The 537,500-nt window shown below is 37.3% G+C and overlaps 4 protein-coding genes across 11 annotated transcripts; 2 read left to right on the top strand and 2 right to left on the bottom strand.

Moving 5' to 3' along the window:
- Window positions 1-25,118: 25,118 nt before the first annotated feature.
- On the top strand, window positions 25,119-32,272 carry LOC131046503 (translocase of chloroplast 120, chloroplastic). Of its 7 annotated transcripts, none has more exons than XM_057980267.2 (3): window positions 25,137-25,228; window positions 25,352-25,397; window positions 26,712-31,481. In XM_057980267.2, the coding sequence occupies exon 3, from the start codon at window positions 26,884-26,886 to the stop codon at window positions 30,874-30,876; it is 3,993 nt and encodes a 1,330-aa protein (XP_057836250.1). In that variant the 5' UTR covers window positions 25,137-25,228; window positions 25,352-25,397; window positions 26,712-26,883; the 3' UTR covers window positions 30,877-31,481. The 7 variants fall into 7 exon arrangements, 6 of the variants coding, with proteins under 6 accessions (XP_057836250.1, XP_057836274.1, XP_057836255.1 ...); XM_057980291.2 differs by having other exon boundaries at window positions 25,138-25,228; window positions 25,337-25,397; XM_057980272.2 differs by having other exon boundaries at window positions 25,138-25,228; window positions 25,337-25,397; window positions 26,700-31,481.
- A 177,058-nt stretch (window positions 32,273-209,330) lies between these two features.
- On the top strand, window positions 209,331-213,119 carry LOC131046547 (uncharacterized). Its single transcript, XM_057980311.2, has 2 exons — window positions 209,331-209,813; window positions 211,338-213,119. Exon 2 carries the CDS (start codon window positions 211,340-211,342, stop codon window positions 212,822-212,824), a length of 1,485 nt encoding a protein of 494 aa, XP_057836294.1. The 5' UTR covers window positions 209,331-209,813; window positions 211,338-211,339; the 3' UTR covers window positions 212,825-213,119.
- A 70,670-nt stretch (window positions 213,120-283,789) lies between these two features.
- On the bottom strand, window positions 283,790-530,732 carry LOC131046567 (uncharacterized). Of its 2 annotated transcripts, XM_057980329.1 has the most exons (20): window positions 530,360-530,732; window positions 507,361-507,430; window positions 500,823-500,868; window positions 483,637-483,714; window positions 483,377-483,461; window positions 478,910-478,998; window positions 478,601-478,658; window positions 402,008-402,121; window positions 372,166-372,223; window positions 371,795-371,891; window positions 371,134-371,169; window positions 349,057-349,193; window positions 325,858-325,925; window positions 325,701-325,754; window positions 317,079-317,221; window positions 316,810-316,956; window positions 315,373-315,612; window positions 297,862-297,921; window positions 287,782-288,018; window positions 283,790-284,271 (listed from the first exon to the last, which is right to left on the bottom strand). In XM_057980329.1, exons 1-20 carry the CDS (start codon window positions 530,490-530,492, stop codon window positions 284,164-284,166), a joined length of 2,058 nt encoding a protein of 685 aa, XP_057836312.1. In that variant the 5' UTR covers window positions 530,493-530,732; the 3' UTR covers window positions 283,790-284,163. The 2 variants fall into 2 exon arrangements, with proteins under 2 accessions (XP_057836312.1, XP_057836320.1); XM_057980337.2 differs by lacking the exon at window positions 287,782-288,018 and having other exon boundaries at window positions 530,360-530,708.
- On the bottom strand, window positions 485,866-489,225 carry LOC131046558 (uncharacterized). The gene is made up of 2 exons (XM_057980321.2): window positions 488,927-489,225; window positions 485,866-488,643 (listed from the first exon to the last, which is right to left on the bottom strand). The coding sequence occupies exon 2, from the start codon at window positions 488,620-488,622 to the stop codon at window positions 486,304-486,306; it is 2,319 nt and encodes a 772-aa protein (XP_057836304.1). The 5' UTR covers window positions 488,623-488,643; window positions 488,927-489,225; the 3' UTR covers window positions 485,866-486,303.
- Window positions 530,733-537,500: the final 6,768 nt, after the last annotated feature.

Below are 537,500 nucleotides of genomic sequence, written 5' to 3'. Positions count from 1 at the left end.
ACCTCAAACTATCATATGAGAAGATTTGACACAAATAAATGGACAAGATTTCCTCATAGGTACATCTTCAAGCAAGACCAAAGGAAACGTGAGGGGGTGGCCTACAACTCCCACAAAAAAATAACACAATAGCCACATCGCTTACGAGACCAAAGAAGACATCAATAGGCGCAGAAGGATGCCAACAAACACTCCACATGGCAAAAGAATCATGGCTGATGTAGGCAGCTCAAGAGGAAGCATGCTTGAGAATGAGACACGCCTAAGAGAGGTTGAACATTTGAGTCACGTGCACGTGGAAGGGGGCAAGAGGTAGCCAAGAGCAAAGCCATTGGGAGGTAAATTTCCAAAATATCTGAATTTTAATTTGATATGGTAATTTTTTAAAATTTTCAATTTTTATTTATTTAAATTAATATTTATTTATCTATATTATAGTCTTTTTTAATGACGTTAACATACATACATATGCAAAAATGCTATGAAGAGCTTCTCTTTCTAGCAAGTTGCTCACATTTTTCACTTAACCATTTACTAACTCATCAACAAGATTCTACATATTTTGCCTCCATGTCACATGCAATTAATTTTATCCCAAAATTTTAAGGTCTTCATTAGAGTTCAAATGATCAAAATAATTGCAACTTAAATAAAAAATTAAAACTAAAATGAATTCAATTAAAAAGCAAACTATTTATAATCTAACTTTCCACTTAATTCATTCTACAACTCATTATCACAAGCCACCCCATTAAAAATACTTAATAAATAATGATAGTAGAATAAAATTAATATTAATATAATGACAATTTTTTATATATATTTAGTATTGTAAATTGTAAATCTTTATAATTTCACATTCTGTTTGGGTCCCTATTCTACCCTATAAATTAATTATTATTCATGCAATTTAACTATTATCAAATACTTACTTGATCTAACATCACAAACCTTGACACTAATGAGTCCTTTTCGAAGACACTATTTAGATGGGACCGGGGCACCTAGCACACCTATCCTACCAAAATTCCTCAAAATTGCAACCATTACTAGTGTCGACCTTCACAATTTGAATTTTGGTCTCAATTTTTATACTTGACCATTTTATGTAAGTTTTTTTTTTATCAAAAATACCTCATGAAACCTATATAAAACAATCTTTTTTTTATCATTCTTAAGGTCTTAGACATTATAAGATTTTGCGAGTTCCCAAATTTTAATCAAGCAAGCATTTTGAATCTGAGTATTCAATATATTGAGTAGCATGTTGTAGAACTCTCATTATGTATATTTCTCCTAATCTTAGATATCATAGTGTATCTTGTATAACTCCTAATAAAATTTGGACTACCTTAGGGAGTCTCTTTGGTAAGCCATATAAGATGAGGAAATTTAAGTTGGATAATGAATTAATAAGTCTTAACCCTAGAGATTTTGACAATATCTAGGATTTATTCAGTAGGATCAATTCTCTTAGATTGTAGTTATCTAATTGTGGGGTCACTAAAGATGATGTAAAATTGATTCTCTCTATTCTCTCTAAGCTAGGTCTTGATTATTCAGTGTTTGTTTCTACATTTTTATGCTATTATGGATGCCTTAGGAAGTGCACACAAAATGTCTTCTCTTGATCATTTTGCAACTCAACTCACAAGGTAACAAGAAAAGTTGGCACATATGCTCATATTGAAGCCCCCAAAGTCTCAAGTACTTCTTACAAAAGATCCAAATCCAAAGGCTTCAAGTAGAAAAGGTAATAAGTAGAGTAAGGATCATGTCTAATAATCACGCTAAGGATTTTCCTTCATATCATACCCTTGAGTCCAAACCCTCTTCCAAAGATGCATCATTCAAAAAAATGAAGTTGAAATGTTATTATTTTAAAAGAAAAGGACACGATGACCATAAATGTTATAAGGAGAAGATTGATGAAATCACACACCATATTCAGAAGAACACCATCAAGTTGCCCTCATTAGTGTCTCCTTCTTTTCTTCAACATCACAATTGATATCATCTTCATCTAAATAGTCAACAACCACAAGATTTGCAAATGGGCTTGATAAAATAAAATGTAAATCTCTCTTAGCTTCTACAATTCTTGAACATGGAAGTGACTTCTTGATTCAAGATCATCTCATCATATGGAATCTTCTAAGGATATGAACTCTTCTTTTAAGCCTTGTAATTCACCTTATATATTGATGGGTAACAACACATACATGAAGGTTTGTGGGAAAGGTTTTATTGATATGGGAGAGGGAACTTTTAATGATGTACTTTGTGTACCTTCCTTTTCATCTAATCTCCTTTCTATTTATCAATTTTCTCATAGTGGGCGAGGTAAATAAACTAAGTTCACTCTTGATTATGTATACCTTAGGGGTGTAATACCCACCAAAATACCCTAGAGAAAATAACTAATCTAACTAACAAATAGAGATATTTAAAAAAAATAAAAAAATAATTTAATACAACATGTTAAGCTACAATTACTCATGTGCATTAATCAACATCTACATGAATACATAATCATTTTATACATAACCATTCTCATAACAACATATTACGCAAGCGAAATAACTTCTTAACAACCACCATTCCCTAGGGTATCTCAACGCCATCACTTAATTAATTCTAACACAAAAACCATCCACATTTATGATGCCATTTACATTTTATTCTCCAAATACTTCTAACATGCATTTCTTAATCAAACTACCTTCCTTTTTAACATGAGAATCATAATCCATCATATTCCCATTATCCTTTAAGTTCATTTTAAAGCACCAAATCAAATGTTCCTAAATCCCTTTTTAAACCATCTAACATGATAATATCATCTTTTCACATAAAGCACCACCTAAAGCAAATCTGGGTCTTTTCTTTTAAGGATAATCATACATACCTACAAGTTACTCATACATATTCATTATCAAGAGATTACCATTGATTAAGATTTACATTCCTTCCACTAAGAACATTCACTCTAATGCATACATGAAAATTTAGCACTCCCATTATATTCCATGAGATAATTCCAATAATATAATCATTCCATTAAGATTTACAATTTCTAATTATGTACAAGAATATCCAATTACTACAAGGGCTGCTACAATGATTACAATAGCACAATCCATTACAATACAATGTAATATCAACCCACTACAAGACTTATTACATAAGATCTCAAGATACAAGATTCATAGCTTCTTTTACAATTTACATCTTCCTCATGATACAAAATACTTGATTACAATCTCAAATACATAAAATAAGCTCCAAGATTTCATCTATATGAATAAAAGATACAAATCCACATCCACGCACACTAGCAACCAATGAAGAATATCCCAATGGAAGAAGGCATCAAACCACCCGACCATGTGGAACCATTAATGAACCACCCCCCATGCTAGGAGATGACAGAAGGTTCCAACACACACTCTAGACCTATGCTGACACCTAACAACCAAAGGTTACCACACAACAATAGCCACAAAGGAACCACATGAATCGTAAGACAAATCACATCACAAGGCTATATCATAAAATATAAACTCCCAAATGCATACCAGTAATCAAGGCATAAGGACCATGGACACATGTAGGGAAAGAGTGTCATCCCATGCTATCGTCACATAGAATGGGCCAAGCCACACCCTAATAGACATGTGGAGCCATGTCAACCAATGAGGAAATCAAGGGAGATTGACTTACCGTCTTCATGCTCTTCCCTAGCTTAGCCTAAAACATCCTCCGACCTAGGACTAAGAATTGGAGCCCAAATCAAATTATTATCTTATTTAGATGAGTCTTAATTACTCAATCCATCTAATTAATTATTAATGTTATCACTTGACTATTACCATAAACCTCCAATGAGCTATCCCAATGGTCTAGACCTCGTCTCCATAACACATGGAATCCTAATAGTCCATTCCTCATGACCTCAACAAACTCATGGAAGCCTACTCCCCTAACCATGTTCCAAGATCTATACATAAGCCACAAAGCCAAAAGCATATGCAACCAAGAGACTCATAATCAATCACAAGAGAAAACATAATATTATCCATTTCTCATCCATATATAAAACGATCCTCCACAACATGGCTTATCAACTTGCTGGAGTAAAACAAGACAACCTCAATGACAAGGCTCTATGCAACTTGTTGAAGTCATAAATACGTCAAATAATAAAGTCTGAAATATAAACAATACTGGAAAATCTCAGAAATATCAACAATCGCCTCTAGTACAAAAGACATAACATGAAAAACCGACTCAGAACCAAAAAACCACTAAAATTACCATGACAGGGCAGTTTAGCGCATCCATAGGAAAGAGTAGCACATAGAGAACTTATTTTAGTGCATCGATGTCGAAGTCCAAAATTAGTAGATAGAGCAAGATGTCACACAAAATACATGTACAATGACACATCTAGTGCCCAGAATAGCGCATTGGACATTTATTTTAGTGCATAGGACTCATTCTATAATGCATACATGACAAAGTCAAGAATACACAGAAAACAGATTCAGACAACTATGAATCAAAAATAAATTATTCTAAGGCATAATTAGGGTCCCAAATCGATCTAGAATGAGACAGAAGACCAATTACAAATCAAAGACTTAACTAATTACAAAATAAGAATCACAAACAAGAGAATTACTTCACTCACAATATAATCATGGCTCCCGACTATACACAAGAAGCCAAAACTTCACAAACACCACCAAGACTCCAAAATTCATATAATGCCAAACCATTAAAACTCAATAGCGTAAAAACCATGACACTTATTGAACTAGAATCACCCTCAGGAAGCCAAAGAACAACTCAGAAAAGTCGCAATACCTTTCACGGCAAGGCTGAATACTCCAAACGAAATGTAAAATGTCAAAGCCCCCAATCACCACAAAAATACACGCATTCTTAATTTAATAACCATATAACGTTTCTCCAAATTTTCCTAGCAAACAAGTTTTACATAGGCACAAAGAAGACAATCTTTTTTGGAAACGAAAATTGCTGAGAACGAGATAATTAAACTGACCTGGATAATAGAAGTAACAGAAAGTCAAATCAATGAAAAACAATCCCAAACCAAAATCGAGCAAGCTTCAACAATACAACCAAGCTCCAAATTGAAACCACAATCTTTAGCAACATTCAAAATTATCAGAAAGGCCAACCCCAACAATGCACAGGGAAAAATCAATAAATAATTTTTTTGAACCCAAAACTATAGAAAAATTTCAGCCAATCAAAATATTGGGAGAAACTATATTCTATACCTACCATGTATAGATACGAGGTAAATAATATAAAATAATATTATTTACTTGCCCCCACAAATTAACCAATAGAGTTTAATAGGGTAGGTAAGAAATATATTTGTATTATATCGATTAACCAAATAGTGACAAAGGGAATAATAAATCAAAACCATTAAATAAAATAACCTCATGGGCAAAATACAATACAAAAGCCCAATAATCAAATAAACCAAAGTCAATATAAAATAAATATCACAAACCATATAAATAAATAATAAATTAAAGGCAATACAAATAAATGCCACCAGTTAATATAAAGCCACAACTATATAAAATAATAAATCCAAAGCTCCACAAATAAAATAATTAAACATCAAATAAATAATAAATAAATATCCAATAAAAATTAAATAATAAATAATATTAAACCAATAAATCAAAGCTAAATAGACAATAATCAATAAAATTAATAATAAATTACCAATAATAATTAAATTTCTAAACTATACCATAAATTAATTTAATTTAACATTAATAAACTATACGAATCAAATATTGATTAATCACATAATCAAATACTCACAACACCTCAAGGCAAATTTACATGGGGTTGAACATCATAACACAAGACTTTGACCACCAACTCAAGCCATGATACTAACTGACAAGGATGGCAACTTAAGACTAGAGTGCATAGAGGGAACTCATGCCATCTCTAACAAATTGCCATTGGGATAAAGACATGCTCAGACTTGTGAGACCAGGTGGAGTCAATGTCTAGTACCTGCAATCCCGCAACCACCAATAACCATGATATGACATATAGAATAACATATCATAAATGGCCAGGCAAGTGACAAAGAATCACAATGTCATATCATGCTCGTGATGAGTGGTATGACATCGTCCCTATCACAAATCAGTAGTAAGACAACCACACACATCATAGCATCATCTCATTGAATGTAATCATCAAGTAGGGCAAGCACAGTCATGATATCATCATAGTCCCATAAGCATTATAATCTATACATGAATAATGAGTGCATCTAGATCACTACCCATAAGTTTGACCATCATTATAGTCCAGGACATAACTTAATCCATATAAATCACAATGATTCCACTAATGTCAAAGAGACCATTAGTATAAAGAATAAGGCAAGAGATATCATAACACACCCAAATCTAAAATCGTTTATCACATCCTCTCATATAGGATGAGTCAGAGAGGGGCACTACAAGGGGCACAAAGACTAGAGAGATCATTGCTATAGGGGTGGTTGATCATTCATCCTAATTGTATTTCTTTTCTCATTTTCTCCCAATGATGATAATGTTCCTTTGATTGAAGTACATGCCCTTCCATCAAAGGAAAGTCAAGTTTATGATGAGAAGTTTTGTCACTTGAATCTTGGTATTCTTGAGACTAGTGTTGAACTTCCTACTCCTCTAACTCTTGCTTCTTCAACTTTGAGTGCTTCTCTTTAGGAGGATGATCATAGATTTTTAGATCTTTCTTTGTGGGATGATTATTCAATAGGTTTTTCTAACTTGTTTGTGGAGTCCCATATTGCAGATTTGGAAGACACACTTGAGGGGATTTATCTCCTCTTTGATGATAGTTTCAACACAACTATTGATAAATCTTCATTGTCTTTATTCATGAGTCTTGTCCTTCTCTTGATTTGTCACATTTCATGGTTGAGTTTGATCGTGAGTACGATATAGCTTATTCAAGCTTGGAGACTCCTACCCAGTTTTCAAAGACTTCCTCTTTCTTCAAATTTGACATGAGTGGTTTCTTCATCATCCTCTAAAATTATTTCTTCTTAAGGGAATATGTGTTGCTTGTAGGCATTGGATCATCTTTTGTTTTTAGGAATACTTCATTGACAATATAGCTTCTTCATTATGGGTGGATTCCATGTCTCCCCATTTCCTTCCTATGAAGGGGATAATTGATTGTATATATATATATATATATATGATGTATGCAGTCCTTGTGGGGTATCATTGAGTCCTCCATGAATAATCATTTGTTAGTTTCTTTTCTCTCTTTTAGAAAGGAGTTTTGTCCTAACAAGTTTTGTCCTTCACTTTGTTTGTGAGAGATTGCCTTTGCATTATAGATGGGCACCTAAAATGGTTTTGTAGTTGGGACCCATCACCATAATAATATTTGTATCTTTTCATAATAATCTCCCTAAGTTGCACTTAGGTGGGTGTTGGTGTGAATAAGGTTTTGGAACTAGTAAGTTCTCATACCTAATGTTTTTCCTAGTTCCTAGAAGGGGACTTACTCATATGAATTAATTTTACTTAGGTCTTAGGTGGCATTCTATAAGGTTAGTTAGTTGTTACATGATCTTATCTTATCACATGCTAACTACTTCTAGTTACCCCAGTCAACACTTAAGTTGTCTCATTGCAAAGGATTATGATTCATGTCAACATATTGTCTAATCCTTCATCTCACCTTGACTCTATATTCAAGGTCTCTTATGTACATTGTCATGTCCATTATCATATTCAATCAATATTGCATTGTTGAAGTAAACTATTCTTGTCATTCTCTCGTGGAAGTTATTTTGGTCTTACAAGGATCTTTGGGGTCTTGTGGAGTCACCTATTTATTACAACACTTGTTGGTTCAAAGCCCATGATGATACTTATGATATGTAGGATAGTTAGAAGTTCAAAAAGGCCAAAAATTATCACTTGCTATTTTTAGTAAGTCATCCTATACAAGCATGTATGGACATGAAAACTTACCCCAAGGAGTGAAATTGAAAAATAAAGTGAATGGTCAAAGAATCATCTCAATATATTGTACCATTTGAGAGATATTAAAGTTTTCATCATGGGGAATTATTTTTACGAATTTTTAGACTCAAATTTGAAGCCCATAGAAGCCTCATAAAATATCAAGAATTGAATGAAATGATCTTCATTTCTAATTATTTTGATGTTGTACATATTTTTCGTGAGCTTTCTAATGATATATTATCGTAAAAAATTGAGTGCCCAAGTCAAAAGTTGTGGCTCCCGAAAGTTGTGAATGATGATAAACTATTGTAAAACCATAAAGATCCAACCACAAACAATCTAGGTCCTACAATGAAACATTCACCAATACCAATAGAGATACCTAGGACCATGCAAATAAAAAAAATAAAACAATATTACCATTCACATGTCAAGTAGGGTTTCAATCTCCATTGTCTCCTATCTCCATTGATCTTGTTTGATATATTTGCTCTCAGATTTTATGTGTGCACAAGAGCTCAGCAAAGAACAGATTGTGGTTGATAGCTTGATCGCAAGACGACTTGATTGACGCAGTTGTTAGGTGATTAGATGATTATGGTTGATAATGAAGGAGAGTATCCTCTTATATAGAAGACACTTTAGGAAATGGAGGGATAAGATTAAGATGTGTAAATATAAATGGTCGGCTAGGATTAAAGGGTAGGTAGAGGAAATAATTAAATGATAAAGGGGGTAGGTAAGAGAAGAATTAAGAGATGAATGACATGTGTCATGGGTAGAAAAGGCTAATGAATTAATTAAATAAATAAAGATTTATTTAATTAATAGAGGAAGTGGGATAAATTAAATAAATAAAATATTTATTTAATTTAGGAAAAGGACAATTTAAATAAATAAAAGTATTTATTTAAATGAGGAAAGGCTTAAAAGAGGATTAATGAATTAATTAAATAAATAATAATTTATTTAATTAATAGAAGACTTAGGATAAAATAATTAAATAAATAAAAATATTTATTTAATTAGACATGACAATTTTAGGTGTCCACACCATACTTTAAATTTAAATAATTTTTTTTTTGGCGAAAAAATAAACAATTGAACATCTAGGCAACAAAAAAGAGGACTTACACTTTTAAGAACATTCCAAGGAAATTATTGGTGCCAATTAAAGAGGTGAATGAAAGTTACAAAAGATAGCTCCTTTAGCGTAGATTGTGGCTCTAAATTGCATAGTTTTCTTAAAGAGTTGATTTTCTTTGTAGTGTGTTAAGTTCATGTGTCTATTGCTTTGTAATTTCATTTATTTGAATAAATAGAAAGTGGTTTGTTTTCCTTCCTACATTTTATTTGTCGTTGTGCTATGTATGAGTGCTAGGTGGAGTAGCAGTTCATCATCCCCTATGTGCATAACCTCCCCACAAAGGGCTAAGGATTCATGTACATTATTGCATGTCTTTCCATGGTTGTTTCTATCATGTTTAAGAAAAAGAGAATATGTAAAACATTGTGTTTTAGGTTCATGTTACTACAAATTATTTCTTTTCGTACGATCTTACCCACATGCATTAACAATCGAAGTCCTAGTAACAAAACCAAATGTTAACATAATTTTTTTTATACTAGATACTAGGTTTGTACTATTTTAATGTAGCAACTTCAATATATTATAGTAAGGAAGGACTCATATATATAGGTGAATATAACATCAAATCAAAATAAAATGCACACCTATATACACCCATAAAAATCATATGATAAGATCATACACACATACACAATATCTCTTACAAGATGTCCTCTTGTATTCGGTTATCTCGTTACATTCATAAATCTCTTCTCTCAAATCATAGGTATGGATATTTATACATTCTCTTTTATTCCATCTATTTATCTCTAAATCATATACTTCTTCTCTTATATCACCGGTGCTAGATTTCTACTCTTTTAATGTATATCATTATTAATTCCATGTTTCCACATTCATTCCTTCTCTCTAATTCTTCCCTTCATTGTATAGCCCTTGTATGCCTCTTCATAGTGCTTATTCCCCAACTTTTTAGAATCACCCATATTAACTCTCTTCCCATAATTTTACCCCTTTCTTTATGATATTATCTCCCTTTTATGGTTTATTTACCTGTATTATGAGTTATAAGGTTGTTTAAAGGGCTATATAACCCATTTATGGTTTTTAAAATGACCCCAATGACATGAACAATACACACAACCTGTTTGTGTCTCTACTAACTATCTAATGGAAGATGCAAGTAAAGGAAAGGTAAGGGGAATGGCCTGGATGGAAGGGGGAGGTAAATAAGTAGAAAGAACTTGATGACATGAGTATTTCAAAATTAGTGGGGGGAAATTAAGGGAGTAGAGGAGAAAAGAGAATTGTAGGTATAATTAGAAGCATTTGGGAGAGCTAGGGATATTTATGGTAACACATAGTGAAGGAGAGAAGTTGGAAAGTGGTAGGGGGAATGTTAGGATGAATGAAGGAAGAAAGAGAAGATGAAGATGCTTGGATATGGGAAGTAGGGGCATCAATCAATTTGAAAGAGGTTGAGACCACTAAGGTGTAGAGGGTATTGACAAGAGAGGGGGATTCACATTATTATTAGATTTTCTCACTTCATCATGAAGGATTTGAAGACTAGAAGTGGTCATTTAATGCTTGCGACTTTCTATCTACTTTATATAATGAGTTTCATGGTCAAAATATTCTTCATTAGTAGTAAAGGGGAAGTGGGAGAGACATGGTGGAGGATGGATTGAGATGAGGGCTATGATATTGAGGTAAGGAGTAAGACAATAAAACACATACACACAAGTGGGAGAGAGGAGAAAATAAAAAAGAGGATGATGAAGTTATGTGGGATGGGAAAATAAGAAAAATTGGACTAAGAGTTTAAGATGATGAGACAATTGTTAAGTTCTGATACTAAATGTAAAGAACTAATGCTAATAGCTAACAAGATGAGAGGGGGGGTGAATCATAAAAACTTAATCTTCCATAAAATCAATAGATTCAACCTCAGTAACTAATACTTCAGCAATATAACCAAAAATTGCTAAACTTGCAAATTCATAAACACATAATCATCATAACACATATAACACTAGATTTAATGTGGAAACCCAAATAGGGAAAAACCACTGTGGGATTTCGGACCCACTAACAAATATACTCTTCTAGAGTATGCTCGGTTAAAAGCAAATCTTGTTAAAGATTACAAACACATTGTTAGATGTGACCTGGCTAAGGGATTTCCCTCAGATCTGTTAGGATCTTCACTTTGTTAGAAGTGACCTTGTCAAAGGATTTCAAACACTCATTTAGAATGTCACCTTGCTAGAGGGTTTACAAATAAGACTGTTAAGTCCACTCGATTAAGAGATTTTCTGTCACTTACAAAATAACAGTAATAAAAATATATCTGCAACTTCACATCTAAAATGCTAAAGCAGATTCTTATTTGCTCAAAACAATCCTGTCATAGGAATTATCTTGTCCCTCTGCTGGGCTCCTTACTCTGTTATTCAAACAGGTCTTCAAGCTTCTGTGCTCGGTAATCACTATGTAACATCCCTGTGCTTACACTTGTCCGCATACATTGTTCATAAACAATTTCTTATTTATAAACAATTTGCTAACTGCTGAATCTCCTTGATCACATTTCCCATGATCAATCTTAGCCATCAAATCTTCAATCTTGACTAGGTTCAATGTATTCTTCGATCTGAAAATGTTTTACCTTGCCTTGGGACTTGCATTCCTTTCTTGGAACTTGCACAAGGTTATTGCGGTTCAATCTGCACTGTAGATCTTCTTGCTGATCTTCCATTGCCATAGATCCTTAACAAACTTCATGCGCGACATACCAATCATTTATACATCTCTAGCTAATCATTATCCTTCATTAAATAATGCTTTTATCCATCCAATGAGATCTGTTATAAATCGGTTGCAACTCGGTAAATACTAAACTTTACTCAGTAGACATTTCGCCTTCATTAACCGATATCGATAACCTTAGGGTTTATTGACTAGGTTCCTTAGGGTTTACCGACTAGGTTCTTTGCTCGGTAACATAGTATAGTATTAACCTTACAATTAACAACATATGTAGGATATCAAAACAATCTAAACATCATGATCTCATCATTGTCTAACTCGGTAATAGTTTCCCATTGAATAACTTATTTCTCCCCTTTCTTATCACATTATTTCTGTGTCTTTCACCGACTACTTAATTCTCTTCAAATCAATCTTCTCAAGATATGGCAACATCATACTGAATCAGAAAATCAATTTCTTGACATCAATGACAAAATAAAGTTATAAAGATAGTTATCATCCTTTTTTCAGTTATATCAATAATCTTCAACAACCTTCTCAATATCCTTAATGAATATCAACAATCCCCTTCTATTGAAATGCCAACAATCTCCCCCTTTGGCATTGATGGCAAAACCAACTTTTAAATGGTAATACCAACAAGATATTCAAATTGATTCGGATTCAGATTGCTGTTAGACTTCTCCTGTTATCTTTGAGCTGTTAAAATCTCCTGAAGTCTTCTCCCTTTTGTATTCTTCTCCCCCTGTCATTAGTCTTCTGTTATCTTCTTCATTTATGACTTTACCATTTAGTCTTCTCCCCCTTTGACAACAATGCCAAAAAGTAAAAGAACTAAATCATGATTTCTTTCTTTGTGAAGTGATTTGCCTTGCTGTGTATCATCTTAGTCTCGGTCAGAGAACTTGTCTCTATTTACTATTTCCTGCACACCTTTAGAAAACCTTCTAAAGTGCGTAAATCAACATCAATCCACACATAATATTATGTAGATTCATCGAATTGATGCTTTCACCGAACTCTGTCAGTGAGTAGAAGATAGGGGTAGGACCCCTAACTTGCTTATGAGATACTCAAAAGTGTCCCTTGGCAGTGGCTTTGTGAAGATGTCTGCTAATTGCTCCTTTGAACTGATATATTCCAGTACAACTTTCTTCTCTTGTACTTCTTCTCTGAGATAATGATACTTTATAGATATATGCTTTGTCTTAGAGTGCATTACTGGATTCTTTGAAATATTAATGGCACTAGTATTATCACAGAATATAGTTACTGGCTCGGTAACTTTCTCATTTATACCTTCCAACAGTTGTTTGATCCATGCTATATTGGTATAATTCAATGCTGCAGCAACATATTCAGCTTCTGTTGTTGACTGTGAGATACATCCTTGTTTCTTGCTAAGCCAACTCACTAGTCTTTCTCCTAAAAAGAAAGCTCCACCACTTGTGATTTTCCCGTCATCTATGTTGCCTGGCCAATTAGCATCAGTATAAACTTTTAAATCAAAATCATGTCTCTTTTCATATACTAATCCATAATCTTCAGTGCCTCTCAGGTATCTGAAAGTTCTCTTGATTGCTGTCATATCGGTTTCCTTGGGATCTGCAGAAAATCTTGCAACAATACCTACTGCATGCGCTATATCCAGTTTACTATACACAACATATTGCAACTTCCCAATCATAGATCAGTAAAGTGCCTCATCAACAGATGTAGATTCATCATTCTTTGATAATTTACAGTTAGTAGTCATAGGAGTGTTAGGGTTTCAAGCAGATCCGAAGCAAATATGAACTAACAATTATATGCAGATTTAAATACAAAAGATAAAGAAATAAAACAGGACACAGATAACACAGAGATTTAATGTGGTTCACCCAGAATGGGTTACGTCCACCATATACAGCCGTCCAATCTTTCTTATTATCCAGCAAAAACAGTACATCAACCTTACAATGCCTTAAGCATCCCAGCCGCTTATAACATGCGTTTTTAGGGCAACAAACAAAGTCGGCCTTTTTTAGGGTTTTATTACAATGTTGGTTTTCATCAACAAAGAACGGCAAAAATTTTTTTCTCGGGGGCTGCCGCCCCCGAACCCCCGCTTTCTCGGGGGTTGCCGCCCCCGAACCCCTGCCCGGGGCCCGGCCCGACCCCGAACCCCAGCGAGGATACGTGCTGAGTGTACAGTACTTTGCTGATCAGTCGCCACATTTCAACAATCTCCCACTTGGAGACTGATCAGGCTCCACACTGAACAATCTCCCACTTGGAGACTGATACTACACAACACCACTATACATGCAACATCCGCTTGATAAAACACTAGGACTTAACTGGTATAAATTCCACAATTATTAATCAAGAAGACCAACAGAAACTGATGAAGAAATCAGCTTCTCCTGTGGAACTGCCTTTGTGAACATATCAGCAGGATTCTCACTTGTGTGAATCTTCTCAAGCCATAACTGACCCTCCTCCAAAATAGTCCGGATGAAGTGGTACCTGAGCTGAATGTGCTTTGTCCTTGAATGAAAAACAGAGTTCTTCGCAAGATGAATGGCACTCTGGCTATCAGTATACAATGGGCTATCCTCTTGTGTCTGACCCAATTCCTTCAGAAAACATTGCAACCAAATCATCTCTTTGCTGGCTTCTGTAGCAGCAACATACTCAGCTTCAGTGGTTGAAAGTGCAACAACCTTTTGTAGCCTAGAAATCCAACTGACTGCAGTTCCCCCTATAGTAAAAACATACCCTGTAGTACTCCTCCGTGAATCAATATCACCCGCCAGATCAGAGTCAACAAATCCACTTAGAGCAGCATTAGATCCTTTGAAACATAATGCCTTCATAGTAGTTCCTTTCAAATACCGAAGAATCCATTTCACATCATTCCAATGTTCCATACCCGGATTACTCATAAACCTGCTCACAACTCCCACTGCATGTGCAATATCTGGCCTTGTGCATACCATTGCATACATCAGACTGCCAACAGCTGATGAATACGGGATGTTAGACATTTTATTAACCTCTTCCTGTGCCTTTGGACACATCTCCTTAGTCAATTTGAAATGACTAGCCGAAGGTGTACTAACTGCTTTTGCATCCTGCATGTTAAATCTTTTCAACACCTTCTTTATATACTCACTTTGGGACAAATTCAAGGTTCTATTTTTCCTGTCCCGTGTAATCCTCATACCGAGAATTTGCTTAGCTGCACCCAAATCCTTCATAGCAAATGACCTGGCTAATTTCTGTTTAAGATCATTTATATGTTGCATGTTAGACCCAACAACAAGCATGTCATCAACATAAAGCAACAGGATAATATAACTGCCATTATCAAATCTCTTAAAATATACACAATGATCAGAATGACATCTATGATAACCGTGTTCAGCCATGAAACTATCAAATTTTAAATACCATTGTCGGGGTGCTTGCTTGAGGCCATACAAACTTTTCTTCAACCTGCACACTAAGTTCTCCTTACCTTTGACCTCATATCCCTGTGGTTGCAACATGTAAATTTCCTCCTCCAAATCTCCATGGAGAAAAGCTGTTTTGACATCTAATTGTTCAAGATGTAAATTATCTGCAGCCACAAGACTAAGTACAGTTCTAATTGAAGTCATTTTTACAACTGGAGAAAATATTTCATCATAATCTATACCCTTTTTTTGTGCAAAACCTTTTACCACAAGTTTGGCCTTATATCTTTTCTGACCTCCTTCCTCCTCCTTCAGCCGATAAACCCATTTGTTAGGCAAGACTCTTTTTTCTGCAGGTAAAAGGACTAAGTCCCAAGTCTTATTTTTCATCAAGGAGTCCATCTCCTCTTTCATGCCTAGTTGCCACTGTTGTTTGGCATCCAGATGCATTGCTTCTTCATATTCTTCTGGTTCACCAGAATCTGTTAATAAAATAGAATACAAAGAAGGAGAAAATCTTTCAGGGGCTCTACTTGTCCTCGTAGAACGTCTAACACTTGCAGGAGTTTGTGGGACAATCTGTTGTTGCTGAGCATCAGGTACTTGTGGCATTTCATTTTCAGGAATCTCATCCAACACCACATATTCTTGTTTGTCCTGTTCATGCTTCTTTTCCTGCATTTGTTCTTTATACATAACCTTCTCATTGAATATAACATCTTTACTTCTAATTATTTTCTTATTTTCAAGATCCCATAACCGATAGTCATATTCATCTATCCCATATCCAATGAAGGTACATTTCTGAGATTTAGCATCAAGCTTGGTTTTGTTTTCTTTATCAACATGGACAAAAGCTTTGCAACCAAAAGTTTTTAGAAAAGAATAATTTACCTTTTTACCAGTCCATGCCTCCTCTGGAATACCACCATCCAAAGGGGTTGAAGGTCCTCTATTTATCAAATAGACAACAGTATGTACAACATCTGCCCAAAAATGTAAGGGCAATCCAGCATGCAATCTCATGCTCCTCGCACGTTCCATGATGGTCCTATTCATTCTCTCTGACACACCATTTTCCTGTGGAGTTCCTGGAACTGTCTTCTGCTTTCGAATCCCATTTAAGGAACAGTAATCTTCAAATGCTTTGCTGCAATACTCACCTCCATTATCTGATCTGAGACACTTCAACTTTTTTCCTGTCTCATTCTCAACCAAAGCTTTCCATTTCTTAAAAGTTTCAAAAACATCTGATTTTTGTTTTAGGAAATATACCCATGTTTTTCTGGTTGAGTCATCAATAAAAATAACATAATAACAAGAGCCACCAAGAGATGATACCTGAGCCGGTCCCCATACATCTGAATGTACAAGCTCTAACTTCTCACTCTTCTTCTCTTTCCCAACCTTGAGAAATCTGACTCTTTTCTGTTTACCATAAACACAGTTCTCACAGAACTCTAAATCAATCTTCTTTAGTCCTGGCAATAGATTTTTGGAGTGAAGGATTTTCATCCCTTTCTCACTCATGTGCCCAAGCCTATGGTGCCAGATTATCGAATCTGTTCTTGCAACATTTATTGTTGTTGTCCCTGCAGTAACTTTATCTATAGCAGCTAAGGTAGAGTAAGTGTTACCAGTACACAGATATAATGTGCCTACCTTCGCACCTTTAGCTACTACTAATGATCCTTTAGTGACCTTCCACATACTGTCTGCGAAGGTAACTATGCAACCTTCACTACCTAGTTGCCTTGCAGAAATTAAATTTCTTCTTAAACTAGGAACATGTCTTACCTCCTGCAGAAACCAGTCATTACCATTCTGCAACTTGATCTTTATCTTTCCTTTTCCAACAATTTGACAAGGCTCATCATCACCCAAATATACCTATCCAAAATCACCTTGAACATAATCTAGAAAATATTTTCTATGGGGTGTAGCATGAAATGAAGCCCCAAAATCTATTACCCAGGAATCATTAACATTATCCAAACATAAGATTAAAGCATCTTGTAAAGTATTACTTGCAATATTAGCTTCCTTACTGTCATTTTCATTTTTGTCTCCTTCTTTGTTTTTCCGAGACCAACAATCTTTCTTTAGATGACCAGGCTTTCCGCAGTACCAGCAATCTTTCTTTCCTCTAGATTGAGAGCGTCCTTTCTTTGACTTCCCTCGTGACTTCTCATTCCCTGGGCCTTTTCCTCTTTCCTTTGATCTTCCTCTGTTCTCCACATTCAAAACACTACCCGATGATGTTGGAGTCTCACCTGTGCTTTTCCTTCGCATTTCCTCGCTTAGGATAACACCAACAATATCATCAAATACCAAAGTATTTTTACCAGAGACAGAGTTACTTACAGCCATAACCAAGCTATTCCAGCTTTCTGGCAAAGAACATAAAATCAAGAGAGCCCTAACCTCTTCTGCAAAGGTAATTTTTACCGAAGACAATTGACTGGTAATTGTATTAAATTCATTTAAGTGCTCTGCTACAGATCCTCCCTCACTCATTTTCAAATTAAACAAACACTTCATAAGAAATACCTTATTCGAAGCCGAGGGTTTCTCATACAGCTTAGCCAATGTTGCCATCAAATCTACAGTCATTTTTGCTTCTGTTATATTGAATGCTACAGACGCCGCAAGGCACAATCGAATGGATCCCAGTGCCTTTCTATCTAAAATGTCCCACTCTTCATCTGATATTGTGGTCGGTTTCTTTGCCTTTCCTTCCAATGGCCGCCACAAATCCTTTTGATACAGGTAATCCTCCATCTGCATTTTCCATAACTGATAATTTTGGCCATTAAACTTTTCAACCTTGAATTTGGAATCCTCCATTGCTCCCACTCAAATATGAAAGTCCTGCCAATTTACAGAAAACCTCGCTCTGATACCAGTTGTTAGGGTTTCAAGCAGATCTGAAGCAAATATGAACTAACAATTATATGCAGATTTAAATACAAAAAATAAAGAAATAAAACAGGACACAGATAACACAGAGATTTAACGTGGTTCACCCAGAATGGGTTACGTCCACCATACACAGCCGTCCAATCTTTCTTATTATCCAGCAAACAACAGTACATCAACCTTACAATGCCTTAAGCATCCCAGCCACTTATAACATGTGTTTTTAGGGCAACAAACAAAGTCGGCCTTTTTTAGGGTTTTATTACAATGTCGGTTTTCATCAACAAAAAACGGCAAATTTTTTTTTCTCGGGGGCTGCCGCCCCCGAACCCTTGCCCGGCCCCGGACCCCAACGAGGATATGTGCTGAGTGTACAGTACTTTGCTGATCAGTCGCCACATTTCAACAAGGAGTACTTACTGGTTTAGAATCCTCCATTCCAAATTTCTTCAAGATTTCCTTTATGTACTTGAATTGAGTAATGAAAATCTCATCTTTCATTTGCAGTATCTGTAAACCTATAAAATACTTTATCTCACCGATTAATGACATCTCAAATTCTTTGCACATTTCATTTCCAAAATTCTTGCATAAGGAGTCATCACCACAAAAAATAATATCATCAACAAATATGGCTGAGATCAGTATTCCATTGTTCTCATCATTCTTCATGTACATGTTGTTGTTTTCACTTGTCCTTATAAAACCAATCTTGATTAAGTAAGAGTGCAATCTTTCATACCATGCTCTAGGTGCTTGTTTCAGACCATATAAAGCTTTGTTCAGTTTGCATACCTGATCTTTACTCTTGTCTTCAACAAATCCTTCGGGTTGTTCAATGTAAAATTCTTCTTCTAGTATACCATTTAAAAATGCAGATTTAACATCCATTTGATATACCTTGAAATTTTTGAAAGCAACATATGCCAACAATGTTCTTACTCCCTCAAGTCTAGCCACAGGTGCAAAAGTCTCACCATAATCTATTCCTTCTTCTTGAGCATAACCTTTGCAAACTAGTCTTGCTTTGTTGCGAATGACCTCACCTTTTTCATTTAGCTTGTTTTTGAAAGTCCACTTTGTACCGATTACATTTTTGTCCTTCGGTCTTGGGATCAGTGTCCATGTGTCATTCTTCTTGATTTGATCAATCTCTTCTATCATAGCATTTACCCAATCTTCACTGTCAAATGCCTCTTTTACTATTCTCGGTTCAAATTCAGATATCAGACATGTGTTCTGTCTCAGTTTGTTCCTTGTCATCACTGGATCATCCTTATCTCCTATAATCTGACTTGATGCATGATGTCTTCTGACATATTTGGCTAATATAGGCTCGTTAGGCTCTGTATGATCTTCTTCATCACTCAGTAACTAGACATTCTCTTCATTTTCTTCAGCAGCTTTCTCGGTAGGACTTCTCGGTTGAACATAAACAAATTCTTCATAATCTTCTGGTTCTTTGGAATTTCCTTCATCATTTCTTTCTGCAAATTAATCAATTTTCACATTTGCAATTTCTACTATTTTGTTAGATAATTTGATCAGACATTTAAATGCTTTACTTCTAGAAGAATAACCAAGAAATGTTCCTTCTTCACTTTTCTGATCAAACTTTCCATTTCTATCATCTTTTTGAACATATCATCTACTTCCAAAGATTTTAAAATAACTTACATTAGGTTTCTTGTCATACCAGATCTCATATGGTGTCTTCATAGTTCCTTTCTTCAGTTGAACTCGGTTCAGGGTGCAAACTGCAGTGCTGATTGCTTCTCTCCAAAATGTTTGAGGTACCCTATTTTCTATCATCAGGGTTCTTGCACAATCCACAATTGATCTGTTTCTTCTCTCGGCTATCCCATTTTGTTGAGGTGTTCTTGGTGCAGATACTTATCTTTTTATACCATGATCATTGCAGAATAAGTTAAATTCATCAGAAGTGAACTCTCCTCCTCTATCAGATCTAAGACATTTCAGTTGTCTTCTAGTTTCATTTTCAACTCTTGCCTTGTACCATTTAAACATTTGAAAAACTTCTAATTTTTCTTTTAAAAACATAACTGACATCATCCTTGAGTAATCATCCACAAATAATATGAAATATTTATCATCGTAATAACTTTGAACTTTCATGGGACCACAAAGATCAGTGTGTACTAGATCTAAAATTCCTTTAGAAGTGTAGGACTTACTTGTAAAGCTTGATCTTGTCATCTTACCCATCTGGCATCCTCGACATATAGCATTCTAAGGTTTTTCAAGACTCGGTAGACCTCTTACTTGGTGCTTCTTTCTTATTTTGATCAGATTATCAAAATTTACATGACAAAACCTTTTATGCCATAACCAGGTATCATCTATATTTTCATAAAGACTCTTGTTCCAAGTTGAGTCAAGATGAAACGTGTTACCTTTTGTTTGTGTCCTGGTAGCAACTAACTTTCCATGCTTGTCATGAACTTCGACAATTCCTTTTTGAAATTCTATTCGATATCCTGTATTGTTTAGCTATGCTACACTCAACAAATTGTATTTCAATCCTTCAACCCAGTATACATCATCACATTTAGCATTGTCAAGAAGTGTTATAGATCCTTTACCTTTCACCGGACATGGCGCATCATTACCAAATCTTACATAGCCTCCATCATAGTCTTCTAATTTAACAAACTTATGTTTATCACCTATCATGTGACGTGAGCATCCACTGTCTATGATCCAAGAATCATTATTATTTATGTGAGATATTAGGGCTTTTTCTTCATACCTTTCTTCATCTGATCCATCTTTAATAGCCACATAAACAACTTCCTCAATATCAGTTTCATCAGATTTATCATCGTTGGATTCCTCATCAGCTACTAGGCATGTCTTTCTGTCTCTCCTTCTGAAGTCTCTGTGTCCTCTGTATTGGTTGTCTTTTTGCCTGTTATCTCGGTATTCTCTCTTTTCACTAGATTCTTTGTCAGGACAGTTAGAAGCCATATGTCCTATTTTATCACAATTGAAACATTTTAAAGGTAGCTTTCCTTTATACTTACCTTTTCCTATCGGTAACCTTCTAGCTAACAATGCTTCAAACTCTTCTTGCTTCTTGATTTCCTCATACAGTTTGTGTACATCCTCCATGTTCTTGCGAAATCTTTCACTTGCTCCACTGTGATTTCCTTCAGAGTAGTTACTCATTCTATCATTGTAATCATCAGATTCACCAATATGAAAAGAACTGAATGCAGATTCAACTTTATTTACCGAAGACCCACTGTTATCAAAATTACTTAACTCAAATGCATGTAGCTTACCAATAGTAGCATCCAAAGAAACTAACATGTTAGGTACAAACCTCAATTCATTGATTGCAGAGACTCGAATGGCATAAGCAGGTAGAAGAGTTCTCAACAACTTACTTGTTATATCCTTTTCTTCAATAGTTCTTCCCGATCCTTTAATTTGATTGATAGTCTCCTTTAGCCTTGTACTGTATTGGGTTATGTTCTCACCTTCATTCATTCTCATGGATTCAAGTTGTCCTCTTAGACTATCTACTTTTTCTCTTTGAACATGTTCATCACCGCCATACACAAATATGAGCTTAGTCCACACTGCTTTTGCATCATTGCAGCCTTCTAGGTCATTAAACTCCGAGACGGCCAATGCTGATGTTATTTCAATCATAGCTTGAATGTGTTCTTGCTTTGCCTTTATCTCTTCCAAGGTTATTGGGTTGGTGCTTGGTGGTATGCAATCATTCTCCAAATAATATGTTGCATATTCTCCAATTCCCGATAAATGAAGCTTCATCCTTTTCTGCCATGCAAAGAAACTTGACTTGTTCAGCTTTGGTGCATCCCTTTTATACATCTTCGGATCTTTGCCTCAAGTACCTTTAAACTTTTCTTCCGGAGTCCAAAGCTCTGATACCAATTATTAAGTTCTGATGCTAAATGTAAAGAATTGAGGCCAATAGCTAACAAGATGAGAGGGGGGGGGGTGAATCATACAAACTTAATCTTCCATAAAATCAATAGATTCAACCTCGGTAACTAATACTTCAGCAATATAACCAAAAACTGCTAAACTTGCAAACTCATAAACACATAATCATCATAACACATATAACACCAGATTTAATGTGGAAACCGAAATAGGGAAAAACCACTATGGGATTTCGGACCCACTAAGAAATATACTCTTCTAGAGTATGCTCAGTTAAAAGCAAATCCTGTTAAAGATTACAAACACATTGCTAGATGTGACCCGGTTAAGGGATTTCCCTCAGATCTGTTAGGATCTTCACTTTGTTAGAAGTGACCTTGTCAAAGGATTTCAAACACTCATTTAGAATGTCACCTTGCTAGAGGGTTTACAAATAAGACTGTTAAGTCCACTCGATTAAGAGATTTTCTGTCACTTACAAAATAACATTAATAAAAATATATTTGCAACTTCACATCTAAAATGCTAAAGCAGATTCTTATTTGCTCAAAACAATCCTGTCATAGGACTTATCTTGTCCCTCTGCTGGGCTCCTTACTCTATTATTCAAATAGGTCTTCAAGCTTCTGTGCTCGGTAATCACTATGTAGCATCCCTGTGCTTACACTTGCCCACATACATTGTTCATCAACAATTTCTTATTTATAAATAATTTGCTAACCGTTGAATCTCCTTGATCACATTTCCCATGATCAATATTAGCCATTAGATCTTCAATCTTGACTAGGTTCAATGTATCCTTCGATCTGAAAACGTTTTACCTTGCCTTGGGACTTGCAATCCTTTCTTGGAACTTGCACAAGGTTATTGCGGTTCAATCTGCGCTGTAGATCTTCCTGCCGATTTTCCATTGCCATAGATCCTTAACAAACTTCATGCACGACATACCAATCATTTATACATCTCCAGCTAATCATTTTCCTTCATTAAATATCCTTTTATCCATCCAATGTGATCTGTTATAACTCGGTTGCAACTCGGTAAATACTAAACTTTACTCGGTAGACATTCCGCCTTCATTAACCGATATCGATAACCTTAGGGTTTACCGACTAGGTTCTTTGCTCGGTAACATAATATAGTATTAACCTTACAATTAACAACATATGTAGCATATCAAAACAATCTAAACATCATGATCTCATCATTGTCTAACTTGGTAATAGTTGCCCATTGAATAACTCATTTCTCCCCTTTCTTATCACATTCTTTCTGTGTCTTTTACCGACTACTTAATTCTCTTCAAATCAATCTTCTCAAGATATGGCAACATCATATTGAATCAGAAAATCAATTTCTTGACATCAATGACAAAATAATGTTATAAAGATAGTTATCATCCTTTTTTCAGTTATATCAATAATCTTCAACAACCTTCTCAATATCCTTAATGAATATCAACAATCTCCTTCTATTGAAATGCCAAGAATATTAAGTAAAAAATCTAAGGATATAGGAGAAGATTAGAGGAGATGCAAGCATTACGGGGTAATGGAGGTTGATGATTTTGTGGGTGTTGTCTAGTTGAGGTGTTTGGGAATTTATAGTTGTGTTTATGATAAAGGTTAGATGCAATTGTTTTATGATTTTGTGTTTGTGTATAGTTTTTATGTGTTATGCATATACATTATTAAAAAAGCTATGAGGAAGAATGCGAGATTCATTCAAATGTAAACAAAAATAAATATTTCTAAGGAATAGTATACTTTTAATCATTTAAATATGATTAATTTCTCATAATCTAATTTAAAACATGAAATAAGATATTAACGATTTTAATTTAGATTTAGCATGAGAGTTGAGGTTGAACTAACATAAAGTGAAAATGAGGAGAGCAATAGAAAGCACACATAGATTATTGCTGAAGATGATTGCACTATTAAATTGAAGTTAAAATTCTCTATTCTATTAGAAATTTGTTAAAGGCATAAATACACACATCTATGTTCACTCAATGTGCTACCATCCCATATGATGTGCGAATATTCAAAGTGGTGCAATTACTTCCTCTATACTTGCTAACATAAGATCCATGCACATTTCAACCCCTTCTACATTTGCTATAATACCTACAAGTGTTGAAAGGGGATTTATTTTGGTGTATATGACATATTTAGAGGAATGACTTAATTAAACCTCTAGTCTCATTCTAATAAAAGTAGTTGAAAACATTATGAAGTGTGTGGCCCTAGGTGCAATTGTAGGAAGTATAACTATGGAGGTAAGTGTGTGTAATGATATTGGATAACCTAGGTGATTGATAATAGCAAGTGTGTAGCAGGTGAGATGAGTGTGTTAGATGCTTTCAATTTTAGGTAAATCCAACTAAAGAAGCATGTTTTAGGGTCAGCTTGATCATTGGAGATGAACTAGGGATAGAGCTTTGTGAAAAACAAATATTTGAGAGGAAAGACAAGTTTGTGCAAATATTAGTTCGTATGATATTGTTTAGGTAAAAATTAGTACAAAATATTTCTATCCAAGTAATAAAAGAATATATAAAATGAAACAAAACTTTTATAATGTAAAATGCCATATTCATATAAAGTAAAACATTTTCAACATTAATTTATATTTAAAAAATCAACTCATATGAAAATATATTTACTATAAATAAACACTATAACATATACAAATGAAAAATATAAAATGTAATTATATTTATTATAAATAAACACTATAACAAATCCAAATATAAAACATAAAAATATACAATTTTTTTCTCTACACATATTTATTTAAATTTTGCCACAAAACAATTGAAGTTTTGAATGGAGGTCACATACATAAATAGGCTTCAATTTTATTTTTGTGAATAGAGGTCACATACATAAATAGGCTTCAATTTTATTTTTGTGAATAACTTCGGGACTGCATAATAACTGCCCACACCGACTGCGGAGTATCCCTATCTATCATCTTCACGAGACTTCTACATCTGCAATGTAAATCTGCACTGTAATGGTGTTTAAATACCTTACATTCACACAAAATATTTTAAAAGTCTAATATTTATTACTGATATTCAATCGTTGGATTCCAACACTTCTCAGACCTTGCTATTGCAGCTAAATATTCTGAAGTTATACTCAGTTAATATCAATCCGTTCACAGGTAAGATTATTATTCCCTGCATTCTTTAAAGAGTTCCATTTTCTGAATTCTAGTTTGCTAAAACATTAATGGATGCCATGTGGCTAGCTGAAGGTTTTGTTTCATTGAATGCGTTTTCGTCTTAGCTTGCATTTATGTTTGTCTGTTGCACTTTTAGTTGAAGAGGGATTTTGGGTATAGATGACGTCGGTGGCGATTTTGAGAGTAGATGTGGGTTTATGGTAAGGTCTATGCTTGTCCTGTTGATAAGGGTGGTTTTTCTGTGTAGGGTTTAGCTTTCTTTCCTTGGTAAAATTTTAATTGTGTTAGAAAGCTCCATAAATTTTAACTTTAAATCTGGAGTATGTTTGAATGCAAACCATACATATTCTTTATACCACGTTCTGTCAGAACTTGGCTCATGCTCTTGTGACTCATGAGTGTCTCCCATACACATTACACTACAATTCTTGGGGTTAGGTTTGTATGTGTTGGGTGAGGTTATAAGTCGAGGGGCTTTATGACATTGTAGATTCAGCTTGGCCATTTTCTCAAGATTTTATACCTTGGTCATACTCCACTCAGCACTGTGCCCCATGGTTGCTACACTCAAATACTGCCACATTTCAAGTGGGATTGTCAACTGGTTCATGCTGAGAGAAGATTTGAATTTGGGCAATACTTTTTTGTATGCCCCTATTGTCATTACATCTCAAGTTCAAAACCTTGCTCTATGCAGTCTCAATGTTCGGTGGTGTCCCTGCCTTGTTAGATTGATTATCCACTTTGTGTTGAGCATTAGGAACAAATCTGTTGATTTCCTTCAATTCTTAGAAATAGTGAATTTTGAAATAAATATGACTAAAAACCTTGGCTTTTTAGTGTGCAATGTAGTTCATTCCAATATGACTTTACCAAAGTGTTACCATAGCAACTATTTGCCTTGGGTTTGAAACTGATTTTTTACTTGATATACATAGACTGTATTAGTTCTGATTTCATAAATCATGAGTTAAGAGGGGTTTCAAGGGGAATGACATTTTGGCTTAGTAGTTTTAACTTTGTTGATTGAAAGATTTGTTGTTCATCTGCATACTATAATTCTTATCATCGGGCTTCTAATTTTCTTTGTAAAACAACATTTAGGCTTAGGATCTAAAAAAGAGGATTTGATATATTTTGGCGAGTCTTTGATTGGTTGAAAAACTGGTAATTGCTTACTTTTATGGGTATGGGTATGTGGACCTTGTTGCTTGGAGAGCTTGTTTGAGAACTATTTTATGTGGCTGGTTTATATGGTTGCATCCTTTGAATGACTACTAGATTTGAATTAAGGTAAAGAAAATGGCTGGATATTAGACAAGCCTGTTTCCAAATTCGAAGTAGGCAAAAGTGGACAACATTGATCACTTTGAAGCGCCTGGGGTTGAGAAGAATAGAACAATAAAAGTAGCTGAGGACAAAATCAAGGGTAGTATGAACTTGCTGGGTTGGGAGGAGGAAAATTATGAACAACATATGGACAGACAGCAGAAGGGTGGGGCACAGTGTCGACACACTGCAGGAGAAAAGGGAGAGGAATAATAAGCTCAAGCAGAATGAAATAGAAAAACAGAAAGAAGAGGCTGTGTTTGAAAATATGATTGTGTTTGAAGCTAACAAGTATAGAATAAAGAAGCAATTGAAGATAAGAAATGATGAAAACCATGATATAAAAGAAAATAAAGATAAAAAACATAACAATTCAGGAGGGCAAGACCCATGTGAGCTTGTCCCAGAGTATGATGGGAGGGCTATATTGCTGTTTCCAAATGCCTATGCATGTGATTGTGACCTGAGAGAAATAGGCTTACCAGAACATTGCATATTTGAATATCCTCCTAGTGATGTGGCAGATAAACAGGACATTGCACTTAAAGAGGCAGGCACACATGAAATTCACAATGCTATGAATAAGGAGCCTACAATAGTGATGGAGGAGGTACATACCTCGCCATGTGGTGGGAAAGTACAGGAATATCAGATGTCATCTGATGCGGCAGGGTTGTTATTCACAGTAATTACCAAATCAGAAATAATGAGTGAGTCTGTAAAAAAGCAAGTGAGAGCAGTGGAGAAAGATCTGGGAGTAGGAGTTGAGAAGAAGGTACTTGACAAATTAAGAACATATAGGGCACCTATAAAAGAGTGTGGTGGTGAGGAGCTTACTGAAACTCCAGCGTCAAACAAGGGACTAAATGTAGATGAAGGGAATATTTATGTAGAGAAGCTTGAAACAAAGACACAATTAGGCTCTCAGGTCACTTCTGAATGTTATAGACAGCAGGTGGGGGCTGAGATGGAGGTGGTTCAGGTGGAGAATGAAGAAATTGAAATTGCTAGAGACATTGATGTAAATGATGATGAAAATAGGATAATGCTAGATTCTTATGCTGGGAATGAATGTCAGGATAAGATCAATGGAAGTTTGATTGATGAGTTGTCACTTTGTGAGATAGATGAAGCCTATAAGTTTCAAACTGTAGATCAGAATCTTTTAGAATTTCAAGGTGTAATTAACAGAGAATGCGTGGATGAATTTGGTGAAGTAGCATGGAATGCGTCACAGGGTTTTACACAATCTTCTATAGACATTCTACAATCAAATGATGTAGAATTAATTGTCAATGACCTAGGTATCATCAAATCTGTCGATGTAGTAAAAAAGGCAGATAGGGAGCTGAAACCTTTAGAAGATACTCAAACTGACAAAAAACATCCAAAACATAAGAATATTGGCAATGCAAATGTTTCAATTAGATCTACGCCTGTGGGGGGAATAGATGAAGATACAATTACAGTTATAGACTGGAAGCAAGATTGTCCAGTCCTCAAGGAGAATGATTCTGAGATAGAAACTCATGAACTACTTGATGCTACTTTTGCAGAAGAGAAACAACATCCAAATAAAGTTTCTACAGTTGGATTTCAGATAAGGGAAATAATGGAGAATTCAGATAATGCATACAAATCCCCATTCAATAGGAAATCTTTGTCAGAGTTTGACTTTCCAGTCTGGTCTCCCAAGGCTTTCAGTGGAGTTGTGGATGTTAGACCAAAGTCGGGAAATTTTGGAGATGATGATACTGAAAGTGAGGAAGAAGATGACTTGCATGCAAATGTGACTGCTTTACTTCCTTCCAACAGTTCATTGGTGCCTGGTGCAGCATGCCCTGCTGGCATTGAATCCGCTGTTCATGCATTGGGGCATGTTCCACCTATAATGCATCGTTTTCTACCAAATGTTTTTTCAGTACCTGAATCATCATCATCTCCAATGAACAAGAACAATGAGTTAAATGAGACACAAGAAAAGCTTCAGGTGCTTAGAGTGAAGTTCCTAAGGCTTATGCACAGGTTTTGCCAGACTCCAGACAATTTTGTGGTCGGACAGGTGCTGTACAGACTTGGACTTGCAGAGCAGCTGTGGTGGAGCAGGAATTCTCGCCGAACTGGACCTTTCAAATTTGACACAAGCAATTTGATTGCACAGGAGCTGGAAGCATCTCAGCGGGAAGATTTGGATTTTACTTGTACAATACTGGTTCTTGGGAAAACTGGAGTTGGTAAGAGTGCAACCATCAATTCAATCTTTGGTGAGGTGAAATCTGAAACCAATGCATTTAGGGCAGGGACTAAAGTGACACAGGAGATTGTGGGGACTATTAATGGGATCCAGGTGAGAGTGATTGATACACCTGGGCTTCTTGTTTCCTGTTCTGATCAATCTCAAAATGGTAAGATCTTGGCATCAGTAAAGCGTTTCATTAGGAAAACACCTCCAGATATTGTCCTCTACATTGATCGGCTGGATATGCAGAGCAAAGGCAAGGATGATCTCCCTTTGTTGTGCACTATAACAGATGCCTTTAGACCTGAAGTTTGGTCCAATGCCATTTTAGTCCTCACACATGCTGCATCTGCTCCACCTGACGGTCCTTATGGAACTCCCATAAGCTATGAAACATACATATCTCAGCGTTCTCAGGCAGTACAACAAACAATCCGCCAGGCTGCAGGAGATATGCAGCTTATCAATCCAGTATCCTTGGTAGAGAACCATACTTCATGCAGGACTGATAGGGTAGGTCAAAGGATTCTGCCAAATGGGCAGATTTGGAAGACTGACTTGTTGTTACTTTGCTTTGCATCCAAAATTCTGGCTGAGGCAAGTTCACTCTTGAAGTTGAAAGATGGCATGCATGAGAAGCCATTGGTAACTCATGTAACAGCTCCACCATTGCCTCTATTTCTTTACTCTTTGCTGCAATCAAGATCTCAACTAAAGCTGCCTGAAGAGCAACTTTGGGATGTGGATGTTTCTGATGATGGCCTTGAAGATTCATCAGATCTGGAGGAAGAGTCTGAGTATGACAAGCTACCTCCTTTAAAACGATTAACAAGGTCCCAGATTGCTAGATTAGATAAAGAGCAGAAGAAAGCCTATTTTGATGAGGTAGACTACAGGGAAAAGTTATTCATGAAGAAACAGTGGAAAGATAAGAGGTGTCAGCGGAGGTCTATGAAGAAGATAAAGACTAGGGAGAAAAATGAAAAATACAAGAAGCACATGGAAGAGGAAGTTGGTACAGCTGAATTGACACCTATATCTATGCCAGATGTGGCATTGCCACCTTCTTTTGATGCCGATTCTCCTGCGTACAGGTACCGTTTTCTTGATACGGTGAGTCAGTGGTTGGTACAGCCAGTTCTGGAAAGTTATGGGTGGGATCATGATATTGGCTATGAAGGGTTGAATTTAGAGAAGACTTTTGTAATTGGGAGCAAAATTCCTGTTTCAATTTCAGGTCAGGTTATAAAGGACAAGGATGAGGCTAACCTGCAGTTAGAATGTGCTGCTTCCGTTAAGCATGGAGAAGGAAAAATGACATTGGCAAGGCTTGATATTCAGAACATTGGCAAGGAAGTGTCTTATACCCTACATAGTGAAACAAGATTTAGTAATTTCAAATACAATAAGATCAAAGCTGGGATGGCCTTCACTCTGTTAGGGGATTCCTTGTCAGTTGGTATGAAGCTTGAGGATATCTTGATGATTGGCAAGAGGTTCAAGGTAGTTTTAAATGGGGGTACCATGTCTGATCGAGGAGGCCTAGCTTATGGTGGAAACTTGGAAGCTACCTTGAGAGACAAGGACTATCCAATTGGTGGTAAGCTTGCTACCTTGGGACTCTCTGTAATGAACAGCCATGAAGGTCTTGCTTTTGGATTCAATTTGCAGTCGCATTTTGGTATTGGAAGGAATACGAGTATGGATGCTTGTGCAAACTTCAATAGAAACGGTAAAGGACAAGCTAGTGTGTGTATAAGAAGCTTTGAACAACTTCAAATTGCTTTGGTTGGTGTCATTCCTATCATTAAGGCCCTAATTGGTCACAGGTTCTTCTCATGGCTTTCAGTAGACAGAACACTAAGTCCTAAATCCTTTTGTGATTGCTAGTGGCATAGCATTTTGTAAGCAATTGGGTCCTATTGCCAGTGCAGTAGGCATTTGAGTGAGCAGTCATTTGAATGGGGAACCTTTAAAGGCTACTCATGCTCTTATGACTTTTATACTTCTGATAGAGCATTGTTTCCAGTTGAGTGTCAATTGCTGAAGATAAATTTTGTACCTATATTTGTCATAGGATTATGGATAGTATCCATACCAAAATCTTGATTTGAATTGAAGTGATATTTCAATCAAATTGAATATTAGTCATTATGGGCAGATCTGATTGAGTTTAAGCTTGCTGGCAAACACAAGAACCAAAGTTGGTGTACCTGCAGGTAAAGAAAACCATGTTTGAATAACTGACTTCAGATTGATCTATTTATTCCGAGGTCCTCAAAGGTCAGTGGTATTCAGCTGGGAGAACAGTGTTTAATAATAAATTATGAGGTCGCTACAATAGTTATGAATGCGTAAGAGATGAATTTTAAAAGTTATTGTTCTTTGTGGGGTTATTTCTGGTAGTATAAAAGCCAGGCATTTCCTGTAAATAGGAGCAATCTGTGTGCAACCATCTATGAAATTTATCAAAGGAAGGCTTGTAGTTAGTGTCATGATGCTGCAGTGTGATTTGATTTTGTGCTAGAATTATAATGCACTTGTCTACGTTAACAATGAGTTTTCAAAATTAAGAATAGAAATGGGCTTTTACTATCAAATGAAAAGGGTTCTCAGGCAAATTTAGTAGTTTGAAAATATCGGTGGCTTTTCCAAGTTGACCAGGGGTAAATTATAAAAAGGTACAATGTATTGAAGATAGAGTTATGAGATGTGGAAGTTTTGGAGTGGGTGCAGATGCAGTAAATTCCAGCTGTATTTTCTATCAAAAGCAGTGAAGTCTCGTTCTTGTCAGGCAGAGGAAGAAATAAGCTAGCATATACCGAAGATAAAATTTATATGAAGCAAAAGCACTGGTGGGTGTAGGTACATAAAATTTCATGATCCTTATTAACTTCTTCGTATTGTTTGCAGGTAAACCATTCCTTGTTTAAGACTTCTCTCTGCAATTTCTTTATTCTGGTATATAAATTGTAATGGAGATTCCTAATGTATATAAACTTGATCCTCTCTGATTTTTATAAAGAAACATATCAGAAGCATGCGAGGGATTGGTTTTTAAGGATGGGAAACATCCTATAAATGTAGCAGTCTGCTATAAGGCACAGGAAATGCTGTGCAATTGCTAGATGGAAAACTATCCTATTCTAGTGTAAATAAGATTAAAGACTAGTGTAAAGTAAATTGATATAAAAGAGCACTTTGTGAATTTAGACAAAAATAAGTATCATACAACATTATTGTCATATATTAATGCTTAAATATATTCCTTGTGTACAAATGTATAAATTGCTGGGCCATTTCAATTAAAACAATGATAGCTGTTTGGAAATTTACGTGTCGACAAAAACATGAAACATGGGAATCAATGTCTGTCTCTTTAACATTAACAAGAAATCAAAGAGTAAAAATCTATGCAAACGTTTTAAGTATTCAAATAAGAAGTAATTAAGAGTTTAGACAAACAATTTTAATTGTTAAAATGCAACTGAACACTATGATGAGAGGATGAAACATAGTATCGCTGAATCTTGTTTGTTTGGAATAGACATGTACATTGATCTTGTAATCTTTATTCAAAGTGTAATCAAAGATTTTGAATGATAAATAAGAAATTGTTGAGTTTGTGAAAAAAATCTTTGATAAAGTTATTTTATTAGATTTAACTACATAGTTTTTTGAGTCAATCAATTTTTGTGAATAATGGTTTAGAAGAACTGTTCATTCATGAGCATGAATATTCTACTTAGCCCTTATTAAGTCTAGTGATGCTTATATGAGTAAAGCATCGAGACTTCTATCTTAGTACTACTCTAAGTCAAGTGTGTTTAACCATCGAGTTTCCCTAAGGTCAAACCCACTTAGTTTTCCATCCTATTTGTAAAACCTACAACTATTGTACCTTGTGAACCATTTATCATAGTGCTCTTTAGATCATTTAATTCGCCCTGTGGACTATGATTGCAAATAAACACTTAATAACTAGTATATGTTCTCAACATTGTGAAGTTAGGGTGCATGAGGAAGGTTTTATGTTTCCCATTGGGCTCTTGATGCTTCCAAAATATGAACAAGGGCTTTAATACATTGCCACCATATTGGGGTTTGGAGAAAATTTCTTCATGGTGAAATATGAGGATACATAAAATATAAAGGCATCAATTACTAAATTCTCAAATTCTTGAAATGGACATTGCAATAAATTTATGACATATAATTAAAAAACAAAACAAAAAAAAACATAGATAATAGTAAGATTGTTAACACTAGGTGTTGTAAACCTTACAAGTCTTAATGTTTTTATAGTTATTTTATATTTGTAGCATATTGTAATTATTGAGCCCTCATGGAAAAGGGCACCGCATATGAAAGAAATCTCGAGATCCCTGTATTGGCACTTTGTGTCATGTGTCACTAGTCATATGATGATCATAAGAAGCCATTATGGATGGGGTTATAAGTTGGACTATGACTAGCATTTTTGATTGATCATTTATACCCATTTGTAAGAGGTGTGAGAGGAATAATTACATCTACATGGAGCTTGAGTACTACTTTAACTCCCTTGGTCATAGGAGTTAAATGGTCAAATCAGGATTTACAATCTAAGTTGGGAGGGAGTCTTGGATAAGGGTGCATGGTCCAATTTGGACTAGTTGGACCCAAGTTTGGTTCATGGATTTGGGCCTAGGTTTTGGACAACCATAGGTGTTTTACAGAGTCTTTTTAGCTTATAAATTGAGGACTTGGGATGTATATGTTTGTTTATTTTTATGCAAGTTATGTTGTCAAAATTGGTTTAGATTCAAAATGTTGATCTCCATTGAAGAAACACAACTCTATGATTGTATCGTAACTTTGTTTAATATTAGGTGTGCTTTGGGGGTTGAATTTTTCCTAGAATATATCTTGTGTCTCATGCAATTAATTTTTTAATCTTTTTTAGAAATGTTATTACTTGCATTGTTTTCTCTTAAAGGCTAATGTGTATCTAGGGTAAGTTTCCTTTTTAGGACTTGTCTGGAACATTATTTCACAAGAACAATTGAAAAAATGAGAAAAGATATAAAATGACATTGCAAAAAAGAAAATGAAATGAAGTTATTGCTAGATCCAAGAACCAATTGGTTCTCAAGTTATTTCCTACCTTCAAAGCAACATCAATGAATCATGGGGACATGATAAATATTAGTATTGGCTCTACAATTCTTCAATAGGGTAAAGTTAGTGCTATGTTGTTAAGAACACTTTCACAATTGAGTAGTTGAGCTAGTTATAGAATAATAGGGGTTGTAAAGAGATGAATGATGAATGAGTGCCATGGAATATGAAAGAGACATCTCTTATTTTCTAGGTAGGGCAACACAATTCATCCTTAAGAACCTATCAACGTGTTAGAAGTGATAAAAATTGGCTTTTTATCGTGCCTTGCCTGTTATTCTCAATCCCTAGGGTTTACGTTTTAAAAGGGTTTTTGTCCTACTGCATTTTCCCTTTGATCTCCTCGGGCTGTTTTATATTTTGTAGTTGACTTGTGTTTGCCAGTGACCTAGTCTTAAGTCATGGTCGGGAGGCTTTTCTACCGTCTGTTTACTGGCTCTGCGCATTAGAAGTCACCGCTCGAAGTCGGTGCTTTTAATTTTTATTATGTCCCTAAGTGTTGCAAAAATCCTCGATACATAAAGTTCGAAAATCCCCTAGGAAGGTCCCTGCGCATGATCACTTCACCCATAAAGGTTTCCATGTGCTCAAAAGATTCACTTAAATGTTTGCCTTAGTGACACTATTGCGTGGGATCAGAAAATCAATGAGGTGGTGTGGAAAGGTGTTATCCCGCGAGCACCATCGTGCAGTTTCCTGACAACGCGAGATAAGACTAAGGCCTATTTACATAAGAAGTGTTGCCCCGCATTACAAAGAGAAGTATCGCCAAGGCTCGTAGGATAAGGCATGCAGGGCAACAAAGCAGAGGTTTCCCTTATCCCGCTGAGCAAAAAAACAATGAACAAAGGTCACGTGGGATAAGGCCCGCAGGGCAACACAGGGAAGGAAAAGGTTTTCCTTATCTCGTGCGTTCTTGCAGGGATAAGGAAAAGGTCGCGGGATAAGAGGTGGTGCGTAGTTGAAGCAAGGAAACGTTATCCCGCGGTATCTCCAGGATACCAAAAGGGCAGCGCGGGATAAGAGCAATCAAAAGATACTAAGGAAAACCTTATCCCGCAAAGGTTACTACTAGTTAGTACAAGGTTGTAGGATAAGAAATAGCAAGGAAGGAAGGGGTTTTCCCTTATCTCGTGCCATGATGAGCAATACAAAGAGGTCACGTGGGATAAGGAGGATAGGGGGAGGTAAGCAAGAAGGCTTATCCCGCGTGGTGACGAAGACCCAAGTTGTCGGTGCACAAAGGAACATAAGCAAAGATAAAAGTGCAATGCGGGATAAGAGAACGACGAGACAAAAAAGGATATCCTTATCCCGCGCGTCCCCGCGGGGTAAGGAAAGGTAAAGCCGATAGAAGCCAGGGCTTATCCTGCGGGGTTAACTAAGGATGTGAAAAGTCACGTGGGATAACGAAAAGTTGCAATTAGAAAGGAAAATATTATCCCGCGTGACTACAAGAACCCAGACCGCCAGAAAAACATAAAGGGGAAAAGTGAACAGGATAGGAGAGGAGGAAGTCGAACAAAGAAAAATCAAAGAAGGCTTATCCTGCACAGTGTTCAAGAGGCATAAAATGGCTCGTGGGATAAGAAGAATAGAAGACAAAAGGAAAAAGGCTTATCCCATGAGGGCAAGCAAGGTGTCGTTGAAGGTCGCGGGGTAAGAAAGTGAAGGGGAACAAACGTGGATTTCCTTATCCCGCGCGTCCCCGCGGGGATAAGGAAATGATTGCGGGATAAGAAAACAACAAAACAAAACGCGAGAAAGGGCTTATCCCATGAGGGAAAAGTGATGTCTCAGAGGTAGCGTGGGATAAGTAAAGACAAAGAGAAAGGTGGAACCTGTTATCCCACAACGTTGAGGACCAAACAATGGAATTGCAGGGCTGCATAACACGCATGTTATGTGACCTGCAAAAAATGCCACCGTGCAACTTGATTGGTTAAAATGTCCACATGGAAGGTTGATGAAGGTTGACCAGAGGACAGAGGGGAGTATTATGAGGACGTGACATGTGTAGATTGGCCAGATTCCACCTGTCGAAAGAGGAGACGATGCCAATGGAAATGATTGTGCGAACACGTTGCAGGTAATTTTTTGCAACCAAATTAGAGTGGATTTCAGTGATGGCATCAAGAGGGAGCTCACATTTAATGAGGATCGGACATAAGATCAGTTGAGTGGCTCCATGAAATCTAAGGATCTTCTATCGATGAGATTTCACTACCTCGAGCATGCCAGAGGGTCACCAACCAAGAAGATGAAAGGACATAGAGTAGGTATAGATTACTAAGTATAGTAATCTAGGTTCAGAGATCGGTCAGGATGCAACAGAGGAAGAACTTAAGGCAAATTTATGTGTGGCTCAAGACACCTACTTCTAATTTTCCTCAAGTTCGTGGTCCCAGGTCCCATAGGCCATCTTCATGGCCGCTTGCATTGATTGCCTCCAAATGGATTGCGTGTAGAGCGGGAGGAGGGACTCCTCTTTGTGTATTTTGTCCCATGCATTAATCAGATTGTGACATGTGTGTCTCACCTGGCCTGAAGTTGGTTTTGCTCCTTTGTCTTATAAAAGGGAATTCAGGGCCAGTGAGAAGAGAATTTGGAGTGTAAAATTATTCTGGAAGAAAGGCTTCCATGAAGTAGTGCAAATTTTCGTGATAGTTGGATTTTTCTTTTAGTTTGTGGTTTTTAATGTTTCAAATAGTTTGTAATCTGAATACAAATAGTTTCAGAGGTTTTATTTGCAATTGTCTCTCTTATGTATTCTCTATTTTTTGAAATGAAATGATCAAGGATCTTTTGTTTTGTCCCTGCAAGTCAGGTCTATAACTTGTTTTTGCTTCTCTTCAAGGAAGGGATTAATTTGCTTCTTCAAGGTGTAGGAATAGTATTGTGTATATCTGAGATTCTTCAGTATGGTTGTTGGTGAAACCAAAAGGGATAATGTTGATGTAATGCAATAACATTCAAAGCTCAAAGGTTGCATGCTACCCTATTTGAATGTTAAATCTGCATGCTGTGAGGATAACTCTATTGCCCATACAAGGCATTGGTCATGGTTGTTGTTTTCAGTTTTTAGAATCATTATCATAATCAAAATCTCTTTTAATTTCTGCATTTCTTTCTGCATTAGGAGTAGGATTAGTGTAGAAACCCCTCCTTAATGAAGAGCATAGATTCTTAGAAACTAAGGTTCAAGCCAAAACCAGTAGTTTATCCATCTTCCTCAGTACATTTTCATTGGGATGATCTGTTGTACATGTAATGTCCTGAGTATTGTGAAGCTGTTAGTTGTTTCTACATTGCATAGGTTCACCCGCCTTGGTCTCGCAGAGCCAGAAGTGCAGGAGATCTCAGCCTTGTGACTGAATCTCGTTCGTTGGCCAAATCCTTCCTTGAGTTTGTTTATGAGTTAGTGGCAATTCCTCTAGGACTTGGGCACTGTTGGTTTGGGAGGCAACACAATGAAAATGGTGATGTGTGTAACTAAGGCAACTACTTAGGATGTGTGTATTGGAGATAGGCTTTCCTTCCATTTTCTTTGTGTGTGCAAATGTTAAAGTAACAATAATTTTAAAATTGTTATAATTTTCCTTATCTAGTGGTCTTGGAGAAAAAATTGAGCTACCTAGTAAGAAATTTAGAAAATCTATTTTTATTGCTCAACAAGAAACATAAACCCCAAAAAACTAACATTTAAATATAATTTTTTCTCTACATGGAAATGGACTTGGGACCTAAGGTTCCAAATTCGAAGAAGAGTTTGAAGTCCACTTGGGTATACTAGAGGTTGAAAGTGGGAGGAAATCAAGATTGTAACCTAAGGTTCCAAGTTTCATTCAAGGCCCAAGTCCAAAATGAATGGGAGAAGTGAACATATGCTGGGGATCAAACACTGAATGTAAATGGGGAATTGAAACCTAAATTTTTAGGTTCTTGTTGAGACCCAAGGTCCCAATAGGGAAATGTGAGAAAATTTATAAGAATGGAAGGTTGGGTGAAAGAGGAAACAAGGACTTGGAACCTAAGGTTTTAAGTTTGTAGAAAGTCTAAAGGCCCAAAATGAAATGAAAGATTAGGTTGCATATGGATCAGAGGATGAAAATGATAGGGGAAAAAGAAACTTTAAGTGTTAGTCCAAACTTCTTGTATCAACCTTTTCTCTAACAATCCATTAGATGTTGACATTTGGGGAAGGTTCAAGAACCACTTCAAATCACTAGTAGAGCCATGTCACTTCCATTTCTTCATCTTCATTCACTCGCCCTCTTATCACTTGTTGAAGGAATATTGGGAACTATAAACCTTAGTGGAGGTTCCTAGATATTGGTTGTTGGTTGTTAGATATTAGAATCCTAGGATACTAATTATTATAAACAACATATAAATAAATAAGATGAGAATCATACAACCATAAATTTACACATCACACAAGATATACATGGGGAAAACCCTTTCAGGTAAAAAACCCCATAAACATCATTAACCTCATAAAACATCATTTTATTAACACACAAAATGTAGCCTAACATAAATAGAGTGAACCTCTTCTCCTTACTTCCAAATAGCCCATAATACCTTTTGTGCATATTGATATAACTCACCATTGTCTCTAGATTCACTCACTCTCAAATGAGATAGAACCTCCTTAAATATAGGAGTAAGGGTGACAACATTAGTCACATCTTTTCAATAACCCCCATTCATAAAAAAATAATAATCTGATAGTTATTAGATTATAATTATTTTAAATGTGTTTTTCTTAATAAAGCATATAATAATTAATGTTTTGTAACCTTATATTAGAACAATATATAAATATTATAAGGGTATATTGACCTCTAATAACATTATGTTCTAACACTCCCCCTTAATGATAATGTGGGGCATCACATGCCAATTTCCATAAAAGAAAAAATGAAGTACCCCAATAATGTAGGTCTTCTTTGACAATGATAAATAGGGACACGAATATATGCCAACATGAAGATCATGCATCTCAGGTTACATGACGATCATCTTGTCATAATAAGCCTCCTCAAATTAGCCTCTCTCCAAGTTCATTACATACTACCCATAGCTCTTAACAAAATGTGCCCATAGGACTTATTACAGTGCTTTTATAGATAGAGGTTTACAAGGAGAAGAATTTAAAATATGCCCGTAGGACTTAATAAAATGTGCTTGTGGGACTTAATACTATGTGCTCGTAGGACTTAAGAAAATGTGCTTGTAGGACTTAAGAAAATGTGCTCACGGGAATTAATAAAATGTGCTTGTAGGACTTAATATAATGTGCCCATAGGACTTAAGAAAATGTGCCCATATGACTTAAGAATTCCTAGAGGTATTATGCTATGCCTATTAGGTCTTACATCCAAGGATTTAGCCATCCCAAGGTGTTAAAATGCCCATAGGTCTTATTTAATGCCTTAGGTCTTACATCTAGAGGTGGCATTGTTATGCACACTCTCCCTCAATGACAACTCCTTATGGCCAAGCATTGGATTAAATTTGGAGCATATAATTCCTAAAGGTCTTATATTATGGCTTTTAGGTCTTATATCTAGGATTTAGCTAGTAGGTGGTGACATGTACACTCCCCCTAAATTGCATCACCTAAAAGCCAATCACTGCACAAAGGTTTTAATAAGCAATGACTAAGATTCCAATATATCTAGCGTGTGTCCATGATATTCAATGTGATTTTATGATGAAATTGGAGAGAACTATTATGATGGAATACTTTCACTTTAGTGAGGTAACCATGATCTTCAACGTACTTTTCTCTCTTTAGAAATGATATTCTTTGGAAAGAGTAAGATGGTACTTTTACATGTATCTAGTTGAACTCTTCCATAAATCTTCAAAGCCATATTGATTATTCAAGAGCTACTTTTGTATTTCACCCTTGTCCATTTCAAAGAAAAATAGAAGATAGATTTTTAAAGTATTACACAATCCATCTAATAGAACTTGCGCCATATGTTTTGAAGGAATAATCTAAAATAGAATCACCAATATAGTTAGTAACATAGTAATCAATTAATTTGTAAAACCACATAGCAAAAGTTCCCATTGTAGCACAAAATCTTCAACAATTAAAGAGAAAGGTGTCCCCCGCTTAGTAGAACTGTTAGCTTTGATACCAAATGCTTAGAAACAAGGTGAAGAAAGCTTGCAATAATAAATTTCTTATGTGATTACAAATATGAAAATATTACCAAATCTAAAACTAAGTCTAAAATGACCATGTGATTGCACCATTAAGCATAAATATAAAATCAATCAATCCCAAAAGAGACACCATATTTATGTGGAGAAACCCTTTAGAGAAAAAAAACATTGCTATTTTCCCAGAACAAGGGGCCAAAACCACTTGCAAAAACCTATGCCTTGGAGAATGAATAACTGATAGAAATGATAAAATAATAAATAACTCTTCAAGTGAATCCTCATAGGCACCAAACTTAAAGCCACTTAGTCTTTACACACTCCGAGTGCTATGTAGTTTGCAGTGATTGTTCAGATCCCCAAATGGACACCTTTTCTCCTCCCAAACTTGGTCTCCATATTCACGATCCTTCATGTCTCAATATGAACATGGGAAGGAGTGTATTTTGTCCATTTTTAATTTATATTTTCACCTCTTCATGTTCACCACTTGAAAATGCAATAGCCACAAAGCACAAATATTTAATATTTTTCTCACATGTCTTAGGGAACATTTTCCAAGGAATATGAACATATATGAATGGCTTAGGATTGCAAGGTTAATGCCACCTTATCCTAACATAATATTCCTCTTAAATTAAGAATATAGTCCAATGATTAGTAGAAAGGAGATCAACATATATTTTCATGAGCATAAACATGAATAATTAGTTGTCTTGATTAAAAGAATAGTAGACATACTACTGCATATAGTAATGATCCATAACAAAAATTAAGCAATGGGTGAGCTATTCTTTCTAGGTTTGCTCCCTGAACAGTTTATAAGGGCGATAGCTACCCATTATAATGTTCAATATAAGGTGTTTTATTTATAATAGTATGATTTAAAAATGGATCAAATGAAAAATAAAACAATAAATCTCTTTGATCTAAAAAAAAAATGCTAATGAACAAATTTTCTACTTTAAATTTAATTATGCATATTTACTAGCCTGTACATTCCATAAATAAATATTTTATCCTCTATTTATGAATTAATAGACGATTTCTTATTATCATTGTGATAATTTGATATTAAAGAATTTTCTTATCAAATATACTATAACTAAGAATATTCTCATTAGAATACAAGACATATCCTTTATCAAATACCTCTAATTTTTTTTTGAAATAAATCATGATAGAATAATAATAAAAAAAAGACATTAATGTGCCCACCCATACTAAATGACTATCAAAGAAATTTATAAAGAATATATTGAAGTATCAAACACTTACAATGGATGATCTCATAAATTACAACTCTACATCACCTCTAATAACATTGTGAAAGGATATATTATACATAACCCCCTTGAAAGGATATATTATACATAACCCCCTTGAAGAATACATATATTCAAATAGTGTAGACATGCATTTTTAAGAATATGATTCACAAAGAAAAATTACATTCTTACATCAGGGATAGCAATTTATATTTAAGGAAGGAAACATAAAAAAATGATTTATGTTCTGGATCCTACAGAGAGAAGTAGTGATGCTTTGGACATTTCACTTGGTTGCCTCCTAGTTTAGGAGGCACAACAAAATATGGTGTTGGGTATAATTTTACAAGATAAATGCTAAATCATGTGTTTTTTCTTAAATTTATAAAAATACATTAAAAGTGATACCACACCACTATGAGTATGGATCACAATGACAAATTTGTCTCTCAAACAAGTACCCTATGGTTCTAAGTGTGTATCAAGAATATTAGTTTGAGACTTTGTGTATGGTTTTAGGATTTGTGTTGAGAGATAATCAAATTGTTAAAAACTTGATGATGAAAAGTCATTATTTTGTTGGTTTTGCTTGGGATTTATGAATTTATCATTAAGAAAAGATCTCTTAAATACATTACCCAAGTTGCAGTTATGTCTTATGAGAGAGCTATCAAGTGTAATTGGGCTCTTAAATATTTGAAATAATATATTTGTCATCTTGAATTCACTTATAAAGTAGCACCATATTATCTAATAATATGAAATATAATATAGGTAATAGTAAAATAAGCCTAACCAACCACGTAAATCTAAATATCAATCTTTGTTACTTCTCTCAAAATAAATTGACACAATAAATGCCGACCCTCACACCACCATACTCTCATACTTCTATGCTAAGATAGCATTCAAATATATGTTGGAAATTTGAGTTATGTTGTCATTGATGTCAAACTTGGTGGTTTGGATGCCTCATTGGTTGAAATGTAGTCTAGTCTTATTTGTTGCCTTTGATGCCAAACTTGTCGGTCCAAATATAGTCTAGTTTGAATATAGGCTTGTGCTATGCAAACTATTGGTGCTTATAGTTGGTGACACGTGAGTTGTTATTATGTTGTCATGCAAGCATATGGAGGTTTCTTGATTTTCTACTATTGATTAAGAGTGTTAGAAATCGGTGTTGCTGTTGAGTTTGATCGGTGCCTTAGTTGAAGTTTATTATGGAAGATGATCAAAGATGTATGATGTTGATGTTGCTGTTGAGTTTGATTGGTACCTCAGTTAAAGTATGTTGTGGAAGATTATTAGAGATGTATGATATCAATATGTGCTACTTGGTGTTACTGTTGAGTTTGATTGGCATTTTAGTTAAGGTTGTGCTATCATTGATGTTATAGTAGGTCATATAAAGTTGGTGAGAAATGTTCAGTGGTATATTTGGCTTGGTATTAAGTGTTCAGATGTTGTCATTGTCTGGTGGAGATGTTATACTTATATGAATAAGTTTTTTGAAGCTCGGTGTAGTAGAAGTTTCAATAAGCAGGAAAGAGTATTTAATGCCCCGGTGGAAGAATGTTTTGAGGCGGATTGTGAAAAGTATGGTGTGCGGACTTGTATATAATGTTAATGCTCTATGAATTATCAAGTTTGTAGGTCCTCTGGTTGCTCAGATGATGAGACTAGTTGTTGTTGTTCTTTGGTAGGTGAGAAAGTTTGTCAGACTGGTCCAAAATCTGCTTGGTGGCTTCAGATATGTGAATTCAAGTATTGCAATTTGGAGGATGTACTTATTTGGTTCGTGCAGTGTTCCAGTTTGAATCTATGGTGTTGCTTTTGTTCTGCATGTGAGTTATGTTGGTTCATGCTTGGTATGGTTAGTTGTGTTGGGTTTTAGTGTGCCCAGATGGATTATCTTGTCTGGATCATGCTTTTTGGTTTAGATATGCATTCTAGGTTAAGTTGGAATTTTTTTTTGGGTCTCACCATGGTGTGTGAAAATCCACATTAGGTAATTTGCATTGGGAGATGTTTTTGGACCGACTAACTGCTAAGTTTTATTACTTATCTACACATTTCATTTGGAACCAACTTTGGAAGATGTGTTAGGGTATGCAACTTGTTGGAATCAACTTAGAAGGATGTGTGGTGTTGTTTTTGGGTCCCCTCTTTTATCTTAGAGTGGATCACATTGGACGTTATTAGTCTAGATGGCCTAGGTTATGCTTTGGGCTAACTTAGTTGAGAGTTTTAATGAATATTTTTGTATATAGGGATGAGAAAGTGTGTGTGCTGATATGTATAGTTGTATGTGACTCGTTTGAATTGATACGAAGTGGATGTGAATAATATGCAACCAAATTTGATTGAAAAGGTGTACAATAGTTTGTTGAGAAGAGCCTTGGCAGTGTTTGGTAACAAAATTTGAGGTCAGATATATTTGTCATGATATTGGACATTTGGCACAAAGATTCAGGGTCTATTTCATGATCAGGAGATCGTATTGTTTTTTAGTTCAAATATTCTTGCGAAAAGACAATGTGTCTCTCTTGGTAGCTCTTTGTATCTTTCCTTGAAGCGGTGAGTTTTAGATGTGCATGTCCTTTGTATCTTGCCCTAAGGTTGTGCACCTTAGCTACCAAGTCGGGAGCATTGAGCTCCCTGGCCCATGGCCTATTTATTGCAATTATTCATATCTATATTGTGTGTGTGATTCTCACTGTGGTTTTTCCCTTCTTGGGTTTTCCACTTAAATCTGGAGTTCATGAGTTGATTGTCTTTTATGCTTTCATGATTTCATTAAAGTAATATGTTAATAGTGGTTTGAAGTTTAATAGATGAGAGATAAAGTTGTGTTAGAGATCCAAACTGATTCACCCCCCCTCTTAGTCATGTCGTGTTCAACAATATATGGAAGATTTTAGTGTTTAGGTGCCCACTGAAGTTTATAGATCTTAGGTTTAGTCCTCCAAGATAACCTAAATGTAATACAACCCATCTAATGCAAAAATCTATTGATAGCCCATGCACATAAAAGGATATCACAGTTAATGCATGATGCAACGTCTACTTCCTTTAGTGTATGGAGGGTCTCATGAGTTGCTAAGATAGTAAGATATGCATAACCGTGGATTTATTGAAAATATTTTGAAATTTTTGAATGAATGTGACAGTAGAGATAAGAGCTTGGCTTACATTCGTATTATGAAGTGCAAATAAGGTATGTGAACTATCTGGAAAATTGCCTTAAACGAATTTCATGTCAAGGAATGCAATGATCACATGAATGCACAAAACATATTTATTGGGAAGGCTTTTTAACATTTGGATCAAATGCAATTATTAGGTGTAACATTGATTATTAGGTAATTTGGTATCATCCTCTTTGCTTGCACTAAAATGGAGATTTGGAATGAATCTTGGATATTTGACAAATTATATAGGGAGATAAGACTTTGTTATATGTTGTAGATGAAAACCACTATGCCAAACATGCATGCAAAAAGTGGAAGTGGGGGATAGAGCACTTGATATTTTTGACAATATGCCTTAAAGAGAAATGTGTTATGATAGGTTACATCTATCTCAAGACATGCACATGTTGGCTTAACATTTAGAAACTTTTACACAAATGCATTTGGCATATGTAAAGATAAATTCCATGGATCTACTATTCCTTTTCTGTGCATTCTCTCTCTTATGCTTTTGATTCTACACACACCTCATAGATTTAGTGTATGCTATGCTCTCTATACTCTCTTCCTTTCTCCCTGTATTTCTCCAAATTTGTCTCACATACATCATTAAATGAAGTTGTGCTGGTCACGAAGGTCGACTATGATGTGGTTGCAATAAACAATTAAGGTGGTAGGAGTTGTGACTTGGAGTGGTCATCAATCCACACCACAAGTCCCAATAGACTTGGAAGGTCACATGTATATTAACTAGTAATTAATCTACATGATTGCTTCATTCCATTCACTAGAACTAGGAATAAATTTCCCAATCTCCCCATCTGACAGATTATATCAATTCGCCATGATGAATCAACCAAATGGAACATGGGTCCACCGGGATTGATGAGCATAATATTTAGTTGAATGGCTAAATGATAAGAAACTTAAGAGAAGGATTTACTTCTAAAAAAAGTCCCCAACTAAATGCACTACTCCCAAAAGACAATCTTTTATATCTTGTATGAGATTTCTCTCTATTAAGAAAGCACATTTTTTTTGACGAATAACAATCATTTCCATTAATAAAGATAAAGTACACTATTCACACAAAAAAACTAGGGGGACACAAGATCATCCCTTAGGAGTCAAACATGATATTTTTCTCAACACAACCTGAGAATCCTATATTGATTGCACAAAAGATTATGATTACAATGAATGAATGAATCCTTATGAAAAGATGACTGTTACCCTACATGCAAAACCTTAATGCAAGAATAAATTAGCTAGCACCAAGTGTGACGTGATCATAATGGATAAGACAACTTAAGCTATTATTAGCCTAAATAAATAAAATAAAAAAAGCACCTAAGTTTAGCTAAACTGAATAGAGTAATTAAATGACCTAATTAATTAAATAATTAGATAACGTGTTCCAATTAATCTAACACCCCCCTTAAGATTAACTAAGGGATAAGATAAAAGGATAATGATGAATGCAAAATGCAAGCATTAATGGGTCTTGACAATAAGGTCTTGATTAGGTACGCATATACAAAACAATACAAATGTCTCACAAATTGAGAAAAGGGAAAAAACCCAATGAAAGAAAAATCATCTCCAAAAGAGAGAAAATACATTAAATGCACTAGGAAACGAAGGAAAGAAGGAGGACTCAATGTGACCCCCAAGGACTACTTCTGTCACAATAGTACAATGGATGTCCCCCCATAAGAGAGACAATGAGGATACAAATCCCCAAATGAAGAAGCAGGTCCTATGCCAATGATGAATGCCTGGAGACAAAACATGATCCACTACTTGCAAACAACATTTATCCCCTTAGGAAGAAACAAATGCATTGGTGATATGAGAAGCAAATCCCATAAACTGGAAGAAGTGGGAATCCAAATCCAAACTGTGTGTGCCTTTGGAAACTACTCATATATCACTATGTCCATGGATGATGAAGATGAGACAAGCCAATCAGGTACATACCCAATCAATATAGGAGTTGAAAAATCATGACTTTGCAAAAGCTGATGAAGAACAAGCTCCATGGGTGATGAAGATGGGTTGTTAACACTAATGTGGCTATAAGAAAAGAGATGAATGTCCTCAAAATAATCCTCTAGATCTACAATATGAGGTTGCATAGACAATGATGATATGTTTGTAAGATACAAATATGAAGTAGCTATGTCTAGAAGAATAATTTCTTGCTGCACTGAATCAATGGGGGTCATGCATGTGCCAATCCTAAAGTCATCATGATCAATAGAAGATGAATATGATTGAGATGGGATCTCAATATGAGGAGTAGGAAAATGAAGACAAGCCTTTGATCCATTAGAAAATGTAAGACCTATCATATAATCAAGCTCTTCTAAAATATCATTATCAAGGGTATTAAATCCACATGTGCAGGGGGAAGAAAACAATCTGCTACAAGATTCTCTAGAAATGGAGAGATATGAGGGTCTCCATGCATCTCCTGGAGTCTAGTTCAAAGTGTACAAGGACACTCAAGGTTTGATATTGTATATGGTGAAAATGGATAACAATAATAACAATATTGAAAGGCTAAATGAATTCAACCACAAAACCCTAGCCTAACAACAACAAAGATCCACCATAACATATGAAGATTACCTAAGACAATGCAAATCAAATGAAATCACAAAGATTATACCATCACATGTCCAATAGGGTTTGGATCTCCATTCTTCCTGTCTCCATTGATCTTGCTTGATATATTTGCTCTCAGATTTTATGTGCACAAGAGCTCAAGAAAGAACGGAATGTGGTTGCAAGTAGGATCGCATATGAAAAACCTAGTGTAGTCAAGTGCATAAATTGATTAGCCAGGGTTTGATAATGAAGGAAGCATCTCCTTATATAGAAGACACTATATGAAATGGAGGGATAAGATTGAGAGGTGTAAAAGGAGGTCGGCTATGATTAGAGGGTAGGTAAAAGAAATAAGAAAATAATGAAAGGGGTAGGTAGTGTACGAATTAAGAGATGAATGACATGTGTCATGGGTAGAAAAGGTTAATGAATTAATTAAATAAATAAAGATTTATTTAATTAATAGAAGAAGTGGGATCAATTAAATAAATAAGATATTTATTTAATTTAGGAAAAGGATAATTTAAATAAATAAATGTATTTATTTAAATGAGAAATAAGGCTAGAAGAGGATAAATGAATTAATTAAATAAATAAAGATTTATTTAATTAATAGAAGAATTAAGATTAGATAATTAAATAAATAAAATATTTATTTAATTAGATTGGACAATTTTGGGTGTCTACATTTTGCCCCTCTTTGAGACAATGTGGCTTGTCGCGTTGTTTCAGAGAAGATAATATGAACTGATACAGAGTTGCCCCAAGATGGGAATGATATGCCCCCTCGAGAGATTGGATGAAAATGTGTGAAAAGACCACAAACAATCTCTCGATAAGAAAGAAAGGCTAGAATGGACTGACCGGATAATGTGACAGAGTCACGGGATAATGAAGACTGACTCGGGAGACGAGGGCTAGGGCTAGGGTAGTCTATAAAATAGACCACGAGGGAAATACATCCTCATTGTCATCCACACCTCTAAGAGATTAGAGTGCAGAGAGAGAAAAGAGCAGCAACAGTCAACAACGATGGCTTTGGTTCACAGATTCGATCGTGTTCACCGATATCAGAGGCCAGCAGAGGTAGGAGAGCCGGTAAGTATCACAAAACCTCCTTGTACTTTGTTGCATTTATTGTTGTCATTAATGCATGCTAGATAGGGTAATAAATGCGCTCTAGGATAGGGTCCAAAAAATGTCAAAAACGTCCAGGTGCGTCTGCGTTTGTGCCAGGCGCGTGTATGCTGCATGGGCGTGTCTGTGTTTGTGCCAGGTGCGTCTGTGCTGGAAAAGGCATCTATGCAGAATGCGGTCGCATCTGCGCTATGTAGGCACGTCTGTGCTAGGCAGACACGTTTGTGTCTTCCAGGCGCATCTATGCAGAGCATAGGCACGTCTGTGTGTTTCAGGCGCATCTGTGTAAAACAGGCGCGTTTATGCAGTCCATAAGTGCGTTTATGTCATGAAGGCGCGTTTATGTTTTCAAGGTCAAATCGACAGTTCTGTGATGAACATATGCTATCGATTGGATAAGCTGCTGAGAGGATACACTCAAGTAGGTCCTCTAGGGAAGACTAGAATTGCAAATAGGGCTAGGATTGACAATTCTGTGATAGAACATACGTTGCCAATTAGGAAACTACTCAAGAGGATTCACTCAAGCATAGGCCCTAGGATAAGATAGATCAAGGCACTTTGTGATGAACAGTGAGTACCAAGATATAGTACTTTGTGATGAACAGGGAGTACTAAAATATGAGTAGCACTTTGTGATGAACAGTGAGTGCAAATGTGAGCAACACTTTGTGATGAACAGGGAGTGCCAAACACGTAGTACTTTGTGATAAATAGGGAGTACCACTAGGATAGAAGCAACACTTTGTGATGAACAATGAGTGTCACTAGGACTGAGATGATTGATTTGTGTGACTGCAGGAGTATTTGCCTGTGCTGGAGTCACAGGAGAGATTCCCATCGACTCAGAGGTTGCGACCTGAGCTGACTTTTGAGGACATAGCTGCCATTGAGGTTATGGGTTTGAGACATATTATGCATGTGCCTGAGTTTCAGGCGAACATGGGATTGCTGACTGCACTGGCAGAGAGGTGGCACTCTGTGACTTGCACTTTTCATTTGTCGATTGGGGAGATGACAGTCACCCTGGAGGATGTATACAGGATTCTGCGGATACCGATCGATGGGGAGCTGATTCCGTACGATCGAGACAGAGATAGGGATGCCCTTAGACGAGTGTTTCAGGATCCAGGACTAGAGATGAGGGCTGGACATGTGGCATGGGACATAATGACACAGACAGGATTAGCACTACCAGTAGTATTGGCAGGAGTGATCAGTGGGTTCCTTTGTTTGGATAGGGTGACATGAGGATTGGCTGCGGGATCGGGGAGGAGGAGGAGAGGAGGAGGAGGAGACAACTAGGCTCAGGAGACAGAGGGGACAGGAGAGATGATCATGGGGTGGGTCCTTCCAGGGCTCAGACTTCGTCGAGGCCAGCCGGCTCCGAGGGAGGGAGTTCATCGTAGCCGTAGAGGGCTCCCTATGTATCAATTTTGTACCATTTTGTATGATGATGTAGACACCTTCGGGTGATTGTAGCCATATGATTTTGACATCATTGTATCATGGCACTAATGATTATATATATGAGATGATTCATCTTTGCGGTAGCTATATGCATGTGTACCTATGTGATGTATGTTTAATGATGTATGTTTTATGTGATGCTTATGATATGGATGCAAATATGTATATGATGCAATGCAATATTTTTTTTTGTTCTTTTATGTTTTAAAATGTTATGCCAATGCAAATGTGAATGTATGTAATGTAGATGAATATGATAATGCAAATGTAAATTGTGCTAACAGGTGTTGTGTATAGGATGTGATGCAGTTGTGATATCTATATGTATGTATGAAATGCTTATATGTGGTAATGCAGGTGCAACTACATGAAATGCAAATGTTTTTGGTGTGCCATTATACTCAGTCATGTGATAGCAGGCTACACGGACTCGAGAAGGACGATGGAAGTCAATTAAGAAAGGGGGATGAAAGATAAAAGATATGAAAGTGAAAGAGCTTCTTGTGCTTTATCATCATTGAGCTTTATTATGGCAAAATAGGTTATGACAATCGAGGCATATGTTCGACCCAGAAAGTCATTGTACCCGTTTGCATGAAGATAAGACAGTTGCAAACAAGGAATGCCCCAGTTCACACTAGACTCTCAGTGTCCTCATATCCTTGGACAAGTCATAGCATTACTAAGAGACAATCCATAGACAACAAATACAAATAGGTGACGATACCCCATCCTCGCCTTTCTAGTCAAAGACATCCTGGAGATAGAATCTCTAGTCAGAGACATCCTAGAAAAGCTAAAAGACATGTCACCAAAAGATAAAATCAAAAGAAAACCAAGACTTGACACCAACATCCACTGTAGTCCTCAAATTTAGTGTCTCTTGTCACTTGTATAAGTCTTATTTGATTGTGGTCACAATGTTTACTTTCACAGAAAGGATAGATAGCACTGAACCATATGTTGTCTGAGTCTGTTGAAAGATTTGATTTGTTGAAGCCCATTGTTGCTGCTGTGTCTCATCTGAAACTGACTGAATCCATGAAACTGATACTTTATTGTGGAGAAGATGAAACTTTATTGCGGGTCTGTGATGTAAATGTTGCTTTATTGCGGATTGTGCGCAGATAGACTGAAGGAAGCTGGAAGAAACTATACTCCTCGAAACATGTGATGTTCTCAGTTCCACACCCATCACTAGACGTAGGATTTGCCTTAGCCACAGATAGGATCTGATTTATTATGGATGGAAAGGGAGGTGAAAAGGGAGGTTTATTATGAATGGCTAACCAATCTTGGGTAGATCAATAACAAGCCATGATGGGAATGGGTAAGTTTATTATGAACGAATAGGTTGTGAGTGTGTGCAAAGTGAAAGGATGAAAGTGAATCCTGAAGGAGGGAGGAGCAATGTCTCTACGCATGGCGCTGGTGACCCAGTTTTCACCATGGTACTTGCCTAGGGCGCCACCGAAGTGGTTTTCACCGTTGGACGAAATTATTTCTCTTTACTTTTTTCGATTTTTCAATGTTTTTTTGTGTCACAAGGCGCCTGTTTGCTAGGTTTTAACCAAGTAACAATTTTTTTATAATTTTTTTTTTATAATTTTTGAAATTTTTGAATTTTTTGTATTTTTTGAAATTTTTGATTTTTTTGTATTTTTTTTTGAAATTTTTGATTTTTTTGTATTTCTTTTTGAATTAGGATACTCTGAAGAGCTATGTGTAAAACCTGCGAAGGTGCATGTTGTCGATAGGATCATCCAAAGGTTCACCTTCTGTAGTTGAGAGCTGATATGCCCCAGATCCATATGCTGCTGTAATGATGTAAGGACCAAGCCAATTTGGTTCGAACTTGCCCTTCTTCTCTCTGATTTTTGGGGTTTTCTCTGAGAACCAAATCACCTACCTCAAATGTGCGAGGCTTGACCTTGTGATTGTAGCTGCGACTCATTCATTGTTGGTAAGCCTTGAGATGATTAAAAGCAGTTTGTCTTCGTTCATCCAGTAGTTCAAGTTCTTGTAAGCGAGAGACCCTATAGTCTTCATCACTGATAATGTTTTGCAAAGAGACTCGTAAAGAGGGTAGCTCGACCTCAATAGGAAAGATGGCTTCAGTGCCGTAGACAAGTGAATAGGGTGTAGCTCCTGTAGGTGTGCGGACACTTGTGCGGTATGCCCAAAGTGCAAGATTAAGTTGGATATGCCAATTACGGCCAGCATCGTCGACTGTCTTTTTAAGATTTTAAGGATTGTTTTATTAGACGCCTCAGCTTGACCATTACCTTGGGGGTAATATGGTGTGGAGAAACGATGGGAAATATGGAAGCGGTCACAGAGTTCACGAACATCTTGATTTTTGAAGGGACGCCTGTTATCAGTGATAATGGAAACAGGAATACCATATCGACAAATGATATAGTCGAGGATGAACATAGCAATCTGTTTTCCAGTAACTTGTGTAAGAGGCACAACTTCAATCCATTTTGTAAAATACTCTATGGCAGTGATAATGAATTTATGACCATTGGAAGAAGGAGGATGAATCTTGCCTATGAGATCGAGTCCCCACTGACAAAAGGGCCAAGGAGACGCAATTTGTTGAAATTCTTGCGTTGGCGCATGGATGAGGTCTCCATGAATTTGACATTGCTTACATTTCTTGACAAACTGATATGAGTCTTTTTCCATATTGGGCCAGTAATATCCAGTCCTGATGAGTTTCTTGGCTAAGGTAGGACCACTAGCATGTGGACCACATATCCCTTCATGTACTTCACATAACGCAATTTGAGCTTCGTCGCTTTCTAAACATCTAAGAAGAGTGCCATCTAGACCTCACCGGTATAGGATATCAGCTAAAATGACGTATCGAGAAGATTGGCGAATGAAAGTGCGACGTTGGTTATTGGATAGGTTAGGAGGTAGGGTATTGTCATGAAGGTATGTGAAAATGGAACCATATAGCGGGGACTCAGGACTGACAACACATATTATCTCAGTAGGAGTGATTTCATATGAAGGAACCAAAAGGTTATCCACCAAGAACTCATAGCGGGTCTCATTCGGAGGTAGATTGATCAGTGAAGCAATTGTAGCCATGGCATCTGCGGCTCGATTCTGCTCTCTTGGTATCTGCTCAAAGTCTATCTTTGTGAAATGTTGTTTCAGATCATCCACCATTTTTTTGTAAGGCATTAATTTTTCATCCTTTGTTTGGTAATCATCAGTGGCTTGACGGATTACCAGTTGGGAGTCCCCAAAAACACGAAGTTCCTGGATCTTCCACTGAACTGCAATCCGTAATCCAACTGCTAATGCCTCATATTCCGCTATATTATTAGTGCAAGGAAATGATAAGCGGTATGATTTTGGTATAGAATCCCCTTGAGGAGTTATAAAGAGGATGCCAGCTCCTGCCCCATGCTGTGTGTATGAGCCGTCGAAGTACAATTGCCATGGCTTTGCATGTGACACTGTTAAAATGGATTCATCTGGAAATTCTGAACTTAGAGGAACATCATCAATCATGGGAGCATCTGCCAACTGATCTGCGATAGCTTGTCCTTTTATTGCTTTTCTGTCCACATACTCAATGTCGAATTCACTTAGGATCATTACCCATTTGGCTAGTCACCCAGTAAGTGTTGCTTTATTGAGAAGGTATTTCAATGGATCGATCCTGGCAACCAACTTAGTCTTATGAGTTAGCATGTAATGTCGTAATTTCTGTGAAGCAAAGACCACGACGAGACATGCACGCTCAATTGGTGTGTAGTTTAGCTCATATCCCACCAATGTGCGACTGATATAGTATACTGCTTTTTCTTTGCCCTCAGCAATTTGTTGTGCTAAGAGTATTTTTCCAACCAATCAAAGAAGACTGAAAGTATGTCCAAATGTGTATTTTTGTCTATTGATTTTCCCAAGAGGTCGTCGACATAATCTTCCACAGTTACGTGCATGAGATCGTGAAAGATAGTAGTGATGGCTCTTTGATATGTAGCGCCTGCATTTTTTAGCCCAAAGGGCATGACATTCCAACAGAAAGTTCCCCAAGGACAAGTGAATGATGTTTTGTGTTGATCCTCATATGCGATCTTTATTTGATTATAACCAGAGAATCCATCCATCAACGATAACATTTCATGACCTACTGTGAGATCTACAATCAAATCTATGTTTGGTAATGGGAAGTCATCCTTAGGACAAGCTTTGTTGATGTCTCTGAAATCTATACATATTCTGATGCTACGATCTGGTTTACTGATAGGCACTAAGTTGGAGATTCATTCAAGATAATCAATTGGGCGTATGAATTCGACATCCAATAATTTCTCAAGTTTTGCTTTGACTAGTAATGCCAGTTGTGGATGCATCTTTCTTAATTTCTGTTTCATTGGTTTTGCCCTTGGTTTAACTTGCAAATGATGCATTACCAAATCCGGATCTAATCCAGGCATATCAGCATATGACCATGCAAAGTTGATTTTTCATTCTTTGAAGAAATTTATGAATTTTGACCTTTTTGACTCCGTCAATGATTAAGCCAGGAATATGTTGTGTGGAACCTCTTCTATACCAATGTTTGTTTTGATAGTCTCCTCTACCAACATGGATGACTTTTCCTCATATGATGCTGGGAGAATGTCGAGCCTTCCATCTTCAGGTGCCTCAGAGAGGTTTTCGCCCTCAGATACGTCCTTTCTTTTTACTTTTTTGGGGTCAGACAGCGCCACAGTGTGGTTTTCACCATAATACCCTTGGTTTGTTCTTATTTTCACATTTTTGCGACTGGAAGGTCCGACACCCTCACCAAAATATGCCACACTATTGAGTTCTATAGTGTATCCTGCTTTATGGTCCCCAGGGGGAAGATCATCTCGTATGCCAAGATAGTCAATAAAAGCTTCATCATTTTGGAATGTGTCAAACTGTGCAGGTCCTTCATGATCCTAGTCAATGAGTTGGTGGTGAACCAGGGGAAGGCCTTTAATGTCTTCGAAGTTAGCGGGGCTAAGAGTGAAGATGCAGTTATATTCGGGTATGTCAAGGTAATTATCGAGGTCATCGATGGCACTCTCCTCATTGGTCTCGATCGCGAACGAATCCAAATTATCATCACTAGTAGCTCATTCTGGGACAGGTGTTTTCATCCTATGTGATTTCAACCTAGGACCTTGAGACAAGGACTGTGTGGAATCCTCATGGGTTGTTTCTTGACCAACTTTGAATCTTTTATAAAATTCCTCTTCTTCTGTGGGTTCATCTGGCTCTCTGAATGTCTCGGTGAGCTCGTAGTCACTGGAGGATTTATCTGAACCCCATTCCCATTCGTTGGAGTCTGTGGAATAGCGATCCTCTTGTTGAATTTTGGCAGCTTTGATTTGTAAGGATTCTTCTGTCCTTTGAGTGTGGATCTTGGAAGTCAGGAAACCAAGTCCCTTCGAGCATTCCTTTTTGAATGTCAATTCAGGTTGTAAAGGTTCAATGATGCCTTCCTTTCGTAACCCAAGAGGGCTTTTTCCATCATACCCGAATTTTTGTAGGATCTTGAAACCTTTGCCATATTTCTCACATGGTAGACTGATGTGATCTTGTGTATCATCTTCAAGGTCTTTGTAAAGCATTTTGTATAAGTCTTCCTCTTCCAATTCGCCCCATCTTTGAAAGGTAGTAGGGTCCCATTTGAGTACAATGATGGATACTTGCTTGTTAGGATGTGGTCTTCCATATTCTTTTGGTGAACTCATGACTTGTTGTAAGTACATGGTCTGATTTAAAGTGTATTCCCCCATGCCCTTGTCCTGAAATTTGCCTTTAAGCTCACCTTGTTTTGATGTCGAAGGTTTTAATGACTCAGGATCAATGTATGCCGAAGAAGGAACAGCTTCGCGATTATTGGGAATGATGGTCTCAATTTTTGATCTCAGGTTATTGCAGTATATGAACGGATTAGGATCACCATTAACTATTACCTCCACTCCATTGTGAGGAAACTTAATGCATTGGTGATACGTAGATGGGACTACCCTCATTTCATGAATCCAAGGACGCCCTAGCAATATGTTGTAAGTGAGATCTAGATCTAGGACTTGCCAAACCACATCCTTCGTAACTGGCCCAACTCTGAGAGGTAAGGTGACTGTGCCCTTGGATGAACTCTCTTCATCATCATATGCCTTGATGGTGATTTTGTTTGTAGAATTCACAGCTTTATCAGAATATCCCAATTGTTTAATTATGCTCAAGGTACAAATGTTTAGACCTGCTCCTCCATCTATCAGGACTCGTTTAATTCTATGTTTGTGTATGAAGGCTTCAATGTGTAATGGTGCATTATGTGGTTGACTTATGGAGGCATCATCAACTTCTGTGAATGTAAGGGAATGTGGAATGGAAAGGTACCCCACCATGGCTTGAAACTGGTCCACATTCAGATCAGTAGGAACGACAGTGTCTCTCAAGATTTTTTCAAGAATAGCTTTATGTGCGGGGGATATGCGCAAAACTTCAAGTATGGAGATGAGAGCGGGTGTCTTCCCTAACTGTTCTACAAGGTCATACTCAGGTTTGGTTGATGAGGAAGTGGTGTTTTTAGCTGGAGCACCTTGCAAAGTGAATTTACCTCGACGGGTTGTGACATGACATTCAGAGGTAGGTTTGGAAGAAGATCCAACACCTTTTAGGACAATCTTGGGTCTCTGGGTAGAATTCTCAGGGTTTTTGTCCTTGATGATAATGGTAGAGACGTAATTGTCCATCGAAATGTGATTGATAGTTGAATCATAGTTATAGGTTGCTCTGGTATACTTGGTTTGGTCATTTGTGGCTTTAGCTTTTCCCTTGTCATGCTTTGGGAATGGTTCCTTAAACATCTCATGTTCTTGATTGGATGAATGTCCTTCAATTTCAATGTCACCTCTATCAATGAGATCTTGTATGATGTTCTTCAGTCGATGACAATTTCCTGTCTTATGACCCTTGCTCTTATGAAGTTTACAATATTCATCATCATTCCACCAATTTGGTTTCACCTTTGGCTCATATGGAGGAAAATCTGGAATAGTGATTACCTTGTTTGCCACTAACTTTTTGAAAACTGACTCAAATGGTTCTCCCAATGGAGTGTACTTCCTTTGTGATCTAGAAGTTGTTTGAGTATTCACTTGATTGTTTGAAGAGATTGATCCCAAAAAAATGATTTTGGGTCGCACTGTATTGGCATCAACAACACCATCATTGATTGTGTTCTTGTTTTTATTCCAAAATCTTGGCTTATCTTTTCCTTTAAAGCCATCTTTTTTTCCCTTGAATATCTTAATGACTCCTTGTTCAATTAGGACCTTTTCTGTCGCTAAGCCTTTCTTAATGACATCCTTGAAGGTGGAAAAACAAGCTTTTCTTAGGTCATAACCAATGTCTTTGTTAACATTATGGGTGAACATTTCTACCATTTGTTTTTGTGGAATTTCACAAGAGCATCTGCTAGCTAGATTTCTCCATCTTTGTAAAAATGATGAAAAAGACTCTCCCTCTTTTTGCTTGGTGTTGCACAAAGTAGTGACTGATATGTCTGTCTCTATATTGTAAGAGAAATGTTGAATAAATGCCTCTGCTAAGTCACCCCATGACTTAATTCCAGGTGGAAGTTGGGAGAACCATTCCATAGCTTGATCACCTAAACTCTGTGGGAATAATCTCATCAAATATGTCTCTTCTGAAGCTACCTCAATGCAAGCTGTGAAAAACTGTCTTATGTGTGCCTCAGGATACCCTTTTCCTCTATACTTTTCAAATTTAGGCGTCACAAAGTGTGTAGGAAATGGAGGCATTGGAATGCTCTTGTCAAATGGATAAGGACATATGTCTCTCATTGTGTATGTTGGCTTTGGTGTATTTATGTCCTCCATTTTCTTTTGTAAGTCCCTGATTTGTTGCTCCAAATTGTTCTTAGGTGGAGATCAACTTCTTGGACCATACCCTATGCTTGAGGCACCAATTGGAGGAGGAGCATGTTGCATATATGGATGATATTGATCATACACATGTTCATATGGAGGAGGTCTATAGTGATGCTGCATATATGGACCACTTGGTATAGGTTCATGTTGAGGAACGAAATATCTATTTTGTCCATGTATACCATACTCTACAGGCATGTCATGTTCTAATGTGTTGCCCCCAAATTTGACACGGGGTTTCCTTGTGTCCAAATTTTGAGCATGCCTTTGAATATCCAATTGCTTTGGTGGTTGATCCATAGCATTGATATGTGATTGAGCATATTTCTCTGCATAAGACTTCCATAATGGTCTGCGAAGGTGAGTCTCATATGCTTGACCATGTGTATGTGGGACCTCTGGTTTTTGAAACAAAGATGATGGTGATTCAGGCACAAGATGTGGTCTTCTATTTCCTCCACTATTAGGCCTCCTTTGATCCATGTTGGAGTGAGGTTGTTGCAAAGGTCGATTTTCCATTATTTGAGACATGTCAAAATCATGAGGTATCTTGGCTCCACTTTGTGCCATCATTTGTAAGAAGTATTGTCTATCTCTCCTCATTATTTCCTCAACCAATCGATTGAAACAGGGATCCATAATGGATTCTTCCACATCTGCTGAATGTACTGAAAAGTTGTCCATATCCTCATTCCGTGTATCATTGTTGTTTGTAGTGTCCATGTTCTCAACATTTGGAATATTTCTATAGGCATCCATGTCAAGTAATGTAGTATGATCAGAATTGAAAAAGATATCATTGTCATACTCATAAGAACTCATGTTTGCGGACTCTTGAGCCTCTTTAGTTTCTCTCCTAGATTTTTGAAGACGGGTTTCAACCATGAACTAGGTATTGACCAAGATGTGTGAGACTAGATGAAAAATGGAAAGAGTATGGAAGACCAAGAGTTGGATGGAATGTAAATGAATCTGAGGTGTACTTGCAATGTTCAAAGTGTAAGACCAAGTATGTATGTAGTAGAGTAGGTGTGACTTCCAAAGAGAGGATAGTTTCTCTTGATGTGGTAAGTTGACCTTGACTCTAAGTAAGACCAAATGAGACCCAAAGGTGATAGACCTTGATAAGGGACCACTTAGCAAAGTGCTATTGTATGTAGTGTGTTGACAAAGTATGATGAGGACAAGCAAGTGACCTTTTGACTCAAGTTTAGACAAATGTAAATGTAATGTAAGGTGTAAAGCAATGATGGACTGTGTGAGACCCAAAGACAGGTTGAATGCTAGATGAAAACCTAGAGAAATAACCTAGGAAGCTCAAGAATTCCGAAATTGACTGTGTTTATTTGTTGGACTGTAAAAGTTTTTCAATTCTGAACATAGACATGCCTGTATACTTCACAGACGCGATTTCCTGACACAGACGTGGTTCTGTTTAACACATACGCGTTTCTGAGATTTTTTTGTAAATTGCAATGTTGATTCTAGAAACACAGACGCGTTTCTGCCCTTCACAGATGCGGTTATACAACACATACGCTATTATGTTAGACACAGACGCGTTTCTGTAAAATTTGTGCAATTTTTTCCAATCTGTGAAGTCATTTTTGTTGTGACCAAATCTGATTGTTTGACTGTTTTTCGTGACAAGAGGACACAATGTTGATGAGGACTCAATGTTTGCAAGTGTTTAGACTCAAAATGACTCCAAGAAAAGTGTGTTGTTTGATGTAAAAATGTTTTGCATACACTTGAAGACACAAAAGACACAATGTTTTGTTGTTTGGTCTTGAATGTTTTGAATGTTTAAAATAAGTCAAGCACAATTCTTATGGCTGGCCAAGACAATAGTTGTTGATCCCACATGAGGTTTTACCCCCGAGGCTACGCTATTCAGAGCGGATACTTAGATGCTTGACCTCACTGGCTCCACCCTCGGCACTCACTTCTCGGGTCAACCAAGCATCAGTCCCCATGAAAACTCCCCGTGGCAAACTTTGTATCTCTACTAAGAACCGTATGTGTGTGGGCCGCTACCAGAGGTCCGACCTCCTGCCCCAACAACTAGAAGGATTTGGGCTTCTAAAACAAAAAGGTGCTAGTAAGGGCATCCGCTCGTGTGGCCATACATGCGGCACTTTCAGCTCTGTAAATACAGAAGGCTCCCAGCCGGTAGGGGTTACGCCCTACAAATGATCAAATAAATTTGATCAAATGGGTTTATGGGGAGACATAGTGTCGGTATGAACTAATCAACACACGTTATTCATAGTTTTCACCATGAATACAATTATTTATAGTGGTTTGGAAGAAGATGGCTTTTCTTTTGCTACCACTTGGGTCGTTCTCTTCTCACTAGTAGTCCTAATGACCACACGGGAAGATAGGCCCTCTAAAAATTAAACAAAAAGAGCCTATTTCTCAAGACACAAAAGACAATGGTTCAATTTTAGTGCGCCAATTGAAGTGTTTGCTAGTCTATTGAAAACAAAGTACACAAAACAAATCAAAAACCCTTGCCAAGGACCTGCAACAAAGATTTATTAGTAGTTTGGATTGTTTGAAATAATCACCCCTTCCTGCAAGCACACAAGTTAGGTAAATTTTAAATCCAAAAGACTTTGTGAAAATAGGGGCCTTCAACCAAATGATTTTACTTTCAAGACAAGCTGCACCAATTTCGTTAGCTAGATCTGAAGATGTTAGCTCAAAATAAACCGGATCTGAAATATTAAATGACCAAAAACTGAATCAATAAAACTCCAAAAATAAAATCAATGCACACAGACGTGGTTACCCCAGACATAGACGCGACTCTCTGACGTAGACGCACTTCTGTGAAACACAGACGTAGTTCCAAAACCCAGACGTGACTTTCGGACACAGACGTGTCTAAAAACACCTCAGACGCGATTTAGGAACACAAACACGGTTTTTGGAATCTGCAAAAAAAAATAAAAAAATAAAATACTGTCGAGGATGCAGACGCGGTTCCAGATGTCACAGATGTGGCAAAAAATCAAAAACGCGACCTGAAAGTGCGCAGACACGAAAATGTCAAAAATGTTGTCGAAAATGCCAGATCTGCAACTTCAAACACAAAATCTGCGACAAAAATGTTAAATGCAAAAGGGACAAGAGTCCCACCAGGCGTGCCAAAATGTATATGGTGAAAATGGATAACAATAATAACGACATTGAAAGGCTAAATGAATTCAACCACAAAACCCTAGCCTAACAACAACAAAGATCCACCATAACATATGAAGATTACCTAAGACAATGCAAATCAAATGAAATCACAAAGATTATACCATCACATGTCCAATAGGGTTTGGATCTCCATTCTTCCTATCTCCATTGATCTTGCTTGATATATTTGCTCTCAGATTTTATGTGCACAAGAGTTCAACAAAGAACGAAATGTGGTTGCAAGTAGGATCACATATGAAAAATGTAGTGTAGTCAAGTGCATAAATTGATTAGCCAGGGTTTGATAATGAAGGAAGCATCTCCTTATATAGAAGACATTATATGAAATGGAGGGATAAGATTGAGAGGTGTAAAAGGAGGTCGGCTATGATTAGAGGGTAGGTAAAAGAAATAAGAAAATAATAAAAGGGGTAGGCAGTGTATGAATTAAGAGATGAATGACATGTGTCATGGGTAGAAAAGGTTAATGAATTACTTAAATAAATAAATAAAGATTTATTTAATTAATAGAAGAAGTGGGATCAATTAAATAAATAAGATATTTATTTAATTTAGGAAAAGGATAATTTAAATAAATAAATGTATTTATTTAAATGAGAAATAAGGCTAGAAGAGGATAAATGAATTAATTAAATAAATAAAGATTTATTTAATTAATAGAAGAATTAAGATTAGATAATTAAATAAATAAAATATTTATTTAATTAGACTGGACAATTTTGGGTGTCTACAGATATAGCACACATAGTGTCATGATCAACACTAGAAGAAATTAATCCTACAACATGGTCTATGATATTACCCCAAGTTGATCTACCTCTTGGAGTGATTGATTCAAGTATGAGTTCATACAAATAAGGCAAAATATCTATCCACCTGAGATGTGCTAGGATGCCATGTCATCAAGACTCATAATTTCCCTTTGCTAGACTGATAACAACAGGATGAACTAAAAAAACCACAATACCTAAGAAAAATCCTAGGAAACTAGTCTTGATATCTGGGACGAAGAATCCACCAACTTTCCAACAATACCTAAGAAAAATCCTAGGAAACTAGTCTTGATATCTGGGAAGAAGAATCCACCAACTTTTTGATGATATCTCGTTTGCACACTTTTGAGCTTGTACGACCAAGTTATGGCCAAAAGACCACACCTATGTCAAATGTAAGGTGTCTTTACCTTGATGTCATTACAACATTAGCCTAATTGGGCCTTTAACGTGGCAAAAAAGATAAATTGGTAGAATATGCAAGATGAATCTTAGAAGATTCCCTACTACATGGAAGGTGAATAAATATTTTGTAGGAATATTTATTGTAAACTCTGAAGGATGATGTCAGCGGACCACTTTACTACACATGTAGATGGTACTTGCATGCACAATAGTCAAGTATGGGCCCAATAATTTCAGGTGCAAAAACTTTTTCACACTTTTCAAAAAATTGACTTTTCTGATTAAATTTTTGCAATAATTTTTTTGAAAAACTTTTATACCTGCAAAATTTTTTAGGCCACCTACAATTTTTTTATTGATGGGGAATATGTCAGAATCCTACAACCATATAAAAATTTGAACAAATAATTTTTTTTGCCTCAAAATCAATTTTTCTAGAATTTGATGATTTGATAATCGATCTTAATACTTTTGGACCTTCTAAGCACAATGGTGACGTATGTTCTGCTCCAAAGTGTCCAATTTTTGTTAACCCCCAAATTTTGCTTCGATGTTCATGCCCTTAGTGAAATTGGCCCAAAACTTCAACTACTTAGATTTCAATGGAACAATAGCCAATCGTATGATTTTGGGATGCTACGAACGTGATGACAACCTCTGTTTGAGCCCAATGTGTAGAGAAAAACCACTCAATGTTGGGTTCCTCAAGCATATAGATAGGAACTAAACAAATATAATTTGATACCATGTAAAAGTTGATGATACAATCAGAGGAGCCAAGAATCATCTGTAAGCAAAACACCTTTCAAATAAAAGAGATCAAGCCAGGACAATTTTCTCAGCACAATTTGAGAATTTTGTATTGATTGCACAAAAAATTATGAGTATAATGAATGAATGAATCCTTACGAAAGGATGAATGAAACCATAGATGCAAAACCCTAATGCAAGATTAAACTAGCTAGCACCAAGTATCACAATCCTAATGAATGAGACAACTTAAGCTATTATTAGCCCAATTAAAATAAAAGGAAAAAAAGACACCTACGTTTAGCTTAAGTGAAAAGAGTAATTAAAGGACCTGATTAATTAAATAATTAGACAATGTGTCTCAATTACTCTAACAATTAGGACAACCTAATTGGCTTTGATATCATGTTAGAAATCATAATCTTAAGATACTAATCATTATAAACAACATATAAATAAATAAGATGTGAATCATACAATCATAAATTTACACATTACACAAGATATATACATAGGGAAAACTCTTTCAGGTAAACAACCCCATAAAGCATCATTTTATTAACACCTTACAAAATGTAGTTATCATAAATAGACTTAACTTTGGGATACTTCTTCTTACTTCCACATGGCCCATAATACATTTTGTACATAGTGATATAACTCACCATAAAGTCTCCAAATTCACTCACTCTCAAATGAGAGAGAACATTCTTAAATATAGGAGGAAGGGTGGCAACATTAGTCACACCTTTTCAATAAACTACATTCATAAATAGTTAATAATTTAATAGTTATTAGATTATAATTATTTTAAATGGGATATGCTTAATAAATCATATAATATATAATGTTTTATAACCTTATATTATAACAATATATAAATGTTATAAGAGTATTGACCCCTAATAACATTATGTTCTAATATTGGTACCTTAGAAAGATCTAAAATCTTTCTTATTCATTATGTATTCATAGAGTTACCAAACCCCGACATGGCAACTTCCTAATTTTTGAAGATCCATCACTTACCTATAACTCTTCATTATCTTGGAGTATAGTCAACACTGAGAGGGGGGCAGGGGGTGAATCGGTCTTGATAGTCAATTATCAATCCTTTAAAAACCTTTTTTAATATGAAAGATATAATCAACATGAAATGTCAAGGAGATGTATCATCATAAACAAAATGACACATGAGTGAAAACCCCCTTGGGGAATAAAACCACTCTAATTGCCTCACTGGCTTATTTGAAAATAATCACTTTTACAATGCCTCATTGGCTATTTAGATGCCTCACTGGCAAGAATGGCATCACTGACCAAAGAACCTCATTGGTTACAAACGTGCCTCAATGGCTGTTCTAAATTCACTGAATGAGTTTTACATACATAGTTTTATCTCTGTTCCATTTCTCAACATTTTCTAACCTCGGAAAGTTTGAGATCTAGAAACAATAGTTTAGAATGTCTCAATTGATCATTTACAATACACCATTGTATATTTATAAACTATACATAGTAGTATCATGTAGAGAAATTTAATGTTCACTTATAGAACACCATTATGTATGAAAAGAAGATATACAGTGATATATAGAAATGAACTTTTTACAAAAATATTACAAGATATTCAAGAAGTCTTCAACAATATTGACAGTCTTAGTTTACATCATAATAATGTCTTTGTGAAAAACAAAATCTTCTTGTTCAATAATAGCAACAATAATCTTATTCCTCTGTTCAACAATCTCTTTCTGAAAAGCTTCATGATATTTAAAAAGTGTACATAATCTTTGCAAAAGATGAACCGATTTGTCATAACTATCAACAACAGTATAACTGCAAACTAAAAATATCAACAATCTTTTGCAACTGATGCAATTGCCACTCATATCCGCCTTGGGTTAAACAAGGCTCCCATAGAACCAAATAAAGATAGCTTAAACAAAAATAAACCCTATACTAGGGTTTCTGTTTAGATAAAAAGACCCGAAACAAAACTTCATCAACAACAAAACTGCACGGCCCGAAACACATTAAACTCTTCATACACTTAAGCAAAGCTTAAACAAAACAAACCCTTCTTGTAATACAAAAATTGTTATGCTTAAGGTCAACAAAATGAAGAGAGAGCTTGCAAGGGTTTTATTTTGGAAACAAGAACTACATAAGAACAAACTCCTTTTTGTTTTTACAAAAGAAACTAGGGTTCAAAGAGTGAGAACCTAATAACTCAAAAACCGAAAGCATACCATTACAAGATGTACACAAAAGATTATAGCACCATTAACCCTTAAATGAAAACTAGACACGACTAAGAGTGAAACAAATTGAATGCAAATGGTCAAACAAAGTAAACTAGAGACTAATGGATTTGGCATGTAAACAAACCAAAGAATTAAGGGTCCAAAATACTTGTAACTTAAACCAATGCTGAAGATGCTTTCTTTATCAGCAATGCCAAACTTTGTGTGAATCCACATAACCACATACTGCCCCTGCTCTGCAAAATATTGCAAGCCCTAATCGTTGTTCATGCCCTATCTCTTCGAGAGATTTCACAAAAAGATGCAACAATAGAAGCTTTACAAAGACAGAGTATTATGTTCATCTTTTTTTGTTTTTGTTTTAGGTTTCAAGTAGGGCTCATGACAACATAAGGACCGATAGAAACTCACATCCTTTTAAGATGCAAATATAACTTGAAGTCCCCTTAATATATCAAATAGATTGAAGCCTACTCATTTAGAGATGTTGCCAATCCACCTTTTCTTTTATTTCAAAACCACATTGAAGGACCATTATGTGGAATACTAGAGTCAACATGAAATCACCCCTATAAAAAAATACTGAATATTAAACCAAGGTGATAAGGAAGTGAATCAAAAGAACACATACATTAATGCCAACAGATGCCCGAGGGGCAACAAACTCCCCCTTTTGCATTGATGTCAAACAAATATTCAATGGAGTATTTTACCCGTGTTTACTTGAATTCACAACACCAATCATTGAGATAAAAACATAATGGATCCTGTCAAAATATACACAACTGTCAGCACAAAACATAGAACTGCAATCACTGTCACAAAATCATCACTATAAGTACATCTCAGTTGAAATATGTCACAAAACTGAATCACAATCTGAAATTGACTGATAACAACACTGACTGCAAATATGTCACTGTACTGTCAAGAATGCACAATGCTGTTATGAGACTGTAGAAACACAAACTGCAAAGATATCACTGTACTGTCATAGAATCAATAAAGAATCACAGTCACAGAGCTGTCACTGCCATCATACAAATCACTTCATCATAAGACTCATATAAGAATCATTGCCATCATAAACTGCAAAGAATGAATATCATATCATCACTGTCATATCACCAGTGAATTATCATATCATCATTATTGTCATGTATTTAATTTCATATCATCACTGTCATATCACCACTGAATTATCATATAATCATAACTATCATATCACCATTGAATTATCATATCATCATCACTGTCATGTATTCAATTCTCCCCCTTTTGACAACAATGCCAAAGAGAAGAGATTTATAATCCAACACATAGTGAACATGTGGTACAGGAAAGGACAGTGTACAAACATGCATCACACAGTCACTAAAAATGAACAAGAAACAAAATGCCGACACTGCCAAGGGAAATAAGAAAGAAGCATGAAGAACTCCCCCTAAATCCAAGATCAAGAGTAATTTTTTTAAAGAGAATGGAGAGAAAAGACACCAAGTCTATCTCTCATGCTGTCAAAAACTGCTTTGGGTAGTGGCTTAGTGAATATATCAACCACTTGTTCCTAAGCAGTCACATAATCTAGCACCACATCATTAGCCAAAACTTTTTCTCGAAGAAAATGACCTATCTAATATCAATGTGTTTAGTTAGAGAATGGTGAACAATATTTTTTGATATATTTATAGTGCTAGTATTATCACAAAAGATAGGCATAGGTTTAGAAACAGTAACATGAATGTCTTTCAAGGTCTGAACCATCCAAAGAACTTGGGTACAATAAGTAGCTGATGCAATGTACTCTGCCTCAACAATGGACAGAGACACAAAGTCTTGTTTTTTGCCGTGCCAAGCTACAAATATCCCTCCAAGAAAGAATGCACCACCAAAGGTGCTTTTCCTATCATCAAAAGAGCCTTCCCAGTCAACATCAGTATAGGCAATTAATGTAAAGTCATTGTGTCTTGGATACCATAATCCAAAATCAAGAGTGCCAGAAATGTATTTCACAATTCGTTTAACAACATTCAAATGAGATGTTTTAGGTGCATATTGAAACCGCGAAACCAAACAAATAGAGTGCATAATATCAGGTTTTGTTGCAGTCAAATACAATAGACTTCCAATCATGGACTTGTACATTGTATGATCAACAACTGGCTGATCAACTTCTTGTTGAAGTTTGCAACTTGTTTCCATAGGTGTACCAATAGGCTTACACCTATTCATCTAGAATTTATCTAACATTTCTTTAGAATATTTATCTTGAGATATAAATATCCCTTTCTCTAACTAATTGACTTGTAAACCCAAAAAGAATGAAAGTTCACCCAACATTGACATTTCAAATTTAGATTTCATAACTTCTGGAAATTCTGAACAAAAATCAGTACTATCAATGCCAAATATGATATCATCTACATAGACAACAACAATTAATATACTATCACCTTTTATTTTGAAGTATACGTTGCTGTCTACAACACCTTTTATGAAACCCTGTTCTTGCAAATGCTTGTCTAGCTTAGCATACCAGGCTGTTGGAGCCTGTTTTAAGCCATACAAGGCTTTTCTAAGTCTATACACATGATCCTCCTTGCCTGCACACACAAAATCTTCAGGCTGATCCATGTAAACCTCTTCTTAAAGATCATCATTTAAAAAAGCAATCTTTACATCCATTTGAAACACCTTAAATTCTTATATACAGAATAAGCCAAGAACATCCTTATGGTCTCTAGTCCGGCCACAGGGGCAAATGTTTCATCAAAGTCTATACCCTCATACTGAGAGTATCATCTGCATACAAGCCTTGCTTTATTTTTAATTACATTTCCTTTGTCATCAAGTTTGTTCCTGAAAAACCCACTTAGCACCAATTACATTTTTACCAGAAGGTCTGGGAACAAGTTCCCATGTTTTGTTTTTCTCTATTTGGTCAAGTTCTTCTTGCATGGCTTTGACCTAAAGAACATCTTTACTAGCTTCTGTGTATGCTTTAGGTTCAAGTTGTGATATTAAACACAAGTAAAACTGATCATTAGTGTTTGCAAGTTTCCTTCTTGTTTGAACACCAACAAATGTATCACCAATAATCAGATCTTGAGGACAATTTTTTTTGTAATAGCTTAGTAGACAATTTGAGAGCAATCTTTACAAGTGTATTTTGAGTACCTTTTTCTTCTGGTGGTTGTTCTATTACATATTTTTGATCAATATCCAATTTTTGTTCTATTTTAGATGGTACAATATTATCAACCTCTTCAGTTTTGTGTTCATGAGATAACATTTCATCTATTTTGACATTTGCACTTTCTATTACTCTTTTAAATCTTTTATTATAGCATTTATAAGCTTTGCTATGTGTAGAGTAACCTAAAAAGATACCTTCATCACAGAGAGATTCAAAGTTGCTGATATTCTCATTCTCTTTTTTAATGTAGCACTTACTGCCAAAAATTCCTAAATAACCAACATTTGCTGGTCTACCATACCAAAGTTCATAAGGAGTGAATTTGATGTTCACTCTTAATTGAACTCTATTCAAAATATAAATAGTAGTATGAGTTGCTTCTTTCCAATAAGTATTGGATAAATGTACATCTTGAAGCACAATTCTTGCCATCTCTTTTACTATTCTATTTTTTCTTTCAGCAACACCATTTTGTTGTGGTGTTCTGGAGGCTAAATATTGTCTTTTTAATCCATGTTCTTCACAATAATCGACAAACTCTTGGGAAGTATACTCTCCCCCTTTGTTAGATCGAAGACATTTTATTTTAAAATCTGATTCCTTTTCAACCATTTTCCTAAAGATATTGAACCTATTAAAAGCTTCTGCCTTACGCTGCAAGAATGTGACCCATGCCATTCTTGTATAGTCATCAATGAACAACATAAAATACCTTTCATTTCTTAAATATTTTGTCCTTGTAGGACCACACAAGTTCGTGCGTATAAGTTGCAGTGGCTTTGTGGAGGAATATTCTTTAGGCTTAAAGCTAACTCTTGCTTGTTTGCCTTCTTGATACTCTCTGCATACACTATTATCTGATTTAGTGAGTTTTGGCATATTTCCAACATTCTGACCTTTACTAATTTTAATTAGGCTATCATAATTGACATGCCCTAACCTTCTATGCCAAAGTCTTGTTTCTTCAACTTGACTCATAAAGCACACACTAGTTTCACTTTTACTGTTAGTGCTTTCATAGAGATTATAAATGTTACCATTAGTTCTGAAACTTGTAGCAACTATTTTCCCTGATTTCTTTTTGATTTTACATCCTAGAGTAGAGAAAAGGACATGAAAATCATTATCACAAATTTGACTCACATTGAGTAAATTATGTGTCAGCCCTTAAAGATAGTAAACATCATGCACATGAGTTTCATTGTCAAGTAAAATAATGCCTTTGCTTACAATCTAAGTGCAATGATCATTTCCAAACCTTACATAACCTCCTGCAAAGTTTTCAAATTGAACAAATTTGCTTTTATCACTAGTCATATGGTGAGAACAACCACTATCTACCACCCATAGATTTTTCTTGACTGAGTGCAACGCTGTTTGAACAACCAAGGCTTCACATTTCCCTTTTGGTTTCCAAACCAGTTTTTGTTTGATATTTTTATCAGACTTGTTAAACCGTTTAACCAAAGCAGACATGTAGAAAGCAACAATGTGACCAAAATCATTACAGTTATAGCATTTGAGATTGCTTAAGAATTTTTAAAGATTACCATTTACAAGACTTGGTTTACTTCTAGACATAACCTTGCATTCTTTTTCTTTATGTTCAATTTGATGGCAATTGAAACAATAACCAAAAAAATGAAAGTTATATTTAGAAAGCTTACTTGCTTGACCAACAGATGTACCTTTTTTTGCACCAACATAACTTGAAGATTGTCCTTCTGAAAATATTAGATTGCTTTTCCCTTTGTAATCTTTTTGTTTGTTTAGTGAGTCAGATGAATTTTCATAAAGAGCATGCTTCCTTTGTAAATCAACAAATTTTTCTTCAAGAAGACAACATTCTTTTCCTTTTTGACTCAATTTTCCTTGAGTTACCTCAAGAATTGTTTTACCCTCTTCAATTTGAAGAGTGAGACCAGATATAGTTTTTACATCATGTTGATGTTGATCTGTCAAACTAACAATTTCTTTTCTCAATTTCTTTATCTCCTTGAGAGCACATCTTAATTCTCCTTCATAATCAATTTTAGATTCAGAAGGATCTAAATTAGTTTCCTCCCGTTTTTCATTTGAAGTTAGAATAGCCATGAATAAAGGTTCTTCTTCTTCCTCAATAGACTCATTAGAAAGATAGTCCATAACATCAACATACATACTCTTGTTTTTAAAGGTATTTTTCTTTTTGAAATTTAGATACTTTGTCTTTCCCGATTTTCTATTTTCTTCTTCATCACTATCTAAATCTTTATTTGGATATTGAGAGGCATAATGCCCGATCTTGCCGCAATTAAAGCACTTAAAGGGTAATTTCCCTTTATATTTGCTCGACCCTCTTTTTAACTTGTTTACAAAAGCCATATCATGTTCATCTAGGTTTTAAGATTCAACTACATTGTCACTATCCTTTTTAACCGATTTAAACGTAGACTCTTTACTGGTAGTACAGTTATCACTGATTCTCATCTCATAAGCAATGAAGACACCATGTAGAGCATCTAATGTGACTTTATTGATATCTCTTTCCTCTAAGGAAGAGATTTTGGAATCAAATTTACGTGTTAAAGACCTCAACACCTTTTTAACTACAACTAGTTCTTTCAAATACACACCAAGACCCATTATGGAGTTCACAACTTCTTGAACTCTTAAGAAATAATCTACAATTTTCTCATTTTCAGTCATTTTGAGACTCTCAAACATAGTTCTAAAGGTTTGTAACTTTGCTTCTTCAAACCCGTTCATCACCCTCATAGATATGTGAGAGTTTATCCCAAACAACTTTAGCATTTTTGCAATCCATGATTTTAACCAGAACATCATTAGTCAAGCTACAACAGATAGCATTAAAGGCTTTGACATCACATTCATATTATTTCTCCTCATCAGGAGTGGAAGGTGCTGAAGTGGCAATATATGCATTTTCAACATCAAATCAAACTTTATAACCTATAGAGGTTAAATGCCTTTTCATTCTGAATATCCAGAAAGCATAATCAGACCCATCAAATAAAGGTTCTCTAAAAGATGATTGACCCTCTTGAATGACCACAAGTAATCCTACCAGGTAACCCCTAGTTTTCTTTTGAACAAGGGTTTGGCTCTGATACTACTTCTTGGAGTACAATCAACACTGAGAGGGGCGGCGAATCAATGTTGATAGTCAATTATCAATCTTTTAAAAAAATTTTGCAATATGAAAGATATAATCAACATGAAATGCCAAGGAGATGTATCATCAAACACAAATCACACAACACAAAATGACACAATGATATGTCCTGAGTGGAAACCCTTCTGGGGAATAAAACCACTCGAATTGCCTCACTAGCTTATTTGAAAATAATCACTTTTACAATGCCTCATTGGCTGTTTGAATGCCTCACTGGCAAGAATGGCGTCACTGACCAAAGAACCTCACTAGTTAAAAATGTGCCTCACTGGCTGTTCCAAATTCACTGAATGAGTTTTACATACAAAGTTTTATCTCTGTTCTATTTCTCAACATTTTCTAACCTCACAAAGTTTGAGATCTAGAAACAATAGTTTAGAATGTCTCAATTGATCATTTACAATTTACACCATTGTATATTTATAAACTACACACAATAGTATCATGTAGAGAACTTTAATGTTCACTTACAGAATACCAATGTGTATAACAAGAAGATATATAGTGATATATAGAAATGAACTTTTTACAAAAATATTACAAGATATTCAAGAAGTCTTCAACAATATTGACATACTCAGTTTACATCAGAATAATGTCTCTATGAAATTTTTTTTCTTCTTGTTCAATAATAACAGCAATAATCTTATTCCTCTGTTCATCAATCTCTTTTTGAAAAGCTTCATGATATTTAAAAAGTGTACATAATCTTTGCAAAAGATGAATTGATTTGTCATAACTGTCCACAATAGAAAAACTGCAAACTGAAAAATTAACAATCTTTTGCAACTACCACTCATATTTGTCTTGAGTTAAACAAGGCTCCCATACAACTAAATAAAGATAGCTTAAACATAAATAAACCCTATACTAGGGTTTTTGTTTAGATAAAAAGACTCCAAACAAAACTTCATCAAGAACAAAACCTGCACAACTCGATACACATTAAACTCTTCATACACTTAAGCAAAACTTAAACAAAACAAACCCTTATTCTAATACAAAAACTGTTATGCTTAAGGTAAACAAAATGAAGAGAGAGCCCGCAAGGGTTTTATTTTGGAAACAAGAACTACATAACAACAAACTCCTTTTTGTTTTTACAAAAGAAACTAGCGTTCAGAGAATGAGAACCCAATAACTCAAAAACCGAAAGCATACCATTACAAGATGTACACAAAATATTATAGCATCATTAACCCTTAAATGAAAACTAGACGTAACTAAGAGTGAAAGAGAGTGAATGCAAACAATCAAACAAAGTAAACCGGAGATTAAATGATTTGTCATGTAAAATAACCAAAGAATTAAGGGTCTTGAAAACTTGTAACTTAAACCAGTTCTGAAGATGCTTTCTTTATCATCAATGCCAAACCTTGTTTGAGTCCACATAGTCACATATTATTGCTGCTCTACAAAAAACTGCAAGCCCTAACCATTGTTCATGCCCTAGCTCTTTGAGAGCTTTCACAAAAGATGCAACAATAGAAGCTTTACAAAGACTGAGAGTATTATGTTCATCTTTTTTTTGTTTTTGTTTTAGGTTTCAATTAGGGCTCGTGACAACATAAGGGCCGATAGAAACTCACATCCTTTTAAGATGCAAATATAACTTTAAGTCCCCTTAATATATCAAATAGATTGAAGCCTACTCATTTACAGATGTTGCCAATCCACCTTTTCTTTTATTTCAAAACCACATTGAAGGACCATAATGTGGAATACTAGAGTCAACATGAAATCACCCTTATCAAAAATATTGAATATCAAACCAAGGTGATAAGGAAGTGAATCAAAAGAACACATATTTTGACATTAATGCCAACACATGCTAGAGGGGAAACACATTTGTTGTCAAGAACTTAACACTTATCAGGAACCTAGGATGGTTTTTAAACTACACCAAATCGTTAAAAAATTCTTTTGAGCGCTTTCCCATTTTCTTACTTCTTCCATTGCTTGTTTTTTCCTTTGAAATTTTTGGCACCTTGAAGAGAAATTGGAAGTTGAAACTTAAGGAAAGTTTTAGAAGTACCTCAAAAGATCGATAAATAGTATGAATATGCCTTCTCTTTGTCAACACATGATGTTGGCACTTGAACTACTTTTAAAAACATAGGTTGTTCTAAAATCACTAGTAATATCCAACACAGATAAAACATCTCTTCATTATATTTGTTAGAGGTTAGCTCGGTTCTCATAACCTTGTCAGCTCCCACTCATGGTTATAGAACCACATAGAAAAATTGATACACACACTTCTTCCTTGTAACATAGAGATGGTTCAAAGATAGCTTGTAGCCTTTGACAAAAAATCTAAAATCACCCAAAAACTTCTTAACAAAGAGACCAAGGAGCCACTCCATTTATTTTTCTAAAAGTTATAAAAAAATTATTAGGTTCCAACAAGATTATGAAAATCTTTTTGGGTATTCGAAAACTAGTTTTAGATCTTGCTCCAAGTGTCAAAAAATTATATGAAAATTGCTTTGTTTTGGAAAACAAAGAGGTTAGAAAAATATTGTTCGGTTTTGATGAGGGTTAGAAAAAATATTGTTAACTCTCAAAACTAGTTTTAGAACCTCTTCCATGTGTTGATAACGACTACTTAGTCAAAAGAAAGGGTTTTAAATTGTGAAAAAAATGGCAATGCTCAAAGGCATTTACCTAAATAAGCCATCAGAAAATAGAAGAGGAAAGAAAAAATGCAACTTATGGAATAGAACAAAGCAAAGAAACACAAGAAATTGGGGTGCCACTAGGTCTCATGATCAACCCTAATGAACTTAAGAGTGTGTTAGAATTGAAGATTTCTTCTTTTGTGCCACCATCTAATTTACTAAAATTTTATCCTTATTGTGCTCATCATCAACCAACATCAAATATTGCACCTTTTTAACAAGGAAGAGATCTGCATCTACAAGATTTGTTTGAAGATGATAAGGTTGGGAAAATAGAGGAGCTCATCATCAACATTTTTAGTAGTCGTTCAACAAGTTTGAAATCTAGAACAATAAATTACATCCTCCCATAAACTATCTTTGACCTCATAGATATTAAAAGTCTTCTATTCTACTACATTCTATTATATTCTATTTGAAAACTTCAAAGTTAATGACTTTCCTTATGGTGAGGAATATTTGTTCCTTGTTGTCCCATCTCTTTGGGGCACGAAGGGAAGGATATCAACCCAATCTACCACTAAAGAAATCACCTCAACCTCCTTTGAATAGAAAGGAAAGTCTGATCAAGGAGAGGTGATGGCTTAAGATTTTGCCTCCAACTCAAGGATAGCGATTGGTAGAAACCTCCTTCCATAGGATGAAATTGCATAATTATTTTTGTGACTATTCTTAGAAATGAACTCATCAAACACTCCACAAGAGGAAGCAAATTGTGACCATATTTAAAGAATTTGTGACATTTGAATGGGATTTTTAGATAATCCAAAGGTTGCAACTATGAGTAGGCATACTTATCAAATACATTGATTTTAGAAAAGAAAAGAAAATTATTTGGTAGATAGGTACAAAACCCTATAGTCATCATCAATGATGTAGAAGAGAGTTGTAGAGACCTAATCAAAGTGATCCCAAAGACGACAAAGTTAGCCTAAAATATGATTGACTTTTTCTTGATTAGGACATGAATTATTAGAATCATAGGAAGATAAAATATTAGTTGGACTTTGGGGCTGAGCGACTACAATTCTTTATGTTCGAGAAATGCTATTCATTTTATATTTGTCTTCTATGTTCACATATTTTTGAATGGATTACTTGTTTTTTTATTAAAATAGCAGCAAGAACAAGGTTGTTGACCCCTAATACAACAACCCTTGGGCAGTAAGAGATACAACTAATAGGGGAGAAAAACCCAAAAAAAAAACAAGGTTGGACAGGCGAAAAGAAAAAAAGCCTATCAAACTGACAAATACCCAAACCCTCCTCAAAGAAGGGGGGAAACACTTGAGCCTTGACAAGGAGGGGTTGGGGGGGAGGGAGGACTTCCCCTTTTGTTTGCAACAAACCACAGTCCAGGTGATACTGTCATTAGGACCATCAAGAGAGAGGTCTAGTAGGGAGGGCTTCGTAGGGTTACAATCAATAGTGTTAGCAAAGTGTTGCTGCAGAGCAACAATAGGCTGCTACAAAATCACAATAGGTTGCCGCAGAGCAACAACAGGCTGCTACAGAATCACAACAGGTTGCTGCAGAGGAATGACATTAGGAGTAAAAACAACAACAAGATTAGTGGGAGAAGAATGAGGCAACAAAACTAGAAAAATGAGAGTTGAATCCACAAGGACGGAAGAGGCCACAACATGACATTGATAACAACATCAACAACAATGAGAGCCACATCATCATCCTCCTGAGAGGAGCCAACCAAGTTAGAATCAAAAGCAAAGATAATCAAGTGATTAGCTGTAACATACTTCCACCAATTAGCAACACCCTTGTGACACTGAAAAGTGCAATCCGAAGCCAAATGACCACTAGAGAAGCACTTCCAGTAGCGGAAGGGGAGGCCCTCAAAATCTAGTGGTTGAGTCCAAGGCCTATCCCCAACCATAAGAACCACATCCCCTAGGAGAGGTGAATATATGTCAATATTGACTAAGATATGGACAAAGGTGGAGTGTCCTATTTAAGACGTGACATCATCAACCTTCAAGAAGTGGTTAATAGAGTTACTAATGGCCTCATAGAAAGAATGTTCCAAAAAATGAAGGAGAAGATTCGAAAGGCAAACCCAAACCAAACACACATTAAGTGGTTGAGTAAGAGGTTTAAAAGAAGTTGTCCAAGGCTTAACATAGAGAGTAAACTCTCCAAGCCCACAAATTTCCCAAAAACAGAACATGATCAGACGAAGATATAAAAGAAGCAATGAAAAAACCTTTAGCACAAGGAAAGAGCTCAATATTATGAGCAACCAGAGGCTTCCAAGAGTCACCCACCCAACGATGGAGGTCTGGTAACAACACATGGGCTTCACTAGTTAGGCAAAATTATATCATGTACATTCATATTGGGGGGTTTAATATCCCAAAATTCTTTAACAATATATTGCCTATCTAGTGAAAATAGAGGGGTTTTTAATTTATGCTATGAAAAAATATAACATTTGGTGAAAATAGGGTGGTTTTAATTTTTGGGCTGTGTATTGGGAGGGATGACAAAAAAGGAGTTTAGGGCAATATTTTTTGAAAATAGGAGGATTCTTTAGTATGCCATGCACGTTCTATCCAGGTTCACTAAGTGAAGCCCACGTGGGTAACGAAGGTCAGAGCCTAAAAATTATGCACACCAAAACACAATGTTGGTAGAACCCAATGTTGTCCACAACATCCTATCCACAAACCACCATAGGGGAGGACTTGGCACAGGGGAGAGGATGAACCCCCTTGGGAGGATGGATAGTAGATTTGGCCACATGAGCAAAAATGTACTTGCTAGCAAAGGGAGGTCTAGACTAAACCTTAACACCCACAACATGGTTGCCATTAGTAACAACATCACTATAAAGAGGAGCAACATGATCCATAACAACAACACCTCCCGAAAGAGTATTCATAGGGGGAAGGACACAAATCAACCACTGCTAGGGTAGAACCACCAATGGGGGGACCCGAAACATTCACTGTAGAAGGCCATGCCACAAAAGTTGAGACACAGGAAGATTCAAACACAATAGGGTGGGAAATTTCCACATAGGGAGCTGCGTTCAAAGGAGAGTGGGAGGGAGAAGTGGAGAACCCAACAACAAGCATTGCATGGAAATAAGCTCCACCGACAGTCGAGGAAAGAGCACCATCTACCCCCACGTGAGGGGGAAGGGGAGGATCACCCAAAGCAGAGAGCGTGGGCACAACAAGGACACTCGATGGATTTAACAAAGCCGCAACAACGTCCGAGGAAGGGCAGGTAGGAGGAGCCATTTCAAAAATTGTTATGTAGGAATTTGTGGATGCAGCTATTTTAGCTCCAAAATGGCACCGTCGTATGAACGACATGCATATGAAGCCCATTGATATACATCGTTGCCCATCCCTCCCATGTCCATTTGCTAGGATAGCGTGGAGGTGATAGACTGTAAAGACGTAAATTAATCTATAAGACATAATCTACTCTTTATTCATAAATAAACTCATAGGTCAATTAAGAAGTCTATTTCATACATAATATAAAGCAAGTTTAATAAGTTGATAAAACAATTATAGATATCACGAGTTAAATATAATTTTCATGTAAAATGAAAGGTACAAATTTCTCATTACATATCCTTATACCCTACTTAGGCTTTCATATTGCCTTAAGTAATATACAAATAGAAAGAAGGTGGGATACATCCGTCAATCTCCATTTTGAGTCACTTCCTTTCAGTCCATCGAATGAAGACGAGAACAAGATTCAGGCGCTTTTTCTGCCCAACCTCGAAGCTTACGCTTCCCAGGAATTCTTGGTCAATCAAGAATAGTTGACCCTGCACGAATTGTTTTAACCAAAGAATTTGAAAGACAAGAGGGAATCTGGTGTGTGCCTAGATGATACAAGCATTTTCATTTTCCTAATTCTCTTAAGAAACAAGCATTATCATGCAAGGATATGGTAGAGAGCATAAAATAAGGAATTCCATCTATTTCTATGGATAATTCAATTCATTACTCGGCCAAGTATAATGCCATACATAGCAAAAATAAATAGTTGGAAAAAACAACTATTCTCTCTAAGTTTCCATATTCGGCACCCGTCCCGGAAGGTAACTTTCTATACACAAGCCTATCCATATCTTGGTTCCCACAAACCAGAACGCATTTTAAGAATACAATCTTTTGTCTAATTGATATAACATCTTCCCTATCACTTTCGTAAATTAAACACTATTTCTTTACTTTCTCATAAAAATACAATCTTTCGTAATTTGAAAAGCAAATATAATTTCATCAACAATATTCGAATAAATACCAAGTAAAAAGAAGGTGTAACACAAGTATGATTTTCTTTAATATAAATGAGTAAAGTATGAGTACACATTCTTTAATTGAAAATCTATCCTAACCCTTTTACAATATTCACTATTTTTAAACAATACAATTAACTATCTTAACTATTTCAATATATATATTCCATCTAATGATTTCTTTCTTTATCTATTCAAGGAATAATTAAACATATTCAATAAAACAAATAAAATATTGAATATCATAAAATAGATCATATGCTACAACCAAAGCTTTAATTCTCTAACTTTCCTTATTGCAATATAACCAAAATGAAATAAATTCCAACCTCTTTATGTTTGAAATTGGTTTGGAAAGAACTCTGTCGTGCCTCCTCTAAATGGGTCTACGTCTTCCTTAATGGCTTGAAAGTTCTCTCTCCAATCTTCTATTCTTCTTCTATCTCTGCTCTAAAACAACTCTCTTTCTCTGTAATTCTAACTTAATATCTTTCTATCTGCTCCTCTATTATTTTCTATCTTTTTTCTTCTCCCTCACCTATTGATCCTATGCCTGTATTTATTCTATATTTCCTCTATGATCTCTCCTAAGTCTGAGGCTCGGTTATTGTTATCAATTAGAAGTCTTTTCTGTATTTCGACAGGTCTAAAACTTTAACTATCCCACGTCTTCCTTTTCCCATAGTGCTATCAGTTTAGCGATCTCTCTAGTCTACACGTCTTGGAGAGATGGAAGGTTAAGTAACATCTTCTGTAGTTATGGAAAGATGAATCAACTACCTCTCACCATGGATCGTGGAGGAGTTTTAGTTATTCACAGACTTCACTTCTAATTCATCATGGATCTGAGTTATATGCCAAATCGCCCACCAAGGGCCATGGGAGTTAAATCGACTTCAACTATCGTGAATGGAGGAAGTTAGCTATAGACTGGTCATGCCATGGACACTACGTGTCTGTTAACTCCTCCCTCCCGCGGGTTACAAGCCAAAGATGGAGCTATTTCTCGGCTATCACCGCGGAAACATGCAATCGCCTACTGCCATCGAGTAGATAAGGAAGTAGTATGCGGTTTAGTTAGCCATGGCACTACGTGCCACGATGCGTTCCTTCCCCCAAAGGTTGAGGAGTGGTCTGCTGAGGTGTGATCTGCAGTTACGTGGTTTGACCTGCAGTCACGTGGGGTGATTTGCTTAATGGGTGGGGAGGTTGGCTTTGTCAACTACCACTAGTCGACTAATACTCACCGTCACCAACTTTTAAAACAAACATCTGCCACCTTTTGCATTATAATGTTAAATTAAATAAACAATATTATATTTAATAAAATATACATTTCTTTCAATTTATTATTAAATGCTAAATAAAAAGAAAACCTAATTAAAACTTTTAAGATATTTAATAAATTAATAATATATATATATATATATATATATATATATATATATATATATATATATATATATATATATATAAATATAAATGTATGTATATACATATATATATTACATTTGATTTCATTTATAAAAAGGTAAAAATATAAACATGATAATATGTATACATGCATAATTATAAACCTATCATTTCGAATTGACAAGATTAATTTAATCACTTTCAAATATAACATCACTTATAAACAATCATTGAATTTTATGCATACGAACTCCATACAATTACCTAATCGATGAGACCATAATACTCATTTTCCAACGAACAAAACAATAATCAACTTCATACTATTGAAATCATGTCGACATAAAGTTTGCATTCTAAATCAGATTTAATAAAAATGTTAACTCGCTAATTATTTAACCCTAATTTTCAACTATTGGACATTTTCAAATATGCAATCAACGTAATGACTAATTTTTACTCAAATCATTTCAATTTAAAAATAAGCATCGACGAAGTCACAATTCAAACAATGATGCCTTGACAAAGTCATATTTGCACAAACAATTTTTCTATTGTGGTGTGTGAGATTCCCCTAGTCTACCGAAGTCATAAGTTAAAAACAACTCTACCTGAGTCATGTTCTCGCCTTCAACTTCGTTCACCTATCCCTGCATCACTTGCACTCAATAATTCATCAGCATTGACGATCCCCAATTAAGATAATACTAGATATCGAATTACATATTGCATGAATAAAATGCATACATCATTTCCTATTATTTGTATACAATTGAATTATCATCAAAATGAATGCTCATATATGTTTCAATTTCAATTTATAAATAAAATCCTACATTATATCTCTAAATAACACATTATCAAAAATACGGTTTGTGACACGGATGTCGGAAAGTGTTGACCGCACTGTTTCCGCAGATCGCACCAGTTAGGGGCTTGGTTAGGTCCCGAAAGGTAGGAAAGGATAGTACTGGTGGTTGGTGTGGGTCCCACTGAAATCCATCGAGCTTTTGGTTCACCGTTCCCATTCGCAGATGTCGTCGTTCTCGTCCAAATAGTGATGCTGTTAACGTTGCAATTCAAACAAATTCCCGCTCGAACCGATCACTTCCCATCTGCCAGCACACTTCCGGCCTGTCCCAAAATGGTAGATATGGACATCCATCGAAACATACTGGAAGGGGAAGCATATCATAGACAAGGCATCTGAACTGTTTCACTTGATGGATCAAAGAAATGTGATCACATGGAATGCTACCATTGCAGGATATACACAAAATACATTTGTTGAAAAGAATTTAGTAACTTTTAGCCAAAGTGAATCTGCAACCTTTTCTAGCGTCCTCCTAGCTTGTGCCTAAATCAAAGCTTTAGAATAGGGTCTCGACATCCATTGAAAGAATTTATTAGATGTTGTAGTTGTGATTTCTCAGGTGAACATGTACGCAAAATGAGTAAAACTGTTTGATAGAGTGCCCTGATGCAGAATACACAAAATCTGGAAGCATAGACAGTGCATCTGAAATGTTTGACAAAATGCCTAAAAGAGAATCATCCTCTTGGTTAAAGGATATTAATAGAAGGGATTTTCTCAAAAGGCTTTAGAATCTTCCAACCATATGCAATTACCAGGTGTAAAAGTCAGACTCTACAACCTTTTCTAGCATCCTCCCAGCCTGTACCTAATGGTAGCTTTGGCATAGTGTATGGATATCCATCAAAGCATAAAGGATAGCGGAATTTTCTTAAAGGCAGTTGCAACTATTATGGTAGACATGTATGCAAAATTTAATAACATATTGAAGTTCTAGAGTAATTTTCATAGTGCAAGTAATTGTAGCTACAGTTCACCATAAAAAACTAGTGAAATAATATTTTGTAGATGGGTTTTATGTTTGAGACTTGTGATGATATTAAATTATGATAGTCTATGTCAACATTGGAGTTCTTAATATGGTGGTCGTGTGAACATGTCATTCTAAGTTTATGAATTCATGAGTTTCATGTCTAAGTTGGGATCCTTGTGGATGAGTTTGATATAATATGCATGTGATTCAGTGACAAGGGAGACTCTGCAAACTAAAGCTTTGATCATCTTTCAAGCCTCAAGATAGTTGTACAATTGTCATTTTACATAGAGAATTGTTCTATGGTCATTCATGTATAAAATAATAACACGTTGAGAGAGAGAGAGAGAGAGAGAGAGAGAGAGAGAGAGAGAGAGAGAGAGAGAGAGAGAGAGAGAGAGAGAGAGAGAGAGGGAGAAAGAGATAGAGAGAGATAGAGAGATTAGGAGAGAGAGAGAGAGAGAGAGAGAGAGAGAGAGAGAGAGAGAGAGAGAGAGAGAGAGAGAGATGGGGAGGGGGAAGGGAGAGAGAGATAAAGAGATAAGGGGAGAGGAAAAGAGAGATTATGGTTCCTATGGTGTCCTAAGGGGTCATATTGTGTCCTATGACCCCTTAGGACACCATATAACCCCTTAAGACACCAAATTGTGTCGTTATGGGTCATATTGTATCCTAAGGGGTCATATTGTATCATATGACCCCTTTAAGATACCATATGACCCCTTAGGACACAATATGACCCTTTACAATTCTATACGGTGTCGTTATGGGTCATATAACCCCTTATGACACCATACGGTGTTGTTAGGGGTCATATGGTGTCCTAAGGGGTCATGGGACACCATATGAACCCTGAGGACAACATATGACCCCTTATGACACCATATTGGGTTGTTATGGGTCCTATGGTGTCTTAAGGGGTCATATTGTGTCCTACGACCCCTTAGGACACCATATGACCCCTTAAGACACCAAATTGTGTCATTATGGGTCATATTGTGTCCTAAGGGGTCATGGGACACCATATGACCCCTAAGGACAACATATGACCCCTTATGACACCATATTGGTGTTGGAAATTGACACTCATTGGATTCATTTTGTTGTCATTGATGGAAACAAGATTAGATGGGAGTCATATACCGACATTAGGAGGCATTCACCGACAGACACTAGAATATCCCTAATCATTTGTGCATGCCTAATTAAACACCTAAAAATTCAATAAACACTAGAATATTTAATTAATTAAACACCTAAGAAAAATTAATTAATATCTCTAATCATTTGTGCATGCCTAATAATAAATATTCAAATATTTATGTTCTCAATTTCTCAAGTAGGTGCATATGTCATATCACTTGTACACTTGCAATACTTAAGGCATAGGAGTTATTTTCACATCCCTAAAAAAAAATACTTTTTAGATCCTTACCATCCATTCTATCCAAGACACATGTCACTCACCCTTGATTCCCCTTGAATCATGGAGAGACGTTGAGTTCCTCCATTACAAGCATGAAACTTGTTCTCTTCTTATGCTCCCAATCCTCTCAAGCCGTGAGAACCTTTGGTCTCTCCAACTAATCTAGGCCCTCTATTTTCTCACACAAAAATCTATAAATTTGTTGCAAACCAATCCATTTGAACAAAATTCTTAGATGTTACACATTGTTGTGTTATCATTATGAGAATTTAATATTATAATCTACCCAATTTATATCCTTGGATATGAATATCATAGCTTGGTGCATTGATAAGGCACGGTGGACAAAAATATTTTGTATGCTTTCATTAAATTAATTTTCTTTTGTTGTGATTGAATTTTGTGTCCATGTGAGCTATATTGGTTAACTTCATTCTTTAATTGTCTATGTATAGTCACATTTTTGTGTATATAGCATATATAATCTTAATCCTAAATATGCAAAAATGGTTTAACATCAAAACTGATGGAATCTATCACACACACACACACAAAATCATTTCTTATCTTTGATCACAATTGGACACACTAATATGTGCTCCAATATTCAATATCTTGGTGACAAATCTCCCCTCTAGTTGACATCACATGTTGTTGATAAGTGAATTCATTGTCTCATTTACACTCATCATGAATGTAAAAACTATAATCATGAGCTTGATTTCTTTTGTTACATGGTGTTTTTATTTAAAGCTTCAGTATTATTTCTTTTGAATGAGTCTTTCAATGACATAATCTACACTTGCTCTAGCCTACAAAATTTTATAGTTTTCCATAGAAGTAGCTAATAGAGATAACATGTAACCAATAAATAGAATCTAAACTTGTTATTTAACTCCTAAATGGATGATATGATGATGTTCCTATGGGTTGTTTAAAGATCCTTCAATTTTGTCTCATTTATGCATTTTCAAGGCAAGAAGTGTCATGTTAGTAGATGTTGTAAGTTTTGTTGAGTGTTTTGATAAGTTGAAGTTGTGAATACAACCGTTTTCCTTTAAGCAGTTATTGAATTTAAAACTTTCCTATGAATCAATTATATACTACATGTTTCTAATTTGAGTTGCGAATGAAATTTGATCTCCATTGAAGTTGATTGTGATTTTAGGATAGCAAGTAGAATCTCAAAATTTTAGTGCATCACCTCCTAGGGCTAGTAGTTTTCAATTCAAAAGCAATCTTTCTATCAAATTCTCTTCTCAAGTGCAATAATTTTAGGAGGTTTTCGAAGGGAAGTATCCCATAATATGGAGGTTCATCCTTGTTTTAGGTCACTCATAGCTTGAGAAACTCATAGTTTTGAGGCAATATCTTCACATGCCTAGTGATCATATAGGTCCTATGGTGTGCTAAGGGATCATATAGTGTCCTATGACCCCTTAGATGTCGTTAGGGGTCATATTGTGTCCTAAGGGTCATATGGTGTCCTATGACCTCTTAGGACATCATATGGTGTCATTATATGTCTTATGTTGTCCTATGACCCCTTAGGACACCATATGGTGTCATTAGGGGTCGTATGGTGTCCTAAGGGGTCATATGGTCTCCTACGACCCCTTACAACACCATTTGACCCCTTAGGACTCCATATGGTGTCATAAGAGGTCATATAGTGTTCTATGACCCCTTAGGACACCATTTGGTGTCATTATGGGTCGTATGGTGTGCTAAGGGGTCATATGGTGTCATATGACCCCTTAGGACTCCATATGACATCTTATGTGTTGTTATGGGTCATATGGTGTCTTAAGGAGTCATATGGTGTGCTATGACCTCGTAGGACACATGCATGGATCCCTAGGATACCATATGAACCCTAAGAATACCATATGACCCTAGAGAGGGAGAGATGGGGAGGAGAGGGAGAGAGGGGGAGGAGATGGAGGGAATGGGAGAGAGACACACCTAAGAGAGGAGAGTGAGATAGAGAGATAGAGACTGAGAGGGAGAGACAAGAGATAAATGAGAGAAAGAGAGATGGAGAGAGAGAGAGAGGGGGAGACAGAGATAGAGAAAGGGAAAGGGAGTGGGAGAGAGAGATGGAGAGAGAGAGGGAAATAGAGTGAAATAGAGGGAGAGATAGAGATAGAGAGCGATACAGAGAGAGAGAGAGAGAGAGAGAGAGAGAGAGAGAGAGAGAGAGAGAGAGAGAGAGAGAGAGAGAGAAGTTTGATGGAATATTATTTAGGCACATAGCGTGTTGATGGAAGATTCGACTAACATAGCGTGTTACTTGCTTTCGCTGATTCATGGACTGTGTGGCTGCCATGTTAGTCTAATTTGCTGATTCGCGGGACAAAAGGAAATGGTGGCCATGTAGTCCGCGAATCAGCGAAAGCGACTAACACGCTATGCTAGTCGAATTCCCTATTTTGTGGTCCAAAAGGAAATGGCGGCCATGCAGTCCGTGAATCAACGAAATTGCCTAACACGCTATGTTAGTCGAATTCGTTGTTTCGCGGGGCAAAAGGAAATGGTGGCTACACAGTCTGTGAATCAGTGAAAGCTACTAACATGCCATGTTAGTCAAATTTGTCATTTTGCGGAGCAAAAGGAAATGGCGGCCACACAACCCATGAATCAGCGAAAGCTACTAACATGCTATGTTAGTCGAATTGAATGTTTCGCGGGGCAAAAGGGGCTGAAGCTATTCTGGCTCCAAAATAGACCTTTCGTACAATGTGTTAGCGATAGGTTAGTCAATTGCAACCGTTAATTGCAAAATCGACGGTGTAAAATGCGCGACTAACACATGTGTTATTCAATCCGTACTGTCATTTTGGAGCCAGAATAGATGCATCCGGGAAAAGGGAGGCCGCAACTATTCTAGATCCAAAACAAACCTTTCTTACAACATGTTAGTGATAGGTTAGTCAATCGCAGTCGTTAATTGCAAAATTAACGGTGTAAAACGTGCGACTAACACACGTGTTAGTCAATCCGTACTGTCTTTTTGGAGCTAGAATAGACAGGGAGGTGGCCACACAGTCCACAAATCACCGAAAGCGACTAACATGCCATATTAGTTGAATTCGCTGTTTCACAGGGCAAAAGGAAATGGCGGCCATGCAGTCCGCGAATCAGCGAAAGCGAATAACACGCCATGTTAGTCGAATTCATCCTTTCGCTGTCCAAAAGAAAATGGTGGCCACGTAGCTTGCGAATCAACGAAAGCGACTAATACTCTATGTTAGTCAAATTCGCTGTTTCGTGGGGCAATAGGAAATGGCAGCCACTCAGTCCGCAAATCAGGGAAAGCGACTAACACACTATGTTAGTCAAATCTTCCATCAACATGCTATGTGCCTAAACAATATTCCATGAATCTTTTCTCTCTCTCTCTCTCTCTCTCTCCCATTCTTTATCTTTGAATTCTCTTTCTCTCATCCTCTCTCTATCTCACTCTCCCCTTCTCTTAGGTGTACCTCTCTCTTATTCTCTCCCTCTCTCCCTTTCTCATTACCTCTCTTTCTCACTCTCTCCCTCTCTCCCTCTCTTCGTACCTCTCTCTCTCTAGTCTCCTGTACTCTCCTTCCTCCCTCTCACTCAAACTCTCTCTATCTCTCACCCTCTCTTTCTCTCTCTCTCTCTCTCTCTCACCTTCCCTCCCTCCATCTCTTCGGTCTCTCTTTCTCTCCCAATCCCTCTATCCACCTCATAGATCTCTCTATATCTCCCCCACTCCCTCTCTCTCTCTCTCTCTGAGTCCTCTTCTCTGTGTTGCTCTCTATCTCTATCTCTCCCTCTATTTCACTCTATTTCCCTCTCTCTCTCTCTCTCCATCTCTCTCCCCCTCCCTTTCCCTTTCTCTATCTTTGTCTCCCCCTCTCTCTCTCTCCATCTCTCTTTATCTCATTTATCTCTTGTCTCTCCCTCTCAGTCTCTATCTCTCTATCTCACTCTCCTCCTCTCTTAGGTGTGTCTCTCTCCCATTCCCTCCCTCTCCAACCTCTCTCCCTCTCTAGGTCATCTAGTATTCTTAGGGTTCATATGGTATCCTAGGGATCCATGCATGTGTCCTACGGGGTCACAAGACACCATATGACTCCTTAGGACACCATATGACCCGTAATGACACAAAAGATATCATATGGAGTTCTAAGGGGTCATATGACACCATATGACCTCTTAGCACACCATACGACCCATAATGACACCATGGTATCCTAGGGATCCATGCATGTGTCCTACGGGGTCACAAGACACCATATGACTCCTTAGGACACCATATGACCCGTAATGACACAAAAGATATCATATGGAGTTCTAAGGGGTCATATGACACCATATGACCTCTTAGCACACCATACGACCCATAATGACACCAAATGGTGTCCTAAGGGGTCATAGAACACTATATGACCTCTTAGGACACCATACAACCCATAATGACACCATTCTTTATCTCTGAAGTCTCTCCCTCTCATCCTCTCTCTATCTCACTCTCCCCTTCTCTCAGGTGTACCTCTCTCTTATTCTCTCCATCTCTTCTCCCCCTCCCTCTCTCCCTTTCTCATTACCTCTCTTTATCACTCTCTCACTCTCACTTCTCTCTCCCTCTCTCGTAGGTGTCTCTCTCCCATTATTTCCTCTCTCTCTCTCTCTCTCTCTCTCCCACTTTTTTCCCTCTTTCCCTCTCTCCCTCCCCCATCCTCTATCTTCCCTCTCCCTCTCTCCCTCTCCTAAGGGGTTATTCTATTCACTTTTCAAGCTTAGTATTCAAGCTCACCATATATTACTCAAAACAAACATCTAAACCTAAATGGAAAGATAATATACCATCCTAATAATGTGGGATTATGTTATTCATTTTCCTCACTAATAACTTAAAAAGATATCTAGAAACATGTCATTCCTTGCATACACACCCCATATTTCCAAAAAGAATGATGAATCCCAAGTTATTTCTACTCAAATTTATTGTCAAATGTTATCTTATATTTAAATGTTCTAGTTTTCCTTGTTTCTTGATGAGTCAATTAGATTGTGAGATCTAAATTTTATAATTATTTTGATATAAGGCATTAGTTTCGTGGTAACAAAGTTTGACTTGGGTCCTCATTATCCTCCTCTTGTTTGTGTTTTCTTTCTTAGCTATCCCCTAAGTTACTATCATTAGAATTCTTGATTTGAGTGTTTAATTAGGCTTTTTTATGTTATGTTACTATCATTCTATAGTGTTGTAAACTGTAATCCTTTACAAGATTCACACTCTATTTGGGTCCCTACTTTAGTATGCCTTCTCTTGGATCATTTTAAGCATATTTGGGCCATATCCTTGTTACAAGCGTGGTTGCTGTTATAAGGTACAAGATTGATGGTACATAGTTTAGGGAACATAGGGTTGAGGGTAGTGGTCTATTGATTCCTCCCTCTATCTCTCCATCTTCCTCTTTGTAGTGGTCGTATAGGATCTAGTCTCAAAACTAGTATATGACAATAGTAGGATAGGATAGGGCCCAAATAGGCTTAAAATGATCCAAGAGAAGGCATACTAAAGTAGGGGCCCAAGTAGAGTGTGAATCTTGTAAAGGATTACAATTTACAACACTATAGAATGATAGTAACATATCATACAAAAGTCTAAATAAACACTCAAATCAAGAATTCTAATGATAGTAACTTAGGAATTAGCTAAGAAAGAAAACGCAAACAAGAGGAGGATAATGAGGACCCAAGTCAAACTTTGTTACTACAAAACTAATGCCTTATATCAAAATAATTATAAGATTTATATCTCACAATCTAATTGACTCATCAAGAACCAAGGAAAACTAGAACATTTAAATATAAGATAACATTTGACAATAAATTTGAGTAGAAATAACTTGGTATTCATCATTCTTTTTGGAAATATGGGATGTGTATGCAAGGAACGCCATGTTTCTATTGGTAATTGACACTCATCTGGTGGTTATTGATGCTTGATTAATGGTTTACTCCCCCTTTATTCTCTATATTTCTTCTCTCTCTCTCTCTCCCCCCCTCTCTAGGTCTCTCCTATACTCTCTCTCTCTCTCTCTCTCTCACCTTCCCTCCTTATCTCCATATATATCCTTCCTCCCCCCCTCCATCTCTCTTCTCCTCCTATTGTTTCTCTCCACTCTCTCTTTGTTCTCTTGATCACTACCTATCCCTCCCAACATCTCTCTCCATACCTATTTTTCTCTCTTATTTTCTTCTCTCTCTCCCTCACCTGTCTACCTCTTCCCTCTCTAGGTCTCTCAGTCACTCCCTACCCACCTCTCCCCCTCTTCTTAGATATCTCTTTCTCTTTATTCTTCCCTCTCTCCTCTTCTCTCTCCCTCCTCAATATAGTATTTAGATAATAGGTTGTAGGATATAAGATTTACAATATAAGGTACAAGATTGATGGTACATAGTTTAGGTAACATAGGGTTGAGGTTAGTGGTCGTATTGATTCCTCCCTCTCTCTCTCTCTCTCTCACCTCTCTCTCCATGAAATGTGGTCTCTCCCTCCCTCTCTATCTCCCCCTTCCTTACCCTCATATATATCTTCCTGCCCTACTCTCTCATACTCTCTCTCTCTCTCCCCTCTCTCCATTGTCTAGGTCGTCACCTCTTCCTCCTAGCCTCTCTCTCCCTCTTGCATTTCTAGGTTTTTCCCTCCTCTCTCCACCTCTATACCACTCCATATATGTCTCATTAGGCACCTTTATCTATGCCCCTATATGTATTTCTCCCCCTCTCTCTCTCTCTCTCTCTCTCTCTCTCTCTCCCATATAGGTATACAAGATTTATGGAACATTGTTTAGGGTAGATAGGGTTGAGGGTAGCACGGTGGTATTGATACTTCTCTCTATCTCTCCATCTTCCTTTCTCTTTCTTCTCTATCACCTCTCTCTTTATTCTCTGTCACCTCTCTCTCCCTCCATCTCTATCTCCCCATTCCTTACCCTCATATAAATCTTCCTCCCCTATTCTCTCATGCTCTCTCTATTTCATCTATTCTAACACATGTGTTGCCCCTTACAAAGATACATAGAGGGAAAGAGAGAGGTTAGATAGCTAGATGAGAAGAGAGGGGTGAGATAGATAAAGGGGGATAGAAGAGGAGAGATGATGAATTAGGAGAATGAGAGAGAAGATGAGGGAGAGAGAGAAAAGAGAAAGAGAGGGCTAAGGAGGGGGAGAGGGAGAGGTATACATGGAGTGAGATACCTAGAGAGGTAGATAGGTGAGGGAGAAAGAGAAGGAAATGATAGAGAATTTAACGAAGAGAGAGAGAGAGAGAGAGAGAGAGAGAGAGAGAGAGAGAGAGAGAGAGAGAGAGAGAGAGAGAGAGAGAGAGAGAGAGAGAGAGAGAGAGAGAGAGAGAGAGAGAGAAGTGAAAAGGGAGGGAGTGAACTAGAGATGGGTTATATAGAGATATAAGATACCTAGAGGGGGAGAGAGACATGAGAGACCTAGATAGAGGGAGAGAGAGAGGGTTGAGATAGATAGAGGAGGATATAGAGAGACTGGTAATGAGATATTGATGGATATGTAGAGAGGTGGAGAGAGAAAGTGGGAGAAACCTAGAGAGAGGTATAGAGGGTGTGATGGAAAGCTGGTGATGTTGATGGTAAAGATAACAAGAATTAGTAGGGAAGGGGGAGAGAGATGGGGATAAGGGGTGAAATACATGAATCCTATATATACCTACTCCATTCCACTACCACCAATAAAAAATATTTAAGATAAATTAAAATGACTCCTTCAACCATAATTCTAGAACTTTATTGCATTTTATTTTCCCTAATTTAAACAATGTATACTTCATGATTTTGCCATGGATTATACCAAACAATATCATGTGTACTAACATGTGATAAGCATGCAAGGATACTTACCTAACAATCTCATGTGTAAATGCCTCTATTACCTATCTTGAGGAACATTCTATTATATAAACATGTGATAAGCATACAAGGATTATACCAAATAATCTCATGTGCAAATGCCTCTATTACCTAAAGAGGAACATTCTATTATATAAATCATCCATTTTGTATAACATCAAATGTGAAAAAAAAACACATCTTGCCAACCATGACCTAAGCTTGTGCATGTTTAAAAGATAAAATATGTAATTTAACCTATGACTTTGTGTTTACGATGTAATTTTATCACAAACCTACAAAAACATGAAATGAGGAATACACTTTTGTTGGGGTGCACATGCTTCTATCACCTAAAGAGGAATGTTATGGTGTCCAACCATTCATTTGAGATAACATCAAATGAGTTAACATTAAAATAAATAAAAACTATGAAGCCTTTGTTATTATTTAATTTGTGTAGACATCTTAAATTTAATTACATATATCTTGCATCTAGGTGTTCATGATTAGAATCATGATAGATTTTATCTTGAAATTCGTGAGAACTTTGTATCTCTCATGACTATTTCTCATTCTTCCTAGACTTTAATTTAGCATGTATTATATTTTTAGTAGTATCTCCTAGTCATCTTCATGCTCTTATGTCTAATCTAACATACATGATTCCATCTTACCCTTCTAATACGTTCCTATAAATCATCTTGTCTTTGTGCATTTCTTTTAGAGAACCAAGTCATCTAGTTCTTATCGTAAATGTAGATCACTCAATAGACTTTGAAAGTTTAACTCATTATATATTTTGATGAATGTTTCACATCTAATAATTCTTGTATATATCTAAAATCTCTCTTTCTTATTATTAGACCTAAGGTTTGTTATCACAAAGATTTACTTTCTTACCTCCATCCATTTTAATCATTTTTTTTTATAAATAAGGCTATACAAATTTTTAATTAAAAATATAGTAGTACAATATTAATAAAATACTATGGGATCACACCCTTAAAGATTAAGTGAAACCAACTCTTTACTAAAGAAAGAGTTCAAATGACCAAGCCCAAACATAACACACCAAAGCAACTAATGCAACACCAATAAGAGAGGGCTCTTTGTCATCAAGTTGTTTTATTCATGCTTTTTGTCCAAACAAAAATCTAATATTGAGGTCCTTACAAATGTTTTCTTTAATGGACTAAACCCACAATCAAAAATTTCATGGAAGGATTTTGAAGATGAAGTGCTCATGTCATGGTTTGTTCAACCTTCCCTACCATGATTTAAAATATGAAGTGCCCACCAAATATACCCAAGCAACTACGGATTCAGAGGTCACTTGATCAAACTGGCATTGATGCACGTGAGGGAACCACTTAAATTACATTACATTTTTAGGTTTAAAAAAACTATGTTGCTTAATGCATGATTTAAAGCTAGCAGTGAGAGAACGGAACTGTGTGATTGGATTTAGACACCAAATGAAATGGTGTGTCAAAAAATACTGAAATAAATCATGAATGCTCCATAAAATATTTGCCATCCCTGAAACTGCATCCCCACATCCTACATACCACCATCCAGGAAACTTGAAGAAATACTGAAATAAATCATGAATGCTCAAGGCTTGTAGAGATCTCCTTCCCCAAGAAAAGATGTTAAATATCCTTCAAAGCAAATGACTCTCCTCAAATAGAAGAACTTGATTCAGTAAGAAAGAAATAGGAAAAAAATCTCTTCTATAACAGATAACTTCAAAAAAAAAATTGACTCTTTTTAAATACTTTCTTTTTAGTATTTGTCAATACAAGAGCATTAATTGACATTATGATGCATATATGCAACTTTTCTGTAGCTTATAATGTGCTACGAGATCATCCTTCCAGAAGGAAGTGAAAGAAGACCGTACAAAGAAAAAACATTTGGTTCAAAACATTTAAGTTAGAAAGTGGCTGTGAAAAGACATCACAATAGATGCAATCCAAGCCCAGAGAATAGTTACATGATATTGAAAATGGAAATGTCTAAACATTTGAGAACTAGAAAAATAATATGTATGGTTTCCAGCTATGTTACTGACTTATCCCAAAAATCACCTAAATCCTGATTCAATCCATTCCCGATCTGGGTCTACATCCAGTCCATTACAGGTGCAAAAAGGGCATGGTCATTGGTCCCCAGACACGCATGCCTAGGGTAAACCCACGAGAAGCCCGAGCCTTTTTTAATTTATTTTGATATTTTTCAAGGAACACCCATGTCATCTTCATCTAGAGCAGGTTTTCATCTACATCTGAGGTAAGAATTAGTTCTCAGATCGATCAAAGATCTCCTCATGACAGGAATGTAACATATTGTTTTTTCTTGTAATTCAATAAATAATTTTACACTTCATTTTTTCTTAATTAGATACAATTTGTTTGCTACCCATGTCATCTACTAAGATTGTTAAATTGTGAGGGCAATACCGGTATAACAACCAAACTGTAGTGTGACCAGAAAATCCTAGTGCATGACACAACTGTTCAATAACAACCAAATGAATGATATAAGATTTAATGCTAATTTGTTCGCGAGACCCAGTAAAGATTGCAAAATTGGTAGTAGCAAGCAAACTTTATCCAATTAAGAAACCAGTCTGGCAAATGTGTGAACATACAACTGATAATATAAAGGATAAAAAAATGTAACATATTGTTTTTTCCTAATTTTTTTTTTCAAGTCTCCAAACACAAACAATGCTTTTGCCTTCTCTGCATTTCCTTCACCTGCAAATAAAAGACCAATAAATGAAATTCACCTTAAAATAAAAGAGTGAGAGCAAAACTAATGAGACCCAACAAAGATATTGTGCTCACAAGCAAAACGTAGCAGAACAACTGCTAAGGACGCAACGATTTTTAGGCCCATGTTAGCCATTGTGAGATTGATGTCTCCAAGAAGAGGCTCTCTTCTGAACTGAAAACTGACCTGGAGATCACATAATCAACTTGGTAGGCACAAGCAATGAGAGCCAGGTGTTCAGCCACAGTACCATCCATGAGAGACATAGTCAAACTCCTTCTGCACTTGCCTCAGGTTCTCTCCGCTGGGTATCTGTATCACAACTCTTAAATACCATTCAACGTGTAATTTCCGGCTGCGACATCCAAACCTCGTATCAAAAAATGGAAATGAAATTGCAGCATCAGAAAATGAAAATGGAATTCAATAGCGGTAGAATTCAAAACAAATATGTTTGAAATTATGTTTGGGCGGGAGCGGGAGAGGAAATCCGTGCCGGTAAGGCGTGATCGGGAGAGTGGCCAACAAATGTTAGCCGTGTACAAATACTTTCCGTCAACCGCAAATGACAACATGCCTCCACGTTAGAAACCCGATGGTTGTATGGGGCTGTATGGTGCGATTTTGGGGAGCCGCATCATGGCATGGCATGCCCTTTTCGAGCCAGAATAGCTAGAGCCGGAATTTGTTGGGTATTGCATTAATGGAGTACTTGTTGTGATGAGAGTAAACATGATATTTATGATTGTCATATTTTACACTGATCTATAACTTTTGAAGGTCTGAATATAAATTTAATTTCATGTTGGTTACTTGATTTTATCTTGGTCAACATGCACTTTACTCATAGTAAAAGTGGGTAAAATGTAAGGGTAAAAATCACATATTCATGTCATTTTATTTTATATGTCATGTTGTCAACAATTAATTTATCTTTTGTTAATTGACTAATGTGTAAGATGAGATGTTTCATAAGGAAGTTGATAACAAAAAAAAATATATGATCCTAAATTTATCATCACTCATTCCCAAATGTTGACCACAATGGCCACATTTAGCTCCTTGTTTATATTTGTGAGTACAAAGTTAATCTAGATCAATTTTATGATTATAGATTTGAACCCTAAACTTTTTAATTCAAAATTTTAAATTAGACCCCATTCACTCTATTTCCTATGGTTAAATTATGAGTTGACTAAAACACAAATATCTAAAACTACATGCCACTAGTGTATTATAAGATTGATCCCAATTAAAAAAATATTATCAAACATTTTGAAGTGAAGAAAATGCCTAGGTCAATGAGCTTAAAAAAGAGTCAATTTTGCATTGTCTATTTGTGACATCATCTTAGAAGCACATTTGACCCTTTTCTATTATCCTCAACCTTGGTTCATTGTTGTTGAATTCATCCATGTAAGGGTTGAATTAAGGAGAGTATGACTCACAATTTACTGGATTCTTCAAAGATATTTCTAAATGAAATAAAAATGACAGCAATATAAAACATTTCTACATAATCCCAAGATAGACAAACATGCAAACAAATACTTAGAATCCACCATGCAAATGGATACACAAAGGTACTATCAAGATGGCACAAGATATACCCTAGAAGAAAAACTCATGAAGAAGAAATCCAACCTTTAGAAATATTTACATTTAGTTTTTTATGGAGCAAAAAAATATTATAGTACACTTATAGAGTCTCCAAAACCAGTAAATTATATTAGCTAAATCATGTCTCTCAAAACTATTGATCCAACATTACTTTTTGGTACCAAATTTATCTAATATTAAATACTTTTTCAATATGCAATCCACACAAAATATCTAACCAATTCCCCTTACAATTTTACATGTGGACCCAAATAAATATTTAATGTGGTTAAACACAAATCCAAAGATATACCACAAATAATATTTATTTTTTGTAGTTAAAATATTTTTTTCTCTTATAAAAGATGTACAACATACTTTTCCTAACACTAAACACGACATGTTCATAGAGCACATACATGAATACAAATAAATTTAAAATGGTAAAATTTAACTATATCATATATATCTCTACATATATAGGTGCGATCTTTTACATAGATTTTAGTTTGCACTCATGAAATTAAACTATAAGAATAAGTAATTCTTTTAATTAAAAATTAATGATGGTCATCTAATGAATCCTACAATTATGTCAACATGATGCATGCATTCCTAACATCTACTCAATATCAGTTTCATTAGATCTAACATTAAATACTTAACATTTAATTTATTTTCATTTTCACAACAATCATTAAATATATCTTATTTTAATAATTTAATATAAATCTAATTTCATTTATTTAAATTAATCAGTTATGTTATTTATTTAATTAACTTTAATATAAGTGATGTTTTTTTCTCTTATAACTGCTTCCTTTTGAAAAAGGGATGCGTCTATTCTGGCTCCAAAACGGACCTTTTGTACAGCATGTTAGCGACAAGTTAGTCAATCAAAGCCGTTAATTGCAAAATCGACAGTGTAAAACGCACGATTAGTCAATCCGTACTGTAATTTTGGAACCAGAATAGACGTGTCCCTGAAAAAGATAACCTCTACAAAGACAAGAACTAATAGTGGCAAACTGAGTGTCTCCATCCACTAACACTTGGTCCCTTCTATTATGATTTAAGAGATCTTTTCTTATTTAAGATAATTCTTTACTAGCAAAATTGATTATAAACCTTTCTAAAAGAAAGATAAATAAATAGATAATGATTATTATTTATAATTGATCATTTGTTTTTATCAATTATTGAATCAAATATTTAATATATATTAAAAAATTGTAATTTAATTGATTAAAATATAAAAAAGAACAACAATGATCTGATGAACTCATGATTGATATAAAATCCCTCTAAAAGTAACCGAAATTATTGTATGTTCAAATTATCTTGAAAAAACGTTTACACACCACAATCTCTGCTCCAGCCATGGCTTCTCAGAAATCATTGTGGACATTGATTTTTCTGTTTGTTATTCAGATTATGATGATTTTCCATATGGGGCACGCAGCTGTGAGAAAGATTGACAATGAAGAGCTTAAAATGGCTGGGTCGTTGGATAACAATCTTGTGAAAGAGGTTCACTTATCTCATCATTTTTTTACTAACTCATGTTGAGCTGTTTTCACTTGAAACAGGGTCTCATATTTGGCAGTTTTTTCTGTTTAAAAATTTGCAGTATGCTCTTGCCAGACTGTTAGTTGAGAAAGGTAGTGTAAATGAAGCTGGTGGTAGGCTGAGTGTATGGCAACCTTATGTAAACCAGCACGATGCGAGTCGTAGTCTAATAAGGGTGGCACTGGAGAATCCTGATGGTACAATAATCCAAGAAATACAAGCTGGCTGGCAGGTAAGGATTGCATTGTTCTTTTTTTTCTAGGTTTTTGGGTTTTTAGGTGGGGTTGGAATTGGCTATAGAGCTCTTAGGATTTTGTAAAGTCTTTTCAAATTAATTTGATTATAAAATAAGTAGATGAATAAAAGAGTTGAATCAATTGGATTATAATTTAAGAAATATAATGTTTAAGGTTGCTTACATTCTTAATAAACATTTGATTTTGTTTTTTTAGTTGTATTGGTTTGTGTTTGTCAGTTTAGCTGGAGTTGTGTCTTATTTCATTTATATATCTTTGAATTTGTGTTCTGTCTACCAGCTTACTTTGTAGTAAAATTGAGATGTAATTTTTCTTTTTTTTTTAATATTATCGTCTTTCAATAAACTTATGAATTGATTTAATTTGTTTAATTGAAATAAGATGAAGTTAGAAACCATATTATTAGTTCCTTAATTGTTGATCCTGTAAACCCTTTTCATAAACATAATTAGATAATTCAATTCAATTTTACTTTCCAATCTGAGATCAGGCTGGGACATTAAGATTTCCATTCTTTCTCTGTTTAAAATTGAAAAATAATATTTTTCTGAAGTTCAGATCTTAACTCGGGAAACCCATAAAATTAAGCCACATTAATCAATGTAGAAATGATGGTGATCTTTACAGGTGTTTCCAATTCTTTACGGAGATTCTCGACCAAGATTTTACATACGTTGGACGGTAAGAATGCCATTCAAACATTTGTTCTTATGAAAGATTTTTATATATGTTTCAGTTTTTTTTTGGTTATTTAATAGTAGAATATAAGTTTACATTGATATTTATTTGGTTGAAAATCAATAAGTGAGGAGTATCTATTTTATTAAAGTTATTTAAAATATAAATTTAATCTTATTTTTCTATTATTATAACTCTGTTAGTTTGAATCTTGATGAATGAAATAATAAAAAAACCAGACTATCATCCTCACACAATTATACTCAATCAATTAAACCACCTTTTAATAAGCTTATACTTTTCAAAATCCTTAAACCACCTTTTAATAATCTTATACTTTTCAAAATCCATATAACTTTAACATGTTTTATTTTACAGGGTGATGGTTACAGAAGCACAGGTTGCTATGATCTAAAATGTCCAGGATTCGTAATGGATAAGGATGCTCAACTCTATCCAGGTCAAGTTTTGACAAATATATCTGTACATGGAGATGTAACAAAGCAAATAGAGCTTCCCATACGTATAATTAAGGTATTTAAAATAAAATTATTAAATTTTTATCTTTCACGAAATTGTAAATGAAAGATTTTGAATCTGATTGTCTAGAAATTTTTCATGAACATTAATATTTTAAGATAATACTATGATTTATCATCAAAATGGTTCGAATATAAATATATAGAAGATGATAATATGTTTTAACTGTCTATGATCTCTTGCAGAGGAGGACAAGATGGGAAATATCTGCAGATTTCAAACCTGTGGGATACTTGCCTATAGAGTTAGTACAAAATTTGTCTCAAGTTAATACTGTTCAATATGGAGGAGAAGTTTTGGTGAGCAAAAATACAAGGAGTGGGCATGTAACAAATATGGGCAGTGGAGATGGGCCAGAAAGGGGGCCTGGAAATGCAGCTCACATAAGAGACATGGAAGTATTTACGAGTATTGCGAATCCAATATATCCAGAGATTCAGTATGTGGCAAGTCATCCAGAGTGCTACGCTATAAAAGGCGATATTAATAAACTTGAGCCATGGGGTGTATTTTACATCTATTTTGGAGGTCCAAGGGGAAAAACCTCTTCCTGCAAATGATATGATATGACTGTTATATACATGATCAATAATATTTAACATGGATGTTGGTCATTTATTAAAATAAATTTATCAAGAAGTTTGTTCTTGAAGACGTGTCTGGTTATTTCTGGATTGCTCTGGGCTCTCTTTTTTAATTTTTGAATCAGACCAGCTCTTTTTCTTTATAATGAAGCAATTTAGAAGTAGGTATAAAATGAGCAGCAAATAGGCTGTCAAGAAAATAAAATCTGCAAATCAGTTCACTTACAAACAGTAGATTAAAATCTGCAAATCAGACCCCAACAACATATTGCAAAGTTACAAACTGTAATAGCAGTTCAGAAACATACAACAAATCAGAAACCTTCACATAATAAGACATATTAAACTTTAAATTTCAATAGACACTGCAATTGTCTGGAACACATAGTGACATTCACATGAAGCTGTAGAACTTGGTATTTGATAGCATCCAAATGCATATTGATCTTCACCTTCTCATTGGGTACCCTGCATATAAGAACATAAAAAAACAATTTGAAAAATGATGTCAGACTAAAAATTAAGCATTTCTATGAATAACTTACTTTGAAATAATTATCAAACCTCGATTCTTCCATATACTCAACAAAATGGTTTGTCTCATAGAATCTGGCACAATATTACTACAACAGAGTATGAAGCTTTATTATTGGGTTTAGAGGAGGCTAGAAACAAACGAATAAAGATACTTTGAGAGGAAGATATTTGAAGACTGCATTCCAATTATTTTTAACCCATAGACAGTCTCAAAAGATGTGTTTCAAGCTTTCACTACATTGACAAAATGGACACACAAGTGTTTGGATCTTTAAATATTTCAATCTTTCACCCATTGGCAATTTGCAGTGCAAGTGTTTCCAAGACAAAAGTTTGAGAATTAGCTTCATCTTTTGACCTCCAACCTTGAAGACTCAAATTCCTCCACGTTTTTTCTTTCAATTTGCATTTCCATTTGAGATTCAATCTGGGATTCAATGACATAGAAGGAAGGAGATTCAAATACACCACCTTCAATGGGAAGCACGAGAATTGAAATTTGGACAACCATAACCAATCTTTGAAAAAGTTACAATGAATTGGAGTGCAAATCTTCATGTCAAGTCAATAGGCACCAACGATTGAACAACAATAATGAACCCTTTAGACTTGTTATTAATGTCAAACTTGTTTTTAATGCATTGCTTGAAAGCTTTTATTTTAAAAAATGGAGCAAGCAAAATTTTGTCTAACCAAAAAACATTGAGCAATTTTCCCTTAATAGATGCCATAATAATTCAATGTCGCACCAAAATCTTCCAAGCTTCATCACCAGATGTGATTCTAACAATCCATTTTGTTGATAAACACACTCCTTGAGTTTTTGGATCCAAAAGGCCTAATCCACCTTTAGCTTTTGGTTGAATGCAATGTAATCATGAAGTGGAATTAAAACCAGCATCACCATTCCACTTAGACCATAAAAAGTTGCAGATTATTTTAATTAAGTCTTCATAGCCTTTTTTAGAGGGCATCTGACATGGCGAATAATAGACATGGGAAGCCATAAAAATGTATTTCATAGACTTTTTTAGAGGGCATCCAACATGACTTGAGATATGGGGGACGGAAAGAGAGGGATAAACCAAAGAGAGAGACCAAGTGAGGACCAAAGAGAGAGGCTAGGTGAGGGAGGTGGGAAAGAGAGGGAGAGACAAGGGAGATTCACTAGCTAGGCAATATTATATCATGTGCGTTCATATTGGGGGGTTTAATATACCAAAACTAAGGGTATATAATATATTGCCTATTGGTGAAAATAGTGGGTTTCAATTCGGGCTATGAAAAAATACAATATTTGGCAAAAATAGGGGGGTTTTTAATTCAAGTTGTGTATTGGGAGGGGGTGACAAAAAAGGAGTTTAGGGAAACATTTTTTGAAAATAGGGGGATTATTTAGTATGCCATGAATGCACGTGACATAACCCAGGCTCACTAAGCGAAGGTCCCGTGAGAGAGAGAGAGAGAGAGAGAGAGAGAGAGAGAGAGAGGGGAAAGAGAGGGAGAGATACCTTAGAGATAGATAGAGAGGTGGAGGTTGAAGGAGAGACTAGAGAGAGCCCAAGTGCAAGAGAGTGAGAGACTTGAGAGAGATAGAGTGCCCAAAATAGAGAGATGGGGGAGGGGAAGAGAAGAAGAGAGAGTGAGAGATAGAGAGAGCTTGAGTGAGAGGAAGGGATGGAAAAAGAGTAAGAGAATAGAGAGAGAGGTGAACAAAGGGATAGATGAAGATAGTGAGAAACAGGGGAAGGAAGGTGGGGGTTGAGGGAGAGAGTAGAGGGAGAAAAAGTCCAAGTGAAAGAGAGGGAGAGAGGGAAAGACAAGGAGACACCTAAGAGAGAGAGGTAGGAGTTGAGGAAGAGAGAGGGGGAATACAAGGAAGAGACTAGAGAGAGCATGCTGATACGAGCATGTTGATTACTAAAATTTGACTGTCTGGAATTTATATGAATACTCTAAAAATTAGAATCTGCATTATAACTCCTAGAGATCTAAAACCACTCCCAAACATCCTACCAACATATACATAAAATATTTAACTTAAAGTTACTTAAATGTTATATTTTATGTATATATTTGGAGAGAGAGTGACAAAGAAAGACAATTTGTGCTTTCCAAAATGAAAATTGGTATGTAATACATTTGACATGCACCATATTTGGCACTCGCCAAATGTTTTTTTCATTTTTTTCATTTGGTGCACGCCAACTTTGGCATGTGCCAAACTTGTTGCCTTGGAAAACACTAAGACAAAGGCTTGGATTTGCCTTGGGCATCCAACTCAAAGGCTTGGATGCCCTTCTCAAGCCTGAAATGTGTTTTCCAATAAATATTAAATTTTTTCTCACTTTTTTGTTCGTTCTCTCCCAAGTTTGCACATGTTTCAATGCAAACAAAAAATACAATACAATCGTCAAGCTCTCTCTTAGCTATCTAGCCATATAATTATTTTCAAATTTTGATAATGTTAAGGTCTTCATCCATAATTTCTTTTGTTAGTGTGTCTATTTTTTGTCGAAAACCAACATGTCGTATTTCAGCTATAGATTATTACTTGTTTATCAAATTTTGAAACAAATTACTTTTTTAGAAACTATACTCCATTCTACACAATTTAAACAAAATAAAATCTGATCTTTGATTAGTTTTCACAAATTTAAAATTTCAACTAATGACTTTCCATGTGGTGACCATTGCCCCATCTCTTTAGGGTATGAAGGGAAGGAGATCAACCCAATCTACCATTATCGAAATCACCTCTGCCTCTTTTGATCGGGAAATAAATTTTTTTCAAGGAGAGGTGATGGCTTGAGATTTGGCCTCCACAACTTGAGGATGGAGGTTCATAACAACCTCCTTCTATAGGATGAAATTGCATAATTAGTTTTGTGTAACAACCTCCTTCTATAGGATGAAATTGCATAATTAGTTTTGTGTCTCTTCTCATAAATGAACTTATAAATGTTGTATACCAGGAAGTAAAGTGCCCAAATTTGAATGTGATTTTCAAATAATCCAAAGGTTGTCATCATGAGAAGCCATCTTTATCAAAGATATTGATTTTGAAAAAGTAAAAAAAATATTTTATAGCTAGCTAGAAAACCTCATGGTCGCCATCTATCAATGTTAAAAGTTGGTTGTAGATCCCTCATCAATGTGATCCTAGAGATGACAAAATCAACCTAAAATATGATTGGCTTTTTCTTTATTAGAGCATGAATTATTAGAATCATAGGAAGATGAAACATTAGGTGGAATTTGAGGCAGAGCCACCCCAATCCTTTATGTGTGAGAAAATTTATTAATAGAGTACTTGTGGTGATAAGAGTGCATATAATAAAAAATTATTATTGTCATATTCTACATGGATCTATAACCTTTGAAGGTCTAAATATAAATTTAACTTCATGTCCGTTACTTGATTTTACGTTGACATGCACTTTAATAATATCTCATGTCATAAAAATTGGGATAAAATGTAAAGGTGAAAATCACATATTCATATCATTTCACTTTATATGTCACATTGCCAACAACTAATTTATCTTTTGTATATTGACTAGTGTGTAAGATGATATATTTCATGAAGAAGTTGACAAAAAAAAGTTATATGATGGAGTAAAACTGTCTTCACTCATCCCCAAATGTTGATCATGATCTCCACATTTAGCTCCTTGTTTAAGTTTGTGAGTACAAAATGTTGTAGATTTGAACCATAAATTTTTTACTTCAAATTTTTAAATTAGATCCCATGCCCTCTAGCTTTTATGAGTTGACCAAAACATTATTTTCTAAATGCTATTACTGTATTTAAGATTGACCCTAATTATTAAGAAATATTATCTAACATTTTGGAGTGAAGAAAACACCTAGGTTAATGAGCTTAAAAAAGAGTCAATTTTGCATTGTCTATTTGTGACATCCTCTTAGAAGAACATTCACAATTGTCTATTATCCTCAACCTTGGTTCATTGTTGTTGAATTCATCCATGTGAGGGTCAAATTAAGGAGAACACGACTCTCACAAATTTACTAATTCTTCAAAGATATTTCTAAATGAAATAAAAATGGCAAACAAATGCTTAGAATCCACCATGCAAATGAATAGAGAAAGATGACACAAAATGTACCCTAGAAGAAAACCTCATAAGGAAGAAATCCAACCTTTAAAATATTTACATTCAGTTTTTAATTTAGAAAAAAAAACATTATAGTATACTTATAGAGTCTCCATGAATACTTATGCAATCCTCTAATGTCTCCTCCATGTGTTCAAGCATAATGGGTTACCATGCAGCCACACATTCCAAGTCATGTTTCACATATGCACTCTACAAGATAGCTCAATGCAAATTATATCCAACCTCAACCATGAACATGTATTTTCTTTTAGAGATTGAAACGAGCACACAAAACTAGTAAGTTATATTAGCTAAATCACGTTTCTCAAAACTATTGATTTCAACATTACTTTTTGGTACCAAATTTGTCTAATATTAAATATTTTTTCAATGTGCAACCACACATTAAATATCTAACCAATTTCCCTTACAATTTTACATGCAGACCCAAATAGATATTTAATGTGGCTAAACACAAATCCAATTTTCCTAACACTAAACGCCAGATGTTCATAAAGCACATACATGAAAACAAATAAAATAAAATTGATAAAATTTAACTAAATCATATATATCTATAATCCAATCTTTTATATAGATTCCAGTTTGCACTCGTGAATTAAACTAAAAGCATACGTAATTTGTTTTTTTTTAATTTAATGATAGGTCATCTAATAAATCTTACAATTATGTCAACATGATGTATGCATTCTTAACATCTACGTAGTATTAGTTTCATTAGATCTTAATCAATTATTTATTGTTATTAATCATTTTGATCAAATATTAAATGTATATTAAAGAATTGTAGTTCAATTGATTAAAATATAATTAATGAAAGGGATATCTGATGAACTCATAATTGATATAAAATCTCTCCAAAATAACCAAAATATTATAAATCCAAATTATCTTGGAAAAAAGTTTACGCAACGATCTCTGCTCCAGCCATGGCTTCTCAGAAATCATTTTGGACATTGATTTTTTTGTTTGTTATTCAGATTATGATGATTTTCCATATGGGGTACGCAGCTGTGAGAAAGATTGACAATGAAGAGCTTAAAATGGCTGGGCTGTTGGATAACAATCTTGTGAAAGAGGTTCACTTATCTCATCATTTTTTCACTAACTCATATTGAGCTGTTTTCACTTGATATAGGCTCTCATATTTGGCAGTTTTTTCTGTTTAAAAATTTGCAGTATGCTCTTGCTAGACTGTTAGTTGAGAAAGGTAGTGTAAACGAAGCTGGTGGTAGGCTTAGTGTACGGCAACCTTATGTGAACAAATATGATGCCAGTCGTAGTCCTGGAAAATCCTGATGGCACAATAATCCAAGAAATACAAGCTGGTTGGCAGGTAAGGATTGCATTGTCCTTTCCTACTTCTCTTGTCTAACATTAGACATTAATTTTAATTAAGGTTAGGCTGGGACATTAAGATTTCCATTCTTTCTCTGTTTAAAATTGAAAAATAATATTTTTCTGAAGTTCAGATCTTAACTTTGGAAACCCATAAAATTAAGCCACATTAATCAATGTAGAAATGATGGTGATCATTACAGGTTTTTCCAATTCTTTACGGAGATTCTCGACCAAGATTTTACATACGTTGGACGGTAAGAATGCCATTCAACCATTTGTTCTTATGAAAGATTTTTATATGATGCATCAGTCTAATAGGAGAGCATAACTAGTATTATCATCCTCACATAATTATGATCAATCAATTAAACCCCCTTTTGATAATCTTATACTTTTGCTTAAATATGTTATATTTTACAGGGTGATGGTTACAGAAGCACAGGTTGCTATGATCTAAAATGTCCAGGATTTGTAATGGATAAGGATGCTCAACTCTATCCAGGTCAAGTTTTGACAAATATATCTGTACATGGAGATGCAACAAAGCAAATAGAGCTTCATATACATATAACTAAGGTATGTAAAATAGAACTATTAAATTTTTATATTTCATGAAATTGTAAATGGAAGCTTTTGGATTTGATTGTATAGGAATATATCACATCATATTTTTTAATCTAACATCAAAATACAAACTGTCATCAGTAATTTAGATAATATCTTATGATTTATCATCAAAACTGTTCCAAGTATAAAAATATAGAAGATGATGAGATGTTGAACTTTCTATGATTTCTTACAGAGGACGACAAAATGGGAAATATCTGAAGATTCCAAACCTGTGGGATACTTGCCTATAGAATTAGTACAAAATTTGTCTCAAGTTAATACTGTTGAATATGGAGGAGAAGTTTTGCTGAACAAAAATACAAGGAGTGGGGAACATTCAAGAACAAAAATGGGCAGTGGAGATGGGCCAGAAAAGGGGGCTGGAAATGCAGCTCACATAAGAGGCATGGAAGTATATAATAGTATTGTGAATCCAATGTATCCAGAGATTCAGTATGTGGCCAGCCATCCAGAGTGCTATGCTATAAAAGGCGATATTAGTAAACTTGAGCCATCAGGTGTAAAATACACCTATTTTGGAGGTCCAAGGGGAAATACCTCTTCCTGCAAATGATATGATATGACTGTCATATACATGATCAATAATTTTTAACATGGATGTTGGTCATTTATTAAAATAAATTTATCAAGAAGTTTGTTCTTGAAGACATGTCTGGTTAATTCTTCTGGGCTCTCTTTTTTAATTTTTGAATCAGACTAGCTCTTTTTCTTTATATTGAAGCAATGCAAAAATAGGTACAAAATAAGCAGCAAATAGGCTGTTAAGAAAATAAGAGAACCAGTCCACTTACAAGCAGCAGATTAAAATCTGCAAACCAGACTTTAACAATATATTATAAACTGTAACAGCAGTCCAGAAACATACAACAAATCAGGAACCTTGACATAACAAGGCATATTGAACTTTAAATTTCAATAGATGTTGCAATTGTCTGCAGCACATAGTGTCGTTCACATGAAGCTGTAGAACTTGCTATTTGATAGCATTCAAATGCATATTGATTTTCACTTTCTCATTGGGTACCCCTTGCATATAAGAACATAAAAAAGAATTTGAAAAATGATGTTAGAGTAAAACCTAAGCATTTGTGCTTCCTAATGAATATCTTTTCTTAAAAAAATTGTCGAACATCTACTCTTCCATATACTCAGAAAAATGGTTTGTCTCATAGAATCTTCTACAATATTATTATGCAAGCCTAACCCTAAAATAGCTTCTTTCCAACATAAAACATGGTAACAAATAGCAAGAAGATATTTGAAAACTGCATTCCAATTATTTTTAACCCATAGACAATCCCAAAAGATGTGTTTCAAGATTTCACTGTGTTGACAAAATGGATAAACCTTTAAATATTTCAATCTTTCAGCTACTAGCAATTTGCAGTGCAAGAGTTTCCAAGACAAAATTTGAGCATCAGCTTCAGCTTTTGACCTCCAAACTTGAGCACTCAAATTCGGTCACTTTTTTTTTTTAAATTGCATTTCTATTTGAGATTCAATATGGGATTTCAATGACATTAGAAGGAAGGAGATTCAAATACACCTTCTTCAATGGGAAGCACCAGAATTGAAATTTGGACAACCATAATCAATCTTTGAAAAAGTTACAATGAACTGGAGTGCAAATCTTCATTGTCAATTCAATAAGTCCCCATACTGTTGAACTCCCTTATTAAACAAATAAAGAGCTTGTCTTGGAAAGAAATTGCTAAGGGTTGGCCTTGATATTGAACCAATCTGTTCCACCAAATGGAAGATGTCCCGAAGCTGAAACCATGTTGCAGGGATAAACTTTTCCAATTTAAGCTTTAGCAAGTTTGTTGCATGCTTTCCACATGGACTGTAGTGGGAAAGAAGCTTTTATTTTAAAAAATGGAGGAAGCAGAATTTTGTCTAACCAAAAAACATTGAGCTATTTCCTCTTGATAGATGCCATAATAATTTGATGCCGCATCAAAATATTCTAAGGTTCATCACCAAATGTGACTCTAACAATCCATTATGTTGATAAACACACCCCTTGAGTTTTTGAATCCAAAAGGCCTAAACCACCTTTAGCTTTTGTAGTAATGCAATGTAACCATGAAATGGATTTAAAGCATCACCATTCCACTTAGACCATAAAAAGTGGTGGATTATTTTAATTAAGTTTTCATAGCCTTTTTTAGAGGGCATTCAACATGATGAATGATAGACATGAGAAGCCATAAAAATACGATTCACAACTTGAATTTTTCAGCTAATGACAAAAACTTGTTATCTTGAGTACAAATTTTATTTTTGGACTTTAATAAGTGTATGTCAGATACTAACATACCAATGAAATTTTAGACATAAAGACTAACTTGGTAAACTAGTTGAACAAGCAAATCTTTCAACAGGTGTCTCATTGTTCTCTATCTCATAAGATTCTTCAAGTCAATGGTTTCTCTCAGATCATTGAGCAACTGACCTTTAGAATGACAACTCCAAGAACAAGTGATAATGGATAAAAATGATCTATATGGGTGTGTGCACAAAGATGGTGTGCAAAAAAGTGGACACACCAAAAAAAAGTTGAAAAAATAGAAACCACGTTTGCGGTTTTAAAATTTCAAAAAACCCCGTACGAGGTTAGGTTTGTTGTGCTCGAGCCTAAAGGGACAAAACCGTGTATGTGGTCCTTTAGGAAATAAGACTGTGTATGTGGTCCTTTAGGAAATAAGACCTCGTACGGGGTTATAGTTCCTAAGGGACCGTGTACGCGGTCCTTGTCAATTATTATTATTTTTTACTGTCGACTGTTATTATTTCCTTCTCAGCCGAGAGTGAGTTCAAAAGGTTTTGGGTTGCAAACCGCGCGTGGGCTCCATTTTTTCACACCAGACGCCATGGAAAGAGGTCGGTTACGCATTTTTTTGTTTTTCTTGCACATTTGATAAATTTTATTTACGTTTTCAATTTAAATTCATTGATTTTGATTAGTTTTTAAAAAAATTTTGTTACCAATATTAGATTCTGAAAATCTAGAACCACAATAAGATGCACCTCAAAATCCACAGCAATACCCACAACAAAACCCTCAAGATACACCTCCAGCTCCTCCTTTAGATCGTCTAACAGCTACACAGGAGGATTTTCTTAATCAGTTAGGGCAAAACACTACTAAAATAACTAGACTGATTAATAGATTGAAAACATCTGAGCTTGAGCATCATTTATCCCTTGCCACTAGCCTAGAAACATTGGCTAGTGGTGCTACTACAGTTTCGAGTTAGATTACAAAATGGGGAAACTATAGGGATAGGTGCCACACTTATTATGCTAATGGGTTATCATATGATGCAGTGAAAAATAAAAACATAAGTAAAGCACAAATATTATTTTAACCATTCTCCTACAAGTTCGTTCAAAAGTTTTATCAGGTATTGGCTTCAAAATATTCTCATTGATGTCAATTAGATACTTTGGTTTCCTATGAATGATTTTAGGAGGTGTTAACATCGATGCATTGCGTGCATTAGGTACATTCATAACATCAAATAGAGTCGGTGTTTGTTCATCATTGCATGCATTATGTACATTCATTGCATTAGGTTCATACGGTAAATCAAATGTTGTTGGTGCATCTTCATCATTTGTTTGATTATTCATTGTGATCTCTTCTTCAATTGCATTATGTTCATTTGGTAAATCGAATTGATATGTTGACGATGATGTACCTTCTTGTCCCATTGTTCTTATGTCATGTAATTTCCTCATAGACTGCCTTTGTCTTTTCTTTTCAGCCTCTCGTTATTCCACCATTCCTCACTTGTTCTTTCCCATCGTTAACACCAATTGTCCTAAATAGAATCATTTTACATATATATGTAAACAAAAGTTCTTAGACAATCAAATAACCATAAAATTGAGAATTATCATTATTTTCTTAAATCAAAACTATTAAACAATCACAATAACATTGACCAAACTAATAAGAACAATAATTCAATCATTTGAAATCATGCAAAACAAAAATTTCACTTACTTCTAAATATAAAACTATCACATAAGTGTAGTAACAGTTGTAGTGGGGCCTTCAACAACCCTAAAAACTTCTTTTGAGGTCGTTGAGGTTGTTGGGCAACTAAAAGTATGTCCAAGAACCACGTACCCGATATTTTCAATAACCCCGTGCACGCTTTTAGTCCCTAAAAATGCTCAGCAGACCAACATCTATATTCCCAGTACCCCGTACGTGTTACTTGTAGTAATGAAAATGTGAAGGAAAAGGGAGGGAGGGAGAGAGCAAGAGGGAGAGGGAGAGGGAGGGAGAGGGAGAGAGAGAGAGAGAGAGAGAGAGAGAGAGAGAGAGAGAGAGAGAGAGAGAGAGAGAGAGAGAGAGAGAGGTGGGAGAGGGAGAGAGAGAGAGAGAGAGAGAGAGAGAGAGAGAGAGAGAGAGAGAGAGAGAGAGAGAGAGAGAGAGATCAAATTAAGGACATTCCATTGTCTTTTGTTTTATAATATATTGGTAGGTGAACAGGTTAGATGTTTTTCGGGCCATGTTTGAAGGGGATCTGATGGTTCAAAAGAAAGGAGTGATTTCGATAAAGGAGGTGGGAGAAAAGATTATTATGTTTCAAGTGGTATATAATGAGATGGGTAAACAAAATATAGTGATGAGAGAGAGAGATCTCAAATTAAGGACATTCCATTGTCTTTTGTTTTATACTATATTGGTAGGTGAAGAGGTTAGATATTTTTTGGGTCATGTTTGAAGGGGATCTGATGGTTCAAAAGAAAAGAGTGATTTTGATAAAGAAGGTGGGAGATAAGATTATTATGTTCCAAGTGGTATATAATGAGATGGGTAAACAAAATATAGTGATGAAAGAGGTGGGAGGAGAAAGTATTGTGTTTCAAGTTGTAGGTTTCATGGAGAACGGAAGAGTAGAAGTGATAGTGGAGGAGGTAGGAGGAGAAATCTTGAAAGCATTTCTAAATTTTCTCTACACAAGAAATGTGGGTGATAATAAATTTTTTGCCAATTATAAACAACTTGTGAGGCTTGCAGCCAATTTTCAGATAAAGAAGTTGTTTACCAAGTTGAATTTGTGTATGGATGGGATATGGAGGAAGGGAGAGAGGGGGAGCATGCTAGTTTGTTATTTTTGTAAGCAGTATTGGTACTGCTTTTTATATTGTAATAATGGTTCATCTTGCCACCTTAGGACACCATATGACCCCTTAGGACATCATATGCTCCTAAAGGGTCATGTGGTGTGCTAAGGGATGACATGATGTCATTAGGTGTTATGGGGTCCTAATGGAGAGAGAGAGAGAGAGAGAGAGAGAGAGAGAGAGAGAGAGAGAGAGAGAGAGAGAATGGGAAAGTAAGGGAGATAAAGGGGGTAGGGAGAGAGAAAGAGTGGGGAGGGAGAGAACGAGAGAGAGAGAGAGAGGGGGAGAATCCTAGATTGTTATTCTTGTAAGCAGTAGTGGTACTTCTTTTTATATTGTAACAATGGTTCATCTTTCCACCTTATGACACCGTAATGCCATCTTTCCATCTTGACCCCTTAGAACATCATATGCTCCTAAAGGTTCATGTGGTGTTATGTGGGGTCCTAAGGGAGGGAGATAGGGAGAGAGAGACCCCTTAGGAAACCACATGACCCCTTATAGCACCATATTAGGGTTATATGGTGTCGTTAGGGGTCATATTGTGTCCTATGATCCCTTAGGACACCATATGGTGTCGTTATGGGTCGTATGGTGTCTTTAGGCGTCATATCCAGTATCTTGTGATCCCTTAAGACACCATATGACCCCTTAGGTGCCGTTAGAGGTCATATTGTGTCCTATGACCCCTTAGGACACCATATGACCCTTTACGACACCATAAGGTGTCGTTATGGGATGTATGTTGTCCTTAGGAGTCATATGGTATCCTATGACCCCTTAGGTGTTGTTATGGGTCATATTGTGTCGTATGAACCCTTAGGACATTATATGAACCCTTAGGTTTTGTTAGAGGTCATATTGTGTCCTAAGGGGTCATACAGTGTCTTATGACCCCTTAGGACACCATATGATCCCTTAGGTGTCGTTATGGGTCATAATGTGTCCTTAGGGGTCATATTGTGTCCTATGACCCCTTAAGACACCATATGACCCCTTACGACACCATATGGTGTTGTTATGGGTCGTATTGTGTTCTAAGAGGTCATATGGTGTCCTATGACCCCTTAGGACACCATATGACCCCTTAGGTGTCAAATTTTGTAAGCAGTATTGGCACTGCTTTTATATTGTAATAATGGTTCGTCTTGCCACCTTAGGACACCTTATGACCCCTTAGGAGATCATATGCTTCTAAAGGGCCATGTGGTGTTATGTGGGGTCCTGAGAGAGAGAGAGAGAGAGAGAGAGAGAGAGAGAGAGAGAGAGAGAGGAGAGAGAGAGAGAGAGAGAGAGAGAGAGAGAGAGAGAGAGAGAGAGAGAGAGAGAGAGAGAGAGAGAGAGAGAGAGATGGGGGAGGAAGGGAGTGAAGGAGGGAGGGAGAGAGAGGAATAAAAAAAGGAGGGAGAGAGATGGGGGGAGAGGAAGAGATGTCCCATGATGTTGTTAGGGGTCAGGTGAGGTCCTAATTGAGCCACGCATGTGTTACAACACCTTATGACCCCTTAAGACACCATATGACCCCTTAAGATATCATACATGGTCTAAAGGGCTCATATGGCATCATTGGGGGTCATGTAGGGTCATAATGGGGCCACACATGTGTTAGAACATCATATGACCCCTTAGGACATCATATGGTCTTAAGGGGTCATATGTGTGCTAAGGGACCTTACATGATGTCATTAGGTGTTATGTGGGGTCTAAAGAGAGAGAGAGAGAGGAATACAATATAAAATAAGATATCAAAAGAAAATATATATCAATATGCATGTACATGTACATACACATATACATATAAAATATCAAAAGATAATACACATACATACATATTATATATTATAAATATACATATATGTATACATACGTCATACACATATTATATACATATACATACATATGTGTGTGTATATATATATACATATATATATATATATATTATACATATACATATATGTATGCACACACACACACATTTTAAATATACACATTAATTTCTTTATGGTAGAGTATCACAGGAAGAACCACGTACGCGTTATTTTCTCCTTAGAACCGTGTACGTGGTGCTTATTCAAAAGAAACCTCATACATGGTTCTTATTCAAAAGGAACCCCGTACGTGGTTTTTATTTAAAATAAACCTCGTACGCGCTCTTATTCGTTTAGGCTTATGAATAGGCTTGGATGACAAAGCTACAGTTTGGAAGTTTGATTTCCCTCCATTCCCCTCCTTTTTGACATGTTTTGTTTTATGAACTTGGTTTCTCGACTTTGTCATCATCAAGTTTACACTTCATCAAGTGGGTATTTCTAAAATTGCCACCATATTTTCACCCATCTTTTGAGCTTTCTAACCATATAATTTTTTAAAAATTTGAAAGACAATAACATTATTATTGAATTTCTTTTACAAGTGTCTCCATAGTTCTCAGAGAAATACGTGTACCATTTTTTTAATAACTCTTGATCTACTTATCCAATTTTTTTTAAAAATTATATATTATTGTAGTGCACTTGATTCTTTACAATTTTTTAAATTTTTTTGCATTTTTGATTGTTTTGGTGCAAGTTATGCTTCGTGCATGAACAAGTGCCTAGTTTTCAAGATGTGCTTGATTGGAAAAATCATTAAAAAAAAATACTCAACAAAAAATTACAAAAAAATACACAACTTCTAGTGCTCACTCTTAAATATCTTTTTGCCAAAGGATTTGTCAAAATACTAAATCTAACTATGACTTTTTTGATGCGCACGTCAGACATTATGTTATGTTTTTTAGAAAAAATCAGGGTCTGTTTCGTGTGCGAAGGATTTGACCTCCTTAATCTTATCCAATTTTGAAAAAAAAATAGTAGTTTGGAAACTATGAAAACAACTATGTTATGTTTTTCTAAAAAAATCAGGAACGATTTTTCGTGCGCGAGAGGTTTGATCCTCTTAATCTTATCCAATTTTAAAAAACTCTAGTAGTTTAGAAGCTAGATTCAGAGTAATACAATTCTTATTCTTTTCTCAACTCCTAGTTTTGAGTGCATGACCTCCAAATATTTTTTTGAAATTCAGGTATACCTGTTTCATCTTGGTGCACTTACCCTGTGACTTGCATAATTTGGATTAATTATTTCAGATCTGAGCATTCATTCAATTTGTAAATTCAAATTTTCATCTACAAGTCAAATTTCATAATTAATTTTCAAAATTAAGTGGTTAATTTCAAAAACCCTAATTTCTAAAAATTGAGCTTGTGGGTTGTTTAAATTTTGAATTTCCCTCTTCAAATTTGGTTGCTAAATTCAAATTCAAATTCAAAATTGCAATTTCAAATTTAAATTTTAAAATTAAGTGGTTTATTAAACAAACCCTAATTTCTAAATTTAAATTAATCTTGTGCATTTTCCAATTTCGCAAATTCCAAATTCCAATCTTAGATCTATTTTCAAATTTAAATTTTAAATTAAGTGGATCTTTCTACAAGACCCTAATTTTAAATTCAATTCTCTTGTCGACAATTTCAAAGTTAAATTTAAAAAAAATTAAGAGGTTATTTTCAAGACCCTAATTATAAATTTTAAATTCCTCGAAGATTGTATAATTTTTCAAAATTTGAATAATCATTTTTCTAAAATTTTGAATTATTCAAATTCCAATTTCCAAATTTCAACATTCAAATTCTCATTTTCACATTTGTATCTCATCAATTTAAATAAATTAAGTGGTTTATTTATAAAATCCTAATTTATTTAAAACAATTTGCTTGAACTTAAATTTCAATATTAATCACGGCAATTAATGGATTTGATCTATTTTCTATTTCACATATGATTAGATTTCTTTTTACGTAAATTTATTATAATCATGTGTTGGATAATGGCTTCTTTCACTTCATGTTACTTATTTTTATTCATATCACTTGGACATATTGCATTTTCAAATTTCCAAGTTGATTTCTTTTCATAGATTAGATCTCAAAGCTTTCACTTTTCATGTATGTTGTATTATGGTGATGTGTTTGAGAAAATGCATTTCATACATAGATCACCTAAAAGCTTTCATAGATCCTAATTCCAGAGATGACAATGAGAAACCTAATACTTGTACCTCTCCTAGGGTATCTAGTGTAAATGAAGAAAGAGCTCATATTGCTATCAATGATCTTTCTAATGGAGAGCAAGCATTGAAGAGAGACATGGCCCCATCTTATTCTCATACACATACCCTTGTGCAAGGGGGGCAAGGTCAAAATATTGGTGCTTCCATCTCTCTAGATCCTCCTTATTCTCCTAGAGCCTATCTTAAATATAAAAAACATTTACATAGAGAATATGATATCATGCTTTTCATTCATGATCTCTCTCCCCATATAACATTAAGCAAAGATAAGGCCTTAGCTGATAAGTAGCTTCCTTCCCAATCTACCAAAGAGTATATGCATGATGAAAGAAAGTAAAATCCTTCTCCACAAGATATTTATTCTTCATCTACTAATTCTTTCATCCCTTCTTAACATCCTTACACTACAAAATTTAAATAAATTTATTATAATGTTCCCTCGCCTTCTCACTTAAAATATTCTTATAGGAGTGGCTTTAAAATAATATCAAAACAAGGTTTTAGAGGACAAGGACTTGGAAATTTTGAACAAGGAATTTGAGTACCTATAAACCCTCCTGAACAAATAACCATAAAAGGCCTAAGAAATGATAATAAATATCCTATGGATGAACTCCTTAGGATTCAAGACTTCAAAAATCATCTTGCAAGACAACAAGCCATTAGCGCTCGCAAAAGAGCTTCTTCTTCAAAAACACCTTTTTACTCATTTCATCAAACCCATGATCACCATGCCGATGATTGTTCCAATTTTCAAAATTCAATAAAATAACTTATCGATAATGGTAAAGTTAGAATTATCAATAATAATCATTCTTCTTCTAACAACAATTATTGTCCTCAATCTCCAAATAATGAACCTACATCTATTAATGATCAAGAAAGCTTAGCAACTAGAATCTTTTGGAAATTTAAGTATGATAAGAATGTTGTCTTTCCTTTTGTAAAGTTTAGTAATAAACATAAAGAAGGAAATGGATATTGTCTTTTTCATCATTGTGGTTTTCATTCTCTTGGAAGGTGTAAATCATTTAAGGAATTTGTTCAAGAATAATATGATTGTGCTCGTATATGTCTTTCAGTAGGTCTTGCTCTCTTTCTAGGTGAAAAGGTAGTGTCTTAGCACTCCTCTCACCTCATGTTTCTCCTCACCCTATGAAACGGGTAGTTAAATTAATTGGGGGCTCTTTGTCATTAGAGGTGGTGCTTCTTCAAATTCAAATATCATGCAGTAGCAATACATTTTCCCCTCTTTCTCTTCTAAGGTTTCACTATGTTCTTTGTGATTGCATTACTTAAAAACCGATGTCCTTTCTTGTATGGAATTATCCTTCATATTAGAACATGTTTGTTCCTTGGAAGGAACTTATTTCTTGCTTGGGATGGCGCATATTTAATGAATAATCTCATGTGAACCTTGTTCTTCCTCTCCATTTCTCATTTAAAATTACCTCTTCTTTTGTATTGTGTTATTCATCACTTGATGTAATTTTCTTGCATAGAGTTATCCTTCATGCGAGCACATGTTTTTCCTTGGTTAGGACCTATTATTTGTTTGAAATGGTCTGTCTCTTATGAATAACTACTCTTTAGAAGATGTATAATTTTCCTCTTTGTCCTCTTGCTTGGGGGGCAATGATGGCTTTTTAACTCTCTCTTTTTCATCACTATTCCCTTTAGGGGCTGCATTTTTCATGTTCTGATATCCTTTCTTGCAATGCTATGTCTCTTATGAATAATCTCTTCTTAGGGGAAAATGTGATCTCTCTCTCTCTCTCTCTTTGAAGATTACCACTTCTTTTGAGATGTATTTTACATAAACTAATGTCTTTTCTTGCATTGGATATTAATTCATGTAAGTTTATTATGCATTTCCTTATCATTAATCTCTCCTTATAAGATTGTGTAATTATTCTCGTTGTCCTTAGACTTGGGGGGAAATGATTGATTTCTCCTCCTCTCTCTCTCCTCTCTAAGGATCTACTTTTCCTTCGTGGAGTGGTGTGTGTTCTTGATTTGATGTCATTCCTTGGGTGAAGTTATTGTTTGCTCAAGGATTCTCTCTTATACAAGAGGTGTAAGTCTTTGGCTACAACCTCTTCTCCACTTGGCAATGTATATCTATCATAAACTTACCCCCCACATTGGGTCAAAAATGTGTCATCCTTCATCAAGAATCTCTTTCACCTAGCAATAGGAGGAAGGTATTATTTCGTGTTCTCCTTCCTTTCTTTTGGTAGAATATTTTATGTTTGTTCAAGATAGCTCCTCTTGGAGGTAAATTTATTTCAATCAAAGATATCTTCTCCTCCAAGGATCCCCTTTACACTTGTTGTAAGATATCTCTTTTTCAACTATCTTATCCTTGCTTTAAGAGTATTCTCTCTCTAGCTTGGATTTATAACATTGTTTCCTAAAAGGATATCTCCTTGGTGTTGAAGGTAAGGTATCCTTGTCCCTATCTTCCTTCAGACATCAACATAAAACTATGTTGATATCTTAAGGGGGGGGGGGTTGGAGTCACCCACATCGCTCCCTTTGTACCATATTGTACTATGCTCTTGCATATCATTTTTGCATGTCTTAAATAGGGTGTTCATTCTCAGAACCAGAGTAAAAACTCTTCGAGCAAGATGATTCACACTCGAAACCAAATACAACATTTGATATATGTCTTAGACGTGGTTAACACATCACCAAAAACAACAAAGTCTTAAACGGGATGGTCTTGATACCAGGCATGTATCTTCACCACTTGGCATTTACACATTTGCAAACACACAATTACCCCTTGGAATTTGAATTTATATTACATGTCTTAAACAGGTTGAAGCACACTCAAAAAGAGAGCAAAGACTCTTACATGGGGTGCTATAGACTTGAAACCAGACATCACTTGCACACACGCACGAGGATGGGTGGAACTAGCTGAAAACAACTAGAATATTCTTACTCCCATCCCCACATGGATCACCTAGGTAAAAACATCTAGGGGTGAGTTTTCCATGTCCTTTCTCACCATGGATCACCTAGATAAAAACATCTAGGGACGATTTGTCCATGCCTTCTCTCACCATTCTTCTCATAGATCACCTAAATAAACACATCTAGTGTGTATTCATTGTTGGCATTCTACACTCTAATATGAAATAATGATGTTGTCATTGATGGAAACCTACTGGCAACCTTTTGGCAACCAGCCGACATTCATTTGGTAAAGCCACCGGCAGGCAACGACACCGACATAGACATCTACATACACCGGCAAGCACTTCACCGATAGTGGCTACAATGCATACCGACACTCCAGCCGTTAGGGAATAAACTTTTGTTTATTGTATTTAAATGTAATTATCTTTTGTAAAGCTGACAAGGCATATTGTAATAGACTCATATATGTGTATGAGATCTTATAGGTCTTTTAAAAGATGTATGGTAGAATGTAGATGGAATAGGAATGAGCAAATACGAAGGAAGATATATGCGAATGCATAAGACAGATTTTGTATAAGGTTTATGGTTATAGTATGAGCTTAAACCGGTACTGAACCTGGCATAGTTGATGCTGATTTGAAGCAGTACATTGTATTGGATTTTCATAATCCATTTTGTAAGTCAGTGAGACTTCTATCTTGTGATTGAGTAGTGAGCTCTAGGCAGTTGGCCTTCCGGCATGTGCAGGCCCCTCATTGTAAGTAATATTTATTCATTGGCCATTGAGTGAATATTGTGGGTCACAAATCCCACCGAGGTTTTTCCCACACTAGGTTTCCTTGTTAAACATCTTGTGTTATGGTGTGTTTTCTATGTTGTCATTATTGTTCCTGTTTACTGCACTAATTCTTATTTACCGGTACATTGTCTTAGATTGCAAAATTATTAATAAGGTTAAATATTCTGTTAATTGGTTAGATATTGATTCACCCCCCCTCTTAGTATCTTTGGACTATCATTAATTCTAACAATTGGTATTAGAGTCGGGTCCTCTATTTTCAAAAGCCTAACAGCTTGAGGAAGATTCTTACACCGGTACAAATGGAGAACTTAAGAAAGCAATTGGAAGGAGCTCTTGTAGACTATGATTCAGAGAAGTTGAAGAATATCAAACTTGAAGATGATCTAAGGATTGCACAGGAATTCATTGAAGGACTTCAAGAGAATCTTAATATTGCTAGAAATAAGAGAAAATGAACTTCATGAGAAGATGCAAAGTGATAATGATGAAAAGGAAACTCTTAATGAACTTGTGAACAAAATGAGACAAGAAAACCTTACTATGAGGAATGAAATGCAAGATATGACTATGAGATTTTGTAAAGACATTGAAGACATGAAGAAGAATGAAGATGACTTGACTAGAAGACTCAATGATACTGGAAATGAAAATCTAAGACTCAGTCATGAAAATGATATGTTAAAGACGGATCTGATTCACATGCAACATGATAAAATTGAACTTTGAGACAAATGGGAATTTTGGAAAATGAGTTGGCTACTACAAATCAGCACAAAGAGAAATTCAAGAAAAGTTCAGATGAACTTGATGATATGCTGAAAAGTCGGAAACCTAATGGAGATACCAATGGACTTGGATTTGAAGTTGATGAAAGTTCAAGTACTGCAAACAATCATGATCACAATAAACAGGTAAGACAACCTAATGCTTACAAATTTAATGGGAAATGCTTTAACTGTAACAAGTATGGTCATAGAGAAAATTAGTGTAGATCTAGAAACAATCAGAACATTAATGCACCCACCGGTCAATGTTCCAAATGCAACAAAGTTGTTCATAATTCACAAAACTGCAAAAATGAACATAAGATGTTATGTTTGTGGAAGATTTGGGCACTTATCTAATCAATGCAGAACACAAACTGGCATAGGATATGGAAAGGCTATTCAGAAGAATAATGTGAATTGTTATGCTTGTAACAAAATTTGACATATTGCAAAATTTTGTAGAAGCAAGACTTGACTGGAAAATAATAAAGGACCTAGTTTGAAAGGCAAAGAAAAGGTTGATGAGGTAAAGCAAGAATTTTCAAAACAATGGATTAGAAAGACAAATCAGAATGTTGATGAGACTATTCCTTCACCGGTAGAACAGAGTATTACTCCACCGGTAGGAGATTCTTCATTCAACTGAGAAGTAACCCTTTGGGGGTATTGCAGCAAATTGAATATCATGCAATTTACCCTCGTTCAATGGTGAGAAGATAAATTCCTTCTTTACCGACAGATGTGTTAAGTTTTTACTTAACTGGCGAGCATTTAATGCGGTTGTTGAAAGAAATTTCATTATAAATCATCAATTTTTCTTCATTTTTGATTCATCGAGCATTCAAATTAGCAGAGAGCACTAAATCCAAGTGAAGGCATTCAAGGTGAAGAAGTGAAGCGATTTCTTTCAAGCACTCAAACATTATCAGGCAGCTTAAGGTATTTTTCAAATGGCTTCCTCTTCTGCTTCTGAATTCATTGCAAACCCTACTGTTGTGGAAAATGTAAAATGCCCTAGGCCTGTATTTAAAATCATTCCCAAGATAGATAAACAAGATGATTCCATAGGCACATTTTCAAAGGTTCCTAAAGGTGTAGCTTATGTTGAAGACCCTACCTGATATATATTCACTGCAATATTGAAGAACTAGGTTCTGAGGAAGTGTTAAATATGTTTAAAACTATAATTTATGATGAAAATGGAAATGTCAAACCCGAACACAAGGTTATTGAGACTTTAGGTTTTGTGGAAATCTTGAACATCCCTGAATTTCTGGACAAGGTTGTGAGAATTTTCCTAAGTAGGGCACATGGATAATTTCTTTGGTTAGATTTAGTCTGCAAACTCACCCGGCAAGCAATTAGGGCAGTGACAGGTTTATCCTCAACTGACATCAGACCTGACAAAACTAAGAAGGTTCCTAATAACAAAGTCATGACCTTAACCGGAGCAACATCTGATAGTAGATCTTTGAGAGTGAATGACATCAAAGACATTAATGTGAGATTCATAAGTATGATCTCAGGTTACAAGACTACATATGCAAATATACTTAATTTAGTTTCTAGTCTTTGCATTAACAGTGCTTATGAAATGGTTAATAATGATGCAAAAATAGATGTGTGTGAATGGCTAAAGGATGAACTAATTGATAACTTGAAGAAAATAAAAGGTGATAAGAAAAGGACATTTCATTTTGGCAATCTTTTGGTATGCCTTATGTTGTATTTCTCAAAGGAAATCCCTGGTATTGGACATAAAGAATTTAGATATGACATACCGGTAGGCAAACAATTGCAAGAAGCCTTCACTGGCATGGGTACTGCAAAGGATAATAATATAACTGAATATTTCAAAGCTTTCCAAACCAAAATGAAAACCAAAGAGAGACTACCACAGAGTGTAGTAGATAAATATGCTAAGGAAATCTGTTTTGTAATTAAGAAAGATGAGACATGGATGGAATTTGTATTACCTAGAACTCTATGGGTAATAGAAATTGGTTATGAGGTAGATATTAACATTGTTGAAACTTATGCAAAAGCCTTATTAGATGCACCTAGAGAACCATCAGAAGAAACAATTGAAAGTGGTGTACAAACAATGAAACAAAGGAAGAGAAGAGAAAAGTATATAAGAGATGCTTCTAAACAGGTAAAGGAAATAAAAGAAAATGTTATGAACCTTACTAGTATAAAGGCCAGTGAATTGGAAGGACTGCAATTAGAGACACATATCTCATCGGTTGGCACATCATCTGATAGTGAGATACCTATGGAATTCAAGAGAGTTGATAGGAAGGGAAAACCCTCTCTGGTACCCTCCTCCACCCAAGAAAACAAGAACCTTAAGAAGGAAACAACAAGTAGTAAGGCAACCGGCAAAGAAACTCACACCTAAGAAGAAACAGAAATAGGTTATACCACCATTGGATAATTTACTGAATGAAATCATCGATGATGGTAACTTGGCAAATGTGAGCAAGTTGTATAACACATTCACAGATTCAGAAAAGGAGAGTATTGAAAATAGTATAATTATACATTTGGACATATACAAGAAGTGTTAATTGAAGTGGTAGATGACTTAATAAATGATCTATATAGGAGGTTAGATGCAAAGATGATTGCAGTAATGGAGTTAGATAAGAAACTTAAAGTTGAAAAAACTCCTAGCTATACATCCAGTTAACTCTAAGGAAAAAATTGATGACCTAATTTGTGAGGCTAACAGATCAGTTTTTGCTAGTGGTCACCGACAAGTGAGCTTAATGGCTGGTAGAGTTAATGAAATTGCTGAGGAAATGATTGATAAATGGGATATCTTTTTTGTGGAAAAAAAAACAAGAAGAATTGAATAGGTTGAAGAAAAAATTTAAGGCTTGTCAGAAGGATAAGGACAAAGGGAAAGGTAAAGTTGGTGGAATACCAAATATCAAAATAACTGACAACTTACCACCATCTGTAGACACTGCATTGGTACATACTATTGATACACCGACTACTGACAATGTAGGTACAACACATGATGACACTAACCCTGAATCAGAAATTCTATTCACCATGAATGTTGATACTCATGAAGTGAACATTGTAGTGGAAAAGGATAACACAAAGGTATATAATGATATTGCTAATAGTGGAAACATTGTTGAGAAACTGACAGAGAATGTTGAGGTTGAAATGCAAATAGAGCAAACAGAGCACACACTACAAGCATAGCAACCATTGGACACTGGAATGAATACTGGTAGTGCAAATGCTAGCACTGAGAAACCTACAGAGATAGAGTTACTGGCAGCTGAGAACACAAAGAAACCAACAGAGAAACCAAAAGAGAAACCGATAGAGGCTGAGGTACACATTGAGATAGTGAAAGCGGTAGTCATTGAGAAAACCAAACCATTGCTAGTAGAAATGCAAACTCAGACTGATCCACCAAAGGTTGATACAAGAAAATTGGTAATTAAGGCAGTTGGTCAAACATCTAGTACTTCTTTAAGTGAATTCAGGCCTACCAATGTGACAGAGGTACTCCTGGACTCTATTAAGAAGATAATTGATTGTAATGCATTGTCTTATAAAGCAATTGATGATACAATACCTATTCTTAAGATGATTGTACCAAAATGTAATATAGATCATGTAAAAGATTCTTTAAGTCAGTTGGACACATTGTCCAAATTCATAATTGACAATGTAATAACAGTTGATAAGGTGAATGAGGATACATTCAAAGAGAAAGTTTAAAAAGAAAAGGAAAAATTCTTTGAGGATACAATAAATAAGTGCACATAACACATTAACACACTTTTACCGGCACTGAATACAACAATTTTGGAATATAAGGAACTATACAGAGAAACATGCAAGTCACATCTATTGACACAGGACATTGAAAAGGAAATAAGCAAAGTACAGAAGGAGAAAGATGATATAGGTGATAACATTATTGGTTCATCTGAACCTATATCAGTTATTGAGCAAGAAATAGTAGGATTTAAGGAAAAGTTGGAGAAGTTTGAGAAGGAAAAAGCAAGGATCAAAGCAAATGCCAGAGAGCTTAAACATAAACTTGGTCCCAAGTTGGACAACCTTATCTCTATGAGAAATGAGATATCTAAGGCATTAATTCAAGGGGAAAGATCACTGGAGGAGCATATGCATCATCTCACCGACACGATCCAATGAACTGAGGCAACACTGAATGACTGCAACAGATTCATGTAGAGTTTAATCATGGTTTTGGCAGACATATTTTAGATTGTAACCAACTAGTTACAAACCTTAAGGTGAAATTTTACACTCATTTGAGAATTTTTGACAACTTTTGTCATTGATGTCAAAGGGGGAGTAGTAGATAGAGAAAGATGGTTATTCAGAGGAGATCATCTGCTCAGGGGGAGCACATATTTTTGGTAAATTTTTGGACTTCACTTTTTGGTAACAATTTTTGGAGTTTTCTCATGATTGTTGCCATCAATGCCAAAGGGGGAGATTGTTGGCATTCTACACTCTAATGAGAAATAATGGTGTTTTCATTGATGGCAACCTACTAGCAACCACCCAAAATTCATCTGGTAAAGCCACCGATAGGCACCGACGTCGGCATAGACATCTACATACACTGGCAGGCACTTCACCGACAACGGTTACAATACATATCGACACTCTAGCTGACAGGGAATAAACTTTTGTTTATTGTATTTAAATATGATTATCTTTTATAAAGACAACAAGACATATTGTAATAGACTCATATATATGTATGAGATCTTATAGGTCTTTTAAAATATGTATGGTAGAATGTAGATGGAATAGGAATGACCAAATAAGAAGGAAGATATATGCGAATGCATAAGGCAGATTTTGTAGGTTTATGGTTATAGTATGAGCTTAAACTGGTACTGAACCTGGCATAGTTGGTGTTGATTTGAAGCAGTACATTGTATTGGATTTTCATAATCCATTTTGTAAGTCAGTGAGACTTCTATCTTGTGATTAAGCAGTGAGCTCTAGGCAGTTGGCCTTCCTGCATGTGTAGGCCCCTCATTGCAAGTAATATTTATTCATTGGCTAGTGAGTGAATATTGTGGGTCACAAATCCCACCGAGGTTTTTCCCACACCAAGTTTCCTTGTTAAACATTTTGTGTTATGGTGTGTTTTCTATGTTATCATTATTGTTCTTATTTACTGCACTAATTCTTATTTACCGGTACACTGTCTTGGATTGAAAAATTCTTAATAAGGTTAAATATTTTGTTAACTGGTTAGATATTGATTCACTCCCCCTCTTAGTATCTTTGGGACTATCATTAATCCTAACATTCATGCTCTCTCTTCTTCCTCTCATGAACTCATAGTTTTACTATTGATAGTTCATGGATGATGCTTGCTTTTCTCTTTTATGTGATCATTTGTGTTTGTGAGATGACATTTTCAAGAATGATATTATTTATTGAGATATTTTGATATCGAGGTCTCTTCGGCCTATTGACTTGAGATCTTGTTTTTGGTCTTTATCTTTTGGGTCTTGTGTGTCTTTTTGTGTTTTTTTTCCTTTGCTTGTCCTTTTGTCTTTATTTGTTTTTTGCTTTTTGTCTTGTTTTGTGTGCCCTTCCATATGTTTGAGTGAGTTAAGATCCTAAGATTGGGGGCTTAGTTCCTCTAAATTAGTGATATCTTATACTCGTGATTTTGATTCACATTCCTCATCCTCTTTCCTATTCCTCTACTTTACCATGAGTATTTGCATAATCTCATACTCTCGCTAAAGTGGGGGCTAAATGTAGCATCCTAAAATTGCACTCCTTTCAATCTTGACCGTATTTTGGGCCCTCACCTTATCGGTCTCATCACCATGCTTGATCGGGACTTGTTTATGCCTCTTTTATGAAACCAAGTTTTATTTTTTACCTTTCAACTTGCATGGCCCTTTGATCATGGCCTAAAGCCATGCCCAGGTCCTCCCTAGGAGGGACCTATCTTGAGGTCCTTTCCTTTGGCCCCATTTCAATTGTGAGCGAGAAATAAGACTCCTATGTCGGCCTATGTCATAAAATTAGTCAATTAAACCTACTAGCAAGTATATAAGGAGGTTCTCCCCTTTAATTTGGCATAACACACAATCATCATAAGGTGAGAGAACGATAGCAATCATAATGAAAGGAGACTACATCAAGCTTTCTTCATTCCTGAAGGTTGCATACTCTTCATCTATCCATTGGATCAACATTACATCATTCATTTCCAAGAATGTGTGTGTGTTAGGGTTTTGTCAAGTTCATGTCATTTCATACAACACATGTGATTACATTCAAGAAGCAAAGAATCATCATCATCTAATGAAAATATGAAGGTATACCTTTCCATCATTTATTTCAAGCATTTGCAGTATTTCATTCAAGGTTTATTCCAAACCGGGGTTTGACTTAGGAGAACCCCTATTCCCAACCTCTTTTTTTATTCTTTCTGTGTGTAGGAAGGAGGTGCACGGTTGTACTTCTGGAATTAAGCTTTATTTACAAAGATAGAAAAACCCTTTTTGATGCACAAAAGGTTCAGAGGACCAAGTTGGGGGCACCCCTGTTTGGACACATAGTCCCTACAACTTTTGCTGGATTTTACAGGGCAGCTCCGAATCATCTCAAACTTCTCAGATCTAGGTGCATGGATAATCCCGAATCTTTAGCTCATTGTTTTTGCATACTTTGTCTTCATTTCCAACACTTTTTCTTAATTCAATCAATCAACTTACAAAAGAGGGTTAATTCCATTCCAACCTGCTGAGAATTCAATCCTTGCATTCTTTGGGATTGGATCTAGTAGATTCATCCCCTCTTTTGAATTTAAAGTCCCTCCAAGTGAAAATTGAGCTTAGTTAATTCCCTCTTCTTTCAAGTGGAAAATTTGCTAAGCTTTCATTTTTCCACTTTACAACACGTCTAACTATTGAATCCTCTCCCCTATCTCAAATCTATACACCATACATTATGCTTGGTTGTCAAATTGAAGGCCCCATCTGAAGCAATCATTGCTGAGGAGGGACCTCAAGGAGATCAGTTCGGACCAGTCAGAAAGAGTAAACATAATGAAAACACACATATATGATGGAGGCAATGCAAAACATGTAGTTTTATTGCATACAATTTGATTACATCCAACCAATAACAATAGGGTTACAACATACCGACAAACAGGCCTGGTAGAATAGGTCACAATTGGGACCTTGAAGCAAAAGATCTATCTTATAGGCACAACCTATCTATCTGATACTTGGATTGATTCTAATTGATTGAATTCTAAAGCATGATTACAAATATATATATATCGATCCAAAGGATTTGGTCAGCCCAAAAGGGATCAAAACCTGAAGAACAAGACCTAACGTTGAAAATGATCAAGGTCGGTCTCCACCAAGATATTCCTGAAGAAAATCCAAATGATGAAATGTAGAAGATCGACCACACACCAAGAAACATTGAGATCAATGATCAAGGCTCCACAAGCTTTAGATTGGGTTTTGGTAGATCACCAAAATAGGTCTCAGGCAACCGGTAACAAAGGAACAATTGGTAACAAGAAACTATCACGGAAACCGGTAGCGATATCTTGTCAGAAAGTGATCCAAATGAGATGCGGTTTTAAAGAAAGAAATATGATCAAGTCTTCAAGTAGAATCCAATTCCATAGGATCCGATGAGCCAAAACTGGGACACATAGAAATAAACTGAAACTGCAAACAAAACAGAATGGAAAATGTTTTTGGTTGATGCAAGATTGTTGTGAATCGGAGATGCTCCTGCATCAAGCATTCAGGGTTAATGAAAAGCGAGTCTCTCACTTTTCTAGGGTTAGAGGGAAACCAAGGTGGTCTACCTCTGCCTGAGAAATCCAAGATGAATCTTCAACTGGTCTGCTCTTCCACTTAATAAGATATTCTTTGTACTGACTGTTCCAGGTACGACGCCCAATCCTACTATCCAAAATCTCTTCAATGTGATTTGCTTCCTTCTGGGGCAATTGTTTCTCAAGGTCTGAAACATTGTCCTCACTAAATTCTAGTTCATGGTACTCATGAAGATCTGCAATATTAAATATAGGTGAGATACTTAGACTATCTAGCAGCTCCACTTCATATGCATTTCCAAAACTGAACTTTCTCAAAATCTTACAAGGTCCAAACTTCTTCATTTGCAACTTATTATAAGTTCCAACAAAGAATCTCTCTTTTCTCAAATATGCCATCACTTAATCACCAACTTCAAATTCCTTATGTCTCCTCTTCTCATCCACCTTCTCTTTATATTTATTGTTCATGTCTTCCAAATGTTGTTTAACCTAAATATGCAATGTTGCCATGTGATCTGCAAAATCTTCTACTTCTAAACTCTTCCAGTCTTCATTGCTAATGTCTCTCAATTCTGATATTCCTCTAGGATGCACTCTGGTAACAATCTCAAAAGGTCTTTTTCTGGTACTTTTTTTCACTGAATTGTTGTAGGTAAACTCTACTTGTGCAAGGATCAAATCCCAACTTCCGGTTTTATCTCTCACTAAACATCTCAACAATCAGCTAACAACTTATGTCTATCCATCAGTCTATGGATAAAAATTAGAACTGACTTCAAATATGTTTTCATCTTCTTCCAAAGTGTTCTCCAAAAATAGCCAACAAACTTAGTGTCTCTGTCTGAAACTATGCTCTGAGGTAATCCTAGCAATCTCATCACTTCCTTGAAAAATAGGTCTACTACATGTAATATATTTGATGTCTTCTTACAAGGTATGAAATGAGTCATCTTTGAAAATCTATCCACTAACAGAAATATAAAATCATTCCTTCTCGGTGTCTTAGGAAATCCAAGTGCAAAATCCATGCTTATATCCTGTCAAGGTCTTACCGGTACTGTCAAAGGTTTATACAATCCCGCATTCTGACTACTACCTTTTGCAACTTGACAAACTCTACAACTCTACACATATCTCTTAACATCCTTATGAAGTTGGGGCCAAAAGTAGTGCTCACTCACCAATGCAACTATTTTGTCAATGCCAAAATGTCCAGCTAAACCTCCACTATGTTTCTCTTTTATTAGGTTCTCTCTCATGGAACTCTTGGGTATGCACAATTGAACTCCCTTGAAAAACATCCCATCCTGAATGAAATAATCCAACCATTTTCTCCTATCAACCATAACCAGTTCTCTACATGCTTTCCAAGGTTCTATAAAATATGAGTCTTCATCATACAAGGTCTTCAAATCTTCAAAACCTAATACTGCCACTCTCATTTTTGTCAGCAAATTCCTTCTCCTACCCAATGCATCAACAACTTTGTTAGATTTACCACTTATATGCTTCAACACAAAGGTGTAACTCTGCAAAAATTCTACCCATCTCATATGTCTCTGATTCAACTTACTCTAACTATTCAAATACTGCAAAGCTTGATGATTTGTATACAACACAAACTACTTAGGTAACAAGTAGTGTCTCCATTTATTCAAGGCTTGAACTATGACATCAATTTTAAGGCTCTCTGTTTCACAAGGAATTTTGAATTGTATGTGGACAAATGCTCCTTGATTTCAGCTACGGACATGTCAGGAAATAGATGGACTAGACTTCTTTCTCTTATTTGTCTCTCCGAATCCATTGCATATTTCCATCCGTTGTCAATATGTGAGTAGAGTTCACTTGGAAGTGACTTTGCTAGTTCTAATGGTGCTAATCGAAACTTCAGAAGTGTACATATGACAGCTTCTTCAATCTGTCATTTCTCATCATTATTCCTAGACTCATACTTAACATATCTGAATCCTACAAATCCATTGTATTCTTTAAGATTGGCACAAAAGTTTTCAACACTGTGAATGTTTACCTTTTTGCTTTTCACGACCTGGAATTTGTTTGCATCATCAGACTTTGTATCAATTGACTCTTTTGCCAAAATGAGTCTCCGAGTAGATTTCTTGTAAGTCTTAGATACCTTAGGAATGACAACAGTCTTTTGTTTCTTGCTCGGTGATGCAGCTGATGCTCTGGTGTTGGGTCTCTTTGTTGGTGGAGTCGGTAGGGCCTTTGTCATGTCCTGTTTCTTTTTTTTAAGAAATTTTCCCTTGGGCAACTCTGTGCTCAATGTTATTGTAGCCTCCTGTGCTTCTGATTCTTCCTCGGTTATGGCAAGATTGCCTTTGACAGGTGTAGAGGAGGATTCTTCTCCGAATTTCTCGGATAAAGCCTTTATCATCTTTGTAGCTTTTCTTGTAGCCTTAGGAACTACAATGCTCATTTTTACTTTCTCCTTCACCTCTTCATAGGTTCCATACCTTAGTTTAGTTGCATGCCTTGGCAATGATAGATAGGCATCAATTTGTTGCTGTGTGATATCATAATCAATTTCATAACCCATTGGTTGCAACGATTGAATCCTCGGTTCAACAACATTTACATAGCAATAATTAGTGTCGACTTCAAAACATATATTGTCCTTGTATTTTTTGACCAGCTATGGTGGGATCCTGTACCTATTGTGCATTTTCTCTTGGAATTTGCTAAAGTAATCATCCATGATATCATTAAAGTTATCTCCTAACTTCTTGATGTAGTCATTGATCTGATGGGTGATAGGTCAGTGTAGCTCCCATACTACTTTACCGACTGAGGGAAAGAACTTCTCAAAATAGAAAAACATACAGACAAGTAGTGAACCGAACTTTAGTGTGTTTGCCGAGTTGTTCTTCTTCGGCTTCCTTATTGTGTTCAGGTTCTCAAATAAGTTCTTTAGTAGCACTTCACATAAGTCTACTTTCATTCCCTTCTTTACTATTTTGTAGGCCAGGTCCACTGCAGCACATGGTACACTGTTTTCCCTTGCAGATTGCAAGAAACAGTAACCAATAACTCTGATTGCAAATTTTAGTTCAGCATCAGTGACATTATTCAATTTTAGTCCTTGGTAATCGGATTCCACTTCGGTTAGATTGATTAGCTCCTTTTGTGATATCATTTTCTATGCACGAGCATGATCGTAGATGGGATATCCGATGATCAGGTGAATGACTTCCTTCGTGACCTTGAACAGTTTCTCTTGTAGCCACATGAAATTATCATGTACTCTGCTCAATACAAACTTAACCCATTGGGGTTTGAACACATGAGGATAGACTAGGGCTTCAGTTAATCCCTAGATTTTGATATGCTCAAATTTATTATCCAGTTTGCCATCAGTGCACAGTTCATCATATGTGTCACTAATCTCTACATGACCAAGTTCCTCAACACAGCATTTGGTAAAGAATCTGACATCTTCTACCAACAAGACTCGATCCGGGATGAGTGAAAATGCAGTTTTATCATCCGGTCCTGAGGCAACTTTAGGAGTTAGGGAATATTTCAGCGAGGGCTTCTCCACATTTTGGACAACTACAAGGTCTTGGATCTTGGGTGCCATGGTAGATTTCGGGTAAGATTCGACAAGTTATCCTTTAGGGTTTACAAGTGACTGACTCTTCACACTCGGTAGACAATAGCAATTTGACTAGATCGGAAACTAGCTAAACAGTGTGAATAGATTGATGTAAATACCTTGAAATTCGCTCTGAATGAAGTTTGATCGCTTTGATTCGCTCTGCTCTACTTCTCGAAAACTTGGATGAATGAAAATGACCACAAAAACATTTTTAAGTACTCAAAAATACCTTATCGGGCTCCGTGCAAGTTAGGTCAAGATATTAAATGCACTCGGTTCACCTTTTGCCGATTTACTCCATTTTCTGTTTTCATTGAGTACCCAACTTAGCTTCATTAACCGACTTGATAGGTTTCTTGTATACACCGACTTGACAGGTTTCCTGTATAGTATATAAACTGACTAATTGCATCTTAACTATGCAGATTTTGAATTTTGTACATAATAGAATAGGAACTGTTATGATTCAACTTTTAAAGAATGCAGTCCCTTCATACCTTTTCTTGACTAATTTGAAATAGGTGCACCTAACTCGATAGGTAAGGTGCTTTCTTCATCAAACATAATTTCTTTCTTTTTCCAAATCATCTTGAATTTTTCTTTTATCTCTTCAGTGTCTCTTCTCGGTTGATCTCTGCAATCTCTAGGTAAATGTCCAGCTTTGTGACAATGAAAACATGCCATACCGGGATTTCTCCATGATCTTCGGTTGTTCATTCCAAATCTTATAAAACAGTTGGCACTTATATGTCCATATCTTCCACAACATTCGCACCATATCCTTGTATTGTAATCCCATGGTACTGCTGCATATTGTCGGTAAGGATCTGTGTGAGTTCAGTAACCTCCAGTGTTTGCTCGGTGTGGATACTTCATGTAGATCTTTTGCTTAAACCAACACTTCTCGGTACTATGTCCATATCTATTGCAGTTTTTACAAAACCCTTTGAATTTTGCCTTCTGATAGTTGTTAATAGACTTTGTCCTACATTGATTAGGTGTGTGACCATATTTCTTGCAATTATAACAATATCCATTGGACTTAGAGATATTCGGTTGCTTACCTTTTCTGATTTGGCATATGTTGGCAGTATGACCTTGATTTCCACAGTAGTAGAAAATAGGCTTCTTCCTTTTGATGTTATTCCTTTTTCCAGCTTGTTTTGATGATTCTCCTCTCTCGGTAGTATGAATTCCTTTCTCGGTAGAGTCTTTTCCTTTGTAACCGAGTTCTCCATCTTTGTAGAGTCTTATTGTATTCAGTTGCTCATCCAACATCTTTGATGCTTCATAACTTTTCTCCAATGATTCTTTGGATTTCTTTTCTGTTTCAAGTTCACCAGTCAACCTTGATACTTCAAGTTTCAATGATTGATTTTCATCATTCTTTAGAATTGCTTCATGATGTGCATAACCTAGTTGATGTGCCATATTTTTTTGAATACCAGTTAACCTTATGATTTCATCATCCTTTTCAGATACTAGAGCTTCAAGTTGTTGTTTCTCTCTTTGTAGATTTCTTGCTTTATCCTCAACTATCCTTAATGCATCTAGATTTTCAGTCATTTGTGTACTGAAATGTTCATGTTCTCTTTTCATTGCTTTTAGTTTATCAGGCAATGCTTTGTTCTTTTCTTTCAACATTCCAATCATTTCTTTAGTCTCTTCAGATATACTGTTCTCAGATGATGTCTCGATTTGTTCTACTAGCTCTTGAGAATCCTGCAAGTCATCAAATAATCTTCTCCTTACTTTCAGAGTTTTTTGCATTTGCCTCTGTATGTCTACAATCACTTGATTTGCATTATCCAGCTCTTCTTGAAGATGCACAATCCTCCAAGATTGTTTGTAGCCTTCCATTGCTAAGATCTTTCTCTTTAGGTAGTTAAACCCTTTTCCAAGATTCAAGCTCTGATACCAATTGTTAGGCCCAATATAGAAAGCTAATGTACTAAGAGGGGAGGGGTGAATTAGTACTCCAAAACTTTTCTCTGATAATAACCTTACTGTTATGCATAGACATAATAGTGTAGTAACATAAAATAAAACTATAATCAATAGATAACAATCATACATGATTCACTCCATAACACATATATTTTGGTCATGCAGAAACTCTTGGTTAGAGAGAAAAATTGCGGTGGGGATGGCACCCACAACTTCACTACTGCAATAATAAAGAATGCTCGATTAGAGCTACATTTAGCTATTTCTGATAGCTTACCTTGTTAGGAGTATCAAGATCAGTTAGATCTACCTTACAAAAGGATTTTTACAACACTATATAAGTGTAGCACCTGGTTAAAGGATTTACAATTTATAGACTTGGTTAGAGTCTTTTACCCTGTTAAAGGTTTCTCTTACAACTTCAAAATATTACAATAAAATCATTACAAACATCTACAAATTTACATCTGAAATGCTAAAGCAGATTCTATGTGCTTTGAATAAGATTACCTAGCTTATAGCATACCTCGGTAACCCATAATGAAACTCGGTAAACCCTTCTGTTTACTCTGTTCTTTGACTGTTCACTGATAACCTTCTCGGTGACCTCTCTGTGTCTTTGTAACAGTCTTCCTTCATGCATACACTCTGTTATCTCATTGCATCTCATATATCTAACCCTAGAATCATGCAGTATAAATAGATCTCTTACAGCGGTGATCTGATTCATTGCTTCGATCTTACAAAAAGATTCTTCGAATGAATAACTAAACAAAATATCTCATTGGTTAGATTGACCTTGTAATCATACACAATCTCCTAATGCAATTCCCAATGCAAAAACAGTTAGATGTGCCTTGATGTTGTAACACATTTTCATGTGCATGTCCAGGTTCAATGTATCTGGTAAAACGTTTCACTCAGTGAATATCAACTTGGTGAGTTAACTTTACCACTCGGTAGCCATGAAACTTTACTCGGTAAACAGCTCGGTGAATACTGCGTTCTGTGACTGCTTTCTTCAGTAATTGACTAAACTATTCATATCGACTTCTCTGAGTGTACCGACTGCATGATTCGGTAATACTAACCGACTAGAATATAGTATGACTTTGGATATGAAACTAATGGAAATTTGATAAGTAGTAACAATATTCTAGTGGGGTAAAATGAGGTTTAGTGTTTGCCTTACTCAAAACCCCTAAAAACCTTTCTTCATCTGGATCAATTGCCGGTAGGTTTACTTGTTTTGTCGGGGCTTCTTTTCATTCATCTTCACTTACAACTTCAATATGTTGGCCTCTTCTCTGGGCTATGTCCATGGCTTCTAACTGGGCTACTATTCCTTGAAACATCTCCATCACAACAAGGTCTAAGTTCCCACACGCTCCACCATTCCTAGTTCCTCTTTGTTCCATTGATTCATGCTAGTCCTCCGCAATTGCAGGTCAGATCTACAATCCACCACCCTACAACAAAAATTCAAGACACGCAACCTCCAGAATGAAACTTCACTCTGATACCACTTGAAGTAGTCACCGATGAGGAGGGACCTCAAGGAGATCAGTCCAGACTGGTCAACAAGAGTAAATACAACAAAAACAAACAGATATGATGGAGGCAATGCAAAATAGGTAGCTTTATTGCATGAAATTTGATTACATCCAATCGGTAACAACCGGGATACAACAAACTAGCACACAACTGGTAGAATAGGTCATAACTGGGACCTTGAATCGAAAGATCTATCTTCTAGGCATAGCTTATCTATCTGATACTCAGATTGATTCTAACTGATTGCATTCTAAAGCATGATTACAAATATATATATCAATCTAAAGGATCTAGTCGGCCCAAAAGGGATCAAAACCTGAAGAACAAGACCTAACGTGCAAAATGAACAAGGTCGGTCTCCGGCAAGAGATTCCTTCGAAAAATCCAAAGTATGAAACATATAAGGTCGAGCACACGCCAAGAAACATTGAGATCAACACTCAGGCTCTAAAAGCTTTGGAATCAGTTCTGATAGATCACCAGAATAGGTCTCATGCAACCAGTAACAAAGGAGCAACCGAAAACAAGAAATTGTCATGGAAATCGGTATTGATATCTTGTCGGAAAGTGATCCAAATGAGATGTGGTTTGAAAGAAAGAAAGATGATCAAGTCTTCAAGTAGAATCCAACTCCACAAGATCCGATGATCCAAAAATGAGACACACAGAAAGAAACTGAAACTGCAAACAAAATAGAAAGGAAAATGTTTTTGTTTGATGAAAGATTGTTGTGAACCGGGATGCTCCTGCATCACCTTCAATCAACATTATAACAATACTATGGTTTATCCAGTCTTCAAGCAAAATTTGTAGCTTTTGTTGATATAATTACCATATTGGTTCTTCATTACTTATGATGATAAATACACAACAATTAACAAAGCCATTATTCATTTACTTTAGTAGCCACCTTTATCTAATTCACAACTTTATCTGTTTTTCACAAATCAGCCATTTATCACATAATACTGAAAACTTTCAAGTGCACATGAACTCTATCATTTAGGTTTGACACCAAGAATATCAATCCTTATCTGTGCATATTCATCATTCCCATATTGTTATATACTACTAATATCATCTCAAGCTGCAACTTTGAATCACTTCTTTGTATTGGTAGTTGAGAATTCTCTCCATCATTGTTGCACTGTCTCTAAACAACTTCACAACATTTGAATATAAATTTGTAAAGACATAATTTATTCTAAATTCAGTTATGAAACAAAATACTCTTTATTCTTAAATAAACTCATAATTCTTCTAATAAGTCTATTTCTTACACTTTTCCATCCTAAGCTCTTGTTGATGATTCCAATGATATCATAATAAACACAAGATTGTTAGTTTTAGGACCAAACTGTTAAATTTAGATAGCAATGATAGAAAATCAACACAAAGAACACACAAAGCACAAGGGTGCCCTGAGAAAACCTCCCTCTTGGAGGTGAAAAACCCAACAATCAAAATCTCATAATTTATTAGAACAAATCAGTATGATTCTTATAAGTTTTGCTTCAACACTTGAAGCAATATATCAGCACAGTATAATCCAAACTAGGGCATACAACAACATGACAGTGCTAGGGAAAACTTATCTGAATATCCTTGTAGGTGGTTATCTAATCAAGTAAAGCAATCTGATGGTGTGAATCATCCACTTGACAACATGTTGATTGAGAAGATGATTTGCTGCCCCAAAAACACCTTCGTTGTCCTTGAAAGTGAGTTCCCTGCCCCTTGGATTAGGTCACTTGCTGAAGGTATAAATTCGTTGCGTTACTGAAAGAATTCTCTTGGATATGTGCAGAGATAGTTCGCTGAATAGTGGAGAGAATTTGTTGGATCACTATGTGCATTGGATGTAAGAATGATCTGTATATATAGGTGACTTGTTCTCCTAGATTGACCTAGGTCGGCCTTGCATACATTCATAATTTTGGCACCCAAAATTACAAGTTACAATCATAGGGTCGGACCAATATAAATTTTGAGTTACATGTGATAGGGTCTGCCCTATTTCCATTTACAAGTTACAATTCCCATTATAGGGTTAGACTCATTTACAAGTTACATTAGTCATTATAGGGTTATCCCTATTCACAAGCTACATCACCCATTATAGGGCTAGACCAAATTACAAGTTACATAATGCGTTTTGGTCCAACCCAATACAAGTAATAGTTATATTTGATCTGAACTAGCTATTATTTCAGCATTCCCTCTTAGCTAGGGAGGATTCTAGCCAAATAACAAATCATCATGGACCTTTCCATGATATCCATCTTGCATTTCCGACAAAGGATGGATAAAAAAAACTTTATTATGCACACCTGCATGAAATGAATACAAACAAATATATAAATACACATCATGAACTTCTTTCATGATATCCATCTTGCATTTCCCGTAGAGGATGGATCCACCTTGCATTGCCTACAAAGGGTGAGTAGAGGTCTTACACCTCAAAACTTCTCTACTGAGAAGAATAAACTACCACCTTGCTTTCCGCAGTGGGTGGTTCCACCTTGCATTTCCCACGGAGGGTGGAGGAGGTCTTTCACCTCAATCTTCTCCCAGAGAAGGATCTAATGTCACCTTGCATTGCCCGTAGAGGGTGACTCCACCTTGCATTTCCCATAGAGGGTGGAGGAGGTCTTTCACCTCAACCTTCTCCCAGAGAAGTATCCAATGTCACCTTGCATTTACCGCAGAAAGTGACTCCACCTTGTATTGCCCGCAAAGGGTGGAAGATGCAACTTAATGCATCACTAGGACTGAGACTCCCTTTCAGCCAAGACTGCATTCTCCACAATTTCCAAGTCTCTTTCTAAAGCACACAAACTTCACTCGAACACAAGGGCTTGGCGAGAATAGATGCAATCTGCTCATCGGTGTTGACATATTCAGCTGAATGACACCTTTCTGTACCATATCTTGAACATAGTGATAATGAGTTTTCACATGTTTTCGCCTGTCATGAAACACGGAATTAACAAACATCTCAATACAATTCTGATTGTTACAATTAATGATTGAGGGTTCCCAAGGTTGCCCAAACAACCTAGCAAGAAGCTTTGTGAAGCCACACTGCTTCACAACATACTCAGCTTCAGCAATGTTCAATGCAACTCAAGACTGATTCTTGTTGAGTCGAGAGATTAGAATAGAACTCAAGTTGAAGCAAATTCATAAAGTGTTCTAACACTTCCTTCCCAATCAGAATCTGAGCAACCTTCTAGGGTGATGATAGTGTTGATTGGATACTTCAACCTGTAGCCAATTATTTTTCGCAAATATCTCAGGATATCCTTGGTTGCAACAAGATGAACATGCTTAGGTTTGTTCATGAATTGCCTGAAGGGCACTCACTGCATAACAAATATTATGTCTAGTGTTAACTAGATTCATTGAGGATCCAACTAACTACCTGTACTCCGATGGATTTGCAAAATCATAGTTAGCTATAGATAAACTCAATTTCTATAGGAGTAGACATAGGTTTACAATCCATTATATCAATGGCACATTTTTCTTGACTAAGGATGAGATCTTTTTCATACTTCTAGTCCTAGACAATAATGCATTAGGCCTAGATCCTTCATTCAAAATTCAGTGGCCAATTCTTTTTTACATCTAATGATGAAACTATCTCCAACAGTTAGAAATAAATCATCCACATATATATAAGAAATGGAATTAGCAGTTCACTATTGAATACTTTTAAAGTAAAGGTTAGAATCTGTTAGGAACTGGAAAGACAACTGAGAGGGGGGATGAATCAGTTGTCAATGAATTTCAACCCAATTATAAATTACTTCTACTTAATACTTAATACCGGTAAACCAATCTTAATGTCGGTTAACAAATTAACAATGAATATCAATACCTGTGAAACTTAAAGCATGAAATAGAAATAGAAACAACATCCATAACACATAACACAAAGATTTTTGACGTGGAAACCCTATAAGGGGAAAAACCATGGTGGGAAACCTTACCCACAATAAGATGATACTACTACAGATAGTATGTGTATACAAATGGGGTTTGCACATGTAGAAAGGCCAACTGCCTAGAGCACACTGCTCAAATGGGAGTCGCAATGACTGCAGTAGGATGGTTAAATCCTAGAATAATGTACTGCTTCAAAATGCATCTGCAATGCTGGATTCGGTACCAGTTTAAGCTTTGATAAACACCTTCAAACCTTCCTCTAACCTTCAAATTATGTCTTCTTGATTTTCTCTATGATCTTCTCATATGATCTTCAATATTCACACATACCAAGTACCACACACTATTACATGTTCATCTCACAAATGAGATCTTACATTTATACCAAACCTAAGACCAAATGTGTATGTCGGCTCACTAAGAATATTACATTCAAATCAATTACAAAATAAGTCTTAATGCAATACAAGATGTCAACTTCAATACAATAACCAATAACAAATCATCTCCATAACGTGTTGTGCTGATCTAGAATAGATAACGTGTATCGATCCATAACCTAGACCTATTCGTGGTAACAACAAATATGTTAACCCGATTAGACCAATTACCAAAACACCAAAACCAAATATCCAAACCATGTCTTCGACATAATCAAGTGATCTCCAGATGATAACAAGTCTTCATCAATGTCGGTGAACAATATAACCTGCCGATGAACCATATACCGGTGACTGTGCATAAGTCACTGACCTTACCGGTGAACACAATGTGTCGGTAACATAACCATATCTCTCTAGAAGGATAAGTGTTGACATCAATGACAAAACTAGTGCAACACATCCATAGTACTAACAGAATCAACATCATTCTTGCAAGATCCTAAACTAATCAAATACTTTTCAATCTTCTCATACCAAGCTCAAGAAGCTTGCTTGAGGCCGTAAAGAGATTTTCTTTAATTTGCACACATGAGATTCTCTTTTTTGATTCTCATAACCTTCTAGTTATTCAATATAGACAACATTAAGAAAACAATCTTTATATCCAATGTCTAGCCTGCAGCAGTAGCTATAAAGGTTCTAATATTAGTATATCTAATAGCAAGAGCAAATATTTCCTTCTAACTATGAGCTACACATATAGCTTCATATTTTCTCAAAAACTTCCATATGAAACTCCCTCTTGATTCTTAATGTAAAATTGTGGAAACCAAGTCTCATGAAGATTGCATAATATAAGAATCAATCAAGGAAGGCATACCTTTACAAAATGGACCCATAACACAATCATTATGATCATTGCATACCATCAAGTGAAGAAACCAAGCTCCCTCTTAATATTGAAGGCATGGTAACTCAAGAATATCTTGAAGAGAAGAATCAACATGATCAAATATCTCTTTATTGACTAGACTTCCACCATTGACAACATATGTCAAGATTGCCAGTCTATGATCAACTTCAATCATGTAAAGCTACACAACATTCTTTAAAGGTAAAATTGTTTTCCATAGTTGAATAACAAAGAGTTAGTTGTGCCTGATCACATCAAAAAACTAAGGCAAGTGTATGACTTCAGAAAACTTTGACAATCTAATATTTTATAAAATCCATAAGCAAGGTATATAAGCCAAATTTTCTTTCCAGCCAATGCATAAAATCAGATATGAGTATCAACCACTCAAAAGGATACACATTGTAGTTGAGCACATGTGTATGATCAAAAAACAACTTCAATAAGTTAGATACCCCATTCATCTTAGGTTTCATCATCAAGAGAATACTTACTTCAAAAAATGTAATAGGTAGTATTCTCAAATTGAAGAGATAATATCACAATGAATATTATGTGAGGATAGTGAAAGCCATGACAAATGCATTAGAGTTAAAGGTAATCCTCTACACAAGAAGAGTAGAGAAAGGTTATAATAAATGTATAACAAAGAACATGAGAGCCTTTTATGAAGAGCTGAGGAGAACCAAGTGTTACACTGTCCTAGTCCTACATGCCAACCTTATTATAGAATAGAGACTACAGTCTGTATGATGTTAGGAGACACACCAGCAAGGCCATTTCAAGATTTAGATAGAATATGATGCATCTAAATTATGCAGCAAGTATCATCAGAAGAAGATAGAAAGGTCATTATTGGGCATAGATACTAAATAGGATGACTAAGGCATCTTACCTTTACATGCCTACCACACCAATGATTAGAGGACACTATAATTTTTCAACTAAGGTTCCATGTTTTTGAATCTCCTATAATTTTATTTAGCTTTCAATCTTCCTATTTGTGCTTTCTATTAAATCCATCATAATACTCATAGTTTTATATTTGAATACACATGCTGAAATCTTAAGTGCCAAGGATGTATTTAGATCAATGCATTAATTCGGATCATTACATATTCATAGCAAACCACATCAAATAGGTTGAGAGATAAACATACTCAAAATAGAGAGTAGGGCATAACCAAATACTAACTTCACTAATTCAAACTGGATAAGAACAAATTCTTAACACAAGAACAAAGCTCGAACTAGGGTGATTGTTACAAACCCTATGAAGATAGTTATTCAACCCTTAAAGGAATAAAAGGAATACTAAGATCTGAAAAACAAGTGCACAAACCGACATATGAAAGCACCCTCAGATGAAGTAGTTAACAAGCAAGAGAACCTTATGCACTAGATAAGACACCAATAACAATAAGACAATTGGATGCAAATATCCAAACCAAGTGGACCCTACAATTGAGAATAAAGGAATGAGAACACCTAAAATCTTATTCTTGCTATCGTCTCGTTGATGCCTTCAATTTGTCAATGAGACATTATTGTTGAGCTTTCTAATTCACCATAGACTTCTTCAGCCCTAATTTATACAAGAAGAAGTACAAGTTCTTGCTTCAAGTTGTTAGGCCTTATAGAAGGAGCCTAGCTCTGATACCATGTTAGTTTTAGGATCAGACTGTTAAATTTAGATAGCAATGACATAAAATCAACACAAAGAATACATAGAACACAAGGGTACCCTGGGAAAACCTCCCTCTTGGAGGTGAAAAACCCAACAATCAAAATCTCAGATTGTATTAGAACAAATCAATATGATTCTTACAAGTTTTTCTTCAACTCTTGAAGCAATATATTAGCACAATATAATCCAAACTAGGGCATACAACAATATGATAGTGCTAGGGAAAACTTATCTGAATATCCTTGTTGTAGGTGGTTAGCTAATCAAGTAAAGCAATCTGTTGGTGTGAATCATCCACTTGATAGCGCACTGACTGAGAAGATAATTTTCTGCCCCAAAAACACCTTCGATGTCTGTGGAAGTGAGTTCACTGCCCCTTGGATCAGGTCACTTGCTGAAGGTATAAATTCGTTGCTTTGCTGAAAGAATTCACTTGAATATGTGCACAGATAATTCATTGAATAGTGGAGACAATTTGTTGGATCAGTGTGTGGATTTGATGTAAGAATGATCTGTATATATAGGTGACTTGTCTGCCTAGATTGACTTAGGTCAGCCTTGCATACATTCATAATGTTGGTGCCCAAAATTACAAGTTACAACCATAGGGTCAGACCAATATAAATTTTGAGTTGCATGTGATAGGGTCTACCCTATTTCCATTTAAAAGTTACAATGCCCATTATAGGGTTAGACTCATTTACAAGTTACATTAGTCATTATAGGGTTAGCCCTATTCACAAGTTACATCGCTCATTATAGGGCTAGACCAAATTACAAGTTAAATAATGCATTTGGGTCCAGCCCAATACAAGTAATACTTATATTTGATCTGAACTAGCTATTATTTCAACAGAGATTTCTATAAATAGATAAAGATTTTTCATTCAATAGGAAACTATAGTAGTATCTTAATCCTATCTACATACAATACTTAGGCCTTTCTAATGCCTTAAGTTTTTATAACAAAACATAAAGAAAAGGACGAGATGCATCCTTTGACCTGCAATCCAAGCTATCTTCAATATAATCTTTAGAATGAAGATGAGAACAAGATTCGGGTTCTTTTTCCACCCAACCTTGAAGCTTACACTTCCTCGAAATTCTTGGTCAATCAAAAATACCCAACCCTGAATGAATTACTTAGCAAAAAGAATTCGATAGACAAGATGGAATCTAGTGCATGCCTTGAATGATACATGCATTTTCAATTTTCTAATTCAATAAAGAAACAAGCCTGATCAATCAAAGATATGGTAGAGAGCATAAATAAATCCATCTATTTCAATGGTCAATGAGCTACTCGGGTGAGTATAATACTATGCACAACAATAAAAATGTAGTTTGAAAAAGAAAACTATTTTCTCTATGATTCCACATTCGGCACTCATCCCGGAAGGTAAGTTTCCCCACGAATACAAACATACTAGCTTCCTAAGTTCATATGATATCAAAGATAAATATAAAGAAGAAAATCTTTTATTTACATATAATAAAGCTGAAAAGAAAACATCTTTCACTCCTATTTTTATTTTCAAGTAAATTAAGACAAGAATTAAAATAAGAAGGTGTAACACATGATGTATAATTACATATAAACGAGTAGAATATGAGTACACATTCTTTCTTCAAATAAAGTATTAAATTTGATACTAAAATGTGTTTTCTATGACTTATGAATTCAACTATCTATATTCAGTAATGTTTCTACAACAAGTATTAAATAAGATGGTATTTCATAATGCATATATCTATATGGCATTTTCAAATGAAATATCTAAATAAAATCATCATGATTTTTAATGCATGGAACTAAATCTAAATTTATCTATTTTCTTTAATATTGATCTAAAGCAAGCACATCTCATGATAATTCTATTCTTATTTTCTAAATTTATAGCAAACTATAGCTTGATTGAGAGCCTACCTGTGAATTCTAGATTCAAATTCCAAATGATAGATGCCAAATCTCTTATGGAAATCTTCTTACTGTGTTTCCTTCCTTCTTGATTGCTCTATATTTCTTTCCTATTTTGTATAATATTGTCAATGTCTATGTTTATCTTCTCACTATCTTTTTGGTATTCTCCTCCCCCTTATTATATGAGCTAGAGCCTCCTATTTATGCTAATTGCGAGCTATATTATCTCCTATGATTTGGGCTCATCTAAACCATCATCGACTATTTTGAGAAAACTACCTTACACATCTAAGTTTACCAAGGCATGTGGAAAACTGAATGAACCATGTCTAACCATCCATATTCCACCCAATGGCTTTCATTCTTAACTCATTGTTAACAACAGTTGACTTCATTGTTTAACGCCTCTCCTCACATGGCTCAGAATCCTCTAAACTTGCCACATAATACTTTGACTGTAGTTCGGTTGTATCAGTCTAACCACTGCATTTTGCTAACATTAGAATTCTATATTCACTACAACGCTATGTGTTTGTTTTGTTGCAAGTCGATATTATCATTATCTCCATCTGCAAGATGTGTTAATACATGGGATATTCACCACATTACTATTTAATCATGCCATATTAAATGGCAGTCATTGTATGTTTAAGTGAAGATTGGGGTGGGTAGTCGGTAGTAATATTGACTCCTCCCTCACATTATGGGGGGTAGTCAATATTACTATCAACTATCCTCCATGCAACGTTTCTTTTAAAACATGCGATAAAAGATAAGTCCGCCAACCATATGGTTAATATGCCTTTTTATTAAATCACTAATTAAAATATATATATATATATATCTGTGTGTCTGTGTGTGTGTGTGTATAAAAATTGAAATTTCATAAAGCTAAACTAATCAATTTTTTTTAAAAATCATATATATATATATATATATATATATGTACATGTATATGATTGAGTTATTATTCTAACTCATATACATATATAATATGTATAATTATGAGTAAATAAATAAATATATTGTTTCACCAAATCACACATTTTTGCACAAAAGAATGAGTATCCATAGGGTCAATGTTCATTTTTTTTCAATCACTAACAAATTACCTTCTTATTGAATAATAAAACGTATCATTTTTCCATCACTCATGCAACTTTAATCACAACTCAAATCGTGCAATGAATGCACACATAAAGATGTATATATTATAGTGGTGTGTGAGATTCCATCTACTCGAGTGAATCCAAGGGCTAAAACAACTCTACCTGAACAATGTTCTCGCCTTCATCTGCGTTCACCTATTCCTGCAGTCACTTGCACTCAATTTCTCATTAGCAATGATGATCCCAATTTCACAATATTATTGACCATTCAATTGTATGTAAATCATTTCATTGCATTCAATCTCCTATCTTTTTCATTAACAATTCCATTTCTATTTCAATTTTATTGAAAAAAATGAAAGGTAAACATTATTTTCCTAATAAAATAATTATTGATAAATATGGTTCATGACATCCTTCCCCACTTAAAAGAGACATCGACCCGATGTGTTATTATCTATCAATAAGCACATAGTGTCTCAACATCATAAAATATTAACCATACATCATAGTCTCAAATATAACAATAACAATAGCATACATGTTATCCAAGTTCACAACATGTAAATCAAATCGGAGTATCAAGGTATCTCATGTAATAAGCAAATAATTTTCTAAGAAAGAAAATGAGGAAAATGACGGTCAATCATCTCAGCATCCTCCCATGTAGCACTATCCTCAAAATATTGGTCGCACTGGACCTTATACTAAGTGAAATCTCTTCTACGTAGCTTCATGCTATGTTGATTTAGGATTTGGATGGGCTCCACTAGCATCACCCCTAGTTCCTATACTTGTAAATATTTCCAATCAATAATATGAGATGCATCAAAATGATAAGGTTTCAACAAAGAATCATGGAACACATTATGGATTCAAGCTATAGCAGGTGGTAAAGCTAATCTATAAGCAACTGGATTAATAACTTCCAGCACATCAAAGGGTCCCACATATCTTGGTTCCAACTTTGATGATTTCCCAAATGAGATAGAACTCTTATGATGCTTGACTCTCAAAAAGACTTTATCTCCTGCATCAAATTGTTTGAAAGTCCTATTTTTATCAGCATAGCTCTTTTATCTATCAACTGCCTCCTTCAACCTACTCTTGATCAACATCATTTTCTCATCCATTTCCTTGAGTAAATCAAGACCAATGATGATGATATCTTCCATTCTATCCCAACTAATGGGTGTGCGACACTTTCATCCATAGAGTGCCTCAAAAGGTGTCATCCCTAAAGATGTGTGAAAAGAGTTGTTATATGCAAACTCAACCAAAGGCAAATACTCCTCCCACTTGTACTACTGATCCATGCAATACATTTGTAAAAGATCTTCCACAACCTTATTAACCCTTTCCATTTGACCATTTGTCTGAGGATGATATGATGAACTAAAGTTCACTCTGGTTCCCAAAGCTACATTCAGTGTTGTCCAAAACCTAGATGTCATCCTATCTAAAATAATGGTTTCTGGTACACCATGCAATCAGAATATTTTTTGCACAAATTTATTTGAAAGAACAAATGATTCATCCTTGATATTTCCAGGTATGAAATGTGTAACTTTTTTCAAATTATCAACAACTACTAAGACGGTATCATGCTTGTTTTTGCTTATAGGTAATCCTTGGATAAAATACATACTAATTACTTGCCACTTATACTCTGGTATAACATGTTGAAACAAAATTCTCGCTGGATGAACATGCTCAACTTTCACTTGCTGATATTCTAAACATTGTGCCACATACTCAATCACCTCTTTCCTAAGTTTAGGCCAAAAATACAAATATCTCAAATTAGCTACCATCTTTGTTACTCTAGGATGTCCTGAATAAGGTGTATTGTGCACCTCATGCAATATTAATTTCCTTAGATCTTCACCTTTAGGAATGTACATCCTTCCTTGGTACCTTAAAATACCATCAGGTTACAACTCATATCCATCAAATTGGTGATCTGAAGGATCTACTATCAAGGCTTGCTTAACCCTTAGGTAATGCTCATCTTCAGAAAGATTCTGCAACACTTGCTACTTCAAGTTTGACCTTGTAGTAACCATAGAAGATAGAAGTCTTCTTCTACTGAGAGCATCTACCACCCTATTTTCCTTTCCTTTGATATATTCAATACCAAAATCATACTCACTTAGGAATTCAAGCCACCTTCTTTGTCTTGCATTTAGGTTAGGTTGTGTAAAGATATATTTCAGTCCTAAGTGATCTATCTTCAGCTCAAATGGCTTCCCTAAAAGGTAGTGCTTCCACATTTGTAATGCATGAATAATAGCTAAGAGCTACAAGTCATGTGGTGCATAATTTAATTCATATTGCTTTAATTTCCTAGATTCAAAAGCAACCACCTTTCCTTCCTGCATTAACACTGCTCTTACACCTTCACCTTAGGCATCTGTAATCACTATGAAATGTCCATTAGGATTTGGTATAGTCAAGACTGGTGTTGTTGTCAATTTCTGCTTCAAGATATGAAATGATTCTTCACACTTCTCAGTCCACCCAAATTTATTTTCCTTCTTGTAAAGTGAAGTAATAGGTGTTACTTGTTGGCATTTGCATGAAGTTTGCATTAAGGATATGTTGTCATTGATGTCAATTGAACCGGTAATGGTATTAATGATGTTGTTGATATTGTTGTTGTTATTGATATTGTCTTATAATTGGTAGGAAGAGGTAGGAAGAACTTTGTGGAAGATGTTGTAGTTGTAAACCGATATGTAAGTATATGAGTTGAACCGATAACTGGTGTATGAGGATAAACCTTATCTAACCAGTAAAACCTACCAGTTGTTTTTGTTAAACCCTAACCGATTAAGTTTGATGACATGGGTATGTTGGTTTATGAATCCGATGTTGAGCGGTAATGATGGTGACACGTGTGGTCATTGTATGAAGACAAGTTCAGATTGTTTTGGCATGTTTGTTTGTTTGTTTGTTTGTCTAGGGAATGAGCAAAGTGGATTGCATCTAATGCAAAGTGCGTGATGAGTTACAAGTCCAATGAAGCGATGATCATGAAGCGATTGGAATTTTATTGAATAATGTGTACATATTTCTATGTAAACCCAATGGTCATACTTGAACTGATTTGTTTGTAATCCCTATAAGAGAATTAGGTTTTTGTTGTGTTATCGACCTAATTGATTTGTATTTAAGGTCGATGAATTTGTTTTGAAAAAGGGGTTGGCAGAAATCAGTTGAGTGTGTGGTTTCCTAACCGGAGAATGAATCTACAGTTTGTGTAAAGGCAGATTGAAGCTTGAAAGGATATGATTAAGCAAATGTAGTGTTATTCAGACAGATCAAGAAAAACCCGTTGTCTTCTAACAATTACAACAGAATTGAGATCCCCTAACTGGGTAAGCTCTAACAAGCTTGGTTACTTCTTAAATCCTCTAACAAGGTGGTCCATTAGCTTGGATTCTTAAATCCTCTACCGAGGTTACTCTTGATAGGGTATTTTATTTTTATCAAGGCATTTGTAAATCCCTTAACCAGGTGATTCCTAACATGATCAGTTCTTAACACGACTTATTGTAAAAGCTTTAACATGCTTGGCTCCTAACAGGGCGAACTTTAGAAGAGTTCAGATAGCTATCTTGTGAGTCTCATCTCGCTGTGTTTTTTTACCTATTTGGGTTTTCCACGTATAAATATTTGTCATGTAGTGAATGATTTTTTGGTTATGATCTTATTTGTTGATTTGATTATCTGCTTAACTATTATGATAAGGCATGACAACTGGAAGCATTGAGAGATGGCGTATGTTGACATATGATTAATCATTTGGATGTTTACAAGATTAAAGTTGTTTACTCTTAAGTTGCTATAATAGTCAACTGGTATTCTTATGAGTATTGATCTTGACAGTGGTATTTTATTGATAAGTTTACTTTGTGTGACTGAATTTGAGTTTGGGAAGTTTGTATCAATTTTTTTATTTACTGATTCACCCCCACCCCTCTTAGTAATCTACCAGATACTTATTCTTTTATCATACCATCAATTGGTATCAGAGCTATCCAGGTCCTCTTAAATCTAAAGCCTAACAACTTGAGGAAAAGATCTTGTAGATCATGATCAAAAAGGAAGGTCTGAAGTTCAATAGAGAGAACTATAGAATTTGGAGCGACAAAATGAAGATTTACATCAAGAGTCTAGGAGGTCAGTATTGGGATCATGTAGAAACTAAGTATATTGCACCTACTGGAACTCTGACTGATTATCAGAAAAAAGAACAACAAGAAAATCATCAAGCATTGGAGGCTATTATCAGTTCCTTGTCTGATGTTGAATATGTAGATGTTCATGTTCTTGAAACTGCATATGAAGTATGGAAAAAACTTGAAGAGATTTATAGCGGTGATGAACATGTTAAGATTGCTAAATAGGAGAGTCTAAGAGGAAAGTTTGACGACATGACAATGTCTGAAGGTGAGAATATCTAGCAATATGGTCAAAGGATACAAGAGATAGTTGGTGAAATAAATAGTGTAGGAGGTGTTCTGATTGATTAAAAAATAGGTTTTAAGGACCCGAAACCATTACATCATGGAAAGAAAAAGAGAAGCAGAAGGATTAAAAGTCTGCATACATAACGACTGGCCAAAAGACCAACGAACAAAAAGAACAACAAAACAACAAAACACAACAAAGAAACTAGGGAGACGCTACATTGCAATTTTCTTTAGCAGGTCCTCTACCTTTATCACCAACTCATCATAGGTAGCCCCGACAACTTTCAGCTCTTCCAGATCCTTGTTCATTTTCTTTTCCTTCCTCTTGCCTCTAGTGCGGGTTCTGGGACCTTGAGCTTCCCCTGTACCTTCAGCGTCCAGGTCAATTTCCTGGATTTCCTTGTCATCATCAAGCTTACTGATGAGGGTATGAGTATTATTGGCCGATATTTTCAGAATACTAAGGCTCTGCTCCGTGATATTCTTAAGGCACTCCTCAATTTTTTCCACTTTGGTGACTGTATCCGAGAGTGTTTTTTCACTAGTTTCCGCAAGGCTTTTTCTGTCCAGCATCTCCTTTTCAATCTTCTCAAACCTGGGGTTAAAAACATCTCTGATGTCTTTCGCTTTAGCAATAGTGTTTTTCAGATCCTCGATATAGTCATCCATTGTATTCCCCTCTCCTATATTAATGGTCTCCAGAATCAGGACTCTGTTGCATAGTTTTTAATACTCATCCACGGCTTTCTTGTAACCATCAATGAGCCATTCAATAGTTTTCATAAAACCATTCAAGCCCTCAGGAGGAGGGCCATAGGGGGGAGTCTCTTTTCCAGGGGTTACCTGTTCATCTTTAGGGATATGGAGGGCAGAGATAGTGTCGGCAGCCCTGAGAGTCTCTTCCAATGTCTCTTTTTCCAGGCTGTGCTCGGCTTCCAGGGTCCTAACTTGCTTATCAGCTTCCGGTTCCTTGCTAGTCTCCTCTTTTTTCTTATGCTTTTTCCGGGTCTAGGCTTGGTTTTTACTTTTCTTCTTCAGCAACCCTTTAGGGTTCTTCTTCTCCTCAGAATAATCTGAATCCTCTTCTTCCAAAGAGATGTTGATCAAGGGTTTGCTTTGAATTTTTTTGCCCTTAGAAGATGAGGGTCTTGATTTCCTCTTCTTACTACTCTCATACTTTGAGTCATTAGAGCTATCCTCATTATTAGATGAGGAATCATTTTCGGATTCCTCCTCCTCCGAAAAAGCAGAATCAGACATATCTTCCTCAGAGTCCACAGAGGGCTGCATCCAGTTAATTTGATTGGCCTTTAAATGGTCATAAATGAGGACCATAAGGCCTTGGTGCATTGCGGTATCGCCCACAGGATTCTCTTTGTAGGCTTTTAGGGAAGCATTCATTGAGCAAAGCAAGAAATAAGAAAAATTCACCTTATCATTATGCCTAAAGTGGTTTAACACAACAAAATGATACCCATAGACTTTCGTAAACCTACCATCTAGGGTAATATACCACATTAAAACAAAGAGAATTTCCCGCCAGGGTTTGGCAAAAGCCTTAGGTGGGTAATAGGTTTTGCTCAACTTTACCAGTCATTTTTTCTCTTTCTCAATAACTGAGTACCTTTCAATGGCTTCCCCGCTGACCTTCCTATCTCTGTAGAAGTTGCAGCCTTCCTTGTTGAGACCCATATGCTTTAGAAATTAAATCTTCATCAATTTCCACCATTTGGTCACCCATTTTTAGCATGCCCTTCTTCCAGTTTTTGCAGAAGAGGCTAGTTACCATTCCATCACGGTCGTGGAGTCTCTCTATGAAGTTCGAGAGACCACCCTTCTACAAAATACCCCACACCTCTTCCTTCTATTTCCACTCCTTGCAACTACTTGGCTCATATCGTCTCCTATTTCTACCCATGATGTCACTTCTCATAGCCAAATTTTGAAACTTGTAGAGCTGGTAAAATAAAGAGCTTTTCGGAGCTAAAACAAATACCCAAAATGCGTGTGAGTTGTTGGCCTTAATGATTTGATTGATTAAAAAATAGGTATTGATGGCACTGGTGTTATAATGAGTGATTTCTCATTATAGAAATAAGTCAAAGTGCTTACATCAGTACTTTTCATTATTACCCTATCAATCCAGAGTCTTTGGGGTACTTCTATATCGTTCATCACTTATGATTTGTCTGACATCTTCGGGGAGTCTGCTCTCACCCATCCACATGGTAATTGTCTCATTTTTAACTGCCACATTGGTAGCCCAATCACCAGAACAGTTGGCCTCTCGATAGATATGGGAGATATGGCATTTTTTAAAGGTTCTAATGATGTCAATAGCAGAATTGATTATGTTGTGAATCGACCATGAGGGTTTTGAAGTCCCATTGAGGCACTTTATTATATTATTTGAGTCTCCTTCTATCCATAGATAGGGGCAATTCCATTTTTTGGCTAGGATAATGCCTTGAAGAGCTGCCATAGCTTCCACTTTATGATTTGTTTGGGTTCCAATAGGGACATCAATCATCTCTTTGCAGATTCCTCTATGATATCTAATAATATCTCCACAGCCTGAAGGACCTGGGTTACCTTTGGCTGCACCATCAAAATTGATTTTGAGCCAGCCTTGGGGAGGGGTTTGCCATTTAGCTTCAAGCCTTTTATTGTAGCTGAGATTAGGACCATCGGTGATCTTCATATTCCAAGCCCTTAAGATATTTGACTCCAGGGAGTTATTTGAGTAACAAGAACCCTCCATGATTCCCATATTTTCCTGGATAGCCCTTTGAATTTTCTGGAAATCAGTATCTTGATTTAGGGAGACATCCCTAAAGATTCGGTTGTTTCTTTCTTTCCAAAGACCCCACAAAATGTGAGGAAGAGAGAGCTGCCACATACATCTCAAAAAAGAGTTAGTCCATTGAATTTGCCAGGAGGAGAACAAATCTCTAATGTTACTAGGAAACACCCAAGCTAAACTAAATCTCTTGAGGAAACTTTCCCAAATAGAAGCTAAGAAGGAACAATAGAGGGCAAGGTGGTCCACAAACTCTTCCTCTTGAAAGCACAACACACACCTATTTGGAAGGGCAAAACCTCTGCCTTTAGGTTGTCAATGATAAGGATCTTATTTTGGAGGATAGTCCAGAAGAAAAAATTGATTTTGGGAGTGAGACCTTTTATCCATGCTTTAGACTAGAAAGGATTTATAGGAGGGGGGGGGAGGACACAATACATTGAAGACATAGTTAAAGTACCTTTGGGATCATGTTTCCAAATCAGGGAGTCCTCTTCATTATTCAGCCATATAACAGACAGATGGGTCTTGAGCTTAGAAAGGCTAGGGTGGATACTATCAATGTTCTGCCAATTGTTCCCATCCTAGTAATCTGCCACTAAGGAGCCAAAAGAGCCAATACAGGAAGGGGCATGGGAGGCCCATTCATGGGATTCCATTAGGGGTTTATCAAAAAGCCAGGGATCCTCCCAGAATCTAACTTTTTTGCCATTTCCAAGTTTCCATATCACTCCTTTAGCAATCACATCTTTACATTTAGAAACATGGTTCCAAATATGGGATCCATTTATGCTGAAATCCGAATTAAGAAAAGAAGAGAGAGAAGAAGATAGAAGAAAGTACTTACTTCTCCAAATTTTGCACCATTCAGAATCAGAATGAAACCATCTCCAAGCTTGTTTGCACAAGAGAGCTTCATTTAAAGTATGAATCCTCCTGAGACCCAGACCACCTTTGCTTTTCGGCCTACAGACCTGATCCCAAGCCACCAAGGACATTCTTTGCTTTTCCTCAACCCCAAACCATAGAAATCTTCTTTGAATTTTCTCAATTGCTTCAGCATACTTGACTGGAATTCTGAAGAGACTAAGAGCATAAATAGGAATACTTTGAAGAGTAGCCTTAAGGAGTAGGAGCTTACTAGCTTGACTTAAGAGGGCCCCTTTCCAACCTGCAAGTTTTTTGTGAAATTTGTCAACTAGAGAACTCCAGAAGGAATCAAGAGGGGCAATCCCCATGGGGAGTCCAAGGTAGGTAGCAGGAAGGTCAGCAATCTTACACTCCAGAATTCTGCTAATCCTCTATTGTCTTCTCTCTAGAGTATTAATGAAAAAGACATCACTTTTGGCCCAGTTAATAAGTTGTCCTGTAGAAAAGGAAAATTTACAGAGGTACTCTTCAATACTTTAACTTCTGAGATACTTGATTCCCCCATAACAATTGTGTCATCAACAAACTACTGGTGGGAACAGATAAGGTCAGCAAAAGAAGGTTGGAGGCCCTTAAAGGACCCTTGCTGCACCAAATTTTCCATGGTCCGACCAAAGCATTTTGCCAAAATTATGAAAAGGATGGGGGAGATAGGATCTCCTTGCCTAAGACCTCTCGAGGCTTGGAAAAAAGTAGAAGGAGAACCATTGACAAGAATAGAAAAAGATGCAGAGGTAGTAAGTTGGGAGAAAAGATCCACAACTCTAGGGGCAAACCCAAAAGAAGTGAGAACTTTCTGAAGAAGAGACCAGTCAACCCTGTCATAGGCTTTGGAGAGGTCAAGCTTAAGGATGAGACCCTACTTCTTAGCTCTAACAAGAGAATGAATGTTCTCATGAACTATAATAATGGAATCAAGAATTTGTCTTCCAGGAACAAACCCATTTTGCTGGTGTTTAATTAAGGCAGGAAGGATAGACAAAACTCTAGTAGTCAGGACCTTAGAAATAATCTTGTAAAAGGAGTTGCAGAGGCTAATAGGTCTGAATTTGTCCAAAGAGTCAGCACCTTGAATCTTGGGGATAAGAGAAATAAAAGTACCATTGATTTCTTTCAAGAGTTTTCTAGCCCCAAAGAATTCCTTAACCCCATTGGCAACATCAGTACCAATAATATCCCAAAAATCTTGAAAAAAGAACATTGGGAAACCGTCAGGTCCAGGTGCTTTGTTACCATCAAAGGAGAAAACAACATTTTTAATTTCTAAGATAGTGGGAATGGAAGAGAGGAAGGCATTAATTTGAGCATCGATGAGACAAGGAATGTTCTGAAGAAAACAGGATTGGGCTTCAGCATCCAGACTGTGATCCCTCTTTAGGAGATCCGAGAAATACCTCTTAGCTTTGTTCCTTATTTCATCCTCCTTGACCAGCTCCCCACTTTCCACAACTAACTTGTTCATTCTATTGACTACTTTATGCTTGATAGTCGACATATGGAAGAATCTTGTATTCTTGTCCCCTTCCTTGAGCCAAATACATCTCGATCTCTGCTTCCAGAACATTTCCTCTTTGGCAATAATGTCATGGTATTTCTTAAGGATCTCATTTTCATCAGCAATAGACACAGTACTGAAACCATCCTTCTGGATCTGGTCCTGTATTTCTTTAAGGTTTTCCTGAATTTTACTCTTAGCCTCAAATATATTCCCAAAACTGGTTTTATTTCAGAGTCGAATGTTGTCCTTCACACTTTTGAGCTTCTTAACAACTTTGAACATAGCCATTCCCTCAACTTAGATACTCCACCATTTCTGAATATTTATTTTGATGTCAGGGTGAAGGGTCCACATTTTTTCAAATCTAAAGGGAAAGTTTCTCCTTCTATTGATCAAGTTAGCAATGAAGGTGATAGGAAAATGATCAGATCCAACCCAAATGTGGGTAGATAAAGAACAAAATTACTGACTATACCAGTCATCAGAAATGAGAGTTATGTCAAGACGCACTTGGATAAGGTCATTACTAGTTCGTCTGTTAGTCCAAGTGTAATTGCAACCCTGTATCTCCAAATCATTAAGAGCTTGGGAGTTAATAAAATCCATGAGGGTCATCCTACTTTCCAGCTGAGGAGGACTGCCTCCAAATTTTTCCTCCTTTTTCAAAGGTGCATTAAAGTCTCCCATAACCATCCAACTAAGATTTTTGAAACTGTCCCTAGCCTAGATGATCTTTTTCCAAAAAGAGTTTCTAGCCTTTAAGGTATTAGGAGCATAAATGTTAGTGAGAACCCATGAAGAACCATCTTTTAGGTGCTCAAATTTGATACAAGAAAAGTTACTTTCCTGTATAATGACCTGACCTTTAACGGTGTTAAGATTCCAGATGGTAGCAATGCCTCCAGAAGCACCCTCAGAACTGCCCCCACTAACATTACCGTTTTTGAAGAACTTCAAAGATTCAACTTTTTCTCTACTCATTTTGGTTTCTTGAATAAGAAAAATGTCAGGATTGCTATCTCTTATCATATTCCTAATAATATCATGTTTATGGGGATTATTGAGTCCCCTTATGTTCCAAGAAATAATCTTCATAGCTACTTGCCAATTCCCAGCTCCTTGAGAGTTTTTTGAGTTCCATCTACTATGTTCTTGCTGGCCTCCTTGTCTCTAACTTTGTGGTTAGAGGGTCATCCTGGGGAAGACGAAATGTATCCCATATCAACCTGAGCTATTCTGCTGGATTTCCTTATTAGAGAAGTCGAGGGAGTTTCTGCTTTCTTGTTCCTGTATTTTGGTTGCTTCCATTCCGTTTCTATCACAGGAGCCGCTTCCGGGTTGATGAGGATTTTGGAAATTTCTTCTTCATTACCCCATTTAGGAGTTCTGGATTCAGTTGAAACATTGTTCATTGTTCTTGAACTCTGATCTGAATCTGAAAGATTCATACCCAAAATTGCACATTTTTGGGGTTCTTGAATTTCAAAACTCTGATCCGAATCCGAAAGATTCATACCCAAAATTGCACATTTTTCGGCTTCTTGGATTTCAAAACTTGGCATGGCTAGAGAAGAGTCAGTCCTTTCCACTTGGGGATCAGGGATCTCTCCTTCCTTAGGTTAGTAATCTCTTGCTTCCATTGCCTTGCTTTCATAAGTGTCATCAACCACTTCAGCTATCTCATTTGGAGTATCATTCTGATCTTTCATATCCTTTTTTTGAGTTGTTCTTATGGGACTAGCTTTGGTTGTTTCATTTCTCTCTGCTTCCTGTATTGTGGGCCTAAAGATAGAATTTGAGGCTTCCTTTTGTTCCCCCAAAGGAAAAAAATGATTGGAATTTTCTTCCTTATTTTCTGGGTTTTTAACTTGCCACACCCATTTCTCTGGCAACTTTTGACTTTCAATCTGAGGTTTAAGCTGCTTGGGTTCCACCTTTTGCTTGTTTGGGCAGGATTTTTCCCAATGGCCTACTTTTTTACAGTGGAAGCACATGAAAGGAATAGTTTCATATTCGATATGTTGTTTCCAGGTTCCCAGTTTTGAAACTAGGTCTATCTGTTCTGGCATATCTGCCTCAGGGGCTACTCCAACACAAAACCTTGCATGGGTTAATCTTCTTTTTGAAGCAGTGACTAGGTCTATAGAGAGCAGCTCGCCAAAAGAACTTGCTATTCCAGAGAAGATACTTTCTGCCCAATATTCAAGAGGCAATACTGGAAGCTTTATCCAAACTGGAACTTGGTCCAGAAGAGAATCATTCATATTTAGTTTCAGATGCCATTTTCTAAGAACCAGAGCTGTCTTTCCTACCATCCAGGGGCTCCCACACAAAATCTTAACCTTATCTTCTTCACATGAAAAGGAAAAAGACAGAAGACCTTTGGGTAGTGCCAAAATTTCAACATTTCCTTTAAGGGCCCATTTTCATTTGACAAAGGCCCTGACAACTTCAATATTAGCGCGTGAACCCATGAATTTCCCTACCACGGAGTTCGACATACTATTGATATTATGGTCTAGAACCTGGTCAGGGATAAAGATAGAAAACTTACCACCAGAAGGGTCAGAAATATTCTTAATAGGAGGAAGGGAGGATTTACTAGTTGGTCTAGTTCCAAAAAGGGAAGACCATTTCTTTTTCTCCCTCCCGCTATCCATGGAGTCATCTCGTGGAATGGGCCCCCCATTGGATCCTTCCCCTAGATGCCCAGATGAACCTGCTGTCTCCTCAAGTAGAGTACCATCAGACTGTGAGTCAACAATAGCGCCTGGGAAGTTTAGGGGCTTGTCCTTATCACCAATAGGACTAGCGCCATTGATCTGGCCGATCTCACCATTGGAACCAGGGTTCCCACCTTGCTGAGAATTTGAAATTTGAGCTCCCGCTCTCGCTCTCGCTTCCACCATATCGATTAAAATGGATTTTCTTGTCTCCATAATTGGCTAAAAGAGTGAAAGTTTTGAGTCAGGTATGCCCTTGTTGCTTCAAACTATTTTAAGTCCAAGGGGGTTTAGGGGTTTAGGTTTTAATCGCTTTAATGTCTGATAAAAACCCTTTGGCTTCTAATTTTGTGTTACTTTATTCACTTAAGTGATGGGTCCCTTAGTCGTGCGAGTGTCCCCCCATTGTTATTTGCCTGGGTAGTTGTTAAATATTTGTAAAATTTTACGCTTATTTCATATGCCTTTTCCTAATGTTTGTCAGGCCTTATAACTATCATGCAACTCTTAGTCAATCGGACGACCCGCGTGGATTTGCAAACTCAACATGCCTGCAAGTTACCTATCGTGAAATAGCAAAAAGGTTTGGCGGGACCTAGTGGTGAGGACTTCTCCCTTGGCTAAAAGGCGATCAGGTTTGACAGAGATCAACGGCCCGCGTTGATTCACAGTTGGGAGATGCTCGCGGTTTATTGATTGCAAAATGGAGAAATAACATGGCATTCCAAGTTAGCAGTCCAGGTGTTTTAGGGGGTTAATCAAAAAATCACACGTGGCTGAGAGATCCAATAAATTAAAGAACAAACTTGGTGACCAAGTGGTGGGCCCAATAAGCAGAATGAATTGTATCACCAGCAAAGAGGTAACCTGTCAGGAACAGATGGCAGTTTTAGAAGTGGATCCCACTGAAGATTTTTAGCAAGTAATAAGTTGACATGTCAGTTTTTAACGGATCGAATGCTAAAAAGGGTGGCACTGATTTAGAGGGCCCACGTCTGTCAGTTTTAAAGTTGTTTAAAGAACACACATCTTAAGGAGGATCCTATGCAGGTGATTTTTCGCAACTCTAATATGCGAGGTTGTTACCGTTCGCGAAGTTGCGAAAACGGTTAGCATTAACCGCTTTGAGCACGGTTAGTGATATAAACTGTCGGGTCAAGACAGTGTAAAGAATGATTAAGTTTCAGTTGATCGGATGGCTAGCATGGCTTTGCTAGGTTAAAATGCAAGATGGTTACCATCTGCGAAATAGCGAAAGGATTTTCAGCTCGTTGCCGGATGAGGAAAAGTCAAGAAAATAAAGGTCGTGCAAGTTCTATCTGATCGGACGGCTCGCGCAACTTCACTAGATGAACATGCGAGGATCTTATGCTCTACGAAATGGCGAAAGTGAAAAAAGAAAAAATACTCAGAGCTGTTCTAAGCCATTGGAGCCAAATTTTTGAATTCTTTCATAAATTCAATTCTGAAGACACGACCGAAGCAAGCGGTGTTAAATGCAATAGTTAAGGAGCTAAATTGTCATATGTATTCCCGCATCAATTGAACGAGGGTATCATATCAAAGGATCAGTTTCAGAGAGAGTTGGTGCAGAGCAGAGTTCTTCAAGCTAAAATCAAGTTTTCTTGTTCTTGTTTACCCATTGCTAGAAAATTGTTGAATTGTGGTCTTGTTCTGTTAGAAGATTGCTTTGACTGATAATTGGCATAGTTACATACTTCCAAGATGGCACCCAAATGAGAATTAACAGGGAAGGTAAATTACGAGGACCGGAATATATGTGATGATTTCTTAGAGCAGTTAACCATGTCAACCAATGTCAGGGCTAGGGCTAAAGAGTTAGTGCCTAAAAACCCTCATTTGAAAATTGGGGATGGTTTATATGATAAAGGAAATTGGTTGAGGGACCCTGAAATAGGGATATCTGGTCTCAGTTTGTTTAAAGTGGGTTTTGGTCAGAGACATGCCCCTTCCCCTATGAATAGAATCTAGAATTTAGATGTGGGGAAGCTTGTGGTCCCTGGTGTGTTCATGGACGTTAATTTGTTGACCCTAATCACACAAAGTTATGACCCTACTGCCAGATGTATCAGAAACATAAAGGGATCAACACTTGTTGAAATCAAAGATGAAGAATTTAGAAATGTTTTCAAGCTTAGTGAAGCTTCGAATTGTCTGGAGCCTATTAATTTTGAGGCATTAGCTCGGGTTTATAATGCACAAAGAGATCATCTTAGGAGTGGCCCATTGAGAGAATTTTTTGTCAAAATAGGGGGATTAACAGTTGTAGGCCCTAGCACAATTAGGGATCTCCATGCTCAATAAGAGTCTTTGACCTTTTGGGTGGAAAAGTTGGACAACTTTTAAAAGTTGTCATGCAACTTTTGCATCTTTTGAGCAACTTTGCCATTGTTGCTTTTCATGACTCCTAGGCCTATTTTGGTCTATCCTAAGGAAATCAACATACCAATAAGGCCTAACACACATCCAAGGCACACTTAACCTCTCCTGCACAAGAAATCACAACAAAAACACTAAGGACCTAAAACTAGGACCTAGTCAAGAACAAATGAGCTCATGGCTCTTATTACATATACAATGGCTTCAAAAGAAGCATAACCTCAATGAAACAAAGAAGGAGGAAGGGCTTGGAAGGGTGCTCCTACACCATACTCCCCGTCTGCACACAACTAATAAATAGAAGAAGAGATGAGAGTCGGGTCTATGCCAAGTGTCTTGAACCTACTCTCTTCAACCCAAGTAGCTTCAGACTCAGGCTGACCTGCCCACTTCACCAAGTGTTCCATGTAGACCTAGTGTCTGGTGGACTTCTTTGCTTTGGATTCCAAGATCTCCTCTTCTATAGGCTTCTTCACCTGTGGTAAGACATTAACATCTAGGTCCTGTAGCACCTTGGCTTGGTTCTCCTTTTGCCCTGCTATTTCACCCTTGTACATGATCAGGTCAGCTACATTAAAGACTTTTGATATAGCCAAATCTGAAGGCAGGTCAACCTTTTAATCATTTTCCCCATACTTTGACAGAATTATACAAGGTCCTACCCTCTTCATTTTCAGTTTGGTAGGCTTACCACTTTGCATCCTAGCTTTGCTCAAATGGACCATCACAAAGTCACCCACCTTGAACTGAACCTCTCTCCTTTTCTCATCCATTTTGGCCTTCAGTTTTTGAGTGGATTCAAGGATGGATTTCTTGACTTGCTCTTGGACTTCCTTGATGGTTTGAGTGAAGTCCTCTGCTTGCCCACTCTTCATCTCCAAGGTACCAAGGTCTCTCAACTCACATACTCCTCTTGGATGTCTACCATAGACAACCTCAAAAGGACTTCTACTAGTGGTCCTATTCACACTGTCATTATATGCATACTCTTCTTGAGGAATGATTAGGTCCCATGTCTTCCCATACTCCTTAGTTAAACATCTCAACAAGTTACCTAACACCCTATTGATGACTTCAGTTTGACCCTCTGTTTGTGGATGGTAAGCTGAGCTAAATGAGAGATTAGTTCCAAGCCTCCTCCATAATGTCTGCCAAAAATGGCCCATGAACTTGCTGTCCCTGTCTGAAACAATGCTTAAAGGGATTCCATGTATCCTAACAATCTCCTTAAAGAAGAGATGTGCAACATAGCTAGCATCATGTGTAGTTTTACATGGAATAAAATGGCTCATTTTGGAAAATCTATCTACTACCACATAGATGTTGTCCATACCTGTCTTTGTCTTGGGAAGTCCTACTAAAAAGTCCATGCTTATACATTCCCAAGGTCTATTAGGGACCAGCAATGGTTGATAGAGACCAGCATTGCTTGATCCTCCTTTTGCTCTTTGGCACACACCACATTGTTCTACATATCTTTTCACATCTCTTGGCAACTTTGGCCAAAAGTAGTACCTCTGTACTAAATCCAAGGTTTTGTTGACTCCAAAGTGTCCACCTAAACTACAATTTTGTTTCTCTTGGATGAGGTTTTCCCTCATGGATCCTCTTGGTACACACAACCGATTACCCTTGAACAAGAGACCATTTTGGAGAGTGTAATCTGCATACTCACCATGGAAATGGTTCTCAAAGTCCTTGCAAACCTTGTAAGCTGATGAGAAGTCTTCATCTCCTTCATAGAGGTCCTTGAAACCTTCTATTCCTATGCTCTGCAACTGTAGTTCTTGAACTGTCAACAACTTCATGCTTAATGCATCTGCCACCTTGTTAAGTTGCCCCTTCTTATGCTTGATGGTGAAGGTGAAGGATTGGAGGTATTCCATCCATTTCAAATGCCTATTGCTAAGCTTCTCTTGAGTGTTAATGCAACTCAATGCCTAGTTGTCTGTGAACACCACAAATTCCTTTGGAAGTAGGTAATGCCTCCATTTTTTAAGAGACTGCACTAATGCATACAACTCTAGGTCATAGGCCAAGTACTTCTTCTTTGCTTCATTAAGCTTCTCACTGAAAAATGCCACAGGTCTTCCCTCTTGACTCAATACACCACCTACTGTAATTCCACTTGCTTCACACTCCAATGTGAACAACTTATCAAAGGTAGGTAGGAGAAGGATAGGTTTTGTGGCTACTTCTTGCTTCAATAATTGAAATGCTTTGTCAGCCTACTCAGTCCATTTAAACTTAGTTTTAAGGCCTCCTTTTATGGTGTCAAGGACTGGTGCACATATGCCACTGAAGTTCCTCACAAACTTCCTATAGAATTGAGCTAATCCATGGAAACTCCTAACTTCAATCCCTGTCCTAGGTGCAGGACAATTCAAGATTGCCTCCACTTTGCTTGGATCCATCTTCAAGGTTCCCTTAGACACCACAAATCCTAAGTATACTAACTCTTGCTTCAAGAAGTCACACTTCTCTAGGTTGATGGATAACTTCTCCTCATGCGACCTCTCTAAAACTAACCTCAAATGCTCAAGGTGCTCCTCTTTGGTTCTGCTATAGATGAGAATGTCATCTAGGTACACCACCACAAATCTGCCTATGAAGTCTTTTAACACCTCATTCATCAACCTCATGAAGGTGCTTGGGGCATTGGTGAGTCCAAATGGCATCACAAGCCATTCATACAATCCCTTTGTGGTCTTGAAAGCAGTCTTCCACTCATCACCCTCCTTGATTCTAATCTGGTGATAACCACTTTTAAGGTCCAACTTGGTGAAATACATAGCACCTCCTAGAGAGTCCATCAAATCCTCTATTCTATGAATAAGAAACCTATACCTTATGGTGATCCTATTGATTTACCTTGAATCAGTGCAAAGTCTCCACTTGTCTCCCTTCTTTGATGCTAGCACTACCGGGACTGCACATGGGCTAATGCTCTTCTTAATCAATCCTTGTTCCAATAACTCCTGCACTTGCCTTGCTACCTCCTTATTCTGATTAGGTGTGAGCTTATATGCTGCCTTGTTAGGTAGGGATGCTCCGAGAACAAAGTCTATTTGATGGCTTATAGACCTTCTAGGTGGGAGTGTTGCAGGTGCTCCATCACTCACTATGTCTTTATACTCTTGCAACATTTGCTTCACCTCCTTGGGTACTTCTGCCTGCAACTAGTCTTCTTCATCCTTTGGTTTCACAAAGATGGCACACTTCACTATCTCCTCCTCATGTAGCAAGTTTAAGAACTCTTTACTAGTAGCCAATAAGACACTAGGGGTTCTTGAAGTTCCCTCTTCATCCTCTGTCAAGGACCGAATCTTGAAGGTCTTACTATCCTTCTTGAATGATATGGAGTTATCCTCTCCATCATAGATCACCTTCCTATTAAATTGCCAGGGTCTTCCTAGTAGCAGATGACAAGCATCCATAGGCAACACATCATAAAGGATCTTATCCTTATATCCTCCAATAGAAAACTCTACCCAAGTCTGTTCATTGACTAGCACACTCTGTCCTTTGTTCAACCAAGTCACCTTGTAAGGGCTAGTGTGGGGTATTCTTGTGAGTTTCAACTTCCTAACTGACTCTTCTGATATGATGTTGTCAGTTGAGCCTGAATCAACTATCACCTTGCACACTTTACCAAGAACTTTGCATCTCACCCTAAACAATGCTCTCCTATGTTTGGGTTCCTCCTTAACCGGCTGTCTGATCAAAATCCTATTGAACATCAGATTTTCTCCAATTTCTGATTCAATCTAGTCCACATCCGGTGTCTTGCTGCTTGAAGAGTCTTCATGAGCATAAGCAACCCTCTTTCCACTGTTTGATGAGGTAGGCTTGTTAGGGCATCTATATGTCGAGTGTCCCAATTGTCCACAGTTGTAACACTTCATAGTTGCAAAGTAGGAGTTACCTCTGCTGGTACCTCTACCCCTACTTGGACCACCTTGTGCACCTCTACCTCTAGAATGGCCTCCCCTAAGATTGGTTTCACTACCATGTTCAGTCAACTTGGCTTCTCCTTGGTTCCTCTGCTCATTTGACTTGCTTTGGTAACCACCTCGGTGGTTCATTTGGTCTCTACCTCTGCCCTTACCCCTGTTATTGGAGTCTCCTTTCCTTTTGTTCCTCTCTTCCACCTTGACAACAAGCTGATGACATTTTTGAATAGTAGTAGGAGTCCATAGGCTTATCTCCTCTTGTATGTTCCACTTTAGGCCACTTAGATACCTAGCCACCTTAATAGATTCATCTTCTTGGACTTTGGATCTAAGACAAAGTTTTTGAAATTCTTCGGTGTAGGAGGTCACATCAAGGTCTTTTTGCTTCAATCCCTATCTCTTCTTATGAAGTTGGACTTCATAATCCTTTGGTAAGTAGTTCTCTTTGATCTTGCTCATCATGGCCTTCCAATTGGCAATAGGTAGCTTCCCCATGCTAACTCTCTCTTCTTACAGGTACTTCCACCATGTTAAAGCTACTCCCCTTAATCTTGATTTGGCAACCTTAACCTTTTGAGCCTCTGTCACTCCCTCACACTCAAAGTGGTTTTCCATGCCCTCGATCCATTCCATGATAGTGTCAATGTCCATCCTTCCACTGAAATGTGGCAAACCTTCAAAAGCTTTGGTGTTCAAAGACTTGATAGACTTTACAAATGGTTCTTCATTAAACAAGGGATCTGGTTTAGGTATAATGTCATCTATGTTAATGGTTTTCTTAGCCTTTGTCCTTGGTGTCTTCACGCCAAGGTCCTTGTGTCCTCTGGTCCACCACTTCTTGCAGTTTATCCCTTATCTCACTCATAGCTTCTTCAAGGAGTCTATTCTTCTCCTTCTTCTCTTCTACCTCCCTAGCCAGCTCTGCATTAGTGACCATTCGGCTCTCCCCTACTGATTCACCAATATATAGAGACATACACAGTCCAACAAATCTTTGACTCACTCTGATACCAATCTGATGGGATGGTGCTTGGGGTAGACTAGCGTAGTCCATGCTCTTGGATCCTTTCCTTGGATCACCTGGTGTTCTCTACACACCCTAGGGTCTCTAAGACTTCCTTTGCTTGAGGAATCCCCTGACCTTGCCCAATTCCACCCACCAATGAGTTGCAATGCTTCTCTTAAGGTCTCACCTACTCATGAGACTCAAAACCCCTTACTATGGCTAATAAGGGCTTGGCTTGTCCTACTGCTTCCTAGATCTTAGCAAGGTTAGGATAGGTCTTAAACCATGTTTTACATCCATCCATGTGCACCCAAGAAGTTACAACCTTCATCCCTCCTACCGATTTCACTATTTTGTGTTTTGCCTACAAAATAGGGCTACAAGGATTAGGACCAATTAGGCCTCCTACCCGGTCCTTTAGGGCTCCCTCTCACAAACAATGCACAAAATACCCAAACTCCCAAAATGGACTACCATTCATTTGGCAAGGGCTCAAGGATTTCTCTAGTTCTGGGCCCCCAAGTGGTTTTATAGTGCCTAGGGCAAATTTTGGGGTTTTTAAGGGTTTTGTGAGGGTTTTTATGGTCTGCCTGGGTCACAGTGGATGTTTTGTGTTTTAGCCACCTTTTTTGGATTGGTGAAGGCTCCTCCTTCACACCAATGGTGCTTCACACACTCCTCTACACCTCCTCCAAAGGGTGCACTCTTCTCTGACCAACCTTGCTCTCCAAGACCTCTGCACCAACAACCATTCCTAACCGGGCACTGTCTAGTCTCACCTAGGAATGGGTCTTCAAATGGCTTCCTTGCATTTTCAAGGGCCCTGGTTGCATAAAACTATGGTACAAGGTCTTCACTCCCATTCCCCATGGTTTCATGGTGATTCCACAATGGGGAATGGAGTTATGATTCCATTTGCACAAACCAGTCCAAAACTGGACAGTGAGAAGGCAATTTACAAACTATTTATAAACACACACAACTTGCAAATAAAAACCTAATCTAATTGCTCATAATGAAATTATTTACACCATAGAAGACACTCCACATAGTTTTACACGTAAATCAATCCATTAACTTGCTCGGTTGCTTCATTCAAACTGACTGGTAACCAACAAACAATCATAGTCAAGCTTTTCTTACTTGGGCCGTACAATGTCTGACATCCAACCCATTAACTTAGGGTTTGGAAATACTTATACTACCCAGACCTCGGTCAGTGTGCCAAAATTAGGGCTATCCATGCTCAACAAGAGTCTTTGACCTTTTGGGTGGAAAAGTTGCTTGACAACTTTAAAAAGTTGTCATGCAACTTTTGCATCTTTTGAGCAACTTTGCCATTGTTGCTTTTCATGACTCCTAGGCCTATTTTGGGCTATCCTAAGGACATCAACATACCAATAAGGCCTAACACACATCCAAGGCACACTCAACCTCTCTTGTACAAGAAATCACAACAAAAACACTAAGGACCTAAAACTAGGACCTAATCAAGAACAAATGAGCTCATGGCTCTTATTACATATACAATGGCTTCAAAAGAAGCATAACCTCAGCAAAACAAAGGAGGAGGAAGAGCTTGGAAGGGTGCTCCTGCACCACTAGGATTGTAGAAAAGAGGATCACAAGAAATTGTAAGAAAACTCTGCAGAAACATATCTAGGATGTTTTAGTCATATAGAGAACACTCTAATGTTTTTGTAATATTTTCTAAAATTAATATCAATATACAGACCATCAATTTTGACCCTAGAATTTATGTTGTCTTTGGGTGTGCTTGCAAATATTTACTGGTCTTAATCTGAGTAATTTAGGGTTATTCATTTGAGCATGGATTGTAAGGCATTCTTTTATAGGTGTGTTTCTTAGCTTTTCTCTTAGGAGGGAAATTAAATACGCAAGAAATATCTCTGTCAGTAAGTTACTTGTTTAGAAACTTTGAATCTGATGAATGCTTTCTAGTTTGATAAGGATAACATTTTATATATGTCAGGCGTATGTGGGATTTATAGAAGCCGAGGTGATGGGATATGTGGAGATGTCTAATTGTGGGATTATTGTTTAAACTCAGATGACTCTGTGGCCTGGATAAGGCACTGATATATATTGTAGTTTTCTTTTTTCATTTCTTGTGGATCAACATTGAATATGAGCATAAGCTTTATTTCTTTGTTTCAGTTAGTTTTAAGGTGAATAGATTCAGTGGTTTTCAGACTGGTTTACTGTGGATCTGTCTTTTAAAGTGTGAATTTAGTTCACAAGAGGTATACCCACCTAAACTTTGGATAAGTTCGAAGCATAGAAGGTTAATTTAAACCTTGTCACATGTTTCTCTGAAGTTCCTTTTCCCTGATCTCTCGTTAACAGACAGAGTTGTTATTTTCTTCCAAGGGATAAAAGGGGAATTAGAATTTGAGACTAACAAAAGTGGCAACTCTACTGGGGAGAGTCACAGTGTGAACCCAAGTGTAGATTGGTGCTTGGATTAGTTCGGAATGATGATAGTGTGTCTGTGTTACAGATCAGTGTTTCAATGAAATATCAGTGTTGTCTGGATATCTTTATTTAGAAATTTTCATGATATTTTGATATGTGATTTTGGTCTGAAGATTTGCAATACTTTGTTCAAGCTTATTTTCATATTTCCCATAGTTTTGTGGGTGGCGACTCTGTTAGTATTAACCGGTCCTTTTGAAATAAGAAGATTTTGAAAAGGAAACAAGCACAATGCAAGGAGGCAAGAACACTAGGTCCTTCATGAAAAAGCATCCTCGTGAGACATTGTAGGAGGGATTACCTGAACAGTCACAAAGAGGTAAAAAAAGATCAATACTACATGAGCCATCAAACGTTGCCTGGGTGCAGAAAAGCAACAATACTGGTAAGGTATCTGATAGACCTGTTTATGCAAAGTCTAATTCTTCTTCCTGAGAATCTAAATATGATTTTTTAGGTTTCCACTCTGGATTATTTGGAAATGTAGATGATGTTCATGTTTTAAATCAAGATATATCTCATGCCTAGTTTGCCCAGGAGAGAGAAAAGTAGTTCTAATGTAGTCAGACATTCTGTGCCTAGAACGGTTGATGGAGACATCAGCTTAATTGATATAGACCAAGTTAACATATCTGACTCTGAGGAGATTTTCCCCGATGAAGATAAATTATCCCAAGAAATAGAGGACCTGAATAGAAAGGTTCATCACTTAATCTCCTTAAGAGCCCAAAAGGAAGCAAATAGGGAGAAAGAAGTCAAGGCAAAACTGATGGAGAGAGATAGGCTTCTTAGATAGATCACTGATCTTGAATTGTTGGCCCAAGAAAAGGAAAAGAGTGATGATGAAGGTCCTGTGATCAGAGAAATTCTAGTTCCTAAAGCCAAGCCAGCATATAGGTCAGTAATCCAACCAAGCAGAGAACTTCCTAGCCACCCACAGCCTGCTAAGAATAATATTGATAAAGGAAAGTAGAAGTGCATGGAAGATGGGTCTGGATCTAAGGCTACAGTGGAAATTTCTCAAAGATTATCAGCACATGCAAGAGAAATGGAAAGAATGAGGAAAGAGAAAGAAGATCTACAAATGGAGCTAGAGAAAGCTGAGTTAGAGGCAGCTAACCAAGAAGTTAAAAGAAAAATTGGTTATCTAAAAGCTCCCCATAACATCTTCCCATCAGAAGATCTCAATAAGCTTGTTCCTCAGCAAGTTTCCCTCCCCCTTCTAAAATTCAGCCCACTTTGCCTGTCAATACAACAATAGCCAGTCAAGCCCCTGTAATTAATCAGAATAACCAGATCTCTCAAACTCAAATCCCCAATGTGAGAATGAACATGGGTAATAATAATGTTGTTAACCCTTTCCAAAGGAGACCTATCAATTTAGAACAGTATAGACAATTATTTTTTGATGGAATCCTAGGATATCCCAACCATGTTCCTACTGAGTTAAGAGATAGACTCCATAGATTTGTTGGAAATAATGCAATTAGTGCAGAGGAGCATTTAAAATCTTTTGGTGATTTGATAAATGATTATGAGATAGTAGATGAAGATGTCATAATGAAATTATTTGTCCAGTCCCTAATAGATGATGCAAGAAATTGGTATAGGGGTCTCCTTGTTAATAGCATTGGGTCTTGGGAGGATTTTAAGAATTGCTTTCAAGAACAATATGGTGACAAAACAAATGTGAGCTTCATGCTCATTGAATTCAATAATATTAGAAAATCTGATAATGAAATGGTCACAGATTTCAATGCTAGATTTCATAAGGCAATGCATAGGTTGTATCAGGTGATGAGATTAGATGATAACATGTGCCTGAACAATTATTACAATGCATTTGATTCCAAAATGGCTTATATTTTAAGAGATAAGAATCCACATAGTCTGAGAGATGCATTCAAAATTGCTATCAATGTGGAGAGAAATAGGAAAGCATTCAGAAAATTAGGAAAAAGAACTGATGGTAGGCTATGGTAGGAAACAAAACAACAACCAAACAAAGTTGCTAAGGAAGATAAGATAGAAAAGTTAGTCACTGCTATGAAGGATCTAACTGCCAAGGTAAACAAAAATGATAAACCTCATTATAATTGGCAAGATAGACCCCCTAGATTGCATGATATGCCCTACAACACCAACTGGAAGGATGGTAAACCTCAGAATGAGAAGCCTAAGAATATTCAGAGCCAAGATACCCCTGATCCCTTAAAAGGAAAAAATGTTCACAACATAGAGAACACTCCTTGGTGTATTGATTGTGATGGGCCACATTCTCCTCATCAGTGTGCAGTTGCTCAAGCCCTTAAAGAGTCCATGAGACAAGAGGTTGAGCCTGATATTAATATGTTTGAAACTATTGTAGAAAGTGACGAGGAGTCTCTATAAAGTGAATTTAGTGATTGCGATGTGTTGGACAGTAAAAAGTCCTTCCAAGGACAATTAGCACTTAATTGGCATCCTACTCTAAATGTGGTAACCATTGAGGATGAAGAAGTTCATCTTAGAAGGCCTAGTGAGGAAGAAGTAAAAAATCTCACTAAGGCTGCTATAGCTAAAGCCAAGCACATTTATAATCTAAGGAGTACCAAAAAGGATAGTGATCAAGGTGAACTTGGTTCTATGTTTATAAAAGAGGTTTTCAGAAAAAGGCATCAAGTAGTGCTACTTCCCCTCAAATTGGTCAAGAGAAGAAAGATCAAACTAAAGAAGTACCCAAGGGTACAGATGATAAAAATACCAATGATACTCAAGGAGCTGCCACAACAAAGAAGGTAATTCAGCCTAAGGCAGAAAAAGCTAAAGCTAATACTGAGTTGAGTAGTAATTCCACATTTGACATGGCTCAGGCTCTTACACAAATAAAAGTTACTATCCCATTAATAGAGCTATTGAAAATAAAAGAACATAGGAAAGCTACCTTGTCTTTGTTTTCTAACATATCTGACAATAACACAGTCTTAACCACTGGTTCAGTTAAAGATGGAAAGGATTAGGAGTTCCAAACCCCAGAGGTTTATGTTGGAACAACTATTACTCAAGAACCTTCATAGGTAGATCCTTTCTATGTCACTTTGTTAGTGAATAACCGGTTGAAAAAAATTGTATGATAGATTCTGGTGCAGCTGCTAATGTAATGCCTTATGACGTTATGAAAGAATTAGGACTGTCAGTGACTATAGTATATGGGAAATGCTATGCTATGGATAATAGAGAAGTGCATGTAATAGGTACAATGAGAGATGCGGAAGTGAAGATAGCAACATTCCCTGAAGTGATCTATAAGATGGATGTTATTGTCATTGACACTAAGCCTCATTATGGCATGTTATTATCCAGGCAGTGGGCAGCAGTAGTAGGCGGAAATGTCCAATTGGATTTATCTTATGCTACCATCCCAATCAATGGGAATCAAGTCAATTTATACAGAGAACCATGTGCTCCTAGAGTAATTGAAAATGTAGATCCTAACATGCTCAATTGTATGGTTGATGTGGATCTTGACAACTTTAGAGCACAACCAATTTTACCCCAATTAAAGAATACTGACTCCATTGTGATTGAATTGGAATCACAACAACATGGTCTATGGCAGATGTATTTTGATGGAGCTTGCTCCAAAGAAGGATCTGGAGCAGGAGTTCTTTTTGTATCCCCATCAGGTATAACTTTTAAGTATTCTTTCTTATTAGCCTTTCAGTGCACAAACAACACAGCTGAAAATGAAGCCCTGTTATTGGGGCTTGAAGTCACAAAGAGGCATGGGATACAACTGTTGAAAGTTTTAGGAGATTCAGAATTGGTTGTCTCTCACGTAAGATCCAAATATGCATCCAAAAATGATAGATTGAAAAGATACAAACATGCAGTTTGGGATGTCATTGAGCATTTTAGTGCATTTTCTATTAATTGGATAGAGAGATCAAAGAATATCATGGCAGACTTTTTAGCTAATGTTGCATTAAAGAATGATGATGCAACGCTAACTGGTATATCCACTGTGGAGATAAAATCTAGGCCTGCCATCCCTAATAATGTGTACAATTGGCAAGTTTTTGTTGATGATGAAGATATTCTTAGGTTCATACAATGCATTGATGATTATGATGGATAGAAAATTGACTGTAATGCATTGGTGGAAGTGGTTGACAACAAAGAAATAATATTCGGGAATGACTTGGTTCAGTTGGAAACAAATGAGATACCAAAAGGGTTGGTAGAGCTTGAGGGTATGTTCAGCTATAATGACAGTCACCTACACCAGCAATCTACTAACAAGTTAGAAGAATTGGAGGAGGTAAACTTGGGAATAGAGTCGTCCGCTAAGTTGGTATACATTGGAAAGAACTTGCCTCTTCATGTCAGAATTAATCTTATTAATTTACTGAAAAAGTATAAACATGTTTTTTATTGGTCTTATGAAGACCTAAAGGCGTATAGACAGGACCCGTTTCAGCATGAAGTTCCTTTACTTCCAAATGCTAAGCCTTTTAGACAAAAGCAGAGACCTATTAATCCCCTGCTGGAAACCAAAATGCAGCAAGAATTGACTAAACTGAGAGAAGGGGGGATTATTAAGCCCATAAGGCATTCTTCATGGGTTTCCAATTTGGTCCCGGTTAGAAAGAAAAATGGGGACATAAGACTGTGTGTTGACTTCAAAAATTTAAATGCTGCTTCCCTGAAGGATAATTATTCTTCTCCCAATATGGAAGCTATGCTACAAAGGGTAACTGGCTGTGATCTTTTGTCAATGATGGATGGTTTCTCAGGGTATAATCAGGTGTTACTGAAGGAATCTGAACAATTCAAAACTTCTTTCACCACCCCTTGGGGAACATATATTTATGTTAGAATTCCTTTTGGGTTAAAGAATGTTGGAGCTACATTTCAGAAGGCAATGGATGTAGCCTTCAAAGAATTCATCAACATCATCATGGTAGTATACCAAGATGATTTGACCTATTTCTCCAAAAAGGCTGATGACCACTGTGGACATTTGGAACAAGTTTTCAGTAAGGCTTTGGAATTTGGTGTGTCATTAAACCCCAAGAACTGTCATTTTTCTATCACTGAAGGGAAGTTGTTGGGGCATATTGTCTCCAAGGAAGGGGTAAGGATAGACCCTGAAAGAATTGAGGCAATAAATAATGTGCCTGAACCTAAGAGTGTTAAGGGTATCCAGTCTCTTTTAGGCAAAGTTAATTTTGTTAGAAGATTTATTGCAAACTTTGCAGAGGTGGTAAAACCCATTGTTAGACTGCTGAAGAAGGATACCAAGTTTTGCTGGGATCGAGAAGCTTCAAAGGCTTTTGCTAAGATCAAAAGAGCCATTCAAGAAGCACTTGTGCTGAAATCCCCTGATTATAGTAAGCCCTTTTCTTTGTTCTCTTTTGCTTCATATCACACAGTAGCTGCAGTTTTGTTGCAAAAGGATGATGAGGGATTTGACCATCCCATAGCTTTTTATAGCAAGTCTTTACAAGCAGCAGAACTAAGATATGAAATCATGGAAAAATAGGCATATGCTTTGGTTAAAGTTGTTAAGGCTTTTAGGCCATATCTTGTAAATGCACAAATAATTGCTTATGTTCCGCATGCTGCAGTCAAGGACATTCTATCCCAATCTGAGGTCATCGACAAAAGGTGCAGATGGATTAACAGAATTCAAGAATTTGATTTGGAAATAAAGATCACCAAATTGGTGAGAGGCTTAGGCCTTGCCAAGCTTATGGCTGAATCCAATATTCTTGATATTGAAACAAATAATGTTGAAGTTGAAAACATTGTAGTCACCAGTATTGAAAAGCAGCCCTGGTATTCAGAGGTAGTGCATTTCTTGAGAGATGCGACATTTTCAGAAGGGATGACCCACAATAAGAAAAGGACATTAAAGCTTAAGTCACAAAAATATGTTCTCATTCAGGGTGACCTATTTTGGAGAAATAGAGATGGGGCATTACTAATGTGTTTGGATGAATTCCAGGCCAAGAAAGTTTTGATTGAAATGCATGATGGAGTATGTGGAGGTCATTACTCTGCTAAGACAACTACTAGAAAGATAGTTTAGGCTGGGTATTATTGGCCTACCTTATTTAAAGATTCTCAAGAACATGTTAGGAGATGTGACCCATGCCAAAGGTTTTCATCCAAGCTAAAATATGAAGGAGCTTTACCCCTAAATATTGTCATAGTGGAAGTCCCTTTTGTCCAGTGGGGCATTGATTTTATTGGAGAAGTTGTTGAAAGATTAGGAAGAGGCCATAGGTGGATTATAGTAGCCACTGACTATTTTACTAAATGGATCAAAGCTATACCCACCAGGAGAGCTACAAGTAAAGTTGTCATTGATTTCCTGCTAGATAATGTTATAACTAGATTTGGAGTCCCTGCAAAATTAGTAATGGATAATGCTATGAGTTTTAGGTTAGAAGAGTTTGTCAAATTTTGCACTAGTCATGGGATAATTATGTCCTACTCTTCACCTTATCATCCTCAAGGGAGTGGACAAGTTGGATCCAGTAATAAAAGCCTCTTGAACATTATCAAGAAAATCCGAGAAGAAAACAAGAGGTCCTAGGATCAAAAGTTGAAATTAGCTTTGTGGGCTGACAGGGTTACAGTAAAAAAGGCTATTGGAGTCTCACCTTTTGAATTGGTCTATGGTACACAAGCTAGAGTGCCAATAAACAATCTTCTTCCAGTATACAAGTTCCTGCAAGCTGAAGACATGGAGTTGTCTAAGCTTGTGGAGGACCGAATGATTCAGATGGTGGAAGTGGAAGAAATCAGAACTATAGCTCATAATAGAAATTTAAAAATCCAATTGCAGTCTAAGTATTTGTTTGACAAAAGAACATCATTAAGAAAGTTCCAAATCAATGATGTTGTTCTTCAGTGGAATGCAAAAGGACAGGATAAGGGAAAGCATAATAAGTTTGAGTCATTATGGATTGGCCCTTCTGTGGTCTGTAATGTAAATGGAAAAGACTCATATTTTTTAAAGAATATGAATGATGAAGTATAGGAATTTCTAGTGCATGGAGAATTCCTGAAATATTACTTCTCTTGAAGTCCATGCACGGTAGGTCCTCTTTTTGTATATATTTAGGTTTGTTTTGGTTGTTTTCTGTTCGTCTTGTTTTTGGTCTGTTTCTACAAAGTTTTTGAGATTCTTGTGTTGATCTTGCGATCAACCATTCCCAGTCAGAGCCGTTGTTATCACTGTTTTAAAATGGATTTACTTATCTCCATAATTGGCTAAAAGAGTGAAAGTTTTGAGTCAGGTATGCCCTTGTTGCTTCAAATTGTTTTAAGTCCAAGGGGGTTTAGGGGTTTAGGTTTTATCGCTTTAATGTCTGATAAAAACTCTTTGGCTTCTAATTCTGCGTTACTTTATTCACTCAAGTGATGGGTCCCTTAGTCGTGCGAGTGTCCCCCCATTGTTATTTGCCTAGGTGGTCATTAAATATTTGTAAAATTTTACGCTTATTTCATATGCCTTTTCCTAATGTTTGTCGGGCCTTATAACTATCGTGCAACTCTCAGTCAATCAGACAGCCCATGTGGATTCGCAAACTCAACATGCCTGCAAGTTACCTATCGCGAAATAGCGAAAAGGTTTGGCGAGACCCAACGGTGAGGACTTCTCCCTTAGCTAAAAGGCGATCAGGTTTGAAAGAGATCAACGGCCCGCGTTGATTCGCAGTCGGGACATGCTCGCGGTTTATTGATTGTGAAATAGAAAAATAACATGGCATTCTAAGTTAGCAGTCCAGGTGTTTTAGGTGGTTAATCAGAAAATCACACGTGGCTGAGAGATCCAATAAATTAAAGAACAAACTTGGCAACCAAGTAGTGGGCCCAATAAGCAAAATTAATCGTATTGCCAGCAAAGAGGTAACCTATCAGGAACAGATGACAGTTTTAGAAGTGGATCCCGCTGAAGATTTTCAACGAGTAATAAGTTGACACGTTAGTTTTTAAGGGATTGAATGTTGAAAAGGGTGGCATTGATTCAGAGGGCCCATGTCTGTCGGTTTAAAAGTTATTTAAAGAACACACATCTTAAGGAGGATCCTACAGCAGGCGCTTTTTCACAACTCTAAGATGCGAGGTTGTTACCGTTCGTGAAGTTGCAAAAATGGTTAGCATTAACCACTTTGAGCGCGGTTAGTGATATAAACCGTCAGGTCAAGATAGTGTAAAGACCGATTAAGTTTCAGTTGATCGGATGGCTAGCGTGGCTTCATTGGGTTAAAATGCACGATGGTTACCATCTGTGAAATAGAGAAAGGATTTTCAGCCCATTGCCGGATGAAGAAAAGTCAAGAAGGTAAAGGCCATGCAAGTTCTATCTAATCGGACGGCTCGCGCAGCTTCACTAGATGAACATGTGAGCATATTATGCTCTGCGAAATGGCGAAAGTGAAAAAAGAAAAAATACTCAGAGCTGTTTTGACCTGTCGGGGCCAAATTTTTGAATTCTTTCATGAATTCAATTCTGAAGAGATGGCTGAAGCATGCGGTGTTAAATACTGCAGTTAAGGAGCTAAATTTCTGTATGTATTCCCGCATCAATTGAATGAGGGTATCATATCAAAGGAGCAGTTGCAGAGAGAGTTGGTGCAGAGCAAAATTCTTCAAGCTAAAATCAAGTTTTCTTGTTCTTGTTTACCCATTGCTATAAAATTGTTGAATTGTGGTCTTGTTCTATTAGAAGATTGCTTTGACTGATAATTGGCATAGTTACATACTTCCAAGATGGCACCCAAATGAGAATTAACAGGGAAGTTAAATTACCAGGACCGGAATATCTGTGATGATTTCTTAGAGCAATTAACCATGTCAACTAATGTCGGGGCTAGGGCTAAAGAGTTAATGCCAAAAAACCCTCGTTTGAAAATTGGGGATGGTTTATATGATAAAGGAAATTGGTTGATAGACCCTGAAATAGGGATATCTGGTCTCAGTTTGTTTAAAGTGGGTTTTGGTCAGAGACATGCCCCTTCCCCTATGAATAGTACCTAGAATTTAGATGTGGGGAAGCTTGTGGTCCCTGGTGTGTTCATGGACGTTGATTTGTTAACCCTAATCACACAAATTTATGTCCCTGCTGCCAGATGTATCAGAAACATAAAGGGATCAACCCTTGTTGAAATCAAAGATGAAGAATTTAGAATTTTTTTCAAGCTTAGTGAAGCTTCGAATTGTCTGGAGCCTATTGATTTTGAGGCATTAGCTCAGGTTTATAATGCACAAAGAGATCATCTTAGGAGTGGCCCATTGAGAGAATTTTTTGTCAAAATAGGGGGATTAACAGTTGTAGGCCCTAGCACAATGGAACCATTTTCCCTGAATTTGTTCACTTTGAGAGCTAAGGGTATGTACTGGACACTATGTCAAATTTTTGGAGAAGATGTTGATAAAAACATGCCAGTACATTACATGTTAATGATTGCCTAAATTTTAAACCCTTCCTTGGCCATAACATTTGACTTTGCTCCTTTCCTCACAGATGCTATCCATATAGGCCTTGTAGGGATTAAAAATGGTAAGGTAGATAAGCCCTTTGGATGGTACTCCTTGTTAATGCATATGTTTCTATTCAAAGGGGCTGATTATTTTGCAAAAGAGATGGACCTGGTTAAGGTCAAAGACAAAGAAGAGATGCCCGTGCAACTATGGAGTACTGTTCTATCTTGGGATAGAGAGGATGCTAGTTTTATGAAGTTTGATAGATGCTTTGCATCTAAGATTAGAGTTCTCTTATGTGCAGAAAACCCTAGGATACCCAAGGCTCTCTTGGAATTCCTTAGGCCCAAAGAGTTTATAGAGGACATCAAGATTGTTCATAATTGGGGAGATATGTATCTATATCTTGTTTCTACTGTCTTTAGAGTATATGGTTTTAGAGGAACCCCCTACCTACTGCCTTATCAGGTTCCATTGAAGATAGGGATTGCAGAGGTGTTGAGACAGATAGGAGGAGTGCAGGAAGCCGAACTGACTAACAGGGTTAAAGGGACAATTTTCCCAACCATCACCATGGCTCATCATTTTGTAACAACCAAAGGTGGATGGAAGTACTATGAAGAATTCTTTACACCATACATGTTATCAACTGTAGTACCAAGGTGTGCCGACCCTGAAGATTTCTTCAACGACATGTTCAGAAAGAGGGCAGTATGTAAGATCAGGCCTCATCAATTTCAGTTTCCTGAAGATTTGATCAGGAATGAATTCAGTTTAGATGAGCAGGAGCTAAGAAAAGAAAAGTGGGTTGCATAAAAAAGAGTCCTTGATTTTATCCACCAATTTAATTCTAGTTATGATCCCCTTTCTAGTTTTACCCTATTTGAGGAAAAGATTAAATTCTCAATTCTTTATTTTGAGGATTTAATGCAAACCCTGAAGGAGAAGAGAGAGGCCATAATGCAAAATGATCCTGATAGGGATAAAATGGTCCTAGCCAAGCCTACCTTTGCTAAGGCTATTCCACCAGGTAACTATATAATGCAGAAGAAGTCTAAGTACACTGTAATGATGCCAGTGTCAAATGAACCTTCTACTTCTAGAGGGAAAAGGGCCATTGAAGATATTATTGAGATTTAGGATTCGCCTAAAAGGAAGAGGACAGGTAAAGATGTTGAAACTGATGAACCTCAATACTCTCCATCTCAATCCCCTATTCACATTGGAGATGAGCAAGCGGTGGTCGAGCAATTGCTACTGTTAGGGAGTCTTGGTGAGATTGCATACACATATAATGAGGCTCAAGAAGGAATGCCAGAAGAGCCACCCAGTGAAAAAATGGATATAACTGATGGTGAGTTAAAGGGAGAGGAATTGGACATCACTGTTAAACAAGCTAGTGAAGAGTTCCTAGCTGACAGTAATTTTGTCACATCAGGGGCTTTCATGCAATTCGTATGGAAACAAAATATTGATCAATTCAAGGCCAGACGTGAGCAAAGGATAAATGAATAGCCTCTCAAGGATGCAGCCCAAGTGGAAGAAGAAATAAAGTAGGAGATGATGGAAGAGTTCAAAACTATTACTCCTGAAGCTGGAAGGGAGATTGTATCAAAGACTGGTGTGCTAATCCTCCCTGAATGGGATATAGCTAATGCATTAGTTCTTGAAGCGGTTAGAAAAGAAACCAAGCCAATGAAAGGAGTGACATTTAGCAAGGATAATGCTTCTTTGGTCATGTGGTCCCTTAAGAGGGATGAAGGTAGAAGAAGAAAAGATACCTCAGGATCTAATCTCCTAGGAGGTATGTTAGTGAGAAGAGTGCAAGATACAGGGGTGGTGGAAGCTACCAGTACAGTCTTGGAGACTGCCAAGTTCAGTGTGTCAGTAGCAGAGAAGGAAGTGAAAGTAAAGGCTGTCCTCCAAGTCAAGTTGGAGACAGTTTTAAATGCTTATGATGAAGCCAAAAGGGAGGTAGCTAGCAAGGACACTATCATTTCTAGACTTCAGAGTCAGTTGGTAGGACAACACCAAGGTGGTGAGTCCTCTACCTTAATGATCTCTTCATCTCCAGCAAGACCTCCTCCTACCAGTCCTATTATAGAATTCCCTCCTTCTCCTATGCCTTCTGGTTTCCAACCAGCTGAGACCTTCCAGCATGAGTTGGAAAAGATGAAACAGGCTCAAGCCTTATTTGCAAATAAGTATGAGGAGAAGATAAAGGCTACAATTTTGAGTTTTGTTGATACAGTTGATGCTTCCACAATGCACATAAATATGAAGAGGATTTTGGACACTCTTTGTGAGGTAAATGAGGACAAGGCTATTCTAGAGCCTATTTTGAATAAGTGTATACCAAGAGAAGTAGACTTAGATTTTATGTGTGTATCTTATGATGAAGTCGGATATGATGCCACCATCAAATCCATGTGTGAATTAACCAAAGGTTTGACAAAGCTGGCAGAAGGGAAAGCCAATGTGGAAAGAAAGGCTAATTTGTATAGAAAGGAATATACCGAGCACAAATTTGAACTGTTTCTCGGGGGTTCTGTCAACCAAAATCAGTTAAAGGACTGATAGGTGTGGCTTGATGAGCTGGGAGCCAACTTGTCTCTAAGGGTAAATAAAATAATCAACAAAGATGACACCTCTTTGTTTGTCAAAACAATTGAGGAAATTGAAAAGATAAAATCACATTACGGTTTTTTAGAGTCAGAGGTGAAGAAAGTGAGGAACTCTTGGAAGAAGCTGTTAAATTTGAAAAAGAAGATTGTTAGCCACTCATGGCCTACTGATGATGTTTTCCAAGAGTGGTCCAAAAAGTATGCGGTGCAGGAAGTAGATGCTCTAGAACAAATAGAAGATGCTCCAGAATAGTTAGAAGACATTGCAAAAAGAGCTACCGATTGAAAAGGCTGCTGAAACAAAAAGAGACTTGTAACTGCCTTTTGAAAGTGGTTATGATTGTAACAAATTTTCTGAGGGAAGTCTGAAGCTTTGTATGCATCGATGTTATTATAATTGGATACCAGGACTATAGAAAAGAGGATCGCAAGAAATTGTAAGAAAACTCTGCAGAAATATATCTAGGATTTTTTAGTCATATAGAGAACACTCTAATGTTTTTGTAATATTTTCTGAAATTAATATCAATATACAAACCATCAATTTTGAGCCTAGAATTTGTGTTGTCTTCGGGTGTGCTTGCAAATATTTACTGGTCTCAATCTGAGTAATTTAGGGTTATTCATTTGAGCATGGATTGCAAGGCAATATTTTATAGGTGTGTTTATTAGCTTTTCTCTTCAGGAGGGAAATTAAATACGCAAGAAATATCTCTGTCAGTAAGTTACTTGTTTAGAAACTTTGAATATGATGAATGCTTTCTAGTTTGATAAGGATAAACTTTTATACATGTCACGTGTATGTGGGGTTTATAGAAGCCGAGGTGATGGGATATGTGGAGATGTCTAATTGTGGGATTATTGTTTAAACTTAGATGACTCTGTGGCCTGGATAAGGCACTGATATATATTGTAGTTTTCTTTTTTCATATCTTGTGGATCAACACTGAATATGAGCATAAGCTTTATTTCTTTGTTTCAGTTAGTTTTAAGGTGAATAGATTCACTGGTTTTCAGACTGGTTTACTGTGGATCTGTCTTTTAAAGTGTGAATTTAGTTCACAAGAGGTATACCCGCTTGAACTTTGGATAAGTTTGAAGCGTAGAAGGTTAATTTAAACCTTGTCATATGTTGCTCTGAAGTTCCTTTTCCCTGATCTCTCTTTTATAGACAGAGTTGTTATTTTCTTCCAAGGGATAAAAGGGGAATCAAAATTTGAGAATAACAGGAGGGAAAGTGGAAGAAGTCACAGTCATCAGTAAGGTATTGAGAACCCTGCTACCAGTATATGCTATTCGAGTTACAACTATTCAGGAGCTGAAGTCCATTGACAAAACTAAGGTAACTCTTGACTCTATCACTAGAAAACTTACTACTTTTGAATTAAACGACTATGATGGTAGTGTATAGAAATTAGAATATGCATTTAGAGCTTTTGTCTCTAACCCATCTGTGAGAAAAAGTAGAGATACTAGTCATGGCTATGAATCCATATCCAACATAGATGTTGATGATGAAGACAGTTTAGTGGAGCTTGAAGTATTATTGGCAAAATGACTGCCTAGAGGCACTGGCAAATACAAAGGTAAGCTATCTGTAAAGTGTTTTGCATGCAACAAGATTGGTCATATAGAAGCTAATTGTCTTAATGGTGAAAATGAACACAAGAGAGACAAATTCAAGAAGTATAAGGGTAAAGGAAAGAGAGATTGTCTAATAGCTATTGATAGTGGTATCACTAATGAAGAATATGATGATGATGCTAGTGAAGATATTGTGTTTGTAGCTATTAAGGAAGAAATATCAGATCAGAAGGCATTAGTGTCTAGGATGGATAACTCTAAAGATTGGATCATTGATAGTGGTTGTTCACATCATATGATTGGTGATCAAAGCAAATTTCTTTCCTTGAAGGAATTTGATGGCGGTGTTGTCAGATTTGACAATGACTCACCCTGTATGGTTAAAGGTAAGGAGTTATTTCTCTTAATGGGAAGAGCAGTACTGATGATTTCTATTGGGTTGAAGTTCTAAAGCACAATCTTCTAAGTGTGGCACAACTTAATGACAAAGGATACCCACTATAGTTTAGAAATGGTATGTGCAAAATATTTGACAACAAAGGTGAATTGATTGCAATCAGGAAACAAACTAGCAGTAATTTGTTTCATCTTAATCCCAAAGTTAGCAACTACTTGATTGCAAAGATAGATGATAGTTGGATTTGGCATAGGAGATTTTGTCATATAAACTTTGATAACATTGTTAAAGTGAGTAAGTCCAAGATAGTGAGAGGTTTGCCTCAGCTAGACAAACTGACAAATGCTCTTTGTAAAGAATGTCAGTTAGGAAAGATGACTTCTTCAACTTTCAAGAGCAAGTCCTTCTCAGTAGAGCACTTGTTAGATTTGGTTCATACAGATCTATGTGGACCAATAAGAACAAGAAGCATTCAAGGTGACAGGTATTTCATGATCTTCACTGATGATTGTTCAAGGATGATGTGGGTCACATTCTTGAAGGATAAGAATGAAGCTTTTGGTAAGTTCAAGGCATTCAGGGCCTTAACTAAGAAAGAGAGTGGCAAAAAGATAAAATGTTTGAGAATAGATCAAGGCAATGAATTTACTTCTAAGAAGTTCACTAATTATTGTGATGAGAACGGTATCAAATGACAACTTTTTGCACCAAGGACACCACAACAGAATGGTATTGTAGAGAGGAACAACCGGTTAGTGGTTGAAGTTGCTAGGACAATGTTGATACAAGGAGGTGTAGCGAAAACATTTTGGAGAGAATTTGTTAGTACAATTGTCTACACAATGAACCGAGTTTTGGTGAAAAGAGGTAAGGGCAAGACCCCTTATGAATATTGGTATGGAAGATCACCTGATGTTAGCTATTTTAAGATATTCGGTAGAAAATGCTTTATTAAAAGAGGTGATTATATTAGCAAGTTTGAAGGTAAGAGTGATGAAGGCATATTTCTTGGCTATTCCACCAAGGGTAAGGCCTACAAATGTTTCAACAACTGGACACATAAAATTGTTGAGAGTGCTGATGTTCGAGTAGATGAATGTCCTGAAGTCTCAAAAGGAACCAGTTTAGAGAAAAAGGATGAAGATCCTTGCATTTTACTTTTGGAACTTGAAACTATTAAATCAGAAATTGGTAAAACAAATTCTAATGCACTTGTTCAACTGCAATAGATAAATTTTGAAGAAGAAGATGACAATGAAGAAGCTGAACTTGAAGATAATGATCATGTTATTCCTAGATATGTGAGACTGAATCACAATCCTAAATAGATTATTGGGGATAAGGATGTTGTAGTACTAACTAGAAGGAGAATAAGAGAGAACTCTTGCATGATCTCCACCATTGAACCAAGAAGTGCTAAGGAGGCATTTGGTGATGATCATTGGGTTAAAGCTATGGAGGAGGAATTGGATCAAATTGAGAAGAACAACACTTGGACCCTAGTACCCCGACTGGTAAATAAGAATGTTATGGGTACTAAATGGGTATTCAGAAACAAGTTAAATGAAGATGGTGTTGTAATTCGCAATAAGGCTAGGTTGGTTTGCAAGGGTTATGCACAAGAAGAAGGAGAAGATTATGGCGAAACTTTTGCACCAGTAGCAAGACCGGAAGGTGTCAAAACTTTACTTCCATTTGTAACCCATAAGAAGTTCAAGGTATACTAGATGGATGTTAAGTCTACATTTTTGAATGGGATATTGGAAGAAGAGATATACATAGAGCAATCAGATAGTTGTGCTTTGACATATGAGAAAGACATGGTATGCAAATTGCATAAGGCTTTATATGGATTAAAGCATGCACCTAGAGCATCGTATGAAAGGCTTCATAAACATCGGATGAAGATAGACTTTGCAAGAACCAGTGATGATAGTAACATTTATCTCAAGTTTGAAGGAGATGAAATACTGGTCAATGAAGTATTTGTTGATGATATTATATTTGGAGGTAATGATGTCATGAGCAATAGTTTTGCAAATGAAATGAAAAATGAGTTTGAAATGTCTTTAGTAGGGGAAATAAAAAAATTCATAGGCTTGCAAATACAACAAATGAAGAATGGTATTTTCATTACTCAATCTAAGTATGTGAAAGAGATTTTGAAGACTTTCGGCATGAGTGACTGTAAACCAATTGGAATACCAATGGTTACAGGTTGTAAATTGTCCAAGGAAGATGAATCTAAGTCTATTGATGAAAAGGAATACAGGTCAATGATTGGCAAATTACACTATGTTGTCCATAGCGGACCAGATATAGCCCATGTTGTTGGTATAGTTGCTAGATTCCAGAAGAATCCAAAGGAAGCACATCTGATAGCAACCAAGATAATTTTTAGATATCTAAAAGGTACAATTGACTATGGATTATGGTATCCATATGGAGGAAATTTTGATTTGGAGGTGTACACAGATGCTGATTAGGTAGGAAATGTTGATGACTGGAAAAGCACTACCAGTGGAGCATTCTTTCTAGGAGGAAGGCTTGTTTCATGGAGTAGTAAGAAGAAGAGTTGTACTTCACAATCTACTATTGAAGTTGAATATGTTGTAGCTTATATGAATTGTACACAGGCTATTTGGATGAGGCACATTTTGGAAGGTTTTAAGATGAAACTCTTAGAACCTATAAATATTTTATGTGATAATACAAGTGGTATAAATATTTCTAAGAATCATGTTTTTCACGCATGAACCAAGCACATTGAATTGAAGTATCATTTCTTTAGGGAAAAAGTTCAAAGTAAAGATGTTATCTTAGAGCATGTTTCTACCAAGGAGCAACTTGTAGATATTTTTACCAAACCTCTGCCTAAGACTACATTTGAATGTCTTAGAAGACAAATAGGGGTTGTACCCCTTCATGAGGTAAGTTGAACATGATGTTGATTGCATCAGTCCCTAAATCACTTGCAAAATGTTACATGGATTGATGTAGAAGCGGATGTATTCCACAGGGGGAGCATCAAGTTGCAGTATGTTGTTGATGCACAGTGAACATTTGCAATTACATGTTTTACTTTCAATTTGGCATTGTTGTCAACGGGGGAGAAGAATAATGTGATTTGGAGAAGAATTATATAGGCTGAAGATAGATAGGGCATGGCGAATACTTGGTATGTAAACCAGGATTCTTATTCACCAATCACAACAGCAATCAAAGGCATTGATATTTATATTGCCATCAATACCAAAGGGGGAGATTTTTGGCATTTGCATGAAGATTGCATTAATGATATGTTGTCATTGATGTCAATTGAACCGGTAATGGTATTAATGATATTGCTGATATTGTTGTTGTTATTGATATTGTCTTGTAACCAATAGGAAAGGTAGGAAGAGCTTTATGGAAGATGTTGTAGTTGTAAACCAGTATGTAAGTATATGAGTTGAACCAGTGTATGAGGATAAACCTTATCTAACCGGTAACCCTACTAGTTGTTTTTGTTAAATCCTAACCGATTAAGTTTGATGAAATGGTTATGTTGGTTTATGAATCTGATGTTGAGCTGTAATGATGGTGACCCGTGTGGTCATTGTATGAAGACAAGTTCAGTTTGTTTTGGCATGTTTGTTTGTTTGTTTGTTTGATTGTCTAGGGAATGAGCAAAGTGGATTGCATCTAATGCAAAACGCGTAATGAGTTACAAGTCCAATGAAGCGGTGATCATGGAGCGGTTGGAATTTTCTTGAATACTGTGTACATATTGCTATGTAAATCCAACGCTCATACTTGAACCGATTTTTTTGTAATCTCTATAAGAGAATTAGGTTTTTGTTGTGTTATCAACCTAATTGATTTGTATTTAAGGTCGATGAAGTTGTTTTGAAAAAGGTGTTGGTAGAAATTGGTTGAGTGTGTGGTTGCCTAATCAGAGAATGAATCTGCAATTTGTGTAAAGGAAGATTGAAGCTTAAAAGGATCTGATCAAGAAAATGTAGTTCTATTCAGATAGATAAAGAAAAACCTATTGTCTTCTAACAATTATAGTACAATTGAAATCCCCTAACTAGGTAAGCTCTAACAAGCTTGGTTACTTCTTAAATCCTCTAACAAGGTTGTCCATTAGCTTGGATTCTTAAATCCTCTACCGAGGTTACTCTTGACAGGGTATTTTCTTTTTATCAAGGCATTTGTAAATCCCTTAACCGGGTGATTCCTAATAGGATCAATTCTTAATAGGACTTATTGTAAAAGCTTTAACAGGATTGGCACCTAATAGGGCAAACTTCAAAAGAGTTCAAATAGCTATCTTGTGAGTCTCATCTCACCGTGGTTTTACCTATTTGGGTTTTCCAGGTATAAATATTTGTGTCATGTGGTGAATTCTTTTGTGGTTATGATCTTATTTATTGATTTGATTAACTCCTTAACTATTCTGATAAGGCATGATAGCTGGAAGCATTTAGAGATGGATTATGTTGACATATGATTAAGCATTTGGGTGTTTACAAGATTAAAGTTGTTTACTGTTAAGTTGCCATAACAGGCAATTGGTATTCTTATGAGTATTGATCTTGACAGTGGTATTTAATTGATAAGTTTACGTTGTGTGACTGAATTTAAGTTTGGGAAGTTTGTATCAATTTTTTTGTTTACTGATTCACCCCTCCCCCCCTCTTAGTAATCTACCGGATACTTATTCTTTCTTTATACCATCATTGCTATCTTTGAAAAACCTTCCACATACTTCATGTAATATCTTGCAAGACCCATAAAACTTCTTACCTCTATAACACTCTGAGGTGTTGGCCAATCAACAATTGCCTCTATCTTTGCAGGATCAACTAAAATTCCTTCAACAGATATAACATGACCTAAGTAGTGCACCTTTTCCTGAAAGAAAGCACACTTTGAAAAATTTCCAAAAAGATTTCAATCTCTTAATCGTAGCAAGACTATCCTTAAGTGCTTCTTGTGTTCCTCTTCATTCTTAGAATAGATCAATATGTCATCAATGAAAATAAGAACAAAATCATCCAGGTACTCTCTAAAAATGTTGTTCACAAGGTTCATGAATGTTGTTGGGGTATTGGTTAAACCAAAAGGTATGACTATGAATTCATAGTGTCTATACCGAGTTCGAAATATTGTGCTAGGAATATCCTCATCCTTAATCCTCAGTTGGTGGTAACTTGATCGAAGATCAATCTTAGTGAATATGGTTTCACCTTTCATTTGGTCAAAAAGTTAATCTATCCTTGGAAAAGGATATCTATTCATAATGGATACCTTGTTTAACATCCTATAGTCGATACATAACCTCAAAGTACCATCCTTCTTCTTCATGAAGATCACTGGTGCACCCCACAGGGATACACTAGGTCTTATGAAACCATGCCTAAGAAATTCTTGTAGTTGAGCCTTAAACTCATATAATTATGTGGTTGTCATTCTATATGGAGCCTTAGATCATGGCTCAATTCCAGGTAAGAGTTCTATATAGAAATCAAATTCCCTTTTTGGTGGTAACTTAGTAAGGTCTTCTGGAAAAAACATCCAAGAACTCTCTAAGAATTGGATCATCTGTAGGGCTCTTCTTGGAATTATCCAAGTCACAATGACAAAAAAGATGGAACATCCTTTCCTTTGGGATTTCTTGAGTTGCATAGCTGAGATGTGTCTCAATTCAAGAGGCTTTTGAGACCCAAGAATCTCAACTGGATTTTCAAAATCATCTATACAACTAACAACCTTATCCTCAGAGTTTACTAAATCTTTGTGCTTAGTTAACCAATTGATACCTAAGATCACATCATATGATCCTAGTGGTGCCACATATAGATTAACTTAAGTTTGGAAACTAGGAAGCATATAGATTATCTACCCTCTTCTCTGCTCGATTTCCATTTGAACCATCCATGCATTTGACATATAACCAAGTCTAATAGATAATATAGAAACTACTTTAGGATCAATAAAGCATTCATTGGCTCTTGTATCTATCAAAATAGAAACTGATTGACCAAAAAGCTTACTCGTCATCTGGATAGGTGAACCCTGAAAATCAGCAGGGCGGTTGTCAACCGTTGCATGAATCTGATGCTGTGAAGCTCCTCGCTGATTTCCTCCTCTTTGTGCAATGATACACTATGGACAATTTGAAGCATAATGATTTCCCCCACAGTTGTAATATCCATCTTTAGGTCCTAGGTGTCCACCTAACCTATTCCTGTCAAAGTTCTGCCTAGTATTGGGATTAGTATAGTTGGTGTTACTATTTACTTTCTTGTTTCCATCCCGGTTCACTCTTCCTTTCTCTTGAGTGTTAGGTCCTCTTTTTAGATTCCTCATCTTTCAGTTGCCCATTATTTTGAAAATTCCTATTTCCAAAACCTGGTTTGGTATTCACATTCTTTCAGAAATTTGCCAGCTGCTGCAACTTCTAGTCTTGTTTAGTTGCTTTCTCAAATACTTCCTCCATAGTTAATGGATTATGAATATCTACTTCTGTCCACTTTACAACATTTGACTACAAATTTTGTCACAAGAGCTTAAGCAACTTCGACCTCGTATGTAGCAACATAGAAACTATTCAAAACACCATTAATGGTGTCGACCATATAATACTTTTCTTCTGGCAATCAAAGTGAAGCTACACATTGGCCCACTTTTCTTTTATTTATCCATCTTGAACAAGAGACATTCTCCTCACTAGTTATAGTTGTCATTTCTATTTCGTAGCTGCAAATTATCACCGGTCAAAAAAGAGTCAAACACATGGAGGGCACACCAATTTGGTTTTGGCTATGGGGAATTATTTGCACCACCCCCATAGTACACTTATAATTATACCATAGAGGCTATGCAAATAATGCCCCCATAGATGATGCACACCAATTTACATTATCCTTTGTGGGCATTGCAAGTTTTGAATAAATGGTACTCTGAAACTTACCTTGCTATGATTTGGTTGTCATTAATCTGGTTCCAAAAACATCATGATTTTCACATATAACACAAGAGTAAAATTACAGATTTCGGCTGCACTCAACAGAACTAGCTGCGTCTTTCATTTTTCAGCTGTGTATAACAAGGTAAGTGCACAAAGATGGTGGTCAGAAAAGTGGACACACCAAAAAAAACACATGAAAAACACCAAAACACGTACGAGGTATTTCAAATTTAAAGAACCCCATACGTGTTTAGGCTCGTTTTGCCGAGCCTAACCAAAGCTAAACCACGTGTGCGGTTTAAAACATACTAACCGCGTACGCGGTTTAAAGAATACTAACCGTGTACGTGGTTTAAAGCATACTAACCGCGTACGTGGTTTAAAAACTAAAACCGTGTACACAGTTCTATCTGTCAATGAAATGCAATTCACTTAGCATTCCATTAGGTTTTTCAGTAGGATATATACATAAAATATAACATTTAAGTATAAAAGACAAAGAGAAATGTCACTTATACTTTAATTATATTTTATGTATATATTGTCAAGATGTTTGAGAGTGGTTCCAGATCTCTAAGAGTTATAATGCAGATTCTAGTTTTTTGAGTATTCTTATAAATTTCAGACTTAGTCAAATTTCAGTAATCAACATGCTCATATTAGCATTATGTCTCTCATCTCTTCCCTACATTCCCCCTCTCTCTTCCTTAACCCCTACCTTTTTGTCTCTTAGGCATCTCCCTCTCTACTTTCTTCCCTCTCTTGGGTATCTCTCTGTCTCTTTCTCATCTCCCTCACCCTCTTTATCTCTTTCATATATCCCTCTCTTTTTCTCCCTCTCTCAAATATCTCTATCAAGTTTCTCTCCCTCTCTCAAATATCTCTATCAAGTTTCTCTCCCTCTCTCAAATATCTCTATCAAATATCTCTCCTCTTCTATCAATTGTCTCTCTCTCTCTCTCTCTAGTCTCTCTCCCTATTTGCCTCTCTATCTCTCTATCTCACTCTCCTCCTCTATCAAGTGTATCTCTTTCCCACTCTCCCTACCTCCCCACTTCCCTTTCTATTTTTCACTTAAGTCTCTCTCTCTCTCTCTCTCTCTCTCTCTCTCTCTCTCTCTCTGAAGTCTCTCCCTCTCATCCTCATTCTCTCTATCTCAATCTCTCCTTCTCTCAGGTGTCTCTCTCTCATTCTCTCCCTCTCCCCTCTCCCGACCTCTCTCCCTTTCTCATTACCTCTCTTTCTCACTCTCTCCCTATCTCCCTCTCTTCACACCTCTCTCTCTAGTCTCTTGTAATATCCTTCCACCCCTTCCTCCCTCTCACTCAAACTCTCTCTATCTCTCACCCTCTCTTTCTCTCTCTCTCACCTTTCCTCCCTTCACCTCTTAGGTCTCTCTCTCTCTCTCTCTCTCTCTCTCTCTCTCTCTCTCTCTCTCTCTCTCTCTCTCTCTCATTTATCTCTTGTCTCTCCCTCTCCCTCTCAGTCTCTATCTCTCTATCTCACTCTCCTCCTCTCTTAGGTGTATCTCTCTCCCATTTCCTCCCTCTCCTCCCCCTCTCTCCCTCTCTAGGGTCAAAAGGTATTCTCAGGGGTCATATGGTATCCTAGGGATCCATTGATGTGTCCTAAGGGGTCATAGGACACCATATGACCCATAACGATACATAAGAGGTCATATGGAGTCCTTAGGGGTCATAAGACACCATATGACCCCTTAGCACACCATACGACTCATAATGACACCAAATGGTATCCTAAGGGGTCATAAAACATTATATGACCTCTTAGGACACCATACGATCGATAAGGACACCATATGGAGTCTTAAGGGGTCAAATAGTGTCCTAAGGGGTTGTAGGAGACCATATGACCCCTTGAGACACCATATGACCCCTAATGACACCATATGATGTCCGAAGTGGTCATAAGGTGTCCTAGGGGTCATACGACACCATAAGACACATAATGATACCATATGGTGTCCAATGGGTCATTGGACACCATATGACCCTTAGAACACAATATGACCCCTAACAACATCTAACGGGTCATAGGACACTATATGATCCCTTAGAATACCATAGGACCTATAATGATACCAAATAGTGTCCTAAGGGGTGATAAAACACCATATGACCCTTTTGGGCACCATATGGTGGTGTTATGGGTGGTATGGTATCTTGAGGGGTCATATGGCATCCTATGACCCCTTAGGACACCATATGATGTCATTATGGGTCGTATGGTGTCTTAAGGGGTCATATGGTGTCCTAAGGGGTCATAGGACACCATATGACCTCTTAGGAAACAATATGACCTCTAATGACACCTAAGGGATCATATGATGTCCTAAGAGGTCATAGAATACCATATGACCTTTTAAGACACCATACGACCCATAATGACACCATATGGAGTCCTAAGGGATCATATAGTGTCCTAAGGGATCATAGAACACCATATGACCCATAACAACACGTAAGAGGTCATATGGAGTTCTAAAGGGTTATAAGACACCATATGACCCCTTAGCACACCATACAACCCATAATGACACCAAATGGTGTCCTTGATGAATACTAAGAGGGGGGGTGAATTAGTATGCCAAAAATCTTTGCACTTAAACACTTTATAAGACTGATAGTAAACCGGTTAAACAGTTTAGCAGACAAATCAGTTAGCACACATGCAAACCAAATAGCAAATAATGCATTCACCCATAGAAGCACAAACACCATAACACATGAGATTTTGATGTGGAAACCCAAATGGGAAAAACCACGGTGAGATGGAACTCACAAGTAACTATCTGCAGAATAGGAACCAGACCGGTTAAGGTCTTACAATGTTCTTTACCAGAACATATCCTGTTAGGAATCTCAATCTCTGTTAGGAGATAAGTCCAATTAAAGACTACCTTGCTAGAGGATTTTAGATCCATAGATGTGAACCACCTTGTTAGAGGATTTACAAAAAGGCTTTTGGGCCTACTCGGTTAAGGGCTATAGACTTGTCAAAGATGTGAGCAATCAACAAGTGTTTGATCTAGCTAGTAGCACAGACTACTTGGTTGGATCCTTGGTAGCTCATTCCTAACGCACTCGAGCATTACTTCAGTCTTCTACACATTCATATTCTCTCCAACTCCTCAATCACCTTAAACCCTAGCAACAACATAAACTTTCGCTATTTTCCATATTAACAACTTAAAACCCTAGACATGATGTCCTTATAAAGGAATCTGATTTCATGTCAGTCCAATAAGATTACATAACAATTTCCTAGGTTTAATGAACCTGGACATACTTGGTACCATGACACAAAAAGGCATCGTTTAGGTGTCGGCACCATCAAACAATCAGTGGATGGTAACTCATCACAAAATGTCAGTTGGTAACTCATCACAGAGTATTACCGGTTCATACAAAATGCCAGTTGTTGGTTTGACAAAAATGAAGACTGGTAAAAATGTGTTATGCCGCTTTAGTCCCTCGTACTGCTTGGGATCTACGAACTGCTTGGGGTCAACATGTCGCTTCAGACTAGGAGACACATTCTGCAAAACACCAATAGTCTAAAGACTATAATACAACATATCAGTTGGAACAAATATCGGTTGTGCTCTAACTCATACATATAAAGGGGATCTCAATGCAAGTGTGTGTCCATCAATGACAATCACAACATAAACATAAAAAATGCCAACAATCTCCCCCTTTGGAATTAATGGCAACACTTAGGAAAATAAAATTTTGACATCTAAGTGTTTTACAACAAAATCATGCCATTAGCAAAAATGCTCCCCCTAAGCATATACACTATCCCTTTGGCAATACAATGTATAACAATTTTGCATAAAGAACATAAACATTGAGATATTCAGAGCATATATCAAAATTTTGATTACGAGATACTTTTCTCAAATAGAATTCTTCTCCCCCTTTGCCAACAATGACAAAGTATAGCTGAACAATCATGTTTTCAAAATAATAAAAGTTTATGACAATAAGGAATAATACTTGTCAAAAACAGATTTAAAATCCTGCAAGAATTGTTTCATCGATAAAGACCAGGACTCAAGTAGGGAGGTGGTTACTTCCTTTTCTGTCTGCATCTGGGAGACCTATTCTTCCATGGTATCAATTGTGCTCATCTCCTTTGTAACTGTTAAGGCATCCAAGTTCAGATAGCACTTATGAAGAATTTGCAATTGTGGGAGTAGAACCAGTTGTAGCTCCTGCAAATCTCTAGACCGAGTGTTGATCTCTTGCTCCATTTTTGCTAACTGGATGTGAAACTGGTGAATGGTTTTCCCATAAGTTGTAAAGGAATCATAAGGTGGCTTGAATGTGCTCATGTAGGACTGCAAGTCCATTTGAAGCTTTTGCTTCTGAGCTAGCATATCATCATAGAACAGATGGGGTTGGCATATCTTACTGAGTAGCAGATTCCCCTCATCTAGAGCGTCCCTTATATCCTTTTGTTCTTTCTTCAGTTTAGATCGGAGTGCATTCAACTTCTTCACCAAAGCTATATTAAGATCTTTTTGATGCTCCTTTTTGACATTTGCCTCTGCTGCCTCTTCTAGGCTCTACACCTGATCATCCACTACTGTGCATAGGAGCTTAAGTTTAGCTAGTGATGAATCGGTGTTGGGAAGGTTTGTACCGGGTATCAAACTAGTAAGAGTGTCCACAGTCGCTTCAATTACATCCTGCTCCTTCTTCCTTCGAATAATTTCAAGGCGCTCTTGAGGAACCTTGATGCTCTACATTAGCTCCATTTCACTTGCAAACTGGAGATCCATAGGACTGGTGAGATCAGCCAGTTTGGCTTGACTCTCGGTTGCCTTCAGAGTTTCCATTTGGGTGCTCTTCTCCACTTCTCCTACCTTGTCCTCTTCCACTTTCTTCTTCTCCGCTTTCTTGTCCTCCTCAGCCTTTTTCTTTTCTGCTTCCTTCTTCTTCTCCTGTTCCTTATCTTCCTCTTCCTTCTTCTTCTTTTCATCTTCTTGCTTCTTTTTCTCTTCTTCATCCTTCTTCTCCTTCTCCTCTTCATCTTTCTTCTTCTTCTCCTCTTCATCCTTTTTCTTCTTCTCTTCTTCTTCCTTTTTCCACTTCTCTTCTTCATCCTTTTTCTTCTTCTCCTCTTCATCTTTCTTCTTCTCCTCCTCTTCATCCTTTTTCTTCTTCTCTTCTTCTTCCTTTTTCCGCTTCTCTTCTTCATCCTTTTTCCTCTGCTCAGCCTCTTCCTTTGCCACTTCCTGTCTGTCCTCAGCTTGCTTATCAACCTGTTTAGCCTGTTGCTCTTGTCCTATTGCCTCAGATGGTGTTTCCTGAGGAACATCCTCTATGTCCAGAGCATTGACATCAATGGTGTCGATCGGTTCAACAACCGGATTTCCTTCATCATCAAATACTTTGTCCGGTTTGGATATAACTGGTTCTTTTTCAGCTTGCTGGTTGGCTAGACGCGCTTTGTGAGACTGGACAATAGTTTTCATATAGTGATGAGTGTCTTTTTCAACATCATCAAATCTACCTTCTAACAGCCAAAGTCTTCTTCTTCTAGTGAAGAAGAGTCCTTTATTTTGGTCAATAACATCAAATAATTCAGAATTTGACAGGTCGGGAAAGTATTGTGCAAACACTTTCTCCCTAATTTCCTGTTTCTTTTCTATGGCAATGTGCCATCTATTATCTAATGACATATATAAAGAATCCGGTGTCTGAGATTTAATCTCTAAGGGCGACCGGTCATTAACACATAAATACTGAATTATTTCCTTTTCAACCGCTTCCTTTTCATCATCGTTAAAGTCATCAAAACACTCAATTATGTCATGTAGCACTTTTCTCCTAATATTCTTTATTGTTCTTTGATAATATGTCAAAGGTTTATAGGAAGAGATATCTATATTTACTGGTGCAGATGATGTCGGTTCATTCTTTGTCTTTCTCTTTGCTTGACGTGTTTTCTTTGGCTTTTCCTCAAACACAGTTTCTTCTGAGTCTGGAGAGGTATTCCTTGTCTTCCTCTTTCTCTCGAACACTTTAGCCGGTGCCACTTCTAGTTTCTTCTTGGCTGGTGACTGCTTGGTCACTTTTGGAGTTGCAGTAGTAACCAGTGTTGATGTTGCAGGCACTACCTTTGCCTTCTTCACTATAGGTTCTTTTCCTTTCTTTGCAGAGGGTTCCTCGACCAGTGTAACCCTTTCCAGATAGGTTCTGGTCCTCTTTGCCTTAGGATCAAGAGGTGAGGCAATAAGGGTAGAAGCATACCCTTCCAGCATATCATACATCACCTCATAGCCCATTGGCTCCACTTCTTCCTGTCTAGGCTCAACAACCTCCATTATGCATTGATCCACCTTGATGGTGAAATAGATATCATCCTCATATTTCTTGACAAGGTCACCAGATATTCTCATTCTTTGGCTCATTTTCCGTCTGAACTCATCAAAATACTTGTTCAGAACATCAGGGTAACCGGTTCCAATTTCTTCAATGCTTTCCTTGATTTGCTTGGTCACTGGTTGGTCAGCAGACCACTGGACATCTCCTACTCCTAGAAAGTAGCCTTGGAAATAGAAGAACAACCCAACCAGTAGTTGCCCAAACTTGAACCTTAGTGCATTATCCTGTTTGATCGACTTTAGATTCAACAGGAGTTGTCTCTGCATACCGGTGCACAGATCAAATGATGCATCCTCCTTTATCATCCGATAAGCGGCATTTACCGCTGCAGTAGATACAGAGTTAATTCTGTTGGCTGAGAATGTCCGGTATCCAATCACCATACATGCATACTTCACTAGATCATCCTTGATAGAATTGATTATCATGCCTCGTGAGTCACTCACTAAATCGGTGAGCTTGGACATTTCAGTTTTGCTTACCGTCCTTAGGGCTGGCACTTCCCCTATGTTGTAGAATTCGATGACTGCATGAATTGCCTATGGCGTGATGTCATGTGTTCTCTCCTGGTACATCTTATCACCATGGACTCTGCTCAGAATGATCCTTATACGATCCTCTATGAAATCCTCTAGGAAGTAAACAACATTGTGGAGCTTCTTCTTCTCCAGAATATTATACTCCGGTTTGATCTTCTTATCCTTTCCACAAAATAAACCTAACTGGGAGTGGCTGGCTAGAGACCCTAGGTCTTCAATCTTGCAATCTATGTAGTCAGAAATTCCCTCTTCTACTATCATCAGAAATTCCCTCTTCTACTATCACACCAGCCGGGACTTGTGATAGGGTATTATACTTAGACTTTCATTGAATAAAACTTGCAGACTCGACAAATGTACTAGAACTAGTATGAGATGCAGAAGCCATGATAGAAATTTCAAGAACTTGAGAAATACCTTTTGAAACAAGTGAATTTAGAGCTTGCTGATTCTCCTTCACTTCACACTTCGTTGGTTGCTGAATCACCGCTTTGTGTTCTCCACTTGACCGTTTGCAGTTTGAATTTAAATCTCCTTCGCGGTTTCTCAATTTCTCAAAATCTCAACTCAAATCGCCTTTTCGTCGCTCTGCTCTTTGAAAAACTTTTCTTCGCTCAAAAATTGATAGTGAGAAATGATATGAAAAATCCTTTTAAGTATGTTTCTCACCTACCATCATTAATGCTCCTCCATTAGGGCGTAAACCCTAATTTGCCTTTTTACCATTTCCGGTCTTCTACCAAATGATAGGTATCACATACCGGTTAATGTCTTTTACCAGTGTAAACTGGGGGTTCGAAACATTTCGCCGTTTGCTCCCCCTAAGCTTTTATGAAGCTTAGTTTGTCGGTTTCATGATTTCCACACTAGGTGCAAAAACCGGTTCCTCTTGTAACACCGCTGGTTTCTTCTTCCAGGTTTTGTTCATGTTCGCTTGAACAGTGTCAACATCAATGTTTCCTTCCGGAGTGACTGGTATATCATTAGATATGTCCTTTCTTGATCTACAAAATCTGGCAATGTGACCTGGTTTGTTGCAGTGATAGCAGACCAATCCAGGTGCTCTCCAAGGTCCATTGTTCATGTTTCCATTCTTCCTTCTGCATGTTGTAGCAGTGTGACCATGACCATGACATACCATATAGTTTGCTCTCCATCTGGTTGCTGCTTGATAGCCACTGCTTCTTTGCTGATGATTGAAGGCATTAAACCGGTTGTGATTCTGGTTCACAAAAGGTTCAGGACCAACTCCTTGGGTCCTCTGAGGATATCTTCCAGTGTTATTCATAACAGACCTACATTCAGATGCTCTATGCCCATACTTGTTGCATGCATAACAGTTACCATTAAATCTGTAGGATCTAGGCTTATCATTTAGGAAATAAGGAAAATTGTTGTAAGCCTTACTCCTACACACATTTGCAGTATGTCCTTCTTTAAGACAGTTAAAGCAAATAGGTTTAAACTTTTGCTTACCTTTATCCTTTGATGCCGGTTGTTTCTTTGATGTTCCAGCATTCGTACCAGAGGTCTCACCTTCCTCATGACCGAAATAACCAAGTCCATTGGTATTCTTGACCGGTTTGGTAGATTCAAGCTTTTGCTCTAGCTTGACAGTGCTCTTGTTGAACTTAGCAAGTATTTCCTTTGACTTAGAGAGTTCTTTGGAAATAGCAGCATTTGTTTCCAACAGGTTTTCATTCTCAGATACGGCAATGTTCAGTTCTCCTTGCATGTCTTCCTTTTCCACTTTGCTTGCATGGAGTTGAGCAGTTAGGGCACTGATCTCTTGTTTCAGCTTGGAGATCTCATGATCTCTTTCTCTCACCAGATCTTCAGCTTTCCTTCTATTCTCAAGCTCTTGAGACATCCAGATAGTCAGTCCTTCCAATTCCTTTCTTAGGTTGGAGTTTGATTCATTCAACTTATTTACTTCTGCAATTAGGGCTTCCATGTCTACTTCATCTGAAGAATTATTTTCAGATAGCTTCATCAGCTTTTCTGCATGTTCTCTCCTTTTTGTTAGAGTTATCTTATATTAGCTAATAATTATTTATTTAATTATTAGTCTATTAAACTCTACGCTTAAGCTAAACTTAGGCATTTAATAAATATTGTAGGTATTTAATAATTATTCTAATTATTAAATACATATTATCCCTTTAGGGTTTCTTTAGGGTTGCATATCTTTAGAGTTTCTATTATCCTTTTATAAGGATTGTATTGTACTTGTTCATTTAATTGATTCCCTTTCTGAATGATAATTTTCTTCTTGAGAGCATTTATGTTTTTTTGCTTTATGTGCCTCCATTCTTCTCTTGTGACAGGTATTTGCATGCAGGTGTTCTTGGGATCTCTGAAGTTGTATTTCCTCAACTTCTTCATGGTATCAGAGCTTACATCTGCTGCTACTTGTTCTTGATTTTTCAGAAGATTTTTTGGAGGAGGGTTTCAAGTTTTTTCAGAGTTTTTTATTGGATCTGGGGTAGTTGTTTTGTTTTTGATTATTTTGGGCACAAACGGAACTCACCATTGAGCTCAGAACGCCCCAAAACCCCCATTTCCATATAAAATTTGTCAATTTTTGACAAAGTTGGGTTCTGAAATTTTTTCTTGGTTTTGCCTTTTTTTGGCATGAATTTCAAGAAATTCGTCAAAAAAATCATTAAAAAAAAATCAAAGCAGTTTGGGCCAAAACAGATCTCATAGTTGGCTTTCGAAGGGTGTTTCCATTCATTTTGATATATAATTCAACCTATTTCGGTGACAAGTGCATCTGGGCCATGATTTTTTCATTGGCAATCCGTACGGTTGTACCTGCAAATGCATCAGAAAATTTTCGTCAAAAAAAATATATATATATATTTTTTTACCCTTTTTATGCTCAAAAAGAGGATTTTTTTTTCTTTTGGAAATATCCTGGGCATATGGAGTCATTTTTTCGAAAACGAATAGGCATCGAAAAGCTGGTTCCGAGCTGGACCTCGTCATATTGGTAATTTTTTCCAATTTTTCTGTTTGACTATGTTTTTTTCCAGTCAAAGTGGGGTCTCTTTTTTGCACTCCGGGAGCCATAGAATGAGCATCCAAACTTCATTTTTTGAAAACTTTATATCGTTGGAAAGATTGTTCTGTGCACTTTCCAGCCATATGATATTTATTTCCAGATTCTGCTCCATGCATATTTTATTTAGTTTTTTTCTTTTCAGCACTCTGGTGGATATCTTGGTTGTTTCAAGTCCTAAGATCTCTTCTCTGGGTAGGAAGTCTCTATTTTGGTTCTCGTTTCTATTTCCAGTCTTCTTATCATTGTAGCTTGTATTTATGCAAACACACTAAGATAAAGTGCCATCATGCATTGTTTACATGGGATCTTGCACATCTTGTGCCTTATTGTACATGCACTACTTATAAAGTGCCATGAGGGGGTTGATGTTTAACTTGTTTGCCATCTACCTTTGTCTAGTGAGTTCCTTCCATGACATTCACCTCATGATGTGTGTCAAGTGAGTGTTCCTTCCACAACACTATGTACTTTCTCTGCACCTTTGATGTTCCTGGTTCTTCGTCATGCAGTTCTTGTTGGCCGTTCTTTTTAGTGTACACGTCCATCTCCCTTTTCAACATTATGGGAAGGTTTGTCCTGTTGGTTCTAATGCTTCCTTGGTTCGATTGATCAGCTCTTCAGGCTTTGGTGTCTCATGTCATCTGTATCTTCGAGTTCAGTTGTTTGCCTTTGTTTGCCATCTGATTCGATTAGTGCCATTTGAGGGCACTCATGTAGATTACAATCTTCTCTACCTGATCATGTTCTATTTCAGTGGAGGTTCTTCAGATCAATAGTTACTCTTCGACAGTGTTTGCAACTATTTCTTGCTTCAGTGGTGTTCTTCTTGCTTTTCTATCTCTTTTTGGAGTAGAGTTTTTTCCCACGTGGTTTTCTCTATTTCTCCAGTTCATAGAGATTTGGTTGTGATTGGGTACCTCATCATGCCTTGTTGCAGGGACCCAAATTTGCCTTCATCATGTAGTTGCATTTTTTGCTTCATGCATTTAGTTTTTTAGATACTCCCTAAGTTCATCTTAAGGGGGGGTGTTAGAGTTATCTTGTATTAGCTAATAATTATTTATTTAATTATTAGTCTATTAAACTCTATGCTTAAGCTAAACTTAGGCATTTAATAAATATTGTAGGTATTTAATAATTATTCTAATTATTAAATACATATTATCTCTTTAGGGTTTCTTTAGGGTTGCATATATTTAGGGTTTCTATTATCCTTTTATAAGGATTGTATTGTACTTGTTCATTTAATTGATTCCCTTTCTAAATGATAATTTTCTTCTTCAAAGCATTTATGTTTTTTTGCTTTATATGTCTCCATTCTTCTCTTGTGACAAGTATTTGCATGCAGGTGTTCTTGGGATCTTTGAAGTTGTATTTCCTCAACTTCTTCACTTTTTGCTTGAGATGCCTTGTATTTGACCATAAGATCATCATAGGCTTGCTCAGACTGAGTGAGCCGATGAGTAAGTTCCCTTATAGAGTATTCCCCCACATCTCTTTCCAAGTGGTTAAACTTATAGAAAGGTTGGCGTTGATACCAATTGATGAATACTAAGAGGGGGGGGTGAATTAGTATGCCAAAAATCTCTGCACTTAAACACTTTAAGACTGACAGTAAACCGGTAAAACAGTTTAGTAGACAAATCGGTTAGCACACATGCAAACCAAATAGAAAATAATGCATTCACCCACAGAAGCACAAACACCATAACACATGAGATTTTGACGTGGAAACCCAAATGGGAAAAACCATGGTGAGATGGAACTCACAAGTAACTATCTGCAGAATAGGAACCAGACCGGTTAAGGTCTTACAATATTCTTTACTAGAACAGATCCTATTAGGAATCTCAATCTCTGTTAGGAGATAAGTCCGATTAAAGACTACCTTGCTCGAGGATTTTAGATCCACAGATGTGAACCACCTTGTTAGAGGATTTACAAAAAGTCTTTTGGGCCTACCCGGTTAAGGGCTACAAACTTGTCAAAGATGTGAGTAATCAACAAGTGTTTGATCTAGCTAGTAGCACAGACTGCTTGGTTAGATCCTTGGTAGCTCGTTCCTAATGCACTCCAGCATTACTTCAGTCTTCTACACATTCATATTCTCTCCAACTCCTCAATCACCTTAAACCCTAGCAACAACATAAACTTTCGCTATTTTCCACATCAACAACCTAAAACCCTAAACATGATGTCCTTATAAAGGAATCTAATTTCATGTCGGTCCAATAGGATTACATAACAATTTCCTAGGTTTAATGAACCTGGACATACTTGGTACCACGACACAAAAAGGCACCATTTAGGTGTCGGCACTGTCAAACAACCGGTGGATGGTAACTCATCACAAAATGTCGGTTGGTAACTCATCACAGAGTATTACCGGTTCATACAAAATGCTGGTTGTCGGTTTGACAAAAATGAAGACTGGTAAAAATGTGTTATGCCGCTTTAGTCCCTTGTACCGCTTGGGATCTACGAACTGCTTGAGGTCAACATGCCGCTTCAGATCGGGAGATACATTCTGCAAAACACCAATAGTCTAAAAACTATAATACAACATACTGGTTGGAACAAATACCGGTTGTGCTCTAACTCATACATATAAAGGGGATCTCAATGCAAGTGTGTGTCCATCAATGACAATCACCACATAAACATAAAAAATGCCAAGAATCCTAAGGGGTCATAAAACACTATATGACCTCTTAGGACACCATACGACCCATAATGACACCATATGGAGTCCTAAGGGGTCAAAGGAGACCATATGACCCCTAATGACACCATATGGTGTCCTAAGTTGTCATAAGGTGTCCTAGGGGTCATACGACAACATAAGACACATAACGATACCTTATGGTGTTCTAATGGCTCATAGGACACCATATGACCCTTATAACACAATATGACCCCTAACAACATCTAAGGGGTCATATGGTACCCTAAGGGGTCATATGACACTATATGATCCATTAGAACACCATAGGACCTATAATGATGCCAAATAGTATCCTAAGGGGTCATAGAACACCATATGACCCTTTAGGGCACCATATGGTGTTGTTATGGGTCGTATGGTATCTTGAGGGGTCATATGGCATCCTATGACCCCTTAGGACACCATATGATGTCTTTATGGGTCGTATAGTGTCTTAAGGGGTCATATGGTGTCCTAAGGGGTCATAGGACACCATATGACCTCTTATGAAATAATATGACCTCTAATGACACCTAAGGGATCATATGGTGTCCTAAGAGGTCATAGAATACCATATGACCCTTTAGGACACCATACGACCCATAACGACACCATATGGAGTCCTAAGGGATCATAGAATACCATATGACCTGTTAGGACACCATATGACCCATAACAACATGTAAGAGGTCATATGGAGTCCTAAGGGGTCACAAGACACCATACGACCCCTTAGCACACCATACAACCCATAATGACACCAAATGGTGTCCTAAGGGATCATAAAACACTATATGACCTCTTAGGACACCATACGACCCATAATCACACCATATGGAGTCCTAAGGGGTCGTAGGAGACCTTATGACCACTTAGGACACCATATGGTGTCCTAAGTGGTCATAAGGTGTCCTAGGGGTCATACGAAAACATAAGACACATAACGATACAATATGGTGTCCTAATGGCTCATAGGACACCATATGAGGTCCTTAGAATACAATACGATCCCTAACAACATCTAAGGGGGCATATGATATTCTAAGGGGTCATAGGACACTATATGATCCCTTAGCACACCATAGGACCTATAATGATGCCAAATAGTGTCCTAAGGGGTCATAAAACACCAAATGACCCTTTAGGACACCATATGGTGTTGTTATGGGTTGTATGGTGTCCCGAGGGGTCATATGACATCCTATGACCCCTTAGGACACCATATGGTGTCGTTATGGGTCGTATGGTGTGTTAAGGGGTCATATGGTGTCCTAAGGGATCATAGGACACCATATGACCTCTTAGGAAACAATACAACCTCTAATGACATGTAAGGGATCATATGGTATCCTAAGGGGTCATAGAATACCATATGACCCTTTAGGACACCATATGGAGTCCTAAGGGGTCATATGGTGTCCTAAAGGATCATAGAACACCATATGACCCATAACGACACCTAAGGGGTCATAATACACCATATGACCCCTTAGTACACCATACGACCCATAAATATTATCCAACCAATATGTTCATTTTCTTCAAATGTTCTACTTTATATCCTATCTTCTTTAAAAAGAAAAAGAAAACCGACCACCTTGTCAATCTTCTTATCACCTTATATATATGCAAACAAAAAGAAGATATATTGGAGGGAGAGGGAGAGAGAGAGAGAGAGAGAGAGAGAGAGAGAGAGAGAGAGAGAGAGAGATGGGGTATGGAGGAAGGGAGAAGGAGAGCAAGAGAGAGAGAGAGAGAGAGAGAGAGAGAGAGAGAGAGAGAGAGAGAGAGAGGCACCTTGTACGCGCTTGAGAGGGGGAGAGAGGGACACAATACACATACATACACACATATGTATATATATTTAATATATTATATATTATTATATACATACATATATATATATAAATATTATATATTTTTTATTTTTTATATTATATATATACAATAGCATATTATACACACTCCCAAAATTTAACAAACTTATCCCGTACATGCTATTTATAGTAAAAATAGCGCGTACACGCTTTTTATAGTACAAATAGTGTGTACGTGCTTTTTATAGTAGAAATAGCACGTACGCGCTTTTTATAGTGGAAATAGCACGTACGCACTTTTTATAGTGGAAATAGCACGTACACGCTTCTTACACCATAAGTACCTCGTACGTACTTTTTATACCATAGGTACCCCGTATGCGCTTTTGTCTGTTTAGGCTTGGAAATAGGTCTGGATGACAAAGCTACGGTTTGGAAGTTTGATTTCCCTCCATTTCCCTCTTTTTTGGCATGTTTTATTTTATCAACTTGGTTTCTCGACTTTGTCATCATCAGGTTTGCACATCATCAAGTGGGTATTTCTAAAATTTCCACCATATTTTCACCCATCTTCTGACCTTTCTAACCATATAATTTTTTTAAAATTTGAACAACAATAACATATTATTATTGAATTTCTTTTACCAGTGTCTCCATAGTTCTCACAGACATACGTGCACCATTTTTTTAATAACCTTTGATATAATAATCCAAATTTAAAAAAAATTATATATTATTGTAGTGAACTTGATTCTTTACAATTTTTTTTTAAAAAATGATTTTTTTAGTGCAACTTATGCTTCGCGCACGAACAGGTACCTAATTTTTCAAGATGTGCTCTATCAGAAAAATCATAAAAAAAAAAAATACTCAACAAAAAATTACAAAAAAATACACATCTTCTAGTTCTCACTCTTAACTATCTTTCTGCCAAAGGATTTGTCAAAATACTAAATCTAAATATGACTTTTTTGATGCGCACGTTAGACACTATGTTATGTTTTTCTAAAAAAATCAGGGTCTGTTTTTCATGCACGAAGGATTTGACCCCCTTAATCATATCCAATTTTTAAAAAGTTTAGTAGTTTGGAAACTAGATTCAGAGTACTACAATATTTGTTCTTTGATTATCTTCATATCTTGAGTGGATGACTTTCAAATTTTGCCTCCAAGTTCAGGTTCACCTGATTTCAAAAAAAAAGTGTCCACTTATACCCCCCTTTTTGACCACCATCTTTGTGCACTTACCCAACACGAAGGTTAATTAGTCGTTTTGAAGTCAGATTAGTTGCATCCCTATGCTTTGCGCTGATGTGCAAACTTGACATGTGTTATTACATTCTGATTTTAATTTTGCACACATATCACTAGAGCTTTCAAACTTTCATATTCCTAGGGAGTAGAATGTTGCAGATTGCCTTGCCAAATGGGCTTCTGATCAAATGTTGAATTTGAATATTGTAGATTGGGGACAATTGCCTCTGATATTGTGTCATATATTAGATAACTTAGTGGAGCATGATATGGTGGTGTAAGGCTTTGTATTCTTTTTGAGTTTGAATAATTTTTTACCCCTCTTTTAGTAAAAAATTAAATATTTACAATATAATTATGTGATGATCATAGTAAGGCTAATAGATTAAAATAAAATCAAGCCTAAAAATAATAACAACTATTATAACTAATATAATTATAAAATTAGTTGATTTTTTGAATTGTTCATCAATAATTAAAAAAATTGACCTTATCAAATCAATCATATGTAAGTCCCAAACTACTATAAAACTCTAGTTCAAAAGAAAAAAAAAAAGAGTTCCACCACCTCCACTTGCCAATCCATTTAGTATCCATTAGTTGTTGGTGGTTTGACCCCTCTTGACATTTTTTTTTCTCTTATGTGGTATTTTGTTATGGGTTTTGGGGCCATCATCCCATCAAAACCTATTTTGTGTCTAATAAAAAAAGATTTCAATATATATATTTTTTAATTAAGTATTTTTAATTATTACTTTTATTTCAATAAACCTAGATTAATCCAAGTAAAATTTATTTAATACCTTACAAGTTAATATAAGTGCAATTTTTAGTGCCATCACAATGAATAATAACAATGTTTCGGTTTATCAGTTAAAAAGATGTGTAAAATCTCTAACCTCTTAGAAAGTTATTTCCACCTTAATGCTAATATAAGTTTAGTCATGACTTTAATCACTTAACATGATAATAATATTATCCACATTCATTCAATTGTTTAAAAATAGATATCCAAGTTTTTAACATTTTTGAAATGGCTATAGGCGAAAGGAGCCAATAGTAGACATAAGACCAATAACCGTCATCTTTTTGTCAACCTCACCCCATTTAGTAGACATAGTAGGAGACAAAAAAAATTATAATGTAAGGTCCATTAATGAATATCACATGTACCAATAGTGGATTTAAAAAAAAAAATTTGACCATAATTAGCCCATTATTGGGACATTTGTGCACCACTACTGGGACATTTGTGCATAACTACTAGGGAATTTGTTCACTACTACTAGCTATTTTGAGTTATCTACTATTGGTGCAAAGGTGATTATGTATTGGACCACACTTTGACCTTTGTGCACATAACGAATTCCACAATGTGCATTGTTACTATCCACAAGCCAAAAGAATACCTTTAATTAGTTAAGTCGCATGCAGAGAGAACAAATTTTTTTTTGTCAAAAGCAGATGAATTGTTTAGGAGCTTAAGATGCGTGAAGTTAGCTATGTCCACTACTGACTCCTTTCCCCTATGCGTGCAATTTTTTTAAAACACTATTTTGAGCCTTATTATTTACAACTCACCATTTCTCATATGTTGCATTCAATTTTCAAATCTCACCTAAAATATTTTAGGATTGTCTATTCTTATTTAAATTATGTTATTTTACACTTCTCTTTATTGTAAGTTTTTCTAAAAATTCTTCTATTATTCCCAAACCATCTAAAACCATGCCCCATTTCCATTATATTTATCTATTGCCAAAAATGTTAATCTTACACAAACCACCCTTGACATCTTGACAAAACTCCATTTCTTTTGGATATACTTCTAAACACTAGAACACAACCTCACATACTTGTAAAATATTTTATAGCTTTTTCTTTTCTTTTTTCTTTTTGGTATATCTCCACCTAAGACAACATACACTCTAAACCTTTACTTGTTACTATATGAAGTGAATATAACTAAAAGGGGCCTAACCAAGGGGGGCTCCCAAGTATTCAATATAATATTTCTTGTCCTCTCCATAACTTTCAACAACTTGTCTTTCTCCAAGAACATCAAAGTGAAAGTCTAATAGTAAGCATGACAACAAATAGATGATGCCTAACAAATCTGAAAAACTATGCAATTTTGAAGTCTTAATATTCAAGGGTCAACATTGCATTGTACAAGTTGCTATTGCATAATTACAATTGATATTATAATCTTTTGTTCTTGAATCTCGAAGTTATTTTTATGTTCGTGAGCACTTCTTTATTTTATACCTAATCACTATCATACTATGCAAGTCTCTATCACAGTATGTCAATATATAACCTTTATGTTTTCAAATTCTATTCCAAGGCATCTAAAAATATGTTTTCTAATTTTCTACCATTTCCACCATTATTATTCTAGTCCAACAATCAAATTAGGGACACCCTTTCTTCCTTCTTTTCAATATTTACACTTTCATATATTATACATTATACTCGATTCTTTAGAAAATTAATATTGTTAACATAATAATAAGACTAAATTAACATAAAAAAATTAGATACCTTATAATATTATCAGTAAAGAATCCCAAGAAGAAGAATTGCACTAACAAAAGAAGATTAAAAAAATTAAGTATTAATAAAATCTAGATAATCCCAATAACTTTCAAAATTGTTAATGTTATTGATATACTTTCAACTTGTAAATCGTTTTGATGTAGAATATGTTGCAAGGTGTGCGCCCTTGGTCTCCTTGTGATGTGCAGCGCAACGCTCGAGTTTGTGACATGACTTAACCACCTCCTGCAGATTCTATGTCTAGTGGTTGTATTAGACATTAACGAGTCGATCTTTTGGTGCAATGACAATCACACTTGTAACAAGTGGGATTAGAGCTTTGTCACAGGCTCAAAACCCTCACTTGTGCTGGGGGGATTGTTGCAAGGTGTGCACCCTTGGTCTCCTTGTGTTGTGCAATGCAACACTTGGGTTTGTGACATGGCTTAACCACCTCTCGTGGATTCTATAAGTCTAATGGTTGTATTGAGCATTAACAGGTCGATCTTTTGGTGCAACGACAATCACACTTGTAATAGAATAATCATAACTAAATATGGAAAACCATGTATTCTACATATTAAGAGCACGATATGACTATATACTAGTGAAATTTGTGCACTCATGCAAATCCCTATTTAGTTTCCAACTCATTTTGATAGAATTGCTTGATACAAGAAAATGACAACAATTATATTGTTAAGTTTGACTCCACTTCTTACTCATTCTCATTTACTCATGTTTATACAAATTTCTATATACTCAATATTATTCTAGTGCCAATTGGCCCTTGGTTTGCTGGTGAAGTTGAATGGTTCTTAATGAGCCCACCAAGGATAAAGTATTGTTGAGTGCAAGTCTCCAACATAATAAGGGATGATGTCGAGATCATACCCTAGTCGAATTTGGTGGAATGGATGCCCCCCAGTCCTTGGCTCTTATTCAAAGAGGTTTCAATGTAGGGCTTGTGCTCCCATACCGTGTAGCTAAAATGACTTTGTGGATGAAAAATTCTTCATCATTTTTTTAATTTTATTTTTTATCCTTGTCTCATTTATATATTTCCATACTGTTAGTTTTTTATTGTACTCATTTTCACACATCCATACATTCAATTCCCAAGTTGAGATATAAATTTTCATGTCTTGGTTCAATCTCACAATGTTTAGGTTCAATGCTAAGGGGATCATGATTGACCCCAAAAATTCAAAAAATTCATATTCAAATTCCTAACTTTTACTCTTTTTCACTAGTCATTCAGAACCAACTTGGTACACATTTGTATGAGTTCTTGATATGTCTTAATATATAAAGACATCCAATATGGATTAACTTATATGCATGGGATCGAGGAGAAAATTATTTTAGGAACATTTTTTAATTTTAAAGTTTGAAATTTTTAAATCAAGATCAAAGTTTGTATCTAGGACACACATATATGCTTCAATGTTGTTTATGAAATTTGCCCAAGATTATAAAGTTGGTGGAACAAGGGAGCTAACTAGGGAGAACTTGACCCCTCAAAATTTGGTAGCTCCATTGAAGGTATTTCTAGATATCATTTGTCCTTGCACAAATTTAGATAAGGAGTCCGCAATCTATAAGATTAATCTTCCACTTTATAAAATAATCTTATGTTAACATAATAATAAGATTAAATTAACATAAAAAAATTAGACACCTTATAATATTATCAATAAAGAATCCCAAGAAGAAGAATTGCACTAACAAAAGAAAATTAAAAAAATAAAGTATTAATAAAATCTAGATAATCCTAATAACTTTCAAAATTGTTAATGTTATTGATATACTATCAACTTGTAAATCGTTTTGATGTAGAATATGTTGCAAGGTGTGTGCCCTTGGTCTCCTTGTGATGTGCAACACAATGCTCGGGTTTATGACATGACTTAACCACCTCCTACGGATTCTATAAGTCTAGTGGTTGTATCAGACATTAACAAGTCAATCTTTTGGTGCAACAACAATCACACTTGTAACAAGTGGGATCAGAGCTTCATCATAGGTTGAAACCCCTCGCTTGTGCTGGGGGGATTGTTGCAAGGTGTGCGCCCTTGGTCTCCTTGTGTTGTGCAACGCAACGCTTGGGTTTGTGACATGGCTTAACCACCTCTCGTGGATCCTATAAGTCTAATGGTTGTATTGAGCATTAACAGGTCGATCTTTTGGTGCAATGACAATCACACTTGTATGAGTTCTTGATATGTCTTAAAAGATAAAGACATCCAATATGGATTAACTTATATGCATGGGATCGAGGAGAAAATCATTTTAGGAACATTTTTTAATTTTAAAGTTTCAAATTAACACATTTAAATCAAGATCAAAGTTTGTATCTAGGACACACATATATGCTTCAATGTTGTTTATGAAATTTGCCCAAGATTATAAAGTTGGTGGAATAAGGGAGCTAACTAGGGAGAACTTGACCCCTCAAAATTTGGTAGCTCCATTGAAGGTATTTCTAGATATCATTTATCCTTGCACAAATTTAGATAAGGAGTCCGCAATCTATAAGATTAATCTTACACTTTATAAAATATTCTCATGTGACCATGCAAATATTAAGAGAACGAGTATAACATTAATCTAGACATAAATAATATAATGCCACACAATACCAAATCTTTTTTCTTCATCATAATTTTCAAAACTAAATGCCTGTCTATTTATACTTAATTCTAATCCTAACATTTCATTTTATTATTTCTTAATTTTTTAATATTTTTTTTATTATATTTATTTTAATTAACCTAGATTAATCCAAGTATTTAATCCCTTGCAAGTTGATATAGGTGCCACTGTTAATGCTATGACAACAGACTATAACAATGTTTTGGTATATCTGCTAAAAAAATGGTGTAAAATCCTATTCATTCCATCATTCCATCACAGGTTAAATTGTTTAAAAAGTACTCTGCCCACAATTTAAACCGCATTAGAAATTCGTGTACACTCTCTGTTTTTTTCCACATCCGCCGAAAGGATTAAAGAAAAGAGGGAAAATTGTAGTTAAACGAGGAAAAGCTTTGAAGCCCACCAGTTGAAGGCCCACCCACGAGAATATATATGTATTCTTGTGTCTGAAGAATGATTAAAGATGTGGTCTTCCATTGAGACACAACACCTTTATCTCCAGAAAATAATCTCACCTTCATTTCATGTCGGCGAAGTATTGTTTGGATCGGCCATAGCATTCGACACACCCTTGTTAATCATTCGTTTCTTCTATAGCAATTCAAAATCCAAGGGAAAGGGGAAATTCCCAAATCCCAAGCAAGAAGATCAGAATGAGGAATTGCTTGTACTTGGGAAGTTGCATTGCTCACAACTCTGACGATTTTCTATAAGACCACTTCAGCTTTCAGTGCAGTTATACTCATCAATTAGGTCTTGAATTCTCCGGGGCACCTAGCTGTCAAGACACAAAATTTTTATAGTTTGTAGTCAGGACCGAAGCTACATTTTCAGGTGAGTCCCTCGCTTTAGATTACTATTGCCATCTGCACACAGTCATTCAAACTAGAACACATACGGAATGTGAATGGAAAAGAATTTTTTGGCCCAAAAATCTTGTTTCAGTTTTGACCAGATTATTTTTCAGAAAGCTGTCATCATTGCACCCATTTTGCATCAAGAATGCCCAGTAGTGGGGTTACAATTTGTGTGAATTTATGTTAATCAAAATTTTTAATCTATATATTTAAAAAAAAAATCTGAGGAATTCCATCAAAAGATATATCGCTACAGTTAATTCGTAAAGAAACTAATTGAAATGAGTAGGCTGTTTAGTCCATCAAAACATAGCCAGTATGGAGCCCTGCTGGGCTTTAGTGAGTCAATCATCTTAACCAGTTGAGCCATTGTAAAGTGACAATTTTGCTATTGAAAATGTCATTGCTATAGTTCCATTGCAAATATCTTTCAGGGTTTCAGGGTTAGGTCAGTAGTGTTGAAGTCGTTTGTTGTTGCGTCAAAAGTTTGAACTCTCAACTTCCCATACAAATGCCAAATTTAACCTGACCTATGAGAGACGGTTAAGCCATGTCACAAGTTCCCAAGAAGGTGCTGACCACCAAATCAACAAGTAGACCTTGGCCTAGCAACAGGGAATGAATTCTGGTCTGTCATTGTATTTTATTGAAGCTTGCAATTTTTAGAACATTCACATTGGAACTAAAACATGGAAAAATATCCACAAATCAAACATAATATATTTGCATACTTGAATTCCTCACAATGCCACATATGAACAGTCGCATATTGATTTCAGATTATATGATTTCTTGAACTATTCAAACTGAATTAGGATCACTTTTTTGGTAATTATTGTATTTTATGGTTTGTAATTTTAAAATAACATTCATATTAGAAATACTCAAAAGGGAAGAAAACCCAAAAAATTGAAAATGCACAAGAATAGAATTGCATACCTGAATTTGTTACTTGCTGCAAACAAACAGTAGCTAAATGAATTCAAAATATTTGAATATCTGAACCCATCAAATTGATACACGATCAGGAGTATTGCTATCACCGTATTTAAGGAAGCTTTAAGTTCTATAAAAGCATTCACATTGGAAACAGTTACAGGGCAAGGGACACAAAGCATTTAAGAATACAATCATATTTATTGTATGCCGCATGCTGTGAATAAACAGTGGCAAAATAAATTCAAAATAATTAAATTTGTGAACCAGTCAAACTGAAAGAGGAGGAATATTGTGATAATTATATCGATATGTGATAGGCATATTGTTTACCCTCTTCTAGCAAAAGTCTAGCATTGAGTCCTTTGAAGTTTGGTATTGTTATAATTTATAAATTTAGGCTACTATTTGAGGCTTGAGCCTGAACTTCACTATCAGCAAAGCTAGATCTTGGATGATTCAAGTATTCTCTAGTTCCACTTTATCTGTGAAAACACTATTGCTTGTTTCCTTCAGAATTGTCTGATTTTAAAATATTAATTTGAAGCTCTATAATGTTATGCAGAGATGCAGAAGGCTTCTTCTATCAAAGGTTTCTCAAGTTTGGTACAGTCTAAGAACAATCTCGTAGACAGAGAGGGTTCATGGAATGTAAGAGGAGGAAGCTCTGCTCGGTTTGCAGATTTAGGGTTTATTAGCAGTAAGCATAGGAAGGTTAGATATTCTCATGGCAAGAATTTAAACAAAGTTTTGGGCAGAAAGTGTATTACTGGTTTAAGGTGCACAGGAAATGATAGACTCAGACTTGGGCAATCTTGTAAGAAACAGGACGTTGAGGGGCATGCTGTTTCAGATTCTAAAGATGAGAATGGAATCTCCCATAACTCTATTGTGAGCCAAGAGGATTTGCAATCTGAAATCAGTGGTGGTTCCCATTCTTCTCCAGTAGAAAATTTACGGCCTAGAACTGAGGGTATGGTATTTGGTCTAGGACAGCCTGGTTCATGGGATAGCATGGAGGTTGGATGCCCAGTTGTGAGAAGATATCTGGGTGATAATGAGCAAAGATGGTATATGTGGTATTATGGAAGGAAAAAGGGTTCTCGAGATTCAGTGGGCCTAACAGTGTCAGCTAATGGAATTCATTGGCAAAGAGGGACTGGACGCATTGAGACTGATGATGATGTTGGTATTGTCATGGAATGCAGTGAGGATTGGTGGGCCTTTGATACTGAGATTGTTCGGCCATCTGATATTCTTATACTGTCTAGTGAGAAGCTGAAAGCCTCAAGTGGGGTTTATTGGATGTATTATTCAGGATGCAATGCAGATGAGATAAATGTTCCCCAAGTGTTGCTTGGGAACCCTTGGATGTTTGAGGAGACTGGTCTTGAATCGACTCTATTTAGGTCTCTTCCAGGCCTGGCCATGAGTCCTGATGGCAGAAATTGGGCTAGAATAGAGGGAGATCATCACAGTGGTGCACTTTTTGATGCTGGTACAGAAGGAGAGTGGGATTCACTTTCTGTTGGTTCACCTCAAGTTGTTTTCCACAGTCCTGATGACCTCCGAATGTACTACCATTCCCTTGATGTTAAATCTGGTTGTTTTGCAGTAGGTGTTGCAAGATCTAGAGATGGTGTTAAATGGGTTAAGCTAGGAAAGATTTTAGAGGGGGGACCTCCAGGATCTTTTGATGAGATTGGTATCACTGCACGGCAGGTGATCAGCAATCAAAATGGACATGGATATATGATGATCTATGAGGGTGTTGCTGCAGATGGAACCAGAAGCATTGGATTAGCAAGGTCTTCTGATGGCCTGAAAAATTGGATAAGGTGCCAAAATGAGCCTGTGTTTAGACCTGCTACTTCCTCAAATTCATGGGATAATAGAGGAGTTGGATCCCCTTGTCTGGTGCAGATGGATGAAAATGAATGGCGCCTCTATTACCAAGGTGTGGGAAGTGCAGGAAGATCTGGAATTGGGTTAGCAATATCGACAGATGGTAGTCTCACTAACTTTCAAAGGTGGCACGGATTCCATGTTTAGAAAGAAAAATATGAAGAGGGCGATCAATCAAATGCAGCTTGAATGGTTTGGGCAAAGGCTTTGCTGGCATCTCTTAAACTAAGTGCATTTGTTCGCCCAATATATGGCAAAGTTAAACTAGCTAATTGTTCACTGCTTTGAATTGTCCAGTGGCATTGTTGAACTCAATACCTGGACATCAGGCTTCCATTAGTACATCCATTTTACCAAGTGTCCAGTAAGTAATCATGAATTTCATGCCATGTAAAGGCAGATTCGGATTGAGGGTTTCATGAGAATATTTTTTTGTCTCAGAGATGTTGAGTCTTGCATTTTATGTGGTATATCTTTAGCAATCAAAGGACAATCAAAGGAATTTTAGGTCTAAACATTTGGGTGGTAATGTTAAATATTTGAAGAAGAAATGTGTCTTATACTTGTTACTTAGCTGTTTCCTGAAGAAGCAGAAGGCTATTGATTTTGTGACCTATCTAAACTTCAATTTTGTGAGTACTTGCAATTAGACAGAACCATGAACCATATAACTTCCTAATGTTTATTTCCATTTTTTCCCTTATCCCTTAGGCTATTTTATACACTAAGGATCTATTTAAAGTCAAACAGTTGGAAAACTTTTGCAGTTAGATGAACTGTAATCAAAACAAAATACCCGCCTAAAAGATAACAATGAACAGTTGATTTTCCAAATGAGCAAATTGCCAATAGGTATCAAGTTCTGCTATACAATATCGCCAAGTTAAATTTGAAGGATAGTATCCAGCCAATATAGCCTCCGTGGGGAAGATAAATGCTCTAACCATGGAAAGGAGACTGCAGCAGTAAGTAACACATTATGTGCAAATAACTGCGGAAACTCTTTTATTGAACTCATAAGATTTTAATTAAAACACAGACAATTCAAAAGATAAAGTGTCAAAATGATTTCCACAGTTTTCAATTTCATTATGAATTTAGTAACCACCAAAACTTCTACCCCACTTCTATAAACCTGGTCTACTTTTGTTTCCTGATGGGTAATGCTGAATCATGGACAGCAAATTTCACTGGAATTGCAAAGCATTATTATCAGCTTAACATAGACATAACTGGAGTAGCTGTGAAGTTTTACTTTGGTCTAGATGAGGGTCAAGATCTACATTTTAATCAGATTTTGGACAAGTTTATTAATTAATTTGGCTGAGGGTTTCAGGTTTATAGGGTTATTCCTTGCCATATGCTGCAAAATACAGCCTTCAAAACTAGCTGGTCAAGGTACTTAATGAATAAAATGGATGAGTAAATTCTTTAATATGGACTCAAACCCTGGGTGTTTCTTTTGTGAGTCTCTTTCACTAAGAGTTCAACGGTAGGCAGTCTTATTACTGAGCTACTGACCCTCTATACAAGCCAAGATGTGGATTGTTCTAAAACCCACCTCAAGACACATTTTTGTGCTTGGAGGCAAGGGGCTGCTAGTCTGGGTCTAGAGTTGTGTTGAATCTTCAATAGATCAATCAGACTCAAACCTAGGACTTTGTATGCTCATAATGGGTTCTCTTATGACTGAGCTATAGCACTCTCTATATTGTTTGGAATATGGATTGCTCCACCTTTGAATTTTTCCTACAAAAAATGCTATTGACCCCTCTCTACACCATATCTATGATTTTGAATGTGGATTGCTCCACTGCTGACAATTTTATACAAAATTTTCTACTGACTGCTATATGGGTCTAAGTGCAAATTGACACCGTCTATATGTGTTGGAATGTGGATTGTTCCACAACTGAAAATTTTCATTAAAAAATGCTGCGTACCTGTAAATGGTTCTAAATTTAAATTGTTCCAATATTCTCATTTTCAAACAAAGAAATCATGCTGTTCTTTCTGCTAGTTAACCCAAATTTCTGACATAAAGTTCCAACACAATATATTGTTCCTTACACAATAATGTTCTTTATGGATTAGGGGATGACCCCATAATGCAGCGGTTAGCTGTGAGCTTCTTATATGGGAGGTCTTGGGTTTGAGTCTGCTCGAGGTCCATGTGTTCCACACACAAGCAATGGAGAGATAAGGTGATGCTTGGGTGTGGAAGACAGGACAACACAAGGAGAAGCTCCAGCCAAAGCCGATTCAGCTTCCGCCTGTTACCAAGCAAAACATAAAAATAAAAAAATATTCTTTATGGATTAAACTATACTTATTTGTATGAAAATATCAGACTTTTTTTTATCTAAAGCATTTCTTATCCTTATTGTAGCTATAAATTGCTGATTGACACATTTGGGTGCCATCCAAGGGTAAGATTCCATTAGGTAGCTTTTTGTTTATGCTGGAAATATTGAAGGAGAGCAAATCACTGTCAAACATTTAATATTTGGAGTTTAAAGGTGTGAAGGCCAAAGGCCACTAATCACATATTTCAAGGTAATCATTAAAGCAAAAAATGAGTTGACTCTCATTGAAGGCAGTGCTGGAATAAATCTAAATAAAAAGGTGGTAGACTTTACCTAGCAGTGCTGAAATTAGTTTAATAAAAAATGGCCGGCCCTCATGAAATTATTTGGGAATTAATTTAAATACAATAAGTTGGATGACCATCTTTATGGAAACAAAAGGTGATAAACCAAGATCAAGTGCTAACTAATATCGAACTAGATCCAAAGACAAAGATGACCGGACAACAATTGTACCATGAGTGTCATAAAAAAAGAAAGATACCCCTCAAATGTGTTGAAATATTATTGTCATTGATGTCAAAAGATTATGGAGATCAATGAATTGGCATTGATGTAGATCAATGAGCATATTGGATGATACTCACACACTTGTTGAATATATACAAGTTTGGATTAACATGTTGAACATACAAATGTTTGATTATTCAAGCTCATTTTATTGTGTTCTAAATGTACCTCAAATGTGTTAAAATATTATTGTCATTGATGTCAAAAGATTATGGAGATCAATGAATTGGCATTGATGTAGATCAATGAGCATATTAGATGATATTCACACACTTGTTGAATATACACAAGTTTGGATTAACATGTTGAACATACAAATGTTTGATTATTCAAGCTCATTTTATTGTGTTCTAAATTACATTATTGGCCGATTATCATAAACAAACCAAGACACTTTGTTATAACACCTACAAGAAAACCCTTATGAAGGCTTTATCATACATTGAAGCAACAATATTTTGAAAAGGAGAATAATTATGTGGAAATTGATGCTTCTCAAAAGAACAAATTGGCGTCTCTTACTAACTTGGTGCTCAGTTGTGGTGATTGGTTTATCCAATTGCCTACAAATTCTACAAGTGGGGATTGGTGTCTACAAATCATTAATAAGGAGATTGGTGTCTCGTGTGTGTTGGTGCCTACAAAGCTTGCAAAGAGAATTTTATACAAGTAGTATTTTATTGTGTTTTTCTCATAAATCTTGTATTCGTGTGTTGCATAATTGTTAGATCTGTGTGATTGCTATTGTTATGGTTGTTAAGTTTTGAAAAAGTAAGTTTTTCTTATATTGATTCACCTTCCCTCTCAGCATAAGTGTGTGGTCATCAAAATGTGTCCTCCAAGTCTAAAATGTGAGACTCAACAAACAAATTTAAAATACTTGTCAAGTAATCATCACACAAAGATGAACGCGAAAGACTAATTTACCTACTACAAAGAATCATTGAAGCTCCCAGTGAATCAACAACAAAAGATGGAAATGTGATCTATATTAGAGAAATGAGAGTTATAGGAGAGTTTTTTAAATCATCGACTAATGCAAGAGCATCCATGGGCAAATGTTGAATATTGTTATTTTAATTTTGTGATAAGATTAGGTGGAGAGAGAGAGAGAGAGAGAGAGAGAGAGAGAGAGAGAGAGAGAGAGAGAGAGAGAGAGAGAGAGAGAGAGAGAGAGATTAAAATAAAATAATTGTTAGAATAAATATCATTTACACATGAGAGTAAACACCTTTACATGTTAAGCTTCCTTAGGCTTAGTTGGCATAAGTTAGTGATCTTAAAATTAGTTTTGTAACTTGTCATTTAATAATGTTCATATGATCATGTTAATTATCCTAGGTGGCATTCTAGAAGATATGAGGTCATGTCTCATTATTTAATATTTGCATTAGACATTTATTGTATTGCATCATGCATTTAATTTTGTATCAAAGGTAATTGTACCTACCTCATCATCTCTTGCTTATATAAGTAAGGCATATGTACATTTGTATTCATCTTCACCCATTTTCAATATATGCATTGTTATGTCCATTTATATGTTTTTATTGTGTGCTTGATTTCAAAATGCACTGTCTTTTCCCTATCTCTATGTTTTGGTTAGTGGGTTCCATAACTTAAATCCTTTTACATTATCACCATATCCAATAAAAATGCACTTTTCAGCTTTTGGATCCAACTTTGTTTTTCTTTAAGCACATGAACATAAGCCTCCCAACCAAATACCCTTAAATGTGAAACAAAAGCTTTTTTACCTATCCACACTTAATAAGGTGCTATATCAAGAGCCTTACAAGGATATCTATTTAACAAGTAACAACTAGCACTTACAACTTTTGTTCAAAAGCATCTATAAAGTTGTGAACCACTTAACATACATCTATCTCTTTCCATTATTATCCGATTTAACCTTTCTACAACTCAATTCCATTGTGGAGTATACAAAGTATCTTTTTATCTTACAATTCCTACATGCTTACAAAATTCATCAAATTCTTTTGATCAATATTCTCTTCCATTATCAATTCTTAAAACCTTGATTTTCTGTTTGTTTCCAACTACGGCCTGAAAATCTTTAAACTTTGTATAAACTTCATATTTATGGCTCATAAAATATAACTAGGTATATCTAGAAACATCATCAATGAAGGAGACATAATATCTAGATCTCCCAGTTGATTCATTATCCACTAGACCAAAGACATCCAAGCGAATAATTTTCAATTTATTTTTAGATCTATTATTGCATGAAGAAAAAGATTTTTTGTTGTTTTAGTCAAACACACAATGTTCACAAAATTCAAAACTCTCTTCAAAATAATAAAAATTGTCTAACAACTTTTTATTCAAAATGGTTTTTGAGCCATTCTCACTAATGTGGCTCAATCTACAGTGCCACAACATACAAGTGTTTTAAGATTTAGTTACATTAGAAGGCTTAACAACAATGGTGGCTTAATGTGTGTCTAGTTTGGGTCCGCCTCATCAATCTCCCTCTTCACTTTTGGGAGTAGTCTTGTTATGAGGCTATCAATAACTCTATTGGTTGTTTCTTGAAGGTCGATGAAGCTACATACTCAATGGACTACACTACCTTTTCCCGCATCCTTGTGGATATTGACATCTCGTCGCCTCTCCCTAGAGATGTAGTTCTTATGGTGGGGGATAGGCCTTGGACACAACTGTTGGATTTTGAAGGCCTCTCCTTTCACTGCAAGAGATACTTCTCTATGGGTCATCTTGCTTTGAACTGCTACATTTTTCGTCACAAAGGTGTTTCTACTTGGTGGAGGAATGCTACTGTTGATCACTTAACAATCAATGTTTCAGACTCTGCTCCTATTGACTCTTCCCATGCAAATGATATCCCCTCTCAGGATGAGGTCGTGCCCCTCACAACTACTGTTGCCCCTATGACTCCTTTTGTGGCCTCATTTCCTGAGGTCCCCACTACAACTTAATATGTTATGTAGCCATCTTTTGCTGTTGAACCTGCTTCTAGTGTTGTTTCATTGACACAGCCTGTTGTTGCTCTTCAGCAACTTCCTGATGTTCTGTTGCAACACCCTGTTGACTCTTCTGTTTGTAACCTTGCGGGGTCCCTTCCAATGGATCTCTCTTTTTATGGTCCCAATGACAACATCGCTTGGACTGTGGTTGCTCGCAGGTGGAAGGGGAAGTCTTCTCCCCTGCCGCAAACTCCCCCTTGTCAAGGTTTGAGTGGTTCTCTCTCCCCTCCCCCCCTTGATTGGTGGTTTTCGTTGCTTTCTGGTTGGATAGGTTTTCCTTTGCCTACCTGACTGGGTTTGGTTCTTGTTGCCAGCATCATTTCTTGGTGTTGATGTTTTCAATTGATAGTTTTCTACTATGTTAAGGGTCAGCGCCCTAGTTAACATTGCTTTACTAATAAAAAACAATAGTGGCTTTAAGCTTAAATAGAGTTCCCTTCCTTGTCCTCATTGCTACCACCAAGTTTCCTCTTACTAATCTGCAACCATGATTATCAAATGTTGCATTCATCCTTATCATTCAACATAGAAATTAAAATTAAATTTATTTCTAAACTTGGGACATGGAAAACACTTGAAAGAGATTTAATTATTCTATCATTAAAGCACAATTAAATCTTACCCCTTTCGATAATAGGATATGAAGATTTATCATTGAGGTAGATTTTTCCTCCATCATACTTCTAATCTGGGGAAAACCACTCTTTATGAAGAATCATATGGTACAAGCATCTTGAATAAATTAACCAATGTTCTTTAGTTATAACATGAAGAGAAGAAATCAAAGCATCATCATTTGAATTTGAGGATTTCTCTATAGAGGAATCAAATTGTTTCTTTAATTCTAGCATTCCTTCTTAACATGCATTCTCTTTCCACAAGCCCAACATTTGTCTCTGTTCTTTTTACTGGGAGTTTTAGATCTACCCTTAGACTTGTCTTTAGGCCCATTCTTATCTCCTTTAGACCCTATTTCTTTGGGCCATCCCTTGGCAAACTATCCATAGTCTTTCTCCTCATTTCTTATGCCAACAAAGCTCCAAAAGTGTGTAATAATTTGTCAATAACAACTAAGATCTAGAGGCCAATGAATAACGTAAACACAAGAGAGACAAAGATAGACAAAATCAATATGTATTCTCATCAAGATGCAAAAATCGATCAACTATACAATGAACAATTAACTTTCTTATAAAGGGAAGGTCATAGGGAAATGAGAGCACACACTCATAACGTGGCCCAATGAGATACAGGGGTAGGTAGGAGAAATAATAGATAATTACACTAAAGGTGGATCACTCATTGAAGGTGGAATGAGATAACAAGATAACACCACAAAAGGTGGAATTTCTCCTACAACCATCTTTCCTAGATGTGCAATTCCCTAAGTGTCTCATATGCAAACTACAATGAATGCATTATCCTAAGTCAACTTAAGTAAAGTGTAACTATGAGACATAATTTACACCAACAAAGTGCATCCATCTTTGAATCTTTAGGTTAGTAGTGATAGCAAGAATGGAATTTCCCCATGAATCAGGTAAAGAACAAAGAATCATAATGCATTTATCCTCTTCTTCAATTGTAATATCAATAGACGATAGTTGACTCAAATTAGATTAAAATAATTCAAACCCTCATCTATTGTATCAACTTCTTTCATCTTGAGAAAAAAAAATCAAGTAAAGTTTATTTACCAAACTATTGGCTTGGTAGATCTCACTGATTCGGTTCCACAAAGTGTCACAACCTTTCTTTATCACCTTTTGATTTAAATACAAAACTCTATTATATTTCTTTTGGATAAACTATTGAATGAATATTGTAAAGGAATAAAAATAACAATAAATCACACACACACATGGGAAATATATATATATATATATTTTTTTTTTATTTGGTTATTTAAATTCCCTCACCCAAATTAAGGCACATGTTGTAGGAGGAATAAGAAGCTTCTAGAGGCTTCTCCACCATCTTGCATGTAACTCCTCCCACTAAGTCTAATCATTTTGCATGAAGGCCAAATTGGGAGAGAATCTCTTTTTTTTCAATTAAAAATTAGGTAGTGAAAATTTGAAATTTTTTTATATAAAAGATGTACAAGTTTCAAAAAGAGGGGTTGGCTATTCCATAAGAAATTCTGCAAGTAAAATTTTCCTTTGTAGTCAATTTTCATTTTCAGCTAAGATTTTGTTTGAGGACTTCTCTTCAAATTTGGAGGATCAAGGAAGATTCGTGGAGGACTCTACACCATTTTCAAGCACCCAGGTTCCTTTCAAATTTAGTTTCGTGCATCTTATTCTTGTTGCAGATTAGATGTGATTAAATTATTGATGAGAATGAGATCCATTTGTTTCAGATTTTGATAAGAATTAGTTTCAGTTTTTGATAAGAAGTAGATTAAATTATTTAGGAAATTAGAATCATTTGATGAGAATGAGATTCATTTGTTTCAGATTTTGATAAGAATTAGTTTCAGTTTTTGATAAGAAGTAGATTAAATTATTTAGGAAATTAGAATCATTTGATGAGAATGAGATTCATTTGTTTCAGATTTTGATAAGAATTAGTTTCAGTTTTTTATAAGAAGTAGAATAAATTGTTGATGAGAATGAGATTCATTTGTTTCAGATTCTTGATAAAAAATTAGTTTCAGTTTTGATAAGAAGTAGATTAAATGGTTTAGGAGATTAGAGTCATTTGATGAAAATTAGATTCATTGTTTTCAGATTTTTTTTGATAAAAATTAGATCCATTCATTTCAAATTTTGATAAGAATTAGATTCATCCAGATTAAATCGTTAAAATATCTTATTAAGTTTTAGATTTGAATTTAGAACTACCTTTATCTCCTTTCTCCTGAATCTTTTCTCTAGTTATTGATTTAAAGTCTGAAATGTATTCTTTTCTCTGGTTATTGATTTAAAGACTGAAATGTATTCTTTTCTCTAGTTTATTGATTTAAAGTCTGAACTGTATATTTGAAAGGATCTTGCTGTAATCAATCTCTCTAAGATTTCTCATTTTCTAGTTATCTAAATCCTCTGTAGAAATACGTTTAAGATTTTTCCCTGTGTGTACAAATAAATTATCTCTTTTCTCTGTGAATAGATCTCCCTGTATAAAGAACAAAAGAAATGAAAAAAAAGGAGAAGAACCTCTCTGGTTACTGCTTCATTGTATTTTGTCCCTAAAATTTAATCTGTAACATTATTATTATTATTATTATTTCTAACATACCTGTTATCTACCCTTCTCTGAGTGATTTTCAATAATTTGAAAATGCAATACTCCTGCATCAAAAAAATAAATAAATATATATATATATATAAAACATATATATATATATAAATATAAATAAACAAAAAAAAAAGGGAAATCATTCAAACTTTAAGAAAAATCCCCCTAAACCTCCGTAACGCACGACGTTTAACGCAAAAGGACGTCGGCATGCAGCACGGTTACATTGTAACCGTCGCAGGGGTACGGAGGGGCCCGCGGTGTCCCCTCATCCTTGCGGACCTGCGCATGCAGGGCCGCAGGGGTGATGGGACCCGTGGTCCCCACCCCGCACCCTATTTACTACCCAAAGTAAAACAAGTTATTTAATTAAAAGTTTTTTTCCCTTTCTAATTTGTAAATTGAAATTTTAATTTGGGGTTTTTTTTTTTTTAATATATATAAATTAATACTCTATGTCAATTACTATTGGTTACTTAGTTAAATTTTTTTAGTTTGATAGTAATGGCATTTAGGAAATAATGGTTTTTTTTTGTTTTTCAGTGTGAACTTTAAGATATCGTATTTCGATTTAGAAAAATTGGGCTAATATGTAGCAAGTTCATAATTAAATTATCCTTAGTAAGTTTTAAAATTGTAGACTATATTCTCTTAAAATTAAGTTACTCAACCCATTAAGAATCATTGGGACACTTGATTGGTCTTTAGAGATTAACTTACATTAGTACGATTTGAACTAAATGCTTAAATTTAATCGTTATTTTGGACTCGTTAGATCTTCTTACGTCATGCAAATTTCTCATAGATTAATTACTTTCATTGATGGTTCATAGCATGCGAATTATTTATGGAATAATTACATCTTTCATGCAAGTATACATGTAATTACTATTATGCAAGTTTCGTGATGGTCATTATTATGCAAATTACACTTCAAGTAGTTATTTCAATTATTACGCTCTCATTTTTGTTTTCGTAGTTAGAAAACTAAACAAAGGAAGTTGGAAAACCAAAACTAGCAGCGTTCGGTATATATGGTGCCTCTGGGTCACGCTTACGGGTAATGCCGTCGTGTTGAACTAATGCACTTAACGCCTAATAAAGCTGCATTAACGACGTCTGTGGCATCGTCCCTATAAATCGTCGGGGAGTAATAAGGGACATTTGGAAGTTAAAATCCAAGGGGCGGGTAATCCCTCTTGGATCGATAATTTAATAAGATAACTTTTAAATGATTTTCACATCCGTTGAGATACACCATAGTAAACCCCTTTTTAAGGATGGTCAAGTTAAATACCCTCATGAAATTTACTTTCTTTATTTATTTATTTCATCTCGAAGGGATATTGGTGATTTGCAATTGGGTGATGCTCATGATAAGTATTAGGGTCTAGTTATTTTGTTTAGGCCACAAGCAATAGGCCATTTTGAGCCTTCGCTTAAGCGCTACCATCGTGGGTAGCAACCGCAGAGAAACTGTCTGGGACACTGACCCTAGAAAGGGTTGCGTACCCACAAATCAGTTTACATCAAACCATAGATTAGAAAATAGAACTACATATTTTACGCTTTGATCCCGTGCCGAAGCGGGTATGTAGGCAGTCTTGGGATGGAGTTGTCCCTCGTACTCAGGCGTTCGTGGGTGGGGTCTAGGCTTGGTTGAGTAAGAATCCTAATTGAAAAATAAGATAATCAATTTAATTCAATGCATACTCGGAAGGAATCCCGTATGGATTCGCTTGACTTCCCGAGGCTTTAAGCCAAATTCCGAGGCGGAATTCAAGCTCGTATTATTTTTAATTACTCCTAAGGACGGCGACCTCGGTGCATTCTTGTTAGAAGAGTGTAGTACTTAGTGAGTGGCTCAGGACCCGAATGGTCCCGATGAGTCTAAGTCTCTGGCCAGAGCATCTCCTATCCCGTTTGGATGGATGCCTACCCTGTATGGGTAGATGCCTATCCCGTATTGGATAGATGGAATATTACGTCCCGTATGGACAATTGCCTAACCCGTATGGTTAGAAGCTCATCCCGAATGGATGAATGCCTAATCCTAAGTGGATGGATGCCCAGAGTATGCAATTGAATAAAACATAATGAAAAAAAAAAAAATAATACTCAATTTTTGTGGAAATCAATTTTGGTGGGTTTTTACACAAAGCATATGTAGTCTTTTCTTTTGACACATTTAAAAGAACATAATCAAAAGGACACAACCTAATAGTACCCCATGCCTTTTTATCCACCTTCTCTTTGTCTCCATCAGAAAGTTTCTCATGTTGCTCTTTATTTGTTACAACCACCCATTGATCTCTTTCTTTAAAGAGATCTTACATTTTCAACTTCCACAACTCATAACCCATTCCATCAAATTTTTCTATGTCCAAACGAGATGAAGTTGCTGTAGACACCTAAAATTGTCTTATCTAATTAAATAAATATTTTTATTTATTTAATTATTTAAGCCTAATTCTTCTATTAATTAAATAAATCTTTATTTATTTAATTAATTAATTTATCCTCTTCTAGCCTTATTTCTCATTTAAATAAATACATTTATTTATTTAAATTATCCTTTTTCTAAATTAAATAAATACTTTTATTTATTTAATTGATCCCACTTCCTCTATTAATTAAATAAATATTTATTTATTTAATTAATTCATTAGCCTTTTCTACCCATGACACATGTCATTCATCTCTTAATTCCTACACTACCTACCCTTTTATTATTTTATTATTTCTTCTACCTACACTCTAATCCTAGCCGACCATTTATCTTTTACACCTCTCAATCTTATCCCTCCATTTCTTATAATGTCTTCTATATAAGGAGATTTTTCCTTCATTATCAACCCTAATCATTCTATTCAACTACTAGCACCCCGAACTACGCTTTCGAACTTTCATATGTGATCAAGCCTACTTGCAACTACATTTCCGTTCTTTGTTGAGCTCTTGTGCACACATAAAATTTGAGAGCAAATATATCAAGCAAGATCAATGGAGATAGAAAGAATGGAGATCCAAACCCTATTGGACATGTGATGGTATAATCTTTGTGATTTCATTTGATTTGCATTGTCTTAGGTAATCTTCATATGTTATGTGGATCTTTGTTGTTGTTAGGCTAGGGTTTTGTGGTTGAATTCATTTAGTCTTTCAATATTGTTCTATTATCCACTTTTCACCATAAACAGTTGCAACCATGATATCAACAAAATTTGTCAAAAATAGATCAATTGAAACTCCCACAAAAGCTTAAAAACCTCCCTTCTACCACCCATGGCATATAATTGGCTAGGCATTGATGCCAACTGTTATAAAAGAAGAGGTAGACAACAATATATGTAGCTTCAAATTAATTGTAAATAAAATTTAACAATGTTTATCATATGAAATAAATCAGCTATAGCATCGAAAGATAACACCTTAGAATATTACACACATAACATCTAAATTACATGGAGAAATTTTTTCAAGAAAAATATCCACCACGAAGAGATGAAAGTTTTTATTATCAACAATATGAAATTACAATACAACTTTCAAACTCCACTCTTGTCTCCAATCTGCCAATATAAACCCTGCAAAACAAAACTTGAACAAACTCATACAAACCTCTACTACAAACCCCTAGTATATAGAGAATTTTGTGAGTGGTAAACTATCATGTTAAACTAAGACCATTTCTTGCAAACCACCTAGAGAAAAGCCACTCCTACTTCCTTGGAATCATCAATTTGACCCATAAATAACTTCTTACAGATGTCATAAAGAATATTTTTTGCATCTTTATAAAAGAAGATGAAAAGATTTGCCACAAATGTTGTCATAATTCTCATAGCATCTTATGATAGTTGTCATAACCATCATAAATGGTCTTACAACTTATGATAGATATCATAAACCTCCAAAATATCACATTCCAAAGGTGGATGCAAAAACTAGATAAATACAAATTTTGACCTTTACCATGATGATTGTGTAGTAAATAGTAACTACTTGCTTCTAAATATACAATTATTGAGGTTGGTATAGTATTAATTACTCATGTCGATGAAATCCTCCATCCCTTGTGGGTGAATTACAAACAATATTAGGAACATTATTAAATACATGGATTTACAAGGTTGATGGCACCTAAAACCTAATAATTGGGCGATCCTTGTTTCCTCTTGTTTGGGCTAATACTACACCTTTGACTATTCTAGATGCATCTACATGAATATGAAAAGGCACCAACCAATCTAAAAAGATAAGAATGGGCGTTTCTATTATTTTCCGTTTGAGGGTATGAAAGGATTGTTGGGGATGCTATGTCTAGTTAATGGCTTAATTTGTTTTTCATTTTTTCAATAATTTCTCTAAGGCACGCATTATGGTGGTGTATCCTCTACTAAACTTCCTTTGATAATTGATATATATGAGAAATATCTTTTCTTTCGAAGATGTCTTTAGGGGTTATAGGTTCATAATTAAAACGATTTCATTGAGTTTACCATCAAACCCTCCTTACAAATATTATGTCCCGGTAATGTGCCAAATGGGACTACAAAAATACATTTCTTTAGGTTCAAAGAGATTTGGATACTTCTTCACTTCTCCAATATTGTTTGTAGTACCTGAACCAACCCATATATAGTCCAGTCATCCAAATATACCTCCGGAGAGTCATGAATGAAATCTTTGAAAGTGTTGACCATAAACTGGCTAAAAATAGTAGGACATTTTTGAGCCTGAATGACATTATGGTGTACATGAAAGATCCCCATTCGGTGGCAAATGTTGTTTTAAGTTGGACTTCCTCTCTTATCCTAACTTGATGGTATCTAGAGAACCCATTAGTGAATGAATAGATCTCCCTTTTGACAATAAATCCCAAGTTTTCTTCCGTGGAAGGGGCAAGGATGGGTTTTGTATACATGCTTTGTTTAAGTCTCAAAAATCTACATATACTCGAATTTCTCCTGTCTTTTTTATTTTGTATTACCACATCCACTCCGAATCTTCTACAGGTTTGATTATTTTGGAAGCCAACATTTTGTCTAATTTTCTCTTTACCTTTTTCCTCATGATAGGATTTAGACGATATTATTTTTTCCCATGCGATTTAGTGCTCTCGTTTAATTGTATTTTCACAGTTCCTACTTCTTCCTTAATGCACTTCCTTTCTATGAAAGATTGAGGAAATAGCTTCTCATATTTTGTTTGTATTTCAATGACTGATGCCACAACCGGTTCTTCCCAATAGTTTCCCATCTTTCCCATTTTTGGGTTTTCTGATTCATCTATGTTTTCCTCCCAGAGATTTAGTGGTTGATTGTAGTTATGTTTTTTTAGAGTTTTTTGGTTAGTTCTAATTCTCATTCTCATTCTCCCACTTGAATATATAGGTTTGCATTTGACTCCTCTTCAACTTTATGTACTTTGTAACATTTTATTTTCTTGGGTTTTGTTCTTTTTTCCAACCACTCTACTAACTTCCATACGATCTGACTCGGGTGGATTAGGTTCTAAGGATACTCTTTCTAGTACTAGTTTGAATATGATATCCTTGATTTTTCTTAGTGTATTGTGGATTCACTCATTTTCATCCTAGAATGAGAGTGTGAATGAAATGTTTTCAAAGCTCTTCCCATTCTCTAGTTTCTACTTTCCTTTCCTGATTAATTTACCATCTTTGCACCACTATTGTTAATGTCAAGTAAAACAATTGTATGTGGAGGCAATGGAACTTATTTTCCCTATCTCTTGTCTATGTAGTTATATAAGTATAAAGATGGTCTTGTGGGGTTATTGTTCATTGGTATTTTGGTATAATGGGATATTATCCTTCCTTCTATAGATATTGGGCTTTGATCAAGATGCCAAAGGTAGGATAGACACGAATAGTATTCTTATGTGTGTTCAACCAGTATGTAGCATTGCAAACTAATGTATCTTGTAAGCCACTATTCGAACCTTTTCTTTAAATATTTTCTCCATCTCTGAAATATATTCAATGACATCTCCAACTTTGAAAAATCTTGGTATGTTGATATATGAAATACCTTGGTTGATGTTTTGTGTTTCCAATATCAATTCTTCATTGTCTAAGGATTTTAGGGTATGGCTCTAAATCATGAATACTTGGTGAAATATAAATAATATGTGTTGTGTTGTTGGTGCGGTGTGAGAGATCTAGGATGTTGTGCGTAGTAGTTGGATGGGGGTATTTTCGAGTGGTTCAACATATGATTTGTCCTTAATGATGAGTGGGATGTACACTAATTCATTGCTAGCAAATGAAATTTCTTCAACCTTAGTATCTAAAATATCGTTAGAATTGACAAACCATCTCAATTCAAGTAAAGCCCTGAATCTATTTAATGATTCATCCAGCTCAACAACTTCAAATCCCACACATTGTTCAATTCCTTTAACATTCACCTCATTATTCTTCCATGTTCCTAATTTCTCAATTCTAGAACCATCTGTCAGGCTTATGTTCATTAGTGTCTTTACTAGCCTTTGTCTCTCTAATTTCCCCCATGTAGTCAACAAAATGATATGTAGGTCTACACCTAGGTTAACCATAACATATTTAACTTTATGATCATTTGAATGAACTTTCATCAACATCCGACCATTCTTCCAATTCTAGTCCTCAAATAACTAGTTTACTTGCTTCTTATTCCAATACTTTCCCCATCGTTTCAATTTCATCACCATATCCTTCTATCTAGCTAGGGCAACTAGATCTTTTAACATCTCAACTTCTTTAGTGAAATATCCTACTTCCTCCTGTTTCTGCTATAATATAGTTTGTTTAGCTTGCTCTACAATTTTCTCATGTTGTTTCTTATTGGGCTAAAAGTGTTTCGATTCATCATCATCTTCTTATTTTAGACTAAAATATTCTTCATAACCTTCTTCCTCTTGAACACACATCAGATGCTAAGAAGCAACACTTAAAATATTAAATTCAAATATGTAGAAATGAACAAAAAAGAGCATTCATCACATGCACACCAATATTTTTACGTGGAAAACTCAATAAGGGAAAAAACAAAATGAGGATCAACTCACAATAAATGAAATAAGAATTGTAATGGTTGTTTTTAGCACACTACCAAGGAAGCTCACTACTACTTGGACTTGCAAGCTAAGGTGCACTGCCCTAGGGAAAGATACAATATCATATCATATCTCAATATTACAATGAATTGCACAAAGTGAACTATTGTAGAATAAGCATCTCAAATGCAAATAGTACAATCCTCTTTAAAGCTCAAATATAAATTTGTCACACTAACTTTACACACTTCATTAACTTCTCATCAACTCTCATGTATCTCCAAAGACAAATATTTGCACATTGCATTTATCAGCAACAATCACAACAACTGCACAATTCACAAATGATTTGTTCCTTATATATATCTTTGGTAGAATCTAAGAAGCATCTATTAGGTCGGCATAATAGGACCCAATAAAAGAAATGTGTGACAAGGCATAGGTCAATTCTATAGTATCCTAACCTATCACTAAAAATACAACCATTTTTTGTAAGAAAACAACCACACAGTACCTAATTGGGTGGATTACTTAGGCTAAAAGTAAACTAATGCACAGAAAAGGTCAAGTTTAAGAATTTGCATTAAATTCTTAAGTGAATCCTAAGCTCCTAATTCATAAGTATAGAAGATATGTTTATATGTTGCCAACCAACCTTAGTTTGATTATTCTAACTATAATTTAATCATTAAAATAAAATATCTTAATTAGTTAAATGACATTGAATCCCTGATGAAGATTCATCAAACACTATTGCTTTCTAAATTAATAATTAAATAGAACTATTTATAATCAACAACTAGAGTACATTTTGTAACTGATTCTCTCTCTCTCTCTCTCTCTCTCACACACACACACACACACACACACACACACACACACACACGCACGCGCACACACACATCTCTATATATTATTTCTTATTTTAAAATCTTAATTAGGAATAGGTTAATTATCATTGTTTTTAAGTATTTAAAATAATAACGAACTAAGTAAATTATAGTTAAATAATATTTCATATTAATGTTAACTAACTTTACCTCAAGTAAATTTTCTCAAGCAAACAAAAAAGGAACTAAATAATCCTAGACTAAGAAAATAAAAAGTGAATTACTTCAAATAAATAATCTCGCCTCAAGTAAAAGTAAAGCAAAATAAACCTAAGTAAATTTTATTTTCATTTTTTTTATTTGTTTATTTATTTGAATGGATAAATATGATGAAACAATTAAGCTCCGATGTAAAACACACACACACACACACACACACACACACACACACACACACATGTGTAGTGTCATAAAATTGCAACCTTTGCAATTTTGACCGTATTTTAGGCCCTCACCTTGGCGATGGCATTTCCCTACCCAATTGGGACCCATTTATGCCCTATTTCTTCAAATTTGTCTTTTTTTAACCTTGGTATCATCTTAGGACTATGTCCAAGCCCCAAAATAGGGCAAGACAGGGCATGGCACCCCTGTCCCCCTCCCTTTTGTGGCCCCAAAATGGGTCCATCCAACCCTTGGACCTAAATCTGCTTTCTGAAATTAAATTCCCCCTATGTCGGCTTTTGATTAAAGGATAATTAACCCTCCAAGGTAAGTATAAAAGGGGGCTTAATTATCTCATTCGGGTAAGAAGGATGATGGAGGTGAACAAGAAAGAGGTCTTCATTATCGTCATCAAGCGTTCAAGTGTTCAAGCATTCAAGCATCCATCAAGTCTTCTTCTTCATGTGTCTTCTTCATTCATCCATTGGAGCAACATTACAACATTCATTTGCAAGCATGTGTGTGTGTGTTAGGGTTTTGTCATGTTACATGCCATTTCATGCAACACTTGTGATTACATTCAAGAACCAAAGCAACCATCATCAACAAATTGCAGATCTACAAGGTCTACATTTTCATTATTTACATTTAAGCATTTGCAATTACTTTCTTTCAAGGTTGATTCCTCATTCGGGGTTTGACTAAGGCAAACCCCTATGCACAACCCTTCTTCCCTTCTTTTCTATGTGTAGGTTGCAGGTGCTGTCACAACCCTCCTTTATCACTTTTGGATTTAAAATACAATTCTATTATATTTTTGGATAAGCTATTTGAATGATTGAATAAATGTTATAAAAAGAATGAAAATAATAACACACACACACACACATGGAAAATATACATTATTTTTATTTATTTATTTTCCACATCTAATTATGGCACATGTTGTAGGAAGAATAAGAAGCTTATAGAGGATTCTCCACCACCTTGCATGTAACTCCCCCACTAAGTCTAATCAATTTGCACAAAGTCCAAAATTGGGAAAGAATCTCCTTTTTAATTAAATTTTCCAAATAGTGGAATGGAGAGAATTCTCTTATAAAATTATATGCAAGTTTCAAAGAAGGGAGTTGATTATGTTTTGAAGAAAATTTCCCAAGTTTAGAAGTAAGATTCTCTTTGTTAGTCTCATTTTCGTTGCAGGAATTTTTAAGTTGTTGTTGAAGGGTTTCTATCAAAGTTGCAAGGAAGGATCAAAGAATAGCTAGAGGATTCAACTTCGAGCTTCAGTAAACCAGGTTCTCTCCTTTTATCATATGAGGAATTTGTATTATCCAAATATATAGTTTTTAGATTCTTTGGTTGAATATAGTATTATGAAGAAATCATTTCTTAATTTCTAGATAGGAAGAAAAATCTATTTTTGTTTTCTTTAAGAAATGCAGTGATATAGTTTCTTCTCTTTTTTAAATACAAATGCATATTTCTCTTGCATATCTTATTTAATCTATTTTAAAAGGTAGAAAATCATATTTTTGTTTTTCTGTTTTCTCTTACCTACCTCTGTTATTTATTTTATTCATGTTCTTATTTTCATAAATAAATTTTCTTTTTGTTTATATATATATCATTAAATAATTGAATGTTAACTATATATATATATATATATATATATATATATATATATATATATCGTAAATTCATTTCGAATGATAAAATACATTAAACGTTGTAAAGCGATTTTATTTTAGCAAAAAAAAATGGTTTCGAAAAATGTTGGGTGGTGTGCATGGGGGAGGCGGTTATGGTAACCACCCGGGAAGTGGTACCCTCCACTTCCCCTACGGTCACTATCACGGCAGTGGCCGCATGGTGGTGGAGGGGACCACGACGTCCCCTCATCACTACGGGCCTACTTCCGCAGACCCGCAGTGGTGATGGGACCCGTGGGTCCCACTCCCCACCATCCCTTAAACAAAAATTCGCCTATCCTTTTTTTTATATATTTACTTTTTTTTTATAAATATAAATGTATAAGTTGCAATTTAGAAATTGTTAATTTTTTTTTTGTATAAACTTAAGTTATTAAATTTAACTTAGAAAAATTTATGGATATTGGGGATTATTGTGTAGTAAATTTCATGATTAATTTATCCTTAGTAAATTTTGTATTTGTAAATTATATTATACCAAATTCTTTTAATTAGAGTTATTCAATCCATTTAAGATCCATTGGGGCACTTAGTTGGCCTTTAGCAATTAATTCACATTAATATGACTTGAATCAAATGTTTAAATTAATCACTATTTTTGGATTGCTTAGTCATGCATGCAAGTTACACTATTCTCATATCATGCCAATTACTTATAGATTAATCGCATTTATTGACGTTATCATCTCCATGCAAGTACATATGTAATTATTACTATGCAAGTTATATTTCAAGTCATGGTTTTTATTCTACGTAATTCATCAAGTAGTTATTTCAATCAATTAAAATTTTGCACGTTCAATTAGTAATTGTATTTCAAGCGTGATGTTTTTATAGCTTCTTAGTTAGAAAACTAAATAAAGGAAGATGGAAACCAAAACCTAGTAGCGTTCGGTATATACGGTGCCTCTAGGTCACGCTTATGGGTAATGTCGTCGTGTTGAACTACTACACTTAACACCTAATAAAGCTACATCAACGACGTCTGTGGCATCGTCCCTATAAATCATTGAGGAGTAATAAGGGACACTTGGAAGTTAAAATCCAATGGGCGGGTAATCCCTCTTGGATCGATAATCTAATAAGATAATTTTAAAATGATTTTTCATCCGTTGAGATAAACCATAGTAAACCCCCTTTAGGGTTGGTTAAGTAAAATTCTTTTATGAAATTGATTTTAATCTTGAAGAGATATTGGTGATTGACAATTTGGTCAAGGGTGACGCTCATGATAGGTGTTAGGATGTAGTTGTTAGGCCACAAACAATAGGCCATCTTGAGCCTTTGTTTAAGTGCTACCATCGTGGGTAGCAACCGCAGAGAAACTATCTGGGACATTGACCCTAGAAAGGGTTGCATACCCACTAATCAGTTTACATCAAACCATAGAATAAAAAATAAAACTACATACTTTATGCCTTGATCCCATGTCGAAGCGGGTATGTAGGCAGTCTTGGGATGGAGTTGTCCCTCGTACTCAGGCGTTCGTGGGTGGGGTCTAGGCTTGGTAAAAGAAGGATTGAGTAAGTATCCTATTTTGAAAGATAAGATAATTAAATTGGAAAAAGTAATTCAATGCATACTCGGAAGGAATCCCGTATGGATTTGCTTGACTTCCTGAGGCTTTAAGCCAAATTCTGAGGCGGAATTCAACCTTGTATTATGTTATTTAATTACTCCTAAGGACGACGACCTCGGTGCACTTCTGTTAGAAGAGTGTAGTACTTAGTGAGTGGCTCAGGACTCGAATGGTCCCGATGAGTCTAAGTCTCTGGCCAAAGCACCTCCTATCCTAATTGGATAGATGCCTACCCCATATGGGTAGATGCCTATCCCGTATTGAATAGATGAAATCTTATGTCCCGTATGGACAAATGCCTAACCTGTATGGTTAGATGCTCATCCCAGATGGATGAATGCCTAATCCAAATGGATGGATGCCCAGAGTATGCGAGTGAATCAAACATAATGATTAAATTAAACACACACAAAAAAAAGAATGGTCAATTTTGTTGAGTTAATTATGGTGGGTTATTATAGGTGTGCAGCTATAATTGTAGATTTAGGCTTCATTTGCAGAGACATAAAAACCCTTTTTGACTCGCAACTTTTTTGGAGGACCAGGTGCAACTTCAACCCAGTCCCAACGACTTTTCTCCAAATTTGCAAGGCAAGTCCATATCAGTCTAAATATCTCAAATCCGAAGTTACAACGCTATCCTGAATTGGTAGCTCCTTATTTCACCCATTTTGTCTTCATTTTCTGCATAGTCAACAAGTCAACTCTTCTATTTACAAAAGAGGGTAAATTACATTTAAACTCTTGCAATACACTTGGCATTCACATCCTTATTTCCCTTGGATTTGGATCTAGTGGATTCAACCCCTCTTTTGAATGTAAAGTATCTCCCAAGTTAAAATCATCCTAGTGATTTCCTTTCTCTCTCCTAGGTGGGGAATCACTAGGGTTCAATTTTCCACTTTACATTTTGGTGAACCCGACATCTTACATGCTTTACATTGAACTTGTATTTTGCAAAAATTGCTCTTTATTGTCTTAGATCTGAAAATTACATTTCTTATCAAATTCAACTCTTTCATTGTCTTGTTCAATTTGCAAATCAAATTTACAAAATTAAGTGGATAATTGCCAAAACCCTAATTTTCAAACATCAACTTGAACTTGTGCAAAAAAAAATGGATTTACATTTAATTTTCAGATTTGTGACTATTTTCAGAGTTTGTCTTCTTGTCTAAAATTCAAAATTTCAATTTCCCTTTTTTTCCCAAAATTCAAAATTTCAAAATTCAGTGGTTAGGTCCTAAAGCCCTAATTTTCAAATTTAATTGGATTTTGTGCAAATTTCAATCAATCTCAACCAATTTCAGTTTTCTAAATATTATTTAAGGCGGCCCTATTCATTAGGTTTGACCTTTTTCAAAATTGCAATTCAATTTCTTATCTTTTCAAAACCCTAATAGGGTCCAATTTTGACATTCAAACCTTAATTTCACCTATCTAGAGATTCTAAAACCACTTGATTTTTTGGGGTTAGCTCTCAAATCATCGTAGCTTTCATCCCTAAAAATTTCCAAAAAAGTTGGGAGGACCAGGTGCACTTTCAACCTGGTCCTTGGCTTTTTTCCCGAAATTTCAAGAGACTGTTATGATTGTATTTAATTGCTCAAATCCAGAAATTTGGTTGATTTTATCGAATTTTAATCCCTCTAAAATCAAAAACATTTCCCAATTTCAACATTGCAACTTTCAAGGAAACATTTAAAATTAAGTGGTTAATTATAATCTACCCTAATTGTGTCCATTTTAAATTTGAAATTAAGTGGTATACCATAGGTCCTAATTTTAAAAATTCAATCTCTTTTGCGGTTATTTTTTACATAATCCTAATTTTAAATTTCAATTTCCTAGGAGGTGGCATTATTGCTCTTTATTATTTCAATCAATTTGTTCATTTAATTTAATAATCATTTTTCCTAGAATTTTGAATTATTCAGTTATTTTGCAAGTCTCAAATTGCAAATTCAAATTTCACAATTTCAAATTTCAAATTTGCAATTCAAATTCCATTTTCCCTCCTTTAGTCAATATTCTATGCATGTATGAGGTGAACATTATTATGGTTAAATGACATATGAGTTTCTTGTTTGATCATAAGTGCATATGGAGTTCTTATCTTATTTTTCTAATTCAATTTTAAGTTACATTAAAGATGTTCATGATATTCCCTTTTATGCATATGATGGTAATTTAGTTCTCCCTTTCATTCATACCTATGCTTTACCCTCTCCCAAAAATGATCTCATTAACGAGGGCACATTGGTGCAAAAAGGGAATATGGACATTTCTTTCAAAGATCTCCCTCCTAAAAATGAATCTTTGGAGAATTGTGTTCCTTCTTCTCCTAAAAAGTACCTCCCTCATAAGGATTATTTGGTGCAAGAGGATGATATTATGGCTACTTATCCTAGTGATATCATACCTTCTTTTCATGATCTTCTCTCTAAAGGTGAAGCATTAATTACATATGATAGTCCTTTTTCTAATGAGTGTCTTGAACATAAAGATACCTTACAACAAGAGGATGATATTATTTCTCACCATAATGCTCTCTCTCCCAAAAATATAGAGCCTAACAAAAATCAAATCAATTCCATTCATGTTCCTAGGAAACCAAAAATTCTTCCTGATTATCATGTTGTGCCTTACACATATACTAATGAGTTAGTTGATGAGAACATAAGTGAAGCATCATATGCTTTCTTAGTTCCTACAATCCTCTCTTCAATTCACTCAAATACACCATCTCCTACCAAAGAAGGACTCTTAGAGGATGACTGGGGGTCCTTAGATTTCACTCCTACATTTTCTAGAAAGTCTAAGATGCCTGAATTTCATATTCCAAATTTTTCTCTTAACACAAATCTTGAAATTGATTGGGCCTCTTTAAACTTCAATCCAATTCCCCCTAAGAGTGAACCCTCTTTTGAACATACACATGGATGCAATGGACAAATGCTTTAATGTGAGCGACAAATTCATGAGAAATCATACTTTCCTTTGTCAACATCTTCTTCTCCATTGTCTTGTAAATACACAACTTCTCATTCTAATTTTGAGTTACAACAAGAAAATGTGTTGACCAATCTTCTAAATTCCAAATTAATATCTCCTCTTTGTCCTAAACGAAGAAGAAAACATAAACAACATTCTCAAACTTCTTCTTTTTGTAAATATCATCAAACCCATGGCCATTCTACTAATGAGTGTCAAACTTTGAAAACACAAATACAACATTACATTGATTCAAGAATGTTAAAAATAACACCTGACAATGATTGACATATTCATCATGATCATTTAAAATAACATTCAAGTTCCTATTATGTTTCTCCTCACTATGTGACATAGTTAGCCTACCTATTTGGGGCTCCTTGTCATTCATGGTGGTACAATTCCAAGTGCAATCATACTTAGTGAGCAACATAATAGTCTATTTATTCTTGCCTCTATGCTTGGGGGGGAAGAATATTCCTTTTCCTCTTTCTAAGGTTTCACTATTTTATTTATGGAGTACATTATTCATAAACTTGGTGTCCTTTCTTGCATGGAGTTTTCCTTCATGCGAGTGCATGTTTGTTCCATGACTCGGATCTTCTCCTTGCTTGAAACAGTATGTCTATTATGAACAATCTCTCCTCAAAGAACTTTTGTGAATCTTCTTCTTTCTCTCTCTTTTCAAACTACCTCTTCTATTGTGTTATTCATAACTTGACGTCCTTTCTTGAATGGAGTTATCCTTCATGCGAGCGCATGTATGTTCCTTGGTTAGGATGTATTCCTTGCTTGAAACGGTACGTCACTTATGAGTAGTCTCTCCCTAGAAGTTGTGTAATCCTTCTCATTGTCCTACACTTGGGGGGCAATGATCTCTCTCTCTCTCTCTCTCTCAAGATCCACTCTTTCCTATGTTGTGGGTGGTGTGAGTTTTATTACTTGATGCCATTCCTTGTGTGTAATTGTTGTTGTTCACTCAAGGGTTCTCTCTTATACAAGAGGTGTAAGTCCTTGACTACAATCTCTTTCACACTTGGTAATGTACATCTATAATAAATTTACCCATCCCCATTGGGATAAAAGCGAGTCATCCTTCATCAAGAATCCTTTTCACCTAGCAATAGGAGGAAGGATTGAATTCTTGTTCTCTTCCGTGCTTCGTTCAAGAAGATGTTATATTTGTCTAAGACAACTCCTCTTGGAGGTAGATGTCTTTTGAGAAAAGATCTCTTCTCCTCCAAGGATCTCCTTTACACTCACAACAAGATATCTCTTTTCAACTATCTTATCCTTGCTTGAAGAGTATTCCCTCTCTTGCATAGATCTATGACATTGTTTCATAATGGATAAATTATTTGTGTTGAAGGTAGGTATCCTTGTTCCACTTTCCTTAAGATATCAACCTTAAACTATGTTGACATCTTAAGGGGGGGACACCCACGCTGCTCCTTTTGTATTATATTTCTCTCGCGCATTGTATCCCTTATACAGTGGGTCATTCTCGGAACCACAGGGAAACCTCTTAGAGAGAGATGTCGCCACTTTTCCCTTATACAGTGGGTCATTCTCAGAATGAGATGTCGCCACTTTTTTTTTGTACAGTGGGTCGTTCTTAGAATGAGATGTCGCCACTTTTCTTTTATACAGTGGATCACTCTCAGAACGAGATGTTGCCACTTTTGCCTTATATAGTGGGTCATCCTCATAACGAGATGTCACCACTTTTCTCTTATACAGTGGGTCATTCTTAGAATGATATGTCGCCACCTTTCTCTTATACAGTGGGATATTCTCATAACCAGAGGGCAGCCTCTTAGAACGAGATGTCGCCACTTTCTTGACATTTGTACTATACATCTTATACAGGTTGTAGCATACTCGAGCATAGACTCCTATGAGGTGCTTCGAACCTCACTTGCACACACGTGCATGAGGTTGAGTGGAACTAATAGTGTTCTCACTCTCCTCCCTTACATGGATCACCTAGACAGAATCTAGGGGCTAGTTTTCCATGTCCTTTTTCTCCATGGATCACCTAGTTCTAGGGGCGAGATGTCCATGGTTCCCTTTTGTTCTCCTTTCTTCTCACGGATCACCAAAGTGTGTATTCATGCTCTCTATCTTCTTCCTCTCATGAACTCATATTTTTACTATTAATGGTTCGTGGATGATGTCAACTTTGCTCTTTTATGTAATTATTGATGTGTATGTGATGGCATTTGTCTTTGTGTTTCAATTAGTTGTTGAGACATTTGAGTATCGAGGTCTCTTTGACTAGTTGATTTGTGGTCTTATGTTTTCGTTTTTGTCGTGTACCTCTTGTGCTTTGTCTTGTTTCGTTTGTCTTGTTATTTTTGTTTTGTGTGCTCTTGCATATGTTTGAGTGATTTAAGATCCTGAGATTGGGGGCTTTGTTCCTCAAGATTAGTGATATATGTATATATGTATATATATGTATGTGTATATATACACACATACATATACACATTTACACATATATATTATATACATACACACACATATACATACACATACATATATACATATACATATAAAACAAAAAAATCCATGGACAAAATATTTAGCAATCTTATTCCTGCTTTTTTTCATTACACATGCCAAAGCCTCCCTCGTGGTTTGTGACCAAGATGTGGTTGAAAATTTTGATTTCTACAAATGTTGTGGATTTGTATGTAGATTTGTTGGGTTTTAGTCTTTTCTCCCTCATCTTCATCGTTTGTTGCTAGTAACATTAAGATTTTCCCTTGTGCTAGGGTTTTTTTCATTATTTTCTTTGCTTCTTTTGATGATCGTTACTTGGTGTTGGGTAAGTTGTGGGACTGGAGAGTTAACTCTCTCTCGGTCAAACCCTGGATAGATTCTTTTAACCTTCTTAATGAACCACTCAATGTGCATCCAATGTGGGTTCACCTTCCCAATCTTCCTCTTCATTTTTGGGAGCATTCTTGTTACGAGGCCATTGGCAACTCTATCAGTTGATTTTTAAAGGTTGATGATTCCACATTTTTCATGGGTCATTCTACTTTTTCTCATGTTTTAATTGGCATCAACATCTCTATGCCTCTCCCTAGAGATGTGGTTCTTATAGTTGGGGATAAGCCATGGACTCGATTGTTGGATTATGAGGGTCTCCCCTTTTATTATTGTAGATGCTTCTCAATTGGTCACCTAGTTTTAAATTGTTCTCTCTCATTGTAAAGGTGTTGCTACTTAGTGGAAAGACACTAATGGTGATCATTTGACTATCAAGGCTATAGACTCTTATGACTTCAAATGTTAATGATCACTCCTCCCAGGATGATGGTGTGCCTTTTATTGCTTCTCTGGCCTCTACTGCCCCAATGGACCGTACTGGTGTGGCTTCCTCGACCATTGAGGGTTTTACTCTTGTTGCCCCATTCTACAACAATAGTCTGCTCCAGGAGTTGTTTTGCAGGTACAATCTGCTCCAAGTGTTGACAAACACTCTGAGGGGATTTCCTCGATTGATCCCTCTTGCAATGATGTTCCTAATAATAGTATTGATTTGACTATTGTTTGTCGTAGGCGTAAAGGTAAGTCTTCTCTCCCCTCCCCCCCCCCTCCCAAAAAAAAAAACTTATCTGTGTCAAGTTTTGGGTGATTCTCCCCACTCTTGAGGTTGTATATGCTTTTGTGTTGTTGTTGGTTGGGTAGACCTTTGATCTTCTATTTTTGGCTTGCTTGACCTAAGTTTGTATATGGTCAGTACCCTTTTTTATTGCCTTTCTTTTATGTAGCCTACGAGTTGTTTGTATATAGGGCCAACACCCATGTTTTGCTACTTATTTTAATAAAAAACAAACAAACAAAAAAAATTCTTCTTGAAACTACCCATAAGTGAATCCAACTTCTTTAAAACTCATTTTTTTTCTTTTCTATATATTACACAAGAATCTTCTGGATGTTGACTCTAGTCATAAGATATATTGCTTTGATGCACCTATTTTCTAATTTAATTTACATCTTATCTAATGTTGTTGTTTTTTGTTGACTAGGGTTAACAAGGATGCAAAAAAAAATCTATGTGAGAAGTTTTGTCTATCAAATACCCACGTAAAATATGATTTCAAGCTATAATATAGTATAATATTTCTCATTGCAATCCTCAAGAGAATTTATAACAGTAATTTCAATTTTATTTTTCAAATAAAATGGTTTCCCTTTGTGAATTATTTACTTTTTGTGAAAATACAAAGGTTACTCAACAAGAAGAAACAAATAGGGCAATTCAAATACATAAACTCATTATTATTATTTTTAATATATACATTTAGCAATACAAATAAACTTCATTGAAGAATATATGTACTCTTTAACAAAATCTATTGATTAAAAAGAAATATTATTATTATATATAGAAAGTGAATTTATATTATATTCCAAAGACTTATTCAAATTAGTTTTGCATCTATTTTTAATTTGTAATATATATTCATTAATATTTAATATCTATTTAAAATTAACATTAATATCAATTTGTACATTTAATATTTAATATGCATCTATATTCATATCCAAAATCAAATAATTAGTATTTACTTCTTTTTTATCGATAAAAGGCCGAAGCCAAAGAAATTTTATTAATTAAAAAAATAATTACAGTTACACCTCCATTCAGTGTGGGCACCAGAAGGAAAGAATGGAGGAAAGAAAACCTCCGATCTAGACCAGATCCATTAATGGATCAGAAAAATATACAAGATATAGGTTACAATAATGAAGATGATGTAGGTATCATTGGGCCCAATGTCCAGGATGGTCTTGAGGAGAGCATGTGAAAACCATCACACATTATATGAGCAACATAATACCCTTCTTTGTGGGTGACCCCCTCTCTTGTGAGTGACAACCCTATCTTTACTTGAAATGAATGAATGGAGCAGGCCCTAACCCCTAAGTTGCACAAGATACTCATGACATCTTTCAACATGATGTTAGAAAAAACAAACAAAGATCAAACTGCATTCAATATTCAAGCCAACTTAATTAGACTTCACAATTGATCATACCTGCCAGGATTATCACCTTGTTATATCATAAACTCTCAAGATGTTAGCCACAAAGAAATTCCATAATCATAAAGCATGGTCAGTGCTCAAAACCACCCAAGGGGGTTATTGGATAAACTTAATATTCAATCATGAAGAAGTCTTCCATAACTGATTCTGCATAGAAACGGGGTGAGTTGCCATCCATCATAGATTTAAATTCAAACATAGAGCCTTTCATAACATAATTGCTTTACTAATATGAAAATGCTCAAGGGGAAATGAAAAACTTCCGGAAAGACCCAGATCCTATTGAACTAACGAGCATTTAATGTTCACAGATGAGCTTATTATGAGGATAGCTCAAGTGAAGTTGAATTTGAATGAGTATGTATATTAGTATGTATATATAAGTCTATTTATCTATATATATCTGAGTAAATATGCATATATTTATATATATATGAACATATATACATATATCTATATATAAATATGTATATATAGATATTTGTTTATATACATTCAGTATATATAAATCTATATTACAGCCATAATAGGCCTATAAAGCCTGGAATTAACTGAATCCAATGATTCACAGAGAAATAGATGCAGCATAACATAAACATATTTATAAAACAACAGAACATAGAACTCGTAAATAAGTATGAACAGACAAAGGTCTTTTTAGCCTATAATGTCTAAAAAGGAGGCAGAGTTAAAAGGAGTTCATCGAAGACAAAAAAGCATACCCCCAAAAAAGGTCAACCTAAACATTAAGAAACCCGACGTGCAAAACCCAAGAGGCTTGCCATCCAGGAGGAGCCTCAACCTTTCTTTCCTTGCTTGTGAAGAAGCCTAGAGCCGGAATTCTTTGGTTTTGTTATTGGAGGGTCTGTAGGGGAGGGAGGGATTGGCACGTTATCCGGGATAACCGTGATATTCTCCGCTTCAAGATAGTTAATCAGTCATTTCTCCCGGGGGATTTTTTGACTTGTAGAATCCATGAGAGGAAGAGGAAGTTTTTGCTTCTGACAGGGCAATAGGCTTCAAAAGCCGCGGGGTCCTCGATCATCAAGATGGTGAATTGAGGAACTGGGTTGTTCTTTCTGATAAGAATATCATAATCTCAGGGTTTAGGAACCGTAAGTTCCTCATCTATTTTGATCACTACCCTATCTAATTCGCCCAGGATATCTTTTTTGAAGACCTTCTTGCACAACTTCACCACTATATCTTTGTCTTTCTCTAAATGCATAGCAATGGCTAGAAACATTGCTGCAATGTCAGGGTTCGGTCTAGTCCAGTCCTCATTCATGATGAAGTCTTTCCCTAGAGTTTTCATCATAGCCCCACTGATCAACGGGTTCTGTTGGGCAAGAATTCCTTTCATTCTTTTCTCTTTAATCTTACCAACAAAGGCCATCTGACGTTTTAGTCCTAGAAGCCTGAGAGGGGTATCCATTGTAGCTAAAATGAGAAATGACTAGGGAAACCAGCTTGGCAATCTAAATAGAGTTGGCAAGTTAATGCTTCATGATGAGTAGCTAGGCTAGTCGCAGATCGAAGGGTCACGATGCAAGGAATGCGATCTTTGAGGATCAAGGCCATAATTACCACTGCCTTAAGCCTTCAAGCTGAGGGTACTTCATCTTTCAAATCACTGAGGGAGCGTCACCTCGGCTTTACTAGGGATCCATCATTGTAGATTTGATCGAGGAGGAGAAGCTAACGTATGATGTCCGGCCCAAAACAATTCCTACGATTGCTGAGGTTTGCTAAATTTAGATGATCTCTAGAAAAAAGGCGAAGAAGATGGCTAGGTAAATTTTAATCCTAGTAGAAAGCAATATCTATATGAATAGTAATACCTATATATCCATGACTACACATTTCTGAGTAGCAGAATATGCAGGCATGTTTATATACCTATGCCTATTCCTATATGCTATTGCCCCCTACTAGTCTTTAAACTTATTATTCCAATGCCGATTAATCAAAAAAGGATATTTGTTTAAAATTGAACCACAATTCTATATGAAGCTCGGTCGGAGAATGACTTTATACATGAATCTCAAATATATAAGAATAAATAAGTCCTATATATATATGTATATATATCTATGTGTATACACACACACACACATATATATGTATATGCATATACATAAATATGTATATGCATATACATACATATATATATATATATATAGATAAATGTATATATATATATAAATATAAATATACATATCCAGGTGTATATTTATATATATAAATACATGAATATATAAATGCGTATATATTCAGAGTTAATCCTTTAAATAAACCTATATATATATATGTATATATATGTATATGTATATATATATGTATATATATATACATATATATATATGTATATATATACATACACACACACACATATATGTATGTATATATATACCCAGGTGTATATTTATATATATAAATGCATGAATATATATATGCGTATGTATTCATAGTTAATCCAATAAATAAACCTAATTGATGGGTTGACAATATGAGTGAGATTGAGAGTGTGAGTGAATTATATATATATATATATATATATATATATATATATATATATATATATATATATATATATATATAAAGTTTATGTATATATATAAGTTTATGTATATATATATGAGTATATAAACATATGTATATAAATATATATATGTGTGTGTGTGTGTGTGTGTGTGTGTATATATATGTATATATACATATATATGTATGTATATATACATATATATACACATACATGTATGTATGTATATGTATATATACATATACATACATATATATGTATATACATATATACATATATATATATATACATATATATACATATATACATATATATATACATATATATGAGACTGTATAAGGATCTATAGAAGGGGAATATTAGGAAGGGCTAAAATTTGTTGCTAGTCATTTAAAAGGGATGGAAGGGAGAGTGACATGCTGGCAAACTCATATCATATTGAGAATGGAGGCCTTAGATGAGGTCTGAGGAGAGATGGATGTCATCCGCTCCCATGTTGGCTACCTCATCTGCTCTTTTGTTGCCTTCCCTATAGATATGATTGATTGTGAACCTTTCAAACCCTCTGCATAAATCAATAGCCCTCGATAGCAAAGTGTTTAGTCTCCAATTGGGCATGCTGCCTTTTCTAAGAGAATTGACAATAATAACAAAATTCCCTTCAATATCCAGTTTTCTAACTCCTAATTTCCTACACAGGTGCAACCCATCCACCAAGGCCATCAGCTCCACCCATTTGTTGGTTTTGATGCCTACAAGGGAAGCTAGGATGGCAATTTCTTTGCTTTCCCAGTTGTGGATAGAGCATCCTATACCTGCTATTCTTGGATTGCCTCTGGATGCTCCATCAAATTCTAACTTAAACCATCCTTCACCTGGAGGAAGCCATCTGCATCCAGCTCTTTTCTTGAGACTTTCTTCAGGTCCATCCCCCACAAAGGGAGGGATAGATAAACCCCCCAAACAACTTTTCATCTTTTCATCCCAATAGGTTATTGTGGCATTGTTTTTCATGCTAGATAGGATCCGATTGTTTATGAGCTGAATGGTAGCAGACTCAATTTTATTGATTAGTATTTACTTTTTTAACATAATGCACAGGTTTTGAATAAGTGAAATGATCCATAATTATTATTTAATTTTCCATAGGGGGCGAAGGTTTTTAAGTGAAAGGCTCCACACAAAGTTTACCATTAGTTGAAAAGACAACAATCTTTCACCTAAAATTTTTCCATTATGCGATTTGGGCCTATAGGTTTGAATTAATTTCTAAGGCATTTAGTAGTATTATTTAAGACATATACATACATACATATAAACTATATAAGTATGTTAATAATAATTTCACAATAATTTATATAAGTTATGTAACATATGTGATTATAAATATGATTATATATGTATAGCAATTATTTGATTTGAAGCACTTTTTATAAAGAAGTGCATTTAAGTTTTGATAAGCCTATCTAGTAAACACACACAGACACACACACACACACACACACACACACACACACACACACACACACACACACACACACACACACACAAGTCTTTTAATATTTATTTAAATTGCTCAAGTCGTTACTTTTTCTTTCTTTATCATTTTGCCTATCCAATTTTAAAAAGGACACACTAAAAACAATTCAAATCTTATTGCATTTTCTTTCATGACCACACAATCATGGCAAATGTTCATTGATTAAATATTTATATCACCATCTTCGGTTTCTTAGAAAGTTTCACATTGATTATATATTCTTGTCCACCCTAACAATCATTAGAAAGAAAATTCATGATTATCCTTTCCACTCTTCATCTCATTACTTCACAATGAAGAAACTCCCAAAATTGCAACATGAGTGAAAATATTTCCACATCCTTTCCACATGAATCTAAAACAAAATAATGTCATTAAGAAAAAACCATATAGGCCAATGGGCTCTCCTCCCAACTATAGGATTGATTTACAACCCACCCTTGAACAAAGGCAGTCCACATAGCTATCCCAATTCACACACATACATATCACAAAACACACTCAAATCATAGATTACCACGAAAAAACAACACAATGCATATTGCATTTATAGTTTTGATCACTTGACATTATTTCCATGGAAACCAACAAACCCAAAGGATCCTCTTGTAATTATCCAACACAAACATGCAAACACATTCTACAAACTTTTCACAACAAGACTCAACACAAAACATAGATTGAAATTTTTGAAATATCTTACACTAAGAATACAAATATATTGAAAATCAACAAAATCACCAAACAAGATCCATAAGATATAGTTCTAGACAAAGGTTTTGAAAAATTATCTTGAAACCATGTCTCCACAAATGGAAGAATTGATGAATAGTCAACAAGCTCTCTTTCTTTCCAATTTTTCATCTCACTTCTTCCACAAGATTGTGCTCAAAATACAAGACTCCAACATAAATTTTCTATAAACCAAGAGAAAATGACCAAGAAGAAAAAGAAGAATAACCCCCCTTCTCAAAAGTGAAAGGATTTAAAAGAAGGAAGAAGAGGAACCACCTCACAACTACCCCAACCAACTCCCAATTTTTACCGCTTTTAGAAAATGAGAGTTTAAAAGGCCTTTAAAATGTAATATAATGTATTTCTAATGTCTAAAAACCTCCTTACCCTCATCTCTAACACCTAGGGTTCCTTTTGACTTATAAAAAATTGAAATTAATAGAACCACATAAACCTCACAAAAACAAAACACCATTCTATTTCTAAACATAATTGAATTGAAATCACTCATAAACAAAATAAAGACCAACACATCAACACACCCAACATAATGACACTATTTCATAATTAAAGATCTTCATTCCCTATAGAAGGAAGATCATCAATGACAAATAAAATCACAGAAGGACTAGCTATGTGAACCCCTCAAAATCCTTTAGCCATTTCTTGTTCAGTCAACCAAAAATGTTAGTATACCATGTGATATAATTAATAGCCAAACCAACTATAAGTGATCTGAAAAATATAAACAATTAACATTTGTAATATCATCTTCATGAATTAATCATGAAATTGTATAGAATAATCATTCCATAACCTATCACAATAATAGTTTAACTCATTAATTATATCTCAATTAATTAAATGCTTGCAAATTCATTTTAGACAATTCATTCAAAAATCACAATGTAGTTACAACCAACATATTTTAGTCAGCCTAAAACCCTAAATAACACATTATTATGAAAATCCATATTCTATTAATCTATATCTAAGTAATCCTAAATAATGTCCAACATAGGAAACATAAGACTATCACACAAATCGAAGTGTCATTAAGGAAACATTAAGAAAAATCATCTACAAATAACCATATGTTCATAATCAACAAAATTATATCAATACTTCAATATCTAATGATATCCAATTAAAATCCTAATGAACGCCAATTATGCCCATGAAGAAAATTACCATCCATAACATATGCAAATATCATTCAAAAGACACATTATCATTAAGAACATAGAGTCAAAGACACAAGGGTGGGATCTTACATCCTCCCCCATTTGGTTGGACTTCCTCCTAGAAGTCCTCAAAGAGGTGAAGATAGACACCCCTCATAAAGTTACAGTTTCCCAAGCAACTATGCCTCATCATCACACAAATTAAAACATTTAATCTTTCAAACAATAATGAATTCCTTTAGAAGACAAAAGTATAAATACTTTACATATTCATTGACACTTGTTTCATTTATGATACATGCAATATTGATATTAGTAAATTTTATTTTGCAATAATAAATATCAAAAGAGATTGGAACAGTTATATGATTATTTATCTAACAAACACAACCAAATAACATCAAATATTATCCATATTACTCTTAATTTAACTCTATAACATTGCACATATATAAATCAGTTTCCCATTTAACATTCTTATCCAATTCTTCAACTAATAGTCATAATCTTAATCAAGTTACATTTAAGTAGACACATACTTTATTTTACATATATTTAAATTTATCTCACTAACTTGCTAGTTTTACACTTCACAATTTTTTTTTAACAAATAAACACACATGCCAAACTAACATTGATGCAACATAACACTGGCTCACAAATTATGATTTATGAGGATGAAAGGTGCCAAATACCACTAAATATCCATTTGTCATGCCATTATAATCTAAATACCATGTAGATGAAGAGTTATTGTATGCCATTGATTATCCATAAAAATGTGATAAAATTAGGAAATATGTTCTTGAGGCACCCTTCCTAGGACCTTACCATACATTTCCTAGTACTCTCCCCTTGTAAATTAAAATCTACAAAAATGAAGAATGAAAAATAACATTCAACACACATGAACACCAATATTTTTACGTGGAAAGCCCAATGAGGGAAACTAAGGGGACAATGGCGCCTAGAACACCCTTCTCCAACAAGTGATTTTCTAAACACTGAATTGAATTTGATTCTCTAGAAGACTACATAGGCTCCAAGTAAAATTTGAATAGGATCTGTGAGGACAATGGCACCTAGAATGCCCTTGTCTAGGTGTTTTGTATGAGCTTTAGAGAGGTCCTTTGTGTCTGAATCCTAGTCACTTTTTGGTCTTCCATCTCTATCGGAAAACTGTAGCTAAACCTAATTTGTACACAATAGAAAAATGGTGTTTGGGTGTTGTATAGAGGTTTTCCTAATTCAAAACCCAAGTTGGGACTCAACCCTACAGCTATGATGAATTGGAAACAAATTTTTGAATTGAAATGATTGATTTAATTGATTATACCTTCAATTGGTGATGCAATAGTCTTAGGATAAGTCCTCCATGTCTTGATGCAATAACATGATAAATCACATAAAATCCATCATGAGATCAGAATTGAAACATAATTAAAGATGCCTTGATGTAGCTTTCTTCTCCTTAGACTCGGATCTACCTTGAATTAGAATAATTGTTCTTGAATTAAATTGATAGCATAATAATGAGATGATAATGAGAGATGATGAACTGAATTAGGAGGAAAGCCATATATAGGGATCTCAAAGTAAAATCACCTTTTCATCGACTTAGAATTATCATATTTTTGCATTGGGGATAGTTTTGGAAATGGTAAGATTGATATATTATCCTCTTGAAATTCTAGCAAAAAAGTGTTAGACAATGTTGCCTCAAGCACCTAGGTCCTAAATAATACTGCCCTAAGCACCCATGTCTCGACAAAATAGGCCCAAATTTTTAAGGATGTGAGATAATAGGGCCCTAATACCAGCTATGTAATTTATGTGAAAAGATATAATATTTAGATATGGAAAAAAGTGCATTGAACTTTGAGATGACATAGGACCCATATAAGCATGAAATGAAATAAGATAAATGTCACTTAAAATAAAGGCCCAAATAATGAAGTGTTAATGTACTAAAGTGGAATAGGACTCATAATATTGAATTAAATAATAATTGAAATCAATAAAGTTCCTAGAATGCATAGAGGAATGGAAAATATTAAAATGAGTGATAGGAAAGCGTAAACTTAATTAAAGGTGCATAATTTACGACACTACAATTATATAGATCATGTTAAGTTTTGATCAGATTTAAGTAGCACGTGTTTTAATTCAAATTTTGATCACAGTCAGATATTAATTCAAACTATGAAGTCAAATACGAATTCAAATCCAATATGAATTCAATCTGCAGAATGAGTATTGAATATGTTAAGTGTTTATATGAATGAATTTACTGTATGTCTATTTCCATGAACTGATATAGGTTGTATGCCACGATTTGCAATTAGTAATTCAAAGTCCTTCCAATATTGTATTGGATTTGTTGTATAGTATCCAGTCTTCTTCTATCACTGTTGTGCTTGTCTGCTTAACACCACGTGAAAGAGAGACGCATAATTATATATAGAATTTGAATGGCATCCTAGAGATCGTGTCTCTTCATAATATGATGCGTCTTTCTAGAACCATAATCGGTTATACAAATAGATTCACATGAACCCGATAATAGAGTTTGATAATGATAACAAACAAAACCCAATAATGATAAGTAATCGACCCGATAATGTTTAATAGCAACTTGATAATCATGAATTCGGTTAAGGCAAGTTTAATTATAGAGAACCCAATAATACATAATCAGGATAATATTCTTAAGGGTTTAATATAGGTTGAATTATACAATCAAATGTGTAAGGATGATAGGCCACTTACACATTTGATCTGCAGAGTCGGCCTTATTGAATTCTGACTAAAGCTATCTCATTAACACTCCCTCTTAGCTAGGGAGGAATCCTACATCACCACATAGTGATGATTGATCACAATGGCTACATCCATATTTGGAAAGGGAAGATATCACCTTACTGTGATAACAAACATGTCATATCCATAGACATCACCTCATGTGATGTCCACAATTATGGCTTATCCATGAATATCACTTCACATGATATCCACCATAAATATCTCCTCAAGTAATATCCACCATTATGGCTTATCCATAGATATCACGTCACATAATATCTACCATTATGGCATATCCATAGATATTACTTCATGGCATGTCCACGGATATTACATCACATAATATCCACCATGAATATCTCTTTATGTAACATCCACCATCATGGCTTATCCACGGATATCACGTCTCATGATATCCACCATTATGGCATATCCATAGATATTACTACTTAGAGATATAAACCATCATGAAATATCCATAGATATCACGTCCCATGATATCCATCATAATGGTATGATCAATCAATATCGTAAGATCGTCACCTTACGATAATGATCAGATGTACAAGTGTTCATTGTCACCTCACAATAATGTTCACAGGGGCTCATCAAGCACTAAACCAATGTTGTCATGGAGTCACACACATGACACTAATCATGAACCATATCAGATTAATAAGTTGCATTAATAAGAGTTTACACTTTAAACATCTTATAATAAGAAAGAATACATTAGTATAATAAACAATACAACCAAATCAATGAAGCTAAGACTCAATCTCAGCTAGGGCTACATTTTCCACCATACCAAGCTTATCTCAAAAGTAAACAAAATTTATTTTGGAGAGAGGCTTGGTGAGAATGTTTGTCGCCAATTCATTAGTACTAATGTTTCTTAACTGAATAACATACCTTTCCACTTAACCTCCACATGATTTGACCTTTCATGAAATACAAGATTGAAGTCTGCATCACTCTTGGTGTATTCCAAGCTCATCAAGTATTCATCTATCCAGAAATATCATGACTTAGGAGTCAGCATAAAGGGCCTCTTAGTCTACATGGGACTCCATCACATGAATCATAATCTTTAGATTGATCACTAGAGAAATCATCTCGACATAGTCCACTCCCTCTAAATCAATATGACCAAGATTCTCGGAATATCAATCGAAGCATATCTTCTTAGCTTCTCCCTCTATCACAAAAGCATCCCTTGCTCACATGGACCCAATAATAGAAGATATCTAGCTTCAAGAGACTCTCATTTACTATTATGATCCTCATATGTTTGAAAGTGCAAGATCTAAAATCATAATGGAACTGTTGTCATAAGATCGAGCCCTAGACATGAATATGACCAACCTGAGATTTAGAACAAAATCCCCTAGCAGTATGCTCTTGCTCACTTGGAGAGCCCTCTTGTCTCAACTTTTCTTTGTAACCCTAGATGTCATCATCCCTTGTATGAATGCCTCAATAATTACCTCTGATAGACTATTGCACTTTAGCAGGTAAATATATAAAAATGGAAATGTTAAATCTTGGAATCTACACTAAAGTACTTTGTATATTCCTCCTAAATTTCAATCTCTTCATCACAATTAGAACTTCAAAACTCTATAACCTGAAAGGCAATAGGTTGTGATTCTAAAGATGTCCTGTATGTAAGGGACACGTTTCTCATAGTAAATTGAATAAATTTTAAAAACAAGATATCCAAAAGTAGCTTGTCGTAAGCAGACATCTACTGATAATGTTGTTTCACAAATATCACAAATAATGTAATTGCATGAATTAATAACTACATATGAAAATCATGAACATTATTCAATCATAAAAAACTTATCTCTTTCAAGTCAGAATATAAATCCATCTGAATCCTTTTGTGGAAGAGTTTCACCAACATCTGCAATGGAAGCTTGAGGCATAGTCCTGGTAGGACATTGCATTGCATAGTGACCATATTTGTCACATCTAAAGAATTGGATTTCTGAAATATCCTTCCTTCTTTTGAATGTAGTAGCACCGTTAGATTCCTTATCTTTCTTCCTTTTGAAATGTCCTTTCTTACTTTTCATCTTTGTGGAGTGGGAGGCAAGAACATGAATATCTTCATTTATGGAGCTTTGGCCAATGCCTTTGATAGCCAATCTAGACTCTTCTTGAATGCAATCTTGTTTGAATCAATCAAACTTAGGAAGTTTTGATCTTGCACTTATCCTTTGAATAAATGCCTCCCATGAGGAGGGGAGACCATTTAGTGCCAGCATGGTTAACTCTTTGCTCTCTATTGTGTGACCTATAGTAGACGAGTTGATCTTTTAATTTAGTAATCCTCATGAAGTATGAGGTGATGAATTCACCTTTTGTCATTTTGACATGATGGATTTGTTTCTTTAGAGCAAGAGCTTGGCTTGTGGTTTTTTATCTCATACATGTTTTCTAATGATTTGAACATGCCATAGGCAGTCTCCAACGTGGAGATAATTGACACAATATAATCTTTCACTGAGTCAACTAACATCTTCATGGCTTTATTGTGGGTAAGTGCACAAAGATGGTGGTCAGAAAAATGGATACCACCCAAAAAAACATGGAAAAACAAGAAGCACGTACGCGGTTTTAAAATTTGAAATTCTCGCGTATGCGGTTAGGTTTGTTCTTCCCGAGCCTAGAGAAGATAGCGTGTACATGCTGCTTTTAGGAAAATGAGCGCGTACGCGCTACGCCTAGGAAAATGAGCGCGTACGCGCTAATAATCCAAATATAACCGCGTACGCGGTGCCTGGTAAAAAAAGTTAAAAAAAACTGGGTCTCATTTACCCATGAAAAACATGTTTTATACTTCATTTTTTACCCATTTCTTCTCCTAAACCGTGAATGGGGTGCTATATTTGTCCTCCAAGCTATGGATCAAGGTTAATTTTTGTTAATTTTTGTCTTTCTTTCCCGTTTGTTCAATTTGTTTTACATTTTGAATTTAATTTCATTAATTTTGATTAGGTTTTTTTATTTTTTGTTTCAAAAACTAGATTCTTCTAATCCAGAACAAGAACAACCAAATGCACCTCCTGAAAACCCACAAGAACAACCAAATGCACCTCCTGAAAACACACAAGAACAACCCCCAATTCCTCCTTTTGACCGCACACCCGAAACACAGGAGCAATTAATTAATTAGTTAGGACAAAATACGTCTAAAATCAATAGACTGATTGTTAAATTGAAAACTTCTGAACTTGAGAATCATCAATCCCTCACCACTAGCTTAGAAACATTAGCTAGTGGTGCCATAGCTATTTCCACACAAATTACCAAATGTGGAAGCTTTAGGGATAGGTGTCGTCAATTCTATGTCGATGGGCTATCATACGATGTAGTAAAAAACAAAAATATTAGTAAACAACAAATATGTGCCCTTTTCGTTGATCCCAAAACTGGTCAGTCATTACCTCCTAATGCAAAAAAAAGCTTTCCCATACATTGGTGTACCAATGTGCAGATGAAGAATCTTTTTTGGCAGAGGTGATGGATGGTCTTTAATGATCCACCTTGTAATAATTATGAGGTACCATTATATTTTTTGAGAAAAGTATATTGTGAGTTTGTGCTCAATGTGCACCCAAACTATTTTGACATGAGAAAGTTCCATGGTAGAGGTGGTGGCTCTGCCCAAGATAGACCTAGAGCCCGTAGGCGATTACCCACGGAGAGTCGTCGCCCCCTAGCACCCAAACCCAAGGTGCATCAGGCTGTCCCAGTAGAGCTAAAAGAGACGATGGAGCTACAAACTCTTCAGGCGGCCACAACATTGACTGGTGCCATCATCCAACATGGGACATCATTAGCACACCCTATTGTATTGGATGATGAGCCATTAGGTGGCGACAAAGAGCCCATCCAACATATGTGTGTCAGTTGCTCAAGGATATGCTCGGGGGTAGATGATGCAGCCGGTGCAAATGGATCCTCATCTCATCTGTGCACGATTTGCGGGAGTAGATGTCAGGCCCACACGGTTGAAGATTTTGCATTGACCGATGAGTTGATGGACATGGTGTTTGCCCATGAGCCACAGACACAGGTGTGTTGATATGAATTCATAGCATTTTATTTATCAGTCACTTTAAATTTGTAATTACATAAATGAATTTTCATTTATACATCGATTTAAATTGAGACAAATAATATGCATTTCAAGATGCAATAGCGGTATCCCATACTCCTCCCCCAATTACTATAGCTGCAACTTCGATGCCTGAGATATAAATTTTGTAACATGTTAAAATAGAGTATTACACTTTGAATTCAAAAAAATACAACATATACTAACTATCTTTAATGCTTGGTCCAATTTCTGGTTGTAAGTGTTGACAGGGAACGAAATGTCCTAGATTGATGCAATCACGCTCTCAACGATCGATTTTGACCTACAAGGCTATACGGTATCATATTTTGTACAACCCTTTTTATGTATTGTTTTGATGGAATATGCAAGTCATTTCATTTTAGATTTTTAAAATTATGTTTAATTTATTATCTCTACTAATATCTCATGTTAATTTTATTTTTTTAGGGTACCCCCTCCGCATCTAGGGCTAAAACCTAAGAAAAAGGATTCCTCGAAGATGCCAAAACATAGGAAGAATGTAATTGAACATATTTTTAGTTGTACAATTGTTTGAAAATGTTGAAATCAAGTATTAGTTGGGGTTTGTAGATTGATTAGTGTTTTTTGTCTATTTTACATGTACAACGACCATTGAGCTATGTGGATTTGTTGAATGCACCTGATTCGCCCGTGGATCAAGAGAGGGTGGATGTATGTATCTCTACTTGATTTCATGATTATATGCATGCGTACATGTGAACTTGTGATATATTATAATCTTATAATTTTTTCATACAAGAAATATCCATACCTATTTCATCAATGGCGAACCCTCCTCCTTGCACTGGAGAAGCATCTTAGGATCCAGTACAGTTTTGTTTGATATGTAAAATTAATTGTTTTTAACCTTCAATACTTATCATTATATTAATTGTATTTAATCTTTGAACATTTTTTGTATAGGTAATAGCGACAGTTTCTACATCGATGGTGATCCATCCTCAGTCCATTGGAGAAACATCTCAGGCACAAGTACGTCATTGTTCTCTATATTATAGCTTTTAAGTGTTTTTGATATATTTATGTTAGTACATTGTATTAATTGTACATTTAATCTACAATAGACCTCTTTGTGGTACGACCATAACGTGGATCCATTTAATTATGTCTTCAAGAAAAATCCTAAGAGTGACAAGGAGAGGAGAGCGAAGACATTAGCTCCTAGATCAGCCGATGAGGTAATCTACATTTCAATTGCAAAGGAATTAAAGTTAAATGCATAGTTAGGTTGTTAATTGTGAACTATTTTCTACAAAAGAATTCTAAATTGTCTTTTGAATTGTGGTTTTGCAGCCATCTACAAAGCCGCGTACTGCATCGAAGAGGCTTGATTTTGATGATCCACCACAAGTTTAGGATCATATAGTGTTAGTTTTGGTCATAGAATGACCAATACATGTAGATTTATTCTATATTTTTATTGTATATCGATTTGGACATGGCATATGCCACATTTTTGTAATACGTGTATTGGCAGACATGCCTTTTTTTATATATGTAAATATCGATATTCGATCCAATAAATGTGTACTGAGTTCATTATTTTGTATTCGTTGTATTTTGTGGTTGTCCTTTTATAACTTTTAATGAATATTTGTATATGTAATCAACAATATGAATATAAACAACAAAAATATATGATATAAAACATTGCAATCGTGGAAAATGATTTGATAACATTTCTAAAATGTTGAATTAACCCTACAAAACTCCTTGTATTTAGTTCATTATTGTGTATTCGCTGTATTTGGTGGCTGCCCTTTTATAAATTTAAATGAATATTTGCATATGTAATCAGCAATATGAATATAAACAACAAAAATCGACAATATGAATATAAACAACAATATGTGTTTGGTGCGAGAGCACCCTCACGCTCGCAATGGTCAAATTTTGTTCATCATGTGCACAAACCGACGTCACGAGCGCGTCTGGGTGGGCAGGTTTACACTAGGCATGCCCTTGTCGTGCATCCCAAAGCGCCGAAACGTCGAGTCATACCATACCGGTGCGATCTCTCAAATGCCTTGAGTCCAAAAAATTGTCAAAACTTGACGGACTGTTTTTTCAAATCCAAGACACATATGGTCGATCCATTTGAACTCGTGGGGTCGTGTGAGGCTCCTCTATAATGGCCTGTTTCGGTTTTTGACGACTCGGAGACATTTTCGATTGGTAACATTTTTTTGCCTGCTGCAAAAACCGTTAGTTGCATGCAATGCAAAGTTGTAAGATTGGCTAGAATTGATTCGGTTCGTCATGTGCACAAACCGACATTGTGAGCGCGTTCAGGTGGGTAGGTTTAGGCTAGGCATGCCCCTTTCGTGCATCCCAAAGCGTCGGAACGTCGAGAGTCATACCATACCGGTGCGATCTCTCAAGTGCCCTGAGTCCAAAAAATTGTCAAAACTTGACGGACTGTTTCTTCAAATCCAGAACACATATGATCGATCTGTTTGAACCTGTGGGGTTACGTGGGGCTCCTCTACAATGGCCTATCTCAGTTTTTGACGACTCGGAGCCATTTTTGATTGGTAGCATTTTTTTGCCTGCTGCAAAAACTGTCAGTTCCATGCAATGCAAAGTTGCCAGATTGGCTAGAATTGATTCGGTTCATCGTGTGCACAAACCGACATCGCGAGCACATCTGGGTGGGCAGGTTTGTGCTAAGAATGCCCCTATCATGCATCCCAAAGCGCCGGAACATCGAGAGTCATACCATACCGATGCGATCTCTCAAGTGCCCTAAGTCCAAAAAATTGTTAAAACTTGACGGACTATTTCTTCAAATCTAGGACACATATGGTCGATTCATTTGAACCCATGGGGTCGCGTGAGGCTCCTCTACAATGTCCTCTCTCGGTTTTTGACGAGTCGGATCCATTTTCGATTGGTAGCATTTTTTTGCCTACTGCAAAAACCGTCAGTTGCATGCAATGCAAAGTTGCCAGATTGGCTAGAATTGATTCGGTTCGTCATGTGCACAAACTGACGTCGTGAGTGCGTCCATGTGGGAAGGTTTATGCTAGGCATGCCCTTGTCGTGCATCCCAAAGCGCTGGAACGTCGAGAGTCATATCGTACCGGTGCGATCTCTCAAGTGCCTTGAGTCCAAAAAATTGTCAAATTTTGACGGACTTTTTCTTCCAATCCAGGACACATATAGTCGATCCGTTTGAACCCGTGGGGTCACATGAGGCTCCTCTACAATTTCCTCTCTCGGTAGAGAGAGGGATAGAAGAGGGGGGAGGGAAGGAGGGAGAGGGATAGAGAGGGAGGGAGAGAGAGAGAGGGGGGAGGGAAGGAGGGAGAGGGATAGAGAGGGAGGGAGAGAGAGAGAGGGGGGAGGGAAGGTAGAGAGAGGGAGAGAGGGAGAGAAGAAGGTGGGTGGGAGAGAAGAAGGGGTATGGAGAGAGAGAGAGAGAGAGAGAGAGAGAGAGAAGAGGGGGGAGGGTGAGAGAGAAGAAGGGGTATGGAGGAAGGGAGAGAGAGAGAGAGAGAGAGAGAGAGAGAGAGAAGGGAGAGTAGGGGGGAGGGAGAGAGTGTGGGAGAGAAGAAGGGGTATGGAGGAAGGGAGAGGGAGAGTAGGGGAGGGAGGGAGAGAGAGAGAAGGGGAGGGAGAGGGAGAGAGAGAGAGAGGGGGGGGAGGGAAGGTAGAGAGAGGGAGGGAGGGAGAGAGGGAGAGAAGAAGGGGGGGGTGGGAGAGAAGAAGGGGTATGGAGGAAGACAAGAAGAGAGGGAGAGGGAGGGAGGGAGAGAGGGGGAGGGAGAGAGAGACAAAGAGAGACAGAGAGAGAAGAGGGGGGAGGGAAGGAGGGAGAGAGATAGGGAAGGAGAGAGGGGGAGAGAGTGAGGGGGGGAGGGAAGGTAGAGAGAGGGAGAGAGGTAGAGGGAGGAAGAGAGGGAGAGAGGTAGATGGAGGGAGAGAGGGAGAGAAGAGGGGGGGTGGGAGAGAAGAAGGGGTATGGAGGAGAGAGGGAGAGAGAGAGAGAGAGGGAGAGGGGGGAGAGGTAGAGGGAGGGAGAGAGGGAGAGAAGATGGGGGAGGGAAGGAGGAAGAGGGAGAGAGAGAGGGAAGGAGGGAGAGGGAGAGTGAGGGAGAGAGAGAGAGGGGGGAGGGAAGGTAGAGAGAGGGAGAGAGGGAGAGAGGTAGAGGGAGGGAGAGAGGGAGAGAAGAGGGGGGAGGGAAGTAGGGAGAGGGAGAGATAAAGGACACAAGACACCATATGACTGATATTGATTGTGACTATAGGAATTACATATGAAGATAAAGACGGAGGGAGAGAAGAAGAGAAAGAGGGATGGGGTATGGATGAAGGGAGAAGGGGAGAGAGAGAGAGAGAGAGGGATGGGGTATGGAGGAAGGGAGAAGGGGAGAGAGAGAGAGGGAGAGGGAGATAGGGAGAGAAGAAGGAGGGGGGACAGAGGGAGAGGAGGAGATCAAATCTAGGACACAATATGACACTATATGACACTATATTATCCCTATATTATCCCTATAACACACCATAGGACCTATAAAGACACCAAATGGTGTCCTAAGGGGTCATAGAACACCATAGGACCCTTTAGAACACCATATGGCGTTGTTATGGGTCATTGGTGTCCCGAGGGGTCTTAAGGGGTCACAGGACACCATATGACCTCTTAGGAAACAATACAACCTCTAATGACACCTAAGGGGTCATATGGTGGGCTAATAAATGATATATTAAATTTAAAGTTATGAATAGAAGATCATACAAGGAGACTTCAAGTGAACAAACAACGAGGCTTCGCTAAAAAGAAAGTGTAAGAGCTTGACCTAACCCTAAGACTATTGCCTAAGTTCTAAAACATATGATTCTATTAAATTTACAAGGTTATAAGATTGATCTCGATTGTGACTATAGGAATTACACACTTGATTTCTTTCATGGGTATGTACCGTTCCAAGCTGTTTGACAAGTGATGATCATCATATACTACCACTGCCATGCATACAACAAACTTTAATTTCTTTAGGTGACAGACATTGTGTAACAACATGGGAACTCTCGCATACCCACCACTATCATTCTACAAGACATCGACTGTGTTACTCTCCCTCTTTCTCTTCCTACTTGTTGTTTCCTTCTGAAAAACATATTGCACTTACTCTGACTCATCATGTTTCTTTGTTGACACTATTTTCTACATCTGCTATGCTCATTAAAAACACATTCAAGAAAAATATTGCTGCAGGTTTCCTTGTTTGTCATGGTAATACACCCGTGGTTCAATTTCAAACCCTATTCCTCCTATTCAATATACACACACAAATCCATTAGTAAAATTTCTTAGGAGAGCATACATGATAAAAATCAAAGAGGAAGTTGCAGACAAGAAATAAATTCACTTACTTCTATAGAAATGCAGACACAGTTGCAATGGGGTATGGAGGGAGGGAGAGAAGAAGAGAAAGAGGGATGGGGTATGGAGGAAGGGAGAAGGGGAGAGAGCAAGAGAGAGAGGGATGGGGTATAGAGGAAGGGATAAGGGGAGAGAGGGAGGGATGGGGTATGGAGGAAGGGAGAAGGGGAGAGAGAGAGGGAGAGAGAGAGGGATGGGGGGGAGAGAGAGAGAGAGACCTTGTATGCGTTTGAGAGGGGGAGACAATACACTTACATGTGTATATATATGTTTAATATATTATATATATATATATACATACATTATATATTATATGTATACAATATCATATTATACACATTATATATTACACATATTATATGTATATACACATATTATATATAGAATATCATATTATACAATAGCGCGTACGCGATGTTTATAGGAAAACAAGCGTGGACGCGCTGCTTACACCATAAGTACCCTGTACGCGCTTTTCAAACTTGTAGTACCCCGTACGCACTTTTGACTATTTAGGGTTGGAAATGGGCGTGGATGACAAAGCTACGGTTTAGAAGTTTGATTTCCCTCCATTTCTCTCATTTTTGACATGTTTTATTTTATCAACTTGGTTTATCGACTTTGTCATCATCAGGTTTACACTTCATCAAGTGGGTATTTCTAAAATTGCCACCATATTTTCACCCATCTTCTGAGCTTTCTAACCATATAATTTTTTTCAATTTGAACAACAATAACATATTATTATTGAATTTATTTTACTAGTGTCTCCATAGTTCTTACAGACATAGGTTCACCATTTTTTGAATAACTTTTGATATACTTATCCAAATTTTTAAAAAATTATATATTATTGTAGTGCACTTGATTCTTTACAATTTAAAAAAAATAAATTGTATTTTCAATTTGTTTAGTGCAACTTATGCTTCGTGCACGAACAGGTACCTAATTTTCAGGATGTGCTCAATTGGAAAAATCATAAAAAAAAAATACTCAACAAAAAATTACAAAAAAATACACATCTTCTAGTGCTCACTCTTAACTATCTTTTTGCAAAAGGATTTGTCAAATACTAAATCTAACTATGACTTTTTTGATGCGCACGTCAGACACTATGTTATGTTTTTAAAAAAAATCAGGGTCAATTTTTCGTGCGCAAAGGATTTGACCCCCTTAATCTTATCCAATTTTGAAAAAGTTTAGTAGTTTGGAAACTAGATTCAGAATACTACAATATTTGTTCTTTGATTATCTTCATATCTTGAGTGGATGACTTTCGAATTTTGCCTCCAAGTTCAGGTTCACCTGATTTAAAAAAAAAAGTGTCCACTTATACCCCTTTTTGACCACCATCTTTGTGCACTTACCCTTGTTTTTTCTCATCTATTGAAGCATTTAATCTTCTTCTTCTAGTTCCGGTGTAGCTTTCTTTACGAACTCATCTAATTCATTTTTTCTTAATGCAAGCATGATCCTGAACTTCCAAGATACAAAGTTGGAAGCTCCTTCAAGTCGATCCTCAAATCTAACACCATTCACCATTTTGATGGATAGAAGGAAGTTGAAGAATATAGAGAATAGTCTTGCCTATGTAAATCTGATCTGATCTTTTTCTTATGCTGGCTCTAATACCATGTTAAGTTTTGATCAGATTTAAGTAGTGCGTGTTTTAATTCGAATTTTGATCACAATCAGATATTAATTCAAACTATGAAGTCAGATATGAATTCAAATCTAATATGAATTCAATCTACAGAATGAGTATTGAATATGCCGAGTGTTTATATGAATGAATTTATTGTATGTCTATTTCCATGAACTGCTATAGGTTGTATGCCACAATTTGCAATTAGTAATCCGAAGTCCTTCCAATATTGTATCGGATTTGTTGAATATTATCCACGTCTTCTTCTATCACTGTTGTGCATATCTTCTTAACACCACGTGAAAGAGAGACACATAATTATATATATAGAATCCGAATGGCATCCTAGAGATCATGTCTCTTCATAATATGATGTGTCTTTCTATAACCATAATCGGTTATACAAACCGATTCACATGAACTCGATAATGATAGCAAACAAAACCTGATAATGATAAGTGATCGACCTCATAATGTTTAATAGCAACTCGATAATAATGAATTCGGTTAAGGCAAGTTTAATTATAGAGAACCCAATATTACATAATCGGGATAATAATCTTAAGGGTTTAATACAGGTTTATTTATATAATCAAATGTGTAAGGCCGATAGGGCACTTACACATTTGATCTACACAGTTGGTCTTATTTAACTAAAGCTATCTCATTAACAGATCATTTTTTTATATGTAAATATAGAATAGAGTTTTAGATGTGTTGGTGTCTCAATATAAAATCAAATTATAAACGTTATGGTTGTACATGTTTTTGTGATATATGATTTTATGCTTATCATGTATATTTTCACGGTGATACATATGTTTTACTTTGAAAATACTCATAGTTGCTTTTCTTGTAATGGTTTTCATGGAATTTTAGTTTAATGTAGAGACACATTGAACGCCTTGAAATGATTGTATGCTTTAGGCTACATTTTAGTTAAAGCCTTTTAGAATTAGATTGATAGTGGCATATGAATTATGAATGATGAATTGGTAATAACTCTTGTTTTAGAGTAGAAATTGATGATGGTATTAAAACAAAATAAAATGTTATGTGATAATGATTTATGACATGGATATGAATATGATATAAGTGTATTAACATTTTTGGCTGTTTTGTCGATGGCATATACATGCAAAGGGAGTACACAAAGGAATTACATAAAAGAAAGCAAGATACATATAACTTAAAATGGCCCAACAAACATTTTGTCAAGACACAATATGGTATGATAAATTATAGCAACCTTGATACTTTATGTTGTGGAACAATATGGCTGGATGGATAAACAAGTACATAAATAAGAAAGCACACAAACAAATAGATAAGCACAAAAAGAGCATATACACACCTCTAACTTGATGAGAGTAGAACCCAAGGGGTCAATTTGGGGATCATGATAGCGATTAGTGACAAAGACCATGGAATGCAAATGTGCACCAAGAAGATGGGAGATTACGGATTTGGAATAAGGATCTTGCCATGGCTCACATTGTGTTTGCCAAAGTTAGCTGAAACTCATGATTATCTTGTGATACATTAAAAGTAAATTAGTGAACAATGTTTAAGGGTTATGACAAAATGTGTGATGTCATATTAAGGGGTTGGGTTAGATCTATTGTGTTTGGAGTCATGGTTAAGGAATTGAGTTATAATCTTTTGTGGGAAATGTTGCAAAGGTGTAGATTTTTTAGTGTCATGGGAGGACAAGTGTCAAAAGTCAAGGGATCCTTTCCATGCACGAGTTGATTGTGGTTCTCCAATCTTAACCAAAACCAATAGAGAGAAGATGGATGGCTTGGTGGTAAATCAATTAAACGTATTAGATACATGTGAGGTTTGTGAATATAGGTGGTGTTTAATGAGGGGATGCTTGAGTTGTTAGGTTTAAGGCAATTGGATATTGATTCTCAATGTTCTAATAGTGACAAGGGAAAACCAAGTCTAGAGATAAGATTGAAGAGAACATTAAGTGGATGGGATGTCCAAAGTATTGTAGCATAGAGAAGGGAGGATTTGGAATGGGAGGGAGGACAAATGTATTGATGAAGGTATTTGTTATCCTGTCATTCATCCCTCATAACAAGAGTAAGCCGCCTTACCAAAATTTTATTTGAGTCTTTATCTTTTTAGAAATTCCTTGGTTCAATCCTTAATTTGCTTGTAAATTGTCTCTTAATCTGTAGCATTAAGTTTCAATGGTCTGTTTGAACCTCATGAACCCCTTGAACCATTTTGAAAAGAGTTCATAATGTTCATTTAGGTACTGTAGGTTCTAAGTTGTCTAAAAAGTTTTCATGCTAATGTTCACTCAAGTGTTTTGCAGCAGTTCTATTTCATGGCCGCGTATGATGTTTTATATCCTCTTTCTCCAGACCGTGAACCGTTTGAACCTAGTTCAACCAGTTCAGTGATGTTCAACATGTTCGGTAAAGTTCAAAAGGCCAGCAACAGTTAACAAAGTTGATCTTTTCAAAGTAAAACTTCCTAGGCACAACATACATTTTGAACTACTTGAACCCTCATGAAGTCAGTTCAAATTGTTCGTGCATGTTCAAATTGGGTGGGTCCCATGGACTAAACAACATGATGGTGCCTTTATTGCTAAGTAGGATGAAGATTGAACCATATCTCGAGTGACGTCAATTGGCCGATTTTTGAAGGCAAGTAATCATTTTTGGGAATTGGCAGTTACTCCAAAAACGTCGCCATGCATTCAATGCACCTGTGTGATGTCAAATCCCAATGCTCGACACATTTGAGTTGACGGCCAAAATTAATGCACTAAATGAGCTTTTATCACTTTATTTGCTATAAGGTATGAAGTGATTAATTTCTGAAACTTGTTCTTCATTGTTGCGGAGTGTTTGATAGAAGGTTTGTTTGTCGGTAATCGTTCGATTGGTTTCAACTGTGAAGGTGAGTTTTGATTCATTTTTAGCTGTTTTTCTCTCTCATAATAAAATTTGCTGGGGGAAATAAGGGTTGTTATTTATGAATTATGAAGTCCACTCTGCACCTTTTCGAAAATATTTTCAGTCTTGCTTGCACAAAACCCATTGTCAGTGATACAAACCTAAAAGGACAAATTTTGGAAGTTTTGAAGGAAAGGGTTCTTAAAGGAATTGACGGTTCATTTGGTTTAGAAATTCTAAGTAGTGGTCTCGTAGAAGCAGTAGCCTTTCCTCCTACTATCCCTTGCCCAGAATTAGTTAGGGAGTGCATTGCGAGGTATGATCCTATTTCTGAAACTATCAAGAGAGATAATGGTGAAACCCTCCTCACGATTAATAGGGAAGTCATTTCCTCTGTTTTCAAATTGCCTAATTATAAGTTTTCAAATTTTCCTCCCGCCCAATTAGTCACTGAGTTCAATGCAAATAAAACTGGACAATATAGCACTTCCCCACATCCATGATGTTATGTTACTGTTACACCGAATTAGAGGTTCAGCTGAGGCCTACAACTTCGATGATTGGATTTATTGTTATGTGCAACTGGTGTTGGAAGGAAAGCAGTATCTTGACTGTGCAGAGCTTCTTGCCGACTCCATGAGGGAACAACTGAGCATGGCGAAAAATTTCAAGCAAAATTTCTTTATGTCCTTGTATTTGATATATTGCTTGGCATGTGTTAAAGAAATAATGGGGATACCTAGGCAACTTGCTGAGGGAGATGTTTCTGTGTATGACTTTTACCCCATGTTGCAAAAAGATAATGCATTGCAAGATTTTAGGAGAGTACATAATGCTTTCCTAGGAGATTTGTGTTATGAGTTAAAGAACATGAAAACTAAGAGGATGTCTGAAGATGCCTAGGCATTAGTGAAAAAATATGGTAGTTTCTTTGTTCAGTTTTCTCGTTTCTGTTATATAAGGGTAGGTGGTTTTGAAGAAGAGCCTTTCAGACTTCCTCGTTTTTGTTTAGATTGTTTTATCCTTGCTGAGATCTGTAGGTAGTTGTCTACCATAATTAAGAAAGCTCAACCCAGAGATAAATGTGAGGATCATTTTCCTATTCAATTGGGCATTTTATCTTGCAGTTCAATGTTAGATGCATTGAGCATAGGAGCTGACTTGAAGAATTTCAATTTTCCACTGTATCATGAAAGGAATGGTTTTGATAATAAAGGTTTCTCAAGGAATCTTGGTTTGATGCCGCATCTTCCAATCCCACACTTGGAGGACTTTTGAGAAGATTGCGGTGATGAGCTTGAAGTGTTTGAAAGAGCAAATATGAGAATGGTTCTGGAATAGGTAGTTTCACTGCAGGTGACACTTGATATAAGTGGGATCGAAGAGGATTATCTAGAGCTTTTTGAACTTGGATATCTAGACCAAGCTGAACCCGAAATGTCGTTCATTAATTGGGATGTGGAAGAAGCAGATTGGGTTAATAGGAAAAGAGCAATGAAATTAGGCATCAAGATTGATCCTACAAGAGATAATGTGGTTTCTCTAAGTTCCCCAAAACGTTTTTCTAACCCCACTTCTATGCTTGTTCATGCAGGTAAAAATAAGAAGTCACCTCACACCAAGCACGAGCCTAATCCTGCCTTAAACTTTCTTGCCCCTCGATATACAATATCATAGAGTGTTGCACAAAGGAAAATGGACCAGGTCAAAGACACAGAGGTAAAAGATAAAATCCTTCATACTCAGATTTTTGAGGTTGAGGACCTTGATAGTGACATTGTCAACACCATTGATTCTCATGCAATCACTATAGCCATGACACCCCCATCGAAAGCAACCGGAGGAACAACTAGTTCAAGTGCAACTATTAAATGGCTAATCATTTCAGTAAGCAAGAAACGAAGTTTCATCCCAGTGTCCATCCCAATTCAAGACATGGTGGTTAAATACATGGAAAAGGGTCCCAAACAGAAGAAGTTCAAAACAACTGCTAGATTGGATGCTGATGAAAAGACTGGGAGGTGGGTTGCCGAAATTGCTTCCTATAAGCCCAAAGATGAGAATAAGGAAGTAAATGCAGAGGATTTTGAGGTCACGAAAGTGGATCTTGAGAACATGAGCAAGGATTATGATAATCACCTTTTCCAAGTATTGGCTAAGAAGATGCTCACCGGGTCAGAAAAAGATGGACAGGAGAAAAGAGAACTGAAATGACATATCAAGATTCTAGCTCAGTTCATTGATAGCATAGGTTGTTTTGGAGCACTTCACATATCGCATGCTTTAGAAAATTTTGACCTCACTTCACCAGAGAACAAGAAACTGATGAATCAAGTTCAGCGAGCCAAGAGCATCGCAGGGTTTCGTAGAGAAATGGATTGAAGGAGTGATTAGAGATGGTGAAAAATATATTACAAGCTCCAGGAAGCTATGCGATGAGATGCAAAACCTCACTGCGAAGATTCAGAATCAGATTGTGCCATGGGAAAAAGAAGAGTATAAATGGGAAAATGTATTACCCATGCTCACCAAGATAGAGGAATACGGAGCTACAAAGTTTTTAGCAGAAAATTCAATTAAATTAGTAACTGATGAGTGCTAGCTTTTCGTATTAAAGAAAACTATAGCATGGCGGGTAATTACATTCAAGTCTATGATTTTTGATGCTAGGGCCTCTGTTTATGAGCTTCAAGAACTTCAATGTAGCTTGGTCAATGACAATAAAGTGGTTAACCCAGACCATGATTGGCAACTGGGACTTTGTGGGCTGATCACACAGGACGCGTTAAAGGCATTTAGGTTGCACATGGAGAAAGTTAAGGCCAAGGGCAACTTTACTCTCGAAGATATAACACAAATCGCCCGAATAGAGTCCATGACATTCATTGGTAACGATCAGTTACCTAAGCATGCCGAGAAAATGGTGAAACACAGGTGGGACAAGGAAGCCACAAAAGCAAAGACCAATGCCATGAAAAATCTGAGTCAATCTATAATTCAGGATCTTGCAACTGCCCACAATGCCCAGAAAAGTGGAGGAGATGATGACGATGGAGAAGAGGCATAGCATGATGCTAATGCTTTGTTTTTATTTTATATGCTTTTCATAATTTTGCAATGACTTCGGGACATTTGTCCCCTAAATACTCTGTTGGTTTCTATAACTGCTTCAGAGGAGGTCGAGTTTTGCAGGAGACCTCCTCTGTTCTTTAAAAACTACTATAAATTAGATTAAGGTAGATAGAGAAGGGGTAGAATAATATAATTAGATTTTTTAGAAGTTTTTGTTTTTGTTTTTGGCCGGAAGGAAGTGATCAAGTTTTTCAGAATTTGAACTTGGAAAGAATTTATGCGTATATTGTTATGTCCTTGTTGCATGAAATATATATATAAAATCATACGCATTTTGAGGTGGAAAATCTTTGAGTTTGAATCCGTGAAGTGGTATTTCTTTGCAAATATTAATCTAATCAAAATGTCTGTGGTAATCTTTCTGATGGTAGATGTTGTTATCAATCTGGCGCTTCTTTTTGTATTGTTTAACAAGATATTTAGCTGAAAAGGGACTTCGCTTCTCTTGTTCATTTTTAAGAAGTGAGAAATCAGTGTTATTAAACTTTGCTTTAATTTTTTCTGATGATCCGTGGTGAAGCATTTTGTACAAAGTTATCCTTAAATATTTTACATATTACTTGACTTCTCATCAAAGAAAGAAGTAGGTTGCCTTACGTGCTTTCAAGTTAAAAGCATATCAGTTTATTTAGTTAGATTATTCCCTGAATAACTAATGGAGGGAGTTGTACCTATCTAAAATTCAGAGGGAAGTGATGTATGTCACACTTACCCAATTGTTTAGTTGAACTTTTGTCTTTCAAAGGGGTAACAAAGCTTAGAATCAATTCAATTTAAAGAAAGACAAAATCTGTTCACTAAGAATATTTCACATAAAGATCACATGTGCCCACTCTAGAGAAGTTATTCATGGTGTTGCATGTTGATACTTATTAAAGGAGGTATTCATTTACTCTATAAGTTATGATAATATGTACTAGTATCTATTACAAAAATTGATCATACATTGAGAGATGTCCAAATCTTTTTTCAAAATAATACATCTATCCTTGTCTAGATCAAAGGTAAGAAAGGAAGACAGTGGTTACAATAAAATGGACATGTGAAAATGGCAAATATGTATAATAAGATGCTATTTCATGTACCTAAGTACTCTATAGGATGAATAGTATAGGTAGATGAGAGACCTACCCTCAAGTGTAGGAATCATATGGACAAGGTAGTTATGGGGGCTATTTCAAGTCACTCAAAGATTAGGAAGCTAATTAAAGATTATGTTTCTCATTGAAAGGAAATACAAGAGGAAGGAAAGAAAAAATAAAATCCAAGTAAGTTTATTGATGAAGTAAATGTTACCAAGAGAAATGCAAAAAACCTTGGAGCAATTATCCAAATGTGAAGGAGGAGGCACAAGAACTTTTGAAAGGGGAAAAACAAAAAAAAAACCCTTGTGATATTATGAATGAGGCAATGCCTAAAATGTGTGTGAGAGAGAGAGAGAAGCTCTTTACGATATTGTCATTAAAGAGAAATGAGAGAGGAGATATCTCTTAAATAGAGATGAGGAGAGGAGTTACAAAGTAACTCCCAAATCTATGAATGCCACCATTCATAAAATGTGTGTGCCATATGTCCACATCCTCTTATGGAGGAAATCTAATCTTCCTTAATAAAGAAAAATAAAAGAAATGACTTGTCCTCACACATGTACTAGAGGACAAATTACATGTAGGAATTCCAAAGGAATATCCTAAACTAAATACAAATAAACTTAAGCTAAGTAAAGATTAAATATTCTAACACCCCCCCTTTAAGCTTTACTTGGGGAGTTTACATCAAACCCTTCAATGGGTTGCAATCCAAGATGTTTACAATGAAATTGGAACTTTTCTTTACAAAGTGGCTTGGTCAAAATATTTGCAACTTGGTCTTCCCCCTTGCAATAGAGGAGTGAAACTTGCTTCTCTTTAATTTGTTCTCTAATAAAGTGGTGTTGGAGAGCAATGTGTTTTGTCCTTGCATGGAAAACTGGATTTTTAGCCAAGGCAATGGCACTTTGGTTGTCACAATACAATTGAGTTGGTTCGTGTTGAGGTAGACCCAAATCTTCAAGTAGTCTTCTAAGCCACAAGACTTCTTTGGAAGCATTAGTGCATCCTTTGTACTCAGCTTCAGTGGATCCAAGAGAGGTAGATTGTTGCTTTTTACTATTCCAAGAAATTGCTCCTGAACCAACAAAAAAACAATAACCACAAGTAGATTTCCCATCATTGGGATCTCCACCTAGATTGGAATCAGTAAAACCTTTTAAAGTAAAATCAGAATTTGCATCATAAAACAAACCTACATTAATAGTTCCTTTAATATATCTTAAAATTCTTTTAGCAACTTTAAAGTGTGTTTGTTGAGGTTTAGACATGAATCTTGAAACCAAACCAACACTATAAGCAATATTCGGCCTAGTAAGAGTTAAATAATTCAAACTTCCAACTAATTGTCTATACAAAGTAGGATCAACAAGAGGAGTTTGCATATCAAGCATTAACTTAGTGCCTAATTCAATAGGAATTGAAACATGGTGAGCATAATTCATGTTAAACTTATCTATGAGATCTTGAGCATATTTACTTTGAGATAAGAAAATTCCTTTAGAGGTTTGCCAAATTTGCATTCCTAAGAAATAATGTAAAAGACCTAAATCAGTCATTTGAAATTTTTGATTAAGTTGAAACTTAATATCATAAATCAAAGTATTGGAACTTGAAGTAAGAATCAAATCATCTACATACAAGATAATAATTATAATATCATCTTCACTATGTTTAATATACAAGTTAGGATCATTTTTACTTCTAATAAAGTCTTGCGAAAGAAAGAATGCATTAATCTTTGAATACCATTGCCTAGGAAATTGCTTTAATCCATAAATTGATTTCTTTAATTTACAAACTAAGTGTGCATTACCTTCTTTAATAAAACTAGGAGGTTGAGACATATAAATTTCCTCATGTAAATCACCATTAAGAAAAACACTTTTAACATCCATTTGGTGAATAGGCCAATTCATTCTAGAAGCTAAAGCAAGCACAAGTTTAATTGTAGGCATTTTAGCAACAGGAGCAAAAGTTTCAATATAATCTAAGCTTTCAATTTGAGAAAAACCTCTAGCAACTAATCTAGCTTTAAATTTACTAACTTGATTATTAGCATTCAATTTGGTTTTATAAAGCCACTTGCAAGAAACAATATTTTTACCATGAGACAAGGGAACTAAATCCCAAGTTTGGTTAGAAATTAAAGTATCATATTCTTCCTTCATTGCTTTTTGCCAATGTGGTTGATTTTTAGCTTGATCAAATGTTTTAGGATCATTAGAATTCATAATAGTAGTCACTAAAGCATAATTACAATAATTAACTCTTCTAGCTTGAAGTCTATCCATTCTAGCTAAGTATTCATCACTATCTTGAATTAAAGATTTAAACCATTTAGGTCTTCTTTTAGAAGTAATGGATTCATCACTAGAAGAAGAGTCAAGAGGAGTAGAGTTATCATTATCATCATCACTATCACTAGAAGTAATAGAAAGAGATGCATTAGGAGTAGGGTTAAGAGAAGGAGGTTGGTCCTCCACAAGCACAACTTTGCTTTGAGTAAGTTCATCATCCTCCACTTGAGAACAATCATGAATGCCTTTTTTCTGCAATACAAACATCTTTTGCAACTTTTACCTTGTTAGTAATAGGATTGTAAACTCTATAACCTTTAGTATTTTCATCATAACCAACAAAAATAAAAGGAGAAGATTTAGCATCTAATTTTTTTCTTTTCTCCTTAGGTTTGTGAACATAAGCTATGGAACCAAAAATTCTTAAATTCTACAAATTGGGCTTTCTACCAAACCAAGCTTCTTTAGGAGTTTTATCTTTTAAGGATTTGGTAGGTGTTCTATTAATTAAATAAGTTGCACAAGCCATAGCTTCAGCCCAAAACTTGTAATCCATATTTTTTGCATGCAATAAACATCTTGCCATTTCCACAATGGTCCTATGCTTCCGTTCTGCCACACCATTTTGTTGTGGTGTATAAGGAATGGAAAGCTCATGTTTAATTCCTAAAGATTTCAAATAAGCATTAAATGCATTATTGACATATTCTCTTCCATTGTTAGTATGAAGAATCTTAATTTTAGAACCAGATTGTCTTTCTACAAACATATGAAATTCAGTAAACACATCAAGCACTTGATCCTTACTATGAAGGAAATATATCCATGTTCTCCTTCAGAAATCATTAACAAAGGTAAGTGCATACCTTGAATCTTGGATGGAGGGATTCTCCATGGGACCCAAGAGATCACTATGAACTAAATGCAATTTAGTATATGCCCTCCAAGATTGACCATGAGGAAAGGGTTCCCTATGCATCTTACCACTCATGCAACCATTGCAAACAATTTGAGAAGGAACAACAGTAGGCAATCCATCAACCATATTTTCTTTTTGCATCAATGAAATATAATTAGAATTGAGATGGCCAAGTCTTTCATGTCAATTAGTAAAATCAACAGTAGTAAGCAAAGAATACTTTGGAGGAGCAAATTCATAAAACTTGAATAAGTTATCACTATCCATTTTAGCAGTAGCAATAACATGATTAGTTTTTGGATCAATGATATAACATATGCCCTTATAAAAGTTAATCTTATAATCTTGACAAAGTCTAGGAACTGAAATCAAATTTGATTTTAATTCAGGAACATAAAGAACATCATGTAATTTCCCATTAGGAACATTCACATCACCAATAGCTTCAACTTTGCAACTATGATTATTAGCTAATTGAACAGGAATATTAGAAGTATCAGGATGCAAAGATTCAAAACATTCTTTATGAGAGGTAACATGTTGAGATGCACCAGAATCAATAATCCACTCAAGTGGCTGAGAAACATTATAAGTACATGTAAATGCATGACGAGATGAATTACCATTATTATTACCTTTCTTATAATGAGGTTTATGTTGTTGATTATTTTGATTATTTTGATTCATGGGTTTTTTACCATTTTGTTTCTTAAAACAATTATTAGTAATATGTCCATCTTTCCCACAATATGTGCAATGGGGTCTTGTTTGAAAATTATTCCTTTGATTATTGTACGTATTATTATGATTATTATTATGAAAATTGTTATGATAGGATTTAGAATGAGATTGATAATTAGAAGATTTGTGATTATTATTATGATTATGATTATGATTATGATTATTATTATTGGATCTAAAATTATTATTATTATTTTGATTTTTAGACATAAAAGCATGTTCACTACTTTTAAGAGTACCAAATTGAATTAATTTAGCTTCCTCCTGATGCAATAAATTACGAAAAATATCATAAGTTAATTGAGTAGCTAAGCTAGGAATAGCAAGTTGAGCATGAATATTCGTAATAAATTGTTGAAATTGACGAGGAAGACATTTTTTAAGAATAAGATGAATTAAACGTAAATCAGCTAGACTAACTCCTAAGCCAGTTAATTGACTATTAACAGAATCAAACTTTAATAAGAATTCATCCATAGTTTTAAAATCTGTATACCTGAGATCTTCGAGTTGATCTTGAAGCTGAATTTTTCAGAATTCATTTGAGCTATCATAAGTTGTTTTAAAAATTTCTCAAGCTTCATACGCTTTTGTACAATTTCCATTTAGAACATACAAATCAGGAACCATTGAAATACCAATTAAACCAAGGGCTTCCTCATTTTGAGCCTTCCATCTATCTTGGTCGACTTGAGGAGCAGTTGTAGCGGACTCAAAGGTTTTATCAGTTGCAACATCCAAAAGATGCTTGAAACGAAAAATAAAAGAAATATGTGTTTTCCATGAATGATAATTAAAACTATTTAATTTAATTTCTGGAATTAGAGTGGACATTATAACAAAATAAACGGGAACAAATAATGATTAGTTGTTAAAAAACAATTGAAAAAAAAATTACCCCCTTTTAAAAAAATATCTTCCTTGATTAAAACTAACCAAATTTGATTAACAAAAAAAAATACCCCCTTTTAAAAAAATATCTTCCTTGATTAAAACTAACCAAATTTGATTAACAAAAAAAAATAGTTTTTTTTTTAAAAATATTTATAAAAAAGTTTTCAAAACTTTATGTTTATCTAAATAAATTTTATATTAAAAAACTGTAATTAAAAAAAAACTATTAAAATACTCTAATTTTAAAAAATAAAAAAACTTATTAACTTTATTATGTGAAAGAGTCTTAAAATAAACTAAAGGAAACTTTCATATATGTGAAAGAATCTTAAATTTTTTATTTTTTTTGAACTTTTTAATCTATATAAACCTTTATAACTTTGTAAAGAAACCTTCAATTAAACTTTATACGTGTAAAAACTTAGAACTTTTAAGGCTTCTAAAATTTTAAAGTAAAATTTATCTCATGAAAAAGTTCGAATGAATTAAAACTAACAAATTGAATATTAGAGTTAAACAAAAAGAAGCTTTTCTTTTTGAAATAAAATAAATGATATTTATTCTACAATGCAATGAATAAATGGCAGAATCATACTTTTATGAATAAAAGACAGATACGTTACAAGTTCTTTTTGAAATAAGTTGCAAAGAGGCGTTATGGCAGAGAAGAATAAAATCAGAAGAGAGCAGAGATTGCAGAAACGATATATGAGAATGCAGCTTTGACTATAGTTCAATGCAGATCATGCAGGAGAAAAAAATAGAGGATATCTCCAATATGAAAAGAGATGATTCAAAATGCAGAAGGTTCAAACAAACTGACTCTATATCTCAAGTTGATAAATATGCTGGAAAAAAAAAAAGAACAACACAGGCAAAGGAGATATCAATACAGAGATAAAATAAATATTGAAATAACAAAGATTGAAGCTTATTTGATATTTAACAATATGAAATTTATTTTTATCCAAGAATCTGCAACTGAAATTGAAACCAGAGATCTTTGAAATTAAAGCCTGCACAAGAAGCAGTTAGAAAACACAGAGGTTGAAGTAAATGAAATGGACAGATTCAGATTTAAAATGAAATAAATTTAGATTTAATAGAATTATTTTAAACAGATTTAAACAGAAAGATGAAAGATTTAACAAAAGATTGAAATAATATAAAAACAAAATTACTACAACAGAGAAACATAATTTATTTTTTTTTGAATTTGCAAACATAAATTGTTAGAAAATATATAATAAACTAACAATAATTTGCAAGTGAAATAAAATTTTAGAACCTGCAAACAAACAGAGAAGCAATGTAATAATAAATTAGATTTGGCAGCAAGCCGACCAAACAGATTAAGGAGGCTGAGTTTGGCAGTAAACCTTCCAAACTATTCACACTAAAAAAATCAGAAACTTTGGCGGCAAGCCTTCCAAAGACACAAATTTAAACCAGAAAGAAGAAACTTTGGCGGTAAGCCTTCCAAAGCCCTTTTTTTTTTATTAAAAAAAACTAGAATAGAAAATTAAACCTGCAGGCAAACTTGTTAACAAGTTTGAAAATAAATTTAAAATCTGAAATAAAAAACCTGCACAGTAGAAAATATTAAAGAAAGAACTTCTTCTCCTCTCAAGAATGCCTCCAAGAAGATGAACTCCACAGAATGGTAACCTTCATCAATGTCAACTTAAAACAAGGATTAAAAACCTGCTCTGATACCATGAAAGGAAATACAAGAGCAAGGAAAGAAAAAATGAAATCCAAGTAAGTTTATTGATGAAGTAAATGTTACCAAGAGAAATGCAAAAAACCTTGGAGCAATCATCCAAATGTGAAGGAGGCACAAGAACTTTTGAAAAGGGAAAAACAAAGAAAAACCTCTTGTGATATTATGAATGAGGCAATGCCTAAAATGAGAGAGAGAGAGAGAGAGAGAGAGAGAGAGAGAGAGAGAGAGAAGCTCTTTACAATATTGTCATTAAAGAGAAATGAGAGAGGAGACATTTCTTAAATAGAGATGAGGAGAGGAGTTACAAAGTAACTCCCAAATCTATGAATGCCACCATTCATAAAATGTGTGTGCTATGTGTCCACATCCTCTTATGGAGGAAATCTAATCTTCCTTAATAAAGGAAAATAAAAGAAATGACTTGTCCTCACACATGTACTAGAGGACAAATTACATGTAGGAATTCCAAAGGAATATCCTAAACTAAATACAAATAAACCTAAGCTAAGTAAAGATTAAATATTCTAACACTCATAAGACTGCAAATAAGATGGGAAAAAAGATGAAGAAAAAGGAAGATTAGGAGGTGACACTAGACTCCCTTATGGAAAACAAGAATTTTATAAAATGAGTTTTTTTGTTGCCTAGGTGTTCTTTCTTTTTGTTACTTCTCCAATAGTTTGTTGTTTCTTTAGTTTTACTATTTGCATAGGCGCATGTACATTTTTTGGTATGTTAATGGCTTGCACACCTCTCCTTGATTATACTAGTGTTCTATTGATTCTTCTAGCTTGCATGCCTAACTTGAGCTAGGTCTAGACTGTTGCCGGGAATAATCATTATGTTATGTTGTTATATTATGTTTATGTTGTCATCGGTAATAATGAGTTACGACAGTCAGTTAGTTAGCCGACTGGTAGGTAGTTGGAGTCGCGACGGTTGTGTCGCACCCCTTCGGGTATTATATATTGTGTACCTTTTCTTCGAAGTATGATCATGATAGTCGTGTCAAATGTAATGTTATAAGCACTTGATGTACATGGACTGTTGAATTAACACAGAGACTGGTTATTTAATGTATTTCGATTATGTTCTATGCATTTACTTTCTGCATTTAACCGTTTACCCGAGAGGGCAAACATTTGGTGCCGCTGCCTAGACGAACTCGGGAACGGAAGACATGGATGGCACACAGACACAATGGGCCTACCCGTTGGTGAAGTAAACCCGGAGGCCGACGACGCGCGGACAGAACTTTATACAGGAGAAGAGACGGCAACGCAAGAATTTTCAATTTTGCTCCAGGTAGCCATTCAGACCTACGTCCGACGAGAAGCGGTGGAGGCAGAAATCCCACCAAGTGTTGTGTGGACAACGCTGGAGGTTAGCCCGGCAGTAAACCGGTTAATGAACCACCTCCCCCGGTTGCTTGCAAAGGCATCGCTAGCACAGCAGGCCCACCTGGAGGAGATTGCCCAGGAAGAGCGACGACAACAAATCCTGCAACGCTACGAAGAGAACAGCCGACGGGAAACGGAACGAGATCGCGCCAAGCCAGGAGGAAATTGAACCTTGTAATAATCCTGACACACTGCTGATATAAATTGTGGCCGAAAGGCAAAATAAAAATAAAAATAATAAAAAAAAATTTGTGTACATGGCGTGTGTTTGCTGTGTATGGAAGTGACTTATGCCCAATAGTCTAAATAAGGACAAAAATAAAAAGATACAGAGTGACGAATGGGAAGTGGCACAAACCGCGTTGAATCTCAGACAACAGATAGAATGAAGGCGTAGGCTAAAGCAGCTTGCCGAGGGACGACCGGCCGAGGGGTTGCCCGAAGGGAACCCAGGAGGTGTCACGGAGGTTGCGGAGGTAGAGATAGACAGAGAAAACTACACTATCTACACTGTTGTAGGGTTGCCAGAAGGAGTCACAGAGGGTGCCGAAGGAGAACTCTACAGTTCACCAGAATACCACCGTAAGGTAAGAAGCCGCGAAGAGTTGGTGGAACAAACAAGGCGAAGTCTAAACCTGATCGACGCTACCAGAGACTTGCTAAAGAATTTGTCCATTTCAGAGAACAACCGGAGGGAGACAACCAACCGGAGGGAGACAACGGAAGGTGACGGTAGGACCGAAGGTGTCGAGGGAGAACAAGGGTATCGTACGGGAGGCAATTTGTTTGGTTCGGTGTCAGCAACTTTTTTCGGAGGACCCACGAGTGGAGGTTGAGTTGCAGGAGGCGGAGGATCGCCAGGTACAAGTACACAAGGAATTAGAGGAGCGAGACCCAACGGTGGGATGGCGAGTAAACAAAAATTGCCAAAGTTCACAAGGGAGGGCAAGGAAGACCCCTTACGGCACTGCCGTACATGTGAAACCATTTGGTCCGCCAACGGAGTAACAGACCAGGATGACTGGGTACAGCAGTTCCCAGCCACGTTACGAGTTGCCATAGATTGGTACTCCGATGTGGACAAGCAAAAAGTGGCCATGTGGGCCAATCTACAGAAGGAATTCACGGGGGAGTTTCGGTTGCTCCGTGATGACAATGAAATTGTAACGGAGATATACAGTACCAAACAAGGTACCAGGGAGACAATACGGGCATACAGTCGGAGGCTGAAAGAACTCTTGGGTAAAATGGAAAGCCAACCCGCAGATGGATTGAAGAAACGATGGTTCGTTGAAGGGTTGAAATCCTCCCTACGGAGGAAGATGAAAATTGTACCCCCGACGTCATATGATGATGCTTATAATATGGCGATGGACCTGGAGAGCGAACACAAAACATCAAAGAAGAAGAAAAGTAATAAATCCTCATCTGAGGATGATGACTCTTCACAGGAAAGCACCAACGACGACGAGGCTGGCAAACGGGTGCAAGCACTCCAAAAAGACATGGAGCGAATGAGAAAAGAATTCAAAATAATGAGAAGCACGGGTCGGAACGAAGGGGACATATGGTGCACTGAGTGCAAAGAGGAAGGGCACACAAAGGGTACTTGCCAAAAGAAGGCATTTTGCGAGATTTGCCAAGTGATGGGACACTCCACCAAGGAGTGCCCATACAACATGAAAACCCGAAGTACGCAAATGAACCAGGTGTTGTTCACGGAGTAGGCCACAACATCCGCACCAACGGGTACCGGCCAACATACTAACACAACGGCATCATCTGGAGGATACCGGGACAACAGATGCGGCGGCGGAAGGAATAGCAACAATAATAATAACGGAAGCCGTATCCAGTATGACGCCAAGGGCCGACCAATTATCCAATGTAGTGCTTGTAATCAGTGGGGGCACTTCGCCCGTGATTGCACGAAGGAAGCCACCCCTCAGCACCTCTGTCGTTGGTGTGGGCCAGGCGACCATGAGGACGCAAATTGCCCGTAGGCAGGGGTTAATCTCCTCAACATTGAGAAGGCTGAGAAGACTGGTGAGAAAGAAGTAATGGCGATCGCCCACGCCCAGACGAAAAAAGCCACTTATCCCGACCCCCGTACGGAGAAGGAGAGATTACGGAAGGCAAAGGCCAATATTGAATGTGAGATGACGACCAAACGACGGGACAACGAGGTGGCGAGTACATCATCCCGTACGAAAGTGGAAAATAACATCATTGGGCAAATCTTGCAGATGAAGGTGCCGATAAAGGTAAAAGACCTTCTAGACTCTATGCCACAATTGAGGACTGCATTCCTCACCAATGTGCAAAGCACCGCAGCGTCGAGTGCACCACAGGTACGGGTTCCCGCCACCGCATCGTCGAGTGCACCACAGTTACGGGTTCCCGCCACCGCATCGTCGAGTGCACCACAGGTAGGGGTTCCCGCCACCGCTTCGAAGAGTACACCACAGGTGGAGGTTTACATCAGCCCTTCGACTGACCCGATGTTACTAGCCTTGAGCAGTGGTAGACACCTAGCTGTGGTAGAAATGGGTATCCGTGGGACCATTTTGAAGGACACCATTGTGGACGGGGGATCTAGGGTGAATGTACTACCAGAAGAAACATGGAAGCGGCTGGGGAAGCCCACCCTGTGGCCACCCACATTCAACCTGGTGGGAGCGGACCAACACGGCATTAAGCCACTCGGCCTGTTGATGGCCCAGCAAGTGACAATTGGTACGCAACCATTCTTGTTAGATTTCGTGGTTATTCCCTCGAAGAAGAAAGGCTATGACGCCATCCTGGAGAGAGCATGGTTGATCAACGCGAGGGTAAACCACAACTGGAAGAAAAAAACACTTTCCATGGAGAAGGGAGGGCGGAAATATACCATTGACCTACACACCCAAGATGTTGGCGAAGAGCTCGCCTCTTCAGACTCGGACTCAGAGAACTCTAATAAAGGGGAAGGGGGTCCCGATGAAAGCAAGGGCAAGAACGCGATGGAGCCGAACAGTGAAGGGGTGCTCGAATTGGAGGGATGTTTTGAAGATGAGGTATGCTCACTTAACGGGCTCTTCCACTGGCAAATGGAGGATTACGAAATGTTCCAAAGCTACAAGCTTGAAGTAGAGGAACCAGAGCAACCAACAGAGGTGTACCTGCCGGAATACAAAGAATATTGGAAGGGAGACGCCCCAAACCCTGGCGACGTAGATAATCCGAAGAGTGTTGGCCACGATTGGAACCCTGTATGGAAGACCGTAGTCTTCAAAATCTTTATTATCCTTCTTCTTCTTATGTACGGGAAGGAGACTATGATCCCTGTAGAATTTGTGGTTCCAGGTCTTCCGATGGCCATTGAAAATAGACTTGCCACCAACGGGCCCAAATTGAAACCCTACCACGCGAAGCGCATAGGGGACCCGAGAGGCCGGACGGACACCTGAGAGCCCGAAGGGGGACCCGAGAGGATGGAAGGGGACCTAAGAGGCCGAGCAAGCGACTCGAGAGGCACAAGACAAAAGCAGGAGACTTTTGGGCGAGGAAAACCGAGAAGGATGAAGGGCGATCCCAAAGACAGGGGACCCGAGCCGAAGACTCTCTAGACAACTTAAAAAAAAAAAAACACCGTACGGTTGTACGCGACAGTTAACTACACGGCAGGAAGAAGAAAAAAATTGCGAAAAAAAACACCACCGTACGGGGCCGTACAGCAGATGACCGTACGGTTGGAAGAAAGAAAAAAAAAACGTACGGTTGTATGACAGGCGACCGTACGATAAAAAAATTATTTAAAAAAATTGAAAAAAAAAACCGTACAGTTGTATGGCAACGACCGTACGGTCAATTTTTTTTTTTTTTTTTTAAAAGGAAAAAAAAAGAGGAAGGGATGGACCTACGGTGGGACCATCATGCGGTGGTAACACCGACGGCGACCACCGTGCGGTGGTAACACCGACGGTGACCACCGTGCGGTGGTAACACCGATGGTGACCACCGTGCGGTGGACCACCAGTGGTGGTAACACCGTACGGTGGCACCCGCAACTACAAAGCCGCACAGCACGCAACCCCCAGCTGCACAACTCACTCGCCCGCACACTCACGCGCCGAACAGCCGCACAACGCACAGCCCGCAGCTGCACAGCGCGAAGCCGCATAGCCATGCAACCGCACAAACACACACGCAGTCGCTTCGTCCTCAGTGGTCACTGTATGGTTGAACTGCGTTGGGCATGCGGAAGGAGGACCGTACGGTGTGCACAGTTGAGCATGTTGTCGGTATGTTGGAGGTGTGTCCATACAGTAAGAAGGGTGTCGACCGCACGGGAAGGTGGCCGCACGATCGGAGGTGCCAATGTTGTTGTTGACTGTACAGGGAGGTTGTATGGCCGGGGTGCCATCGGGGACATTACAGTGCCTAAAAAAAAACGACGACGACGGATTGAAAAATGATTTGATGACATCTGGAGCCTAGACACTGAAAATATTGGAGTGTAGAAGAAGGGTTTTGACATCATAAAATATCACAGAAATGATGCGCACCATGGACTTTTGTGGGGTTCTAAAGGTTGTAAATTGGTGTTGGCGGCGGGGGCGTTGCCCCTCGACCCCGCGGGGGCGCTGCCCCCAAATCCCCAGTTTATTTTGAGCTACAGAAGACCACGAGAAGTGTTGTGGTTGTCCGTATTGTGAGAAAGAAGCCTGCAGCTAAGCATTGGCGGGGAAGCCATAAGCCGTAGAGGGAGACGAATTTGGAGGTTGGGAACAAACAAAGTTTGAGGGAAGGCATTGCAGGTCCGCGCAGTTGTATGACACCAGGGAGTTATTCAGTTTAGTTTTTAGCCTTTGGGAAGTGTGATGGAGGATTTGAGATGTCTCCTAGCATTTGTGCCAGTGGATTGTGGCCACCTCCAGGCATGACTGGTACGCTTTGAGGAACTCGGAGTATGTCTCGGCTGGACGTGAGGTTGCCTTGGTGGATGCACAGAGGGCTCGGGAGGAGCTGACCACCAGGTTGGAGGCAATAGTCGTGTGAGACTTAGTTCAGCGTACCCAGGAGTTGGATGCCAGGAGAGCAGCACGGGTGGCTATCGAGGACAAATTGGCTAGGGAGATAGTATCAATTGAGTAGCAGTTGGTGGAAGTTGAGACTGAAAAACGTGTTTTGCAGACAAGTTTGGGTTAAGCACAGGAGGACTGTGATGGCAAAGGAAGCAATATTGGTGAATTCCGCACTTGAGCATCGGATGGTAGCAAAAAAGGGTTTTTAGGCAAGGACGCAACAAGTGTATAAGATCCGGGCCCGACTGGCGTCAGTAGTTCCTGCCGTTCATCTCTATTTTGTATTAAGTCGTCGGAGTCGACTTCTTTTCTTGGGGGGGATGATGTTGTCGGGAATAATCATTATGTTATGTTGTTATATTATGTTTATGTTGTCGTCGGTAATAATGAGTTGCGACAGTCAGTTAGTTAGCCAACAAGTAGGTAGTTGGAGTCGTGATGGTTGTGTCGCACCCCTTCGGGTATTATATATTGTGTACCTTTTCTTCGAAGTATGATTATGATAGTCGTGTCAAATGTAATGTTATAAGCACTTGATGTACATGGACTGTTGAATTAACATAGAGACTGGTTATTTAATGTATTTCCATTATGTTCTGTGCATTTACTTTCTGCATTTAACCGTTTACCCAAGAGGGCAAACATGGGCATGCATGCTCCTCTTACCTCTTTTTGTCTAGTTTTAATGTTGTTATGACTTTTGGGATCAAGGTCCTCAACTTGCCTATCTAATACAAAATACATGGACAACTTACACATAATTACCAACATATTTTCATTATGGACAATTTTCTTTACTATTGAATGTTTTTTTTTTTTTTAAAACCCATTTTTCTAGTGATAATGACTACAAGTACAAAATCCTTTACGAAACTTGACATTTAAAGGTTTTTCAAATGTTCCTAACCATCTTGTATAGAAAGCTTAGAAATTGCTATCATAATAAGCCAACACTAACTTGCCTTGAGTAATTGCTTTGTTAAGTTCACACCACTAATGTAGAATACAGAGATTTTATTGTGATCTTCTCTTAATATTGACCTAGCTATATCCAAATGTGGATATATTATGGAGTACCAACAGAGCATTTTTGCAAGGATGCCACAAATTTGGGGTTTTAGATCCAAATCTTGACTTGGGATGCTGATTTCGGAATTTGGATCCATGGGAGTTGGATTTATAATTGTTGGAGTTGGTTATAGGATGTATACTTTTGGATTTATACATAAGGTTTTTGGTTTTCCATGTTTTGAATGTTGGATAATTAGATTTGAAGATAGAGTTTGATTTTGGTGATGTGAATTAAGTTTGAAATTGGGATAAGAACAAACAAACTCACTAGATCGTAAGACCTTTTTTAATAATAATTGTGGAGGTGGAGCATACATGCTGTATAGAAAGTGCATCTTTTGATTTTGTGCTATATGGCAACTAATTGCTTCATATTGTTACTTTGCTTTGCTTGGATTTATTGCTGCACTTTCCTTTGGGATCCATATTATTTTTTGCTTCCTTTCAATTTTTAGATTCACATGACCTTTTCTATTTATTTTGATTTGTTCAACTTTGATTTTGCACTTGATTTTGATTCCTCGCTTTTTGAGATGTATGTTCTAGTCAGTTCAAATCAACAGGTTTAGAATGTTGGAGATGGTTAATCTTGTCAATTCAAGTCAATAGGTTTACGATGTTGGCCACAACTTGTCTCCAAACAAATTAAGTCAAGTTCATGAGCATAGGCTTCACCAAAGGCATTCAAACCTTTGTGGACTTGCGACACCTACACAATCTAATGAATGATTGAAACCAACTCCAATGTGTATTCAATATCACTAAAAAATCATGGAGCAGATCACCCCCTCAGTAAGTCACTCTCACCCAAATGTCTGTTCACCCCATTCATCTTCTTCAAGGAATGTAAGTGGTTCCCCAAGAACAAACCAGCTACTTCCTCACTCAATCGTCTATTTGGTAATGAAAATAGTGCTATCATTGAATGATTGCAATCTGCCTGGGCCTCCTTATTGATTCGACTTAGATAACTCGACTTTCATCTTGTTTCAATGAAAAAACAACCCTACGACTCAATTAACATGGTAATCAGTGTTGAATATGAAAATTATTTTTGAACACTTCGACATTCTTATATCAAAACATTATCTAAATTGCCAGCTTACATTTTTCATTGAATTCTCCAATCCACCACTGAATAGAAAATTGAAGAATATAAACACCCAGCTATGACAATTATATTGGAGTTTACACAGACATTACAGCTAGCTTTCCTCTGTTGTCCTCTTCCATCCACCCACTTGCAAAAATGATATTGGTAAAATTGAAGAAAGAAACGACCATGCAGTCAAAATATTGAAACTAAATATTTTTGTTGCATGAAGCATTTACTTTCCACTGCTGCAATTTTGTAGATGTTTCTGTGCCAATTTGCACATAAAATAAAACATATAAAACAAGCGTTCAGCTCATTCTTCTGATTCCGTATCTGATTCAAGGGCTTGAGATGCATCTTGTGGAATTTCATCTGTAATAGATGGTTCTGGTTTAGGCACATCAGTTCCCACATTATTCATCTACAGGAAACAACAGTCATGTTAATATTGAAAGCTGTTCAATTTAGTGAAAAACAAGTGAAATATCAAATTTATTTGATTTAAACACATCGTTCATTATATACATCTTCCATTTGGTACTAAGAAGAATTCACTATCCATTCAACATTTTCTAGAACATTAGCTTTAATATGAATCTCAGTTCCATCAAAAGCTTCGTCGAAATTTTGAACCACTTTTTGTGATGAAAAATACTCTAGCATCCTTTAAACATTTTCCATGAAAATAGCTATTCCCTGATGCTTAGATCTTTTTATGATGTTTTCCTGTATGTTTAGCAAAGTTCAACTTCAAACATAGTGAGAGAATAAAGCACAAGATAATGATCACACATGCCATATGCTACTATTATGTGGTTATTAAGTAAAACGATAGGAAATGTTTACTCTTGCATGCTGTTTAGACAACAGAACCATACATACTGCCAAAACATAGAACAAAAAACTGTAAAGAAACTATTCTGTCCATTAGAGATTATTTGTTCTTCACGGTAGCTAACAAAGAACATGGAATGTATGCAGTCAATGCAAGCTCTCAAATTTCAGTTTGTGATATTTTCAAGAAGATAAGGTGCATTTATTACCATTGGCATCCGTTCTAAATAGTTGATTCTACTTATACTACTCATGAACTTCTTGGTTTTCTTCATCAGTTTTCCTTTCTACTCCCAACTAAACAAGCAGTGCAGATCTTTTTTCATCATTCATTATGGAACATTCACTACTTGTAGGCAGATCAAGGTATGATGAGGCTATTTTGGCTGCTAATAAGGAGAGTCAACAACCAGGTTTTCATTTGTCTACAATGTCATCACAAGTTTGGAAAGTCTTGCATAATGTTACTTGATGCTTACTTGTTTTATTAGTTGTTTAGAAGATGAATTTTTTTGGGGGGGGGAATAATGTAGTTAGCACACAACTGAATTTTTCTCATATGATTATATCTGACTATGTATCAATAATTTGTTGTCTTTCAGGTAGTTAAGGAGTCAATTGGTAAATGGATGCGTTTTGCTTGACAACTAGAATCATTTAAATAACCTCTGTGTAGTAAGGGAAAGCAATCTTATGCTTGACCGACCATCTCTAGTCTATTTCTATAATAACATTATGAGCAGATAAAGATATACCTTTACTCCTCTATCTGGTATGCATTGTCATTTCGTTATTCATTCAAGTATTAATTATATCAAATAGAAGAGCAAACAAGGGTCAATCAAATAAAAAATCCTTGTTTTGAAAAATATTTTTACATATTTATATGTTTTTCAATATTTAGAAAAATTGTTTTGTTTTTCTAAAACTTTTTGCCTAGTTTTGAGTTTTTAAATTTTTTTGGATCAGTTGAGTTATTGCCAAGTCCACATTTTCAGACTATGGTCCAAATTGAGTATTGTTTTCTTTCCTATTTTAAAATTCCATGAGGAACAACAATGGTGCAATCAAATGTTATGTGAAAGGAACATCATGCAGAAACTCTTTGACAGTCACTAATGTTTGAGATGCCACGTGACTACTTAAGTGAGTGAAGAAGTCACCGGTGAGGAGGGACCTCAAAGAGATCAATCCGGACCGGTCAGCAAGAGTAAACACAACGGAAACACAAAGATATAATGGAGGCAATGCAGAACAGATTGATTTATTGCATGAAATTCGATTACATCCAACCAGTAACAACCGGGTTACAACATATCGGCTCACAGGCCTAGTAGAATAGGTCACAACTGGGACCTTGAATCTTAGGATCTATCTTCTACGCACAGTCTAGCTACTCGATTCTCTTATTGATTCTAATTGATTACATTCTATTGCGTAATTACAAATATATATATCGATCCAAAGGATCCAGTCGGCCCAAAAGGGATCAAAACCTGAAGAACAAGACCTAACGTGCAAAATAAACAAGGTCGGCCTCCATCAAGAGATTCCTCCAGAAAATCCAAAGGATGAAACATAGATCGTGGGAAAAGGTCAGCCACACACCAAGGAACATCGGAATCAACGCCCAAGGCTCCGCAAGCTTCGGAATAGGTTTTGGTAGATCACCAGAATAGGTCTCAGGCAACCGGTAACAAAAAATTGTCATAGGAAACCGGTAGCGATATCTTGCCAGAAAATGATCCAAATGCGACGCGATTTGGAAGCAAGAAGGACGATCAATTCTTCAAGTAGAATCCAACTCCTCAGGATCCGGTGAGCCAAAACCGGGACACACAAAAAGGAAAACTGAAACTGCAAACAGAAACGAAAATATTTTTGGTTGATGCAAGATTGCAATGAACCGGGGATGCTCATGCATTAGTGAGGGAAGATTAGCATGCCATGAGTTGATCCTTGGACATGTATGCAGAAACCCATTGATAGCCACTCATGTTGGAGATGCCATCTGACCATTTAAGAGAGAAGAGTAGCATTTGTCACATCTTGATCATTGGACATGTAAATTGAAATGTAACTCATATCATCCATTTCTATGTGTATACTTTGGGTTTCATCTCAATGCTCAAGGTCTAGCAACAATTATAAGCTGATTGATTTTATCATTCCCACTAGCTAATTTTCCCTCTTGTAACAAAGTAGAAGAACAAAAATAAATATTTGATCCAAATTTGATATAAAGACTCTTGCGGCCTATGTAATTAATCCATTGAGGAAAGCGAAGTTGTCAAATTGGGGGATGCTCTCAAGGAAATCAGTGTAGCTTGCAAGGGAGATAATAGTGTTTTTATTCTATCAGTTTGACAGTAGAATAATGTCATGTTAATGTATTTCTATCAAATCCTTAACGCATTGAGTTTTTATAAGAAATTAATGAAGAAAGTCATTTTTTCTACTTATGAACTAAGTGTTTGATTTTTGTTTATTCAACTTTTGACAACACCAGCATCAATTATCAATAATAAGATAGGAAGTCTCAAAACCATTACACATTGACCTTGCATATTTTAACAATTATTAAGAGGAATAAAGATGAAAAAGAAGTAGCAATTTTTTGGGGATATGACATGTTGATCAGGTTCCTAATCATAGGCACTAATACACTATTTTTTAGGAATTACTAAGTGTGTGGACAAATAACTTACATTTAAATGCAAATGTCATAGTTGTCATTTATTCAAGGTTGTGAAATGAACACCCAAACTGTAAATGACATCTTATTGTCTATACACTTGCTTATAGTGGGCACTTAAAATTGTTAACCCTTTTCTTTTTAATATCCATACAGAAATTAATATAAAAATGTCATAATGATGATCAAGGAAACTCTAGCAATAGCCTTGATAAGACATAGCCAAAAGTTGAATTCATTTATAACTTTCCACTCAAACAACAGGCAATACATAGTTTCATTAAATTGAGAAAAGTGCCTCAAATAACAAAAATATTACCATGCTAGCAAACACAACAATTTTAAAACTGTTGAAAATAATCTACAAACTGGGTTATGTAAAAATGTAAAGAAAAAAACTACCTGTTCATTTTTCTTTTTGGTCTGATGCTTGCTAAACCAAATACTGCCCATATACAAAGCAGCTAACAGGAAGAGGATTGGACCTATCCTTGGATCTCTCATATAATCAGATAATCCAGTTCCAAAGCCTCTTATCCTTTCTTGCATCTTTCTCCTTGTGCTGTACACAACTCTTTGAGAGATCCCAGACCAGGCTGGCTTAGATTCCTCAGGAATTAGATCTGGAGAGTTTATTCTCTGTAGTTAAACAATACCAATTGCTAATCACTGCTTGTTTAATGAGCAGAAAAGCAAATGCTACTAATAATTTGCTTTGAATTTAAAGAAGTTATGCCATAATAACTTTCAAGCATATCATTAAATTTTTATCATATGCAAAGTATTTACATCTCTTTGAAGTATGTCTAAAGGCATATTCATTTTTCTTACGCAAGCCACAGAGGTACATATGCTCTGTTGGAAATTCCACCTTACCACAATTTTTCCAATTATCAATGAATTCGATAATATTGTTTTTTTAATTAGAAAATAAAAGATGCTATATTCATTCCCCTTTTTATCAAAATTGCCCCATTTTCAAAATTTTCTTGATGATTTTTGGTCCAGTCATTAGCCATAATTGTTGCACATGGGTTCTAATGAAATACCTGGCAATAATAAAGGGAAATATGGTATCATCAAGTCCCTTTAAAGTTCCAAACTTCTAGGTAAGGGTTACAATGCAAAACTAAGTTAAAATGCAGTTAACAAAATGTTTAGCTATCAAGCCTTTGGGAAATTGAGGACAATAACAAAGGAACTATTTTGAGTATATAACACATACAAGGGTCTTTTCCTACTAATAGTACCTCACAATTTTCGCTAACTTGCCTTTTGATGAACTTTAACATAAAAATGAAATGAGCTATGATTTAAGTTCTCATTTATGATATAGATCTAACTTTGTATAGTGAGTGTAAGAACTCAAAACTCTAGGATAATGTATTTAGCATAATTTTTAGAAAAGAAACCTTTAAGAACTTGAGCATGGAAACAAAGAACAGCTGAAGCATATGTAATGTTGGGGTCTTATGGAAAAAATGACATAAAATATAATAAATATTTTTGCCCTTTCTACATAGAAGGACCAAAAGGGCCCTGACATCTTCCCAACAGTGGAACTACTGGTGCCCATCTCTTAATTGCACAGGTGCTGCTGAAGTGTGAAGTGCTGGTAAAGATGACTCTTGCTATTATATGTTATTAACTGGTTCAGATCTGTTTTTGACATTGGGACCATTACGATCAACTCTTGAGTGTGCAGGTGTCACTGAAGGGTGAAGCGCTACCAACTATGATCCTTGCTCTGAAAGAGGATGGCTTGCTACTCAAGTCGTGTGAGTTGAACTCTGAAGTTTAAATCGATGCTGCCAAAGTGTCATTGAACAGCACATCTTGCTTTCAAAGTGTAAATTTTGTCCTTGATAGTCATTGACTTGGAAAGAGTTTGTTTCAGTTAATTTCTATCTGCATGGGTAACGACAAGGTGGTAAATGCTACATGATGAAGCTGTCATCTTTTACAACCACTACCATGGTTTTCCAAGCGGGCATATATGTATGGATCCATTGTTGAGCGAAGGTTGCCATTGATGTCAAAGGCACTGGTCAGTTCTCTCATTAATGTCAAGGCATCCAGAAGATTGAATTACTGTCATATCATATCAGAGCATCTGTGTTCCAAAAAGACATGTATCTTTATGTTATCACTATGCTCCAATTTTAGTAGTTCTTGATTGTCTATCATATATGATGTTGTCTAGAAGCATCGGCAGTATGTTTCTGAAGTTTGTTGCTCCAAGCTAGTATGTGCGCTCAGTTGCACTGTCATGGTGTTTGGTTCAGTATTCTATCATTGTTGAGAGTTATGGCATGCAGTTTGAAAGTAAAGTAAAGCTACATATGAAGTATCATATTCCAAAGTTTCAGAGGCAGAGCTTCAACAAACAGAAAGTTAGGAATGACAAAGTGTTCACTATGCTAGTTGGCCGACTGTGCTGATTTTCAGATTAATGTGCCAGAGGATTTTAATGTGTGCTAGCCGGAGGTAGTATGTGGATATTCATTAGGGCCAGTAGAGTGTATGTTGGGTAACGCATAGCATGTTCCCTCTCCTAGTGTAATGTGTGCACTTTTGGAATGGGCTTATTACATGTTCAGTTAAGGAATTAGTTTGTGGCTGACTTGTAGATATTTTAATTATGTTCTAGGCTGGCTTGTGAATATAATTATCATTGTAATGCATATATAATGTTGATCTAGATTCTTTCCTAGCCGAGCCATTGAGTGTTTGAAACGTGGATGTTCTACTATGTAGAAGAGATTTCTCTAGGTTTAAAGATGATAAATTGGCCTCAGCTGATTAGCGACAACCTAGACATACAGTTAAGGGACTTCGAAAGGACAAACATTTTACATGAGTTGTTATGTAATATACATGTTGGCTAGAAACATAAGGAATATGGGATTGGTATGCAAGGGTGAAGTAAGAATTAAGAGAGGTCAACTTAAGGTATATGATTTCCATCCCCAATTGCAATTGCATGAGAAGGAGCATTACAAAAGAGTAAACAATGCATTCTCAATGTATCTCACTTGTCTATTACAAGGAGGAACGCACAAAAGGTTATCAAAGGAAGCTATGGCGCTAGTAGAAAAGTATGGTTCATGGTTGATCCAGTTTCTGACTTTTAAGTACATAAGAATCCAAGGGTGCACATGCCATCCATCTAAGCTTCCAAGATACCCAACTGATAATATGGTGCTACTTGAAGTGGTAAGGCAGTTATGCAATTTTGATTTCATTCAAAAGGAGGAGCATAGACCTAGGGTATCCTTTCCAATCTCAATTGGCAAGATTATAGAGACATGGTATATAGCTCAGGCAGCAGAGACAGTTAATACGAAGTTGCAATTTTACCAAATTGGCATATACAAGCTTAGATCGAACTTTGATCCTCATCATGAGATCCACACAATGGAAGAGAGAAGATACAAGCATAGAGTCGATCTAGAAGATTATTGGGCTAACCTCACAATGAATTCAAAGTTACAAGAAAGATGTGGTGCAGAATGCCAATTGATTTCATTAGAAGGTGCAATATTTTCCCAGTTCTTGATCAAGTGAAAGATTATGAAGAATATGTATAGCCTCAATACGAACAAGAAGAGGATAAGCCTATCCTAACACCAAGCTGGTTGCACCGGAGCTTACAGATATAAACACATTGATGAAAGAGGTGATAGATAATTCAAGATGATGGATTAATCAGCAAATTGACAAGTTAAGAAATCGAGGTGTATCCCTTGCATACGACAAGATAGACAATGAGGATTCTTCCTCTGATGAAGATGAAGCAAAGAAAACCAACGAAGAAAGAAATAGTGAGAGAGAAGTTCAAGTCTCCAAGAAAAGAAAGAATATAGCTAGGAGTCTTCAAAAAGGGAAAATTATGGGAAAGGAAGTTACTAGTTCGGAATCTCGACGTAAGAAATCAAAAACAAGTTCTACTCAATCAATTACAAGCACTTCATCAGTTAGGGAGCTTGAAATGAATCAAGAGAACGATTCGAGATTGGAACGAGGAATAGAATTTTGAGATCAAGGGCAACAAATGCCCTCTCATGATTGAGCATCATCAATTGTGGATCATCTTGAAGTGGAAGAGATAGTTGTAGTGGAAGATTTGGGAAATCCCTGCCCAAATACAAATGAAGAGCTAGATGAGGTCATCAATTCAGCCTTGAGAGGAATCAATGAGGATAGTCAGTTGGAAGATAGAAACGAATTATCTATTGCGCCTGATTGGTTGAAAGAAAAAATGAATAAGAAGATAGTGGAAGAAGTTCAACCCATTGAAGAGATAGATGATTTCTTTGCAAGAATTGGAAAAGCTAAGTGTTGAGACATGGACCAGCTAGGACTCGAACCTAGGACCTTCCATACACTGCTGGAGTGCTCTACCACTAAGCTACTGGCCCCTCTTGGACCAATCCATCATCGGTCCGGGTGTGGCTTATTTCCAACACCAACACCCCCCCTTAAGCCACACCTCTCATGTGCTTGGGGCTCCTAGCATGGACCTGGCTTTGATACCATGTTGAGACATGGACCAGCTAGGACTCGAACCTAGGACCTTCCATACGCTGCTGGAGTGCTCTACCACTGAGTTACTGGCCCCTCTTGGACCAGTCCATCATCGGGCCGGGTGTGGCTTATTTCCAACACCAACACTAAGGGGCAAAAGAAGGCAAAGAAGTTCTCCCATATCTCAAGGGATAGTTCAAGATCAAGTATTTTGCAAGCAGCAATTCCCATGGTTGATAAGCCTAGAGAGGAGATCACTCCAATGGACTATGAAATTAGACCACTTGATCTTGGACCAACAATGAAAGAACAAAAATTCCAAGAGTTAAATGATTCTGGTAGGGCATGTTAGTTTTCATGATCAGATTATCCACAATAAACAGAAAACTAAAGTTGCACAGTAAAGCATACAAATAGAGGATCACACAACACAAGACTACCCTGGGAAAACCTCCCTCTTGGAGGAAAAACCCAGCAACAAATCAGATCTAGATCCTTTTATTAATTGTAGAATACAATGGCAATAACGATCAGATTACTTATCTGATATAACTGTCAACCTAGGGCAGAATTAGAGTTACAGTCGTAACCCAGCTAGGGCACAATGTAACAGCAGAAGATAACAGACATACAACTTCCAGCTCTTCGTAGTTCTTCACTGAAGATTGCAGACCTAATGATGTTTGTGGACCTTCAAGAGGAACTCACTATCCTCTTCAATGTATTCACTGTCCAAGATCGCATGTATGGCAAATGCTGATGGCAGAAGTAATTTGCTGATCTTCAGAGGTGGTTCACTTGCCTTCAATGAATATTCGCTAACCTCCAGATCTTGCAGAGCTGACTTCACTTTGATAATGATAAAACTGAATGATGAATACATACAAATGAATCTCTATTTGTATGTGGCATGGAGACCAATTCAAGTCGGCTTTACCTTAAGTTTTGTGCCAAGATTTAATTGCAATTATAAGGCTTACACATTGCCTTAAGTCTTGCCCTATTTTGGTATCTTAATAATGATTAAGTTATATTGCAAGGGGAGCGCACCTATTTAGGACCACACGTTACATGAAGTGATATAGGGTCGGCCCTATAATATGATGAACATGTTTCATGTTGCTTTGGTGTGTAGGAGATAAAGGGCCCAGCCCTATTCGAGTTTGTGCACATAGAGATAGGGCCCAGCCCTATTTACACGCCTCCTTAATGAAGCAGGGCCCAGCCCCCTTTTTGGGATTCAGACAACATTGGAATAGGGCCCAGCCCTATTTGTTTTACACATTACATATAAATACAATAGATAGGGCCCTGCCCTATAAGGATTCGGATGATGCCTTAAGGCAATCCGAATCCTATTTATTTTCCTAACCTAGTTACAAAATCAACAGGGCAATCATAGATAGACTCAACAAAATGGAAGAGAATAAAGATAGGTTGGAATCAAAAAATATGAGATTGAAAGAGTTTATACAACGGTTGATGAAGCCAATGAGGCAAGAAGATGATATGTTTGTCCCACCTATTTCCATTCCGGAAGAATCAATGGAAAGTTTCGAAGTCATGTGAAGCCTTGCAAATCATTTGACAGGTATTAAGGCACACCCACAACCACTGTTTCCTCCATTCATATGTTCATCCAAAGTTGTATATGGCATTTAGAAAAATTGTATACCTATCTGTTGATGTGTTTTTTACGCAGATGCGAACACAGAATAAAATACTCAAAGTATCTTATCCTCTCTTGAACAAAATCTCTCAAATGTTGAAGATTAGCTTAAGGATCACTTGAGAAGACTCCAAGGTTCATGAATGTAGGGTCACTACGTGTGGATAAGCTTTGTTGGTTGATGTGATTATGATGGAATCACAAGGGGACTTACATTCGAATGCCTAAATGCTTGATTTGCTGGAACTCGATCATCTGATGTTGCTATACAGTGATGCTCTTTGTCCTAAACTAGCTTAATTTTGAAAAAATGGCAAAAGGTAAAGGGTTGAGAGAGTTTATACTAAGGCCAAGAAAGTAAGAAGATGGATGAACGATTAGATGGAATCCTACTGGGCAAGGTCTCACCATCAAACATGAACAATTTGACACGAGCTCAGTGTAATCTTCTAAGGATGTTTCAAAGATGTTCGAATCAATACCATCAAACATTGATCACTATTCAAGTTAATGCATAAGCAATGAGTGTAGGACGATTCTGAGTTAATCTCATATTATTCCAATTGACCACACAAGGCGCACTTACAAGCAGCAAGAGGCTAGTGGTATGGATTAGGCGGATTCCACACAAATACATTCAACAAATTCTTCCATTCAATCTAATTTATTTATCATCTAACATGAGGATTCAACAAGAAACCATGCACATTGTAAAGAAACAACACACTTCACCATAACTTCAATGAAAATAGAGTTCATTTACAACTTAAACAACAATTTTTGCCTTCTCCTACTCTACTCTAACTTCTATTCTATTCTCTTTAGACTATTGACTATTAGCTATTCTACTCGCTATTAACCTTTACAAATGAAGAGCTTGAGCTTTATAGAGAGAGCTCATTTACACCTAACAACCAAGTTTGAATCTCCATCAATGGCCAAGATTTTACAATGAAAACCCTAATTAGGGTTTGTTACAACAAACTCTCCTTAACAAATGAGAAAATTACATTCAGAAAGTGTGGACCAATAGATAACAAGGGTAGATGCCTCAGAGTTTGTGCCATCACAAGTGAGTCAGGTACATTGCATCTAGACATTCTGATGTGGAACCTCTCTAATTGGTGAGTGGTAGTGACTGGGACGATGACGAGGATTCCACAATTTGCACTTTGTGGACTTGATTTGATTCATCATCATGAAGGGATGTTGAGAGATATCTCTTGATACTCAACATTATCCAGTTTGCTTAAAAGGATGACGATGATGAGAGACAAACTTTGATTAACTCTTCTGAAACTATTTTCTCTTCGAATGCCTTGATCATAGATGTGCAAGAAGTAGACCTTAGTTTTGAAGTATTGATGCTACCATTGTCTTCCTCCTTTGAAACTCCAAACTCCTCTTGTGACTCTCTTCATGTCTTTGAACGTTTCTTGTGTGATCTCCTTATTTCTTTCTTCATTTCCTGCAGAACAAACGAGCAAGTATCAAATACACTTGATATATAGGCTTAGTTAAAGCATATAAAAAGGATTCGCCATCATGAAACAACACTTGAAGTTGTTTTTTCGCTCTTGGAGAGGAGCTCTTGAAGTTTACTTCACCCTTGATATTTATGAAGTTGTCCTTGACTTGTCTTTGAACCTCGCTCATATACCTTGACTTTTGAAGTTGCTCACCTTACTGGGATTATGAAGTTGCTAATGTAGATAATATTCACTCATGCGGGTGAGTTCATGAAGTTCGATCTTATACACCATTTTATGAAGTTCATTCATCCTCAAAATGTAAAACTTGCTCATATACCTTGGGTTATGAAGTTGAAATTTGCTTTTGAAGCTCTCTACATGAAGTTCGCTTATCTCAAACATGAAGTTAAAAATCGCTTATGTAGCTTGATTCATGAAGTTGATGTTCGCTCATGAAGCCTTTGAGGATGAAGGTCGCTCCAATTGGTGTGCACATGAGGTTTGTTTCTCTCATCTTGCTCATCAAGTTTGTTCTGCCTCTCCAACTTATGAAATTCGCTCATGATCTCTAACTCACGAAGTTCATTTGTATGAAGTTCGCTTCATTTTATTGATTCAAGAAATTCATTTGAATGGAATTTGCTCCTAACCATCAGCTCATGAAGCAAAATTGTATGAACTTCACTCCAAATGTCCCAAACATGAAATTCGCTCCAAGATGGCAACTCATGAAGTTGCGAAAAATTCGCTCCAAAATGGCAACTCATGAAGTTGCAAAATTTCATCCGAAGGGGTGTGCACATGATGTCACATTGCTTTGCTAAGCTTGCTTGTCATGAAATCCGCTCCAAAACTCTCCAACCTAAAGTTCGCTCCATTACTCCAACTCATGAAGTTGTCTTAAATGTGAAATCCGCTCCAAAACTCTGTATCCTGAAGTTCACTCCATCACTCCAACTCATGAAATTGCTTCAAACATGAAATCCGCTCCAAAAGTCTCAAACCTGAAGTTCGGTCTAAACTGTGAGATCATGAAGTAAGGATTTCGCTCCAAAGGTTGAATTCATGAAGTTGATGTTCTCTAATTTGCTTCATCCCTTTATTCCCAACTTTACTCATGAAGACTTGAAGATGTAAATCGGCCCAATCTCTTTATTCATTTATTTCGCTCCTAAAGTCCAACTCATGAAGATCAAGTTCGCTCCAAGGGGTGAAATCATGAAGTTCGCTCCAAAACATGAAGTTATGAAGTTTACTTGGCATTGAATCCATTCAAGGCAATCATCCTTCATTTCTCATTCAACTTCACTCATGTAGGCTTGCTTATGCATGCTCATTGATGAAATTCGCTCCAAGAAGGCAAGTCATGAAGTTCGCTCCAAGATGCTAACTCTTGAAGTTTGCTTGTGAATGCTTGAACATGAAGTGAGTGATTCTAAACTTCTTTCATCTCCATTTCGCTTGTGAAGCCTTGAAGGTGAAATTCGCTCCAATACCTCAAAACATGAAGTTCGCTCCTAATCACTCAAACATGAAGTTCGCTGCAATACTCCAACTCATGAAGTTACAAAATCCACTCCAATACTCCAACTCATGAAGTTACAAAAACCACTCCAATACTCCAACTCATGAAGTTCACTTGAGATCATCTACTCATGAAGTTAGGAATTTGCTCCAAAAGGTGAACTCAAGAAGTGTGAATTTCGCTCCACTTGCTCAAGTCATGAAGTTCAAGTTCGCTCCTCTACATGAAGTCATGAAGTAAGGATTTCGCTCCAAGGAGGCAAGTCATGAAGTAGGAATTTTGATTCAAATGGTGAACTCATGAAGCTTGCTCTTGAGTGTTTGATCATGAAGTAGGCAATTTCCTTCTTTCTTCCACTTCCAACATGAAGAAGCTCGCTCCAAATCTCTCACTCATGAAGTTTGCTCCAAAAGTCTCACTCATGAAGTTCGCTTCAAGTCAGCAAGTCATGAAGTTCACTTTATGTAAAATTCGCTCCAATCCTCTCAAGCATGAAGTTCGCTCCTTATCCTTCAAACATGAAGTTCACTTCAAAAGTGTGATTCATGAAGTTAAAACATAAAGAAGACTTAGAGATGAGGTGGATTACAAATGAGCTTATTAATCACGTCATTGCACAAGATTTCAATCCTTGGAATAATTCATTCAATCGCTCAAACTCATACTTACACCAATTCTTAAGCAAAAGACTCAAGGGGACATTAAAACAATTCGAGCTTACCTACAACCTTGAACTCTTGGATTGACGCTATTAGCAATTTTATTCAACTCTTTACCTAGACTCCTGATTAACCAGCATGACATGCAAACCTTATAAACTTACTCACTTACTTCACATTTCACACAAGGCTATTCACCTGACTCCTGGCCCTTTTAAGCGTCTATACTTCTCTAATGCAAAGGCTAATAGCAAAAGACTCAAACACAACCTAGGAAGCAAGAAAAAAGTGGGGTCCCCATTTGCAATGGGGCGATGTGTGAATACCTCACAACACTATCTACATGAACGGCATATGAGAATTTGTGGGGAAGATGTAAATAGATATTATAGAAATAAAAAACATGAAAGTAAGAATATGGGTTTTCAAATAAGTGAGATAGAATGTTCTATTTGATTATTTGGTTGGGTGATAGGTTGAGCGTTAGGTGACATGAATATCCTTTGCCACCAGAGCCACAAGAATTTTACATGACATATTGACCAAATTGAAATACATCTTTTCTTAATGAAAACATGAAAGAATATAAGTATGTTAGATAAAATGTTTCTTCTAGCTACTCATACTTACATAATATGGGAGGTCTTTGGAATCACCTTCCTTGATTATTTTTGATATCCACGATAGTATCTGTCAGCGAAGACAAGTAGAGAATTAGATAAATTTGTCTACGAAAAAGAATCAGAAAAATATTATCTCAGTTTTCTCTGGATGTGTTAGAAGCAGCTAACAAATCACCACTAAAACAAAGATACCTTCATTAAATGACAGAAGTTATTGAATTCAGAAATGCTTCTGTTAGACATACAAAATCTTCTCTCATTTCATGATGCACTAGCCCAAAACGTGTGTGTGTGTGTGTCTGTCTGTCTGTGTCTGTGCGTGTGTGTGTGTGTGTCTGCATGTGTCTATATACGATGTGAACAGTTCCCTCATGCCTCTTCTATTCTTGTTGGAAGATATAATATGACTTTGTATAAATTAGTGTGTATATTGTTAATGTAATTATAGGTGTATATTGGATGTCTAAATCATGTTAAATATGTATTTCATAAACAGCGCAGGTTTGCAAGAAAGATTTTGCAAGGCTTCAATTAATATCATCCAAGGACCAAAAGGAAGCATCGCTAGGCACAACTTGTCAACCCCAAATGAAAATGGGTGTCATCTAAAAATAAAAACAACACCAAAATCTCTCCCTACGAATGGAATGGAAGAAAAAATATGGCTGTCAAAAGAAAGAACTCTGATCTGCAGATCTGTGTGAACCTTTCCAAATCTAAAAAACACTTAGGACTTAGGTGGAAAAAGAGAAGAGACCCTCAGCAACTCTACACATGGCTGACATTTTCAAAGAGAGTTTCAAATAGCCAAAATTATTTTCTAGGCCAGCAATGGTTTATCCCTTCATTCTCCTTATCCTCCTTAGCTAGGTATCTCTAACAAAATGAATATTTGCCTTAGGACAAAAATATCAAGTGCATATGCTTCCATCATCCTTGAAAAGACCCTCTGTTTACAAACTAGAAGCATATAGTTTAAACAATAGTCAAACAAAGTTAAAGGTTCTGGTACAAGAATGGATATATGCACCAGGTTCGAGTATGCTGGTGTGGCATTTTTTCCACTAGGTACGGGCTATATATGTATAGATATATGCAAAATCCATGAATTACAAAGAATTTTTTTAATTTTTGAAGATTTTACACTGCACCATTCAATAAATAAAATTTAAAGACAATTAATCTTATCAATTAGAAGCTACTTTGATAACATACACAAGTACAATGATCAAATGAGTAAAAAAGCAAATTTGAATTGATAGGAAACAACATTTTGAAATATAGAATATTCTGAGTGTTATAGCCTTATAGGTGCACAAAAATCACAAACTATGATATCCATGGCAGCAAAAACAAAAATCACTTTAGAAAGTCATGAACTAGAATAGAAAGGAGCTTGAACCACTCTGCCCAAACATCACTAGCTCTATGTAGATTGTTGTGTCACAGACAAATCTACAAATCCTACTACAGCCATAGGAGCATTACTTAGGGATTGACTTGGGAAACCAAAAGTATAAATGTAATTAAATTTTTTATGTTTGGGGACACGATAAAAGCTTGAGACCACATAAACCTGCATGGCACATGCCATTTTTTATAATTTTATAGTTTTTGACTAATCTCCAAGAGTCTTCCAAACCCTTCAATTTTAAGCTTATCCTTGTTAGATATCCAACATTTACTAAAATACAAAAGTTCTACAAACACATGCATTGTCACAAAATGGAGACAAACTTTACATCAAAATGATGGATTATTTTAGATTTTCAGTCACGTTTGAGGGTTGAGACATGTTTGTTTTATTCTCTAAAAATGTGGATTTAATCTATTGATGAATTTAAATAAAAATTGTTCTCTTGGCCATGGATTCTTCAAGGCACTACCCAAGTTCATCCAAAGCACAACCCTACCACCCTATGAGTACATCTTAGATGTACCCATATGGTACTTGAGGCAACATACCTATTGATGTACCCATAAGGTACCCAGGGTGGCAAAGCCCTGCCTGGCCATCTCATGCACATATAAAACCCTGCTCTCACTTCCACTCCCATTGTAATGTCCCCATTTTGAAATAGGATTTAATAATAATATTAAAATTAAATTACAAAAGAATAAATATAAAATTTAAAATTTAAAATTTAAAATTAATAGAATAGAAATAAATATAACTAAAATTTAATTAAGTTAATGAATGGTCAAAAAGCATAAAGGAAAAGTTGTGACTCCCTCAACGTGAAGTATAAAAGGGAGAAGACAACTTCATTTGAAAGGGGAGATTTTTAATCAAGAATGAGAAGTGCAGATCTGATCAATAAGACAGCAATGAGGAGACATGACCCCTTTAGAAGGATGCCTCTTTCCAAAGACGTGTCTCCTCAAAATATGCAAATCCAAAATATATCGAATTGGAGAGGAATACAAGGAAAAAGGCATTCTCAAGTAAGAGCAGGTCTAGAACAGAATTATGGCAGAAATTAATGAAGATGAAATAAGAATTCTAATTTGTGAGTCGAAATCAGATGTGGAACTAAGGTAATAGTGGAAAATGGCTATGTTACCCTGAGTTTCTGACACGAAGACGACAGGGGACGGCGGGATGAGTTTTCGAGATGGCAAATTTTATTGCCAATTTTGGGGACGGCGGGGGGATGGCAAAGGGGACAGCTATATAAAATATAGGGAAAATTTAAAATATATAGGGAAATTTCAAATTTCAAATGAAAAATAGATAAAGCATGTATATATACATTATATTCATATGAAAACATGGATAAAGCAGCTATATGTACATTATAGAACCTTAAAATACCACATTTGTGTTCAGAATTCATTGTCAATACTCAATATACATTCATTGTGAATACTCAATATGCATTCATAATTGAAAAATCATCACCAATATGCCAGCACTTGTTTGATTTGCTGAAAATTTGATTTTTTTTCTTTAACAATTATCGCTGGAAATAATTGTTTTTATCGCCCATATTGCATATCCTTCCCTTTTAAAAATCTCAATATCATGGAGATGAAATATTTATATCGTTCCCTTTTGAAGTTTTAAATATATCATATAGTCAAACATGAAATATGACAACGATATTATGAATTATCACAGTCAAGACTTATATTAATAATTTAATGTCGTTGCCTTTTAAATTTTTAATGATGTTATATGGAGCCTAAGCAAACTCGGAGGTTAAATTTTCCCCCCTTTTATCAATGCAGTTTCCCCCCAAATTATTCAATGGGGGTTTGGGGGCAGCGCCCCCAAGACGGGGTCAAGGGGCAAAGCCTTTTGCGGGGTCACGACTTTTATTGTTTTATTTGCATTTATTTGATATTTTCTGCATGCAATTCCTAGCAAATAACTGGAACAATTTTGGGCAAATAATTTGGGGCCACATTAGGAAAATAAATAATTTAAAAATATGACATTTCTTTAATTTTTTTAACTAACCCCAGCCGTGGGGGGCATCCAGCCGTCCCCGGGATGGATTGGGGACATCCCAGCCATCCCCCTCCGTCCCTGGGATGTACGGACGTTCCCCATGGCTTGGGCAAACATCCCCTCGTTTCCTGGACGTCCCCAACAAATTCCCACATTTTGGGCACGGGGGAAAACGTCCCCTGGCTGTCCCCAAGTCCCTGAAACGTCCCCAGGACCGAGACGAGGGTTTTCAGGCCAAGGACGTGTCCCCGGGTTACGTAGGAAAAAGGAGATCTGGTTTGAATTATCAGAAAATAAGAATATGATACAGTAGTTAATTCAGGAAGGATGCCATATTTATAGAGAAGAGAGAATGGAGGATATAAGTCAAGAGAGAATTAATGAAAGAAGAAATAAGAAGAAGAAAGGTTGTGACCCTTTCAAAAGGCAGAAATTATGAAGGATTGAGTTGTTTCAAAAGGTGGTAATTGTGAAGGGTTGTGACTCTTAATAGACATGAGGAAGAGGTGACTGCTCCCTCATATTGGAAGTTATAAAGGGTTGAAGGTTCCATTTGAAGAAGACATCAAAAGGGAGATCAATTGGGAGAATAATATATTATTCTCATAGGCAACAATGAGAAATGGTAACTCAAATCTTATGAAAGGTGGTGACCCTTTCACTTGTAAAGTATAAAGGGGAGATCATTCCAAGCAAACATCAATACATCATCGCTCATCAATGCATCAAGAAAACAAGCAATCTATGAATCAGAAAACGTTGAATCAAACAATCTATCAATTAGCAAAGATCAATTCAACAAAGTGAATAAACAAGAAATCAAATCATCATCAATCAATTCACATCTTGGAATCAGAAATCAATCATCAAATGTCTATCGAATCAATCAATTCATTATTCAAACATCAATCATTTAAGTGTCACTCTATCAAACCAACATTCATTCAATCAATCATCGAACATCAGGAGTTAAATAAAAATACAACACCAGGAACATCATCAATCCTTAATCATTGGAAATTATAAAATTGCAGGAAGCAGACCAGATTCTCAAAACATCAGCAAAATTCCCCCCGTCCCAGCAGACCGACTATTATAATAATATTACTGTGTGTCATGTCCCCTCCTAGATCGTTATATATATATGGAGAGAAAGAGAGAGACCCTAAATGAAGAAATTATTATAATTAATTAATATATTAATTACCAATGAATGATTATTTAAAACTCATTAATTAATATGTTTAAAGTATATCGATTAACTTTAAACATTGATATTCAATCAATTTATTATAATTAATTCATTTTAATAAATTAAGGTATTTATTAATAGTCAAAATGATTATTAAATATATTAAATAGTCAAAATGATTATTAATTATATTAATATTTAATAACAATCAAAAGTGATTATTTAAATATTAAATAGGATTAATTTTAAATTAAAGTATTTATTTTTACATTATAAATAAAGAATAAAATAAAAAGAGAATGGGCCCCTCCACCCCCCCCGCGGGAAGTGGTGGGACGGGAAGCCACAGCCCAAGCTGCGCCTACCATCACACTCCTTCCTTCGGAAGGGAAGTAGTGTGGCGGTAGTCACAACTTAGGTTGTTGGTCGTCACACCCTTTCCCACGGGAGGGTGCCCATGGAGGGACACGACCACTCCCCTTCATGGGTATTAAACCCAGTCAACCGTGAGGGTTAGGGGAGGAGGAAAAACGGGAAGGACAACGGACTTCCACAGGGATCTACGTAAGGTAAGGGATTTTCGTTTATGGATTATGTATGTGCGTGGACATGTGTGCCACACACACACATACATAATCAATGGATACTTTATGCATAATAATGAATATTTTAATAAGTATATTAATGAATGTTAATAATGAATATTTATTAATAACAAATATTTTAATACGTATATTAATGAATATTAATAATGATTATTTTAATACATATGTTGAGGAATATAAGTAACGAACATTTTAATATATATGTTAATAAATGGTTCTTAGGTATCGATGAATATGTATGAACATAAGTAATAAATACATATCAATGAATAGTAGAAATATATGTTAAAGAAATAAATGTGAATATTGATTAATGAACATTTTTATGAATATATGTTAGGGAATACATGTTAAACCAGGAATTTATAAATGTGGATTATGGAATGAAAAATAATAATCAAATGAAAAAATGTATTATAAATGAGATTACATGTTGGAGGCTATAGGGAGGAAACTCACTTAGTCTAAGGAAGGGATTATGATAATCCCTAGGGCAGTATATATACTGAAAAATGATATGCATATGTATGGCTTGGTTGATTAAACTCAACCAAGAAGAGACAGATCTGGCCGATCCCCTCTGAGGACTTGGATGATGGAGGCATCACCCAAGGCAAGGAATAGACAAGGGTCTTCCTTGGATGGCTTGGGTGTAAGAGGTTACACCCAAGACAGTATTCGAAGTCATCTTCGATTTCCTGGAGGAATTGGAACCAGGGGATTCCAAGAAGGCGAGCCTCATGACCGCCTAAGGACATACTTTCGTATGGCATTCGTATCCTTTTTATTAGATAAAAATTATGATTATGTTAATTAAGTATTAAAGATAGATTGCAAATTAAAAAAGGTTCATATATATATTTATATGTTGTATTCTAACAATCTGTTTTGCAGGACCGTAATCTCTAACTAGTAGGGACATTACACTGTGGTAGGCAGAACTGACTATAAAAAAATATTATAGTTATGAGCATGAATATATGTTGTATGATTGTACTAACTATACGCAAATCTAGTTATCTGATCTAAATATATCTGCATTTAATATGTTTACAACAATCCATCACGTATGATAAGGAAGGAAGAAATCCGCAATTAGGGAGAAAACAACTTAGAGCACCCACTTACAACGACTAGTAGGGAGAGAATGGCTATTAGGGCACCCTATGGCCATTTCCTTTCCACTCCATACATTGAGGAACTATTAATGAATCATAATGATCTCCAGCCATGGATGTGTGGAGGAGGATTGCACAGAGGGAAAACAATTGTCTTAGGGCACCCTACCATGCTTCCTTATTCCATGTCTTCCATGACTGAGATTTCCATACAAACTAGACTTGCTATGTAATGAGAGATGTATAATTTTCATCCTCTAACCTTAGACTTATTCATGAATGATGCCTACAATATTACCTAACCCTAAGTTTTATCGTGTGTGTGTGTGTGTGTCAGTGCGCATGTGTGTGTGTGAGTGTGCGTGTGCGTGTGCATATATTGTTTATGTGGTGATTGCAAGATTAAAATCCAAGATCGCATTATTAAAGGGATTTATTTGGTAAAACAAACCCTAACCCTAATTTTGTTGTAATTGTGATTTTAGGGAAAATTAGGAAGGGGGCATTACACCCATTCAATATTGTTCTAGGTCCAATTCTTGTGGGATCAATGACCGAGCGTGGATGCTTAAGGTGCACATTTGGGGGGTCAATGACCAAGCCTGAAAGAGAAAACCTACAATGCTTATCCTCCAAAAGTAACTTGCCTTAGCCAAATTCATGCCTAATTTCAATCAAAACCAACGAATGGTGTGAATATTACCCTCAAAGTGCCAATTGTAAGATCAATTCAAAACTCATTCCAAAGGATCGCTCCTAGCAATCTAACCTATCAAACTCCTAAAACTGAAATCAATAGAGGATGTCCCCATTTGCAATGGGGCGATGTGTGAAAACATCTCAACAGACACTATTTACATTCTATGTGGACCATCAAGCTCTCATGTATTTAGTTAACAAATCAATTATCCAAGGATAGATGAGTAGATGATTGTTGACACTTCAAGAATTCACATTCACCATAATTGTCAGACCAAGGAAAAGCCATGTAACAGCCGAAGAACTGTCAAGGATAAAGTCGTGAGAATTACCCAAGGGAATAAAAGAGGATTGGCTTGACACTCACCTATTTCAAATTGCTACACTACCACCTTGGTACGAGAATCTTAGAGAATACTTGTCCACCTCCACGTTCCCAAAGGAGATGTTGCTAGTAGAGATAAGATAGCTAGCCATGAAGAGCAAAACCTTCCAACTAATAAACGGATTATTATATAAAATGGGTTCTAACCAAGTACTTAGGCGATGTGTTAAGCAAGAGGAGATACCTCACGTACTAAAGGAAGAACACAAGGGTCTCGCACGAGGACACATGGGACTAGACCCAATAGCTCAAAAAGTTCTGCTAGAAGGTTGTGGTGGCCAACAATGCACACAGATGCACGAGAGTGCATAGTAGGATGTGACAACTACCATAGAATGAGCAAACCTCTAAAACAAGATTATATGTTGTTGTTCCCTTTGCACCATCAAGAGATCTTCGAGAGATTCCATCGATCCATTGAAGGTCAGTCATTTGCATAGATGCATATACATTGTCATTGCCACATAGTATCGTTGACGTGTCTAAAGTCACGGAACTACGACTCCATCCAGCCAACGCATAATAGAAATGCTAAGAATCCTATCCTCTCTTGATATAAGGAAATCCCTAATGTTGTGTTAATTTGATCAATGGGGATGACCTCAATGTTTCCGTTGTTAGGTCTTGACTGCAGGATAGCTTAGTAGTTGATGTGTTTTGCTGGAAAACAAAGGGGACTTAAGATTAGACGAAATTGGTTTCGTACAGGTTCCCTAAAGTTTTACAGTCCTATATCATCTTGTTTGCTTCTAATTGATGTCATTTCAGCTTGATTGGCTGGCTTCTTTAATGAAAAAGGAAAAAAGGAGGGATAAGGATAAAGAGTGAATAAGAACAGCTAACTAATTTTAACTAAGACAGCATATTTCAACACATAGACGGAAGTCTCAAAATAACTAGAAATTACTTTGCCAGCTAATTAGCACAACTAGGTAAAAACCAGTGCAATCATCTAAGGATTTGGAATTTTCAAGTTATTTAGATACGAATGATAGACTCTTACACCCATTCATCCAAATCTAATAACCGATCTTAGCACAAAAGGGGCTCAGACTAACCATGCAGAGGAAACAATAATCAACTATTTCCTAATGGTATGAACCAAGATTTTCCATCAAATACATGCATAAATAACTGTCTGAAAGTAAATACAGTTGTAGAAATATGAAATAAATGGAGAAGAGGACCATGCACTCACAGTAAAACAAACACAGCTTTAACATCCATTAAATTCCTGTATATATTTCGCCAGAGTTTTTGCAACAATCTTTGTATTCTGCCTACAACAAAGGAGGAACAAACTCCTTTATATAGAATTCCCAGAAATGGATGAATGGCCAAGATTTAAACTTAAACAAGGGGGCCAGATTCATCCATTTATCAAAACTGCCCATACCCATAAATGGGAGGCAAAATATCAGCAACAACAAAAGGAGAAACAATAACTACCAAAAAGGTAATCAATAACTACCCAAAAAGGTACTCCAAAAAGTGCACATGCACGAAGCTCAAGATTTACAACTGTTTTGGTAGTTAGAAATGAACTTTATGTTTGAAAAGTGTTTTTTAAGATTTAAAAAGAAACTTGTATTTTAGGAAAGCACTTTCTCCATTTCTGCTGTGGACCCCTTTTCCAAAAATTCATCCTCACTGTGCAAATATTCCTTCCAGATGTCCCGACCTGCTATACGTTCTGCCCGAACATATTCCTGAAATCCAATGCATAGCTTGAACAACACCATGCTTTGGGGCATAGGAGGATGACGTATTTTATATTGCATACCCTCCAAGTGGTGATCTACATGCTTTAACCCATCCTTCCAGTCAGACTGATGAGCCTCAAAACTTAATATGTCTGAATGCAACCCACTGGCAAATTCTAGGTCCTCCATGGAGTATGAGACCTTATCAATTCTCAATCTATCCTCCCAGTCTGGTTGTACTTGATCATCAGACAAACTATTTTTCCAGCCTAGAACCATTGATCGAAGGATCTTTCCACCAAGATCCCTCATGTTTTTCAAAATTTCCACACATTCCTCTTGCTCTTTATTAATGTTATTTTTGTGTCATTCTTCATGTTGGCAGTCCAGTACCATTCTTTAAAAATGCTGATGTCATAGGGATCCACGATAGCAGACAATGTGGGAATCTATGTGTGGGTCTAGAAAAGAGCCCTTATGAGGGGAAGAATTGTACCAAGCACCTCATGAACCCTGAAACACTCCCTCTTTACTTCAAACAACTTGACAAGAATGGTCTCTCGGTGGCGGGCCATTTCCTTTACGTCTTCAATGATCCGCTCTCCCTTTTCCTTAATGTCCTGAATCCATTCCCTAACGGCCTTGGCGGTATCACGTACTCCTTCAAACTCGGTTGTAGTCCTTTGTGCCAATGCCAATGGGGGAAAATGGGATTCAGGGGCATGTTGCAATGGTTTCAGCAGGTGATCAATGTATCCCTCAGCTTGCTCAGCACGAACTCAGTACATGTCTCTCTCAGCAGTCATTTCGTCGAGTTGTCTGAGCATATTTTGCATGGAATCCTTGAACTCTTCCCTTTCTTGCTCTTTGGTGGCTCGCCCTATCGGGATGGTTGTAATGCTATAATCGGCCAATGCAATCTGATCGGCCGGTTTATCTATAGGCGAGGTAGCGATATGAATGGTGCGGTTCCTCTACTCATCCTTAGTGATCCGGGAGTAGGTCTTGGGCTTTTTCTTACCTTTGGATTTTAGCTCTCCTATGCGAGAAAGATATCCTCCAAGTTGATAGGTGGCTTGACAGCTACTTTCCGCTGTACACGAGCAATTAACCAGCCTTGAGGGATGGTCTGTCCGGATGTTATTGCCAAATTCCCACTTTGTTCCTTGGAGGTTTCAGCTGGCTCACTGGCTATCTACAATTGATCTGTAATAGAAGGAACGGATGCAGTATCCAATCCCTTACTCATAGCTGAGTTCTCCCCTACCTCACTGAACAACTGTCGGGTATCCCCTTGTGATGGTTGCTCTTCAGTTTTATTGGGCTCCTGGGTCTCATCATCCTTTTGCTCTCCCTCAACGGTGGTGTCATCTTTGTCGGCGCTATTCAATTGTAATTCATGCCGACTCCCCTGTGTGAGCTCACGCTTACCAGCCTCTTGATTAGGTGGAATTTCTCCCTCCTCAACTTGATTTCTAGGTTCATCGGAGCCAACGATCCTGACCTCTGCATCTAGCTCGCCTTGTGCCTAAGGATTATTAGCCTTGAACACATCAACATCACTTTGGGAAGGCGAAGCAGATATATAGTCAAGTTCAACTACATCATCCCCCGAACTGGGGTCTTTGGATGACGAACTGACTTCCAGCCTCCTGATAGAGATCTTTTCCCTTCTAGTTCTTTTTGATGTCCGAGCACCTCTATTGGCTCTGGCTTTCTTCCTCTTCTTTCCGGGTTTCTCAACCTCTTCCTTTGGTGCGCTTGAGGTTCCCTCATCTTTCGAAGACTGAGAATCGAGACTGCCCATCATATTGTATGTAAATTGAATCCCTTCATGGGTCAATTTCTCGATTTGCTGGGATAACCAGTGATCGGTATACCTTCCTAGAGCCTCCATGACTGCCTCAAAATCAGTAATTGGATCCTGAGTCCAATCAATGCCTGGCAAGAGGTATTTAACTGCCCCAAACTCTTGGACTTGCAAGCAATTGCCATAATCTGTTACCTGATCTGGGACCCGACGGTACTCATAAAGCCGCATTTGCTTGACACTTAGCCTAGAATAATCACGCCGTCGGACCTCATAGTCATCAGAACAGTTGCTCCAATAATCGTCAATTGATGCCTTCGCTCTGTAGCGCCTGCCATAGGCCCTCTTTGCCAAATTGTCATGATCGAAACACTTCCTTGGGAAATGTTCCTGTAGGCCATAGGATGCTAATTCAGCAAATGACTCATCAACTTGCACCGAATTCTTGAAATGCACATTGAGGTCACCCAAGATCATGGGGAAGGTGAAACCGGACTGTTTCTTATCTCTGAGTAAGCTACTTGTTGGGTGCGCTTGTCTTGCGACTTCCATAAGGACTATTTCGTTTGTCGGATAGAGTGGAAGTCGGAATGGAGCTCCCTCAAAGCCTACTATCTTGATATAGGTGAACCTAGGGAATTGGATAAATCATGCGCCATACTTTTGTATCAAAATGGTAGCATACTCTGAAAGCCTTATGTGCAATCCTCCTTGCATTAACCTGACTAGGCGCATTGTAAAGGCATCATTGACATGTTCATACTGGCCAATTGCATAAGCAATGTTGTTCTTTTCTCTTTGAGCTATGCCATAGTAATGCAATTGAGGGTAGCATTCATACACCTTTACCTAATTTGGGTCGTTCCCAATCTCACCTTTCTTGATTAACCCTCTTAGTGGCTGGTGTCAAGCAAACATGTAAACCGGGTAGGAAGTCATGGCGAAGTACATCTTTTCCTCAAGCTTGACCAGCTGTGTATGGATATTATCGCTAATGATCTAAGCCCGTCGAACTTGGACTTCCCGACGAAGACTTGTTCAGTAAAGTAGAACATCCATTCCTCAAAAAAATTGGATTGAGGGAGTCCCATAACCCTGCTGAGTAAGGTGACCATGTCGCCATACTCATTATAAAAATCACTTTTGGGGGTCTTTTTACTGATCCGAATGCTTGGGGGCCTTCTTTCCTTGTACCATTCTTCGTTTATCAATGTCTTGCATTTAGCAGGATTCATGTCGTAAGCAACCTATGCCTCATCTATAGTTGTAGCAACAGGATTATCGGGAAATGGGATGTCAAATGCCTTCCCCAATGGCCTCAGGTGTGAAATCAGCTAGCACTATATTTTCTAGGACCACTGATCTGGTCTTTGGCTGATAATGTCTGGCAGCCTCAACTACTAGTTCATAATTTTGCACGGATGGAGGGAAACCTGTTGCCTGAGCGATACCACTCTCCATCATCCACCTGGGCTTGCCATAGCCGTTAGGAGAATATACCCTGTTTCTGAAATCTTGAATGTCTATGTGTCCCAAATCAGTATCACCTACGTTCTCCCATATGCTCTGGACTTTCGACTCCTGAACTCCTCTCTTTTGGTATTGGTACTTCATTCTCTCGCCTCTACAAGGAATGCCAGATTTAGAGACCCGAGATGTTCCGGTTGCACCAGTTGTTTTTGAGTATCCTATCGCCGATTTAGGCATTTATCCTGGCAAATAAGGTGGTTATCCCACGATTTCTCCAAACTTCGGGTTAAAAAAGCTTTGTGCGAGTTCGGCCTGCAAGGCCCTTTTGTAACCTTTAAAAACTTCTTCCTCCGACTAGCATCTCGCGATTTTTCGACTGCGGAGGGTTGTGAAAGGCTTTGCAAGAATGAAGGGTTTAACTAAAACGCCCTATCACCCGCAAACTTCGCGCCAAAGGGGGACTCTGCAAACTTAGAGACTTAATGCCTATTTTTCTCTCCCTTTTCAACTTGATTCGGCCTTAAAAGGCTTTTCGCAAGAATATGAAAACACCCTATCATGCAACTTTCAGGCTAACGAAGGCTTTTGCCAAATTTCATGTTTTACGTGCTTTGCCCAATTTCTGGCCTAAAGGATAAAATGTAAACTCTAAATCGCCCTTCACGCAATTTTGCAACTTCATCGATGTTTGCCCATTTTCGGGCTAGGAAGTCTATTTGCAAACTTATAAAGTCTTAACGCCTTTCACATTGCTTGCGTTTTTACTTGGTTCGGCGATTTTCGGGACAAAATGGAGGTTTGAAAAGTTCTTTAAAGCTCCGCGATTTAACTTTGCCTGCCCATTTTCGAGCTGAGGGCAACTTTTGCAAACTTTACGATTTTCAACGCCCTTCTTCTAACTTGCGAAATTCGGCCAAGAGAGGCCTTTTGCAAAGTTACGCGTTTCACTTGTTATTTCGGGTTGAAAGTAGATTTTAAAAAAGAAGGCTGAGTTATAATGCCTTTCACATTGGCATTCCCAGTTGTTTTGCCGATTTTCGAGCCAAAAGACATTTTTGAAAAGTTTTTGAAGTTTAACTTTAACGCCTTTTCACATTGTTTGCGATTTTCGGCCAAAATGGGCCTTTTGAAAAGTTTTCAAACTTAAACGTTTTCATGATGCATTTGCACTTTTGGGGGTAAACGCGACTTTGCAAGGTTTCGAAGTTCAACGCCTTTTGTGACTTTCACGATTCCCTTGTCTGCCTATTTTCGGGGCTAAACGGAGTTTCGAAAAGTTTATTTTAAAAGCAAAACGCCCTTTCTATTTGCAATTTCGGGCTAGAAAGCCCTTTTGAAAAGTTTTCAAACTTAGCGCTTTACTCCATTTTCACCTAACTTGCCCATTTCGGGCTGGGAAGATAAAATGAAAAGTTTGACGTTAAAAGCCAATTTCAGCCCTAAAAGCGATTTTGCAAACCCAGGGACGACTGACACTCTTGCCTATTTAGCCGATTTCGGGCTTATGCTAAAACTTAGTCTCCCTTGGATTGATTTTAAGCATTCAGATTGCGCGACTCTCTGCAAATTGACCCCCTGGCCTTGCGATTTAAAACTTACGGACGCCCCATCTCCTGATGGTTACATAGCTCACTGCTTCACTACTACTTGCTGACATTCAAAATGGCGGATAAAAATCAAAATCCTACACCGGGCAAGACGAAGACTGGAAAAGAAATGAGGGGGAACCTATCGGCGACAGGAAGTGTGATCAACGCACAACAAATGGCGACTCTGCTGAAGAAATGCTTCCAGTCATTTCAGGGACGTTAGTTCGGACCGAACCCAGAATCTCTGCTTAACCACCACAATTAAGACAAGAAGATAGAGAAAGGTCTTTCAAAACCAAATAATGTTGCTAGTCAAATCAAATCACGCGTTTATCGGATTAGCCAGTGTGTGCAAGTGGAGTTCATTCCAGCTTAAAAAGAGTTGAGGCATCAACGTTTCACTATGTCAAGTCACCCAGCGGGCTGATACTTCAAAAGCAACCTGGATAGAGCCCCGCTGCCAGCAAGCGTTCATAGCCCCGACGGAGTTATCACCTGTTAGCTCGTAGAGATTGCTCTGTTTCCGGTAGAAGAAATTTTTATTTTCTTTGATTGATCAATACCGGCAGAGATGCCTACATTCCTTGTGCCAAAAAAAAATTTTTTTGCTTGATATTAAATTGCGTTCCAAGCTTCTTTACTCTTGATCTTCTTTTTTTCTCTCTTCTTTTTTTTTTTGGCAATTGTAGGCAATGAGGCCTACGCAGGATTGAGCGTAACAGTGGTCGCTGAAGCAAAGCTTCGGATCTTATCATTGACGTAGTGTCCCTTTGATGAACAACTAATTGTATGCGATTTTTTAAAATGTATTGTGCAGTAATCACGATGTCAGGGATGTGTTTTGACAAGAAACAGGATTTTGCGATGAAAGGCTATCTAAATCAATCCAACCTCTCTATGGGGTGCTCCGACAATTAAGTGCCCTACCCAAGCTAAGATCCTAGAAGCAAAAGGCTGCCAAACGCTGATGTTGTACACCAATGTCGTACAAAGAACACAAACTTCCTTCCAAAATTGACAGGAGGGGGGGGGCTCAAACCAAAACAGGAAACAAACTAAACTAAAACGGGAAAGCGGAAAGACTACTCTAATATATACATAGGAAAAGTTTCAAAAGAAACCTAAGGCTGGAAGTAATGCTTACAGAATTGACCGTTTACAGGCAAGGGAACGTCCTCACCTGTTAAGGTCCTCAATCGGAATTCCCCCTAGGAGTGCAGATGACATTGATGATGAGAAAATGCAAGTTCCTAATGATGATTGATTTTCCACCATGACTATTCATGATCAAATTTTGAGGATTTTGTGCGGATAATGATTTTTGATGATGGGCGAATTTCCACCAGTGCAAGTTATGATGATTTTTTATTAAGAATTTTTATTCCAAGTGTTGTTAGATTGAATGAAAGGATTTGTTGAATGTATTTATGTGGAATTCATTTATCCATACCACTAGCCTCTTGCTGATTGTAAGTGTCCCCTACGTGGTCAACTAGAAGTTTATGCGCACTTCACTTCAATTTTATACATCCATTGTTATGCAATAACTTGAATGGTATCAATGTTTAATGGTAATAATTTGAACATCTTTGAAATACACCTTAGATGATTGCACTAAGCTTGTGTCAAGTTGTTCGACTTGATGGTGAGACTTTGCCTAGTTTGATTCCACTGAATTCGTTCATCACTTTTTGCATTCTAGGCTTTAGAATAGAATTCCTAAACCCTATTCCTTTTGCCCCCTTTTTCAGAAATCTTTGTTAGATTAGAATCAAGAGTTTCAATGCAAAATCCTAAGTCATCGGCATACCCATCGTAATCCATGATAAGATTGAGCATTCATGTACAACGTAAGTCCCCTTGTGATTCCAACATTATCACATCAAACCACTGAACTTATCCACACGTCAAGACCTGACATTTTGTAACCTTGTAGTTGTCTCATTTGATCTCGAAGCATTTGAGACTTTGTTCAAGAGAGGATAAGATACCTTGGTATTATATTTTGTGTTCGCATGTGCATAAAAAACACATCAACGGGAGTCACCTCAAGTGATCACTTAGTTCAGCATTTGAGGAGATTTTGTTCAAGAGAGGATAAGATACCTTGGTATTTTATTCTGTGTATGAAGTGCATAAAAACACATATGAAGTGCATAAAAAAACATCAACACAAACCTCAAATCCTTCACCAATGGGCCCTATACTAGCAGCCATGATATTCACAAGTTAATTCAACAATGAAAGAATGATTTCACCATGAATCTTCAATTGCTTACTAATTGAAGGTCCAATGCAATCTTTGAATGAGACCACCCAATTTTGAACCAAGGGTTTTCATCTGCTTATTAGGTGATGGAAATCAAGGGGTTTCCCTCCCATAATCTCCAACAATAGATGAATAGGATGTCCAAACTATTTTAGGGAATGAAAAAGTAAACAAATATACATCCTTTGGCCAAAAACCTTGATTATATAGCCCATTAAGTGCCCAACTTTTCCCTCTAAAAAGAAGTCTTCTCATATTCTCAAAATGCCTCTTCCAACACCACTTAGGAGGATTAAATAAAATTTTGTTTTAATTATTAAAGACCCCATTGAGTGCTCAACTTTTCCCTCTAAAAAGAAGTCTTCTCAAATTCTCAAAATGCCTCTTCCAACACCACTTAGGAGGATTAAATAAATTTGTGTTTTAATTGTAAAAGGGCCCCACTCTAGGCGCCTTCTTTATGAAAAATACTGTCTTGTGAAAACTCCACTTTATAAAAAACACTTTAAGTGGTCATTTAATGAAGAAATAAAAAGCATTACTCACTTCAAAGTTATAAAACAATTTTCGTATGATTTCCCTAAACCCACGGGAAATTGGAAATAGGGTTACACAACCTCATAGGAACTTATTGGAAAACAAGAGATGATATTTTTCAATTAATTTTTATTAAACCCAAGCTCATAAACGTTACCTTATCCCTTCAACTTCATTTAAGCAAAACAAAATTATTATTATGCCTGGGAACATACAACCTTTTACAAAGCCCTATTAATGTGCACAAATATCAATGTGCTCCTTTGTTTAATATTTACTCTTTCTGTGTACATGACAAACACTGCCCCGGGGTTATATACTATTTCTTAACACTCAAAGAGGATTCCTTGACCTTTCGATAGCATTTATCATGGAAACACTTTACCAATGTCTTTTGTTATTAAAGATCTACATAATATGAGTTTGTTTTGTCTTTGTGATTTATCCATAAGCATCTTTTGAATTTCCATCTATGACAGTAAATATAATTAGGTTCAAACATGAGCTAAATAGAATTGCTTCGGGCTTGAATGCAGTAAACTTGCAAGGGTAGCTTCAGGGTTTATGATGCACAGGAAAATTTTAATGCAATGGTGTTTTCTAATTCTATGGACTCATTATCTGAAAAAATTCAGATAAAAAGACAACAAATTCTATAAAAATGGATCATGATAGATAATATTGTACCTCAGGAACTTCCATTGAACCATTATATTTTGCCACAAGCTGAGATGCAAGTCCCGAAACATCTTCTTTCATTAAATCCCATGCAGGTTTAAATCGCTTGTCCACTTTTACATTATCTTCAGAAATGTTTCTCTGGTACCTCACAAGAAACAATTTAGGCACATCTTCTTCTTCTTCATAGTTTCTTGGTCCGCATGTTTCAGTCACATTCTCTGAACTCAAGTAGAAGAAACAGTATTTCTGACTCAAATAAAAGAAAAATGGTATCAGAAAAAATACAGAGAAATATTTTTCCTAATAGAATTATTATAAGCTATAAGCTTAAGGTAAATTCTAAATGATCTATCACAAAAGGCAGTTAGTCATTTCTCTAAAATGGTAAAATGTTCTTGATTTATTGTCACTTTGATGTCAACTTTCAATTGAAAATCGATTTATCAGATCCATGTTAAGGGATTCAATGTGCTGTTGAATCTGCGCTGTTGAATCTGCTACAAAAACTCACATAGAAAATGCACTAATCCACAGAATACAAAAATAAAGAAACACTGTCAAATTAAATTGACAAAAACTGATCTACAGACCATGTTGAGTTATATATCAATAAGCAGGGCAAAGAGATTCTCATATTGAACCTATTCCCAAGGTGCAGCAACAAGATATAAGATTCTACTTAGAAAAGACCTATTTTGACCACCATGAAACAATGCAGCTCTCGATGAATTGCAACAATGTTCAAATGATCAAGCAAAAGAATAGTAAAGGATAGGGACAATAAGTTTGACATCAAAATATAAGATGTGTCATATGAAAAATATAAGTACCAAAATTTCTTTACATACTTAGTACAGCAATCTTTTGTTAGCACATATCATGCATACTCCATATAACTGCCATTTAATTCGAATGGACCAATACTGTTCCAAGACTATGTGTGTGGGTGTCTGTGTGTGTTAAAACATGCATACATACAAATGCTTCATTCCATTTGTTTTGTGTGTGTATGTAAGTTAAATGTTGTTTTTATGTGTATATGTCATTCAACGGCTATGTTTGTGTGTTGAAATATGCATGGATACAAATGCTTAATTCCATTTGTCTTGTGTGTGTGTCTAAGTTAAAAGTTGTTTGGAGTGTGTATGTCGTTCTATGGCTGTGTGTGTGTGTTGAAAGTTTGAAACGTATGCATAAAAATACTTAATGTTATTTATTTTGTGTATATGAATATTCAATCTGCATTTTCTGTGATTCATTGTCAACATAAATCATTAAAGTATATTTCATTGCAGTCAAAGAACTTCACATTTGCTGGTTTAGAAATGTAAATCTCAACAAAGATTAAACAACTGACAAGATTTTTCCACAAATAATCAATTCACAATCATTTCAATAACATATTCCAATAGGACCTCAAAAAATGACAATAAATCCACATACTTTCTGTGCAACCCCATCTAACCATCCCAAACTAAGACGTTTTTCTTTGAAAGCCTGTGCTGCAACTAGTGAAAAAGGAGCAGATGATATATCAACTGCATCTGTGATTGCCTCATTTGTAAGATTGTCCTGTACACTGCGCAAAACCTGCAGATCTGTCAGTGAGGCTTGGCACAAAAAAAAACTAAAAGAAAGTTGTTCCACCATTAATAGTATTAAGAAAACAAACTCAAAAATGATAAAACAATGTACTTCGATATATAACCTACCTCACGTGCTTTGCTGAGCTTAAATCCTGGTTTTCCGGCAATAACAACACAGTACCATGGAAATGATCCATTACCAGCTGGGGAATGACCTCTAGGATCACATCCTAGATCCATAGAAGTTATGCTCCTAAGTTGTCGAAGAGCTGACAAAAAAATATCCCACATAAATCAACACAAATTATCAAAACTACATATTATTCATTAATATTTATTGATGGATTCTTTCTACATTGACCTTGCAAATGCTTTTCTGTTTCCATCATTTCCTGGAAATACATTATCAAATAGTGCCATGGTTAAAAGTTCTGTTAGATCATTTTTAAAAGGGCATGCTACTTAAATAACATTTAGTTGTCATCTTTAAGCCCATGGTGGATATGCAACAAGAGATAAAGTTCAGGAAACCACTTGCTTGGAAGTAGGGCTAGTCCCCTAATGGTCAAATAGATTGAAATGCTTTGTCTAAAATTTATTTAAGCACATAGATATAATTTTTCCTTAGATTTAAATAATCAAATGAGACCCAAAAGAAGGATATCGTATTTCTGAAGATATCCTCATAAAAATAGATTTTGAAGCTTGTACTATTATTTTTTTTTCAAAGTTGATGCAGAGGTGAGGGGATAAAAAATGCAATTCAATAACTTGAACACATGAACTGCCCTTTGACAGTATTGAGACAGTCACCTAGAGGATTTGATTGACTCTTTACAATGGCAAAAGGGTTAATAACATTGATGTACACTTGATGGTCTCTGGAAACCTTTGCAACATAGAACTCCACCTTTCAACAACACACACAAAGCACACATCACACTGAACCTTGATTGACCCAAGTCCCCTTCCACAATGGCACTATGCTTCAATGGGCTACAAACACCAACTTTCGTTCAAGGCTTTACAACTTTTGAACTGACATTGGAAATGTCCTAGAGCAAATAAATATAACATGAATAGACAATCAATACCCTCCAAAATCTTCTGGTTATCCCAACTACTGTGCTATCCACACCATTAGGCCTAGACTCTAGTAGCCCTTCAAATAGGAACTGTCCTTCACAACTTTAGAATAAGACCTGATATCCCGACTGTAAAAACAAATTTGAGTACCCATTTGGCTTCTTTAAAACATATAAAAAATTAAGGTAGGGTTGTTTTGAAACACAGGCCTCAAAAATTTTCTGTCCACTGTTTCCTAGGCCTAATTAGGCCACTTTTAGAAAGCAACCCTGTGAAATCCTTCAACCCAAACACCAAAACGAATCGCAAAAGTCTCCACAGGTCTCAAATAGACCAAATCAACATTTTTTATCAATGGACACACTCACAATTTCACACAGCTCCAAAATCTTACCTTTTGGCCTATCTAGGCTTGCATACAATGAGGGTTTGTTAGTTCTAAGCTCTCCTGGCCATAAACACCTGTTCCAAAGGTTGAAACACCCCACATAGGGTCTGCACATGCTACTCCAACTCTCACAAATCATTCACCAAGAGCTTTCTATCAAAACCTACCATCTATGCATCATTCTTTGATTAAAACATGAGGAAAAATCAACTAGGGCATCAAGATATGCATAGCAAACCTAAACCTTTTAGTTCACAACTTTGGAATGTGAAAGCACATGCATAAAAGAACCATTTCATCAATTTTTAGACCATTCCACCGGGTAAAATTATAGGGACACCATAAAATGCGGAAATTTACATGTTTTATTGCTCCAAACATCCTCCAAAATCAAAAGAACTCCTTTACAACGATGAATTCAGGCTATTTACGCCTTTTCAAACTTGTTCCAACCATTTCTAACCACCCAATCAACTTCTATAGGACCTTGACTCTTCACATTCCCATTTTGCATTATTGCACTTTGACAACATGACAACTTTTGCAAGAATTTGCAATTTTTTACAAAATGAACTCAAACCCACCTAATGACCTATTGTCTGACTCAAACATGTATAACATGGTCTAAATGACCTTATCAAATGGCCCAAACCCAAATTAAAACAAATATTTACAAGATCGCCTCATTGAGGCACAAAGTCCATCAGGTGCTTCTGCACCAAAAGTTCCCTCCTAGAGCCATTGATGGGGACTTAGAAACCAATAGTGTTGTTTATCTTTTAATATTTTTCCCCCTCAGTTACTGTAATATTTCGATTTGTTCACAAACACTTTGAAACCCTCATCTTGCTGAAATGAATGTTTATTGTTAAACCTTGTGTAGTTATTGATTTAAACAATGCATAAATGAATAAGAATTCATTCAAGTGAGAATTCAAAACAAGATTCTTCAGCTTAAACGTGTGTAGTTATATAAAATATATTTTCAAGTTTCAACCAATTTGGTCCAAGTTACAAAATATATCCATTTCAAGACAAAAGTATAGTTGATGTGAAGCAGAAATTGATTTATCTGTAATGTGCCCTTCCTAAGTAGTTCAGTATGGTGGGCAGTTAGCCTATCCAATGAGTTCCCGTAAGCTAATCTATTAGGGTTAGGGAACTTTGGGGTTAGTTTATCCAGCAAGATGGTGGTATAAGTTGTTTCTTTGAGCTTTGACAATTATTATGTGCACAACACCCTTTTTTGGAGTGATTTCCCGTGAGTTCTCTGATACTTACTATTTTCAGTAACTCAATTTAGGGCACCGACTGAGCCAACTAGCAAGGTTACTATTTTTAGTATTGTTCATTGATTTTGTTTTTGGTGTTATCTCAACATTTGATATAGTTCGGTGGTTTTAAATAAAACAACAATAAGTTATTAATTAATAAAGTTCAATTAAAGATTTAACTTTATCGTTATTTTAAATTATTTTAATTTAATAAAAGGGGCCATTTGGAAGTGAGCGCCACTTTATGAGGTACACATAAAGATATTAACTAAATTAAATCCAACATGGGCATGGGGTTTTGGGAAAGCTATTTATGTGACTTTGGAGGCCATTTTCCATATGTTGAACTTGATATTTGATATTGTTCTTGTTTTTCAGGAAGACTATTCTTCATAGGATTTGTGAGCATGAAATCCATTTAAGGCAACATTCTCCACATTGTTGAAAGACACAATCAGAAGGATATCTTGGTGATTTCCCACAAAGATCATGTTGTGCCTTGCATACACTCCCAGTCCTCAACAGGGACCCCCTTTCCTTGTTTGCCCCCTCGAGGCCTTGAAAAGGATTTTGTTAGGATCAGTAGAGTAGGAAGCAAGGAGAGAGTGCGTTCCCAAAGGACAATGAGAGCTAAGTTTGGGCATGTTTTGTACTATAAATTCCAGAGTTGGAGTCGTGCTGCAAAGAGTGAAGCTAAAGTACATAACATTTGTTTTCACCCTATGAGCACCAACTCGCCAGACCAAATGAGTCTAAATTTATGAAGCGAACTTAAAACATCCACATAAAATAGAAGCCTATATTCACCAAATCAAACCTCGACAGGTCCCCTAGATCCCCAGGCACAAACAAAGTACCGACCAAAAAGGGTGAGTGTTTTAAGACTAAGAGCCTAGACAGAGTGCATAAGATAGACTTCAGCATAGAGACAAAATTGTTTTTGTAATGCCATCACCTATCGAAAAGTATACTGAAACCCATGCTAGAGTTCAGTTGAAAATGTCAAAATGAGGGTTCGAATATGTTTTTAAAACAAAAAAGATAACAAAAAAAGAGCCAAAGTGCCTTTTCAATTCCTTCCTCAAACGCCGGAAAAAGCACTGATGGAGGGGGTCGTTTATTACGAGTTGGCATGCTTTTTAAAACTTAAGTGCTTCTCTTTCCAATTTCGCCTTCATAAGCTGAAAAAAGCACGGAAACATCTTAAAGCAAATCGAGAGAGTTTATTTAAACTAAGTTCTAATGTTTCAAAACACTCTTTTCCCAATTTCGCCTTCATTAGCCGAAAAAGAACCGAAGTGAGAGGGGGGTCTTCGATTTGAGTTTAAGAGCATCTTGTTTGAATTTCGCCTAAAAAAGCACCGAGAAAGAGAGGTCGGGGCATATTTTTCTCATCCGAAGTGAGAGAGGGGAGCCAATTTGAATTAAGTCCTAACATTATAACATCTAAACACCTTTTGCATTTTCATTTTTATTTGCCGAAGTAGACCCGAGTCCACTAATAAACCAACGAAATTGCCAGAAAGGGGATCGATTTAGCTAAAAGGCTCGGGTGTATCTTCAGACGCGCCTTTATTCGTCAAGTAAAGAACCGATTGAGAGGAGACAGTATTAAAGTTAAGGAAAATAAAATCAGGACATTCAAAACTGAAACGCCTTTCTCATTTCGCCCTTTGAACACCGAAGAAAACTCGATGGAAGCCCTAAAATCGCAAATGCAAAGCAATATAGTCTGAGTTGTTTGCTGAAAAACACATAAGGAGCAAAGTTTGACAAAAGAGCACGAAGATAAGGATTAATACAAGTCGAGGGCATTGAAGAAGAAGAGATTTCCTCTTCCCCCTCTCTCATTCGAATTACAAGTGCTAAAAAGGGAGATGTTTTAATTTGGAACAAAGTATTCAGCATCGAATAGAAAGCATTGGGCTCCTACTGTAGGAATCACAGAAGAAAGACAGAATCCAGCTAATATCTCTGAGAATCAAAGAGAAAAATCGCCCCAATTAAACCTCTTGATCATTTTCGTGTATGCTTCTATCATTGAAATTTTAGCAAATAAGTTTTTCTCTGGAATTATAATGAAATGGTGCATTTAAACCCTACAGCCTCCATATGGTTTATATTTTGTAATTTTCATTCCAAAATCAAACCCAAGAACAAACCCCAGTTCATGCAAACGCAGTAAAAACTGAAACTAAAACTTCTAAAGCCTCAGCCTGGCAAAATTTTTGGGGTTTACAACAGGAATGGGAAACTTGAAACATTGCTCAGGGGACCTGCAAATGCCGAAATTTTCCCCATGCCTTGCTAAACAAAAAAACTGCAAAATGCATCACACCAACAAATTTTAAACCTGCAAATCACACAAACACCAAGATTTTCCACCCTGCAAAAGAATTTTGAAACTAGAACAACAAACTACATCACGTTTTTCAAATTTCGCCATCATGTTGTTATGTTATCACTTATTGTAGAAATCAGACACTATAATTCTAAGAATTGAAAAAAATTGTACCAATTGTCTTATAAGGGACATTACAAGTGGTATCAAAACTTTACATTTTGTGGTTAAATCGCATTGTTCCTAAAACAGGACATTACAGAATCTCCTTTTATGCAAGTACAAGTCTAATCAAAGCCAATAAAACAGGTTTAAAAAGTGAAACACTGCCAAGTGTTACATCTCTCTAGATCATAGATATCCTTTTAAGTTTTAACAAACTGATATCAACAAAAAGACTCTTCTATGTGTGTAATGTCCCCTTCCTAAGGTGTTTTATTGGTTTGTGATTGTTAGCCTACTCCTCGAGCTTCAATAGGCTAGAAACGGTTTCATGAGGGAACTTCATGGTGTTTGATAGTTAGCAAAACAGTGCTAGTGGATTCCAGTTGTCTCTTGGAGTTTCTTCTCCTACTTAATATTTTAGTAAGTTCGTCATAGGGCACAGTTGGGCCACTCGGCAATTGTCTTTCTTCAGGAGATGACATTTTCAGTGTTAAGCCCATGCTTGATATGGTCTATAATATTTATTTAAAATAACATTAAACACTAAAGTTAAATTAAATATTTAACTTATGTTATTTAAAGTTATAAAGTGACTTTATAAAAAGGACCATGAGGCATCATCAGTTGTTTTTAATAGGGGGACAAGTGTATCTCCTAGGGATGAGCACCCCTCTTCGAGAATTTAGAAAGTTTTAAATCAAAATTAAAAGAATTCCCTCCTTTTTTCGGGCAGCCAAGTGAGGGAGTGTATTTAATGGACTTGAGAGCTCATTTTGGGGCATGCTGGATTTTGATACTTCATTTTCTGATTTCTTGAGGTCATCTTTGCTGTCCATGTTGGTGTAAACAATTATTCATCTTGGATATTATTACACTTTACTTAAGTTTACTTAGGTACATGCATTTAATAGTAGTTTGGGTATGAGACACTTGGGTGTTTGTGCCACATTGGGATAGTGTGTGTAGGAGAATTTCCACTTTTTATGGTGTGATCTTGTTACTGCTCTATCATATCCACTTATTGTGGAGTGATAATTCCACCTTCAGTGGGTGATCCCCCTCATGTGGAATATTTTATTGTTTCTCCTACCTACCCACACCTATTTCCTACCTACGCTTGTTTCTTATTGAGCCACATGTCATGTTTGTGTGCTCACATATCCATAAGCCTTGCCTATATAAGCAGGCTCATCTACATTGTTTGTACGGGCATTCATTGAACATCTTGTAATGATCCAGTTGATCATATTTTGCATCTTGATAGAATACAGTTTATTCCTATCAATATTTTGTTTTCTCTTATTTGTGCTTTCCATTGCCTCTAGATCTTGGCAAATTCTCACAGTCCAGGTTTGTAAGCACGAAAACCCTTATAGATAACATTACTTGCAGAGTTGAAAGATACTTCTCTGAGGGATTTGAAGAGGAGATTTCACGTAGAAATTTCCATAAAGCATGCAAGCAATTTTTAGTTTTAGAAATGTTCAGTTTGGTTCAGTTAAGGAGCTTTTTGAATGAAGGGTGTTTGGGAGTTTGAGTTCTTTGCATGCATGTTGAAGGAGGTTCGAACCAGATTTCATTGCAGCCATTGTACACATTAAAACCAGTCATATTCTTGCATATTGGATGCCATATTCTGAGGTTGGGAGTTGCTGTTATATTTTCTGTATATGCATTTTGTCACAGCAGTTAGAAAACATGTTTTAAAGCATTGCAATGAGAAAATCTATATGGGTATTGTTTAGAATCATTGATAATGTCATTTAGAAGTTTTATATACATATGGGTATTTCCAAATTTTGGTATTTTATAAGATTTTCACATTTCAGCATTGCTGTTCAGAAAACTAAAAAACCCAGAAATATTAAAAATAAAAAAAAACAGAAAAAAAAAAAAATCAGAATGGCGGTGTATATTATAATATTACAATGTGCCAGCGTGTGAGGACATAAAAATCGCTACAATGATAAAAAATCAAATGCCATCTAGAGGTCATATTTGTCTAACTTCTATTTAAGCACCCTTTTCTTCATCACAATGTCAATATTATGTAATATCTAATATACCGGTTCTTGGCATTTTAGGCTGGGTCCAGGTCCTGATTCTTGCCCGGTCTTGCTCCTCCCCAGGTTCTGCCCAGGTGGACCCACAGAAAAATCATCCACCTGGGCAGAACGCAAGTGGAACCTAGGGAGAACCCGGGCGGATCCAGGAGAAGCCAACCCTATGGGTTCCCAAAAACGGGGCCCATGGGTCATAAAAACATAAAAACCAATTAAAAAACACTTTTTTTTAATATTTTTTTAACATGTAAACCCATGTCTCTCTAATCTTTTCCAATATGCTTCACCGGTCTGCTCTGAAATCTGTTATTATCCTCTACATAAGGCTGCTCATATATTCTCTTGTTCTATCCCACCAAGCTGTTCTAGACTACTGCAGATCTGTTTTTATTTATGTCCTTATTCTGTTCATCCTTCTATCCTAATTCTATTCTTATTCATCTCTGTCGTGCTCTAACTTAGGATCCTTTTTTCATGGTTGAATGATGGTGTATTATATTATTCTCTGTAATATCTGATATGTTTATAACTGCTGTAATATATCATTGCAGCAGTCACATTGTATATTTCACTTTTGTATGGAATGTATCATTGTAATAATCAATAATGGTAGTGATAGTTTATAAATTATATAATTATATTTTATAATTTTAATTTTTGTACATATATGTGTGTGTGTGTGTGTGTGTGTGTGTGTCTGTGTGTGTGTGTACGGACGAACCCGTACCCGTACCCGTACCCAAGAAAAAAAAAATTCCCGAATCCAAACCCGAACCGGTAACTTAGTGTAATATCATAGCCGATATATATAAAAGACTGGTCCTAATATAAGCTCCTTATGATCTTCTAAGCTTCATCAATGTCTCCGATATCTCTGACTACTATTGCCTTGTTTGTTTGGTCTTTTGTAGTACATAATCTCTGACAACAAAACAAACTAAATATTCTTGCCACATCCCTCATCAGTTTTCTATTTGGAATGGCTAATTCATCAACTCAAGCTACAATATTTGGGTACATTTTCTCAAAATTGCAAATTGAATACTGATTTGAAATGCAAAGGACTCCTAAATGACCTACTGACCTTCTAAAAAAGAAATGTACAAACATACATTGCCTCATTCTACCTTTGCCTGTTAATTCCTTCCTGGCTGAAACAAACTTTTTTCTAATTCTCTTGTAAAACTTCTGAGTTGTGGTTTTGCTTTCACTTTTATAAAAACAGTAACATGTCCTTGAAACTTAAGATAAGCCTTCCTTTTTCTTTTAGGTTAGAGTTTGGAACAAAATTAATCTGATTTCTCTTATGTCTTTTTAATAATCTTCAGGCAACCTCAATAGCTATGCCTATAAGCAACGGTTTTCATTCATCTATGTGATGCAAGAACAATACTATAACTGTTACTGCATGCAATAACAACAGTCACTTACCATGGGTTTTGTGTTGCTCCATTAGACTTTTGAAATCAGAACTATTAATAGCACCTGGAAAGAAATACAGTGAGAAACAATTGAGCTTTCCTATCATAAAAAGTGAAGTCCGTTGCTATTAGAGAAAAGAAATGTCTAACAATATTGCATTACATACCATAATGTACAAATTTTACACCAGGGTCTTTCAAAAAGACAATCGCTGGGGCAGACTCCATCTCAAATCTGTTATTTGTTAGTGTGTAAGAAAATCATACAACAGACTATATTGAACTTTCTAGCTGCATATATCTACACTCAAAACAACAGAATTAATGGATACTGATGTAACAAAGACACGTGTTTTCAAGCCAAAAAAAAAGGAAGATGTTCAAAGCCACATTTTGCCTAAAACCTAATTCTTCCATCATTATAAAATGAACCTTCTATTTACTTGGGAAATATATTGGCAAAATGCATTTGTAGAGTTGAAGCACCAAATCAGCAATGTACTGGTGTTGTTTCTACTGAACTTGCAGGTACCATTTATGGTGGAAGTGAATGCAATTGATAATCCTATGGGGTTGTTTCATTACAAGGAAGCAAGCCCCTTTTGTTATTATTCAAAGTGTTTTAATAGGATTCCAATAGTTTTGAAACTTTGTACATATAATAAGGAAATTTATGCACATGTTCCAGCAGTTAATATAAAGAAGCAGTATCTGGTAGGAAAAGAGAATATGACCCATGCAAATCATAAATCAGTCCAATATTTGAAAACACAATCACAGTTATAATTTGTAGCCAAAAAACACTATATATGCATGGATTTCTTCTTACAATTTCATTTGAATTTCACTTATGGCAAATTTCTGCATGGATTTAAACAGGAACTGTCTTTGTCAAAAAAGAGAATGACTACTCAATTTTTGTTAGACTGATTTGGCAAAATGTGTATTCTCATTACATGCAAAAGGATTCATAAGAACAAGGATTCAACTGATCTATTTTTTGCTGGTGTTTGGATTCATTTTAAGTTCCCTAGTTTAATAATTTCAGATGGGACACGGGGTTTGTTGTGACCATTTCACAACATCACCCCACCAAAATGGGGACCCCCTCTTTTCTTCAAGTCCTGGTGTCTTTTAGCATGATATCTCTCTTGCAAGTTCTAGTGAGTGGGGTAAAGGTGGTCGTCAATCAGATTGATCGGAGCCTATGGTGTAAAAATGTTGAACAAGGGAAGTCAATTTGAGCATGATTAGAGAGAAGTTTGATAAAGAAGCCCCTTAGATCAAGTCTAGTCAACTATGCAGGTGTTTCTTTCGTCATCCAAGTGATCTGAGCATATTTCAGTGAGAGGTAAGTTACAGGGGCAAAATTTCCATTGCTCCTTCATATGAGCGAAATTCACTTCCGTTGCTCCCCTCCAGGAGCAAATTTCACTTCCTTTGCTCCTTCTCAGGAGTAAATTTCCTCTGCAAACCTCCTATGACATCTAAAACCCATTGGATCATCAAGTGATGTCTTAGTTGAGCAATGAATGTAATCCTCAGTCAACAATGCATATTTGAGGGTAAGGAGCAAGTTTAAGTGCCTTCAACATCATTTGGATCATTGAAAGAGATTAATGCATAATAATTTTGACAAAGGGAAGGATCAAAATGGCAAATTCGGAATAACTTCCTTTCCTCCCCTCCACGAGCGAAAACCACTTCCATTGCTCCCCCTTAGGAGCGAATTTTGCTTCCTTTGCTCCGTCATAGGAGCGAAATCATCTCCAAGGTGTTCATGGAGGGTAATTTGATGACTTTTTGCATGGAAATCAAAAACCTAAGGCATGAGTGGATATGACTAAGCTAGAGAGCGAATTTGAGGTCACTTAAATTGCCTTGGTCTTGGAGCGAAAAATACTTCCATTGCTCCTCATCCAGAGCGAAATACTCTTCCTTTGCTCTTTCATGAGAGCGAATTTGCTTCTAAGACCTCACATGAAGGTAATTTGATCCATTTGAGTGGATGGAATGCTAAGTATCGAATTTAAGGTCATTTCCTTTGCTCCCCTTCAGGAGTGATTTTCAATTCCTTTGCTCCCCTCCAAGAGCAAAAAATCCTCCCATTGCTCCCTTCTAGGAGCAAAAAGTACTTCCTTTGCTCTTGGTTAGGAGCAAAATTGATTTGAAGCCTTCCTTGAGGATAGTTTGACACATTCACACACATAGAGGGCAAAATACCAAGACATGAGTTCATAAGACCAAGCTAAGGGAGAATTTAAGTTTATTTCCATTGCCCTCCCCTTGGAGTGAAATTTATTTCCATTACTCCTCCTTAGGAGCGAATTTGACTTCTATTGCATCATCCTAGGAACGAAGTCAGCTCCAAGACATTTGGTGAAGGTGATTTAATGACTTTTGCACATGAGGATTAAAAAAACTCAAGGGATGAGTTGATGGAATGGAGAGAGTGGATGAAAAATTGGCGCTGTGTGAAATAATTTCCATTGCTCCCCTTTAGGAGTGAAATGTGCTTACATTGCTCCTGAGATGTGCTTCCATTGCTCCTTCTCAGGAGCGAATTCACCTTCCTTTGGTCCTCCATGAAAGTGAAAACCTTCCCTAAGCACTTTTGATGATCGTTTGAAGCATTTTACACAAGGAGGATAGAAACTTAAGGCATGAGTAGGTGAGGAGATAAGATGGTTAAAAAGTGAGTTGAGTTTCATGTCATTTCCATTGCTCATCATTTGAAGCAAAATTGACTTCCATTGCCTTGATGTTTGAGTGATTTCCATTGCCCTCTCCTTGGAGCGAATTCCTATTCCATTGCTCCCTTCTAGGAGCGAAACATACTTCCTTTGCTCCCCTTTAGGAGCAAATTTTCTCAATTACCACACCAAGCAATGCAATACAAACATATTTGGCGCCAAGGTATGAATTTGAATAGAGAAGTAGATCGGCCTTATAAGCAACAATGATTTTTTTAATTCCAAATCAAGTCGGCCTTAACCCTTAAGAGACGCAACCTTTGCCTTAAGTGCCTATATAAGGGGATTCAAAACATTCATTTGATCACCATCTCAAAACAATTTCTTCTCTCATAGCGAATTCAAGAGCAGAGCAGCAGCATCAACAGCGAATTTCACCATTAGAGCGGCAAATTTACTCAGCAAAGAAGCGAATTTGACTACAAAAGGAGTGAACTTCATCATAAGGCTAGTGAATTTGCTCAGAGGTGCAGCGACTTTAATCATAGAAAGGACGAATTTGTTCATATGCCTCCAGCATCATCATGCTTCATCAACATTATCAGTCACATCCTTTGATTAAGGGCATCAATTCAAAGTAAAAATCAGTAAAAATCGGAGGTATGTACAAAACATTTTAGGTGCAGGTCTGATTTATGACTAAATTTTGATCATTTTTGTTAAATTAGAACTCTTTAATGCTCCAAATTTATTAGAAAGTTTAAAAAGCTTACTGAAAATAGGTAATTAATAATGTTCAATCATTTATTTTCAGAATTGCTTAGATCATAGAGACATTAATCATCATTCATAGGCTTGAAATCGATAGTTTAAACGCTCTTCACCATAAACCTAATTTAGACGACTCTCTTAGGTGAAGAATGGCAGCGCCAAAGGCAAGTGGGGCTGGCAGACGTCAAGCACTTATCCAAGATGATCAAAAGAGTGAGGTGTTGGAAATTAAGATCACGTCTCATTGGAGCAATATAAGAGATAGCAACCTTGGAAAATTTGATCTCAAGAAGTTCTGAAACTCATCATACACAAGCAAGCCCACTGCAACAGCAAAGAAGATGATGGATAGTGGAATCATAAAAGCAGCTAGCTTCCCTCCTGCCATTCAATGCTATGAATTGATGATCGAGTGTGCTAAACACTATGATTCCCACACAAGGACAATAGTGGCGAAAGATGGAAGAGTGCTTGCCTACTTTTCAGAGACTACCATCAATGAAGCCTTCCACCTACCTGAGCCGAGAGACATGATCTATAAAAGCATAGAAGGAGCTAAGGCAGTTTATGAGGATGATCCGAAAGCATGTTTGGAAATTATCAACAAATATTGGCTATTAAAGAGTAGACCTAGCAAGAGCAAGATGCCTAGCAGGCCACATAGAGTTGATTTCAAGGATGAGTTCAGGGATTTCATCACTCTACTCAATCGAGTTGTAGGTGCACCACAATCATTCTACTTTGAGAATTGGATGTTCTTATTCATAGAGACAGTCACTCATGGCAAGGATACAATCAATTGGGAAAGACTCATCAGCAATAGCCTAGATGTTCAACTAAGGAGACTCATCCACACAAGGACATTCAATATGAGCTCCTATGTTGTATACTCTCTTGCTAGAAACTATGAGTATGTTGGATTGATCTACAAAGGCGTAGTTGGAAGAAGACCAGGAGAAATAAGAGCTTGTGAGGCATATATGCAGCTACAACATTCCACTAGGCAACATTATGGAAGAGTCAATGATGCCTTCACTATGCATATCACAAGGATTCTAGCAGCATCTTGAGCACAATTGACTCAAACCAAAATTTGGACAACTCAACCATGGCTCTACTGAGTCCTCAATGGTTGGTCCATTATTACATCACACATTAACACACAAACTAAAAGAAAATCAAAGCTTACATTCTTGGAGTGCTAGGTGCCCTGCACCATACTCCCCTAGGTCAAAGAACTCAAGTCCCTTGAGTTATAAGGTCTGAAATCTCCACTCCATGCTGAAGTATATCTGCCTCTGACATCAAAATGGCATCTGAATCTGGTAATCCTTTCCACTTAACAAGATAATTCTTGTAAACTCCCTTCCTTGTCTTTTTTACTATCTTGGTATCCAAGATACTCTCTAACTCAACCAGTTGACTAGATGGCAAATCCTTTACCCAATCTTCATGAACCGGTGATGGCATGTCTTTCTGATTTATTGGTGACTCTCCTTTGTATGGATAGAGATCACATACATTAAAGATAGGAGATATTCCCAAGGTAGGTGGAAGTTCAACCTCATAGGCATTCTGCCCATACTTGTGCACCACCTTGAGAGGTCCAATTTTCTTCATTATGAGCTTGATAGGCTACCCTTTTGGAAGTCTCTCCTTCCTGAGGTATGCCAACACTAAGTCTCCTACCTGAAATTGTAGCTTCCTCCTTGTTTTATCAGCTTGAACCTTGTACTGCTCGGCTTTTTGTTGTAAGGACTACCTTACCTTATCATGCACCTCTTTAATGCCCTCTGCAAAGTTCTCCCATTGTGCACTCTTGGGTGCCATTGAACTGAGATCTCTGAGCTCTAATATGCCCCTAGGATGGAATCCATACACTATCTCAAAAGGACTTTTACCGGTGCTACGGTTCACTGAGTCATTATATGCATATTCTGCCTATCCAAGTACTAGATCCAAAGTATGCCCATGTTGTTTGGTAAGACATCTTAGCAAATTACCCAATGACCAGTTAACTACCTCTGTCTGACCATCTGATTGAGGATGATAGGAAGATGACAAAGATAATTTGGTGCCCAACTTCCTCCATAGTGTCCTCCAAAAGTGGCTCAAAAACTTTACACCTCTATCACTCACAATGCTAATTGGAAGACCATGAATTCTGACTATCTCCTTGAAGAAGAGTCCTGAAATATAATTGGCATCATTGGTGCTCTTGCAAGGTATGAAATGTGCCATTTTGCTGAACCTATCTACTACCACATACACACTATCAAATCCTCTAGGTGTCCTAGGCAAGCCTAACACAAAATCCATGCTCAAAAATTCCCAAGGCCTCTGAGGCATCACCAAGGGCTGATATAGACCTACATTGCTTGAGGTTCCTTTTACTCTTTGGCAGATGCTACATTGCTCTACAAACCTTCTCACTTCTGATTGCAACTTGGGCCAATAATAAAACCTACCAACTTGCTCCTGTTGCCGGGAATAATCATTATGTCATGTTGTCATATTATGTTTATGTTGTCGTCAGTAATAATGAGTTACAGTAGTTAGTTAGTTAGTCGTCCCGAAGGGCAATTGGACGCGACGGTTGGTCACACCCCTTCGACCCTTCGGGTATTATATATTGCATATCGTTCCTTCTTAGTATCATCATGATAGTGTTATTTGGGGGATCATAGTCGTATCTGGGTGTAATGTTATAAGCACTTGATGTACATGGACTGTTGAATTAATACAGAGACTGGTGATTTAATATATTTCCATTATGTTCTGTGCATTTACTTTCTGCATTTAATCGCTTACCGTATGTGGCAAACATTTGGCACCATTGCCTAGAGATACTCAGGAAAGGAAGGAGCGGATGGCGTACGGACACGATGGGCCTACCCATCGATGAGATTAACCCATAGGCCGACGACGCGCAAACGGAACAATCGTCGTGGGCCGCAGAGCGTGATGGCAAGAGGCGAAGGGGAAATTGAACCCTGTAATAATCCCGACACACTGTTGATATAAATTGTGGCCGAAAGGCAAAATAATAAAAAAAATAAAAAAATTTGTACATGGTGTGTGCTTGCTATGTACGGAAGTGATTAATGCCAAATATACTAAATAAGAAAAAAAATAAAAAGATACAAAGTGACGAATGGGAAGTGGCACAGAGCGTTGAATCTCAGACAGCAAATAGAAAGAAGGCGTAGGCTAAGGCACCTTGCCAAGGGACAATCGGCCGAGGGGTTGCTCGAAGGGAACCCAGGAGGTGTCACGGAGGTTGCGGAGGCAGAGATAGACGTAGAGAATTACACTCTCTACACTGTCGTAGGGTTGCCTGAAGGGAACATAGGAGTCACGGAGGGTGCCGAAGGAGAACTCTACAGTTCACCAGAATACCACCGTAGGGTAAGAAGTCACGAAGAGTTGGTGGAACAAACAAGGCGAAGTCTAAACCTGATCGACGCTACCAGAGACCTACTAAAGAACTTGTCCATTTCGGAGGACAACCGGAGGGAGACGACCGAAGGTGACAATACGGCCGACGGTGTCGAGGGAGCACAAGGGTACCGTACAGGAGGCAATTTGTTCGGTTCGGGGTCAACAACCTTCTCCGGAGGACCCACGAGTGGAGGGTCAGGTGCAGGAGGCGGAGGCAGAGGATCACCAAGTACAAGCACACAAGGCACCAGACGAGCGAGACCCAACGATGGGATGGCAAGTAAGCAGAAGTTGCCGAAGTTCAACGGCGACGGGAAGGAAGATCCCGTCCGCCATTGCCGCACTTGCGAAACCATATGGTCAGCAAACGGTGTTACCAACCAAGATGAATGGGCAACACAATTTCCAGCAACCTTAAGGGGAGTGGCCATCAACTAGTACTCAGATATGGATAAGGCCAAAGTCGGCACATGGCTCGACCTGAAGAAGGAGTTCGGGATAGAGTTCCGCCTCCTCAGAGACGACAATGAAATAGTAGCCGAAATCTATGGCACAAAGCAAAACAAGAACGAGATGGTCCGAGCCTATAGTCGACGGCTCAAGGAATTGTTGGGGAAAATGGAGAGTCAACCAGCGGATGGGTTGAAAAAGAGATGGTTCGTAGAGGGACTGAAACACTCCATCTGAAAGAAGATGAAAATTGTTCCACCAACCTCGTACGACGATGCATATAATAGAGCAATGGATCTCGAGAGCGAGACCAAGACATCCAAGAAGAAAAAGAAGAAGGATAGCTCGTCCGACGAAGATGACTCTTCTGAGGGAAGCAGCAGTGATGGCAAGTCCGGCAAAAAGGTGCAAGCCCTGCAGAAGGACATGCTGAGGATGATGAAAGAGTTGAAGGTTATGAAGGGAGGTTCGACGAAGGGGAGCTTTGGTGCACGGAATGTAAGACGAACGGCCACACGAAAGGCTCCTGCCAAAAGAAGGCCTATTGTGATAAATGCCAATTGATGGGGCATCCCACCAGGGAATGCCCCTACAACATGAAAACACGAACCAACAAGTATTGCTTATGCAGGAACAACCAACTACATCGGGCAGTACCGGCAGCTCCCAGGCGAAAAACAATGCAACATCGGGAGGCTACCGAGATAACCAGTGGGGAGGACGAAACAACAACAATACAAGGAACTGGATCCAATACGACTCCAAAGGCCAATTGATGGTACAATGCAGAGCATGCAGCCAGTGGGGGCACTTCACCCGAGACTGCCCGAAGGGAGAGGCCACACAATATTTGTGCAAATGGTGCGGACTGGGAGACCATGAAGACGCCACCTGCCCGAAGTACGGCTTCAACTTGCTCAATATCGAGGAAACCAAAAAAGAGGAAGTGTTGGCCATAACCTACGCCCAAGCCAGACAAGCAATGTGCCCAAACCCGGAGATGGAGAAGCGAAGGGTACGAGAAGCGTGGGAAGAAATCGAGAAAGAGATACGAGGGGGCAAAGGCGAAGGGTACGGCGGGTACTTCCAGCCGATCGGAGGCAGAGGAGGCTATACTAAATCAAATTTTAAACCTGGAGATGCCTGTGAAGGTACACGACCTCCTCCAGACGATGCCTCAATTACGAACGGCGTTGCTGAATAATCTCTCCCAGCCACGCACCAATACCAACCACCGCATAGATGTTCCTGGGGGGTCTACAATAGACCCCAGGCTGCTGGCAATTAACACTGGAAGGAACCCGACCATTGTGGAGATGGGTATCCTTGGCACCATTCTAACCGATACCATCGTCGATGGTGGATCAGGAGTGAATGTTCTTCCAGAAGAGACCTGGCAGAAGCTAGGGAAGCCGACGTTGTGGCCATCTACATTCAATCTACTGGGAGCAGATTAGCATGGAATCAAACCCATCGGGACACTGATGGGCCAGCAAGTTACCATCAGGACGCAAGCCTTCACACTGGACTTCGTGGTAATCCCACTAAAGAAAAAAGGGTATGATGCGATCTTAGGGAGAGGGTGGTTGGTGGCAGCCAAGGCCACCCACAACTGGAAGAAGAACACTCTGTCTATGGAGAATGGAGGAAGGAAGTTTATCATAGACCTTGGGATGCAATTGGTTAGTGAGGAACTGGCACCATTTTTGGAATCGGTGGGATGAAGGACGAGGCTGCAGGGAGCCCAACGACAAAGGGATTCTCAAACTAGGAGAGTGCTCCAAGGATGAGACAGGGTCATTGAACGGGCTCTTCCACTGGCAGATGGAGGATTACGAAATGTTCTAGAGCTACAGGCTCGAAGTAGAGGAACCAGAGCAAGTAACAGAGGAGGTGTACCTGCCAGAATACAGAGAATATTGGAAGGGAGACGCCCCAAACCTCGATGACATAGATAATCCCAAGATCATTCGTGTCGGCAACGATTGGAACCCTGTGTGGAAGGCCGCAGCCTTCAAAATCTTTATTATTCTTCTTCTTCTTCTTATGTACAGGAAGGAGACCGTGGATCCTGTAGAATTTATGGTTTCGGGTCTTCGGATGGCTATTGAAAATATACTTGCCACCAATGGGTCCAAATTGAAACCCTACCACAAGAAGCGTGCAGGGGACCCAAGAGGCCGGAAGGACACCCGAGAGTCCGGAGGGGAATCCAATAGGATGGAAGGGGACCTGAGAGGCAGGGCAGGCGACTCGAGAGGCACGGGACCAAAGCGGGAGACTTAGCTCAACGTACCCAGGAGTTGGATGTCGAGAGGGCAGCACGGGTGGCTATCGAGGACAAATTGGCTAGGGAGACAGTATCATTTGAGTAGCAGTTGGTGGAGGCTGAGACTAAAAAGCGTGTCTTGCAGACAAGTTTGGTTTAGGCATAGGAGGACTGTGATGTCAAAGAAAAAAAAAGAACTCCTTGCGGAAGCAATAATGGTGACATCTGCACTTGAGCATCGTATGGTAGCAGAAAAAGGGTTTTCAGGCGAGGACGCAACAAGTGTATAAGTTTTGGGCTCGACTGGCGTCAGCAGTTCCTGCAGTTCATCTCTATTTTGTATTAAGTCATCCGGAGACGACCTCTTTTCTTGGGGGGGATGATGTTGCCGGGAATAATCATTATGTCATGTTGTCATATTATGTTTATGTTGTTGTCGATAATAATGAGTTACGGCAGTTATTTAGTTACTCGTCCCAAAGGGCAATTGGACATCCGCACTTGAGCATCGGATGGTAGTAGAAAAGGGTTTTTAGGCGAGGACGCAACAAGTGTATAAGTTCCGAGCTCGACTACCGTCAGCAGTTCCTGCAGTTCATCTCTATTTTGTATTAAGTTGTCCGGAGACGACTTCTTTTCTTGGGGGGGATGATGTTGTCGGGAATAATCATTATGTCATGTTGTCATATCATGTTTATGTTGTCGTCGGTAATAATGAGTTACGGTAGTCAGTTAGTTACTCGTCCCGAAGGGCAATTGGACGCGACAGTTGGTCGCACCCCTTCGAGTATTATATATTGCATACCGTTCCTTCTTAGTATCATCATGAGTGTTATTTGGGGGATCATAGTCGTATCTGGGTGTAATGTTATAAGCACTTGATGTACATGGACTGTTGAATTAATACAGAGACTGGTGATTTAATATATTTCCATTATGTTCTGTGCATTTACTTTCTGCATTTAATCGTTTACCGTATGTGACAAACAGCTCCAAAGTCTTATCAATGCCAAAATGACCTCCTAGACCTCCTTGATGCTTCTCTTGAATAATATTTTGTCTCATAGAACATTGAGGTATGCAAAGAAGATGACCTTTGAACAGCAAACCCTCTTGTACCATGTATTCTGAATAAGAGACATGTGAGGTATTAGAAAAATCAGTACAAACATTATATATCTCAGCAAAATCCTTATCATCCTTGTAGAGTTCTTTTAACTCACTCAAACCCACACTTTGCAATTGAATCTCCTACATGGTCATGATTCTCCTACTTAAGTGCATCAGCAACTTTGTTGGCTGTCCCTTTCTTGTGTTTAATGGTGAATGTATAAGATTGTAGGTACTCAACCCACTTTAGGTGTCTTTGGTTCAACTTCTCTTGCCCATTGAGAAAACTAAGAGCATGGTTGTCAGTGAAGACTACAAATTCTTTGGGCAGCAAGTAGTGACGCCATTTTTTCAATGCTTGGACCATTGCATACAACTCCAAGTCATATGTGGAGTACCTTTGCTTAGCTTCATTTAACTTTTCTGAGAAGAAAGCTATAGGATGTCCCTCTTGGCTTAAAACTGCCCCTATTGCCCTTTGGCTTGCATCACATTCTACTGTAAACAACTGATTGAAATCAGGCAATCTAAAGGTTGGCAGCTCTGCTTTCTTAGTTTTCAACATCTCAAACCCCTTATCGGCTTCCTCTGTCCACTTAAAGTGACATCTAATCCCTCCTTTAATAGTATTGAGAATAGGAGAACAAACATGGCTAAAGTTTCTCACAAACTTCCTATAAAAAGATGCCATTCCATGAAAGCTTCTAACTTCATTTATGCCCCTAGGGACAAGCCAATTAAGTATTGCTTCTACCTTACTTGGATCCATTTTTAAACATCCATGAGAAATAACAAAACCAAGGTATACCAGCTCTCTTTTCAAAAAATCACATTTTTCAAGGTTAATCTTGAGTTGAGCCTCCTTCAACTTCTTAAAAACCATCTCCAAATGCTTGAGGTGTTCCTCCTTGAACCTGTTGTAGATCAGAATGTCATCAAGGTATACAATTACAAATCTACCAATAAACTCAACTAAGACTTTATTCATGAGCCTTTGGAAGGTACTAGGTGCATTGGTGAGGCCAAATGGCATTACCAACCACTCATATAGGCCTGCATTGGTTCTAAAGGTTGTCTTCCATTCATCTCCAGGTCTGATTCTGATCAGACTTTAAGTCCACCTTGGTGAAGTAGCTTGCACCTCCTAGATTGTCTAATAGGTCCTCAATCCTTGGCATAGGAAACTGGTACCTTATGGTAATCTTGTTGATTGCTCTGGAGTCCGTGCACATTCTCCATTTGCCTCCCTTCTTAGGCACTAACACAATTAGGAACAGCACATGGACTCAAACTCTTCTTGATAAACCCTTTGTCTAAGAGTTCTTGCACTTGTTTGTCGATCTCATTGGAGGCAAGGAATCAGGTAAGTCATCCCCTATCACTTCTGCATAATGTTTGAGTAGTTTTTGCACCTCTTGAGGCACTTCATTCATTGGATCTGCCTTAGCTTCTTCATTAAGTTTCAACACTATAGCATGGCCTTGATGTCCTTCTTGTTTCAACACTTTGAGAAACTCTTTTCCACTCATCAGCATCACACTTGAGCCTATTTGTTTTTCTTCCTTTGGTTCAGGTAGTGGATCCATTTGATACTTTTTCCCATTCTTGGTGATAAGATAGTTGTTCTTCTCCCCATCATGGGTAGCTTACACATCATACTACCACGGATGGCCCAACAACAAATAACAAGCATCCATAGGCAATATGTCACATAATAATCTATCCTTGTACTCACCAATTTCAAAATCCACCCATGCTCGTTCATCAACCAATACATGTTGACCCCGGTTGAGCCATGACACCTTGTAGGGTGTGAGGTGAGGTAATCATTTTAGTTTGAGTTTGTCCACCATTTCAACTGAGACAATATTCTCAGTGGAACCTGAATCTACAATCACTTTACAAATCTTTCCATGTGACCTACAAGTGGTCCTAAACAAGTTTTTCCTTTGTGGTGGCTCTTCAGCTTGGGGTATCTTGAGCATTGTTCTCCTCGTCATCAAATTTTCTCCCTTTGTAACTGGGCCTGCTTTGCTGATTGAAGAAGTTACACTCTGAGTGTCCTCCTCTTGCAACAATTGAGTTCTTCTTTCCCCCATGTATGAACTTGTGGAGCTTGAGGCTTTTCCCCGGCACTTACTCATGGTATGCCCAACTTGATTGCAATGATAACACCTACCGGTGAAAACTGTATTTCCTCTACCTGAGTTTCCAAACCTGCCCCTAAAATTGCTCCTTCCTCTATAGGATCCTCTAAATGCTGCTCTCTAAGAGTCTCCACTGCCTTCTTGGCCTTGCTGCTCTTCACTTCTTGATGATTGCTGCCCTCTACCAAAGTTCCCTCTACCTCTAAAATTCTTTTCTCCCCTATGTTTCTCATTTTGCTCACTCCTTTTGATCTTCTCTTCTGCCCTTAGGGCCAACTGAAAACACTTATGGATAGTGTCTGGTGTGAGGATGCTTATTTCATCTTGTATATTCTGTCTAAGGCCACTCATATACCTGGCCAACTTCTCCACCTCATTCTCATGCTTCCTAGCCCTCAAACTGAGCTTATGGAACTCTTCAGTGTATGCATTGACATCTAACTCCCTTTGTTTCAGATTTTGCACTCTCTTATGAATTTGAACTTCATAATCTCCTGGAAGGAATTGTCCCTTAAGTCTGATCTTCATACGCTCCCATGAAGTTATCTTCTTTTTACCCTCTTGTATCCTTTCTTCTTGCATCATATTCCACCAGACCAATGCTGATCCTCTCATTCTTGATTTGGCCACATTAACTCTTTTCTCTTCTGCTACCTCTTTGTAATCAAAATGATTATTGAGAGCTTCTATCCAATCTAGCAACTCTTCTCCATTGAGGTTTCCTCCATATGTGGGTAATCCATCCAGATTGTCCTTAGAAATGGATTTGACTGCATCTAGGAATAACTTTTGGTCTTGAGGCATAGCTACTGCTACTGGTTCCTCTCCATCTTCCACTTCTTCATCAGTTTCATCACCCCATTCTGTCTTAACCTTTCCCTTCTCCTTCTTTACCTCTCTGGTTCCTCTGCTTCCTTCTGCATCCTTCAATCCTTCTATCATCTCTGCCACCATCTATCGGATGGCTTCTGGAGTCATTGCCTTTGGAGGCATTGAACTTGCTTCTCATTCTTCACAATCTGACATACACCAAATCTTTCAAAGAATGGCTCTGATACCACTCTGATACAAAAAGTCTTGGAGCCTTGTTTGTTTCACCTTCTTGAGTGACTTGTCCTACTCAACCCTACAACTACTCAAGTCCATCCTATGGCACTTGGTAAGGGTTATGACAATGAGACCTCCAAGGTCTGAACCTTCTTGACTTGCCTCCTAGGTATAGCCAATGGTTTCTGGACAATCAACTCCTCCACTTGAGGTTTTCACCTCAGCTACTCACACTCACCTCTCCTGGGCTCCAACCACTCCTGCTAAGATCTTAACACACCAACTCTCCTTATGGTTTCCCAATGCATTAATAAGGTGTCTTCATTGTGTTTTGAGGTTTAAGACTCACCAATTCCATCGCCATGGTTTGTCAAGCCTTCTAGGTCTCTACCGGCACCTAAATAGGCCTAATTGCATTAGCCCTCCTTAAGCGATTTTTGGGGTTTAATTTGCAAAAGTCCCAAACAAACCTAAGAATAAATCATGGATTTGGATACCCTTTTGGAAGTTGTAGACAATACTGGAAAAGTGCATCTGGGTTATCCGCACAGGTGTCGTTTCCAATCCTGCACTATTTTGTGGGGTTTTAGGCTTAACCGGTGGATTGACAAACTTGGTCTAGAACCTTTCACCAGTCAAAACTCCTTCCCTAAACACATTGGGAACCTTCAAGGACTCTCTAAGGGCTTTCCATACATATGCCACTTGGGCCTGCATCAATCTCCAAGTGCTCACAAATCGCACTTTTCTTACTGTCCTAACTCACCTACTCCCAGCGGTGAGCCTAGGTCTTCATAGTTTCTCCTCCTCCTGGACCTGCAACATCACACACACTATTCCAAAACTATATACAGACTCTAACCTAGCATTCTTAATGATTACAACAAGTGCCATCAAAGAATGCCTAGGTTAGAGCCATTTCTTGCTCTTAAACCCTACTTGCAAGGGTTTTGCTCCTAGTTGCAAAGAATGACAAAAATCTTCACAACCTGGAAAAATCAAACCTGCAAATCAACCTTATTGAAAGCAAATACAATGAACATAAAAAGATGGCAATGAGTTTACACCATCTAGTCCGTACTGGACCGTACAAGCAATGAAAAACAAGACAAAACTATCAAAAACCCAATGGAAACAAGATTGTTTCACAAACCAAAAACTTGCTCTTGCATTTCCAATCCTCCAACCCGCACAATGAAGTGAAATTTGGCTTATATCCACCAGTTTAGTCGGTTCAACCAACTACCTAACGCCCATAACCAAAAAATGCAACTTTTGCAAGAAATTGCAAAATGTTGCTCAGCAACTTTTGACAACTTTTGCTCTAGGATGCAATTTTGCATTCTATTGCATTCTAAGACTCTTGAAGGTCCTCAAACACCTTACAAGACCTAAACACAACTCAATTGACTCCTAATCCATGAATACATTCATCTGGAGTATTTGCCTGTGACCTACCTAAGCAACTCACTTCTCAGGCTAGCAGCATCCTGAGCACAATTGACTCAAACCAAAATTTGGACAACTCAACCATGGCTCTACTAAGTCCTCAATGGTTGGTCCATTATTACATCACACATTAACACACAAACTAAAAGAAAATCAAAGCTTACATTCTTGGAGTGCTAGGTGCCCTGCACCAATAGCCTTCTAAGCCGGACAAAAGGAATCACCGAGAAAAAGAAAGCCACAAAGATGTCCAAGGTAATAATGGATGATACAGGTTCTTGAAAGATGCAAATCACTATTCCAATGGTTGACAAATTTGAAGATGAGATCACAGTGGAGGAGTATGACATGGAGACCATTGATTTGGGTCCACTTACCACTGAGCAAGGCTTGGGTTATATGAATGATTTGATGAAGACAGTTCACGACATGCTTAGGATGGAAGTAGAAAAGAACAAGAAGTTGGAGAGAGAGGTAAATGCATGGAGAAACTACTTCCAGCAATTCAAGGAACCGATAAGGCAACATGACCCATCAGTTACATCACCACCGCTGATTCCTTTCAAATCAATGGATCATATGGAGAAGATAAGGAATTCAACACAGTTGATGGAGGCATGGATAGAGAAATCCTTCAGCGTGACTAACAGGTTCATAAGAGATATGATGAAGATACTTGATAGAGTTATCAAGGTTCTTGGGAGAACCCATGCTCTCATGCAAGCCTTTTATATGTTTGTCTACACTAGAGACATCACTATTCCTGTCTTGCAAGAGATGAGGAAGACATCTAGGGAGGTCATGGTGGGAGAAGGAATAATGAAGGGTCAACACCAAGCTTTCTACATTGGGGGAGCCTGCTTCGCATGAGGAAGGTCATTTTTTAAGACATCAACAATGGGTGCAATCAAGTTGAAGATGCCATGTGCCTCATCCATGATAAGATTGTAGAAGTAGCGCAAACCATCTTGGAGAAGAAGATCGACCTTGGAATGCATGTGGACACCAAAGAGTCGGAAGAAAGAATAAAGGTCATATTCCATGGAACAGATGTGTTGATCACAGAGAAGCGGTTCAAAGACATGCATGAACTCATAGTACTCATTAGCAAGACAAGAGATCTTGAGCCTGGATGGAACACTGCCATCATCACAACCTTTGAAGAAGTCATCTAGCTAGAAGAGCAGTTGAAGAATCTACCAACCACTCCAATGACAGATTGAATGTATGACGACCAGATTCATTGAATATGCCCGAAAGGAGAAGGAAAAGGGGAACAAAATCCTAGATGACAGCTTGATATGATCCCATGTGGCAATTCATTTTATTATTGGAGGATGCGTCCTTGTTTGTGCCGATTGATGTCATTTTCTCATTGGCTTATGTTTTGATAATGTTTATCTTAATAGGGTTTTGATTGTATCAAACCCTAATTAGGGTTTAGGTGGCAAAGTCTTAGTCCTTGATCTTCATTTGATCTCAGCCATTAATCGTATTTGGGGAGTGCTATATAAAACCCCACTCATTTCATTTGTAAAAGATACATATAGAGAGATTATTATTGATAGAGAGCTAGAGAGATATAGAGTTCAAGAGAGATAAGATAAGGACTTGAAGAATTGTTGATATTTTGCGATTGGATTAGTAAAGACATTGAAGTTATGGTGTTTCTATTCAATCCTTGAAACTTCTTGCATGGTTATTCATCCTCTCAAATCAATATTTGGAATTAGTTTATGCGTTTAGATTAAATAATGGCATGTTGTGTATGATTTAATGTGAAACTCTTAATCCATACCACTAGCCTCTTGCTAATTGTAAGTGGGCCTTGTGTGGTCAACTGGAATCCTTGAAAGCTCTTTAGTTCAATTGTTACTCAATCATTGATATGCATTTGATTGATGGTATCTATGTTTAATAATGATTTGAAAATCATCTAATACCCTTAGAAGATTGCATTAGCCTTGGTGGAGTTGTTCTTGTATGGCAATGCTAAGATTAGTTGAGTTTCACCAAAGTCATCCTTAATTCTTCCATTCTTAGGCATAGCTTAATTTCTCTCAACTCTCATCTTTTGCATTTTTATGATAAACGTCTAGTAGTATTACTAAGTGAACTTCATTGCATATCATTCTAAAACCATTCCTTGAAAGTTAAGCATCCATCCCTTGAGAAGTACGTAAGACCCCTTGGAGGAACAGCAATCACAACAACCAATTGTGCTTATCCACACGTCGTGACCCCACATTGAAGAACCTTGGAGTTATCTCAAGTGATCCTTGTGCGAATCTTCAACATTTGAGAAACTTTGATCAAGAGAGGTTAAGATACTTTTGGGTATTTTATTTTGTGTTAGATTGTGTCTAAAAAACACATCAACGAGGTTCCAAGGAATATTTTAGATCACGCTATAGGATAGAATTAATACAAGGTACAAGAAATTAAACTACTTTTCTTCCAAAAATAGATGGTTAACCCAAGTGGTCAACTAGATGTCCGTACAGCTTGAGGGAATGTAATAAGAAGAATTATGGGAATTCGAATAAAATTTAACACATATCTAGCACTCTTGCAAAAGGCCAATTCACTCTTCCATTAGTAGACCTTTAAGTTTGATATTGTGATAGCACAACCATGATGGAAGCAAAAAAATGGCTTCCAAAATCCACAAAGTTCAAAAGTTCATTCCGACAATAAAAAAATGCACAAGTTAGCGACAACAACAAAAGATTCCAAGGTGTTACCCATGAAATTTAAATTTCACCACCATGTCACAAAAATTTTCCATGCCTTGAAGTTTTCTTTAGGGTCTTCCTTCATCCGCTTCAATAATGTGAATCTCGAATCGTGGCTTTATGCATTTTCAAAACTAAGTCGCCGGTCCCTTACATTATTAACTTTGTCGCAAGGTTCTCAAGTTTCGAAAGTACCTGATCACCTGACATGGTTGAGGGAAATCACTAAAGGTTGATCGCTCTTCATGAAGATCCAAGGAGGTCGAGTTTCTGATTGATTTTTCAAGCAGTTCAGAAGTTTTGATTCTGACCGATTTCCCGAAACGCTTGTGTTGTCAATTCATGAAGCCTTCAAGGGGGAACCACCACCTGACTTAGAAAGCGCGTTTCTCCAGAACACGACTCAAGGTTGATACAACAGGCCTGCTGAGGTGGCGACATGAGTATTGACAGGAAGTGGGTTGTAATCAATTGCAGGCGGAAATTGATTAAGTTTATCTACTCTGTGAAGGCAATTGCTTCTACCGTTACCAACTTCGACCCATCGTGCCGACATGCAGCACACATTCTCCAAGAAGCAAATCAAGAAGATATGCTTGGTACTATCATTAATGACAAGATTAAGCAGTTAAGGACACGTAAAGGTGGCAACATGTGTTGTAGCACTTGATGCTATCACCCTTGCAGATAAAATTTAATACGCCGCCTTTTAAAAATGGCTAAAGGAGCGTATGCTATCATGATTTGTCCCTGTCAGAATGGTTTTGCCTTATGTCAGATGGAACCTACCATCCAACAATTGCGGTCTTTTGCATGGAAAAGGCATACCGACTTTAGTTAACATAGAAAAGCTATCACTCTGTTAGAGAAAATTGCGGAGCAGGCTGAGAACCACGAACGACGTCTACAAGAAGAGCTTGTTGTACAGAGGATTCCTGGTAATTAGTCTTCTCAAAAAGCATCAAGGATGGTTCTCAAAGGCAAAGGTCCCCTAATCCAACTAGATGTCGAATATTTGTAGGATGATATTCTTCTCGACATGAGTGACTTCGTTCGGGCAACCATACTTGACGAAGATAAATTTACTGAAGTCCTTTGGGTGCAGATTGAAGAAGAAATGAAAGCAGACAGAATTGACCGTCAGATTGCAAGACAAAATTCAATGCTTGATGAAGAAGGAGCATGAGATCAATGGTTCATAAATAGGGTTTATCCGATGATTTTTGTTTTCTTTAAAATCATGTTTAAAATGGTCCTTTTCAAGACCGTTACTTTAAAGGAACCATTTCTTGAAAACGGAACAGACTTTATTTATAAATACATAGATGATAAATGGTAAAGGCGGGGAAGGAAAATACTGAAAAAGTATTATTACATTTTGAACAGTTAGCCATCTTTTGAAGAATTTTGTTTTTTGTACATCTTTTGAATGAAATGATATATCAAAACTTTGTGTTTTCTATATTCTTTCATGTTGGAAGTAAGCTTTGAATTACTGCAATTTGACTTGATATACATTTACTTGCTATGGTTAAATGTGAATAATGTGGATACTTCGGATTCTGCATGTTCTCTGTTCAATTATTTACATTACATTTCAATATTTTCCGCACAATTAATTGTGTTGAGAGTAGACTGTGTGTTGTTCACATTCCCGTTCGATAATCTAAATCGAAATTTCATCTTTCTGTATATGGGAAGCCTGTATCTTTGCCTTTCTTGCTTTCCGATAAAAAGCATACCGCAAAACCTAGGAGTAGATTTAGGAGGGAGTTGTACCTCTAAAATTCAGAGGAAGGTTGCCAACGTAATTGGCAATCTCTCCAATTGTTAGTTACTTATTTGTCTTTCATGTTGGGCACATTGAGTCATTCTGTTACCTTTTTTAGAAAGACAAATCTGTTAACCAACACAAGGTTAAGCAAAGAAGCTAGAATCACCTAGGTATGCTTTACTTTTCTAGTAATATACCTATAACTTTGATGTTCTGATGGCACAACCACAACATAAGCAAGAACAAGTGGCTTCCAAAATTTACATTGTTGAAAAGTTCATTGAGAAAATAAAAAGAAATGCACCTCTAAGTGCAAGAGAGGATGAAGGGCACTCAAGCAAAGTACAAAGCAAGAAAAGATCACCATAGAGTTGAGCATAAGTTCCAAGTTATGGACAAGTTAGGCCTTTACTTTACCAAGAAAAGTCTCCAAGCCTAAACCAAGAAGCTAAAACCATTAAGGTAAGCTTAATCATTCTCCTATTAATAGACCTCCTATAAGTCTGACATTGTGATGACGCAAACATGATGGAAGCAAGAAAACGTGGCTTCCAAAATCCGCTAAGATTCAATGTTCACTAAGACAATAAAATAAATACACCTCTACATACCAGAAAGGTTGAGTGACACTCAAACAAAATACAAGGCAAGAAAAAATTACCACAGAGTTGAGCACAAATTCCAAGTTAGGGACAGCTTGTGCATTTATTTAATGCAAGGAAAGACTGCAACATTAAGCCAAAAACCTTAAACCACTTAGGCATGCCTCATCACTTTTCCATTAGTATGCCACCCAAAAGTTTGATGTTGTTCCAAGTTATGGAAAATTTGTAGCTTTTAGTCTTGCCTCAATATGAGGGAAGAACATACATATCTTTGAACCTTCTATATTAGAAGAACAATGTAATGACCCTTAGCCAAAAAAGTCATATACATTGCTCATATTTAGAATAATGCAATGAAATCAACCAAAGCATTCAAATAAAATACATAGATCTAAAATGGCAACATAAAATAAAACAAGTTTCCAAATATAAACAAGATGAAACAAAGTTTTCATTCACACATTTTATTCAAAGGATTACATAGATGTACTGCTACAAATATTTGGTAATAAAAAAGACCGAAACAATTACAAAAGTAATCTGAAAAGACCAAAAAAGACAAAGCCCTACAAGATGGAAGTGTAGATGTAACCTCCAATTGATGTTGTCCTCCTGAAACCAAAGGGTTTTCATACTCTAATCTCTAAATCAAGGATTTTCATCCTTAGATCCAACAGGTGAACAACAATTGCTCAAACTAGGATTCGGGCATGTCGATGCAATAATAAAATGATCTAAATTGATGAAACTTCCTACCTTATATAAAGGTTGAATGTGCTGAGATTTGTTTGAAAGTTCCCAACAGTTTACATTTGAATTTGAGCCCATCAATGGAATCCCTGATTGACCACCATGGTCATTGAACTCCTAAGTTTGAATGATGGGGGTTTGTCAAAGAGTATGCTTAAAGGTGAGGTTTCGAGCAAATGCATACTTTTAGGACAATCAAATAATACTCCCTAAATTAGACATCAAGAGTTCAATAATCACAGGCTTTAAGGACAAGCAAATAATACTATAAAGGTTTAACATCAAGAATTTAGTATTTGCATGCATGAAGGATCCAATGAAAAACAGGAATGGGGTGGTGAGATTCAAGATTCCACTCAACAATATTTCCATTCAGTATGTCAACATTATGTTCTACAAAGGTTTGAGACCAAGGATTTAGGGAATGAGATGGAAGGATGCCAAGATGCATGGCAATGTAAAGGTCCATGGGCCCAACTAGACAAAGAGGTGAAAGAACAAGGATCAAACTTTAGAGATACTTGATGCAAGAAGGAGCTAGGGTAAGAGAAATTGAGAAGCTAATGCCAATGGGGATTGAGTGTCAAGGATACAAGGAATGAAGAAATGATATGCCAATAAGAAAAACATTGAAATCGCACCCAAAGCAAGACATGTTCCCAAACACTCCTAACTTGAATGTGATGGAAACGATACATTACAAATTAGGTCTTTTATGATACAATTCCCTTAGGAAAGAGGCATCTTTCTCTAAAGACCACTACTCTAGCTCTAGATAAATCAAAAGTGAACATAACAAATCCCTAAGGTAAGAGACATATGTTGTTTATCAATGTTATTTTCCATTAATTTACCAACTACTTGTGAAGATCTACCAAAAGTGACCTATACCAATCTACCATAGGGCTCCCTATGGATCTTGATAACATTCCCAAAATCCCAAGGAGATGGAAATTTGGAAATAATGTCCAATTTCTTTACCACTAGACAGCCTACATCATTTGGTGTATAAATATTAAAAAATAGCTTAAACGTGAAAAATGCTAAAAAAAACCTAAAAGGACACTTACCATCCCCTACCATCCACAAAATTTAGGATTGTTTTTGCTATCCTTGAAGTTCAAAAGAAAATTGCTACATAAAAAAACCATGTTCTCATAACCCAACATTTTCTACATTGAATGTAAATGCATTCAAACTTCCTTGGTTAGAAATTCATTACTAATATGTTTGAAACAAGGGTGCAAGTAAGTCTCTGGTGAAATCTCTTTGTGACACCCACATGTTCATTTCAAAGCATCACATTTTTGCATGTCATCCAAATTAGAGTCTCCTATCATTATCATATATTTATTAATCAACCTATGGTGCTAATCAATTTCCTAGAAGTCAAATATATGATGTTTAATCAAAAGTCAGCTACATAGTTTCCAAAAATCCGTCTCTCGTGAGCATGAATGGTCCAAACTCCACAAACCACTCATTGTATTTAGTTAGCGCTCAGAGAAATGAAACATCAAGACTTCCTAACAGGTTACCCATCCCAATACTACTTTGACTCAAGTGCACTTTAATTTCAAGCAAGCTAAAATGGGCTTGATCTTGGTGAAAACTTCATGGTTAAGAGCAATCAAGTCAGACTAGTACTAGGATGGGTGACCTCCCAAGCAGTCTTGACGCTTCACCCCTGTGAGCATCACTAGATGCAGTGAATGCTAAATGGACCATTCATGCTCAAAAGACATGAATTCTAGTACACCACTACTCATGAAATATGGGTCAATGAGATTGACTCAAAAGGTACAAAGTTGAATACTGATAAAACATCATATAATTTGAAACACTACAAAAAAATCCACCATATTGAAACATTAAATATGCTATCTAAACATGTGAAAATGTAGAAATTTTTGGCATGGTCAAAAGCCAAGCATATCACAATGTAATAGGCCTAAATTTTTCCATGCATCATAACAAATGCCACATAGAACATGCACATGAAACAAATGATTTTCTAGCTCCATCTAATCAGCAACTTCAACGTACTCTGTACCAATCAAATTAAAAAAAATGAGAAAAGAAAGAACAGAAAAGAAGTCTGCATAGGCAAAGAAAGAATGCACACAGGTTCCACCATAATTGAGCATTTTCTTCCTGCCATAGGACAAATGCAAATGATGCATATTCCTGGTAATCCTTTGCTGCCTGCCTCAAAAAAGGGGCAGCACGATGTCCAGTCCTGGAAAAGAAGATAACTTTAACCTGCAATATACAAAAGCAAGATTAACTCCAGGACTTAATGAAAAAATTTTAGATGTCTTTCAATCAAATGCAATAATGCAGGCTCACTTTCCATAAAGAGCAATGCTTGCTTTTCAAAGAAAACATCCACTTTAAATGAGTAAACAATATTTCTGCTTTATTTCCTTTCTTGAACAGATGTAGGAATATAGGCAACAAATACAAATGCTTTCCAACTATCAATTCATTTATGAAACTAAAATATTTGAGTTGAAGAAACTAGTGCATTAACCTATTATTTCAGCCAAATACAAGAAAATCCCTAATATTAAAGATTTGCTACATTAACAAAGAAATCGAATGTGGAGTAATAAACAAAGAGATTGATGTGCAACACAATTACTAGTTGATTAAATGTAGCTACTTCTTTGTCCTGGACTTCTATAATCACTTGCAAAACCTCTAGGCCTTCATAAATTCACCATGGACTAGTGCTGTTAACCACTAGGCCAGGAGTCAGATTGTTGTCACAACAGACTCCAGTACTGTTTTATATGACAATGTTTGGGCTTTGATATATCATTGTAAACGCTAGATGATAGTACTGCAAGTGTATTTAACATAATCTCATTGATTTATGTACTCAACCCAATGAGTAGGTGGTTTATTCTATATATTTCAACTCAGTGAGCAGATGATTTGGTCATTGCTTGCCCCACTGAACAAGTGCTATGCTTGTAATTTGCTTTCAAACTGAAGAGGTGGAGGTGTCTTGTTTTCTTTCCCACTGTAAAGTGGAACTAACATTGTTTACCCACTGAATAAGTGGATAGTTGTAATGGCTCCCAATCAACAAGTGTGTTGGGTGCTTTCTTTCAGTATTGCATAAGCATTCTGTTGAATAAGTGGTATTGGCTGGCTTGTCACCTAATGCATTTCCTTTCAGTTGTAGCATTTTAGTTAATTGTATAAATCGTGAACACTATATGCTCTCACCTTGCCTATCTTGGGAACTGGATGATCAAAAAGTGTAAAGGACATTGCATTGCATCTTACTTTCAATTGTGGTGCAGGAGCACCTAAAGGGTTCATGAAGATCCATTGTTTTTGGTTTTTGTGTTTTCATGTTTCTAGAATGTAATAAGGTCACTTGGACCACTTTATATTGATTTGCTTATGATGTAAGGTCTTGGTGCCACTTTTGTTCTTTGTAACCTATCATGACCTAGTTGGTCAACTATGGTCAAAGATCACCCAAATGTGGGAAAAGGGAGATATCATTGGAGATCATGTTTTTGAGGCATATGTGGCCTCTATGTAATAGTTGTAGGGTGTTTTGAGGGTTTTTGATTATGTATGTCAAAGTTGGAAAATGTTGCAAAAAGTTGCATGAGCAACTTTTCAACCTTTGTTGTCGAAGTTGACCATATTTGCCAAAAATGGTTCCCAACAGCCAACTAATTCAAAAATCAGTTGGGCCAGTTGGAGGAGGGTATGTAATGACCTATAAGACACTTGGTGTCGAATTTGTAAGGTTGGTTGTTAAAGAAATACAAAACATCACTGCTTTCTCTGAGATTTTCCTGCAAAACACGTGTAACAGTCCTTTGATTCTCTGTTGTACGGATTGGAACAGACCTAAGATGTACTTGGCATGCAAGTGGATTGAGTTGGCTTCCTCCTCAAGGTGGTTTGAAGTGTTTTGGTGCAATTTGGAATGAGAACCAATCCATTCTTCCCTATAGGGTCTGCAAACCCTCTTAACCTAGGGTTTTGGACAAATGTTGCCATAACTTGACATTCTGTAATGACCCTTACTATAAAGGCCACTAATAAACCCCAAATCTGAACTGAGACAATTTGTCAAACACTTGACATGCACTGAATTGTTTTGTTTGTGATGTAGTGTTTCAATATGATAGTTGTTTTGAGCATCAAGTACAATTGAGATAACAATACCAATATTGAAATGTAACACAATAAACAATAATGAAACTCTAAATATTCATGCAAGGACTTCAATGCTAATATATCATGAATTTCCCAAATTCTGATTGCATTGTTCAGTAGACTAATTTTCTAAAAATGTATGACTGTTACAAACTCTTACACATGAGCACTGAATTTATGACAAGAGAATGTATAAACTATCACACATGAACAATGACCTTGCAATGCACCTTCTCTACTATAAGATAGCAATGTCTGATTACAATGGACTGTTTTCTGAATACATATATGACTGTTACAACTGTGCACTTCTATCATAAAAATTGACAACAAAAACCATGCAATGGAACCTGGAAATCGCTCCTTGAACTCCGATTATGAAATGCTGATGAAAGGAGGACTGGACTGTCCCAAGAATGCCCTGCTGTCACTACCGTACTGTCCCTGCTGCAGGCCGTACCTGGGTCGTACTGTGCGGCTGCAGTACCAAATTTTGAGCTGGGATGAATTCAAAACCCTTATTCACCAAATACAAGCCCTCAAATCAACCTTCAATTGAAATCCAACATGAAATGACTGAGTACCATCTCCAATAACGCAACCCTTCAGAAGATATTTCACTTCCTCAGTTATGCTAATCTAAGGGAGTTATCTTTCCCAAAGATCAATGATATTTGTAGACCTTCAAGCTCCACAAATGCTCAAGTAGATGCACTAGAGAAAATAGACTTCGATGCCAAATGAGAGACCCATGGGGTCTATTTATACACATAATAGAATCTTCTAGAAGCCTCTTAGTCTTTCTAGAAGTATCCATAATAGAATCTTCTAGAAGCCTCTTAGTCTTTCTAGAAGTATCCATAATAGAATCTTCTAGAAGCCTCATTGCACTTTTTAGATAAAAAGTTACTTCATAAAATAAAAAGTGCACCTCAATAACATTTTGGCCCCAAATAAAAAGTAATAATAAATATAATGTCTCCAAGAGCATAATGAGCCATCCAATCACCAAATAAACGCCAAAATGACTCTCTCATCACAACCATCTGCCTACGAGAGTCTGGAATAGGCAAATCCACGTAAAGTGTCATGTCATACTAAAGAGGGGACATGACACATTCCCTGGCCTAGAAATCATACAATTTGGGGGAATGTCAGGTTTAACAATGTACTATAAGATTTTCAATGTTGCAGAGATGACCGTGAAGGGTGAAGAGAGATCCAAGCGAGTTTAACCTGTCATCCTCATGTGACAGTTTATGAATTTGACTGAGTTTTATGAACTGGGCAGAATTGGAAGCGTTTGGACCCCAAATGGTGGTGGATTTGGTGGTTTGAAGGTTGGTAAAAGGCGTTCCAAGTGGTGGTGAGATTGTTTGGTCAATCTAAAGGGTAGTTGCTTTGTAAAAGTGACCTAATTGGGGTTCTAGGGCTAGTAGGACAGCATTGGATACCAAGGACATTCTAAGACATCAATACCTGAGTTTGTGATATGTCTTAGACCCTGTTAAAACACTCCATTTCATGTAGACAAGTTGTGTTTACCCCTTTTGTGATTAGGTGTATTGGGACTGTCCACCATGGGAGGGCTATTAGGCCTAGTTTGGTGTCTATGTTGTGATAACCCTTAGGAAGAAGATTGTGGACAATCAAGACTCATTTGGGGTCTATAAAGGTCATTCTAAACATGTGCAAAGGTTTCCCAATCACTGCCCATTGTTCCTCATACTAGTCCAAGTTTGTCTTGTGAATGTGTGTTGAAGCCTTGAGAGTTAAGGCTTGGCATTGTGTGATAAGTTGTCCACCCTACAATTGGAAAGTTTCACTGATGTTTGGAGTCTTGTGAGGGGTCTGGGATTGTTGGGATTTGACCTCTAGGAGGTCCTATTGGTTTGAGGTTGAGATCAAGAAGTTGGCTTGTTAGACCCAATCCTTCATAGGGCTCTGCATCAAATTGGAAGTTATTTTCAAAATAAAAAAATTTAGGGGTATATATTATACCCATCAAAATAAGAGTCCAACCAAAGTTCAAGGCAATTTCTATTTTAATTGGTCAAAACCTGTAGCAACATTTTTTCTCAAGGTTAAGAATTCTCAACTAATAATCAATCCATCACGACGAGATAGTGCATTGCACAAGCAAATGCTTCTTATTTAGATGTAAAGTCCTTGTCATAAGGTGCAGCCCGTTTTCAATTCACACATACTTTCAAATGCAAGAGAGGGTATCAATCTTACTTTTGTGCCTAAGAAGAGATGTGAAATCTTCTTCTCTATTGACTTAATATCATAGCACCAAATATGTAATACAATGTGACTACAAAAAGAACGAAATTAGATTAAACGATTGGAAAATACAACAAATATAATAGCAAAAGGACAAAGGAAAAACAAAAGACGCTAGACTTGAAGCATACACACAAAAAGGCTAACCTAAAAATACCATACCCCCAAGCAAGTATAATAATAAAAGAAGGGGAAGAGCCCATAAGGTAATAAGTAGAGGAAGACCACCTAGGCAAGGAACTAAAATCCTCAAGTTTCCATGTTTCTTCACGCATTCAATGAGCCAACTGCAAGGTCATCAATCACAATGGAAGCACCAATGCCTAGTATTAGAATGCTTGCCAAGGAGAGCCTAGAGCTAAGAGAACCAGGATAAACAATCCTAGGAGGTAGTTGATGTTGCATAGAATCCCCCATAATGCTCAAGGCAGAAGAACTGCTAGTAAGTAGAAATAACTGCCAATATAAACCTGCCACTAAGATCTTCACCAAGGAAGGAAGGTGAGAAAGGGTCATCATAGGTAGAACTGTATGCTCCTCCATACACTTGTTGATCAATCATCAAGATCCTAGTATAATTACAAGGCCAATTACTTTTGAAATCCTTTTGTACTTGCATCTCTCACCTCTCATCATCATTCCGAACACAATTAGAACATTTAAAGCAAGAGGAAATTGCATTCCTAGAATTGCATTTTATTTATGCAAAACAAGATCACGTCATGAAAACTTACTTTTCTTTGAAACACTACAAACAGAGGTGTTCAAGATTTCAATATGATTTGACACATTTTTAAGCTCCCACCTTAAATTTTCCTACCCCATCTAAAAGTCTTTTTTTTTTGCGAGGGGGGGGGGGGGGGGGGGAACTGAATCCCATGACAAAATATTCAATTAAATCACTATTAGTAGCAAAACTGGCAGCCCCATGAAATGTCAGTTCCAGTCAAGGTTGTGGTCAGTATATCATGCCATTCCTGTTGTTTAATCAAAGACAATCGAAAGGTCCTTATTGTATGCAAAGGCCGTCAAGTGTTGATCTATTTTGTCAGGTAACAATGTTTGCTGATAGTTCATAAGGAATGCCAAATGAAGATCGATTTGCAATAGTTCGGGACCTCCAGCACAGAGAGAAGAAAAATTAAATGCCAACAAATTATAAGGTCAAAGGATGGCTACAGCAAAGACAAACTCAATCAAAGGAAGGATTCAAATTTAAGCATGACAATATAGAGCATGGAAGTAGGTGATCATGCCCCCATTTTACCATGGCAAAGCCAGCATGAAACCACACTAAAATGGGCAGGGACATTCAGTTCTCAGTCTAAATGGGGAGAAATGGGTCTGAATATGGCAAGATTTGAAAGACGCAAAAACAGTCTAAATCAGCAAGTTGGAGTGCTGTTTTTGAGTGGCAATGAGAGCTCTATGTCATGCCAATCATGGCAAACAGAGATGATAAAATTCTTAAAGATTGATATCTCTAGTATGAACTGGAAGATTTGAATCTGAGAACAGAGTTATCAAATGGCAGATGGATTCTCTAGCACTCCAATTAAGTGATCCAAGTATGGAATGGTGAAGATTGGGAGTATGTACACAAGTTGGAAAAGATTACTAATTACCAAGTTACACTTTTCAGGTCTCTCTACCAGTACTAAAGCATGCCAAGTTTCAAGAGCTTGTAAGCATGAAGGTGTCCCACATATTGAGTTGGCACAACTAATCCAAGATGGCAACCCAAGTGTCAGAGAGATATTAAAAGTGCAATAAAGAACAAATACACCCAAGTGTTAGAGAATCGCACACTTTAGCCATTTTGAAGTGATCCAAGAATTTCATTGTGATCGAGGCAAGGAGTTTTGTAGGGTTAATTAGATCTTTTAGAAAGCTTATCAAATCATATTCCACAATCGCAATGCTTTATATCATAGCAACAAAATTTGGGGGAAAAACAGCAAACCAAAAGTATAAGATTTTTTTTTAAAATGGGTAAAAAATTGGATTTTAAAAAATCGTAAAAAACTGTAGAAAAATAAACACAAACTACTTTTTTTTAAAACTTAAGGACATTTCCATAGCATAGAGATATAGAGTGCAAAGAAAATAGAGTTCAACCCATGAATTGTAGAAAATAGATTTTTGATGTTTATATTCATATTGCTAATTACATAAGGCAAATATTCATTTAACTTTTTAAAAGGGCAGTCACCAAATACACCAAATAGTTGTGAAGTCTGAGATCAAAGATTAGCTAAGTCTATGAAGTAGCTCAGACCAAAATTAATCATACAGAGATCCAGCTATTGCTAGGAATTTAGTAAAAGTGGAAGTCATTTTGAAGTGATGCAAGACTTTCATTGTGATTGAGGCAAGGAGTTCTCTAGGGGTAGTTCAATATTTGAGAAAGCTTATCGAATCATATTCCACAGTTGCAATGTTTATATTCCCTGATGGCAATTTGTAAGTCTTTTATATGGGTTAGAATTCAACAAAAGGCATAGGTTTAGCTGAAGTAAAAGATTAGCATGCCACTGGTTTTGGAGACACCTAGCTTGCAACTACTTTTTAAGGTAGAGACAAATTTTAATGATTGTGTATCGGAGGCTCTTTTATTACAGCTATGTAACCTTGTTTGTTGCCGTTCAGATTCATTTCATGGAGCACTTTGTATATATTGCTCACATAATAAATTGTATGTCTTTGTTTGAGCAAAAATTAACTATATCAATTATAAATCATAAATCAAATATCTATATCTATATATATTATATATGTCTTTGGACGTTTGGTGTTGTGGTAGAAACACTCCATTGGTGAGGCAGCCATTGAGTTCGTGGGCATTCTGCCTTTCTTGGGTCATTGAGCTTGTGGGTTTGAACAAGTGAAGTGTGGGGAATGATGAACCCACCGAAAATGGCCTTGTGGGAAGAGATCCTCTATAAGTGGTCTCTTTGGGACCAGACCAAGCTAAAATCTGAGTTTCCTCCCAAAATATATATATATATATATATATTATATTTAAAATTAAATATGTACATCATAAACTATGCATTATTTTTTATTTATAGTTTATTATATAACTATTAATATATATTCATAGTCCATAATAGTTAAAAAAAATTTTAAAAAAATTTAAAGTATTAATTAAACTATACGTGTTCACTCCTTCATTGTCAAAATGCCATCAATAATAGTGCATAATAGTATTAATTTTAAAGCTACTGTACAATATTAATTTTATACTTGTTCGCATCGGAATCCATGGGCTGGGGTGTGCAGAAAGCTTGAGTCATATCGAAGAAGTGATTTAGAGAAGATTTTCCAGCTGCTTCGATACAATCTCATATGCCCCCAACGATTTAGGATGATTCAGGCCCTTTCAAATTCAGTTGATGACCACCATTGCTCCTCCCACTTCTTTATTTAGGGATTTTCAAGGGTTGGAAAGAAAACAAAGAGACAAAATAACAAACTTTTTCAACGTTGATTCCACATTGACTCTAATTCCATCTCGGATCAACCTTGTTTCTAAGCAATTGAATAACTTCACGAATTTTTCTAGCGCTTTACAAGATTTTACAATTACTTTTTTCATGTTTTTTGCCATTTTGGGGGGCTTTTAACATGATTTTAACGTGATTTAAATGCAAAAAAATCATTGAAAATTGCATCAACAATTAACGATTTTTTAGTGAATAAGGATTTCTTCGAGGGATAAATCGACTAGCTCCAGGATTCAAGATTAATCGGATATAATCAAGATTTTTCACAAACTATTGCTTCTATGGTTCATACCATAGTGGTGCAGTCACCGGTTAGGAGGGACCTCAAAGAGATCAGTCTAGACCGGTCAGCAAGAGTAAACACAATGGAAAAACAAGGATATGATGGAGGCAGTGCGGGACTGAATGAATTAAATCATGAAAATTGATTACAAGCAACCGGTAACATCCGGGATACAAGATTAGGCTCACTAGCCTACTACAAACATGCTCAATTACAAAACATGTGACTACCAGGACTTCAAAACATTTGATCTAGCTTCTATGCTCTATATTTCCCCTTATCTACATTCTAATGCTCAATTACAATGATTTATACGATCCAAGGGGATCCGGTCGGCCCAAAAAGATCAAATGCCGAAGAACAAGACCAAACGTGTAAAATCAACAAGGTCGGCGTCCGCCAAAGAGTTTCCTCCGGAAAATCCAAAGGATGAAGTGCGGATCTGTTGGTGTTTGTTTTATCATCTACCAAACATTAGAATTAGATACCCGAAGGTATTCTATCCTCTCCTGAAAAATCACTACCGATTCCAAGGTCTATATGTGCGAACAAGCGACTTTAGTGGGATAGCTACTCGAGTAGTGTTTGCTGAAATCTCAAAGGGGACTTATGTTAACAAGTGTCTTTCAAGCTTCTGGACTTAGATAGATTTATCAATTTTAGGCTCTTTCTTTTTTTTAAATTTTCCAGGATTTAGACTTTCAAAAAGGGAAAAAGGGATAGGGTTTCAAAAAGCTGATCTAATCCTACGAATTCCGGAGACAGTATTAAATGGGTGTTCTCAGGAAACCGCACTTTGATACGCCACACTAAGGACAACTACACAAAGCGGGTGCAATCTTCAACGGGTTGTGCTTATGATCGAAATGTTGGTAGGCACAGAGGATAGGCTCAGACTACCTTTGCACAGTGAAATGGAAATCATCCATTCACCAAAAGTATGAGAAGAGATACACCGTCACTTAGCACTTATCAAATCCTTCATTCAATTCTAACAACATGAAAGCAAATCTAAATTAACTTTAACTAAAGTGTTAAGGAAATTGAAACCATGCTAATCATTCAAACAACAGAGATTGTAAAGCCTTAAGAGAAAGCGCACATGCAATATATTCTTTGAAAATGACCTTTACGCAACAATACATCAAAAACCTCAAACCCTCCAAATGAGAGGAGGTAGCCTTATATAGGTTTTCAAAAACTCAATGAACGGCTGAGATCAAACAGTGATCAAGGGCCCAAATTGAAAGTTACAAACCCTAATTAGGGTTTCCCAAAACTCTATTAGTTTGAAAGAATGAGAAAGTGACAAGTCGCACAACTGCTATTGTCACTGAGGTGAGTATCCAATTTCCCCTTTTGCAGATTCAATGTATCTAGACACGATGAGCCTAACCTCTTCCATAGTGACACTTGGCAAGTTGCTAATCTGGAAGTCGACGATGTCCACATCATCAGTACATGTGGCGAGGATGCCTTCCCACTCAACTGCCTAGACAAGAAAGTTCTCGTCAATGAATAGAAAACTTGCAATCCTTGAAAGATCGCCCTTATCAATCATCCCCGAGTCTTTGAAAAAGCTCGACTGAATTCTGGCTCTCAGCTTCTCTGTCTACAAGTGTTTTTCTCGTATACTCTCTTTCTTCCAGATCTCTGATGCTACACGAAACACCTTACTCAAAATTTCTTTGAGACTTTCTTCTGTCTCAAAACACTTAGTTTTGGATTTCTTCAGGACTTCAATTCCGGTGACCAAAGCATAATACCAGGTGTTAAAGTCATATCTATCCCCAGCCTGTACGAAACCTACATCTACCAAGCTTCGTTTTGACAGACCTTGGATAACCTTCAATTGCGGAAGTATTTCATCTTGAATTTCTTCAACATCTTCCCAATTTCCAGCTAAGTCCTGAATTCGGCTAACCAATGAAAAGGCCGACTCATGTGCTGATACTAAATTTTCTACAAGTATGTCAACACGTGTCGAAGCATCTGAGATCCATTTCTTAGCCTGCGTGAATGTGCCCTTCATGTCCTCGTAATCTTTCATTGACTCTTGTTGAAGAGGCTACGGAGGGGTGACATGTATCTCATGGTTGAGTGGCCTAGTTAGATGGAGAACATATTTCCTCCGCTGCTGATTCTCTTCCTTGACCTTCTTTCTTTTCTCCTTCTCCTCGGCTAGCCTTGTCTTGAGGGTGTTGCAAGAGTCGTCAAAGTACTGGACTTCTTGGTCCTAAGTAGGCTTACCCAACTCTATAGTAGAAATCTTATAATCCTCCAGGTGCAATATTGTCCCGACTTTTTCCTTCCTTTGGCACAGCTATTTGAACTCTCCTAAACCCTGCACTATCCCTCTGAATCAAAGAGAATTTTCTAGTTGGCTTAGGTGGCTTGACTATGACTGGTTCGTTCACCTTTGCCAGAAATGTTGTTGTATTCTCTTCAGAATGGGTTTCCATAGGGACCTTAGCCCTTATCCTTTCCCTCAACCAATCAGGAATGGTTGACTGCTACACAGTATTTTGATCAAATCCATCATCTATCCCTCTTGGTCTTGTAACTATACGATCAAGGAAAACTACTGGGGGCTCAGGCTCTTCAACTTTTGTGGCTGCATTTAAAACTTGTTCCTTGTCCGGATGTCGGACAACTTCTCTCATTATTTCTTCAATCGAAGGAGAAGGCACTCTCACTTCATTATTCACCATATGTGTGTCCTCTTGCTCTTCAACTGCATTTTGATCAAGCACAGCAGATGCGGCACTCAGAACGGAATGACCTTCGTTAGACTCACGTCTCTCCCCAACAACTTTCTTTCCCCTGGCCTTTCCAAAGCTTCCAACTAATTCCTTCCTTTTCTGGGACCCAACACTCTCTGGATTCCGAGCATTGCCTCCAGAGATACAAGGGTTGGAGGACAGAGAGGCATCTACTCCCATTAGATCATAAGTCAGGGAAACACATTTGGACTTCAATTGTTTCATCTTCTCAAAGGTCCACCACTTAGAGTATTCGACCACTGATCTCATGAGGTCTACCAGATCTGACTTCTCTCTTTCTGACCAATCGACCAAGGCCAGTGGCTCATTCTTCATCTTCTCAAAGCCCGACTGCTGAAGCTCGAGACTGTCTTCTATTTGATCAGCAACTCTAAATACTTTCATTGCTCTTACCATGCTCAAGGGAATCCTTAACCAAAATCTTCTCCTGATTTCGAAACTATCGACGGCGTTAGCGCAATAATCTTCTAAATCAGCTTTGTGCTCGAATGCCATCCCTTCTACCCTTTTCATCTTATGGAATGGATCAAAGTTCTTTCTTGCTTTGTATTGGTAGAAAGGGTACCAAGCCAGCTCTTTCTCTGCAGTGGTAGCGGCTTGTGATGACGGGCACGTCTCTAGTCCATTTCCAATCGTGAGAGGAGGTTCCGCCTTCTTCTGCTTACCTCTTTGAACTGTCATATAGCCCTCTAGATGTCTCACAACTTCCAGTAGCACAACTCAATTGGTAGGGTAGGCTGGGAGCTTATACGGAGATCCGGAAAACCCCTGAATTCTGATGTAGGTGACTTCGGGTATTGAATATACCAATATCTGAATCTGCTTATGAAGTCCATAGACTCTTGAGAGAGTCTCTGATGCAATTCACCTTGCAGTGTCCGTGTGATGTGCATTAGAAATGTATCATTTACCCTCTTGAAATGGAATTTTTCTTCCATGTGAAGCTGGGGATAACAGTCATAGACAAAAAACTGATTTTCTTTGTTTCCCACTTCCCCTCTATAGGTGAGGCCTCTATATCTGTACGTTCTAGCCAGGGAATAGAACAAGTATGAGCTCATGTAAAAGGTCCTATCCACTTCCAAATTCTTTAGCTGGTTGTCCAAGTTATCACTTATCATTCGAGCCCAGTCTATCATCTTGACTCCGTTGATTATTTCGTTTATGAAATAATACATCCAAGGCTCAAATGGAGCGCCTTAGGGATTACCCATTATCCTGTTAAACAAGACAATCATATCTCCAATATCCTCTTTGAAATACGCCCTTACCAAGGTCTTCCTCTGTAGTTTGGAGGCACCCTTCCTTGGCTTGTCCAGCCAGGAATGATTGACAATGGCGTCGTACTCCTCCAAATGATCCTGATACATGCGATTAGCTTCATCCTTGGTTACGTACACAGCATTATGATATTCTGGAATTCTGAAGGCTTCCCTGATGGCCTCGTCGCTGATATTTGCCAACACTCTTCCATCTGTTGGACAATATCCCTACTGACAGGGTTGTAGTGCCTAGTGCACTCAGCTACCAACTCTGTACACTGCATGGTAGGGAGAAAGCCGGCAGCATGCATGATACACTCTTCATCATCTTTCCCACGATCATGGTAGGCACAAGGTTATCTAAGCCGAACATCCGCCTCTTGAACTCCCTCACATTGATATGTCTGAGGTTAGTGTTGTGACCTTTTTCACACATCGCCCCATTGCAAATGGGGACCCTCCCTTTTTCCTGCTTTCTAGGGTTTTTGTTAGTGCTCATGGAATTCCGCTTTAGTTTTTGCCAAGCCTTGCTCAATTTTGAACAATTCGATTCCTAGAGATTGAAAGTTAGTTTTTGTAAGCCAAGTGGTAGCAAAGTCCGGATACCGTCACAGTGCCTAGAAAGGCCAAAGGACGAAGAACGCAATTGATTTGAACGAATTTGGACTTTAGAAAGTTAGCTTTTTTGCCTTTTCCTATGTTTTAGGAAGTTTTGTTTTGGGCATTTTTAGCCCAATCCCCGGTATGGCTATTTTTAGAAAGTTTTCCCTATTTTTTAGGGACGCTTGCTTTTTGTTTTTTCAGAGTGGGGACCTAGGGTTTGCACTAATACCACTGACCTGCTCCGATCGCGGTCAAGAATTTCCAAGTTTTGACCTAAAAAGCTAGGTTCCTACATTTTAGGGGTCATGATGCTTCAGATGGTTTGCCTAAGTATGGATTTCAAATTTCAAGTTAATCTGGTTAAAATTGATAAAATTGAGAAATTTTGAAATTTTCCAATTTTTTTCTAAGTCTGGCTAATGAATGATGTTGAGTGTTATGGCAAGTAATGAAAACTCCGCCCTATGGGATGATAGCTCAAAACTCTACCATCCTTGGTGGAAGCCTAAAACTCCGCCCTTGGTGAAGTCATTCAAAAGTCCACCATGCTTGAGAAGTCATGAAAGTCCACCCTTGGAGATGTCTACCAAAGTCCGCCTTGGAGGTAGACTAAAACTCTGCCATCCTTGGTGGAATCCTAAAACTCCGCCCTTGGTGAATTCATTCAAAAGTCTGCCTTGGTGGAAGCCTAAAACTCCGCCCTCCAAGCAAGGTCAAGTTGAGAAGGCATCAAAGTCCGCCTTGCCTAGAGCCTCCAAAAGTCCGCCTTGGAGGGAACACAAAACTCCGCCCTATGCTTGAAGAGGTTGTTCAAAAGTCCACCATACTTGATATACCTTCAAACTCCGCCCTCCTTGGTGTCGTTCAAAAGTCCGCCTTGGTAGTCATGCCTTCCAAAGTCCATCATGGAGAGAGCTAAAAGTCCGCCCTATGGAGATGCTTAAAGTGTCCGCGGAGGAAGGCATAGGAAGTAAAATGAGAAAGTTGAGCACTTCAACCCTGTTCTTCCTCACACTCAATCTCTTCACCTTCTTCTTGATGAGCACTTGATTGCTTTCTCCTTGCATGCAGCAACACTCCCTCATCCAGCGGCACTCTTCAAAGATTTTGGCTTGCATATTTATAACCTAGTTAACCCGCCAAAAGCCAATTTAAAATTCAGGTGGTTAGGGTTTTCTCATCAACCTCAAGACAAACCAAATCCAATCAAATCTCATCCGATCTAATCACTTGGATTGATGAACTATAGCTCATCAATCAATCCCGCCATTGTCGTGCCTTCTTGATCACGCCTTCTATCTTTGGCAACCTGCTTTTGACCTGTCAGCAAATTTCTTGGTGGATCACCAAGATTGGTTTTGCAGTTCCTTCACTTGCCTCGATCTCCTCAATCGATCTGAGCTGGCTCTCTGTTGTCCTCTAGACCTCAAGCCGCAAACCTCTTCTTTCATCCCGTGAATCTCACAGTTGACATAAATGTCTACTTGTCACTATCTACCTCGCCGCCTAACACTTCACCGACCTAACACACCGACCTATGCATGTATGCCACTTCATCTCCACGTGGCAAGTGTGTCGGCTTCCACCTTAGCTGGAACATCTGTATCGTTATTGATGGGATCACCGACCAACTCCGTTACCGGGTTCATCTACCGGCTTACTAATCCTGCCGGTTAAACCCTTAACCGGTTTGTCATCAACCTTGCACTCTGCTTCTCTTCCGGTGGAACACTCAACCGGTCAGCACTCTTGCTAACCTACCTTATGCACATCTTCATCAGATAGGAAGTCTTATGCATCTGCACCTTGTCCATATTATCGATGGATTTACATACCGGTAAACACTCTTGATGACACCATGTCATCAACCTTCAACAGACTCCATCTTCAATCCAACCATTTTCCTCTATCAGCATCTGCTCAGCCTTGCCTTCTTCCTGATCAGCTCGGACCATATCTCAACCGGTTTGTCAAAGTGACAAACTTGTCACACTTAATCTGTTCCGGCAACTCAACATGCCTTCTCTGTCGATCCAGTGCATATCCCTGATTTCATGCACTTGAGGCATTCCTTTGATTCATTGATAGATCCGGTGTGAGCACATTCATTGTCAGTCATCTCTTCACATGGTGACTACATCTCTATCCGGTGGGAGTCCTATTGTTTTGTATCCACACAGCATACCGGTGACCTCTACATCCTTCTCCTCCTGTGTTGATGTGATTTAGGTAGCATTCTGCCTAGTTGCGACCTTTTTCACACATCGCCCCATTGCAAATGGGGACCCTCTCTTTTCCTGCTTTCTATGGTTTTCGTTAGTATTCCGTGGCCTTCCGCTTCAGTTTTGCCAAGCCTTGCCTAGTTTTGAGCAGTTCAGGTCCTAAGGATTGAAAGTTAGGTTTTGCAAACCAAGTGATAACAGAGTCTGGATACCGTCAAAGTGCCTAGAAAGGCCAAAGTCCGAACATCGCAATTGATTTGGACGAATTTGAACAACTTTCTATTTTTAGAAAGTTTGCTTTTTTGCTTTTTCCTATTTTTTAGGAAGTTTCGTTTTTGGCATTTTTAGCCTGATCCCCAATATGGCTATTTTTTAGAAATTTTTCCCTATTTTTTAGGGATGTCTGCTTTTTGCTTTTTCGGAATGGGGACCTAAGGTCTGCACTGATACCACTGACCTGCTTCGACCGGGATTCAAAATTTCCAAGTTTTGACCGAAAAAGCCAGTTCCCTATATTTTAGGGGTCATAATGCTTCAGATGATTTGCCTGAGTATGGATTTCAAATTTCAAGTTAATATGGTTAAATTTGGTTATGGCAAGTGTTCAAAAGTCCGCTCAAGCATAGTCCGCCATATGGGAGAGATGATCAAGGTCCGCCATGATGGAGGTGCATCAAAAGTCTACCATGATGGAGGTGCATCAATAGTCCGCCTTGAAGAGGATGGGATGAAGGCCTTCCAAACTCCGCCTTGAGATGTGTCTAAACTCCGCCTTGAGATGTGTCTAAACTCTGTCTTGGTTGAGCTATCTCCAAAGTCCGCCTTGGGAGATGTTCCAAAGTCCGCCATGCCTTGAGAAACCTCCAAAGTTCGCCCTCCATGAGGCCTTCTAAAGTCCGCCATAGATGATGAAGGGAGTCTAAAGTCCGCCCTAGGGGAATACTCTAAACTCCGCCATGCCTTGGGGTCACTTCAAAAGTCCGCCATACATGTTGAAGGAGATGCCTTCAAACTCCGCCCTTGGTAACCATGTCTAAAAGTCCGCCCTATGGTGGAGAAGTCATATAAGTCCGCCATGTTAGAGGTGTCCCAAAACTCCGCCATGCTTGGTAGAGGTCTTCCCAAACTCCGCCCCATGAAGTTGAAGACCATTAAAGTTCGCCATCTGTTAAAGAGGCCAAGAAGAGGGAGCTCAAAACTCTGCCCTCCTTGGTGTCCTTCCTAAACTCTGCCCAAGATGTAATGTTGGAGGTGTTCAAAAAGTCCGCCCTATGCCTTGAGGAGGTAGACCAAAACTCCGCCCAAGTGTGATGTCAAAGGAGATGGTTGAGTCATAAAGTCTACCCAAGCATGAGATTAAAGACAAGTAAACATGTTAGAGAGCCTCCAAAAGTCCGCCCAAACATGAAGATGAACACTAAAAACTCCGCCCTACTCTTGGAAGTCAAACAAAGTCAATAAAATGTGAGTGATGTCATCAAATCTTCCAAGAAAATCGAACTCCTAATCAAATTAGAAAGTTGGAAATTAAGATTTTTGAAGATCAACGAGCTGGAAAATCAAAATAGAAACTCAGAATTAAAATGGGAAAAGAGATATTTATGATTTTCAGACTGAGTTCCAAATTAGAAACTTTATGGAAGATACTATTTTATGAGCCTAGTTCGAATTAATCAACTAAAAACAATTTAGAAACTTGCACAAACAAAAGATTTTCGAACTAGAGAAGATGACAACACTTTCCCAAAGGTTCGAGTTAGATTTAGAAACATGAGTTGGAAGAGTTTGCATGTTTCTAATTGGGAATTCAACTTCATTTACAAATACTTCATTTGTAACTTCATTTTTACACTAAGAAGTTTGAAGTTCTTGAGGAGAGCATAGTAAAGTGTTTGCAGATTAGAGTTCATCTGGAGAAAATTTGGTATTGCTTGCAGTAGGGCAAGCTTCTTGACAAATTTCCAGCCTTACTTCAATCTATTCAAAGGTGAAATTGAATTTATGATGTAGATTTGTGTATTTTCTAAGTATTTTCAGAGTTATGGAAAATTATTTTTAGTGGATTTATTAGAATTTCTAGTGAAGGAAAATCATTTTTTTTTTACTAAGTATAGGAGAGTTTTTGAGTTATAGCACGTAGTGTGGTATTGTGATCACATCCTTGAGATTGAAGAATTTATATACAAGAATCCATTTTTTTTTTGGCTAAGTATGAAAAAAAAAAAGAATGAAATCTTCAAACACTTAGCCATTCGCAGCCCCTATTTTCTTCGATCTACGAATTAATTTCTAACTTAACCTTCATTGTCTGGTTGCAGATCTTAGGCGCTATGAAATTTCAAGTGGATAAAACGCTCATCCTAAGTCAAGGATGACTTCGAAGTGGAAGAATGTTAGCGACACCAACCTCGGGCACATCAATATGAAGGAATTTAAGAAGCGGATGTTTGGTTTGGACAACCTTGTGCCTACCACAACCGCACGAAAGATGATGAAGAGTGGCATCGTGCATGCTGCTGGTTTTCTCCCCACCATGCAATGCACCAAATTAGTAGTTCAATGTGCTAGGCATTACAACCCCACCAGTAAAGACATTGTTGCACCTGATGGAAGAGTGCTGGCAAACATCAGTGATGAGGCCATCAAAGAAGCCTTCAGGATCCCACAGTATCACAACAATGTGTACATGACTAAGGACGAAGCCGATAGCATGTATCAGGACCACTTGGAGGAGTATGACGCCATTGTTAATAATTCATGGCTAGATAAGCCAAGTAAAGGCGCCTCCAAACTTCAAAGGAAGAGCTTGGTGAGAGCATACTTCAAGGAAGACATTGGAGACATGATCATTCTGCTGAACAAGATAATGGGAAATCCTCAAGGTGCTCCATTCGAGCCCTGGATGTATTATTTCATTAATGAAATAATGAATGGAGTAAAGATGATAGACTGGGCCCGAATGATTAGTGACAACCTGGACAACCAACTGAGGAACCTAGAAGCAATTCTTCAAGAGCTCGTACCTGTTTTACTCCTTGGCCAGAACCTACAGATACAGAGGTCTCACTTGCAGAGGGGAAGTGGGAAACAAAGAAAACCAGTTTCCAGTCTATGATTGTTATCCCCAGCTCCATATGGAAGAAAAATTTCATTTCAAAAGAGTGAATGATACCTTCCTCATGTACATCACACGAATGTTGCAAGGTGGACTGCACTAGAGAGTCTCTCAAGAGTCTATGGACTTCATCAGTAGATTTGGATATTGGTATATCCAATACCCGAAGTTCACTTACCTTAGAATTCAGGGGTTTACCGGGTCTCCGTATAAGCTTCCAGCTTACCCTACCAACCGAGTTGTGTTACTCGAGGTTGTGAGGCAATTGGAGGGGTACATGGTGATTCAAAGAGATAAACAGAAGAAGGCAGGAACTTCCTCTCTCACCATTGGTAATGGGCTGGAAACATGCCCATCGTGACAAGCTGTTGCGACTTGGTATCCCTTTTATCAGTACAAGGCGAGGAAGAATTTTGATCTGTTCCACAAAATAAAAAGGGTTGAAGAGTGACAGCTGAGCACAGAGCTGATCTAGAAGATTATTGGGCTAACGCAACCAATAGTTTCGAGATCAGGAAGAGATTTTGGTCGAGGATCCCTTTGAGCATGGTAAGAGCGACGAAGGTGTTTAGAGTTGCTGACTAAGTAGAGGACAACCTTGAGCTTCAGCAGCCAGGCTTCGAAAAGATGAAGAATGAACCACTAGCCTTGATAGATTGGGCAGAGGGAGAGAAATCAGATCTAGCAGACCTCATGAGGTCGATGGTTGAGTATTCTAGGTGGTGGACATCTGAAAGGACAAAGCAATTAAAGTCTAAAGGTGTGGCCTTGACCTACGAATTGATGGGAGTAGATGACTCTTTGTCCTCCAACCCTTGTATCTCTGTAGGTAATGCCCAAAATCTAGAGATTGTTAGGTCTCGGAAGAGGAAGGAGTTAGTTGGAAGCTCCGGAAAGGTCACAGGAAAGAAGATTGTAGGGGAAAGACGGGAGTCCAACGAAGGTCATTCCATCCTGAGTGTAGCTTTCGTTGTACCTGATCAGAATGTCGTTGAGGAGCAGGGGATGGACATATGTATGGTTAATAATGAAGTGAGAGTGCCTTCTCCTTCGATCGAAGAAATAATGAAAGCAATCGTCCAAAGTCCGGACAGAGAGCAAATTGAAATGCCTGCATCTCCAGTAATCTTCTTGGATGGTATAGCTACGAACCCAGGAGGGACAAATGATGGGTTTGATCAGAATAGCGTAGAGCAATCAACTATCCCTGATTGGCTAAGGGAGATGATAAAGGCTAAGGTCCCTTAGGAAGCCTGTTCTGAAGAGATCACAACAGCATTTCTTGAGAAGGTGAATGAGCCAACTATAGCTAGACCACCCAAGCCAGCCAAAAAGTTCTCCTTGATTCAAAGAGATAGTGCAGGATTCAGGACAGTCCAAATAGCTGTGCCAAAGGAAGGGAAAACTCGGGACAGTGTTGCCCCAGAGGACTACAAGATCACTACTATAGAGCTGGGTAAGCCCACCCAAGACCAAGAGGTCCAGTACTTTGATGACTCTCGTAACGCTCTGAAGGCAAGTTTAGCTTAGGAGAGAGAAGAAAAAGAAGGTTGAAGAAGAAAACCAGCAATGGAGAAAGTATGTTCTCCATCTTACTAGGCCACTTAACCATGAGATCCCGGTTACCCCTCCACAACCTCTTCAGCAGGAATCAATGAAGGATTACGAGGATATGAAGGGAACATTCACACAGGCCAAGGAGTGGATTTCAGATGCTTCGGCACGTGCTGATATACTAGTAGAAAATTTAGTGTCAGCACATGAGTCGGCCTCTTTGCTAGTCAGCCGTATCCAAGATCTAGCTACCAATTGGGAGGACGTGGAGGAAATTCAAGATGAAATACTTCCGCATCTGAAGGTTATCTGAGGCTTGTTGAAGAGAATCCGGTGGATGCAGGTGTCATATAGACCGAAGATAGGTATGACTTCAACACCTGGTATTATGCCTTCGTCACCCGGATTGAAGTTTTGAAGAAATCCGAGACTAAGTGCTTTGAGCAGAGGAGAGTGTCAGGGAGATCTTGAGCAAGGTGTTTCATGTAGCTTCTGAGATCTGGAAGAAAGAAAGTATAAGGGAGAAGCATTTGCAGGCAGAGAACCTGAGAGTCAAGATTCAGTCAAGCTTCTTCAAGGACTTAGGGATGATTGACAAGGGCGATCTTTCGAAGATTGCAAATTTTTTCATCGATGAGAACTTTCTCGCCCAGGCGGTTGAGTGGGAGAACATTCTTGCCAAATGTACCGATGAGGTGGACATCATCGACTTCCAAATTAGCAGCTTGCCAAGTGCCACTATGGAGGAGGTCAGGCTTATTGTGTCCAGGTACATCGAATCTGCGAAAGAAGAAAGTGGACGCTCACCTCAGTGAGATTAGCAGTTGTGCCACATGTCACTTTTTTATTCATTCCAGCTGATAGTGTTTTGGGAAACCCTAATTAGGGTTTGTAGCTTTCAATCTTGGCCCTTGATCACTGTTTGATCTCAGCCATTCATTTATTTTTGAAAAACTATATAAGGCTACTTCCTCTCATTAGGAGAGTGTGAGGTTTTTTATGTATTGTTGCGTAAGGTCATTTCTAGATAATATATTGCATGTGCGATTTCTCTTAAGGCTTTGTAACCCTATTGTTTGAATGATTTGCATGGTTTCAATTTCCTCAACACTTAGTTAAAGTTAATTTAGATTTGATTTCATTGTTGTTAATTTGAATGAAGGATTTGATAAGTGTCAATCGATGGTGTATCTCCGCTCATACTTTTGGTGAATGGATGATTTCCATTTCACCGTGCAAAGTTAGTCAGAGCCCATCCTCTGTGCATCCCAATATATTAATCATAAGCACAATCCATTGAAGATTGCACCGACTTTGTGTAGTTGTCCCTAGTGTGGCAAAGAAAAGTTCGGTTTCCCGAGAGCACCCAATTGATACCGTCTCCAAAGTTCGTAGGATTAGATCAGCTTTCCTGAACCCTATCTCTTTTCTCCTTTTTGAAAGTCTAAATCCCGGTAAATACCCCCCAAAAAAAGAGAGCCTAAAATTGCTAAATCCGTCTAAGTCTAGCAGTTCAAAAAGACACTTGTTAACGTAAGTCCTCCTTGAGATTTTCAGCATACACTACCCAAGAAGCTATTTCACTAAAGTCGCTTGTTCGCACATATATACCTTGGAATCAGTAGTGATTTTTCAAGAGAGGATAGAATACCTTCGGGTATCCTATTCTAATGTTTAGTAGATGATAAAACAGACACCAACACGCCTCTTCATCACAAACAACAACTCAAGCATCTTGCTCATCCTGCTTGTACACTGGTCATGAGCTTGCCCGTTGGCAACTACTCACTGTCAACACAACACTTACCGGTTGACATCCTTTCGTTACTGGTGATAGACTGTACCGGTAACCTGTCCATTTCATCCACACAAGTCAAACACTAACTTGTGTACCGGTGACTCCAGTGATCATTCCTCTGAATGACATTCTCTTCCTTATCGGTAACCTGCAACACTAGTTGACATCAATGACTGCACATCAACTATACTCCCATACCGGTTGTCCTTCTATACCGGTTGACATCAATGACAACACAATGCCAACATTATCCTCTCTAATCTGAAAACCCTGTTGTGAGCCTTGACTGTTGATAATCTGGCTATGCAATCTAGGCAAAAACAAAGTCAATTAAATATTTACAATAAATGGAAAACCCCAATTAAAATCTTGAATAGTGTGCATATTTGTAAATTCTGATAATTGTAGGTTTACTTAGATCTCAAAACTAATTTCCTTAAAATATGAATGGTCCTACTGTACATATTGTTTTGTTTAACACAGTAATGAAACAGATAAATTAAAAAGCTAACAATAACCATTAATTTCCAAAACTTCCAATCAATATTCCAAGAAGCACTCATATACGAACATTGCATAATACAATTTAAATAACATACCTTATGTGGTGCAGGCTTCCGAATAACATCCCTAACCTGAAATATTCAAACGTGTCAACATTTATGTGAATTTTCCAACAAATATTTTAAAATAAGATTATTCAGATCCAAGCAAATAGTCTGCATTTTTGTGATAAGCATCCTATATCAATAGGCAAAGGAAGACACTTGCAATCGAATGTAACATACACTGCCATATTCCCCTGTGTGTTTGTAGAAAATGTGCAACAGTACAAACAAGGAGAAGTGCATTTTCCCTAGACCCCTTCAACATGGAAGGTGCTATATGATGAACTGTTACTAAAATAAAGACAAACTAGAGATTGTGGCAATTAACATTCTATTCCTATTATCTCACCTATTCTCTAATCTTCATCTACAAATACTCTTTGCAGTACTATTTAATGCTATTGTTTTTTAAAAGGAAATCCATAAATTCTACACTAACATGTTGCTAGCATTTCTAAGAAACATAAGTATGAATCTCATTCAGTGCTCATATTTCACTGGATACCATGCTTCCCTATAGATCTATATCCATCTCAAAGGATCAGTTTTACAGAAATGTTTCAAGTAGGAAAAGTGAACTCATTCTTAAAAAGTTTCAATTATAAAATATTGCCTGTAGAATGTAAACAAAAGTAATCTTCAGCAATATTACCAATGCTTCAGGTGAGTAGTACAAAATACGAGGTAGTCCAAGAATATCCGTTGCAATCCAGTCTACAATAGCATCCACATTCAGTTCCCCCGAATAGCTGGATATAACATGTCAGACTTATAATCTGAAGCAACGAAAAATGCACAGAAAAATGACTGACATTACACTATAACTACTCTTAATAAGAACAGTCTAAGATACTTTGGGTATTTCTAATATCATAGTTAATTCCTGAAGATCATTGTATAGGAATTTTCCCATTGGAATCAACTGTATAAAAGTGAGTATCATTCTCAAATTAAAATGAGAAAAAAGTTCAAACAGAAAACAAATTATCTGCTATCAAAGAGAAAAACAAAAGGGAACATTACCGCAAAAGGCAGTCGAAATTCCTGCAATTGGCAGGAAATGCAACCAGAGAAGGTAGCCCTGTAAATAGAAGATGTTGTGAAATATAAACAGCCAGTAGTCTGATTTGTCATTGTATATAATCAGAAACATCATACATCAGAATACATATTAAAACCACAGATAATTTCAACCAAACCATCCATGAAAGCACATACTAGTTTGCAATTAAATTTATAAATTCATGAATCCTAAATCTGATAGTCTCCGATTACAAAGTGCAGGCCTGTATTGGAAGCGTTGGGTTTAATGTCCCCTAGTTTGACCCATTTATATTTTGCCCTAAATTCACAAACAAAATGAAATAAAGCCTACCATAAAGCTAGGAATATAAATTTTACTTAAGAATAAGATGTGCTAAGTCCTGTCATGGAAACAACATGATCTTAATATATTGCTATGTAATCAGTTCAGTGCGAATGAATATCTTCTTGCTGCTAGTCAATGATTTCCCAATTGATTGATGATGAGTTTGTGATTCGTGATTGCTCCTTGATGACGGCTTCTGCTAACTGTCCCCTATTCTTATAGACTAATTTTTCTTGCTGGGAGGTCATGCCCTTTGGATAGACCTTTTCCTTGAAAGGTGGCATCTTCTCCTGAGCCTTCACCACTGCCTTTCCCTTTGCTCTAATGAATCACTTTGATGACTAATCCATTGACTTAATGGATCGTACTTGATGCTCTATCCTTAACACATTATTGGCACTCACCCAATCATTGTTAAGAGCGAACCATATGCATAAGCGGCTAGAAATGAGGAGAGTCAGCTTTCTTCGGCACTAGTAATGCTCATGTTCACTTAGGGAATTTCCGACACATTATTCTCCTTAACAAGACACTAAACCTTCCTTACGTAGGGCTTAGACTTCACGTCTGACCAAATGCCCCGATTGAGAATATGAGTCTTACACTCCAAATAATGTATCCAGAATGAATGTTTGCAGAGTTTATGATACTCCCCAAAATTGCATGGTTCCTTCTAGGGTGGCAGCAGACATCAAAGCCTACAACAATGCTTGAATCAGCCTCAAGAGAATATTCACATCAACCTCTAGACTTAAAATGCTTCCTCGTGGCAACTAATGATCCATGACAAAATACACAAGCTCGATATTGTAATGATGTGGCTATGATATTCAAAACATCCCTTCGGAACAAAGATGCCGTTGCCATAACTTATATTAAATCAAAATTTAAATCCATGGTTTGATTGAGCAAGCAGGCACCTCCCATAAGCTTCCTTTAGCTGCATATGCTTGAAAGACTTCTCAACCAATCCAATTTCTGCATATTCTGCAATCAATTATTTTTTCATAAAACAGCATTCCTTTGAGGCATCCTCTCAAGAAGTTTACGTGCCTTTGTCTATGCTTTGTCATTTTGTATTCATTACTACCAGAGAAGTTGCAACTTCAATATTCAACTTATTTCCATTTTTATTATGCTGTGATAGATGTTCAAAACCTTTAATTCTGAAGCAGCACAAACATCTTTCATAAAATTCAGAACCTTTAATTGTGTATTTTAATACTGTGTTGGTTTAGGGAAATGGTAAATGGCAAAGTCTTACTAGTGAGGCCATTTTCTGATTGCTGATGCACAATAATGTGTTTGTATAAGGTGCAATAGAGATTCATCATGGCGGGGACATGACATTGGGAATAAAGAAATATAAGAACTTTATTAAACTATAATGCAAAAGAGCCGCTTAAACAAGTGAGAGAATCTAATGCCATTCCCTAAGGCACACACCTCAAGTGGCATAGCCACACAGCATTTCTACCAACGCACTTTTTTACATGGCTTGGCAACTTAAAAACTCCACCATGTTGCTCCCAAGCAATGAAATCTTCATAAACCTCCTCCCAGATTTAGGTCCAGCCAAATTCTTCATTTGGGTGCACCATCAAACGACATGCACAATATTTCTAACTCAGTATGATGCCACTCAAGGAACAATCAGCATATTCAAGCAAAAGTCCAGGATATAAAGCAGGAAAACTTCAGGCTACGGCTTATTATGGAGGTAAAGATTCAATATTCTTCATCTATTCTAGTTGCCTTCTATTTCTGACAAAGAGAGACCTCCTACTTTGAGACAGTTTCTTTTCTTTTAGTTGTTTAGATTAGATTTGCTTCAAATTTTCTTTTTCTTCATTTTTCATCAGCCTTAAAAGTATTTCGCTCTGCAGCTCCTTTTTTGGAATAAATATGGTTTTTGTAAATTCTTAAGAATTGGTCATCTATAACCTATAAATAAGTCTATGTCATCCTCACACATAGAAAAAGTAGCTATCCAATCAATTTCCAGCCTTCAAAAATCATCTTCAATGGATATGAAAGAGGATGTCATGCTGAAATGTTGCCTTTGGGTCGAATTTGCAGAAGTGAAAAAGTTGTTTTGAACTTTGGCCTTCAAGTTCTCCACATCCAAGTCACTGTATCGGACTGTCTCTTGATCAAGCACATCGGAAACTATTATGATGACCTTGTCTTGGACAGCTTTGATTGTTTCCTCTATTCTGGCACCATTACTTTTCATTTTCTCCAAGACTTCCCTCTAGCCACCAAGGCGTGATACCATGTACTGAAGTCATATGATATTTCGGCATCAATTACATTTCCACCTAATAAATCATGCTCAGGAATTCCCTTCAACACCTTCAAACATTGTAATATCCCTTGGCTAATCTGACCCTGTTTCACTTGTTTGAACCCCAAGGAATATTGTCAAACATTTGGCATCCAATGTTTGAAGCCGCTGTAGTGAATTCTTTATTTGTCTTCTTTGGATTTGTAGGCTGCAAATGAAGTTATGGAAAGCTTCTAACAATGCAAAGTTGTTATAGAAATGATATACTAGCTGTTTTAGACCTTTCCACACATATGTAATGACTGAAATTAACTAGTACAGCTAGTTGACATTAAGACAAACACTTGTCATACATCCCAAAGTACACCTACAGCCATTAGGCATTTAAGCAAACAATTGGCATGAAAGCTAAATGGTTGATCAATGTTGAATGTTACCATGGATGTGGAATATGCAAATTATATCTCCATTAAACATATGCAACCTCCAAATATTTCATGATATAATCATAATAGAAAATGATGCAATGAAGTAATGATTTTCTAATACAATGACCATAGATAGAAAACCTGGTATTTCAATGGCTGCCTTGATATATTGGTTTGATTCTCCTCATATGCAAATCCCTTGTCAAATATATATAGCTGTTCAACCTTTCTAAATTCCCTTCTATAGAACTCAAACTACTGTAGCGCACTGTTCACGGCACTGTTCATGTGCACTGTTCACGGCACTGTTGCGCACTGTTCACGGCACTGGAGCGCACTGTAGCAGCAAGAACAAATTTTAAAAAGAACGATTACTATGGCTGCCAATGAATCTTCAGGTCTGCACTCGATAGTCCTCAATATTCTTCAAACCCTTGTAGAAAACTTCACCAATTTGCACAAAGGAAAAAACAAAAGTATTCTTTCCCACAACTGCAATAATTCAAGTGTTATTTCACACCTTCAAAATTACTATCAATAGGAAGTTTTCGTTTCCTATGATCAAAGAAGAAAATTGCGAAAGCCCTAGGCTCCACAATAAAAATCAATCAAAATACTATTCATCAACTGGATGCCGAGAATGAACTCCTGCCTTTCCTTTTATTCTTTCCTTAAGAGAGCTCAAACACCTTCCTGGCCAATGTGGGATAAAAGATTTATTCCCACATTAAATTATTCACTTAACGCACTTTATTATATTAAAGTGACTTTATTATTATAAAGTTACTTTAGAACTTTATAATAATATTAAAATATTAAATAAATCACTTAAGTCACTTAAACTTTAATATCTCTTGATGTACTTGTCTGATTGCTAAGCCGTCTAAGCCAGGAGTCGACTCTCCCCGTTCTCCATGTGATTGGATGCCTGCCTAAAAATAGAAACCCTGAATAGTGACTTACTATAAATAGTAAGTATGTGGAACTGAGTCAAAAAACCTGTGCAAAGGCCAAAACCTAAATCCAGCTGAAGAGTAATGTCTCTAATCACCAAGTAACTGCCACATGAGGCCCTCTATCAATAATTATTAGCCTACGAGGGTCAAATGATAGGCTAATTCTTACAAACTCTGATGCTCGCAAAATGGGGACATTACAAACATGGAATTGTCTTTTCTTGGATAACATGGAAATCTTCCCAAAATTCAGCTATGCTCTGGATTCTATACATGAATGAAGAGACCCGACCATGGACTTGTGTCGATTCCTCCATGAATTTGATGGCCTTGTCTGCGATCCATTCCTTGGCCTCTTGGGCTGCCATCTTCATTCCTTGAAAATTTTCAATTGACTCTTGTGGAAGAATCAAAGGTGGAGCAACTGCTACCTCTTCTCTTCTAATAGGATTTACCAAATGTTTGACATAATCCTTCAGTTGTTCATTCTCTTCCTTGAGTTTGTTTTTCTTGTCTACTTCTTTCCTTAGCCTTTCTTTGATGGCATTGACAGAATCATCTAACTCCTGGACTTCTTGATCTTTTGTAGCAGGACCTATGTCCACAGTCATTAATTCATATTCTCTAGGAGCAATGTATTCTTTAGATTTGTCAAACTTTGGAACAGCCACCTGTACTGAATGGGATGCTATGCCATCCTTATGAATTAAGGAATATGTTTTTCCATAGGCGAGTTCAATATGGCTAAGATTTTTGTTTAGTCGTCCATTGGTTGGACTTCTACAATAGCTTTCCTTTTCATTCTTTGCAATAACCAACTTGGTACTGTTGGCTGTCCAATGCCATCATCTTATTTATTTTCTTCATTTCCTTCACTTTCCTCAATTCCCCTGAGTGCGGAAATCATTCCTTCCTGAAAACCATCTTCCAAGATGTTGACTTCAATATTATCCAACTCCATATCCATTGCTGTTACTGGATTTTTAGAGCCATCAGGAACAATTTGCTGCTGATTTGGTTCTTCAAAAACTGGAGGAGGAATTTCCATCTCAACTTGTTGACTATCTGCAACTGGATCTTTACTCTTGCTTGTGGACAAGTCAACTTTTTCAACTAAAAAAGTGTTGATAGAGGAAGATGCCTTGTATTTTTATGCTTCTTTCCTCTTGAACTCTCAGCTACATCTTTCTTTCTCCTGGAATTTCCACTTCTTGGCTTCTCAGTAAGAACAGGAATTCAAGTTTCCCATCCAATCATAGGTGAAGGCGATATTCTTTTCCCTCAGCTTGTGAACTTGCTGATCCACCCACCACCTGGTGAATTTCATGACTAATCTCATCAATGTATCCAGATCTGAAAGCTCAGGTTCGGACCAATCTATTGTTGGAAGAGGTCTATCCTTTTCTTCCTCGGTGTGACTAGGTGAAATTTCCATCATCTTCCAACTGATTTGGTATGGGGAAAAGTTCAAGTGTTTTCATCATGCTGACTGATATCCTGGACCACATTCTCCTTCTTACTTCATATTCATCATCCGCACTAGCCCAGAAATCTTCAAGATCAACCCTGTGTTTGTATTTTCTTCCATTTACCATCCCAATATGATGATGGAGATCAAAGTTGGATCTTGATCGATAGAAGGAGAAAGGATACCATTGCATCTCCACATCTGCTTTGCCAGCTTCCTATGTTGATGGACATGATTCTAACATCTTTCCAATGAAAAGGGTAAAGGAAACTCCTGTCTTCTTCTTGGCTCTTTGGATATTCTCAAATGTATCCAGCTACCTGATGACTTCTAGTAGTACCATTTTGTTTGTTGGAAATTTTGGAAGCTTGTATGGGCATCGTGTGAATCCTTGGACTCTCAAGTATGTGAATCTAGGGAATTGAATGTACCAAGACCCGCACCTGCCTATCAAATCCTTTGCCTCCTATGTCAATCTTTGATAGGTGTCTCCTTCAAATGTCCTGGTGATGTACATAAGGAATGCATCATTAACTCTTTTGAAATGGGATTTCTCCTACATATGTAATTGTGGATAGCAATCATATGCCTTAAATTGACCATTCTTGTTTCCCATAGTGCCCTTGCAAATCAATCCCTTATATCTATAACACCATGCTAGTATGTATATGACATAGGAACTCATGTAAAAATACTTTGTATGTTCCAAGTTTCTCAGCTGCTGATTATTTTCGCCCATTTTATCATCTTGACACCGTTAGTGATTTCATTAATGAAGTGATACATCCAGAGCTCGAATGAGGAAGCTTGAGGACCTCCCATGACCCTGTTGAACAATAGAACAAGGTCTCCATACTCTTCAATGAAATCAGTCCAGAAAAATTTCTTAGACACTTTGGTATAGTGAGGTTTTGGTTTATGCAGCCGTTGATTGTTTATTACTTCAGTGCAAGAGATAGGATCTGCTTCAAAGATTGCTATGGCCTCCTCCTTGGTTTTGTATATAGTAGAATGGTAATTGGGAATGCCAAATGCTTCTTTGATGGCCATCTCTCCAAGGTAGGCCAGCACTCTGTCATTAGGTACCACAATTTCTCTTTCCTAGGCGTTGTAATGTTTGGCACACTCTACCATCAGTTCATTGCACTGCATAGCTGGAGGAAATCCAGCTGCTTGAACAATTCCATTTCATATCATTTTGCGTGCAAGTGGTGAAGGAAGGCAATCATCAAGCCCGTACATCCTTTTCTTGAAATCTTCGAGGTCCACATGGCCAAGGTCGGTATCACTGACTTTCTTCCACTTTGTTTGAATCTTGGAATCCTACTGTGGCCCTTTGTTCTTGAACTTCATTTCTGCTTTCCTGGAAATTCCTCCTTGTGTTGACATATACTGCCTGAAAAATATGGACAATTCCATGTTAGAACAAGGGAATTTGATATTCACTAAAGGAATTTTGAAGGATAACTCGGATTTTTCTCATTAACTTCTTAAAATCAGACTGAAAATCAGACCTACTAAACTCTGAAAATGACAAATCAGAGCTAATAAACCTTTGAAATTATGGAACCAAGTCTGATTATGAAATTAAGAATGAAAATCAGACTTAAGTAATTGTAAAATTGTAAAACCACATCTGATTTAAAACAAAAAAAAAAGACAATAATTTCTGAAAATTAAAAATTAGCCTGACTTGTGAAATTTCTGCTTTGAAAATTGTAAAAAGCACAAAAAAGCAACACTGTTCTTTGATGAAATTGGAAGAATTTGAGTTGGAAAATCTATGTGCAATTCTCGACAATTAGAAATTCAGACTTAGGGAAGGTAATCTTGAAGTTGGAAACTCTGAAAATCTGTCTCTAAAACCCTTATCAAATTTAGAATCTTGAAAAAAATTCCTTAATTACTTTGAGGAATTTCCTTCCAATTTGCCTTCAAATGTCTGAATTCCTCCTTAGAAACCGTTTTGCACCTGCAATTCACTTTGAAATCTGCCTAGGAACTTAAAAGGAATTCTTCCAAGAGCTCCACTTTTCAAGTATGGGAAGCAATTTATGAATGAATGGATTGCCTAAGCCTAAGTTTATAGAGAGTTCAATCCTTGCCTTGCTTTGTTTTTTGTTTTTTGTTTTAATGAGTTTTTTTTGCAATGAATCAAGTCATGTTTTGGGCCTCAAATTGAACTTCCTCTTGTTTTTTTTGTTTTAATTCAATGGCAATTTCTTTTATTTTCTTGCTTTATTCTAGAATCCTCTTCTTGAGCGAGCTTGCTCCTTGTTTTAATTCTAGAATCCTCTTCTTGAGTGAACTTGCTCCTTGTTTTAATCTTTTTGCTTTAATCCACCTCATCATTCCTTTCTTCACTTGGGCGAATTCTTCTTGTGTTTAGCTTTTGCTTTATTTACCTTATCATTTTTCTTTCAATGCTTGAGCGAATTTCATCCCTTCTTTTCACCCTTGCTTTAATCATTTATGCCTTTACCACTCTTTAGGCGAATTTTCTTGTGTTTTAAAATTTTGCTTTAATCCACCTCATCATTTTGTCAAAAAATTTCAAACTCTTCTCTTTCCCTTTGGTGACTTTTATCCTTGCTTTTGACCTTTGCTTTTCTTGTTTCAATCCACCTCAACTTAACCAATTTTTTCCTTCTCAACTTGGGCGAATTTCTTTTTGCTTTCCACACTTGCTTTAGCCAAATTTCTTCTTTATACACCAACGACGGACTTTGTGATGACTTGGGATAATTCTCTCACGCCTTGGTGGACTGTATGTGTGGTTGAAAAAGTTTTTCATGTCCCAAGGCGGACTTTGCTTGACTTCAAGAATTTTTTCTTAATGCCTTGGTGGACTTGAATGTAAGGTAAGGAACTTTCATCCTAAAGCAAGGTGGACTTTGTTAGACATTTTGTCATTGATGTCAAATGGTTTTTGTCAAGCTTGTGCTATTAAAGCTTGAGGATTACTCAAAATAATATTGGACTGAGTTTGAAGTGCTTTTCGAGCTACTGTTTATTCATTAGATTTTCTCAATTTTGGTTGAGCTGCTTGACATGCTTGAGCTGCTTGGGTGCTTGATTGAGCTGGCTGGTTGCCTGCTTCAGCTGCTTGGTTCGTTGGTTGAGGTGCTTGGGTGCTTGGTTGAGCTGGCTGGTTGTGTGCTTCAGCTGTCTACTTGCTTGCTTCAGCTGCTTAGTTCCCTGCTTCAGCTGGTTGCCTACTTGGTTGAGCTGAGCTGTCTGGCTATCCACTTCAGCTGGTTGGGTGTGTACTTCAGCTACCTGCCTGTCTACTTCACCTAGTTGTGTGTCTACTTCAGCTGGCTCCTTGTCTACTTATTTTGCCAAGTGTCAAATCTCTTGCCAAGTCATCCTTTGATTTTCAAATGGGTCGGTTTCATTATGATTAGAGTTTGAGTGTTATAGCTACTTTGATTAAACTTTTATCCACGAAGTTCTAGTTGGCGTTTTTTTCTTGAAATAAAGTCATCTTTTATTAATCTTTTGGTAAGCTGTTCAGAATATTGACAAATGGCAGCTACTTCCTTTTCAGCGCATATACTCCACGTTTGGTTTTGGTTGAACAGAATTAATTCATTCAATAATTCCTTTTTGGTACTGTTTTTATTTGAGGGCGGCTTCAGATTCTCTGCTACGATGACTATTTTTGGTGGGAATATTTATTAAAACTTTGGTTCTGTCAGTGCGTGGTTTGGATCTTATTAAATACTCTTGGTCGTGTATTATGTTTTGCTTTTAAAAAATTCCCGTCTATTTCATGGTCGGACTAACTCGTGCAAGGGAATAAAGTCAGATATCGTGGCATCCATTCCACTGGTTCAGAAATTTAATTTCAGGCATGTGTGAGTATGTGCGATTCTGTTGATAGTGGCTGTCTGAGCAGATTTGATTGCTCTGCGTTGCTGGACATATACGTCTTTAAGTGCAGTGTTGTTTTTAGAATTTACTGCAGCACATGGAGAAGCCATGTTTTTTATTGAAAAATATATATTTACTCAGTTTGTGTGTCCAGCAGAGGCATTATTATACAGAATTTCATATAACCATTTGAGATCCATAGAAGGGGTGGAGGGTTTATCATATGTAGAATATATAGAAAAAAAAACAGTGTGAATGATAGATGTGTGCATGAAAAATAAAAAGGTCATGTTTCAGATAATGGCTTCTTGGTAAAGGTGTATGATATAATTATAAAGGCAGCATGAGTATTTAAATTGAAGACAGAGAAGCGGGTATATTTTTTTGTGCATGAAGCTGCTTACATACAGTGCAGATTACATATTGGGTGTGCAACACTCAAAATAGTCTAAGAGGCTCGAAAGGAGTATGATGATTTTTGAGTTGAGATTGGATATTTTGAGTCTTATTGAGTTTTTTAAGTTATGGTTGAACGTATGCAGAGGTTGTGATCTATCTTTGAGCCGAGAATCAATTTGCTGTTTGGTGGTGAGTCATGCATGTAAGGAGTTGAACAGAGTATAGAGTCGAGTGTGTGGTTTTTTTTGAAAGGATGAGAGGTTCATATAGAGATATACTGTTTCTATGTATGACTGGGTAGTTTGGACAGAGTGTGGTTGCTGAAGTCATTTTTTTTGTTGAACTTAAAAGGTGGAAATCAATGTTACCCCGAGTTTCCGGGACGGGGACGGCAGGGGACGGTGGGACGCGTTTCCGGGACGGCAAATTTTTTTGCCAAATTTGGGGACGGTGGGGGATGGCAAAGGGGACGGCTATTAAAATATAGGAAATATTTAAAATATATAGGAAAATTTCAAAATTCTAAATGTTCATATGAAAACATGGATAAAGCATGCATACATACATTATATTCATATGAAAACAATAAAACATGGAAATGGCATGTGTATGATACTATGAAAAGTTGAAGACATTTTAGAATGTAAATTCTGAACATACAACATTGTTAATACTCAATAGACAATATGCCATTATGCATTCATAAATCAGAATTTCAATTCATTCACATTGTCAATATGCATATCATAATAGATATTAAAGAAATAACATACAAAATGTCAAAACAAAGAGGTTAAATTTTCCCTACTTCTATCGACGCGGTTTCCCCCCATATTTTTCAACGGGGGTTTGGGGGCAGCGCCCCCAAGGTGGGGTCAAGGGGCATCGCCTCTTGCGGGGTCAAGGGGCAGCGCCCCTTGTGCGCTCCCTGTCGCGATACAGGGCGGGGTCGAGGGGCAGTGCCCCGCGAGGCCAAAAAAACTTATTCTTTCATAAAGGTGTTGGGTGTTATTTTTCTATTAACTCGCCGAGTTTGGCGATTTTTGGGCGATTTTCTAATCTCTGTGTCAAAATGCCCAAAGGCTACACTGCTGCCATATAGTTTCATTGTGAAAATTATGAATTAAATTAATGTTATCTTTTAATTTTTTTATTTTTACTAACAATTTGAATTAATAAGGGGCCTATATTAGAAAATTTTAAAAAAAATTTGAAAATACAACTTTTTTTAGTTTTTTAATATTTTTTAATGGCCTTAGATAAGGGGGACGTCTAGCCATCCCCGGGACGGATTGGGGACGTCCCAGCCGTCCCCAGCCGTCCCCGGGACGTACGGACGTCCCCCAAGGCTAGGGCAGGCGTCCCCCCGTTTCGGGGACGTCCCCTAAAAATATAGGGCAATTTGGGGACGGGGGGAAACGTCCCCTGGCCGTCCCCAAGTCCCCGAAACGTCCCCGAGACGGGGACGGGGGTTTTCAGGTCGGGGACGCGTCCCCGGGTAACTCTGGTGGAAATGGTATGCATTTTGGGTTTTATCAAATGGACGGCAGAATATATATGAAAATCTCTTTTCAAGATTCATGGGATATTTTTGAAGAAGTTTTTTTTTCGGGGGGGGGGGGAGTTGGTGCTCAAGCTGGGGTTAGTGCCTCGGTATACTGGAACTAGTGCTTCAGTTCTTCAGAGTTGGTGCTCAGTGTTTGTAATCTGGGTTGGTGCCCATTTCTTATTAATAAAAGTTATTTGGTGCTCATTTCTTATTAATAAAAGCTATTTGGTGCCGTGGTTTTTAACCCGAAAGGGTTTTCCAAGAGAAATATGGTGTTATGTCTTCATGCTTATAATCGATTTTATGTTGTCAAAAATTATTGAAAATACGCAATACTGATCCCCCCCCTCTCAGTATTGCTTGTGTGTTCTTCAGACTTCACCTTGGCACAAGGAATTTTCCAAGTTGGCTAGAGCGGACTTGGTGTGTGTTTGAGGAAGTTTGTCACTAAGGGGGGCAGACTTTGCATGAGCACAAGGAATTTCTATCCATCCTAGGCAAACTTGGTGTGGAATCAAGGGAATTTCTTAGCACTTCTAGGGTGGACTTCACATGTAGTTTGAAATTTATGCTTGAGGCAGGGTGGACTTTGTTCTTGACAAGAAATTTTCACCATGCTGCCACACTTATCCAAAATCTTGACTTTCTCTTCTCAAAGTACCTACACTTAACCACTTTTCTCACCCACGCCTAGGGAGGACTTGATGCTACTTGGAGGAATTTTGCTTGAGGCAGGGTGGACTTTGCATGTGCTCAAGGAACTTTCCTTATGCCCTTGGCGGACTCGGTGCTTGCTTAAGGAATTTCTTTCTCACACCTTGAGCGAACTTGGCATTTAATTGGAAATTCTATCCTGTGGCCACACTTAGCCAAATTATTTCCCTTCTTCTTGGGTGGACTTCATGAAGCTTTGTAAATTCTTCCTCATGACAAGGGTGGCCTTCATCTTGGATTGGATATCTTCGCCATGCCTTGATGATCTTCATAATAAGAACAAGGAATCCCATGATCCAAGCTCCAGACTTGGCCATTTTTCATGATCTTCAATTAGCTTTTTAGAAAACATCCTCTAGATTCAAAAGCAACTTCATACTTGATTTGTTCTAGATGAATTCTTCTGACTTGACATTTCTCTTGTCCCAATGACCACCTATGATCTTGAAAAAGCAAAAGCAACTTTTCTATTTTTTGAAAAAAACAAACCGCAAAAGCAGGTGCCCGGATTGGCCCCAAAATGCCAAAAACAAAACTTTCTAAATTTAGAAAAAGGCAAAAAGCAAAATTCCCTAAAAATAGGAAGTTGTCAGAATAGATCCCAAGAAATTGCACTTTTTCTCCTTTGACTTGTCTGAGCATACCTAAAGCATCAAAACACTCTTTCGACCATTCTTTCTGATTTTGGTGACTCCTCCAAATTTCAAAAAACTTGACTCATTTGCAAAGGCTAGAGATCGGAGCCAAAACCCTAACCTAAAAAGAAAAAACAAGGGGGTCCCTATTTGCAATGGGGTGATGTGTGATTACGTCACAACAAGTCCTTGTCGAAGATGGGGAGTGTGTGCAAGGCACAACAAATGGCAACTCAGCTGGAGAAATGTTTCCAATCATTTCAAGGATGTTTGTTTAGATCGAACCCAGAATCTTAGCTTAACCACCATAAGTCAAACCGAAGGATGGAGAAAACTCTTTCAAAACTAAATAATGTTGCAAGTCAAATCAAACCACCGTCATTGGATTATCCAGTGTGTGCAATGGGGTTCATTCTAGCTTAGAATAGGTTGAAGCATCATCGATTCACTATGTCAAGCTACCTTAAGGACTCAAACTTCAAAAGCATCCTAGATAGAGCCCCGCTACCAGCAAGCGTCCGTACCCCGACGAGGTTATCGCTGTAATATCACGATAGTGCTCCATTGTCAGTCAGGCGTCCATAGCCCCGATGGAGTTACTCGCATGTTCCAAAAGAAAAATATTTTGATATTTCTTTCTCATTTTTTTACTTTTTAATTTTTCTTTTCTTTTAGTACTTCACTCTTTGGCTTGTGAACAGTGAAGCTCACGTGGGTTTGAGCATTACAGTGGTCGTTGAAGTAGAGCTTCATATTTTTCCCTTGACATAAACTTTTCTTTGATGAACAACGGATTTAAGCAAAGTATTAAGTATAAAGTACAGTAATTGCAACATTAATGACAAGTTTTGACAAGCATCAATATTTTGAAGTGAAAAGGTCTTCTAAACCAACTGAATTTCCTGTGGGGCAACCATCAATTAAGTGTTTTACAAAAGCCAATGTTGAAGTAATGAGGGAGAACAAACCTTTGGTGTCGTATACCAATTCCATAAGATGAGCACAAACCCTTTCAAAATGATAGGACAGCTCCTCAAAAAGGAAACCTAAACTAAAACAGAAAACAAACTATACTAAAGCAGCAAAGCAGGAAATCTACTCTATGTACACATGAAGGCCTCACATGAAACCTATGACTAGAAATTGTCCATTCACAAGCAGCGGGACATCCTTGCGCCTATCAAGTGTTCAAAAGTAATGCATTATCTCCCAAAAAATTTGAAATCTTGAAAGCACCGAGCCAAAGATTGTCAAATTTGTCATGCTCTCCTTTCCGCTCATGCGCTTTATCCCAACAAATTACAATGTCAGAAATGCGAAAGATCTTCACCTTTGCTCTTCTGTCAAACCAGTGTTTGACTACTTCTTGATGTGCAAAAGCAGAGGATACACAAATAAAAATCCTTGCACTTAGCATTTGTTTCTTATTTTAGGTCACGCGATATAATCATCATTTCACAAAATAAAAATATTAAATATCAAAAACAATCAAATTAAATTTTAAATTTTAAATTGAAATTTTCAACAAATTACAATCAACAATCTAAAAAGTATTTCAATTTGTAATGAAAGAAACTAATTAAAAATAAATAAAACTACTCATGGAAGAATAGAGAACTAGAAGCCTACCTTCAAAATGTTGTAGTCGGCGTAAAATGCTTATTGTTATATTTGATAATATTTGTTATCTGCCAATGTATTAATTATTTGTATTAAGTGGGTTATCACTCTCAAGTAGTTGTGTATGTTGGTTGACGGTTGTAATCTTCTCGACAACCTCGGGTCCTTTAAATATGTTGTGTACCACCAAAGAAGGTAGTATGGTATAGTCAAGTCAATTGTAATCCTTGGCTGACTATCTCTAGTCTTCATCTCTATAATAATTTTATGTGTGAATAAAGATATATTTTACTGTTATGTCTAGTATGCATTCTCATGTATATTATTATTTCCTATATTTAATTTATCAACTATAGAAATAAACATTTTGGTGTCGTTGCCTTAAAAGAAATCGGGTCATCCCTGTGTGATTCATGCCCTTAGACCCATAGGGTGCTCAAGACCAAGCGAGTAGATGATCTTGAAGGCTTGTAGAACAAAGAGAACGAAGAATAAGATTAGCAGAAACATTTGAGCAAAATCCAGTTGGACGATTAGACCATTCGTTCGTATAGTCAACATCAGATGAGTACGAAGAAAGAAATCCTAAACATAGAGACAAATTTTGTCGTCTATCCATCTTTGCAGAACTGAGATTTGGAGGATTTGAGCAGTCGACCCTCAGCTAGAGGGAGCACAGGGACGAATCAGAGCTTGGAAGTATCGAGAGTGTTGGGGACATTGTTGGTGGACGTATAGAGGATGTGCAAGTGGTCAAGAGTGCAGGAAAAGCCCCGAAACATAGCGGACAAAACAATCCACCCAATTCCAACACACAAGGGAGTAAGCAAGTGAGAAACCAATATGCACCACATTGGGAACTTGTCCCTTGCCAAGGAATTGAGAATAAGGGGGCCTGAGCCAAAGACTCCGAGGAAAAGAGACTATAGAAACAAAGAAGGTATCCAAGATATAGAAGATGTAGAAGATGTAGACGTTTAGAGAGCTTGCATGTGACCAAGAGTGCAAGAGAAGCACAAGAACAAGGACAAGAAGAAAACGGTCCAATTTGGTCGAATACACATGGTACCTTCTGAGCGAAAACGATGTTGAACACCCAAGAGAAGCAAAAACTCCCGAAATTCACAAGGTACAAATCGGAGGATCCCATACGCCATTGCAAGACTTGTATAACAATATGCGAAGTGAATGGTCATGATGACCAGGATTACTAGCTGAAGGTATTTTCCGCCACCCTACAGTAAATTGCCATCGATTGGTATAAAAACCTAGAGGTTGAGCACAAGGAGAGAAGGACTGAACTAAAGAAGGCATTTCAAGAAGAATTTAAACTGTTGAGAGATGACAATGAGATTGTTACAGAAATTTACAACACTAGACAAGGGAAGAATGAGAACGTACAGGCATACAATCATAGGCTCACCAACCAGTCGACGATTTGAAGAAGAGGTGGCTCACTAAAGGATTGATCCCCTCGTTGTGCAAGAAGATGAAAGTAGTGCCTCCATTCTCATATGCCAATGCTTACAATCAAGCAATTGACATTGAGAGTGAAAACAAAACATCCTCCTAAGGGAAGAGGAAGACCGATGATGACAAGAGCACCGAAGGTAGCAATGAAGAAGAATCCAAAACGATTCAGGCCCTTCGACAGGATACGTTGAGAATGATGAAAGAATTAAAGGCCGATTCAAGAAACCAAAAAAGAAAGTAATAAACTATAGTGTACTGAGAGCAAAATTGAGGGGCACACGAAAGGTAGTTGTCCTAAAAAGATATTTTGTGAGATTTACCAGGTGATGGGTCATTCAATAAAGGAGTGCCCATATAATTTGAAGACTAGAAGTACGCAAGTACTCTTCACACAAGAAGAATGTAGCTCGTCGAAACCAAAGAATGTATCACCAGGCGGTTATGGAAATCAACGAGCGTGAAATCAAATACAATACGACTCTAGAGGACGTCCTATCATATAGTGTCGAGAATGTAGTGAATGGTGACACATTGTGCAAATGGTGTGGACTGAGGAATCATGAAGACACCGACTGCCCAAAGCAAAAGGGTATTAATATGCTTGACATGGCTAAACAAGATGAGGCAGTTCTAGCGATCATGAGAGCACAAATGAAGAAGGTGGTGTACTCGAATCCAAGTACAAAGAAGGAACGACTCCAAGAAGCTGGAGCACAAGTAGAAGAAGTGTTGGCAAAGGAACGAATAAACTCCAACAAAACTACGAATATGCCATTGCGATCAGAGTCAGAGAAGAGCATAGTTCGACAAATGCTATAGACAAGCGTACCCATCAAGGTGACAAACCTCCTTCAAACTATGTTGCAACTGAGAGTGGCCATTACCAACATAGTCAGTAACAACACAGTCAACCAGAAACAATGTAAGCCACAAGAGGAAATGACAAGGAAACTAGCACAAAAAGGGAATGAGGCCATTGATCTATTGTTGGTGACGATGAGCATCAGGAGGAAGGCAACTGTCGTCGAGATAGAACTTATGGGGAGAAAAACAACAAACACCATTGTTGATGGAGGTTCGAGAGTAAACGTACTACCAGAAAGTACTTGGAAATGTCGTGGAAGACTAACACTATGGTCGCCGACCCTCCACTTGATAGGTATCGACCAGCAATGGCTTCGATTAGGACACAACAATTCCTTTTGAACTTTGTAGTCATCCCTATGCAGAAGGTGTACGACGCACTCCTTGGGAGGGGATGGTTGATTGCGGTCAAGGCAGAACATAATTGGAAATGGAACACACTCTTCATCGAGAGGAAAGGAAGTATATGTCATCGACCTGAGAAATAAAGCGGTGAGAGAGGAGTTAGCAACCTCCAAATCGGAGTTGGAAGATGGAGAGTCGAGTAGGGACGAAGGAAGGAAAGGCATGGAAGCAAAAAATGAAGGGGTGCTCGAGTTGGAAGATTGCTTTGATGATAGGACGAGTTCCTTGAATGGACTGTTTCATTGGCAATGGAGGACTACGAGATATTTCCAATATGTAGTGTTTAGGTTTTGGTTGGGGCCCATGGGCCATTAGGGTTCAAGTGTAATGTCCCCACTTTGAAATAGAATTTAATAATAAATAATAATAATAAAATTTAAATATTAAAAATTAAATTAATATATAAAAGAATATAATTATATATAATTAATTAAAATTTAATTAAGTTAATGAATGGTCAAAAGACGTGGAAGGAAAAGTTATGACTCCCTCAACAATGAGATTTAAAAGGGAGAAGAGAACCTCATTTGAGAGGGGGATAATTTGGAAATGAGAAGTGCACATCTCAAATAAATAAGAAGTGCAGACCTGATTATGAAAGGTTATGTCCCTTTCAAAGGGCAGAATAAATGAAGTGTTGCACTCTTTCAAAAGGTGCTAATGGTGGAAGGCTGTGTCTCTTGCCAATGGGCATGCATGATGAAGAGGTGTGACCTATCCTTCACATTGAGAGATATAAAGGAAAGGAATCAAAGCATCCAATAACATCACCATGGATTGGATCAGATCAGAACTGTTACTAAGTTACAGGCAGTAGCATCTTTGTTCTTGGTGGTATGCATGGGGATGTGCTGCATATGCATGCTTAATATATGAAGCCTGATAATGTTGTTATACAGAATTTAGTAGTAATATTAATATAAACTGCAATATGTATGACAGTCATACTTAATAGTTAATTTCATATATATTCATAATACATGAGAAGTTAGTATACTTATAGCCTGAATCATGTTATTACTGTCAGGATTTAAGAAGGAGGGATTGAGTTGTTTCCAAGAGGGGCAGTCTAAATCCAGCCAATAGGATGATTCCAAAGATAGGGTAGGGATCAGTGTCCCATAAACCTTGAGGGCATAGTCCCAAGATAGGGTAAGGGCTTGGATCAATAAACTTTGAGGGAGCCAATTGAGTTTGGTATCTAAGCGCTTGGCAATATAGTCATTTACTCCTTCCTTAAAACTGGAGTAGTAACAAGGATTGAACTTTGCACTAAGAATTATGGATGATACAATTAATTATCTAATAATAGAATTAATTTCCTAGTATGGTGTATTGACAATTTATTCATGAATAATTGATCAATTATTTAAAACTATGGAATATCATAGATTTGATTTATGTTAAGGAAAGAGCTAAAAATAGAATTGTCTCCTAATCAATTTAGTATATTGAAATAAATTAATTATCGTTATAACAGGCCTAAACTTGATAGGGAACATTACATCAAGCCTAGAAACAAATTTCACAAAAAAGAATATATATATATATATATATAAAACAAATTTCACAAAAAAGAATATATATATATATATATATATATAATTTTTTTCTCTATGCAAGGGTTCAAGCCTAGACACAAGTTTCAAAAAAAATTACTTTTTCTATGCCTACACCACTAGAGGTGCCTAGGAATCTCCAAGAGATTTGATGGACTCCCAACATCCCCTAGAACTCCCCAAAAAGGACATCTCAGAAATGTCCCCTTTGAGAGGGAGACATCCCAAAAATGTCCCCGAGACAGCAGAGTTGGTGGTGGAATGACAGGGAGACATCCTCGTCAAGAAAACACGAGGATTTTTGGAGAGGACACATCCCCACAATACACTAGTACTTATGTCCTTTATTCATTAAGTGGTAGCACTATATACAACATAAGAAGTTATTTCTTAGAATTCTTTGTTCAAATTGTTTGTTCTTTGTTCAACTTGTTATTCCTTCAAATCTTCTTTGCACTAAATAGCTGTTCTCTATTTTAGCCACCTAGAAGATGTCATTTGTGTTTGTTTAGGTTAGTTGTTTCATGCTTCAGTATTGAAAATCTCATTTTCAATGCATCTAAGGCAAAAACATAGGCAGGTAATTGTTGTCATTTTATGACACCCTTGGTCCATCAGTAAGAACCAATCAAAGATATGATCCATGGACCAGCGCTACCCTAGTTGATCAAGGAGAAGGCAGAATAATCATGAAGTGTGAAGTGTTGCCTTGTCTGGAGGAGGTTCTTCCCTTGGCCTTTTCTTCCTTCCCCGGAAATCCGGAACCCCGAGGTTTCAAAGTTCTTTACCTTTGCCTTCTTCGTTTCCTTCTCCGGAACCCCAAGGTTCCGAAGTTCCCTCTTCGTTTTCTTCCCCGGAACTCTGAAACCCCAAGGTTCCAAAGTTCCTTTCCTTTGCTACCTCTCCTTTCTTTTCCAGGAACTCTGGAAACCCGAGTTTCCGAAGTTCCTCTCTTTCTTTTCCCTTCTCTTTCGTTCCCCGAGGTTCCGAAGTTCCTTTCTTTTCTTCTTTCCTTCCCCGGAACCCTGAGGTTCCGAAGTTCCTCTTCCTTGCCTTCCCCGGAACTTCCAAAACCCGAGGTTCTGAAGTTCCTTCCTTAGCCTTCCCTTTCTTCTCTTTGGATTCCTTCCCTCCTTGCTTTTTCTCTCTAGTTCCCGCTGAATTCCGGAACCCTGAGATTCCGAAGTTCCTTCCTTAGCCTTTTTCAGTTCTCCGGAACCCCGAGGTTCCGAAGTTCCCTGTTGCGTCTCTTTCCTCTTCCTCGAAACTCCAGAACCCTGAGGTTCCGAAGTTCTTTCCTTGTCTTCCCCACTTCGAGAACCCGAGTTTCCTAAGTCCCCGAACTTCTTTCCGGCTGGCAACACTTTTGGATGGCGTGATCAACACTCAAAGCTTTAAATGCTCCGACAGTTTTTGTGACTAATGCACCTTCTTTTGTGGAGCCACGGGGGTGCATTTAATGTTTTTGGCAGGATTTCCATCAAGAGAGGTACAGGGCCATGCTTGTTGTAGTGACTTATGTCATGTCTACATACTCTGACTTTGGAAGGTCAGTCAATCCACCCTTCTCAGGGTTGCCTTTTGTGGGTATTGCTAGGTTGCTTGCATGCACAAAAGTCAAGTGCATGCACTTCCCTGCACTCCCAGACTGACATGCAGGGGTCGTGATCACTCTTGTAACCATTTTTTCTATATAAAGGTTGTTAAGCCTCATTGTAAAGGGTTCTCTCCCTGTTGGTTTGAGCTATTCTATGCTCTCTCACTTCTCTTGTATTATACTGTATTTTGCAACTGTAAGTTGGCCATTGGCCTTATAATTAGTTGAAATCACCATTCTTGCCTTCTTTCAACTTATGTATGTTGTGCATGTATCCTTACCTTCATCATAGGTGTATGTTTTGTGGTTCTTCTCTCATATGTGTTGTGTTAAATTTATTTTTGAGTGTGACTTGTGGGAAACCTTCTCCCCTCTTGGCATTCAGTGAATTCTAACCTTCATACATGCATTGGGGTCACCCATACAACTGAAGTTATCTCCTTGGTGTTTCAATTGATTCTTTGTGTCATTTTGGGTAGGGAAAGAAACAATCTCTTCTTGGTGCATCACCTCCTTTTATTTCAAGCGATTCTCTCTTCCCTTTACCTCTACAAGTTGTTAGGATAGGCTTAGGACTAAGTTTTGAAGTATTGAGTTGGTTCAACACCTGCACCTTGATGGAGAAGGAGGTCGGCCTTATCCGGAGATTCAACCCCCTTGCGCAAGGTCCCACACTTCGGGGTTGTTTCTGTTAATGCATAGTAGCTTCGGTAAGATAAATGATTGAATGAGAGATAAATGAAATCTCCCATTCAATCATTTATCATATCAATAATTATGATGAATAACTTGAAGCCCTCATTTGATAAACCATTCTTTATTTGTATATGATCAATCAAATTAGTTCGATCAAAATGCTTAACTGTCAATTATCATTCTATAGCATAGAACCCCGATTTAATATCGGTTACACTATTTGTGTTCACCGATTATTAAATCGGGTTAACCATTGCAATCCGAGTTAATTCGGTTAACTCATTTAATGATAAAACAAACAATTATCGAGTAGACCAAACATCGATTAGTGTCGATGTTAACTTATGTTTGCACCGATTGATATCGGGTGGTAGAATAAATATACACTGATTGTTATCGGGTGTTCAGGCAAGCATTCACCGATTGGCATACACCGATTGTTATCGGGTGTTAATATAAGCATACACCATTTGGTAAATAAACGCCATGTATTATTATTATAGCGAAGGGGCACAATCAAGTAATGTCTTGATCGGCCATGTCTAAAAGACATGGCCGGTCAAGGCATTGCTTGACCGTACCCAGTCTGCTATATATATATATATATCAAATGGCATTTGTGAGAAAGGACATTGAAATTCATAAATGCTCCTCTCACCTGCCATACAAAAGAAGATAGTCAAATTTATATTTTAAATTAGTAATACATAGAACAAGATAATATCAAATAGAATATAACTTGCGTATTGAATGTAAATTGAACATCATTTACATGGTATCAGAGCTATAGTTAAATCGAACCTGAGGCTGTTCAATTTTACGTAAAATTCAAATCAAGCATATATTCAACATCACAATCCTATCAATGGCTAGCGCTATTAGATTTGAAGACAGACTCGAAGGAGGTGATGACTTCTCTGCATGGAAATTCAGAATTCAAATGATTCTAAAAGAAAATAAAGTCGAATCATTTGTAAAGACTGAAACTGAAGAACCTGAGACTGAACCTGACAAAGCAATTTGGAGAGAAGGAAATGATACGGCTATCAAAATCATAGTTGATGGGGTAAGGAACAACATTATGCCCATTATAAGGAAACATGAAACAGCCTTCAACATGTTCAAAGCACTTGAAGATGCTTTTGAGATATCTAATGCCAGTAGAACCTTGGCTCTAAAAAGAGAGCTAAATCACATAGCCATGATGAAAGGAGAATCAGTCAATGCCTACTTCATGTGAATATCTGCCCTAAGGGATGAACTGGCAACCCTTGGATATGAGATCCAAAGCAAAGAATTAACCCTCATTGCTCTAGATGGGTTGCCCAGCATATGGGAAACATTCATCCAAGGCATCAGTGCAAGGGATAACTTCCCAAAATTCAATAGGCTAAAGGCTGACTGTCACCAAGAGGAATCAAGGCAAAATAAGAAAGGGATCAAACAGAAGAATATAGATGAAGATCTTCAAGTTCTAAATATGAACTCAAACAAGAAAGGCAAGCAGAAGCAATTCAGGAAGAGAAAAGGTCGTCACGGCAAAAACTCCTTCAAGAAGGACCTCTCTCAAATTCAGTGTTACAGATGTGACAAATTTGGGCACTATGTTGCCAAATGTCCAGAAAGAGCTAAACAAGCCACATTTGCCAAAACAGGAAAATCCAAAACGGAAGAGGACTCCGAGAAGTATGTACTCTATTCAGCACTCACAAATCAAGCATCAAACAAAGTGAACTCCTGGGTGATCGACAGTGGCTCATTTAGACACATCACAAGATTCAGAGAAGTACTAGACTCCATGAAAGAGGAGAATGGTGAGGAAGTAACTATCGGAGATGATTCTACACACCTTGTCAAAGGAGTTGGAACTTGCACCATCAAACTAAAGTCAGGTGTATCATTAGAACTTAGAGGAGTACTATATGTTCCAGGCATCAAGAGAAATCTAGTCTCAATATCAGCACTGGAGGACAATGGATACAGAGTAACCTACATGGGCAACAAAGTATTGGCTTGGCCAAAGAACTCATCCATCAAGAAAGCTAAAACAATTGGTCAAAGACAAGGCTATTTGTATGAGCTATGTACAGAGCCAAACTTAGCCCTAATTCATGAGACTACAGATACCAACGAAATCTGGCATAGAAGACTAGGCCACCTAAATTTTAGAGCTTTATTATCAATGGGAGACCTTGTCACAGGTCTACCTAAGTTAAAGCAATACCATTCAGCGGCATGCACAGGATGTGCCCTAGGTAAAAATACTAAGGGTTCTTTTCAGAATAGTACTAGGAAAACAAGTAAAATTTTAGAGTTAGTTCATTCTGATGTATGTGGACCTATGTCTGTACCTTCATTGGGGGGATTTATCTATTATGTAATATTTGTTGATGACTACTCTAGGAAAACTTGGATCTACTTTCTGAAATGTAAAGAATCAGAAGAGATCCTTAATAGGTTTAAAGAATTCAAATCACTAACAGAGAACTACTCAGGAAATAAAATTAAAACCCTAAGAACTGAGAATGGGGGGGAATACACATCAGAGTTATTTAAAGAGTTTTGTAAAAATTCAGGGATTAAGAGGGAGTTAACAATACCTTATAACCCTCAACAAAATGGGATAGCTGAAAGGAAAAATAGGACAATCGTTGAAGCTGCCAAAGCTATGATTCTTGATCAGAATCTAAATATCAATATTTGGGCAAAAGCAACTAGCATTGCTGTATATATTCAAAAAAGATGTCCCCACTCTCATCTTGAAGATAAGACCCCTGAGGAAGTCTTTACTAAATCAAAACCTGATATTAGCCACCTTAGGATATTTGGATGCCCTGTCTATATTCATGTGCCTAAGGAGAAAAGATTAAAATTAGAGCCTTCTGGAAAAAGGGGAATCTTTGTAGGATATAGTGAAACCTCCAAGGCTTACAGGATCTATATACCTGGTCAAAAGAATATTGAACTAAGCAGGGATGTGATCTTTGAAGAAGACTTAGCTTTCAAAAGAGCCCAAAGCTTTCTAGACCCTGAAGTCTATATCCCCACCCCTAGCATAGATAGAGATCCTACTCCTGAGCTTCAGAGGGAGAATCCTGAGAAAACTATAAGTGAAATTCAAAGTCCACCTAGAGAAAACCTCAAGAAAAGACCACTATGGGCCACCAAAACTGTAGCAGAAGCTCAGAAGTTTGTTGCTCCTTCAAGAACCTTCAGGGAAAGCAAAAGGCCTAACAAATTCACTAGCTATGTTGCCCTTATGAATGATCTCTCCAAAGGCGAACCAAACAATGTATCAGAGGCTCTTGAACATCAAGTATGGAAGGATGCCATGTCTGAAGAGTAACAATCCATTATGAAAAATGATGTTTGGAAGATTGTTCCTAGGCCAACTAAGAAATCTATTGTTTCATCTAAATGGCTTTTTAAGATCAAACATAAGGCTAGATTTGTAGCTAGAGGTTTCTCTCAAAGGGAAGGAATAGATTATGAAGAAACTTTTGCACCTGTTGCCAGATATACATCAGTAAGAGTTGTATCATCCATTGCAGCAGCTAAGGGGTGGAAGGTACACCAGATGGATGTTAAGACAGCATTTCTAAATGGTGAGATCTCAGAAGAAGTCTACCTAGAGCAAATTGAAGGGTTTGAAATTTATGATGTAGAGTCTCATGTGTGCAGACTCAAGAAAGCTCTCTGTGGGCTTAAACAGGCTCCCAGGGCCTGGTATGAAAGAATTGACACCTATCTCTCAAGACTAGGCTTCTCTAAAAATGATGCAGCTAATCTCTACTACAAAAGAAATAAAGGTGATATGCTAATGTTGATGACTTATTGATCACAGGAAATGATCATCTTATAGATCAATGCAAGAAAGATCTATCCAAAGAATTTGATATGAAGGACTTAGGACTCCTTCATTACTTCCTAAGATTGAAAGTATGGCAGAATTCTGACAACATTATACTAAACCAAGGAAAGTATACCTTGGATATATTGAAGAGATTCAGAATGCTAAACTGTAGGCCCATGATCTCTCCTATGGAAACCAATTTACATAAACTTAGAGAAGCAGCAGCAGAGTCACAACCCACTGACTCTACTCAATACAGACAGATGATTGGGTCACTGATGTACCTGGTGAATACAAGGCCAGATATCTATTATGCAGTTAATGCCTTAAGCTAGTTCATGTGTGAACCTAAGGAGATACACCTAGTTGCAGTAAAGCACATCATGAGATACCTACAAGGTACTCTAAACCTTGGTCTCAAATATGAGAAAGTTGACATAAGCCTACATGGATTTACAGATTCAAATTGGGCTAGAAGTGTAACTGACAGAAAAAGCACCTCATGGTGTTGCTTCAGTCCGAGTTTAGCCATGATATCTTGGATCAGCAGGAAACAGTCCTCTGTAGCTCAAAGCTCCACCAAGGCAGAATACATTGCAGCTTCTATGGCTGCTCGAGAGGCAGTATGGCTTAGAAAATTGCTTGTGGGGTTGTTTGGAGAACCTATGAAACCCACTATTATACACTGTGACAATCAGAGTTGCATAAAATTTTCAGTTAACCCAGTGTTCCATGACAGATCCAAGCATATTGAGATCCCATACCACTATGTGCGAGATATGGTAGACAGAAATGTAATTCAATTAGAATATGTTTGTACAGGAGATCAAACGGCAGATATTCTGACCAAACCTCTTTCCAGGGTGAAGGTTGATCACTTCAGAAAAGGTTTAGGTATGATAGAAAGGTAATTTGCTTTGTAATCTGTATTTACATATCAATAAGATGTTTAATGTGTAAACTTCTTTGTCATGATACGACATTTTGGATTTTTATCCCCTGAGTTCATATCAAAGAGGTGACGATCTCTCAAGATAATGAACACTTGTATGGAGACATTATAAGGTGACGATCTTATAATATCCAAACCAATTATCATGTTGGATCTCTAGTGTATCATGGATGAGCCATGATTGTCTTGTGGTAAAACATTTATATGAAATGTTAGCACCTACCACAACTTGGATAAAGATGAGAATTGAATATTTTCTCATATGATTATCCTTAAGTATTGCGTGCTTAGGGAATACTGATATCACGTCTTAAGGTGATATCCTGTCATCACAAGATTGATGTGATAGACACTTTGTATCATGTGTTTAACACTTTGTATCACGTGTTTAGGTGATACTTCATATCATGTGATTAGGTGATATGATCTTCCTAGAAGGTTAGATTGTGTAAAAGACTGCTAACTATCATTTGAATTGTGATGCTTGATACACTGCTCTCATTTATCTTACCTAGCTAAGAGGGAGTGTTAATGCATAGTAGCTTCGGTAAGATAAATGATTGAATGAGAGATAAATGAAGTCTCTCATTCAATCATTTATCATATCGATAACTATGATGAATAACTTCAAGCCCTCATTTGATAAACCATTCTTTATTTGTATATGATCAATCAAATTAGTTCGATCAAAATGCTTAACTGTCAATTATCATTCTATAGCATAGAACCCCGATTTAATATCGGTTACACTATTTGTGTTCACCGATTATTAAACTGGGTTAACCATTGCAATCCGAGTTAATTCGGTTAACTCATTTGCTGATAAAACAAACAAATATCGGGTAGACCAAGCATCAATTAGTATTGACATTAACTTATGTTTGCACCGATTGTTATCGGGTGTTCAGGCAAGCATTCACCAATTGGCATACATCGATTGTTATCGGGTGTTAATATAAGCATACACCGTTTGGTAAATAAATGCCATGTATTATTATTATAGCGAAGGGGCACGATCAAGTAATGTCTTGATCGGCCATGTCTAAAAGACATGGCCGGTCAAGGCATTGCTTGACCGTACCCAGTCTGCTATATATATATATATCAAATGGCATTTGTGAGAAAGGAAATTGAAATTCATAAATGCTCCTCTCACCTGCCATACAAAAGAAGATAGTCAGATTTATATTTTAAATCAGTAATACATAGAACAAGATAATATCAAATAGAATATAACTTGCATATTGAATGTAAATTGAACATCATTTAAAGTTTCCATGTTTCACAAGGTTGCTGAGTTGCTAGCTCAGCAAGCGTGCAAGCTATTGTGATAACAGTAATCATTTCTTTTCTACAAAACCCATCTCAAAAATTATTGTGAAAAGTGTGTATCTTTATATCTCATCTATAGTTTTGAGTCTAGATTCCATTTAGCTTAGATTTAAATTAGTTTTGATCTTAAGGAGCTACCCCTCCAAACTTGAAGAGGGGTTTTACCTCTCATGTCATGTCCCCTCTTTAGCTCTGTCTAGCAGAGACATGTGAGTCAGCTTATTATGGGGTCTTGTACGTTGATAGCGATGGATAGAGACTCAGTGTGGTTATACAGTGTCTGGGACTTGGTGTTCTAGCAGTAGTTGATCAGTTTGGAGCAGTTCCTTATTTTTAGGAGATAGTTCCTACATTAATGGAGGATATCCCAACTATTTAGGAGGTTATGACCATACCCAGGGTTGGGTCTCCTTGAGATTATTCTTTGGGTTCAGTTTCAGAGGATTTGGGTTTGTTTCCTAGTTTCTAGGAGCATCCCTAGATTTTAGGGATGAGACTGCCAATGGATCCTTGATTTCCGACTTCAGTCACAGACAGGTGGCAGGTTGACTTTCTGGTTTGTGGTGTCATTTGAGCATTTTGCAGCTATTTGGGTTATATTTTTAATATTTCCTAAGTTAGTGTTTATTATTTAAATAAGGCTATGTTTATAGCCATTTTGGAGTAATAAGGGGTTTTTGGCCTCATCTGGACGCATATCCATTGGTGTAATAGCTCGTTGGAAAGGTCTTGGACTTTTCTAGATATTTCTCTTTTGACTCAGATCCTTTCGATGAACGGATTTCTTTATATTTGAAAAAAGGTCGTTTTTCTATACACTTGGCAGCTTAAAATGAGAAATATAACATTTTAACCCTAAATGCCCCATTGAGTCACTTTTAGGGTTCGAGCTAAGTGGGAAGGTGTTATAAGGAAGTTGTGACCTAACTCTTGGATATCTTTTACACATTCAAAACTTGCTTCTTGCGAATTTGCTCTCGTAGAGCGATTCTTCATCTGGGACGCAAACCCCAGGTTGGATACTGGCTGGGACGTAGCCCCCAGCAGTAGTTTGTCAGTAGATACTTCAAGGTGTTGGGCATTGGTTGACAGAGATTGGGTGCGCTATTGATTGCAGAGGATTCAGATTGCATTCAGAGGGTTTCATCAAGGCAGCTAACCTTATTCAGCTGGCACGTGACTACAGCTGCAGCCCATTGGGAGTTGTGGTGGCGTCATTCTTCCTTGTTGTCCACGTTTGGTTTGTTGCTTGTGTGAAGAGCTAGAAATCTGCATATTGTATCTTGCTTATTCATTGCTGGTCAATTCATTTTGTAGCAGCTCCAAATTGGTAAATGATAATTGCTGGAATACAAGGAAATCAGATTATTGTCCTGGTACGAGTTGTGGTATTTTAGATTGTAAGTGTTCTAATTTATGAACATTGTTTCCATTCTTATTTCGCACTCTTATTGTTTACTGTTTCTTTATATATATATCTTCAAAACTCCAAAACAAAAAGAAACAAACCCCCCTTCTGCACTTCTGTCTATTCTATAAGATGACCAGAAAATTACAAAAAAACCTAGTTTATTAAATAAAAATTACAGCAGATTAGAAAAGGGATCCATCAGGGATCTTTCATCTCACACTCTTCCATTTTGTGTTGTGTTGTGAGATCATTTAAACTACTAACATAATTAAAAAAAAATTACTAAATGTAACTTTTATTTAAATTAGTTTTGATCTTAAGGAACAACCCCTCCAATTAGTTTTGATCTTAAGAGTGGTTTTACCTCTCACACTTTTCCATTTTGTGTTGTCTTGTATGATAATTTAAACTACTAACGTAATTTTAAAAAAATTACTATAAGTAATTTTTTTTTTAAAGTAGAACTACTATGTCATATATAGATCTAATTAGGCATTATGTTCTACAAAAAGGTGTAATATTATTATCACTATAATGCCAACACAAAATACATACCCCAAATACCTCTCATACTATTCCATTTTGTGTTGTTTTGTATGATAAATCAAAATACTAACAAAAAAATTACTTAATGTAATTTTTTTTCGTTTAAGTAGTACTATGTCATATATAGATCTAATGATCCATTTATTCTAGAGAGGAGCGTATTATTGTTATCACTATAATGCCAACACAAATACATACCCCAAACACATGTATAACAATATTCAATTGTTGCTGTTCTTGCATACTTATGAACAAATAACCTTTATAGTTTGGCCTTTACTGAAATGCATAAAATTAACATTGAAGACAAAATTTGAGAGTATTTACTTACTTATGGATCAGTTTTGGTTCTTTGAATCAACATGTATCACCAAAAGGTTTCAGTGCTTTGTGATTACCTTCAATATGCTTATACGTGGAAACAATCAATCAATTATCAGTTTTTAATTTTTATTCCAATCCATTGCTTATAGCTTTTGATTTAATTCTTTTATTATATATCAGTAGTTATACTGTGTATGATAATGCATCAATTTCATTGCTGTCAAAGAACTCTTGCACGCAAAGCATCTGTATAGACTTTCTTTCCAACTTGGCAATGCCAAAACAGGACCTGCAAATAATTTCTAGGTACCATAAGGATTGTATAAAAATTTTGAATTATAACTTATGCGTCAGACGAGGCATGCATTGTTAGCAATAAATAGACAATTTCTGATAGTATTGGACAGCACACATAGTTCCTAATTCTATCCTGTGATGCCAAAGAGAGACAGATTATAAAATGAAAAAGCAAAACAGCACATATGTTATAATCCCACTAAAGAATCTCTTCTGCAAACAAAACCAATAATTTGATAAAATATCAAGAATTACCATATCGGAAGAAAGGGTGTCCTGTGACTTGATTTCTTTCTGCAAGGTAAGCTGCTATCTGAACTTCACCCAGCTCTACTTTTCCGGTGTTAACAACGCCATCCAGCCAAGTCACTGATCACAAATATGTTGTCAGTTGAGTTCAAGGATCCAATAGATAGTAATGAAATTAATCTTGAGAAAAGTTAAGCATTGAATAAAGTGTTAGAGCACTTGCAGTATCATAAAGTGATTAGTAGTCAACAAATGGCTGGGTGAACTCTAATTGTTCTACAAAATTAATTGAGACAGGCATCTATTGCAAAATTTGTGTAGAGCAACTGAATCCTTGTGCTCATTGCACTAACAAACAACAAAAATGAGTAAATTAGGAGTAGGGAAAGTCACTGTGTTATGTAAGAAGAATGAATGCAAGGAAACTAAGAGAATTGTGTCACACACACTTCAATGAATATATACCATCTTTATTATGTACAGGGAAGTTACATTGATGGATATAACTTACACAAGCAATAAATACTTATGTCAACAAAATGTTTTATAACATCATATTATATCTAATACCCTCATTAATGACTAAAATAGAGACAACTCCAACTTTGTCACAAAATTTATCAAAGAGAATTAGACCCAAGAAGTTTGGTCATATTGGTTGCCCCTGAGATGTGCAATAAAAGAGATGTTTCCAAGATCAACCAATTCTCAAAGGTAGTGATAATGAACCTCAATGTGATTGGTATGAGAAGGATGAACTTCCTTACCAACTTCAAAACACCCTGACTGTTACAAAAAATTGTACTTGTAGATTTAAGGAAATTGGAGATCACATAATAATAGATGTTGCCATACTAGTTATCAACAAGCACAGACAATTACTTTGTCACAAAACAACTCATGAGCCCAAAGAGAAAATGCAGTTAGTTGATCTATAAAAATTAACCGAACAAACTCAATAAAGTCTGTATAGCCCATCAACCTAACATCACCTATCCTTTGATAGAGAATGTCAAAATACGTTTCACATTTCATAACAAATGTTTGTTTTCCTGGCAATGAACAAACTTTAGTTGTGCCAAAATTCAAGTGAATAACTAACAACATAGTAAACATCTAAGTTGTGTTGAAGAAAGATTTTAAGAGGCTCCTTTATAAACAACTCTACCTTCTCTATCACGAAAAAAAAAGAGTTATAGAATGGTATAATTTAAAGCGAATGCATGGAAAAAATGTTCAAACTTATATTAATGAGTTTAGGAAGAGAGCAGTTCAGCTTGGAATGTAATGTCCCTTGTGGGCTTTCTAATGATTTTTGTCTATTATTGTTAAGTAATGCTATCCAGAGGCAAATATGATTATTGTACCAAGAACTTGAATGGAACGATAAGAACAATTCATACAATATCTATCTAGCAATGATCCTTCTTGAATGGGTGAACAACTTATATCTATTCATCAAAGCATACATCTGATAAGGATTATTGTATTGGCTTATATAAATGATCTAATTCTGACTTAATATGGATATGTCTGATATCGGATCTACAAGGTAATTATATAATGAAATGATTGCAGAATTTGCTGACTATGTGCGGAAATATAGAGGACCCAATCCTAGTTATGATCTGATCACTATTTCTGATTCACTCCTTATGATCATGCCTATGAATATCTGAAATCATGGGGTCGTGAAACTGATCACTCTTCCCGTCTTATTGCTCTCTTAGCATGCGATTCACTTGACACTGTTCCTATTTGATTGACTCTTGGATCATGCCTCCAAAGCCATGTAATTGGTGGGTAAGGAACCTTCCAAGTACTAGGCATATCATGGCTCCTTGAGTGCTTGGATATGAGATATTGTTGGTATGTTTTCCATTGTGCCAAAAGCTCAAGCTGTCAATGAACGTCACAAACACCAGACTTACCCAAAACCACAGGAGGTGGTTAAGCCATGTCGCAAACCTTGAAGGAGGTGCTGACCACCAAGTCAACAATCTCCCCCTTAGCACTGATGGAATGAAGGAGACCTCTCGGGATTCGAACCCGTGACCCAAGGCTTTGATACCAATTGTTGGTATGTTTGCCATTGCGCCAAAAGCTCGAGCTGTCAACGAACCTCACAAACAACAGACTTACCCAAATTCACGGGAGGCGGTTAAGCCATGTCGCGAACCCCAAAGGAGGTGCTGCCCACCAAGTCAACAGATATAATAACTAAGAAATATCGGTCTTCAATATATGTCTTGGATGAACCATGAACCTCCTCTAATAGCGTTTCGAGTGGTCATGATGTGGGGAGTTGTATCTCCTCAACCATGTCTCTTTCAACCTCTTAACTAATCATACACAAATGGAGCTTTGTGGAGAGCCAATCTAGTAATTATAGCACCCTTAAAACCTCATGATCTATGGGACATATTAAGAAAATGTTTGAAGCATATTTGATAAAGTTTACAACACATCAATGAGCATACAAGAGCAGAAAGATTGGGGTTAGGCCCACTTTCTGACTCGAAATGGATTAGGGGCAGAAGGATTGGGGTAAGGCCCACTTTCTGACTCGAAACGGATTAGGAGCAGAAGGGTTCGGGTTAGGCCCACTTTCTGACTCAAAATGGATTAGGAGCAGAAAGATTGGGGTTAGGCACACTTTCTGGCTCGGAATGGATTGGAAGCACAAGGATTGGGGTTAGGCCCACTTTCTGGCTTAGAGTGGATTAGGAGCAAAAGAATTGGGGTTAGGCCCACTTTCTGGCTTGGAATGGATTAGGGGCAAAAAAATTGGGGTTAGGCCCACTTTCTGGCTCGAAATAGATTAGGAGCAAAACGATTAGGGTTAGGCCCACTTTCTAACTCAAAATGGATTAGGAGCAAAAGGATTGGGGTTAGGCCCACCTTTCAAGCTCAAATGAAAAGAAGGGATTAGACCCACTTAAGGGATCTAACAACATGTGTATTTGTTTGCATACTCCGTGACTGCATACATTCATGTGTATACTTCGAGTATTTGTGTATGCTCTATGTCTATGTATATTCATGTGTAAACTTCGTGTAATTATGTGTATGCTCCGTATTTGGTTCATACTAGATATGTTCTAGAGATGTAAATAACTAGAAAGATATAAATTGCATTTGAGGTCATAGATGTGTGTCATGCTTCTAGTCCTCATCTTAATATATGTTAAGATCACCCTCGCTTTGATGCAAAGAGATATCTAGGATATTGAGCAAACATTGGGACAACCAAATTAAATAAGAAATACAAACCTCCAAGGATTGGTTTGGGGACTCTCATTGCTTGAGGACAAGCAATCTCGGGAAGGGTGGACTGTCATGCCCCCGTCTTAGATAAAACCCTAGTCGCTGCATTTATAAAACCCCAGCTGCAGAAGTGCATAGTTAAATATGGGCATTTAAAATTAAAATATGTTACTTACAAGATGACTGACCCCCCTTAGAAATGGGCACCCTATTTTGGAATGCAAATAAAAATAATAAACATGTTGCTGGCCGACCTAGTGATACTGAGCGCCCAATTTGGAGGGAGATTTTAATTAAAAAAAATGTTTATCTTAGACTTGGCCGAGCTGATTTGAGGAGGCATATCCATTGGTGAAATGTTGCATTTAGAGGAATATAAATAGAGGTCACTTGGAGTTCATTTGAGAGGGAAATTATTACAGGAGACCAGAAATATTATTACAGCAGACTAGAATATATTTAGGGCATGCACAAAACCAGATATAAATCATGCACGACAAAGAACATAAACATATTATTACCACAAACATAAATATATATTGTTGAGCAGAACTGAAAGGTAGAATCTGCAGATTGAAGGAGAACAACTAAATAAGCATCAGTCTCATAAAGAGCAGAACAGTACTGGATACATCACTGAATCAGGCATACAGATCAGTCCTGAAACCGTTATTTATTGCAGGCTGCAGCATTATTATCATTTATCTGTGGCTCTAAGACAAGCTACTAAGTGACCATTCACATATCCAAGCATAATCCAACCCCTATTTGGGAATTCTAGGGTAAATCAAGTAAAGTCCCAATAGCGGACATTACATATTTGTAAATTCAATTACTTTTAGGTTTAGTTAGATCTCAGGGAGCTTCCACTTATAAATTCAAGAACGTTTCTATCACACACAGTTCCATTTTATGATGTCTCAAAAGAGACAAATTAACCTGAAGTGACCTTCAATAGATGTTTTCAATCATTTTGATCAAATCTAGTCATTAAGCAATCTGTTGAAGTCATCTTTATCAATACATCTAGTCAAATGCCAAAATTCAGCAACTATTCACCATCTTCCAAACACTTTCAACCATTACCAGCTAAGATTAAAAGTAGGGGTCAGAGTTTTAAACAATAGGTGTATTAATTTTGCAAAGGTGTCTTTTCAATCATCACGAGAACAAGTAGTGAAAACTTGTAATTTCTTCCATTCTTCAAGTTCGTGGTTTTATGTTTGGCAAAGGATATACTGTTCAAAGATGTGAGTTATAAGACCTAGGGTTTCAAAATAGCCAAGTTTGCAATTTTCAACCAAGAGTTGATACAAAAATGTCTATATATAAGGATACCCAAATTTGAGCCACATGATTGGTGAATTGTTGGAGTTTTGGAGTTTTGACAAAGGATCCACCATGAAAAAAAAAGGACTTCATCAATATCATTGACAAGAGCAAAATACTTAAATATATATTAAGCTCGCGATACTCTTAGCCTGAGCTACTTATAGCTCATGCTATTTTTAGTTGTCATCATTTACAAAAGAATAATCATTTTCTACAAACTATATTTTCAGCAGTTATTGTAGATCAACTATAGTAAAACAATCTTCTAAAGGATCCATTGTTAGTTCGTAGTTGTTGCCGGGAATAATTGATGTTGCCGGGAATAATCATTATGTTATGTTGTCATATTATGTTTATGTTGTCGTCGGTAATAATGAGTTATGGCGGTCAGTTAGTTAGTCGTCCTGAAGGGCAATTAGATGCAACGGTTGGTCGCACCCCTTCGGGTATTATATATTGTGTACCTTTCCTTCGTAGTGGCATCATAATAGTGGTATCAGATGCAATGTTATAAGCACTTGATGTACATGGACTGTTGAATTAATACAGAGACTGGTTATTTAATATATTTCCATTATGTTATGTGCATTTACTTTCTGCATTTAAGGTTTACCCGTATGTGGCAAACAGTAGTTATCTTTATCATCAGTTAACTGAAGATTTCTTGAGTTGCAGTTTGGAATTAACGGACAAAAATTTTGTAATAATCTTGCTTTACTTGCAAGCAATCTTTTCATAGCATAGGAGTGTGTGTTAGCTATCTCATCCTTTTCCATGCAATAGTTATTAGAATACTTATAAATAAGCACTATGAGAAAATAGTTTATTCAAAATCATCATTCACTCAATAAAATTTGGTTATGCTTTACTTTTGGTTCTGGTAATGCTTATATTAGTTCTAAATTATGTTAGATTTGTGTTCTTGTCCCCAAATTTTGGTAGATTTTGCCCCAAATCTAAAAATTTGCCCTACATCCCCCATTATAAAACTTTGTAGGATATTGCAAAATTGGATTGCTATGGACAGCAAGCAACCAAACTGTGTCCATCTTTGTTGTAGGAAAAAAAGTGTCCTCATAGTTTGTCTCTTCTTTGTCATGACCCCTCCTTGGTCGTCATATATATCTTAAATAAAGCAATTATTATTATTAAATAATATTACCAATGAATGATTATTTGAAAATTATTTATTAAATATTATTATTTAATTAATATTTATTACTAATTTAATGTTCTTGAAAAATTCAAATAAAAAATAAATTAATATTGCAGCATATCCTTATATCGAAAATTCATTGTGACGTCCCCATCCAAATGCTAAATAACTAAGAGAAAACTCCTTGTATTATCTTTATAGATGATAATATTGAAACCCAACTCTTTCAATTTATGAGAGGAGGAAAGCCATTATTGATCAGCGATTCATATACCTTATCAATAATTGTTTAAGTGGCAGACTAGGACTTGCGTTACGATAATGTTCCAAACTCAAGATCTGAAGTTCGAACCTACCATCACGTTGTTTGTAGGGTTCAACTGGCATAGTTGACAACTCATAACATTACCTAATGGCACAACGAATTCTTATTATCAAAGAGATTCAGACTGAAGTTTTATAAGACATCACTCGAACTTGACGATTGGCTAAAATATTTTGGTGAGAACCTATTGATGTGTCTTTTGTACACGACCAAACACAGAATAAAATACCCAGAGGTATAATATCGGATTATCCTCTCTTGAATAAAGCTCCCCGAAAGCTGAAGATTTCGCAGAAGGATCAATCAAAGAAACTCCAAGGTTCTGTTATGTAGGTTCTCTACTCGTGGATAAGCACCAGTGGTCGTTGTGTTTGATGTTTTACAAGGGGCCTTACGTACTTTCTGGGAAAGCTTGTTCTTGCAACTACTTTTCAATGAGGAAACTGAATTCTCCTAATACTAACTGATGTTTCAAAAAAGGCAAAAGATAAGGGTTTTAAGGAAGCGATACTAAACTAATCCTAGGAATGACTAAATAGGGACTGGTCTTGATAAAACTCTACCAATTTCAGTATTGCCAAAAGAATACAACTCTACTGGAATTGGTGCGATCTTCTAAGGGAATTCAATGATTTTTGAATCATCAATGGGACAGATACTATCACTAAGATACATATCAATATCTCCAATAATGATTGAACTCTTAAACATTCTTAATATCTCCAGTTGACCACACAAGGCGTGCTTACAATCAGTAAGGAGCTAGTGGTTTGGACTATGAGTTTTACCAAAGATCAAACACAACCTTCGTCCTTCAATCTAATTCTAAAACTTAAGTACTATCTCTACTAAGAGTGATTCAAGAAGATAAACAGCCATGAAGATGGCCAAAAGGATTGCAATAAAACACCATAACTTCAATATTTCATTGATCTCATAGCAAAATAAAACAACAATTGTTCAACTTTCTCTCTTCACTACTTTCTATGTTGCTAACAATCTTAATCTTATTTCTCTTTTCTCTAACTCTAACCCTCTAAAATGAATTGAGTGAAGGCCTATATAGCACTCTCAAATACAATGAATGGCCTGGATCTAAAGGAGATCAAAGGCTGAGATTTTGACAAATAAACCCTAATTAGGGTTTATTACAAAAAAGACCCCATTTAGATAAACATTATCAATCCATAGCCAACAGAAATTGGCACAAATAACGAGGAAACATAGCCCAATGGGAATAAAGTTGCCAAATCATTTTACAACAACTTCTCGTCTAGAATTTTGTTCCCTTTTCTATGTTCTTTTATGGCATATTCAATGAATTTGGATGTAATCCCCTCAATCTCAGCAATGGGAATCTCATGCAGGTTCTTCATTCGTTCTTCCAAGTGAAGGACTTGATCAAAAGCTGCAAGAAGGGTAATCTCCCATTCAGGCTCTAGCTCTTTTCTTTTCTCGATCAGGAACATAGTAGCATACATCTGATCTCGCAACTTTTCTATGACCATGTCCTCCTCTTTGCAAAAAATAATCTTGATCCTATCTTCTAATTCTTGGACATCCACATCTGTTTCGATCTCTATCCTTTTGTCAAGGATCGTACACAATAAATCAAACACCTTATCCTGAATAGGGTGGATAGTGCCTTAAACTCGGCTGCATCTATTATTAATGTCTTTGAAAAAAACTTCCTTCATTTGGAGCAAAGTTGACCATTGCAGAAGGTTATGGGTTCCTCCCTCGATTATCTTTTCTTGTGCTAAAATCTGCCTTGGCGTCCTTCTTATCACTTGTAAGACCGGGATGACAATGTCTCTAGTGTGAGTGAAAGCATCCACAATTATCAATAGATTATGAATGATCTCAAGGACTTGGATAGCCCTGTGGACTGTCCTCATCATTCTTGTTACAAATTCAATGGCTACCTTGTAAGATTCATCAATCCAAGAACTCATGAGTTGGGCTAACTTCTTCATCCTTTCTACCTCATTTATTGATTCGGGAGGAAGTGCATGCAAAGGTGATATTGTTGGATCTTGTCGCCTTAATGGTTGATTAAGGTGGCTAAAATAATTCCTCCAAGCGCTAACCTCCCTTTCTAACCTCTTATTCTTTTCCATTTCTTCTTTGAGTTTGTCATTAAGTGCTCTCACTAAATCAATTACTTCTTCCATGGCCTGCTCAGAGGTAAGTGGACCAAGATCAAATGTCTCTAAATCATATTCCTCTGCCATAATCTCATCCTCATACTTGTCCACTACTGGTGTGGCTACCTGTATCTTCCTGGATCCTGCATCATCTCTAATTAGCTTTGACATCTTTATAGCCTTCTTCTTTTCGATTTCTTCTTGGGAATTTGCTATGAGACTTTCCAAATCAAATAATTGTTCTTCATCTTCAACTACAACTACCCTCGTCAGTCTTTCTTTTACCCACTCTGGAATGGAAGACTTTCTTTCCCTTACCTGTATTTCCTTAGGCAAAGGTCTATCGTCTCTGAAAGGAGATGTTGCTTCATCATCATTCTTTTCTTCTTGTTGTTCATTAGCACCATGTAAAGTTCCCTAGCTAGGATTTGATTGCAGTCAGTTGTATAACCAGGATATAACAGAAGATTGTTTGTACAGCACAGCCAATGGTGGGAATAAACATCTTATACAGTATTTTCTTTATTTGGAGTCTTCCTTACAACGCACAGAGGCTCTAATTCTATTTAGTAATCACTGATAAAACTAGAACAGTCATTATTCACAGAAATCGATACCAATTTATTCTATCAGCGAACAGGGAAGAGAATTATTTTCATAATGCACCTGGTTGGGTAGTTGTGACTGCCAGTTTAGACTTCACGTCGATGTCAGAATTGTTGTCGAATGTTTACCCAAGGTTCTTCATAACTTTTCAATGATAAGCCAGGAGGTTATACTTCCAGTTGCAACCAATTTACCTGAGCTTGTACTGTCTGAACAGGCATGTGTCAAGCCTGAGCTTCTGCATTTTCACGGTATGCAAACACTATGAATGCTTCCACATCCTCCACGCGATGTCAATATCCTTCACACCACGATAATTGTCGGTACCACTCCATATGCAATGAGGGCAAACTTCACGTCACAACCCAATATCGGGTTACAGAGGCATGCATAGACAACGTACGTTGTTGTCGTGTTTCGGATTGCAGAGGCGCTAAATGATAGTGGGTGTGACGCCGTGAATGATTCTCCACTCTCCCGCTGTTCGCATTTGCAGTCATACACCAAGGGTCTCCGTCGAACTTTACTCCGCTTCTACCAATAATGATTCTTCTCCAGAATCATGTGACCAATAGGCCAGTCGAAGACTTACGAAAGGCAATTTATCTTCGATATGTGTATTAACACACACAGGATTCAAATTTTCTTCCAGGCATACTCCTTCCATCTGACGCCATCCTTTTATTTACCAACTAAGTTGGTTTTATTTCCCGTACGAAACTAAATAATAGTTAAGAACTATTAAATAGAAAGTTACGGTGTTTATTAAAATGCTTTAATAATAGGAACAAGTAATATTAATTATTTATATTAATGAATGGGCTATTAATATAAAATAATTAATACTGTTTCAAATTTAACGTTTGGCAACTTATTTATTAGGGGACATTACAGTCTCCCCTGCCCAAATGTTGCTTGCCCTCAAGCAACTGTAACTCCGGATGTTGAAGAACCTGCTCATTTTCCCAAGTAGCATCATCTAATGGTAAATTCTGCCATTTAATGAAATATTCCTTGATTGTCCTATTCCACAAATGCCTATCACGAGTCTCCAAAATCACTTCAAGTATCATCGCTAATTTTCCCTCCTCATCCAGTGGTGGTAGATTTTCTGAAACTTTCACCTGTTAACCCAAAGCTCTTTTGAGACAAGATACGTGGAACACATTATGTATTCTGCTTTCGGTCGGTAACTCTAATTCATATGCCACTGCACCAACCTTTCAAACCACCTGGTACGGCCCATAAAACCGAGGCTTCAATTTCTCAGCCCCACTACGCTTGAGGGATGACTGCCTATAGGGTTGTAGTCTGAGATACACCAAATCTCCTATGTCAAAGTGACGCTCAACACGCTTCTTATCTGCATAAATTTTCTATTGATTATGTGCACATTGCAAATTTTCCTTAAGTGCTTTCAATATATCTTGGCATTCCCGAAGTACATCACGAGATTTGGGTACATTACTCTGATCAAAAGCAAGATCAATAAAAGATAGTGCATCACACCCATATAATGCTTTGAAAGGAGTCATACCGATAGATATATGATATGTAGTATTATAGCAATATTCACCCAAATATAACCAACGGGCCTAGGCTTTCTGATGTCCAGACACATAATTACGAAGGTATCCCTCAATCCACTTGATTGCTATTTTTGTTTGTCCATCGGTTTGTGGATGATAACTCGTACTGTGATTCAACTCTGTACCTGTCAATCTGAAAAGTTCCCCCCAAAATATACTCAAAAATCTACTATCTCCGTCGCTGATTATATTTTTTGGTAAACCATGTAAATGGAACACCTCTCGAAAGAATAGTTCTGCGAGCTAAACAGCTGTGAATTTTGTAGTGATGGATAAGAAATGTGCAAATTTAGTTAATCTATCAACCACAACAAAAATGCAATCTTTACCTTGAGATCGAGGTAGGCCTGTAATGAAATCCATTGATATACTTTCCCATTTCTGTTTTAGTATAGGTAATGGTTGCAATAGAACCGCAGGATAAGTATGCTTTGCTTTATTTTGTTGGAAAGTGATGCATTCTTTGACATAACGAAGGACATCATTCTTTAGTCCTTTCCAAGTGAATCTTTCTCTTATCTGCCGGTAAGTTTTGAAGTAGTCGGGATGCCCTGCTAAAGGAACATCATGCACTAATTGGAGGATTTTCTCTTTCAACTTCGATCCTGGAATCAAGTAAATCCTATCTTTGTAATAGATAACATCGTTTACAACCTTATATTTATCATCTTGTGTATTACCATCTAGCAAATCACAGGCAAAAGAATCCTTAGAATATTCAACCAGCAATAAAGATTTCCAATCAGCTGTTACTACAAATAATGCATTTTTTTCAGGCCTTCTAGATAGTGCATCTGCGACAACATTGTTTTTACCTTTCACATATTCAATTTCGAAATCATAAGCTTGGATCTTACTGATCCATTTTTGCTGCCTGTCATTCAAGTCTTTTTGTCCCAATAAATATCTCAAACTGTTATGGTTAGTTCTGACTACAAATTTGCCACCAACCAAATATTGTCTAAATTTTGCCAATGCGTGCATGATTGCCAACATTTCTTTGTCATAAATAGAATACAATCTCTCTAGATTATTAAGTTTCCTACTTTCATATGCTATAGGATGTTTATTTTGCATTAAGACGACTCCTATTCCTTCACCAGATGCATCACATTCCAAGACAAAAGGCTGATTAAAATCTGGAAGTGCAAGTACTGGGCAAGAACTCATTACCTCTTTCAGTTTCTCAAAAACTTGTTGTGCCTCCTCCGTTCATCGGAATGCCCTCTTTTTGGTAACATCTGTCAACGGTGCCCCGAGCTATGAAAAACCTCTGACAAATCTTCTGTAATAATTGCATAATCCAAAGAATCCTCGTAAATCTGCAAGATTTCGTGGCAGTGGCCAATCCAAAATGTCTCTTATCTTTTCCTGATGAACTTGTACACCTGTAGCACTGATCATATGCCCTAAATACAAAATTTTTGTCATTCCAAATTCACATTTAGAAGCCTTTGCATAAAGTGATTGAGATTCCATAATACCAAGAACAATATCAATATGTTTCAAGTGATCTTCCCAAGTTTTGTTGTAAATCAATATATCATCAAAGAAAACTAGCAAATATTTCCTCAACCGTTTGTTAAAAGTATGATTCATGCAAGACTGAAATGTTGCCGGAGCATTTGTTAAACCAAACGGCATAACCAAGAATTCATAATGACCATAATGACAATGGAAAGCAGTTTTATGGATATCTTGATCTCTTAACTTAATTTGATGATATCCTGATGTCAAATCAATTTTAGAAAAATAAACAGCACCATGTAATTCATCTAACAACTCATCAATTCGAGGAATTGGATACCTGTTTTTTATTGTCTTCTTGTTAAGAGCACGGTAATCTATACACATGCGAAGAGTCCCATCCTTCTTTTTGACCAGTACTACTGATGATGCAAAAGGACTAGAACTGGGCCTGATATGCCCCATATCCAATAATTACTTAATTGCCTTTTCTATTTCATCTCTGAATGTTTTAGGATGTCTATAAGGAGTTGTGATAACGGGTTTGGCACCTTCTTCTAATTCAATGGTATGTTCAAATCCTCTGTCAAGGGGAACTCCTGGAGGTATATCACTGAAAACCAGATTATGTGAATCTAATACTTTCAACAAATCATCTTGATAATATTTAGATTCAAATCTTGATACCTTGTTGGAAATTAAACATTGTGACGACCATGCCAAATCTCCATGTCTAAAAATAGCCTCCATTCTTTTAGCACTAACGATCCTGGGACCACCGTTAGACATACCCGAAGTACTACTTTCTTATCATCAATCTTAAAAGAAAATTCCAATCTTTTAAAACTTTGAGTGTACTCATCTAATGTTTCCATCCATTGAATGCCCAAAATAACATTTGTATCAGCCAAATCAATCACATAAAAATCATCAGTAACAGTATAATTGCCAAGAGTAATACTCAATTTAGGAACTTTATGAGTACTGGACAAATTAGTTCCACCTGCTACTCTAACATCAAAACCTTCATGTTTTACAGTTTGCAATCCACGTTTTTTCAGAAGAGCTGCATCTATAAAGTTATGAGTAGAACCACTATCAAGCATGACAACCACACGTTGCCCATTCAAAACTTCTCTAACTCTGAAAAATATTATAATGAGGTGTTCTTGTCATAGATGCTATTACCCCTTCTCCATGTTTAGTACCTGTCTCTGATTCTGTGTTCTGTGGTGCAGGTTCTATATTAGGTTCAACATTCTCTTCATCGTCACTATCTGACATAACCTCAATGTAATGAATTTTTCCCTTTCCCAAACATCTATGTCCTGGATGCCATGATTCTCTACAGCTGAAACATAGTTTTTTTCCTTCTGAGTTCTTCCCTCTCCTCTTTATCTAACTTGTTTTTAGGGAAATTATCTTTATTGAAAGGTTGTTTGTCATTTTCAGGTTTAGGTGGTGGGGCTTTATTAAAAAATTTCCCTTTTGAAGATGGTTCCAATTCTCTTGTTCTTTTAATAGCTGTTTGTAAAGTAGGAGGGTTCAATGACTTAACCCAACCTTTGAGTGAATTAGACAATCCATCTATGAATATCACAATGTTATGTCTCTCTGAAATTTCAGTTACTAAAACTGCCAATTTTTCAAATTCAGAAATGTATTGTTCAACAGTTTCAGATTGCTTAAGCTGAGTTAAATCTTTTAGATGAAGTTCAGGATCTTTAGAGTCAAATCTGTCAATAAGTTTCTCAGTGAATTCAACATATGTATTAATTTGATTATGACCCAAAGTTACCTACCCATGATGCCACCATTCGTGTGCTACACCGTCAAGATGTAATGCTACATATTTGATTGCTTCATCTTCCAACATAGGATTTAATTGAAAGTAGGTGTCTAGCTTTTGCACCCAAGCCCCAGCTGTGGTTTGCCCTGACCCATCAAAGTAAGGGATAGACATCTTACTGATTTTCCTCTATAATTCACCGTTATTCCCTCGCTGCCCTCTTGGCCTATGTTTCATTCTGACATCCAAGTACTCTCTAAATGTCATTGTTGACCTAAAATCATCCCCTGATAATAACCAATCTTGGTGTATCTCATCCTATAATTCTCTAATTGTCGGTTCGTTTTCTGGTTGCACATTCCTAACAGTGAAAGTTGGCATAAAAGGTCTGGCTGTTCTTGTTCTTTCCGGCTGATTATTATTGACAGAATGCTCATCTCTACCCCCATTGTTTGTCCCAACATTATGGTGTTGATTATTTCCATTATTTTGATGTTGATTAATAAATTGGGTCATTAAATTAGTCATTTTGTTGACATTGTCCTACATATCGTGTTTCTTTCTAATTAAAGAAGTTATGAGATCCCTATTATTTTCTGGTTCCCCCATACTGTTTGTTTCAAAAATAATCTCTTCATCAGTTTTAGTATGGATGTCCTCAATCTCAAACTGAATAGAAGAGCTACCTTGTGCTAAAGGAGAGTTTTGATATCTGTATTGTCGGACTCTAGTATTCCGAAAATTATAATTTCCCTAGTGCATACTCAGTTGTGCATAGATTTTTCATGAATTTCCAACTCAAGAAAAAATACCCTACAAGCTGGCAAGATTTCTAAGCTCTGATACCACTGTAAAGTTCCCTAGCTAGGATTTGATTGCAGTATGTTGTATAACCAAGATATAATAGAAGATTGTTTGTACAACACAGCCAATGGTGGGAATAAACATCTTATACAGTATTTTCTTTATTTGGAGTCTTCCTTACAACGCACAGAGGCTCTAATTCTATTTAGTAATCACTGATAAAACTAGAACAGTCATTACTCACAGACATTGATATCAATTTATTCTATCAGAGAATAGGGAAGAGAATCATTTTCATAATGCACCTGGTTGGGTAGTTGTGACTACCAGTTTAGACTTCACGTTGATGTCAGAATTGTTGCTGAATGTTTACCCAAGGTTCTTCATAACTTTTCAATGATAAGCCAGGAGGTTATACTTCCGGTTGCAACCAATTTACCCGAGCTTGTACTGTTTGAACAGGCATATGCGTCAAGCTTGAGCTTCTGCATTTTCACAGTATGCAAACACTACGAATGCTTCCACATCCTCCACGCGATGTCAATATCCTTCACACCGCGGCAATAACAACTCTTCTCTCCACAATAACGGCCGGTACCACTCCATATGCAATGAGGGCAAACTTCACGTCACATCCCGATATCGGGTTACAGAGGCACGCATAGACAACGTATGTTGCTGCCATGTTTCGGATTGCAACGGCGCTGAATGACAGTGGGTGTGACGCCATGAATGATTCTCCACACTCCCGTTGTTCGCATTTGCAGTCATACGCACTCCCGCGTCATACACCAAGGTTCTCCGTCGAACTTCATTCCGCTTCTACCAATAATGATTCTTCTCCAAAATCATGTGACCAATAGGCCAGTCGAAGACTAACGAAAGGCAATTTATCTTCGATATGTGTATTTTCACACAGGATTCAAATCTTCTTCCAGGCATACTCCTTCCATTTGACGCCATCCTTTTATTTACCAAGTTGGTTTTATTTCCCGTAGGAAACTAAATAATAGTTGAGAACTATTAAATAGATAGTTACGGTGTTTATTAAAAATGCTTTAATAATAGGAACAAGTAATATTAATTATTTATATTAATGAATGGGATATTAATATAAAATAATTAATATTGTTTCAAATTTAACGTTTGGCAACTTATTTATTAGGGGACATTACACACCAACCTAGAGAGGAAGAGATTGACTTGATGATTGCTGAAACGTTCGTCCTTTGCCTTGTTTATCATTCTGCACCATATATTCCATGGACTGATCAACTTCACAGACTATCTCTATTTGATCTTCTCCTTGACTTATCTCCTTTTCATGTCTAGAAGAAGTACTCCGTGGACGATCAGGATTCACCTTTTGTTTCTTCTTGGAGAGTTCTCTCTTCTCAGGCCCTTTTTTGTTCGACCCTTTGGAATGAGAAGTATTCTCACTCACACTTGCTTCTCCTTCTTCTGCTCTTGTTTCTAGGGTGAATGTCATGGCTATATTCTGCTCCTTCAATTTTTGATGTTGTACATCCACCCATCTACGAGTGCAATTTAAAACAGGGTCCATCAATGATCTTAGGTCTGCAACTTCTTGCTCATTTCAATCTATCTTCACTTCTTTATCTTCCTTCTCATAGGACGATTGGAGATATCTACCATTGTCCTGGGCTTGATCGGCTACTCTATAAACTTTACATTTCCTAATAAGATCCAAGGGTAATCTAGAATGCATCTTTCTTTTCACCTCCACATCATCTTGAACATTCATCCAAAAGTCCTCTACTTGAAAGTCATGTTTGTAATTCTTCCCAACTGTCTCTTCCATATGACCATGAGGATCGAAATTCTCTCGAGGCAAAGGATGTGAATGAATACAATGATAATTCCTTTTTTGCATCTTCTGCGGCTTGAGAATTAGGACACACTTCAATTGAATTTCCCAATAAAATAGGTACGGGGATACCATTTCCATACTTATGTCTTGATTCTTTAGCATAAGCTGCCAACTGTCTAGTCACTTCAAGTAATATTATTCTGTCTGTAGGATACCTTGGCAACATATAGGGAGGTGAAGGACATCCGTGGACCCTGATGTAGGTGAATTTTGTAAATTGAAGGAACCATGCACCATGTTTCTTCACGAGCTTTTGTGCCTCCGAAGACAATCGATGGTGAATCCCTCCTTGCAATGTCCTAGTGATATACATTGTGAAGGTGTCATTGACTAGCTTGTAGTCATTCCTTGGCGGATGATGCAGTTGAACATAAGAATCACATGCTCTTATCTCTCTTGTCCCTCTCCCAACAACTCCTCTATGTGGTAGCCTTGCATACTCAAAACTTCTGACTAAGGAATATATAACATATGAACTCATGTGGAATGACTTGGTAGGGACTAGCCTCCTCAACTGCACGTCTAGGTTGTTGCTAATGATTCTAGCCCAACTGAGCATTCCTTTTCCTTGGACAATCACTTGAATAAAGAAGAACATCCACTTGTCGAAGAAGAAGGCCTGAGAGGCACCTATAACCCGATTGAGCATGGTTATCAAGTCCCTGAATTCCTGTTGGAAATCAACTCTATGTGGCGTATTAGGTATCTTGTTCAAGCGAGGCCTACTCTTGAGTAACCAATTCTTATTGATGAAGCTCAAACAGGTATCAGGATCATCTTCGTAGATAGACCTAGCTCCTTCCAAGCTCTTATTGATCATATCTCTCGACTTCGAGAGATGAAAGGCATCACTTATAGCTTCTACTGAAAGATAGGCTAAGACAGTTCCATCCTCGGCTATGATTGTCCTTGAATGTGAATCATAGTGCCGGGCACATTCGATCATCATCTCGTGACATTTGACTGCAGAAGGGAAGCCTGTAGCCTTGATTATGCCACTTTCAATTATCTTCTTGGCTATGGGTGATGGCTTACCAATGTAGGGTGCTTCTTGAAACTTCTTCACATTGAAGTTCCCTAAATTGGTATCTCCGATATTGCTCCATTTCGACACGATCCTGGTCTCCAAATCATTGTTCTTTTGATCTTCTTTGATGAGAGCCTGTCGAGTAGCGGATCCACTTGCCTTGGGGGTCGCCATTCGCTACCTATAAAAAGAGGCTTAAGTTAGGTTTAAGTGTAGAATCTTAGCTAAGTGATTTGAGATTCCTTAAAAGACAAAACTTTAAAATTAAGAAATTTCCAAACTAGGCATCACCTAGAAATTAAACTAGATATAGAAGACCTCACCTTGAGAAAATTTAAAAATGGAAACTTGGATCAGATCTTCAATACCTTGCCTTAAAAATCAGATTAAACACCTTACCTTCGATTTTCACTTATTAATCTGAAAAGATGGATAAAAAAATGAAGATTTTTGCTGGATGAAAGGTCTTTGATCTGCACTTCAAGTTCGCCCTTGATGATTTAGCCTTTACTTAGCCTTTAATCAGCCCTCATGGATCAGAAATTCGCCTTCCTTTTTGCAATCTGCTCTGCTATTTTTGCTCTCTAAAATTCGCTTTAAGAAAGACACAAATGAATGAATGATTAAACTTCACAAATCTCCTCCCCTTTATATGGCGACTTCCTAATTTCCTCAAGAGGCCGACCTCTTGGAGGAACAAATAAAATTTTAAAAATCACCTTCAAGGTGGCCGACCTAACCATAAGATTTTAAAAAAAATATAATTGGGCGGCAAAGGATAATTTTTTTTAATTTTAAGACTTAAAAAATCAATTTACCCATTTGATAAGTGTCTAATTTAGGCGGATTTGCATTACTTACCCAAATGAGGTTTGATTAGCAATTAATGAGAGGGAAAATGTGTCTTGAATATGGCTTAATTTGCAAATATCTCGAGAGGGTATAGGCAAGCCTAGAAGATATTGATACTTTTTTAATGTTTGCCATTTTCTCCATTTTCGTTATTATTCCACCATCTTGATCCTTCTTATAATGTTTTCGCCATCATGAGTTTTGCCTTTGATTATGGTGAAAAAAGAGGATCTCTAAGAATTTCGCCTTGGACCCTTTGGAAGGGTCAAGAGCGATTTCCATGATTAGGTCTCAATTGTCTCACTCCTTCACTCCGAATTGCTCTTCAAGGTAAGCATATGCTAGTCTTAGCTCTTCCAAAGCCTAGGGATTCATTTTTTAGCTTCCATCATGGGTGAATTAGGTGATCTTGAGAATTTTGCTCTGGACCCTTTGGAAGGGTCAGGAGTGAAATTCATCCCTTAGCTCAAAATTCTTACTTCTTGAACTCAAAACCTACTCAAATGCAAGCTTGTCGCAATCTTCAAGTCTAATCCACCTTGGTCACTATCCTGGCTTAACACAAACTTGAAGGAAACATGATATTTTGTGAATTTCGCTCTGGACCCTTTGGAAGGGTCCAGAGCGAAATTCTTCAAACCACCTATTTTCTCCTTGAGTGAAGCCAAAACTTTGATCCCTATGGCATGATTGGAGGAAGAGTGATATATTTTCGCCTTGCAAGATGGATTGAAGTGAAGGAAATAAAATATCAAGTCTAAAACTTGAATTTCGCTCCTGACGAAATAAAATATCAAGTCTAAAACTTGAATTTCGCTCCTGACCATTCCAAAGGGTCCACAGCGAAATTCACAAAATATCATGTTTCCTTCAAGGGTTAGGAGCGAAATTCATTTCTTGCTTATCTTCTCTTACTTAGCTCCATTCTTCTCACTTTGTTTCCCCTTGACTCCCTCATTTGGATCCATCTCTCAACCTAACAACATTTGCTTGATTCCCAAAAGGCCTGAAAGGGAAAATTCGCTCAAAATCATGGCCAGGGACAAGACCTATCTAGGATTTCGCTCTGGAGCCTTTAGAAGGGTCAAGAGCGAAATCCTTGTTTTAGCTCAAAATCTACATTTCTGGTGGCCAAAATCCATTCAAGGGCAATCCTAGGGGCTTCTCTCACCTTGGTCTAGGCTTGGCTTGGCACAAACTTTGGAAGATAGGATAGGTTTTAGGATTTTCGCTCTGGACCCTTTGGAAGGGTCAGAAGCGAAATTCTTGTTTTTGAGCTTATTCCTTCATTCTTTCAACCCCAATCCACCTCAAAAGGCAAGGACACATCATCTCACTTCCATCCACGCCATAAAAACCAAGGATTTGACCTTCTCCAAGGGAAAAATAGGTGTTTGCAAGAATTTCGCTCTGGACCCTTTGGAGGGTCAGGAACGAAATTTGCATTTTAGGACAAATTCTATCATGCCTCTCACTTCAAGTCACCTCAAAGGTCAAGGAAACGTTGTTTCATTCTTCCCTAAGCCATAAAAACCAAAAGTTTGACTTGATTTGCAAGGGAGATAGGTGATCTTAGGAATTTCGCTCTCGACCCTTTGGAAGGGTCAGGAGCGAAATCCGAGTTTTTGCTCAATTCCTTCAAATTTATTGATCACTAGCAACTCAAAGTCATTCCTAAGGACATATCCAATCCTATCTCACCCTGACCCACACTTGACTTGGCACAAAACTGGGAGAAAAGAGTGGTTATGTGGAATTTCGCTCTAGACCCTTTGGAAGGGTCAGGAGCGAAATTCCTACTCTAGGCTTGACTCTTCATCTCTTCAACTCCAATCTTCTCTGGAAGGCAAAAATACATCACTCTCCACCCAAGGAACAAGGTTTGTAGCCTAAGCAAGGGAGCAAATGAGGTTTATAAAAAAATTCGCTCTGGACCCTTTGGAATGGTCAGGAGCGAAATTCATCTTTTAATGCCTTCAATCACCTCCCAAGGCAAGAACATACCAATTCACCTTCCCACATGCCTTAGAAACCAACAATTGGCCAAAAAAGGAAGAAAATGAGAGTTATGGGGATTTTTGCTCTGGACCCTTTGGAAGGGTCGGGAGCGAAATCCTCATTCTTGGCTTGATTTTCTACTTCATTCCTCCAATTCTTCCTCAAACGTAATCAATTCAACTTCCTTCCATCCCAATCAAGGCAATCCACCATCAAAGTAGCTCCAGACAAGGCCAACCTAGGGCTTAAGGCAAAAAAAAGAAGGTCAAATGGAGGATTTCACTCTAGACCCTTTGGAAGGGTCAGGAGCGAAATTCTCCTTCCAGGTTGATTTCCATCATTTCATCGCCTCAAACCTCCTCTCCAAGGCAAATATGCATCCAAGTCTTCCAAACCATGCCTTAGAAGTTCAAAACTTGGTCAAGTTAAAGAGCAAAAATAGAGGAAATATGAATTTCGCTCTGGACCCTTTGGAAGGGTCAGGAGCGAAATTTTCCTTCTAGGCTCATTTTCACCTTTTTCCTCCCTTCTTTGGCTTGGATATAACTCATTAGGCTTCTCCTGATCATCCTCCAATCCAAGTTAGCATTCACTTCAAGGTTTTGTGAAGGAAAAGGGGGTCTTGTATGAATTTCGCTCTGGACCCTTTGGAAGGGTCGGGAGCGAAATTCACCCTTAGGCCATGATCCAGACTTCATTTTTCTCATTTCCTCATTCAAACAAGTGCTTTTACCTTCATTCAAGCCTAGGAAAGGTTTAGCTCAGAGCCTGGGTCAAGGTGGAGTGTCTTGTGGAGAAATTCACTCTGGACCCTTTGGAAGGGTCAGGAGCAAAATCCTAGTCTTGGCATGATTTCCCCCAAGATTGACTTGACTTTACCTCCAGACTCATCCCTTGATGCATAACTTATCCACTTCCAACCTCAATTCGCTCAACAATTCTTAAAATCACCTCCTGAAATCTGACTTTGCCACTGGCTCTGTTTAATCGACTCCGACTCGACAAAAGAAAGACTTTGACTCGAAAACCAACAACCCTGACCTATCTCGACCTACGACCTTTATCCCTTTTGCACAATTTATCTATTTCCCACCTCCTACAAGGCAAGATCCTTCCAAGATAACACTAGGGTTCAAGGCAGACAACATACGACTTCCCCAAGCCCAGGTTAAATTCAGTTCTGAAAGAAACCCTAGATGAGCTTTTCGAAGGAAACCCTAATCTACCCAGCCCAGGCGACCACTAACTCACTCAAAACACCTAGCAAGCAGAGGAAAAACCTAGCTATGGGAAAGAAAAACCCAAGAAAAAAGAGGGGGTCCCCATCCTGATGGGGCGATGTGTGAAATGGTCACAACAGATCCATAATTTTGAGGACAAGTATGTTCCGCTGAAGACTGTTGTAAGCCAGATTAAAATTCGACATAAGAAGTTTAGGTATTGAGGAGTCCAATATAATTATTCCAATAATAAGATGTGTGTCTCTACAATGGACCAATTCACATAACGGGAATATGTATATTAGGTGGTAAAGAGATTAGGCTCGATAAGCAAAATATACACCTATCAACAATAGTGATCTGTGTATATCGAAGCCTTCATGATTATCGAGCATGAAGTAGCAAGTATTCATTATCGCCACCACGGAAGTATATCAAACAATGTTAACTAATCAGCAATTAATAATTTACTAAGAGGTGTGATTGCCATAGAGAATTCTAGTGGTATGATAAAGAGATACAACCATTCATCTTTTAGGCATATAAATGAGACATTAGTGACACTCCGATAAGGGAATAACATGGTGATAACAATACTAAAGGAGGAGAAAATATATATTATATGGCAGCATCGATAACATCCCTGTTCTGGGTGGTATGCATAGGGGGATATGTTTAGGGGGATATGTTTAATAAAGACTGCTTAATATATGTAGCCCGATAATGTTTGTATGCAGAATTTAATAATAATAATAATATCAACATAGGCTACAATATGTATAATAGTAATACTAATATAAAGGCAATCATACTTAATTGCACATACTGTGGCAGACCAGATCTGACACATGTCAGATTTGTCTGCCATTACAGGTACTAGATAAACTAAGGATTAGAGTTTTAGAAAATGGCAATATTAATAATTTATATTATAGGGAATATAATTTGATATATATATATATATATATATATACAAGGGTTGATCAGACGAATAATATTTTATAAGAATTATTCTACAGTAAAACATATAGTATAATACTATCTGAAACACAAATAAATAAATATATACATATTTATAGAAATAGTAATTTAAATTACCAAAATAAATACGAGACTATAAATCAGATTGAATTATCAATTCAATATCAGGAAAAAGATTATGTTCAATGATTTTTATTCATGTTAAGATAGATTTGTCTCCTACTCAAGTTAGTTTTAAGTCAAAATGTATAGAAATAGATTAATTATGGTTAAAACAGGCCATAACCTAGAAGGGGACATTACATTCTTGTTGAGAACAGCCATTTTTCCAACAAGACAAGCTCGGTACTTGTCCAAAGTACCATCATCTTACATTTGAATTTGTAGGCCCAATAGAAGCCTATGTGTGTTTTATTAGGAAGTAACTCTACCAAATCCAAAGCATGACTCTTCATCAGAGACTCATACTCAATTTACATGGCAGTCTCCCATTTAAGTTTGTACTTAGCTTCTAATGCCACAATAGTTAACCTAAAAAAGGTTAAAATAAAAAGAAAACAACGTGCTCATTTGAACAAGCAACATGTTTCCATGCTCATCAAGGCAAAACATTAGACGTATGAAAATGATCATCTCAAAATCATGAATAAAGGAATAATAGCAGTGCAGTAGAAGATATATCAGCCAAAGATCGATACACTAATAACTATGATTGAGCACAAAACAACCAAAGTTGTCATCTTTCAAAGAAACCATAACACTTGTTCCCAATCAATCACAAACAACATTTTGCCTCAGATTACAATCAAAAAAGGCTAAGTTTCTTTTACATCCCACCTAATAATGATTTTGTTAATGATAGTTTGAAATATCAATAGTTTGCAAACTCTGAAGTACTCTCCAAGTTGCTGAGTACTCTCTATTCTTTCCGCTGGGTGAGAATTTACAAATTTAACTCATGAGTTTTTACAGACATGAAAAATGCAGGTAAAAATGGCAATGCGGGTAAAACACTAGTTAAAACGCATTTTTCATACATTGTTTTTGCTATAAAACCATGCATTTTCTCTTTCAAGATGTCATTTTTTTAATTTAATACATTTTGTAATTGAATTTTGCAAAAAAAATATTTGTTTAAACAAATTTTAGTTTTTAGTACTTTCTAGGTTGCCCAGTTTTTGCCCAGTTTTTGTTGAGTATTTGCCAAGTTTTTGCCGAGTTGAAAATTTTGCGGTTGTCGAGTACTCTCTGAGTTCCAGTTTGCACACTATAGAAATATCAACTAATCTATACACTTAAGATTATTCATTTAGGAAAAAAAAATTAAAGCTCTTAGAATCTATTTTATGCCTTTTGATATTATTAGGAACTAACACATATACAACGGAACCAAAAACACAGAAATGTGTTAAATCAGATTTGGACCTACACCAAGATACTTCAAGAGTCACATCTTGCAGAAATTTACAGAGACTTTTGTTCAATAGATATGTTGTTGTGACGTTTTCACACATTGCCCCATTGCAAATGTGGACCCACAATTTTTTGCTCATAGGTTAGTTCTTTTTCTTAGTTTTCTTCACTTGGCAATAGTTTCTTTAGTCTTTAACCTTTTGCTTGTGAGAGGATGCAATGCCTTGATTGACAGGATGTCATCGAGACACCATGTCAATGTCTTGGACTAAGATGAGCAAAAAATCTTCAGCTTCTTTTTGTCAAAAATATTCAAGTATTGGATAGGAATCAAGAACTTCATTGACAATAGCTTAAGTCATGAGATAAGTGTTATGAATGATGAGCAACTCTCAAGCAAATGGAAGCCCTTCAAGGACTAGATGAGGAAGAGAGGAATCGATTAAGACTTAGATTGATGAAAATGGATATCATAAAATTTACTAGTGTGGATGAAAGTTAAATTCCTTGAGTGCTCACATTCCTTGACCTCAACGAATCCCTAACTTGACTTCTCAAATTCCTTGACCTCAAGGAATCCACAACCTCACAACTCATTTTCCTTGACCCCAAGGAATCCACGACTTTAGGGTCTTGAAGGATAGTTCCCCATGAGTTACCCAGATCAGTTATGATCAATCTTCCAAGCATTAGGCAAAAGACATAAGTTTGGTGAAGCTTCTAATGATTTCAACAAGGGAGATCATCTCCAATTTAACTTGCAACAACTACCTTTTACTTGGTGAAATCAAAGTTGAAGAAAGAAGTAATCTTGAAAAAGATGAGTGAAGTTATCCATGAATGCTCAAATTCCTTGACCTCAAGGAACCCACAATGTCACTTCTCAAATTCCTTGACCCCAAGGAATCCACAAAATTGGGAGTCTTGAAGGAGATAAAGGATGAAAATTACCTTAACTAAAGTCGTCCTTGGATTTTATGTTTGAAAGCAAACTGATTTCAAAGATGAAAACAATTGAATGCCTCAATGAAGCAAAATCAAAAAGAAGAAAGTGAAGAAGGATTGAAGGAGATGAAATAATCATTTTCTTGACCTCAAGGAATCCACAATGTGACTTCTCATATTCCTTGACCCCAAGGAATCCACGCCCAAGACTTGAAGGTGAGGTGAAGTGAAAGTTGTATTGTCCAAACTCATCCTTAAGGATTTTCAAAAATTGCAAACAAAATATCTTTGATAGAAATAAGAGAAAGCTGGAATGATCAACAAAATTGAGAGAGGAAGTTAAAATGTTACGCTCATTTTCCTTGACCTCAAGGAATTTATGATGCTAGTTCTCATTTTCCTTGACCCCAAGGAATCCGCGATCTAGGGTGGCATGACAACATGGATGCTTGGGTGGCGTTAACACAACCTCACACAAGTCGGCTTTTTGAAAGGGAAGAATGTTCCACGCATATTGTTGGCTAGGGTTTAAGGAGATAAATAAAATGTTTTAATGCAAAACAAAGTCGGCTTGTTTCCAAGGAGGTACAACCCTACCCCTAGATGTGTATATAAGAAAGTTCATTCATTGAACATCGTTTCAAAGCAAACAAGGTAGAGTGCAGTGATTAGGAGCAGAGATAGAGAATCAAACAAGAGGACTTGCAGAGAATCAGATTTAAGAGGGATGAAATCACACTCAGCGCCTTGTATTTCCTTGTTTCTTCAATGTTATTTCCAAGTTGAATTGATTTTTAGGGGCCTGATTTGTCAGGTATTGTTGTGAGGTATTCACACATCGCCTCATTGCAAATGAGGACCCCCACTTTTTCCCGCATTCTAGGTAGTATTAGAATCCTTAGCTATTAGTCTTTGCATTAGAGAAGTGTAGGTGGTCAAAAGCCAAGAGTCAAGTGGATAACCTTGTGTGAGGTGTGAAATGAGTGAGGCAGAACCTTCACTTCATGTGCATGACTTCAAAAGCATACATCATCACTATTACTTTTGGAGCGAATTTCCCTTTTAAGCCCTCATGAGGTAAGTTTGACATGTTTTTTTGTAGATAAAGACTTGAAAAACCTAAGGATTGAGCTGATCGAACAATGAAGTCACTAGAGGTAAGTTTGTTTGAAATTCACTTCATCTTCAAACCTAGGGGAAGCGCCTTCATGTCTTAAAGAAGTGGAATGAAACTTTTACTTCATGAACTCAACCATATGAGCGAACTTCATGTTTGGGGGTACATGAGCGAACTTCATAACTAGAGGTAAATGAGCGAACTCCAAAAATCCAAGCACATGAGCAAACTTCAAGGATTGATATACATCAGTGAACTTCATGTTTTGGCATACATGAGCGAATTTCATGTTGAACTTCATGATTTGATCTATATGAGCGAACTTCACAAATTAGCCTAGATGAGCGAACTTCACAAATTGAGGTATATGGGTGAATTTCATATTTGGAGATGGATGAGCGAACTTCAAGGATTGATATACATGAGCGAACTTCATGTTGAACTTCATCAACTCAACAAGATGAGCGAACTTCATGATGGAAGGGAGATGGCCGAATTTCATATTCAAGCACCTATTAGCGAAGTTCATGATAGAGGAGCTAAGGAGATTTGAAAGTATTTGCCCTGAGTTGATTCAATTGGAAACAAACTTCACAAACTCAATGACAAGAGCCAACTTCACAAACTCAATAAAATGAGCGAACTTCAAGAATGAAGGGAGATGAGCGAATTTCATGATTTGAGGAAGATCAGTGAACTTCAATATTCAAGGGAGATGAGTGAACTTCAAGATTCAAGGGAGATGAGCGAACTTCAAGAGTTGAAGGAGAAGAGCGAATTTGTTTCATTTACTCAAAATACGATGCCAAACAGCCAATAGATCATTTCCTTGTGCCAATTTGATGTCTTAATAGAGAACAACTTGAAATTGAATGATGAAAGGTAAGTTAGAGGGCTACTTCAAGATTCATGATACATGAGCGAACTTCATGAACTCCACTACACGAGCGAACTTCAAGGATGAAGGCACATGAGCAAACTTCTGGAATCAGTCCACATGAGCGAACTTCATGAACTGGAGGAGATGACTGAACTTCTTGAACTAGAGGAGATGAGCAAACTTCATGAACTAGAGGAGATGAACTGGAAGACATGAGAAAACTTCACGAACTGGAGGAGATGAGCGAACTTCATGAACTGGAAGACATGAGCAAACTTCACGAACTGGAGGAGATGAGCGAACTTCATGAATTGGAGGAGATGAGCGAACAACATGAGTTGACAGACAACTTTGAATTTGAGAAGATAAATAGGCAAGATAGGAGCGAACTTCATAAACTAAGCAAGGGGAGTGAATTTCTTCTAGTAGCCTTCCTTAAGGACAGTTCATCATATTTGCATCAATAAATGGTGGAAAGGCTCAATGTTGGAACCCATAGAATGAAGATAAATGAATGAAAGTGAGTTCAAAGGCAAGTTAAGGGTAACTTCATGAACATCACAGGCAGAGCGAACTCCAAGAGCTCCTCTCTAGGAGCGAAAAACAACTTCAAGTGCTCCTTCATGAAGGCGAATTCTCTCTAAATTCTCTTATCAAACCTGCAAAACACATAAAATCAAGAGATATATCAAGTTAGGAGAACTATCAAAGTTATATATTATGTATTTGATATCATGTTTGTTTTGTTTTCCAGATGAGAGAGGATGGTAATTGCAAAGCGAAAGGAGAAAGATTGTAAGATCTACATCACCATGCAAGGAAGAAAACCTCACTTACAAGCATAGAATGCCCAAGAGGAATCTCAATACCAACAACATGAAAGGAGTCATGGAGAAGGAATTCCAAAGCAGAGAAGCAGTTGTGCCATCAAGAATTCGTTCCAAGGCAACCTCAATACTTCAAAACTAAGAAGAAGACGAGATTTATACCTTGCACTTCCACGATTAAGGCATTCAAGAGGATAGTTTCAGAAGAGTTAATCAAAGTTAGAAGATTATCATCATCGTCGCTGAAGTTGGATAATGTTGAATATCAAGAAATATTCCTTCATGATGATCTATCAAGCCTACAAGTGCAAGTTAAAGGTGGAATCCTAGTCATCATCCCAGTCACCACTCGCCAATTAGAGAAGTTCCACATCAACATGTCTAGATGCAATGTACCTGACTCATCCATGATGGCACAAACCTTGAAGCACCAACCCCTTTCATCTATTGGTCATGCCAGAGTGTTGTAATTATTTTATTGGCCAAATTGAGTTTGTTGTAACAAACCCTAATTGGGGTTTTCATTCTAAAATCTCGGCCATTGATCTTAATTGATCTGAGCCATTGAATTGTATTGAGAGCATTATAAAAGGCTCAAATCTCTCATTTGTAAAGGTTAATAGCGAATAGTTAGCGAATATTAGTAGGAGAAGAATAGAAGATAGAATAGAAGTTGGAATAGATTAGGAGAAGGAAGAATTGTTGTTATGACTTGTAAATGAGATGCTCTTTTCATTGAAGTTGTGGTGAAATTTGTTATTTCAACAAGCCTCATGGTTCTACTTCTCATTTTGTTTTCATGTTGATTAGTTTGAATGGAGGAATTTGTTGAACGTATTTGTATGGAGACTGTTTAGTCCATACCACTAGCCTCTTGTTGATTGTAAGTGTGCCTTGCGTGGTCAACTGGAGTGATATGAGCTTAAATTCAAATTGTTATTCGTCCATTCTTTATGCTTTAAATTGAATGGTGAGCAATGTTTGATGGTAAGGATTTGAACATCTTTGAAATATCCTTAGAAGATTGCATTGAGCTTGTGTCAAATTATTCAAGTTGATAACAGAGTTCCCAGACTCGCCGCGAGTCAGGCGAGTTTGCCGAGTTGGCGAGTCGAGCCAAGCTTGGCAAGTTTTGACAACTCGTGACTCCGACTCGGCGAGTTTTTCTCATAGCTCGCCTGACTCGCGAGTCAGGCGAGTTATGGAAAAACTCGTCGAGTTCGAGCTCTACGACTCACGCCACGGCAGGTCAATGTTTTTATTTGCAAAAAACAAAATAACATGAAGTTGTTTGACAAGTTAGTCTCTCCGTCAAGATTCATATATGGAATATAACATTTAAGTATAAGTGGTTCTTATACTTTAAGTTATATTCCATATATATTGTCAGGATGTTTGAGAGTGGTTTCGGACCTCCATGAGTTATAATGCAAAATCTAGTTTTTGGAGGATCCTTCAAATTTTTAGGATCAGGATGACATTCCAACCTTCTAAGGCAAGTTCACTCTGACCTTAATGTAAGGGAAGGGGCCTAGGAGGACACTATGCATTCAACCAAGGTTTGATTTAGCAACTTGAAGTGTGACCGGATAGTACACAAAAACCCTAGGAATGATCTAAATAACCCCTAATCACTCAATTGACCTAACCTCCTTCACTCCACCTTGAGGAGATCTACTTGACTTAATGACCTTTGACAAACTCAATCCCTTCAATGCAAAGGCTAAGACACTAAAACGACCAACAACAAAACTAAAAGAACTAACCCTAGAAAGCAAAAAGTGGGGGTCCCCATTTGCAATGGGGTGATGTGTGAGTACCTCACAACAGGGATGTTTCTTAAAATTTTGAAAAAAGGGGGTGAGTTGGGGACATTTCCTACAATGTCCCCACATCCCAAAAAAAACCCCTATGGGGTACTGTTGGTTGAAAATTTTGTACACTTGGGGAAATATACAAAATTGTGGTTTCAACCACAGCACACGAGTAAAAACTCTCCTAATTAAGGGAAGGCTCCCCCTATCTAACTACAACTTGGAAAATAAAATAGGATGGGACAGCAATCTTTCTTCTTTTTTCAAGAAAGACAATATCCTTTTCTCTTCACAGAAAAGGATAGCAATTGAATAACAGCAGTAACCACTTTTAAGTGAAATAAGAGAAAGGAAATGAAGTTTCCTGAAAGCACAAAGACTTCCGTCACTTCCTTCAGGACGGGACAGCAATATCGAGCTCAAAGACTTGACTATTGGAAGTCCTATCTACCCTTTGCTATACTAAATTTTTACAACGAATAAAAGATAACGGCTCAAAGACTGGAATAATCTATTATTTCAACACAAAGACAAGAACTAATGCAAGCTCAAAGACTTGCTGCTATTTCTTATCAAACAATAATTTTTCTCAAGAATAGACGCAAGCTCAAAGACTTGCTGCTCCTTCAAGAGAGTTTCCTATTTTAATTAATCTTCTCTACTTGCAGCTCAAAGACTTCAAATCAGATTGTACTAAGCTCCTTTAGAAACACTTGGCATAGAAGAAATAAAAGATTCAAACTCAAACATGTAGCTCAAAGACTCAAAACTTGAGTAATCCTTCTTTATTATTCTTCAAAAACTTTCAATCCACATACATAAGCTCAAAGACTTCTTGTTGTAAATTTGGCAGAGTTTTTGCTTGTTTTCCAAAAAGATATCTATTACAATGAACTCCTCAAGTATTTATAGAAGAGGAGCCTTAAGAAAAAGGTGGGAGGATCCTAACTAACTTGAGAGATTCTCTCAACCACCAAGACTCGTTCAATAACTAACTAAGACTTCATTAACTAACTAAGACTTATTCCAACTACAGTCCTAATCGGACACAACTTGTAGTTGATTTACATGTAATTACAAAAGCGCAAGTAATGTGTAACTTGCATTTTACAAAAAATACTTTTACATGCAACTTGTCAAAACTAAATTACAACTAAAAATTACAAAAAAGGGAAAATTCAACTAAGTGTTGAAAAACACTTAAGTTGCATTTTGTGAAGACACAAATCCTTGAAATTTCCGGATGCTCACTTGTAGTTCCTCAAGATTCGCTTCATGAGTGTTCTTGGCAACAACCATAGTCTTCACAATAGTGTCGTGATAGCGAAGGAGCGCGGAATTGTTTTTATCCAGGGTAGACTGGATTTCATGCAGAAAAGCTTGGTGTTTCATCAATGCTTGAATCGAAGCTGTCGAGAATTGTTCGCTCCTCCATTCATTATGAATCCTCATCTATAAATCAGCAAGAAATTCTTCTTCTGGAATCAGCTCTCCATCCTGACTTACTATGTTGCAAGAGGCCCTTTCACAATGTGAGACAATATCTCGGTAAACTTTGCCCCGAAATCTCTTTGCATCACAGATCTCCTCAATGAGGGATTTAAGAACAAGGGTCTTGTTTTCCAGGAGTTCTTCAAATTCCAAGTACATGACCCTAGAAGAGATGATGGTGTGCTCCTGTAGAACATTCAGCTGTTGTTGGGGCATGGTACGCCAGATTGTCAGACTTTTCTCAACACTTTCCAGATTCTTTTTGAAAGTGTTAGAAGTCTGATCCAGTTTCTCCTCAATGGTTTCCAACTTAGACATTATTTGAAAAATGTCTTTCATTACTTGTACACATTGATCATGAAGCTGATCAACCCAGGAATCCAGTGCTTGTACTTTCTGAGCAGCCCTTTCCACTCCACGAATCAATTCTTGGGAACCAGAAGAACCTATGGAGTTACTCCCTTCAGCAGCAAGTTTTGTGATTTTATGAATGGCTGCCATAAGCTGTCGGTTTTCCTCTTCTAGCTTGTCTTTCTTCGCAAGAAGATCATCACACCTTTGCACCAATGAAGCAACAGAAAACTGAGCATCATGTTTAATGACCTCATGCGTTTGCTTGCCCAACTCTATCCTTGTAACCTTATAATCAGCAGCTGACATTTCATCAAGTGGCCTATCTGCAATAGGTTCCACAATTTCAGCTTCTTTCATCTTGTTGCTATCAACAGTTACCCTAGAGATACTCTTGGCCTTCTTAGCAACTTTGGATCTGGACTGTTTGAGTTGCTGGTAATCAAAGGCATCAGGTGAGATTTCTTGCTTCTTCCTTTTCGGGGTAAAAGAACTAAGTCATGGACGCAAAGTCCCCTCCAGTCACGGTCGTAGGCAAAGGAGAAGCAGTTTCTGTTTGAATCACCGTGGTCATCCTAGGAGGAATATCTGTTTGGACAGCGACCACGGTTTTCTCAGTTACCAATGGGCTTGAAGATTGCCTCATGAATTCTTCAAAACCAGAAGTAGAAGTATCAATTTCTAATAATTGAATACAAGTAGGAATATCCGTAGGAACTTTCAACACACTCTCTTGTTGATGATCAGGAGATGGCTCGTATGCTGAAATGGGAATTGCATTCTGAGGAGACTCATCCACAAGCAAATCAGGAAGAGAAAGAGGCGTCTCAATGGAAACTGGAGGAATGACCTCATGAGGCGAGTCTGAAACTGGAGACTTAGGAGCATCGTCAGATTGATGCCCCTCTTCTGGATTATCAAGATCGATCACCTGAACATGGAATCGTGATTTTTCCTTCCCACGAATAGTCGTCTCCTCAGGAGGAAGCACTACTGCACGACTGACTCGTAACTTGATCCTTGTGCCCGAAGATGAAGCACCCTCCTTGTTGTCAATCTGAATCTCAGATTTCCATCCAAGAGGTCCCGTAGAATCATCTTCTTTACCAACCTTGATTTTAATAAGTCTAACGGCATTACTTTTCAGCCCTGCGTTGGTGTTGGCCAAAATAGGCTGAAATCTGTCAAGGATGGATATGCACTCCTTGTGTGACCATTGGATCAAAGGAAGTGGAGCTTCCTCAACCCTCCGTGAAGTGTATTCAGGATCAAGTATATGCCCGTCATCAATCATCCCTTGTGGGATATCTGCCAAGTTCAAGTCAACAATTTGCTCAACAATGAGCCTGCAGTAATCCATCTTCAGAACTTCGGCTTTGGTGCGGAGATCTACCCAGATGTCTTCAATGCGATGAACATGCACAAAGGATTTCTTGATCTTCTCCTTCATACCTCTATAATCAAAATCAGCTCTAGGTTTGAACCTTTTAAGCTTTACTTCCTGCAATTCAGCCTCCATGGCCTTAGCCTTTACAGATGTGACAAGAGAGTATCGACCAATTTTCAATGGGTTTATGGTAGAGATCCCCATTCCAACCTTGTGTCTAGCAGACTGAAAAGTGTGAACAGCCATGATTTGTCTTCCCAACTCCATAAGAATTATCTTATCGGTTGGGTATCTTGGAAGCATGTATGGCTGACCATCATAGCATCCAATCCTCATATAGGTGAAGGTGGGAAATTGCAGGAACAAACACCCATACTCAGACACCTTGTCCCATGCCTCATCTGATACTCTTTTGTTCCTGAGATCTCTATCAAACTGACACATGAAATATCCAAAGAATGCATCTTGGACCCTTCTAAAATGTAGTCTGCTGGGTTTCAATGGCAACTGGTCATAATATTCCCAAACTGGTATAAGCGAGTGATCACCCTTGGTAGAAAGACCTGGAAAGTGTCTAAGTGATGCTGCTAAATATACCAAATAAGAATTCATGAAGGTCATGGTGGTAGGAACTGCTGCAAGTTGTTCGCACAAAGCATCGCTGATGACTTCCCCCGATGAAATGTGATGTGACTGCCGTATGAACATAATGAACTGATACATCCATGGCTCAAAGACATTAGAATGCTCAAGGCCCATCATCCTGCTGAGAAGAGTGATGGTGTCTCCTATCTCCCATTTGAAATCACAACGGTACAACTTTGCCCACCTTGAGAAGGAAGGACGTGGCTCTTGGATCCACCTATTGATGTGTCGCTTGCAATATTTTTCCCTTTTCACATAAAACTCTGCTGCACTTTCTTTGGTGATTTCCATATAAACAGGTGCAAGAGGTATTCTGAAGACCTTCTCGATTGTATCCGCATCAAGACGAATTATAGCTTCACCATCATCATTTTTTATTACTCTTGATTCCTTGTCAAAATGATGGGCGCATGCAAGAACGAACTTAGGTTCTAGGGCAGCCACTGGGAAGGAAGATGCATGATGGATATGGCTGTCCAACAGCCGCTGCAAGTTATTATCTCGTGGATCTTCTACCCTGTTGATGAATTCTGCCATATCAACGTGCCCTATCTCTGTGTCTTTGATACGATCCAAAGGAGAAGAAACCTGGGAAGGTGCAACCTCATTCTGATATTTGTCATATTTGTATTTCATTTTCTTTGGAGTTGGAGATGCCAGCAAATCTGACATTGATTGTGAACCTGGAATGCTGTGATGAAGACTTAAAAGAGTTAAGGCAACATCATAGTCAGCTGCAAATATCATTCTTCCTTCTTCAAATGGGTAAAACTTTGATTCTTGAATTTCACGATTTTGTGAGAGGGAGAGGGGAAATATGTAGAAATAGGAAAGTCTTGACTTTGACCAATTTCGGATCTTGGGAGAATTTTTGCGAGTATACAAGTTGGAAAAGACATACATGCAATCGGGGTTTTAAAACCCGAATACAAGTACACTTGTAAATTCGAAAATGGAGAAATGGACGAAAAATGAGATTTTGACTTGCGGGAAATGATGGAAATGGAAAGTACGGATATGGGGAACATGAATGGATAGAAATGGGAAAATCCGGGAAAGTCATGGGAAGAACTCTTCGACATGTAATACGGTTTTCAAAATCCGAATTTGCAAGGGAGGGGTATTTCACACTTTTTAACTTGGAATTTTGACCAAAAAATGGTTAAATTCCTTAACCGTAGGGGAAGAACAAGAATTTCCAGCGAACTTGTAATCGAGATTAAAAATCCCGAATACAAGTAAAGAGGGAATTTTGGGAAGAACAATGCAATTCAAAAATTGCATACCAAGGGGAAAATTTCTCTCACAAAAACCGATTTTTTGGGGGAAGAACAACACATGCCAAAAATGCAACTAAGAACGAAAATAAAGAAAACAAGAAAATAATAAAATGAAGGAAAGAAAGGAAAGAGAACATACCTTTCTTGAAAATGCAAATGCTTCTCCAATAATGCAACAATTCTTGGAATGAAGAAGCAAAAATCAGTAAAAAGGAGCAATCCGTAATGCCAAAACCCTTAACACGTTTTTGTAAAAATGCCCCAAACTGATAAATGTAGCAGCAATCCCAAATTTGGAAGATCAAATTGCCAATGAGAGAGCACGCCTAAAAGGATTGGAGCAAAACGCCTAAGGAGGAAGTAGAAGGAATGATGACAAATGTTGCAAAACGTAGCCAAAGGGAGTCACGTGGGAAAAACAAGGCCATCATTTGCACACCAAATGGCATCATTTAATAGCTCAACAATCCTCCTAAACTCCACGCCTAGATGGGAAAGAGCAAAACGATTTAGGAGAGTGAAGTTTGTTGGAGATTTAATCCCTCAAAAAATGGCATTTATGAAAAACGTGGTTGCTGATTTAGGGCGAAAAACCAGTCAATGCAACCTCCATTTGGCATGAAAGATGTCCATGAATGCATGAAAATAGGGTAGAAGCAAAAAAGCCTTTCCTCCCTAAAAAATCTCCACAAAAAATTGCTTTGAATTCTTCAAAAACCGTTTTTTTCTTGCATTTCGGGTTTTTTGAAATGAAAGACAAGTTCAATTTTGCATAAGGGAATGCAAATCGGGTTTTTTTGAGAGAATGACAAGTTTTATTTTCACTTTTTTCACTTACAAGCCAAAATCGGGTTTTTTTAGACAAAATGCAAGTTTTATTTTTTACTTTTTCACTTGCCAAGCCAAAATCGGGTTTTTTTGGACAAATGACAAGTTTAAAATTGTCAAAAATGCACTTGCAAGGCAAAATCGGGTTTTTTGGAGCAAACTGCAAGTTTTAATTACTTGTAAAAGGGAAATAAAATCCCTACAACAAGTTAGAAATACTTGCACATATGTAATGGGGATTTAAAATTCCTATTACATGCAAAAACCATTAAAGTAGGGGTTTTTTGACCAAACTGCAAGTTTACTTGTAATTGAGTCGAAAAAATCCCTATTTTAACTAAAAAAGAGACCAAAAAACAATAAAAAAGACAAAAAGAAGAAAGGGAAATTTAAAACAAATTGCAAGTTACATTTTTTAATAAAAATGCACATGTAATAAGCTAAAAATTCCCCTACAACAAGCAAAACAATGAATATCATTAAAACTTGCAATTTGAAGAAAATTCTCCACCTGCAGTCGGGGTTTTAAAACCCGAAATTGAAGGAAAGACATAGCAAACGAACCCAGAATTTGACGAAATTCGAAACGTAGTTCGAGGATAGACTGAGAATTAAGCCAGTCCAAGGATTTGTCAAAATTCTGCCTCGGGAAGTATGCCATAGAGTAAAAATTTTCATTTTTTCACAAAAATTTTAATATAGTGGTCCTTCATTTTTGAAAACAAAAATGAGGACAACAGGCACAAAGTTATTTTTGGCAAGGGACATGTCTCTGAGGAGCATATTTCCAAACCCTTCTGGCCTCACAATTCCCCCTTCCATCCAACATATATATAGCCCAAAAACTAAGAGGTCCAAGAAAAACCAAGGTCAACTATAGTCCCAAGGTAAAACCTAAGTTCAACAAGCACACTATATAATGCTACCATACACAAGCACTCCTTAAAGTTTCCAAGTGAAGATGTTCATGATGTCTCAAGTTGGTGCTCCCAAAATTTCAATTTGGCCAAAGAAAATACTAAACAGAAGCCCCAAACAAGTAGATACTTTACCAGCATGCCTTTCATGGCATAACAAGCTAGCACACATTATAATTGGGCTTTATTCAATAATGGGTGCATGAAACAAATTTTAAATCGTTAAAAATCTCTTTAATTTCAAGGGTTTTTTTTTATTTTGCCGGGTCATTACCAAATCATAGCCGAGTCACGAGTCGAGTCGGCCTTGCCGAGTCCGAGCCGAGTCCGAGTCTGGGAACTTTGGGTGAGACCTTGCTCAGTAGGATTCCATCTAATCATTCATCCATCTTCTTACATTCTAGGCTTTAGAATAGACTCTCTCAACCCTTCACCTTTTGCCCTTTTTCAATAATGAGTTAGTTTAGGATCAAAAGCATCACAAGATCGCAACATCAGATTATCTAAGTTCCAACAATTCAAGCATTCGAAAATTCAACGCAAGTCCCCTTGTGATACCAGCAATCACATCAACCAACTATGCTTATCCACACATTATGACCCGACATAACAGAACCTTAATGTTGTCTCAAGTGATCCTTAAGCCAATCTTCAGCATTTGAGAAGCTTTGTTCAAGAGAGGATAAGATACTTTTGGCTATTCTATTATGTGTTTTCATGTGCATAAAAAACACATCAACAGAATTGGCGCTAGAGGGAGGGGATGACAGCGAATGCAAACTCTTGAATAGGTGAATCCAAGCAAGATCAGTGGAGAGTCATCTTGAACGCTCAACAGAATGCCCTTTCTATGCTAAATTATACATGGGCATATGCAAACTCCGCCCTTTCTATGCTAAATTATACATGGGCACATGCAAAGTCTGCCCTTTCTAGGTGGTCAATCATATGTGTGCACATGCAAAGTTCGCCCAAGATTGAGTGAGAAAAATGGTTAAGTATTAGTACCTTGGGAAGAAAAATTCAGACTTTTGACTAAGTATAGAAGATTTTCCCCAAGACCACATTAAGTCCGCTCTCCAACATGGAAAATTTCCAAGGCAAGATGAAGTTTGCCTATGGAAGGATGAAGTTTCCAAGTCAACATCAAGGTTGCCCAAGGCATTAAAGAAACTTCCTCCAAGCAGCATGAAGTCCACCCTAGGAAGGGTGAGCACTTTAGTTGTAAAGGAATCAGAAAATGGTTAAGTGTTGCCATATTGATGAAGAGGAAAGAGTAATAAGACGTGGTAAAACTTCCTTAATCACTTGCAAAGTCCGCCCTAGGGGTGGATGAAAGATGAAAGAAAATCAGAAAATGGTTAAGGGTGAGCACTTGGAGAAGGAAAAGAGTCAAAAATTTTGAGACATGGGAAAGTTTTCCTTGTGAACATACAAAGTCCGCCCCTCCCCTTGGCAAACATTCCTTGCACACACCTCAAGTCCACCCATGCTATGGCCAAAACTTCCTTAATCACTTGCAAAGTCCACCCTAGGAGAAAAAAGTTTTGGCAAGTTGAAAAAACAATTAAAGCAAGGCAGAAAAACACAAGACAATTCGCCCAACTTGAGAAGAGAGAAAAATTTGATGAATTAAAACAAGAAAAGCTAATCACATGTAGGAATTCGCCCAAATCATGTATTCAAAATTTGGAAGGAAAGAAAAGTGGAAAGCAAAAAAAGGATGAAAACAAGAAAAGAATTCGCCCAAGTGTTGATAACAAGGTGAATAAAGCAAAAGTCAAAGACAGGAGCAAAAGTTCACCCAAGTATTGGAGGTAGATGAATAAAGAAAAAAAGGTTAGAACCAAAAGGAATTCACTTAAGTGTCAAAGAAAGATGAATTAAAGAAAGAATCTAAAGACACAAGGAAATTTGCCTAAAGGAGAGAGTTGGAAAGCAAATTAAAGAAAACAAATTAAAGAAAGGATAAAGTTCGCTCAAGGGAAGGTTTCTTGAATAAAACAAGGAAAGGAAATTCCCATTGAATTTTAAAACAGAAAAAAAAAAAAAAAAAAAAAGCCAAGCAAGCTCAAATTACCTATAAACATTAGCATTGGCAAATTCATTATGCACACCTTGCTTCTCATGCTTAGACTTTGAACTCTTCCAAGAAATTTTTCCAGGTTGTGAACTTGATTTTCACAGTGAAATTACAGGTGCAAAATAATTTCAACGAAGAAATCAAACAAAGTTGGATTGCTTAAATATTTTCCAGGTCTAGAAACATTCTAAAAGCAGATTTTTAAGATCACGGTCCTCCAGAATGTCTCTCTTATTCTAAATTTCTGATTCTCAGACCTGCACATACGTTTCCTTTGTAAATTTTCGAATTTCATCAAGGAAAGTGTAAGTAGACTAAGTGAGTTAGGTTGTAGTATCCAAAGCATCGATATTCAAATTATAACACCAGAGCATAGTACACATTAACACGGAATCAAGAACACACAATACAGCATACCACGATATATTCATGTAACACGGATTTCTCTATTATATTCCATCCCAACCCAATGTGTCCAAAATGTGCGACGAGCTTACAATATAAAGAGTTCGCAGTTGGTTAGGCCACCAACCGTCAGGCAACTAACTACCCGTAGATATAACTTAATACTATTGTTTTCTTTTAAAGCATTACAAAAGCCTTATTTACTAATTAACTGGCTTACATCATCCCCCCCCAAAACTTGTTCGTCCTGGAAGACGAACACCACAACAAAATAACAAGAAATATCTATTTAGAGGGACAAGAGGACGTCCTTGTTCCCGTAGTGGTCCGTTTTCGGAGTATCTTCAGATCCCTTTCAGCAAGGAGTTGCTTCTCTCGAGTGGCTTTCAGAAGCCTGAGTGCATCCATTCGGTCCTTCTCAGAGGCAGCCAACTTCCGTTCCTTTTCCAGTTGCGTGGTTCTCTCTTGAACCATTTCTTGCTCTATAGCATGGATCCTTTCTTTCAGCTCACTCTCCCGCTATAGGGCTAAGGTGTGGTCTCCTTCCATTTTGCTCGCTTTCCAGGTCATCCTTTGGAGCTATAAGAATGTAGTACGGAAAGTCTATTCCATGGAAGTGAGAGCTCTCATTACTTCCTGATTACCTCCTGTATGCCCACTAAGGATCTGTGGTACTCCCCATTCTCGCAGCCTTCTGTCATAAACGCCAGTAGTGCTTCCGTTGCTCTTACTATAGCAGGCATATCAGATCCTCGAGAATGATCTATCATCCTCTCTGTGGCTGTCCTCATTACTTCCAACTTGGAAAGAAAATGTTGCGCAACCGGTTCCCACTCTCGGATCCCCTCTGTTGGTGAGGACGTACTGTGCCCTTTCCCGATTTCTTCAATCCTCAGGCTCTCCTCCTGCTGATCAGGCCCCAGCGATGGTGAAGGAGGTGGAACCTCTATGTCCATCTGGAATCTCACTAGTAGGCTGTCTACTTCTGTCTCCATGTCTGTTTCCTCGGTCCCCTTTCCTCTGTCTCCCTCTGGCTCTTCACAGTGTATTCCCCCTTCGATATTTCCTACCTCCACGGTTGCAAGCGGATCAGTTATTGGTGCCACTACCAATGCGACAGCTCTAGCCGCTTCCACCCCCCTGGGTGTGTTTATATGGAGAGTGTGGGCCCCAGCACTGTGTCTCCTCAAGTCTACTAACTGAGATGGGGTCCCTGTGACCCCAGTTACCAATTGTGTCGTGATGGGAATCTGTGTTGGTTTGAAAAGTACCTTTTTCCTTACTCCCCATCCTGGTACGGTTGGTATGCCCCTCATACGGCTTTCTGTCTCTACCTGCCGCAAACCTCCTACGTGTCCTCCTTCCTGTTCCATGCCCATTGGTTCCATACGGAATTCTCCTTCGTCTTCCTCTAGAGATGATATGTATGTTTCTTCTTCCCCTGTCTCTACCTCTTCCTCAGAGTTGTTGTCTTCTTCTCCTCCATCTTCTATGCTCCCTGCCAGTTCTTGCCTTGCTTTTTTCCTCGGTGTTGTCTCTATGGTTACTGTAAAAGTTTCCAGGTGTAGCCAATAATACATGGCTGGCTTGTAGGGCTCCACCCGGCTTGAGGCCACAAAAACTCCTCTATTTTCCAACGCCACTTGAGTTCTCAATGCTTCCAAGAAGAGGGCAATGAGGTGATGGGGCCCATATAGAGTCTTGTGTTTGAGGAGCTGGCTTCCTTTACCCGACTGGAGAGGACGCGGCCCCAGTTGTAAATTTTGCCATTACTCAGTCCGTGCATGAGGCGTAGCAGCCATATTGCAACATCGGATGCTCGGCTTGTTGTTGTTAGCTTACTCTTCAGGATATCCATGATGCATCTCCACTCTAGTGAGCTGAGATAGGATTTCTTCAGGCCCCTTCTATTGCTATTCTGCCATAAACTGCCCCATTGCTCTTCTGTGAGTGTATCGCCACAGATGTGTTCCAGTAGCCACTTCTTTTCTTCTGTAGGCATTCTTGCTGACGGTTTCATAGCTGAATCGCCGCTACTGGGAATGCCGAAAACCTTGCTGAATTCCTTGGGTGCATAAGAAATGACCACTGTCTGTCCCAAATAGTCAATTACTGATCTATGCTTGTCCTGCTCATACCCATGAACCATGGCACGTAATATAGGCTCAAATTCTTTTAGGTTGAAGATGGGCATAAAAATGATTTTATCAACTTCTGCTTTCTTCAGTGAACTCTTTAGGGGGTGGTCCTCCTCATTGTTTTCCCACCACCTCCTGCACTCGCTTCCAAGCACTCCTTCAAACGTGACATTCTCCACATTCACCTGTTCTGATGCCCTCTCCTGGCTTTTCTTGCTGGTTCCTGGCATGGCCATTGCTTGCTTGTTAGAGGTACTGGCTTTGTAATTTATGTCGTAACTTCCCGTTCTAGGGTTACCGTGACTCCCTTTCACCATCTCGTGCGTGTATGCTGCTGTACCCAAGGGTTGTGGACATATACTCTGTGGCTAAGGTGTTGCATACTTTAGGTGCCGCGTAAGCCATAGCCTATTTCCGGGAAGTTGCGTACGCCGTAGCCGAATTCCGCCACCCTTCCGGCTGCTGGTTGCGAACACTAGTGGGTGCGTACGTCGTAGCCGAATTCCACCACCCCTCCGAATGATGGTTGCGTACATTGGTGGGTGCGTATGCTTCTCCCTTCGCGCCGCTGCTCTGTATGCAGCCAACGCTGTGTCCTCGTTTCACGCCGCGGCTCTTCCCCACGCTGCGTACACTCACCCTGCGTCCTCGTTCCACGTCGTGGCTCTCCTCCACGCTGCGTACGCTCACCCCGCGTACACTTCCCTTGCGTACGTTGTCCTCCCCGCTGCGTACGCTCACCCCGCGTACACTTACCCCGCGTACGCTCACTCTGCGTGCAATGCGTCTCTGCACACCATGTCTCTCCCTTACGCCGCGTGTGGCCTTCGTTGCTCTGCTTCCTGCCTGCGTCCTTCTCCCCTTCCTTCCCTCGGTTGTGTGTACGATGGTATGATTGATGTGCCGCCCTTTCTCCTTGTTACTCTCCTTCACTTTTTTTGTTTTAGCGTATACTAAGCGCTTTTTATATTTTTTCCTTGCTATCATTTTTAATGTTTTGGCTTTATTTTTTGATATTTTGCCTTGGCCTTTTATTTTTAAATATTTTTGCCTTGCGTTTTTTCTTATTCTTTTTCTCTCTCCATCCTCTTCTCTCTTCATTTTTTCTTTGTTCCACTTTACTCCACCTTCCCTTATTTCTGTTTGGACTTTGTGGAAATCGGCTATTTTATTTTTTTTCCATCACCATCACTTTGTCCTTGTGACCACCTATGGGTTCCACCATTTTAATGGCCACCATATTAATGGCTATGGACTCCCTTTCTTTGTAGATTTTTAGTTTTGATCCATTTACTGGATCCTTGATGGGACTGTCATCCAGGTTAGATAATTTAATAGCTCCATTTTTTCCCACCTCCCTTACTTTGTATGGTCCTAGCCATCGAAGTCGAAATTTACCTGGTCGGAGTTCATTACGGCCATTGTACTTGAGTACCAGCTGCCCCGGTGAGAACTTCATCCGCCTTAGATGTTTATCATGCCAAGCTTTTCTTCTGTTCTGAGCCACTTCTATGGCCCATTGTGCCATTAGGCGGCGCTCATCTAATTTTTGCAAGGTCATGAGTCGTTCCTTTAGGCTTTCCTCATCCCCCCATCTGTTTTGTACCGCTATCCGCAAGGTTGGCACAGTGTATTCTGCTGGCATCATTGCCTCTTGTCCATACATAAGCTGAAAGGGAGTGTGTGTCGTTGTCGCCTTGTACATTGTCCGGTAGGCCCACAATACTGCAGGCAATCGCTCTTCCCAATCCCCTTGCTCTACTCCACACGTCTTGTAGAGAATAGATACGAGTACTTTGTTGCTGGACTCCGCTTGGCCATTCGCCCTGGGATAGTACGGACTAGACAATGCGTGGAAGATCTTGAATTCTGTTGTCATATTGCGTATCACTTGATTGACAAAGTGTACCCCTCTATCACTCGTGATTTGCAGGGGTATCCCGAACCGAGTCACAATGTGTTCATAGAGAAACTTGGCGGTGCTCAAGGCTGTGTTGTCGGGTAAAGCTCTGGCCTCGGCCCACTTAGTGAGGTATTCTGTAGCCACCACAATGTAGTGGCATCTATGCACCTTGCTCATCTTAAGTGGTCCTACGAAATCCAGTCCCCATCTTTCGAACAATTCCTGTGGTTGGGACGGGAAAAGAGGCATGAAGTCTCGTTTGAGTGGCTTACCTGCCCTTTGGCATGTGTCGCAGCTGGTCACCCATTCCCTCGCATCCGCATAGAATGTAGGCCACCAAAGCCCTGCTAGCAAGATTTTTCATGCCGTGGTATCTGGCCCCATATGTCCTCCCGCTAGTCCTTCGTGAGATTCTCTTAGGACTCCAGGAATTTCTTCCTCCAGGACACATCTTCGCAAGATACCGTCCGGCCCCAGTTTATATAGGAGCCCATGGATCAATTGAAACGTGGTGCTTTTTAGTGCTAACTTCCTTCTCTCGCTTGGAGCCATGTCGCCTGGAAATGTTGTTGTAGAAAGATACTGTCCGAGTTTCTCGTACCAGGAAGGTAACACGGCTATCTTGAATAAATGGCCATCAGGGAAGTCTTCGCTCACTCCTCCTTCCGCTGGCTCCCCGGATTTTATTCTGGATAGGTGGTCAGCCATTACGTGACTTTTCCTTGGTCGCACCACGACATTGAAAGTGAATTCCTAAAGCAAGATCAACCATTAGCTTACCCTTCCTTGAATAACAGGTTTGTTCACTAGGTACATGAGTGCTTGGTGATCCACGAAGAATGTGAATGGTGTGGCTAAAAGATAATGGCGGAACTTATGTACTGCATATACCATTCCCAAGGCTTCCCTTTTCGTGGTGCTATAATTTCAATCTGCCTTTGACAGTAACCTACTAGCAAAATATATTGGGTGGTCCAAGCCTAAGGATCCAGGTTGCGTCAAGGTGGCTCCAATTGCAAAGTTAGAAGCGTCCACATGTACATGAAATTTATTCTCCCAATTCGGGTATGCCAAAATAGGTGCACTTACCAATCTGGTTTTAAGTTCTTCGAAGGCCTCGTTCTGCTCCTTGTCCCATACAAATGGTTCCCCTTTCCTTGTTAGGCATTCAAGTGGAAGGGAAACTTCTGCAAATCCTTTAATGAACCGTCGGTAGTACCCAACATGGCCAAGGAAGGATTTTATCCCTGTAACATCCATTGGGTTATCCATGTCGAGGATAACTCTAATCTTATCTGGGTCTATTTTTAACCTCGCCTTACAAACTATGTGGCCGAGTAATCTCCCCTGTGGCACCAGGAACCGACATTTCTTGGGATTGAGTGCAAGTCTTGCTCGTCGACACCGGTCCATGCATTCCCCCAGTATCCTCAAATGGTTCTCCTTATCACTATATACTGACCAGTCATCTAGAAAAGCCTTGAAGTTCCCCGTGGCCATTTTGTCAAAAATGTGGAGTATGATCCTCTGGAAAGTGGTTGGGGCGTTGCATAGCCCAAATGGCATACGGTTGTACGCAAAAACTCCATCTTCTACAATAAATGTGGTTTTGAGTTTGTCCTCCTCTGCGATGTTGATCTAGTTATAGCCGGAAAAGCCGTCCATGAAGGAGTAAATCTCATGCCCCGCTACCTCTTCGAGGATACTATCAGTAAATGGTATCGGGAACGGGTCCTTAATGGTTACAGCATTTAAGCTTCTGAAGTCCACGCAAATGCAGATCTGGTTTCCTTCCTTTTTCAGGGAAATAACAATGGGGGAAACCCATTCACTAGTTTGCACTCGGAAAATGATCCTAGCCTCTAGCATCTTTTCTATCTCTTCTTGCACCTTGGCCGCATAGTTCTTATTCATGCGATAGGGGCGTTTCCGCACAGGCCTTGCCCCCTCCATCAAAGGTATTTGATGTACACATAGTTCTGGGGGTACTCCCCTCAGATCTTTATAAGTCCAAGCGAAAACATCTGTATACTCCAAGAATATCTTAAATGCCGCCGTCTTTAGCACAGGGTCCCAGTCATCTCCAACCATTATTACTCTTGGGTCCTTTTCATCCCCCAGGTTGGTGCTCTGAACCTTTGGTTCCTCGTATTGTACCACCTCTTTATCAAATTGATGTGCAGGGGTTCTGTCTACCTTTGTCCCTCCTTCCTTGTATTCAACAAATTGTGGCAGGTAGGTGTCATCGTTTTCCAACTCGAGGATTTCCAACACATTGCACTCTGACTGGAAGATCTCATAGTCTTCCATCTGCCAGTGGAATAGTCCACTAAGAGAACTCGTCTCATCTTCTGAACAATTACAGAGGCGAAGCACCCCTTCTTCATTCGGCTCTATCTTTCCTTTTTCCCTTGCGGCATCCTCCTCCGAGCCAGAATCTGAGGCCACTTCTTGACTCACTTGCTGGTTCCAAAGGTCAATGACATATTTATTCCCCTCACTTTCAATGGAAAGGGTATTTCTCTTCCAGTTGTGGTCTGCTTTGGCCGTGATAAGCGATCCCCTTCCCAAAAGTGCATCATATCCCTTCCGCTCCAACGATATGACCATGAAATCTAAAAAGAAGTGTTGTGTCTCGATAGTTACCTTTTGGCCCATAAGCGTGCCCAATGGTTTGATGCCATGTTGATCAGCTCCTACGAGGTGGAAGGCAGGTGGCCAGAGCGTCGGCTTCCCCAAGGTTTTCCATGTCTCCTCAGGTAGCACATTTACAACAGACCCACCGTCTACAATGGTGTTAGTAAGCCTGAACCCGAGAATCTCCATTTCTACTACGGCTGGTGTCCTGCCTACTCCTACTGTCATCAACATAGGGTCATTGGTCTCCTTTGAGTGGTTCCTTTCTTCCATTTCCTCCCTAAGGCTCGGCGTCTTTCCCTCCTTCCTGGTCTCCTCCACTTGGTTTATAGCTATCCGCAGTTGTGGTAGTGTCTGCAACAGATCCACTACGCGGACCGGCACGGTGGTTTGTAGCAGCTGTTTCATTATGGTTGCTTCGGAGTCGGTTCGTATGGTGTTGGTGGTTTTGTGGGATACTGACTTTCTCCGTTCCTCACTCATTTCCCTTTCTACTTCCTTCTATGCCTCTTTTAGTCTTTCCTTTTCTATACCTGGGTCAAGGTATATTAGTTTCCTTGTATTGGATCGGGTAATGGCCAATACTTCTGGTTCTGGCTGTACTACCTCCAGCATGTTCGCACCTTTCTGCTTTGGACATTCCGCATCTTCGTGATTGTCTGGCCCACACCATTTGCAGAGTAGTCCTCCTTGTCCAACACCACTCTCGCAGTCGCGTGCAAAATGGCCCCATTCGTTACATCGTCGACATTGTATTATTGGTCTGCCTTTTGCATCGTAATGGATGCGACCCCATGGGGTATTATTATTACTGTTGTTGTTACTCCCCCTCCGGCTACTCCTGTAGCCGCCTGGTGATGCGTCTGAGTATGAGTTCTTGGAGGGTGTAGTGGGTGGTGTTGCCTGTTCTTGAGTATATAGTACCTGAGCACTCCTTGCCTTCAAGTTGTAGGGGCATTCCTTAGTAGCATGCCCCAACACTTGGCAGATGTCACAAAAAGCTTTCTTTGGACAATTGGTTTTTGTGTGTCCCTCCAGTTTGCACTCTGTGCACCAGAGGTCCCTGCCCTCCCTACTTTCTTCCTTTTGCGTCCGCATTTCCCGCATCATCTGTCTCATATCCTTTCGGAGTGCTTGTATCGTTCGTGACTCCTCACTTTCCTGATCACTACTATCTTCATCACTTGTGCGCTTCTTGCCCTTCGATGTCTTGTTCTCGCTTTCAATATCCATGGCTCTATTGTATGCCTCCATGAAAGTAGATGGAGGTACTACCTTCATCTTTTTCTGTAGGGATGGTTGCAGACCCTCGATGAACCATCGCTTCTTTAATCCGTCGGCTGGGGTATTGTCCATTTTGCCAATTAATTCTTTTAGTTTGCGGTAGTAGGACCATACCGTCTCACTCTTGCCCTGTTTGGTGTTGTATATTTCTGCGAATATCTCGTCATCGTCCCGCAGTAGCCGAAACTCCTCCTCAAATGCCTTAGCAAGTTTTTTCCAGGTATCCTTCGAAGTGGTGGGTAGGTCCGTGTACCAGTGTATCCTTCAAAGTGGTGGGTAGGTCCATGTACCAGTCAATGGCAATTCCACGAAGGCTGGCTGGGAATGCTTTCAGCCAGTTATCCTCATCATCCTCGCCATTGGCCTGCCATATGGTGACACAAGTTTTACAGTGGCGAGCGGGGTCCTCTGATCCTAGTCCATTGAATCTGGGAAGTTTCTGTTTTTCGGGGTTATGTGCCATCTTCCTCGTACCCCCCGAGTTACTCTGGGAATTGTTGAATGACTCGGTTGGCGCGGTTGTTTGTTCCCAATTATCACTAATGCCTATTGCCTCTGGGCTGTTGTGACTCCTGTCCCACTCTTGTGTATGTTGCCGAGAACCTTCCGCCAAGCTCCCTCTTTCTTCAACTATCCGGTAGAGTTTCAGGCGCCTCTCCAATTGCTCCTGGATACGCAGGGATCTTCGCACTATGTCTTCTTGGTTCCCTTCTTGTTCCTCTGAGGCTTGTTGGCTTCAATCTTTGTTGAGTGTATTTGGCATTAATTATTGGAACTGCAGTGGTTTCATCGTTGTGTGTAGTCCCTCTGCTCTTCTTCTCTTCGGTTCCTTTCTCTATACCGTTGAAGCACTTGGTGCCTCCGTTGCTCCCTCTGTGTGTTCTCTCGTTCCTCTTCACGTTCCACGAGTACACGTGCCAACAACCGTGGAAGGCTACCCAGGAGATCATGCATGGCCTGGTTCACGTTGAGTTCCGCCCGTACCGTACTGTTGTGACCATTTCACACATCGCCCCATTAAAATGGGGACCCCCTCTTTTTGCTTTTGTTTTGCCTGTTCTTCTCTCTGCTTTTAGGGTTTTGAGTAGGGTTTCGAGTGAGTGAGTTGTCTGGGCTAGGGCTAAGCCTTAGGGGTTTCTTTTGGATATTTTTCAAGCCGAGTCCAGTCAAATTTTGAAAGTTATTACGCATCCTCCCAAAGATTGATTATTGAAGTAAGGTTAGTCTGTCAGGAAAGTCAGATATGTCTCAGGTTAGGTCTAGTTAGGGTTCTTTTGGGAAAATTCAAATTTTGTCTAAGTGTTAGCATTTTGAAGATGAAATTGTATATTCTTGCTTACGTAAATTTTGATCAAATTTCGAAGGCAAGATGATGCCTGAAACACAAAAAAGTGCTCCCGTCCCTCACTGAAGTACCATGCCACTTTTTCAAGATAACTGATTCCTGGCCTTGAAGATGACCTAATTATGCCTTGTGAAATGATTGGAGACCTAAATTTTGAATATTTTAGCCAGAAAGGACGAAAGTGCTCCCGTCCCTCTCCAAGGGAACAGAGCACAAATGTTATTTTATGCATATTTGTCACTGACTTTTCTATTTTGTTTTGTGCAGGGTCTTCTGGAATGATAATTGGACACAACTTGATACTTTTGAAGATTTTTGAAGGCACAAAAATGGTGAATTTTGAAGGTTAAAGGAAAAAGTGCTCCTGTCCCTCTCCAAGGGACCAAGGCAAAAGTGCTCTCGTCCCTCACTAAAGGACCAAGGCGAAAAGACTTATTTGAGACATTCCTGGCCTTGTTTGGTTAAATTGAGACATCAAAGACATGGTGAAGGACGAAATGAACATGATAAAGCATCCAGACTTGATTGAAAACAAAGAAATGATGAAGTTTTTGCCTAGAAGGTAAAAAAGTGCTCCCGTCCCTCACTGAAGGACCAGAGCACTTTTCTTTATATGCATAATTTTAGACCTTTATTGGACATTAACTTCTATTCATAGCATGAAGTAAGATGAAATCTTCCCTAGCAAAGAAATTTCAAGGTGAAAAGTGAGACAATTTGGCTTAGAAGGTAAAAAGTGCTCCCATCCCTCACCGAAGGACCGTGCCACTTTTTTCAAATTTGCACTATCTTTGCAAGGTTAAGGTGATTTTATGATTTGAAGAGGTTAAGGGAAGCATGTTTTGTCCATTGAATATAATTTAAGCAGTCTACAAAGGAGTAAATCAACCCAAATGACAAAAAGTGCTCCCGTCCCTCACTAAAGGACCGTGCCACTTTTTCAAGTTTCTCTTCATTGTTCGATATTTTATGATAAAACTTGACTTGGATGGGAAAGACGAATGATGTTTTATGCCTTGGACGCAATTGAGAGGTTTAAAGAGCAAAAAGTATGCCAAAATGACAAAAAAGTGCTCCCGTCCCTCACCAAGGGACCAAGACAAAGTGCTCCCGTCCCTCACTAAAGGACCATCCCACTTTTCTAAAAATACAAATTTCTTGCAAAGGCAAGGCAAGTTGCGTGATTGAAATGAATGAGAGAAGGCAAGATTCATCCATTGAAGATAATTTCGAAGGCTAGCAAAGGACAAATAAGCTTGTAATTGCAAAAGTGCTCCCGTCCCTCACTGAAGGACCATGCCACTTAATATGTTATCTTCCCTTTCTCACCAATTTTGGACAAATTGAGACCAAGGCGCAAGTTTGAAAAAGTGTTTAAAATGCCTTGAAGTTGAATTGAGATGCGAGAGTTGCAAATTTTGACGACAACTGGCAAAAGTGCTCCCGTCCCTCACTGAAGGACCGTGCCACTTTTTCCAAATATGACCATTTACCTTGCATTTTGAAATGATATTTTTATTACCCAGGCTCAAGATGGTGTGAAATGTGATATTCTACGCCTTGAGGGTAAATTGAAGATTAATATGATCAAGAATTCATGCAATGGACTCAAAAGTGCTCCCGTCCCTCACTCAAGGACCGTCCCACATTTTTTGAAAACAACAAATTCCCTCCGAGATTATGCTAAGGCAACGTTGTATGAGATGGGAAGAATCTTCTAAAGCATGGTGAACAAAGGTTTGACTTCAAGAATTGAGAATCCTAGCCTAAAAATGAAAAAGTGCTCCCGTCCCTCTCCAAGGGACCAGAGCGCTTAGCATGTGCATTCTTTATTTTGCAATATCCCAACGTTGATATCCTCCAAATCACATGAAATGCCAAATTTGCCAACTTCGAGATTTTTGAAAAAGGAAAATTAATTAAATTGGCATTTAATAAAAGTGCATTGATATTTAATAATTAATTTTGAGCCTCCAAAAAATCGATTTTTTATTATTAAGGCATTTAAAATTAATTTTTTATTAAATTAAAATTAAAAAAGAGAGCGCTTGAGGTATCATTTTTATTATTTTATTAAGTCGGCCTCTTCCTTTTTTTAATTTTATTTATTTTTGGCCTATTTTGCCAAGTTAGCCTATGGGGAGGTGAAATGGTGAGCGCTCTATATATTTGGGGTGTGTTTTTCATTAGTCAAATCATTCACTCATTGTTTCAAGTGCGATTTGGAGAGGCAAGGAAGGAAGTGCGAAAGCTGGCCTATTTGGAGCGAATTTTCCTTAAGTGTTGAAGACTAAAGGTGGTGGAGTTGAGACTTGTAAAGACTAAAGGAGGCGCATTTTGCTAAAGGAAGGATTCCAATCTACATTTCGCCTAACCAAAATTCACCTCATTTTTGCATCATTTTTTAGAATTAATTCTCAAGTGGAGGTATGGCGAGATCATCCTAGTCCCAACGTTGAAGTTTTAAGTTTTGAACTTCAAGTTTTTGAAAATTGCGTAGTTAATTAGGAAATGATAACTCAAAGATTTATCATAAAGTTTCCTAATTAAAATCTTAAATCTTCCTTTTTACTCTATATTTCTACGTTGCAAAATATATTACTCATTATGAAATGTTGTGTAGGTGTCAAGATGGCGACCCCAAAGGCAGGAGCATCCACTAGTCGTCCAGCTCTCATGAAGGAAGATCAGAGGAGTGAAGAATTGGAGACTAAAATCGTGTCAAAGTGGAGCAACATTCGAGATACCAACTTGGGAAACTTCAGTGTGAAGAAGTTTCGAGAGGTCCCTTACATTGGCAAGCCATCACCCATCGCAAGGAGAATAATTGAAAGTGGCATCATCAAGGCGGCTGGTTTCCCTCCAGCGGTCCAGTGCCATGAGCTGATGATCGAGTGTGCTCGCCATTATGACCCACAATCAAGATCGATCGTGTCCAAGGAAGGGAACACTTTGGCTTACCTTTCAGAGGAGGCTATAAGTGAGGCTCTCCATCTTCCAGAGCATAAGGATATGATTTACAAGAGCCTAGAAGGAGCCAGGTCCATGTATGAAGATGATCCAGACTCTTGCTTAAGCGTCATCAATAAGGGTTGGTTACTCAAAAGTCGTCCCTGCCTGAGCAAGATTCCCAACACACCACATAGGATCGACTTCCAGGAGGAGTACAGAGATTTGATAACTTTGTTCAATCGAGTTACAGGGGCACCTCAAGCCTTCTATTTTGAGAAGTGGATGTTCTACTTCATCCAAGTGATAGTTCAAGGAAAAGGAACGATTCATTGGGCTAGAATTATTAGCCATTGTTTGGACGTGCAGTTGAGAAGACTAAAGGCTACCAAGTCATTCCACATGAGCTCATACGTCATATATGCCTTGATCAGGAGTTTCGAATATGCAGGACTACCTCACAGAGGAGTGATCGGAAGAGGACCCGGAGAAGTTAGAGTTTGTGAGTCTTATGTTCATTTGCATCATCCACCAAGAAGTGACTACAAGTTAGTCAATGATACCTTCACGATGAACATCACTAGGATATTACAAGGCGGGATTCACAATCGACTATCTCAAGATGCACAAGAACTTATAAAGAGGTACGGTGCTTGGTTCATCCAGTTTCAAAAGTTTACATATATCAGAGTCCATGAATGTCCTTCACCCCCCTATATGTTGCCGAGATATCCGACAGACAAGATAGTGCTACTTGAGGTGGCTAGGCAGTTGGCAGACTATGCGAAGACATTCAGACACAGGCATAGAAATGGAGCTCCCGTGCCCATCATATTGGGGAATTCAGTTGAGGTATGTCCTAATGCTCTAGCCTTAGATGATGCAAAGAGGGAGTTGGCCTCATATTAATTCACGTTCTTTGCCTCAAGGGAGAATTTTGATCCTTATGGGTATATAGAGGAGACATATGGTAGGAAGTACAAGCACGAATTTCAGGTAGAAGACTTTTCGATGAATCTCTCAAGTGATTTAGAAGTGAAAAGAAAGATGCATTCCAGGTTACCTTTAGATTTCATCAGGAAGTGCAAAGTTTACAGAGTGGCCAATCAAGCTCAGGACAGTCGCAAACATCTCCAGTCATCCTATGATAGAGAAGACAAGGCAGTGAAGATAGATTGGAACGAGCCTGAGATTACAGACTTGAGAGCTTTGATGGCTCCAGTTTTGTCATGTACTCGCAGATGGGTGGATGTGCAACATCAAAAGTTAAGAGAACAGAACGTACCAATGACTTATACTTTGGAGGAAAGACCAGAAGGAGGAGGAGCAAGTGCAAGTGAAGACAATTCTCATCCTAGAGGCGCGAAGAGGAAAGAAAGACCTGAGAAAAGGGAACCCTCCAAGAAGAAGCAAGAGGCCAATCGAGATCGCTCATCTGGTACATCTTCTCGACATGAAAAAAGGACGAGTCAGGTCGTAGGACAAGAGAAGAGGGTACCTGAAGTCGAGGAATCTATGGAATCAATGGTACAGAATGATAAACACGAAGAAGGGCAGGCATCTCAACGTTCATCAAGTCAATCTCCCCAAGTCAATGAGCTACATGAAGACAAGAATGATGATGAAGTGACATCTCCTCTCCGAGAAGAAGAACCATTGCCTAAAGAGATACAAGTTAGAGAGACAAGATCTGCCATTCCAGATTGGTTGAAGGAGAGACTAACAAGGGTGATTGTGATCGAGGATGAAGATAATGTGATTGACTTAGAGAGCCTTGTAGGAAATTCTCAGGAAGTAACAGAGAAGAAGAAGGCCACCAAGATGTCCAAGATGATCAGAGATGAGACAGGGTCCAAGAAGTTGCGGATAGCTACACCAGCAGTGGACAAGTATGAAGGTGAAATCCTTGCAGAAGAGTATGATGTAGAAACATTTGAACTTGGTCCACTCACCGCTGAGCAGACACTGGATGAGGCAACCGATTCATTTGAGGCACTTAAAGACAAGCTTAAGGAAGAAATGGAAAAGAATAGAAAGTTTGAGCGAGAGGTCGGTGCTTGGAGAGGCTACTTTAGCCATCTCAATCAGCCCTTGGGACGTCAGGATCCAGCAGTGTCTCCCGTGCAAGCACTTCCCCTTGAATCAGTTGGCGAGGCAGAAAGAGTCAAGAGCTTGGTTCAGCTTATGAGCTCTTGGATTGACAAATCCCACACAGTTGCCGTTGAATTTGCAACACGAATGATGCAGACAATCCATCGAGCTATCCAGGTCCTTGAGATCATCCACAACCTAATGATAACAGTAGCCGCCTTTGCCCACACTAGAGATGTTATCATTCTTGTTCTACAAGTAATCAGGCAAACACCAAGGAAGATCCTAGCACAAGAAAGGATAATGGATGGAGGAGCTCATAATTTACTCCAGTGGTCAACTCTACTCCAGATGAAGGAAGTTCTTTTCGAGGACATCAGCACCAAATGCAATCAAGTTGAAGAAGTCATCCATCCAATTCAGGACAGGGTGTTTGGGGTGTTATGTACTATTCTTGGCAGGAGGATTGAAGTTGAGACAGATGTGGATCTTCAAGAGTTGGAAGAAAAGGTCAAGGTCATCTTTTGCAAAGATGAGAATGTTATCACAGATGAGCAAAGGGATCAAATGTTCGCTACTATGCTCCTGATTGAGAAAATCAAAGAACTCGAACCTGGATGGGATGTGGCTCTTCTCAAGGCCTTTGATCAAGTTATCCACTTGGAGGAACGAATGAGGAATCTTCCCGAGATTCCTATTGCTGAGATTGAAGGAATTGTGTCTAGATTCATTGCATATGCTAAGAAAGAGCATTGGAAAGGGAATAAGGTTCTAAAAGAGAGGTTGTTGTAGATGATGTGGCACCTTAATTATCATTGGTCTATGTTTCCTAGATTTTTGTGCCAATTAAATATTTGGCTATGCATTTAATATTGTTCAATAAAAAGGGGACTTTTTGTAACAAACCCTAATTAGGGTTTAGGTGTCAAAATCTCAGCCGTTGATCTTCTTTTGATCTGGGCCGTTCATTGTAATTGAGGATGCTATATATACCCTCACTCTTTTTCATTTTGTAATTAGAGACTAGATATTAGAGGAGATATTAGAATTTAGAGAGAAGAAAGTTATTTTGTAGCAAGATTAAGCGTTGAAGAAAGAATTTCAAGCAATTGTTGTCTATTTTGGCTTTGAGATCAATAAAATATTGAAGTTATGGTGTTTTATTGCAATTCTTGTGGCTATTTTCATGGTTGTTTACTTTATTGAATCATTCTCAGTCGAAGTTGTATTTACATTTGAAGGACTAAGTGCTGGGCTTGATCTTTGGTGAGATTCACGTTCCAAACCACTAGCTTCTTACTGATTGTAAGAACGCCTTGTGTGGTCAACTGGAGATATTTGGATTGCTTAAACCTTTGATCATTATTGAACTACTGATATGTATCTTTATGGTAGTATCTATAATTCTTGATGATTTGAAAAATCACTAGTCACCTTAGAAGATGGCATCAATTCCAGTAAAGTTGTAATTCCTTGGCAATACTGAAATTGGTAGTCTTACCAAGTCTAGCCTACATTGAGTCATTCTTAGGATTAGATTAGAATTCATCCCTTGCAAACCCTATCTTTTGATCTTTTGAGAACTTGTTAGTTTAGGAAATTTTTGTTCCTGCAATTCGGATACGTAAGGCCCCTTGATGAAACAGCATTCACAACGACCACTGGTGCTTATCCACACGTAGAGACCCTACATCGAAGAACCTTGGAGTCACCCTGATTGATCCTTTTTCACGACATCTTCAGCAATCAGAAGCTTTATTCAAGAGAGGATAAGGTACCCTTGGGTATTTTATTCTGTGTTTGATAGTGTACAAAATACACGTCAACACGTACCAATCGAGACAGCGCTGAGTTCCGCCCGTACCGTACCAGCCAAGACAACGCTCAGTTCCGCTTCTCGTTGTACGTACCGGTCCACGGAAACGTTCCACGTGTGAATCAAGTCTTGTGTCAACTGATCCTCCCTGGTTACTTCTGTATTATCCTCAACGTCACTGTCTATCACCAAGATGCTTTGGTCAAATGGACGACCCATTATACTTCCATCCCGCCAGCTTTCCCTCCTGAGACCTTCAGATTCGACTTAGGCAGCGGCGCCAAAATGTAAGTAGCCTAAGTGAGTTAGGTTGTAGTATCCAAAGCATCAATATCCAAATCATAACACCAGAGCATAGTACACATTAACACGAAATCAAGAACACACAATACAGCATACCACAATATATTCATGTAACACAGATTTCTCTATTATCTTCCATCCCAACCCAATGTGTCCAAAATGTGCTACGAGTTTACAATATAAAGAGTTCGCGGTTGGTTAGGCCACCAACCGTCAGGCAACTAACTACCCGTAGATATAACTTAATACTATTGTTTTCTTTTAAAGCATTACAAAAGCCTTATTTACTAATTAACTGGCTTACAGAAAGCATATTGTTTTTTTGTGCTTTTTCAAATTATAAAGAAAAAAAGTTTAAAAATCAGACTTAACTCCATGATATCAAGAGTTTTTCTAGGTCTGATTTCAAATTTCAGAACGTAGCTAGGTCTGATTTCCATTTCCAAAGTTTGCAATCAGACATTATCTCCAGGGTTTTATTAACTCTGATTTTCATTTTTCAGATGTTGGGTCTGATTTCAAGAATTTAATCAAAAAATCTGAGTTATTTTTCGAAATTCCCTCAGAGTAAACATAAAACTCTTTGTTTTAACTTAGAAAATTTTCATGATTTTCAGGTGGTGGATATCAACTCGAGGAAGGATTTCAAGAAGCAAGGGACCAAAGCTAGGGTCCAAGATCATGATGGAATGGAGGAGGGTTGGGGATACCAACCTTGACCGTGTGGATCTCAGAGACTTCAAGGAAAGAAGAAGAAAAAAAGAAACAATCCAAGCAATCCAAGACAAGGACATGGACATAGAAAGCCAAAGGTTCAAAGCAATTTCTTCACTTTTGCAAATCCAATCCGGAAGCAACATTTTGGCAAGGCATCCTACTTTTGGTCCTTGAGGATGATTTTCGAAAACTGATAAGATGGACCTCATGGAATACAAGGTCAACATTATGTCAAGTGTCCCAATGGAAGAAGTTGACCCCATAGTGACCAAGTTCATTGAATTTGCTACCAAAGGAAAGGATAAGGGATGCCCGCTTCTAGAAGAAAGCTGGATTTGGTGGTTGTTTATTTCTCATTGGCCCACTTTGGATAACTATTGTAACAAACCCTAATGAGGGATTTAATGTTTATTATTGGCCATTGATTTTAAATCAGTCTAGGTTGTTGCTTTGTAACGGGGTGCCTATATAAACCACCCTCCTCCCATTTGTAAAGAGGGAGATCCTGAGAAATTGTTGTAGTGATACTTCTTAAGTGCTAAGACATATTCATTGTTCAATTGTCAGTGAATTTTTGTTTCTTGGCTCTCCTTAGAATAGATTTCATTTCCAAGTTGTTAGATTGAATGAAGGATTTCATAGAATTGCTTAATGTGGAATGGATGTGTTCATACTTTTGATAACTGGATGATTTTCAATTATTGTGCAAAGTTAGCCTGAACCAACAAATGGAACTTAACTTCTACCGCTATATTCATTGTTCAAAATGTTGGTGAATATGAGTGATATGAAAATCTTTTTGAATTCCTTAAAAGATTGCACCATTCTTGTGTAGTTGTTGAATTTGGCAAAGCAAGAATTGGTTTTAAATTCCACTTTTGCAATTTCCATCTCCATAGTTCGTAGGATTAGCCTAGGATTAGAATTAACTACCTAAACCCTCACCCCTTTTTTCCTCTTTTTTTTCCAAGTCTTAGTAGAAGTAGGATTGAAAAGAGCTTCTTGCAAAATCATTCCAAAAAGAAGAAAGTTACAAGAATCGGCAATCAACTAAATCCTTTGATTGATTCACTTCTCGAACAATTGTGTAAGTCCCCCTTGAGATTACCAGCAAATCACATCGAACCAGCTGAGACTATCCGCATGAAGCTGGAACCTTGGAGTCGTCTTTGTGATCACATAGTCCATCTGTTTAGCACATAGAATATTTTGATCAAGAGAGAATAGGATCTCTCTGGGTATGTTATTCTAAGTTGCACGTGCATAAAAAACATACCAACAGGTTGTCAGTTGTCTTCATATGCCTTCATTCTCGTGGTAGCTTTAGAACTCCTTGGAAGGGAACTCTCCCCCACTATCTAATCACAAATTTTCCACCATCTATCTATTTGATTCTCAACTAGTGCTTTAAACTTGCCAAAGGAACCAAAGCAATCAGATTTCATGTTCAAAAAGCAGACCCAAATTTCCCTAGAGAAATCATTAACCAGTAAAATGAAATACCCTGCACAAAGAACTGTGAATGATCTTTCTAGGATGGCTTGCATAAATCTACATGAATGAGATTGAAATCCATCTTTGCATACAATGCTCCTTGAATAGGAAATGATTTTCATATCTACTTACAAGCCAAAAAACTTACAAATGTATCATGCTTCTCCTAGATAAAAGGCAATCTATGAACCATGTTGGATCGACTTAGTTTAACTAAATACTGAAGGTTGAAATGTCCATATCTCTCATGGCAGAAAAGCCCTACCATTGTCCTCCACGGCTAATAAATGCAATTTAATTGTTACAAGATCAACTACCCTGCATTACCAACTGTTGTGACCTTTTTTCACACATCACCCCATTGAGAATGGGGACCCTCTCCTTTACTGCTTTCCAAGGTTTTTGTTAGTGTCCTGTGGCCTTCCGCTTCAGTTTTGCTCAAATCTGTCAAGTTTTGAACGGTTTGAGTCTTAAGGATTGAAAGTTAGTTTTTGCAAGCCAAGTGATAACAGAGTCTAGACATCGTCATTGTGTCTAGAAAGCCTGAAGGACGAAGATCGCAATTGATTTGAGCGAATTCGAACAACTTTCTATTTTTGGAAAGTTTTGTGTTTTGCTTTTTCCTATATTTTAGGAAGTTTCGTTTTGGGCATTTTTAGCTCAATCCCCGAGATGGCTATTTTTAGACAGTTTTCCCTGTTTTTTAGGTATGTCTGCTTTTTTTCTTTTTTGGAGTGGGGACCTAGGGTTTGCACTGGTACCACTGACCTGCATCGATCGCAATCAAAAATTCAAATTTTGACCCAAAAAGCTAAGTTCCTACATTTTAGGGGTCATGGCGCTTCGAATGGGTTACCTAAGTATGGGTTTCAGAAATCATGTTAATCTGGCTAAAATTGATGAAGTTATCAAATTTTAAAGTTTTCCAAATATTTCTCTAAGTTTGGCTAATCGTGTTTGGTGTCTAATGTTATGTCAGGAACTCCAAAACTCCGCCCCATGATGGAGACTCACAAAGTCCGCCCTACTCTTGATAACATTGGAACATGACTCACAAAGTCCACCCTATGGAGATGGAGACTCACAAAGTCCGCCCTATGGATGATGGAGATGGTGCAAGGAAGTCAACAAAGTCCGCCCTCCATGGTTCCTAAGTTTGATAAAGTCCGCCCCATGATGGAAACTCACAAAGTCCGCCCTTCAAAATCCGCCAAGCAATGTGGCATGTAGCTGATGAAGTCTGCCCTCCAAGGTTTCCAAAACCTTCTCAAAGTCCACCCAAGCAACTCCGCCCATGAAGAAGGTCCAAGGAGGCAAGGAAGTTTGCCCAAGGTGATGAGTGAGGGTGCCTAACTCCAAAAAAAGTCTGCCTTCCTAAGATCATGGATCAAAGGTCCGCTTTGCAATGAAAGATTAAGGTTTCTCAAAGTCCGCCCTAGGGGTGAGTCCAAAGCAAAAGCATAATCATGTTCCTCTTGAAGTTTGCCTTGAGGCAAAGTGTCATCAACCCCTCCAAAGTCCGCCCTAAGGTGAAATAAGAAGCAAGTAAAAAGTGCATAAGTCTCAACAAAGTCCGCCTAAGGAGATGGTAAGTGGTGTGTGAACATGAGAAAGTCCGCCCTCCTACAAAGACCAAATGCATAAGGCAAGGAAAGTCCGCCTAAGACTAGTTTGCAGTGGAGAGTGAAAGGCATTGAGTTCGCCTTCCTACTTGGGAAGAGCACAAGTAACACTCAAGCAATGAGCCATAAAGATGATGAAGTCCGCCCTTGACAAATGTGAAAGGTGCACAACTTTTGCCAAAGTCCGCCCAAGAATGTAAGAAGCAACTTGTGAGAGGTGCAAGGAAATGATGAAATCTGCCCAAGATATGAGCATGAACTTCACCAAGTCCACCCTCCTTGGTGCCTAGGATGGACAAAGTCCGCCCTTGGTTGAATGTAAGGTGCATAAAATCAGTGAAGTTCGCCCTGAGTAAGGTACATGCAGTTAGTAAAGTCCGCCTTGGAGGTATTGAGAAAAGAATCAAGTGAAGTTTACCTTGAGGATGAGGAAATATATCTAAGTGTATGAAGTGGTGCCAAGAATCAGATGAAGTCTGCTCAAGAAGTAAAACATATGGTGCATGAAATAGATAAAGTCCGCCCAACTCATAAGGAATGGTGCACACATCCCTCCAAGTCCGCCCTACCTCAAGTGCAAGAAGAAACACTTCAAGTAAAGTCCGCCCAGCAAGATTTTGCAAAGGGAAACAAAGTCAATCAAGTCCGCCCTCATGAGAAACATGCTAAATTTAGAGAGAAGGAATATTCCTATGTGATATCAGCACAATCTCTTGATCAAGTTCGAACTAAGTGCAGATTTGTAAAGTTTTTGAAAGAATAACATGGAAGATCAAATTCGATTTGCAGACTGAAAACCAAAATAGAAACTTCCATTCAGATTGAGATTTATAATTCAGTTCAACAAAGATTTAATTTACAAACTTTCTCTTGCACTTTGAAGGACTAAAGACTAAAGTAGAAACAAAATTCAAGAGAATCTTCTTTGTTTCTAAATGAAGAATTCAAACTTTATACAAATACTTCATTCATCTCTTTCATTTCAACAATTTGAGTTTGGAGAGCAAGATACTTGAAGAGAAGATTATTTCAGAGCTTCAGGAACAGTTCAAGGATTTTTTTTTCAAAGGCATTTACAAGAGGGAGAAGTGAGGATTTTCACACCAAGCATCCTTTCTACTCATTTCTTGTCTAGATTTTGAAGGTGACAGGAGTATTCGAGGCAGATTGGTTAAGTTTCTCAATCTAATTTTCAAATTTTGATAAAGTTTTAATGGAAAATGGAGTTGGTTTTCACAACTTAGTTTATTTTTCAGACATTTCCCTATATCCAAATCTGATTTTGACATTCATTTCACAAATTATGGGACTGAGTTGTTCATTTTCAGAGCAATCAAACACAAATTTCACTCCCAAACCTTCTAATCAGAATGAGTTTTCAAGGGTTTCTAAAATTTCTAAGTGTTCGCAGCTTGTTGAAAGCTAAAAGTGTTGAGGAAGTGGAAAATCAGAGCACTTTGCCGTCAAACCTTCAAAATTTACACTCAAGTATAGAACCTTAATTTTCTTTTCGTTTTTGCAGGTTTTGGATGATGGCTAAACACGATGAATGTCTGAAAAACTGAACTTTAGATCGCATCAATTCATATTTGTGAGGAGTTATCCAGAGCTTTTTACCCTCCTCCCGTGCAACATAAATTGGCAGCTAAAGGCGGGATCATCGCAGAAAACACAAATGGAGTTTCAAGCCAAATTCAGACAAGTCTACAAGCAAGGTTCGTCCGAGCATAAAGATGGCCAAAATTTGGCTAAGTATGGGAAGAGCTATTATGACGAAGGCCTAGAGGAATTCTTCTCCGAATTCAAGGCACTTGAAAGAATCACAAGGCATCAAGAAAGAAAAGTTCTCAGACTTGGTGAAGATATGGAAAAGTTAAATAAATTTCCAACTTCTTGAATGGTTTCATCTCCTGAAGAAATTTAAAAGACAAGCTCCCAATCAGAATCAAATGGTGACAAGAAGAAATCAAATTTCCATACTTAGACAATTTCTTCACACTTCTTCACACAAATTGGAGAATTCTGAAAAGATATCCAACACGCTGAGGTGGCGCCTTGTCATCTTCCAACCAATCAGATTGTTCCAAGTCAGCATGTCCAGGTTCAATGAACCTGACTTATCCAGAAGCTTCTAGAAGGGCACACTTCACAATGCAACAACCTTCTATTTTCATTGTTGGTTCATATTTAGCAAGGACAAGTGTCCCCAAATGTAATTTTCTTATTGGTTGAGGGGTAGTTAGTTTTGGGAAATCCTAATTAGGGTTTGTAGCTTTCAATCTGAGCCCTTGATCACTGTTTGATCTCGGTCATTCATTGTTTTCTGGAAAACTATATAAGGCTACCTCCTCTCATTCGGAGTGTGTGAGGTTTTTGATATATTGTTGCGTGAAGGTAATTTTTCAAATAATACATTGCATGTGCGCTTTCTCTTAAGGCTTTGTAATCTCTGTTATTTGAGTGATTAGGATGGTTTCAATTTCCTCAACACATTAGTTAGAAGTTAATTTAGAATTGCTTTCAAAGTTGTTAGAGTTGAATGAAGGATTTGATAAGTATTAATTAACAGTGTATCTTCGCTCATCCTTTTGGTGAATGGATGATTTCCATTTCACTGTGCAAAGTTAGTCTAGCCTAGCTAATCTGACCCTATTTCACTTGTTTGAACCCCAAGGAATATTGTCAAACACTTGGCATACAATGTTTGAAGCCGCTGTAGTGAATTCTTTATTTGTCTTCTTTAGGTTTGTAGGCTGCAAATGAAGTTATGGAAAGCTTCTAACAATGCAAAGTTGTTATAGAAATGATATACTAGCTGTTTTAGACCTTTCCACACATATGTAATGACTGAAATTAACTAGTACAGCTAGTTGACATTAAGACAAACACTTGTCATGCATCCCAATGTATACCTACAGCCATTAGGCATTTAAGCAAACAATTGGCATGAAAGCTAAGTGGCTGATCAATGTTGAATGTTACCATGAATGTGGAATATGCAAATTATATCTCCATTAAACATATGCAACCTCCAAGTATTTCATGATATAATAATAATAGAAAATGATGTAATGAAGTAATGATTTTCTAATACAATGACCATAGATAGAAAACCTGGTATTTCAATGGCTGCCTTGATATATTGGTTTGATTCTCCTCATATGCAAATCCCTTGTCAAATATATATAGCTGTTCGACCTTTCTAAATCCCCTTCTATAGAACTCAAACTACTGTAGCGCACTGTTCACGGCACTGTTCATGCGCACTGTTCACGGCACTGTAGCGCACTGTTCATGCGCACTGTTCATGGCACTGTAGCGCACTGTAGTCTCTTTCAATCTGCAAACAAACTCTGAAATAAACCCTCCAATCAGCTCAATATTGACTTCTGAATGAAGCCAATTCTCACAAGCATAATCAGATGATATTGCACACCCTCTATATGCTGTTACAATGAAGAAGCCACGCTCTCCAATGTCGACAAGCCTTGAATCCTGCAGAAACCCTTGGTATTCTACACTTCAATGCTCCAGAAAAACTTCAATCAAAAACTCCAATCACATAATCAATCCCTCTTCTCTTCTTTTCAAAAGCCTTATATATATTTCCCATGAAGGTTCGATTTTCTCCAATAAGGCATTAAATCAATTAATGATATTAAATGACATTTAATGATATAATATTTTCACTTTGTCATTTAATATTTCACCTTGGTAAAAGAGCCACAATTAATTAATTAAATGGTCCCCCTTAATGATACTTGGACCCTTACTTAAGTTATAATATAAAATTATATTATAACTTAATAATATAAGCTCAAAACATTAATGTTTATTTAAACTAAATAAACATTAATATGTCCATTAATACTCAACATTTTTAAACGCCGTCTGAGCTGGGAGCTGACATGATGAAGCTGCATATGACCATACCCCTTTACTAAATATAGAAGGGGTCCATCTCTAACATCTCAAACTTACTATAAATAGTAAGTATAGCAAATGAAGTCCAAATGATACCAAATGAAAGCCAGATCGAAACACACTGAACTTTGGAGCTGATACAAGCCTCGGGAGACCCTCTATCCATACTCATTAGCCTAAGAGGGTCAGAATGATAGGCTAATCACCAAAAAACCATGTCTACTAAAATGGGGACATTACAGTTGTGTATGCCAAAACTTCGATCATGAGCACAACCCATTGAAGATTGCACCCGCTTTGTGTAGTTGTCCTTACTGTGGCGAAGCAAAGTGCGGTTTCCCGAGAACACCCAGTTAGTACCGTCTCCAGAATTCGTAGCTTTAGATAACCTTTCTTGACCCTATCCCCTTTTACCCTTTTTGCAAGTCTAAATCCCGGAAAATCCAAAAAAAAAGAGAGAGCCTGAAATTGACAAATTTATCCAAGTCCAGAAGCTTGAAAGACATTTGTAAACGTAACTCCCCCTTGAGATTTTCAGCATACACTACCTGTTGTGACCATTTCACACATCGCCCCATTGCAAATGGGGACCCCCTCTTTTTGCTCGTTTTTCGCTCGCTTTTCGCTTCGCTTTTTTAGGATTTTGTTAGTCAGTCAGTTGTCTGGATTTAGGGTCAAGCCTTAGGGTTTTAATTAACGTCTTTTCAAGCCAGAATCCAGTCAGTTTTGAGAGCTTTTGAGCTTCTTTTGTAAGAATGCAAATTTTGAATGCAATGAGTTCGCCACAATGGTCTATTTTCAATTGGAATTTTGAATGCAAAGCTTAAATTTGTCTAAGTATTGAGGATGAAATGTGAATTTTTGTCCAATTGACTAATTTTGACCAAATTTTGACTTTTTTGATTTTTGATCCCGGGCATTGGGAATGGTTGGTTTTTTTGCCTTGGGAATTGATTAAACTTGCAAAATCATGATATTTTGGCCTGTAGGAGCAAAATCGCTCCTGTCCCTCAGTGAAGGACCGGAGCTCGTTTTCAAATATCTTACTATTCCTGCAGGACCAAGATGAATTTCGAGTTGGAAGTGATGAAGAAAGGCGAGATCTTTCCATTGAATATAAATTGAAGATTTTCACGAACACAAAAATACCTCCAGGAGAAAAATCGCTCCTGTCCCTCAGTGAAGGACCGGAGCTACAAATCAAATATTGCTTTGTCCTTGCAGGATTCCAATGACCTAACAATTTGAAGATGTCCAAGGGAATATGTTTTATCAAATGAATATAACTTGAAGTGCAAACATGAAGGAGAATGACCCAGAATGCTAAAATCGCTCCTGTCCCTCAGCAAGGACCAGGGCGAAGTACATTGTAGCTCCTGTCCCTCTCCAAGGGATCAGAGCGATATTCTTCATAGGGCAAAATTCAGACAAAGATCAAGTCAAGTTTATGTTTGATGGCAAGGAAGGAGGTGAAATGAAACTATTAAAGACAAATTGAAGATTTTGAAGAGTCAACAAAGGACCCTAAATGCCTAGTTCGCTCCTGTCCCTCAGGAAGGGACCAGAGCGATTTTTGTTATAGATGATTTTCTTGCCCATTTTGAGTGGATCCCAAGGCATAGATGAATGGAATGGAACATGACGAATCCGTTGAATATAAATTTTGAAGATGACGAAGTGAAATAAGGCCTACAGAGCTAGAATCGCTCCTGTCCCTCTCCAAGGGACCAGGGCGATATGATGGTTATATTGCTTCTTATTCAAGTTTAAGACATTCCAAGACGAGGAACAAGGTGGCAAAGGCGTTTCAAGGCATTTCAATCAAGCACGAAGTTACAAAGGTCGTCACGTTGAAGGAATTTGCACTCAAATCCCCAGTTCGCTCCTGTCCCTCAGGAAGGGACCAGAGCGAAATTTGTATAAGGACATGAAATTTGAAAGTTGATCACGTCCCAAGTATCCAAGGGAATCGAAAAGGCTTCATTCTACACGATGAAGACAATTGCAAGTTGAACAAGGCAAAGACGAGCTCAAAATGTTGAACTTCGCTCCTGTCCCTCAGGAAGGGACCAGAGCGATATTGAATGTATTGATTAATTCATGCAAAAATTACGTTAAGGCAAGGTTTCACAAGGTCATACAAGGTTCAAGGCGTCTTTTGAAAGTGATATATCAAAGTTTGGAACGTCCAAATGTTATCAATCAAGCTAAGGAGTCTATATCGCTCCTGTCCTTTGGACAAGGACCAAAGCGATTTCATTAAAAACATTCATGCTCCTTCAAAATCAAGACAATGCAAGGATTGGCGAAGTTAAAGACGACCTTTGGAAGACAATGAACGAAGAACGAAGATCAAATGTTTACAAATTTGAGCCAGGACATGGAGATCGCCCCTGTCCCTCTCCAAGGGACCAGGGCGATATTTGCCAAAACACATGATATCCTTTAAAGATCACGTTGAGATAAAGTCGCACATGGTTTTAAACATCATTTCGAAGGCAATACAAAGGGAAATGGACGTTAAATATTACCAACTCGAACTTAAAATGGAGAAAAGACAAGGATCGCTCTTGTCCCTCTCCAAGGGACAAGGGCGATGATCCTTTAAACATCGAAATGTCTTGTGAAAAGCAAATGGGACGAGCATGGAATGAACAAGCAAAGTTATTATTCACCATACAAGGAAAAGTTGATGTCAAAATGGAGAATTTCAAGCGAAAACATTAGATCGCTCCTGTCCCTCTCCAAGGGACCAGGGCGATATTACATCCAAGGACATCCCTTCATTCATGCAAATCAATTAAACTCGAAGGACCCGACAAAAATGATGATTTGAACGTAGAAATGCAGAGGTTGAACGTCAAAAATGCAAAAATCAAGACCAACATGATGGATCGCTCCTGTCCCTCTCCAAGGGACCAAGGCGATGAGGTACGTGTACTTCATTTTCAAAATATTTTGGCGCTCAAATAAACATTTTTGAATTTATTTAATGCTAGCAAAATCGATATTTAATTAAAAATGGCATTTAAATATTGCGTTTGGCATTTATTAATTATTTTAATTATTTTGCCTTGTTAAAAAATCGAAATTTATTAATTGAAATAAAAGGCATTTAATAATTAATTAATTAATAAAAAAATCGATTGGAGCGCTTGGTATGTTAAAGGTCGGCCTTGTTATTTTATTAAAAAATCATTTAAAATTGCCTTATTTTTACCAAGTCGGCCTTGGGGTGAATGGTGAGGTGAGCGCTATAAAGGGATAGTGAAATCTTCATTTTCACATCATCATTTTACCTATCTTACATGCGATTTTGAGGAAGAAGGTGCGAAATTGTGTTTGAAAGTGCGATTTGGAGTTTATTAATCAAAGGTGGCGCTAGTAACTTCCAAGGTGGTACGAATCTATATTGAGCGAATTTGCCAAGACGAATTTTGAAGATCACGTCAAAGACACAAAAGGTGGCGAATTGCTATTTTGCTAAGGCGATTGCATTGAAGGCTATTTTCGATCTTTTTGCCTAGGCGATTTTGTCCTTTTTGCATTCTAGAGTTAGCTCTCTATTGAGGTATGGCGATTTGATTTTATTGTTTTATTTATTCATCGTCATATTTTAAATTTTGAATTTTGAATTTTGAATTCCTAGCTCAATCGTTTCATTTTAGGAAATGATAACTCAAAGACTTATCATGAAGTTTCCTAAAATTTATCTCTCTAATCTATGTTATGTATTGCAAAATCTAGTTCTCATTACGAAATGTTGTGTAGGTATGGCGACCCCGAAGGCGGGAGCATCCACCAGTCGCTCAGCTCTCATGAAAGAAGATCAGAAGACCGAAGAAGTGGAGACCAAGATCGTGTCGAAGTGGAGCAACATTGGAGATACAAACTTGGGTAACTTCAGCACGAAGAAGTTTCGAGAGGTCCCTTACATTGGCAAGCCATCACCTGTCGCCCAGAAAATAATAGAGAGTGGCATCATTAAGGCGGCCGGCTTTCCTCCAGCTGTTCAGTGCCATGAGTTGATGATCGAGTGTGCTCGTCACTATGATCCACAGTCCAAGACGATCGTGTCCAAAGAGGGAAACATTTTGGCGTACCTTTCAGAGGAAGCTATAAGTGAAGCTTTCCATCTTCCAGAGCACAGGGACATGATATACAAGAGCATAGAAGGAGCCAGATCAGTGTACGAAGATGATCCAGATGCTTGTCTAAGCATTATCAATAAGAACTGGCTACTTAAGAGCCGTCCCCGTCTGAGCAAGGTCCCGAACACACCGCACAGGATTGACTTCCAGGAGGAGTACAGAGATTTGATTACCATGCTCAACCGAGTTACAGGAGCCCCTCATGCCTTCTATTTTGAGAAGTGGATGTTTTACTTCATCCAGGTGATCGTTCAGGGAAAAGGTACGATACATTGGGCTAGGATGATTAGCCATTGCTTAGACGTACAGTTGAGGAGACTCAAGGCTACTAAGTCCTTCCACATGAGTTCATATGTCATCTATGCCTTGATCAGGAGTGTTGAATACGCAGGACTACCTCACAGAGGAGTGATTGGAAGAGGACCCGGCGAGGTCAGAGCTTGTGATTCCTATGCCTACTTGCATCATCCGCCAGGAAAAAACTACAAGTTAGTTAATGATACTTTCACGATGAGCATCACCAGGACGTTGCAAGGTGGAATTCACAACAGGTTATCTCAGGATGCCCAAGAATTCATAAAGAGGTACGGTGCTTGGTTCATTCAGTTCCCAAAGTTCACTTATATTAGAGTGCATGGATGTCCTTTACCTCCATACATGTTGCCGAGATATCCGACAGACAGAATTGTGTTACTTGAAGTAACAAGACAGTTGGCAGAATATGTGAAGGCATTCAGACACAGACATCAGAATGGAGTTCCAGTACCTATCATTTTGGGTAATTCAGTTGAGGTATGTCCTAATGCTTTAGCTATGGATGACGCAGAGAGGGAGTTAGCCTTGTATTCTTTTTCATCTTTTGCTTTGAGAGAAAGCTTTGATCCACGTGGACATTTAGAGGAGACAGTCGGCAGGAAGTTTAGACATGAGTATCAGATTGAAGATTTTATGATGAATCTCTTAGATGATCTTGAAGTGAAACGAAAAATGCATTCCAGATTACCTTTGGATTTCATCAGGAAATGCAAGATTTATAGAGTGGCCGACCAAGCTCAGGACAGTGGCAGACATATCCAGTCTTCCTATGATCGAGAAAGCAAAACAATAAGGTTAGATTGGAATGAGCCCGAGGTCGTGGATTTAGATACTTTGATGGCACCAGTTTTGTCTTGTACTCGCAGATGGGTTGACATACAACATCAGAAGTTGAGAGAACAAGGCATAGCCATGACTTTCACTTTGGAAGAGAAACCTGTCGAAGGTGGAGCTAGTGTGAGTGAAGGCAATCCTAATCCTAGAAATTCAGGTGAAGGTAACCTTCGATGTGCCAGTGAGGGCAATCTCCATTCAAGAGGTTCGAAGAGGAAAGAGAGACCTGGAAAGAGAGAATCTTCCAAGAAGAAACAAGAGGCTAACAGGGATCAATCATCCGGTACTTCTTCTAGACCAGAGAATAGAACAATTCAAGTGGAAGAATCCATGGAGTCGATGGTACAGAACGATAGACAGGAGGAAGGACAGGCACAGCATGGGTCACCAGATGGGTCTCTCCAAGACTATGAGTTAGATGAAGACAAAGAAGACAATGAAATATCATCTCCTCCCAGACAAGAAGAAATAGTGCATAAAGAGATTCAAGTTCAAGAAACAAGATCGATTATCCCAGATTGGTTGAAGGAAAGATTAACCAAGGTGATCGTAGTAGAGGACGAGGACAATGCAATTGATTTAGAGAGCCTTGTTGGACGCTCACATGAAGTAACAGAAAAGAGAAAGGCTACCAAGATGTCCAAGATGATTTGAGATGAGACTAGATCCAGGAAATTGCAGATAGCTACACCGGCAGCAGACAAATATGAAGGTGAGATCCTAGCAGAAGAATATGATATACAGACTTTTGAGTTAGGACCCTCTACAGCAGAACAGACTTTAGATGATGCCACCGATTCATTTGAGGCATTGAAAGACAAGCTTAGAGAAGAAATGGAGAAGAACAGAAAGCTTGAGAGAGAGGTCGGTGCATGGAGGACATATTTCAGTCACATAAATGAACCTTTGGGACGTCAGGATCCAGCTAGATCACCAGTGCAAGCACTTCCGCTTCAATCAATCAATGAAGCAGAAAGATTCAGGAACATGGTCCAACGTACAAGTAATTGGATGGATAGATCTCATACAGTGGCCATAGAGTTTGTTACAAGGATGATGAAGATTATTCATCAAGCTATCCAGGTTCTTGAGATGATCCACAATTTGATGATAACAGTAGCTGCATTCGCCCATACCAAGGATGTTATCATTCCTGTCTTGAAAGTTATTAGACACACATCAAGGAAGGTCTTAGCACAAGAGAAGATCTTGGATGGAGAATCTCACAGTTTGTTTCATTGGTCAACCTTACTCCATATGAAGAGTGTTTTCTTTGAAGACATCAGTACTAGATGTGGCCAAGTTGAGGAGGTGATCAATCCGATCCAGGACAGAGTATTTGAGGTACTTCGTACCATTCTTGGCAGAAGGATCGAGGTCGAGACAGATGTGGATATGCAGGAACTAGAGGATAGAATCAAGGTCATCTTTTGCAAGGACGCAAATGTTACAGATGAGTAGTATGATCAGATGTTTGCCACCATGCTCCTGATTGAAAGGACGAAGGAACTTGAACCTTCATGGGACGCAGCTCTTCTAGATGCATTCGATCAGGTCATCCACTTAGAAGAGAGTGTGAAGAATCTTCCCGAGATTCCAATTGCAGAAATCGAAGGAATCGTTTCAAGATTCATTGCATATGCTAAGAAAGAGAATTGGAAAGGGAATAAGATTCTAGATGAAAGGTTGTTACAGATGACATGACATCTTATTTCTCATTGGTTTATGTCTCCTAGGTTTTTGTGCCAAAATTTAATATTTGGCTCTGCATTTAATATTGTTCAGTAAAAAGGAGGCCATTTGTAACAAACCCTAATTAGGGTTTAGGTGTCATGATCTTGTCCGTTGATCTACTTTCAATCTGGACCTTTCATTGTAATTGAGGATGCTATTTATACCCTCATTTTTCATTTCAATAGTGAATAGTGTAATAATCAATAGTTGATGTGATAGAGAAAAGAGATTAGAGCTAGAAGCAATTTTATTTTGTAGCAAGATTGAGTTTTGAAGAGAGGAATTCAAGCAATTGTTGTACATGATGATTTGGAAATCAATGAAATATTGAAGTTATGGTGTTTTGTTGCAAATTTCTTGAGTTATCTTCATGGTTGTTTGATTTACTTGAATTGTGCTCAATCAAAGTCGCTTGTTAGTTTGAAGGACATTGTGTGAGACTTGATCTTTGGTAGGATTCGTAATCCAAACCACTAGCTTCTTGCTGATTGTAAGAACGCCTTGTGTGGTCAACTGGAGAATACTTTGAGTCCCTTAACCTTCAATCATTATTGTATCTTGGATATGTACCTTCGTGGTAGTGTCCATGATATTTGATGCATTGAATATCATTTTATTACCTTAGAAGATCGCACTAATTTCAATTGAGTTGTTATCTTATGGCAAAATTGAAGTTGGTTGAATCTTGCCAAGTCTTGTCCATACTAAGTCATTCATAGGGTTAGATTAGATTAGACCTCTTTCAAACCCTACTCTTTTGTTATTTTTTGAACAGTTTCCTTAGTTTAGCAAATCTTGAACTTTCGGAATACGTAAGGCCCCTTGGAGGAAACAGCAAATCACATCATACCGCTGGAAGCTTGTCCACACGTAGAGACCCTACATCAAAGAACCTTGGAGTCTACCTAACTGATCCTTTACGCGAATCTTCAGCAGTTAGAGACTATTTTCTCAAGAGAGGATAAGATGCCTATTGGTATTTTATTCTGTGTATGATTGTGTATAAAATACACGTCAACACTACCCCAGGTAGCTATCCCACCAAAGTCGCTTGTTCGCACATATAGACCTTGGAATCGCCATATGATAAGCGGTGATTTTTCAGGAGAGGATAGAATACCTTTGGGTATCTTATTCTAATGTTCGGTATATGATAAAACGTACACCAACACCAACCCATTGAAGATTGCACCCGCTTTGTGTAGTTGTCCTTACTGTGGCAAAGCAAAGTGCGGTTTCCCGAGAACACCCAGTTAGTACCGTCTCCAGAATTCGTAGCTTTAGATCACCTTTCTTGACCCTATCTCCTTTTACCCTTTTTGAAAGTCTAAATCCCGGAAAATCCAAAAAAAACGAGAGAGCCTGAAATTGACAAATTTATCTAAGTCCAGAAGCTTGAAAGACATTTGTAAACGTAACTCCCCCTTGAGATTTTCAGCATACACTACCCCAGGTAGCTATCCCACCAAAGTCGCTTGTTCGCACATATAGACCTTGGAATCACCATATGATAAGCGGTGATTTTTTAGGAGAGGATAGAATACCTTTGGGTATCTTATTCTAATGTTCGGTATATGATAAAACGTACACCAACACCAACCTTGCCCAATGCATAGGGCAACCGTTCTTCCCTGCTTAACATCCCATAATACACTTCTTACCACAAAAATCAATCAAACCTATAATCCCAAACAAAGCATTTTATGGAATCATAAAAAACACTATCCTCGCATTCCAAACCTCCTCTAATGCAATTGATCTTCAAACCTTGATAGATTTTGACAAGAAATATTTTGGGAAACACAAGCAAAACAAGTTCAGAATTTAACAGTGACAAAACATAAGTACCCATTTTAGAATCTAGCTAGAGTTTTTGTCAAAGAAACAATGACAGTCTTATGGTTCTGCCCATGCCTTCCCTTCTACCTGTTTTGCGTATCACACACACACCCCGTCTTTGACAAGGACCCCTAGCTTGTATCTGCTTGCCCCGATGGAAGAAAGAAACTCGCGTTTCCTCGATTTGAATACCGAGTTTGGTCATAAAACTTTAAAATCGGCCAGTAAGCCGAAAAGGCATAGAGAGTTAAATCGTGTAGAGCGGGGTCATTTGGCCGACAAGGAAAGAAATCATTAGAAGCTCACGAAATCTGTAGGGGATAAATCGTCTTAAAGGGCCGAAAATCACAAAGGGCTCTCAAAATCGGCCGAAATTCTCTAAACCCGAAAATCGACTTAAAATCTACAAAATCGTCTTTTGGGCCGAAATTGGCAAAAGAGAGTTACAAGTTCGCCAAACACTTCACTAAGCCGAAATTCAAAAGTACTTAGAGGTTTCCAATCGACTTGGTAGCCCGAAATGCAAACTGAAGGCTCACAACATAACTTATTAGGCCGAAAACCTCTAACATCTCACAGAAACCCCTCCTAAGCCGAAAATTGCAGAAAGGGGAAAATCGTGATTTTAACCCTCTAGAGCCGAAAATGGGAAGCAAAATACAAGTCACGCATCTTCCCTATTTGACCCGAAAATCACCAAAGCTTGCAAAAGAGGCTTTTGAGCCGAAATTAGCAGACAACCGAATTCGCCAAATGAAAGGGAGATCGCGCGATTTGTAGAAAATCGCAGAGTTTGCAGAGAGTTAAAATCATGATTTCTCAGTAAAATGCCGAACTTTGAAAGAAGCCAAGGAAAATTGCGATTCTTTGGTCAAAAACACCAAAAAGTCATGGAGCGATAAGTTGAGTGAAATGAAAAGGAGGTAGGACCAAATAATAAGTTCCGCTCTTTTTGCCTAGGAAAATCGAAATTCTCCCTAAAATGACAAAGTGATAAATAATCCATAAAGAGGGGGGGGATTTAATAAAGTTAAAGTTGCCTAGAAGCCGAAAATAAAAGCCAAAGAACTAAATTGCACATTTTAATGAAAATGGTCGAATTTCATAGGGCTTGGGGCGATTATAAACAAAGGTCACATCTTTTAAGTTAGGAAGAGAAAATTGCCCAAACGTCACAAAGAGCCAGAATCGCGAGTTACATTCAAAAGAGAGACATTTAAAGGATACATCTCACAAAGAGCTTCTCAAGCCCGAACTCCACCGAGACGAAGCCAGACGTTAAAAATTTAATATTTGTCAAATTAATTTAATTAATTTTTCAAATTGATTGTTTGCAGATCAAAGCCAGGCACTGGAAGCTGGAGACGAAGATGCGGGTGCTAAGGCGTCAACCTGAAGCTCAAATTGACCACTTAACACAAGATCAAAGCGATGAAACAATGGGAAGCATGCCACTGGACGACAAGTTGAAGTCCACCACCAAGACCAAAGACCGAAGAACACACTGAATGCTACCAAATTATGCATTCTCAGAAGGATACACAGCTGGATTTAATTCCAAAAGTTCAGTTTCTGAAAATTGAAACTGTTTTATTGTAAAACTACCTGCGGGCCCCACTCAAGATATTTTGAAACAGAGGGGAAACAAGTCAATGTAGATAGTTATGTTCAACTACCGAATAGACCCAAATTGAAGCCAAATAGTGATAGGTAGTTGAAAAGGTGGTTGGGTAGATAACTGAAAATTGAGTGGGCATGGGTTAAAGTTGCTAGCTTCTAAAAGGCAGATTGCAACCCTTGGATGCAGTCAATCCTGGCCACCGGTTCGACATGTAAAATCTATAAAAGGCAGAGGCCTTTCTTTTGTAAAGGTTAGAGTTTTGTAGTTAGATTTTAGAGTTAGAATAGGTTAGATTTTAGCAATAGCATAGAGATGCTGCAAAAAATTGTTGTGATGGCAGTTGAAGCAAATATATGAACATTGAAATATGGTGTTTGTTGTCTTTGTTTTAGTATGTTTGCATGGTTTCTTTCAACTGGTTAATTTTAGAGTGCAGGGATTTTAATGGTGAAGTGTGGAGGGGTATTTGATGCATTTCTGGTTCATACCATTGGGGGTCTGTTGATTGTAGGTCACCGTGCATGGTTAGTCTGAACCCAAACTGTGCTTAGTTCAACTGCAGGTGTTCGTCTTAGGCTGCGCAAGAATTGGGCGCCTAAAACATGTGTCTCCGGTCTGAAAATCCTTCATCCCTTGGAGCTTGCATCGTTCTTGTCTAATTGTCAGGGTGTCTCTGGCAAAACAAGAACTGGTTTATCGAAATCTGTCTACCTGTTGCATCAACTATTATCATCCTTGTCCTTAGGTCTCCTGAACCCTTCTCTTTTGATTTTATTTCGCAGTCTGAGAATCGCAGCAGACCAGCTTGTTGCACAATGTAAGTCCCCTTGTGCTCCCAGCAAATCACATCGACCCTTGAGCTATCCTGCAAACAAGACCTGACATTTGGAACCTTGAGGTCGTCCCCTTTGATCAATTAAAAACAGCATTAGGGCTTCCTTATTCAAGAGAGGATAGGATACTCGGCGAGATCATTCTATTCTGCGTTGGCCGGATGGAGTTGTAGTTCCGCGATTTTAGCCACGTCAACACTACCTAAACCTTCACTAGTGTTCTAGTCCACCTACCCTGCTATTGTGTTGTCCCCACCCTTACGCCTACACCTATCTTGTTGCTTTGTCACACCAAATCCATCTGCTATCACCTACCTCTCAGCACTGTTCTGTCTTCCCCCACCTGTCTACACTACCCACTTTTCTACTCATTTTCCTTCTGAAAAAGTTGACCTCAATCCAACAATTGAACATGACAGTCAGCCCTTCAATAAGGTTTGTATTTCAACAAGGTTACAAGATAGTCAACTCCAACAAGGCTAGCCTTTCAACAAGAAAATTGGCTCCAAACTGAAAGTTTTTCTTCTGCTCTTTAGCATACTTTTCAACTTTCAAATTAATTGGTTTAGCATAATCTCTCATTGGGTTTCCTTTCTCTAATACAAAATGCTAGAAAATGAATGCATTAAGATTGAAAAAATTGTGCAGCACATAACTCCAATGTGTGTATTATACAAGGAAATTACATTGGCGACTGTAAATTACATTGCACATAACTGTGCATTTATTAAATCATTATTATAAACCAAAATTGCCTGTATAGATAGTAATTTAACATTATAGTAAACTCATATCATTTGTGTCCAAGAAGAAATATGTGGTGGATGGTCAAGCAAAGTTTTAGACATCTCATTGTGGGTTCAATTGTCAAGTTAGTCCGTGATGGCCTAGCTTTTCAATAGGTTGCAGCCTGAGAACCCATTATGTTGAAACATAAAATATGTGAAGGATATGAGATCTCTGAATGCATACCCTACCAAGCAATCTAATGTGCTGAGTAAATAGAAGAATAAAGCATACAAAACAACAATTTTCTTACTGTAACAAAGTGAAATTAGCAGTGTCTAACCCCTAAAGAGGCAAAGACATCTGCCTAAAATCACAGTGTAAAAGATTTGAAGAGGATGTTATCCTTCCCACTTCATCTAACAAAGTTTGTGTCTCCGTTAATATGTAGACAGGTAACATTCAATTTCTCTTTTGAATGATGTGAACAAACTCATAGCTGGTCCAACAAAATTCTCAAGTTATCATATTATACATCTTGAGGTAAAAATGAGACCATTGTGGAATATGCAAAGAATTTTGGTGACAAGGGGATTACCAAAAAATGTCTTAACTTCTCTATATCCCAGTATTCTTTTTTAACAAAACTTAGGAAGACCTAGTTGATTGTAGGCATGATAAATGGGCTCCAAGGATACAAATCATCAATTTCTATGAAAATGTCACAACATAAGTGCAATCCATAAAAGACGTGTTGCAAGAAGTGAATGAGAAATCAAATCCAATTTCAACTGAATGATTCACTATAATTCGACAGTTGGTCAGGATCAATGTCAATGCTGCAGCTCCAGATATGCCTTCACTTTGAAAGAAGAAAATCAACTGGATAGTTGACCTCTAGGGATAGGTGAACAGATGAGATGAAAAAGCATTAAATACTTCACCATTCTATTTCTTGCAAATTTCCTGAATTTCTTACTGTCAATGCCCCTATTCCCCGTAGCATTCAATAGGAACAATTAAGTAGGATGAATATCTGACTAGGCTGATAGGTATCCTTCCAAATTTGCAATCAATACATATAAATTTCCATCAACAAACCTCACTAATGATCTGACCTTCCAAAGGCATACTTTATCTGCTGTCCACAGGAATGAGTGGCCAAGTCCCATTAATTTGATATTAAAATATCAGGTGAACTTAGAAACCAAGGTATAGAAAACCTAAAACCCCAAGGATATCCCAGTGTGTTTTATAGATGCAATCTACAGACTACGACCGTTAACTAGGAACAATAGCAATTTGCAAAAAAATAGTATTCTCCGAACATTTGTAAGAATGCAACATCTTGAGAATTCAGTACTTTTCCTGTATTTTCACTCTGTAGATGTTGCAGAGTAACCCATTTTTCACATTTAAATATATTTTACCTTTCTAAAAATAAATACAAAAACTCACTAACATGAGAAAATTTACTTCAATGGCATACCAATTCTTTTCCAACTAGGTGAAAACTTCTGGCAACTTGCACTCCCCAGTGAATAAACCTAATTCAAGGTAAAGGTCATCAGCTCAGAAGGAAAACCAAAGGAACTCGTCACTTCTTCTCAATGAAAATGTTGCTAAAATATTACAAGATGGTAGAAAAAAATACAGCTTATTGCAGTATGAATGATATTTGATTCCCATTATTGTACCAACTTTTTGTGCTAACTAATGTTGAACTAAATTGTCAAAACTTAACTTGATGGGCAACTCATAAGCAGAAATATATTTGTTGCAAGGTCAAATGCAATACCTGTATCAACCAGGTCATTTCATCTCGAAGCATGCCTCCAAAGTTCTGAGATGTAAGAACTTTACTATCATCATCCATGAAATGAAGATCTATAGTACAGAACACAAATCATGCATGTCAGAAACGAATGTTTTCTGTACTTCCATGCACCCTAAGCTAGACGGAGAAATAACACTCTCTATCAGAAATATGCACACAATTGTAAAACCAAAATACACAAAAAATCATTGCTATAGATATGCATGTTGTAAGTGTGTTTCAATCATATATGACTAAAGAATAAATAGCTTTACAAGCAAATTTCTACAAGAAGGAAGCTCCTAAGAGTAGAAAGATGTCATATTAGCTTAAAGTAAATACGTATTGAGATATGTTGTGGCAATGTTTTTAGCATTGTAAAAAAGATAAATGTATTCATGTAGTTTCTTGGCTACTTGAGTTAAATAGGTACTTTGGGATGTGTTTCTGACCAAGTAATTGTGTTTGTATCAGCTTTACAAGACTTGGACTCGCCTCAGACTCAGGAAGCTGATTTTTGAGTCTGACTCAGACTCAACTAGATAATTGAAAGAACAATTAAATATAGAGATTTTAAAGAATTCAAAACTTCATTCATGCACACTTTAATAAATAAACTTTAGAGACGCAATAAACTAATCAAATAGAAGCTACTTTGACCATATACACAAGTATACATTGATCACACGAGTATAAAAGTGAGTTTTAATTTTTAATTGAAGGAAATAACATTGGTAGATATATAAATTTAAAATTATAAATATCATCAAATGTATACAAATCTCATGGATTATGAAATCCATGGAATTAAATCAAATGTCAAAATTAAAAATATAAGTCTATGGCTTAGAGGAGCTTGCATTACTCATCCCAACATCACAGCAAGTCATGCACTGGTGTCTAAGATAGGTCCTTGAGGAAGATGCAGCCCTGATATTTGCTTGTCTCAATGACTGGTGTGTATATTCAAGTGAGGGATTTATTATTAAAAAAATTAAACCCTTCAAGACTGCATGTTTTGTTATCAAGCTCATTAACAAAAGAGTAATAGCTAAGTAAAGGATAAATGGTTATACTATAATTTAACCTTAGCTAGGATACTAATAAATGGGATTGTTCTATGAGTTATATGTGTAGAGCATCATTGATACATTTTTGTATTATTGCACTGTGAAAATGGCATTTCTACCCAATTATGACTTAACTTGTATTTAGCAGTACAATGATAGTAGCATGCCAATGTTTCCTATGGCAGTCCTTGTATACTAGACAAGTTGTCCAATGTATGAAACAAGCTAATCCTTGATTGTCGCTTTGACTGTGATGATGCACAAATTCGCAACAAGGGATACATATTTTGTAAATTTTATGATCATGATTCATCATTGGCCTATTGCTTGGTTAGAATTATAGTTTGATAAGTGTTTGGGGGCAAAACCTCAACAGGGTCGAGGAGCACAAGTATCTAGAGGTAGTGCCACCAAGCCCAAATGAAAAACTTCAAAACCACACAGAGCTTTGTGGCATACACCATTTTCATGCTTCTTTTAAATCCTAGATGGGCATGTCATAAACCAAACAAGCATTGAAAGGTTGTAAGTTTTTTTATAAGTAACTAAAATGGCCGAGACTACCCTACAAGATTTGCTGAGTCTGGTGAGTCTAGCGAATCTTGGAGATTCGGCGAGTCTGGAGAGTACCCAGCTGTCTAGTCTCCTAGACTTGTCTAAGGTCACTCGTTGAATCTAGGAAAATCTAGGAGATTCTTGTAAATATGGTTTGAATAAGTGTTATTTACTTTTTGGATTTATTCAAGATTGGGATTACTTATGCCTAATATAAATATAAACGGGTTATCAAAAATTTGTGCAACCATAACTCTATCTTGCTCTCTCTTTGGCAATGGCTATATATGGTATGACACAACATATTTAGTGAGAGCTCTCCTAGTACTAACTAGAGTTATTGTCACCATAACTTTGGATGATATAATGTACATACGTATACCGGTCCATAAATTAGGTGCCATTCAACTTTTATTCTTTCATATTTCTTATTGAAACAGTTATCTGATTTGCTTGAATATAATTATTCACTATAATGATATCTCCTTTGACAAATTTTTGGTGTCACTGCCTCCTCATATTGGGGTTAAACTGGGCATGAATTGTCACAATGAATCAAAGTAAATTAAACAAGGTGAAGTCACAAAGATTGAGGTATGAGAGTCACTTAGAGAGATTAAGTTGGTGAATTTCAAACACCACAAACCCACCAAGAAAAATAACAATTGTAAGATAGAGACTATTGCTTTGCTAGCAATATGAAAACGACTCTTGCTTGGCATATCTACATGCAAACAATCACAAAAAAAATAGATATAATTTTCTGAACAAAATAATCAGCACTTAACATATGACTTTAAAATTTCAATCATTTACAATTCTTTATCATCTAAACCAATGATTAGGTTGTGGCAATCACAACATTCTCATATCCACAAGGATACGCTAATATGCGTCCCTAAGGATTTTCCAATTGTTCCCATACCAATGACGTCAAATTGTCCCCACTTTTTTCTCTTCCTCAAAAAGTCCCAAAAATTGTGCTCGAACATACAAAAACAGCTAGTTGTCCCAAAACAAGACATTCAAATTTTTAAGAACTTGGAAATATATTTTTCTGTAAAATAATATAATAGAATAAAAGGGGTGGGGGTAGCCCACAAGACCCTCACAGCCCTTTCAAAACCCTAAATCCTAAAGATACCACCCACATTAAAAACATCAAAAAATGAATCAATGATTAGCTCATTTAACATTTCATGTTTTCAATTTGTTATGTTGCAGGGTTCAACAGAAAGAGCAATGAATGGAGCATCCACTTAACTTGAAAGAGCAAGGACCATGTGCCAACAAATTAATTAATTAATTAAGTGATAGTCGATTTGCGATTGTGGTGCAGTTGTGAACATCAGAAAGATAATCTATTATAAGGAGGCTAAACAAATGGAACTATGTCCTTAGGATGAGACAACAATTTCTACCTCCCTCTAAATGTGGTAGCTCATACAGATAATGTTCGCCAACAATTGCAACATCATGTATACCAAGTTGAGAGGGAAGATCCAACATTAAACATTCTCTCTAAGATGCTGCGAAAAGATCTAAGGCCCATACTGACTAGTTACGTATTTATGATGTTGAGATTCAAATCCATATCTATCAAAGTAGAGCCACACTTTATCAGAAATTTAAAAATGACAACAAACATTATATCAATCATGCAACTCTCCATATTTGGCCTGAGTCATCAACAATGTATCATATAGCTTTGGATTTTTATGGGTTACACAAGACTCAACCAAAATGAATCTTCGCCTATTGCAAGACATGATGAAGACATGTTTAAACAGCTATATCTGATTTACAGAGAATAACACCAGGATAAACTACAAGAGAAAAAGAGCCAGAATGGGTTATCCATATTACAAATCGCATAGATGGTATTTGGTAATATTATATAAGTTAGTTCAATGTTGCCTCCAACAAATGCATCTATTAAAGTCATACCTTTCATAGATATATAAAATTAAATCCTGAGTTGTAAAATCATCATATGTGACAGTTGTACCATGTAGTCAAATCTGCACAGCGCTCATATTCATTTTTACTTCTTTATATTAAATTATAGTATTTATATTTATGTAATGATTGCTATAAAGAACATCAGAATAGCTATAAAAAAATTAATATTCTCATATAATAACCAATGAAAGTCTGAAAAGGAAGAAACACCAGTTGGTGTTAAGTCTGAGCTTATAGTATTTATGTTTATCTAATGATTGCTATAAAGAACACCAATGACATCAGAATAGATATATAAAAAAATTGATATTCTCATATAATAACCAATGAAAGTCTGAAATGGAAGAAACACCACTTGGTATTAAGTCTGACCTTCTATAGTTCTACCCACTGGCCAGGATAGCTTGTTACTTTGCATAGCACATATGATGACAAAAGTGTCCTTCATTGCAATTTCTTCAAGCATACCGAGTCATTTTTTCACATGTTCTAAAAGTTCGAAAATTTGTATCTTTTAAAAGCGGGAATAATGATCTTTGATTAATATGTGATTTTTTACCTACTTTGCTTTTAAGTTTTATATTTTTCTGAGTAACTAGTTAGGCAATGCCATGGAAAGACACCATGAAATATTTCTATCAATATGTTAATCAGGCAAGAATGTTTCCTAGATTTTTAACTTACGATCATGTACAAATCTCCCAAAAACTGCAGTGTATATCTCATGAACTCACATTATATCTAGCTTATTAGATACAAGGGTATCTTGACAGCACAACAATGACATACTTTGCATACAAAAGAAGGCCAAATTAGAATGCCCCAAATCTATTGTTTACTTAAAAGTTCATCTGGAAATTACCATCTTCAAATGTCTTTAGTAATGGGAGCTCTAGCCTTGATATTTTTTCTCCAACATAACGTTTCTTGGTTATTTTGGCAATATCCTGTGATTGACAAAATAAGATACAAGTACAAACAAAATGTTTTCTCAAATAAAAAAATTGATTTGACAAAGAAATAATACTAGTAGCACATATAGTTAGACATAGCTAAACTTCAACCACAGCACCAAATAGCTTACAACATTAAATGAATACTTAACTAAGATATCATTAACACCTGTAATTCATCAACATTAAATAAGTCATAATCTCTTCTCCGCAATTCATTAGATAGCACCTCGAAGGCATGTTGTACCTGCAAAAATCAAATTTTCAAACTGCATCATGGATAAAACAAATTTTCCATCATACTTTACAGAAAATTCTAATACAATGTTTTCTACCATAGAGTTTTTTAATGTTTATTTTTTAACTACCCAATTGAAAATGTTTTATGCCATTGAAAGTAATATCATTATTCAATTTCAAGATGTTGGCCCTCCTCCAGTTTTTCAAGAATAAAAAACACAGCTAGCAACAATCCTGTAGATAACATTAGGAATCGGTCGATTTAGTCAATAGAATAAAAAAATCAGCTTGATGCTAAGAATGCATTAAAGAATCAGAATAAAATTATAAAAAGAAGCTCCCTGTTCTCATTTTAAAGAGTAAATGGATTAATACAAATGAGGGGTTTTTCAAATGAGTAAATGGATTAATAGAGTAAAATCACAGTGGTTAAAGGTCACAAGAAATTCTATTCATAATTCTTCACTTCTGAGAGCAATCTGTTAAGTTGCAACAGGCATCAAAAATGTATCTTAAGACTGTTCCAGACAGAATGCATCATATCAGGAGGCTAACCTATTTACAGCTATCTTGTAATCAGAAGTCACAGCCCTAGTTAGAGAAAATGAATATTAAGCTTAATCTTGAGAGTTGGTGAGAAAGTATGGGACACACGCCTTACAGGATACATACCTTATCAAATGTTCCTTGCAGAGCTCTGGCTAAAACTGTGGCCAAAAGAATTTTTCATTTTGAATCCAATTATTTAAAAAAAGTATACTGCATTAAATAGAGATGCGTACTAGAGAATCTCTTGGATACATATAAGAATAAGCATGAGATCTCAAACTTCAACTCATTATTGAACTGGGTGGTATCATATTTTTCCATCGTTAAACAAAGAAATTTAGAGTAACATTAAGATTTGCATACAATACTAAGGACTGCAAATGCAAAGAGTTCACTTAAATAGTAAACCAGAAGCAGGTATGATTTGGCAACAGGTTACCAATACAAAGTCTCAGTGATGTCCTCCTGTGTATGTAAGCAGCCAAAGCTAGAGACTATATGCTAAGGTGGTAGATCAGGAATATTAGGTCTCTTCCATATACATCATATATTTTGCTAAAAGATTATTTTCTAAATATCATTATATGTGAAGAAACATGGGCCAAAGATTATTTTCATGATTAAACTGGGTGGCATCATATTTTTGAATTTTCCAACATTAAAAACAAAGAAATTTAGAATAACATTAACAGTTGCATACAATACTTGATAACCTCTACACTTCCAGCTTACCATTGTTAAGTAATCCTAAAGAGCCCCAATTTCCTATTTCTTGTGTGTCATTCTATCATTGATTTGGGCCTTTCCATTTTGTAGCCAAGCCCATTTTCCAATATCCCTCGCTGCCTTTACTTTTTCCCATTCTTTCCTTCTCTCTTCTTGCTGAGTCATGGTTAGATCCTCACCAAGGTATATGTGTGTACCTTTGAGAAACTTTTTGTTTCTTAGTATCATGTTCTTGTCTTCCATGTTCTTCAAAGTAACCCTTACATGTCTGCTCTTGTTATCTCTTATTTATTTTCCAATCCTTTGTGCTTGCTGAATTATTCCTGACCATTGCAGTTGATCTCTAAAAAAGTCTCTTGTTAACTCTTTTGTGTTTTCCTTCTCTCCATAATCTTTTAACCCTTTAATGATGATATTTACAGCCCTATCATTTCTGTCCTTTTCTTCTCTTATCTGCCTCCTTCCTTGTTTTTCTAGGAGCTCACTTTGTGTGCCTGATGCTCCCTTCACCACTTGAGTCTAGGATTTGACTTCCTCTATTTGTTCTCTTAGCTGGTTTCCTTTCAACTCCATGTTTGTCATTGCCGATTGTATCTCTTTTATTTGAGGATCACTATTCCCATCTTTCATTTTTATCTCGCTTTCTTCCACTGTTCTAATTTGTTCTAACCCCTGCCTATATGAAGACAACTCTTGTTCACCTTTTTCCATGCTATTTTGTAATTTATTTACCTGCTCTTTGAATAATTTGCAGTGTTCCACGGGCGTCCGGGACGGGGGGACGGGGGGACGAGGGGGACGCGTCTCGGGGACGGGGGGACCAAGGGCCTAAATTTGGGGACGGCGGGGGGGACGGCGGGGGGGACGGCGGGGGGACGGCGGCGGGGGGGTGGCGGGGTGGTGGTGCTCATATATATACATATAGTACTTGAAAAACTAGTTTTGAAAAGATGTATAACAGTATAACAGTATAAGAATTAGATTTCAAATGAAACTATAGGAAATACCAAGATTACTTAGATTAGTGATACGTAACTAATTGCTAATTGCTAAAACTAAAAGTAAATAAAATTTGACAAATGAAATTGTCAAATTGGAGATTTCTCATTTCTATCATATGAATATCGAAAAAGGAAAACGAAAAATATGAATATCTGATGCCATTGCAAAGTCTATAATAATAAAGATGATTACATGATTCATCATTACAATGAGTAGCCAAATACAAATACGTGTAGCAATAGCATTACAAAAGAGACGAGTCAAATACAAAATGACAAAACTGAAAAGTGAAAACTCAAACTGTAGCTAATGGAGGCCTCTAATCATCTGCAAACTCCTCCTCACTGGAACTACTGGACTCCTGAGGATCAAGGTCCCTCAAGCTCACACCAACTAGCCCTGCATCTGAAGTGGTAGGATCATCCTCATCAATCTGTGAAGGCTCCTCTGGCTCTACATCCCATCGTGCCGCTGGACTCTCCTTGTACATAAGTGTCTTGCGGTCAATGAGACGCAAAGCACTATGTACAGCCACAAGCTTCTCTGCTCTCTTAGAGGTAAGTCTGTTCCTCTTAAGAGAGTGGATGAAGCTATATGTAGACCAGTTCCTCTCAGCAGCTGAAGAACTGGAAACCTGGGATAGCAGACGGATGGCTAGAGTGGTGGTCAAAGATTTCGGGCCATGACATTTCCACCACAAAAGTGGGTCCTCCTGTGCCATAATGTCTATATCCATCTTTGCTGCATCTGAATAACCTCTAAGAGTGGCAAATCTTCCCCACTCAGTGCGTATTGTACCGGCATCTCTGGAATCAAACATCTTCTCTATGCACCTAAAGAAACCTGCCTTCACCTCATCATCCTCAATCGGTGTCGTTCTACCCGGTCTAGCCTTGTACCACTTAGGATTCAAGGCAAAGGCAGCCATATGCAAAGGAGTGTTCAACTTGTCCCATCTACTCTGAATGATAGGCCGGATTTGCTCATTGTAGAATGCTAGAGAGGGGTCCTTCACTCGCACAGCAGCCCTCATCTGGCCAAGCATAGAGTCAATGCACTCATACACCTCTCCAAGGTTAGGTGCATCCCCATCCCCATATCTGATCACCTGGAATACTGGAGAAATGATGGAGACAATGTATTTCGTATCAGTCCAAAACACATCACTCTTCACTATCTCCTTCACCCTTCTCCCCTGCTCTGTCTTGGCCTCAGCCCACCTATTCCACTCATTAGTCATAACCATGAGTTGCAATGCCTCTTGCAACTCAATCATTCTCTCCAAGAGAATGAAATAGGATGCATATCTAGTCTCAACTGGTTTCAAGAACTCCTTCTTCACGAAGGTCCTGAATAGTGCATGTGAAATGTGGTGGTTGCAGATAAACATCTGCACATCTCTCGCATCGGTGACCACTCCTCTAATCCAGTCAATCTTCCCCATGTCCTTGAGTGCATTGTTCATGGCATGCACACAACATGGGGTCCACCAAATGTGTCTATAGGCTGCCTCAACGAGTCTCCCTGCTGCTCTACACACATATGCTGCATCTGTCACTATTTGGACCACATTTTGTGGCCCAACCTCCTCAATAGCCTCCCTGAGGACCTGAAACTGGAAATCAGCATCTTTACGATGCCCTGTACAATCAACTGCTCTAAGGAAGTATGGGCCCTCTGCACATGTGACCATGATGTTGATGAGTGGACGATGGCTAATGTTCGTCCACCCATCCATAACTATGCTGCACCCCAATGCCACCCAACATGCCTTCATCTTCTCCATCAAAATATTGATCTTGGAATAGCTTTTATCCAAGATCGAGGTCCTCATTTTCGTCTCCCCTGGTGGCACATAAGATGGTCCTCCCTTGGCCACCATATCTATCATCTTCCTATAATAAGGAGACCGTGAAACATGAAATGGAATGCCATTGGCAAAGAAGAAATTGCCAATGGATTCATCTATCTCATCTCTCAGCTGCACATTAAACATATCAGCAATGGGGTTGCTCTGTGGTGTATGCAACTTACGTTTCCCAGTCCTGGCAACAGTAGAAGTGGAAGTAGATGGAGATCCAAACATCATTCCTCCCGCCTGCGAAGCATGATAAGTATGTGGCACTGGCACATTCCGGCTGTCGTGAAGTGATGCCCTAGCAGACAAAGTAGTAGGCATTGAAATATTTGTGTCATCTGGAACCCCCCAAAGCCTGTTAAACTCAATTCTGTACTGTATATTTTTGGGTTCCTCCAAAAACTTACAATGTTTCACGCCTTTTCCTCTCCAAAATAGAAAGTGTGCATTCACCCTGCTAATGCTACCGAACCATTCTCTGTCACAAATATTGCACTTCCACTTCCTTGTTCCCCCACTTGAATGTGATGCAGTGCCTTGTACTGATATTTGTGAAGCAAACTGTTTTAGAGGAGACTTAGGATCAAAATGACCCCTAGCATATGGTGCCAACAACTCTGAAGGGCAACCTGTACTAGCTGCTGCACTTGCCATAGAACTAGATTGGGCTCCAGGATCAGCCCCATGGTCACCCCCCTCATTTTCAGGTTCATATTCTGAATCATTCTCACTATGAGAATGGATTTCCATGTTATCTTGACTCGTGCCTTGGGAGCTCATTGTGAAATTTTCAAATTGACACTGCATTTCACAAAATAAAAATAAAAATAAAAATAAAATCAGCCTTGTTTAACAATATATTTTTAAATTTTTAAATTTTTTTTCCTATTCATCTCAAAATGAGATTTGATGTTGAATCTTGAGGGCAAAATGATGAATCATTTTGCCCTCAAGATTCAACATCAAACCTCATTTTGAGTCTTAAGATGAATAGGGAAAAAAAATTAAAAAAACCAAAAATGACATAGAACAATGAAAATCAGAAAGTAAAACAAAAAAAAAACAAGAAGTTGAAAAACCCTACCTTGTGCTTGAAAAATCTCTCCAAAATGTAGAAGAATCTTCTTCTTCCTCTTCTTCTTGCTTCTTCTAGCTCCTATCACACTTGTAGTCACTTTTCTCACCTCTTCAATCAATCTTCTTCAAGCTGTTCCTCCTCTTCAAGCTGCTGGAAAAAAAATCAGTTTTGCATAATGAGAGTGAAATCCAAACTAAACATGTTTTTGTGTTGTTTTGGGGGGTGGGGTGGGGCCCACGTCCAATTAGGGTTACCCCTTAACCCCCCCCAAAAAGCACATGTCATAAAAATTTAAAAAAAAAATGAAAACTGCGCTTTTTATCCCGTGCGAACGCGGGAGACGCTTGGGCGTCCCCCCGTCCCTCGAGAGACGTCTGGGCGTCTCTCGAGGGACGGGGGGACGCCCAGGCGTCTCCCACGGAGACGCCCAGACGTCCCCCAGGAGACGCCCAGACGTCTCCGCGTCGGGGACGTCTCCCCGTCCCGGCGGAGTTTGGGTGGCGGTGGCGGGACGGCGGGGGACGTCGCGTCCCCGTCCCCGCATCCCCGAGACGTCTCTGACGGGGGGACGCGCCCAAAAATGGGGGGGACGCGTCCCCGTGGTTCACTGAATTAATTTGTTCTCTCTTGTTACTTTCCAATTGGTTTCCATAATCTCCTTTATCTTAAAATCTTCAAATTGACTCCTTGTTTCTAGAGACTGAAGTCTCTCCTTCATGATCATTAACTCGCTCACTTATAAATCTGAGGACCAAGTTAAAGGAGTTGATATACATATTTGTGAACCCATTTTCATCCTTTTCCATCTTGTTTGCTGATTGAGTTTCATTCAAGTTGTCTTGCAGCTGATGTCAAATAAGGCATTCGACTCATCTTTTCCTTTCCTTTATTCTGTTTTTGCATGTTTTGACCTTGATGAGTTTCTGCTGTGTTTAAAGTTTTAAACACTGGCTTTGGTAGAAATTAGAATAGCTGTGAGTTTTCCCTTTTTTGCGTATTTCACTTTTCAAATCTGCCTACGTCTTAGGTTTTGCATTTACATAAACACGCCTTTCCCCAATATTTGATAGGTTACCTTGAGGGTATCCCAGGATGCATGTCCCCGAAGCACCACTTGAGCATTGAAACAAGAGTTCAAAATCACAGTTGGAAGGGTTGCTGTAGACTCGCTGAAATGTTGAAAGGGATTAAAAAACCTCCATGTTAACATTCCTACCATAGGCCTCTGTACTTGTTTACCCCTTTGCAGCATTTCTGTTGTTTCAGGTTTGAAAGTTTCAACAACTTCTGCCTCTGAACATGTTATCCCAGTCTGATCCGTTACAGTTTTGGCGTCATCTTCTATCGCACCTTTATTTGCTTCACATGGGTCCGCCAAATCTTTTATTTTTCATTGTTTTCCATCATTGGTCCTACCTCTGTTTGTTGCTAGTAGTTTGCTTTAAAAATGGTTTTTGGTTTTGAAATAATATCAAGGTTTGAGTGCATAAAATTAGATGCTAAAGATATAAGGTAGTTTTCATATGGGGCTAAATTGTACCTGTTTGCCAATTTGGAAAACCACCAGATCTTTTGGGATTTAAGCCATCTGTTGTTCCTGGCCCCACTTCCGGACTCTGTTCTAGAAAGTAGCTGACAAAAAATCTCTGCTCGAGTACAGAGAAACCCTTGCTCAAGACCAAAACTCTGCAGAGCCTCTACTTGAATGCCTTGCTCTAAGGTAGGGAAGTGAGCTCCCATTGGCCAATGAGAAGAATTTTTCTCTGTCCATTTATGTGAAGGTTTCTTTGGGTTAAGGATGAAGATTATATTATATTATTAAATTGTTGATAAAAGATTGATCCTCATTGTATTTACTATTGTATTATCTTCAATAGAAACTGAAAAGTTATGATAATATTCTATGAGGGTTTTTTAGAATGGTTAAAATTTCAGTCATGTATTGTATTAAGAAAATAAATATTATTTTTGTATCTTATCCTTAGAAAATGCAAAAATGAATTATGTTTTTAATGAATATGAGGTAGTTTTGTTCTAAACAAAATATGCATGCAATCAATCTATTTAAATATGATAAATGAAATGCTATGCTATTTAATTTCTGTAAATGTTCAAGTAGCGAGACTTTAATTTAATGTATATGTTAGCTTTATTTGCAATTTATCATGTAATTCTTTATTTATTTCCTACATTAATTAATTTTCATGTATATATACAATTCATATTTATATCTTTGTTATACATATACATATAACTGTGTATATTTACTTAAATGTGTGTGTGTATATATAGTGTATATCCTCTGTTTTAACAATATATATAGTAATAATATCATATAATGCTTCAGATCTGTCTATATATAAATTAATGTGCATGCTTTTATTTTCCTTTGAAGTGTGTGCATGTGTGTGTGCGTCTGTATGTGCCTGTATATGTGTGTGTGTGTGTGTGTGTGTGTGTGTGTGTGTGTGTATCTGTGCATGTACACGTTTTAAAAATGGATACATATATATAATGATCTGTAAACACATGCTGTTATTTTAAAAATGGTATTTATATATATATATATATAACTTATAAGCCTACAACACCACCAAATGAGAGCATAGCAAATAGAAGCCCTTATTTGTAATTTGCTTTGGAAAAATTAGGCTTTCTCAATAAAATGTTAATAATAGACTAAGTAATTTAAAATTGCTTTATTTAATGGGTTAGTGCATTGTTGGGGGGGGGGGGGTGTTATGTGCCTACGAACCCAAGAATCAGAATATTAAATTACATGTGTTATGGAAATTGAAAATAGTGGTCATTAAAATTAAATTATTTAATTTATCCTTATGAAAATATTTTCCCTTAAAAACTTATTCAGCAATATTTGACTTGAAATATTAAATGATTATAGTTGATTATCTCTTTTATTTTAACTTGTGCCAAAATTACTTTGACAATTTGATAAGTGGTCCTATTGTAATATACTAGATGTTTAAAATTTAATTTATGGTGTGTTGTGACCTAATCACACATCACCCCATTCCAAATGGGGACCCCCTCAATTTTTGGTCCTCTTGGTCTTTTGGTTGTGGTTTTTTGGGTCTTTTTGCGGCAGTGTCTTCAATCTCCCCAGGTTCGCAAATGTTTTGACAAATTCTAATGAAGTCTACAAGTGTTTTGAGCGAATCTAACTAAGTCTAGAGCTTGTTTTGTCTATTTTAGGGTTTTGGCCCTTTAGACTTAGATTTGAGGTCGGTAGCTTAGGGTTTTGGAAAATCTGAACGAAGCAATGAAGTCAGAACCCTTCAAGGAAGCTACTAGTGAAATTTGAGCGAATTTTAATGACTTACTATTTTTAGTAAGTTTCACTGCATCCCGGATTGGCCTAATTTTGTGTTTAAACAAACTTACTGTTTTTAGCAATGTTTATTTTTACTAAGTGTCACCCTGTCCTGGTTTGCCCTAATTTAATGTTTGGAAGAACTTACTATTTTTGGCAAGTCTATCTCAGGCAGTGGGCAGGACACTTATGGCAAAGCATTCTTGAACATCCAAGTTCTAAATCCGAAAAGATGAAAACGCAGGCAATTGAGCAAAAAGTGGTTGTCTGGAATTCTTTCCTGAAATGGAAAAAAGCATGAAAAATTACTAAGGCATGGAAAGTTTTCCCTCTCATGAGAAATCTGTCTCAATCTAAAAATGGCACTCAAAATTGGAAAGATGGAATATTTTACAAGGCATGACAGAATTTCCTAAACTCAACAAATTCCTGCACCTCCATCAAAATGCGCTCTAAGTCAAGGATGGGCACTAAAGTCGGGACAAGGAGGAAATTTCCTTTTCAAGGAAATTCCTCCACCATGGAGAAAATGTGCTCAAGAGAGGTGTTGGGCACCAAAAGGAGGTCAAGGAGGAATTTGTGTCTCCTTCCAAACTTCCTCCATCCTAGTGAAATTGTGCCCAAGGATGAGTTGGAGCGCTAAATGTATGTCATGGAGGAATTGTATTCCAAGTCAAAGTTCCTTCCTCTATATCAAAATGCACCTGGGGAGAGATAGAGCGCCAAAACCATACACAGGAGGAAATTTCTCATCAAAGTAAAATTCCTTCTCCAACTGGAAATTGCGATCAAGGAAAAGCGTAGGACGCCAAAGTGAGGTCAAGAAGGATTATTTCCTTCATGCCAAAATTCCTTCACTCCTAAAAGGCGCTCCAGCCAAGTAGGTGAGTGCCAAACACATGCTAAGGAGGAATTTCTTGTTTTCACCAAAATCCTCCACATAAGAAATGCGCTCATAGTCAAGAGAGAGTGCCAAAATGACATAAAGGAGGAAAATCCAAAGTTTAAGAAATTCCTCTTCTTTACTCAAATAGTGCCCAAGGATAGAGGAAGAACATGGAAATCAAGGCCAAGGGAAAAAAATTTCCACATCAATGAAATTGCGCCCAAGGACAGAGGAAGAACGTGGAAATCATGTGAAGGAGGATTTTTCATCCTAAACCAAAATTCCTTCCTCAAGGTGAAAATGTACTCAAGATTGACAGAATTCCAAGAAGATCAAAAAATTGGTTGTGTGAAAATTTTCTCTCCAGAACTACAAATAGGATAAAATTCCTCAAACATGGAAAAATGGTCAATTGATGAAAAATCTCAATTCAGGACAAGAGGTGAACAAGAACGCAGAAATATTCCTTCAGGACAAAAATCTTTCTACGAAGGATTTTCTCTCTCCTAGAATTCCAGATGTACAGAATTCCTTTAGAGGTGGACAAAATTGTTAAAATTCTTTCAAGAAAAATGTTTCAAAATATCTTTGTGGGCCCAAAATGGAAAGATTTTCAAAATAAATGAGTTGGTGACATGAAAAGGGAATATTCAATATTTATGACACAACTCGAAAATTTATAGAAGTTTAGATTTTTTGAAGTCAAGATGATGGCAGGGTCCACTTGCATGGCGAGTTGTCAAAGGAAATATGACGCATATTAATGCAACTACCAATTTTAACACCTCGCCAACTTAGCAGCTTAATGGTGGACTTCTATTTAAGCGATAATTTAGAATTCATTTCTCACAACGGTTTTTGGAGAAATCCTCACTTCTTGGAGGTTTTATTTTATTCTGTCTTGAATCACGGCATGGAATTCCTTCCTCAATGGATTTATTGAATTTCTTTATGACAAATTTAATGTTATCTATTTTATTTGGCAAGAATGGCAGAATCCAGCAAGGCTGCAAACACCTCTCGGCAAGTGCAGATAAAGAAAGAGCAAAGAGGATTTCTTCAAGAATCAGAGATTATTTCGAAGTGGAAAGAGATCAGCAACACCAACCTGGGAACTTTCAGGCTAGGAGAATTTAGAAGAAGAGTTTATGGAACAATTGCATGTGCTCAGTCAACAATTGCCCCAAAGTTTGTCAAGAGTGGAATTGTTGCAGATGTCGACTTCCATCCAGCCATCGAGTGCCCTAAGCTGATTATGGAGTCCACAAAACATTAAAATTCTGAAAGAAGGGCAATTTTGGCACCGGAAGGCAAACTCTTGGCCAACCTCACAGCTGAAGCAATTAGAGAAACAATTGGAATTCCAGCATACCAATCCATGACATACATGAGCAAGGAGAGAGCAACGATGATTTATGATGCTGGCTTCGAGAAATGTGCTATAATAATTAACAAAGTATGGATGCAGAGGCCAAAGCCGCATATTTCCAAGCTACCTAAGTAGATCACCAATAAGGATTTTAAGCAAGAGTATGCTAACCTTGTGCTGATGTTGAGCAGAGATATGGGATGTCCATAGGCCTTCATGTTCGAACCTTGGATGTTTTACTTCGTGGGCGAAGTGATAGAAGGTGATGGAATGATAAATTGGGCAAAGATGATCAACCACAACTTGGACCAGCAACTGAAGAATTTAAAGCAATCCAAATCTTTTTATATGAGATCATATATTATAAATCTGCTAGCAAGAATGGTAAAGTTCAATAGATTGCCAGGAAAAGGACCCATGGGATGTGGACCAGGGCAGGTAAAAGTTCATGAGTGCTATCCACAGTTGCACTTGTATGAAACTACTTCTTTCAAGATGGTAAGTGACACCTTCACAATGTACATCACCTGATTATTGCAAGGAGGACTTCATACAAAGTTGTCGCCGGAGGCAAGAAAGTTATTAAAGAAGTACGGAGCCTAGTATATCCAATTCCCAAAATTCACTTACATCCATGTCCAAGGATTCTTTGATCAGCCATATAAGCTGACAAGATATCCAATGGACAAGGTGGTACTGTTGGAGGTTACCAGGCAATTGACCCCCTATGACAAAATCCAGAAGAAGAAGTTGTCACTTGAATTCCCAATTGTCATAGGAGATTACAAAGAAAAGTGTCCAACACTGGCGGCAACAGAAAACTAGTCGATGAATTGTTATTCTATCACTTGACATTTCATACTGGAAGGACGTTCTTTGATACACACAACAAAATCGAGATGGTTGCTGGAGTGAAGCACAAACACAAGATTTGGCTGGAAGATTAATGGGCCAACGCCAGAGATGACTTTGAAGTCAGGAAGAGGATGTTTTCCATATTGCTTCTCAATATGATAAGAATTTGTAAGTTATACAGGTGTCAAACCAAGTTGAAGAAGATGAAAATATGGTTCAACCAGAATATGAAAAGGAGAAGGACAGGCCTATTCAGGCTCCAGATTGACTAGAGCCAGAAGCTGATGATTTAATTATCCTAAGTAGGCCAGCCCTGAAATTCACCAGGCATTGGGTTGAGCGGCACATTGAAAAGTTAAAGGCGAAGAATGCTCACCTAACTTATCAGTTGATGGGAGACATGGACTCTCATAGCGAGGCAACGGAAGGGTCATCAGGAGCCCAAGCCAGGGAAGAGGAAATTCGCAAGAAAGATCAGAGCATAAAAAAAAAATCATTCTTGGGAATTCACAAGCAAAGAAGAGAAAGGAAATTCAACAGGAAGAGCTGCAACAAAAGAGGCTAAGGATAGAGGAAACACAATCACTTGCCAACTCTTCTAGCATGCATGAAGTTGAAATGTTTCTAGAAGGAGTTACAAAGAACCAACCGCAGGAAGATGATCTTGACACTACGCAGGCGCAAGATATTCTCAGCATTAGTGCTTCCCATAGACCTGATCAGTAAAGGAGTCAAGGACAGGAACTTCCTCCAAATCCGAAACAGCAAGATCGCGATTGTTTGAGGGAAACAAATCTTCGAGACTTAGGAACTTTTGAAGAAGTTTCATAGGGGAAGGTGCAAATGGAAGTTCAAGATCAGCAAGCAGCCACTCCAGATTAATTGAAGGAAAGGATGAGCAAGGAGCCAAAAGAAGAGATAGATCCTACGCATGAATTTGAAGAACTTCTAAGCAAGATAGATAAGCCAGCAAAGAAGAAGGCAACTAGGAAGTTTTCCAAGATCATAAGGGATGAGTAAGGATCCAGGACATTGCACCTAGTTTGCCCAGAATTGACAAAGATAGGAATGAGATCACACCCGATGAATATGAGATCACAAAGGTCAACTTAGGGCATGCTTCCAAGCACAGGTGGTGGAAGACTTTGATGAATCTTCCTTAGCACTGAAGGAGCAAATGAAATGAATATAAGAGAAGAATAAAAGATTAAAGAGCGAGAACAAAGCCTTGTGCGAATATCCGCGGCGCTTGAAATATCCACTCAGAGAAGAAGATCCATCCTTTGTTCCTCCCTCTTCTCTTCCCAAGGAATCTATTGATGGCATTGAAGAAATAAGAAAAAGGGCTGAGTGCTCTAAGGAGTGGATAGAGGATGTCTTCACTTCAGCTAGCGAATTCATTGAAGACTTGACACACTCCCAATGAAGAATTCAGGCTATCATGAACAAGCTTGAGACTGTGGACAGCTCATGGGAAGATGCACATATCTATCAGGACTTAACAATAACGCACCTAAAGGCACTAATGGGAATTCCCACGCAGACTTTAATTGATGGGAAGGTTGTCCAGGAAAATCAAATATATGATTTCCCTCAATGGTTTTATGCAGCCTGTACTGGGAAGGAGTTATTTGAAAGATTCGGTAAGGAGTCAACATCATTGAAGGAATCAGTCAAAAAGGTTCAGGAAGAAATCTTCAATGCAATTGAAGCGTTGTTTGCAAGAAGGTTGTCTGAGGAAGAGCTAACGGTTGACCATCTGAAGGATAGGTTGCATGAATTCTTCTTTGTGGAATCCTTCTCAAAGGAACATTTGGAAAATGTTTCCTTATGCTCCAGCACAATGTGCAAGACTCAAGAGGCGACATCAAGATGGGAGAAGTTTTTATCCAAGTGTGAAGAGGACATTTCGTTGTTGGAATTCAAACTAAAGACTATGCCAAGTGTCTCCGTAGGAGAGCTGGAGGCCGTCATAGCCAAGTTTGTAGCATTCACCACAAATGAACAAGATAATAGTCGTCCAATTTTGGACGAGAATCTATTGATTCAATGAGGGCATGATGGCACATTTATTGCTGGTGGACGTTTTGACTAGGTGGTGGCTTATTCAATGCATGGCGTTCATCATATTTAAGTAGTGGCCCATTTAATGCATGATGGGCGATTTGAAAAATGATGGGCATTTAATGCATCATGGACACCATTTTTTGATCAAAGGGGTAATTAATGTATAGTGGGCGTGATTCCTCATTAATGATTATTCCCACTATTTGGCATCGTATTTGGGAATCTTTGGTCAAACCCTAATTAGGATTTTGTATGTTAAATCTTAGCCATTGAATGTTTTGTATTCTCGGCCCGTCCATTTTCCTCTTGGAAGCCTATAAAAGGGGACCACTCCATTTGTAACGAAGGGAGAATTGTATGAGATTGTTCCGATAAGTTTTTGAGATAAAAATAGTGATACATTGGCTTTTGGTGTTCACTTGTGTTGTTTCAAAACTTGCATGGTTTCATCTTCCTCACTTAGTTTAGACTTGCTTCAAGCATGTAGATAAATGAGATAGATTGCATTGCTTTGTGGTGAGATCAATATGCTCATACCCTTTGTCGATAGATGATTTCTATCTGTAGTGCAAGGTTGGACTAAGCTTTAAATGTGTGTTCTTAACTTAGATTATTGGATAAACGTTGTTCTTTGATGGTGTTCGTTGATAGTTTAACATCCTACAAGCACAACCTTTGAAGATTGCACCCTCTTTATGAAGTTGTTTGATAGTGGCGAAGTAAAGTGTGGTTGATCTCGCCGTAATGTCCCTTACTTGGAGGCAAGTTGTTTATCAACATTTAATCCATATTATTGAATGCATCATTAAATATTATAACATCTCAATTTAAATGTTTAGATTAGTAGGCATTTACTTCTTAATAATACAGTTCCAAAACCCTATATATCAAGGTCTTATCCTTGTTACTTCTCTAACCCAAACTGAGGAAGGAAATTATTGTGCTAGTGCGCTTAGAGACCATCTACAAGCAAGCTCCCTCAAGGCATTGGGAATTCATGTTTGTACCCATCTCAGGACTCTTCCTCAAGGCATTGGAAATAAATGTCCTTACCCATCTTGGAATTGCCTAACTTGTGAGGATTTAGACCGCCTTTCCCTATACAATCATTCCAATCCTTACGTAGGCATTAGCAGAAGACTAAGGACTAGACTATGAGTATGTTAACTTCTCATGTATTGTGTGTGCGTGTGTGTGTGCTTGTGCGTGTGCGCGTGTGTGTGCGTGCGTGTGTGCGTGTGTTAAGTATGACTGCCATACATATTGCACTCTATATTATCAGGCTTCATGTATTAAGCATACATATTAAACACATCCCCATGCATACCACCAAGAACAAAGATGTTGGTGCCTGTAACTTAATAACAGTTCTGATCTAATCTGATCCATGGTGATGTCACTGGATGCTTTTGATTCCTTTGAATTTCTCAATGTGAGGGAGAGGTCACACCTCTTCATCATGTATGCCTTTTGGCAAGAGACATGCCCTTTCCACCATTAGTACCCTTTGAAAGAGTGCAACTCTTCATTGTATCTGCCCTTTGAAAGGGACACCACCTTTCATGATCAGATCTGCATTTCTTATTAAATCAGATTAGCACTTCTGATTCCCAAATTATCCCCCTCAAATGATGTTCTCCTCTCCCTTTTATATCTCATGTTTGAGGGAGTCCCAACTTTTCATCCCATCTCTTTTGACCATTCATTAACTTAATTAAATTTTAATTATATTTAATTATATTATTTTATATTTTAATTATATTTAATTGAATTATTTTATATTATTATTTTTTATTTTTTATTTTTATTCTTTTGAATTTTAATTTTATTATTATTTATCATTAAATTCTATTCCAAAGTGGGGACATTACACTTACCTAAGCTTTGTTTTCTGTTAAGTTCTTACATTTAGATTCGACTTTCTAAACCCTTCCTTATTTTACTTCCACCTTATCTTATTGAAAAGTCCCAAAAAAAGAGTCGTTCATTGACAAATCGTTTGCAAAAATCTCCTTGAAGTTTAAGAATTTGTACAAGTCTTCTTCAGTGTGCGTAAGTCCCCTTGGATTATCAGCAACATCAACCAAATGAGTCTATATCCATCATAAAGTCGCTAGTACGCAGTTTGAACCTTGGAGTCATTGTATGATCTTCCTGCAATCTTAGCATACATATGATTTTGATCAAGAGAGGATAGAGTGACCGTTGGAAACTTTATTCTATGTCGGTGTGGTCACAAAACACCCATCAACATGGAGGAGTTTATTTTGAGGTTAATTCCATTAATTTAATTATTTGTTTTCTTTGGTAATGTAAACTTATAAAGATTTAATTATTTCAATGTATTTAGTTGACACTAATTATAGTGGTATAATTATTTATTATTTCACTTTATATTAATATATTAAATTTATTATTTAATGTAGGATTGTTTGGTTTACTGCCAATTATTATAATATTACCATACAAACTGTTTTGGCATTGAATACGCTAGCATTATTGACCATTTTGGTCTAAGTCAGCTTAGACATTTTACCAGTGGCTTGCATTATCATAAAAACTGTTTTGGCATTAAATAAGCTAGCATTATCGACCATTTTGGTAAAAGTCGGCTTAGACATTTTGCCAATGGTTTGCCTTAACACAGTCCACTAAAGAGGTGTTGATTAGGCTGGCTCATACACCTGCTTATTTTTGTTGGCTTCCCACAATTCATCTTGTTGCATACATCGTAGATAGTGTGTGGTTGAAGTATTTTATGCTCTCACCTTGCCTGCTCCAGAATCTGGGTGATCAAAAAGTGTGGTGGCATTGAATATGCATTTCTATATTGCAAAACAAAAAATTTAAAAAGTAGGATCGGTTGTTGCATTTATTGTCACCTATTTTTTCCTACAATAGTCTTTATGTTTTGTTCTTCCCCTATCTTCCAAGAGTAAGCATTGTTTTCTCACATACAATATTCTCTTGAATTTTTTAATATTAAGCTCCTTTCATTTGGTGAAACCATACTTAAGGCAAAGCCATCCAAGGCATACTCAGCTCAAATTTATTAAAATGAAAAATATGACATCTATCCTATTCCATTCACTCAATCAGATCTTCAATAACTGGCAAGGGCATTCCTACCCTTCTACAACACCAAAATCTCCTTAAGGCAAAGGCCATCCAAGGCATACTCAGCTCAAATTTATTAAAATGAAAAATATGACATCTATCCTATTCCATTCACTCAATCAGATCTTCAATAACTGGCAAGGGCATTCCTACCCTTCTACAACACCAAAATCTCCTTATTCAGGTATAGAAATAGAATCAAAATCTGGAATATATATGTTATTTCAAAACCAAATGAATCTGTAATTTACAGAACTTCCAATAATTATAAACATACCTCAATAACATTTTCAGTAACAATATCCACATCCTTGTTGGATTTCCTGTAAATACCAGTATCAAGATATGACAGAACTTCCAGAAAAATCATTTATATAATTGTACTAACTTGGAAGGAAAGCTTTTAACATTGCTAACAACCTAATGCCTTTCAAATATACATAAGGAAAATGGCAGCGTAAATAATCTCAAAGTTTTCAACATAGAACATTTATCAAAACATGATAACTTTCTTCTTTTTTAAAAGCAAAATGTATATTTACATTAAAAGTAACTGTTAAAAACTTAAAAGGGGAATGCCTTCAACAAAATGAGCAATCCAAGATATCATGAGAAGCAAAGATAATCCATCAAAGAGTCTTAAATAGGAGCAAAAAAATTGTTCAGCATATGCCACTTAGACTTGTGTACAAAAGCAGAATCTCAGCTTCCTTGCAGCATATAGCAGGTTCCTGAAATAACAACTACATAGAACTTTTTTCATATAACATAGAATCCTAGTGCAGCACATTGAAAGCATGATTAATGAGAAGGGTAAAGACCACTTCTATTATGTAATTTGTTGATGTGCCAAGCAGCAGAAAAGAAGGGTTAATGAGGGTCTTGGACCAAGCTAGTTCATCCAAAATGGAACCGGAAAATATATTTAGGAACAGGAAACTTGAACTGCAAAGTGAATTCAGATGCGGTAACAGGAACAGAATGTAGTTGGATTGGACCACAATCACTGTAGCAACTGGTCTACATCATGACCACGTTACTGTCCACCAACAATGCACACTTCACATTCGGATTGTTAACCATACAATCATCACCTCAGTTTCTTGTGTCTACAGAAACTTTTCTAGGGCATGGGAGAAACTTGTTATCATGATTCCATGAATATAAAAGGGATTGTATTTTGTTGAAAATCATGTTCTTGAAGATTCTGAGAATTAAAGATATCTTATATAATTTAAGAATTCCTAGTAAGGAGGAGATAAACAAAAGTAGAGGATAGAAATGGAGTCCCACTAGATGTCACCATCTTCCTGATATAATAAAAGAGATGACAAGGCCTTTGCTATTACCATAAAAGCTGATTTCCCTCCACAATGAGTATTGCAAAGATAAAAATCTAAGTTTGTCTTGGTTATTGCATGTTTAGTTTATTTTTTTATCACAATAATATCTTCTCTTAAGTAAACTTCTTTACATAAGCATGTAGGATGTAATTCAATATTTTGTTGATTCATGAATTCTAGATTTTAAGAGTTTACAAACCAATTTGGGTATTAGAGAGGTGTGATTCTTGTGGGGTCAAAGAGCTCAAAAGGCAGCCATGCAGGGAGTGAATGCAAGAGTAACTGCACTTGAAGGTCACATGAGAGCACCACAAAAAATCAGCAATGGTAGAGGCATGGTGTTTACCTTTTTAGCTATTCAACAAGGTAAAATGGTGCCAAAACAATCTTCTATAGGTCATTTATTAAGCCCTCGCCAAAAAAATGGACTTGGTGAGGAAGAAAAAAAATTGAAGAAGATGATTTCTTGAAAAAACCAAAAGAAGATAAAGGGAAAAAATGTAAGTACATTTAAAATAGAAATTAAACCTTTTGAGTCTCGACAAACAAATAAATGTGGAGTTTTTAGATGTATGGATCAAACCAAAGATGAAAAAATGGCAAAAAATCGTCTGACTCGCGATTTCTCGCAAGTCAAAAATGGCACCGATTAAATCATTAAAAAACTTGTCGCAGATTTAATGGAAAAAACGCACAGATTTTTTGAGAAAAAATTGCAAGTAAATCATAAAAAATCGCCATTAAAAAAATGTATTTCATTTTTAAAAGTGAAAACCTAAAATTTTTTTAGCAGTATACATTAGTTTTGACCCACAAAAGAACATGGTCATTTTCGCACAGAAGAAAAGGCACGCAAACGCCGACAGGAGGAAAAAACAAGGGTAGATTTATTAATTCAGGCTCTCACAACCTGCATAGTGCATACAAAGCACAAAGGTAAGAGTTATGACAGTTTTTTTTTTCTGCGCTGTCATAATGTATAATTTGCATGCCATCAGTCTTGCATGTCGTTATCTCTCATAGCTATGTTGAGCATCCAATGTATAGAATTTTGGGAGTCCCAGGACTTGTATTCAACAATAGCGGAACAACTCAACCTGTTAAGACACCTTTTATAAAATAAATTAACAGTCCTAATTCATGATTTCTAAATTCTGTCCCAACCTCTGCTAGCGCCCAGCAGCTGATGACAGTGCATGTTTGTGATGCCCCTTTTCTGAAATAGGATTTAATAATAAATAATAATAATTAAATTAAAATATAAATAAATAATAAAATATAATATACTATAATTACAAGTTAATTAAGTTTAATGAAAAGTCAAGAGGCATGCTATGTGTTAGTACTCTAAAAATAAGAATGAATTCCCCTACATTGCTTTCAAAATCTTGCAAATCTTCTCAATGCTGTGCATAAGAATCCCATAATTTTCCCACTACTGTCCATCTAGTGACTGCTTACAGGGTGACCTTTTAAGAGATCTGTAATTTAATGTGTTTTCTAGCCTTTTGGATCAGACAGGTTAAAGCCATAATAGGAGTCTCACACATCATAAACAAAGAAGAGTATAAATTGCGTCAAGAATGAGGTAAAATGTCTTGACAATATTTCGCCAGAACTCCTTACAGATCCTAACGACAAGAGAAATCATATCAGCATAATGCTATAAAGCCAATACGGTGCACACTGAATCTGGCCAAAAAGAAGCATCACAGCGAAAGTTATATATCAGTGAGACAAAACAAACATCTCGGCGAAACAGACACTTTGGGGTATAACAATTGAAGTCTGCCGGAGTAAGAAAAGGGTCTCACCGACAAGTGATGCTTTGGCGAAAGCAATAAGTTGGAGGAACATGTCTCACCTCTTGCCGAAATACCAGTATTGGGGAACATTCATAATCTATTGGAATCAGGAGGAGTCATGCCAAAAAGGGATGTTCTCCGAAAAGGCAACCCATCGATGAGTTATTAAAAACATTTTACCGAAATGATAAATTCAGAATAATAGTGAAGGCCTACCAAAGCCCAAGGAAGTCTGACTGACAAATGATGTCGCCCCGAAAAGGAATTCATCGACAAAATGGATTGTGTGTCTTGCTGAAATGTTAATTTTGGTATGACGGAAATGGTATACCATGAACAAAGAAAGTCTCACCGAAGCAAGAAGTCTCGCTGAAAGAAATTTATTGGTGAGAAAAGTTCTAAGTCTCACCGCAAATAATAGTTTCAGTATGATGATAAGAATCTAAAAGGGAAGAAAGATGTCTTGCAGATAGTAAACGTCTTGCTGAAAGCTCGGAGATCGGAGATACATGTAAAGCCTACACCAAAGAAGAGGATTCGGTGTAACTGTGAAATGTTGAATAAGATGAAGGAAAGTCTCATCAAAAGGGCATGTTATACCAAAAGCGCAGATATCAACAAATGAATAAGGCAAGTCTTCCCAATGCAGGAAAATTAATGTCGTGTCCACATGAGTTTAAATTAAAAACAATTAATGACTGTTTTGTAATGATGTTAAAAACGACGCAAAATTCTTGATCTGGATTCGAAGATCGATCCTATGTATAGATAGTCACTATGAGAAATTCAGGAGGATACTAAGGAGAAGGACACAGGAGAACAAGTATCAAACAAAGGCGGTAATTCAGAATTATTTCAGAAATCCAAGTAAGTATTACACTCGAAAAGGCATTGTGTATACTAAATTTAAACAATGGAAGGTTCATCTAAAAAACCTAGGGCAAGAAAACAGAAGGAGAAAGAAATGGAAATAGAAACCCCACCAAAGATGAAACCAAAAAAGCAAAAAAGGGAGGGACACAATTTAAATCAAGACTTGATAGACCAATTTCCAGAGTCGGGCCCTAAATCTAAAAGAGCAGCCCAATTGAAAGCTGACATAGAAAAACTTGGGGATAGATTCAAAGACCTGGGAGACATATGGACACCTGTGAGAGGTTATGAATTATTTTTGTATCACTGTAGGTTCATAAACAGGGCAGAACCAATATGTAACCCATGGGTTTATAACATAGAGAAAATTAGTAGTCCCTAATGTCTTCGTGAGTATTGATCTCATGATACTGCTGGCTAAAAATTATAAACCACAAACCAAGACAAATTATGATGCTGCTAGAGAACCGTTGCTCCCAATAACTAGGGATTATATGTCTAGGGTATTTGACCTAGATATTACTCTTGATGAACCAATTGATACAACTCTCCTAGCTAATGAGTATACCAGACTTGAGGATGTATACAAAAAATGGAGGTTGCCGGCCCATAGACCAAGAGATGGAGATAATCTCAGAGTGTTTGATGAGAATGAGAGACCACCTTTTGATGTGGATTTGTTTGAAGATTATTTTAAATATACTTATTATTCGGGCTGTCGGATTTTGGGTATGGAAGCCAGTCCACTTATGAATGTGGTGCCCATGCTATTAACTGCAGATGTGCAAACACATGATGCTTGCTCGTTTGATTATGTCTCACAGGTTGTAAATCAGATTAATCATGGTTTAGAGGTAATACAAAACAATCCCAACGAGATTCACTTTAGACACTATTTTGTGCTTATGCACTGCTGCTTTATGTTGGACAAAATAAATTTGTGGACTAATAATCTTAGGATTATGGAGTATGATAGGCAAGGCCTAAGGAAACCCATGCAAATGTGGACTCCTATATGGGATTACAGGTGTTCATGGTCTCAATATCTGTATTTTGAGAGTATTTTGTCAAACCCTTGAGTCTACTTCTGGGTCACCCCTGTAATCATACGCTTTCTCCAGAAGTCCAAAAGTTCCTTAGATCCAAAGATTATGATGAAAGGCACATAGTTAATCATAATTGGGGAGCTTGGTACGCCCTCAAGGATTACACTAAAATTAGGGTTTATGGATTTGAAGGTGCCCCTTTCCTACTTCCTAAAACAGTGCCAAATAGAATTGCATATTTGAAAATTAGAAGGTTGTTAGAAAATTTACCAAAAAAATGAATATATTGAGATTGGTTGTACAAGAATGCAAGAGAAAAGGTAAAAAGCAAGGTTACCGGGAGATGGGGTTACTTGGAAACATCAGAGACTGGTATCAGTACTGGTACAGCTAATTTTCAAAAATATGGGATGGGGGCTACTTGGAGATGCCAATTTTTTTTTAATATAATTTAATAATTTCCAGAATTTGAAAGCAAGAACAGTAGTTAAGTTTAACATTAAATTTGAATTTAAACAAAAAATTGAAATTAAAATTGCTTATACTGCTGGTACCATAGCCATGCTAAAAGCCCTGTGCATCGGGAAGTTTCTAGAGACATTTCTGGTATCGGAGACGCATCTCAGGGGGTACAAGACGCATCTCCCGGTAACCATTGCAAAAAAAATGAAAAATTCTATGATCTGTTATTAATAGACATTCCATAACTGATTCACCGACACAAATCTTTGTCTTGCCTCTCTAGAAATTATTTAATATATTTGTTATTTTGTCTACTATGTGCTTACAAATATCAATTGTGCTGTAAACGAGTTGTTACTGTGCTGCACACTTAAGTAGACACTTGTATCCATGAAGAAACAATGAAAGACATAAGAATACACATAGAAGGAAAGCAAAAACACAAGAGACTACACAATAGAAACTCAATTTGCGAAAAACTCTATAAGAGTAAGGCCTTGGCCGTTGCCTTCTCTTGCCTCTTAATCTTGCAAATTACAAAACCTACAACCTTCTTGAGGCCTTCAAGAGCACAAATCACCATATTAAAACAATATCCTAACATTTGCAATTATCCAGCTTGTTCATACATGCATTCTCAAATTGCAGACAATTCCCAATGCACTCAGCCATGATGTGTGGATCACCTCAAAACAAACTGTAACATCTGTAGAACTTGTACAGCATTTATTCTTCTTGATGAAATCAATTGATTTAAGAGTATTAGAGGGTTTTTCAAGTTTCACGGGTTTTAAATCTTGACTAGTAAATGAGAATAGTGGCTTGCTTAGCTGACTTCACTAATTTCCATGATCTAATTCAGGTCTGCACACATCTGAAGAGAATAAAAAACCACAGAATGTTTTAATATCTACTAATTTCACCATTTCCAACAATTGCTCATCAATCCCTTTATCAAGTAAATTAAAAGCTCAACCTTTCTGAAAATTGGAATTCAACCTTATCAAAATGGATGGAATGTCAACCAACAATATAAAGACTTGAAAGAAACACAGAACATAATAAGTTCTATATGTTTATTTAGCTAATTTCACCATTTCCAACAATTGCTCATCAATCCCTTTATCAAGTAAATTAAAAGCTCAACTTCCTGAGAATTGGAATTCAACCTTATCAATATGGATGGAATGTCAACCAACAATGTAAAGACTTAAAAGAAACTCAGAACATAATAAGTTATATATGTTCATTTAACTAAAAACTATCTTGGTCAAGCTAAAAATTACCATTCTGAGGTCAGCCTTTCATATGCTTCAAAAATTTCATCAGATGATGAATTTGATTTAACTCCAATAACTGATCACATTAAAAAAAAAATCAATTCATGCTCATGTGGTGATTATATATCAAAATAATAAATAGCATTTTCAACTAGATTTAAAGCTAAGTGCCAAGAGCCAAGCAAATCGAAATAGTAGTTTCCTCAATTTAATCATAGTAATATAGAGAGTAGTATAGATTTAAGTGACCAGAACTAGAAACTACTGAGGCCTACGTTAAGGCCTAAATATATTTTGTGCAATTCTAATAGAGCTCAGACATAGGTAAAAATGACCTGAATGAAGGAATAAACACATAGTCTAATAGGTTGGTATTGTAATAAAAGATATTCGCATTTTTCAGCTACACTACAAATGGGTTATTATTGTACTATACAAAACAAATGTTTTGACCATAAAAAATAGCTTTATCAACAAAAGTAACGATTCAATATTTTAGTCCGCAACAAAACAAGGAATTGTCCAAGTACCTCATCTATGACCATCCTAAATACTAATACACAATACAGAATTAATTTTTAAGCACAAAGACGTTTAAATTGGATCATCTCAAAAAACTGGAAATTGTAAGGTTTACTTTGGTGGTGTTCATGTTCTGCAAAAAAGATGATTCGCAAAGGTAGCATATAACCTATACAACCTATAGAAGACATGACAATTAGAGATGGGAAATCTATATACATACCAACATTTTCCAAAGTTTGTAGAAGGAAATATGTGCACAACATAGAAAATAAATCTAGATTAAAATCAATAGAATTCCTATCGAACCTGAGGACCATTGAACTTGGAAATTGCATTACAGATAAATTCACTTCATAAAAAAAAGAGGTCCCATTTTAGTCCATCAGTTAGCAATTGAAGAAAAGAAAATATGTGAAATATCCCCTTTTTCTGAGTGATCATCCCAGCGAATTCCACTAGCCTATTTTTATTCCCAAGGACTAAGGTGGGAGGTCATAAGAGAATAAATTAAATTAATTATTTCCACTAGCCTATTTTTAGTCCCATAGGCTAAGCTGGGAGATTATAAGTAAATAAATTTAATTAATTATTTTAAAGTTATTCCAATAAAGTAAATCTTAATGATAACTTTATTTTAATTAATTTAATTGACTTGCGTGAAAAATAAATAAATATTATAAACTGACTTTATTAAGTAAGTGTCTCTTCTAGAAGCTTCAAAAGAGGTTAAATCTTATTCTTCTAGAGAGTTCTGCTGGTCCTTTAAAGAAGAGGTGAAGGCAAGTCATTTTCTCATCCTTGAATTGTTATGTTCTTGAGAGTTTCTTTGAGAGCTTGTATTTGCAGGTTCAGCAAGCCCTAGGACGAAACGTCGAAAACCCTTGGGTTCTTGGTTGGTTGGACAGAAACCCAATTAAGCCAATTAGGGTGGATTCACATTGTGCTTCATTGTCAATTGTGGAGGCTTTGGATCTTCAAGAAACATTTTCTGCAGGTTGGCATTTTGTGAAATTTTTTATGTTTTCTATGAAGACAAATTTCAGAATTTAATGTGTGAAGGTTGCTTGGTAGTTGGACACCATGGTAGACATTAAAACTTGAAAGGCAAAGTGATAGGGAGAAACTCAAAAATTGGCTCAAATTGTGTGTTTGTAATCAATTTGGCTTGCAAGTTCCCTCAAAGGTGATTGTTGAAGGTTTTGCCACTTGTTTAGGTACTGTTTCTTTGATGTCTTTCCTGCTCTATGCTTCATACCAACCCTGAGATCTTCCCACCATGTTAGTTCTTATTTTCATTCATACTTGCTCTCAAGACTCACAAAAGTGCAACTTTGCTTCTTAGCTCCAAACACCAAAATCTCTCACCAAGAGTTGCAGGAGGTCTAGGACATTGTCTAACATCCTATTAGGCTTATTTCAACTTGGTTTGGTGATCTATTCAATTGTCTTCTTACCAGATTTGAAGAAAAGCTCAAAACAGGGCTACAAGGAAAGAGCCCCAATTAGCCCTCCAAAACTGCTAAAACGCTTATAACTCCACAAACTGCCAAAACACTTCATGAAACCCTTGCATATCTAGATACCCTTTATGGAGATCTTTCAATTTTGTGCTATGAGGAGGTCTGACAAGACCATACTGTAGACACCTAAAATTAATATTTAATTAATTTAAGCCTATCAACGTAATTAATTGACTGTAATTGAGTTATCCTTATTCCTCTCAGAATCAATTAAATCTAATTTAATTAATCTTGTCACTATTGTCCAATAATTAATTTATCAAATAAATTAATTATTTCCCTATTCTTCTAAAGTCCTCTCAATAATTATTTCCTCTAAAACCCACTCAGTTAATTAATTCTAATTAATTAACCTAGTCATGTGATTCCTACAAATCACTTTTCCTAATCCCACTCAGCCTAATTAATTCTTCGAGAATCTCTCATAATCATGCTTATCATTATTCTCCAATTTTTAATTCCCACTCATGTCACATCAACATTGAGTCTCTCAAAGAAATTCAAATTTCTTTGAATCCCTCAATGCATCCTTATTTTGGAATTTTTAATTCCTCAAGTTTGAAATTCAAATTTCTCCCCCCTTTTTCCAAAGGAATTTTATATTCCTATTTATTTTCCCAAGGCACCCTTGATCCATGCCTTCTATCCAAAATCAATCTCAACCCTTCATAATCAAATCAATCTTGGCCCTTCATTGGCCTTCTCCAATCTATAAATTGAAGCTTATTATCCTCACAAAGGGATCCACTTCTCATGCTTCCTCATGCTGCTCTATTCTCCTCTCATCCTCTTCTAAATCCTCTCTCAAATATAATTCAAATCCTCCTATCCATCACTCAAATCCAACAATCCAATAATCCATCAATCCATTTTGTTGAGCATTTGGAGAGCATTCCACATCAAGCAATCAAAGGAGCACATCAAGTGGAGCATCACCAAGGGGCACCTGCACTTCATCAAGCTCAATCCGAAGGAGAAGGTAAAGTAGCAAGGTGAAATGGTTATTCTTTGATGTTTTTAGCGTTTTCATGTTTATTTCATCATGTTTTGATCATTTTCCCTTCTAATTCGTTTTCCCCTCTTCATTTTGGCACGCCCAGTGGGACCCACGTCCCGAATTTAACAAAATTTTGAGTTTTTTGTGAAGATTTTTTCGCAGGTTCACGCTTCAGCGCAAGCGCCTGTTAATCAACGCGACCGCCTCGGGTTCGGCGCGACCGCAAGAAAAAATTCAAAAAAAAATTGGCGGCTCTGTATTTTAGCGCGAGCGCCTCGGCTTTAGCGCGACCGCTCTGCACGTTCTTCCATCTCCTCATTCTTCTTCTTCTATCTATCTTCTGTTTCTTTTTTGTTTCTGTTTCAGCGCGACAGCTCTAAGATTAGCGCGAGCATTTTTGTAAAAATTCAAATTTGAAATTTTTAGGCGCCAACTCCAATTGTATCAGCGCGAGAGCCCACGTATCGGCGCGCGCGTCTGCATTTTTTTTCATTTCTTGTTATTTGTTTGTTCAAGTTTTAACAATCTGTCTATTAGCGCGAGCGCATCAGCGCGACCGCGGAATTAAATTTTTAAAAAAAAAGTAAAATTTATTCTGTGTTTTAGTCATATCTTCTTTATCTCAATTCTGTTTTCTTCCAAACTCCACTAGATCCCCCAAAATTTCATTTTGCACATTTCCTTCCTTGGGTGCCTTATCCCAAAATCCACTTTTTGAAGCCCGAAATCCCACATTCCTCTATTTTTAGGGTTTGTCATAACTCCTTCCACTTTTATCCAATCACCTCCAAATTTCCCCATATTGTCCATCTCCAACTTTTGCTTCTTTGTCCCTCTTGGACAAATTTTTCCATTCCTTCACCTCTCCTCCAAAATCCTCATTTTATGCTTGCCTATCCCTTGGAAAGTGGCAAAAATATAGTCAAACCCCATTTACCCATCAAAATTTCCTCCAAATCCACATTTGTTATTAGTAGAAAAGTTTTTATTCATGTTTTTCTACTCATTCCTAAAAAATCAATTAAATAATATTTTTGTCATTTTGTTGTCTTTTGCAGGACGCTTGTTGAAGACTTCATTTTCAAACTACTAATCCACTTTTTTGCGGGTTGCCTAAGGAAATCCGACTAAACATTGTGTTTTTCTTAATCATTTTATTCTAGGCACCTAGATCTTAATTAGGGGTAAAAGAACTCTTGCTTTTTTGTTTGAGGAAAGTGTAGAGGTAGGAGAGTATGCTCGTCTGCATAGACAATCAGAAATCCCGACCCTCAAACCTTCTCTTGTTCGTTGCATATTTACCTCTAGCGGGCCTGCCCTCCCAACTTGCTTTTTGAGAAGGTAAGAGGGGAACGACCCAAGTGAGTACACCCGGACCTGGGGTTCTGTTGACGTGTATTTTGTACACTATCAAACACAGAATAAAATACCCAAGGGTACCTTATCCTCTCTTGAGTAAAGCCTCTGATTGCTGAAGATGTCGCGAAAAAGGATCAATCAGGATGACTCCAAGGTTCTTCGATGTAGGGTCTCTACGTGTGGATAAGCACCAGTGGTCGTTGTGAATGCTGTTTCATCAAGGGGCCTTACGTTTCCGAATTGTAGGAACAGAATTTCCTAAATCTAACAAGTTCTCAAAAAGATCAAAAGGTAGGGTTTACAAGAGATGAATTCTAATCTAATCCTAAGAATGACTTAATGTAGGCTAGACTTGGTAAGATTCTACCAATTTCAATATTGCCAAGGAATAACAACTCTACTGAAATTGATGCGATCTTCTAAGGTGACTAATGATTTTTTTCAATTCATCAAGAATCATAGACACTACCATGAAGGTACATATCAATAGTTCAATAATGATTGAAGGTTCAAGCAATCCAAATATCTCCAGTTGACCACACAAGGCTTTCTTACAATCAGTAAGAAGCTAGTGGTTTGGAACGTGAATCTCACCAAAGATCAAGCCCAACACTTAGTCCTTCAAACTTAAATACTACTTCGACTGAGAATGATTCAAGAAAGTAAACAATCATGAAAATAGCCACAAGAATTGCAATAAAACACCATAACTTCAATATTTTATTGATCTCAAAGCCAAAATAGACAACAATTGCTTGAAATTCTTACTTCAATGCTCAATCTTGCTACAAAATAACTTTCTTCTCTCTAAATTCTAATATCTCCTCTAATATCTAGTCTCTAACTTACAAAATGAAAATGAGTGGGTATATATAGCATCCTCAATTACAATGAAAGGCCCAGATCAAAAGAAGATCAATGGCTGAGATTTTGACACCTAAACCCTAATTAGGGTTTGTTACAAAAAGTCCCCTTTTTATTGAACAATATTAAATGCATAGCCAAATATTTAATTGGCACAAAAATCTAGGAAACATAGACCAATGATAATTAAGGTGCCACATCATCTACAACAACCTCTCTTTTAGAACCTTATTCCCTTTCCAATGCTCTTTCTTAGCATATGCAATGAATCTAGACACAATTCCTTCAATCTCAGCAATAGGAATCTCGGGAAGATTCCTCATTCGTTCCTCCAAGTGGATAACCTGATCAAAGGCCTTGAGAAGAGCCACATCCCATCCAGGTTCGAGTTCTTTGATTTTCTCAATCAGGAGCATAGTAGCGAACATTTGATCCCTTTGCTCATCTATGATAACATTCTCATCTTTGCAAAAGATGACCTTGACCTTTTCTTCCAACTCTTGAAGATCCACATCTGTCTCAACTTCAATCCTCCTGCCAAGAATAGTACATAACACCCCAAACACCCTGTCCTGAATTGGATGGATGACTTCTTCAACTTGATTGCATTTGGTGCTGATGTCCTCGAAAAGAACTTCCTTCATCTGGAGTAGAGTTGACCACTGGAGTAAATTATGAGCTCCTCCATCCATTATCCTTTCTTGTGCTAGGATCTTCCTTGGTGTTTGCCTGATTACTTGTAGAACAGGAATGATAACATCTCTAGTGTGGGCAAAGGTGGCTACTGTTATCATTAGGTTGTGGATGATCTCAAGGACCTGGATAGCTCGATGGATTGTCTGCATCATTCGTGTTGCAAATTCAAAGGCAACTGTGTGGGATTTGTCAATCCAAGAGCTCATAAGCTGAACCAAGCTCTTGACTCTTTCTGCCTCGCCAACTGATTCAAGGGGAAGTGCTTGCACGGGAGACACTGCTGGATCCTAACGTCCCAAGGGCTGATTGAGATGGCTAAAGTAGCCTCTCCAAGCACCGACCTCTCGCTCAAACTTTCTATTCTTTTCCATTTCTTCCTTAAGCTTGTCTTTAAGTGCCTCAAATGAATCGGTTGCCTCATCCAGTGTCTGCTCAGCGGTGAGTGGACCAAGTTCAAATGTTTCTACATCATACTCTTCTGCAAGGATTTCACCTTCATACTTGTCCACTGCTGGTGTAGCTATCCGCAACTTCTTGGACCCTGTCTCATCTCTGATCATCTTGGACATCTTGGTGGCCTTCTTCTTCTCTGTTACTTCCTGAGAATTTCCTACAAGGCTCTCTAAGTCAATCACATTATCTTCATCCTCGATCACAATCACCCTTGTTAGTCTCTCCTTCAACCAATCTGGAATGGCAGATCTTGTCTCTCTAAATTGTATCTCTTTAGGCAATGGTTCTTCTTCTCGGAGAGGAGATGTCACTTCATCATCATTCTTGTCTTCATGTAGCTCATTGACTTGGGGAGATTGACTTGATGAACGTTGAGATGCCTGCCCTTCTTCGTGTTTATCATTCTATACCATTGATTCCATAGATTCCTCGACTTCAGGTACCCTCTTCTCTTGTCCTACGACCTGACTCGTCCTTTTTTCATGTCGAGAAGATGTACCGGATGAGCGATCTCGATTGGCCTCTTGCTTCTTCTTGGAGGGTTCCCTTTTCTCAGGTCTTTCTTTCCTCTTCGCGCCTCTAGGATGAGGATTGCCTTCACTTGTGCTTCTGGGATGAGGATTGCCTTCACTTGCGCTTCTAGGATGAGGATTGCCTTCACTTGCGCTTGCTCCTCCTTCTCCTGGCCTTTCCTCCAAAGTGAAAGTCATTGGTACATTCTGTTCTCTCAACTTTTGATGTTGTACATCTACCCATTTGCGAGTACATGACAAAACTGGAGCCATCAAAGCTTTTAAGTCCAAAACCTCAGGCTCGTTCCAATCTATCCTCACTGCTTTGTCCTCTCGGTCATAAGATGATTGGAGATGTCTGCCACTGTCCTGAGCTTGATCAGCCACTCTGTAAACTTTGCATCTCCTGATGAAATCTAAAGGCAATCTGGAATGCATCTTTCTTTTTACTTCTAGATCACTTGAGAGATTCATCCAAAAGTCCTCGACCTGACATTCATGCCTGTACTTTCTACCAACTATCTCTTCTATATACCCATAAGGATCAAAATTCTCCCTCAAGGCAAAGAATGAAAATGAATATAAGGCCAACTCCCTTTCTGCATCATCCAAGGCCAGAGCATTAGGACATACCTCAACTGAATTCCCTAGTATGATAGGCACAGGAATTCCATTTCCATGCCTGTGTTTGAATGCCTTCGCATAAGCCGCCAATTGCCTAGTCACCTCAAGTAGCACTATCCTGTCTGTCGGATATCTTGGCAACATATAGGGAGGTGAAGGACACCCATGAACTCTAATATATGTAAACTTTTGGAATTGGATGAACCAAGCACCATACCTCTTTACAAGCTCTTGTGCATCTTGAGATAGCCGATTGTGAATCCCGCCTTGCAATATCCTGGTGATGTTCATCGTGAAGGTATCATTGACTAACTTGTAGTCAATTCCAGGTGGATGATGCAAATGAACATAAGAGTCACAAACTCTGACTTCCCCGGGTCCTCTTCCGATCACTCCTCTGTGAGGTAGTCCTGCATATTCGAAACTCCTGATCAAGGCATATATGATGTACGAGCTCATGTGGAATGACTTGGTAGGCTTTAGTCTCCTTAACTGCACGTCCAAGCAATGGCTAATAATTCTAGCCCAATGAATTGTTCCTTTTCCTTGAACTATTACCTGGATGAAGTAGAACATCCACTTCTCAAAATAGAAGGCTTGAGGAGCCCCTGTAACTCGATTGAGTAAAGTTATCAAATCTCTGTATTCCTCCTGGAAGTTGATCCTATGTGGTGTGTTGGGAATCTTGCTCAGGCGAGGACGACTTTTGAGTAACCAATTCTTATTGATGATGCTCAAGCAAGTGTCTGGATCATCTTCATACATGGACTTGGCTCCTTCTAAGCTTTTGTAAATCATATCTTTATGTTCTGGAAGATGGAGAGCCTCACTTATAGCCTCTTCTAAAAGGTAAGCCAAAGTGTTCCCTTCTTTGGACATGATTGATCCTGATTGTGGGTCATAATGGCGAGCACACTCGATCATCAGCTCATGGCACTGGACCACTGGAGGGAAACCGGCCGCCTTGATGATGCCACTTTCAATTATTCTCTTTGCGACAGGTGATGGTTTTCCAATGTAAGGGACCTCTCGAAACTTCTTCACACTGAAGTTTCCCAAGTTGGTATCTCCAATGTTGCTCCACTTTGACACGATCTTGGTCTCCAATTCTTCATTCCTCTGATCTTCCTTCATGAGAGCTGGACGACTAGTGGATGTTCCTGCCTTTGGGGTCGCCATCTTGACACCTACACAACATTTCATAATGAGCAATATATTTTTCAACGTAGAAATATAGAGTAGAAAGGAAGATTTAAGCTTTTAATTAGGAAACTTCATGATAAATCTTGAGTTATCATTTCCTAATTAACTACGCAATTTGAAGTTCAAAATTCAAAATTTCAACATTGGGACAAGGATGATCACGCCATACCTCCACTTGAGAATTAATTCTAAGAAATGATGCAAAAATAGGAGAATTTTGGCTAGGCGAAATGAAGATTGAAGTCCTCCCTTTAGCAAAATGTACTTCCTTTAGTCCTCACAAGCATCAATTCCACCACCTTTAGTCTTCAACACTTGAGGAAAATTCGCTCCAAATAGGCCAGCTTTCGCACTTCTTCTTGCTCTTCCAAATCGCACTTGAAGTAATGAATGAATGATTGATTAAAATTGCTCAAAACACCCCTACTATATAGGCGCTTACCACTTCATTTTCCATAGGCCGACTTGGTAAAATAGAACCCAAAATAAACAAAAATTAATAAAAGAAGAAGGCCGACTTGACAAAATATTAAAATGATACCTCAAGCGCTCTATCTTTTAATTTTAATTTAATAATAATTAATTTCAAATGCCTCAATTAATAAAAAAAACGATTTTCTAAGGCTCAAATTAATTATTAAATACCCATGCACCTTTATTAAATGCCAATTTAATTAAAATTTTAAAAATATTTCGAAGTTTTTAGCGAACTTGGCATCTAATGCGATTTGGAGGATATTAACGCCCAAGCATGGTAAAAAATAACGAATGTCAATAACCTCGCTCTAGTCCCTTGGAGAGGGACAGGAGCGCTCTTGCATTTTAAACCTTGTATTCCTTGCTTTCACGTTCAAAACCTCATCCTTGGCGTCCAAAATGGCCTTGTTATTTGGAAATTTGAGTTTAATTCACTTGATCTTTAGAAGGAGTGTGCCTTAGGACATTTTGGCCTGGTCCCTTGGTGAGGGACAGGAGCGATTTTCTACTTTTGTCCTTGATCTTTATCTTTTAAATTGCCAATTCATGTTGTGGGGTAAGCAATGATCCCCATTGTTCATTCTATGCATGCTTAACTCGTTTCCTCAAGGCAAAATAGGCTCTCCCAAGATTTTCGCCCTGGTCCTCCAGTGAAGGACAGGAGCGATTTTTGCATTTGAGCCTAGGATTGTCAATTTTTGGAAGCAATCCCTTGTTCACCATTTTTAAAAAAGCATTTCTCACCTTGCACCACCTTGCCTTGACGTGATTTTGGAGGGAAATTGTTGATTTTATAAAAATCGCCCTAGTCCTTTGGTGAAGGACAAGAGCGTTCTTTAATTCATTGTACAAACTCTTGATCACATCAACCTCCAATTACCTTCAAAGCATAAAACATCATTCCCCACTCCTTCTTGAGTCTTGGAAACAAAAAAAATAGCATTTCAAAATGTTAGGCAAATAGGCATATGTGGGGATTTCGCCCTGGTCCCTTGGAGAGGGACAGGAGCGACTTAGCCAATTGTCATCGAAACTTGTGGTCCTTGCAACTCCATTCCACCCTGAAGCATTTTAAGTATCATTCCAAACTTGTACCTTAGCCTGGGTTCGTCCCAATTTGGAGAAAAGAGATAGTCTTTTAGGTTTTTCGCCCTGGTCCCCTGGAGAGGGACAGGAGCAATTTTGCAATCATGAGCTTACCTGTGCTTTGCTAGCCTTCGGAATTACCTTCAATGGACCAACCACGCCCTCTTTCATTCATTTCAAACACGAAACTTGCCTTACCTTTGCAAGAAATTTGCCTTTTTAGAAAATCGCTTTGGTCCCTTGGAGAGGGACAGGAGCGATTATTGTCTTTTGGGTTGATTCCCTCCTTTGTGGTCCACTCAAGTTATATTCAACGGACAAAACATGCCTCCCTTGACCTCTTCAAATCGTAAAATCACTTTAATCTTGCAAGGGTAATGCAAATTTTGAAATTCAAGCTCCGGTCCTTCAGTGAGGGACAGGAGCGAATTTTGCCCTCTAGGCCAAATCTTTTCGCTTTTCATCTCGAAATTCCTTTGCTAGGGAAGATATCATCCTGTTACAAGCTATGAACAAGAGTTCAAGTCCGAAAAAGGTCTTAAAAGGTGTGTATAAAGAAAATCGCTCTGGTCCTTCAAGGAGGGACAAGGGCGAATTTATCTTTTTTAGACAAAAGCTCCATCATTTCATTGCCTTTAATTAAGCCTGGATGCTCTAACATGTGTAATTCATCTTTCACCATGCCCTTGACGTTTCAATTTGACCAATCAAGGCCAAGAATGACTCAAATAAGCCTTTTCGCCTTGGTCCTTCAGGGAGGGACAAGAGCGAATTCATCTTAATCCTTCAAATTTCATCATTTTCAAACCTTCAAAATCCTTAAAATCATCAAGTCACGTCCAATTAGCTCCCCTGGAGACCCTGCACAAAACAATTTTAAAAAAGTCAGAGACAAATATGCACTAAATAACATTTTCGCCTTGGTCCCTGGGAGAGGGACAGGAGCAATTTCACCTTTCTAAGCTAAAATATCCACAATTTAGGTCTTCAATCATTTCACAAGGCATAATTAGGTCATCTTCAAGGCCAGGAATCAGTTATCTTGAAAAAGTGGCATGGTCCTTCAGGGAGGGACAGGAGCACTTTCTCTGTTTCAGGCATCATCTTGCCTCCAAAATTTGGTCAAAATGTACCTAGGCAAAAATGTACAATTTTATCTTCAAAATGCTAACACTTAGACAAAATTTGAATTTTCCCAAAAGAACCCTGACCAGACCTAACCTGAGACATATCCGACTTCGTGACAGACTCACCCTACTTCAAAAATCTCAATCTTCGGAAGGATGCATAATAACTTTCAAAATTCGATTGGACTTGGCTTGAAAATATCCAAAAGAAACCCCTAAGGCTTAGCCCTAGCCCAGACAACTCACTCACTCAAAATCCTAAAAGCAGAGAGAAGAACAGGCAAAAACAAAAGCAAAAAGAGGGGGTCCCCATTTTAATGGGGCGATGTGTGAAATGGTCACAACAGGTTCCCAACTCACTATAATAAATAGGCCATTGGCTACGAAAGGGTCAATGGTTGGGGCTATATGAGAGTTCACTCTCACATTGGGTGCTTAGTAGGATCCTAGAGATCTCAATCACGCTTGCGTGACTACTAAGTCCTTGGTGCTTCGTTGGGCTATATGCCTCAATTGCGCTTGCGCAACTTCGAAGGGTAGCTCCTAACGGGAAGACTTACTAAACACCTTGTTCATAGTGGCCAAAAACCTTCTAGTCATTGGTGAAGGAGGTCGGACCTTTGAAGCCGCCCATATTTTTACGGCCCTTAGTAGAGACACAAAGTTCGCCATGAGGAGTTTTCATGGGAATTGATGCTTGGCTGCCCCAAGAAGTGAGTACCGTGGAGGGGAGCCAGTGGGGTCAAGCATCTAAGTGTCCGCTCTGGGTAAGCGTAGCTGGGAAACCAATTGGGATCCATTGACTATTGTCTTTTCTCGCCATAGGATATGTTGTGAAGGAGCATGAGTGTCTTTTGAGTCTAACTTATTTTGACCATTGTGTTTTCTTTACTTGACATCTCTTGCCAAGTCCATCCCCCACAACCAATCAATCATCCCTCTTTCCAAACTCCATCTTGTCATCATCCATTTCTATCTATCCAAGAAATTCTCCAATCCCCAATCCACTTTCATCCATTCAAACAATCATCCTTCCTCAACTAATATTCATTCTTCCTCTAATCCAATCAAATCTCCAAGATTCCAATCCAAATCCAAATCCAAATCTAATCCAAATCCAATCAAGTCCTAATCCAAGGACTAATCCAATCCAATCCAATCAAATCCAACCTAATCCAACCCAATTCAATTCAATCCAATCAAATCCAATCAAATCCAATCAAATGAAATCAAAACCAACTCAATCCAATCCATTCAATCAATCAATTAATCCAATCAAATCAAGTCCTAATCCAAGGACCATTCCAATCCAATCAAGTCCTAATCCAAGGACCAATCCAATTCAAACCAATCCAAATCCAAATCCAATCAAGTCCTAATCCAAGGACTAATCCAATCCCAATCAAACCAAGTCCTAATCCAAGGACCAATCCAATCCATTCAATCAATCAACCAATCCAATCAAATCAAGTCCTAATCCAAGGACCATTCCAATCCAATCAAGTCCTAATCCAAGGTCCAATCCAATCAAATCCTAATCCAAGGACTAATCTAATCCAAATCCAATCAAGTCCTAATCCAAGGACTCATCCAATTCCAATCCAAATCAAATCCAATCCAATCAAATCCAACCTAATCCAACTCAATTCAATTCAAATCCAATCAAATCCAATCAAAACCAACTCAATCCAATCCATTCAATCAATCAACTAATCCAATCAAAACAAGTCCTAATCCAAGGACCAATCTAATCAAATCAAGCCCTAATCCAAGGACCAATCCAATCAAACCAATTCCAATCCAAATCAAAATCCAATCCAAATCCATCATCATTCCAAGCCAAGTTCCTCATCTTCATTCAACATCATCTCCATAATATTTCCCCTCCAAAACATATTCATCCAATTCCAATCTAATCCTTCACTCTCAACATGACTACCCATAATTTCAAAGCTTGGTATGAGAAGATGCTCATGGAAGTTCACGAATCTGCCTACCAAGTTAATCCCATAATCTCCCACCCTCCTATCATACCTTCACCCATCCCATCTCAACACATTGCACCCAATCCCAATCTATACCATATCTCTTATCCTTCTTCTACCTTCGACAAGGGAAATCCATCTTATTCCACATCCATATCTCCATATTACCCCTCATCCACATACTCCTCTAATCAAATAAGTATACCTCCATCTCCCCCCCATCTACATCCCAATCCCCATCCTTCTACAATGCATTCATTACCCCTACTCCCCATCCAAATCCTTTACTCCATAGTCCTCCAATCATTAATCCTAATTCTCCAATCCATTATCCCAATCCTCCATCCAATCCCAATCCTCCATCTAATCCTAATCTTCCATCCAATCCCAATTCTCCATCTAATCCCAATCCTCCAAAATCCATATTGTCCACATCCTCCAAATCCATCATCCATAATCTTATCCAAGGCATGCTAGCAAAGGAGACAAAATCCTCACCTCAAAGCAAAGTGGCCAAGTCTCCTCAAATCCTCCATCCACCCCAATCACCTCCACCTCAAAACAAATCCCAATCCCCCACACTTAATGATACTCCCATTTCCCCATCTACTCACATCAAAGCTTCCATACCTTCCTCCATCACACAATCCCCACAATTCCAAACATGCCAAAAGCTTGTTCTAAAGCATGCTAGCATAGAAACCACTCCATCTCATGATGCATCTCCCTCCACTCCATCTAATGATCCCATCCCCTCCACTTCCTCTCATGATCATATGATTCCTCTATCATTGCATGATCCTCTTCCATCTCATGATCCAATCACCCCTCCCACTCCATCTCATGATACCCTCCCTAGTCAAGATCAAAGTACCCCTTCATCTCCATGTCATGATCCCAATCCATCTAAAGATCCTAATCTTTCATCCACATCTCATCCCCCTCAAAATGGACTCGCATCTTGTTTCCAAGATAATAAGGGCCCTCAAGATAATGCTCAGAATGTTGGTACATCCTCTATTCCTCCTAAATCCAAATTTCCATACAAATCAAAATCCCGTTATCCCTCATCTTCCGCATCCATCTTGGGATCATATGTTCCAAAGTTAAACCCTTCATTCCTTCCATCCATTTTGGGCCCCTATGTTCCGATGCTCAATCCTCCATCTCTTCCATCCATATTGGGTCCTTACATCCCTCCATCCACCATTCCATCACCTCAAATAATCCTTAAGCAAGATCAACAAAGGCACACATCCTTGGACGCCTCCCAACACTCTCTTTCCACCATCCCATCCATAAAATCCATCAATCCTTCATCCTCATGCACCCATCCCATTGCTATTGGAAGCAATTTGGATGCCCAATCTAAAAAGCATAAAGCTCAAAAATCCACAAAAATCAAAGGATCAACATGTCCCCTCAAAACGACATGCTCAAAAGAAAAATGTGATCCGAAAGAAAGAAAAATCAAAAAGGCCACAAAGGCCCCAAAAGAAAAAATCAAAAACTATGTGGATTCCCAAAGAAGCAATGCATCCCAAAGAAAAATCAAAATTGGCATCCAAACTTGTTAATCCAAAAGCTCCATCCATTCATAAGTCTCCCAATCCTCCATCTAACACTCCTCCATCTTCAAAATCCTTTTTGGGTCCTTATGTCCCAAAATCCACCATCCCAACTCCATCACTCCCTTCCTCTATTTTGGGTTCTCATTTCCCAAAATCTACATATAATCCAAAATCCTCTCCTCCACTACTCCAACACCCTTCAAGGTGTATGCCAATGTTGATCTTCCACAACTTCTTCAAAACCCCATCCATTATCCACCATCCATTTCTCACAATCCCATTCCATTAGTCCAATCCTTTCCAAATCCTTATCTTCCATCCCCTATCCATTTCATCTCCCCAATTATTATTACCAACATCTATGAGCATACCTCTAGTTCAAAGAAATACTAAGGGATAACATCTATGGAACTAGATGCTTGAGTCCTCCCTTCCTCCTTCACGCGTCTACTATCTTCCATATCCACTCATCCTTGTCCTTCTCCATCCAAACTATTCCAAAAAATCAAAAAAATCAAAAAAAATCAAGAAAAATGCAAAAATCAAAACAGAAAAAAGTAAAGAAAAATCATTTCATCCAATGGTGAAAACCAATTCTTGTGGCGCCTTGGGTTAAGTACCATGATGAAAACTTGGCAAACAAGCGTCATGTGTAATCCCCTCATCCCCTTGCACTCTACACTTGGGGGCAAGCTTCATCCACATAATCCTCCCATCCATCAACATCATATCTAAGTCCATTCTCCTATCCTATCTTTGATCTTGACTATCCTATCCATATCCTCCATCTCATATCCCTCATCCTATCAAAATAAATCATCCATTCCTATCTTTCATCTTGATCATATAAGGGGCAAAATAATGAATCATGCATGCATGCTTTGGAGCATTCAAGCCTTAATCGCCTTAATCCTCTACCATCCATATCCATTACACATTATCCTCCCACCTCATACATATTTATCCACCATCCTTGCATCCTTAATTCCACTACCTCTAGTATGGGGCATTGCACTCCTTTGCAAGCATAGTCCTTGGGTCTCCATCACCCTACTCTCCATCCTTTATTCCTCCATATCTTATCCATATCCATCCAATCCATCCACATATCTCCTATCCAAACAATAACTCCCTCCTTCCATCCATCCTTTTACCAATCCTTGGTTCTCCCTTGTCATTGGTTCCATTCAATCAAATCCTATCCACCAATCCACCCCATCCTATCCAATTTCTAATCCAAACCTATCTCATTCAATCATATTCTCCATCTCTTCCAATTTAATCAATAATCCCATCCCCAATCCAATCCTATTCAATCATCCATCCCCCCTTTCATCCTATCTAATCATGTATCCTTCTTCCAATCCTGTCCAATCCATCAAACTGAGCTTTCCCATCTACCTAAGCTCGCACTGACTTGTGCCTAATCCAAGCACCCATCCATACTAAGCTAATCAAATCAAAAGCAACAATCCTCTCACCTACAGATCTTGCACATCCAGCTTGTCTTTTGTCATCCATCACCCTGCCCATCGGGATGCTTCCTTCCCTAGTCCGACAGCTTATCCAAATCCATATCCTACTCTTGGCAAGAGATATTAGTTGCTCATGTGCATGTTGTTTGCATGCTTGAGCTTTTCGCTTTGTTTTTCATCTTGTGTCCTAAGACTATACTTGTTCACGACTGCCTTGATCATCCTATATCTTGGTATGTCTTGGCTCGTGTATAATGGGGCATAGTTTTCGTGGCATGGTGTGTTTGAAGGTCCTCCTTGTATGAACCGACAATCCTGCATTAGTGTTTATCAACACTTGCATGATTGTGTGCAAGGCATTCCTGTTTGACTGAGCGTCAATCCACGCCTCGGATCTTCATATCATCTTGGTTCTTATAATCAGTGGTGTAAACTATCCATGGCAATATCAAATCTAGGTTTGCTCTCTATACTTGCTCAACAAGAAATCCAATCCATTTATCATTTCTTTATCTCATTTCATTCACAACACTCCAACTCATCCTACTTCCCTCTTTTATTATCTTCATCCTTTCATCACTTATTCTTCTAATTCCTTTCGAGAGCACATTCGTGTTCTTCGAACTCACATGTCCTCTCGAGGGGGCATACCACTGCTTCCTCGTCATCCTACCTCCTTATCATCCTTCCTCATCCCATGATTGGGGCATCATGCTACTAGTCCTTAACCTTTTCTTCCACTATGTTTTATTTCTTCTTTGATATAACATCATTTCACGACGCTATATCAAAGAGGGGCAAAATGTAGACACCTAAAATTAATATTTCATTAATTTAAGCCTATCAACATAATTAATTGACTTTAATTGTGTTATCCTTATTCCTCTCAGAATCAATTAAATCTAATTTAATTAATCTTGTCACTATTGTCCAATAATTAATTTATCAAATAAATTAATTATTTCCCTATTCTTCTAAAGTCCTCTCAATAATTATTTCTTCTAAAACCCACTCAGTTAATTAATTCTAATTAATTAACCTAGTCATGTGATTCCTACAAATCACTTTTCCTAGTCCCACTTAGCCTAATTAATTCTTCGAGAATCTCTCATAATCATGCTTATCATTATTCTCCAATTTTTAATTCCCACTCATGTCACATCAACATTGAGTCTCTCAAAGAAATTCAAATTTCTTTGAATCCCTCAATGCATCCTTATTTTGGAATTTTTAATTCCTCAAATTTGAAATTCAAATTTCTCCCCTCTTTTTCCAATGGAATTTTATATTCCTATTTATTTTCCCAAGGCACCCTTGATCCATGCCTTCTATCCAAAATCAATCTCAACCCTTCATAATCAAATCAATCTTGGCCCTTCATTGGCCTTCTCCAATCTATAAATTGGAGCTTATTATCCTCACAAAGGGATCCACTTCTCATGCTTCCTCATGCTGCTCTATTATCCTCTCATCCTCTTCTAAATCCTCTCTCAAATCTAATTCAAATCCTCCTATCCATCACTCAAATCCAACAATCCAATAATCCATCAATCCATCTTGTTGAGCATTTGGAGAGCATTCCACATCAAGCAATCAAAGGAGCACATCAAGTGGAGCATCACCAAGGGGCGCCTTCACTTCATCAAGCTCAATCCGAAGGAGAAGGTAAAATAGCAAGATGAAATGGTTATTCTTTGATGTTTTTAGCATTTTCATGTTTATTTCATTATGTTTTGATTATTTTCCCTTCTGATCCGTTTTCCCCTCTTCACGTACAACTGCTGTCCTATAAATGTGCCTAAAAACAAGGGTTTTCAAGGGTTTTGAGTCTTCAAACACCTTATCACCATTCCAAACTCTTCTTCAGACCACCAAATCTTTTGAGAAGGTCTGTACCATCATTATGAAGCCTTCCAACTTCCTGCCCTGCAAGCATAAAGACAAACACTTGATGTGCAACCAAGTTTCAAGAGGAAAAGAGCTCAAAAACCATTGTATTCAACACTTTGGTTACTCAAAATGCATTTCCAACAAACTATTCATTGAAACATCCTCCCATCTAGTCTAAAAGCTCTATCCAAACTTCATTCCACCTTAGGAAACCGAAAATGAGGTCCACTTGGTGGGGGTTTGCAAAGATGCTTTGTTTTACACCATGAAAATTCACTAGCCGGGCTATAGGAGCTCGCCTAGTAAGTAACAACAACCATTTTCTTTGTCATTGCCATAAAACAAAAACTTGTATTTACAAGAAGGCTATGTACAGCAACTTGACTCTCAGAGGCCATGGAGAAAGAGCCAAAGAAAATCAAGTTGCTTCCATTGTTGAAGCCAAACCCTTACTCAACCAAGAACGGGGCTAAAACAAAATAATTTTGATACAATGTTAAAACTTCACACCAGCACACAAACCCAAGTGAGAAAGCTTTAACACAACATGGCACAACTGCCCAAATGAAAACAGTACAGCCAAATGCTCAGGAAGTACGGACTGCTATACCATTTGGAGCAAAAAAGTGTAAGAAAAATGACAAAATCTTGAGTTTTTGTATTGAAATCTTCTTTTCTTCGAATGCCAACCTGATACAAAGTTGTGTTTAAGGCTGTAAATAGACACTCACCACCCAAATCATGCCCAGGTATGGACCAATAACCACCTTTTGCCTTATTTTTACAAATTTTCCAAAAATTGTCAAAATGTTGCTTGACAACTTTGACAAGTTTTGGTATAATGAGCATTTTTTACTTGTGAGCCAAATAGACTTAACTCTACCATGTGAAATGGTTTAATATAACCACACAAACATATTTCAATGCCTAACAAGGCTTTATAAGGCGTTTTGACCATTTTTCCACATTTTGCCCACTCTAGGCTTACAAAGCATAAAAGGTCAAAAATAGACCAAAAACTCAACAAACAACAAAACTAAGACACAAAGGACACTTAAACACACTAAACACACCCTTTGGACATACAACAAGTCCATTATTCAATTGAGACCAACATAGGCCATTTCAAACGAAAATTTGATGAAGTGCTCCATGAGCTTCACTAGGTGCTCCTGCACCATAAAGGGGAACAACTTGGTAATTTTAATAAAGTGTTGGTAATGTGGAAGAATTGTGGATTGGTTAAACGAGTCGATTTATTATTTATGGGCGATTAAATGGCTGATTTCAGATAGAGATCACCACTACACATAGAGATCAACACTGAACAATACTAATATAATCTCTCATAGAGATCATTACTGGACATTATCGATATAATTTCAAAATTGCAATCAAAGATTTATTCTTCAAATTGGAGTGCCACATCTAGGATTTGGCTGCAATGAACCTGCAAGATAGATCATGGCAAATTTGCACATGTTGGGGGGCAATTTCAAGATCGAATTCAATGATCTCTCAATCCCAATTAGGCTGTGCTAGTTGAGAAATGAGAGGCAGCAGTTTTGAGGCCATTTTGGAAGGCATCCAAGGGCAAAGTGCGCCAAATTTTCAAGGTCAGATTGCTTCCTTAAACTCCAATGACTTTGTTGATTGTAGGGCAAACTTGAAGGCAAACTTGAGGACAAATTCGGCACCACAAAATTGGGGGCAAATTCAACCGCTGAGATTCTAGAGTTACTAGTGGAAATTCATTGAAAAGTCCTATGGGGTCATCTATTATTTGAGCACCCTCACCTAGGGTTTCACCTACTACTAGAGCACCATTTTCATAAACCAACGTTTAGTGAATTTGTGCAAAATAAGAAAAAAAAATTAAGGGGATATATAATATATTCTCTTATTAAATTTAAACTAAGTCATTGATTTGTCAAGGTGCACACCTAAATTCAAGTCTGTCCAATTAATACATGGTCAAGATCACAAGAGGTTTCAACCAAGGTGCCATCAGACGCCCACAATGAATTTTGCAAAACACCCCACAAAAACCTATTTTTTGTTTCTTTAATCATTTTTAGACTAACCATTATTTCCTATAAACACAAAATAAAAAAATTCAAAACTCTCTTGCATCTCGTTATTTCTCTTTTATGTTGAGGCACTTGTGCAAATTGTTCCATTGCAATAATAGGATCATTTCTCCATTAACAAGACAATCATCCCCTTAAGCTTGTCCTCCTACTTCTCTGTCAAATGATAGCCAATGAGTATGTTCATGAAAATGACAAAGTTTTGGAGTTGTAGTTATCTTCTAGCGCCACCACTATTTTAAATTTATCCAGAAGTTGTTTGAGTTTCTTTAGGGAGTTTTTTGGTGTATTAACTGCCACATTTATCTTTTAAACCAATAATTACTAGATTCACGTTATTAACAACAATGTATTCCTTATTTTTTACCAATTTTTAAGTGTTCAACATATCAGTCATGGGATTTATTTTTAATTTTTATGCTCTTTGTGAGTTCCACAAAAATGGGGCTAAGCTTTTGATATTAGCCACATTTTATGCTTTTTCTCCTTCTAGTTTTACGTTAAAATATTCATATATTTATGACTTTTATATGTTTTCTATACAGCTGAACCCAACCATCGTGTTCTCATTTTGAGCTAAGGAAATAATTAATAATGTAACTTTAGTTGTCCAAATTACTTTATGTTATAACATTGCAAAATGGGTGACTTGTGTTTTATTATTAAAAGAGTGCCTAATGTTATGCAATAAAAAAGTTGTTAGGACCGGGGTCCAAAAGTAATGTTTATTTAAAAGGGCTTTCCACACATTTTTTAAAATAAAGTTTTTGAGGGAAAAAGGAAAAAGAATATAATATTTAATTATAATTGCCTCAAGTGCCTAAAAAGAGGAGTTGAGCATGGATGAAGGTTATAAAATTATGAAATCAAAACCCCATGTTTTTGATATCAAATGAATGTTCATCTTTTTGCCTAAGGACAAAAACTCTTTTTGGCAAATTGATTCGAAGACAAAATGCCTCCTATTCATATGAGTAATTCTATGCAAGGATTACCAATGAGCTATAAGGTTGAAAAAGATTTTCCAATTTCAATTGGTTTGGTATGTTGCATGAGATTTCAAATTTTGTGAGATTTGTTTTGGATTTCCAAATTTTTGGGTTTGTGCTAAAAATTTTGTTTTGGGTGTGTGGAGGGTTCCTAAATAAAATATTTAATGTGACTGGTGACATACATTCTTGTAATGGTAATCATTCACCGTATTGATTTCTACCATGGCAATCAATGGCGAGAAGTAATTAGCATAGAACTGTAAATGTTTAAGCCTTTCATTTTATAAGCTAAGTTGTAACTTTGGTTCTTTCAAGGAAAAATCAATGATTCTTAACCTCCTTAACCCAAAGTCCAATGTCAACCTTAGAACAAAGAAAGATTCTAGGCCAGAGAAGATTAACTCTTTGAGATGAAAGATTTTTGCACAATTTGGGTCTTACTATGATTAAAAAGTTGGACAAGAGAGGTTATATCACATTGTAAAGAGTGGATTCGGGTGACTGCAGCTCATCCTCAACAACATCACAAGGATTGTAGAAAACAATTCTCATGATTTTGTGGAGAACAGAATTTCTGTTTAAGAGAAGAAAATCGGTTATCTAGAAACTCTAGCACCTCCAAACATTAGGCACACAAAGTGGAGAAGAAGGGAGATTATATCAATGACAACTGAATCAATGTAAAGTTGTAAACATTGAGCACTTATTTAGTGCAGTATCGCAAGCAAGGCATGGGTGTCTAATGAGTTAATAGGGAGATGGATGTATAAAAGTGACTGTTATCCATAATTTTGGAGCAGTCTTATGCCAAAAAATTATGACAGAAAACTTCCAATGGCAGCTTATTATGTGTCTTCTCAGTAAGCTCGAAATTTAAGTTACCAGGATCAACTGGCCACAATCTAGTAGTGATATGAAGTGGTTTTCAATGTAACTATTTAAATTTCTATTATGCAGGTGACAGCTCAACAGCTAGTAGAAATTCCCAGCAAAATTATGACAGAATACTCTATGAAGAAACTTTCGAAATCTTAAGCCAAACGGGGGTTTGATCTTGTTGGACTATTCATCTGCAGTACTAGCAGGGTAATGTGTCTCATCACTAGATGGAGAGAGAAACAAATTACTCGACATTGTCCACAAACTAAGAATAAGAAGTTATATTTAGGGTTTTGAATTAGCTCCTTCAGCCACCCTATTAAATAATCTCCATTGATTTTGGGGTTCGGCTTCGTTTTAGTTTGTGACTTCTCCCCAGTACCTCATATGATTTCTATATAATATCGCCCAAATGATAGAAATAAACTGCATGGGGATGAGATTAAATTCATTCCACTTTCTCATTAGGTCTACATATCAAATGTAACTTCCATGTAATTTAAAACAGTAATAGCCTTTAAACAATTCGACATGCATAACAAAACAAAAGCAATGCAATTCTCGGGCTGTCATACATTTACGAGATGTTTCAATCCAATGACCTAAGGTCGAAATGAAAACAACTGAAAAGTCTCAGAGAAACATAACTTGCATGAAATGAATTATAAATGTTTGTTTACCCTCATAGTGAGATCGAGGAAAAGTTTTGGGCAGTATAAAGAGCTGCCATACAACAGCCATTGAAACCAGAATACCAGGAAGTGCGTATGTTCTGGCAGTGCTAGCAAATGAAGCCATGGCTCCTCTTGACATGCTTGTGCTGGTAAAGCTTATTTAGCATAATATTTTAAAGCAACGGTATAATGGGGAGCGCAACTTTAACGGATGGAAATAGATCTTACGGAGGTATGTTTGTAATGCTTTAGAGATCCTCGGAAAGACTAAAGGTTTGACTCGTTCTCGAATTTTGATTTCTCCGCTGCTAGTTAGTTTAATTTAGATAATGACGGAGAAATTTTAAATGTTTTACAGGTCCTCTCGAGAATGAAAGATTGACACAATCTTAATTTAGGGGTTTGTTTTAACTTAAGCTATTAAGCGTTGTGGCTTTCCTTTTCACTAGAAAGAAAAGTTTCTGTTTTTTTATTGGAGAAATAAGTAAAAAAAAAAAAAATTGAATTATCTTTTAAAATTAAAAGAATAGGGAGGTAAATAAATGGTCTAGGGTTGTGAGCAAATAAATATTAAATGAGAGAAAGAAGATATGGATGAAACAAAATAACAATTGAAATATTAATTTATATCGAAAAACCTAAAAAAAATTAAATGTTTGTAAGTGTGGTACTGTGTGAAATATGTATATATTATATAACGCAAACCAACATCATATCAATATATTTAAGATAGAATGTAAAACTACATGCAAACTAAAGGACCTGGTGTTGCCTTGAGTCAATCAAATAGTGGTTAACAACCACTAATGAGTTGGGGCAAATGCTATGTTCAAATGATAATCAAATGTAAGCTAATTGATGAAAACGGTACTTGTAAATTGTGTAAATGTTATGCTAGAATGTAAAGAATAGAAACTAGAGGATCAAGATGTATGTATATCCAAATGCCATAGTTATGAAAGTAGTTGGAAATCTTATTTTGCACCCCTTGCAAAATATGGGGTTTATAGGGGTGGTCGGGTTCAAAGTTAGGTAGTCACCATGAAGGCTAAATCCAAAGGTATGTAGTCGAGAGCAAGGTCAAGTCCTCCTTGGATAGCTAGCAATTAGTAACTCTCATAAACTTGCAATTTTGGGGTTTCTTCAAGCCTATCTAATGCTTTGTTTGACTAACTAGCACCTATCAAAATATAGCAAAGAAAGGCTAGTTAGACCTACAAACCTATAAGGGATCAAAGCACAACAATGGGACAATAAGAGTAACTTAGGATCATGGAGGGAATTAACTTATAAACGATGTAATGAAGTCTCAAAATTAGAATGGCATGAAATAAACTTGAATAGAATGCAACCTATAGGTTTTTAGCATTAGATTTGAAAATTAGACATAGAAATTCTTTGAAGAGCTAAAATATTAATTATTGATAAAAATATGGTTTATAAAACTCAAAATCAAATGAGTTCCACCTAGAAGTATGATGATTTTTTATAATAGATGGCCTTGGCAAAATATTAGGGACCCCCATGAGCTATTTGGGTTGATGTTAAGTTATTTCTAGTCTTGTTTTAGACAATCAATAGATAGCATGAATGCCAAGTCCCCCTGTAACAATCAAATGCTCAATAAATTTAGGGCCTATGAACTTTATAATTTTTTGTAATGGACTTGATATAAAGATGGATTTAAAAACTCATAAGCAAAATGATTTCATGTGGAATTTTGATTTTTTCATCACAGATGGCCTTGGAAAAGTATTAGAGAACCCCATGAGTGATTTGAGTTGATTTTTTAGTTATTTTTGGGCTTCTTTTAAATAACCAATAGCCAGCAGGTGTGAGATTCTACGAGAAGCGAGAATTGAGCCAAGATCTGATGTCGGTTGTAGATCACATGCAACTCCTCACACAATGGATGATCGAAGATCAAAATAGCTGAATGAAGATAATTTCAATATGAGAGAGAAATAGAGACAAAGAGGAGAATTTGGAGAAGACTCTCACTGAGCTATCACTCCACTAGTGAAAGTGAGAGTATAGTGTTTATTATATAGAAAAATATAAGCATATACATCCAAGGGGTGCATTAACTCCTATTCCCCGTAAAAGTGGGAGGTTTTACCTTCTTGGTAAATGTCAAAACATGTGGCATAACCTCCTTACATGAAGACAAAAAAGGAGTTGAGAAAGTTGGCACATAAGGCCAAAAGAGGGTGTGAAACCCAACTACCCCATAACCCACTTAGGAAATGACCAAATAGTGGTTATGAGAGGTGGCACAACAAGCCAAAAGAGGGTGTGTAACTCAACTACCCATGTGAGGTGGAGAGTAACACATGTAGCTGAAGTATTTCGCCACATGTCCTCATATAAACCACTCCTATTAACCTAAGCAAGCTTAAATAATATATGTGTAGGAAAAATAAATACCCCCTAACATAAGGAAAATAAAAAACCTACACTAACACCCCCCCTTAAGCGTAGCTTAGGTGGGTGAAAATATGGGTCCTGGCAAATGCAACCATGTTAGGTACCCATGTACATAGATAGCCCCCCCAAAAGAAGAAGCCCCCCATAAGAGGAATAGCCCCCCCCAAAATAAGGAGAGAAAGAAAGAAGGACTAAGAAGTCCCTCCTGAAGTAGACACCTGTCATATCCCAAGCAGAGATCGCAAATGAAGGAACTTGCTTTCGGCAAAGGGTTTGGTGAAGATGTCCGCAGTTTGCTCCATTGTAGAACAATACTTAAGATCAATGATGCCTTCCTGAATGAGCTCCCAAATATAGTGCATATGTATCTCAATGTGTTTCATCCTTTGGTGATGAACTGGATTTCTTGAGATTTGTATAGCACTTTGATTATCACAAAAGATGATAGTAGGCTTCCTAACTAGAATACCAAACTCAGTGAGAATATTCTAAAGCCAAATAGCCTTGGTGGTGGCATTAACTGCCCCTCGATACTCAGCCTCTGTTGATGAAAGAGCAATTGCAGACTGCTTCTTACTCGACCAACAAACTGGACCAGAACCAAGTGAGAAGCAATACCCTGAAGTGGACTTGCGATCCTAAGAATCACTCGCCCAATCTAAATCTGTATATCCCACCAAGTCAATATCCATGCCTGCTGCATACTGAATTCCATAATTGTGAGTACCCTTAATGTAGTGGAGAATCCGCTTAGCTGCTTTCCAATGCAACTCATGTGGCTCCTGCATGAATCTAGAGACCATGCCCACCACATATGAAATGTCAGGTCTCGTATGAGTCAAGTAGATGAGGCTCCCAACAATTTGTTGATATAAAGTGCTATCGACCAAGGGTGAAGAGCACTTAGCCTCAAGTTTGACCCCAAACAAAAAAGGAGTAGGTGCAGGCTTACAATCAGCCATGCGAAATCTAGAGAGCATATCGAGTGCATACTTGGGTTGTCCAAGGAAGATGCCTGAAGAAGATTGAGTAATCTTAATTCCCAAGAAGTAATGTAGAAGACCCAAGTTTGACATCAGAAATCTATCATGTAGAGCAGTTTTCACTACCTTGATGGTGGATGAGTGACTCCCTGTGATCAACAAGTCATCAACATAGAGAACTAGAAATGTGAGAGTATCATCCTAGTGCAGAATGTAGATGTTCGGATCAAAATGACATCAAGTAAAACCAACTGTCAGAAGGAAGGAGTCCATCTTGGCATACCAAGCTCGAGGAGCTTGTTTGAGGCCATAGAGAGACTTTCAAAGTCGACGCACAAGTGAAGGATCTTGAACAAACCTTTGTGGCTGCTCCATGTATATTTCCTCCTGAAGGTCACCATGAAGAAATGCACTCTTGACATCCATCTGATGAACTTCCCAATGATGGGTTGCAGCAATAGCAAGGACAAGTTGGATGGAATTCATCTTAGCAACTGGAGCAAAAGTCTCAGAGTAATCAACCCCTGGAACTTGGGAAAAGCCTTTTGCTACCAAGCGAGCCTTATACTTATCAATCGACCCATCTGCTGCGAATTTTGTTCGATAGATCCACTTGCATCGAACAAGTTTCCTTCCCTTAGGAAGAGGAACTAAATCCCATGTGTGATTCCTTTCCAAGGAATTAAACTCTTCTTGCATTGCAGCATCCCATTCGGGAACACCTGTAGCTTCTCAAAAAGACTATGGATCAGAAGCTGAAGCAATGAAGAGATGTGGAGCTTGCTGAAATTGTGACCTAGTTCTTCTAGTATCTGATGGATCACCAAGCCAATCTCCTGCTGACTCAAAAGTTTGTCGAGCCCAAAGAGGCACTGAAGCTGGAGAGTCTGGGGGAGAATCATTAACCTTTGAAGGATGACTATGAGAATAATGTGAATCCTCACCATCATTGTCACCATCTGAAGTGGAGGAAGAAGACTCCTCATCAGGATTAGGAGGATTAAGATCCTCAGAAGAACTGTCATCATCATGCAATGTCTCCAATGTGATAGTGGATGGAGAAGTGGTATGAGAAGAAATAGAAGAACTCTCCTCAAAACGAACACTCCTCTCAATGAACAACTCATGTGTAGAGGGATGGAGAAGTCTATACCCTTTGACATCATCTGGATACCCAACAAATATGCAAGGCTTTCTCTGCGGATCCATAGCCTTGTGTTTCTCTGCTGGAATGTGGGCCCATGCAAGAGAACCAAACACTCTGAAATGCTTAACTGTAGGTTTTCAATCGGTCCAAGCTTGAAAAGGAGTTACCCCCTTTACATCTTTATGAGGAACTCAATTTTGGATATAACATGCACAATTGATGGCCTCTGCCCAATACTAAGGTGCCAAAGACTTGGAGTGAATCATACAATTTGTCATCTCCTTCAAGGACCTATTCTTTCGTTCTGCGACACCATTCTGTTGAGGACTGTATGGAACTGTGTGCTGCATGTTGATACCTTCTGAAGCACAAAATTGTTCAAACTGATTATTAACATATTCACCCCATTATTTGTACGCAGAATCTTGATGAACTTCCCAGATTGTTTCTCTACAAAAACTTTGAAATCTAGAAAATTCTCAAATACCTCAGACTTTTGTTTGAGAAAGTAAACCCATGTAAATCTGGAAAAGTCAAAAATAAATGTTAAGACATATCTAGCCCTGCTAAAAGATGGTTGTGGAAATGGTCCTGCCAAGTCACTATGTACCAACTCCAATAGTTGTGCTCTCCATGCTTTGCCTTTATCATACTTCTCCTCAGGATGCTTACCAAGAATAAATCCCTGGCAAACTCCATCAGAAAATCGAATAGAAGGCAACCCTGAAACCATGTCCTGTTGACTGAGTTGTTGCAAGTAACGATAGTTCAAGTGGCCAAATCGTTGATGCCACAAATAACTAATCTCATCTGCATGAGTGAGTAAAACTGTCGAAGGAGAGTCAGGAAGAAAGTGAGAAAACTGATATAATCTAGATTGATGATCTGCTTTTCCCACAGCAATAGTAGACCCGTTATGCATTTCACTGATTACCACTGTATCTGGTGTGAACTCAACTCGCTTGCTAGAACCAATGTGAGTGATCTGATAAATAGATAGGAGATTAGTTGATAAAGATGGAACACAAAGGACATCCTTAAATGTTCCTTCACCCACATCAATAGACCCTCTCCCATGCACTTCAACAGGAGTGTCATCACCCATTAGTATGGAAGGCATAGAACATGGCTCTAAAGAGGTGAAATCATCTTTTGAAGAAGCCATGTGGTGCGAAGCACCCGAGTCAATTATCCAAGAATTGGGTTGTGAAGCAACAGCAACTAGGGCCTTACCCTTTCCTTTCCCTTTACTCTTATCTGTATCCTTAGAAGATCCTTCTGATGAACTCTGTTTGACTAAATCAGGCACCTTGATATTATTCTTTTCAAGAAGATTTGAAAGGTGATCAATTTATTTCTTTAAACACTTGTGTTCATCATGACCAGGCCTTTTACAATAAGAACACTTGACCTTCTCCTTCTTAGGTTGTTCACCTCTTGATGAAGAGGTCTGATTATCTCTTTTGAAGTAGCAAATATAGAAAAATATAAGCATATACATCCAAGGGGTGCATTAACTCCTATTCCCCGTAAAAGTGGGAGGTTTTACCTTCTTGGTAAATGCCAAAACATGTGGCATAACCTCCTTACATGAAGACAAAAAAGGAGTTGAGAAAGTTGGCACATAAGGCCAAAAGAGGGTGTGAAACCCAACTACCCCATAACCCACTTAGGAAATGACAAAATAGTGGTTATGAGAGGTGGCACAACAAGCCAAAAGAGAGTGTGTAACTCAACTACCCATGTGAGGTGGAGAGTTACACATGTAGCTGAAGTATTTCACCACGTGTCCTCATATAAACCACTCCTATTAACCTAAGCAAGCTTAAATAATATATGTGTAGGAAAAATAAATACCCCCTAACATAAGGAAAATAAAAAACCTACACTAACAGCAGGAAGGTCATGTCCCCTAACAACAATCAAGTGCTCAATAAATTTGGGTATATAAGCTTTTTAATTCTAAAATGTGCTAATGAGCCTAATGATGTGTATTTAGGTGTCTATGTTGTTGATATTTTAAAGGTGTCTTCACAAATAACCTACAACTTGAATCCCTTTAATGGGGAATCTACAAAAATATGGGTTAGAAAGGGAGTCTGCCTTAGTTAACCCCCTTGTGGGTGTTTGAACATGGTTCTGCATGATAAATAAGATGAAATGTGTGATAGTAAATTAATTTATGTAAGGGAACTAGGTATAAATTGCATTCGTCTCATGAAAACTTCAAAACCTAACTTCAGGATTCTTAGAAAGCATGCAAGCAAGCAAAGTGGGAGATAATATTTTCGTAGAAAATTTGACTTTGGTACCAATTAAATTTGAGGGTTGTTAGAGGACTAGCATAGGGTGTATAAATGATATTCGAAAGTACTAGTGACGTATATACACCCTATAATTGGGATCTATCTATGTTACTAGTAAAATCTCACTTTACGGTAATTCAAAAAGTTGGAATAGTAGGATCAATTAGGTTCCCTAACATGTAACATAGATAAAATAAAATAAAAAGGTGAACTTTTTAAAAATTTACACATATGATACAAATTGAGGTTGTTTTAAGGTATCTAGAATGCAATGCAATCTAACA

This window comes from Cryptomeria japonica, chromosome 10, assembly GCF_030272615.1.
Source record: "Cryptomeria japonica chromosome 10, Sugi_1.0, whole genome shotgun sequence".
Classification (NCBI taxonomy): domain Eukaryota; kingdom Viridiplantae; phylum Streptophyta; class Pinopsida; order Cupressales; family Cupressaceae; genus Cryptomeria; species Cryptomeria japonica.
This window is presented reverse-complemented; position numbering and strand designations above follow the sequence as displayed.

What these genes read in the sequence shown, in the direction of transcription:
- LOC131046558 (XM_057980321.2), bottom strand. Translation starts at nt 488,622, where the DNA reads ATGAGCTCCCAAGGCACGAGTCAAGATAACATGGAAATCCATTCTCAT.
- LOC131046503 (XM_057980267.2), top strand. Translation starts at nt 26,884, where the DNA reads ATGAACAACATATGGACAGACAGCAGAAGGGTGGGGCACAGTGTCGAC.
- LOC131046567 (XM_057980329.1), bottom strand. Translation starts at nt 530,492, where the DNA reads ATGTCAAGAGGAGCCATGGCTTCATTTGCTAGCACTGCCAGAACATAC. An exon ending in AAATGACCTGGTTGATACAG is followed by an intron (nt 478,659 to 478,909) that starts GTATTGCATTTG and finishes ACCTTGAATTAG; the next exon opens with GTTTATTCACTGGGGAGTGC. An exon ending in GTTCAATGGAAGTTCCTGAG is followed by an intron (nt 297,922 to 315,372) that starts GTACAATATTAT and finishes CTTCGCTGACAG; the next exon opens with ATACTATCGTGGATATCAAA.
- LOC131046547 (XM_057980311.2), top strand. Translation starts at nt 211,340, where the DNA reads ATGCAGAAGGCTTCTTCTATCAAAGGTTTCTCAAGTTTGGTACAGTCT.